Source organism: Stenella coeruleoalba (assembly GCF_951394435.1).
Source record: "Stenella coeruleoalba genome assembly, chromosome: 3".
NCBI lineage: Eukaryota > Metazoa > Chordata > Mammalia > Artiodactyla > Delphinidae > Stenella > Stenella coeruleoalba.
Window position 1 is genome coordinate 129,363,259 of NC_137148.1, and position 487,587 is coordinate 129,850,845.

The following is a 487,587-nucleotide window of genomic DNA, read 5'->3' on the forward strand; positions in this document are numbered from 1 at the left end:
GGCAGCTTCACTGGGCCGTAACTTGTTATTCACTTGACAAATATTTATTAAGCACCCACTATGTGTCAAGCAATGTGCTTAACATACTGGAAATATAGCCGTGAATAAATAAATATAAAAATCCCTGCCCTCATGAGGCATCTACTCTGTACAGGAACAGACAAAAACAAAACAAGTAATATAAATATTATGTTAGCTTGTAGTTAAGTGCTGCAGAGAAAAATCAAAGCAAGCAAGGGAGATGGGATGGAATTTTTAAAAGAATGGCCTGGGAAGGCCTCACTGAGAAAGAAGGTGAGCTTTAGGTAAAATCCTGCAGCAAGCGACGCAGCGATCCATGTTGATGTCTAGGGAAAGAACATACCAGGTGTCGAGATGAGCAACTGCAAAGGCCTTGAGGTGGGAACAAAAGGACTGTGGATAGGGACTTCCCTGGTGGTCCAGTGGTTAAGACTCCACACTCCCAACGCAGGGGGCCCAGGTTCGATCCCTGGTCAGGGAACTAGATCCTGCAGGCCGCTACTAAGAGCCCACATGCCACAACTAAAGATCCCAATGCCTCAACTAAAGATCGTGCATGCCACAACAAATATCCCGCATGCCACAACTAAGACCCAGCACAACTAAATAAGTAAATAAATAATTTTTTTTAAAAAAAAGACTGTGACTAGAGGGGAGAGTGGTGGGAGATGAGGTCAGAGGCCACAGGTCCAGGTGAGGTGGGGTCTTATCAGCCATTTTTAGGACTTGAGTAAGATAGGAGCCATTGGGGATTTAGCAGAAGAGTGGCAAGATATAAGATCCAACTCACATTTACAGATCACTCTAGATGCCACTTGGACAGCAGACTCAGTGGGCAAGGGTGGAAGCAGGGAGGCCAGTTAGGAGGTGAGAGATGATGGTGGCTTGTTTTTTGTTTGTTTGTTCTGTGTTTAACTGAAGTATAGTTGATTTACAATACCATGTTAATTTCAGGTGTACAGCACAGCGATTCAGTTTATATACATACTCTTTTTCAGATTCTTTTCCCTTCTAGGTTATTACAAAATATTGAGAATAGTTCCTTGTGCTATATAATAGGTCCTAGGTGGTTATGGTAGCTTGTTACTAATAATTTTTATGATGTTAGTATGGGCCTTTACTCTTTACCAATTCCTTCACATAGATCATTTTACTTAATCTTCCCAAAAATGCTCAGAGTTTTACTCTCCCCATTTAGATAAAGAAATCAAGGCTTTGCCTTGCTTACGTGGTTTGTTAAGTGGCTTGCTTAAATGTCCTCAGCGAGTTAGCAGCAGAGCTGTACCTTAAATCCAGGATGTTTTCATTCCACGTCCAGGGCTCCAGTTCCCTCCCACGCAATTGCCTGCCTCTCTGACGGTATCAGATGATATCCATCTGACCATCACAGCCACATGGCCTGACTGTAAATGACATTGATGTGTGTCTGGTAAACCAGATCCCAGACAACACAGAAAAAGGAATCCAACAAAAAGAAAAGCCATCGACATCCATTCTCACAGCAGCATAAGCCTCTTGAAGAATGCGTGATGGGAAGGGAGGGCAGGGGGCCCTAGGTTGTAAACTGAATATTTATTCAGCACTTCTATGTGCCCAGAACAGTATTAGATGTTGTGTGGGGAAAAGGAAGAAATAAACTTCTCTGCAGTCAAGGAGATTTTAATGCAGTGGAGAAAAAAGACACACTTGAGGGTAGGAAAGGCAATGCAACTAAGGGGAGACGGGGTGTCCCACACAGACTGAACATCCAGGGGTTCAGTAAGAGTGAAGGAGATTAAACATGTCTTCAGGGAAGGGAGAAGGGGAGCTTGGGAAAGGCGCCCTCCAGACACTTTCCAAAGGTGGTCCCCAAATTTCACAATCTTCTGTATTTTTAGAGTCTATAACCATCTCAGGAAAGCCTTCAAACATTGTTTGTAACATGTTGGCATTCCAAGCAGCCTTCATGGGTCTATTATTCCTTTCCCATGTTGGCATGCCAAGCAGCCTTCATGGGTCTATTATTCCTTTCCATACTAGTGTCTCTTTCAGGGCCCCAAACATACATGCTACCAGAACTGGGATTTTTCTACATTAAGGCCAAGAAACCAAGCCAAACAAAGCTCCTTAGAAGACAACCAATAAGGGTTTTAAAATATCCAAGGTCTGAAGGTCTCCAGTGCCTTCTAGTCCAGGTGTCGTAAAACTATGACCCACAGGCTGGTCTCCTGGTCTTGTAGTTTTATTAAAATACAACCATGCCCTTGGGCTTCCCTGGTGGCGCAGTGGTTGAGAGTCTGCCTGCCGATGCAGGGGACACCGGTTCGTGCCCCGGTCCGGGAAGATCCCACATGCCGCAGAGCGGCTAGGCCCATGAGCCATGGCCGCTGAGCCTGCGCGTCCGGAGCCTGTGCTCCGCAACGGGAGAGGCCACATCAGTGAGAGGCCCGCATACCACAAAAAGTAAAAAAAAGAAAAGAAATACAACCATGCCCTTTGGTTTACATGTTGTCTACGGCTGTTTGCCCGAGAACAGCAGAGTTGAGTAGTTGCAACAGAGACCGTGTGGCCCACAAAGCCTAAAATATTTACTTTCTGGCCCTTTAAGAGCACTTGCTGACCCCTGTTTTCTTCCAAAGCCCTCATTCTCAAGGTGGGAAAACTGAGGCCCAAAGAGGTCCAGGAAATTGACCAAGGTTATTCAATGAGTGTGAGTACCACCCAGGCAGGAAGAGAGCAAGTCACGTGAGGGCTGGCCATCCTTCTGTTACTTTGTTGTTCACTCAGGTATTTTTTATCATCATCATTTGTCAGGCACTGGGTGAGGATACTGCCATGCAGAAGACATATAAATCCCAGCCCTTACTGTTCCTACATTTGAGGGGGGAAGGGTATCTGGGACATTAAAAACAAAAAACGAAGAGAATAAGTACAAAGTGTACAGAGTGCTATGAAAGAAACTAACAGAAGGATGAGTCAGGGTGGGACCTGGGGAGGGAGGGAAATATTTTAGATGGGGAGTCAGGAAAGGCCTTTTCCAGGAGGTAACAGTTGAGCTAAGTCATGAAGGACGAGACCATAAACAGTAACTGGAAAAGCATTCATGCAGAGGGAACAGCAACTGCAAAGTCCCTGAGACAGCAACAACCTTGGCATGTGCATGGAACAGCAAGAGGGCACCTGTGGCCAGAGCACAGCGGAAGGAGAGAATGCATGAGGTGAGGTCAGAGGTGAGCCAGGGCCTGTAGGTCTACAGTGATGAGTGTGGATGATCAACTCTCCCTTGAACATGTTTTCCTTGTTACGTCATTCTCTTCTTCATCACCCCCTTACTGGACAGAATCTGGCTCAACAAGCGTTACCTCACATAAGTAACTTACATGTTTCTGAGCCTCCGGGAAATGAGGGTAGTTATACCTACTTCCTTGGGTTGTTTGGAGAATTAGATAAGACAAGGTAGATAAAAGGCTTAGCCTTTGCATGGTGCCTGGCATATGCTCAACAATTTGATAGATAATAATTAGTAGTAGTGGGATACATGGAGAACTTGCAACTGGGTCTTAATCCTTGTGAGCCAAGGACATCAAGTTATCAAATGTACTGGTAGAGTAACCAAAGTCCAGAAAAGCCAAGTGACCAACCCAAGGTCACACAGCAATTAAGGAGAAAAGTCGCACAAAACTCAGCCCTTCAGTGCCCACCAGCTGCTCATGACATTTACCAACATGGCAGCTTCAGTTCTACTCTGACCATCAACCTCTAGGCGAATGCCAGTGTACTTTGAAAACAGCAGTTGGGAGGGGATGAAAGGGATTTTTTGAGCATCCCTGCAGAATTCAATTCAAAAGTCCTGATGAAGTACCTGCCACACATCATGGATACAGAGTTGAATCATCTATGCTTTCTGTAGCCTTGAGGAATTCACAGACTTGTAGGGAAGACAGTTATGCAAACTATTACAATCTTGGGGGATATAAGGTTTACTAGAGGCACTGGCAGATAAGGTTAAATTATATACTCTGCCCAGGGAGGCAGGGAAGGCTCTAAAGAGGAAGTGACACCTGAGCTGACCCTTGAAAGGTACTGAGGGAACCAGAAGGTGTGTACTTTGGCTGAGCAGGGAGGGCGAGTGGCAAATGGTAAGGCTGTGGGATGGGCAGGGCTCATGGAGGACCCCAGACCCCGGAACCATGCAAGCTTGAATTTGGTGGGCAAAAGGGAGGCACTGAAGGGAAGAACCTCAGGGTGACATGAGGTAAGATCACTCTAGCTGGAGGAAGAAGGCTTTGAGGGGACAGGACAGGAAAGAGAACCACCGCTTCAGAGCCTCCATTGTCCATCCAAACCTAAGCTATGACAGTGACGAATGGGAGGAAACAAGGGGACAGGTTCTGGAGCCTGTGGGGAGGAGAATCAGCAGCACGTCATGACAGACAGGATGTTGGGACAGGGCAGAGTGAGAAGGGACACGGGCTGGGCCGGGCCCACCTTCCAGCAAGAGGGGGAACCCTGAGAAGGAGCAGGTGGGGTCAGGGAGGGAGGCCATGAGGTCAGTTCAGGGCAACAGGAGCCCTCAGGCACAGGGTTGCAACAATGTTGTTTTTCTTTTCACCCTGTGCAAATGTCTCTTAGAAACTCCCTGGCATGAATTGGAGGAAATCAGAGCCACTCCAGGTGGAGGGGAGGAAGGAACAGAGACTGTTCAGCTCATCAGTCCCAGAGAAGTGAGAACCTCTCAGCTCTACCAGTCTTCCACCCCGTACCTGGAGGGCTGGGCCCCTAGAACCAGGCAATGCAGTTTGAATCCCTGCTGTGCCACGCCAGCCAACAGCAGGCGGAGAGGAAGGGCCTAGAACGAAGGCCCAGGCAGTTGCAGCAAATCCACAGGAGATCCATGGCCTTGACTGCATTTCCCATTCTCCGCCACCCAACAGGGATGCTCCCATCCCTCCTTTCAAAATTATCAAAAATGTAAGATTCAAATCTAGACTACCAAAGAGGCTGGAGCCCAGATTCAGAGCCTTGGCTCCCTGGGCCACAGTACCGTGACAGTTCTGTTCCCAGGAGGCCAGACCAGCCTCTCCTTCCTCCCACTCCACCTGCCCACCTTGTTCTCACGGCAGCCCCGACCCCTCAGCCTCCAGCCAGGCGGAGAGCCGATGCTGTGTCACCGTTGCACCACGCTGCCTTCCTATTTTCCCTGGGCCTGATTATTTTAAACCTCCTCTGAGGCCTCACCAAGCTGTGCCCGGCGTTATCTCCTATGCACAGTCACCACCTTGTTAAAAGGCAATCAGAGGAGCTGACTTTAATAAATGTTAACACCCTCAGCGTGAAGTCTGGCAATTAAAACTCCTCCCCAGGACCTCTGAAACAGGCCTGTGGAAAATCCCCCGTTTTAATAAGCTCCTGTCATTAGAGGACACTGAGAGAAAGGAGGGATGAAAAGGAGGCATTAAAACTTTGAGATGGGAGGGAAGTCAAGGGCAAAGGCCCTTTGCCCACTTCTCACCCCTCTCTCTGAGAATCCCACAGAAGGCCCCTCTCGTGGGGCAGGACTTACAAGCAAACAAAGGCAGTCAGGGCTGGGAGACCAAAGGGGCCATCTAGTGAAGTGGTTTTCAGACTTGAGGGTGCATTGTACGGGGAGCTCGTTAAGACAGATTGCCAGGGTTCCCTCCTCAGAGTTTCTGATTCACTGGGTCAGGGATGGGGCCTGAGAATTTGCACGTCTAGCAAGTTCCCAGGTGATGCAGATGCTGCCATTCCGGGCACTACAGTCTGAGAACCACAGACCTAGGCGAACACCCTCACTTTACAGACAGGGAAAGCAGAGAGGGACAGGGACCTGCCCATGATCTCATGAGTTAGCGCAGCCCCATTCAAAAGGACCAAAGCAAGCCTATTGAGAGCGAGCCCCAAATGTATGTTTTTAGTTCCTTTTTTCCCCATAAGTACATCATGTTTATTAATACTCATCATCACCAACGTCATCATTAGCCTGAAATGAGATCTTTGCAAGTCAAGGGGAGAAAGAGTTGGCAGTTGGCACGCTGAGCGACGGGACAGCCTGCCTCATCAATACACACGAAACCAAACTGGAAAGGAACGCTCGCTCCTGAGTTCTTTGATTTCTGCAAATGACAAGATTTCCTTTGTCTCCATTTCCTTTAGATCAGAGACAGAGATTCTCAGGGCACTTAAACATCGTCTAGTCAAAGTTCTTCACTGAGGCCCAGAAAGGGCAGGAGGCTTTCCTAAGGTCACACAGCAGGATGAGTGGCAGAGTAGTTTCCTGGCTCTCAGTCCAGTACTTCTTCATCTCCATGGTCCTCCTGGGCCTCTCAAGCATCAGATGCTCTAGTCTCACTAACATTCCAAAACCCAGCCTCCCTGGAGCAAGGAAGTGAGGAGCCGTCTGCGGCATCCCGCTGGCTGAGGCTGCAGGGCTGCATTTTGCTTCTACCACCACAGCCAGCAACACTCCTGGCTGAACTAATACTTGGCCTCTCTCACCTCTTGGCTGTCCAAATGGCACTCAGGGGATTGTTATCATTCCTTTTGTCTGGAATTTAGAAGTAAAATCCTATCAGTTATAAAACCTAAGATTCTGGGAAACAGGAGGCAGTGCCCTGGAGTCGTTAAGAATACGGCCTTGTGCATTCATTTCCTAGGGCTGCCGTACTACAGGCTGGGTGGCTTAAACGACAGAAATTCATTGTCTAAGTGTTCTGGAAGCTAGAACTCTAGAAGCTAGAACCCTAGAAGCTAGAAATCAAGGTGTCAGCGGGATGCGTTCTTTCCAAAGGCTTGGAGGGAGAACCTGTCCCATGCCTCTCTCCTAGCTTCTGACGGTTTGCTGATAATCTTTGGCATTCCTCGGCTCATAGAAGTGTCATCCCCATCTCTGCATTTAATGTTTCATGGCGTTGTTCCTGTGTGCATGTCTGTGTCTAAATTTCCTCTTTTTAGAAAGACATCAGTCCTAATGGATTATAGGCCTCCCTATCTGGTATTATCTCATTTTAATTTAACTGATTAGATCTGCAGCAACCCTGGTCTCAAACAAGGTCACATTCTGAGGTACCGTGGGCTAGGACTTCAACACGTAAATTTGGGGGGCATACAATTCAGCCCACAGCTGCGTGGATCACCCACATCTGAGTCTGTCTGCCAGCTATGAAACCCACAGCCAGTCCTGACCCCTCTGAGCACCATTTTCCTCAGCTCCAAAAATTAGAGGATTGATTAAGGAACGCATAGACAGTCACCAAACGGCAGCTACTGTGCAACACTGGCACGTGTGGGGGAGGATAAAGACCACGCCTTGAGCCCCAACTCCACCTGCTAGCTTTGTGGTCCTGTGTTCCTGGGTGTTTTCATTTATTTTTAACATCAGAGTTCAGTTTTCCTCACTGAATAAATGGGGATAACAATGATATGAATCCCACAGAGGAGAGTACGAAAGGTTTCATGAGAAAAGCACTTTGAAAATTCTCAAGTGGGACCACCGACACTGGTGGTGGTTGCCTACCACGCTGTGCAAGCTTTGTGAACTACAGCGAGGGGTGCCGTGAGGAAGGCCAGACGATGGTGCAGATGATGACTGGGAAATGGGCAAGTGCGAATCAGCAGCCCTGGGGGCTTGCAGGCAGCAAGACAGCTGACCTCTCAGTGGGTTGGGAGGCCAAGAACTCTGGCAGAGACACGCATCGGAGAAGGTTAATTCACTCAGATCCTGGGGCCAAGGTACTGCTGTGGGTGAGGCCTAGATGGTCTCTGCATGACAGGTGCTTCACTTCCTCTGAGGCTGGGGATCCTGGGATCAGCCTAACTCACTCCACCTCCCTGCCTGCCCCTCCCCACCGCCAACCGGCTCCTCACCCATCTAAATAGCCTCCACGCATCTAACTGGTCTGTCAGCCAGTGAAGGGAAAAGATGGACTGGGGGCCTGATACAGGACTGGAAGGTGAAATGACCTGGGTTAGAATCCTGACATTGCCACTCACCGACTATGTGACCTTGGGAAAGATACCCCCCATCTCTGAGTCTCAGCTTCTCATCTGCTAAGTATGGTTAGTTGCAATACCTGCCTCATTCACAAAAAGTTAATGGACGTAATGGGTGGGAAGTGTTTACTGCAGTACCCACCCTCTACAAAGAACATTTTTTAAAGAAAGGAAAGGATAAGAGAAAGAAATGAAAAATAAAATTTCCCATGATAGAAAGAGCTCTGATCTAGGAGGTAAGAATCTACCACCAACTTCCTGTGTGATTTTGAACAAGTCACTCAACCTCTCTGGGTCTCAGTTTTCTTCCGTCATGTGAAAGGCTGTGCCTGAATGGTTTTCCAGGTCTGTCATCTGTATCTGTTATCTGAGACTTGGTCACTGCATAAGTGTTTCAGAGCCACAGAGAAGGGAGAGACCCAAGAAGGCAAGGGCAGCAGAAGACGGGCAGCTGTGCTCACACCCATGCTCCGAGAGGGACGGGCCCCATCCAGCACTCCCCTGCCCCTGGAGCTCATGGATGCAGCACCTTGCCCCCCGCCTTCCCTGCCTTCCTCACCTCAGTCCTGTCTGCTCCACCTAGAATGACCTTTTCCTGTTCCTTAACTCTCCCGAGCCAGTTCCCACCTCAGGGACTGTGCATGTACAGCTACTGTCTCTCCACATACCCACCGTGTGCCCATATATGTGCATGTGTGAACACACAGACACACACACACATCACTTTCTCTGCCTCTGGCAGGTCCACTCCCAGCAGGAAAATGCTGCCATCAGCTGCCTGCCTGCCCAGAAGACACTCAGCCCCTGCCCCAGTCCTGACATCCCCACACCATGGGAACAGTGTGGCTAAGAGCCGCTGGTGGGGGAAAGGAGACACATGGGGGAAGCAGAGAGGGACGCAGCAGCATCAGCTTCCTGGAGGGCAATTTGGGAATAAACCCTGTATCACCTCTGGTGAGGCAAACCTGACAGTGCCTGGGCTGGAGTGGACCTCATTCTTTGGGGAACCCACAGGACTTGTTATTCAGAACCCGGGCTTCAGAGAAAGGCAGGTGAGAGTTCAAGTTCAAACCCTGCTGCTAACTTAGGGTTTTGATCTGGAGCTCTGGGTCAGATCCAGCAAACATTTATTGAGAGCTTCACATATGCTGGGCAGTCTTTCAGACCCTAGCAGGGAAAATCAACAGACAAGGATGACTGCCTCCATGGAAATGACCCCCTAGCAAGAGGAGACAGACAATAAACATAGTACACATATGGTGTTTTTCTAAATGCTATGTTGATGGCGAAAAGAAGCAGAAGAGACTAAAGGGAAATTGGAAACAAAAGGAGCAGAGGGAGGATGGCCAAGGTAGGCCTCACGGAGTAGTGCGACTTGAAAGGAGACTTGAAGGAGGTAAAGAAGTTATCCAAGGAAGACATCTGCAGCAAAGGGAACAGCTGGACAGAAAGTTCTAAGAGGTTACATGAGTTGAAATCCTGGATTTACCACTTACCAGCTGTGGGGCCTTAGTGATACTGAGCAGCACGCTGCGGGGCTCCTGGGCACAAAAGCCTTTCCATGTCCCCTGTTTCTTGCTTGTAGGAAATGGGCTTCATTCAGCCTCCATGACCTTCCCTGAGTTACAAACGGCAGGTTCAAACAGCTGCTAATCAGGGAAGGGAGGAGATGTGGAGACAAGGGAGGAGCAATCCGGAAACAATAGTGCTGCCTTGGGGCTGGGTCCTGGTTCCCCCTCCAGGGATACACATAACAATATCTTTGAGCTGTTTTGCTGCTACTGAAACCCTCACCAGGTGGAAGAAGTTAACCGCATACTTCCCACAAGCCCGTAAACCCCAGACCCTTTGGAACCAGAAGGTTGGTGATGCTGACTCCCATGTACCTCACCACCAACCAATCAGAAGAATGTCCACGAGCTGATCACACCCTCTTTGAGCCATTACTATCAAACTCCTCACTACCCCCTCCAGGTCGGGAAACACAGTTTTGAGGGCATTAAGCCCCCTGTGGTCCCCTTTGCCTGTCAAAACAATAAAGCTATTCTTTTCTACTTCAACCAAAACTCTGTCTTGGAGAATTATTTCGGAGTCGGGGTACAGAGGCCAGATTCAGCTTCATTAGGAAGTTAATGAATCTTTCTGGGCCTCAGTTTCCTTATTTGCCAAAAGCACATCATGACAGTACCCGCCCCAAAGGGTTGTCAGAGCAGTTAAAAGTCACCAAAGGCCAGAATGGCAGAGTATGGATCTCAGCGGCCTCCCGTCCCCTTGAAAACAATGAAAATATGGGCAAAACAATGAAAATCAACCACTTTAGACGCTGGCAATTAACCAAGCCACAAAATGATCTGAAAATCATCTATCCAAGAAAGGCTACTGAACACCAGCAAAAGAGCAGAGCCTGTGATATTTTAACTTCGGGCTATTCCCTCCCCCGTCAGAGTCCTGGTAGCCAACAGCCAGCAGCTTTGTGGACAACAAAAGAGATCTGACTGCACTGGGGACTCCATTAAAAATGTAACACAGCGAAACAGGAGGCAGAAAAAGGAGTGTTTAGAAGCAAATTTATAGCTGTAAACGCCTATATTAAAAAAAAGAAGAAAGATCCCAAATCAATACCCTAAATTTCCACTTTAAGGAACTAGAAAGAGACAAGCAAACCAAGCCCAAAGCAAGCAGAAAGCAGAAAACAATAAACTTTAGAGCTGAAATAACTGAAATATAGATTAGGAAAACAATGGAGAAAAAACAATGGAACCAAAAGATGGTTCTTTGAAAAGATCAACACAATTGGCAAACTTTAGCTTGTCAGACTAAGAAAAAAGAGAGAAGACTCATATTACTTAAATCGGCAATAAAAGAAAGAATATCATTACTGACCTTACAGAAATAATAAGGATAATAAGGGACTACTATGGAAACTATATGTCAACAAAGTAGATAACTTGGGTGAAGTGGATAAATCTCTAGAAACTCACAAATTATTGAAACTGGCTTAAAAATTAGATAATCTGAATAGGCCTTAACAGAGAGACTGTGTTAGCAATTCTTAAACTTTCAACAACAGCAAAAAAGCCCAGACCCAGGGGACTTGACTGGTGAATTCTTAAAAACATTTAAAGAATTAGTATCAATTCTACACAATCTCTACACAAAAACAGTAGAGAACACTTTCTAACTCGTTCTATGAGGTCTCTGAAGTCAAACCAGGCAAAGACATCACGAGAAAAGAAAACCACAGACTAATATCCTTTGTGAATATAGATGTTAAGATCCTCAACAAAATACTAGCAAACTGAATCCAGCAACATATAAAAAGTACTATTCACCGTAACCAAGTGGGCTTTATCCCAGGAACACAAGGTTGGTTTAACATCTGAAAGTCAATCAATATAACTAACACACCATATAAACAGAATAAAGCCTTAACATCACTAACCATCAGGGAAATGAAAACCAAAACCGTAATGAGATATCACCTCTCACCTGTTAGGATGGCTATTATTAAGAAAAAAAAAGATAACAAACGTGGGTGAGAAAGTGGAGAAATCAGAGGTTTTGTGCACTGTTGGTGGAATGTAAAATGTTGCAGGCACTGAGGAAAAGTATGGATGTTCCTCAAAAAAATAAAAATAGAACTACCATATAATCTAGCAATCCCATTTCTGGATATATATCCAAAGGAAATGAAAACAGAATATCAAAAAGATGTCTGCTTTCCCATGTTTAATAGCCAAAATACAGAAACACCCTAAGTGTCCATCAACAGATAAATGGATAAGGGTGATATATATATCATATATATATATATCTCACACTCACACACACACACACACACACACACACACACACCATGAAATATTATTCAGCCATGAAAAAGAAGGAAATCCTGCCATTTGCAACATCATAGATGGAACTTGAGCACATTCTGCTAAGTGAAATAACTCAGAGAAAAACAAATACCATATGATCTCACGGGCATGCACAATCTAAAAAGCCAAACTCCTAGAAACACAGTACAATGGTGGTTACCAGGGACTAGAAGGCGGGGGAACTGGGAGGACATTGGTCAAAGGGTATAATTTTGCAGTTAGAAGATGAACAAGTTCTGGGGATCCAATGTACAGCATAGTGACTATAGTTACATACTTCAAAGATGATAAGAGACTAAATCTTAAATGTTCTTACCACAAAAACAAAATGATTACTATATGATGTGATAGAAGCATTAGCTAAAAGTGCAGTGATAATCACATTGCAACATTAAAATGTTTCACATCAACACCTTAAAAGCACACAATGTTAAATGTCAATTACATCTCAATAAAAGAACATTTTCCCAGTCTTCCCAATACATTCAGCTCCTCAAGTGCCTACAGAAGGCCTGAAAATCTCAAGTACAATGGAGGCTGTTTAAATCATCTGTCACCAACCAGCCCTGGAACCTTGGGGAAGTCACCTCTGAGCTCTAAAGCAACCTCCAACTCTAATATCCAAAGACTGGGTGTCACAGCAAAACATAAATCAGGTCATGTCATCCAGCTGGTCGGCCTGGCCTTTAGGGTCCTGAATTATTTTGGCTTCTGTTACTCTCAGCCTCATCCTGACCACTGTCCCCTGTGACCTTCTCCTGTTCCTTCAACACAAGACAGTTCCCCACCTCAGAGCCTTTGCATCCACAGTTCCCCCTGCCTGCACACACCTCCCCGTGCCCCTCCCACACTGGCTCCCCCTCATCATTCAGGTCTCAGCTCAAATGTCACCTCCTCGGAGCTGATCCCCTGTCACCCAAACCAAACACATACCATCATATTATTCTTATCAGTCTCTGAAATTCTTAGATGTTTTCTTGATTTCCACCAATCTTCTCTTCTAAAACACAGGTTCCATGAGAGCATGGATGTTCTTAGAACAGGGCCTGGCACTTACAGGTTTTCAATAATTACTTGTTGAATGAATGAATATTCTTTTTTTTTTTAAAGAAGATGTTGGGGGTAGGAGTTTATTAATTAATTTATTTATTTTTGCTGTGTTGGGTCTTCATTTCTGTGTGAGGTCTTTCTCCAGCTGTGGCAAGCGGGGACCACTCTTCATCACGGTGCGCGGGCCTCTCACTATCGCGGCCTCTCTTGTTGCAGAGCACAGGCTCAGTAGTTGTGGCTCACGGGCCTAGTTGTTCCGCAGCATGTGGGATCTTCCCAGACCAGGGCTCGAACCCGTGTCCCCTGCATTAGCAGGCAGATTCTCAACCACTGCGCCACCAGGGAAGCCCCTGAATTAATATTCTTAACTGAGTGGGAACCGTATCAGCAAAGGAAGGATTCATTTGTCTGATGGACACTTGGCAGGATGCTGAGTCCTGAGCCCACAGCGTGGCGAAGCCTTAATCAGGTACGAGGCAGGTAGGTTACCCTGGCATCCAGGTCCCAGGAATGAGCAGAAGAAAGGTTGCTACAAGGGCAAAGAGATTCTCAGGACCAATCCCAGACTCGGTTCTTCAACCCTGCAACACCCACATAAGCACACCAGCGCTCACACGCACTGCTCCAAACTCTGCCTCCGAGAAAAACATCTCAGCAGTGCCAGCTCCCCAAATCACAGCCTAAGATCCCAGAGAAGGGGAAAGATCATTCTTTGTAATTACTGCATAGGAGCTTCCATACGGCACCCTGCTGAGAGCCGGGAAACAAGCCTGACCGAACAGAAGGCTTATTAAATTATCTGCTGCAGCAACTCAATGAGCACTTCCAAATGGCTTGATTTCTTTTCCTTATTTTTTTTTTCTATCCATGGGTGTCTTAATATTTGCTTTCTTCCCTCTGCTGTTTAGGATTTCCCTTAGGTGTTCAGATCACTGCTTTCTTTCTGCCAGCGGCAGTCTTTTATCATCCACCTCCCTGAATCTTTCATGTAGTGTGAGGCATTCAGCAAGAATCAAGTTGCAGGCTGGTCCCATCTTCCGAAGTCAGGAGACCCACATTTGAGTCTTGGTTCTGCGTAATCCAGGGCAAGCTAGCAACTTCTCTAAGCTGAGGTTTCCTCATGGGTAAAATAGGGGTTGTCGGGGAAGGGAATAGTCCCCCTTTACCCCTTTTGAGTTCTTGTAGCTGGACTAAGGTTAAAAATATAGATTAACAGGAGGAAAAAAACCACACATTTTAATTGTGCACACAGAGGTCTCATAGAAACGGGACTTAAGAAGTGGCCAAGGACTTCCCTGGTGGCACAGTGGTTAAGAATCCACCTGCCGGTGCTTCCCCGGTGGCGCAGTGGTTGAGAGTCCGCCTGCTAATGCAGGGGACGCGGGTTCGTGCCCCGGTCCGGGAAGATCCCACATGCCGTGGAGCGGCTGGGCCCATGAGCCACGGCCGCTGAGCCTGTGCGTCCGGAGCCTGTGCTCCGCAACGGGAGAGGCCACAACAGTGAGAGGCCCACATACCGCAAAAAAAAAAAAAAGAAACCGCCTGCCAATGCAGGGAACACGGGTTCGAGCTCGGGTCCAAGCTCGGGTCCCGTAAGATCCCACACGCCACGGAGCAATTAAGCCCATGCGCCACAACTACTGAGCCTGCGCTCTTGAGCCCGTGAGCCACAGCTACTGAGCCCGCGTGCCACAACTACCGAAGCCTGCACGCCTAGAGCCCATGCTCCGCAACAAGAGAAGCCACCGCAATGAGAAGCCCGCGCACCACAACGAAGAGCAGCCCCCGCTCGCTGCAACTAGAGAAAGCCCGCACGCAGCAACGAAGACCCAACACAGCCATAAATAAATAAATAAATTTGGGGAAAAAAAAGTGGCCGAAACAGGCAGCTTTTATACTTTTTAGACAAACTGTGAATTTGTGAGGAATTGACCACACAAAGAAACTTAGGTTTTAGATGTTCAATTAGTGAAGAATCTAAACAGAGTTTGGACTTGGGGTAGCAAAGTAAAGAAGTAACAAGGTTTGTTTATACAAGCATTTTGGCCCCAGTTCCCTGTCTCTGGCGATGAGGGTGTCCTTCTACCTCCAGGTGAAGGGAGTGCACTTTTCACATGAAGATTTATTTTCTGCTTTCAGGGAGACAGAGAGGAGGATCAGAGTACCCCTCTTGTGTTGGCCGTTTCTCAAGTTTAATTCAAAATAATCAAATGCCATTGGAGCATATTTGGGGGTGGCCCCCTGAGCCCCAACAGGGTCATAACACAATTAAGCTGCCACTCAGGATGGGACAGAGCTTAGAGGGAATGACATATATCAGCCTGCTTAGCTGTCAGGGCCATGTCAGCTGGATCTCTGCCCTTTGTCTAAGACACAGTCACTTAACAAGTGCCAGGAAGACGTCTTCTGCCTCCAGATAGCTCTACAGACATGCTCCATGGAAGAGTTCTTCATTTTGATTAATGGGTATCTTTGAAAATGTAAACAGATTTGTGAAAGAATGCTAGCTACTAGTAATTCCCACTTTAGTGTAACTCTGATTACAGGGTTTTCCTTGAAAGGTCCACATAACCCCTGCCTGGATGAGGGAATGAATCTTCTGGTAGCACCCCTTAGAAGCTGTGTGACCTTAAAGAAAATTCAAATTCTCTAATACCCCGGTTCTTGTCTGTAAAATGAGGGTACTAGTATCTACTTCATTGAATCATCATTAGAGTTAAATGAGATAAAGTGTAAAGCACTTAACATGAGCACAGCACAGAAAAAAACTTAATGAAACTTAGCTACTGCTACCATTACTACTAGTAATACCACCATCATCATCATTATTATCATATTTATTATTACTACTATTACCACCACCACAGGAGTACAGCTGCCAATAGTCAGCACAGCACCTTCAGAACCTTGTTTGGAAAGATGTGCATCTTTCAAAGCCTCTTTTCTATCATTAATCTACTGCTGTTTAACAAACTACTCCAAAACTTAAGTGTTCCAAAACACCAACAGTCATTTATTTTGCTCGTTAATCTGTACTTTATTCAGGACCTAGGGAGACGGCTCACCTCTGCTTCATGTGACATCAGCTGGAGTAGCCTAAGTGGGGACTAAAGCATCTACTTTCAAGATAACTCATTCACATTGCTAGAGAATTGGTGCTGACCATTGGCTGAGAGCTCAGCAAAGGCTATGGGGCTCAGTTACTCTCCCTGAGTTAACTGGGCTTCCTTGCAGCATGCTGACTGGGTTGCAAGAGTGAGCATTTTAAGAGCATATGAGGGGCTTCCCTGGTGGCTCAGTGATTAAGAATCTGCCTGCCAATGCAGGGGACATGGGTTCGAGTCCTGGTCCAGGAAGATCCCACGTGCTGCGGAGCAACTAAGCCCGTGTGCCACAACTACTGAGCCTGCGGTCTAGAGCCCGCGAGCCACAACTACTGAGCCCACGCGCCTAGAGCCCATGCTCTGCAACAAGAGAAGCCACCGCAATGAGATGCCCGCGCCCCGTAGAAGAGCAGCCCCTACTCGCCGCAACAAGAGAAAGCCTGCGCACAGCAGTGAAGACCCAACGCAGCCAAAATATACATTAATTAATTTGAAATTAATTTTAATTTAATTAATTTTTTTAAAAGACTGCATGAGCATTTCTTTTTAAAAAAAGAGCATATGATAGGACGGCATTTTTATGACTCAGCCTTAGAAGTCACAGACCATCACTTGCTCTGTATTCTATTTGTCTAGCAGTCACAAAGACCCATTTACGTTCAAGGGGAGGGGACATACACTCTACCTCTTGATAGAGAATTTTAAGATTCTAGAAAAACAGGTAACAATCTACCACACCTCCCAGGTGCCACTTCTCAAGACAGCCTTCCCTGATTCTCCGACAGAAGGAGATAGAGTCCCTCCCTTTGTGTCCAAATTTCTTGTGGCAACCACATTACCCTGAACCTCTCAGCACTTTTTGTTTGTTTGTTTGTTTTTATTTTTGGCTGCGTTGGGTCTTCATTGCTGCACGTGGGCTTTCTCTAGTTGCGGAAGCTACCCTTCCTTGTAGTGTGTGCGTTTCTCATTGCGCTGGCTTCTCTTGTTGTGGAGCACGGGCTCTAGGCGCACGGGCTCAGTAGTTGGGGCATGTGGGCTCAGTAGTTGTGGCTCGTGGGCTCTAGAGTGCAGGCTCAGTAGTTGTGGCGCATGGGTTTAGTTGCTCCGTGGCATGTGGGATCTTCCCAGACCAGGGCTTGAACCCGTGTCCCCTGCATTAGCAGGCAGGTTCTTAACCACTGTGCCACCAAGGAAGCCCTGTGTTTTTTTTTTTAATATGCAAAATAAATAGCACAGATGATGACAGAAGGGAAAAATAGAGATGCTTCACAATTTGATCCTGCTGTCACTATTTGAGCAGACAGCTCTGAAACATAACCTCATTCATTTAGTACTTTTCAAACCCTCAATTTCTTCATCTGTGAAATCGGGAGTAATAATAACTACACCTCAATGAATTTTTTGAGAAGATTAAATTAAACAAGTCTAACTTCATGAAGCACTTAACACATATTAGTAATCCTGGCTTCTAAGTGTTAGCACAAAAATGTTAGCTATTATAATGATGCCACAAAGTTGGAGTTGGCAACAATTCATAATGAAAATAGATTTATCTTACCTTAAGAATACACTTGTATTATAATCAGGGAAAGTTAAAGGTAGAGAAAAAAGCGTGGAGTAGAAGAGGAAAGATATATTAATTATTTATGGCACAACTTTTTTAAGCCTTTGGCATAGCGGAGATGGGGGCTGTAAGGTAGCTCAAAAGTTGAGTCATTTGGGAGGGGTAGGGGGGAGGGTGGTTGTCACAGATGGTGGGGAAGGGCATAAGTGAGACTACAGTCTGCGGGCATGAAGGATCCTCTTAGGGCAGAGAAGGCCCTGCCAGGTTCAGCCAGGTCACACGGTGAGGCAGACGACATTCCAGGCCCCTTCCAGCTCTGAAAGTCTCTCCTCCTTCACTAGCAGAGGTTCTTTTGATTACCGACAACAGAATCTGACTTTGGCATCTTAAAACAGAAAGGAAACTTAGTGAAAAAGATACCGGAATATCAAGAAAGGCGGCGGGGGGGGAGGGGGGCGGCTTCCCTGGGGGGCTTGCCTGATGGCGCAGTGGTTGAGGGTCCGCCTGCCGATGCAGGAGACACGGGTTCGTGCCCCGGTCCAGGAGGATCCCACGTGCCGCGGAGCGGCTGGGCCCGTGAGTCATGGCCGCTGGGCCTGCGCGTCCGGAGCCTGTGCTCCGCAACGGGAGAGGCCGCAACAGTGAGAGGCCCGCGTACCGAAAAAAAAGGAAAAAAAAAAGAAAGGCGGGGGCTCGGGTGGCCCTTCTTACCAGAGTGCTGTCATTATGGGAACTCAGCTCCAAGGGCCACCAGGTCAGTCTCCCCATTTCCAGCTTCCACTCCGCCGTGTCTTGCCCACGACTCGTTAGCTTCCGCCGGGGGAGCGGGGTCCCGTGCTGTGGGAGTGGCTGCTGTTAGCTCCGCCCACGTGAAGGGGCAGCTGTGGTGAGTCAGGCACCTGAACCACACATGTACTGAATCCCAGCCTTGGGCCTGGCTCTGAATGTCTCCGTCTCCTCACTTGAGTACTGAGTGCCATGCTCAGCTAAGACCCACTCACGGAACTATAGGAAGCAGAGCCTTGGTGTGGGGCGAGCCTCAGCAGTTTTGGCCTTTGAATAAAAAGCGAATGAGGCGAAAAGCATCAGAAATGGGGGGCGAGGTCAAAGAAACTTACCACGACACAGAGGAGCTTTCTTCTCCTCCCTCTCCATTGTCACAAAAACTGCCCTGCACCGGGTGGGGAGCTGGGGGACCCGGAGGAGAATTTGATCACCAAGATATGTTTCTTATTCGTCTACCACGTGCCAGAGAGTGTTTTGGTGCTGAAGGTACAGAGATGAATAGACTTTGTTTCACAGCAGACAGTATGCTCAGTGGTTAAGACCCTAACTGGGAAAGATAGAGACCAAGGTTCAAATTCCAGTTCTACCCCTTTTGTACTCTGTAACCTTGGCTCTGCCTCCTCAAGCTGCAGTGAAATGTGGCCAATAATTGGGCCCACCTTACCAGTAATTTCAAGGCATAAATGAGAGCAGGTAAGTAGAGCCCCCGCGCACTGCCTTGCACCTAGTGAGCCCTGGGTCTTCTGTTACTCTTACTGTAACAAAAGAAAAGAGGACCTCCTTGTCACTTTTACCTATCAGTGCTAGAGGAGACCATAGAGACCACTATTCCAAGGTAAAGACCGATTTCCTGCCCAGTGTGTTCCAGAACCAGGAACATCAAAATCACCCGGGGAAACCTGTTAGCGATGCAGCCTTGAGCCTTACTCCCAGATCATGTGATTCAGAAGATCACGAAAAAGGTCTGGGATCTACATTTTAAGCTGCATCTAAGTGATTTTGACGCACAATTAATATGTGTACCAGTGTTCTATACTAGAAAATTCTCTTACTTAAAGGCAAGAAAAATGACAACCATAGAAAGGAAATAACTCAGGTTCAGATCTCACAATGAGAAAGGCTGGGCATATTTGCTGCATAACAAATTACCACAAACTTAGTGGCTTAAAACAACAAATGTATTCTCTCACAGATTCTGTAGGTAAAACGTCTAAGCACGCCATGGCTGAACTCTGTGCTCAAGATTCCATTAGATTGAGATTAAGGAGTCGTCTGGGCTGGGCTTGGCTGCCATCCTTTCTATAGCCTGGGGTCCTCTTTCAAGCTCACATGGCAGTAGGCAGAATTCAGTTCCTTGAAGTTATAGGACTGTGGTCCCCATTTCTTTGGGGCCGTTGTCCAGGGGTTACCCTCAGTTTCTAGAGGCAGTCTCCCGTCCTTGCCACGTGGCCCTCTCCATCCCTGAAGCCAGCAATGGATAATCTAATCTTCCTCAGGCTTTGAATCTCTTACTTCCTCCATATCTAATCTCTATACCCAGATTTAAAGGATTCATATGGTTAGATGAGGCCCATCTTTTTATTAACTCAAATTCAACTAATTAGTAACCTTAATTACATCTGCAAAATCCCTTTCGCCATGTAACAAAGCATAGTCATGAGAGTGATAGCTTATCACCTTCACAAGTTTCACCCATACTCACAGGAAGAAAGCTGTGACAGGGCGAGAGAGAGGCATGGACATATATACACTACCAAATGTAAAGTAGATAGCTAGTGGGAAGCAGCCGCATAGCACAGGGAGATCAGCTCGGTGCTTTGTGACCGCCTGGAGGGGTGGGATGGGGAGGGTGGGAGGGAGGGAGACGCAAGAGGGAAGAGATATCGGAACATATGTATATATATAAGCTGATTCATTTTGTTGTAAAGCAGAAACTAACACACCATTGTAAAGCAATTATACTCCAATAAAGATATTTTTTAAAAAATAAATAATAAATAAATAAATAAAAGAGTGAGGGTCACTTTAGAACTCTGCCTACCACACTGGGATTATAATCCAAGATTCTGACAAAACAGAACCTCATCAGTCATGCTGAAGTCACTATCCCCTCAGCTTACAGCAATAGTTTCCTAACTAACTCCTCTCCCTAAATCAACATTTGTCCCTCCAAACCAAATAGTACCAGAAAAATTTGTCAGTGTAAGAAGTAGTTTATAATAAACTTCTAATTCAAGCCATTCTAAGCACACAGGTTGTTGATTCCTTGAACAAACACTTTCCTGGGTGTACTTATGTGACAAATTAACAACCTAGCTCATTCACCATTCCCAGCCTACATCCAGTAAGCACCCCTAAGATGGATCTTAAACTCACCATCCAAGCCAACTACACACAAAATCATGTGCTCAAACAGAATCAGGTGGGAAGACAAAGGAACCTAACCTATTGTCCCATCTACGTAAAATCTTCTATGTAAAATCTCAGGCCTTCTGTGAACAGTATCCCATTTAAGAGTCAAAGCAACCTTATGAAATAAACATTCTTATTCCTATTTTATAAATAAAGAACTTGAGACTTTGGTTACATAACTTACTCAAGAAAAACATATGTTTCAAGAGGCAGCACCAGGATTCAAACCTAGATCACTCCAATTTCAAACCACATATTCTATCCACAGATCCAATATCAATAAATGTTGGTTCTCACTCTGTGACTTCAGCCATACAATGTCATTTAAAAACGAAACAAAACAAAACTTCAATCAGCAAAACAGGGCAGTGTCCTTCCTGCAGCCTTAAAAAAGAATAAAGTACTGCGTTTTGTTCTCACCCTAAGTAAAACTAAATCTCTCCAACAGTGTCAGGTGTATTACTAATTACACAATTACATTAGGCAGTCATGCTGGTAATAAAATTCTTGGAGTGCTTTCAGCAAATTCAAGTTTGCAGAAAATAATGGCTTGCTTTAAAATTATTTACTAAATTAAGCAATTCTTTACTCAACATTGTTTTTAATAATTCAAGAACAGGATGATTTATTCTGAACGTTTCCCAAAAACAAGTTTAAAAATAATTTTATTCTTATTAGTATGCACATGGTTGCTCCAGTAAGGTATATTTTAAAAAATATTTAATATTCCTGCTTTGCCAGGCAGTGGAGAGTTTTTAACCCTTTTGATTCTTTCAACTGAGATTACGTTGTGTCTCCCTCCTGCCCCGAGAACTGGCAGAGCTGGGAAGACAAGGCCACAATTTCATTTACTTCCCTCAGCGGGGACCACAGATGTTTGCAAATCCTTGGGAGGGAGGGGGAAAAAAAAAGATGCCGTGGCAGAAATTTTGACTCCTTTTCAAAGATAACTGCAACATCTCCCATCCCACAGGCTCTCAGCAATGTGACTTTGCCACCCCATCGTCAAGAAGTGGAATCTACTTGATCTCCATGAATCTTTGTGGGCCTGTGACCGCATGGACCAGTAGAATATGGTGAAAGTGAAGTGGGCTCAGCCCTTAGCTGGCCTGGCAGCTTCTGCTTCCTTCCTCTTGAAACACTCCCTCTTGAGATGCTCCCTCTCGGGACCCAGCCGCCATGCTGTGAGACACCCAAGCCACCTGCAGAGACCAGGCGCGGGCACTCTAGTTGACAACCAGCCCTACCCGCCAACATGTGAGGGAGCCATCTTGGATATCCAGCCCACTCCCGCTTTCAGATGCCTGCAGCCTCAGCTGCCATCTGAGCATGAGCAGCCCCAAGCAAGACCCACCAGCTGAGCCCATTCAACCCGAAGAAACGTGAAAGATGATAAATGGTTGTTTTAAGCCATTGGACTTCGGGGAGGTTTGTTATGTGGCAATAGATAACCACATACCCCCCTCTTCCAAGTAGTCATATGTATGAACCAAAGTGAGATTTGGCCATTAAGTGAGTGTCTGGGTCTCCATGAAGGCACAATTAGAAGTTTCTTTTTCTTCTTTGGGTCTCTGTTTTCCCATCTATGAAACACAGATGTAGGGCTAGATCAAGGTCATGGCCTAGAGGTCATCACTGGTAGTCACTGTTTAGAGACAATAATTCTAAAAACTTGATGCAAGCTGCACACTTACCTGTAATAAAGCCATACTAGATATAACCAAAAAACAAATTTCTCCTGTTTTTGGCTGACATGATACAACCTGGTGTGTCAACACTGTTCCCTTCTGCTGGCCAGAAGTTGGTTGGCAGTCACATATGGGCCTTGATAGCTAAAAATGAAATAAAGAGTTAAATGCTGCTTAATTCAGACAGTTTGTTCAGCATAAAAAAAATGTCAAAACGTGAGCTTCCGGGCTGAAAAGGAGTCCTCAAGGATGAAAGAAATGGTAATGACTAGGCAGTGCCACCTGTAATAATGCTAATAACTACCATGTACTGACCACTTACAATGGGCCAGGGCACACGCTATGCTACCTGTGTTATAAGTATTAGCTCATCTAATCCTTCACATAACACGTGAGGTGAGTCCCATGCCTTCTTTCAATCAAAAGATGCTATTTACTTTGAGCTTAAAATGCAAACAATCCTGAGATGGTTTGCATTTTAAAAGAAGAGCCTAATAAGGGCTTTCAAGACCTGAAGACGGAACATTATGATGGTGGAATGATTCTCATTGGATCCTGCTAAATCTCTGCTCAAATCATATTCAGTCATTTTAGAAATATTTACTGAGCACCTACTAAGTTCCAGGGATCAGAGGCTGCCACGTTGCACATCTCCAGGGAAAGTGATGGGTGCCCCTGCAGTCATGATCTGCAGGCCCTGGGCCCAAGATCTGAGGGATACTACAGGGACAAGGCATGAAAGAGGCATGCCTTACTCACACAGGTGACCACCCCAAATGGAGTAAGAGTATATTCAGTCATGGATGATCTCTGTTGTCCGACTGCTTCAATTTACCCAGTAGGGGAACAGAGGCCTATAGACAGAGCTGGAGTTGGACTTGAACTAGTCACTTTTTCTCCCTGAACTTCTATTCTTCATCTATAACAAAGTGGCTGTATAAAGAATGGAAGATCAGTTTTATATCATGAGCTTCCTCCACTCATTTGCTAATGGCTGTCTGGAAGTGCAATGCTAAGAAGGATTATGAGGCCAACTCTGAACTCAGTATAAAAGCCTGTCAAGATCATTGGTGATGTCTGCCATGGGCATAAGAAGGGTGAGAGGCAATCCCCCTGCTAGGTTGAGGCCATCCATGGACTAAATGAGACCTGAGGTTCTTCTGCTCTGACAGTTCATCATTTCTCTTCTTTTATATCCAAAATAACAGGAGTACTTTCAGTCAAATTTTCTCAAATTTTTCCAACAAAGTATCCCAAATGTCAGAGCTGAATTAACTAATACATACTTTCAGCAGACGAATAGAATGAAGATATAAACAAAAGCATAATGAAGGAGCCTTTACCAGGTCAGCCCCTGCAAAACCAGATGGATTATGTTTCCCATCTTTGGTTGCCTTGAGATTGCCTGCTATATTCTTCAATAAACCTTCCTTTATCTGAGTTAGACTGAGTTGATTGCTGTTGCTTGCAATCAGATTAACACTGCCCTTACCAAGAGCCTATCGTAGTCACCACTTATTGAGCCCTTACATGTACAGGCATTGTGCTAAGAGCTAGACTTCATTTCATTTAGTCTCCATTGTCATCCTATGAAGTAGGTATTAATACCTCCATTCCACACATGGTGAAATTGAGATTCAGAGAGGTTAAGTCACTTGCTCAAGCTCACAAGTGCCAGAGCCAGGATTTGGTGCAGTTTTGCCTAAATACAAGGCCTGTGTTCCCAACCTCCACATTTGCAAAAATAGCTTCCAAATTATATCCCTGTTAATTTTAATCTTTAAAGGAGGAGGGGGCGTTCCGAGACCAACCACTACTATAGAACATGCCATGTCTATTCTACGATCTCACATGCTTTTAGGGCACAGTGCCATAGACTCCTGAGGATGCCCTGGTGCCAGGTGGAAACACAGAATATCAAATAGATCAATCAAAACTTATTCATGAAGGGCTATACTGACATCCTTTCAGAGAGCAATTGGGTACTTTTCTGAAATTGCCAGCTCCCCCAGGCTGGTGACCTCACTCACCTACTCCATCTCAGGAGTCCACACGCAGCTACGGTAACCTGACTGCACTTGCTGCAGAAGCAACCTCTGGCTTCAAGTCCTCTACTCCTGTCCTCTTTCTCAGAAAACCTTTCATCTTCCAAAAAGGCGTCCAAAAGTATTTCATAGTTTATTTACTGGGGAGTGATTTAGAAGTAGAAATATTTAATTCCCTCGCCCATTTTTTTTTTTTTTTAAGGGAACGCTATTTATTTATTTATTTATTTGGCTGTGTTGGGGCTTCGTTTCTGTGCGAGGGCTTTCTCTAGTTGCGTCGAGCGGGGGCCACTCTTCATCGCGGTGTGCGGGCCTCTCACTATCGCGGCCTCTCTTGTTGCGGAGCACAGGCTCCAGACGCTCAGGCTCAGTAGTGGTGGCTCACAGGCCCAGTTGCTCCACGGCATGTGGGACCCTCCAGACCAGGGCTCGAACCCGTGTCCCTGCATTGGCAGGCAGATTCTCAACCACTGCGCCACCAGGGAAGCCCCCCTCTCCCATTTTTAGATCAAGAGTTTGATTTTAAGATATCAAGTTGGTGAGTTGAGCAATAATAACATGCCCAAGAGTGGAGAAATACTATCCTATTAATGAGTACCTTCAAATTAATCTGAGCATATTTCCAACATGGAAATACACCTCTTAACATCCTTATCTTTTTGGGCTCACGCACCTGGCTGTGGAAGAGATTTACACAGCAAATTCTAAGCTCTAAGAGAGTAATAGTTCTGCTTCAAACAAGCTTCAAGCTGTTCTTAAAAAAAAAGAAAGAAAAGACTTTGTTGTACTTGGCATTGAGATTTATTTTGTGCAAGGAGGTGGTATTTGCAGGGATGAAGGAAGAAGGCATATTTAAGGACCAGCATAAAAAGCTGGAAGGGTTGATCTCTCAGGGGGTTTCAGAACAGACCCCCTGGGAAGAAAGACTTTTCTATTTCTGCAAATTTCATTCATTTTTATTGTTTTGTTTGGTAGGGCTGAGTTTGGGTTTGACCAAAGAAGTCTGCTGGTTCCCTCCAGGTAGAAGTAGGGAAGCAAATAAGAACTACAGAACAATTACAGATGTTTATTAAAGATGCACCATATGTTGGGCACTGTGTTAAACTGTCTACTCTGTATTATTTCATTTAGCTCTAATCCTCTCAACAACCCAGGAGGAAAGTCCTATTATTACCACTATTTTACAACTGATGCAAATGAGAGGCGGATAGACTCAAAAACTTACCCAAAGCCACACAGGGAGTAAGTGGCAGAGCTGGGGCATTCTGAGCCCAGAGGCTGCCCTCCCGGTCACTGCATAATGTGCCATTATGGAAAGGTCCCCCAGACGCCAGAAGCTACAGTCCTGACCAAGGTCACCTTTGCCAGCCCTGGAAAGGAGCCCCTGGACTCCAGGGTGAGGACGCCAGCTCTGCAGTATTCTCTATTCCCCCAAGGACCCCACAAACTTGGGGTCCTTTATGGCTCAAAGAGATCTGAAATATAACCTAGTCCCTTTCCCCACTCCATTTTACCATGAGGTCACTGAGGTCCAGGAAGTCAAAAATAGCTTATCCAATATCAAAAGCAAGAACAGTGCCTCCAGGACAATTCTTTCCTCACTGCCACATCTCTACTGCCACCTCCACCACCCTCTTCCACCTGGGACTGCCAATCACAGCCCATCTTCATTGAATGGTACTTCTCCTACACCCACCTCTGTCATCAAAACATCCATCCGGCATCCCAACACCACAGGTTTCTGCTAGTTGAATCCCATTATGTTGAAAAATTGAAAGAATCCTGGAGTGTCCAAGTAGAAAAACCTCAAACACGTTATCTTGTCCATTTCCCTCATTTAAACATGGGAAACAGTGTCCTGGAGAAGAGAAGGTACTTCACAGTGTCCATGAACCTCAAGGAGCATGCAGGCTTGGAGTACAGGAAGAAAACAAATCAGAACCTCTTCTTATATTCATTTTTATGTTGAAATTGAGAAGGAAATCAAGCTTTGCTACTTCGTAATGTGCAGGCTGGCACTAGTTCCCTCTGTCTGAGGTCAGGAGGTCACTTATTATCAAAAGTATGTGACGGATCTAGAAAGAAGGATGGAGTTACACGGCCCAGAGGAGTCAAAAGTGGACCCCTTCTTGCTTACGTGGTTTTAGAGTATTTCAGTGTATTTAAATTTGCATGCTCCAGAATGTCACTAAGGTTGTTAATTTATAAAAGAAATAAGACTGCTAAATAGTGGAATATTTATACGACTTTCTAATAAGGTACGAAGTAATCATGAAAATCTTGAGTGCCCAAATAAGATTAGCTGATTATTTTATGGGAAAATAAGAGCTGTTGAAATTAAAGTTAAGCTACTCATTTTTTTACTTAAAAAATTAGAAATTTCCAAGTCTGCTTTAAAAAACAACTTTTTTTAAAAATAAATTTATTTATATATTTTTGGCTGCGTTGAGTCTTCATTGCTGTGAGCGGGCTTTCTCTAGTTGCAGCAAGTGGGGGCCACTCTTCACCGCAGTGCGCGGGCTTCGCTCTGTGGTGGGCTCTCTTGTGGTGGAGCACGAGCTCCAGGTGCGCAGGCTTCAGTAGTAACAACAATTTTTGCTATGGAGAGATCATTTTGGAAACAGATGCTGGACATGTTTCCCCACTGTATATTCTAAAATGGTGTCCTATATAAAAAGTCTACTTCCTAACCTGTTTGGAAGTCTTTCAAATGAAGAATTTCAGTGGTTTTAACCCAGCTTTAAAAATAAACCAACTGGGGCTTCCCTGGTGGCGCAGTGGTTGAGAGTCCGCCTGCCGATGCAGGGGACGCGGGTTCGTGCCCCAGTCCGGGAAGATCCCACATGCGGCAGAGCTGCTGGGCCCGTGAGCCATGGCCGCTGAGCCTGCGTGTCCGGAGCCTGTGCTCCACAACGGGAGAGGCCACAACAGTGAGAGGCCCGCGTACCGCAAAATAATAATAATAATAATAAAATAAAATAAAATAAACCAACTAACTGACATCTAAGGAGATAGACATTTACCGGCTGAATTTCAACCAAAACCTTTACATAAAGGGGTGGATAGAATTTTAAAATGAACATCATGATTTACAAACTGCATCCAATTATACCCTACTTCTATGTGGATCAACATATCTCTGAGCAGTATCTTTGTGATTTTGATAGTCAGTAAAAATTAAGTATCAAAATAAACTGAACTTGGACAAGAATTCATAAATATCGAAGTCTTAAAACAATTTTTTAAAAAAAGCCTAGTGAAGCATATTCAACCACATTGATCTCCCTAAAATATTAATAATACACAACTATTTTACATGCTGTATGAATAATAATATTTAACTGAGAGAAAAATGGATTTTTTTATTTTTAAATATTTTATTTCCACTTATACTTTTAAATTTTCTATTTGTTGTATGTCTTATAATGTACCGAATATCTAGTACAGTAGAGTTTGAATGTAATTTTAAAGTAAATGTAACAATATTTTACTGAGAAGGGAACTGATCCAGAAAGTTTGATGGCTTCTGGTCTTAAAGCTCACAGCTAGAAGTTTGGAAACCCAGGGCCCAGCAGCACTCCTGGCCTCCAGTCTTTCTTGCCAGAGTCAGAGCTGCTCAGATTCAGGCGCCAAGTTCTTGCCGCGGCAGCGGACAGATAAGAACAACTAAGACATGTGAGTTCCCTGAATCCAGAGAAAACCCCAAGGGTCACCCTCCAGCCCTATCTCAAGCCTAACAGGCTACAAGCTATTCGAAAAGCTTCACAGGGTTTGAAATTTTGTGCCAAGCTTGTATCTATTCATGTTAATCCTCTCCTTGAAAACCTTCAAAATTTCCCCTTGTCCAAAGTTTACAGATCAGGGACCTTTCCCTCATTTTCCACTAGGTCTCCCCTACAAAATATGGAATAAATCTTACAAGAGGAAATTGGTTCAAGACTTCGGGGTACCTCAACCCAATAGAAGTATAGGTAACCATTAAAATAATTAGGGAGATATATAATTATTGATATGATGTAGAATTATATCCATGATCTATCATAAAGCAAAAAAGCATATGTACAGGATATGTACAAGGCATATATGCCGAATAGCTCCCCTATACACACACGTACACACACACACACACAATTCATCTACAGTTATCTCTGAGTGATGGGTTTAGGGGTAATTTATTTTTCTTATTACTCATCTGTATATTTTTTCTATTACAAACTTGCATCATTTGTATAAAAAAAAAGTTGCTTTTTTTAATTGAATTGATCCAAATAGACATTTCCACTACACAGCCCCTAGTCAGGGTTTTACTTACAACAATGAGATTGACAGCAACCAACCCTTACCATAGGAGAGCAGTTTTGTTTCAAAAGCCCTTAAAAAATATTATACATAGTACTTCACTCTTTATGTTAAAAAAAAAGCCATTTTTAGTCCATATCTCCTTCAACCTTTACAACACAGTGATATTCTCAAAGCACCGTCTGAAATTCTCTCTACCCTCCTCAAAACACTTTCTAAGCCTATCCACTATTTCAGGAAAAAATTCCAAAATCATTTGTATGACATTTAGACCTTTTGTAATCGGGCCTCATCCAACCACCACAGCTTCATTTCCTGATGCTTCTCACCACCACACACCACAACACTCTGTTCCTGAATTCACCACGTACTTTCCTGCCTCTTATATGTTTTTCTCTCTAGAATGCCCTTTCTGTATGTTCTTATTTCTAAACTCCTGTCAGCTCTTTAAAACACAGATCAAATGTTTCTCTACTGAGAAATCATGACTTAGGCATTTTATACTCTCTATCCTCATAGCCCGTTCTTTCATTTTTCTTTTAAAACATGCTTTCCTGACTGGACAGCAAACCCCTCAAGTGTAAAGGCTCTGTTTATTTAATTCTGAATTCCCCAAAACAAGCACAATTCCTGGCACAGAGGAGGCACTCAATAACTAGCAGCTGCCTTAAGGAAAAGAAAGGCACCCCCTGCATAAGACATAGAGAAGAAAAATTGGATTAAGATAGTCTTCCTAAGAGACCTAGCCAGACTTTTTTTATTAATTCACTTTTTTATACAGCAGCTTCTTATTAGTTATCCATTTTATATATATTAGTGTATATATGTCAATCCCAACCTCCCAATTCATTACACCACCACTGCCCCCTTCTGCCACTTTCCCCCACTGGTGTCTATACATTTGTTCTCTACATCTGTGTCTCTATTTCTGCCCTGCAAACTGGTTCATCTGTACCATTTTTCTAGGTTCCACATATATGCATTAATATACGATATTTGTTTTTCTCTTTCTGACTTACTTCACTCTGTATGACAGTCCCTATCTAGATCCATCCACATCTCTACAAATGACCTAGTTTCGTTCCTTTTTATAGCTGAGTAATATTTGATTGTATATGTGTACCACATCTTATTTATCCATTCATCTGTCAATGGGCATTTAGGTTGCTTCCACGACCTGGCTATTGTAAATAATGCTGCAATGAACACTGTGGCACATGACTCTCTGAATTATGGTTTTCTCTGGGTATATGCCCAGTAATGGGATTGCTGGGTCATATGGTAATTCTATTTTTAGTTTTTTAAGGAAACTCAATACTGTTCTGCATAGTGGCTGTATCAATTTACATTCTCACCAACAGTGCAAGAGGGTTCCCTTTTCTCTACACCTTCTCCAGCATTTGTTGTTTGTAGATTTTCTGATGATGCCCATTCTAACTGGTGTGAGGTGATACCTCATTGTAGTTTTGATTTGCATTTCTCTAATAATTAGTGATGTTGAGCAGCTTTTCATGTGCTTCTTGGCCATGTGTATGTCTTCTTTGGAGAAATGTCTATTTAGGTCTTCTGCCCAGTTTTGGATTGGGTTCTTTGTTTCTTTAATATTGAGCTGCATGAGCTGTTTATATATTTTGGAGATTAATCCTTTGTCCGTTGATTCGTTTGCAACTATTTTCTCCCATTCTGAGGGTTGTCTTTTCATCTTGTTTATGGTTTCCTAGTTTCATTAGGTCCCATTTATTTATTTTTATTTCCATTATTCTAGAAGGTGGATCAAAAAAGATCTTGCTGTGATATATGTCAAAGAATGTTCTTCCTATGTTTTCCTCTAAGAGTTTTATAGTGTCCAGTCTTACATTTAAGTCTGTAATCCATTTTGAGTTTATTTTTGTGTATGGTGTTAGGGAGTGTTCTAATTTCATTCTTCTACATGTTTTCCCAGCACCACTTATTGAAGAGACTGTCTTTTCTCCATTGTATATCCTTGCCTCCTTTGTCATAGATTAGTTGACCATAAGTGCATGGGTTTATCTCTGGGCTTTCAATCCTGTTCCATTGATCTATATTTCTGTTTTTGTGCCAGTACCATATTGTCTTGATTACTGTAGCTTTGTAGTATAGTCTGGAGTCAGGGAGTCTAATTCCTCCAGCTCCGTTTTTTTCCCTCAAGACTGCTTTGGCTATATGGGGTCTTTTGTGTCTCCATACAAATTTTAAGATTTTTTGTTCTACTTCTGTAAAAAATGACATTGCTAATTTGATAAGGATTGCATTGAATCAGTAAACTGTTTTGGGTAGTATAGTCATTTTCACAGTATTGATTTTTCCCATCCAAGAACATGGTATATCTCGGCATCTATTTGTATCATCTTTAACTTCTTTCAGCAGGCTCTTATAGTTTTCTGCATACAGGTCTTTTGTCTCCCGAGGTAAGGTTATTCCTACCTATTTTATTCTTTTTTTGCAGTGGTAAATGGGAGTGTTTCCTTAATTTCTCTTTCAGATTTTTTATCATTTGTGTATAGGAATGCAAGAGATTTCTGTGCATTAATTTTGTATCCTGCAACTTTACCAAATTCATTGATTAGCTCTAGTAGTTTTCTGATGGCATCTTCAGGATTCTCTATGTGTAGTATCATGTCATCTGCAAACAGTGACAATTTTACTTCTTCTTTTCCAATTTGTATTCCTTTTATTTCTTTTTCTTCTCTGATTGCCATGGCTAGGACTTCCAAAACTATGTTGAATAATAATGGCAAGAGTGGACATCCTTGTCTTGTTCCTGATCATAGAGGAAATGCTTCCAGCTCTTCACCTTTGAGAATGATGTTTGCTGCAGGTTTGTCATTTATGGCCTTTATTATGTTGAGGTAGGTTCCCTCTATGCCCACTTTCTGGAGAGTTTTTATCATAAATGGGTGTTGAATTTTGTCAAAAGATTTTTCTGCATCTATTGAGATGACCATGTGGCTTTTATTTTTCAATTTGTTAATATGGTGTGTCACACCGATTGATTTGCATATATTGAAGAATCCTTGCATCCCTGGGATAAATCCCACTTGATCATGCTGTATGATCCTTTTAATGTGCTGTTGGATTCTGTTTGCTAGTATTTTGTTGAGGATTTTTGCATCTATATTCATCAGTGATATTGGTCTGTAATTTCCTTGTTTTGTAGTATCTTTGTCTGGTTTTGGTATCAGGGTGATGGTGGCCTCATAGAATGAGTTTGGGAGTGTTCCTTCCTCTGCAAACTTTTCGAAGAGTTTGAGAAGGATGGGTGTTAGCTCTTCTCTAAATGTTTGATAGAATTCACCAGTGAAGCCATCTGGTCCTGGACTTTTGTTTTTTGGAAGATTTTTAATCACAGTTTCAATTTCATTACTTGTGATTGGTCTGTTAATATTTTCTACTTCCTCCTGGTTCAGTCTTGGAAGGTAATACCTTTCTAAGAATTTGTCCACTTCTTCCAGGTTGTCCATTTTATTGGCATAGAGCTGCTTGTAGTAGTCTCTTAGGGTGCTTTGTATTTCTGCGGTGTCTGGTTGTAACTTCTTCTTTTTCATTTCTAAGTTTATAGATTTGAGTCCTGTCCCTATTTTTCTTGATGAGTCTGGCAAGTGTTTCTCAATTTTGTTTATCTTCTCAAAGAACCGGCTTTTAGTTTTATTGATCTTTGTTATTGTTTTTTTGTTTCTATTTCATTTCTTTCTGCTCTGATCTTTATGATTTCTTTCCTTCTGCTAACTTTGGGCTTTGTTTGTTCTTCTTTCTCTAGTTCCTTTAGGTGTAAGGTTAGATTTTTTATTTGAGATGTTTCTTATTTCTTGAGGTAGGCTACTATTGCTATAAACTTCCCTCTTAGAACTGCTTTTGCTGCATCCCATAGGTTTTGGACTGTCGTGTTTTCGTTGTAATTTGTCTCTATATATTTTTTGATTTCGTCTTTGATTTCTCCAGTGATCTCTTGGTTATTTAGTAACGTATTGTTTAGCCTACATATGTTTGTGTTTTTTATGTTTTTTTCCCTGTAATTGATTTCTAATCTCATAGCATTGTGATCAGAAAAGATACTTGATATGATTTCAATTTTCTTAGATTTATGGAGGCTTCATTTGTGACCCAAGATGTAATCTATCCTGGAGAATGTGCCGTGTGCACTTGAGAAGAAAGTGTAATCTGCTGTGTTTGGATGGAATGTCCTACAAATATCAATTAAATCTATCTGGTCTATTGTGTCATTTAAAGCTTGTGTTTCCTTATTAATTTTCCATTTGATGATCTGTCCATTGGTGTAAGTGAGGTGTCAAAGTCCCCCACTATTGTCGTGTAACTGTCGATTTCCTCTTTTATAGCTGTTAGCAGCTGCCTTATGGATTGAGGTGTTCCTGTGTTGGGTGCATATATATTTATAATTGTTATATCTTCTTCTTGGATTGATCCCTTGATCATTATGTAGTGTCCTTCCTTGTCTCTTGTAACATTCTTTATTTTAAAGTCTATTTTATCCGATAAGAGAATTGCTACTCCAGCTTTCTTTTGATTTCCATTTGCATGGAATATCTTTTTCCATCCCCTCACTTTCAGTCTGTATGTGTCCCTAGGTCTGAAATGGGTCTCTTGTAGACAGCATATAGATCGGTCTTGTTTTTGTATCCATTCAGTGAGCCTGTGTCTTTTGGTTGGAGCATTTAATCCATTCACATTTAAGGTAATTATCGATATGTATGTCCCTATTTCCATTTCCTTAATTGTTTTGGGTTTGTTTTTGTAGGTCCTTTTCTTCTCTTGTGTTTCCCACTTAGAGAAGTTCCTTTAGCATTTGTTGCAGAGCTGGTTTGGTGGTGCTGAATTCTCTTAGCTTTTGCTTGTCTGTTCAGCTTTTGATTTCTCCGTCAAATCTGAATGAGATCTTTGCCGGGTAGAGTAATCTTGGTTGTAGGTTCTTCCCTTTCATCACTTTCAATATCTCATGCCACTCCCTTCTGGCTTGTAGAGTTTCTGGTGAGAAATCAGCTGTTAACCTTATGGGAGTTCCTTGTATGTTGTCATTTTTCCCTTGTTGTTTTCCATAATTTTTCTTTGTCTTTAATTTTTGTCAATTTGATTACTATGTGTCTCAGCATGTTTCTCCTTGGGTTTATCCTGTCTAGGACTCTCTGTGTTTCCTGGACTTGGGTGGCTATTTCCTTTCCCATGTTAGGGAAGTTTTCAACTATAATTTCTTCAAATATTTTCTCGGGTCCTTTCTCTCTGTCTTCTCCTTCTTGGATCCCTATAGTGTGAATGTTGTTATGTTTAATATTATCCCAGAGGTCTCTTAGGCTATCTTCATTTCTTTTCATTCTTTTTTCTTTATTCTGTTCTGCAGCAGTGAATTCTACCATTCTGTCTTCCAGGTCACTTATCTGTTCTTCTGCCTCAGTTATTCTGGTATTGATTCCTTCTAATGTATGTTTCATTTCTGTTATTGTATTGTTCATCTCTGTTTGTTTGTTCTTTAATTCTTCTAGGTGTTTAATTCTTCTAGGTCTTTGCTAAACTTTTCTTGCATCTTCTCAATCTTTGCCTCCATTCTTTTTCTGAGGTCCTGGATCATCTTCACTATCATTATTCTGAATTCTTTTTCTGGAAGGTTGCCTATCTCCACTTCATTTAGTTGTTTTTCTGTGGTTTTATCTTGTTCCTTCATCTGGTACACAGCCCTCTGCCTTTTCAACTTGTCTATCTTTCTTTGACTGTGGTTTTTGTTCCACAGGCTGCAGGATTGTAATTCTTCTTGCTTCTGCTGTCTACCCTCTGGTGGATCAGTGTTTTTTTTTTTTTTTTAACCTCTTTATTAGAGTATAATTACTTTACAATGGTGTGTTCGTATCTGCTATATAACAAAGTGAATCAGCTATACGTATACATATGGGAGACTAGCCAGACTTGATACTACAAACAAAAACTAATGAGACAGACTCAAGAATGGGGAAAAAAAAAAATCTGACAGCTGCTATGTCTGAACCATCTCATGCAATCAGGGTACCTAAAGGTCTCAGCTTCTCAGATGGTCTCTGACCTCTGATGACAGTCAAGAATTCGATCCTTTTCAGGAAAGTTTGGTAAGCCAATACTTGGTAGGAGCTTTCCATGGTCCCGAACCTGTTAAACTCTCATCTACCCATTTCCCTGCACTCATCCAATAAGGAATTATTGCTTTTCTTCTGTAATAGAATTGTTCTAGGCTCTAGATTAGAAGCACTGTGGTCAACAAGATAAATAATAGTTCTGCCTTAATGGAACTTACATTCTAGTTGTAGACAAAGACATGAAGACACAGAAAGGAAAAATATATACCCAATTCTGATAAAGGCTATGCAGAGAATTAGAATAAGTTGACATGGTAGATGAAAAAGTGGCTACTTTAGATTGGATAGTCAGGAAGGGCCTCTCTGAGAAAGTAATATTTGAGATGGGGTCTGGAGATAAGAATCTGTCAGACAAACTAAGAGCAGTTCCATGCAGATAAAACACCCTGGGGAAGAATGAGGTTGGTATGTTCAAAGAACAGAAACAAAGCCTGTGTAGCTACAGCTTGATGAGGAAGGGAAACAAGATCAGGGAGAAAAGAAGAGGCATAATCAAAATAGGACTTTTTATGCTAGGGTAAGACATTTCAATTCTTTCCAAATGTACTGAGATAACCCTGCTAACAAGGACTTTCTAGGCAGGGCCTACAGATGGATGGAGGGCTTTAATCCTCCTCTGGCCTAACTCTGGACCTTAATCCTTGGGAATAGCCAAACTTGTGATCTCTCTAGTTATAGTCTGATCCCTAAGACCAGACTATCTGAAACTGGGTTTAGCAATGAAGCCAGAGAGAATATATGTAAGGAGTACACAGAGGTGAGAATAGGTAATTTATATGGTTATGAGAGACAAACATAAAACCCGGAAGAGTCCAGTGGAAAGTTGATCATTAGACCACTAGAATGTAAGCTTCACACAGTCAGGGACCTTTTCGGTCACATTTATTACTATATCTCCTGTATCCATCATGGTGCCTGACCGTATTAGGTACACAATATAAACCTACTGAATAAACAAAGTGGGAAAAAATGAACAAAAGATGTGTTTGCCATGCAAATGTACCCCACACATCTTCAACTATAGGGAACATAATTCATCAAGGGCCCCTGCTAATGAAATCCACCAAATTTCTCCACCACTGCTCCCAACCAACAACTGTGTGTGGCAGGAATACTATGGCCACCCACTCCTGGAGATAGCCTTGCTGAGCTCACCTCTGAGTACCCATCAGTCTATGATGCTTCCAGTAAGCCTCCCTTCCCTCTCTTCTGCATTAGGAATCAGATTTGTGCCCCAGTCTGACAGTTCTCCCAGACTCTCTTGCCTCTCTCCCCATTTTTTTCTCCCAGTTGTTTCCCCTAATGAAATCCTTGGACATTTAATTCCATCTTGGTTTCTGCTTCTTGGAAGACCCAGACTAATGTGAAAGATGTAGGGTACCACCAACCAAGCTAGATACTAACAGCATCTGTTGCTCCTGTGGGGTTATCTACTTATGTACTTCCTTCCAAGGCAGGAATTAAGCAACAATGAACCCAAAGGAGAGGACAGGCAAATAACTGCTTCTAAACAGAAAGGGAAATTAAGAGGGAGAAGTTGGAGGAAGATTCTGGAAAAATCTTCCTTCAATTTCCTTCTGTTTCTTACTGTACTGGAGCTACTTTATATCCCGTGTTTAAAACTCTACTAAATTCTATTTTAAATGTTTTAAAAATTAGTTCCTCTATCACTATAATTTCTATAACTCCAAGTGTTTGAACAAAAGCATTTTCTCTAGTTCGTTGAATTGCAATTGGTTGATAAAGGAATCAGTGACTGTGGATTATAAAATAATTGTGCTGTACTTTAACATATGCAAATCTCTTATGCATCTTTGAACAAAAGTTATTCTCCCCACAACCATGTAAATTAAATAGAGTAAGGGATATTATCCCATTCCATAAGTGAGGACACTGACATTTAAGAATACAAAGTAGTCCCTTAGTAATTTACAGAATACAGAGTACCCAGACCTCGGTCCTTTGGCTAGGAGCACATCATGCTACCTGTCATAGCTAGTCCATGGAATAAACACTTTTTTTCCCTCCCGGCTACCATTCTGCTTTCTTCTGATAAGAGTATCTCTCCTCCATTTTCAGATCATGTGTTAATTATAGGATTAATTCTATCACAGCTCTGGAGGTGAACATGTGATCCAAAATAGGCCAATCATAACACTGAATCCCCCATGGTTAGGCATATAATTCAAACACTGAGAGCCACCTGAAATCCTTACTGAATCCATTGGGTAAAAGGTATTTTCACATGGGTTGCTAAGCTGGTAGGCTGTAAACTATATCACCATCACATGGAAAGTCCCTGCCTGGGTGAAGCAATAACAGTAAAAATCAGGGCTGAGAGGTAGAGAAACATGAATTCCCAGTGATCTCATTTGAGCACCTGGATCAAGGTATGCCTGAAGCCTTGTACTCTAGACTTGACAGTTGTGAGAGCCAATAAATGCCCCTTAAAAATAGATAGCTTGAGTTGTGTTTCAGTCAATTAACAAAAGCTTAACAAATTGAATTAATATTATACATTCAAAAAGATATATTCACCCCAATGTTCACTGCAGCACAATTTACAATAGCCAGGTCATGGAAGCAACCTAAATGTCCATCAACAGAGGAATGGATAAAGAAGATGTGGTACATATATACAACGAAGTATTACTCAGCAATAAAAAAGAACAAAATAATGCCATTTGCAGCAATGTGGATGGACCTAGAGATTATCATACTGAGTGAAGTAAGTCAGACACAGAAAGACAAATATCATAAGATATCACTTATACGTGGAATCTTAAAAAAAAGTGGGGGGGTACAAATGAACTTATTTACAAAACAAAAGTAGATTCATGTAGAAAACAAACTTATGGTTACCATGGGATAAGGGTGGGGGAAGGATAAAATGGGAGATTGGGACTGACATATACACACTACTATATATAAACTAGATAACTAATAATAACCTGCTGTATAGTACAGGGAACTCAACTCAATATTCTGTAATGGTCTACATGGGAAAAGAATCTTAAAAAAAAAAAAGAGTGGATGTATGTATATGTATAACTAATTCACTTTGCTGTACACCTGAAACTAACACAACATTGTAAATCAACTATACTCCAATAAAACTGTTTTTAAAAAAATAAGTTACAAGGATATATTATGTAACACAAAGGATATAACCAACATTTTACAATAACTGTAAATGGAGTATAATCTTTAAAAAATGTGAATCACTATATTGTACACCTGTAACTTATACAATATTGTACATCAACTATACTTCAATAAATAATTAAAATTTAAATTTTAAAAAAAGTAGTAATAGGAGAAAAGTTACCTCGGAAAGGAAAAAATTGGTAACAGCAAACAATTTTCATGATTTAGATATAGAATGTCGGTGGCTTCATGCAAACTAATGCCCTCATAATTCATTTTTATTTCCTGTTTTCACCAATGAGCAGAGAATACGACTGAAATCAAGCATTTTTCCTGGAACTTCAGAAAGCCAGCTGGATAATTCTCTGGACATGTGAATGGCTGTAGCAGAAAGAAAAGACACAGTAACTTTAATTCTATGAGCTTTAGATTTGGGGGTGAGGGGTAGTTGGTCACTGAAGTAAAGAAATGAAAAGTGGGAATAAGTGTCTCTCTATAAGGTTCTCAGAGGAAAAAGAGGAAAGACTTTGGATCACTACTGGATAATGTGAAAATTTAAATTTACAGGTCTCATTTATGTGACTTGCTCTATTTTTCTCTGAGCACTTGTCATGTGACACACAATATGTTTGTTTGTTTATTTATTCCCTACCTCCCCCTATCAAGAGCATGGTCTCCATGTGGGCAGTGGCTATGCCTGTTTTTTTTGTTGCTCCATACCTAGTTCCTGGAACAATGTTGGTGCATAGGGGGTACTAACAGATAATGGTTAAATATTTGTTGAAAGCTGTTTGCATTTGTACTACTCTTGTTCTAAATTATGTATTGGAACAACATTAAAATATTCTAGCAATACCATTGATGGTCATGTTCAACTATTTAAACAGGGAGTTCTATATTCATACAAAAAGCAGAAATGTATATGTCACATCTCCATTTACCATACAAATTGGGACCATGGTTGATTGAATAGTGAATCATGGCAGCATCGCATTGTGCACCAAAGAAACTAAGAAGGAGCAAATAGGCTGTAGAATTGTGCTAACACATTAACCACCAGCCACACGTGGCTATTGAAATGTTGCAAGTCTGAACTGAGATGTGCTGTAAGTATAAAAAGCTACACAGGAGTTCAAAACCTGAGTTAAAAAGAAAAAAAAAAATCTCATTAAGAATTTTTACTTGGATTGTATATGGAAATTATAATATTTTTTATATATTTGGGTCAGATAAAACACATTTTTAATTAATTTCTCCTGCTCCTTTCCTTTTCCTTTCTTTAATGCGTCTACCAGAAAATTGAAAATTTGCATCTCACATTTCTGGCTTATGGTTCACATGCCAGAAAAGCTGTGGATTGAATTTGTGGCTCATCTCCTACTTCTGATGGCGAGATCACTATGGCGTGAAAGCTTTGCAAACTCGGGCCTGGAAAGTTGAATAGTGGACCCTTGAAGTCCCTTTCTCTTCTCTCTCTTGATCATTCCAGGAAGCATCAAGAGTCATTGTTATAATAAAAACTTTCTCTTAGCTACATTCTTTTTTTTCTTGAGCCAACTGTTTAAAGTCTTCACAAAGTAATACAATTTTTTATGCCAAGGATTTTCAGTAGTGGAATTCTTGACAAAGCAAAGGCCACAGAGGGTAGCCACAATATGCCCTGTGCACATGACATTTGTGACTCATTCATTTTCATGCCAGAGACAGTGTGATACCTCTCTCTTAAATAAATAAATAAATAAATGATAAATTCCACCTCAGATCAGCAGCCTTGAAAACACCGGCTTCTCTCAATCCTTACTCTCTTGCTACAAGGCAGTTCATAATGTTCTCTTCCTGGGATTCCTATTTCATTTTTTATGAGCTTCATATGTTTTCTCTTCTAGTCATATTAACAGAGAGCCTTTATACGTTGCTTAACTCCTTTTGGTGTCTGTTTGTTTCATGTCTCATGTCCTGGAGTGCGATTACATTAGGGTTCACATTGCCTTTCTCTCTAACCCAGTCATCGTCTCAGAGACAAGGCCTTCTAATTCTTTGCTTCAGTCCTGGTTCTCAGTAGGTAACAGTTGAAATGCATGAATGAATCCATCTAAACCCCCAGGAATACTATCATCATTATTCACCTGATTCTCAAAACCAAAAGAAACCCAGAAAAACTGCCCTGATTTCCCACAATTCAAGGTTTAGATGCTACCATGACCCTTCCCTGCTTTGTCATGCCAAGTCCACTAGCTAGATTTGATTATAAAAAGACAGGGAGGCAGGGAGATCAGATAGTGTGGCCCTCATACCAGGCACTTCACAATCACCCAGGGTCTTGTTAAAAACCCAGATCACCCTGTAGTTTGAGAACCAGGGTAATAAAGTGTAACCAAAGGTCTGGAAGGGAAAACATAGGGAGAATACTGTATGGGAGCAAAACCTGCCACCCCAAAATATATCTTTGGCATGTGGATTACTTCAAGCTGAAAACAATCAAGGCCCAAAAGACTCAGAAAGAATCTGTGACCTTCCCCCAACTGTCTAAAAGACTGTAGATAGAGGCCCTGTTCCAGGAAGGGAGCCATCACCACAGATAATTATAGCATGAACTAGGTGTGTAGACAGGGAGGAACCTAGCAAACTCTGTTAAAGTTCCTCTCTGTGTCCCACTGCCTCTGCGCGGCCCAGCAAACATTTGTATACCAAACGTTTGCTTTTCCATCTTTATGTAAACTGCCTTCCTCCCCTATGAAGTCCCAAACCACTACCCCCAACATCCTCTTCAGTCTTTCGCTGAAGATCGTATTTAAGGTAAGGTCTTCGGCCCTTTGCGAGACTTGTTCAGTTTTCCTGGGTCTCTCCCATATAGACATGTTATTAAACTTTTGTTTGATTTTCTTCTGTTAATCTGTCTCATGTCAGTTTGACTCTTAGACCAGCCAGAAGAACATAGCAGGGTAGAGAAAATTTCTTCCTCCCCAACAAGATTAAGGGAGAAGCAGAGAAAGGCAGGCATGAGCTTTCCCAGAGGGTGGTATAACGTGTGAACTGGACCCCTATTTCCATATCACTATGTAAATTTCCCACTTCCAGTGTTTTTCTTTAGAACACATTGCACATTGTACCACACTCACGTGCACATTGTCTCCTAATGTGTCTGTGCCAAAGATAACTGGAGCTTTGTGCCAACAGTTGTGGAGAATAAATAAGGGTGGACCACAGCTACAGCAAAGGGGCTATGGGTTCTTGTTGAAAGAAGAGGAAAGTAATAATGGGAAATAGTAAGAACCAGGAATCACAATCTTGGGCATAAAGACACTTGGGAACGGCAGCCAAGCTGAAACTCATAAATATAGATATGAATCCAAAGAGAGGAAATAAAATAGAAGAGAAACAAGCTTTAAGGAAGAAGATAGAGGCAGAGTAAAAAAAAAAGAAAAGAAAAAACGCTCAGCTTACTTGTAAGAAATTGATCTGTATTCTGGGGTCTGGAGTGGGAACAACAGCTGTGGCTGAGAATTTGGAGTCATGAACAGATTTAATTTTGGAGGCCCTCATGCTTCTGTGGACAGATTCCCTCTGAACCTTGCAAAGACAGTGATCACACCTCCTGCAGGCTTGTTCCTCTCAACACCTGGTGCAAGAAGCTTTAGCTTGGGGACCATATTAGGGTTCTCCAGAGAAAATAACTAATAGAAGACAGATAGATAGATGAGACTTATTGCAAGGAATTTCTTCACATGATTGTAGAGATTGAAAAGCCCCAAGATCTGCAGAGTGAGTGGGTATACTGCAGACCCAGGAAAGCCATTGGTGTCAATTCCAGTCCAAAGAGGAGCAGCCTCAGGAAGCAGGAAGAGCCAGTGTTTCAGTTCACGTCTAAAGGTGGGATAAGACTGATGTCCTGGCTCAAGGCAGTCAAGCAGTCAGGGGCAGCCTTTTGTTCCATTCAGACCCTCAACTGATAGGATGAAGCCCACCCACATCAGGGAGGCCAATCTGCTTTACTCAGTCTACCAATTCAAATGCTGATCTCACCCAGAAATACCCTCAAACACCCTCAAGGATACATCCAGAATGTCTAACCAAATATCTGGGCATCCGAAGGCCCAGTCAAATTGACACGTAAAATGAACCATCACCAGGGCTCTCATCCAACCGACTGCAAATGTACTCACACTACAGCTCCAGCTACCAACTGCAGCTCCAGCTACAACCACAGGATTTCACTTGAGAACACTGGCATCATCAACTCCTGCCCAGGAGGAGCTGGTGGGTTTTGTAGAAATTCATCACAAAAGTTAAACAAGGGGATCTGAACATCTCACTAATGTAAATCACACCTCAATAAAAAAAAAGAAGTGTAATGAGGGCAATGCTGTTGCCACACTGGCTACAGTGAGACCTCGTACTTCTACAACTGTTAGGAAAACTGCAGGCCCTGGGTGGATGCCCAGCTGGAGAGTCTAGAGCCCCAAGCTGAGGAGCAGTATGTCAGGGAGGTGGGATCCCCGAGACCACCCCCAGGTTTTGATCATTCACTAGAATGACTCAGAGGATTCAGCATATAGTTGTACTCACAGCTAGAATTTATTACAGTGAAATTTATTAGAAGAAACAAAGCAACATGAGTGAAGGGAAAAAGCATGTGGGATGAATTCCAGAGGAAACTAGGAGCAAGCTTCAGAGAGTGCCCTCCCAGGGGCGTCACAGAGGATGTGCTCAATTCCTCTGGATCCAATTGTGACAACAAGTATGAAGTGTTGGCTTCCAGGGAAGCTCTTTAGAGACTTAGCACCCAAGGGTTTTATTGGTGACTGCTCATGTTGGTGTCCTCTGCCATCACATACCAAAATTCTAGACTCCCAGAAGGAAAACAAGTGTAGGGGAGGAAGAAATTGTCCTCTCTCCTTCTAGGTTCTTCTGGCTGGTCTAAGAGTTCAATTAGATATGAAACAGATTAACAGGAGAAAATCAAACAAAAGTTTAATAATATGTGTACATGATGGAGACCCAGAAAAGCTGACTAACTCACCAACATGGCCATAGCCCTCACCTTAACTACCGTCTTCAGCTAAACACAAAGGAGGTTGTTGGGGGGTAGTGGTTTGGGACTTCAAAGGGAGAGGAAGGCAATTCACACCATGATGGAAAACAAATGTTTGGTAAATAAATATTTGCTGAGTCATGCAGAGACAATGGGACACAGCGTGGACTCTGATCTGTAGGCCCTGCTGAGTTTCCCCCAGCACATTTAGCCCACATTCTTTGCAGATGGGCCTCTTCCACAGAATACAGCTTCTATCTAAATTCTTTTAGGCTGTTAGAGGGAAGGTCAAAGTTTCTTCCTGAGTCTTTTGGGCCTTGTTTGTTTTCAGCTTGAAATAATCTGAATGCCAAAGAGATATTTTGGGGTGGCAAGTTTTGCTCCCCTACACAAGTGTGCAGCATAAACTACATCATTTGTACAAACAGTTTAGGCACAGTGAGAGAATCAGTTAGGGAATGATGGGAACCTCCCCAAATCCAAGTTCTCAGGCACCAGCCAAGGGTCAACCTTGTCAGCAGGCCTCTCTAAGGGAAGCATTCCCAAGCCTACTATTTAACCTTTATTTCTGCACAAGCAGCAAAGACTTCCCACACCCAACCACTGGGTGCATGTTGAAAATGAGGATGGAGAAAAGGCAGCCACTTCAGAAAGGATGTAGGGAAAATGAAACTCAGCCACAGAAGGCTGCAGTAAGCACCGGACTTTCTTCTGCCACAATATAAGGAGTTTGGAGACAGGCTGCCGCCAGCGCAGAAGTTTGTGGAGAGTCAGAGCGTGGCCAGTCATGTCAGTGGTCACATAAGGAAGGTAACAGACCTTACCAACTCTCAGAGAGTGTAGCCGCTTAGCCAGAACATATGGACAAGAGATCACAAGGTCCTCCCTGAGCAACTCGGTACATCCAGAGGTCCTACCCATGCTAGTGATCTGTTCCAGCAGAAATGCCGAGTCCTAAAGGTGTGTGTGGACAGCCCACAGTGGTTGAGCAGAACTGAGCCTCCCAGCACGAGTCAAGGAGACGGACAAAGGTTGCAGGGTTATAGCAAGGACAAGGAACACAGCTACCAAACACTTGCAATTGAATGAACTGATCTTCAGGATGTGACTATTGAATTATTCATTGCACACAAGTCCTAATGATGCTAGAGTAGAATTTGCTGCTACTAGAGCTTCTTTGGTTGCAGTAAAATATTCTCTTTTTTGTCATTCAGAAAATAAAATTTAAAACTCACCTGTAATTCCAGGAACATCTGCAGAAATAGCTTTGCTTTGTTTGGTCATGAGGCTAGAACTGCAAATAAGTATCATATGTTAGCAGAAAACTGCCCTTAAATCCAGATACAAGGACACTGTAGAGCATAGATCTTGGGCAGGAATGAGAGGGTAGGTAATCTCTGGTGCTATGCAACCCCTCTTGCTTTAGGGTTGAGGGTGTGTGTATTTAAAAGGTGATTGTTTTTATTTTTAAAAGCAATTGCCTGAAAATTCTTGCCATCATCTGAGAATAACCTCAGGGACAAAAAGAAAATCTAAATGCAAAAATGCCTTGGATGGAAAAAAAAAAAAAAAAAGCCTTGGATGGCACTGATAGCTCTTTATCTCGGACTGAAGAGCTTTGCTAGCTTATGCCCCAGTGGTCTTTGCATTTTAGCTAAAAGGATGTTCCCTTTAAAGGTGTAAATATCTTTTATAATCAGAAAAATCCTTCAGATACCAACCCAGGGGAAGATTGAAAAGCAAGATGGGCCCATCTGTTAGCTTGATAGCAAAAGCTTGGAGCCTGGGAGGGTATACATAATGTCTCTGAAGAGCATCTTACTCCCTGTCTCTGATTCTGTTATACTGATAATCATCTATTAGCAATTTGCTTTTGAAAAGACTAAAAACTTGAATGTCTGAAGTCAAGGGGAGATACCATCATTGTTAGGTTAGACGGGAACTAGGGAATTGCCAAGAAGAGATTTCTGCCTCAGTCTATGAATGATAAAGGAGTCTGTCCAGAGATGTCATCATCCAATACATAGTTCTGTGTCCTGTACTCACTCACAGGAAAGATGCTCTCAAAGCTTTTATCATTGCAGGTGTCTTGTGTCTTCCTCCATCTTCCTAATCACTAACAAGTGGTAGAAATAGTTTTATTTGGTATTTACCTTTGGGGGGAAATCTTGGTATGTTAAAATGCACTTGATGATTCTATCTACCATAAATCTGATTGTAAAAACACGAAACACGGAGGAAGGAAACTAGATTGTGTTCCTGCTGGAAAGCAGTGGGTGGGTGCAGAGACATTGATCAAGTTATCTTCATCCTTCAACTAGGCTGGGGGATGACAGTTTTTCCCATCACCCTCTTGGTTCCCAAACCATATTAGGCATCTTCCTGGCTGTCTGTAATTTCTCCCCCGCACCAGATTTCTGAGTTGCTTCAGAGACAAAATGAAGCGAGCCTAGCATACTCTCACATTCTAGAATGACTATGGCCAGAAATCTATTAGATTTCTTGTGGAAAAAGAACTTTCAGGGTCAGAGTTAGAATGCAATGTCGGATAGTGTAGTGGTTATCCAAGTGGGCCCCCCCCTCCGCAATACCCCATGGTCTTTGGATGTGCTCCAAAGGAGACTAAAGGAAAATCAGAATGGTAGAGCTGGCCATTACCCTTACTTTAATCAGAGTCACTCCATCCTTATCTGTATGTGTGTGCACGCGTGTATATGTGTATGTGTGTATGTATATGCACATATACATATGTATCCCTCAAATGATTGATTTGAAAAAAAGACTTTTGCAAAAAATAATTTTAAAGTTTATAAATCATTTATGGAGACGATGAAGTAGTGGACTGGGAATCAAAAGATTAATTGCCTCAGCAGCCTCAGGCAGGTAACTTCCCCCTGATCAGCTAAATAAAAGGGGTCGCCTTTCTGATGTCCAAGGTTCCCTCTAGCTCTGGAAGTTTATAATGCTTTGATGGAGGAGGGAGCAGTCAGAAGGAAGGACTCAAACTGTCATGAGTGTAGAGAACTCTCCCCAGAAATCAGAGTAGCCATGAACACCTTCAGAAAAAGTGAACTGCGTTTTCCTATAGTATAGCAAATGTAATACTTGGCAAAATGCCACTCCAAGCCATGTCTGAGTTGCCAATTTCTGAGACAGCTGCTGGGCTAGGGGAAACAGTAGTCCAAGCCTTGCATTAAATGTAATGGCTTTTCCTCCCTGGAGACTTACCTTCATTTCCATGCCCCTCCCGGCATTGTTGTGCCCAGCACCAGTACACCTGTGAGCAAGAAAATCCCACATCACCCTGGAACATTCAGACTATGCACGGAGATTAGAGATTGACTGGCAGCCAACCCTCTAGAAAGGGTCAGCCTATCAGCAAATCATGAATGGGGCCGCAGTATCTTCAGCCCATTTAGCCTCACTTCCTGGAACTTCTCCCTCTTGAACTCTTCAAGCACCAAGCATCAATCTGACCACTGCGTGATGCTATGCTAGAAGCCAAGTTTGCAGAGGTGAGTAAATCATGGTCCCCACTTTGAGGAGCCCCTGGCCTATAGGTACTCATGTACAGTGCTGAGAACTCTGATAGGTGAGGGCAGGGATGTCTTGGGCATCACCCTCTACCCAGTGTCTAGCAAAATACCTGATACTCAATAAATAGTAAGTAAATAGTAGGTACTCAATAAAGTTTTGTAGAATGAATAAATGAACCTAAAAGAATGTAGAAGGGAGAGTAATTAATTTTGACTGGTTGTAGGTGGAAGAGAAAGCACCTGGAACTATATTACTTATTCATTGAAAGACTCTGATAAGGTATGAAATGCCTGATGAGACTTGTTGCTATTCTCTCTAAGTAGATATTCATCTTTTCAGGATGCAGGCAGGAAACTTTAAGCCAAAGGAATAAATATCTAATGGTAAAAAATACAGATACAACTGAGTGGGGTTTCTGAATGTTGGTTTGTTTAGTTTTTAGGGTAGACAACGGAACACCAAAATGTTTAGCCCAGGTTCTAATATTTACCCCATGGATATACCCTTTTTTTGCATTGTCTCCAGCCCGGCCTTCCAGGAATATGCACCCACGGTAATAAATGATTTATAACTTAATAGCCCCACACTCTCATTTATTGAGAGGTGCTAAAACACCAGAAGCTCAAAAATATGATTAATCAATTTCAATTTACTCAAACCTTCCTCTCCAATTATAATTAAGAGTGTTGGGATTAGGATTGCCAGATAAAATAGTGGATATCCAGTTAAATAATAATTTCAAACAGTGAATACTCTTTTGTACAAGTATGTCCTAAATATTGCATACGACATACATAACCTCACAAAACAGCTAGGTATGTCAACCCTAGTCGGAGGGAGAATAATTAAAAATGTGGAGAGCTGTGTCCTTAATTAAAGTTACTGTCGGGCTTCCCTGGTGGCACAGTGGTTGAGAGTCTGCCTGCTAATGCAGGGGACACGGGTTCAAGCCCTGGTCTGGGAGGATCCCACATGCCAAGGAGCGACTAGGCCCGTGAGCCACAACTACTGAGCCTGCGCGTCTGGAGCCTGTGCACACAAGAGAGGTCGCGATAGTGAGCGGCCCGCGCACCGCGATGAAGAGTGGCTCCCACTTGCCGCAACTAGAGAAGGCCCTCGCACAGAAACGAAGACTCAACACAGCCAAAAATAAAAATAAATTAAAAAAAAAAAAAAGATTCCACATCTTCCCCCAACTTTGGCTTTCCTTTAAAAACAAAAACAAAAAACAAGTAACTAGGTCCAGACCACACTCAAGGGGAGGAGATTGCACAAGGGTAACCACTGGGGGCCATTTTTGAAAGCCAGCTACCAGACAATACTAGTATAAATCTAGATACAGAGGCTCTTCTTATAAACATATTAGATTCCAAGAGCCTGCTTCTTCAGCCCATTTGTCTTAAAGATGGAAGGAGTAAAAGAGATGTAAGCTTTCAGTCCTGACATATACTTATACCAATGAGAGCAGGTTATTCCAACATGGGCTTATCCATGAAGTCCTTGCTGAAATAAATTCTGTCAGGCATCCTTCACCAAAATAGGCTGGTTTCAACTCCAGTGAAGATCTGTAGAGGCAAGAAACCTCTTCTGTTCAGCAAATGCTGAAGAGAATTTTTTAGAAGCTGGAGCAACCTCACTTGATCCTTTGTCATTCATTTTCATGCCATGATGATTCCACAGGGGCTTGAATCCCTGGGACCATTAATGGCTTATGACCAAAATTTTATCAGCAACACTTTCCACCATGCTTAGCCTCTAAGCTTTCAAACTGCCAGCCTTCTGTGTGAGTCTTAAAATAGAAAATATCTTGCCATGCTGCTTATTTCCTGGCCATACAGTCAGAAGTTTGTCCATGTCAACTTCATTAGGCTTTTCTGTTCAGTTCTCTTCACTTAGGCACAATATTCCTTGTTTATATGATTCATTCTTTTTTTATCCTCCCGGCAGCCAGCTCTCTTCGCCTTTTTTTTTTTTTTTAGCGGCACCTCCATTCTCCTGGACAAAGACATGAAAATAATCTTTTCATCTGTGTTTCTTCATTCAATATATTCAGTGGGTCAACTTCTTCAGTTTCTTATTTTGAGTCATATCTTGGATTTGAACTTGGCTCTCCTTTTTCCAACATCATCTGGGTCTGGATTACTGCCACCTTGTGCCTGTGTGTGTACATGTGGAAGCACACGTGTGTGTTTATGTAGGCATGTGCACGTGTGTGTGTGCATACGTGTGTGAGTATGTGTGTACACAAACAGTTTTAAGAGGGCAGATCTTAGGTCACTGCTGTATCCCTGCACTTAAAACAGACCTCAAATCCAAGTAGGTGGTCAGTTGATATATTTTGAAGTGAAGAGATGGATTAGGGGAAGAGGATGGGTGGTTTAGCTGCTTTGCCCATTGGGGACGCCCTCTTAGGAAGAAATCAGTCTGTCTACCCTCTATTCACCTGACCATCCTTTCTTTATTCATGGTTGCCTGAAATCCCTTGTGAAAAGATTCAGGTTAAAAAAAGGAATTAATTGCAGTTTTAGCTAGAACTCTGTCCTAATAGAAACTGACTTGAACTAGATCAAATAAAAGTGTGAAACTTATTGTAAGGCTGTGGGTTGTTTTCATGGAAATCACAGAGATGTAGCTGGATTTTGGAAGGGGAATGAAGATGATGAGACTCTTTGGTCTCTGGACACTTTTTTCCTTTCTGAATGTCTGATTTTGTCTATTATTTTTTATTAACCCTGAAGAACAGTTTCCTCTCCTTCTTGGACCACAGGAATGCCAGATTATAGCCACAGTACAGCTCCTGAATTTGTATCTCCTCTATTCAAGAGACTAGCCTAGACTGAATTAGAATCTCTCAGTCTCATTTCCAAATTTTCAAAAAAAAAAGGGCCAAGCAACTGTGACTTGGGGGCAGGACCATGTTGTAGAAGCTCAGCTTATGGGGGCCCATGGCCTGAGGAGTACTTACGGGGACCTCGGGGAGTTTGCAGACACCATGAAGGGGTCCACAGTTACTATCAAGAGCCAGTCCATGGGAAGAGGCTTTATATATATATATATATATATATATATATATATATAACCGTTTGTTTGTTTGTTTGTTTATTTATTTTTGGCTGCATTGGGCCTTCGTTGCTGTACACAGGCTTTCTCTAGTTGTGCTGAGTGGGGGCTACTCTTTGTTGCGATGCGCGGACTTCTCATTGCCGTGGCTTCTCTTGTTGCGGAGCACAGGCTCTAGGCACGTGGGCTTCAGTAGTTGTGGTGCACGGGCTTAGTTGCCCTGTGGCAAGTGGGATCTTCCTGGATCAGGGATCGAACCCGTGTCCCCTTTATTGGCAGAAGGATTCTTAACCACTGTGCCACCAGGGAAGTCCCAAACAGGCTGTTTTTATTAGCCAAACTGGCTCATCCAGCTGGACTCTCTTTTGCCTTCAGCGTGCACATTTTGATGAAGGAAGCTGCCATGTAGGAGAGGCCCGTGTGGCAAGGAACTGAGGGTAGCTTCTTGTTAATGCCAGCAAGGGACTAAAGCCCTCAATCCAACAGCTGCAAGGAACTTAGTTCTGCCAGCAAACACGTTAATAACAATGAAAGTAGATCCTTCCATAATCAAGCCTGCAGATGAGACCACAGCCTTGGCCAACACTTTGATTGCAGCCTTGTAATTCCAGCTAAGCCATACCTGACTCCCAGAGTCAGGGAGGCCCCAACTGAATGGCCTCTCACCCATCAACTCTGCTTTTCCAAGAACTATCACTCTCTGTAAGATTTAGACAAAGTCCCACTCCTTCAGGGAGCTCGTCCTAATCTTACCCTTCTCTAATTGACTTGTCTATACTGCTATACTATACTTGTAAGTCTATACTGCTTACAAGTCACTTTGGCCCCTACCTTATACTGCCCTCTCTAGCTAATTGGGACAGCATTTTTCAGGTGGGCTGTGTATTGGCAGGAAGAGACTCCACACACTGACACCCACTGAAAATTTCTGGGTATTTGCTAAAACAAATCTGAAATGTTCAAAGCAAAGTGATCATGCAAAACAAAAACCAATGCAGCATGTCTCAGATGTGCCTCAAATCTCCTAGTGGGGGACCCTCAGCTAACTATGACTTACTCCACCAAAGCTAGGGTCTTCCCTGACCTGAAAAACTTAATTTTAACTGTATTCAAGTCTTTTTGTACTACAGCCCCACATCACCATTCAGGAAGAATTTACCCAAATAATCTGTGCATGTAATGATTCCATGTGAGAAAATGTTTCTAGATATCAGGCTCTCCTTGATCCTTGAAATAATCTCAGTATCAGTGAGACCCTATCTTCCCTCAGGAGGGACAAAAGTAGTTTCCATGCCAAGAAAGCAAGCTCTTTCAAGCACCCCAGGTAGCTATTGCCCTTTCCTTGGTTATTGGATAATTTATAAGCATAAGGTTTCACCCCCAGTGAGACTGTAAGGGTAGGGGAATGAGAACCAGTGCTCACTGATCACTCATCATATTCATCAGGACCATCATCATATTAAGCACCACAAATTTGCCTCACATGGGCCAAGAATGTGGCATAAACTCAATATTAAAAAAACATACAACCCAATCCAAAAATGGGCAGAAGACCTAAATAGACATTTCTCCAAAGAAGACATATACAGATGGCCAAGAGGCACATGAAAAGCTGCTCAACATCACTAATTATTAGAGAAATGCAAATCAAAACTACAATGAGGTATCACCTCACACCAGTTAGAATGGGCATCAGCAGAAAATCTACAAACAACAAATGCTGGAGAGGGTGTGGAGAAAGGGAACCCTCTTGCACTGTTGGTGGGAATGTAAACTGATACAGCCACTATGGAGAACAGTATGGAGGTTCCTTAAAAAACTAAAAATAGAATTACCATATGACCCAGCAATCTCATTACTGGGCATATACCCAGAGAAAACCATAATTCAAAAAGACACATGCACCCCAATGTTTACTGCAGCAGTATTTACAATAGCCAGGACATGGAAGCAACCTAAATGTCCATCGACAGACAAATGGATAAAGAAGATGTGGTACATATATACAGTGTAATATTACTCAGCCATAAAAAGGAACAAAATTGGGTCATTTGTAGAGACGTGGATGGATCTAGAGACTGTCATACAGAGTGAAGTAAGTCAGAAAGAGAAAATCAAATATTGTATATTAACACATATATGTGGAACCTAGAAAAATGGTACAGATGAACCGGTTTGCAGGGCAGAAATAGAGACACAGAGGTAGAGAACAAACGTATGGACACCAAGGGGGGAAAGAGGTGAGCGGGGTGGGGGGTGATGAATTGGGAGATTGGGATTGACATATATACACTAATATGTATAAAATGGATAACTAATAAGAACCTGCTGTATAAAAAATAAATAAAATAAAATAAACTATTTTCCACTTCAAAAGAAAAAAACAAGGTGGTGGCATATATTATTTATCCTATTTCCTGACAATGCTGTGAGGTAGATATATCACTTCTGCTTTTCCAGGTACAGACACAGGGTCTCAAGGTCAACATCTTACCCAGGTTTGCATATCTCACAAGTTGCATGACCAGACATAGAATCAGCCTTCAAAGCCTGTGATCTTTCCAGTACCCAGTGGGCCTCTCTGTAAATCCCCCGTATCCACTCTAATGTGTGAAAGACCATCTCAGTCAAGTAATCCTCCCATCTGTCTAACCGAATTCCTTCAAGCTGCAGCTTCAGGCCCTCCCTGCCTCTTCTGTTTTTGGAGGAACTGGTACCCAGACTTTAATTGCTCTTCCGCTAAGATTGTTAAATCACCCCTTGACCATCTTTTAGGCTGAACCATCCTGTCTTGCCAGGCCTGATTTGGGGGGCCATTAATCATTTCCATTCTCTTGACCCAAACACTTTTGATTCTCTGTAGCCCTCTGATGTACTGTCTCCATTTTGAAAGGTTCTTAAAATTGTCCAGGTTTCAGGGGTGGGGCATGACATTTGGGGGTAGGGAATCTTTCCATCTCTCCAAATAGAATGCCTTGTTCCTGAGGGAAGAGAGATTAGAAGAAAGCTCAGAGGGCTGGGGCCAGGGAAACAACATAGAGAATGAAAATAGATGAGTTCAAATGAAGATGAATCCGAAACACGGGATTAAATTTCCCTGAGGCCTTCAATCTTACCAGGAAATGTGCTGGATAAAATAGATTTGGATTTGATTTGTCAAATGCAAAATGATTTCTTCCTTTAAAAAAAAATTAGGCAGGGCTTCCCTGGTGGCGCAGTGGTTGAGAGTCCACCTGCTGATGTAGGGGACACGGGTTTGTGCCCCGGTCCAGGAAGATCCCACATACCGCGGAGTGGCTGGGTCCATGAGCCATGGCCGCTGGGCCTGCACGTCCGGAGCCGGTGCTCCGCAACGGGAGAGGCCACAACAGTGAGAGGCCCGTGTACCACAAAAAAAAAAAAAGAAAAAAAAGAAAAAAAAAATTAGGCAAGATGCAGTGAGTACCCTTCCAGAACACGCATGGTTGGAATTAAGCACCACAAAGCCAGCACTGCCCCTGAGTAGGAGTCAGGTCAAGGCTGGATGCCTGCCTGTGTCTCCCTGGAGCCAGCAGTTTCCAGCAGGGTGCCTCCCATGTTAATCAGCACAGGAGGCAGCAGGGGTGTGGAAATAAGAGTGCCACACTGGGGACTTCCCTGGTGGCGCAGAGGTTAAGAATCTGCCTGCCAATGCAGGGGACACGGGTTTGAGCCCTGGTCCCAGAAGATCCCACATGCCGCGGAGCAACTAAGTCCCTGTGCCGCAACTACTGAGCCTGCGCTCTAGAGCCCACAAGCCACAACTACTGAGCCTGTGTGCCACAACTACTGAAGCCCGTGTGCCTAGAACTCGTGCTCTGCAACGAGAAGCCACCTCAATGAGAAGCCCACACACCGCAACGAAGAGTAGCCCCCGCTCGCTACAACTATAGAAAGCCCACGTGCAGCAACAAAGACCCAAGACAGCCAAAAATAATTAATTAATTAATTAATTTTAAAAAAAGAATGCCACGCTGGGAATCAGGAGACCTGGGTTCTAGCCCCGGCTCTTCCAGTAACAAGTGGATCATGCTGGCAAGTCCCTTCACCTCCCTGTGCCTCAATTTCCCCAAATTTAAATCCAAGGGCTTCAGACTAGCTAATCCCAAGCGTCTTTTCCTGGTCTCACACTTCATAATTCTCCATTGAATATCAGCAGTTGCCAAAATGGGGTCCACCAAACACTGAATCTACAAGATGCTCAGTGAAAAGACAGCTACATGGTCCCCTAGGTTTGGGAAATGCTGTCTATGAATTCCCCTTTAGAGATTCAGAGTGGATATCAGCACATTAAAGATTCTGTGACTACTATATATGAAATAGATAACTTATCAGAACCTGCTGTTTAGCACAGGGAACTCACTCAATACTCTGTAATGGCTTATATGGGAAAAGAATCTAAAAAAAAAAAAAAGAGTGGATATATGTATAACTAATTCACTTTGCTGTACACCTGAAACTAACAACATTGTAAATCAACTATACTCCACTAAAAATTAAAAAAAGATTCTGTGAAAATCTAATGTAAAAGAAAAAACAAAATATGTTTAACTCAACCCAACAGTTCCCTAATCTTATATCACAGAACTTCTTTAGTTACTACCTATGAACCTATGGAATGTATTTTGGGAAACACTGACATGTAAAAATTCTATACCTCCTCCCTCCTTGCCTTCAGGGTTTGATCCTCATGTGTGCCTATCTTACCCAGTCACAGCAGGACTTGGACAGCCCCATGGGGAGGAGCTGGAGGCTCTGAGCACTTGTGTCCTGAAAGGAGCACATTGGTCAGCACGCAGTCAGCCCAGGATAGTCATGTGCTTGCAGACAGAACCAGGGCTAAAATGGCAGGAAAATGAATTCGCTGTGTATGAGTGCTTTAGGTGTCATATAGGTAAGATGCAGGTGCTTCCCTGTCTCTGAACATCACCTCACAGGATGGACCCTTCCTCAGGGTCTTGGGTGTTTCTGGACAAACAGAGCTCGGAGGCCATCAGAAGAATGACTTCTATTTTGGAAAAACCTAAATTCACTGAGGTGGTACATTAGTCTGCCAGGGTTGCCATAACAAAATATCACAGACTGGGTGGCTTAAACAACAGAAACTTACTTTCTCACAGTTCTGGAGGCTGGAAGTCGGAGATCAGGGTGCCCTCAGGGCTGGTTTCTGATGAGACCTCACTTCCAGGCTTGCAACCAGCTGCCTTCTCCCTGTGTCCTCACTTGGCCTCTTCTCTGGGCCCACAAATCCCTGGTGTCTCTTTCTCTTCTTATAATAAAGCCATTAATCCCCCACCCTAATGACCTCATTCAACCTTAATTACCTTCTTAAAGGCCCTATCTCCAAATACAGTCACTGATGTGAGAGGGGTGGGGAGTAGGGCTTCAACTTATGAATTTAAGGGTGGGACACAATTCAGTCGATAACAGGGGGATTCCTCTGGATTGTTACTCAGAGGGAGAGAGAAAGGTGAGTTTGGGAGTTTAAGAAACAGAGTCAGAAAAGGAAGCAACAGAAAATGTCCTCCAGGGCTGAGGGGATCAAGTGGTCTGTGGGTGCTCCCTGCCCCTTGCAGGGCTGGGAAGTACTAGGAAATCAAAGGGGATGTCTTGTGACACACCTCGGGAGGCTGTGCCCTGTGTGCCTCCCAGGGGCCAACTTGGCCTGGAAGATGCAGAGCCCTTCAAGATCCTGTAGACTTGAAGGAAGGTATCAGCTGTGAGTGTGTGGACACAAGGTCCGAGCCACCGCCCAGTACACAAGACCTCAGGGCATTTCCCCACACGCCAGGGACAAGGGAGGGCCCCAGGGATGAGTGAAATGGAACTACCCACCACCCAGAATCATGAAATCTTGCAGCAGGTTCAACTTGTTTCAGAGACATAAAATAGCTATTGCACACACCTGTGTTTGGCGCGGATTTCACACCTGACACTGAGTACCCTTCCAGATCACTCACTGTTGGAATTAAGCACCACAAAGCCAGCACCGCCCCTGAGTAGGAGTCAGGTCTCAAAGGGCAGGTCCAGACCTAGGTGAAAGATTCCCAGCAAGGCTGGACCAGTCAAGACTCGTTATACAGCATTTGTATTAATAAGCAGTAGAGTAGATGCTGACCCCTTTGGGACAACCAGGCCCAGTAACTCACCCTGGCTTAGCCACTCTCTTTGACTTGGTGGAAGGAATATTAGTTTCCTGCTATAAAAAAAAATTATCACAAACTTGATGGCTGAAAACAACAGGAAAATGGGCTTCCCTGGTGGCGCAGTGGTTGGGAGTCCGCCTGCCGATGCAGGGGACTCGGGTTCGTGCCCCGGTCCGGGAAGATCCCACGTGCCATGGAGTGGCTGGGCCCGTGGGCCATGGCCGCTGAGCCTGCGCATCCGAGCCTGTGTGCCGCAACGGGAGAGGCCACAACAGTGAGAGGCCCGCGTACCGCAAAAAACAAAACAAAACAAAACAAAACAGGAATTCTTTCGCAATTCTGGAGGCCAGAACTCCAAGAGCAAGGGTCACCTGATTTTGTTGACCTTCCCGCCAGAGGCTCCAGGGGAGAATCTGTTCTCTCTTCCAGCTCCTGGTGGCTGCAGGCGTTCCTTGGCTTGAGGCCACATCACTCCATCACGGCCTCCATCCTCACATCACCTTCTCTTCTTCTGCGTGTGTCTCAAAATTCCCTCTGCCTCTCTCTTATAAGGATATATGTGATTGCATTGAGGGCCCACTGGATAGTCCAGGATAAATGCCCCCTCTCAAGATCCTTAACTCAATCACAGTGTCTGCAAAATGAGGTCCATTTACAAGTTCCAGAGATTTGACACAGATATCTCTTGAAAGGTAATTTTCAGCCTACTACAGGAGGGTCAAGATCTTGAGAAGCTTAGCCAAGTGTGACCCATCCCGCAGCAGCCAGGCCCACCACCATAGCTCCCGGGACAAGGCCTGGCATACAGTGTGGTGGGCTCTTAAGATTTGCTGAATGAAGAGTTTATTGATAAAAGCCAATATGACGAGAAATAAAGCCATGGGCTAGGGTCACCCTTGAAAGAACTTATCTGTGGACTCTAGATTTTAATCGACTAGATAAACCTACTCACAAACACAAAAGTTGGGAGGGGGGCATGCACGGAAAAAGTCCCCACATAGAACTTCCAGCCTTTTAAATTGCAAAGTGAGGAGAGTAAAAGAAACCACCATTTACTTTCATAATCATTTCATAAAAGAAAGAACATTTTAACAACAAAAGGAAGGTCATTGCCTCGAATAAAAGACAGTCCTTGAAATTAAATAAACCTAGCCTCATTAAAAATTCACTCCCAGTTCTTTTTTTTTCTTTCTCAGTTTGCCACAGACAAATGAAAATTCCATCATAGACCCATTCCATTTGCAAATGGGCATCTGGAAGCAACTACAGAGAAAAAATGTTAGAAGGAAAAAAGTTAAACCCAAGCAGGATCCTGTGGGGCTCCTGCGCACAAAAGCCTTTCCGTGTCCCCTGTTTCTTGCTTGTAGGAAATGGGCTTCATTCAGCCTCCATGACCTTCCCTGAGTTCCAAAGGGCAAGTTCAAACAGTTGCTAATCAGGGAAGGGAGGAGATGTGGAGACAAGGGAGGAGCAATCCAGAAACAATAGTGCTGCCTTGGGGCAGGGTCCTGGTTCCCCCTCCAGGGATACACATAACAATATCTTTGAGCTGTTTTGCAGCTACTGAAACCCTCACCAGGTGGAAGAAGTTAACCGCATACTTCCCACAAGCCCGTAAACCCCAGACCCTTTGGAACCAGAAGGTTGGTGATGCTGACTCCCATGTACCTCACCACCAACCAATCAGAAGAATGTCCATGAGCTGATCACGCCCTCTTTGAGCCATTACTATCAAACTCCTCACTACCCCCTCCAGGTCGGGACACACAGTTTTGAGGGCATTAAGCCCCCTGTGGTCCCCTTTGCCTGGCAAAACAATAAAGCTATTCTTTTCTACTTCACCCAAAACTCTGCCTCCGAGGTTCAATTCAGTACCGATGTACAGAGGCCGAGTTTCAGCTACAAAGCTACTCAATTCTAAGAATGAAGGAATGAGCATTTGTTGTTCAGGGAGCCTTCCCTCCCCACAATGTCCCAAACTGGCCATCAGAACTCCAGCAGGCCATCAGCCTAACTGTGCCCTTTCCCTGCCATGAAGCAGACGTGTGCATCCTTCAAGAGCTTCTCCCTCACCAGGGGCCACCCCAGGGTTATGCCAACAGCATCTGCTTCCTAAGGACCTAATGTGTTCTCTTCCCCATCACTAGGCCCAGGTGAGGTGAGCTCCAGGTGCTATTGTGGGGGAAGACAGCCAGGGACGGTGCTATTGACCAGGGGGATTTCACTGCTGGGCTCCATGAAGCTTTCAGGACACCTCAAAGAAAGAAGCCACTGCATCCCAAGAGTCAAGCCTGTGAAGTCCCTGGAGCTAGGCAAAAAGTCCCCTCTGATACCTGAGAAGAACTTAGGACTCTTGTGTATTGCTGGCTGACCTGGAATTCACACAACTGTCTGGAGGACAAAAAAAAACAAAACACCAAATACCTAAAAACAAGCCAGATGAGGGGCTGAAGGGAGAAGGGCATAGTGGGTGCTGTCCAGCAAGTGTAAAGCTTTGGTTATGCTCCCATAGATTGCTTATCTCCACAGCAGTTTAAAAAAAAAAAGTTTCGGTTATGCAAGATGAGTAGCTTCTAGAGATCTGCTGTACAACCTGTACCTATAGTTTACTATACTGTATGTACACTTAAAAATTTGTTAAGAGGGTAGGTCTCATGTTATCTGTTCTAACCACAATTTTTTAAAATAAATAAATAAAATAATTTTTTTAAGATAGCTCTTTGACCCAGTAATCCTACTGCCAGGAATTATGAGAAAACATCAGAGATCCATCTGCATTTTAGGTATAAGAATGTTCATTCTAGTTACATGTAATAGGAAAGCACTGGGGAAACTGGAAATACCTACATATTGGAATATCTTGAAGCTAATAAAGGTTACCTTGTACAAAAGAATTCTTAATTACATTTAGAAAACAGTCACAGTAGAATAATAAATTGAGATATTCACTGGTGCTCACTGCCACTCTGAAGAAAAATCAGGAAGAAGAGGAACTATTGTAGCTTGTTCTCCCTACATATCTTCCTCGCCCACACAGGCCAAGGCTGTGCTGCTCACTGGCCTCAGGGGAGATTGGTGATGCAACGCAGACTCCCTTCCGGGTTTTCGTTCTAAATTCTAGAGTCACTGGGGCAATCTGCAGGGGAAAGGGAGAAGCTGTTGATAGGGAGAGAAAGAGGTGAGAGGAGAGAGGGCGAGAAAGGTGTGCGGGATCTCTGCCCCTCCTCCCTTTCCCTGTCTCCCATCCCCTGACTGCACCACAGGCAGATGGTGGCCCCAGAGGCGTGGCGGCAGCCTGCCCCAGGGGGCTCTCCCCCAGTTCCAGCCCCAGCCCTGCCTCGTCTTGACCAAGGTCCCCTTGGCAAACCAAGCACAGAAACTGCAGCAGGCCCACCATCAAGGAACATCTGGCAATGAGCCCACAGTCCAGCACATGCAAAGGACCTGGGACAAGACTCACGATTTCCAGGCCAGTTCTAGGGAGACCCAAGGTACGGACATGGGGAGCCCACCAGTGGGGCAGGGTGGATAGGCAGAAGGAGAAAAGATTTGCCTTAAAGAGCTAATCTGCCTCTTCTTACATGCCTAGATTTATGGAATAAAATCCATATTGACTATAGTTGCAAAGTGAAAAAAACAAGTCATAAAATGGTGTGACCTGCATCATCCCATGAGGAAGGTGATGCCATTTTCCCCATTTCACAGATCAGGAAACTGAGGCACAAGGAAATCAAGCAGCTCCCTGAAGCCCATGCAACTACCAAGTGTCAGAACCAGGTTTTGAACCCAGGTTGTCCAACTCGAAAGTGCCCCTCACCGTCCACAGCTCGCACAGCCCATGTCACACCCGTGAGTGCACCCTGCAGAAACATATGGACTAAAAGGGTCTTAGTCTAACCTTGGTAGTAATTTTTCTCTGTTCTTGTCCATATTTTCTGTAATAAACATGCCTTTCTTTCATAATTAGAGAAAATTAAGTTATATTTAAAACAGGGGATAAAAAGGGCCTCTGTGTTCCCTGAGATCCCAGGAAGTACCCAAAACTCAGAACAGTCCCAAGGGAGGGCAAGTCCTCCCGCAGCACGCCCCATCCCCAACCCCTGCAGGCTCAGGACCCTGCTCCTTGCCCAGCAGGACTGGGTCTAGCTGCCTCTTTGGGGCCCAGGGGAAAAAGCCACATAGACACAGAGGTCAGCTGAGTTGCCTTCTCCCCTCCCATTTAGAGAGTCCAAAAGGGACCCCAAAGGGCAGCTCCAGTGCACCCTGACTCTGCTTCCCCCTACTCGCCAGACCCCATGCCCTGAATCCACTCGCACACTAGGTGGGCGGGCTCCTGGGGCCTGTCAGGCTGCAGAAGGCTTGGCTGTGCAGGAGCTGCCCTCCCAGACTCAGGGCTGGGGGGCAGCCCAGCTCTGGCCTTGACGTCGGATCCCACCAATGAGACCAGGACTGGTAAGGGAGGCTCAGATTCCACTGAGTGGGGATGGCTTACTGAAAGCCCCAGTGAGAGGGAAGGGCAGAAATTCCTCTGATGGTCAGAAATAGGTGTGGGCAGAACCCAGCAATTTTCACCCATCCCTGAGAACCAGGTCAGCCTCAGGGCAGAGACATTTTAGGAGCCCTTTGGCCACCCATCCCATTCAGCCTCTGACAGCTCTATCCTCTTGTAGCATCCACAGTGGGCTCTTCTTGTTTGCCCTATCTTATCCCAGCTGGGACAGCTTTCTAACTTGTTCCAGGAGGTTCTCTCTTCTCCTCCTGATGTGTAGTCTGTCTTATTTTTATTATTATTTTTTTTTTGCGGTATGCGGGCCTCTCACTGTTGTGGCCTCTCCCGCTGCAGAGCATAGGCTCCGGATGCGCAGGCTCAGCAGCCATGGCCCACGGGCCCAGCCACTCCACGGCATGTGGGATCTTCCCGGACCGGGGCACGAACCCGTGTCCCCTGCATTGGCAGGCGGACTCTCAACCACTGCACCACCAGGGAAGCCCATGTAGTCTGTCTTGAGCACTCCACTTCAGGAGTTCCAAGAGCACAGAAAGACTTTTCCTGCCTCAGAGCCTTTGCACTTGCTGTACCTTCTGCCTGGAGCACTCACCTTAGGACAGGCTGGATCTTCAGGTCTCAGCTTGGAGTCATCGCCTCCAGAGCCCCCTGACCTCCCTAAGTTGGGATCCAGGTCCTCAGCACAGCATCCTCAGGCCAAAGGTCACCAACTCAAAAAGATGAAACTGGTCCAGTGCAGGTGGATGAATGGCTATGGCACTGGGCTTCTGGGCTGGACGAAGATGGGGAATAATGGGGATGGTAGCAGACCGGAGAGTGGATACCTTGTCCAAAAGGGGCAGCCAGCACACAGCCTCAGTCGGGGGTGCTGCCTTGCAGAAATGTAGGCTGTGCTGCTGAATTTCTAGTTTTCCAAGAAGATTCAGAAACCTGGATTTCCATGGGAACTCTTTAGATTGTTTCTGTCCATTTCATGCGCTGCCGCAGGCACCAGCAGGTTCTCCTCTGAGTCCCTGGGGTTGAGCTCCACCACTGCAGCCCGAGCTTTCGCCGGGGCTCAGGCCCCTTGCCAATCTCCTGGTTCCTCACCTCCTCTGGCCACTGTCCTCAGCTCCATGCCCCACCCCCAGGGTATACCTGGTGTCCTGCTCTGGCCTCGCTGACCCTACTGCCCAGAGGGCAAAGCTGGTGACCTCACCTCTAACCCAACTGAAGGAAAGGGCCCTACAGGGTTTTTCCAAGGCTGCCAACCCCATATGAGGGCCCAGCAGCGTCGGTGCCAAATTACCGGGGAACAGAGACAAATGCCATCCCCACATCTCAAGTTGGTGAGCTGTTTCCTACCACATCCTGCCCTCCCATCCACAATCTGCAAACCAGCATGTGTGCCTCTGTTTCACTAATTGCAGGCTGACGGATGGTGCTAGAACAGTATTCTGGCTCCTGCATACCAGCAAGCAGAAGCCTCAGGAAGGTACTGCCTGGACTCAAGTGGGCCAGGGCAGGGAGCTGACCCCTTCCCAACCCCATGAGCCCTGGGGTCTGTCTCCCTCATAATTTGGAGCAGATCCCAACACTTTTCCCAGCTCTGGAGCTCAGTTCCTAAACTCCCCAGGAAGGGATTTCCAGCTGGAATTAGTTTGTCCATTTCCCAACCTCTTCAGGCCATTCCTCCACTAATCCACAGAGAGACAGCCGAGATTCCAGCTGTGGAGGAGGCAGCGTGACTTTCTCTGGCTGGTCAGTGGAGTGAGGAGATACCCCATTCCCAACGCCAGCTTCCAGGCTGAAATCGATGTGCAAAAGCAGGGGTTCATTCATTAGTTCAAAAACTGCAGCAAACACGCTGGCAGGGACTGAGCCGTGCCTGGTACCACGTGGGCCGTATTAGCTCATTCAGTCCTCATGGCAGCTGGATGAAGTCAGCCGACACTACTATCTCCTTTTACAAACTAGGAAACTGAGGCACAAATCTTTTAAGTAACTTTCCCAAAGTCATATGGCTAAGAAGTGGCAGAATTGGTATTGAACCCCAGCCACTGGAGGCTCCAAAGCCTTAACGCTGCCCCGTACTTGTCAAGAATCTACTGGGGCACTTGTAAATGTATGCTTATTCACATGGAAACATGCTCACAACCTATTATTAGGTGAAAAAGAAAGTGGCAAAACAATACATAGAGATCAACCCTTTGGGAGAAATAAATATATATGAACATGCAGTTGCACAGGCTAGAACGTGAAAAGTCATGTCCCAATGACAAGGTGTTGGAAGATGGTGGGCCAGACAGACCTCAGCTGAGTCCTGGCTACTCCACTCTCTCCTCCAGTGGTGACTTCCAACAAGTCACTTACCCTCTCCAGACCTCAGTTTCCTCATCTGTAAATGAAAGGCTGCATCTAACATCATCCATATATGGATGAAACACAAAAGACCACCCAGTGCATTGTTCCATTTATATGAAATGTCCAGAAAAGGCAAAACTATGGAACCAGCAAATAGATTAGTGGTTGCCTGGGGCTGAGGGTTGGCAATGGGGATTAAGTGTAACGGGGCCTGAGGGATTTTATTGGGGCAATGAAAGTATTCTAAAACTGGACTATGCTGATGGCTGCACAACTCTGCAAATTTACTTAAAAGTCTCTTCATTAAAATGACTCATTAATTAAAATGGGTGGATTTTATGATTTTATATAAATCATACCTCAATAAAGTTCTTAAAAATTATATGAAGTGGCTAGTACACAGCAGACCCTCAGCATATAGAGGTGGTTATTGCCATTATGATTGTTAATAGAATTGTTGACAAGCTTATGAAGTGGTATTTCAAGTGAATTAAAATATTTGTTTCTGCTTATCTGTATTTTTTGTGTTTGTACAATAAATATGTATTTCTTGCGTAATAAAAAGAGAAAGAGAAAAACAGTTCCACTAAAATACCATTGAAAAGAAGGACTCTGTTATCGTGCGGGTGATTTTAATTTTCTTCCTTTGGCTTATTTTCTCTTTGGCAACAGTGAATATGCACTGCTTGGATAAAACAGAGACTGTTGTTTTCATATACAGCTAATTTTATATTCAACCTTAGGCTAGACACTGCGAAGCATACACACAGGAATATGAGAGACTGTTCCCTAGGGTCTTTCCATCTGGAGTGGAGGCAGGACAGATAAAAGGACTGATCTGGAAAGCTGAAGAACAAGGAGACAGTCTGTGCTAAGAAACAAAATGCACACCCCCTGCAGGGCTAGAGGACCCCGTGGAGGAGGAACACCTGTGGGCTGAGAGCTGAGCAGCCAGGGAAGAGGGCCTGAGAAGACAAAGAGGGAGAATGTCCATTCCCTCCATAAATATTAATTGAGCACCGACTGTATGCCAGACCATGCTAGGAGCTGGGGACACATGGTGACAGGACTGACAAAGTCGCTGCCCCACAATGCCATGCTCCCGGCCACCCCAGCCCGGCTCTGAACACAGCACCAGCCAAGCATCCTGTGCCTGAAGAGGGTAGGGGTGGGGAGTCCCCGCTGTCCAGGCCCTCACCCACAGCTGTGGGAGCACAAGAGTAAGAGGAGGCCCAGAATTATGAGATGGCTCGGACTCTCGTGCCAGCACTGCCACTAATTCCCAGGAACAGGTCTCTTCCGTCTCCACAGGTCAGTTTCCCCATCAGTACAAATGAGAGCGTAATGATTATGGGCACAGCTCTGAAGACAGAAACTTGCAGGTCCAAGCCTGGCTCTGTCACTGAACCAGCATCTTTACCTCCACCAGGTGGCTTAGCTTCTCGGAGCTCCAGTTTCCTCCTCTGAACAAATGGGTGACGTGATAGCACCTAACTCGAGAGGGTTTGGGGGGTAGCGAGTATTAAACAAGGTAATGCATAGAAAGGGCGCCAAACGTATACTGGGCAAATGTAAACCACAGCTGCAGCTTGGTTTCTTCCACCGGCTCGGGGAGATTCGGAATTCCTGGGGCAGCCCAGCCACGAAGATCAGACCTGAGGTAACAAACAGCACCAGCTCAGCAAATTGAAACCGGATAGCCTAGAATGTGGGAGGGAAAGAGGCTGCAAAACCATTTGAAGAAAACAATCGAGGATAGTCCTCCAATTAGCTTCTCCAGCCCCTTACCCACATACTCAGTCCAGCACTGCCACCTGCTGGAGGTTTGCAGGAAAAGACACCTTTCCCACTGGCTGGGTATCTTTAATCCCAGCTGGAAAAGACGGAGTGGGAACACTAGAAATGGGGTGGGGCAGCATGCAGCTAATTCCATTGGAAAGTTGTGGGTGGAAGAGATTTGAGCTCTGGAGCTATAAGACTCAAGTCCAAAGCCTGGATTTTCTATTTATCAGCTGTCAGACTTTGGGTAAACTATTTAACCTCCCCACGCCTAAATTTTCTCATCTGTGAAATGGGAATAACAAGGTCTCCTTCTAGGGGGATAATACATGCAAAGTACCTGACACGGTGAGAACTCAATAAAGGGTTTTTCCCTCTGGACCTCTCCTCTCACCACACTGCACCTCTAGGGTTTAGAAGGTGAGGTACAGTGCAGGGGTCAAGTTCTGGGGTGTACCATCATCCCTGAGTGCTTGTCAAAAATAAAGATGCTGTGCTAATTATTAGAGAAATGCAAATCAAAACTACAGTGAGGTACCACCTCACACCAGTCAGAATGGCCATCATTAAAAAGTCTACAAATAACAAATGCTGGAGAGGGTGTGAGAAAAAGGAACCCTGCCACACTGTTGGTGGGAATGTAAGTTGGTGCAGTCACTGTAGAAAACAGTGTGGAGGTTCCTCAGAAAACTAAAAATAGAACTACCATATGATCCAGTGATCCCACTCCTGAGCATATATCCAGACAAAGCTATAATTCAAAAAGATACGTGCACCCCTATGTTCATAACAGCACTATTCACAATAGTCAAGACATGGAAAAAACCTAAATGTCCATCAACAGATGAATGGATAAAGAAGATGTGGCACATATACACAATGGAGTACTTACACTCAGCCATAAAAAAGAATGAAATAATGCCATTTGCCGCAACATGGATGAAACTAGAGATGATCATACTAAGTGAAGTAAGTCAGAAGGAGAAAGACAAATACCACAAGACATCCTTAAATGTGGAATCTAAAATATGATACAAATGAACCTATCTGTGAAAGAGAAACAGAATCACGGACATAGAGAACAGACTGGTGCTTGCCAAGGGGGAGCGGCTTGGGGGAGGGATGGAGTGGGAGGTTGGAGTTAGCAGATGTAGGCTTTTATATGGAATGGATAAGCAGCAAGGTCCTACTGTATGGAACAGAGAACTATGTTCAATATCCTATGATAAACCGTAATGGAAAAGAATATTTAAAAAAAGAACATATATGTATGTATAACTGAATCACTTTGTTATACAACAGTAATTAACACAACATTGTAAATCAACTCTACTTTAATTTAAAAAAAAAAAAATACAGATGCTCAGGCACCACTGAAGTTGCTCCAGATCTGCTCTCCAGGGATGATGGTCTAGGAGTCTGCATTTTAGCTAAGTCCCATGTGATTCTTTTTTTTTCTTTTTTTTTTTTTTTTTTTGAGGTATGCGGGCCTCTCACTGTTGTGGCCTCTCCCGTTGCGGAGCACAGGCTCCGGACGCGCAGGCTCAGCGGCCATGGCTCACGGGCCCAGCCGCTCCGTGGCACATGGGATCTTCCCAGACCGGGGCACAAACCCGTGTCCCCTGCATCGGCAGGTGGACTCTCAACCACTACGCCACCAGGAAAGCCCCCATGTGATTCTTATACTCAAACTTTTAGAGTCACCAGCACAGTGCAAAGAGCACCAAGGTAGGAGTTCTAGTTCTACCAGAAGGGCATGTCCTTTGGCTTTGCTCAGTTTCTGTGTCCCTGCCCATGAAATGTGGCCAAGAGTCCTGGCCGGTGTGCCTCACAGTGGGGGGGCGGGGAGGATGCACTCTGGAAACTGTTGTGCCAGTGCTAACAGAAGAAGTAGGGGTGGTCAGAACAGCAGGGTATGGAGAGGTGATGGGGGAGAGGAGGAAAAGGCACGGCTCCCCAGCCCCTCCTTCCGGGAAGGGCCAGGATGCCCAGGGGCTAGGTGTGCAGGGCAGATGAGCCTGATTCTCAACCCTCACAGAGCTTGTCACCTGCAAGCGATGTAACCCATGCCACGGGGAGGAGACAGAATTCCAGCTTTGGGACCCACAGCAGCCACCAAAATAGGCTGGTCCTTTCTGAGAAGAGGGTGGGAAAAAGGGGAAGAACCCAGGTTATTTCTAGAGCAGCAGCCCCTCCACTCCCCCACGCCCTCCCAGGTCACCTTCCTCTCCCCTCTGGGGTGCTGATCTCCTGGCTGGACTCACAGCCTTCCGGCACCCTGGAGGCAGACAGGGTCTTCATTTTGCAAACAGTAAAATCAAGGCCCACAGAGGAGATGAGCGCCACTTGCCCAGCATCTCTTAGTAAATCCTTAGCCCAAGGCTCACGAAATCCTCCTAACAATTACAGAGTAGGCAGGGCAAGGATTAGTATTGATATTTCCATCACAAAGAGGAGAAATCCAGATCAGAGATGTAGATATGTAATTTATCCGAGAACCCACAGCAGAGCTGAGCCTCAGACCAGGCTCTCTTCTTACTACCAAGTCACCTGTTTGTATTCCCACAGCAGGTAAGACACTGGGCCAGGTGACCTCCAGGCCTCCTCCAGTTCTACCTTTTATGATCCCAGGGCTATACCCTGTTCTTTCAGGTTTATCTCCCTCTAGTTCTCTCAACAAACCAACAACTCAGGCCTCCTCTCTGTCCTCTGAGCAAACCTCAAAACTTTCCGCTTGTTTTTCTCTATTCCAAACCTCCCTCCACCCCATCCAATCTCATGCCCACTCTTGCATATTTTTGGAAATTCTCCGGTCCTTCAAAGCCCAGCTCAAGTCCCACCTGCTCCAGGAAGCCTCCTCTAATCCCCCTGGTGAGGAATTTTATCAATTTGGTGTGGACCAGGGCAATGGGATCCGAAACGCCACCCATTCAATTAATGAGCACATGAGCCAGGCCCTGTGCTCGGAAATGCAGGTACCTGTATTATACATATTGTGTCCATGTGCATCGTACACTTATATACACATTCCTTGACTAATCCCTGAAAGCTCTGACAATATGGCCATCTTACAGATGTGGGAACCAAGCCTCAAGTTGCTGACATGACGCACTTGAGGTTATTTGAGAAGCTGTCATCCCGCAGAGAAAGGCTCAGGGGGAAATATTAAAACCCGGTGTGAAGAGGGGACAGTGTTACAGGGAAGCAGGTTTCAGAGCAACATAAAAAGAATGTGGAACTAAAACCCCATGAGGACCTGTGGTCACAGGGCCCAGGGTCCAGAAAGGCCTTAGGGTGGTCATTTTCCTTGGGTGACAGCAGCTGGTTAACTAGCACAGGACTTGGACAAGCCTGGTCTCACTCAGTACAATCATCTTTTTAGAAAGACAATCTCCTCATTCTACGTAGAAGGAGTTAAAGGCTGGATAAACAGGTTCACCCTGGCCATAGTGGCCTGGGACTTGAAGCAAGCTGGATTCCAGAATCTGTGTGCTTTCTGATACAGGGGTCCCTCCTTATCCCCGTGGGGTCCATTCCAAGACCCCCCGTGGATGCCTGAAACCACGGATAGTACCGAACCCTGTATATACTGTTTTTTCCTATACATACATACCTATGATAAAGTTTAACTTATAAATTAGGCACAGTAAGAGATTAACAACAATAACTAATAATAAAATACAATTATTATCACAATATACTGTAATAAAAGTTATGTCAATGTGGCCTCACTCTTTCAAAATATCTTATTGGACAGATTTAGTGACTTTTCCATTTTAGCTAAGCACTTATCATGCACTGTGGTCATAACTTTCGCAATTTGAGGTGCACAGCAAAACTAGCATGAATTTCTTTTTCCTTCTTTACCATCGCACAGATAGAAGATTCATTCTTACCACAGGTCTTAGCAACCTCAGCATACAATTTCCTCTTTTCTTAATAAGTTGAGAACTTTCCCCTCTTCCCTTAAATGAAGCATTTTACAGCTTCACTTTGGCATATTCGAATTGCTAGCATCACTGCTCCAGCCATTAGTAAGTAAAATAAGGGTGACTTGAACACAAGCACCGTGATACCTCAACAAGTGATCTGATAACGAAGTTGGCTACTGAGTGACTAATGGACAGTATAGCTAGACAGAGGGATGTTTCATGTCCTGGGTGGGGCGAAGCGGGACAACACAAGATTTCACCACACTGCTCAGAACAGCGTGCAATTTAAAACCTATGAGTTATTTACTTCTGGAATTTTCCTTTTAATATTTTTGGAGCTCAGTTGACCATGGGTAACGGAAACTGCTGAAAGCGAAACTGAGGATAAGGCGGGACTGCTGTCCACGACTGATATATTATTTACAAAGTTACTCAGAAATATTTACGTAGAAGGCCCCTCTGCTGATGGGCTGGCTCATGGCCACAGTCCTGACCTGCTGCCATCCTGGCTACCCGGACACCCTCCTGATGCCCAGTCGACTCTGACGCTCCAACACACTTGATCCTGTGTAAACGCCTTGTGAACCTTCAGGTCTTCATGAAAATGAGCGAGTTTCTGGAGGGGCTCGCTCCTCAGTAGATTCATGGCCTGGTGCCAGAACAAGTCCCTGGACAAACAGAAAGCACCACAGGGAGAAAAAGACTGGAGAAAGGGTGCGCGTCCATTCACCCAGCAAGGTCTGAGGGTCCCTCTGCTGGTGTTGGGGGTACAGTGAAAACAAGACAAACCTGGCCCCCGGAGTCCCAGACACAGAAGCTTCCTCCTTCTCAAGTTAGCCATGGAAGAGGAGAGCACAGGAGGGCACCTCCTACCCGGGGACCCTGGTGGTCCCACCCTCCTGGAGCCCCTTCTTAGCAGCTACTGTGGGCTCTACCACTCTCCACAGCCAGAGAGGGGGAGGGGTCAAGGTACCTGTCAAGATACCCCAAGAGTTCTGCCCGCTCTTGGCCACAAACTCTACCTCTTGTTGCCCTTCCAGGCCCAGCTCTGAGGGGACCTTCCCTGGGTAACTTCCCAGAATCCCAGCTTCCCCACCCCACCCCCCAGCTGGAAGTGAGCTCTCCCTCCATCCTGTGTCCCTCCCCCTTCCCTGTGTGTCCATCTGATCCGCCCAAACAGAGCCCAGGCCAGGAGCAGGCTCTGATCCCCTCAGGGACCTCTCCAGGGTCTTGGAGGTGCTAAAACCATTTTCTAAAAGAGTGAGTGAGTGCCTGCGGTCAGGCAAGAACAGAAGGGGCCAGCTGTTCCACAGTCCTGACCCTGTGAAGGAACCTGATTGATGACAGGGAAACCAGGCAGAAGAATGCGAGTAGTTTGGGTTAACCTTGTCTACCTGAGAAGCCACCTGGCAGGCAGCACCACCAAATGCAAACGAAGGGCAGCCAGGTATGTGTCCACAGGAAGCATTAAAAAACTAGAAACTGTGGTCAGTGGTGACTGGGTTATCCAGTGAGTTCAGGCAGCATTTCTACAAAAAGGGTCCATGGAAGCTTAATTTGAGAGGTGATCTGTAAGAACAGAGGTCACGGTCAAATTTGTTTAGTGCATATAGCACATTTCTCCCCTTCTTACAGACCTGCAGTGCCCCCCCCCCCCCCCCCCCCGCAGCACACTAAGGCACTGAGCAGTCGTGCTGCAAAGACAGCAGTTTAATCTGGTGCTTCCCACACTGAATTGCCTCTGTCTTTGTAAAATTTTTTTTTAGTAAAACCTACTTAACATCCCAAGGAACTAGCATTGCATAGGACACACTCAGAAAACAGGAGCGTGCTGGTTATTCAGATGTCTGTCTCTCAAGGAGGCAATTTTTGATGGTCTGGAAATGTTTTCTGTCTCTGTTAAAAAAAAAAAAAAATCTGTATTTGACAGGCATTACAGCTTTAAAACAAAAGGACAAAATCCCAGTGGTGGACTGTTAGGTGGCGGCTAGCCAAGTGGGAAGGGGGAGGAATCTGTCATGAAATCCCCTTTGCCCTCTGTCCTTGACTATAGACATGACCTTTTAACAAGTGACTTTTCTGTGCCCCCAGTTCCTGTTTTGTAAACAGTCGTGAGGATCAAATGAGTTACTCAGTAACAAGTGCTAGAAGATTCACAGCATCCAAATAACCTTCTATATTATGAATAGCTCTTATTGTCCCAAACATACAAATTCAATGATTTCCTTTTCCACTCACGTGGTAAGTTTGATGGGCTTATAACTTAGCGTAACAGCCCTTTATGTGACATAATTTTGGAGCGATATGCACTAAAGAACAAAAGAGAGAGAAGAGGTACAGTGAACATTTAGAAAAGGAAGCATTCGTGTGTGCCACAAGATGGGCTGTTAGGAAGGCTTCCTGGAGGAGTGGAAAGGTGAGTGGGGCGTGGCCTGGGCTGAGAGGACAGTCCTGGGAAGGGAAGGACGCCAAGTGAACATGGGCCTGGAGGTGACAATGAGCACAGCGTGGGCCTCGTTAACTCAGCTGTGGACAGGCAGGGAGTCTGCTCCCAGGAAGACTGCTGCTGACGGGAGACCAGCCCACCATGGGAGCCGGTGGCTCTGCTGCATCTGCTGAGGAGTAGAGTCATGCCCAGGTCCTGGAGGTAAGGAGAAATGACAGCTGGTCTGATGAGCAGAATGTAGCCTTTGCTTCCTGTGAGCCCCACCCCTCCCCAGTAACCCCTCCAGGGCCCGGTTGGTTGGGAATTGCATCATGGCCAGAGGCAGAAACCCACTGAAGCTCGCTCAAGTGTAAAGGTGGTTGGAGAGAGATTCCAGGGCATCTCACGGAAGGCAAGCAAGGGCAGGGGGGCAGCTGGACCTTGGGAAAAAAACAGAAAAATACCGAGTGCCAGGGCCTCTGTCTTTGTCTCTTTGACTTTTTCTCTTTCATTGTCTCTGTCTCTCTAAGTTAATATCTCTCTCCCTCCCTCCCTCCCTCTCTCTCTCTCACACACACACACACACACGCACACGCACACACGCACACGCACACATCTCTATTCCAGTCTCTCCCTCTGTGTCTCTCTGTGTTTATCTCTCTGTCTCTCTCCATCTGTATGTGTGTCTCTGTCTCTGTCTGATGTTTATTGCAATCTCTTTCGCCCTCTAAGGGCCTCCCTCTCCCTCTCCCTCTCTCTCGCATCGCACCGTCTCCCATCTCCGGTCCGTCTCTCTCCGCAGGCCCTCTTTATCTACCTGCTCCTCAGCATGCATGGCACACAAATTGCCACCCCAGCCCCCAACACTGGACTCTGCTTGGCCTCTGAGCCCCAGGGCTCAATAGCATCTGTGACCCTCAGCAACAACTCTATTTCAAGAGAAAATCTGACTGGCCCAGCTCAGAGTTCAGATGACCACTCCCAGTCCAGTCAGTTTTGGCCAGGGAGAGTCCTGTGATGACACCACGATGGCTTCATCTAAGAAGGAGTCTGGGATGGGCATCGCCCTACAACGCAGCTTTTACAGCAGGACAGAACTGCACCGTAGGAAGGGCACTCACTAGGAGTCATGGGATTGTGTCTCCTATTAGCTCCCATGGAACAGCTGTGTGACCTGGGGCAAGACTCTGCCCTCTCTGGGTCTCAAATACCCCATCTATAAAATGAGGAGTTGGATAAGGTGTTCTGTTAAGAACACTTCTAGCCCCCAAATTCTATGATGTTCTATTTACAAAACAGGCATGGAGACCAGGAAAAAGAGAGAAGAACCTAAGAAGTGACAGAGCAGAATGCTGAGAAAAGAGAAAATCATGTCCTGTCAGAAAGGGTTGGCAGAACTGTGTCCAGGGCAGGTGCTGAGAGTGGGGGGCTGTCATTCCCGGGGCAACAGAGGTGGACCAATGTCTCCTGGAGCTCACAGATGCAGATTCCAGGCCTGTCCCAGATGGTTTAATTCAGCAAGTCACTCCAGGGGACTGTGGTACAAGTGGTCTCAGAACTTCCCTCTAGCATTATTGAGCGGGACTTTTCAAAGGGTTAGAGCTGCCTTAGGAGGAACTGGGCTTCCTAGGAAAGGTAGTGATCCCCCCACCTTTGGGAGTATGCAAGAAAGGCAGGGCTGCTCTGGATGACCTCAACCATCCCTTCTTGCCTCCAGTTTCTCCATTACTCTGAAGTTCAAACGAAATCAAGACTGCAGTGGGAGCTCAAGACTCAAGCGGGGAAAGGTTTCCCCTCTTCCTCAGCTGCTTCTCTGGCCCTCACTCATCTAAACTAGAGGCCATGGACCTTATGCCCAGACAAGGGAAAGGAAGACACCGGGCAAACTGATCCTCCTCTGCCTCTCCCATTACAGCTCCTGGGCTTTCAAAGGCTAGTTCTGGGTCAGTGGGAGTGCCTTTAAGAAACTCTTAGACTGGGACTCACTCATCTTCCAGAAATAAGCAGAATCTGGGTGGGAGGGGGGAGTTCAACCTAGACTCTGCAAGGAAGCCCCAGATCCTCAAGCCATGAGATTAGAAGAACGGCTCATCTCCCTCCTCTGAGGAGGGTCCCATAGCCTGTGGGCTAATTGGGTTCCAATTAGCACCTGGGGTCCTGTGTGGCTTAGGGAGGACTCATAGGTCTGGAAATTTAATACTTTCTTAGAGGGCTCAAGAATTCACAAAGCACCTTCACACCAACTATCCACTTAATCTTCTCAGGAATCTGGTGTAGTGGTTGGTTGTGTGTCAGATGGCAAAACTGAGGTTGAGAGAGGCTGGGTTGGAAGTGGAGGAGAGGCAGAGCTGGAGGAGAAGCAGGTCTCTGCCTCCCTCTTCCTTCCATGCCCCCAACTCCTCCAGGAAAGCCCTGGCTTGGAGAGGTGGAAGGACGCCCCACCCAGTCAGGGCTGGAGCTGGGACCAGGAGAGGGTGGGCTGTCATGGGAGCAGGTGGATGGAGCAGCGCGCTTATTAAGCAGATGGTCCTGTCTCAGGAGGATGAGAAGAAGTGACCAGCTGGGATGGAATCCTTGGAGAAGGGGGCTGCTAGGGAGCTAGGCAGACAGCAGGCTAGTGGATTTGGGTATCAGGAGACCTATGTGTGTAGCCTGGAGTGAGGCCCTACTTCTCCCCAGGCCTCAGTGTCCCTGCCTGTCCTTTGGTGGGGCTAGACTCCGTGGCCTCCAGTGTCCCTCCTACTCTGGTGCTGTCCCTCCCTGAATTTCTGCCCAGCCCCTAGCAGCAGAGGGCCAGTGTGACCCAGAGGCCACAGAAATTCCCTGGACTTTCAGGTCAGCTCTGGTTCTGCCCCAGGCACCCCTAATCCCCACAGTGACCAGAAGTTTCCCAGAAGACTCAACATTACCAGATGTCCACAGTGGATGACCACACTGCAAAAGTTGCAGTGATTGGTACTGTCCAGAAGATGGAGCCAAATATCCTGGAAACCTAAGTTTTACTTCCTGGTGAGTCTTTATTTCTAGAGCTACAGTTGCAGAAACTAAACCATAAACACAGTAAGAGAGGTACTCAAGGTACCCCACCTGCTCAGTGGCAGGGCTGGAAACAAAGCCCCTCTCTCCTGCCCCTGGGGCCAGCAAGGATCCTTCTACCCTCCCCTCCTCTCTGCTTATGCCACAGGATTCTGGTCCAGCCAAGTTCATTCCAAGATGCCCTGACATAATTGTAGCTCATTTGTGTTAGGTTGATGGGACTGGGGAGATCCTGAGGGAGAGACAGTGAACCTTTAAATGGATGGGGTCGGGCTTTCACGTTTCATGTGTGGATAGGCAATATGGTCAAACACAGTCATATGTGAAGCTATCCTCCCCACATCCCCCACCCCACAGCTGTGTTAACTTTGGGCAAGTCTCTTGAGCTCCTTAAACCTGTTTTCTCATCTGTAATTTAGAATGATACTACAGACCTACCGCGTTGTTTGGAGAATGACATTAAAAAATTGAGAACAGCTCTAAGCACTATGCCCGTGGCATAGTAGGGGGAAAAAAGACATCCTGGGGCAGTAAAGACCAGGGGAGGGTACACACAACAGAGAGATATAGATGTTAGTCCAAATTCTGACACTAGCTTCTCAAAGTCTCTGACCTTAAACTATGAATGGCTGCTATCAGATTCTTTCCAGAGAGTATGGTAAAGGTGTAAGGAAGGAGAACCTCCACTCCCACCCCTACCACCACCACCACCCCATCACTGAGAGGCTTCATGGGGAGGAAAGAGGAGGAAGAAGCAACCAGAGAAAAATGATGGGGCAGCATCAAACTGTTCCTACTTTAAAACTTTTCCAGGAGCTGCCCAAGGCAGAAGGCAGCTGCATCCATTAATCTGCTTCTACACAGGCTTCAAAGAGAAGTTTGTTCGGAAGGTAAATTGCCAGAGGAGAAGGAGAATGTTATTTGGGAATGCTGTTCCTTGGACACGGACTTAGACAAATGACCCTTAGATGCAGCTGGAGCCATTCCCCTGACCAGCCAAGGTGAGGCTGGAGAGGAATCAGGAGCAGAGTTCCTCAGTGTAGGCACAGCGCCAGCATCCTCTAAGCATGCCCTATGAAGCCCACAGCCCCTTTTCCCCAGCCTCTCAGCCCTACTCAGTAATCTCTATGAGGTCTTTGAATCCATGTTTACAGCCATGTGACATTGATTGGTCCATTCACCAAGTGCTGAAGTCACTTTCCAGTTGGCCAACAGCTTCCTTCCTGGGTCCTCTATGCCTGAGCAGAACCAGCCTCCCTCATCCCAGGATATCTGCCTGCCAGGAGCAGCTCAAACCGGGACAGCACAGTCACCCCAGAGAGTCTCCACATGAGCTGTGACCCTGGCAAATCTCATTTCCTAACTGTTCTGACACAGAGAGGGCACAGGAGCCTCACCACCTGCTCAGCCTTCTTCTGCTGCTCCTCACAGGGTGTACGCTTCAGCTTCCCCTCCTCTTTCTGCAGCTCCTTCTCTCTTTTTTTTTTTTTTTTTGTGGTACGCAGGCCTCTCACTGCTGTGGCCTCTCCCGTTGCGGAGCACAGGCTATGGACGCGCAGGCTCAGAGGCCATGGCTCATGGGCCCAGCCGCTCTGCGGCGTGTGGGATCTTCCCGGACTGGGGCACGAACCCGCGTCCCCTGCATCGGCAGGCGGACTCTCAACCACTGCGCCACCAGGAAAGCCCTGCTCCTTCTCCTTGTCATCATCTCTGCCAAACCCTGGAGAGGGGGGTGAAGAGAAAACATGCTCAGGTGAGAGGCTGGCTTGACGGTGTGACCTGAAATCATCAGGGTCTGTTCCTCCCTTGCCCACCTCTCCCCTTCCCCTCCTCCTTGCATGTGCGCAGGTTTTTCAGCTTTCTCAAAGCACTTTCATATTGAATATTCCATTTGAGCCCTACTGCCATTTTCAGAAGGGATTGTGGACCCATTTCACAGAGAAGTTAACTGAGATCCAGAGAAGGTAAGTGGCATCTCTAAAAACATGTAAGGAAATTGGTGCCATGGGTGAACTAGAATCTCGAATTTCTCCCTCCTGGTCCAGGGGTTCTTCCCCGACCACGTAGAACATGACAGTTGAGGGAAACAGCCCAGCTCCCCCCATCAGCGTTGACTGGTGGCCCTAGTCAAGTGCCTCCCCAGGAATGACCTGCAGCCTCTGCCTTTGGGGGACCCTTTGGGGTCAGCCTTTGGGTCTGTGTGGGCTGTGGGAAGGGATACTAGGCCCCTGGTGTACGTAATGACAAGTGAGTGTCCACGGATGATATGTGTGCATGTAGCACGCCCGAGCTCGGCCATTCACACTTTAACAACCTACACATGCACGTTCCCCAGTGGCCGTTTCTGCTCATGGCTGCCATGGCCTCTCACCCCAGAGTTGTTGGTCTGGGGCTCCAGATTTCTTGATAGCCATTGTTTTTCTCTAAATCCTAGTCAGACCTCGGCAGCTCTGGGGAGAGTTTCCTGTTGAGATGGCCCCTTCTCCCACCAGCTCCCCGGAAGGTCATGCCCAGGATACAGAGAAAAAAATCCCAGGTGAGCAGGACAAAATCCATCTTAAGTGAGATTTCTTGCTTTTGTGCACACCAAGCTGAGAACAAATAGACTGACAGCAGCTGGCATCTTCCTGGCATGTACCAGTTTACAGAGGGGGTTTATGGATGTTGTCTTCTATGATGGGCAGCCCTATGAGGTCAGCACTGCTAGCCCATTGGACAGATGAGGAAACAGAGGCCCAGGGAGGTGAGAGGAACTTCCCAAGAACCCACGGAGAGTCAGTGCTCCCACAGAGTTCTCTTTGCCTAAAACCTCAGGTTATCTCCCAACAAAGGAAGGAGGTGGGTCAGGCGGAAAGGTAGGGTGGGGTGTAGAATAAGGACCCTTTGACCCTCCTTGTTTTCCTATTCTCTGTCTCCCCGAGCCAGCCTCCAGCAGCCCAGAAGCCTGGAGGGCTCCCCTCCTCAGACAGAGCCCCACAGGGAGGGGGCCTCCAGACCTGGGAGCACAGGCTCCAGAGACAATGGCCACTAAGGTCCACCCCTCCGTTTTTCATGACTCATCCCCACCCTGCACCCACGAGAGCCACTCTGCTGGATGGCGACTGTGCCCCTTCTCAGACTTGGTCTCGAGATTGTCTCCTGAGAACGCTGACACCTCCCCTCCTGACACCCTCACCAGACAACCTGACAGAGTAGCAAAGACAAGGCCAGATCAGAGAGCACCGGGCTTTAAAGATGGGATTTCAGACTGCAGAGGACTGGAAAGGATGGTTGTGTAGATGTGAAAACTGAGGCCCAAGGGGGCAGGGACTTGCTGAGAATCTGTTGGGGGCTTAGAAGCAGAGCTGGGCTGGAACCCAGGTCGTGGAACTCCCCACGAGTGCACCTGGCCAGGCATGCGCCCCACCTCCACCATCCCCTGAGATCACAGCAACTGATTTTTGCAGCCCCTGAGCTGCCCAAGGTCACCTTTCCTCCTCCCCAGGGAGTCTGCCCTCTGATTTGGGGACACCTCCACCTGGGTTTGGAAGGAGACATCCACCCCAGTGAGAAGGGGAAATGAGTTTCTCAAAGCCCAGCCAGCTTAGAGACCTAGGGGCTCCCTTACAATGCACCTTTGACTCACAAACTCTTATGGGTGCATATTTCTCAAGTCCCCCTGCCCATAGAAGGCTAGAGGAATTGGAGTTTTTCTGCATGGCTCTAATGGACAGAATTAGGACCCGTGCGTGGAATTTACACAGAGGCAGATTCCAGCTCCACATAAGACAGAACTTTCTATGGTCAGAACTGTTCTAAAATGGAATAGTCTGTCTTCTGAGGTGGTGAGCTCCCCAACACTAGAGGCAACCAACCTGCTAGGGATATTATAGAATAGAGTTCCTCAGAGTGTAGCCCACCTGTATCAGCATGAATTATCTGGGGTTATTCTTAAAGGGGAAAATTCCTGGGACCCACTCAACACCCACTGAATCAGACTCTTCAGTGTGGGCCCAGGAATCTACCTTTTTAACAAGCTCCCAGGTAATTCTGAGGTAGGATTCTGACAACTGAATGTTTGAGAATTCCTGCTCTAGAAGAATACCAGATGGAATTTGCTCCCTTTCACCTCTGAAATTCTATGATTCTATCCTTCTATGAAATACATAACTCCCCTGGTTATTTGTGTTGTATAAGGGACATCCTAAAGACAAATTTATTTTTTTTTATTTATTTTTTTTTTGCGGTACGCGGGCCTCTCACTGTTGTGGCCTCTCCTGTTGCGGAGCACAGGCTCCGGACGTGCAGGCTCAGCGGCCATGGCTCACGGGCGCAGCTGCTCCGTGGCATGTGGGATCTTCCCAGACCGGGGCACGAACCCGTGTCCCCTGCATCGGCAGGCGGACTCTCAATCACTGTGCCACCAGGGAAGCCCAAGACAAATTATTTTTAAGTTACAAAGTCACAGCTCCATGATGGAAGACAGCAGGCAGAGGAGGTGCATGGGGGCAGGCTAACCACAAAGGCAGCTGTTAATTCCCTGCTCCTCTACCCAGTGCTGACCTGAAGTGACAGCCTAATATTGCAGATCTTTGGCTATCTAAGACTCAATGGTCCCACCCAATTTTATCTCAATGCCTTTCTATCCAAGGCCCAAATTTACTAGTCATAGCAGGAGCCAAGAGAACAGAGGAAATATCCACTTACCAATCTGGAGCTGGAGGGCAAACTGGTCTCTGGGCAGGGCCAACAGATACTTCCTGGAGCTTCTCAAAAGTCTTCACACTTTCTACGCTTCCTCTTTTCAGCCCTGAGGTGAACAAACTCATCCAAACATCCTAAGGCATCACAGTCAGATCATGACAGATGTTTCCAGCCAAAGCCTGGGGCTCAATCCCACCCCACCTCTTGCCCCCCTTGATCTCCCTTGTCAGTGGCAAGGCACACCCTCCATAAATTGTGGACATATTTTATGCCAGCCTTCACAATTCTCTCCCCTCTGACCCAGGAAATAGTCACTTATGTGTTTAAAGATATGTATAAAATGGTAGCAACTACAGTATTATCAAAATAATAGACCTAACAGAATAACCTTAGCTAACACATATACAATACTTATTTGTTTCATTTCCTAAATGCTATTCCTATATTAATTTATTTAATCAGCACAATGAACCACGAACCAGTACTGTGATTATCCCCAGTTTAGAACTTGTACATCCCCTCAGTAATAGAAAAATAATTTGAAACAATCTGAGTGTCTAACAATAGGGGATTTGTCAAATAAATTATGGAGTTTCCCTAAAACAGAATATTATGAAGCTATTATAAATAAGGTTAAAAATATTTAATAAGCTACAAATATGCTCGTTTGGTAATATAAAAAGCACAGGAAATAAAACTACATATAACTGAATTTGGGGTGAATGTGCATAGGAAAAAAAAAACATACCATGGTTAGGTCCTTGGCAGGGAAATCTTTCTGGAGTGGGCTGGCATTGAGCTAGGGTTTGTGCAGAAAGCTAGTAGGAGCTGGGGCAGGGGTTGTGCTCCTGAAGGAAGCTGCATGAGCTGTTGCCACTCACAATCCCAGGTAAGAGGCCAGAGGGGGAGCTGAACCTGAGAGGCTCAACACTGACTGACAATTTGGAGATCACCATTCACTTCTGATTCTGTTACCACCTGCATGGTGAACATGCCAAGTCCTATCCTTTCTCTGGGCCTCAGTTTCCCCATTTGTACAAAGGTGGTAATAACACCTTCCCTGACTCTCCCATGAACCAGGAAATGCAAAGCTCAAGTAAGGGCTTAAGTTCAGGGATTCCTAAGGTAAGCTGTGGACAAAGCTGGGCTCTCTCTCCTGACCACTTACTGAGGCCTTACTAAAGACCAGAGACCAGGCTAAAGCACATACAGGGCCAGCTTCACGGGTGTGTAACCAGTACAATCACACAAGGCCTACACTCACAAGGGCCTATGCTTGGGGGTTTAATGCTCTGGGGTTACCATCATGAAATGCTTAATAATTTTATATTTGAATTTAGCTCTTGTTAGCAAAGTTAGATAGACAGTGGAACGTGTGCTGGGGGCTTGGAGCCTCGGCTGACGCATGGCCCAGCTCGCTTTTTCTCGGGGTCGGGCCCCGGGCTCCTGTGAGGGTCTGCGCTAGCCTGCCAAGTATCCTTGTGCCTGAGAGAGCACAACATTCAATAGCAAATAAAAAACTCCATGGCAGGTGGACAGAGGAACCACAGAAGAAGGTGAAAAGCTCATTCTTGCTTTTTGAACAAGGAACCCTGCATTTTCATTTTGCACTGGAGCCCACAAATTAAGTTACCCTGGGCAAATCTAAACATAAGGAATGTGCTCATTTTTTCATTTCACAGGCAAGGAAGTTGTGGTTAGTTTATGATGCCTAAGGAAACATAGCTGGAAGTAGCTTAGACAGAATTTGAACCCAGGTCAATTTGAGCCCAGAGCCTGTAGTCTAACCACTGCACTGCAGGCAGTCAGGTGACTGCGCTGGTGGGGAGCCCCTCCAGAGCAGTAGCCCCTGATGCCCTCCAACCACAATCAAGGCTGTCACGATTCACACCAGGGGCAGCGTCTTCACCTGGACGGAGAAGGCAGAGCCCACCTGGGGGCTGTGAGAGGATTAGGAAAGCCTTCACACCTCAGAATAATCTTCATCAGCTGAGATAGTCTGGCCTGATCTCATCTGGCTGCATGAGATTCTTCTCTCTCCTGGGGAAGCTGAGTGGGCCCCAGAAAAAACCCACAGAGAGCACATTTTCTGGCTGTCTGGTTCCAGAGCTCACCCTGGCTCTTAAACATCTTGCTGTTCTGCCTCCGCAGGGGAAGTGGGCGGGGTAAGGATTGCAAGCCGAAGTGGATTTTAAATGGCCGCTGACAGCTGATGGGTCCGCCCACTCTAGGTAGCAGTGTTCTCTCACCCCAATTCCATTTGAGCGGCCCCCTTTTTAAGCCATGCCAACCCTGAAGATATAGGAGAACCAAAAACCACCCAAAGGTGGTCTCCTTAAACCCCAAGGAACTTCAAGATGCAGAAGAAAACCCCTCAGCTTGTTTGCGCTATTGTGTATTGTCTCTTCTCTCCCATTGGATCTTGGTATCTCTCTTTCACCTTGGCCGACAGCCATCCTGTCCTGATTCCCTTCCTACAGTGTATTAACAGCAGCAGTTGCTTTTCTGGGAGGGCGTAATGTGAACTTGAATGAGCCAGCACACAGATATTTTATCTTCCCATTGCCTGTCTTTTAGGTAATCAAAGGAGACAGGCTATAATATGCCTTCAACCATCAGGACTCTTTAGAGACCCTAAGTCTATTGGAGAGAAGGGGCTTATTTTTCACATTCAATTGGGATATAACAGGAAGTCCTAAGTAAGTCTCATCCCTTTGAAGGACGAAAAATCCTGTTACCCTCTCTGTCCCTCAACCTGCCCAGGCTTATCTTCTTCCCTGTAAGGCAAGATTGGCACTTCTTAAATTATGTCTTTACTGCCCCCTGATAAGTTCAGGTCAGAATTAGCTAATTGGCTCAGCATCCACTGGAGGCATGGAGAATCCAGACCCAATGGTCCAATCTCCTCTTTCCACAGCCGAGAACCAAGCAGCAGTCAGTGCAGTGGCTATGAAGGCAGGCCGGGGGTGGTGCTGAGTCTGCTCTCCCACTACACATCGTGTGACCTCAGGCTAATGTCTTAACCTCTGCAGGCCATCAGAACAGTTCCAGCTTTGTTAGGCTGTTGTGAAAATAAATGGGATGATGTACTTAAAACCTTCGGCACACTGGCCTGGCACATAGTAACCACTCAGTTAACAGTAGCTATTATCATTAGCAAGATTAATGCATTGAAAGTGTCTCCATATAAATCCTGTGAGTTAGAGACTAAACCAGCATTAGAACCCAGTTGTCCTGGGTAGGTCCTGTCAAAACCTTTATTTATAAATGGCTTTTATTTAATTTATAATGCTTCTTTCACCTGTTTGATGCAGAATTTGGCTTTAATGATGCTGGGAAAAGAATTCCATAAACATCTTTTCCATTGAGTTGGTGGATTTCAGTGAACAACAATGGATTAGAATCACCCAAGAAAATTTCTCAAACCCCTTCCACTTTGGAACCTGCTCCCCAAGTACCTGTTTATGAAGAGGAGCCAGACGGAGCTGCACTTGCCACCATTCCTGCTTCCGAACACCTGTGATAGGGACGGTCACCTGAAAGAGAGGCCCCTTAGGCCTTTGTTAAACCCAGGAAGTGGGCAACATTTCTTGACTCTTTGGCTCCCTTGGCCCAAAGCCCTCCTCCTTGCTTTTTTTTTTTTTTTAACTTAAATAGGTATTGAGATAATTATAGATTCACATGCAATTATAAGAAACAGAGATTCTGTGTTCCCTTTACCCGTTTCCCCCAATGGTAACATCTTACAAAACTAAAATAAAATTTCACAAGGATATTGACATTGATACAATCCACCTGTCATTCAGAGTCCTCAGTTTTCCTTGTACTCATTGTGTGTGTGTGTGTGTGTGTGTGTGTGTGCATTCAGTTCTATACACTTTATCACATGAGTAGGTCTTTGTGGCCACCAGCATAGCCAAGTTACTCCATCACCACAAGGATGATGTGCTGTTCTTTTAAAACCACACCTGGGCTTCCCTGGTGGCGCAGTGGTTGAGAGTCCGCCTGCCGATGCAGGGGACACGGGTTCGTGCCCCGGTCCGGGAAGATCCCACATGCGGCAGAGCGGCTGTGCCCGTGAGCCATGGCCGCTGAGCCTGCGCGTCCGGAGCCTGTTGCTTCGCGACGGGAGAGGCCACAACAGTGAGAGGCCCACGTACCGCCAAAAAAAAAAAAAAAAAAAAAAAAAAAAAACCACACCTACCAGACTTCCCTGGTGGTGCAGTGGTTAAGAATACGCCTGCCAATGCAGGGGACACAGGCTGGATCCCACATGCAGTGGAGCAACTAAGCCCATGTGCCACACTACTGAACCTGTGCCCTAGAGCCCTCGAGCCACAACTACTGAGCCCATGTGCCACAACTACTGTGTCCATGTGCCACAAGCCCCACGCCTAGAGTCTGTGCTCCGCAACAAGAGAAGCCACTGCAATGAGAAGCCTGCACACTGCAATGAAGAGTAGCCCCGGCTCGCCACAACGAGAGAAAGCCTGCGTGCAGCAAAGAAGACCCAATGCAGCCAAAAATAATTTTAAAATAATAATAATAAAAGCTTAAAAAAAACCCCACACCTACCTAGCTACCTCCTCTCCCATCCCCATTCCTAACCCCTGGCAACTATTCATCTGTTCTCCATTTCTGTAATTTTGTCATTTCCATGTTATATAAATGGAATTATATACCTTATGCAGTTTTGGGGGATTGGATTTTTTCACTCAGCATGATTCCTTTGAGATTCATCCAAGTTCTTACATGTATCAACAGTTTGTTCCTTTTAATTGCTGAGTAGTAACCCATGGTGTGGATGCATTCACCCACTGAAGGACATCTTCGTAGTTTCCAGTTTGGGGATGTTACAAATAAAGCTGCTGTGAACATTCATATACTCCTCTTTCCTCTTTGATCACTAATTGATGCAGATTCACCACGATCTTTGTTCCTCCTGCTGCAAACATGACTTGTCACTACACCATCCTTTCTATGCCAACTCCTAGTAGCTTTGGATAATCTGCCCAGATGCTCACCTACAGACACTTATCACTAGACAGGCGCCTTCAAGCCTTTCTCCTAAAAGAAATAAAATAGAACAAACGTGAGTTTGGGAGCCAGACAACGTGAGCTCACACTGCAGGGGCTCTGCCTTTTACAGTGGTGAAGTCTCATGCGAGTTACTTAACTCTGAATCTGTTTCATAATCATAATAAAACAGCTGATAGTTAAGGTTTCTTTATCAACAACCTGTGGTGGCAGTGTAATGTAATGGTTAAAAACAGGAGGTCTGGTACCAAGCTGCCTGGGTTTGAATCCTGACTCTACCACTTGTTGGGTATGTGACCTCAGGCAAGTTATTTGTGACCTTCCTGTGCCTCAGTTTTTCCATCTGTAGATAGGCATACTAATAGTTCCTATCTCGTGAGGATTAAATGAATACACACAAAATGTTCAGAACAGCACCTGACACATAGTATTTACTAAGCATTAGTTCCCACTGCTATGTGGCAGGCACTATTCTAAGCACTTTACACAGATTATTTTACTTAATCCTATCAATGACTTTATAATATACGAGTGCTATTATGAGATCAATTTTACAGATTACCAAACTACAATTTAAGAGATTAAGTCACTTGCTCATGATCACAGGTCTGGAAAATGAGGGAAGTCAGATTCAATTTTGAGTCTGTCTTTGCTTCTCACTTCTACACCATCTTGCAGGCCCATGAACTGGGGGAGGCAGCGCCCTGCCTGGCAGAGCAGTTATGAGAATTTACAAAGTTATGTGTCTTCCATGGTGCCTGGTAGTCAGTGGGCTCCACATGTGTTAGTGTGTCCTCTTGTAACTATTGGTAGCTGATGAACAACAGATCATTCTATAGTTCTATACACAGCAGAAATTGGCCTCTCAAGACACAAAGCACCAAAACAGAAGTAGCAATTTGAGGGTTCTGAGGATGCATCCGCAAACATTTGCAATGTGACCTGCCCAACAATCACAATCAGATTTGGGACGAGTCCATCCAGCTCAGCCACAATCCATTACAAGAGAGTAGCTGCCTCACTTCCTTTCTCGGAGGGCTTTGCAGCTACCATGCAGAGATTGCTCAGACAGTGGCACCCACGTGAGCTCCTACAGGACAGAGGCCACACATTCTGCAGTCTGTTCCCCCAGCCCTTAACCCAGTGTCTGGCATAACCTCTCAGTAAATGTGTGCAGAACCCCAGGGAGGCTCTGGTGCAATGGAGAGACTAGGCCGGGATTCAAAGACCCAGATTCAGGTCTACCCTGAGCTTGCTGTCAGCCATGTGACTTTGGGGGTCACTTTTTCCTATGAGGCCTCAATGTCCCCAGCTGTGAAATGAGGGTTTTTCACCTTACATGCTCGAACTCCCTTCCAGCTCCATATCCTCTACTAGCAGCAAAGCACTAAGCAAACTTTCCTCTTTTACTTTTCTTTTTCCCTCCCACTCCCCTCCTTTTTCTTCCTTCTTTCTTTCAGCCAGACAACAAATATTTCCTGCCATGTGCCAGACCCAGTGCCAAAAGCTGGGAACTCAATAGTGAGCAAGAAAAATACAGAAAAAAGGTACTTAATATTTGCTGATTTACTGAATGCACTAAATGCCTAAGAATATTCAATTCTTACTTTGAAACTTTTGCTTCGACATACATGCTAAACATGCAGTTCTCATTACTCTCAATGACATGCTTGGAAGAAGGAAAGGAAGATCAGGTTGTACTAAACACTTAAGAGAAGGCCTTCAGTTCTGACATAAACAGCTACAATTACTATGTAGACAATTCAGGCTTAAAACAGGTTTGGCTGAAATTGCCGAGTCAGTGCACCAGTTACCCAACTGAGACTGGCTGGTAGACACTGTGAAAAACTACTCCCATTCCAACTTTAAAAACATGTTTTAAAATATTAAGCATACTGGTGCATGCACAGTTGTGATGGGGAAAATGACTTCCTCTTTAGAACTAGCTTAAGAGCGTAGCAATGGCCCGTGTGCACAGAAGGAAAAAAATGTGGGGCTGACAAGAAGACACAGATGATGATTCAGTGCTATTTGTAGTCTCTGTATCTCTCCCTTACAAGAGTCAGCCAGTCAGAAACTTAGACGTCTAGAAAATTCAACATTCATGCGTGAGGGTGAAGTTGATCCGTCACTGCAGCCTTCCTTTACCTTCAGCCTAAAGGACATGTTAGTTCAGACAATATTCTGATTTATAAAACAATTTCCCTGAAGAGTTGATTGGGGAAGTGATAGACATGAAGGGACTTTGGGATTTGGCCAGATGATGTAGTGACAAGAAAGGATGTAATAACAAGGGTCACAAGTAAAACAGGGAGGAACGAGTGACTGGTTGGTACGTGAGGAACAGGTTGCGGTTGAAAAGTGACACTAATGGGCGAGTTTTCCAAATTCTCCTCATGTATTAGCCAGAGAACTCGATGACATATTAATTAAGAGGTTTGTTATTTTTAGAACTTCCGCATTTCTCAAATGCTTCATTCTAAATCATTTATGAAAATGAGCTTCACATTGCAAAGACATAATAAGCGATTTCAACCTTTGACATTTATGAAGAACTATCATGCTTACTGAGAGCCCACTGTGGGTACAATTTTATCTGGGTTTTTCCAACCTGAAGAGTATACTCGCCTTTAAATTCGGAAAACATCTAAAAGTGTAGAAAAATGTCTATTTCTCAACTGATGGCATCAATAGCAACTACTTATAAAACATCTCTCCCTGAAATAGGTCTTTATATAAAAACAAATTCAAAAGAGAGGGTCCTCATTCAAGCAGAGGAACCCACAAAATCTTGTTTCCTGATTGTAGGACTGGAAAATTTACATCTGCGCATCAGCCCTGATTTCAGATTTGTGGTAATGCCACTGATATGAATTACAAATTCACATTTCAGAGACCTGTCAATCTAGGCGTCTAACCTTAAAAAAAAAAAAAGAACCACCTATCAAAATTAAGTAAGGAAAAAATAGTTTGTCCTTAACATGTTTCCAAGGTACTGTATAAAGGAAAAAGAAACAAGAATTAGTTCATGGAAATTTCTATTTCTTTTAGATCAAATTAATAAAGTCTCTTTTAATCACAGCCTTTAAAGATCCCAACAGTAGGAAGAGAAACATTTAATCCAGTAAAACCTGAACATTTAACCTATCAAGGTGTTAAGTGAATTGGGAAGGGGAGGTAGCACATACTATGACACAGCAGTAAATCTTAGGTACCAAAAAATTTAAAGGAAGTAGCACCAGAAGAGTAGGTATCATCAGGAAACTACATCATGTACTCACCCCAAATGGAATAATGAAGCATGCACCATCCAAAAACCATCACCATAATCCAACAGGTTCCAATGAGTCCCCTGAATCTACCTATTCCACCTATCAATGAATGTTTATGCTCTTACTTCCCTTACTCTACTGAATCAAAGAACTTTCATTCTTTTTCATTATATTCTAGGTGAAAGGTAGGTAACTGTTACTCAGAATTCATTGGTCCTTTCATCATTTCATTGGTGGTCTCCTAAATCCACTAAAACACATGTGAGTGGGTGGGCAAACCTGATGAGAGGGATGAGAGAGAAAGAAGAGACAGTGACTCACAATGGCCTTTTGTAAGGTCTAATCTAAAACAGGTGAAACTGAGGGCTGCAATCTGGACAGGCATAAAAAGTCACTGTTCTATCCCCCACATCTATACCCCTCTTCTTAAAAGAAAAACCTTAGATGTGTTTCCAGATCAAAGAGTAAAAACTGCAAACTGCCCTTATATGAGAATCTGAACAGGTAGTAGGTAGTGTGGCCAGTTTCTAAACCTTACTCAAGAAATACCACCCTCAGGGATCCAGGTTCAGACACAGCAACTGGGCCTGAGGCACAAATTAGGGCTGGGGACACCAGCTTTACTTACCACAACACAACTGTTTTTCTGAAATTACAGAATTACTCACTTTGGGAAGGGTTAAATGTTTCTATAAAAAGAAATATTCAAAACCTTTTCTCATCATGTTAGAACAGAATATAAGCAGAGTAACATTTTAGTGATGTTGGTGTATCTTTTTAGTCCAAATCTACTTATTTTCCTCCTTGCTAACAAACTGCCCCCTACCCCACATAAGGTGATCACACAGAAATAGTCTTGATATCAACCTGTTTTGGTTTGCTTTGCTATTTCTGTGGTCTGAGAAGATATCAGGGCTCACATTTGCAAAAGTAAATAAAAGGATCAACTGACACGATTATTATATTTTATTTAAAGGTTTTAAAAGATAAGGGGCAGAGCTCACAAAAGTTACCTGAATCATTAAAACCCACAAAGTTGGAGAATTTTTTTTTAAAAGAGTGGATACCAAAATAGCTTTCAGGAAGAAGATAACCTGTAAGTCTTTTAGATTGTTGAACAAAGCAAAAGAAGGCTTAAGATATGAAAGATAAAAGTTATATTTATAAACATGCTAAAGAATACATTAAAAGAAACAAAAAAGAATGAGGAAAAATAAACTGTCTTAATCCTGTTATACATAAACATCATTTCTATGGGACTCTACAGTCCACTTCAACAATATTCAAACAACAAAATCCCCATCATTGAAAGAGCTTCAACACTCCTTTGGAGTTGGCTATTACAGAATTTATCCTGCATATCGGGTATGCATGAAAAACATCCTGGAGACTCAGAATATCTGCAAACATGAAACTGTTTCTCTAAATTGCATTTATTGGTCATGAATCCCGTAAAGGGGGGTCAACTACAACTTGAAGCTTGTCATCTTGCGGTGGGTAAGCAATTTGAAGCCAAAGGGCACCTTGCTATAGTTCATTCATGTGGCTCTAAGTATATTCTATAAGCTTCTCTTCAATGCCAAATATCTACTGAGAATTAAAGAGGAGATGAAACTTTCTAACCAATTCTAAGAATTCATGTAATAAAGGGTAATCATTACAGAGTTTATATATACTCGGTTTTCTTGAAGCCATAGATTTTATTACAGAGAGGAGAAAGAAAATGGCATTAACAGATCAAGCACATGAAGTCCAGAATACTGAATTCCTTTTCCTCTTGCTTAACAACCAATTACATCCATGGACTGCAAAATTACAGCCACTGCAAAATTTTTAGTGTTTTGCGTCTTGTCAAAGAAAGACCAATATTTTTGCCTGAGTGTCCCCTTAACCTTATGAGCTATTATTTTTTAACTTTGTATAAAACTTCTTTTCAAATAATTTATTAATTATAACAACTGGGAAGAGCAGTGTGAGGACCTGAATACTTCAACCAAGCACTGAAGGCAACAAACTTCCTTAAACATGCTCTTCTGCCTGGATTTTTATATATTAAAATAACCTTTCTCCCTCACTTCTCCAGGGGTACCCAGAAAAGAGTGGCATTTGTTGGCCATCACAAGTCTCAGCTAGAATCTTCTCTGTTCTTCAGTGTCCTGACAAAGGCCTCTGCACCTGTAGCTCATGCCTCTGGTAATTCAGACTTGTTCTCAATAAGAGAGATCTCCAGCACAGGTAGAAGCAGCTGAAAGGCATCCTGAATGTAGGAAGCACTGTTTGATGCCTATAAGGATAAGGATTGAAAAATAAGAAAAAGAAAATACTGCAGTCACTTAAAAGAGAAAATATATTATAAGACAACAAAAAAAAATTAATTTTTACAATCTAACTATATCTGTAGCCTGGCAAATAAGAATACATACTTAACCATTTCACTAAACTTATAGGGGAAAGAATGATCTAGCTCTTTTTTTTTGTTTGTTTGTTTGTTTGTTTTGATCTAGCTCTTAAAATGATATGACAGCACCAAAAAAGAATGTCACCATTTTTGTCCAACTTGCCCATTAGAATGATAGCCATTCTTTGGCGTCTTGCTCAAATACGGCATTCGAAGATTATTTATTCCTTGATTGAATGGGTAGATCCTATCACAGCATTTTAGTCAATTACTCAAAGAGGATTTCAGAAGGCTATGAATCCTACATCAATAGGATTTCTAGTCCATTGTGATTGTTCTTCTTCCATGGACTCACCGTAATCAGTGAACATGCGACAGGTGCTCACAAAGATAAAGAAGGAATACTGCTTTTAAAGATGATAAAGTACAGATATGTTTCTGTCTACTACAAGAGACATATGAAAAACTTGGAATCATTATGCTCAGAGTTTGCCAGACTTCATTTATATCTGACAAGTTCTGACTTTCCAGAAGCATAAGAGTTCATTACCTTAAAATAAAAATGTATAATTTCAAGGACAAGAGTGTTTCAAATCTGTAAGCAAGAACAACCAACTCAGAATAACAAAAGGGTAACCATATCAAGTGAGCTTACCTTGTTTTGATTTATCAATGGCAAGAACCCCTGTTTAAACTTCAGTGTGACGTTTGATACCAAGTTTTGCAGCCAAAAGAGACCTCACAGCACATCTAGTTAAATCTCTTAATTTGTATATAAAGATAACAAGATTGCCAAGAAGGTAAACCCCTGGTCCATGGTCATAGTGCAAATCAGGGGGACCTAGGACAGGACTGGGCTCCTGGTTTGCAAACTTCTTTCATCTCTACCACTCTGCCATCTACTAAATCATACACTTATTTTTTTAAAATTGCTTAAGTGATCAGAATAATTTCCCTGACTATTAAAGGAAAACTATGCAGTTAAGGAATGAAAGGCATTTCTTCATCGGTAATTTTAAAAGAATCTAAAACTAAAGAAGTAACACTCTGGTGGCAAAAATTTTTTTTCAATTCATATTTAAAACCTAACTGATTATCAAATATATTTTCTCCCCTCAGACTTAGATAAATATGTTTTAAACAAATCATCAAACATCTAAATTTTTGCACAATTAATTTACAAGATAGTTCGTTTTTTTTTTAATCTTTCACTTTTTCTGCCTTCTGTGGTTTTCTCTTTTTATCAATATAAATTTATTTATTTATTTTTGGCTGCATTGGGTCTTCATTGCTGCACATGGGCTTTCTCTAGTTGCGGCGAGCAGGGGCTACTCTTCATTGCGGTGTGCGGGCTTCTCATTGCGGTGGCTTTTCTTGTTGTGTAACATGGGTTCTAGGCATGCAGGCTTCAGTAGTTGCGGCACACAGGCTTAGTAGTTGTGGCTCGCGGGCTCTAGAGCACAGCTCAGTAATTGTGGTGCACAGGCTTATTAGTTGCTCTGCTTCCCGGACCAGGGCTCGAACCCACGTCCCCTGCATCGGACCAGGGCTCAGACCTGTGTCCCCTGCATTGGCAGGTGGATTCTTAACCACTGTGCCACCAAGGAAGTCCTAAGATAGAGTTCTTAAATCATGGAATCCAGAAAGCATCATACATGGCAGCAATATAATCCATCCATGGACTTAAACCACCTACCTTCTTAAATCTAATGAACTGACACGGATTATGTAAACACAGGTAGCTTTTTGACATAATAAAGCAAATTTCTGCGCAATAAAATGACAAAATGATTTGTCTTCTTTTGTTTTGTTTTGTAACTAATCTCCTCTGCATAAACCTTATTCCTTTAAGGAGCAGTGCTAGCCTATTTGTAATTTTCAGCGCATCATGTTTACTAGCTAGTCTCCAGAAGATGTTTCATTAATGAGAATTGTCCATTAATTACAAAGGGGTAGTACTAAGTAATGACAGCCTACCGCTTCTTCCACTGCACTTTACCTGGCACCTTCATCTTTATGGTTTATAATTAATGAACAGGAAATATAAAATATACACCATTTTGGTCATATCTGCATCAACATGCTAAACTAGTGAAAAAAACAAAAAATGAAAACTTAAAGAGTTATTAATCCATAATGCCCTAGAAGTTAGAGACTTAAAAAACAATTAGTACTACTAACCTCTAGAAATACTGCAGTGATTAACGGATTAAGGACGTCTGCCTTTTCCTTGACCTAGAACAAAGGATAATGTGTTAAGCGAGGATAGCACATTAAAAAACAATAGGTAAAATATGATGATTGGTTCAAGATGGCGGAGTAGAAGGACATGCTCTCACTCCCTCTTGCGAGAGCACCGGAATCACAACTAACTGCTGAACAATCATCGACAGGAAGACACTGGAAGTCACCAAAAAAGATACCCTACATCCAAAGATGAAGGAGAAGCCATAATGAGATGGTAGGAGGGGCGCATCACAATAAAATCAAATCCCATAACTGCTGGGTGGGTGACTCACAAACCAGAGAACATGTAACCACAGAAGTCCACCCACTGGAGTGAAGGTTCTGAGCCCCAGGTCAGGCTTCCCAACCTGGGAGTCCGGCAACGGGAAGAGGAATTCCTAGAGAATCACACATTGAAGGCTAGCGGGATTTGACTGCAGGACTTCGACAGAACTGGGGGAAACACAGACTCCACTCCTGGAAGGCAGACACAAAGTAGTGTGTGCATCAGGACCCAGGGGAAGGAGCAGTGACCCCAGGGGAGACTGAACCAGACCTACCTGCTAGTGTTGGAGGGTCTCCTGCAGAGACGGGGTTGGCTGTGTCTCACTGTGAGGACAAAGACACTGGCAGCAGAAGTTCTGGGAAGTACTCCTTGGCGTGAGCCCTCCCAGAACCCGCCATTAGCCCCACCAAAGAGCCCGGGTAGGATTCCAGTGTTGGGTCGCCTCAGGCCAAACAACCAACAGGGAGGGAACCCAGCCCCACCCATCAGCAGACAAGCGGATGAAAGTTTTACTGAGCTCTGCCCACCAGAGCAACAGCCAGCTCTACCCACCACCAGTCCCTCCCATGAGGAAACTTGAACAAGCCTCTTAGATAGCCTCATCCACCAGAGGGCAGACAGCAGAAGCAAGAAGAACTACCATCCTGCAGCCTGTGGAGCAAAAACCACATTCACAGAAAGATAGAAAAGATGAAAAGTCAGAGGGCTATGTACCAGATGAAGGAACAAGAAAAAACCCCAGAACAACTAAATGAAGTGGAGATAGGCAACCTTCCAGAAAAAAACATTCAGAATAATGATAGTGAAGATGATCCAGGACCTCAGAAAAAGAATGGAGGCAAAGATACATAAGATGCAAGAAATGTTTAACAAAGACCTAGAAGAATTAAAGAACAAACAAACAGAGGTGAACAATATAATAACAAATGAAAAATACACTAGAAGGAATCAATAGCAGAATAACTGAGGCAGAAGAACGAATAAGTGACCAGGAAGACAGAATGGTGGAATTCACTGCTGTGGAACAGAATAAAGAAAAAAGAATGAAAAGGAATGAAGACAGCCTAAGAGACCTCTGGGACAACATTAAAAGCAACAACACTCACATTATAGGGGTCCCAGAAGGAGAAGAGAGAGAGAAAGGACCCAAGAAAATATTTTAAGAGATTATAGTTGAAAACTTCCCTAACATGGGAAAGGAAATAGCCACCCAAGTCCAGGAAGTGCAGAGAGTCCCATACAGGATAAATCCAAGAAGAAACATGCTGAGACACATAGTAATCAAATGGGCAAAAAATAAAGACAAAAAAAAATTATTGAAAGCAGCAAGGGAAAAATGACAAATAACATACAAGGGAACTCCCATAAGGTTAACAGCTGATTTCTCAGCAGAAACTCTATAAGCCAGAAGGGAGTGGCATGAGATATTGAAAGTGATGAAAGGGAAGAACGTACAACCAAGATTACTCTACCCGGCAAAGATCTCATTTAGATTCGATGGAGAAATCAAAAGCTGAACAGACAAGCAAAAGCTAAGAGAATTCAGCACCATCAAACCAGCTCTGCAACAAATGCTAAAGGAACTTCTCTAAGTGGGAAACACAAGAGAAGAAAAGGACCTACAAAAACAAACCCAAAACAATTAAGAAAATGGTAATAGGAACATACATATCGATAATTACGTTAAATGTGTGAATGGCTTAAATGCTCCAACCAAAAGACACAGGCTCGCTGAATGGATACAAAAACAAAACCCATGTATATGCTGTCTACAAGAGACCCACTTCAGACCTAGGGACACATACAGACTGAAAGTGAGGGGATGGAAAAAGATATTCCATGCAAATGGAAATCAAAAGAAAGCTGGAGTAGCAATATTCATATCCGATAAAATAGACTTTAAAATAAAGAATGTTACAAGAGACAAGGAAGGACACTACATAATGATCAAGGGATCAATTCAAGAAGAAGATATAACAATTATAAATATATATGCACCCAACATAGGAGCACCTCAATACATAAGGCAACTTCTAACAGCTATAAAAGAGGAAATCAACAGTAACACAGTAATAGTGGGGGACTTTTAACACCTCACTTACACCAATGGACAGATCATCCAAACAGAAAATTAATAAGGAAACACAAGCTTTAAATGATACAAGAAACCAAATAGATTTAATTGATATTTATAGGACATTCATTCATAAAACAGCAGATTACACTTTCTTCTCAAGTGCGCAGAGAACATTCTCCAGGATAGATCACATCTTGGGTCAGAAATCAAGCCTCAGTAAATTTAAGAAAATTTAAATCATATCAGGCATCTTTTCTGACCACAATGCTATGAGATTAGAAATCAATTATAGGGAAAAAAACGTAAAAAACACAAACACATGGAGGCTGAACAATACATTAAAAATAACCAAGAGATCACTAGAGAAATCAAAGAGGAAATCAAAAAATACCTAGAGACAAGTGACAATGAAAACATGACAATCCAAAACCTATATAGCATGCAGCAGAAGTAGTTCTAAGAGGGAAGTTTACAGCAATACAAGCCTCAAGAAACAAGAAAAATCTCAAGTAAATAATCTAACCTTACACCTAAAGGAACTAGAGAAAGAAGAACAAACAAAACCCAAGGTTAACAGAAGGAAAGAAATCATAAAGATCAGAGTAGAAATAAATGAAATAGAAACAAAGAAAACAATAGCAAAGATCAATAAAACTAAAAGCTGGTTCTTTGAGAAGATAAACAAAATTGATAAACATTAGCCAGACTCATCAAGAAAGAGAGGGAGAGGACTCAAATCAGTAAACTTAGAAATGAAAAAGGAGAAGTTACAACAGACACTGCAGAAATACAAAGCACCCTAAGAGACTACTACAAGCAACTCTATGCCAATAAAATGGACAACCTGGAAGAAATGGACAAATTCTTAGAAAGGTATAACCTTCCAAGACTGAACCAGGAGGAAATAGAAAATATGAACAGACCAATCACAAGTAATGAAATTGAAAGTGTGATTAAAAATCTTCCAACAAACAAAAATCCAGGACCAGATGGCTTCACAGGTGAATTCTATCAAACATTTAGAGAAGAGCTACCACCCATCCTTCTCAACCTATTCCAAAAAATTGCAGAGGAAGGAACACTCCCAAACTCATTCTATGAGGCCACCATCACCCTGATACCAAAACCAGACAAAGATACTACAAAACAAGAAAATTACAGACCAATATCACTGATGAATATAGATGCAAAAATCCTCAACAAAATACTAGTGAACAGAAACCAACAACAAATTAAAAATATCATACACCATGATCAAGTGGGATTTATCCCAGGGATGCAAGGATTCTTCAATATATGCAAACAGATCAATGCAATACACTATATTAACAAACTGAAGAATAAAAACCATATGATCATCTCAATAGATGTAGAAAAAGCTTTTCACAAAATTCAACACTCATTTATGACAAAAGCTCTCCAGAAAGTGGGCATAGAGAGAAACTACCTCAACATAATAAAGGCCATATATGACAAACCAACAGCAAACATCATCCTCAATGGTGAAAAACTGAAAGCATTTCCTCTAAGATCAGGAACAAGACAAGAATGTCCACACTCACCACTATTATTCAACATAGTTTTGGAAGTCTTAGCCATGGCAATCAGAGAAGAAAAAGAAATAAAAGGAATATAAATTGGAAAAGAAGAAGTAAAACTGTCACTGTTTGCAGATGACGTGATACTATACATAGAGAATCCTAAAGATGCCACCAGAAAACTATTAGAGCTAATCAATCAATTTGGTAAAGTTGCAGGATACAAAATTAATGCACAGAAATCTCTTGCATTTCTATACACTAATGATGAAAAATCTGAAAGAAAATTAAGGAAACACTCCCATTTACCACTGCAACAGAAAGAATAAAATACCTAGGAATAAACCTACCTAGGGAGACAAAGACCTGTATGCAGAAAACTATAAGACACTGATGTAAGAAATTAAAGATGATACAAACAGATGGAGAGGTATACCATGTTCTTGGACTGGAAGAATCAATATTGTGAAAATGCCTATACTACCCAAAACAATTTACTGATTCAATGCAATCCTTATCAAATTAGCAATGGCATTTTTTACAGAAGTAGAACAAAAAATCTTAAAATTTGTATGGAGACACAAAAGACCCCGAATAGCCAAAGCACTCTTGAGGGAAAAAAATCAGAGCTGGGGGAATCAGACTCCCTGACTTCAGACTATACTACAAAGCTACAGTAATCAAGACTATATGGTACTGACACAAAAACAGAAAGATAGATCAATGGAACAGGATAGAAAGCCCAGAGATAAACCCATGCACATATGGACACCTTATTTTTGATAAAGGAGGCAAGAATATACAGTGAAGAAAAGACAGCCTCTTCAATAAGTGGTGCTGGGAAAACTGGACAGCTACATGTTAAAGAATGAAATTAGAACACTCCTTAAACACCATACATAAAAATAAACTCAAAATGGATTAGAGACCTAAATGTAAGACCAGACACTATAAAACTCTTAGAGGAAAACATCGGAAGAACACTCTTTGACATAAATCACAGAAAGATCTTTTTTGATCCACCTCCTAGAGTAATGGAAATAAAAACAAAAATAAACAAATGGGACCTAATGAAACTTAAAAGCTTTTGCAAAGAAAACTACAAACAAGACGAAAAGACAGCCCTCAGAATGGGAGAAAATATTTGCAAATGAATCAATGGACAAAGGATTAATCTCCCAAATATATAAACAGCTCATGTAGGTCAATATTAAAAAAAAAAAAACAACCCAATCCAAAAATGGGCAGAAGACCTAAATAGACATTTCTCCAAAGAAGACATACAGATAGCAAAGAAGCACATGAAAAAGCTGCTCAATATCACTGATTATTAGAGAAATGCAAATCAAAACTACAATGACGTATCACCTCACACCAGTCAGAATGGGCATCATCAGAAAATCTACAAACAACAAATGCTAGAGGGTGTGGAGAAAAGGGAACCCTCTTGCACTGTTCGTGGGAATGTAAATTGATACAGCCACTATGCAGAACAGGATGGAGGTTCGTTAAAAAACTAAAAATAGAATTACCATATGACCCAGCAATCCCGCTACTGGGCATATACCCAGGAAAACCATAATTCAAAAAGAGTCATGCACCCCAATGTTCATTGCAGCACTATTTACAATAGCCAGGTCATGGAAGCAACCTAAATGCCCATCGACAGACGAATGGATAAAGAAGATGTGGTATATATATATATATATATACAACGGAATAATACTCAGCCATAAAAAGGAACGAAATTGGGTCATTTGTAGAGACGTGGATGAATCTAGAGACTGTCATACAGAGTGAAGTAAGTCAGGAAGAGAAAAACAAATATCGTATATTAATGCATATATGTAGAACCTAGAAAAATGGTACAGATGAACCAGTTTGTAGGGCAGAAATTGAGACACAGATGTAGACAACAAATGTATGGACACCAAGGGGGGAAAGACGTGGGCGGTGGTGGTGGTGGTGTGATGAACTCGGAGATTGGGATTGACATGTATACACTAATATGTATAAAATGGATAACTAATAAGAACCTGCTGTATAAAAAAATACATTAAATAGAATTCAAAAATAAATAAAGTATGATTCCACTTTGAAACACACCCACACATACCCAAATATAAATAAAAGCATAGACAAAGTCTGGATCAGACTCAAGAAGGGCTTTAAATTTCCTTCTATCCAAATTGAGAGTGTATGCCTTTGTAGTTTTTTGTTTGTTTGTTTTTGTTTTTTGGTACACGGGCCTCTCACTGTTGTGGCCTCTCCCGTTGCGGAGCACAGGCTCCGGACGTGCAGGCTCAGCAGCCATGGCTCACGGGCCCAGCCACTCCGCGGCATGTGGGATCTTCCCGGACCGGGGCACGAACCCGTGTCCCCTGCATTGGCAGGCAGACTCCAACCACTGTGCCACCAGGGAAGCCCTGCCTTTGTAGTTTTTACTAACTTTAAAAAGTATATTCATTTTGGAAGGGAGATAGAAATGGTATATTTGACCACAAAAACTTTAGAAAAATTTTAAAACAAAATATACAGATATGGGGCTTCCCTGGTGGCGCATTGGTTGGGAGTTCACCTGCCGAGGCAGGGGACACGGGTTCGTGCCCTGGTCCGGGAGGATCCCACGTGCCGCGGAGCGGCTGGGCCCGTGAGCCATGGCCGACGAGCCTGCACGTCCAGAGGCTGTGCTCCGCAACGGGAGAGGCCACAACAGTGAGAGGCCCACATCCCAAAAAAAAATGCAGATATGAAACATGCGCTCAAAATACTCAACTCGTTTTTAAGATGGGCTGTTTGGAAAATGTGGAGACAAATAATGCAAATTTAATACTTGCATGTGTTAGCACCTTAGAGTTGACTTGCTGGGTTAAAGTATCTTTATGAAACACATGGAAAACTTTAGCCTCAGAAGATTAACTTCAGGAAACCCAGAAGCTCTTTTAAAGAAAATACTAAGAGGAAAAGAGAAACTATATCACAGAATTATCCCTTATAGGAAAAATGTAAACTCAAAGTGAGAAGAATTAATTTGGGCCATGCTCTTAACTAAAATAAATTTAAGGGCCCAGAATAACTTTGCTGCCACATTGACCCTTATAACCTTAACTACGAGCTGATTTTTTTTAATTGAGGTATAATTGACATACAACACTATACTAATTGCATATGTAGAAACTAATGATTTACTATCTGCATACATGGCAAAGTGATGATAATAAGACCAGTCAACATCCATCACTATACACAGTGAAGTAATTTTTTTTCTCGTGATGACAACTTTTAAGATCTACTGTCGTAGCAACTTTCAAATATGCAATACAGTATTATTAACTATAGGTATCATGACGTACATGACATCCCCAATGCTGTACACGCTGTACATTATTTATTTTATAACTGGAAGTTTGTACCTTTTGATCCCCTTCACCCATTTCACCCAGCCCCCACCTTTGCCTCTGGCAACCACCTATCTGTTCTCTGTATGTATGAGTTTGGTGTACTACAAAGTGATTTTTATCTGTCCATTTAAAATGCCCTTGATTTTATGCCAATTCATGATTACTGATGTCTGAATCATCTTCCATAGTTCACACACCTTCAGTAAATTTTTACAATTCCTTAAAACAAAACAAAAAAACTTTAGCTTTAATTACAACTCTCCTACTGGCTGGCAACTGCAAAATATGAGAGTTGCCATAGTCTAAGTAAGGCGCTGCCCCTTTAAACTAGAATCCAACTTTGGGATTTTTATCTTATCAAGGTCTACATTCTCAGTACAGGTCTCGAGAGCAAGCAGCACAAAATATACTGAAGACTGTATAAAAAAGAACAACGAGTTGCAAAATTCAGTTAGACATAGACAAACTGATCCTGAAATTCATATGGAAATGCATAGGGCCCCCAATAGACAAAAAAATCTTGAAAAAGAAGAAGAAAGTTGGAAGACTTACACTTCTTGATTTCAAAACTTACTACAAAGCTACAGAAATCAAGACAGTATGGCACTGGCATAGGATACCACAGATCAATGGAACTGAAATAAGAGCCCAGAAACAAATCCCTATGACTATGGTCAATTGATTTTAGACAAAAAGGGCCAAGACAATTCAACAAGGAGAAACTTTTCAACAAATGGTGCTGGGACAACTGGATATCCACATGAAAAAAAAAATGGTGGGCCCCTACCTCACACCATACACAAAAAGTAACTCAAAATATATAATAGACGTAAAAATAAGAGCTGCAACATAAGACTCTTAGAAAAAAACATGAGTAAATCCTCATGATCTTGGGTGAGGCAATGATTCTTTAGATACAATACCAAAAGAACAAGTGATAAAAGAGAATATTGACAAGTTGGACTCTATCACTATTCACTATCAAGAAAGTGAAAGGACCGCCCATGGACTGGGAAAAAATATGTGCATATCATATATCTGGTAAGGAACTTGTATCCAGAGAAAATAAAGAACTTCTATAACTCAGTAATAAATAGTAAATAATAAAAAGAAAAATAATTAAAATCAGAATAAATTATAAAATAAAAAACCCAATTTATAAAATAATAATTAAAAAAACCCAATTTAAAAATAGGCAAAGGACTGGAAAAGACACTTCTCTATAGAAGACATACAAATGGCTAACAAGCATGTGAAAAGATGCTCAACATCATCAGCCATCAGGGAAATGCAAATAAAACCCATAATAAGATAACACTTCATACCTACTAGGTCTGGTAAAAGTTTAATAAACAAAAACAAAAACACAAAACCAGACAATAGCAAGTGTCAACAAGGATGTGGAGAAACTGGAACTCTCATACATTGCTGGCAGGGGTGTAAAATGGTGCAACTACTTTGGAAAACAGTCTGACAGTTCCTTAATGGTCCATATTACCCATGTGACCCAGAAATTCCACTCCTAGCTATCCACCCAAGAGAAATAAAAACATACATGCATGCTCATAGTAACATTATTCATTACAACCAAGAAGAGTAAACAATCCAAATGTCTATCAACTGATGAATAGATAAATGTGGTATATATCCATATGATAGAATGTTATTAGGTAATAAAAGGAAATACTGATACAATGTGGATGAACGTCAAAAATATTATGCTAAGTGAAAGAAAACAGACACAAAATACCATAATATTGTATGATCCCATTTATATTAGATGCCCAGAATAGGCAAATCTATAGACAGAAAGTAGATTAGTGTTGCTTAAGGCTAGAAGAATGTGGAGGGGAAGGGAATGGTAAGTGACTGCCAATGGTATGAGAGGTTTTCCGGGAGATGATGAAAACGATCTAAAATTAGATTTTGGTGACTGTTGCATGGCTCTGTAAATATATTAAAAACCATTGAAACGTACACTTAAATGGGAAAAATTTTATGATATGTAAACTATATCTTAATAAAGCTGTTCTAAAAACAAAACAAAACAGACATTAGCCCAATAAAAATCATGAATTCTTACCCCAGCAGTTGTTAGGCAGGTGGTGAACTCTTTAGACAGAGAGGACAACTCTTTACACAACACAACTGTCATCCTAGGAAAGAAGGGAAAAAAGGAGAAACAGGTCCTAGGTCCCCATATATGTTCAACTACATATATGGGGACGCATGTTATAGGAAGAGAAGGTTCAGTCCTTAGAGAAATACTTTTCTACAAAATTCTCTAGAAAATACTATGCTTTCAAATTAAATCAAAGGAAATAACTAAGATACATTTTAAGGAGACAAAGTCATACTTAAAAGATCCTACATTCCATTTAGAAATATAGTTAAATTAAATATTTATTCATTCATTTGACAAATACTTACCGAAAGGCTTCTATGTACCAGGTACTTCTGAGCACTGGGGATATATTAGTAAACAAGCAAAGCACCAGTTTTCATGAATACTAACTTACTTGCTGATTGACAGGGATACTATAAATATAGAAAGAAATGGATGTTTGTATATGTTTATAGTTATATATGTATACATTTATACACACACAAAAGTATACATATATTTATATATATAATATGTACTAGATGGTGATATGAAAGCAAGTAAAGAATTCGAAAATGTAACAGGGAAATGCAAATCAAAGCCACATGAGGCAGCAACATGGATGGACCTACAGATCGTCATACTGAGTGAAGTAAGTCAGACACAGAATGACAAATATCATATAATATCGCTTATATGTGGAATCTTAAAAAAAGGAGTAAAAATGAACTTATTTACAAAACAGAAGTAGAGTCATGGATGTAGAAAACAAACTTATGGTTACCAGGGGATGTGGAGCGGGGGAGTGGTGGGGGTGGAGCGATAAACTGGGAGGTTGGGACTGGTGAATATACACTACTATATATAAAATAGATAACTAATAATAACCTGCTGTATAGCACAGGGAACTCTACTCAATACTCTGCAATAGCCTACATGGGAAAATAATCTCCAAAAAAAAGAATGGATGTATGTATATGTACAACTGATTTACTTTGCTGTACAGCTGAAACTAGCACAACATTGTAAATCAACTATACACCAATAAAAATTTAAAAAACAAACAAAAAAACACACGAGATATCATCTCACACCTGTCAGAATGGCTACCAACAAAAAGAACACAAATAACAAAGGTTGGTGAGGATATGGAAAAAAGGGAACCCTTGTACACTGTTGGTGGGAATGTAAATTGGTGCAGCCATTGTGAAAAGTAGTATGGAGGTTTCTCAAAAAACTAAAAATAGAACTACCATATGACCCAGGAATTCCACTCCTGGGTATATATCAAAAAAACAAAAACACTAATTCGAAAAGATACATGCGCTCCAATGTTCACAGCAGCATTATTCACAATCGCCAAGATATGGAAGTAACCTAAGTGTCCATCAACAGATGAATGGATAAAGAAGATGTGGTATATATACACAATGGAATACTACTCAGCCATAAAAGAGAACGAAATTTTGCCATCTGCAGCAACATGGACGGACTTGGAGGGCATTTATGCTAAGTGAAATAAGTCAGACAGAGAAAGACAAATACTGTATGAAATCACTTATATGAGGAATCTAAAAAATACAACAAACTAGTGAGTATACCAAAAAAGAAGCAGACTCACAGATATGGAGAACAAACTAGTGGTTACCAGTGGGGAGAGGGAGGGAGGGGCAATATAGGGGTGGGGAAGTGGGAGGTACAAACTACTGGGTGTAAGAGAAGCTCATGGGGAATATAGCCAATATTTTGTAATAACAACATGGGGAATATAACCAATATTTTGTAATAACTGTGAATGGAAGGTAACCTTCAAAAATTTTATAAGACATTTTTTTATTAAAAAATAAATTAAAAAATAAAACAAAATAAAAATCCTACCCTTGAGGAGGTTAAACTGATCAATGTAATAGTGAATTAGAGTTAGAGAAAAGAAAAAAAGAATGAGAAAATGGTAGAAGATAGTATTAGATAGGGTGGTGAAAAAGGACCCTCTAAGAAATAAAGGAAATTCAGTGAAGGAAAGAGCCATGACTGGAAGAGCATTCCATGCAGTGGAAATAGCTAGTTTTCCAAAGAATAGTCTGCTTTGGGATTGTGAATCCCTCATCCTAAGGATGTTTAAGACAAAACTAGGCCCCTCCTTATGGGATGTTGTAGAGGGGCAGTGAAACTGTAGGTGAAGAAATGGCCGAGAGAACATCAAGGGTCCCTTCCAATCCTAACACACTAGACACTCTCACTCATGTTTTTTCCTCCAATGAAAATTCTCATTGTTTAATTAGGAGATTTATTTAGAAAACAGTAGGGCTTTTTTTCCTCCTGTGACTACCTACATTCTATCATTTTTCAAATTTTTGTTCAAAACCAGCAATATACTGGAAAAATACGGTTTGAAACTTAGATAGACCTGGGTTTAAATCCCAGTCTGCACAACCTGGGCATAATTTACTTAACTTCTCTTATGTTTGTGTTTCCTCATTTTTAAAGCTGGACTGATTATTTATCTTGAGGGTTGTTTTTAAAGATTAGAAATGATACACATAAATCCCTTAGCATGGCACCTGGCATATAATTAGCACTCAATAACCAACAACTGTTATTAAGAACTGAGGTTATTAGAACTATTTTCTGTTTTCACTTATGCAAAATTCTACTTCAATTAAGGTCAGTGATCTGAAAAAAAAAAACTAGTTTTCCGAGTATGAGTTGGTTAATAAAAAAGGGCAGATTTATAAAATAGATTTATGGCTCAATGAAAATAAACAACACCCTTGGCTACTTACTAACTAAAACCCAAAATGAACAAACCTCTAAGATGTGAATGGTGCAATGTGAACAGCATCTTACTGAGAGGAAAGTTTCTAAAACTTTGAAAAGAAACTGAGAAAGTTCTTTCAGCAAACTGTATCATTTAGAGGGATACTCATTACACTTACTGGGAAAGGGCTCTGCTCCTTTCTATGGCTGTTACTTCCTGCTTCCTGCCATGCAGAACCAGAGCTGCTGTTTTGTGAAACAGTTCAATTGAGCAGGCAGTCAGTTCTGCTAGGCTCCTGATTGCAAATGCATGGATATCCTGGACGGAAAAACAAAACAAAGCGTAACAACACAGAGCATTGTTTTTTTTAATACAAGAGGAAATGACACCACCCTGCTTCTCCCATACTGAAGTATACAATATCTTGAAAGCAACAGAGACTAATAGATAATAGTTGCCCTTCAATAAACCTCCTCTTCTTCCATAGTAGCTATATAATTTTATAACTGGGCTCATAGCTATAAAAACAGAGGCTCCCCTGAAGTCAGGTGTGACCATGTGACTAAGTTTTAGCTAAAAGATTTGAATAAAAAGTGTCATGTGCAGCTTCTGGGAACCTTCTCATGACGCCACATACATGCACCCTTTGTCTCTTTTTCTTCACTCCTTGCATCCTATAGTCTAGAACTAAGATGTTGCGATCTTGGATCACAAGGTAGAAATTATGGATAGCAGTACAACAAAATAGGTGCTTACGTCCCTAACTGCGATACCACATTGAAAAAAAAAAAAGCCTTAGTTGTTTTCATTACCTCTATTGAATTGTTATTGATTTGCTCAATTTCTTCTGCTTCCAACTGTTTTTTTCCTTCTTCCTTCTCTTCTAATGGTTTGGCCAGAGATGTCCTGATCCATTCACAGGCTGTATTTCTTGCCTAAATAAGAAAAAGATTATAGTTGGCCCTCCATCTACACAGCTTCCACATCTTCAGATTCAACCAACCACAGTTTGAAAATATTCGGGAAAAAAAAAAAAAATCCAAAAAGTTCCAAAAAGCAAAACCTAAATTTGCCAAGTGCTGGCAACTTAAATAGCATTTACATTGTATGTACAACTATTTGCACAGCATTTACACTGTATTAGGTATTATAAGCAATCAAGAGGTGATTTAACATATACCAGAGGATGTATGTAGGTTATATGCAAATACCACACCATTTTATATCAGGGACTTGAGCATCCCTCAATTTTGGTGTCAACAGGGGGCCCTGGAACCAGGATACCTCTGAGGATATCAAGGGATGACTGTACAGTCCATCAGCAATTCGATTCAGCTCACCAAGATTACTGTGCACCCACCAGGAACATTTTAGCATCATGGAAGTCAGTGTTCTTGTTCTCACCCAAAGAAACATACCATCTAGCTTTTCAGTACTTAACTTACTAGATCTCCTTACAACACTTAACATTTGTGACCACACATTCCCTCTAATCCTTTGGCTTTTTTTAAACTGAGGTGTACCTTACACACAGTAAAGTGTGTAAATCTTCAGAGCATGACAGGTTACATGTGTATATGCCTGTGTAACTGTGACCCAGATCAGGATACAGAACTTTCCCATCACTCTAGGAAGTCCCCCATACCCCTTCTTAGTCCCAAATAGCAGCCTTGGCTCTCTACTTATCTCACCCTACTCCCTCCCCTCTCCATCGATCCTATTTCAGTGATTTTAACTATTCCCTACCTGCTGCTGACTCCTGAATCCTTATTTCCAGCACTAACTTCTGAAAACAACATATTCCAATTCCCTTCTGGACATACGCATCAGGATATCCTATAGGCATCTGTCTCACATATAACATGTGCAAAATTTAAATTCATCATCTTTCTCTCCCTATCCCTAAATTTTTCATCCTCTCTTATTCCCTTGAGCTTTAGAAGAACCACCATATACCAGTCATCCAAGCCAAAATACACGAGCCATCCTAGATTCTTCCTTTCCAATCACCAAGATAGCCTGATTTTACCGTACGTATTTCTCCACTTTGCTCTTCCTCTCTATTACCACCACTTAGGTTCAAATCTACTCTATGGCAAGAGCACTCTGATTGGTCTCCCTGCTTCTGATATGGCTCCTCTTAAATCCATCTTCCATAATGGTACCAGTGATCTATCTAAGCCCACAGCTGATCACTCTGCTTTTCTTCAATGGCTCTCCATCCACTAGATCATGCTCTTTGACATGATCTAAAAAATGCCCATGACCTACTCTACCTACTTCTCTAGTTTCATCTCTTACCACTTCCCACTTTATGATCTGGTAATAATGACCTGTAATATGCCTGTTCTTTGTTCATGGTATTCCCTTAGTCCAAAGTGTCATTTCCATTTTTTTTTTCCCCTAAATCAAGGCAACTCATTTTTTTTTTCAGTCCTCCACCCAAACACTGTCTGCTCCAAGTAACTTTCAAAGGCATCCCAGGAGATTGGGCACTTCAACAACCCTTTTCTGTACGTCCACAGTCCCCTAAGTACACCTTCAACTTAGTACTTACCAAAATACACTGGAATTAACTATGTGTTATCTCCTAAATAAACTACATTATTACAGAACAGTGGTAGTATCTTATTTGGATTAGTGCACCCAGATGTTCCCTATAGCGTTGAGAGATATCTACTGTTTTTACCTAGTTGGCATATATATCTCCTTTCTTTTGGTAGTAAGTTCTAGATTTTTCTCAGTTCATGTGGTTTGGATGGGGTTACTTTCATCCTCTGACTCCAAGGGTTGGCAAATGATTCAGGTTTAGCTACCAAGAAATTAATCCCCCTGTCTATACAGTAATTAGTTCATGGATGGAAAAGTGACCCAAGCTAGGTCAATGGGCATCAGCCTCAGGACATCTCATAAAATTACTGGGAAAGGGAAGTCCTCTTTCTGTTGGAGTTACTCAACTGGAAAAAGTCTCCTGAAGCTGCCAGTAATCATCTTACCATCATGTGGAAAAGCATCCCTAAGAATGAACAGAAGAAAGCAGAGTCAAGAGATGGAGAAGGGACAAGTTTCTGGGTGGAGAGCCATGCCTGAAGCCAGTGTTGCCCCTTAGTTTTCTAGTTCCATGAGCTAATAAATGTGCCTTTTTCTTAAGCCAGTCTGACTTGAGTTTCTGTCATTTGCAACTGAGAAGAGTCCTGGTTTCTAATGAAATGTTTACTGTCATTAAATTAAGTCATCCACTTGAGTAACTTTATATACACAGAATGTGTTCAGAGCTGTAACGAGGCAATAGGAATCCAGAGAAGACGCTGAGAGTCATTCCAACTGAAAACTGAGAGAATCACAGACTTTATTACAGACATAGTATTGGGGCTGAGCCTTTAAGGATCAATAAGTGGGGTTACACCCAAGGGTACAACATGAATGAGCTAGAGCACAACCTATGAACCCAGACAAAAAACAGACACTGATTTATGTGAGATGGAAAAAAAGAAGAAAAATAGGGAGATATAAGGCCACATAAAACAAAAAGAAATCTGATACTATAAATTTAACTTACTTGGAGATATTTTAGTAGGCATAATACATACTCAAAATAACCTGTCTAATAAATATATTAAGTTATTATAATCTATTGTGCCAACTCAATGTAATTTATATCCCTTTCAAAAAATACCAATGCTTGGGACTTCTCTGGTGGCGCAATGGTTAAGAATTTGCCTGCCAATGCAGGGGACACAGGTTCGATCCCTGGTCTGGGAAGATCACACATGACGCGGAGCAACTAAGCCCGTGCGCCCCAACTACTGAGCCTGCGCTCTACAGCCCACGAGCCACAACTACTGAGCCTGCGTGCCACAACTACTGAAGCCCACGCACCTAGAGCCTGTGCTCCATATGAGAGAAGCCACTGCAATGAGAAGCCCACACACTGCAATGAAGATGAGCTCCTGCTCGCCGCAACTAGAGAAAGCCTACACACAGTGACAAAGACCCAACGCAGCCAAAAATAAATAAATAAAATAAATTAAAAAATAACCAAACCAAGGGCTTCCCGGGTGGCGCAGTGGTTGAGAGTCTGCCTGCTGATTCAGGGGAGGCGGGTTCGTGCCCCGGTCCGGGAGGATCCCACATGCCGCGGAGCGGCTGGGCCCGTGAGCCATGGCCGCTGAGCCTGTGCGTCCGGAGCCTGTGCTCCGCAACAGGAAAGGCCACAACAGTGAGAGGCCCGCGTACCGCAAAACAAAACAAAACAAACAAAAAGCAATGATAATTTTATGAAAATACATTTGCATACAGTTAAGTGAATAAAGTGCTGAAGAATACATATATCAATAGTATGTTAACTTTTATATAAGAAGGAGATAAGAAAATATATCTGCTTGTCTTTAAAATATATCTGCTTATCTAAAAAAGAAACACAGGAAGGATATGCTGGAGAACAAGAAAGTTTAATATCTAAAAGGAGAGGAGAGAGTGAAGTGGGTGGGAATTGAGAGGAAGTGACACTTCTGAATATATTTTTTGTACAGTTTTGACTTTTGAAAACATATTAATACTCTATATATTCAAAGATGAAATTAAATTAACATGGGGAGACAATAAATATATCATAAATATTTTTATAGTTTGGTTTTATAGTAGTATGGGCAAAGCAAGGGCAACATTTCAGATCCATTACAGGACTAGGGAAATTAGGAAATGCAGTAATGTTGTTGGGAGACAGAGTTCTCACTATGAAAAAGAGATACAAATGTATAATGAGGAGAGGCAAGGAAGAACCTGTAAGAATGGACTGAAACTGGAGTTATCAGTGTGAACTCACGATCCCTAAAATATGTATGTGAGCATATACATGGACACACACACACACACACACACACACACACACACACACACACACACACACACACACAGGTGCACGTATGTGTACTTGAATACATTTCCTAGGCCAACAGGGCCTAGAAGCAAAGATACCCCAAGCGATGAGCACACCTAGCATCCAGGTTTTGTCCTGTAATATCAAAAAGGAACCATGGCTCCTTGAAGAAAAGGTTCATTCTGGAGAGAAATATGGAAGGTACAAGATCTCGTTATGCCAGAAAATAAGGAAATATTCAAATAGTGGGGGCATGTCACACAGGAGTCAGCTTGAAGGACAATTTGAACAGCAAAATAATTAAGGACAGTAATGAATTACAAACCAATGGGGGAAAAAATAGAAACCCATGAGACCATATCAATAACAAACAGATAATAAAGAGATAAGGGGAGAAGGGAGAGCTCTTAATTATAAGTAGAATGCCGAGAGCTCACTGGTAAATGTGGAGCATGTACTGGGATTGAAACAAATCATCATTCAGCAACCATCACAGTAAAGACTGGTGCAGCAAGAATCATGAATAGTTGCTAAATCTAGGATGCTAAATCATGAGGAGCAGGATATTTGTATGGTCTTAAAATGTCTCCCCACAGAAAGCTCATTAGCAGCAAAGGAACAAAATCATAACTATACAGTGAGAAATCAGACAACACATCACCAATAAGGGACAAATGGACATCGTGTGCCTCTAGATATGGTACCCTGTGCAGGATACAACATCACTTACAAGAATGCATAACCTGATTTTAATCATGAGAAAACACCAGACAACACTCAAATGAGGAATACTCTACCTTTATAATGGGGGAAGGGGCTTGTATTTCTCAAAAATGTCAAAATCATAAAAGACAAAGAAAAGCTAAGGAACTCTTCCAGATTAAAAGAGACTAAAACAAACAAAAAAACAAAACAAAGCAAATATAGATTAAAAGAGACAAAGCACGTGACAACTAAATACAATTCGCAATCATGTACTGGCTCCAACATTAGAGGAAAAAATTGGATATGAAGGACATTATCAGATCAATTGACAAAACTGGAATGTGGACAACAGATTAAATAAAGTATGGTATCAATGTTAAATTTATTGCAGTTGATAATTCGTGTGGTTATAGAAGGGAATATCCATATTCTTAGGAGATACATATTGAAATATTTAGGAGTACAGGGCTATAATGCTTACATTTTACTCTCAAAAAATAGTCCCAGGGACTTCCCTGGTGGTCCAGTGGTTAAGACACCACACTTCCAGTGCGGGAGGGCATGGGTTCTATCCGTGGTTGGGGAACTAAAGATCCCGCATGCCACACGGTATGGCCAAAAAAAAAAAAAAAAAAAAAAGTCCCAATAATAGTAATAACTTGTGTGTGTGTGTCTATGGGGGAGGTGGAGAGGAAGGGATAGGAAGAGGGAAAGAGAACATATTTGCAAGCACAAATGATGAAGCAAATGCAGTGAAATGTTAATAGGTGTATCTGCATAAAAGCTGTATGAATGTTGTTTGTACTTTTCTTGCAACTTTTTTCTAAGTTTGCTATTACTTCCAAAACAAAAAACACTATAACACAAGCTAGAAAGTGCCATAAAGTGCTACAGACAAGATGAGGGAGAGGAGCTGCTGAAGCAAGGTTCTGAAAACCTTTCTTGGAGAATGCAGTGTTTTTAGTGGGCATGGGAGAGCAGGGTAACTTCCCTGAAGCATCCTATTCCTTACCGTGGGGTACGCAAGAGGTGACTCTGATGACTATACAATGGCTATCAGCTCTCCCTGGCCAGGAAGCAATGTGTGCTGCTGCTAATCGATCCTAAGATATTTCTCGAGAAGAGGGTGAAGAGGCAGCAAGCAGCCCAAGACCCAAAGAATACTGTCCCAAGAGCTGGCACTGGTATATATGCTAGGCGGGTACTACCCTGGAAACAGTATCTCCCGACCCACTCTGAGCTTTGACTGAAGACAGCTCAGGCATCACTACCAAAGACCAAGGCTCAGGCCATGGACTCTCTCATTTCCACAAGCTAAGTGGTCATTATCTGAGTTACTGGGCTCTGGGAAATGGCAAACTCCAGCTACCTAAAGGCAGGGGCCACATCCCATCATCTCAGAATCACTCAGAGCCCTCAGAACAGTGAGCCCTCAATAGAGAACTAGCCCATTGGTATCATGATGGCTGATGAGTGCTGCCAACTTTAACTGACCAATGCTATGGCCTAACTTAAGCCTTCAGACAAGCAAAGCATTCCAAATGGAAACAGGTGAGGATGGCAGATGTGTTGGGGGGCTGGGGGTAAGGGGGTGCAGTGTGAGTTTAGCACACTAACCTGCGAGACCAAGAGGGAGACAGGAGGTATGGAACTCAGAATATACCCTCGGTTTTGGTGACATCCTTGCCAGGAATTTACAACCTTACATTCTTTATCCACTAAATATATATGTAAAAAATTGAAAATCAGCAAGAAGGAAAACTTACCCTAGTAAGCTTCTCTGGTTTGGAGGAGACATGCAGCTGGGAAAATACCTCTGTTATCTCTTTGGTAAAGTCTTCATCCCCTAGAAAAACAAGTCCCATATAAAACACTGCAGAAAGACTGGTGAGGATCATTGCAGGGAGACAGAAGAGGAATGACAGTAGCAGCTGTAGCAGTAAAAACAGCAGAAGCAAATTATATGAGCAAGGTGCTTTAGTGCTTACAGAATCCTTTTATGTATATTTTACTGATGAATTCTTCCAATAGGCTTCTAAAAAAAATGCGTCATTATCCCATTTTCGAGATGAAGAAACTAGGGCTTGAAGAGGTTAATTTATATCCCCAAATCTCATAACAAATAAGGAGTCAAACGTTGGGCTTCCCACCCCCAGTCCACAGCCTATGCTCTTTGGATTACATCCTAGAAGTATGAATGGAAAAGTGATGAAAGCAGAGTACTAAGTGGGTAAGAGGCATGTGCTTCCAAAGAAATGGAATTTAAGCTGGGACATAAAAAACAAGTACAAGTTAGCCAGGAGAATGGAAGAGCTTCAGGCAGAGAAAACAAGTACAAAGATCCAGAGGTGAAAGAAAGCGTGGCAAGAAGTTTAACATGGTTGGGAGTGTCCTAATGGAAGAAAGAGAAGAGGGGTAGAATGAAGCTAGGAAAATAAGCAGGATCCAGGTAATAAAGGGCATCATAAACCATGGTGAAGAATTCAAACTTTTATTAAGAGAATGAGGAGCTGCTGAATAGTCTTATACAGAGACAGGTAAGTCCAATTAAAATTTTAGAAAGATCACTTTAGCTCCTGGTGGGAATGAAATAAAAAGAGAAACATGAAGGGAGGCAGGAAGCCTGAGGCAATATTCCAGGATCCAGATAAGAATAAGGGTAGGTAATAAGAAAGGAAGAGGATTCCAGAATGTTGGAAGGATAGTAAGGAAGCTTTGGAATAAGCTTGATGAGCGATGATGTGGAACATGGAATACTTAATACCTGAGAAACATGCAAACAGGTGAGTCAAGATCAAAAACAATCAACACATCCAAACAAATGACAGGAAATGGCTCTTTTCCTCTCTATTCATCTAAATCCTATCCAATCTCCTCTTTGAAGCCCAGCCCAAGTTTTCTCTCCACCAAAGACTACAGAGAGAAATCCTGTACACAGAAATCTCTTAGCACTTACAATCTATGTGAGTATTTCTTAGACACCAGTTCATGGTTACCAAGGCAAATTACTACTGCTTCATACATGCTTTCTCCCCAGAATCCTTAGGAAAAAAAATCTGTCTTGGTTCTTCTCTCTCCATCTGCTCTTCTGTCCTCTCTTGGCATTCAAGGCAGAGAATTCAAAGGGTTTAGTGATCCCAGGTATAACATAGTTTGGGAAAAGCCGATCTCACTAAATGATACAACTGTGACCTATATAACTCATGTAAACAACTCCTAAATCATATTCTACTAAAAACCTGACTCTCAGGAAGGTATTTTGCTTTCCCAGTTAAGCTCTAAATTATGTGAGACAAGGGATGGATCTGAATCCAAGTGGGATGCAAGCACCTCAAAGGGTTCACAGAAAATTGAGTGCAGGAGGAAAAAAATGCAACTTTTACTTGTAGTCATTTATCTCATTCTTCAAGAAGTACTTTTTTAGGATGTACTTTAGAATGTAAATAATATATTACTATGGTAGTATATGTGTATAATTTATACACATTCAAATATACACATATTGGGTCTAAGTGCTCAAAAACCTTTTATTGCTAAGAATTGATCAAAAAATGTTTGCATTTGCAACATGTATAGATCTGGAGGGTATTATGCTTAGAGAAATAAGTCAGATAGAGAAAGACAAAAACTATGTTATCACTTATATGTGGAACCTAAAAAACAAAACAAATTAATATTTTAAAAAATAATAAGGTAAAATAAAATACAGGGGGAAAAAATGGAGATCCTTGTCGTGTACTCCCCAGAGACTTGAGCATAAAAAGCAGTTGCTGCATTAGAATAAAGCATGTAAGGATGGAAGGGAGACAGGGTTAGTGCTTTGGAGGGACTCAGCAGAGAGGCTGGCACCTCAAGCAGGAAGTCTCCTAAAAAAGTGAAGGCATTGAGTATATAAGATAGAGGGACAAGGGCTAAGGATGCTGATAGAAACTGAAGATGATCAACATCACCAGAACTAGGTTCTGCGGTTTTCTCTCCCCTCTGCTGCCACTTTTTAAAAAAAAACCTTCATTGAGATATAATTAAATACCAAGGTCAGTGTTGCATTCTCAACCAAAATCACTGCGGAGGGCCACTGGGAAGGGTGGCATGCAGCACTCCAGTGCTATCTTTGCAGAATCCTGATCTCAGGCAAACAGGGAATAAAAATATTATAGACACAAATCCATCTGTTTAGAAATTCCCTTAGAGTCCTCTGAATGGTATTTAAAGATCAGGATTTCTGATCATTATGTGAAGCCAGATGTCAACTAAATTAAACAAATCCTATTAGGCACTATGTACAAATAACCTTAATTAAGTTCATAAATAACCAGGGATTGTCACACCAGGGCTTAGTTAAGAACAATGGAGCAACTTAAGCAAATCAAAATTAATTTATAGGTTTCCTGCTAAGTGAGACTTTGAAAATGCAGATCTTTATTTATTTACTTATGCCATCCTAATAATGAAAATAATAGCCACCATTTGTTGAGTGTTTATTATGAGCCACACATTAAACATAATATTTCATTTAGTCCTTATAACAAACTGAGAGGAATTAGCTACCTCTACTCACAGTTGAGGAACCAGACACTCAGGGTTAAGTAATTTCACAAAGTTGCATGGCTTAATAAATGGCAGATCTTGATTTAGAACTCAGGTCTAACTCCAAAACCCATCCTTTTATCCACCATGCTTACTGCCTTCTCAATACCTCAAGACAGCTTGAAAAACTCATATTCAAAGACCATTTCATATCAGGACTCTTTTACATAGAGTAAGATACCATTTAGCAAGATATTACATAACCAGACAATTGGTTTCAGAAGATGTGGTATATATACACAGAAGGGACTACTACTCAGCCATAAAAAGAATGAAATATTGCCATTTGCACCAACATGGATGGACCTAGAGATTATCATACTAAGTGAAGTCAGAGAGGCAAACACAAATACTGTATGATAGCACTTTTATGTGGAATCTTAAAAAAAATAGTACAAATGAATCTATATACAAAACAGAAACAGACTCACAGACACAGAAAACAAACTTATGGTTACCAAAGGGGAAAGGGGAAGAGGGGATAAATTAGGAATATGGGATTAACAGATACAAACTAGTATACATAAAACAGATAAGCAACAAGGATTTACTGTATAGCACAGGGAATTATATTCAATATCTTGTAATAACGTATAATGGAAAACAATCTGAAAAATATATGTATATAATTGAATTACTTTGCTATACACCTGAAACTAACACAATACTGTGAATCAACTACACTTCAATTTTAAAAAAAAGAGTTAATGTAATTGGAGAGATTTATTTCAAGGACAATCACTGCATATAAACACACTACATCCCTCCCACTCAGATGCTGGATTTCCATGTTACCTTTCTTCTCTTCCTCCTCTTCCTCACAGAACTCTGCTAGGGAAAATGCTTCTTTGAGTTGTTCCAATTCACATTTTAGAGTCTCCAATTCTTCTCCACTTAGAGAATTAAGAATAGATTTCACCTGAATTGATATAAAATAGTAAGTGGGAGTATGAGAGAAAAAGAAAAACATTCTCAAATGAAGAGGCTATGGATCATATTAAAATTAAAAGTATGAGTTCACAAGCTCTTCCTCAAGAACCTTAATACAAGAGGCAGGTCATCAAAGAAAGGTACGGAGAATTGTGCTTCCAAAAATAATATAAGCCAGAAATGTCTGGAAATTATTAGTGCTTAACAACAGCTTAGAAATTAGGAGGAAATGGAATAGTCTTGAATCAATTAAATGCTAACAGGTAACTGTATCCAAACTGGCAGCTTAAGCCAAAGAAACTTATAAAAAGAAAAAAAAAAGAACAAGATGAAGGAAAAATAATAGATATGCTATTAAGACCTCTTTGTTAACCTGTCCTTTTTTTTTTTTTTTTTTTTTTTGCGGTACGCGGGCCTCTCACTACTGTGGCCTCTCCCGTTGCGGAGCACAGGCTCCGAACGTGCAAGCTCAGCGGCCATGGCTCACAGGCCCAGCCGCTCTGCGGCATGTGGGATCTTCCCGGACCGGGGCACGAACATGTGTCCCCTGCATCATCAGGCGGACTCCCATCTACTGCGCCACCAGGGAAGCCCAATCTGTCCATTTTTGTTTAAATTTAGAGAAACAACACTTGACTCATTCTATTTCTAGCAATTAGTTCAAAAATTAGTTTTTTTGTTTATTTTGGAACAGTATTTTCAGAGAATCTCAAGCCTCTACCTGACATACATTTCATCCTCCAACTGCACAAAAGGAAAAGAAACTATGCAGTGTGCTTCTGCTTAAAGACTACTCCAGTTGAAATTTTTGGTTTGGAATTACCTTTATTTCACTTTCTCGGGAGAGCATCTCCAGAGCTTCTAGATGTGAAAGTCCTTGAAATTCATCAAAGAGTAGCCCATAATGAGTTTTCTTGTCCGTTTCCATGGTAACCTCATTGGTGGTCCATAGCTCTTCTTTCTCCTTCGCCTCTCTTAAAACCTGAAAGAGATCAAGGTATTACACTGCAACAAGTAACAAGAGTTTAAGGGTGAGTTCTGAAAGTCAAGGGAAGCAAACTGAGATGGGTAACACTGCCCTTTCATTCTTGGAATTGTGATTCAAATCGGATAGGCTCAGGAGCTGCAGGGAAAACATAATCACATAATTTGCTCCTAGACAGGGTAAATAACACCCCAGGAACCAGGTGTTTCTCTGACAGTGGTTTAACCATTAATCTAATAACAACCCTGAAAGGGCTTGGCATCTTATATTGCACTGACAAGAGGCTCCTGTAGAAAGGAAAGAGGAGGAAAAAAAAAAGAATTGGGCATTTTTCTAAGCATTAGAGCTGTGCATCCCCTTACCAAAAACAAAACAAAACAAAACAAAACAAAAAACACTGAAAAGTCCTCAAAAGGAAATAATAAGAAGGTCCCAAATTACCAAAGGCAAAAATACAGATCAAAATACAGACAGGAATGCAAACAGTACCTGAGACAGTGTGGAAGTCCGGTTCATCAGACCCTTGGTTCTTTTAAATCCAGGATCCCCTTCTGCTATTACATCCATTGTCTTTTTCCCAATGAATTCTAAGGCATCCAAACCCCCACTGATAACACTCTTTCCCTAGGAAACACACGCAACCTCATTACAATAATACTGAAAAAAGACACCTGCATGTTTTCATTTCATAAAATAGTGGCTAACAATAGCAACCACTGGCAAGAACAAGGAGCAACTAAAACAATCATACGGTGCTTGTGGAAATGTAAAGCAGTATACCCACTTTGGAATATTATTTGTCAGTATCTACTATAGCTGAACATGTGAATATCCTATGACCCAGCAACTCCACGCATGGTTAAATATTCAAAAAAGTGTGTAGAGCTTCATCAAAAGTCATACAAGAACACCCATAGCAGTACTATTATAAAACCTAAAAGCTGGAAACTACCCCAATACTTACCAACCCTGGAATGAGTAAATGTTACATAGTCACTCGATGGAATACAACAAAGAAAATGGAATACACCACACAAACTATACCGTGGATAAATTATATAAACATAATGAGTGAAAGAAACTAGATACACTAGAGTACATTCTGTATGATTCTGTTCATATAGCAGGGAAAATTAATCTATGATGGCAGAAGACTGGATTGTGGTTATCTTAGATGGCAAGAGGGGGAGGCACAGAAGACTGGGAGACAGCACAGGGGAGACATCTCATATACCACCCTGCTGTTTCTTAGTCTGAATGTGCTCATGTCGTGAAAATTAAAACTGAACACTTATGATTTCACTCGTCTGTATACAGATTATACTTCAATAAAAAGTTAAAATTAAGGGCTTCCCTGGTGGTGCAGTGGTTGGGAGTCCGTCTGCCGATGCAGGGGACGCAGGTTCGTGCCCCGGTCCGGGAGGATCCCACATGCCGCAGAGTGGCTGGGCCCGTGAGCCATGGCCACTGGGCCTGCGCGTCCGGAGCTGTGCTCCGCAACGGGAGAGGCCACGGCAGTGAGAGGCCCGTGTACCGCAAAAAAAAAAAAAAAAAAAAAATACACAAAAAGCACACACAAAAGTTAAAATAAAAAAGTACTAGCTATCTATCCTCATGTAGGAAAGATATTGCTTCCTATTTAATCCTTTCAAAAATGTTTCTAATCATCTATAGTTTTATAAGTATTTATCATAAACATCTCATTTTTCCTTTGCCTAAAAGATATAATTATGACAAAAATATTTTTGTAAAGCAGAGATGTTTTTCTAGGGCCACCAAACTAAGAATTCTTAGTCCATAAAATATTAGGTACATTGCCTCTCTATTACTCTGCATTTCCTGCTCCCTCTTTTACTTCTTTTAAGTTTTCAAGTTAGCTCTCACTCTACCCTAAGATCAAAGTGAATGATCTTCAGCAATTTGAACTCCCATAAGAGGAATCAGTCCCCATGACTTTTCAAGGAAAAGAAAGAGAAAGAGACAAAAACCCATTATAATCATGGAAGGAAGCAGGCCACCTTGCAATTTTTACTCACTGTGCTCTGAACAGCAGTAGAGATGGTAGAGAATACCCCAAATGGCCCACTCATTGGAGAGGAGTTTTCATTCTCTTTGGCATTTGTCTCTCCTATAGTGGGGAAGGGATGTGTAAATATGAAGAGACAGTCCGTAAATAGTTTTGCTTTATTAGCATCTATATGAATTTTTAAAAATTAGACTTTATTTCCAACACACAAGGCCTTAGTACTTTTTGTTTTATTATTTTAAACCATGTGCCTATTTTAAAATAAAAGTTAAGGCAGTTTTTCATTTTCATTTCAAAAACAAGATCCAGTCTTTTGAACAACCTATGACATATATAACAGACTATATACTGTGTGATTCCATTCATATGATCTTCTGCACGGGTAAAACCACAGGGTCAGAAAACAGATCAGTGGTTGCCAAGAGCTAAGAATAGGTGGAGGGGAGTGACTACAAAGGGGCATGAGGGGATTTTTTTGGGGGGGGGGGAGGAATGAAAATATTCTCAAGTCTTGTCTATACAAATATAAGAAATATTCTATATCTGTATAATCACAATGGACTGTGATTACATAGCATAAACAGGACAGTATGTTTGTTAAAATATGTAAAACTATATACAGTTGGCCCTCTCTTCTATGGATGCTGAACCCGTGAATACTCATTTTACATAAAGAACTTGAGCATCTGAGGATTTTGGTATCCATGGGGGGGGCTCCGGGAACCAATCCCCCCATGGATATCAAAGGATCATTGTACCTAAAAAGAGTGAACTTTACGTAAATTATAACTCAATAAATGTGACTTTTTAAAAATCCAGTCTACTTTAAACTTTATCCTGGAAAATTATGCTTCTTCACAGGATTCAGACATGCATTACAAAGATTTGTTTAAAATCTGTTCTATTTTATTAACACTAAAATCTCTTACAGGAGATCAACAAATAATCTATTGTAGGGAGGACTTCTGCTTCCAACTATGATGGATTATCTGGTGTCAGACTTGCCCTTCTACCATAGCATCTAGAAAACTGGACAAATATAAGAAACAATTATCTCCAGACATTGGACTACAGACCGTACTGTACTATGGTTCAGGAGAGAAGAGAAACAAATGATGAGAACTCTATGATTGGCTTGCTTTCCAGACCACAGCACAGGGAGGGGAAACCCAAGCAGAGCATGGCAGTCTTATTAAGTAGAAGAGACAGAGACTGGAATCTAGGAAAGCTGAAGCACCTGGAATTTGCAGGTCAGAGTACAAGCATACCTCATACCTTGTGCATGAAGCACAAGCACTTTATTGTGCTCTGCAGATACTGTTTTTTTTTTTTTTTTTTTTTTTTTTTACAAACTGAAGGTTTGTGCAATCCTCCGCTGTCAGATAATGGTTAGTATTTTTCAGCAGTGAGGTATTTTTTAATTAAGGTATGTACGTTATTCTTTTTGACATAATGCTACTGTACATTTAATAGCCTACAATATAGTATAAATTTTTATATGCACTGGAAAACCCAAAAAAGAATTTGTGAGACTCGTTTTTTGCGATATTCACTTTACTGCAGTGGTCTGAAACTGAATCCACAATATCTCCAAGGTATGCCTGTACTGCAGAGGAGGGAGATACAGAGGTAAAGAGTTCCAACTATCTACACAGGAGTGCCCTTGAGTCTTTGGTTGAATACTAAGCTGTTCCTGCACTGGAAAACTCCACGATACTGGGCAAAGAACTGCCATGGAGCTGTAAACTAAACAATGCCCAAAGCTCATGCTAGGCTGAGAGACATCTGACTTCCAACCAATCAAGTAGAGAGACCTAGTTAAACACCTGGAAATTAGGTAGAGACCTCAGAAGGGTCAGAGACTTGGTAGTTGATCTAAACTAGCACTTAACAATAACGGCTACTCTAGAAATCACCCTCAAGAAGTTTAAAATCGAGACCAAAAGATCAATCTAAGCTACAAATATCTTAACTGCCTTCCAAACAAAACTCACACCCTTTAAAGGACTACAAAATCCACTCAGCAAGGTAACATTTCTAATGTGCAGCATCCAATCAATGAAATGAAAATGTTATCTCTAAGCAAGAAAAAAAAATGGTCAGTAGAAACAGATTCAAATGACAGAGATGACAGTCAGGGACACTAAAATATATACATGAGGAGGTGAGAAATGGAAGACAAAAAAAGAAACAAATGGAATTTTTAGAGTTGAAAAATATATCTAAAATTTAAAAGTCACTGAATGGACTTAACAGCATTAGACACAGCAGAAGAAAAGATCAGTAAACCTGAAGCCACAACAAAAACTATCCAAACCGAAGCACATAGAAAAAAGGCTTAAAAAAATGAACCATGGAACAGCACCAAAACTAACACATTAAAACATTTTTTCATGCCACAGTAGATTCAAATTCAGCTAACTCTTACTGGGCTCTTACTCAATTGTGCCAAGCACAAAGCGAGGCAATTTTTACAATCTACATTCATGGCTTTACTTATTTAATGTTTGTAACAGTCCTCTGCAATATAAAGTATCACCCAATTTCATAGATGAGGAAAGTAAAGAGACACCTGAGTGCTTAAAGCCAAAGATTCCAAATCCCATTTCTCATCAGCCCCATGATGCCCTGAATATCAGACAGTCAAAAACATCTACTGAAAAAAATGAGCTTAACTATCCATTTCAGTTTATAATTCTAGGCCTTAATGTCTCCATATACTGACCTGTTGCATACTGGACTTCAGATGAAATTTCACTGGGACTAGGGATTCCAAGGGAAGTCTCTGCCTTCTCAATGACATTTGAAATACCTTGTCCTAATGAGAAAAAATAACGTTCTTATATTTGAATTTATTTGCTACTAGTCACCAAAACTGAAGAAACAAGCTGAAAATTAAAACCACAGATTTTAAAATTCATTACAACCAGAAGACATGTTATTTTGACCCTATATAACTCATCTTTGGGAGTGTATCCTTACTAAAGGAAAAAAAAAATTGATTCATTATCACCAACGAATAGTTTTATATTAATTCCTAAATGTCAACCTTCTAATGAAATACGTTACCAATTCTAGTGGCAGTATAAATCAGCCCATCATTACTAATGTATCTTCAAACTATAAAGCCTTTGAGTAATCATGGAAGAAGAATGATTAACAAAGTCGTTTTGAACACACACCTGTAGCAAAATGCACACAAAAATGAATAAAATGACTGATGACCTTACCTACTGTGGCTACTGTAGCTGAGGCTGAGGAGAGCAAGGACTTGCCCCAACTTCCCCAATAGCCCCATCCGGTCTGGGGTACATCTTTGGAAACAGTCTCCTATTTTTCCCAGTAGCCAGAAAAACAAAGGCAAAGAAAAATGGAAAAATTAGAGGAAAATAAGAGTTCATATACAAGGTAGCTAATTATTGGCCAAAAGTATGGGTGAACAGATACATATTAGTTAGCTCAAAAAGTGTATTGCTTGGCTGACAGATGTATGTTACCTTCAATGTAAGCACCACATAGCAAAGGCAACCACTCATAAAAGCATTTATAGAACTGAGAAAATTGTTTTATGGTTATAAAAAGAAAGAAATAGGTGCAATCCCAATTTGGTATTGATTCCGTATTCCTTTTAACCCTAATACTTTTTAATCTCAATTTTTAATAGATACTTTACTTTGCCTGCAGCCTGTGATGTCTGAACAGGGAGAACGTCTGAAGTCTCAAGGTCACTGGAAGGTTTGGACTCTGGTCTTTTCCGAGTAGAAGCTACAGGTTCTGATTTACTCTCTGACTTGGCACTTTGGTCAACTGACTCAAAATTCTTGGTTGGCTCACAGTTCTCATTTTCAAGGATGGAAGTTGCTTCAGTTATCACTTCAGTCTCAATATCATCTTTATCCGACATGATTAGATCATTGCCTGGTAAAATAAAAGCCCCCCAACCCCCAAAAATTAATTATATAAGCTTGTTTTTGGTAAAAGTTACTTGAATAAACTTTTTGAGATTATCGAGTCCCATGCAGGTGTAAGAAATAGTACAGAGAGATCTAATATACCCTTCACCTAGTTTCCCCCAAGGGAACAATTTGTGTAACTATAGCATATCACAACCAGGATGCTGATAAGATACAATCCCCCAACATTACTCAGATTTCACCAGTTTTACATGCACTCATTTGTGTGCGTGTAATTAGTTCTATGAAATTTTATCACATGCACAAATTCATGTGATACAGAATAGGATTACCACAGTCAGGATACAGAATAATTCAATTACCAAAGTCAGGATACAGAATAATTCAGTTACAAGGATCCCTTGTGTTATCTATTTTTAGCCATGTCCCACCCTCCTCCTAACCCACAGCAACCACTGATATTCTCCATCTCTATACTTTTGTCATTTCAACATGTTATATAAATGCAATCACACAGTATGTAACCTATTGAGATTTACTTCTTTCACTCAGCATAAGTCCCTCGAGATTCATCCAAGTTGTTGTACCACTAGTTTCTCCCTTTTTATTGCTGAGTAGTGTTCTTTGGCATGGATGTATCTCAGTTGTTTCACCATTTACCTGTTGAAGGATGTCTGGGCTGTTTCCAGTTTAGGGCTATTACGAATAAAATGGCTATGAACATTTGTATACAGGTTTTTATGGGAATATAAGCTTTCATTTCCCTGGAATAAATGACCAGAGTGCAATCGATAGTATTTGCTTAATTTTATAAGAAGCTGCCATACTCTTTTCCAAAGTAGCCGTACCATTTTACATTCCCACCAGCAATGTATGAGTAATCAAGTTTCTCTTCATTCTCACCAGCATCTGGCAGTGTTATTTTTCATGTGAACCATTCTGATATAGGTGCACTATGACAGCTTAATATGGCTTTAAGCTTTAAGCTGCATTTCTCTAATGGCTAATGATATTGAACATCTTTTCATGTGTTTATTTGCCATCTGTATATCCTCTTCAGTGAAACAGCTATTTTTATCTTTTGCTCATTTTCTAATTGGATTTTTTTTTTTTACTGTTAAGTTTTGTTTAGTTTTGTTTTGTTTGCGGTACGCGGGCCTCTCACTGTTGTGGCCTCTCCCGTTGCGGAGCACAGTCTCCGGACGCGCAGGCTCAGCGGCCATGGCTCACGGGCCCAGCCGCTCCGCGGCACATGGGATCCTCCCGAACCGGGGCACGAACCCATGTCCCCTGCATCGGCAGGCGGACTCTCAACCACTGCGCCACCAGGGAAGCCCTACTGTTAAGTTTTGAGAGCTCTTTTTATATTCTAGATTCAAGTCCTTTGTCAGATATGTGGTTTGTAAACATTTTATCCCAGTTTGTAGCTTATCTTTTCATCCTCTTCATAGAGCTTTTCACAGAGCAAAAGTTTTTAATTTCAATTTATCAACTTCTCCTTTTTTGACATTTTAAAAAAATCTTATTACTCATTAATCATTCCTACCTCAATTTTTCAGAGAGATTATGAAATTTAAGCTACCAGAATAAGATTTACATCAGACCAGCTTTTGAACAGCAATGTTAACAAATTCAATTCCTTCCAGAAGTACAGCTCTTTGACAATTAAAGTCAAGATATTATTGGTGTTTTTACAAGGAGGAGATGCTGGTTTCCAGGATAACCAAGTATTACCAGGGGAGAAATAAACGTATCCCACACATACATAGACACACACATACACCCAGACCTCAGTATGTATAAGCACATGTTTTTACCAGTATATACTAACCACAAAATTAGACCCAATCCATCAATGCCATCAAAACATTTCTAACATACTAAAAAAGAGACATACTAACAACTAAGGCAGCCTGGAAGTAGCACTATAACTGAGGTACACACAAAATGTTAAAAGAACAGAGAGCAAGGAAAAGTATGCTAGGATCAGGAAATAACACTCATGAACTTTAAATACTTGAAAAAAGCATAAAATAGTGATCACAAACTGGGATTTTGAGTCCCAAATCCAGCCTACAGATTTTTTTGTTTGGCCTGCACAGTGCTTAAACTTTTTTCTATACTAATTGGTAACATTTAAAAATCAGAGTTTGTTTACAAATAGAAATTTCCAACTTCCCTTCTAAAACTGAAAGATCTGGCGACACTGGGCCCACATTCGACTTGTTAATAACTAGCTCATGCCAAATATTTGCTGGGGATCTTTTAGACAGGGTAGAGTAGTGCTCTCTAGTTCCCCATAATCTCCACCCAAATTCACTTGACTCCTTTATGTTACCTGATTAGCCCCCGTAGGCATCTGAACTTGTAATACTTGCCTTAAAGGGCACTTAGGATTCTGACAGATGAAGATGCCAATGAGAGAATTCAAGGGTGTGTAAACAACACAGGGGAAATCTCAAAGGTCTGAGGTATGACAGCGTGGAATACAGACAGATACCAGGAGTAGTTAATACGGCAAAGAGAATGATGGGGAGGCCTAAGGCTAGAAAGGTAGATTTATATAACATCCTGGATCCTAGACCATATGGTATATGATATACATACGTTTCCGAAACACATAGAAAAAAACAATCTAGATACAACTATCCATAAACATAAAACCCAACTGTGAAACACTCATTCATTTACTTGCAAACATTTTTTTTGACTACCTGTTGCATGCCAAGCTCTGGAGACTGAGAACTAATTTAAGACACTATTTCTGCCCTACTTACTCCAGAGGCCAAATAGGAAAGGCTACACAGTTCTTGCACAAAGTTCCATCGATGTTTCGTGTAGCTGAAACATTGATGGAATACTTTTTTGCTCTCCTTATGCTGTCTCCAAGTTACAACACACGGTAATATGCATGTAACATACACATTATATACTATATATAATATGTAGTTAGGCTGACACTCTTCCAACTCTGCACTTGAGTGACTGTGAGAAGTCAGTTCACCTCTCTGCGTCTCCGTTTCTTCATCTGTAAAACGAGGAGAGTACTACCTACTTGCCAGGATTCCTGGAAAGCCGAAACGACCCGGTGGATGTAAGGGGTTCGGAACGGAGCCTGGCACGTAACCCCTCACGGGTAAAAGCTGCTGTTAGTACCTGGTGGTTGTCTGGAGGGAGCATTACTATTTTCACTAATATAACGATTTGTCTCAAGATGTACAAAATCCGTTCTCCCTTCTTCCTAATTACAAGAACAGGTGCCAAACCGGCGTTCTGGTGTAAACCTGTGCTCCTAAGTTCTCCGACGCTGACAACGACGAGAATTCCTCACGCAAGCGGAGCGCTTCAATAACCAGAGCACTTCCGCAGCCTCAGCGTCCACCGCGTGGCGCCCGCCCCCCAGCCCCAGGCCGCTTCCTCCCCTTCCGCGGCGACCCCGAGACCCCGCACCCGGCCTGCCTCCTCCCAGAAAGCCCCGTACCCAGCGCGTCGCCATCCGCGCCGCCACCACAGCCGCAGAGAAGCCACTCCCTACTGCCCCGGAAGTCCTCCTTCAGGACAGAGAAGGCCTTGCCTACCTGAGAGAACTTCCGGGTCAAGCAGCCGGTCCAGCCGGAAGGAGCTTGGCGAGGGTCTGGTGAGTGAGGGCTAGTTCACGGTCGTTGTCTAGGGCTGGGGCGGGGTGGGGGTGGGGGTGGGTTACTAGCGGTGTCGAGGCGTGGGTTTGAGCGGTGGGTTGGGGTACAACGTGAAGGAGGGTGGGGTATCCGCTGCCCTTTTGCAAGCCTGGCCTGGGCTGCAGGAGTTCGGCCGTCGTATATTTACGGAGCTCCACATACCTGCCAGGCACTTCTTTGGGCGTTTGGGACATACTGGTTTACGAGCGACTGTGGCTTTGCTCACAAGTAGTTGACAGCCTAGCGGAGGAGACCGACTATAAACAGGTCAACAAACAAACACGATTATCTAAGACGGTAGTGAGTGCTTTAAAGAAAATTAAGCAGAATAAAGTGACGGAACGAAGCGAGGGAGTAAACCTTTTGAAGAGCTGGTGAAGAGTATTAGAAGCAGAAGGAATAGCAAGTGCAAACGCCTTCTTGTGGGAACAAACCGAGCCAGGCCAAGGAAGAGGAAAAAGGCTACTGTGCGTGGAGCAAAAAGAGGAAGATGAGACCAGAGACTTAAACTGGCCAACCCTTGTAGGGGCTGTGAGCCAGGAGAAGGATTTTGACTTTTATTTGGAAAGCAGTGGAAAAGCACTGAAGGTTTCTGTGCCCAAGAGTGACATGCTGTGATTTATGACTTTAGGTTACTCCTGACCCTTCATCAGAAAGATGCACCTCTTCACTTGCCCTTGGACAGTGGAATGCATGAAACCCAAAATGACGGCCAGAAAAGCATTAGAGACACCCTCCCTGTAGAGATGTGAAAAACTAAGTCCCAGAGAGGTGAAGGCACCTGGCCTTTTAAGAACCGACGTCTTCCAACTCCATTTAATGCTTTCAGAATGACCATTTTAATGTCTATACATAATTGTCACTTCCTAAAACTCTTCAGATGGTTTCCTTTGCTTTGATGGTGCTTCTCTAAATTTAGGGGCATCAGTATCACCTGGGAGCATGTTAAAAATGCCTATTCCCAAAAAAAACAAGAACACTTTAAGTATAAAATAGAACATGTTTTCCTCTGATTTTCTGTTGTAATGAAAATGCATAAAATTGGAGGTTTAAGAATAGAATCTTGGCAAGCCACTTAACTGTCTTATCCTTAAAATACTGCTGATGATAATTATAATAGAAAGTGTTCAAACTTTTTGGTCTTAGTATCCCTTGACACTTTTAAAACTTACTGAGAACGTCAGAGAGTTTTTGTTTGTGTGCTTATAACTATCAATATGCCATTTTTCCCCCTCACCCCTTCCCTCACCCAGAGTTCCCTCATACGCACCCTCACCCAGCACTCCCTGACACCCTCCCTGTCCCAGAGTTCCTCAGTATGCCATTTTATATATCAAAACAGCTTTTCAAAAATTGTTAATTTATTTAAAATGATACATTCATTACATGTTAACATAAATAGCATTTCTATGAAGAATATTTTCCAAAAAAAAATTATGGGAAAGAATGGCACTGTTTTACATTGTTACAAGGTTTTTTTTAGTATCTGGCTTAATAGAAGACAACTAGATTCTCATATCTCCTTCTGCATTCACTCTCTTGTGATAGCATTCATTATGTAGCCTCTGGAAAACTGCACCATATTGTGTGAGAATGAGAGAGAAAAGAGCAAATAATTTTCTAATATTAATACGAAACTCATTTTGAAAAAGTCTCTGGGACCCCCAGAGGCCCCTGCACCACACTTGGAGAATCGCTGAATTACAGTAAGGTTTTGAAAATCAAAAGATACATGATTTGTAAGTCATTAAAACTACATGCACGGCAAAGATGCAGATGCCCAAGAAATCTGCATCTTTATTTTTTTAATAAATTTATTTTATTTATTTATTTTTGGCTGTGTTGGGTCTTCGTTGCTGCGCGCGGGCTTTCTGTAGTTGCAGTGAGCGGGGCTACTCTTCGTTGCAGTGCACGGGCGGTGGCTTCTCTTGTGGAGCACGGGCTCTAGGCGCGCAGGCTTCAGTAGTTGTGGCTTGTAGGCTCTGGAGTGCAGGCTCAGTAGTTGCGGTGCACGGGCTTAGTTGCTCCGAGGCACGTGATATCCTCCCGGACCTGGGCTCAAACCGGTGTCCCCTGCATTGGCAAGCGGATTCTTAACCACTGCACCACCAGGGAAGTCCCACATCAGGCACTCTAACGTCAGAGTCCATGTTCCTGACCACATAGCCATGATGACACTGTAACTTTGATCTTGCAAAACTGGAAGAATTGTATTGTGTGTCTATCGTTTGAACTATATATACTGGACAGGTAGATCTGAGCATGAGAGTGAGGAGTTCTTTTTTAGTTATACTGAGTTTGAGATACTGGGAGGGTGCGGGGGCAGGGTGAGGTTCAGACTATAGAGAAAAAAATGGGCAAGGAGATCATAAGTCTAAGCTTGTCATATCTATGTCTTTGTTTAGCTTCATAAGCAAATGCTTATGGCAAAAAAGATCAAAGTCAAGGGCATAACAACTAACCATGGTTTGAAGCACAGCTTCAGCAAATACAGAGGGTGTTCCTCAGTGTACCAGAAAATAGGCTGACATTTGAGCCAAGTGCCCAAAGGCCAGTGATGAGGTGTGTGATGGCTCTAAGATGCTGTTGGGAGCATAAGGGCTATTCAGAAACTTTTTGGAAAATGACCCTCAAAATGATGATTTCTGTTTGCGTATTACTAACCTTTTAATGTTATCTATAGCAGTGGTCGAGTATAAGCACAACAGCTTTACATTTGTTCTCTGAAAGCATAGAGGAGTGCTAACAGCCTGCTCTTCATTTTTTTTTTATCCCCTTTGCCAATTCAAAATGCCACTCTGACCATTTGTGTGCCTCGTGTAAGGAGCTTCTCCATTTTTCAAGTGTAACAGTGCAGGCTGAGGAGAGTGGATAAGCTGTAAATACAGCCTTGAACGCAGTTAGCTATGGAGAATGAACCGTTAATATCCCAGTGTACTTGGAGCAAAAACCAATACCATCTGGGCATCAGTGTTTTTCCTTCCTTCGAATTATCCCAGAACTATTTCTGCAAACAGCTGTTTCCTCAGCCAACTTAATATTGAGCCACAAGAATGGAAGTTAGCCACATTACTTCCTTATTTACTTCTGTTGAAAATTGGAAGAGAATGGAAATATTTCTTCTCTCAGAATTTGGCAGGAACAGCAACAAGGCAATCTGTTAGGGATGATAGCTTAGGCGCTTTTCTTTCTTTTTCTTTTTTAATGATATAGCCAATATCCAGAATGATTCTGGAGGGTAAAATCATCTACATTTCTGATTATTCATGATCCTAGAAAAGCTAACATTTTAGTGTACCTGAAAGATGAAAAAGGAGTTAGATTAAACTTAAATATCACACTTTTCAGTTATCCTATTCATGCTGAAGAAAGGTAATAAAACATTCTACCAAGTAACTTCATCCACAAGCATAGCATAGCCCCTTTTAACTGTTTACAGGAAGGTGGCACTTTGATTTTCCTTTTTGAACTCTTTCTTCTTAGCCTCCAAATGTCAGCTGCTCCATTGAGAATAGCAGGCATAATATTATGCAAAGTCCCAAACTTTTAAGTGAGTTGCATTTCTAAAATTCATGAAGTCCTCCTTTCTCTTTTGTTTCCACAGCACAGTTACACTTCTCTTCAGTACTTCTCTTGTATATAGTTAGCTGTCTCTGCCCCTGCCTTCCAGGTTTTGCTGAACTCAGTCTTTTTTCTCCCACCTGACCGTTTCTCCATTTCCTTCATTGTTTGCACAGTCAGCCTTCATTTTTGTGGTTTTAATTTTGAATAAAATTAGATAAAGATGTTTATTTCTTTTAACATCTTTATTGGAGTATAATTGCTTTACAATAGTGTGTTAGTCTCTGCTGTATAACAAAATGAATCAACTATACATATATCCCCATATCTCCAAGATGTTTATTTCTCAAAAAAAAAAAAAGGGCTTCCCTGGTGGCGCAGTGGTTGAGAGTCTGCCTGCCGATGCAGGGGACACGGGTTCGTGCCCCGGTCCGGGAGGATCCCACATGCCACGGAGTGGCTGGGCCCGTGAGCCATGGCCGCTGGGCCTGCGCGTCCGGAGCCTGTGCTCCGCAATGGGAGATGCCACAGCAGTGAGAGGCCCGCGTACTGCAAAAAAAAAAAAAAAAAAGTCATATTGAAGCCAGGAAGTAGAATTCTATCAGGAGCCGGAGCAGCATGTGTGAGTCCCTCTTTCTCTTCCCCCCTGCAGCTCTTTCCACCACCAGCAGCCCCTATCTCCTGTCTCCTCTCTCTTTCCCTTCTCCACCCCTTTTGTCCTTTCTCTAACCTGATTGCCTCAGCTCCCTATAAGGCTTCTCTTCCTCGGATGGCCCTAACCCACAGTGTCTCAATCCAAATTCCAAGAACAAGATTCTTCTTAGCCAGTGGGTTGACTTCCTCCTGGGCCCAAGAAGGCAGGGCTCCAAAAAGGGAAACACGGGCTAGGTAGATCACAACAAAAGCTCTCTACCACAAGCTCAGGACACATTAAAAACAATGTAATATAATGGTTGGGCTCCAAGGTCAGTTTACAATTCCTGTTTGATCCATATCATTGTAAAATATTTATTTGCAATGAGAAAAAGAGGAGTGTGAAATTTAAAGACTGAAATTACCTAGTGGTGTTTCCCCTCCCCCCTCCGTGATTTTTAAATGGTTGCATGGTATTCCAAGTAAAAGTGTTTTATTTATCTTAAATAATAGCTTTGCTGTAAGGAGTAGATTTTAGCACCTGAAAGGACCATCAACAATAATAATATCTAGAGCTTATTCAGTGATTACTATTACCAGACTCTGTGTTTTTTATATACTGTCTCATTCAGACCTTGCAATAGTCCTGTGAAAATAGATGCTATTATTTTCCCTGTTTTAAAGATGGGGGGACTGAGGCACAGAGAGATTAAATCATTAACAAAAGTCATAAGGCTGGTTAGAGTCAGAGCTAGGATTGGAGCCCAGGAAACCTGGTTCCAGAATCTGTACTCTGAACTTCTCTGCTACCCTGCCTTTATCAGAGGCCAGCAAGTATGATGTTCCGGGGTCAACAATCCAGAATGTAGTCTGAGTAATAGTTCTCTCGTATTGGAAGTGTTCAGACAGTCTGGAGCAGGGCTGTTGTAGAGGAAATGAGGAAGTATATTAGTGATAGCTAGTCCATGGACCCTCTGCCTCAGAATCACCCAGGGAGCTAATTAAAAACCATGAATTCCAAAGTCCAAAGGCAGAGGTTCTTATTCATCAGGTCAGTAGGTCTGGGGTGGAACCCAGTAATCTATATTTTTAATAAGTTCTCTAGGTGATTGTGATATTCAGCCTGGCTTGGAAACTCTGGACTTGGTAATCTTTTATTGCCACCATTATCTCCTAGGACTAGATGGTAAATGAAGACTTTGAGGGTTAGTGGTTGGTTCAAGGAATGCATTTAGGCATTATGTCTTTAGGATCTTTCGAGATTACAACATTGGTTCTTTTTGTCTCAGAGAATATAACAAGTGCTAGTAAATGTATGTGGGCCTGAATAATATGATCCCTGTCGTATACCATTCTTCAGTTTACAAAGATCCATAACATACTTGGTTATATTCAAACTATTCTCTATCAGTAAGTATTTATTGAACATGTGCGAGTTACGAAACATAGCATCAAAAAAATACAGTCCCTGTGCTTAAAGGGCTCATAGGTGAGATGGTGTAGACTGCCTGCTAGTACAGAGCAGCATATACTAGAGCCAGGTGAATAGTGTAATGGTGAGGGCTACAGGGGTCAGGGAATAGCCATCCTGCATCCAGGTATACTCTGGATCCATATGGGAGGAAGAGCCAGGCCTTGAGAGGAGGCTCAGGGAAGCTGCATGAAGAAGGGATTCCATTCAGCAGTAACACTGCCAGGACACTATTGCCCTACAGCCCTGTCACGTGGAGGCTGTCACGTGGAAGCTGTTCCTTCCCCTGAAGCTCCTGATCTCAGAGCAGGGAGAGTGAGTCCATTTCTTCTATTTCCAGTGTCTTCTACCTTAGCTGCCTTGATCCTGGGGGGACATTAACACCCCCTTACATGAGGTACCCCACTTTTGAGCCTCAGTTCTTTGACTGCTTCACCTTGGACAATTATCTCTTTCACTCACTTCAACCTGCCACTCCAGTTCCCAAAGTCTACCTCCAGTTTTGCTGTTGGTCGAAACTGCTCCCCTCCAGGATCAGGAATCAGACCCATTACTCTCTGGCCACAACTTGTAGCTCTTTTTCCTGAACACTTTCTAACCAGTGACCCCTCTGCTTTTTCTCTGCCCCCATCCCTTTACCTAGATGGCTCTCTTGCATTCTCGATTCCCATTTATCCTCAGGTCCTATTGCACACCTTACTTTCTCAGGGAGGCTTTCTGCGACATGGTTAGCTCTCCATGTTGGGTGCTCCTGTAGCATCCTGTACTTTCCCTTGGGTAGCATTTAGTGTATTTTGTATGTACTTAGTGTCTATGTCCTCTACCTGACTGAGCTCCGTGAAGGCAGAGACGGTGTCTGTGGTAGAGTAGGTTGGCACAAAGTATGTGCTCAGTAGACACAGTTGAATAGATTAAAATGTATACCTCTGGTCTAAAATAGTAGGTTCTAAACTCTGTAGTAAGAAGCGGTGGGGAGCAAAGGAGTGGCAGAATAAGAAATGAGGTGGTATTAGAATAAAGTGGAATTCTGGGAGGTTTGTTTTGTTTTTTTTCAGTTTGAAAGCAGTCACTGTTTATTAACTGACCAGATTACAAAAATAATCGTGGTAGATACCTTAGTTCATCCTTCTAATAAGCCTGTTGATCTGGTCTTCCCTGTTGCCAGCATCTCCACCTTCTACAAAATGGGTGGTCTTTTTCTTCATTCCACCTCGTGGAGAAGACAATTTGAAGGGCCACAGGAAGTGTTTGCTTCTTTGAAACGTTTTCCAACAGTATAGATCTCATGAATCAGATCCTCCATGCAGATAATACCGTATTTGCCAAGAGATCGAGCAATCAACACGTTATCCATCAGGGCATTTCGCTTCTTGTTGCTTTTGCCATAACCACGCTTGTAGATCAGTTCATTTACTGACTTCAGGTTTGGGTACCCCCATGCAATCAATGTATGGTTCCACGATTCTCATCATGTTAATTGAAGCCTCCTCGTGCTTCACAAAGATGCCATTGAAAATCTGACGGAGGCGAAGAAGCTGCAACACCTTTCAAACCTTTGGGCTCACACCATTGATACCTCTGATCCTGATGACAAATGCCAATTTGGGTTCCGCGGGTACGTGGAAGTTGCCAGCTTTTCTTGCCATCCCAGCCGTTCGAATTTCAGTTCTGTACATCTGCCGGTATTCCCTGTGATAGTGCTTAGCTTTTTCATAGATCAACCTCCTCCGTGCCTTTCGAAGCATCTTTTGGGCAAATTTCTTCCTCAGGCACTTGATCTTAAGCTCTGTGAAATTCACTTTTTCTTAAGGGTTTCTGGCACAGCAGGAACCTTCTTTTTCTTCTCTTCTGCACTCTCCATGGTTCCAGCCAGGAAAGAGCTGTTTTGTTTTTGTTTTCTCCACAAAGAGAGCAGGCCTCTAGCTCAGAGCCTTCAACAGATGGCAGTATCTCTAGAAGTTAATAACATGACTTTGTTTGCATTGTGCTTATGTGTACAGTTACTTTTATCTACAGATGTGATACAGACTTTCCTTTTAACATAAATGTATGAAAGAAAAATGAGTTTTTTTAAGAAAAGCATAACTAATAATAATTTGGTTCATGGATATAGCAAAAAAAAAAATCATAACGGTAGAAGAAATGAATGAAATTTGGGAAATGCCAACTTGGATGAAGCCACAGGTACTCGTTATGGAAGTCCTGGGGAAAACTTGGAGCGCTTTTTCAGCACACTCATTTCCTGTCACTGTTGAGAACCACGAGTCTAGAATAAAGGACAAAAATCACATCTGCCAATTGTAGTGAAAAAGTTGGGAGCTTACATATATCAAGCCCTAGCACAGTGCCTGGCTTACTTCAGTCATTTAATAAATGATATTTCCATTGTTTCCACCCTCCACTCCCTCCTAATAGAGACCAGGATTCTCCTGCTAACTTATAGTATGCTCTTAAAGAGCAAGTCACAGTGAAGAGGTTAGACCAGATCACTTCTATAATCCCCTGCAGTGCCTAAGTGCTTTGTTTCCTTTAGTGTCATTTTAGTGGGGTTTTGGAAAGAAATGGAAACAAGCACCTGTGTTTATCTATTTATGTATAGCAAATTCTGAAGTTCTTTGTTTTACTCTAAATAGTCCATACTTAAATTTGAAAGAGAAAATTATTGTCATCATCCAACCATCCTTTCAAGGTCTAATGAAGATTAAGTGATATTTACAACTTAATGTAATTTAGACTTTGAGTAGTTTAATGGCAAAATACAATGATCAATTGATTTTTATGTTGTATGATCAAGCAGCTTTCACGTGAGTATACAGGGGAGTAAATGTCATTTCCAAAACTAATTATTTTGGGCCCTCATAAGAAATAAAGGTAGGTATTTCATCCCATATTTTATAGAAATAGAATTTGAAATATTTCTTTAAGAGTCAGTGATTTTAGGGGCTTCCCTGGTGGCACAGGGGTTAAGAATCCTCCTGCCAACGCAGGGGACACAGGTTCGAGCCCTGGTCTGGGAAGATCCCACATGCCGCAGAGCAACTAAGCCCGTGTACCACAACTACTGAGCCTGTGCTCTGGAGCCCATGAGACACAACTACTGAGCCCACGTGCCACAACTACTGAAGCCGTGCACGGCAACGGAGAGTAGCCCCCACTCACCGCAACTAGAGAAAGCCCGCGTGCAGCAACAAAGACCCAACGCAGCCAAAAATAAATAAATTAAATAACTAAGTTTTTTTTAAAAGAGTCTGATTTTAAAAGAGGAATCAAATTACCAGGAAGTTCATCATAATCACATAGATTCTTAGACTGGGATATCATTTTGCTTTTATTTATGATATTTTACTCTTCTTTTAAATGTGTCTGACAATCTTTCCCTGTAGTTTACATCTGTATTTCTACCAACTAGACATTTAAGGTGTCAGTTCCTCCCTTAGCTAATTTTATAGACTTTGAGCTAGAAATCTGGTATTCTTACAAACTTAAATATACTGAATTTTGTTTCTTGATATTGAAGAAATTATTAAAGGAAAATTCTTTTGTCTAACATTCTTGCCCAAGAGGGAGGTTCTATAGCCTCAGAAGTCAGTAACTATTTATGTACATGTAGTAGTGCAGTTTTCTTTCTGATGTTAAAACAAAAAAACTACTTCAGGTAGCCCTGTATTATTTATATCTTATATGTCTGTATACTTGAATTACTCAAATTTTGAGCTCCATGGTTATGATTATAATATACCAGTTGATTTAAATTATTGATATAACAGCATTTGGTAATGGTACAGGTGGAATAAAAGATCATTAAGCTAAATATTTTAACCTTCATTGGCTCCCTGTTGCTTGGAGTTTGTCAGAGTGAAATAGAATCACAGCATTTCAGAGCTAGAAGGGCCCTTAGAGATTGTCTTATCCAGTCCCTCATTTGACACATGAGAGAACAAGCCCAGCTACTTGCCAAGGACCTACAGCTAGTTAGTAGCAAAGCTAATACCAGAATCTAGGTCTGCCGTTTCCCAGTTCAGTGCTCTTTCAACCGATTCCGTTGGGATTTTTAGGTGGTGTTCTCTCTGTTTCACTCCCTAATGTTGATGCCAATTATTCTAATCAGTTTCACATCTGTTTATTTTTAGGACATAGAGTTTCACCCCGTTATGAGTCTTTCCTGGTTAAACTTTATATCTGGCTTTCTTTTAGGTTGGTCTCCACTCATCTCTTTTAATCTTGAAGACTTCAAAATATACCTGGATCTACCATTTTTTTTGAAAACTCCAATACCAAGCAATCAATGACCCACCGTGCTCTTGTTATAATATAGAAGCTTTTCAGTTCTCCAACTCTAAACAAGATTTTCTCCCATTTTCCCATGAAGCCACATTGTTGTTTATTCACTTTAGTTGTGAGTGTTACTGTGCCAGCTGCTTTTGCTTTGGAAGATGTAGGCTTCAACCAAATGACCCCTCTGGGAGCAAATCATAGTTCTTCCAATGCATCATTTCTCCCAAGTTTTGAACTCTCAGCAGATTCCCACTCAGGTGATGATGTCATCATAGCCAGAGAGGGAACTAGTGTTTCAATTGAGTGTCTTCTCACAGTCGACCACTATGAAGGTGTCTATTGGTACAACTCAAAAGGACAGCAGCTGGATAACAGAGGCAGAGGTAACTATGCCAGAGTATAATTAATCAAGGTTACTCATTTCCTATTACTTCTTTCTTCCTGGTTTTAAGGCATATTCAACAAGAAATCTCTAAGATGAGGTACTACAGTAAATAGTTAAAACTTTGGAAGGCCTGGAGTATTATACCTATCAGAAAAAGCAAAATAATGGTAATTACTTAACCAGAAGAAAATAAATAGAGAATAGTTATAAATTTAAAAGGTGTTCACATAATGATGGTGAGCTATTTTCTCTCCTCTTGGTGAGCTGGTTTCCTTCTTCATTCAAGGTAGACTCCATCAGGGTTGCTGCGTACAGCTGTGCAGGCTACGCGCTGCACAACTCCAGGGGCGCCATTCACCTAGACTGTAATGTGAGTAGTACAGAGTGCTGGCCCTGTGTGAATACAGCAAGAAGGATTTGGGTTAGACTTAGAGTCATAAATAAAAATGTTTTGCTCAGAAATGAGTTACTAAAAATGTTGGAGGAAATCCAGGATGTTTTTAAAAATAGTTATAAAGATCTGTGCATAAAACTTTAAGTCCCTCGGAATCAGAAGGGCACTGAGGAGGAACTCTATAAGCCCTTTCTATTCTATACCTTAATTTACTTGAAAACAGGAGAGTTTCCCTTGTATTTTTTTTTTGTCTGTCAGTCTTAAAAAATCACACAAACATCATAATAATGTGACCAAGGTCTACTTTTTGACAGGTTTTTATTTGATTATGCTGTTTATGAACCCGTAAACACATCTTAATCAGAATACTATTTCCTTTAATTAGTGTTCTGTTAGAAAGATTATTTTTTTTGAAGACTACTGTGTTAAAACACCTTAGGAAGAAATCTCCATGAAATATCAATGGGATAAAGATTAAATTCTGGGATCCTCACAAGCTACACTTTTCGGAAAAGGCCCCTTTATATTTTTTGCTAGAAAGGTAGTCTAATCTCTTGGAATATAAGGCTATTTGGCTATTCATATTAGAGTGGAAAACAGAAAAGGAGACAGATGGTGCTTCCTTCTAAAGTATACGCTAAACATTTTAACCTTCTGGAAACTGAGTAACTGGCCACCAAGGGATTGAAGAGTTTGAATGTTAGAAAGAACAGAGCTTCTTAAGAATATAGACCTATTAAATCAGAATCTCTACAGTGGTGCCCAGAAATCAGAATCTCTAGAGTGGTATTTTGAACATGATTTGGGGTTCCCTCTTTGGATCCACTGAACTAGACTCTTACCTCATTTGGCTCTAGGGTCCTAACAAACCCATTTAAGATGTGGGTTAATCAATATGATTATTACGGACTGACTGTATAGACAAAGCTTCGGTCAGGATAAGACCAGCCAAGTGGAATGATAGTTTTATTTTCCTATTTTGCCCTTACTTTGAAAACCACTAACATCTGTCATTGATGCTTTCAGCAGCAGCTCTGGACAATTATATTAAACTGTATGAATCTCAAGTGAGAAGAGTTTAAAGAGCATATTAGTCTAGTATAAGGTTCATAAATCTTGAGCTATTATCAGCAAGTGAGCTAGAGAGTTCAGATTGTGGTTATAGTGGTTGATGAATGGAGTCTATGCAGTTCATCATACCGTGGATTCACAGGGTATCCTTTTCATAGCTCCAAGTTTATAGAACAGAAGTTTATAAAATAATGACTCTATTCATAACTACATGTTTTCCTCTTTTTACTTTAGTAAAAATATAACTAGAATTTAGATAAATTTTGATGATGATAAGAATGGGCACAATCCACAGTACTTACTAATTGATGTGCCACCCAAATACTCCTGAACCACAGAATCTCAGGGATGAAAGAGATCTGGAAGATTAGACCTTGAAATGGTGCTTAACAAGCAGTCACCCAGCCTCCTCTGGGACACCACCTCTAGGCATTGGGACTCATACCTACACCGCACATCTATCCCATCTTTGAATGGCTTTCATAGTTAAAGCACAGAGTACACTGAGAACTTACCACAAAGGTGAGAATTGTGCAGGCAGAGCCAAGTTGGTTTTTCTTTTCCAAGTTATTAAAGGATGTTGAATCACGGTGGGTGGTCAGTGTGCTTTGTTTTTCATACTCATGTGCTTTTGTATACGCGTTCCCTGAATGAAGACACCTTCACGTATGGAAGAGAGGCAGCATGTTTTAGGTTTAAAACAAGCCTAGGCATCTTAAGGGCAACTTTTTTCTCTCTCCCAAGCTGGTCATTTAGCCTCGCTTGTGAAACATATCTTTTGGCTTGTGCTTCATTTACTCCTGCCAGAAAAACAAGATACTATCATCAACCAACCTTTTCTAACAAGACAAATTAACATGTGCAAGGCATGCCAGATTAGCCACTTAGTAATTGAAGAAATGCATTAAATTGGTAGGGTTTTTTAAAAATAGTTTTTGTCTCAAATAGATAAGTTCATTATTGAAAGTAAACAGTTTAAAAGGAAGTAAAAATTACTCATAACCCATTATAAATAACCATTGTTTTATATTTCTGAGGCACATCCTTCTATTTATGAGAAAGTCTAGGTAGAGACTGTGATATAGACACACACACACACGTAAATATTTCTTTTTAAGTTTAGTCATTTAGCATTATGTCGACACACCTGTCTCCCTGAAAGGCTTCTTACATCTGGCAGTGAAAAGGTAGTTATGATAATCATTAGTGTCAGGAAGATCTTGATTCCCTTTTTTAAGTCCCAGGCTGTTTAAATTCTGACTCTGAACATAAAAAGTCTGCCCTTTCTTACATCTTTTAAGGAAATAGCAGAGCCTAATAGAAGAGTTGATTTAAAGTACTCTCATGAAGAGGTGGAATATTGATAAGGCAGTTGGCATATTTAGCAATAGTATTCTTTATGCTGTAATTTTTTATTTCTGTTGGGTTATCAGGTGGAAAATGGTTGGTTTCTGATAACTTCCTGAATATCACGAACATAGCCTTTGCTGACCGTGGGCTCTATACATGTTTTATCACGTCTCCGATCCGTGCCTCCTACTCGGTCACCCTGCGTGTTATCTTCACCTCGGGAGACATGAGTGTCTACTACATGGTGGTTTGCCTGATTGCCTTTACAATCACTCTCATCTTGAATGTCACACGGCTGTGCATGATGAGCAGCCATCTTCGTAAAACTGAGAAAGCCATCAATGAATTCTTCCGAACTGAAGGGGCAGAGAAACTTCAGAAGGCCTTTGAGATCGCAAAACGCATCCCCATCATCACCTCAGCCAAGACTCTGGAGCTCGCCAAAGTCACACAGTTTAAAACCATGGAGTTTGCTCGTTATATTGAAGAACTGGCAAGAAGCGTCCCTCTGCCACCTCTTATTCTAAACTGTCGGGCCTTTGTAGAGGAGATGTTTGAGGCTGTGCGAGTGGATGACCCTGATGACATGGGAGAAAGAATTAAAGAGAGACCTGCCTTGAATGCTCAGGATGGCATCTTTGTCATTAACCCAGAGATGGGCCGGAGTAATTCACCAGGAGGAGATTCGGATGATGGTTCCCTGAGTGAACAAGGCCAGGAGATAGCAGTTCAGGTTTCTGTCCACCTTCAGTCAGAGACCAAAAGTATTGATACAGATTCTCAAGACAGCAATCATTTCAGCCCGCCTGATGATACAGGATCTGCTGAATTGAACTCTAACTACAAAGATGGGGCATATGAAAGCTGCCAGCTGTGAGCTACCCCAGTACCTACAAAAATGGCTCTCAGAAAAGGAACCTGTTTCATGCAGGAAATAACATTTTTACCAAAAGATAAGTAGGACTTTCCCCTTGCTCATATTAAGCACATCAGGACATGAATTGTTACCAAAATCTTTCTAAAAATTCAGTGTTTTCCCTATCTGATCTTTCTCAGTCATTTACCGTGAGCTTGATTAAATGACACATGTTGAGATTTAAAGGGGCCTGAGACATCAGCCTAATGGGGAAAGTACCACACCCAGAATTACATGGCTTCTCTTCTGGTCATGGTTCTTCCATTGTTAGGGCTGACACTTATCTTTAGGCCTCAGTTTTCCCACTAACAAGATGAGGGATTTGCACTGGATGATATCTAAAGACTTTTCTGGCCCTCTAACTTCTTACCTGCCACCTTTAAACCAAAAGAATCTTCAGCCCATTTCTGAATAAACGCTTCCCTAGACTTTGAGTCCCTTTTTATGGAAAGGACCAAGCTGAAACTTTGTGATTTGGATTCCCACACCAATGCTATGCATAGAGGTGTGGGTGTTTTTCAGATGTCTTGCTGGTGGAGCATACAGTTGTATATGCTAGGTTGAATGTCTCCAGTGTAGCCCATGTCTGTATCGTTATACAGATACCGGGGAGCTAACTGCTCATTAGTAAGCTACTTTCCATGAGTAAATTGGAACTTGTGGGGGTGTATCATGTCTTTTTAACTTACTGAGGCATCATTTAGCTCATTGAGCCGGCAGTGATTTCCCAACTGTTCTCCAAAAGTGAACAGTTCGTTCCTAAAGAATAACGTCTTCATTGTTTTTAGAATAAGAAACAATGTCAAATCATCTGTGTCTGGTAAATTAATGGATTTTGACATTTCTGTTCATAGAATTTCTCAGGCTTTCCCTGTTTAAAAGTACTGGACTCTATGAGATAGTTCTGTGTTTGGGATCCCATTCCAGGAGAAAACCCACAGCTGAATTCCTCTTCAGACCTCTGTCAACACTCTTGCCCTCCGTGGTCTTTAATATGGTGCTAAAGGTTGCATGCCTTTATCTTGTTCATCTTGTTTATATTTTATTGTTGAGGTTTTTATTTTTGTGTACTTCAGGTGTAGAATTTTGAGCTAGGGCTGCTTTTGCAGCCTTTCCGAGAAGCACTAACCTGAAATAAGATTAGATAATGGTGTGTGGTGTATGTTACTATATTAAATATATAGATACTAATACAGATGGATATATATATACACACATACAGATGATCTAGACATAAAGAGGGAGAAAAATTATGAGGGATGCCACCTGATTCAACTGTGTATAATAAACACTTAGGACAGTATTTCTTGCCTGGCTGAGATCTGATATAATGGAATTGTACATACTCTTCAGAATAATTTCTTCAGCTACAGTAAGCTTGGCGTCATATAATTTTAAGAACTTGGCAGTGGAGCTCCATGTGCTTCACGTTTCTTCATTTGGCTTCTGATTACTGAAGCATTACTTGAACAGAGGTTCCTGAGAGAAATGTTTGGGACAGGTTTTTATCAGGATTTTAATTTCAAATGGAGGAAGGCAGGAAATTCGAAGTGTGACCAGATAGAACTCCTTTCTCCTTTGTGAAGGCTTATCAGAAGTAATACATCTGCTCTCGATAGCATGAATGAATCGATGTGCAGTTTTATCAGATGGCATTACAGATAATGATAATGCTGCCTTTTCTGTCTCTCAGGCTGTTTCCATGGAAACCTCCAGAGCCAAACAAAAGCTACCCGTCATTTAGCCAAAGCTTGTCTTGGCTCATAGACCTGTATTTCTTTAAAGAACACTGTTTTCATACATTTGGCTATGAGAGCAAGGGCTCTTGAACATGCCCTAGATTATAGAACACTTTTTCCCTTCCCAGAATGTTTCTCTTGAAAATGTAAAAAATTTTTAAATCCTTTGTCTGAGGTCTATCCCCTGAATGTCCCTCAGATCTTTAGATAGCACCTTGCAACCTGTCCCAATATAGCAGGTTTGGGGTCATTTTTAGAATGTAGCTTGTCACATTAAAGAGAATGGATTTATCCCACATGTTCTCATAACAGACATGGGCATTTGGGACCTTAATGTAGACATATTTAATGATCAAAGTCCTGAGAAACAGGGCTTTGGAAAAATACAAGAAATATTGGGAAAAAAATAAGTTTGCACAATACTATATAACAAGTATAGGCTACTCCAGTGTATCCTAGATAAATCACTTTAGGAATGTAACGGTGACTTAATTTGGTGGCCAAAGTAACTGGATTACTTTGAATATTCCAGGTTAAGGTGCCACTGATAAGGAATTAAAGTAGGTCAAAATTTAAGTGGAGCTGGCATTACTTTCTAAATCTAGTTGCTCAGAGGAAGAAAACCACACTCACTAACATTTTCTGTAGCTAATCAAATACTCTTCATATATTATTAATACTCATGCTGTCTTTTTGTAAAATCCTTAAGCTTTTGAACTTAAACTCCAGTAACAGTCTTTTGACAATAGTGGTAGTGTAATTATCCTTCTGTCTTGCTAGATTTTATGGTTAGTGAAAATGCCTTTACTCAACAAACTGTATTTGAAATAGTTATGTCATCTCATTTACAAATTCTGTCTTGTATTGTGATTTAATGAACCTTACTGTCCTTATGAAATGAAATGGTGGCTTTGTGAAATAAATTTACCAAAAATAGACATGTGAACATTTTTAGAGATTCCTTACCAGCTGAAATCAGACAGACAGGCATCTTTTGAGCTGATACCGCGATTAGTTTATAGGCAGTTTGATAAGCCTGTCCTCAAAGTCGCATCTGTTCCGATAGTTTAGTTCTTGAGTCTGGCCCAGTGAGCGTTTATATTTCCTACCAACTACCTTGATATAAATATCTTGGGAGTCGCTGACCTGGAATGGTTGTGAGGAGGCTCCCGGCTTCTTCACCTCACTTACCACGTATTTTAAAGTCGAAATACCCAGCTTCCCTTTTGTGCTCCAGCAACAGTGAACCCCTTGGCACAGTCCTCTCCACGCCCTGCATGTAGTTTCAACCTAAATCAGAGTTTGTATTCTGTGTCACAGAGCAGCATGGGAGTGTGAATGCTTGTTTTCCAGGGCCCGGCCAGTCATGGGTGCTAGCCTTGCCTCCTCACACCAGCTATGGTAACACAAGTATACCAGATTTCCTGAATCGCTATTAAGAGAACACAGTCTTTTGTCCCCTACGCCAGCAATGTTAGAAGTGCTAAGCCTTGGGCTTCCCTGGTGGCGCAGTGGTTGAGAGTCCGCCTGCCAATGCAGGGGACACGGGTTCGTGCCCCGGTCCGGGAAGATCCCACATGCCGCGGAGCGGCTGGACCCGTGAACCATGGCTGCTGAGCCTGTGCGTCCGGAGCCTGTGCTCCGCAACGGGAGAGGCCACAACAGTGAGAGGCCCGCGTACCACACACACACACAAAAAAGTGCTAAGCCTTATGCATAAACTCCTAGATTCTCAACACATTTCATAAGAGTAAATGAGTTGTTTAATATGGTTCAGATGATGTTTAAATGGTTACCATGTTAATGAATACTTACATTATAATTTTGTCCTTTTTTTAAAGAAAGTTGTACTTGAATGTAATGTATTAAATGTTCAATGGAGTGTATTTCATTTGTCTGAAGTCTTCTATAGAGATACATTCTTTTTTTTTTTTTTTTTTTTGTGGTAGACAGTCAAAGTCTGTACCTTTTTATCAGGAAGGCGATAGCTTTCCAGAAGCCTCACCTGACTTCCACTATACAGCTTCCAGAACTAGGTTACCTGACTACCTGCAGTAACTGTAAGAAAGCTTGGGAAGATGAAATTGTATATTTTTCCACTGGACATATTGCAGCGAAGTGTTTTATTATTAAGAAAGTGAAGAATGGAAGTTGTAGGCAACTGGTAATGTGCAACAAGGTCAACTTCACTTGAATTACAGGAGCAAAATGTGGTTGTGTGGTGGATATAGTTGCAAACCATGTTCCTTGAAGATACTCACATGTATGGATGAAGAATGTTGTGTACCATATCAGTAAACAAAGGATGTTGCAGCCATCAAGCCATCAGCCATCAGCCACTACAGCCACCCTGACTGTGCACCCTGAGGGGATTCAGGATGGAGAAAAACAGGATACCGGCCTAGATAGTTAAGGTGTACATCAAAGGAATGGTTTCGATGAGCCCAGGCTCTTACATCTTCCCATACATAGAGAAGTATTAAGTTCATTAACTTGAGATGTCTGGTTTTTCTTTAGTTAACTAATCTTTTGCTGTTCTGACTACCTGTTTTTTGTTGCAAAAATTCATGTATATCCTGGCTACTCCCTTACCTCTTCAGAACAGTCCCTCAGAACTATCTGAAAGGCCGCTTCCCAGGCTTAAGTCCTCAGTATGTCTGCCGAATAAAACATAATTCTCAACTTTTAGGTTGTGCATTTTTTTCAGTCCACACATGCATGAACAAAGCAAGAATCAGAAGCATTAAATCTTAGGTTAAATCTTCAAGCCATCACTTATGTAGTCTCCCATGCACGTGGCTCAAACAGCAGACAGACAAGTTATGGGATTCTGCTGGGGCATAATTGGCTTATCTTAACCTATTTATTCATTATCAGATACGTACTGGCCACCTGCTATGAGCAAGCAATAACAAAGTTCCTAGGGGACAACAAGGTTGGCCTATTGGAGAAAGAGAAGAAATAAGCCTGTGTGGCTGTGAGGGGAGAATGTCAGAGAAGCAGGCAGGGGCCGGGAATAAGGTTAAAAGATTTCAAAGCTCTTTTTGGCTGTCCCCAGCAATGTGTTTCTTAGAAGAAATGCTAGCAGTGCCTAATTTGGAAGAGGAGATTTACCAATTTAGGGAGGGAAGTTTTATCATTCAGTAGTACTATTCGTTTTGTCCTGAAATCATCTGCAGCTAAAAAAAACAAAACACAACTCGATTGTCCTAATTTTCTTTAAGGAATCAAACTCCTTCAGAGCCCCTTAAATTCCAATCATGTCCTCGAGTTTTCATGTTTTCACTGGAACCTATTGATTAGGAAATATATATGTAAATATACATATGTTGCTCCATCTGCCTGGATGATCGAGGCTGCTGCCAGCGTGCTGCTTCTTCCTGACAGTTGGAAACACTCTGCTTTGCCTCCTGCTTAGCCGTGTGAGAAGGAGGACTCAAGTGTCCTAAGTGATGATAAATCAGCCTTCAAGGGGGCCTTCTTAGAATAGAAGAGCCACCCCGTGGGAAAGAGTTTGTCCCTAAGCAGAAGGGAAGTTTATCAGGAGGAACTCCCACTGAGGGGTAGTTTTGCCATGTGAATTTCATTGCTCTTTCAGAAACTACAGGCAGTTGGACCATGCCTGAGTCTACTCTGCTCAAGTCCCTTGACCCTTTGAACACCTAAGGCTATGCCTATTCAATTTTTCAACAGATGTTTGTCACACATAAACTAGGGACATTATCATGAGTAAAATCAGAGGTGGTCCCTGCTCTTTGGGAACTGACAGCCTATGGGAAGACAGATCCTATTCAAAAAGTCACACGCAGGGTAGATAATTAAAAACAGAAATGTGCTAGAAAATGATTCTCTGAGAGCTTGGAACAAAGGAATCCGATCTCATCAGAGGTCAGAGAAGAATCCCCTGAAGAAGTGTCACTAGCAGCTGCAGGCATTGCTTGAGGGCTTATTATGTTTCTGTCCTCAGCCAGAGGCAGAAACGTAATCGAATGCTGCTTAGAAGGAATTTATAGACCTGTTTAAAAAGTAAGATGTTCCTACAAATAAACCATCTGAAAGAGACAGTGTGGCATCAAGCGCTAAATGGATTAGCACTAGATAATAAAAGCTTAAGGAGTTAAAGACGAAAAGTGAGTGGTAGCAGAAGGTGGGCAATACCTTGTGGATGGGGTGAGATTTGAGCCAGGCCAGGAGGATGAATAAGCCTTGGACAGTGAAGGAAAGGTGTTAATCTGGTCATGGAACTCAGAAATCTTCAATGGTGCCCTGCTGTCTTAGCAGTAAAAAAAAAAAAAAAAAAAAAATCCAATTTCTTGACCCTCCATGACCTGCTCCCAGCCTATCTTCCCAAGTTTACCTTTTAAAGACCCCTGCACTCTCTTGGAAATACAGTAACATTCTACCTTTTATATTATAGTTACTCCTTCCTTACAAGTTTATGAGCAACTTGAGAGATGGCATCATGTACTAGTCACCTGTATTTGTAGCCCCTTATTCCTTAGGGTAACACATTTTGTATAGAAGAGACAGTAAATGTTTGTTTAATGGGATGGGAGGGGGGACTAAACTGTTGTGCTGTAGTATAGGACCACATTGGTTAATGTGGGACTTGGGGGTGAGGGCTCAGGAGGTGTGGCTGCCCCTTTTCCAACAGCACTCTCTTCCTTGGAGACATCACTGACTTTTAAATGTAAAACTTTTAAAAAGTTTTAAATACCATCTTCACACTGGTGACTCCAAATTGATATTTCCAGCTCTAAATGCTCTCTTCCAGACCTGTGGATCTAACACCTCCCTACTTGCCATCACCAATTGGCCAGGCACCTCTAAAAGGCATCTCAAAATTAATATATCTGAAACAGAATTTTTGATTCCCTAACCTGATAACAAAAGCATACATCAGTTTCTACCTCCACCATCTTCTCTCAGTAAATGGCACCACCATCTAGTCATTTGCTCAAGACAAAAATCAGTTTCATCCTGGACTCAATTTACCTTACTCTCAGTGTCCAATAGATCAGCAAGTTCTCTTGTTTTGCTTCAAAAACCATATATGTAATCCACCCACTACTCTCTTCCTCCATTGATGTCATCCTGTTTCAAGACACCATCATCTCTTGCTTGTACTATTTGATGTTCCCCACTATTGTCCCCAGGTGATCCATTCTCAGCAGTGCAACCAGAGTGAACTTTCAAAAGCATGTCATCTCCTGCTAATGTTCTATAGTGTCTCCTGTCACTAGAAGAAAATTCTAGAAGAAAATCCATACTCCCCACCATAGCCTATAAGACTCCCTATGAGCTGCTCCTTCCTGTGTCCATGCTCATCACCTACCACCCACCTCACTATACCTCCCAGCCACCCTGACCTCCTTGCTGTTCCTCAAACACACCAAGCTTGCTCCCACCTCAAAACCTTTGGTCTTGTTCTTCCCTCTGCCTAGAATATCTTCCCCCAGATGTTCCCTTCACTGGTTTCTTCTTGGCATTCAGATCTCAGCTAAGCTGTCACCATTTCAGAGAGGCCTCCCTGACCATACAACAGTAGGTGCCCCCAGGGTTGGAGTTAGAGTCAGGGCTAAATAACTGTAATAATAACTGTTAATTTTACCATAGTACTTGTCACTATTTGTCTTAGTCCACTGGGGCTACTGTAACAGAATACCATCGACTGGGTGGATTAAAAAATGGAAATTTCAAAAAAAAAAAAAACGGAAATTTCTCTCTCACAGTTCAAGAGGCTGGGAAGTCCAAGATCAAGGTGCCAGCAGATTTGGTGTATGGTGAGAACCAGCGTCCTGGCTTGCAGATGGCTGTCTTCTTGTTGTGTCCTCACGTGGTGGAAAAGGGTGAGAGAGCTCTCCAGGGTCTCTTTTATAAGGGCACTAATCTCATTCATGAGGGCCCACCCCCATGACCTAATCACCTCCCAAAGACCCCCACCCCCTAATACTGTAACACTGGGGATTAGATTTCAGCATATGAATTTGGGGGAACACAAATTCACTCTATCACTCTATTAGATATTGGTTATTTATTATTTATTTACTTGTTTATTATATTATTTCCCCCACCTACAATATCAGCTACATGAAAATAGGGACATTACTTTATTTCCTATTATATTATCAGCAACTAAACAGAGCTTGGCACCTCTAAATTGACAAATCACTAAATATTTGTTGCATCACTGATATAGATGGATGGGTGAATACTGGTTAATTGTGTAAACTTAAATAATTTAGAATCTTTGCCACAATTTACCTCCTTCCTTGATGTAGATGGAAGGTAATATACTACTTATGTTTTCTGGAACACAAAGGACGTGGTTAAGATAAATGAGAAGGCTGAAGGCTTTACCACTTATTATGAGAAAAATATTGGAGTGTATGGGCAAGGAGCCATTTGAAAGTGGTGATGACAGGCTAATGGAGAAGAAATTCATTTGTTTTATTACCCGTGAACCTCCTGGATACTGAGTAAGATGGAGGAAAATGAAATGTACCCGTGTGTAATATAAAAATTCATAAATACAGCTTTTGTTAATTCAAAGTAGAGTAATGCTTTGTTTTTCTGGCATCAATAGGTATTTTGCTAAGTGTTTTGTTTTTTCAGATAGTTAATGTTCCCATTGTAAGAAGATTTTTTTCAATTTGACTGTTTTAATGGAAATAGTTTTCAAATGAGTTTCAGTGCCACTTTCTCTGGCAGCACACTGAGCAGAGCCTTTTGTCAATAACTTGGAATATCATTACAAGCTTACATTACATACTTGGGTATAAAATAGTGATAAACTCTGAAATCACAGATGCGTAGACCTTTTATACTTCCTGCGATCTTTTATGTATATTGCATAGGTTTTTTTTTTTTTTTTCTCTTCTTTCATTTATTTAATCAACAAGTAAGACACACAGTACCTGCAGGCTGGCCACTAAGAACTCTGCCCAGAGTGATAAACAAGAGAAATGTGATTCCTGCCCTCTTGGAGCCCACAATCTGCTGGGAAAGATTACAGTGACCAAGGAAGTACAAGTGCGACAAGAATCTCAAAGGCCTACCCTGGGGCTTGGGAAGCACCTCCCCAAGGAAATGGCCTTTAAGCTGATTCCTACAAATTGCTCAGGGGAAGAATGTTCCAGGCAGATGGAAAAGCATGTTCAGAGGGTGTGAATGGTGAGACAAAGGTGCATTTGAGCAGAAAAAGTAAGACCAGCAAGTCTCCTGATGATGCTGTAGTGTCAGGGAACCAGATTGCAGACCCCTCCTCCCATAAGCCCAGGCTAGGAATCTGAGACTTCATTCTAAAAACAAATTAAATGCTTCTTTTAAAGAGGGGAGTAACACGATCAGCATTACCCTTCAAAATATGTGTTAGAAGAAAATAACCACTAAACCTATGCTTTCACACATATTTTTGGTTTAAATGAAGTTAAGATAAGTGATGCCACAGTTATCAACCTTCCACAAAGTATGGAATTGACAGGTGATGCTCAGGGCCATAGGGACAGTGCAAAAATCGAGAAGAGGATGTTCAAGTTTGGGAAAGTGTGGGTTTCAGAAAGGAGCCTCATTATTGGAGGCCTCTTACAATACGGTATATATAAGAGCCTGACTTAATTCGGTTCGACATTATCTGAAATACCCGCCATATACCCAAGAGCTAAAGGAAAAGTTTAAGTGGATGAACATGCACTGGGAGCAGATGCCTGAGTTCCAGGCCTGCCTTGGCCACTACCAGGATGGACCCTGGCCTTCAGCAAGTCTCTTCCCCCATGGACCTTAGCTTCCTCTCCTGCAGAATAAGATGATGCCTGTGCAAGCCACTCCGCCTGGAAGGCTGAGATGCACATAGCTTAGCAGGCAGGAAGCTCAAAGGGGGGCTCCATCACCTACTCACCAAGTGACCTTGGACAGATTACTTAACTTCTTTGAATATCGGTTTACCTATTTGTGAATGCCCTACCTCACAGATGATTGTGAGAGCTAAAACGCCTGGCACAGACAACGCAGTCAGGAAATATTAGGATCACTCTGTAACTTTACAGCTTAATATCTGCAGGCTCACATGTTAGCCCACTAAAGCAGGAAAAAGAATTTGGAAATGAATGTTTCCTTCAGGAAAAAAGTGGCCCCTTATGAATTAAGAACTCATTCCACATATTTCATTTTTCTGTATCCTTTTGAGACTTAGCAACATTTTGGGAAACATCTTCCACCATCCATCTGTCCAACATTTGTGCTCTGGAATATCTTTCCTGGAATATCTTTCCTCCAGACTCTGTTTTGAATGTGTCCAGTGACACTTTCTCTAGCCTATCTATTCTGAGCATGTTATTAACCTGAGCTTGCATGTATCAGTATAAATTCTGCTAAGAGCCAACATTTCCTTACTTTCTGGGCATCCATGCGGAAATAAGCTTGCATGGTTTCTTTGTGGCCTCTTTGTAGACCCCAAGGGTATTAATAGCAAGTCATACACCCTCCATTTTTCTTCTTATTTTTAAACAACTGGGTTTTAAATAAGTTTAATATATGCACATTGTTTAAAAATATGAACTGTATAGAAAGGTTTTAGGTTCAAAAATCTTTGCTTCCCGCCCCCTGATCCTTAGTTATACTCCCCATATATGAACAGTATTTTATACATTCTTCCAGAAATCTTTTCCCTCCCTTCCTCTCTTTCTATATGTATTCTACGTAATTATCTTTATCTTACGCAAATAAGACAATAACATCCCACCTTCCTTTCTCTATGTATTTTATATCATTGTACTTATTTTACACAAATGGGACTGTACTGTTCAGACCTTATGTCTTAGACATTTTTCCGTAGGAACACCTATAGATCTGCCTCATTCTTTTGAGTGGCTTTCTGGCATCCTATTAATGGAATGTACCCTTTAACCAACCCCTGTTGTTGGACATTTTAGATGTTTCCAATCTTTTTCTCTCACAAACAGTTTCCTAAAAAATATCTCTGGACATACTTCTTTGCACACTTGATAAACTTGATCTGTAAGATAAGTTCTTATGAGTTTTAAAACCCAGAAGAGCATCCTCCTGTGTGTTCGCCAAGCCATCAGCCTGTCTCTGCTAACGTCAGACCTCCAAAAAGAGCTCCTTCCAAGGCTGGTGGCTGCCTTATTGGACAACACAGGTACAATCAATACTTTGAAAGATGTTATCAATCTATACTGTGAAGACAGGTGATAATGTAGCAGAGTGCCTAACAAATATCCGAACATCTGACATACTGTAGTTACCTGTAAATTGTGGCTCTTAGTCATCTTGCCTTTATGCTTGTGAACAACCGGTGAGGAATTTATCTCCAAGGCCCGAAGCTAAACATAACTAGAGTCAATGGGTTGGTATAATATTAGCAAATTTAGGTGTCACTATTTTTATGAAACAGCCATTTACTGAAGATGAATGTCCAATGGAACAGGAAAGTCCTTCTTAGGTAGTGAAGGAAAACCTATGAGGCATTATGCTTCAGTTTTAGAAATTTTCTCTGGCTGGATCTCCAAGAAGCCTTGACATTTTCAACAATAAAACTCAATTCATAGCTGGTAGGTATTAATCTTAGCATTTTGGGAAAAAGAATTGCCAATTTAAACAAAGTAGTGTTGATTTTGATCTTGAGAACATGAGAACATGATCAGGCATTTGGGTTCCATTCATTCATTCCTTCATTCAACAAATGTTTATTGAGCACCTGCTAGGTACAAGGCAGGGTTCTAGGTTACAGGGGATGCAATGTAAACCAAACAGATATGAGCCCAGCAATTAAATAGCCATGTGACCTTGGACAATCCTCTTGCCCTTCTTGGACTTTATCTTCCACATCTTTAAAAGAAGCTGGCTGAACTACATTGTCTCCAAGGATCCTCCCAGATGTATCATTCTGTGCCTCTCCTTAATGCATTCTTAATGGTGATCTCAATGCAGTGCTGCACTGATTGCATAGCACATGGGGACACCACATAATCCTTCACAGGAGTACTGCCAAGTTTTGACCAATGGGTACTGTATTAGTTTCCTCAGGCTGCCATGACAAATTACCACAAATGTGGTGCTTAAGACAACAGGAATTTATTCGCTCACAGTTCTGGAAACTCAAGTCTGAAATCAAGGTCATCAGGGCCATGCTGTCTCTGAAGGATCTATGGAAGAATCCTTCCTTGCTTCTTCCCAGCTTCTGGTGTTGCCAGCAATCCTCAGTGTTCCTGGGCTTGTAGCTGCATCACTGCAATCTCTGCCTCAGTCATCACATGGCCTTCTCCCTGAGGGTTTGTGTCTCTGTTTTCTCTTCTTATAAGGACAACAGTCAGTGGAGTAGGGCTCAGCCTAATCTAGCATGAACTCAACTAGTTACACCTTCAAAGACTATTTCCAAATAAACTCACGTTCCTAAGGTTCCAAGTAGACATACACTTTGGTGGGGGGGACACTGTTCAACCCAGTACAGATACTATTTCCTTTTGCTTCTACCAAGGGTATGGACTGTTACAGCAGTGTCCACCAGCAGACACTGAGCTGGGGAGGTCACCCAGCCTAGTGCAGAGGGGTGCTCTATGAGGAAGAGGTAGGCAGTATATCTGAGCATCAAGGCTGGCACAAAGAACGGAAACGTGTTTAATGGAACCTGTGAGACTGTGCCTTGCAGACAGGTACAACAGGACGAGCAAAGCCAGCTTGTGCGCCCAGAACGTTCCAGGCAATAAACAGCAACATCGTGTTGGGCATGACAGTGTAAAGGGAACGATAACTGAAAGCTTTCCTCCCAGTTATACCTGGGAGACTTTATAACAGGGCTGTAGGCATGATTACTTCCAATTAATTGTTGGTTTCTTTGGTACCATTTTGAGTCATTTCTTCCCTTCTAGTTGAGCACCCAAAATGCAGGGATTTTAAAGGGTGGCCCACATGCAGGAAGGTCGACAGCTGGGCCTTGCAGAGTAGGGGTCAAGGGCTCTAGCTCTGGAGGCAATTCCAGGATGGAACCTCTGCTCTTCCCTCTTACTGGCTGTGTGTCTTTGGGAACATTAGTTCGTTTCTCAGAGCTCAGACTCCTTGGCTGTAAATTGGGGATAATAATAGAAACGTCTCATAGGATTGTGGTGAGGAGAAAATGTTACGTTGTGAGGAGAATAATTCATGTGCAACATTAAACAGTGCCAGGAGCATAAAAATGTGCTTAATGTATGTTGTTGCTATTAAAATATCTACTAATCTTTCCCTGAGCTGGAGGAGCTTTCCCAACAAAGATAGAAACATGTTGTTACTTCTCTCATATTAAAAAAAAAAAAGACCTTTCTAGACTGTATCTTCCTCCAACACCTTCCCTTTACAGCAAAATTTCATAAAGGAATTGTTGGTCCTGTGTCTCCAGTTCCTCTCCTCCCATTCCACAAACAGGCCTCTGCCCTTCTCCCAACCCCTCCACTGACACTGTTCTCAGTCAGTGTGGTCCCCCGTGACCTCAGTGCTCCTAAACCCGGAGGTCATTCTCAATCCTCACATTACTTGCCTGGTCAGCCGTTTGTGACAGTTGAGCAGCACCTTTCTCTTGAAACACTTTACCACTTGGGTTCTTGGGATACCACTGGCTCTTGGTTCTCTTCCTACTTCCTTCTGACACTAGAGTGCCCCTAGGGCTCCTCTGAACTTCTCTTTTCCATCTACGCTCCCTCCCTAAGTAATCTCAGCCAGCCTTTGTACCTTAAACACCATCACCGACAGCTCACACACTTAGATGTCCAGCCCCGACATCTCCCCTGAACCGAGTCAGCATCTCCATTTGAAACTCACATAGACATTTCCAAGTCAGCATGTTCAAAATCAGATTCCTGATCCCCCTCCACGGGGAAACCTCTTCCTCACTTCGTCTGCCCCACCTTAGCAAATGGAAATCGTGTCCTTCCGGCAAATGGAAACCACGTCCTTCCAGTTGCTCAGGGTAAAAACCTGAGAGTCATCCTGACTTTTCACTTTCTCTTACACCCTGTATCAAATCTATGAGAAAGTCTTGATAGTTCTACCTTCAGAATAGATCCAGAATCTGGATCTATTTCCTCCACTGCTGCTGCTCTGGTCTAAGCCCCTTTCATTCCTCGCCTGTATTACAGCAGTACCCTCCCAACTCAGCCGTATTACATCAGTAGCCTCCCAGCTTAGCTTCCTGCGTCTTCCCTTGACCCCCTGCAGCCTATTCTCGACCCAGAAGCCAGAGGGACCTCACTCTTGGCTGCACATTAGAATCACCTGGAAAAGTTTCAGAAATGTCAATGCCCAGCCCATATCACTCCAATCAAATTAGAACCTCTGGGGGCAGGACCAGAGGGCACAAGTGTGGTTTTGTTCTTTTATGTCAGATCATGTCACTCCTCTGCCCCAAAACTTCTAATGGCTTCTCATCTCAGAGTAAAAGAGTTCCTGAGATGGCCCAGGAGGACTCGCATCAGTGGTTCTCACACTGCGACAGCATCTGACTCAGCCAGAAGGCTTGTTCAAACACAGCCCGCTGGAACCCATGCCCAGAGTTTCTGACTCAGTAGGTCTGGGGCGGGGCCCTATGATTTGCATTTCTCGCAAGTTCCCAGGTGACGCTGATGCTGCTGGGCGGGGGAGGAGGGATGGGGAGGGGCCACACTTGGAGGCCCAGTACCTTGTGGGATCTGGTCCCACACCTCTCAGACAGCATCTCCTGCTGCTCTTCCCCCACTCAGTCTGTTCCAGCCAAACTGGCCACCTTGTTATTCCTAAAACGGCCAGGTGCTTTCTCACTTCAAGGCCTTTAATCCTTGATGTTGCATGTACCTGGATTCCCTCCCTCATCTCTCTCAGGTCCCTCTTAGATGTCACCATGTCAGTGAGGCTTTGTACCTTATTGAAAAGGGCTATCCTCCTCCCCCTCCCTAACCCTCCTCCCTGCTTTATTTTTCATATAGTTCTTCTGAACATCCAACATACATTTACACATATATGCACATATATTTTCTGTCTCCCACCCCCAACTCACACAAGAAAGCTTAAACCTTATGAGGGAGAGGACTTTGTTTTGTTCACTGATATGTCCAGGGTGTCTAGAACCGTGGCTGACACGCAGTAGGTCTCAATACATCTAAACGGAAAAAAAGGCAGAAAACCCGACCAGACAGGAGTGCCTTAGTTCTGTTGATAGCCACGAGGGGCCGCTGTGGCGCCGCAGAACGGACAGGAAGGCTCGCTGCTGCTCTGCCTCCCACAGCCAAGGGCTTAACACAGACCCTGGGAGGGAAATACCTGGGTGGCCAAGCAGGCCAGCTGGGACATGGAAACATGTTTGTTATTGCCTCCTAAAGCCTCATGCCCAACACCAAGACAAGCTGCTCCCGGAGATCCGCCGCAGCCCATATCCAGTAAGCTTTTGGAAGGCGGCATATCAGGGTGAAAGCATTTGAACAAGTCCCCAGTGGGGTTTGATGGATACCAGGTCCTGGGGAAAGGCTGAGGGGAAGGAGTGAACCTGGCCTGGTCCAGGTAGACACAGCCGAGAGGCAGAATTACACAGAGTGGGGTAGTCACTCCAAGTTTAAATCCAGAAGCCAAATTCTCAGAGGGGAGAGGTGAGCCTAGCTTGAATGTATCCCTCCCTGGATCTGGGATGTTCCAGGGCTCACTCTTTCCTCCTTCCTCATCAATATAGCCATCTATCTATCTAGATGTACATGCATGCATATACCTGAAGGCTCTAAGAGAATTCGTTTGCATTCTCCGTGACATAGCATATAAAAGCTCTGGGCTTAGGAGTTAAAAAAAAAATGCTTTAGTTTCACCTCCAGCTGTGTGACTCAAGTCTTACCTTATCTGTGTTCCCTACCTCGTGGATTTGTTGTGCTGAAATATTAGTTGAAATATTGTGAAAGCTCCCTGCGAACCATCTAAACATCAAAATGTTTGTGTTTTTTTTGCGTGTGGGTGGGGCTGCTTTCACACATGGCACTTGAATCCAGCAGGGATTTATCAGAAGACCCCACCCAGCGTAGAATCCAAGTGAACCACAGATTTATTTGTGTGTTGGTTTGCATACAATTTAAGGACAATATTAATAATAATAATAGCTAAAAATTATGTAGCATTTGCCTCAGGCCAGTAAACCCATTACACACTTCATCTCATTTAATCCTTACAACAAATCTAAGAGGTATGAACTATCCTAATCTTCCAGTATATAGATGAGGAAACTAAGGCTCAGAGAGGTTAAGTAACTTGCCCTAAATGACAGGCTTGTAAATGAGATTTGGGCTCAGGCAGTCTGCCCCCTCCCCCTCCTACACCAGAGCCTGTTCGGTGACCTGAAGGGACAGTGAAATCATCCTGGTGGACCAGCCTTGGACCTTAGACCTGGTGTGCATCCCAGCTTTGCTACTTCTCAGCTGTATAAACTTGGGCAAATGATTTATCTGCCCTAAGCTGCTGTTTCTTCCTCTGTAAAATGAAGATAATATTTCCCTTGAAGGGTCGTTGTGAGGATTAAATGGGATAACACGTAAAGCACCCAGCCAGTCCCTGTGAGAGTAGATGTCCATTAAACATTACTCCGCCCCTGACTCCTCATTAAAGATGAAAAAGCAAAGCACTGAGAAGCTAAATGTCTTAGCTGACATTTTCCGGTGTGTTTTCCCAGACTTTGTGGTCAGTCCCTGGGCCATCTCCAGGTAAGGTTTTCTCTTTGCTGCAGTTGGTAGTCAAGGATCTTGACTTTTCTCAGTTCCCTCTTAGCCAAGGTGGGACCCTGGCAGATAGGGCCCATCAGAAGCCTTTGCCCAGCCACCCTTCCCTCTTACTGGCCCTTCTTTTCTGCCCTCTCCCCATAGGTTGAAAAGAAGAATAGGACAAGGAGAAGTTAAAAGCTCCCTTGGTCATCAGGAGAATTAAGGTGAGGAGAAGGGATAACGCGGAGGGGAGAGATTCGTGGTTTGGGTCATGCCCGCACTCCAGTCAAGAGCCTCTTAGCTCTAAGCCACCCACTTAGACACAGCAAGATTCACTTAGTCACGCCATCTAGAATCGCATTTAGTATTAAAGCTGAAAGACCGCAGAGATTATTTCATTTTCAGCCAAGCTTCATGCTTGGTAGATGAGGCGTCACGGGGTGACTAACTTGCCTGGCGTCCCACATTAGCAGTCTCCCCAGCCACCCAGGGTCCGAGTTCCCTGGCCTCTTTGCCTTTTACCACTTTGACTCCCATGACCTCTCCATTCTCTGTGGATTCATTGCCCTGGGGCTTTGCGTGGTCAAGGCTGCAGTGATAGACTTTACCCCTCTAGTGCCATCTTCTCCCCCAACACTCTTGCTCTGCTGAGCACCACTTAGTCAAAACCTTTTTTGCTGCCTCCTGGCTGCCCAGGACCCCACACTAAGGTAAACTCCTTTGGCAAAATCCCATGTCCTAAAGCTTCCCCTATGCCCATTTCTCTATCACAGCTTACCTCTCTTACATCCCAGCCAACAGTCAAATTCAAAAGGAAATCTGATATGTAATAAGTTCCACCATGTTTACGACTGATAATGAACTCAAATGGTTCTAAGGTTGTTTATTTTTAAAACTGGGCTCCTAGAGGAATGAAATGTTTACCCAAAGAGGTAAGGCCTTTAGGGTAGAATTCTGGGAATTCTGATGCAGAAAATTCTCCCCAGCATGCCTCCAAGTGTCCAGTGGAGACAGCTCCAAGCACTGACCCCATGTGATACTAGCCTTGAATTAGAGGTATGTGTGGTTTCAAGCATTAGCCTGATGATGGTCTGGTCTCTTTTCTGAATCTAAGAAATTCTTGGTCTTCTTACCATAGCAAATCTAAAGTCATTTATCATCTCCATTTCCTTGCAGTCTTTTAACCTCTCTTTTTCACCCAGTGCCTGCAGTCAGAGAGTGAAGGGAAACGGGGTCTGTCAGGGGACGGTGCCATCTGGTCTTTGACTACTTCTTGTAGCAGCTCTAGAGGCCCCCCTTCCAAAAATCTCAAGCACCAAACCCCAAATGCCTTATTTCCACAGGACTTGACCTCTTTCCCAAAATGCTTCCTAAGATCAATGTAAGTGCTCATTGTAATAGTTAGAATGGTGGTGCTGCCAGCTGTAGTAGATTTCCTCTCCACGTCATCATGATTCATGGTGGTCCTGAGGGATGCGGAGAACACAGTGGCCAGGAGCTGGGATGACCACACATCCCTGTTTCTGCCTGCTATCCTGGCGTAATTATTAATAGGGCCAGAGTGTCCTGGGTTGAACAATAAACTCTATTAAGATCATGGGCTTGGGAGTGAGTTTGACCTGAATTCAAAGCCTACCCTTGCCTCTTAGTAGATGAGTGACCTTGGACAAGTTTTGTAAAGTCTATGAACCTCAGTTTCCAAATCTGCAGAAAGAGGATGTTATTAGCCACCACCCCCCACCACCACATCCCCCGTTCGTAAGGCCATTTGGCAGGACTGGCTTTGCACAGTGCCGAGCACATGCTAAGAGTGCAACCTGAGTTAGCTCTGATTCTAGAATTATAGAGCATCCATGTACATCCTCCTCATTTGCAGACTCACCGCAGAGAGGATGTAGACTCCAGTGAGGAATATTTTGCACTGGAAAAACTTGCAACCAGACAGACTAGCATTCAAATCCCAGCTGCACTATTTCTAGTTCTGTGACCCTGGGCAATTGAAACAAACTTTTTGAGCCTCACCTTACTCATCTGTGCAATGGGGATAAAAATCTCAGGGTTGTTGAAAGGAGAAAATGAGATAAAGGTATTGGAAAGCACCGTGCCCTGTGTACTAGTAAATGCTGCTGCTTATTATTACATTTGGGGGAAGTGAGGCACAGAGAGGTAGGAAGAACTGCCCACGTACACAACTAGGGTTGTGAGAGAGGGGGCATGTCTGGCTCCGTGCACTTTCCACTCTATCTTATGGTCTCTGAGGACTATATTCTCCCTCTTCCCCAGGTTACAATCATGCCCTAAGCCATCAGCATCATTTCCAATGCTGTATTAATCCTTCACAAGCTCTCCCCTCCCTTATCATGGAGGTTCGAAACAGGAAATGGAAGCCTCATGATGACATGCAGCTGGCCCTGGGATTTCTGAATTAGAGCCAAATTTCATGTTTGTGGAATAGATGTCAGTCTGCTGGCTGTGTGACATTGGGCAAATAACTATACCACGCTGAGCTGCAATTTCCTCCTGTGTAAAAAAAAATGACACCCCTTGCAGGGTAGGCGACAAACTAAAGTCATTCTGACTCCCAAACCTCTGCTTTTAACTTTGATCCTAGCTGAAGTTCAGTGGCTGTCCAGTCCCCTGGCCATTTGGGGAGCAGTTAAGATGATGGCAGGTAGTAAGAAAAAACCTACATTTCAGGTGTATGAGGATGGCTTCAAAAATTGAGATTTGGGCTATGGTATGAGATAGAATGCTACCTCGTGTGGGTAGATATTTTATTCAAAATCGTCCAAAAGCAGTTGGCCTGTTTTTTGATTTTTGTTTTTAACATCTTTATTGGAGTATAATTGCTTTACAATGCTGTGTTAGTTTCTGCTTTATAACAAAGTGAATCAGCTATACATATACATATATCCCCATATCTCCTCCCTCTTGTGTCTCCCTTCCACCCTCCCTATCCCACCCCTCTAGGTGGTCACAAAGCACCGAGCTGATCTCCCTGTGCTATGCGGCTGCTTCCCACTAGCTATCTATTTTACATTTGGTAGTGTATATGTGTCCATGCCACTCTCTCACTTCGTCACAGCTTACCCTTCTCCCACCCCGTGTCCTCAAGTCCATTCTCTACGTCTGCGTCTTTATTCCTGTCCTGCCCCTAGATTCTTAAGAACCATTTTTTTTTTTAGATTCCATATATATGTATTAGCATACGGTATTTGTTTTTCTTTTTCTGACTTACTTCACTCTGTATGACGGACTCTAGGTCCATCCACCTCACTACAAATAACTCAATTCTGTTTTTTACAGCTGAGTAATATTCCATTGTATATATGTGCCACATCTTCTTTACCCATTCATCTGTCGATGGACACTTAGGTTGCTTCCATAGTCCTGGCTATTGTAAATAGTGCTGCAATGAACATTGTGATACATGACTCTTTGAATTATGGTTTTCTCCAGGTATATGCCCAGTAGTGGGATTGCTGGGTCGTATGGTAGTTCTATTTTTAGTTTTTTAAGGAACCTCCATACTGTTCTCCATAGTGGCTATACCAATGTACATTCCCACCAACAGTGCAAGAGGGTTCCCTTTTCTCCACACCCTCTCCAGCATTTTTTGTTTGTGGATTTTTTGATGAAGGCCATTCTGACTGGTGTGAGGTGATACCTCACTGTAGTTTTGATTTGCATTTCTCTAATGATTAGTGATGTTGAGCATCCTTTCATGTGTTTGTTGGCAATCTGTATATCTTCTTTGGAGAAATGTCTGTTTAGGTCTTCTGCCCATTTTTGGATTGGGTTGTTTGTTTTTTTAATATTGAGCTGCATGAGCTGCTTGTATGTTTTGGAGAGTAATCCTTTGTCAGTTGCTTCATTTGCAAATACTTTCTCCCATTCTGAGGGTTGTCTTTTCGTCTTGTTTATGGTTTCCTTTGCTGTGCAAAAGCTTTTAAGTTTCATTAGGTCCCATTTGTTTATTTTTGTTTTTATTTCCATTTCTCTAGGAGGTGGGTCAAAAAGGATATTGCTGTGATTTATGTCATACAGCATTCTGCCTATGTTTTCCTCTAAGAGTATTATAGTTTCTGGCCTTACATTTAGGTTTTTAAACCATTTTGAGTTTATTTTTGTGTATGGTGTTAGGGAGTGTTCTAATTTCATTCTTTTATATGTAGCTGTCCAGTTTTCCCAGCACCACTTTTTGAAGAGGCTGTCTTTTCTCTATTGTATATTCTTGCCTCCTTTATCAAAACTAAGGTGACCATATGTGTATGGGTTTATCTCTGGGCTTTCTTTCCTGTTCCGTTGATCTATATTTCTGTTTTTGTGCCAGTACCATACTGTCTTGATTACTGTAGCTTTGTAGTATAGTCTGAAGTTGAGGAGCCTGATTCCTCCAGCTCTGTTTTTCTTTCTCAAGATTGCTTTGGCTATTCGGGGTCTTTTGTGTTTGCATACGAATTGTGAAATTTTTTGTTCTAGTTCTGTGAAAAGTGCCAGTGATAGTTTGATAGGGATTGCATTGCATCTGTAGATTGCTTTGGGTAGTATAGTCATTTTCACAGTGTTGATTCTTCCAATCCAAGAACATGGTATATCACTCCATCCGTTTGTATCATCTTTAATTTCTTTCATCATTGTCTTATAGTTTTCTGCAAACAGGTCATTTTGTCCCCTTAGGTAGGTTCATTCCTAGGTATTTTATTCTTTTTGTTGCAATGGTAAATGGGAGTGTTTCCTTGATTTCTCTTTCACATTTTTCATCTTTAGTGTATAGCAATGCAAGAGATTTCTGTGCATTAATTTTGTATCCTGCTACTTTACCAAATTCATTGATTAGATCTAGTAGTTTTCTGGTAGCATCTTTAGGATTCTCTATGTACAGTATCATGTCATCTGCAAACAGTGACAGCTTTACTTCTTCTTTTCTAATTTGGATTCCTTTTATTTCTTTTTCTTCTCTGATTGCTATGGTTAAAAATTCCAAAACTATGTTGAATAATAATGGTGAGAGTGGACAACCTTGTCTTGTTCCTGATTTGTCATATATGGCCTTTATTATGTTGAGGTAAGTTCCCTCTATGCCTTCTTTCTGGAGGGTTTTTTTTATCATAAATGGGTATTGAATTTTGTCGAATGTTATTCTACATCTATTGAGATGATCATATAGTTTTTCTACTTCAATTTGTTAATATGGTTTATCACATTGATTGATTTGTGTATATTGAAGAATCCTTGCATTCCTGGGATAAACACCACTTGATCATGATGTATGATCCTTTTAATGTGCTGTTGGATTCTGTTTGCTAGTATTTTGTTGAGGATTTTTGCATCTATGTTCATCAATGATATTGGCCTGTGGTTTTCTTTGTGACATCTTTGTCTGGTTTTGGTATCAGGGTGATGGTGGCCTCGTAGAAGGAGTTTGGGAGTGTTCCTCCCTCTGCTATATTTTGGGAGAGTTTGAGAAGGATAGGTGTTACCTCTTCTCTAAATGTTTTGTAGAATTAGGCTCTGAAGCCATGTGGTCCTGGGCTTTTGTTTGTTGGAAGATTTTTAATCACAGTCTCAATTTCAATGCTTGTGATTGATCTGTTTACATTTTCTGTGTCTTCCTGGTTCAGCCTTGGAAGATTGTGCTTTTCTAAGAATTTATCCATTTCTTCCAGGTTGTCCATTTTATTGACATAGAGTTGCTTGTAGTAATCTCTCATGATCTTTTGGATTTCTGCAGTGTCAGTTGTTACTTCTCCTTTTTCATTTCTAATTCTGTTGATTTGAGTCTTCTCCCTTTTTTTCTTGATGAGTCTGGCTAATGGTTTATCAATTTTGTTTATCTTCTCAAAGAACCACCTTTTAGTTTTATTGATCTTTGCTATTGTTTCCTTCATTTATTTTTCATTTATTTCTCATCTGATCTTTATGATTTCTTTCCTTCTGCTAACTTTGGGGGTTTTGTGTTCTTCTTTCTCTAATTGCTTTAGGTGTAAGGTTAGGTTGTTTATTTTTTAAGATGTTTCTTATTTCTTGAGGTAGGATTTTATTTCTATAAACTTCCCTCTTAGAACTGCTTTTGCTGCATCCCATAAGTTTTGGGTTGTTGTGTTTTCATTGTCATTTGCTTCTAGGTATTTTCTGATTTCCTCTTGATTTCTTCAGTGATCTCTTGGTTATTTAGTAGTGTATTGTTTAGCCTCCATGTGTTTGTATCTTTTACAGATTTTTCCTGTAATTGATATCTAGTCTTATAGCATTGTGGTTGGAAAAGATACTTGATACGATTTCAATTTTCTTAAATTTACTAAGGCTAGATTTGTGACCCAAGATATGATCTATCCTGGAGAATGTTTCATGAGCACTTGAAAAGAAAGTGTATTCTGTTGGTTTGGGGATGGAATGTCCTATAAATATCAATCAAGTCCATCTTGTTTAATGTATCATTTAAAGCTTGTGTTTCCTTATTTATTTTCATTTTGGATGATCTGTCCATTGGTGAAAGTGGGGTGTTAAAGTCCCCTACTGTGATTGTGTTACTGTCAACTTCCCCTTTTATGGCTCTTAGCATTTGCCTTATGTATTGATGTGCTCCTATGTTGGGTGCATAAATATTTACAATTGTTATATCTTCTTCTTGGATTGATCCCTTGATCATTATGTAGTGTCCTTCTTTGTCTCTTGTAATACTCTTTATTTTAAAGTCTATTTTGTCTGATATGAGAATTGCTACTCCAGCTTTCTTTTGATTTCTATTCGCATGGAATAAGTTGACCTGTTTTTGTTTTCCATACCTATGAGCCTCTAGCAGAGCCTGTATAGCCTGCTGGCTATTTTTGTAAATAGAGTTCTATTGGAGCACAGCCATGCCCATTTGTTTATGTACTACCTATGGCTGCTTTTTCTCTGCTGTGCCAGAGATGAGTGGTTGCAACAGAGACCACACAGACTGTAGAGGCAAAGTATTTACTATGTAAACCTTTACAAATAAAGTTTGTAATCCTGCTAGACAGTAAATACCGCTTAAGTTTTAATAATGATAATTACAGTAATACCTGCTGCTATCACGTGCTTGCTCTGTGCCAAGTACTGTTCTAAGGCTTTATATGTACTGTCTAATTTAATACTTGCAACAATCCCCTGGCACACACATACTTTTATTCCTGTTTTATGAGTGAGGAAACTGAGGCAGAAAGAGATTAAGTAACTTGCTCAAGGCAAATGACAATTGGAATTCTAACCTAGGTAAAGTATTAGACTTCCTTAGAAACTTTCACACCCATTTTCTTTCCTGATACACTTAGTCACTCATCATATGAGAGAGGATTTTAAGTGGTCCACAGCACATTAAAAAACATCCTCTCCTGCGAATTCCCTGGCGGTCCAGTGGTTAGGACCCTGCACTTTCACTGCCAAGGCCCCGGGTTTAATCCCTGGTCAGGGAACTAAGATCCTGCAAGCCACGGTGCGGCGCAACCAAAAAAAAAGAGTCCTCTCCTATTTAAAAGGTATTCCCTTTAAAATTCTCTTTAACATTGTGACTCTCCCTTTTAAAAGAAAGAATGAGTTGTCTCTTCACATATAGCGGTAACTTGCTAAAATTTGTATTGCTTTGTTTCATAGCATTTATTTTTATGGTTGCCTTTTATTTGTGGCAAATGATCCTTGCTTTCCCTTTGCACCAGTTTCCTTTCAAAATTAATTTATTTAGGAGTAAAAAATAGAGTCAATTCAATTATTAAAGAAACAATGTTAATAAATGTGCAGATGGTGTGTAGATATGACAAAAATCATGACAACAGCACAGAAATGAATGACAGCGCCCAGAGCGCTGGCCCCTGTCCCAGCCAGCAGTAGTTTGGTTTGTGGCTGTGGACACACCAGTGCCCCTTCTCCACCCCCTGAGCCTCAGGTTCCTTATCTTCTGAGAGAAGGAGTTGAATTAAATTATCTCTAATGTTCTATGGCATGCCAGTTTATTCTTCCTGGCCTGGAATTCACCATACCTTCACTTGAGCCAAGATTAAATTAGACTTGTTAGAGCTCCATCCTTTCAAGCGCTGTAAACACAGAGGACTCGATGGCACTCCTTACGTCTCTCCCTGTTAGAGTGAGCCCGTTAATCCCCATCTAGATTCTTGCAGAAAAGGGAGAGACAACAAATGCATATGGTACAGAATTCAATTTGTGCTTCTGGCCTAGAAATTAAACAGGTCCAGCTTCGTCCAGGGCATTTACCAGGAGAAAGAGAAAGCCCTCGACATTACCTCATTCATAGTTATTCCACCTGGGCCCTGCAGGCCTGGCCTGATGGGCTTTCTCACCCTCTGGAGGGCTCTGTGTCTCCTTACCCAGAGACAGCCATGGTCACAAAGCTCACAATGGCTGGAGGGGAAAGAGTAGGATTTCTATTAGAAAATACAAGATGCAGCACTTCAAATGGGCTCCAAGTCTATATGAAAAATATCCTGATCAGTAGTGGCGAGAGTGGAAAGACCCATTCTTCTTCCCTTTAAGGAGACTTAGGGGTGGAGGGGCACCCGGGATGGGCCAGGGACAATAACCTATTTACAGCACACTGCTATATTTAGTACTTTAACACACCCCTCCTCCCTCCCGCAACATCAGTTCTGAGAGGTAAGAGTGATCACCAGTGTCATCATCATCATCATCATTTATCATTCATTTTATTACATTATATTGTATAGATGAAGAAATTAAGACTCAGAAAGGTTGCAATCCCCTCTAACTTCAGTATAGTCCTAATCGGTATAAGTGTTATCACTCCCTATTTTATATTTAAGGAACTTGAGATTGAGGGTAAGTGACAGAGTCAGGTTTTGAACCCGGGTCGACTCTCTCCAAGTCTGTTCCCTGCGCTTCCTCTCATGCAGGCCTCGGGAAACTTTGAATTATGGCCTTCTAGCGCTTAGCAGGAGAGAGGGAGGGAGAGGGAGAAGCAGGCAGGCTGGATTCCAGTGGAGATGATAGTAAGAGAGGGCAAGGGGGTTTCCCCCTCCGGTCACGTCTTCATAAGGGCACTGACCCCACCCAACAACACTGTCATTTTTCATTCCTCATGTATGTCAAAAATTCCTACATGGTCAGTACAATGCACACTTCCCCCCAGCCACTCATGCAGATTTGAAACCATCTATCAATCCTTCCCAATGATAGCTGACGGAGGTATCTGTGGCCAAAAGCCACATGAGTCCCTCCTCCAACTGCCAGCAAGGAGCAGGTTAAGAGCCATGTTGTCTGTCTTGACTAAAGTTCTTTCCCACGGGCTATTTCTTAAGCCCCATCCATACACAGTCTGTGAAGCCCGAGTTATCTGAAGTGCCAGGACCTCTGTCTGCAGGGAGTCTCCATCCGTAGTGGGCACTGTCAGTGTTCCACCCAGAGTCCTCAGATCCCCTTCACCATTTCTGTGATCCCTCGGCCAGCTTCTGTGTGCTCTGTTTCTGATGAATCACACCGCTACTTTCTGCAGAGGCCTGCCTCAGGCTGTCGGATTTGCTCTGCCCTCACTTTCAGAGAGCCAGAAGTGCCTGAGAGCCAGTGACCAACTAGGGCAGGAGCCTAAAAACCCAGCTCTCTTGCCGCAAGTCAGGGCCAACTCTAAGGTGTCAATTACATTCCAGAGATCCCCCTGGGATCAGGCTCGGATTGAGCCTGAAATCACACCTTTGCCTGGCCTCTTCCTCATCATGTTTTACTGCCCACACTCCCTCACCTTGGAGCGCTCCCTTAATAAACCACATGCAAGCACACTATCACCTGCCCTGAGACACCATCTGCCCTAAGACACCATCTCTCATCCTTCATCTACCTTCTTTTCCTCCAGGCCCACAGACTATATTCCCTTGAATAAATATTCCCTCCCCATGATCATCTGCATCAGTCTTCCTTATGGAAATGTGTCTCATGAATGTAAACATGGTAAATGGGAATGTCACTGTTAAAGTTATCTACTCTATCAGCAGATTTCTACACAACAATAAACTCAACTTGGTGGTGTTCATGTCCATCTTATATATAAAGCCTTTTCAATAAGGAAATTTCACTACACATAATGGTGACCTCATCCCATTCCTTTTATAGAAAAGAAAAGTGAGAAATTTACCTTTTTTTTAAAAGTTGAATATTCTTTTTAAAAAAAATTTTATTGGAGTATAGTTGATTTACAATGTTGTGTTAGTTTTAGGTGTAAAAGTGAGAAATTTAGAGTTGAGTTTTTGTTTTTGATCCATCCACTTATTAACTTGTCCATTCATTTATTAACCATTGGTAAGTGGTATGACCTTTATTTTATTTTTAAAAGTAAAAGGTTTTTTTCTCCTGATTCTTAAGGTAATATACATATATCCTTTGTGAAAATTTTTATTAAATTTAGAAAAATATTATAATTCAAGCATGCTAACATCAATCGGTGCTTTTTGGTAAATTTCTACCCAATTGTTTTTTTCTATGCAGGTATTCTTAAATAATTGTGATAGACATTACTCACGCCCATCACCTGCTTCTCTTCTCCTTCTAAATACATGGGACAATTATACTTCCTTCCCCCCTTGATATTAGGCATGGTCATATGACTTGGTTTGGTCCATGAAATGTGAGCAGTGTATTTAAGAGCTTGTGTGCCGTTCTCCATGCCCTCTTCCGTCACTAAGGTGAACCCTGAAGCTTCAAGTTGAGATGGTGACTCCTCCATCATTCTGGGTACCTGCAAGATTACAGGCTCTCTGATAGCAGAGCCCCCTGCCAACCCAAAATGGGCATGTAGCATATGCAAGAAATAAACGGTTGTTTCAAGCCATTGGAACTCAGTGGATATATTAGTTTGCTAGTGCTGCTGTAACAAAGTACCACAAACTGGGTGGCTTAACACCAGAATTTACTGTCTCATAGTTCTGGAGGTTAGAGGTTCAAGTTCAAGTTGTTGATGTGGCCTGGTCCCTTCTGAGGCCTGTGAAGGAGAATCTGTTTCATGCCTCTCTGCTAGATTCTGGTGGTTTACTACTGATCTTGGGCATTCCTTGGCTTATAGAAGCATCTCCCTGATTACTGCCTTCATCTTCACCTGGCATCCTGCAAGTGTACATATCTGTGTCCAAATTTCTTCCTTTTAATAAGGACACCAGTCATATTTGATTAGGGCCCACCATAATGACCTCATCTTAACTAATTATATATGTAATGACTCTACTTTCTTATAAGGTTACATTCTGAGGACTAGGGAGTAGGACTTTAACATATGATTTTTAGGGAGACAAATTCAACCCATAACAGTGGATGTTTGTTACAACAGTGTATCTTAGCCTAAACTGACCAATGTAGAGCTCATCCTTCTTGTGCTTTTTTTTTTTTTTTGGCTACGTTGGGTCTTCGTTGCTGCATGCGGGCTTTCTCTAGTTGCGGTGGCTTCTCTTGTTGCAGAGCACGGGCTTAGTTGCTCCGTGGCATGTGGGATCTTCCTGGACCAGGGATTGAACCAGCGTCCCCTGCACTGGCAGGTGGATTCTTAACCTCTGTGCCACCAGGGAAGGCCCTCATGCTGCTTTTTAACTTCCTATTTTCAATTTATGAGGCTAAATAATTTTCCCAAGGTCACAAAACCAATAAGAGGGAAAACTGGAATTCTAATACAGGTTTTTCTGATTCAGTAGAGTGTACTTTCAACTAGTCTCCAGAGGTTGATCCCTGACAGTCCAAGTGCTTTGCCACTCAACACAGGACCTGTTATATCCCAGACATTGAGGGTCAGTACTGTTTGTCTTGGGCTTGGCCTGTTGAGTTTCCTACATGAATCAATTTATTTGTTTATGTTACCTGTTTTCTCCCTGTGGGCATTGCTTTTGCAATCTTGCACTATGCTATAGTTCCTCTAAAATAAATATTAAAAGTATAACACATGACCTTCCAGGTCACCAAAAACCCTAGAGTCATTAAGACAATCTGAACCACTCTCACCCTAAGCTCCCCTTGTCCCTGACTCTCTCCTCCCGTGAGCACAGACCCATGGACTAGGTCCCCATTACCCTTCTTGTACCTGTTTTCTGCCAAGCAAATTTCCCCTCAAAGGAATGAGCCAGGAATAAAAATATTTGATCGATTAAAGCAAACAGGTTGTCAGGTAATGGCAGCTCCTCCTGTGTACGTCCTTTATAAAAGAATCACCCCATTACAAGGGACTCAATCAAATGGCAACTTTTTCTCATTCCTGATGTTCGCATCTCCCAGTGAAGAGAAAAGAAGAAACCCCACTTTGTGAAGCTTATACTCAGGCAGGGAATCACAGAAGCTCTTCAATCTCTTATTGCTTTTTCCCTCTTGCCATTCCTATCGAGCATGATGTCTTTTTTATCTGACACTGAGAGGCTTTGTGTGTGTGCTACTCCTCATTAATTTGATCACAGAGGGCAGATCTAAGATGTGATTCAAGTAAATGAAAGGTTCTCCAGAAGCCATCCAGGTATAGGCATTCTTTTCTAAGCCCTTATCCGTGCCTTTGAATTCATTAGCTCCGAGAACATAGCACTTCCAAAGAGGCACGTAGACCACATGTACACACCTCGGAGAGCCTGACTCTGCAGACTGGCACCAAGTCACCTTCTCCTAACCCAAGTCGATGAGACACACATCGTGTTTACTCCAATTTTCTCATTAATTTTGCTGGCTGCCTGACAGCCTCTGCCTCCCCGGATTAGATTTCTGAAATTAGGCTGATCTTCATGCTGCGACAGGCCCAACTGCCTCCTTGCAGGCAAAAAAATCCCCATCCCCATTTTGGCAACTGAAGCTCTGCCAGGAAAGATCTGTCTGAAGTGGTAAATGCTGGGGAGGCTTGCCTTCGCGTGCAGGGCAAGTGATTTGCCTAACCAGAAAGAGAACCTTACCGAAACATCTCTCAGATGCCTGCCACTATGCTGCAGTGTACAGCATTGGTCCAAGATTTAAATGAGGTGTGTTAAAATGCAGCACTTCCCCGGAAGGATTGCTATAATAAGCCATTAATGCTTTAGTGCAAATGAGTTTGATCAAATTGACTTTAGCCACCTGGCAGGGTCAGGAGGGACACAGCGAGATAAATTCTAGTGAGATAAAAGGATTCAAAAAAGGCAGCAAAGGCAAGAGGAGTAGTAAGGTGCCCAGGAGCCCAGGAACATCAAATGGACATTGGGTCCATGAAATGTGAGCAGTGTATTTAAGAGCTTGTGTGCCGTTCTCCATGCCCCCTTCCGTCACTAAGGTGAACCCTGAAGCTTCAGGTTGAGATGGTGGCTCCTCCATCATTCTGGGTACCTGCAAGATCACAGGCTCTCTGATAGCAGAGAGCCAACGGTTTATTTCTTGCATATGCTACATGCTCATTTTGGGTTTTGCCAACCCAAAATGAGCATGTAGCATATGCAAGAAATAAACTGTTGTTGTTCCCCCACCAGGTGGGGGAATGAAATGGAGAGGCCAAGAGAACGTAGGGAGATGGTGCAGACAATCCTTAATCACCTAACGGTCTTGGTGGGGTGGAGGCGGGGGGGGGGGGGGGACTTGAGATGATGTCAAACAAGCTGTGACCTTGAACGAGCCCCTTAAAACTCTCTGACCCCATTGCAACTATCAGAAGCAGAAAATAGTGGTTTATCTACCCAAAGGCAGAGGGGCGAATTAAAAGATCCCTTTCTCCAGGAGGATTCTGTGAGTCAGAGTGAAGTCCAGTCAGTGAAGAAATCCTCTGGTTTAATCCTTCCAAGCCTTAGCATCATTGTTAGAGCGAGGTAGACTTGGTCTCGATTCTTTTTTGTGTTTTCTTTTTGGTTTTTTTTTGCGGTACGCGGGCCTCTCACCGCTGTGGCCTCCCCCGCCGCGGAGCACAGGCCCCGGGCACGCAGGCCCAGCGGCCACGGCCCACGGGCCCAGCCACCCCGCGACACGCGGGATCCTCCCGGACCGGGGCACGAACCCGCGCCCCCTGCATCGGCAGGCGGACTCCCAACCACTGCGCCACCAGGGAAGCCCTGGTCTCAATTCTGAGCTCTGCCGCTGCACAGTTCACTGGGCAACCGTGGGTGAGTCTAAATCTCTATGGGCTTCAAGTTTCTCATCTACAAATAAATCATAAAACCTACCTCACTGGGTTGTCAGGAGGTTTCAATAGGACCATGTATGTACAATCACTTAGTAACAATGATGGGCAGAAAATAAACCCTCAGTAATAACAGCTTAGCTTCCATGTGTCATCACCATCACCACCACCACCATCATGCCATACCCACCAGTGATTGTGTGCCTCCTGGTGGGTGGAGTTCAGCAACATCATGGTGAAGGGAGTGGGTTCTGGAGTCAGACCATCCTAGTCTCAAATCTGGGCTGTAATGGGGACCAGATATCTGATCTTGGGCAAGTTATTTATTCTCAGCTTCAGTTCCCTCATCTGTAAATGGGAATAATAAAATTCCCTACCCCACAGGTGAGGATTAAGTGAGACAATTCATGTAACTTGCTGAGGCTGGTGCCTGGCACACAGTCAGAGTTCAATAAATGGGAGATAGGGACCCCAAAACTCCCTTTCTCATCCTCTGCCTTTCTCTGCAGTTCTTTTTTGTTTTTTTGTTTTTTTGTGTGTGTGACAGATGTGGTTGGGTAGGGGTTATGAAATCCAGTTCTGTGGATGATCAGAGTAGATGCAAAAAACATTGCTTTCAACCAGAGAGACAAAGAAGACCCCCGTGAGCCAGCTCAAATCTGGTTTCATCCAGCTCCCATAGTATTCTGGCTTTTAGGCTGCAGTACAGAAAATTACTTCTCCTGAAGCTGTCCCCTTCAGAGTGCAACTGGGGAAGATAAAGAGTGTCGAAAGAGCTCTGAACAATGGCTAATCTTCTAATTAGCACTTCAGAGAGAATTGGTAACAGGAATCCACTCTCAGCCATAAACCCCAGGGAACGGCAGGATCTGATCAATGTTTTCCTGGAATCTGACTCAAAGCCACTGAGCTCCTGCCTTCTAAGTTTGTGTCTCCCTCCTGGAAACTTACCTTCTGTCCCTCTCTTTTTTTTTTTTTTTTTTTTCTTTTCAGTACGCAGGCCTCTCACTGTTGCGGCCTCTCCCGTTGCGGAGCACAGGCTCTGGACGCGCAGGCTCAGCGGCCATGGCTCACGGGCCCAGCCGCTCCGCAGCATGTGGGATCTTCCCGGACACGAACCCGTGTCCCCTGCATCGGCAGGCGGACTCTCAACCGCTGTGCCACCAGGGAAGCCCCTGTCCCTCTCTTTTATTATCTTCTCCTTTTTCTTTTTCCCATTTTCAATCTTCCTGTTCCCTTCTAACTCTCAGAACTAGGCAACCCCTTTCCGTCTCTTTCTCTCATAACTACCATAATATGGGGTGCATGTAATCAGGTGTTTGTTCCTTCATTCTTGAGACATTTACTGAATACTTACTAAGTGCTAAGGATATAGAAGAGAATAAGATGGTCTCTTTGTCCACAAGGAGATAGACTAACAAACAATGGACAGTGCTTGCAAACAACCTCAGCTGCTTCAGCAAGTGCTTTTTCAGAAGTATAAGTGGGGCGGGTGTATATACGAAGTGCCAAATTCTGGCTGAGTGGGGCACAGAAAGCTATTCTAGAGGAGCCGGTCCTGAGCCTGAGACATGAAGACTAAATCTAGGCTTTTTTTTTTCTTTAAGATTTTTTGATGTGGTCCATTTTTAAAGTCTTTATTGAATTTGTTACAACATTGCTTCTGTTTTATGTTTTGGCCCCGAGCCATGTGGAACCTTAGCTCCCCAACCCGGGATCGAACCCACACCCCCCTGGCAAAGTCTTAACCACTGGACCGCCAGGGAAGTCCCTAAGTCTAGGCTTTTAAACAGTATAATCATTCAATCAATTGCAGTTCTTGGTCTTCATTCAAACAGCTGTGACTTCGATGTGCATTTGTCTGTCACACAGGAACCATATTCCTAAACTAACCAATTGAGTTGTTTCAGACATTTGTATAACCCTCAGTTTTCCCCTCTATATATGTCAGTGACCCAGGAGGAAAAGGAGCTTCCTCTCCTTCTGGGCTCCTTAATCCCAGTGAGCGTAAAAGGTGAGGTGAGTGGGGAACTGACCAGGAAAGTCAGTAATAAGGCTCCTCATTCATAGTATCTGTAGAATGAGGGTCCTGTACTTTTAAATCTCTAAGGTTTATTCCTTGTGATTAAGGCAAGGTTTTCAAAATAACCCAATGCCTTCTCTCCCCCATCCCTCTCCAAGGCCAGAGATAGCAAGAAAGAGAAGCATGGACTTGAAAGGCAGACCTCTCCCTATCCAACCATTGATTCATCCTCACTCTCCCCAGATCAATGCTTGGAGCGATTTCTGAGTGACAGCTCACAGAGACAGCATTTTACATTTAATCCATTCGGGTTTTGAAGCCATTTAAGTTTGTCAAAACAATGCCACCCCCTGCTGTGTCTCTGGCATAATAATAGGGCTGAGCAGGCCAAATCTTGACTCAGCTTGCCTGTGACCATTTGAACGTTTGGGGATAAAAGGAGAGAGAGAGAGGGAGAGAGGGGGAGGGAGTTCTTTTTTCTTTTCTTTTCTTTCTTTTTTAAATTCTTAACAGATACAGGGAACTTTTGGGTCCAGTTTTCCCTCTGATTCACTGCCATGCACCAGTAAATATGGATCTAAGTAGAGCCCAGTTTATCTTGGAGTATTAAGAATTTAGCGAAGCAAAGAAAATTCACTCTCAGGGTTTAGAGGAAGTTGAAGAATATACGTTTACCTCTATCATGGTGGGGACCCTAAATGCCTTATTCACTGGTGTATTCCACAGATTTTCCTGGTACCTGAGGTGTGGTAGATGCTCAAAAAATATTTGTCGAAGGAATCAACGTTTTTACCAACACCAGCTCTACCACCCGCCCCCCCACCAATGCCATACGGGCTTTCTCCCCATTAGTCCATTCCTGGTGGTGGTGTCATTCATGCCACTGCCTTGTGTTTCTAGGGAGCTGCTCTGAATGATCCATCTTCATCTCATATCTGAGTAGTTTTCTATCTTGCAGTTGAAACCATTTGTTTGTCAACCCTATATTTGTAAGGAGGGATTCTTTGGGTCAAGCTTCCAATTAGTGACAGGAATGCAAAGATAAGAGACATATGGGAGAGGCCCTTGAAGAGATGACAGTTTGGTAGAGGAGACAGGGATATGGACATTTAAAATCAAGGGAGGGCTTCCCTGGTGGCGCAGTGGTTGAGAGTCCGCCTGCCAATGCAGGCGACACGGGTTCGTGCCCCGGTCCGGGAAGATCCCACATGCCGCGGAGCAGCTGGGCCCGTGAGCCATGGCCGCTGAGCCTGCGCGTCCGGAGCCTGTGCTCCGCAAAGGGAGAGGCCGCAACAGTGAGAGGCCCGCGTACTGCAAAAAAATTAAAATAAAATAAAACAAAATAAAATCAAGGGAGTGAACCTGGGCAGGGATGAGTAAAGATGGAAACAGGAAAAAGAGGACAAATCCTCAAGGCAACCTCATCAAAGGGTTTAGAGAAATGAGAGCTGTCTAGTTTGTGGGGTTTGGAAGTTAAGAGTGTGGACCTGTGAAAGAACTATAAAAGGAGTGGCTTTGGAGTTGGGTACATGTGTTGCCTAGAAACAAGCTAATTAGGACCAGGATCACTCCCCATTCGCACAACCAAAGGGGCTGCACCCAAACTCAGCTCCCCACAGAACTGATGGTTTCCTTCATCTGGTAAGGAGAACTCTAACTTTCTACGGACCCCAAGTTCAAGTGCAGGGTAGCTAGTATCCCAGACTATTCCTATAAGTGGTTGGCACCCCATGTGTGGACTAATGGCACAAAGTAGCCTGTGTGTTCCTCTACCAAGGCTGTTTTCTCACTTTTGCCCTATAAATGGGAGAAGAGCAGGGGGCAGTTTTTCCCTGCTGGAAATCACACCTTAGCTGTGGGCCCCTCAGTGGCTTCTCTCTGTGGGGTATGGAAGCACTAGCTATGTAAGTCTTCCATTTCCCCAGTAAAGCCTGTTTCTTAACCCACAGCCAGTTGAACCGAAACCCTGATGCACAATAGGCAGGGACCAGGAAGAGGTTCCCTTTCCATGATATGGGCTTGGGGAACATACAGAGGTAGGCAGGAAGGGCATCCCAGAGTGAGCAGGACACAAACCAGAAGAAATGGGGAATATGGTAAAGAAGAGGGGACAGCATGTGCTGGGAGTCTTGGGAAGTAGGCCAGTAGGGTGGCTGGAACCTCTTCATGCAGGGCCTTTGTGCAGACAGCTGCTGTCTCTGCCTGCCTTCATCCTTTTTTTTCTGGTAGCAGTACATCAATATTTCTTTGGGGAAACCTGCTTCCCCATAGCATGCAGACTGGCGGGCCTGTCAGTCCCGACACACACTGGGCAGGAGAGAGCTGACCTACACCATAAGAGTCTCTCAGGGATTTCAATCCATGAGCAGAATGACACAGAGACTGAAAACCATTGCACCAACTCACCAGATGGTGTCCCCAGGGAGTGAGTTCATGTTCATTTCTGCCCTGGATCTCAGAGCTGCCTTTGCCGGCCCTGTCCAAGGTCTCAGCCCTTTTTTGTTTTGTTTTTTATTCTGTCAGCCCCACAGTCTTCCATTAGGCCCCCTTTGGGCCTGAGTTAGCCGTTAGCCTGAGTCAGTCTGGGCTTGCAAACAAAGAGCCTTAACAAACAGCCTTGAACACCAGGCTGAGGCAAAAGAACTGCAGCCCAGGACCCGAGTAGTGTCAGAATCCGTGCCCTCCATCTGTACAGTGCTGGGCAGTTCCCTCACATGGTCCCCCTAAAGTGGCACAGTTGGAGCATTTTACCCACCCTAGAGACACTAAAAGTTGTGATTCAGAGATTCAGGTAGACCTCCCAGCCTACCACTGTGACTGCAGCCTCCTGTTGGGGGAGTTCAATTAGAGAGAGATGTGTTGGTGATCAGGCATGGCTCTTTATCTTCCCAACTCCAAGCTGCTGGTGAAACTTGATAAAGAAATTAAAGTTCTGTGTGAGTGTGTAAATGTATGCTGAAGTGTCCTTGGATAGTATTCCAAGAAGCTGTGCAATTTATTTGTCATTGCCATTTACAAACATTGATCTTACTGATAAAATTCAAACCTGCCACATCCTCTGGTGACCAGCGCTCCTCCCTGGAGCCATGGCATCTCTGCCTGGCATCAGGCTTGCCCTGACTCTGCTCTGTGCCTTTCTGGGTACAGTCCTGAGGGTGGGGAGATATTTGATGTGGTCCTGGGAGGAGGCCCTCCTGAGCAAAAGCCTTCAATCTTCAGGTTCACCTGTCTAGAGACAGTGACCTGTACTCGCCTATACCCTCCCCAGATTTTACTCCCCTGAGTAGAAAGAAGGGCACCCAGCATCCCAGGTGCCCATCCACAGACAATTGGATTAAGACGATGTGGCATATATATATATATATATATATATATATATATATATATATATAAAATAGAATGTTACTCAGCCATAGAAAAGGAAATACTGCCATTTACAGCCACATGGATGGACCTAGAGAATATTATGCTTAGTGAAATAAGTCAGACAGAGAAAGACAAATAATGTATGATATCACTTCCATGTGGAATCTAAAAAATAATACAAATGAATGTATATGCAAAACCGAAACAGACTCACCTATATAGAAAACAAACTTGTGGTTACCAAAGGGGAGAGAGAAGGAGGAAGGGACAAATTAAGGTTATGGGATTAACAGGTACAAACTACTATATATAAAATAGATAAGCAACAGAGATATACTATATAGCACAGGGAATTATACCCATCATCTTGTAATACATTTTAATGGAATATAATTTGAAAAATACTGAATCACTATGCTGTACACCTAAAACTAACACAATAGTGTAAATCAACTATACTTCAATTTAAAAAAAAAGAAAAAAGGAACCACATTTGGAGTTTCAGAAGCTCAGGAAGTGTTAATTCCAAAACTCTTGAGAACATTGAGCAGATGCTGGGGCTTGATTGCTGGGGCTCTTACTCCTTGGTATTGTGCGTAATCAGCAACAGGGGCCTTTTTCCTGAACACAGTGGTTTTTGCTGTCAAGTATAGTTGTCTTGGAGCCTGCTGTCATCTTATCAACCATGCATTCTGTGTGAAGCATACTGGGTAAGGAAATTAAATCCAGGTGAAGGAAGGCAACTCAGGGCTCTTTTATCATCCTAGAATCTCAGAGCCAGAAGCAATTTTAAAGGTCATCTATTTCAAACCTTCATCTAATCCCCTCAAATTAAAAAATTTACATACATGGGTACGTATATACTGAATGCTTCCAGGCACGGTACTAAGTATTTTATATGGATTCTCTCATTAATAGACTTTGCATCCATTCAACCCTCTGTAATAGCCACCAGTATTCTCTCCACTGTACAGACTGGGAACCTGAAGCCCTGAAGTTTCCATATTTCACTCCAGGTCATGCAGTGAGTAAGTAGCAGAACTTCTTCAGAGATGGTGGCCTGGCAGGTCTCAGCCAACTCTTACTTGTATGTGTGTTTTTTTAATTTTCCAATATATTGTCAGTAATATAAAATAGGGAGTTTGACATTAAAAGTATCCAGATTTCCAGCTTTGCCTGAGAAGTCAGAAGAGCTGGGCACACTGGGCTGTGTGGCACATTTCTACAAGGCAAGCGTGGGCTGCAGCTGAGAAACCATCGCCCCTTTGGACACGAATAAGATCACATTAGCAGCAGGCTTCGACTTTCCAGTGGCTCCTGACCACACTTGGAGTAAAATCCAAAGTCCTCATAATAGCCCGCGGGGCCCACGGGCCCAACCCCTGCCATCTGCTACGCCCTCATCCTGTCTACTCTCTGTGCTCCCACACCCCAGGGCTCTCTCCAGTGCTTGGACTTAAAAAGCTCTCTCCTCGGGGTCTTTGCCCTCGCTGTTGGCTCCATCCAGAAAGCTGTTCCTTCTACTCTTCTCATTTCTGACTTGTGCTCAGTCTTTAGCTTGAATGTTATTTCCCCAGGGAGGCTTTCTTGACCCCGTGGTAGGCAGAATAATGCCTACTCCCCCCACCCCACACAAGATGTCCACATCCCAATCCCTGGAACCCGTCAACACATTACCTGACACGGCAAAAGGGACTTTGCAGGTGTGATTAAGGAATTTTTTTGGCCACGCTGAGTGGCTTGCAGGGTCTTAGTTCCCCGACCAGGGATTGAACCTGGGCCCTCGGCAGTGAAAGCGCAGGGTCCTAACCAGTGGACCACCAGGGGATTCCCTGATTAAGGATCTTGAGATGGGGAGATTATCCTGGATTATTTTGGTGGGCCCACACAGAGGTTGGCCTGGTTCCAGGAAAGGGTCCTGAGCCAAGGAAGGTGGGTAACCTCTAGAAGCTGGTAAGGCAAGGAAACATTCTCCCCTAGCACCTCCAGAAGCAGCCCCCAGACACCTTGACCTTAGCTCTGTGCGACTGATTTAGAACTTCACATCCATAACCGTAAGAGAATACATTCGTGTTGTTTTCAGCCACTGTTTGCGTTGATTTGTTATATCAGCAACAGGAAACCCGTGCAACCACTTATTCTAAAATACTCCCTTCCCCCTCATTAGTCTCCAGCTTAGGCCTTTGTTAGTGTCCTTCCATGAATTTATCACAACCTGAAATTACTTTGATTGTTTGCTTAGTTTTGGTGCCTTTGGCTGCTAGCCCAAAGTCCCAAGAGGACAGTGTCTAGCACATTCTAGGAGCTTGACAGATATTTACTGAAAGACTAAATTGGTTATTGAATAATTGGCCTCATTATCCATCCCAGGTGCCTTCATCTGAGCACACTGAGGTTGTAAATGTCCCTATTTAATGGTGGAACTTAGGATCGAACTCAGCCAGGTACAAGTGTTTCTCTGAAGCATAAGAAATAATCAGAGTTTTAAGGAAATTAGGCAGCAAGCCCAATGACAAAACAGGCAATGAGCCCAATATGAATTCATTTTCTGTTTCCTACATCCTTGCTACTCTCAGCATCACCTGGGAACTTGCTAGAAATGCAGACTATCAGGCCTCGCCTGAGACCTACTGAAGTAGAATCTGCATTTTAACAAGATGCCCAGGAAATCCACATGCATACTAAAGATTCAGAAAAGCTGCACTACATAATTGGTTGGGGGGGGCACTTTTCTGAAGGACAGGCTACAGGTATGTTTGCCACAGGCAGGTACAATAAGCATTAGCTACCCCATCACAGCATGAGCAAGCCCATGAGCCAACAGCCCTTTGCTGCCACATTCCATCACCTGCCCCATGTGCTGAATTCTCTGACTCTGCTGATGAAACTCTCAGTCCCATCTCTCCACCCCCAGCCACCTGCCGAGTCTGTGAAGACAGGCAAACAGATCCTGAGTTTTTTACCCACAAGCCCAATGAGAACCAGGCCTAATCAGGGGAAGAAGCCCTTGCCACCAATGCTGGCGATGGTGGGGTCTGGCTTTGTTGAATCCTGCCCTGCATGATTGTTCCAGGGAGTGAAAGAAGCTAGAAACTACTGAGGGCCTCTGGGCAGCTCGGTCTGCAGTTGGAGACAGTAAAAATATCAGTAATTGCCAAGAGTTGGGTGGGGGAGAATAAATGGGTGGAGTGCAGGGGATTCTTAGGGCAGTGAAACTATCCTTTTGATACTGTAATAGTGGATACATGTCATTATATGTTTGTCAAAACCCATAGAATGTACAACACCAAGAGTGAACCCTGAGGTAAACTATGGACTATAGTTAGTAACCATGTATCAATATTGGCTCATCAAATGTACCACACCAATGCAAGATGCTAATAATAGGCGAAACTGTTGGGGGAGGGACAAAGATAATGGGGCATATGGGAACTCTCTATACTTGGCACTCCCATTTTTCTATAAGCCTAAAACTACTCAAAAAAGTAAAGTCTATTAAAAGTAGTAATAAAAGAGGGGGGAAATGCAGACCACTTCAGTTTCGATCTGGGTTAGGCACTTAAAAACTGGGAGATCTTAGGCAGGTTGTTTAATTCCCAGCCTCAGTTTACATGAGGCTGTTAATACCCACCTCACAGGGCTGTTGTGAAAGACGAATTAATGCACGAAGTGCCTAGCATAGTTCCTGGCATCACGTAGTAAGCACACAAAAAGTGTTAGGCTTGGAGATTGGGCAGTAGAGGTGTTGCTTGTTTTCTGTAAACACTCAAGAAGCCTTGGAAATTTCATATGCTGGGAAGCTGCTGCTCAGAATTCCCCTTCAGTAGTCTTCAAATGGCAGCTCCCTACAGAATGGATTGTCATACAGAGAAGTTAGAGGGAGGAAGATAAGTTAGGGCATTATTCCAAAAGGACGTGGCAGTGGAGGTGGAAGAGAGGTAGTGATAGTGGAGGTGTTGATCAACGGTGGACATGGAAAGGGGCTTTGGGAGGGGAACAGGGTGCCTTGTACGAAGACTGGAAGTGTGAGTGTGGAGGCAGCCCGCACTGGAATCTTCAACTGGTGAAAGAACTGGCTGGATTCCTGAGATTGTTTACCTCTTCCTCTCTGGCTGAAGGCAGTCCTCCTGTCTGACGGCTGTCAAAGAATCTTACATAATCTCCTTGCTCTAAAGCAGAAAGAGGATTTTTACACAGAAATTTACCTGCCAGTTGCACTGCTACCTTGACATTTTAAGTGGTACCTGCCCTTCTGTGTCGGACATTTCCCGCAAATGAGAAAGTGACAAGCTTCCCTAATGGGCATTCAGCGTTCAACCCAGTGAGAACCCTGCTAGGGACGGGGAAATGTGGTGCCTGCAGAGACAACGGGAGCACCAGCAGCAAACGTATTCTGAGCAATTATCTTGGTGCCCTCCCACCCAGTCTCCCATGCTCGGCCAAGCAAAGGCTTCAGGAGGAGGGCTGAGTGGATGGGCGCCTCCTCCCCGCCTCCTGCTGAGCCACCAGAGCAAAATACAGCAGGCAAATAGAACTGCCTTGCAATCGGCACGGCCAAGCTTCAGGGAACACAAATGCTGGCCTCTTAGATTTAAAAATAGATGAAAAAACATATTGGCATCAGACTCTCATAGGAGAGAGAACCGTAAAGGTCATGGCGACCCATCTCGCCGTCCTGTGATTGAATCCCCTCTGTGACTTTGTTGCCGTGGACTTCCCTGGCTATGACTCAAGCTTACATCCAATGATAGGGGGCCGACCCCTGAACCAAGGCTACCTGGCCCATTGGAGGATTTAGAGCCGATCCACTAATTTACCTGGAGAATTCAAAACCCAGATGAGAAATTTTGCTTGCCCTAAGTCACCCGGTGAGCTGGAGGCTGACCTTCCTGGGTCTTCTAGAATGCAGTCTTTTTTTCTCCCCCCCGACCAGGGATCGAACCCTTGCCCCCTACAGTGGAAGTGCCGCGCCTTAACCGCTGGACCGTCAGGGAAGTCCCCTAGAATGCAGTCTTGAGCACGTTCACTAGGCCTAACATAGTAGCTAAAAGGTGGGTTATGAGGTCAAAACTCAGCCTCTGCCCTGGGTCAAGTCATTTTTCTTTTCAAGTTCCAGTTTTCTTGACTAAAATATCAGGGCAATAATAGTACCTAACTTACTGGGTTGTTGTAAGGATTAAGTGATAAAATTGATACTGAGTACTTGGCCTGGCATCTAGCAAGTATACAGTACTAATAGCTGCTAAATATAATTAATACTGATTCTTCTTATGTTTACCTACAATTCCAGTTGAACGTTAGAAAGTCATATTTACCATCCTGACTCTTTACTGCTCATCATTTGGTTACATTTGGACCCCAGCATCTCAGAGAGTCAAGATGGCTGTGAACTTCCAAGAAGACATGCTGTCAGGAAACAGCCCAGGATAGACAGGGGCGTCCCCTCTTTACCAATCTTTGCAGCCCTGCACCCCACCCCGCAACCACTCATCTCTTTGAGATTGAGATCTGTGCACATTGCAATCTTTGAGATCTCCTCTGAGATTTCCATAAGAATACCAGTTATCAACACCTCGGATAGGGTACAAGTGATTCCGCATCTCTAGATATCAGGGAGGTGTCAGTTCTTTGACACAATGCCAGCGTGGCTAAGATATTTGGGAGCCAAAGGTTTCCCCCCTACCCCCGAGACCAAATTCTAAGGGAAATTGTACTGACAAGGGAATAAAACAAACAAACCAAGAATTAAACCTCCCAGATATATAGCTTTCATTCTCCTCTTTCCACAGAAAACCCACTGCTTATTAAAAGTTTGAGATGGAAAAACAAAGTTGGTAGCCATTTCAAAGAAAGTGATTGGAACGAGGTAGGCACATTTCGTGGGACAGGCTGATCTGCCGGCTCCATCTCTGTGGCACTGTTACAATTACAGCTATTCTTGTGGATGCAATTCATTATGGACCCATTATTCCCAAGAAGCAGAGAAGAGCAAAAATCAAAGATTTATCATCTGGCTGTGGTACATAGAAGACAGCAGGCTGCCTGCTGGGCACATGCCGGGTGGCAATCAAAAACCAGAGATCAGGGACAAATATACACTCCACTGAGCTCCTGCATCCACCCAGATGAAATGATACCATTTGCAACAAGGAAAGAAGGCTGTTGGCCTTCTGGGCAATTTCCAATCAGCTGGCCAACAGAGGAGAAGCTGCTGCTTGCAGAGAGAGGGGGATACTACCCTCACTCCCAGAGCTCAGAGGAAGGAGGACCATTACCAGTGCGGAGCTCCCACTCTGGGCCAGCGCTGTGCTAGACATCTTACATGTGTGGGAGAGGTACCGTTAAACCTTATTTAGCAGAGGACAAACCTGAGGCTGAGAGAGGTCCTTTAGGACTCTTTTGGTGACAGAAACCCAACTATGACCAGCTTAAATAAGAAAGGGAAGATATTGGCTCAAGTAACTAAAAGGTCTAGGGGTAAGTTGGTCTTCAAGTTCAGCTGGATAGAGGGGCTCAAAGATGACACTGTCCATCTCCTGCCTTGGCTTTTCCTTTCCCTCTGTGTTGCCGTCACCCCAGATAGGATTTTCCTCTTGGTTGCAAGATGGAGGCTACAAACTCCTGGCTTCATTCTTCTAGTCTGGCAATGTCAATAGAGAAAGAACTTCTCTTCCTTAACAGTTCTAGTAAAAGTTCCAGAAATGACACCCACTGGTCTGTCATGGGTCACGTGCTCGTCTCTAATGCAAACCCTGTGGTCACTGTAGGTCAAGTCTGTCCGACTTGAAGTTACTGTTCTTGACTATGTGCAAAAATCTTTAGGAACCTCCGTTCTTGCCAGGAGATGAAGTAAAGTTTTTTTGGAGAAGGTAGCATTTGAGGAATGCATCAGTCAGAAATTTGGGGCTGTAAATGACAGAGATCCCACTCATACTGGCTTAAACAGAAGTAGAGGATTTTTTTTTTTTTTCTGGCTTATGTAACCAAAAAAAAAAAACCAGGGAGAGATGGAACTGTAGGCACAGGCTGATCCAGGGACCCGTGTCGGCAAGACTCACTCTCCGTCTCTTGGTCCTTCTCTTTTCTGTGGGAGCTGTGTGAGCACTCGAGGCTGACCTTCTCCTGGCTTAGCCACCCTGCTGGAAAAAGAGCATTATTGTTTCAGGAATTTCAACAGAAATCCCAGATCTGAGTCTTATTAGACCATTGGAGCCATGTGCCCATCCTGGTGGCCAGAGATACACTGATTGACAGTCCTGCAGTCAGAGGAGCAGGTAGACTAACTTCAGCAGAAGCATCTAACTTAGAATGAAGGAGGATGTTTATCACTATAAAAGCAGGTCGCTAGCACCAACAGAAGGGGTAAGAGATTAGACTGATAAGACCCATTGATGGCTGCATTAGGTATCTATTGTGTTTAAGAAACCACCTGAAAAGTGTTACTTAAAACAACGACTATTTATTTAGTACAGGATTTTGTGGTTGGCAGTTTGGGCTCACTCATGCATCTGTGAACAGACACACGGTCTGCTTGGGGCTGACCGGTCTAGGGCCCTTGGTTGAGCCATCATTTCTGATTCACAAGGTCTCTCGGCTTCCAGCAGGCTAGCCCCGGCTCATTCACACAGAAGCAGAAGGTTTCCAAGAGAAACAAAATGAGTACAAGCACTTTTCAGGCCTTTGCTTGCATCCCATTTGGTAATATCCCATTGGCCAAAACTAATCACATGGATGAACCCAGAGTCAGAACGGGAGGGCACGCAGGGTTATAGGTGAGGGGACGTGGATTCAAGGAGGGGAAGAATTTGTGGCCTTTTTTGCAGTCTGGCCATTTCAAACAGCATCAGAATAGTCTCTGCCACATAACAGACACACCAAGCAAATAAACTCTTGTCTAATAAGTGACGTGATTAGGATGAGGAAAGAACAAGGAGGGCCTTCAGGCAGAGGAAATAGCATCAGCAAAGGCCCAGAGATAGTAAATAGGGGTTCATTTGCAGTGAGCATGTATGCTGTGGTTAAAACATGGAATAGAGGAAGGAGTGGCCCTTATGGGCCATATCAGGGTAAGCCGCCTTGGGTGCTGAGTTTAGAGTTTGGACTCTATTCTGTATGTTTGGGGCAGTTGTTGAAGGTGTTTGAGCAGTGACATGATTCATCTAGCAAGTCCAAAGCAGGGTTTTGAAGGGTAGCTGTAGGTGAGGGACTCCTCTGGCAGACAAAATCCTGGGGAAGGAGGAGGAACAGTGACATCCTTGAAGTCACAGAAGCAGAGCAGCTGCAGCGTCCACTGTTCTCCAGTGGGTACCACAACTGAGTTTCGAGCTCATTTCGCCTTGGCATATCCCAGATAGTGAGCTTCCTCCTGCCTCCCTCAGGCTGTGAGAACTTGGAGACGCTCTGTATCCTGAGTGCCAGACAAACACGGGTTGCTTCCCATATCACCTTGTATGCAGCCACCCCCAATACCTGGGATCAACTGCCTGTTGATCCTCCCACCCCAGATGTTTCTTGGTGGGTTTTTAGTGCACTAGAGCCTCCTTGGGAGTGAGATTTCAGCTCTAAGTTCCCAGCTACTGCTCCGTTCTGAAATCCAAACTTCCAATCACAGCTAACTTGTTCCTGTCTTTGCCAGCCCCTCCCACGTGATGCCGGCAAATACCAAAGACCTGAGACCCAAATAAGCATGGAGTTTCTGAGCAGAGCCTCCCCAAGCCCAGTCACAAGCGCAGCAGGCTTTGAATCTGGCTGTGATGGATTGTTACTGTCTCCTGATTTGCCTAAACATGCGTCTCGCCTCTCAGTGCTTTGCAGTGTGGACTTTTTGTTTGTTTGCGTGTTTTAGCAAACGAAATAAATGTTGGAAAACAAACCCACAGGCCATGTGGTTGTCTTTTGAGAAATAATAAGCCTCACGTTCCTATACCCAAATGATATCCCACAGCAATCCTCCCAGCAGCATTGCAGATTAACCGTGGCATGGGCTGCGTCCACAGACCCCAGCTCACTGAGGCTGGACGTGGCTCCTGCAGCTTTCAGGGGCAGGATTCGGAAACTGCAGGCGTCTGGGTTGCTGCCGTGGCTCATTCATACCCAGTTTCCACCTGATGGTGTCCTCTGGGAAGGAAGGCAAGAATCACAGCATACAGTGTAAGGCCTCGTTCTAACCACTGTGTATATTTTAACTCATTCAGTCTTCCCAAGCCCCCTTTGAAGAAACTGAGGCACAGAGAGGCTTGAGGATCTGCTAAAATTCACACAGCTTTGATGATAACGCTTTCTTCATAACTACATATTCAAATTTAAACAAAACTGAAGCTAAAAATAAATAAGTGAATTTTTTTACTTTTAATAAAATGAGTTTATGCAAATGGAAAATTTGAATATCTTTTACTAGAAAGAGCAGGAGAAAGCTCAAGCATGACCTTTGCATTAGCCCTTCAAGACCCCACCCACCGGCCTCCCCTCTCTACCACTGCAGAAGTGTAGATTCCCTACTTTGGGGACCCCCAGAGGTCACCCACACCTATTCCTATCACATCCCTTCTAAGGTAAATAACACTCATAACTGTTCATGTTTCTTTCTTTCTCAGAAGACGTGAGCTCATCAGCATTTAGTACAGCACCCGGCACATAGCAGATACTCAACACTTGGTTGAAGACCAAGACTTAGAAGGGTCCCTAGTCTAGCCAGAACTCATAATTGCAAGTGACTATGAGTAAGTCATTGCCTGGTCTGTGCCTCCATTTTTCCATAAGGAAAATTTTAGACAGCAGGTACTACTGATGAATTTCGAGTGGTGGTAAACTCAGAGACATTATATCTATGGAATCCTGAGCTCAGAAGCCAAAGACGGAGAAGAGCGTGTGTGCTAGGCTGCACGTGGGAACCAGACTGCCTGGCGCCCCCGCGCATCACTGGTTCTGCGTCTGGAAGTGAAGGCCCTCCCTCAGTGCTCATGCTGTGGGTCTGTGGCTGCCACCTGTGGCAGGGAGGTGTGATTGAGTTAGCAGTGGCGCTCCCCTGAATCACTGCATCATCCAAAGGCTGCCAGGTGACAGCTGGCATCTTTGGCTGCCACAGTGGACCAGGCAGTGTGTGCTGCTCCAGGCTCCCAGCTGTCTCTCTTAGGGAAGGACTGGTGAGGATTGCCTTCCTCCTGCTGGGTGTATTGGCTGGTAACACTGGGCAGGTGGGTCGGGGGTCATCAATGACACTGCCTTAAAGAAGGTCATATCCCCAACGTGGGAGCTGGGGGTTAGGGTGGGCGAGGCATTCACCTAGATTCCTGACATCCTCATCTGAGGTCTTCTGCTGCCCGGTGCCTTCTGGGTAACCTCCAAACAACTGATTTTAAGTCCTAGTTCCTTCCTCTGCTACGTGGGGCATGGTATCTGATTTCTCTGAGCCATGGGTTCCTCACTGGAAAAAGGAGAGGAGGGGTGAGAGAAATAAGAATAGGTACGTGGCAAGGTTGTTATAAGATTCCAAGATAAAATATGTCACCTCCATACTCTAGCTAAACACCTGGACTCCTGTCCCTTTGCAGTCACTGGCCCTGATAACCCATCTAAAAAGTGCCCTCAATCCTTCCCTGTCACTCAATCCTGTTCTGTTTTCTCTGTTGCACTTACCACAGTCTGTTTAATTAAGCTCTTATTTAATTATTTGCTTGTAAAATATGTACTTTTAAATATTTGTTTAGAATATTAAGTTAATTAATTGTTCAGTTGTGTGGTCCTTCCTGCCTGGAACACAAGTCCCATGAGGGCACAGGCTTCCCCAGTCTTGGTCACTGCTGTTTTCCCAGCACTTTAGGCAATGCCTGGCGTCTAGTGGGCATTTTAAAAATAAAATTTCAATAAATGAATGCTGAATGAATGAATTGTAACTCATTTCATAAGCTCTAAAATGCTCCTTAGAAGTTATGGATTATTATTACTCTTAAGGTCAGACCAAGAGCTGCAAATGAAACATATCCATGAGTTCGGGTGTTTAAGAAACAAGCTAGAAGAGTCTACCAAGAAGATTCCTGGGGTACAATGCCAAGCGCACCCCAACTAAAGTGCACAGAGATGGCCCTCGCCAGAGTTATCATCATTTTCATCGTGGTCACCATTTATTGAAAGCTCGCTCTCTACTTGGCACTGCATTAAGAGGAGGAAAAACTATGGTAAGAAAAAATATTGACTTGCTCTTTAGATCATCTATACGTTTGTACGCACTTACACACGTGTTTGAAGTTGAGTTCCTTGGGAGTAGTGCAGACTGAACAAAGCAGTGGTATACGGAGATGCCAGCAGCCAGGTAACACATGCATATTCTCAGTTAATCCTCAGTGTTGTAACTTCTCTGTATCAGTCAGCTATGGCCACAACCATGGTAGTTTGCGCATAACAAACTACCCCTCAAAACCCAACGGTTTATATTAAAGAGCATTTCATGCTCTAGTTTCTGAGTCTACAGGCCAGTTTGGGAGGGGCTCAGCTTCAAGCCATAGGTAGTCTCCAGGCTGTTGATGGTCTCTAGTCTGTTCCACCTGTGTCCTCATTTTCCTTAGACAAGACACTATAATGTTCGTGTTCTTTCCATGGTAGGTCATAGATGCAAGAACGAAGCCAAACCTTGGAAGCACATTTATGGCCTCTGCTCACACCAAGTCCTTATCGTTCCGTTGGCCCAAGCAAGTTATATGGCGAAGCCCAACATCCATAAGGTAAGAAAATATATTCCTGTGCACATGTGTGCCCTGCAAGGTCACATGGGAGACCGAGGGTGTGAAGAATCAAGAACAACAATCCCATCTACTACAGCCCAACTTTACCCCATGGTGAAGCCGAGGCTTCAAACAGTTAAGCTATTTGTCTAAAGTCACAAGTGTGTGTGGAATGCATCTGGGTTTTGGACCCAGCTATGTCTGACACCAAAGCTTGTGTGTTTAATATGCTGAACTCTGCTAAATGCAAGGTGAGCTAAGCCCCACAGGGAAGAGGGTCCTGGAGTTCAGCCTCAGAGGCTTCTCCTCCACCCAGCACAGTGTAAGAGCACCCAAGTTAACCAGAGATCACCTGTCTGGTCAAGGTCATGCCATGGGTCAGTGTCAAGGAGACCCTGGAACCCTTTTTTCCTGCTCTTTGCACCATTCTCCCTGGGTAGGATCATGTGCTCTTGGCTTTAAAATGTTACCTAGAGGGTAATATTTTAAAATATTACCTAGAGGGTAATATTTCTCTCTGAGAAATGTTACCAGAGGCTTTTGAAGCAGGCCCAGGAGACTCAGAGGTGACAAATAGTTCCCTTTTCACTTCCTGGAAATTTCTCCTAAATGTGCTTACTCTGCCAACGGTACCTGCAAAAGGAAGAGGCGAAGTTTACACCCAGCTGTTACCATGCAGCCCATCCAGACACCAGCACGCCCGGGCAACTCTGGCTGCTTTTGCAATGGAATCAAAGTGGGGGGAAAATAATCAGCAGGGGAGCAAACTCTTGTTTAAATGCAAATACCTTTGAGAGGAAGCAACTGAGGGAAAGGAGATTATGAAAACCCCAGTTAAGAACACAGAGTTGGGACGAAGGCTGATAAACCATGGCAGTCCCCCAGCGGGATTGTCCCTGCTCCATCTCCCGTCAAAGTGGGACACTCGTTTCCAGAAGCGATTTGCCAATGGTACACATCCCAGTCACCCCTAACAAGACTCTTAGAATGGAGCGGAGCGGACTTCCCGATGGGCAGAGAGCCTGTCAGAGCCGAGGGATGCTGATGGAGGGCTGAGCTGGTTTGCACTAGAATTTAAAGTGAAGGAAATGAAGGTTGAGAACTGGGGCCCAAGAGGGAGGTTTCAGAAGGCAATGTGGGTACATCTATCAGGCTCCCCAGAGAGGAGGATGCCTCAGGGGATGTGGATGGTGGGGAGGGCGTCTGGAAGCTCAATCAGAGGCAGCAATGCTTTAGAGCTTTCTAATAGGAATTATAGTAGATTTTCATTTGCTAATCTTGTTTTTATTAAAAATAAAACTATCCATTTTTAGCTTAAAATGTGCTGAAGCTCGAGGATTTAACCACACATGAGATTATATTTTATAATTATATTGCATCAAGGATTATTTTGTCCTGTAACCTTTTAAAAAGATACATTCCAACTAAAACTCATTTTGTAGCTGATCTCAGGGAAAGTGGGCAGAGACGGGAGGCATGGAGTGAGGGGAACAGCTGCGAACACTCGGAACCACCCCTGCCCCGATCTGAGCCACTGTTGGACTGTGGATGTTACGCAGGCACATAGGTAGAGGTTCTGTGCATCATCTCAAAACACAGTTATCTGTAAGCACTGCAGGAAAAGACATGGGAGAAAAGCAAGGATTGTGGCTCCAGGGCAGCTCACCATCCAGGCTGTGAGTTTCTACAAGGATTCCTGTGACTTGGCAAAAGGGCACCAAACTAAGTGTCAAAAGACCTGAGTTAGAGTCCCATCTTTAACATAATAAAGCCGTGCAACATTGGGCAAGTCATTTCACTTTTCTTAGCCTTGGCCTCAGTTTCCATACCTGTAAAACTGGGTGGTTGAGAGTGCTTGAGAGTGCTAAATAAGATGACCGGGGTTTTCCCCATCCTTCATTGAGCACTTAATGGTTACAAACTGAGGTTACCAACTGAAAAACTGTGGGCCACATCCTGGCAGCAGCCATGTCTTATTTGCATGTTTAAAAAAATAAATGTGAGCCAGTATTTTAAGATTAGGCAATCTCACATAAAAATCCAGATTTCTGGTTTCTCTTGAAAAAGAAAAAAATCAGATCTGGCAACACTGAGACCTACAGTGTTACAGTCAGCTGCAGTAAACTGACGCATTTGGCCTCAATCCCCACTGCTCCACGTGTCCCTAATCTCAGGACCAAGCGTCATTTGCCCATTTATCAGAGAAACTATGTGTTATCTTACTGTATGATAGAAATTTGGAAAGCACTGTGTATTTATTCCTCACAATGACTCTAAGCAGCAGGCATTCTCTTTGCTCCCATTTTATAGATAAGGAAACTGAGACTTCTTGCTTTTCTGCCTAAATAGAACTATCCATGCTTCATGTTGATTGGCACTTGCTCAAGGCCACACAGGTTGTAAGTGATAGAGACCAGATTTGATTCCAGACTGCCTGCCTGAAAGCCCATGCTTATAACTACTTTGCTACCCTGCTGGTCTAGAAAAGACACCCTTAAACATGGTAACTTTATTCAGATCACAACACTGAGGTTCAGGGAGATGGTAGCCCACCTGAGTTTCTTTTTCCACCTCTCACCTGTTGCTAGAGATAACTGACCTGCACAAGGATCAAAGCCATGAATGAAAAAGACAGAGAAAATGAGAGCTGAAGGGGCCCAAGGAGATGATTCAGTCGGAGGTCTGCATTTTAAGAAGGGGAAACAGACCCTTGGAAAGGTTAAGTGCCTTGCTTGTGGTCACATATTGCTTAGAAATATCAATGCTAGGACTAGATTAGGAAAATGAAGTGAGGAAATTATTTAGCTTGCCAGATGTATTTTAGGCTCCCAAACTCACTTAGGTTGCAAATGTGTGGATTTTCCAGTACAAATGTGTTGAGAGGCAGTGAGAATCACTGGGGAGTTGCCTCCATTTTCCCCTTTGTTCTTGATAGGAATCGTCCCCAGAATCTTACCAAAGCAATAATGTAGCCTTTTGGAGACATAGAGTGTCAGAAGAACAAATGTCATCATCTACAGCAATCATTTCATTTTACAGGTGAGAAAACCAAGACCCATAGGTGAGGGGACTTGTCCAAGACTGTTGGCACAGAGCTAGACAGGAACCATTCCCTGCCTCGCGTTCCGAGCTACATCGCTTGGTGCTGGTTCTGCCGTTAGATTCTCACCTGCTCGGCTTGAGTTTCATCTTGGGAAGCATTTTAATGATGTTGTTCAGAGGCTCTGCACCTCATTCCTCAGGGGCTCACGATGGTCTAAAAATGCTCACAGCTGGATTAATAAGAGGAGCAGCACCTCTGAGTTCCTTCACTTCGGCAGGAGGGAAGGAAACGCAGCTGTTTCCCTCTCCACATCCCAGATGCTCCCAGGGAGGTGAAGATGGTCCTCGCTTTCCTTTGCTTTCCCGCCTGACCAGAATTATGTGCTGGGCATCTAGATGCCTCCCCCTCAAGCAGCCTTCCCTTACTCCCCACTGGAGTCAGCCTTCCCTCCTCTGAGCCCTGTCGGCGGAGAAGCTATGGCACACTTGCAGACTAGATATTGCTGATCCCCTCAGCGATGTTAGAAGCTGCTTGAAGGCAAGGACCAGAGCTGATTCATTTCTGTCCCCGGCTCCCAGCAGCGGTGCACCTTGCCCAGTCATAAAACCAGTTGCTGCCATTTATTCCAGGATTGCAATAGACCAAGTTCTGGGCTAAGCACTTTATCCTAAAATGGCATATTTTATCTCAGTGAATCCTCGAAGCCACTCTGCAAGGAAGGTATCTCTATACACATTTTATGGATTAGGACACTGAAAGTCAACCAGTTTACAGACTTTATTACAGCATTAATAAATTCAAAACTCCCCATTATGTGTTGCTCTCCTTCCCTCACCCTTCACCGTCTACACTCCTCCAAAGTCCTCAAACTTACCCAGCTTCTTTCTGCCTCAGGGCTTCATCTGAACAGATTCCTTTGCCTCCATTATGCCCCCATTTTCCACCCAGTGCAGCCTCTCCTAACCCTTAAACTAGTTCATGCCCTCTTGGAATTTGCTCTCATAGCTTCCCTGACTTTTGGTTCATGGCTTTTGCCACATTTTGTAATTCAATATATTGTGGGATTATGCAGTTCCCTTCTGTCTCCTCCATCAGTATAAGCTCCTTGGGGACAGGCCCCATATCCGTTTTGCTTGTCATTTTGTCCCCAGTGCCTGGTTAAGTGCCCAGCATAAAATAGGCGCCCAGTAAACATTTTTTGAAGGAATGACCATCTGGCTTTAAAGCATATGCCCTAGTTACCATGCAAAGCAGAAAAAGTAGATGCTCACTAATGACTGTATCAATGAGAGAAGAGATGGAGGAGATGATCGGCCACAAGGTGCCAGCTAGGAAAGATCAAATACTCGGCTAGTAGAGAATATGAAGACCCAACAGGCGGCTGGTTCACTTTCAGCAAAGTAGGCTTCCTGTATGGCAATCATGAAAATGATTTGCTCTCCCGCTTTCTCTTTTCAGTAACTGCTGGGAGCCCACGACTAGAACAGCCGTCAACTGCAAATGAAGGAACAGCTCAGCTCATGTCAGAACGGAGTCTTGAAGGGCGTCTCTATTACTTCCTCCAAGCACTTCACACCCAGCCTCCTGGAAGGGCTGCTCCATCAGCCCAGCCCCTGAAATCACGTGGGTGATCTTTTTTTTTTTCTTTTTTTCCAAATCGCGTTTTCAAACTTTCACTTAAAGGAAGATGACGGGTGGGAGTGTATGACCTGAAGTGACAGGAAAATCAATAGCAGGCTTTCAGAGTCATTCTGGATAAAAGGCCCAGGGGTCACATGATAGAAAGGAAGGGGAAGGGAGGGACAGTGGGGAATCCGCTGCAGGCCTCCCAGGTCTTCTCAGAAGGTGTGCTCCCTTTGCCCTGGGGGTGGGAAGAAATCGGCACACACAGATGAAAGGGGTGGCTAGATAGAGCCCCAAGCCTAAAGCTTATGTATTGAGTCCTAGAACGTGGAGGCTGGGAGGCGCCTGTGAAATGGATCACATCCTAGCCCTTCGTTTTATTCAATGTATCTGCCAAAAGTCCAGTAAGTCAGACTTACTATCCACAGTAAGTCAACCCAGGGGCCAGACCAGGACCCTGGGTTCCTGATTCCCACACCAGGGTCTTACCGTTACATCAGGAGAGTCCAGTGTGTGAGGCACAATAATGGCCCCCCAAATACATCCATGTCCTAACCCCAGAACCTGTGAATATGCTACCTGACATGGCAAGACTTTGCAGATGTGATTAAGTTAGGATCTTGAGATGGGGAGATTATCCTGGGTTATCTGGATAGGTCCAGTGTAATCACAAGTGTCCTTACGAGAGGGAGGCAGGAGGGTCAGAGTAAGAGGAGATGTGATGACAGAAGCAGAGATGGACCCAGGCAGCCTCCAGAGGTTGGAAAAGGCAAAGCAAGGGATTGTCCCCCTACAGCCTCCAGAAGAACCATAGCTGCCAGCCTATTTTAGACTCCTGACGTCCAGAACTGTAAAGTAATAACTCTGTGTTGCATTAAGACACTAAGTTTGTGGTGATTTGTTATAGGCTACAATCAGAAAGTAATACATCCTGTGATACCACTCAACCCACATGCTAATCCTGCAAATCCCCCAGAGACAGGAAGAGTCAGGGAGTGCATCCATACTTGAGTGGCAGTATGTCATAGTGATTATGAGCACACTCTGCAGAAACAAGCCTAGAGACCATCCACAGGAGAATGGACAGATACATCGTACATACTCACACACTGCAGAAAAGCATACGACAGTTCAAAAGAACAAACTTCTGAAACACGCAACGACATGGATGAAGCAATGACATTGGAGAGAAAGAAGCCAAGACACAAAAAGATTATGTAATGAATGATTCCAGTTGCATAAAATTCAAGCACAGACTGGGGACTTCCCTGGCCGTCCAGTGGTTAGGATTCTGCTCTTCCACTGCAGGGGGCACGGGTTCGATCCCTGGTTGGGGTACTAAGATCCCACATGCTGCATGACACAGCCAGAAAAAAAAAAAAGAAAAAAAAATTCAAGCACAGACAAAGCAAATCTATGGTGATAAAAGTCAAAAATGGTGGTTATCCTGGAGGGAGAGTATCAAAGACAAGAGTGATAAAAAGAGCCAGCTGGGACTGGAAATGTTCCCTATCATGATCTGCTCACATATGGTATACATACCTAAAACTCCACTGAGCAGTGTGCTTAGGATTCGCTCACTTTCCTGTAAGTTATACTGCAGTTTAATCTCAGCTCCATCGTTGCCTGTGTGACTTTGGGCAGGTTACCAAGCTCATCTGTGACTGCATTTCTCATCTGTGTAATGGGAATATTAACAGCTCCTGCCTCATAGAGTTGCTGTGGGTTAGTATATATGAAGGGCTTACCACTGGGCCTGACACATGGTAAGTGCTTCCTAAACCCTGCTCATTGTTCCTTGGGTGTGAATGCAGGAGTGAGCTGGAGCCAGTGCCCACCTGCACATGGGGGCCGATCTTGTGCCTCACCTCCCAACTCCACAATCACACATTATGCTGGAAGCACAAAAAAAATCAGCCGTGGTGGGAGTATTTACACCCCCACTACTGGCCAAAACGACAAGTCAGTGCCTTTTGTGTTGCCTTGTTTGGAGAGCCCACATACTGCTGTGTACATGGCTGACACCAGACCTCTCTGGACAGTGTTTCACTTTAGGAAAGGGGAAGAGAAGATGGGGGACCTGTGGTGACGAAAGCAGGACCTGCCACCTCCTCTCCACTCCTCACTGGCCCAGGAGGCTGGAAGGGCTCAAAGAGCCAGCCCCTAGAGACTTGAGTGTGGGCCTCGTGATGGCATCAGAGTCCCCCACCAATGTCTCTTTTCTCTTCTCTCACCCCTGGGCTTTAGCCACTTAACCCAGCCTTTCAGACCCCATCTCCCCTTAATATGTGCCTTGTGAGAGGCCTGGCCCACCTTCCCACCCATCCCCTAGCACCAGGGACCCCTCCAGCCAACCCCTCCCCAGCCCTCAGAGAACTGCCCAGAGTCACACTCCCTGTTCCTTCTCTGCCTGGAACCAACTGCCTCAGCTCTTTCTCATCCTTAATGTCTTAGCTCAAAGGTCACCTCTTCAGAGAAGCCCTCCTTGGCCTCACTCTCTCACTCTCCATCACGCTACTCATCACTGACTGAAATTCTTGTATGTGTGACTGTCCGCCTATTTAGTGTCTGATTCCCAACTAGGATGTTAATTCCAGGATACACACTATTTTCATCATCCCTATTCTATATATCAAGAAACCGAGGACTGCAGAAGTTAAATAATTTACCCATATGGTCACAAAGCCAAGAAGTGACAGAGCTGGGATTTGAACCCATACAAGCTGACATGCTTAGCTGCTCTGTCATGATGGACTGCCAGAAAAGCAGGGCAGTATAGGCAACTGGTGAGTCCGGAGAGAAGTCAGGGGAGCAGGAGCCTAGGTTGGGTGTAGGGGGTGAATAAGGGGCACACCTACCAAGCTAAGGAGTTTGACAGTCTGGCTGGAAGTAAGTCTGACGTCCCAAGGCCAGTGAGTAACAAGGTGTAGAGAGCAATAAAAGGCCCATAGGAGGCGTCGAAGCAGTGCGTGCAGAATGTGCCTTTATTCACTTATTTATAGAGGATGAGAAATTAATCAAGGGCCCATGCTTTGAACTACCAGCGCCTTCTCTTCTCCTGCAGCAGGTCAGTTGGTATGATGAGCTGGCACCGGGGAAGGAAGCCAAATTCTCTGCTTTTCTCTGAGACTCACAGACTCCCTGTTACAGGGCCTTCCCCAAGCCAGGAAATCAGTCCTTTGGCCAGAGAAGCATTGGCTCCATGCAGGAAAGCGGGGATCAGGAGTGGGAATGGGGGAAGCCAGCTGGGGCGGTGAAAAGAGTACTGGACAGGAGGAATCCTCAAGCCCCATAGGACCATGTCGAGCACTTAGCACAGTGCCTGACACGTACTGAGCGCTCAGGAAATGCTTGGTGGCGGTGGTGGTCCCAGGTCTCTGTGACCTTAGGCGAGTCATAGTCTTTCTGTGTTCCCCTTCCCTCATATGCAGAAGACAGTTGAAAAGAATTGCCTGCTGGGCCCTCCTCTCAGAGAAGCTAGAGAGTGCTCAGCACAGTGAGTGGTAGCAGCCTCATAAATGCTTATGGAATGACTATAGTGCGTGTTAACCGTAGAAACCTTTAAAAATCTAAGTTGTTATTTCAACAGCCATCTGAAAATACGATAAGATGTCTGGGCAGGTGCTGAGGTCCCCTCACTGGGTTCACTCCGAGAGCAGCTGGGAGTGCCGGCTGAGGCTCCCCTCTGGGGACAGTGCTATTTAGAGAATTGGCTTTAGAGCCCAACAGTGAGAGTTCAACTCCCAGCCCAGCTACCTGTTAGCTGTGTGGTTTTAAGTTCCTTCCTCTCCCGGATCCTTGGTTCCCTCTCCTCAAAAACTGCAATAATAACAGTAACTGCCTTATATGATTGTTTGGAAAATTCCTTGATACAACGGACAAGTAACTGACATATTGGGCCATTAACACGAAATGGCTTTTTTTCCTTCTATTTCTGCCTCTAGTTGTACCCAGTCAGATCCATCATCTTACCCACTTGATGATGATCACTTCAGCAGATGCCAAACATTCTGGTCATTTAAAGCCCATTTCTTCCCTCCTCCTAGTGTGGGTTGGACCGATGGCTCAAGAAACAGGACCAGAAGTGGGCAGGGGCTTGGCCTGCTCATTCATGCCCCCTCCTCCCTGCACCTCCCTCCCTCTCTGAGTCTGGGTCTTTCCTTCCTCCTGTGACATCTAGTGTCCAAGGTGGGTAGCTGATGTGTCACCCATCTGACCTCCTGGGGGTGGGGGGAAGTGTCCCTGGCCTCCCAGAGGGTCAGCGACTTTCCACGAGGTGCTGGTGGTCTCTGCAGATGTGGTGGTCCTTGTTTTGGTGGTGCGTCTTCTTTTCTTAGGGTGGTATTTGACTTCACTTAACGGCAGCTCTGCAGACCCCCCAGAGAGCAGCAGCCTACTCTTCCTCAGCCCCGCCAGGAGTCCACGATGGCCCTTCTCCTCTCTTGCCAGCTTCAGGCCTTGCCATGTGAAGGAAGCCTCCAGGCTCCTTCACATGGAGCTGCAGGACCCAGGCCTTTGGGTCCTTAAGCATCTACTACACACCAGCTCCCTACTCACTGTAGGGGAGGGAAAATTTTTCCTCAACCCTTTTAAGGTCCCTGACTGGGTCTGAAAATTAAACTGACAGCCAAATTAACAGGAGAAAAGCATACATATATATTTAAGTAAGTTTTACATGCAAGCCTTCCAAAGGAAATGAAGACCTGAGGAAATGATTAAACCCGCATCTTTTTAAATTTTTTTATTTATTTATTTTTTACGGCACGCAAACCTCTCATTGTTGTGGCCTCCCCTGTTGCGGAGCACAGGCTCCAGACGCGCAGACCCAGCTGCCATGGCTCACGGGCCCAGCCGCTCCACGGCATGTGGGATCTTCCTGGACCAGGGCACAAACCCGTGTCCCCTGCATCGGCAGGTGGACTCTCAACCACTGCGCCACCAGGGAAGCCCTAAACCTGCATCTTTTCATGCTAGGTTTGATAAAGTGTGGACATCGTGGAGCAATATGGCAGGTCGAGGAGTATGAAGCCAGTGTAGGGAACTGGAGGAAACTTAGCAAGGCCAGTGCATTTGGATTCTTCTCCATGATCCTTTGTCTTCAGAGATGAGGATGCCCCTTTCCTCCGGGCGCAGGCAGGCAGAGGCCAGGTCAGTGGCAAACAGCTAAATTGCCACGAGCACTCAGCACCTTGTCTGTTGTAAACTGTAGCAGCACTTCCGCGAGGGGCTGCAGCCAGCAGGTGAGGGGCTCGGGGCGCCCTGAGAGGAGAAGGGCTCTCATATGAGTGCCTTGTGACCCATCTCAGGGGAGGGAGGATGGGGTCAGAGTGACCTTCCTGCTTCTGCTGTCTTCTCAAACTCCTTCGGCCTAAAATATTCAGCATGCCAAGGTGCTCTCTATGGGGGTAGGTGTCCTGAACCCCCCTCATCACTCAGTTGGGCCAGGCTGCTCCACCTGTCCTCCCTGCCTTCCTCAGCACCAGTCTCCACGTTCATGACCGCCCCCAGAATCCGGGGACCCAGGCTGAGTGCACCCACACTGGCTCACCACGTTCACGGTGGCGTAGACTCTGCCGCTCAGCAAATGTCCACCTGTGAAACTCTGTCCACCAGAGTGACCTGTCAGTCTCGCCTTCTTGCAGGACCGCCCCCATACTGCAGGAGGGATTCCCTGGGAGTCCTCCCACCCTCCACCCTTTGACTGGCCTCTGGGGTGTGTGGTACGAGAGAGGGGGAGCCGGGGGAGCTCTCAGGGGAGCACTGCTACCCACGAGGCTGAGGCCGCAATTCTGCCCCGCTCCTTGGTTTTCGATTACAAACCAGAAGGGGAATACGGGGCTGGCGGGGGGTGGCTGGACTAATCTGCTGCCTTCCAGTGGGCCCTAGGGGGTGGGAGTCTGGACACTGCTGCTGGCAGTCCTCATCAGAACAGGGAGAAAGCAGCACTTCTGGCTTCTCTACTCTGAACTCTAGGCGTCAGTTCAAGGGGGAAAGGACAAGTTCCCTCAACATCCTGTTATGCGGAGAAGTGTTTACCGCAGCAGATAGCAAGTGCTCACCTCAATCCCAGTGTTAGCTGCTCCACCCTCCTCTGACTGCCTTCTCCTGGGCCCCTTGTCCACATGCCCCAGTCTACGGAGCTTCCTCCCGCTCTTCAGACCTGCCTCTGGGTCCTCCCACATTCCATCCCCTCTCCCTCCTCCCCTAGCTCACTCCTTCTCATCAGTTAGGACTCAGCTGGAGGGGGGCACCCTCAGGGAAGCCCTTCCTGACCATCCCTGCATGAGGCACCCCTACTAGGTATTCCCATACCCGTCCTGTCCTGTTAGAATGCGTTTTTCCAGAGAAAGAGAGCTTATATGAGGAATCTAAAAAGAAATGGTACAAACGAACTTATTTACAAAACAGAAACAGACTACAGACTCACAGACTTGGAGAACAAATTTATGGTTGGGGGGCGGGGTGCAGGGGGAAGGATGGGGAGAAGGGATAGTTAGAGAGTGTGGGATTGACATGTACACACTGCTCTATCTAAAATGGATAACCAACAAGGACCTACCCTATAGCACAGGGAGCTCTGCTCAATATTATGTGACAACCTAAATGGGAAAAGAATCTGAAAAAGAATAGATACATGTATATGTGTAACTGAAATACTTTGTGGTACACCTGAAACTATCACAACATTGTTAATCAACTATACTCCAGTATAAGATAAAAAGTTTAAAAAAATGCATTTTTCTCACAGGCTTATTTTTCAGTTTCTGCTACTAGAATGAGGAACATGTCTACCGAGTTCTCCAAGGCCTTTACTGCTAGCACAGTGGCTGGTACAGAAAACTGCTCAATACCTGTTTGTTGAATGGAAAAAAAAAATAATTAGCTGTTCTTTTTTAAGGCAATTTACTGGTAAAGCGCCCATGTCCTGGGGGGTTGGGAGACCTAAGGCCTGAACAACTTGAAGCCCTCTGCTCTTCCCTTTGAAGAGGCAAGGAAACCCCTGAGCAGAGGACACAGGCTCCCCCTCGCCCTGCCTTTCTGCAACTCTCCCCCAGGGTGCTTGCTGTCAGCAGATTTGATGAGGCCTAGGGGAGCTATGTGGAAAGAGAAAGAAAAAGAAAGAGTCTCAAACCTAACTCTATGAAGCTAAAAGGTCACCAGGGCCCATTTCTCCCCTAAGGTTTCAGGCCTCCCTCCCTCCTGTCTGTGTTAATGAGGCAGTTACTAACTAACGTTCCATCTGAGAACAACCAAGTTGGTTAAGGGCTTGGGACCAAGTCTGCGGCCATTAACCAGCTAGGTGAGAAAGAACGCGTGGGCCAGCACTTGGATGGCTGTCGGACACCGCTGGGCCGTGCAGCAAAGTAGATCCTCCTTTTAAATCTCTTCCTTGGCCACCCTCTGGTCATGTGACCTTTGCTAAGTCAGGGAAGCTCTCAGAACCTGATCAGCAAACAGGGATTCATTCATTCCACAAATATCTGCTGAGCACCCGCTGTGTGCCAGGGCCAGACAGAGATTTCACTCTTTCCATTTTCCAGTGGTTTTAAGGAGACGAACTACTGACTCAAATGCTTCCAGGGCCTAGACAGATAATGGAAATGAAGAGGTAGGGGGAACACTGTGGTGTGCCTGCCTGGTCTAAAGGGACAGCAGATACTCAGCTCCAGCTGGTTGTTGCCAGGAACTTCCATTACTTTTAGAAAATCTGAAAACCTGTATTTTTATGTGAAAATCTTATAATTTTTCAATGTTGGCAACTAATTCAAAATTTTAAAAATTTCCATGCAGGTCAAACACATGGGCTAGATTTGGCTTGCTAGATGCTATAGCGCTGGTGACCCCTCGGGAAAGGCTATGAAGTAACTGATGTGATGCAGCCATCTCAGAGTCTCTTGCTTTAGCTTAGCTTTTATCAGTATACCTGTGATTTATAATACATACTCAGGGCTTCCCTGGTGGCGCAGTGGTTGAGAATCTGCCTGCCAATGCAGGGGACATGGGTTCAAGCCCTGGTCTGGGAAGATCCCACATGCCGCGGAGCATCTAGGCCCGTGAGCCACAACTACTGAGCCTGTGCGTCTGGAGTCTGGTCTGCAACAAGAGAGGCCGCAATAGTGAGAGGCCCGCACACCGTGATGAAGAGTGGCCCCCGCTTGTGGCAACTAGAGAAAGCCCTCGCACAGAAACGAAGACCCAAGACAGCCAAAAAAACAAATAAATATATAATACATACCCAGTTCCCAGAGAGCTCTTAGCCCAGACGGGGAAATGGGGTATACATATGTAAAGGTAGGAGCTATAGTCGAAAATGTTCATGTGAATCGCAAGATATCTTTAGAGAATGGAGAGATCATTTCCCTAGAAAAGAAGACAGGCTTCTTGGAAGAGGTGGCAAGGGCTGGGCTCAGGAAGACTTATGAAACCCAGTGGTCCCCAGCCACATGATCATACAGAGAATTTCATCAACTCCTTAATCTGAAATGTAATCAGAAATGTCACTTGATACTGTGTTTTTGACTGGGAAGACTCAGTGTCATAAAGATGACAATTCTCCCTAAAGTTAATGTATAAAAACTTGGTAGTCCCAATAAAAATATCTTCAGATTATTCCTGCAGCTAAACAAGTTGATTATAAAGTTCATTTGGAAGAACAACAAATAATAGTGAGAAAAATCCTGAAAAAGAAGAACAAGGAGCGGGAGCTTAACCCTACTAAATACTAAAACATGCTATGAAGCCTCTATAATTAAAATGAAACAGAACAGGAAAGTCAGATAAAGACCCATTCATATGCAAATTTAACATGCGATAAAGACAACAGCTCAAATCAGAGGAAAAATGATAGACTTTTAAATTATATTCAGATCATTGGAGAGCCATACAGAAAAAGATAAAATTGCATCTGTTCCTGTCACACATCAGGATAAATCCCAAATGGATCAGAAATGTAAAGGTAATAAAGCAAACCATACAAGCACTAAAGAAGAAAAAACATTGTTGAATTCTTCTGTAGTCTGGGAATGGGGAAATCATTCCTATGACTTAACAGGGAAAATATAGCTAAATTGATTACATTCCAAAAAATTTTGGGCACGGCAAAAGTTGTTACATGCAAAGTGAAAAGATAAACAAACTGGGAATAATATTTGCAACTTACATTGCAAAGAGTTCATGTATCTAATATATAAAAGAACTTCTAAAATTAGAGAAGAAAAAACCTATAAGCCTATAGAAAAATAGGCTAGAGAATTGTACCAACGGTTCACAGAGAAAGAAGTGCAAGTGGCTCTTATTTTGAAAGATGCTCAAATTTGCTCATAAGAGAAATGTAAATTAAAACTATACTGAGATATAATTTCTCACCTGATATTCAACTGGAAAAAATAAAAGTTTGACATTCTCTGTGGGTGCATCTCCGGAGAAATAGGATCTCAAGCTTTGCTGGTGGAAATGCATATTGTACAATCCCTATGGAGGAGAATTTGACAATATCTGGAAAACTTACACATTTACCTTTGAACCAGCAATCCCATTTCTAAAAATATAACTCAAATATACACTGGCAAAACATGAAAAGATATATACACAAGGCTATTCACTGAGAACTGCTTGTAGCAGTGAAAGATTGGAAACAACCCAAATATCCATCCAAGGAAAACTGATTACATAAATTACAGTACACTCATACAATGACAGGGCAACCAACCAACCTGGATTGGGACACGTGGAACTTTCAGTGCTAACACCAGGAGAGTCCTAGGCAAACCAGGACACGTTAGTCACTCTTACAATTGAGAACTATGCAACTGTAATGAAGGAATGAGCAGTATCTCTTTATACCAGTATGGAGTGATCATCAGGATACAGAGTTACATGAAAAAAAGCAAAATGGAGGAAAGTATCGATATGTAGAGTATACTGCTACTACTTATTTAAATAAGGGGTGAATACAACACACACACACACACACACACACACACACACACTGCTTATGTTAACAAAAGAAAGAATAGAAAATAAACCATGAATATTATTGTTAATTGTTATATATAAGGAAATGGAGTGAGTAAGGTGGAAGGTATAGGAATACCAGCTAGACTTCTATGAATAAATCTTATTTTGTAGATTCGATTTGGAATCTTGAAAATATTCTATATAATTATAAAATAAAATTATAAAAAGAAACTCCAAAAAATAAAAATATATGACCTCTGTTTCAGATGACAGAGTAACTGGGACTGGACCAGCCCTTCCACCATGGGAAAGCATATACAGTAACTACTGTTTTTAGATGTTTCACAGCAGGCAGTAGAGGACTGTAATCCATAAGAGAAATTGCCCTGGCTCTCTGCTTGGAGGTCCTGCTCCAGACCATGCAACACAGGGAGGTGGATTGCAAGCAGAGCAGAAGTTTTGCTTGAGATGAGGGGGCAGATATTAGAGTTCAAGGCTACTGAGGCAGTTGGAACCGCAAGACTGGGTACCAGATAGGAGGGACTTGTGTATAGAAAGAGTTGTGAAATCTGCATAGGGTGCCCTTAAGTCACCTTAAGTCTTTAGCCAAATGTAAAGAGTAGACACACAAGACTAGATTCTGGAAAGCCTGGCAGAGAACAGCTACAGAGGAACTGTGAGCTGAATGCAGATTCCAAAAGTCACAGCTCTGGGATACATATGAGATCTGATCATCCAGAGCAGAGGGACCTGCTGAACACTCTAAACATTCAGCCGTGATACTGGAAAAACCACGCCTTACAGTGTAGGGCTGTTATAGCTCCAGGGTAAAGACTACTCTAGACATACCTTAATGAAGCTTAAAAACAAGACTTCAAATGATCGAGCTGGCCCACTAGTAAATTAAGTGCCTGCCAGAAAAGAAATTCAAAACTCTTTAAAGAAGACACCACCAAATGCCAGACTCAACAACATATCATCCACAATACCTATCATACAATCAAAAATTATGAAACCTGTGAAGAAACAAGAAAAGAAAAGGAGACCATAACCAGGAAAAATAATTAATAGTAATCAAGAGAAACAGATCCATAGGTGACACAGATATTGTAATTAGTAGACAATATCTTTAAAATGTCTATTATAAATACATTTTAAAGATTTCAAGGAAAATATAAATATAATGGGTGAACCTATAGAGGAATATCAGTAGACAAATGGCAACTATAAAACTGGAAATTCTAGAACTGAAAAGTATAATATAGGAAATGAAAATTTCAGTGGGACAAAACAGAAGATTTAGCACTGCAGGAGAAAAGATCAATGCACTTGAATATATATGACAAGAGAATCAATTCAAAATGAAGCTCAGAGAGGAAAAGGTTTTAAAAAAAATGAACAGAGCCTCACTGACTGTTGGCATAATATCTAGCAGTCTACCACATGTGTAATTGGGATTCCAGAAGTAGAGGAGATTGAGAATGGAAAATAAAAAATATTTGAAGATATACTGATCAATTTATTTTCCCCAAATTTGTTGAAAAATTCCAGTTTCCTTCAAAGAACTCAATGAACCTCAAGCGGGATAAACACAGGGAATAGATAAGCTACGTTATAGACAAATTGCTTAAACCAAAGATACAAAGAACACCTTAAAAGTAGCTAAGGCCAAAAGACAAGTATATGGTGGAGAAAAATGGAAAACCACCCACTTTTTATTACAAATAATGTGAGGCAGGAAAAAATATAAAGACATATTCAAAGTGCTGAGATAAAGGGGGAAAAACCACCCTGACAAACTAGAATTTTATATCCAGGGAAATAACCTTCAAAAATAAAAGCAAAATAAAGACATTTTCAGAACAAAAGCTGGAAGGATTTGTCATCAGAAGATCTTCACTGCAAGATATAGTAAAATTCTTCAGGTGAAACATGAATCTAGCTGAAGAAATGGAGAGATGAAAATAGTAAATATGTAGGGAGATATAAAAGGTTTTTCCCTCCTTGTTTCTTAATTTTTGAAAATATAATGGGTGTTTTAAAGCAAAAGCAGTAATGTATTGTGGAGTTTATAACATGTGGAAGTAAAATGTATCATAGTAACAGAAAGGATGGGTAGGGAGTAAATGGAAATGTACTGTTGTAAATTTTTTATATTACATGTGAGTTAATACAATATTAACTCTAAGTAGACTATGATAGGTTAAGGATGCATACTGTTTCCATAAATCAACCATTAGATATAAAACAGGGAAGTCTAACTAAAAAGCCAACAGAGGAGATAAAATAGAATACAAAAAATAGAATACAAAAAAAGAATGCAGGAAAGAAGGCAAAAAGGAAGAAAGAACATATGAACAAATATAAAGCAAATAGCAAGATTGTAGACATAAAGCTCACCATATCAATAATTATATGACTTCACGTTAAATAGACAGAACACTCCAGTTCAAAGGCAGACATTTTCAGACTGTATAAAAAGGCAAGACCCAAGTACAGGCTGTCATCAAGAAATGCGCTTTAAATATAAAAGCACAGGTAAGATTGAAAGTAAATAAATGTGAAAGGATATGTCATGCATTATTAAGCATAAGAAGGCTGGGGTAGGCAAAGATTCCTTGGCTAGGACACAGAAAGTACTAACCATAAAAGATTGATAAATTTATCTTCCCCCAAATCAAAAACTTTGCTTATCAAAAGACATCAATTAAGAGAATGAAAATGTAAGCCACAACTAGGAAAAACTATTCACAATTACATAAGTCTGACAAAGGATTTTCATCCAGAATATATAAAGAACTCATATAACAATAACCAAGACAATTCCATTTTTTTAATGGCAAAACAATTGGACAGACACTTTCCAAAAGGAGATATACAAATGACAAATAAACAACTGAAAAAGTGCTTTATGTTATTAGTCGTTAGGGAAATGCAAATTAAAACCATAATGAGATACAAGTACAAATCCTTCAAAAAGGTAAAATTGAAAAGATGGACAACTTCAAATGTTGGCAAGGATGTGTATTGCTGACAACACTGTAAAATTGGTCAACCACTTGGGAAAATGGTCTGGCAGTTTCTTATAAGGGTAAATATATACCTCCCAGCAATTCCACTCTTGGGAATTTACATAAGACTGCTCAGAAAAAGACTATGTACAAGAATGTCCTGGATGCAGCTTTATTTATAATAACCAAAATGGGAAGCAGTTTAACTGTCCATCAATAGGAGCTTGGATAAACAAACGATGAGTATTCGTCAATGGAATACTATTCAGCAATACAACAGAACAAACTACTGATACACACAACATGAATGAATCTCAAAAACATTATGCTGAGTGAAAGGAGTCAAACACAAAAGAGTTCATACTATAAATCCATTTATATACAACTCCACAGGCAAACTGATCTATGGTGAAAGATATCAGAGGGGTGGCTACTTTGGGGTGTGGTATCAGGTGGGGTAAAGGCTGATAGTGACTAGGAAAAATGCACTGTGTTTTCTTTTATTCTCCCACTCACAGTACTTCTGAAACAAGATGTGCGGGGTTTTCCCCACATGGACCAATTCTCCAACACGAGCGGAATGTCCTACAATTCAATTCATTTCTGATGCTATCTACCTAGAGTTAGTATCAGATGGTCCCACAAGTTAAGGGCTCAGTCCCACAAGGCTGCCTCCATTTCAGATGCCAATTTCAAGTCCTATGTTGTCACCTGTACTTCTGACAGAATGGCTATAAATGGAGTTCCCATGATCCCTCCTTGGGTTTAATAATTTGTTAGAATGGCTCACAGAACTCAGGGAAACACTCACTTATGTTTACCAGTTTATTATAAAGGATGTAATACAAGATGAATAGCCAAATGAAGAGATACAAAGGGTGAGATTCAGAAGCACAGGAGCTTCTGTCCCTGTGGAGTTGGGGTGTGCCACCCCCCTGGCGCAGGATGCGTTCATCAACCTGGAAGCTTTCTCAATCCCATACTTTTGGAATTTTTATGGAGGCTTCATGACGTAGGTGTAATCAATTACTGACTGAATTTCCAGCCCCTCTCCCCTCTCTGGAGAATGGGTCCTGGGGCTGAAATTACCAAGCTTCTAATCATTACTAGTTCTTTTCTGGTGACCAGCCTCCATCCAGGATCCCACCAAGAGTCACCTCATTAGAACAAAGAATGCTCCTATTGTCCAGAAAATTCCAAGGGATTTAGAATCTTTGTGTCAGGAACTGGGGTCCAAGACCAAATATTAGAACAAAAGATGTTCCTAACATCCCTTTTCAGAAGAGATTTAGGAGTTCTTAATCAGAACTTGGAGGCAGAGACAAATATATGTATTTATTATTTCACAAGGAGCTTTCTGGCTGTGGACAATCTATATCCTGTTTGGGCTGTGAGTTACATGGGTATATGCATTTGTCAAAGGTCATCAAACTGTAAAATCATTTATAATGTAAAAACTTTAAGATCTGAGAATGTCACTGTGAAAATTATACCTCAAAAAACAGAAATAAGACAATTAAATGGACTTAATTATGTATGTATTTGTTGGCATAACCATACATACAGAAATATTCCAAGTGACTTCAAAACACAATAATTTGACTGTACATCCTAAAAAGTATGTACTCTAAGGACAAAAATATTTGCAAGAAAAGATCATAAGTCTTTTCAGTAATCACATCACATTGGTGATGGTACTGTGGTGTTATTATTTTCAGACTGTATTGTGTGATAAAGAAAATGAATAATTCAATGATACTCTAATGCTATCATTGTCATTGTCATTGAGAACCTGGATTCTCATCTTAGGAGAAAGGAGATACAGATAGAAGATTTTTAAAAGTTAAATAAAAAATTCCTAAAGTACTGAACTTAAATAGAAAGAATTGCTATTGAACACATGACATACTTTACCCTTAAAATAATTATCAAGCCCTGTCTGCTAAAAAGACCTAAAAATAATAACCAGTGTCAGTGGCTCCCTTAATAACTATATTACTGTCTTGAAATATCATTTCCCACCAATAGGAACTAGGGGTTCTTGGAGAAGTGGCTGATTCAGGTCAGGTGTAATAAAAAGAAAATGTACAAGATGAGCCTAGAACATCTTATTCTCGATAACAAGGAGACTATTGACAACTACAAGGACATGTCAAAAGAACTCCATAATCAACTTGAAGAAGATGTTCCCACTAGTCAAATATGGGATAATTTGACCATCAGTAAGGACAATAACTGCAAAGGATTGAAACATTCAGTATGTTTAAATTCATGAATTCATTATGATATTAAAACAAAATAAGACTAATTGAATGGCACAGAAAATGCAAGATAATCAACTTTTGCAAATTGAAAATTGGTGAAGAAATGGAAAGAATCAAGCATTTATTCTGCATCCTCTTTTCAAAATATATCACTGGAAACCTAATAATAAATGGGGAGACATTTCTCTCTCTAGAAATGTTCCACCTAATAAATGAAGAAGAATATTACTGCTTTGAAATCCCTAATGAACTAATGAATCTAGCAATGGGCAGCAACAGCTAACATCACAAGCAAGTCAATCAGACATTATGAACCTCCCAGTGGAAGAACACAGCACCACCTAGGAAACAGTTTTGCTGAAAAAAATTGAAACGGAATCAGATCAAGCCTCTAGATCTAACTACAGAGAATAGGAGAGCATGTTAAACAACACCATGAGGATGCAATCTTAAAGTTCACTTCTCTGTGAGCTACTCTACAAGACAATTTGGTTTCTTCCTCAAACAAATTGCAAGGCAGAGAGAGAGTGAGTAGCAATAGATTAAAGAGGCCTAAGTGACATTTCAACCAAACCAAATATGTAGAGTTTATTTGGATCCAAATCCAAATAAACAAAGAAAAAAAAAAAACATTATGAGGCAATTGGAAACAGGAACAGTGACTGAAAATTTAATAATATTAAGGAAATGTTATTAAATTTTAGACATGGTAAGATATTGTAATTTTATTTTACTTTTTATTGAAGTATAGTTGATTTACAATATTGTGTTAGTTTCAGGTGTACGGCATAGTGATTCAGTAGTTTTGCAAACTATATTCCATTATAATTTTATAAGATAATGGGTATAATTCCCTGTGCTATATGGTATATCTTTGTTGTTTATCTGTTTTATATACAGGACTTTATATCTGTTAATCCCATACCCTAAATTTGTCCCTCCCCTCTTCCCTCTCCCCTTTGGTAACCACAAGCTTGTTTTCTATATAGGTGAATCTGTTTCTGTTTTGTGTATACGTTCATTTGTATTATTTTTTAGATTCCACATTTAAGTGATATGGTATTTGTCTTTCTCTGTCTGACTTATTTCTATTAAGCATAATATTCTCTATGTTCATCCACGTTGCTGCAAATGGCAGTATTTCATTCTTTTTTATGGCTGAGTAATGTTCCATTTGTATGTGTATATAGATATATAGCTCCCATATCACATCTTCTTAATCCAGTCATGTATTGATGGGCACTTGTAGTTTTTCAGAGTTCTTATTTTTAGAAATACATACTGAAATTTTTACAGATGAAATAATTGTCGGGAGTTCGAGGGATTGGGGTAATGATCAAGGAAAAACATAGGACCATATGAAGCATTAATGTGCAACAGGCTTTACTGCATGATGCTTGGACAGGTGCATGAGAGGGGAAGTCCATCATAACATGAGACCATCCAGAGCTTAGGGCAGGGAGGGGGCAAGGGTACACTAAGGGCAGACGGGGATCAGAGAGAGGGTGTAGGTGTCTAGATGATGTCTGTTTGTCGCTCTTCGGTGTGGTGGGGAGTCTCTGGGTCAGGGAACTTGGAGGGCAGCTTGGGGTCTCATAACTACAAGGCCCCATCTTATCAATGGTCAGGAGGTGCTGGGTGAGGTTTCCAGGGTGTGCAAAGCAGTCTCTAAGTGCCTAAAAATCTGCTTGTTTGCGATGTTTTGAAAACAATTGGATGTGTAAAAATTTGGGTTTGGCTTTTTTTTTTTTTAACAGTTTTATTTTATTATTTTTTAACATCTTTATTGGAGTATAATTGCCTTACAATGGTGTGTTAGTTTCTGCTTTACAACAAAATGAATCAGTTATATATATACATATGTTCCGATATCTCTTCCCTCTTGCGTCTCCCTCCCTCCCACCCTCCCTATCCCACCCCTCCAGGGTTTGGCTTTTAAGTTAATGGGCCTGAACCGTCAGTGAAGAAATAAACCTAGGAATCAATACACAGAGGCCATCTTTGGCTCATTTATAACAATATATAAAAAGGTATGATTTCTGGGGCTTCCCTGGTGGCGCAGTGGTTGAGAGTCCGCCTGCCGATGCAGGGGACACAGGTTCGTGCCCTGGTCCGGGAAGATCTCACATGCCGCGGAGCGGCTGGGCCCGTGAGCCATGGCCGCTGAGCCTGAGCGTCCGGAGCCTGTGCTCCGCAAGGGGAGACGCCACAGCAGTGAGAGGCCCACGTACCGCAAAAACAAACAAACAAGAAAGGTATGATTTCTGACTTTTCCTTCAAAGTAATCTGGGAGAGGGGAAGTGGCTAAGAGTAATGAAAGAAGACTGGCTATGAGTTGCTAATTGTTGAGGCTGGGTGATGAGCGCATGAGGGTTCATTAATATTCACTCTACGTTTGTATAGGTTTGAAATTTTCTCGATAAAAGGTTAAATACTCCATGGTTTTTTGTGACCCAGGAAAGAAGGAACAGATGTCTCTCTCTCAACACAATCTAGTTCTGAAAATCCTTCCCAAGAGGCTTGGTTTTCTTCTGGGGCTTGAAAGAGTTGCTTTTCTGGAGACCTCTCCTAAATTTCAGTGATCTAAAAGAGCATTTTGAGCCCCTGGTCCCTCGGCAGGGATTCAGCTGGCCACCAGGAGAGAATGAAAAGGGTAGCAACAAGCAGAGGACCAAATACGATGTGGGATTTAGGTAGCCAGAGGGGTGAAGGAAAGGAAGGGGGCCCAGGAAGGTGAAAGACCACCCTCCCCCACACACACACCAAAACCAACTTTTCTTTCATTATTCTGTTCAAGCACAAACCCAGGCAAGGGCACCGTAGGAAACTATTCCTTCTAAGTAATCTGGGAGTGGAGAAGTAGGTCAGAGTAATGAAATGCGATTGGCCATGAGTTGCTACTTATTGAGGCTGGGTGTTGGGCACTCAGGGTTCACTGATACTCTGTCCTTTTGTATAGGTTCAATACCAACCATCCACTTGCTGTGTGACTTTAGGCAGATTCCATGCCCTCTCTGGGCCACCACCTCCTTATTAGTGTTCTAAGCTCATTTATAGAAGCTGCAGAAATAGCTACTCAGGGTGCAGGGCAAAGGGCTTGCTCGGGTCACACATTTTATCAGGAATGTTTTTCATTGAGAGATCAGTAAGCTTTGGGAAAGAGGAGAGAGCTTATGGGAGAGAAAAGGAATAGGGAGGGAAGCAGTGCAGGGGTTCACAAAAACAAACAGAGAAGTTGCCCAGTGTGTTCCCAGCTGGATAAGGAGGGAGAGATGGAGGCATGGGCATAATTTAGAGAAACACTTCAGTGCAACAATGTAATAGAAATCACCCCAGCCCCTCCTGGCTCCCGGAGCCTGACTCTTGAATCGTCAGTGAGTAATGATGTGGAGCCCTGCAGGCTGACACTCAGATTTCGATTTGAGCAATCAGTCCTGTGATTTGTTTTTGTCAAGACTAACAGTATCTCTGCAGATCCTCCACTTCAAAGACCTGAGGGTTTGGCAGCTGAGTGCCAGCGGCAGCTACTACACAGAGAGAAGGAAAACAGCTGAAAGGGGTTTTTGCCCCCAGGTGCCAAGGTGAACTTTGGCTCCACGGCCAAGGCTTTTTTTTTTGCGGTACGCGGGCCTTTCACTGTTGCGGCCTCTCCCCTTGCGGAGCACAGGCTCCGGACGCACAGCCTCAGTGGCCATGGCTCACGGGCCCAGCCGCTCCGCGGCATGTGGGATCTTCCCGGACCGGGACACGAACCCGTGTCCTCTGCATCAGCAGGCGGACTCTCAACCACTGCGCCACCAGGGAAGCCCTCAATGTGTAACCTTTAGCAAGTTTCAGCACCTCCTTATCTGTTAAACAAGGTTACTTACAGTTCCCAACTCTGAGTGAAGCTTAAAAGAGCTAACCTACATAAAGCACTTTCGTGATGTTAACTGTTATGAAAAGGTAGACAAGCCATAGTCTCTGCTGGCAAGGAATTCATAATCTAGTAGGAAAGATCAAGCTAGGGATAGAAATGGCAACATTGGAGGCATAAAGTGCTAATGTCTCGAGGGTGGGAAAGATAGTGTCAACGTGAATACAGAAGAGAGAAGCAATCATTCTTGTGGCCAAAGACAGGACACGTTCCCCGGGCAGTAGTGAAATATTTTAGCTGGACTAAGGGTGGATAAAGTTTGGGCATCAGAGGCCAGATGGCAAGAGCAAGAGAGCGAGACCAGGAGCCGGAGGAGGCCTGGTAGAGGGAGGTGTGTATGAAGATGTCAAGAACCCCATTTGGCTGAAGAGTAAGTTTCATGATGAGACGTGGGGGAGATAAAGATGGGAAGGGGCTGGAACTCTGGGTTGGGCTCTTTTGGGGCCAAGGAGCAGAGAGACACACTCAAGCTCACTTTGAAAACCAGAGATATTTTAAGGGAGAGATGCAGGAAAACCCCTGGAACTGGGGCATAGGGATTTTAAGAGAGTTGGTGTTGGGGGCTGGGTGGGATGAATTGGGAGATTGGGATTGACTTGTATACACAATTGACACTATGTATAAAATAGATAATTAATGAAAACCTACTCTATAGCACAGGGAACTCTACTCAGTGCTCTGTGGTGACCTAAATGGAAAGGAAATCCAAAAAAGAGGGGATATATGTATACGTATAGTTGATTCACTTTGCTGTACAGTAGAAACTAACACAACATTGTAAAGCAACTATACTCCAATAAAAAGTAATAATAAAAAGAGTGTTGGTGTTTTGCACAGGCTGGGTGGTAGGCTTGTTTATTCAACAAAGGATGACTCAGCATCGCTGGGTCCCCAGTCTAGGTCCCTGCCCTTGTGGGCAAATAACCATGGAAACAAGTCAGTGAGACAATTTCACATAGTGATAACTTTTGCAAAGAAAATAAAAAGCAGAGTCCTAGGACAACAACTGGCAGGGGCAAAGGGATAAGCATTTATTGGGGGTGGGGGCGGGGATTAGGAAGGAGATCTCTGAGCTGAAACCTACGTGGTGGAAAAGCTAGTTAGCAAAGATCTGGGAGAACTGTGAGTGCAGAGGTTCTGAAGTAAGAGTGAATGATCTTGGACTGGCAGCAGAGAAAGACAGAGGTAGGGCCCCATCGTGGAAATACCATTCTTCTTAGGCTATGGTAAGGGGGTTGGAATTTATTCTAAGAGTGAAGGGAAGAGATTCAAGGGTCGTAAGCGGAGGAGTGACATAATCTGTTGGGCATGATTACAAGCCAGCCCCGGCTGCTGTGTGGGGACACATTGTCACCGGAAGGCCTGGAAACAGAATGCTAAAGAGGAGGCTGCCCCAGTGTCCAGGTGTGGGATCGTGCGTTCTGGGTCCAGAGAAGCTCTGGGGACCTTGACGGGGAATTTTTGTGTCTTCCCAAGAGGGGATCTGATAAGTAATTTATGGAGCGTCCATGGTATCTTCTGCAGCCACAGCCATGGTGCAGATCTGAATACACTGCCAGGAAAAGACATCCCTGGACATGCTGTTTGAGAGAAAAAAGCATACTGCACAACTGCACAGATATTTTATGAGCCCAACTACATAAAATTAAACACTCATTTTTATACCAGTTTATCTACGTATAAAGAGACCTCTGGGAAGATACTCACGGAATTGTTACCAGATTTTTCTGAGAAGCAAAGTGTTTTGCTTTTGCTTTTTTATTACATTCTTTGAACTTTTCTGAGTTAAATTTTTTTCAGTGAGTATGCATCATTTGTACAAAAGCCTAGTAACTTTTGTAAAAAAAAAAAAGAAACAAAACAGGAGAAGGAAGGAGAGAGGGTGGAACAAGAGAAGGAAGGAAATTAAGAAAATAAAAGAAAGTACAATCTCTCTGTGCCCCTAACCCTGCCACACATAAACACACACACACACACACACACACACAAACACACACACACACGGAATGTGAAAGGCAGCCAGAACAACTCCAGATGTGACTGTCCAAGGACATCACCATAGCCTTGGAGAGTTCCTCTTGGAGAGCATGATTAATCCTGCTACAACAGGGCTAGGTGCCCAGAGCAAAGATCCTTCACTCCTTGAGAAGCCAGCTTTGAATTTCAGAGGCAGGAAGCAGAGATGGCACCTTTGAAGGCTCCCTCTGGACACACGCACGCACCACATAACACTTGGAAGCTGACAAGCTGCCTTTAACCAGGGAGTTGCCAGTTCATCCAGGTGTTACCGACCACAGTTCTTGGCTTTCCCCAATCAATAGAAATTGACTAGAGGCCAGACAAGAAATTCAGGCAAGGCTTTGTTGGGGCCCCTGCTGCAGCAGCAGCGGGGAGCAATAACAAACAACAGGTTCCCTTGCTTGCTCACTCCCTGAGTGTGGGGGGGGGCAAGCTTGTTTCTTATATGGGGTGAGGATAGGGGTGCGTCCAGGGGTAGGGCCAGAGGGATAGCTTAGGTGTTTTGCTCACCCCTTAGGTGGTGTTGTGTGCAGGGGGCATGCTTCCGTGCTTTTGCTCCTGACTCCTTGTTTTTGCTCCAGGCTCTTCAAAAGTGGCAGTTGGGTTTTTTGGTCTCTTTGTATCTTTTGGGGGCAGAATTTGCCCAACTGCAATGCACACAGTTATTTTTAGTCCCGTATAGTTTCTTTGTATTTTGTTGCTTGAGGAGAGGTGTGTCCATGTGCAAGCACTGCAGCAAAGGGTCTCAGGTCCCAGCAAAGGTCCCAGGTCCCAGGCCTGTCTCACAGGGGCGGGAGGGAAGTGTCTGAGTAGAAATAAACCAGAGCATGGGATGGGCAGGACCTGCTGTCTGGAGATGCAGGCTCAGCGGGATGAGCTTGCAAATCTCTCTTTATCCTCAGAATGAAAACTCAGAGCTTACCAGGTGATGGGATGGTCAGGACAGAAAGGAAAGGGGAGAAGGTAGAGCAGGTGTGCTGGTTCGTGGAGCTTAGTGAGCGACTCCTACGTGCTACTATTTGTCCCTTGGTATCTATGATTACAAGCTCCTGGCCCTCCAGATGCGTTTTATTTGACCCACAGTGTTTAAAAACTTTGAATTAGTTGCCAAGTTCTAAAAATTGAGATTTTTTTACATGAATGAATTTCTGTTTTTTTCCTGGAAAATTAGGAAAATCCATTCCCTGGGCTCTCCTTCCCACAGGGGAACAATCAGGTGGAGCCGAGTGGCAGCTTCCCCTTCAGGACTGTGCACTGCTCAGTGACCTCTCATCTCAATTACTTTCCTGGGCCATGTAGGCCTGTGCCTTTGCTACCCCTGATATTTATAACAGCTCCTTTACTCCTTTCACAAACCTGTGATGGGGGAACTATGTGCATTTTATGGAAGCGGAAACAGGCTCAGAGAGGTTACGTGACTTGGTCAAGATCACACAGCTTTCAGGAGCAGAGCAAGGATTCAAACCTGACCTCAGAGCCTCTACCCTCGGCAGTGATGCAAAGTCACAGAACGAGGAACCGAGGAGCCAGTGAGTCATCTCCCAAGTTGCTGGCCAGAGTCTCTTTAAGGTTCCTCTTTCCAGAAAGAACTGGTCCTCCAGCTTAGGACACGGTGAGCCCCGGGTGGTAGGCAGCAGGTCCCTTTTGAGTACAAAGCGTTGTGGGCACAGCAGCAGGGAGTCAGGAGGGTTTTCTACCTGTGAATTGGGGAAGGTGAGGGAGCCAAAGGGTTTTTAATCTGGGTTGAGACCTCCGTTGCCTGAAGTGTGGCCTGAGTGAGGGGGGGTGGGCATAACCTGAGTGGGAGGGGCACTGTGTCCCCATCCCCATTTCCATACTTGAACTAGAGCAGCTTGCCGTTTTCTCTTTTCTGTGTCAGGACTCTATTTAAAACCTCCTTTAGGCAAAGGGGGATTTTGCTGCTCAAAAATAATTTGAAAAAATTTGACATTTTGAGTTTGTGTCCAAAAGCCATAGATACATATTTCATGTGTGGCTAAGAAGCTATCACTGGGAACTGTCAAATGAGCCCCATGGGCCATGGCCAGCCTCTTATCTTCAGCTTTCAGGAGGGGCCTCCTGCTAGATTCACCTCCCTGCCATGGCTCCTGAAATGGAACCCGCCCTCCCAGGACTCCAAGCAGGGCCCAGAATTTGTTTGTGTGGATTTGCATAAAAAGCTTCACTGAATGAGATTCACTAAAAGCAGGTGAGATTCACAGAGTCCCCCAGGGCAGTGATTTTCTCTTTGAATTTCATTTTCTGTTGAGAAGCACACACTTCACTTCTCTGGCTTTCTCCCTCCACTGGACCTGCACTCCCTTCCTGTTCCCTTATTTCGATATACCACACACTCATAGACACAGATGCACATGCCTGGCATGCACACACGTATACAAACACGTGTGTACGCATGCACGCACACACATAAGTGCTCATGCACAGGCACCCAACAAGCTTTAAGTCACTGAACAAGTGACTGTGTTTTTTCTATCACAGACGATCCTGGAGTTTGACTCTGGCCTAATGTCAGGCTGGGGTGCAAAGAAGAAGCTTCCAGCCCATTATCTGAGAAGCACCTGTCATTGGTTTGGGTATGGCAGTGTGGCTTCCAAGGAGACATTAGTGAGACCCCACCCTGTGTCACTGAGTCAGCCCTCGGAGACTAAGGCTCAGGAATCTGTACTGGAACCTCAGGAGAGTCTGAAGGCTGGCCAGCTTGGGAACCCCTGAGGAAACCCTCTCTTTCTGTTCCTAGGTTGCATCTATATTCTTGGCAAAGATCTTCAGACACAATGTCACCCAGACCTTCTCATCTACCCTGTGCATGGTGAGCTACTCTAATAGTAAGGAGTCAGGCATCACCACGGGATGGGGTGGAAGCTCTCAGTGGACCCTCCCAACAGCCTGTAAGCCTAACGTGGAGATACCTGCCACTCAGAGACCCAGCCCTGCCAAGAAACCCAAATGGCTCTGTCCCTGGGCACTGAGGATGAAATGAATGGACTCCCCCCACCAACCTGCATGTCATTTCCTGGCTAGAGCAGGCACCTTGGGGGAGCTACGTGGGGCTCCCTGCCGGTTAAGGCTGCAAGCCCACTTCTGTCTTGTGGGCTAGGTCCCTCACACCCTCCTCTCCTTCTGTATCGTCCCACCCGCCGTGAGCCCAGTTTGTGCACTTCTTCCTATCTCGCCCACCTGCTCTGTCTCCCAGGTGTCTGCCCACCCCAACCCTACACAGCTCTTGGCCATGTCCACTCCCCTCCAAACTCTTCCCCCAGTAATAGTAACCAAAATGATAACCAACATTTACCAAACACCTATTATGTTCCAGGTAGTGCTATTCACTCCATTTCACTTTCACACACAAAAAACCATGGAGCACTATTGCTGCCATTTTATAGATGAGGAAACTGAGGATCAACAGGGTGAAGCAACCTACTCAAGGTCAAACAATTTGTGGTGAAAAGCCAGGCTTCATATTCAAGTCTGTCTTGTATATTTCATGCTCCTTATTGCTACCTGGCATTATATTACACACTTGATTGGGCTATTATCAATCTAGAATGTGGGCTTCATTGGGGCAGGGACTGTCTTACTCACCACCTTCTATATCAGTCTCTGCCACCTAACTGATATTCAGTAAATATTTGTTAAGTGAATAAGTGAATTGACGGCAAAGTCCGTGCTCTGTTTTTAAAACCGTTTATTAATTTTCGAAGCAGCAATGCACATGGTTTAAAAAAATCAAGAAATACAAAAAGTGAAATTTAAATCTTCTCCGTAGACACCCTGTTCCCTTCCTCCAAGCTCACATGGCTCTTGTGTATCCTTCCAGAGATATTAGACTATTCTATGCATGTGTGTGTTTGTACAATCGTGTGTGTGATATACCTGTGTGGTATCATACTATAGAAACCACTCTGCCACTTGATTTTTTTCGCATGTCTTGCAAATGTTCAAATCAGCATATATCTATACACACACAAACCCCTATGCTATTAACTGTCATGCTAAGCTTCATACCCATCATGTGGGTTCCCCAAAAGTCCCTGGAAACTTTTGAAGTCTGGAGTAGTAAGTGTGATCTGCTATCATGAATGACCTAGAATTTTGGAGCAGGGGAGGGACCTCTGAGATGGTCTAGTTTAACCCCCTCATGTTACAAATGGGGAAACAGGCCCAGGGGATGGTGGTGGTGGGAACAGACATTCCCAGAGTCACGCAGGAGTTCATTGCAGATCTGAGGCAAGAAGAAGGCCTCGGGAATCCTTGGCCAGGCTCCTGCTACCCTAGTCTCCTCTCTGCTTGGCAAGCTCAGAAGAAATCATAGCCAGTTCCCAGCAGAGAGAGTGCCTGATTGGGCTTTGTCAATGGTAGTGCCCTCCCAGGAAGGCTGGGGTGAGAGTGATTATGTAGGTCGCTTGGTAATCAGGAAAGAGAGCTCGAGCCCTTTAAATGCCGGCTGTTTCATTTGGTCCCAGAAGACTGGATTAGCATAGATTGTCTGCACTGAGCTAGAAGATAAAAGGCCCGCACCAAAAGGGAACACCAGCCTGCAAGGCTGAGCCAAGGCACCACACTCTCAGCACAGCCCCACTCTGGCATCTGGGACTTCCTGAGTCCATGGGCAGCTTCCAGGAGCCTGTGCCTTTCCTCCAGTTGGCAAAAGTGTGTGTGTGTCGGGGTGGGTGGGTGGAGAAATAAATCAAGAAGCACAGCTGGGGGAGCAAAAATTCAAAGAAAGCAGTCTCTGTTGGGATGAATGCCCTTATCTTCATGTGCATTTCCCAACACCTTCCATCCCCATCCTTCACTTTACCCTACACGCACGCACACACACACACACACACACACTCTCTCTCTCTCTCTCTCTCTCTCTCTCTCTCTCTCTCTCTCTCTGTAAGCGACATGAGGGCAGGGACATAGCACACCTTCTTTGCTGTGATTCCCAGTGCCTACTTCAGTACCTGACATGTTAGGTGCTCAATTAATGTTTGTTAAGGCAGTCAACACATGCACACATATATATCATTCCTGCACACACAAACACACACCGTGCACTCCCTCCCTCTGGATGATTGTTTAAACTGTTTTTACTCCCTCACCTGTCCTTTTCCTGCCTGTGGCTGCAGGTCCAGCCTTCTCCAGGAAACCTTCCCCTCTACTCCAGCTATAAGGGCCTCTACTTTCCCTGAAGTTCATGTAGGTCCAATGAATAAAGCATAGCATCTTCCCGCCCCCATACCAGTCATAGTCTGATGGGTATGCATGATTTACAGGACCGATGGGAACAGAGGGTTTAAAAGCCAGACCATCACAGAAAAATCTGTGTTGAAAATATAATTGATACCGTACAGGCAGTAATTAATTCTGTGTTGCCTTTTGTATAGCGGTAGGGTGGGGTAGTGGAGGGAGCCTTGTGTATATCATCACGGAGACTTGGGTTCAAATCCTGCCTCTGCCACTGGCTAGCTTCCTGATCTTGGGACTAGTTGCTTAGCCTAGTGTCCAGTCCTCATCTATAAAATAAGGGTAATAAGACCCTCCTCACAGGGTTGTGAATATGAAAAGAATAAGCACTAATAAGTAACCCTGCAAGAACAGTGATTTTTGTCTGTTTTGTTCATGGATGTATCCCAGCACTTAGAGCAGTGCCTGTCATGTAGTCGGCACTTGATAAACAGTTGTTGAATGAATTAACATGCAGTAGTAATAAAGGTAGCTACAATTCATTAACCACTTAGCGTGTCAGGCTGCACGCTAAGCAGATAATGTATATTATCTCATTTAATCCTCACCATAGTCCTGGAGGTAGCCCCATTGTTTTTAGATGAAAAACTGAGGCTAAGCCCCAACTTCATAGCAAGTTGTCAGTGAGGATTTATTCCCTTCTCTCCCACAACACACTGTTGTTTCTCTTTCCTCATGTTAGCTTTCTCCCCTCATTCAACCCTCAGCTCTTCAGCAACTGCACCCTCACTCAGTTTTTTCCCTTGAGGATCCTGGCCTTGGGCCCTCTGCTCAGGCTGCAGGGTACAGACTATGCTTATTATCCAGACATAGGCATGGATTCCCATTTACCCCTGTTCCATTTTCCTCACTGGCTACAAAGCAGCTGCCTGTGCTCCGGACCTCATTCTGCACTCTCCTTCTCTGTTCATCACTCTAGCTATTTGCTGACCTCCAGGACTTGGGCATTTTCTGCCTAGACTGAACCTCTGCCTGGAGCACCCTTCCTGTCTTCTTCCCTCACAAATGACCAGATCCCTCAGGTTAAGGGTGGCATTCTTTGGGTACCCTTGTCTGACCCCTCCTGTACCATGACAGGCATGCTTTTTCTGTTCCTGCACATCCCCCCACCCCTTCCCTTTGTATTGTCATTGCCTGTTTGCCTGCCTCCCCCTACTCACCCTTATTGACTCTAAGTTCCTATTTGAGACCAAGAGCCTTTCCATCTGGCCTGTGGCTGTATCCCCAACACCTCACATAGTATCTGGCACAGAGTAGGGCTCACTGACACTTTGTGAGGGAATGGTCTGCTCTATTAGCTGACTTCACACTCTGCCAGGACCCACAGTTCTGCTTTTTTCTTTCCAGTCCCGTCTGCAACCCTGCCAGCCATCCCTTCCTACTGCTGAGCCAAACTTTTGGATTTGGCCCTTCCTCGCCAGGCCAGGCCAGTTTCCACCAACCCCGGGAAAATTCTTCTTTACTAGTTTAGAGTTTTTCCAGGCTGTTGGGAAAAAACAGAAGTGTCTTCCTGGAAGGACTATAAAGATCATGTAGTCCAGCCTGTTGACTGTACAGAATGGAAGTGGACTGAGCAAGGGGCAGAGGGACTGCCCAAGGTCACACAGTCTGTTCAGGGCAGGGACAGGAACAAAACCCAGGTTTCCCAGCTCATCATGAAAAATCCTTTCTCTACATTTAGCCTACGGCCCATATGAAGCCAAACCATGGACTTGTCTAGATGGGATTTTACAATCATAAGAATCAAGAGTACACTCTGAATTGGGGATCTCGTATGTCATCAACATTATGTCTCCTGCTCTGTTCCTTGTTGGGGAGCAGGATAAAAAGCATGGGTGGGACTTCGGCATTCTTGCTCTGGCCTCAGCCCTGCCACTGATCGGCTAGCCGTTTTCCCACTGCTCTTCTTAGTGAACAGTGAACCTGACTATAGCACTAGAGGAAAATAAGGCTGGAAAGAAAGGATGCAGCCTAATCAGGGAGAGTTGGGAGCGTCCAGGTGAGCAAAACTTTGTTGGGAAAGCGGTGGGGAGCCTCTGAGGGTCTTGATGACCTGATGGGCCGCAGCTGACCCCTAGGGAACTCTTGGCTAATAAATTTGGGTAGAGAAGCAATCTTTTCACATGAGGCTGTAACCGAACCCACCTGCTGGGAGGCTAATGTCTCAGTATCTCTGCCTCTCAGGTAACAGCCATCTCCCCTAAGGACTCTCATTTCACAAGCTCCGATTTCCTGAGGGAGAGATTTGAGCAAAGCAGAATGGTTCCCCAGGTAAGTCATTAGCGTAGTGCCTGGAATCTCCATCGAGAGCATCGATGAATAAATCTGTCCAGAGCGGCCGGTCCTTGGTAAAACTGGTCATGAGGCTCTAGGGAACTCACCCAGTTTGTGCTGTGGATCCTGGGCTTCCAGGAGGGGCAGTGAGTAGCACCAGAGAAAGGCCCCAGCAGGACCATTTCTTTACGGAGCCCTGACTGCAGGGAAAAAATCATGGTTCCTGTAGGAGAGCTCAGTCTAAGCTAGAATGTTGCAGCACCATTGATGCTTCTGCTACCAACCTAGGTTTTTAAGAGCTGACACAGGGGAAAAAATCTTGGCATGCAGAAGGCAGTCCTGCCACTCATGGGTTGCACGTCCCTGGGAAAGACTTCATTGCTCTGGGCTTCCGTTTCCCTAACTGTTGAAGGAGGCATTTGGCCCAGTTCAAAACAAAGGGGCTCCGGCTCCCCTTTCCAACTCAGATCTGTTGTTAGTGATTGCCAGATGTATTGTGTTAATGACTCTGAGGTTTCATCCAGAAAGAGTACAGATTTCTTTTTTTTTTTTTAATTTTTAAAATTTATTTATTTTTGGCTGCGTTGTGCCTTTGTTGCTGCGTGCGGGCATTCTCTAGTTGCTGCGAGCGGGGGCTCCTCTTCCTTGCGATGCGCAGACTTCTCATTGCGGTGGCTTCTCTTGTTGCGGAGCACAGGCTTTAGGCACGTGGGCTCAGTCGTTGTGGCGCACGGGCTTAGTTGCTCCGTGGCATGTGGGATCTTCCCGGACCAGGGCTCGAACCCGTATATCCTGCATTGGCAGGCAGATTCTTAACCACTGTGCCACCAGGGAAGCCCAAGAGTACAGCTTTCTGTCAGCTTCTCCAGAAGAGGGAGTTGCCTCATATATTAGTTTCCTATGGCTGCCGTAACAAATTACCTAAACTCTGTGGCTTAAAACAACACACATTTATTCCCTTATAGTTGCCGGGGTCAGAAATCTGAAATCATTTTCGGTGGGCTAATGTCAAGGAATTGGCAGGGCAGGTTCCTTCTGGAGTCTCTGAGGAGAGAACCTCTTTCCTTGCTTTTTTTTTTGTGGCCGCGTTGTACCGCATGCAGTATCTTAGTTCCCCGGCCAGGGATCGAACCCACGCCCCCTGCAGTGGAAGCACAGAGTCTTCACCCCTGGACCACCAGGGAAGTCCCTTTCCTTGCCTTTTTCAGCTTTTAGTGTCCCACTCCTATTTCTTGGCTTGTGGCCCCTCCATCCATCTTCAGATCACATCATGCCAATGTGTGCTTCCATCATCACACCATCTTCTCTGCCTCTGCCTCTTATAAGGACCCTTGTGATCATACTGAAGGCCCACTACCCAGATAATCCAGGATAATCTCTTCATCTCAAGATCCTTAGCTTAATCACATCTGCAAAGTTCCTTTTGTTGTGTGAGGTTAACACAGTCATAGGCTCTGGGGATTAGGCCATGGAGATCTTTGAGGAGCCCATTAGTTAACCTGCCACACCCGACACATGGCACTCATTTGCAGTCCCTACAATCAGCCTAGAATTAGAACTGGGATGGAATAATGGAATTATTCCAAGTTAGCAGGTGAGGCCTGGCGTATGGGAGCTGTACCAGAGACAGAGATTGCACATGGCATTTTCCGTTGCAGGAACCACGCCAGCCTCATTGACATTCCACATCCCACTGCCTTCTCCTGACACTGTATCATTTACAATGCTCCTGAAGCTAGTACAGTGACTCATTATTATCAGTTAATGAAGCATCTAAGGCCTAAACCCACAGTCAGCGGCTGGGATAGAGTGAGGACAGAGCTGGACTGAAGGGAGTTCTGTAGCTGGGATGTAAACCGGAAGAGACAGAGGCCATGCTGTCCTCGTGTCTTCATTTCACAGACGTTTACTGAGCACTTAGGGTGTGCCAGCAACGATGGGTACAATAAGAGTAAGGGCCACAGGGGTGGTCCTGACCCCCAAGAATTCACAGGCAAGTGAGAGAGACAGACAGGTACATGGATACACCAAGACACTCATGAAAAATGCTCAGAAGGAGGTGGGTGTTGGGGAGCCCTGAGGACAATCTCTGCTTCAGAGGAGGAGGGGAGGCCTTCCAGAGGAGGGGGCAGTTGACCCGGGTCTTGAAGGACGACTAGACATTCTGAGTTTGGAAGAGGGAAGGAAAGGTGACTTGGGCAGAAGAAACAAATGCTAAGGGGAGTAGTGAAAAGGCGTGGTTTTTCACTGTGCCTTGAATGACATGCAGAGATACTCTGGCAGGAGGAGAAGAGAAGCTGGAAAGTTTGCCTTTAGACTGCAGTGAGGCAAGGCGGTGACATTTGGCTGGTAAAGGGAACTGGGCAGACCCTGTGGGGGAGTCTGGCTTTGGGAATAAAGAGCCAGACCTCACCACTGTCTGAGTACATTCAGGGGGCTGGGCCGGTGGCTGCAAGGAAAGGCCAAATGCTGACGTGGTGAAGACAGACTGGGGTTCTGCCACTTACCAGCTCTGTGACTCTGGTGAGTTTCTTAACCCCTCTGGGCCTCAGTTTGCTCATCTATAAAATGGGAAAGCTCGTCACCACCTATGAGGATGGTTGTGTGGCAAGGGCCTTGTCTGTCTTGTTTTCTGCCGTATACCTAGCATCTGGCTCATGTTTGTAAACTGAATGAATAATGTCTGGAAATAAACGCTAGGCAGGAGGCCTGATGAATAATAAATGTTTAGCGAATGAGCTGATTATTTTTAGGGGAGAAAATTCAGTGATGATCTGGGCCAGCCCCCATGTCTCACTGTGTGCTCTCTAACGTTCCTGATAAATGCTCACTCCCTATGGTCCTGGCGGCCTGGAACCACAGAAAAGATCCCTGAATCTGGATTGGGGGAACAGGTGGGCTTTAGTTCCAGTCTTGACTGTCACTCATGAACTGTGATTGTGGGGACACCCATGTCCTGGTTTATGCCCTGTGGCTTCCTCCAGGCCACACCCTAACTCAGCTCTGCCTCATCCCAGGCAAGGTTACTGAGGGCTGAGGAAGGACACCAGGCCATTTGCTTCTTGATGAGCTCCATGCCCTTTCCCTCCCTTCTCCACCAGCAGCCGGGTCCATCGACACCCACAGATAGTGAGCTAATTTAGCCAGAGGAAGAGAGAGCTAGGTGCCCTTGCCTCAGTTCCACAGAAACACCTGCCTGACCGAGTGGGAGGTTACCTATATCACCATGATGTGCTTTTCATTAAAGCCGGGCTCCCTCACAGGTAGTCTTTGAAATGTCAATTTTAATTAAAACCCTAATCCTAATAAACACACCGCAGATTAAACCCAGCCAGAGCAGCTTCCTCCTGGGTGAACTTCTCATGCTTCAGCAGACAAGTTTGTCTCCAGTAAGACGGCTTGTTTGGGAACGTCCAGTCCATCAGGCAGCTTCACTCAGAGAAGGGTCTTGGCCACGATCCACAACATCACTGACTCCAGGCTTCCAAAAACACAGCCCAGAGTGGAGACAGATGGATGCCCGTCCCACATCAGCGGCTGGTATGGAGTTGATGCTCAGTCAAATAGAATCAGAGCACCGTCAGCATTTGAAGGGGCTCTGGAGATCATCTGGCCCTCCTCATTTCACAGATGGGGAAACTGAATCCTAGAGAGAGAAGTGGACAGAGTCCTGTTTGTGGCAGGAACCCTACCTCCTAGCTCTGTACCCTCCCCACTCATCACCTGGGGTTTGCCGATTGGTAGCTGTGCCAAATCTTGACCAAATCCATTTCCTTCTGAGCTTCAGGTTCCTTATCTATAAAATTGAAGGGACTGGACTAGCAGGGGTCTCAACCTTGGCTGCACATTAGAATCACCTAGGGAGGTTTTAAAAAGCCCAGTTTCTAGCTCACCTGAGACCAATTCATCAGAGCCTCTGGCATGGGACTTGGACATGAGTGGTTTATAAAACTCTTCAGGTGATTCCAATGTGTCCAGGATTGAGAACCAGTAGACTAGATAATCACTGTCTCTCTTTTGCTCTAAGAGTTTATAAGTTTAGAGTTCCTCAGCCTGCAATCCTCTGTGCATCACACATTCCCATGCTCCCTCCCCACACCTACCCCACAATCGATTTGAGCAATTCCTTCTCATACCTCAAGTCCCAGCTTAAATATGCCTTCATTAGACTGAGTGAGGGCGGTATCACCTGAGTTCTCCCTCTCTCATAGTCTGAACCGTACTTCACAGTGATTCTATTTTATGCCTATCTTCCCCGTAAGCTGAGCCGCAGCAGAGACTAAGTGTAGTGTACAGACTCTAAGATTGTCCCTAATTATCCTCATCTCCTAAATTCACACCACCCCCTTGAGTCTGGGCAGAACCTTTGACTTGCTTCTAACCCATACAATATGGCAAAGGTGATAGGATATCAATTCTATCACATAAAGTTACATAAAACTGTCATGTCTGTCATGCTTGGAAACTCCCTCTCTTGCTGGCTTTGATGAGCCAAGTGGCTATGTTGGGGAGGGCCACATGGCAGGGCACTGAGGGTGACTTCCAGCCAACAACTAGCTAGGAACTATGGCTCTTAGTCTTAGCCTGCAAGGACCTCAGCCCAGCTAACAACTACATGAGCTTGGAAATGGATTCTTTCCCAGTCACGCCTTCAGATGAGATCCCAGCCCTGACTGACATCTTGATTGCAACCTCATAGATGACCCAGCTAAGCTATGCCTGGATTCCTGACCCCCAGAAACTCTGAGATCACAATGTGTTTTATTTTAAGCTGCTAAATTTGTGTTCTATTTTAAGCTGCTGAATTGTTACATGGCAATAGAAAATGTACACACTGAGCCTATCTTGTCCAACTGCTATACCTTTGCATCTAGCACAGTGCTTGGTACATTGTAGGTACTTACAAATGTTCGGCTAATTAATTAAGTAATTAATCAGAATAATGCCATTAAGTCCTTTGAATGCAACACTTGCCCAACCGTTTTTCCTTTCTTCCTCCTAGTGACAAGCTAATAGCTCAAAATTCAATGTCAGCGCATCAAACAAGGACTGTACTCTCAAACCTTTCACTCTTAGGCAGGAAAGTGGGAAGCACACACTGTTATTATGATGATAACCGTGACCAGCCTTAATGAAATCACCATGTGGTTAAATAACTGTTTGCTGAGTGTAAATTGTTATTGTTATTGTTGGACCATTTCATTTACCTGATAAATGCAGAGCAGCTCTCCAGGCAAGGGAGCAATCATGGCTTTATCGATCCATAATCATTCCAAAGACGCACAGGATGCCATTGGCCACTATGGGTTGGCCTTTGGACAACACTGGCCCTCAAGTTGCAGCCACGCGGGGGCTCTCCCCACACAGCCCCGGCTTTTAGGCCCGCTCAGGTCAGTCACTCCAAGCGAACTGCCGGAAGGCCCAGTTCTGCCTGGGCATTTACGGCCGGTTTTTGTGGTCTGCACAGCAACAGAAACTTCCAAGAGTGAAAAAGCAAAAGAGCACAGCCATTTCCCCTGCCAATCTCCTGCTGCTGTGCCCGGTCTCCGCAGGGCTTTGACCGGACTCTGCAGGCTCAGGTACGGCTCTGTGGGGTTATCAGACTTCCCAAGGTCACCTGGGGAATCACCGATAGAGAGTGAGACAGCATCACCAGGTGAGGCCTCCCTGGCCTCTGCTTGATTTGAGTGGCTTATCAGGAACACTGCTGGCTGGCACTCTGATAGAATTCCAGTAAAGCGAATTGTAAGTAGGTCTTGAGAATTAGCTCAGGTGCTCCATGGAGATGGCTGAAAGCACGCTGCAGGTCCCCAGGGAAAGGGTAGGGGGACTTTCTTAGAGAAGATTTTGGCTGATGCTGGGGAGACAGTGAGTGGTCGGAGGTCCCGGGCAGCGAGGACTGTCTGGGCCTCTTTCCTCACCCTCGCTCTGCTGCGTAGTCTCTCTTCCTGAGTGTCGATTTCCTCACCTGCTTCTGATTATGTCTCAGGCTGGTCATTGCTCCCACCAGCCACCCACCCAAAGCTCACCGCCCAAAGGCCCTGGATCCAAGTGACTTGCTTCTTCCTCCCAACGACCGGGCTTGCTGAAGGAGCCCTCCCGCGGGGACAGGGCCCACTCACAGCCACGATAATAGCATTAACAGGAGTTCTCATCTTATGACCACTTAGCATGCGTGATGTGATCGGCCCTTATGCATGTGATCTCACTTCATACAACAGTTAGTGAGAACGGCTCGTTCCTGTTTTACAGATGAGGAACCTGGGCTTTAATAAGAGGTTTCAAACTTTGCTCCATGTCACACAACACACAAAGGACATTATGTGTCTCTGTATGGCTGACATCTAACTTAAAACTCCCCAATTCTCCTGTGTCCTCACCTCACCTAAATAAGGCTGGTTCCCCAAGATCAGGGTGTAGGTTCTAGAAAAGCAAAAGAATGAAGACTGGGAAGGCAATTGCCTGCTTTTATATTTCATCTGCATTTGCTGTGGTGACGCTGACAGGTACAGAAAGCAAAGAGGAAAAAGCAAGTCCTTTTGCCCTTCTCCAGGCCAGCTCTCTCCTTCTCATGCCCCCCCTGTTGGCAGCTTCTAAGAGGAACTGAGCTGGTGGTGAGCAAAGTGGCTTGCAAGGTCCCAGGCTTAACATCACAAAGCAGAGATTAGAATTTTGATTGAAAGCACGGAGACAATAGCTTAATAGCACAGATGGGATTACCAAAAGGTCAAGGTAGTGGTTACCTTAAGGAAGGAAGAAGGGAGTGTGCCTGGGGGGCGCCATTCAGGGATGCAGGAGAGCCTCTTTCTAGGGTGCAGGCAATAGTTTATTTCTTAATGGGGCTGGCGGTTACATGGGTGTTCTGTTTATAACCAACCACCATGCTTTTTATACCTATGTTCTTGTACTTTGCTGTGGGTATGTTATTTTTCACCACTAAAAGTGCTATAGAATTTTTTTTATGGATAGTTCAAGGAGGAGAAGAGTGTTGATGTAGGCTGACAGGTCAGAGCACACCTCACTGAGGAGGGGATTTTTTTTTTTTTTTTTTTTTTTTTTTTTTTTTTTGCTGTACGCGGGCCTCTCACTGTTGTGGCCTCTCCCGTTGCGGAGCACAGGCTCCGGACGCGCAGGTTCAGCGGCCATGACTCACGGGCCCAGCTGCTCCACGGCATGTGGGATTCTCCCGGACCGGGGCATGAACCCGTGTCCCCTGCATCGGCAGGCAGACTCTCAACCGCTGTGCCACCAGGGAAGCCCTGAGGAGGGGATATTTGAGCCCAGCTTGAAAAATCAGAGGGACAGGTCATGCCCAGAGCCGTGAACAGCTTTCTAGGCAGAGGGCAATGGGGCACCCTATATCTTATGAGTGCAAGCCTGGTGGCCGTGAGCAGGGTGGCCTGGAGGAATGGGAGAGCTCAGAGGAAGGGAGGTAGCGAGAAGCAGGCTGATGTGGAAATTGTGGGCAGCAAGCAGAGGCGAGCCTGGTTTTAGGGGTGACCCAGGGGCTCAGGTGCAGATGAGGTAAAGCACCCAGAGACAGAGTAGCCCCCTACCTATTGGAGAACCAAGGAGATGCACCTTGCCACTCGGAACATACACTTCCTCAGTCCCAGCCTCCTGGGATAAGTGCTGAGAGGTGATCCTGGAAGAAAGAAGCCAGCAGATGGACTGGCTCCAGAGAGAGTCCCTGAGGTTTCTGAACCAATTCCAGTCTGCATCCTTGGAGCTGGCAGAGGCTTCCAGAAAGAACAGCAAGATCTGGTCTCACACTGTCTGGTTTCCCGCTTTCCTTCCTAATTTCCTTCCTCCAGCCTTTCCTTTCTTACTGATCCCTTACTCTTCCATCCTCCCTCTCTCCCTCCCTCTCACACATTAACTAAACACACAATCAGATATACCACCCATATATATAAATATACACACCCACCTGTCTACCTCCTACACACATTATTCACATCCACTTCCCCCCCGCCCCCGCTCTGACACACACAAACTGAAAGACACATAACATATGCAGGTTCATTCATACACATCTCAGATACACTCTTATGCCTGCAGAGCACTTGATTTATTTTTTTAACATCTTTATTGGAGTATAATTGCTTTACATCGTTGTGTTAATTTCAGCTGTATAACAAAGTGAACGAGCTTTACATATACATATATCCCCATATCCCCTCCCTCTTGCGTTTCCCTCCCACCCTCCCTATCCCACCCCTCTGGGTGGACACAAAGCACCGAGCTGATCTCCCTGTGCTATGCAGCTGCTTCCCACTAGCTATCTATTTTATGTTTGGTAGTGTAGATATGTCCATGCCACTCTCTCACTTCGTCACAGCTTACCCTTCCCCCTCCCTGTGTCCTTAAGTCCATTCTCTACGTCTGCGTCTTTATTCCTGTCCTGCCCCTAGGTTCTTCATAAACTTTTTTTTTTTAGATTCCATATATGTATGTTACCATACGGTATTTGTTTTTCTCTTTCTGACTTACTTCATCTGTATGACAGAGTCTAGGTCCATCCACCTCATTACAGATAACGCAATTTTGTTTCTTTTTATGGCTGAGTAATATTCCATTGTATATATGTGCCACATCTTCTTTATCCTTTCATCTGTCAATGGACACTTAGATTGCTTCCGTGTCCTGGCTATTGTAAATAGTGCTGCAATGAACATTGTGGTACATGACTCTTTTTTTTTAAACTGTTTTAAACTAGTTAGGGGTTCCATTTTCACTCCTCAATAGATTTTATGTATTTTTCATATGCTTTCTCATATGAACTCATTAGTTCATCTAGGTCTGAGTGTCATCTTGATCCGCCAACCATCCTCATAACAAGATTTGTTGACACAAATTTTGTGGATTTTCTGCTAGAACTTCATTAATTTCAGTTACTTCTCCTGATAGAGGAGAATAGAGTTCACTATCAGCTTTCACACTTTCCAAAGCACCAAATTCCTCTTGTTTGTTCAATTTTGTCCCAACTTCAGGCAGACTACAGTAAACAACATCTCCCAAAGCTTCCTGTGCAAAATTGCTGATTCCCACTGTTCCAACACCATTTTCTGTTGTTAACCATTCATGTGTGTCTGTGAATTTATGACCCGACAGCAGAGCCGGTCCAGTGTGCTGTGCCCTGATGGTGTGCGCTCGCAGTCCCCAGGGCCGCGGCGGGCAGGGCGCGTTGGGCGCAGAGATGGCATGCAGGCTGCAGACTGCGGCCTGCACGCTCCGCGCCACTCTGCAGGGGTGCAGAGGGTCTCCGTGCAGCGTCTCCATTGTGGTACATGACTCTTTTTGAATTATGGTTTTCTCAGGGTATATGCCCAGGAGTGGGATTGCTGGGTCGTATGGTAGCTCTATTTTTAGTTTTTTAAGGAACCTCCATACTGTTCTCCATAGTGGCTGTATCAGTTTACATTCCCACCAACAGTGCAAGAGGGTTCCCTTTTCTCCACGCCCTCTCCAGCATTTATTGTTTGTAGATTTTTTGATGATGGCCATTCTGACCGGTGTAAGGTGATACCTCATTGTAGTTTTGATTTGCATTTCTCTAATGATTAGTGATGTTGAGCATCTTTTCATGTGTTTGTTGGCAATCTGTATATCTTCTTTGGAGAAATGTCTAATTAGGTCTTCTGCCCATTTTTGGATTGGGTTGTTTGTTTTTTTCATATTGAGCTGCATGAGCTGCTTGTAAATTCTGGAGATTAATCCTTTGTCAGTTTCTTCATTTGCAAATATTTTCTCCCATTCTGAGGGTGTCTTTTCATCTTGTTTATGGTTTCCTTTGCTATGCAAAAGCTTTTAAGTTTCATTAGGTCCCATTTGTATATTTTTGTTTTTATTTCCATTTCTCTAGGTGGGTCACAAAGGATATTGCTGTGATTTATGTCATAGAGTGTTCTGCCTATGTTTTCCTCTAAGAGTTTTATAGTTTCTGGCCTTACGTTTAGGTCTTTAATCCATTTTGAATTTATTTTTATATATGGTGTTAAGGAGTGTTTTAATTTTCATTCTTTTACAGGTAGCTGTCCAGTTTTCCCAGCACCACTTATTGAAGAGACTGCCTTTTCTCCAAGAACACGGTATATCTCTCCATCTCTTTGTATCACCTTTAATTTCTTTCATCAGTGTCTTACAGTTTTCTGCATACAGGTCTTTTGTCTCCTTAGGTAGGTTTATTCCTAGGTATTTTATTCTTTTTGTTGCAATGGTAAATGGGAGTGTTTCCTTGATTTCTCTTTCACATTTTTCATCAGTAGTGTATAGGAATGCAAGAGATTTCTGTGCATTAATTTTGTATCCTGCTACTTTACCAAATTCATTGATCATCTCTAGTAGTTTTCTGGTAGCATCTTTAGGATTATCTGTGTATAGTATCATGTTATCTGCAAACAGCGACAGCTTTACTTCTTCTTTTCTGATTTGGATTCCTTTTATTTCTTTTTCATCTCTGATTGCTGTGGCTAAAACTTGCAAAACTATGTTGAATAATAGTGGTGAGAGTGGGCAACCTTGTCTTGTTCCTGATCTTAGTGGAAATGGTTTCAGTTTTTCACCATTGAGAGTGACGTTGGCTGTGGGTTTGTCATATATGGCCTCTGTTATGTTGAGGTAAGTTCCCTCTATGCCTACTTTCTGGAGAGTTTTTATTATAAGTGGGTGTTGAATTTTGTCAAAAGCTTTTTCTGCATCTATTGAGATGATCATATGGTTTTTCTCCTTCAATTTGTTAATATGGCGTATCACACTGATTGATTTGCATATATTGAAGAATCCTTGCATTCCTGGGATAAACCCCACTTGATCATGGCGTATGATCCTTTTAATGTTCCTGCAGAGCACTTTAAAGTTCAGCTTTCAAGTCACAGCAGCCCCATTTTACTTGTGAAGAACTTGAGGCTCAGAGAGGTTAAAGAATGTCTTCAAGGTCAGGGAGCTGGGAAATAAGAGTTTGGACTCGCACTCAAGTCTGCCTGATTCTGACTGTGCTTCGGCTGCACTCTGCTATCCCTGTACATGCAAACACACACACACACACACACACACACACACACACACACACACACACACACAGGCACACTGCAAACACATCCAGATACTCTCTGATTACATTCTTCTCCACATGCCCAAACACAGAAAGAAAGTTCACTGACATGTTGCCAGTGGGTCTAAGGAAGGATCTGTCTTTTTGAAAAACTTCTGGCTTGCTTGTAGCCAAGGCTCATAAACTGTACATAGCAGTTTCTCAGAGATATCCAGACAACTTGGTTCAATAGATTTGCTCTGACATGTAGAAAGCAAAAGGTAGAGATGAACATTTGGGTTGTGTGTTTGATTTTTGCAGCCCTTCCTGTCTTGTCTCAGATTGTCCTTCATTCTCACAATAACCCTGTAGGTAGTCATGGAGGAAACTATTATACGCTTTTAACAGGTGGGGAAACTGGGAGTCAGGGTGTTCGAGGGTAACCCAGATGCCTCCAGCTCCATAATTGTCTGGGGTCCCACTTCTCTTCGAGGCCCAATAACCATAGTCCAAGCTCCCTTCTACCTTGCCTTCAGGAAGTCCACTGCACATCTTCCCAAGTGATGTTATGGGTACCCAGGAGGAATGGTTAAATGTTCTAGCCATCTCTCCTGGCTGTCCCATATCACGTCCTAACTTGAGCAGTTCTTTGCTCTGCTAGACATCTCTGACTGCCTCATGACCTTTGCTCTGGATTTCTGATTTTCTCCTTTCTAAGGTAAGGACACCAACCCTCCCTTAATTCTCAAAGCACATCTCTTTGGGTGCTTTTTTGGCTCTAAGTAACAGAACACCCAACTCAAATAGGCTTAAACAATAAAGAACACTTTATTCTGCTTTATAACCAGAAGTTCCAAAGTAGGGTAGTTCCAGGGCAAGTTAATTAAGAACCCAGGTTCTTCCCACTTTTCCCATCTGCCATCCTCATGCATTTCGGTTTTGTTCCAAAGTGAACTATGCTTTCTCTGGGTCACACGTTGGCTGACACTATTCCAGGCATCATTGGTAGAAACAACACTCAACAAAGAAGAGGTCTTTTCTTCCTGTATGTCTGTTTGTGTCATTGGACAGAACTTTGTCACATGAGGAAACTTTTCAGTGTGACTAACACGTTCATGATTTGGATTATAATGATGGTTTCACACGTGTGTACATGTGCCCAAACTTATCAGATTAACTATGAGCAATTTTTTTTTTTTTTTTTGCGGTACGCGGGCCTCTCACTGTTGTGGCCTCTCCCGTTGCGGAGCACAGGTTCTGGACGCACAGGCTCAGCGGCCATGGCTCACAGGCCCAGCCGCTCCGCGGCATGTGGGATCTTCCCGGACTGGGGCACGAACCCGTGTCCCCTGCATCGGCAGGCAGACTCTCAACCACTGTGCCACCAGGGAAGCCCACTATGAACAATTTATCATATGACAATTATGGCTCAGTATAGCTCTTTCAAAGCTATCTACTTAAGTAATGAATCAATATTGCAAAGAACTGAATGCCTGTGTCCCCCACACACAATTTATATGCTGGAATCCTAATCCCAATGTGATGGTATTTAGAGGTGAGATCTTTGAGAGGTATTTAGGTCATTATGAGGGTGGAGCCCTCATGAATGGGATTAGTGCCTTTGTGAGAAGAGGCCAGACAGGTAGCTAGCTCCTTCTGCCATGTAGGGATACAACAAGAAATGGGCAGATGCACCCCAGAAGAGGTTCTCATCAGAACTCAAAGATACTGGCACCCTGATCTCACACTCTGAGCCTCCAGAACTGTGAGAATAAATTTTGTTGTTTATAAGCTACCCATTCTATTCTATTTTGTTATAGCAGCCTGAATTTAGACTTACGTTCTCCTGGTAAAAAGTTAAGACGTAATATATAAAGCTAAAATATCCTTTTCCACCATCCCCCAGTCCTTCTAGGTATCAGATCAGTATGTATCTTTCAGATCTTTTTCTATATATTTATAAACATAATGGTAGCCATCGAATGTATATAGTATCACCTACTTCCTTGTTGTTTCTGTTTTTACACAAAAGTCACACTGTATGATGATGTTGCACCTTGTTTTTTTTGAACACAGTACTTCTTGGGGGTCTTTCTCAATCAGTATTTAGAAATTCATCTCATTCTTGTTAACTTGCAAGATACAGATCTATCACAGTTTATTCAGACATACCTCTCTGATGAACTTTAGTTTGTTCCCAACTTTTCACTATTTGAAACAATCCTACAACAAGCATCCTTGGACCCTCCTTTTTGTGCAGAGTTCCATGACTTGGATCACAGGGCATCAGGGTTTGTACAATCTGAATTACCCTCCAAAGTGGCTGCACCCACAAGCAGTGGCTACAGCACATATTTCCCCATATCCTTACCAACATCTGACATTATCAAAAATTTTTTTGCCATTGGATGGATTAAAAGGATATGTCCTTTTTTAAAATTTGCATTTTAGGGGGAATTTTCTCAGAAAAATAGATTCCTGAGTCCCATTCTCAAGCATCCTGATCTGAGGCTCAAGAATCTGTGTGATTTACAACCTTCCCAGGTGATGCACAGAGAGGTTTTGGAACTAGTGCCTGAGGACCAGCGATGTCACTTCCAGATCTGTTGTTCTATGATCCTCGAACTCCTGCCTTCTCCTAAGCCCATGACTTGTTTAGGCCCAGTGTCTACACCATTTCTGCCACTTATGACTCTGTTTTCTCCATGAGGGAAGATTTTTTTTAAGACAGAGGAAGTCCTGGCAACTATGGCCATTTACTAAGTTGGCCCTTGGAGCCATATTTCAGATGTCACTGAGGAAATTCTACCTGTCAGAAAGAAGGGACTAACATGTGCTAAGAATCTAATGGTTTCTAGATAAACATACTGGGTTTACTAGACACTTAACTTCCACGTGGTCATTTAAACCTCACAACAACCTTGGGAAGTATTATTGTACCCATTTTACACACGAGGGGACTAAAGTTCAGAGAGACGTAGTAATTTTCCCAAGGTCAGACAGCTACCTAGGGGCCCCTGTTCCAGCTCTGTTAGGCTCCAAAGTCTGTGCTCTTTTCATTGTATCGCTTCCCTGCAAACTAGGGTGTTCTGGTTCCTACCTTCTGGAAGTCTCTAGAAAAGGTGCAAATATTTCATGGAACAAGTATTATTTTATCTTACTTTGCATGGAGTAGCTTATTTGATTCAGTCCTGGAGAATTTGTTCCTGAAAATATGCACTGGAGGATAGATGGACTGGGGGTATGAAAGAGAATGATTACGTTTTACCTCTGATCATCCCTGCTGCTTCCCTCTTCTGGGATTAATGTGGAAGAAGAAAGATAGAAAAATGGCTTGTATCACAGAATTACAATCAAGTATTCAAATTCTTGAGCTTTTTTTCTAACTGAGAATTATAAAAGAACAGCATATACCAAATAACCAGGTATCCACCATCTAAAAATGACAATTCAAAAAATATTTGTCAAATTTCTTAAAAATAAAATAAGCAACATATTGCTCATCTAAAGATGATTTCATTTTCTCTCCACCTCATCTCCCAGCAACCTCAGTCAGAAATTGGATTACCTCTGCCAAATCTGTTTTACATTTTCGGCTGTAAGTATGTGTTAAACAACATGTATCATGAACAAATAAAAAAATTAAAAATTGAGTATATAAATGGTCTTTCACTGTAACTTTTATTCTGCTCCCTGCTTTTCTTCTCTTTATGCTATACCACTGAGAGCTCTTTAAAAGTTAAGACTCGTGGGCTTCCCTGGTGGCGCAGTGGTTGAGAGTCCGCCTGCCGATGCAGGGGACACGGGTTCGTGCCCCGGTCCGGGAAGATCCCACATGCCGTGGAGCGGCTGGGCCCGTGAGCCATGGCCGCTGAGCCCGCGCGTCCGGAGTCTGTGCTTCACAACGGGAGAGGCCACAACAGTGAGAGGCCCGCGTACCGCAAAAAAAAAAAAAAAAAAAAAGTTAAGAACCGTGTCTTATTTAATCATTGCATTCCTGATGGCCTAGTACCTTCTGGAGGCTCAGTAAATCAGAAAGGAAAGAAGGAAGGAAGAAAGGAAGGGAGGGAGGAAGGAAAGGTGGGAGGGTGGGAGGGTGGGAGGGCGGGAGGGAGGATGGATCAGTCTTTTGAGTCAGAACCTCCTGGCTCCCAATTAGACGTGAGGGTAATTAAAGAGGCGTTCTAAGTCCTCCATACCGTGATTTCCCTGCCCCCGAGAACTGTTCACGTCCCATTAGAGCAGGTAGCTCCTCCATCCTTTAACCTGCTCACCATCCTGTCCTCCCAGGAAGTCCCGGGCATGGCTTCGAGAAGTTTGGGGGCCACACAGCCGCCTCATGTTCTCAGCTCCAGTGTGGTCCAACTCTCGCTGGTGGTAAATCAACCAGCCAAGGCTGAAGCCTGCATTACTCTCTATCTCTCGAAACCCCTCAGGGATTTGGGGAATTAGCTGCCCGTTCAAACACTTGTCTTCCCTCCTTTCCTTCTCCTACTCTGTCTTTGTCTCTGTCAACAATGGAGGGCTTTTCTGGATGACTGTCTCTGCCTCTCTGAGTATCTTTCTCTGTCTCTGATTCAAAATTATGCCTCTGCTTCCCTTCCTCAGCCCCTGCCTCTACCTTCCCACCCTTCCCCTTTCTATCCCCTGAGTCTAGCTGCAGCCACAGACCCAGGAGCCCAGCTGGGCCGTAGATCTCTCCGTTACTGCTGTTCTTTCCCTCTCACTTTTAAGAATGCTTTTTATGGTGGCCTCTAGCACAAACAGCTGTTGGAACTTGTTTGAGAAAACCTCGGGGAGCAGATGCTCTGGCAGTCCATCAGATTCTTCTTTCCTCTGCAATCTGAGATGGACTGGGGAAGAAATGCATTCATTGATTAACCCATTAAACAAATATTTATTGAGCTCCTATTATATGCCAGTCACCGAGGTGGACACTGAGAATATAACAATAAGTAAAACAGCCCATATAGAGTTTACAGTCTAACGGGAGAGACAGATACAAATCTAAGAGCCACTTAAACATATAAATAATTTATAATAAATGGTGATCCATACTTTGAAAAATTGTCCACAGTGTTCTAATAATAGTTCATGGCTGTCGAATGTTTATTATATAACTGCCACTATTGTAAACATTTCACATGCATTTATCTTAACAAAAACATAGTCCTAGTTTACATATGATGACACTGAGAACAGTGGGGTTAAACAACTTGCTCACGGGCACACAGCTTGTGGATGGAAGGATCAAGATTTAAACATATCGTGGGGATTGGGAATCAAGCGGAGGAAAGTCTTCCCCAAGGCTCCGTTCCCTTCCATGTAGGAATAGAATTTTCTTTCCCAAGATCACATAGAGAGTAGGAGGCAGAAAAAGGACTGGAATCCAGCCTCCTAAATCCCAAACTAATCAGTTCTAAGGTCAAATCGGCTGAAATGTGAAGGTTGACTCTGTTACTAAACTACTAAGCCTCATGGGACTTCCCAGAAAAATAAAGAGGGGTATGGGGTTGGGTGGTGGTAGGGAATTGACACTTTCCGCTAAGTTGGGCTGGTAGGGGCTTGAGCCTCTAACCCTGGGATGCACGTGGGGATGGTAAGCTCCTTGAAGGAAGGACTGTGTTATCTTCTCTATTGCATCTCCAGAGCTTAACACAGTGCCTTAATCATTATTTATTGAAAAAATAAGTTGAATCAAATGTGAAAAAGATAGAACAGATGGAAGCTCCATGTTTCTTCCAAGCTAGGGGTTTATAATTCCAATAACTTCATTTCTTTCCACTCTCACTAATACTAGCCAGCAGTGCAGAGATATCCTGCCAGGTATCTGGGTCAGTTTCTACCCTTTCTTTTCAATCTGCATATCCAAAATATATCCTCCTGTTTCATAAAACTCCCTTTTTATTTATTTTTTACTTTTTTGCTGATTCAGTTAAGAGCTGAGTTTGATCTAGAAACCTTACCTCTTAAGTCTCTTTTGATAACACAGCCCCCAGAGCATCCGTCTCTCTGAAGCCTCTTTATGAGTTTTGGAGCTGAGTAAAATGCCGACTATTTTCAGGATAATTACACTGGAGCAGACACATTGTTCCTGGAATCTGTTTCCCAGTCTGAGTAAACAGATCTTGGTCCTTTTTATGCTCTTGTAATATGCATTTCCTTCTCCTTCGTTTTTCTCTCTATCTGGAGTGCTGCCTGTGGGTTAATCTCTGGACCAGCGATGAGGGAAGGATTTGTTTGGGAAAACATCTTCCACGGGACATTTGGCTACGAGGGGGCCTTTGGCTGGGGGGCTGCTCTTGGCTGACGCTCGCACGTTCAGTGGCTTTCTCTGTCCCACAAAGAGGACAGGGAAGCCAAGAACTGCTCAGCAACCTTATGAAAGAGCGAAGAACTAAATGTACCCAGCAACTCAAGAGTCTTTAGGCTGAATCAATTAAAGCAATGCCCGCTGTCGCATCTTTCTTGTAGGTGATGTGTTGCATAAGGAGAAACATGTGGGAACCACAGTAATTGAAGTGGCAGAGTCAGAACTGGAATCCACATCCCAACTCTGCCACTTAAATTAGCTGTGTGACCTGGGACATGTGACTTAAGCTCTGGTGGCATCAGTTTTCTCATCTGTGTAATGGAAATAATAATAGTATTTATCTCAAATACTTATTATAAGAATAAATTCAGGGCTTCCCTGGTGGCGCAGTGGTTGAGAGTCCGCCTGCCGATGCAGGGGACGTGGGTTCATGCCCCGGTCTGGGAAGATCCCACATGCCGCGGAGCGGCTGGGCCCGTGAGCCATGGCGGCTGAGCCTGCGCGTCCAGAGCCTGTGCTCCGCAGTGGGAGAGGCCACAACAGTGAGAGGCCCGCGAACCCAAAAAAAAAAAAAAAAAAAAAAAGGAATAAATTCAGATAATACCTTTAGTGCCTACAGATGATGATGATGATCTGTGACATGCAAAGTATTTTCACATTTGTGCTTGCATTTGATCACATTTTCCTTGCTTTCCTACTAGAGGACCTGCATCAGAACCATGTTCTTTTGACCTTCAGTCTCTATGCTTTTTTATTCTGGGCCATACCAAAGGAGTTTGACTTGTTCTCTGTGACTCCCAGGACAAGAAGACAGAAGCTACAGGAAGACAGCTTGGATTCAAAATAGGGATATTTATTTTTAATGGTCAGAAGTATCAAAAAATGACTGCCTCAAAAAAGGAGTGTGTTTCCTGTCCCTGGTGGCACCCAGGCAGAGGCTGTCCAGCCACCTGAAGAGGATGTTGTAAAGAGAAGGGAAAGGTTAGACTTGGTGGCCTTCCAATTCTGAGAGTCTGAGTTTCTCATCAGAACAGGAAGTGTCTGTTTCTGCAGCTCTCCACCCCCATACTCCTCATTATTTTTCCGGGAAATCCAGTGAAGCTTGAGAGTTTTATCTGCAGATCCAGCCCTCACACTCTAGCCTATTTGACTTAAGAACCAGATTTCTTTGAGATTCAAGAGGCTGGGTTTTAATACTCTTTCTACCTCCTATCCTCTACATGATCTTGGGAAAGAAAGTTCTGTAGTTTGTACCTGCCCAACATCAGCTCCCATTCTCTGCTAACAGTTCCTCCATCTCCTTTGGGGACCACTCCTCTCTTACTCTCAGTCCATGTGGCTCTATTGACATTGTCTCATCTCCATGGTCAGCACGTGACCTAGGTCTAACCACAGAATGTTCTGGCTCCCTGGCTACAATAATTGGTTCAGGAATGGGCATCTGATTCAAGTTGGAGCAATCCGAATCCATCCCAAGACTTTTGCTACGGCTGCTGAGAAAGAGAGGCTCTTTTTCTGGAGGTTGCTAAGCTGGTAACATGCAAGTCTCGATTTTCTGGGGTCTACACAGGGGCAGAGCCTGCCTGAAAATGAAGTCAACACAAAGCAAAGCAAAGCTAAGAGGTAGTGAGAACAAATCCTGATGACATCATTCAAATGCCTGAATCCAACAGTACCTGAAGTTAGACCTACTTCTAGAGTTTTTCAGTTATGTTAGCCAATAAATTTAGGTCGTGTTTGGTTTTTACATTTTTGGTTACTGAATTTGTTTGTTTATTTCTTGGGTACATTTGACTTGGATTCCTACCACATGTAACCAAGAGTTCCAACGAACACCTATCACAATGCGCTAGAGTGAGGACTTCCTGTAGAACATGAGTCTGGAGCTGCTGTCTTCTCTGTATCAAGGTATACCTAGTAAAATCCTTGGTAAAGACTGCTAATTATTTAATGTGTCACTCTGTGCAGAGAGCCATCAGGATCTGAATCAGAGCCATCAATACCTTAACCAGAGTGAAATTTGGGACCACTTCAATCACTGTCATAGTTATCTCTCATACTCCATATGCAGAACTCTGGTCTTTACCAGCATTTCCAGGAATTGCCCCCAACCCCGCTTTTTAGTGAATTCAATCACCATTCGTCCACCAAATATTAAAAGCACCTATTATGTGCCAAGCGTTATAACAAATTATGTTTGGAATACAATGATGTGTAAGATACTAAGAAGCTTACAGTAAAACCAGGAGGCGGCATTTACAGGGAACTTTCATAAAACCAACCCCATGTATCTGTCGTTTTACTAATTTTTTTTAATCCCAATTTCATATAGATTTGCTATTATGAATAGAATATTTTTTCTTTTACATTTTCTAATTGGTTATTACTAGTCCTTAACTTTTTTTAATTTATGTATTTATTTATTTTTGGCTGCGTTGGGTCTTTGTTGCTGCGGGCAGGCTTTCTCTAGTTGTGGCGAGCAGGGGCTACTCTTTGTGGTGCGCAGGCTTCTCATTGCGGTGGCTTCCCTTGTTGCAGAGCACAGGCTCTAGGTGCACAGGCTTCAGTAGTTGTGGCACACGGGCTCAGTAGTTGTGGCACACGCACTGTAGAGCGCAGGCTCAGTAGTTGTGGCTCACAGGCTTAGTTCCTCCACAGCATGTGGGATCTTCCTGGACCAGGACTTGAACCCATGTCCCCTGCATTGGCAGGCGGATTCTTAACCACTGCGCCACCAGGGAAGCCCCGTTTTACTAATTTTTTAAACTCATAGTAATACTTTATTAATTTCCTATTGCTGCAGTAACGAGCTACCACAAACTTAGTGGTTTAAAACACACAACACAGTCCTGGATATCAGAAATCTGAAATGGCTGTCACTGGGCTAGAATCGAGGTGTCAGCAGAGCTGTGTTCCTTCTGGAGGCTCTAGAAGGGAATCTGTTTCCTTGCCTTTTCCAGCTTCTAAAGACTGCCTGCATGGCCCCTCCCACCATCTTCAAAGCCAGCAGCACAGCATCTTCAAATCTCTCTCTCGCCCTCTCTGATTCTAACATTCCTGCCTTCCTCCTGGAAGGACCCTTGAAATCATATGGAGCCCACCTAGATAATGCAGGATAGTGCCCCCATGTCCGGGTCCTTAACTTTATCACACCTGCAAAAATCCCTTTTGTCATGTAAGGTAACATATTCACAGCCTCTAGGGATTAGGATATGGACACCTTTGGGGGACCATCATTCTGCCCACCACAAATACAAATAAGTAGGTATTATTATTACTGTTCCCATTTTACAGAGAGAAAAATTAAGGTTTAGAGAGGTTAAAGTAAACCTCCTGATAACTAGTAGGAGCCAGAGCCTTGATTCGTCCACAGCGGGTCTGATTCGGAGTCCACATACTTATTCACTGTCATTCTCCCTGCCAACCCAAATGATTGTGGATTTTAAAGTCACACAGACCTGGGCAAGTCACGTAACTATCCTGTGCCTTACTTTTGTCATCTGCGACAAGGAGCTAATAGTTTTATGTTTAGGAACAGTTGAGGTTATGCCTGTGGCACTCTTCGTTGCACTGTGGCACACAGTAGGTGCGCAATATGTGGCCATCATTCCTACAACAGTTTTTCAAAGGTGTCAGGGGCCTGAAGAGACAGATTCAGTGCCCTTGAATGGGGAGAGCGGCCCTGTCCCAGGAGGAAATGCTCAGCTTTGGCTCAGAGGTATTATGTCTCCAAGGACACCTGCGGAGCTCAGGTTGGGGGAATACTTTCTGCTGGCTTCTAGAACACTGGTGAGAAGAGAGCTAGCCAGGTTTAGACATCTGGGGAGCTAGGCTAGGGCCAGACACAGGTGGGGTGCGGGCGTCTCATTGCCCATTGGTGGCCAGATGAGCAGATAAAAGAACCTCCTGCTCTCCCACTCCCCCGACTACTCTCTCAGCTCCTTAAGAAATGGCACGTCAACCCATCTGCTCAAACAAATGACTGGCTAGGCCCCTCTTTGAGAGAATGTACTTGGGGGGTGACCACACACCCCAGTCCCCCAGAACTTGACTGCTGGGGCGCCCTCTGCCCTCGTCCCCGGCTGAGCTGCTTTGCTGCAAGGGGCGTCTGACAACAGAAGGACGGCAGAATTCATCACTCTCCTAACTTGTCCATTTGTCTTCGGCTCAGAGGGTCCTGACGGGGGAGTTTCCAGGGGCCGCACTGAAGCGCACATGATCTCTTGACAGAGACACATGGCGGTGATTACACGCGGCGTTAGGCACAGTCATTGCAGCTCGGCGTCTCCACGTTGTCCCCTGAGCACAGTCTCAGACTGCCTCCACAGCCTCCCTGGCGTCCAGCTCCTTTTCTAAACCACGTGTGGGGATGGAGAAGGGGGAGAGGCGGGGGTCAGGGGGTACAAGAGGCCGGAGACAGGGCTTTCCTGCCCAGAAGTCGAGATGAGGGGTCCCTCTGTCGGCACAGTTGAGTGGGGCAGCCTGGAATGAACTTCCTCGCCAGCTTCCTGTCCAGGACACAAACGCATTCCTTCCATTCTCGAGCATGAGACTCGAACCCAGATTGCCCTGGGAAAGGGAGCATGGTGACACGGTATGAAGGACTAACAGAGCACTTCCTGACATGAAAAAGAAGATGGAATCTCAGAGGTTTTCACGGCCATAAACTCCAATTCCTGTGCTAAGGTTTGAGTCCTTGTCTAACTCTGTCAGGTATTTATCTGGCATTTTCTTGCACACCTTTCTTGACAGGGGCTCACTTCTTAGGGCAGCTGATTCCATTCTTGGGCAGCTTTGACTCTTAGAAAAGTGCTTCAAATTGAACAGGAACCTGTCTCCCAGAGGCTGCTCTTGATTTGGCCTTTCAGTCTACTTTCCCAATCACAGTGTTTCTCCAAGAGATGCCTCTTTTCTGAGAATCTTATGGGGAGCTCATTAAAATGCAGATTCCTGGACCCAGCCCTGACCTGGTGAATCAGAATCTCTGAGGCAGGAACCTAAGGCTCTGCATTGATAAGAATGCCTGCTCTGTAAGATGAGCATTGCGGGCCCCTGAAATGAATTCAGGGCGGTACCCACACACAAAGAATGTCCAAAGGGAAAGCCAGGAACCCAGAGGACAAACTTTTTCAACTTGTCGAACTCTGCCAATGGTGGGGTTGACTGGGGAGGAAGCCACATCAAATAGGGATGGGCTAAACCAGGAAATCCCAAATAACAGCTAATACTAAGTACCCACCCGCACTAAAGGCTTTGACGTAATCCCTCTGTGTGTAGGCACTACAGCTCCCTCCATTTACCAAGCAAGAAAACACGTTTAGAGCGGTGACTTGCCAAAGGAAATATATCTGGGAAGTGGCAGCGTTGAGGTTTGTCTGACTCTGCACCCCTGCCCAGCATCTGCCAACTTGATGGGAATGCCAGATCTAAACCTCCCAGGTCCAGGCCCCTTCCTTGATCTCAGTGAGCAGACAAAGTGTTGTCATTTAAGTGTGGAACCTGTTTTCACCCACACCTCCAGGGTGAAATCTCTCCAGGTGCTTTTGAGGGGTACGGGCCAGTCCCAAGGAAGGCAGGGGTACCTGGGGCTTCCAGGTGATGATTCTGGCCCTGGGGAACAGCACAGACCCTCAGGGAACAGTTCTGCTTCCACAGGCTGCTCACCTTACCCTGTCACTCCCGCAGTCAGGCCCACCCCAAACATTTGCAGGGCCTGAGCAAGGGTATAAATGGAGGCCCACATAGCACATGCCTGAATAGTTAGACGATAGAAATTAAGGTAACAAACTGTAAAAAAACAAAAAAAACAAACAAACATGTTCTAACTTCCTGTCTTGACAAATATTCTTTCATTGTGACCTGGAAGGGCAAATTCAAATTTAACCTTTGAAGGAGCTCCTCCCTGGCACTTGGCAATGTGCGGAGAGCTGGCCCCCAGCCCTGGCTCCTGACACGGCCCCCTTTCTCTTCCACACTTGACTCTGCCCCACCCTCCGAAAGCCTCACACACACGTGTGAGGACCACAGGCTGCACATCCCAGCTCTGTCCACGTGCCCTGCAGGCAGTAGCACCCTGGCCCCCCTGGGGCTGGGTAGAGTCATGGTCGGCAGCCTGCTTGGGTCACGACCCCTATCCGGCTGTCTCTGCCCCCTGAATCCATTTGCAGCAAGAGCCGATCATGAGGGCTGAGATGGGAGAGGTACCCTGCGTTAGTATGCCAGTCGGCATCCTGGGGGCTGCAGTCCCCTCTCTCAGCCTGGCACCGGGCCCGGCAGAGGGGGCTGGAAGGCAGGCCCTCCCACGGCAGATGAAGCACGGGACAAGGAAGTGAAATCTTGAGCTATCACTCCAGCCTGCAAACGAGAGAGAGGGAGAGGGAGAGGGAAAAAGCGAATCTTATACTTCAGGCAGGGAAGGAGGTCACTAGATCATGAGATCATATCTGCTTCACGCCTCCCCTGAAATTTGCTTATTCAATCTTCTTATCTTTGGATTTTAAAAAGAGTGTGATGCATCTCACTTGGGGATGATATCAGCTCCAATCCTATAGGTCAGTGATGAGCAAAGCACCCTCTTGACCAGCAGCAGCTTCACCTGTCGTTAGACATGCCAGTTCTTGGGCCCCAGTCTGACCTACTGAATCAGAGGCTCTGGAGGGGGACCCAGCACTCTGTGCTTAACAAGCCCTGCTGATGATTCTGACGCTCACGGAAGGCTAAGAACCACTGATGCAGGCCAAGCAGAGCCATTGATTGTTTCAGAGCAGAGTAGTGATCCGTGAGAGCTGTGTTCATCAAGCTGTATTCATTCAGCAAATATTTACTGAGGGCCCAACAGTGTTAGGCACTGGAGATTCAAGATACCGTCTGTGCCCTCAAGTTGCTCACAGACAAACTCAGGAGCAGGCTAGTAAACAGATCGGTACGCTAGGATGTAATAAATGCTCACACCAGACAGGTGGAGAGTGGTGTCCCGTGGAGGAGTGTCGGATAAGACTTCTGAGAGGCAGCTCTGCGGAAACTTGGAGAAGCAGGCATTGTCAGACACGGAACAGAGAGCAGTGAAATGTTGCTGGTGACAAAGGCTTTCTCCTTGACCAAACTTTCATCAGGCCCCTCTTAGTTCTCTTCTCAACTAGGCCGTGACCTTGGCCCCCATCCTGTCTTTGGTCCACCCAGCCCAGTCTTAGCAAAGACTCCTGCCAAGTCACCCTTGAGATCTGATCAAATTCCTCATCCATCACCCTTGATGTCTAAGCCCTTGGCCTGACTTTAGTGAGAGTCCCGTTAGGCCAGTTTAGCAAGAATCCCCCTACCCTTGCCACCTCCTCTTAATAATTTTCCATCCATTGACCCCTTTGCTCTGCTCATTGTTTATAAATTCCCAGCTGCCTGTTGTATCGTGAGTTGAGCCCTGCCTCTCTCCCCTGTTGCAATACCCCTACTGCAGTAGTGCTGAATACAGTCTTCCTTATCAATTTAACAAGTGTCAGAATAAATTTTTCTTTAACACTGGACAGGGCAGCAGTTGTGCTGAGACTTAGAGGAAGGAAAGAATATGGCCCAGCCTGTTTAGGCCCTTAGGCCAACAAGGAGGTAAGCCTGGGGAACAGGGGCTTGGGAGGCTCTCCGAAAGTTTGGAGTTTGGAGTTTGTCCTGAATGCAGTGGGAAGCAGGAGGGAGTTTTAAGCAGAAGCATAGCATAATTAGGCTTTCATTCTAGAAAGATCTCTCTGGCAGGCTGCTTCGTGGTGAGTGGATTGAGGACCCCAAACCTGGAGCCCTGAGAGACCAGTGAGGAGACTACTGTCCCTGAATCAGAAACTCAAGCATCTGGATGTCTAATACCGTTCCCTGGTCAGTCAGCTGCAGCCAGGGCTGAGAATCACTGAAGTAGGAGGTGAAAGTGAAGAGACCAGAAGAGGGCAGGAGCAACGGAGAGAAAGGAATGTGTGTGTATTCGGGAGGTTGGGAGGATGCCCCCCAGGAGTCAATGGGAGTTATTGGAGAGTCGCTGCATTTTCAGAAGGCAAATCCTGAGACTGAACAGGGGTGGTTACTGTCTGAAAGCTTCATCCTCTTTTTTTTAGGAGCAAGAAAGATGCTGGATTTTGAGGAAGCTAAACCTCCCATAAATGAACCATTTGACTTAAGGAGTTTAAGACTCATTCATTCACTCTTTCATTCATTCATTCAAGAAATGCTTACTGAGTACCTACTGTGTCCTGGGTGCTGTGCAAGGTGCTGGGGATACAATAGTGAGCAGAGATGGTCCCAATCTAGTGGGTGAGGACGACTTTATACAAGTAATGACTCTAGTAAATGTAAAATTACAACTGTGCTAAGTGCTATGGAGGGAAAATACTTAAAGGATATGTAATAGGGGATGTGACCCAGCTGGGGGGGATCTGGAAAGCTTCCTTTAGACCGCATCCCCTGTCCTGAGGTACAAAAGATGAGTAAGAATTGGCTAGGCTAACAGGGAGGGGGTGCTACAGGCAGAAGGAGAGCATCAAAGGCCCTACGGCAGGTGGCCTTTAGCATCACCTGTTGGGCTCTTCACAGGTATGTGGGCCCAGATTCTCCAGTCTGTGGGAGAAGCCTCCCCAGGCTGTAACCCCTGACACCCCTTTCGGAAAGCCCACTGTGGAACTGGTGCTAGCAGAAAACCCCATGTTTCCCACAAGGAGCAGATGGCCAAAGGCCTGTGTGAGTGCCCTGGTGGCCTCCCGCAAGCTGGAAGGAGAGGCCCAGGTGTGTGAGCCCAGACAACGTTGCAGCGAGGTCATCGCTGTCTCCCACGCGGGAAGTGCTTCCTGACAGCTGCTCTGTAGCGATTCTCCTTCAATTTCCATTTTATAGTTCCTTGTTCCCTCCTCAGTGGGAGACTGTGTCTCCAAAGAAGTCAGGCTGACATTGCAGGCTGCAATTATCATGCCCTTCCCCTGGCTGAGATTGCCTGGTCACCTCCCACCTTTGGTAGTAAGTTTCCCTGCATTTATTCTATTGCACAGATATTTATCAAGTACCTGCTGGGTGCTACAGCGGATGGGAATGGATCCAAGCAAAATTTGAGATAGCCTTTCCATCACCCAACTCGCAGGTGACCCCACACAGCCCATCAACAAATGTTTGTAGAGATTGGGATTGAAGGGTTAAGGTTAATGAGTATTATTTAAAGCCCCAAAGGTACCCACAAGAGAACTAAATATTGCAACATGTCTATCGAAGATTTGTAGGCAGAAGGCAGAAGGGGTAAGTGAGCTAAATCCTCATTAATCACATTAAGAAGTCAATAGATACTGTCTAGAGTTGATAAATCAAGGAGCACAGGTAATAAAGCTTTGACAGGAACAACCAGAGGACGACGATTAGGAGCCCTCAGGTGTCCGGAGCCCAACATCCCAAGATGAAATTCCATTTCTGTTGCTTACCAACTGGGTGACCTTGGACAGATCACTTAACTTCTCTACACCTTAGTTTTCCCATCTGTAAAATGGGCATAATGATGGTACCTACCTCATGGGGTTATGATGAGCACTTAGGGAAACAATGCACATAAAAGGATTAGCACAGGGCTTGACACACACACGGCACACACTCAATAAATGTTAGCCAAGGCTAAAAGCAGGAACAGTTTAATAAAGGTTGGTCTCTGGGGAATAGGACATGGGTGGGGGTGGTGTTGGGGGAGAAGGCAGCTGCTGTTCATTATAAGTTCTCTGAACTGTTTAATTTTATGACCATATGCACACACCTCATTGCTGAAAATAAAAATTTTAAACATTCATACAAACTGGGTGATTACTATAGAAAACTGGACGTTGACTGAATTTTCTGGCTTGAGTATCTCTGTTCCCACAACATTCAAACTCCTCCCCCTTCCCTGTCCCATTTTCACCCTCAGTTGCCATCATCCCCACCCCTTCTTGTTCCCTTAGTTTCTGTTTTTCTTGATTGTCCCTACTCTTAACTGCTCTCTGTAGCACTTGGTGTCTGTATTCGTTTGTTGGGGCTGACATAACAAAGTACCACAGAGTGGGTAGTTTAAACACAGAAAGTTATCTTCTTCTGGAGGCTAGAAGTCCAAGATCAAGGTGTTGGTAAGTTTGGTTTCTGCTGAGGCCTCTCTCCTTGGCTTGCAGATGACCACCTTCTCGCTGTGTCCTCACATGGCTATTCCTCTGTGCACCCATCCCCGGTGTCTCTCTTTATGTCCACTTTTTCTCTTCTTGGAAGGACACCAGTCACACTGGATTTGGACCTACCCTAAGGGCCTCATTTTAACTTAATTACCTCTTGAAAGGCCCTGTCTCCAAATATAGATTCTGAAGTACTGGGGGGTCAGGGCTTCAACATATGAATTTGGGGAGCATGCAATTCAGCCTATAACAATATCCTTGAGCCATTTGGTGCCCTGGGGCCCAGGAGCCTGTTGCAATGATATTATGAGGCCCAGGGCCAAATATTAGGCATATATCTGGGATAGACAGTACCACCTGTGCTAGCAGGCTGTGGCATCTGCCACAAGGTGAGTGATCCCAGGGGTTCCTGGAAATGTGTACATCCCTCTCCAAGACCTTGATGCGTACTCAGATGTGTGACTGCTCACCACATAAGGGTCCTGGGACTCAGGGCGCCAGGACTCCTCCTGTACTCTGCCACCATCTCGTTGTGTGACTGTGGACAAGTCACTTCCCTTTTCTGAGCCTTAATTCCCTCCTCAATAAAATGAAGAAGTCATTTGTCCTAAGAGACTTGCATTCTAATTCCTGCTCCTCCTTCCTCAATCTTTGTAGTCTAGAAAGCTTGAGTGCTTGTTTTCTGGTCTCTGAGACAGCGAAGTATATCCAGCTCAACTATCTGGAGGCTTCTCCACCCCTCATGAGACACTTGCCCTCCCCATCCTCCACTGCTTCGAGATCTGGGGGTCTTGCCCAGCCTGCATCTGTCTATCCTTCCTCTGGTTTTCCTTTGGGGCAGACTTAGTCCTGGGATTTTTAGTGAAGCTATTTGAAAAAAGAAGTCAGCTTCCCCTGGCATTCCTAGCTGTCAAGATAATGTAAACCTGGAGCTACCAGCAGGCACCCTGTCACCTGGAGAGAGTAAGCTGCCTGAGGGCAAAGAGCATATAAAGATGAAGCAGACTTGAGAAAGTTTCTGGGGCTTGATGACATCCTTTAAACACCTGGATCTTGCTGTGCCTGAAGGCAAAGTACCCTTGACTTTTCAGCTAAATAAGGCATAAATTTCTTTCCTTTTTCTTTTTAAAAAAATTTATTTATTTTTATTGAAGTATAGTTGATTACAACGTTGTGTCAGTTTCAGGTGTGTAGCAAAGTGATTCAGTTTTACGTATATATATATTCTTCAGATTCTTTTCCATTATAGGTTATTACAAGATACTGAGTATAATTCCCTGTGCTATGCAGTAGGTCCTTACCATTTATCTATTTTATATATAGTAGTGTGTATATGTTAATCCTAAACTTTTAATTTATCCCTCCCTCCCCTCTCCTTTCCCCTTTTGAAACCATAAGTTTGTTTTCTAAGTCTGTGAGTCTATTTCCGTTCTGTAAATACATTCATTTATATTATATTTTTAGATTCCACATATAAGAGATATGATATTTGTCTTTCTCTAATTTACTTCACTTAGTATGGTAATCTCTAGGCCCATCCATGTTGCTGCAAATGACATTATTTCGTTCTCTTTTACAGATGAGTAATATTCCAATAAATATATATATATATATATACCACATCTTCTTTATCCATTCACCTGTTAAAGGACATTTAGGTTGCTTCCATGTCTTGGCTATTGTAAATAGTGCTGCTATGAACATTGGGGTGCATGTATCTCTTCAAACAGGAGATTTTGTCTTTTCCAGATATATGCTCTTTCCTTCTTTTTCTCTTTATTTGTTTATCACCCACATCTTTTTAAAAAATATCTTTATTGGAGTATAATTGCTTTACAATGTTGTATTAGTTTCTGCTGTACCCACATCTTTTTTGAACTGGTTTTCTGCTACTTTCTGAGGAGGAATCTTGTCCTTGAACATTGTTTATCTTCAAGAAATTCTTTCCGATGTTCCTTCTTTTTCTTAGCAAACTCCTACACAGCCTTCAAGATCCACCCAAACATCACCTCCCGGTGACCTCTCCCATGGGCCCCTGAGAAAAATGAGAGGTTCCCTCCTCTGGGCTCTCATGGCAGCCTGTGCATTGCTCCAATAAAACACTTAACAATTTATATCAACTTTTTACATAGTTGTCTGTTCAGATCCCTGTATTTAAATGTTTGTTCATCTTTGAACCCTCAGTGCCTGGATCAAGGGATGGCACACAGTTTGCGTTTGATGAATGAGGGAATGAATAGTATATAACCTGAATCCTTCTGCTGTGACATCAGCCCTCATTTTCATTGCTCAGAAGAAACAGAAACCAATTTGTCACTCTGCTCTGCATGGATTAGTCACAGTTTAATCAACTACAGAGTGGTGTGATATATTTACTAAGCTAAGTAAATGCTAAAAAAAAAATTCCATTTTGATGCTGAATTGTCAGTGCTTTTATATGCTTACCCTCCCTTGCTACTCACCCCTGTTTTACTTACTTTGGGGGCCACATGGTGTAATAGACTGGGAGGTTGGAGAGCTGGGTTCTAGTCCCCAGTTTTCTCTAGGAACGTGCGGAGCTCATCTTCATCATGATGGGGCTGGACCAAATCAGGAGTTGAAACTTCTAAGACCCACAAGGACTGTAGTGTCAACTTGGCCTCAGTGACCACTCAGCCCCGGTTTGTTATGACCATGTAGGAAGACAGGTCCAGTGCTGCCAGAGCTTGCAGTTTTTAAGAGAAGTTGGGAGTGTAGGTTTTTATATAGAATGAGTACTTTAAAAAAAATATTATGTACACCTAGGCTGTGACGATTCAGGTGCTCTCATACACTGCTGATGGGAGTGCAAAAAGATTGGACCCCTATGGTGGGGAATTTAGCAATATCCTTCAAAAGTACAGATGCATTTACCCTTTGACCCAGCAAATCCTACTTCTAGGGATTTCCTCTGAAGATTCACCTCCACGCTACAGAACAAGGTAGGCACAAGGTTATTCATTATGACATTAATAGCCCAAAATTGAAAACAACTTCCAATCTCCTTTTGAGATTTGGGGGACTGTTGAACGTTGGTTTATTCACACACTGTGGAGTATTTTGCAACTGGAAAAAAAGAATGGGACAATCTCTCTGTATTTTTATGGCAAGATCTCCAGGATCATCTACATGATAAAAGCAAAGTGCAGCACAGTGTATAGAAAGTGCTCTTGAAACTCACATCCCCCAGCTGAGGACAGAGAGCCTTTGCAAAGCCGACTGCATTGGTTCTCTCCTAGCTCTCCCTGCAGCTGGGGGTATGGGCTGTGTGTGTGTGTGTGTGTGTGTGTGTGTGTGTGTGTGTATGCCCATGCATTTAGGCCTCCCAGGGTAAGTGGCAGGGACCTGTTTACTGCAGACCTGCTACAGGGACAGGCACTGCCCAGAGAGACATTGGCAAGACAAATATCCCATTAGAATGGCCTAAGACTGTTGGACTGGATTCCAACACTGTTAAGTTCTGATATCAGTTCTGCCCCCAACAGCCATTGAGGACCTTTCTCCTTCCTCCCACCAAATACAATTGTTATTTGTATGTTCCTTTTTTTTTTTTTTTTTTTGCAATATGCGGGCCTCTCACTGTTGTGGCCTCTCCCGTTGCGGAGCACAGGCTCCGGACGCGCAGGCTCAGCAGCCATGGCTCACGGGCCCAGCCGCTCCGCGGCATGTGGGATCTTCCCAAACCGGGCACGAACCCGTGTCCCCTGCATCAGCAGGCGGACTCCCAACCACTGCGCCACCAGGGAAGCCCAGTATGTTCCTTTTTTACAATGCCTTTTCTACCGCTGGACCGTGAGCCCCAGGAGACCATGATTAATTTGTTTGCCCACCACTGAAACTCTAGCACTTGTCATAGTGCGTGGCATGTAGTGGATTCTCAATAAATAACAAATGAATGACTAAATGACAAAAATGGGTGATGGACATAAAGAACTTAACATGGTACCCAGACATGGTTCAAGTACAGGTGGTAGTAGATTACTTAATGTTAAGATGGTGGTGATTACAAGTTGTATGACTTTAGGCAGATTGATAAAATCCCAAGCCTTGGCTTTCTCCTCTCTATTATGGATACACTAATACCTATTCCCAAGTGTTGTTATGGGTATTAGTGAGATAACATAGGCAAATCACTCAGTGTATGGTTTGGCACATAAAAGATAATAAGCAGTGGTTCTTACTAGAGAGAAACAGCGTAAACCAAATAAACTGAAGAATCAGGCAAATCCCTAGATTGATGTTGAAATGCAAAGGGCATTGCACAAACAGGCTCTCTCTGCACTTTCCACCATCCTCTTACGTAGAAGAGCCATCCATTCTTCAAAGAGTACTGGTTAAACAGATACCACGTGCTGGGCACCATGCCAGCTGCTAAGAGTAGCAGCAAAAAATGACTAATTAATGGGTCTGCGTTTCTTCTTGGGGTGATGAAAACATTCTAAAACTGATTGTGATGGTGGCTACGCACAGCTCTGCGACTGTACTAAAATCCATTGAACTGGACACTTGAAATGGGTGAATGAAATGAATGGCATGTGAATTATATCTCAATAAAGCTCCTGTTAAAAAGCAAAGAAATGAACAGTAGACTTGAGTCTACCCCTTCGTACTTAGGCAGGTCACTTCACCTCTCTGCTTCAGTGTTCTCTTCTGGAAAATAGGAATAATAATCAAACCTACCTCAGAGGGTTTTGGTGAGAATTAAAAGAGAGGATGTTTGTCAAATGCTAACTTAGAGTTTGGTATGTAACAAGAGCTCCATCAAAGTTAGCTAACAGCATCCCCATCATCTTTATCAACATGTAAATGCTAAAATAGAAATTACACAAGTAGTGTGGGGAAAATTAACCTAGTAGTATGGGCTCTTAGCTCCACTGGGTGGCAGGAGGAAGGAGTCAGTAAGGAGGTGAGGGAAGAGCAGGTGACAGTCAAGCCAGCTGAGAATGCATCCGGAGAGAAGGATGTGAAGGGCAGCCTAGAAGAAGGAACAGCATGAGCAAGGGCATGGGGGTGAGAGACCACGGGGTTAAGGTAAGGAACTACTAGCAGTTTTGCACAGAGTTCAAGGCCAGCAACTTGAACTGTATTGTGAAGGCAATGGGGAGATCGCCAGCAGGAAGCAACATGGCAAGTCTGTGTACCAGAATAGTCACTATGGTGGGGAGGATGGACCTTAAGAGATGCAGGACTGAAGCGGTGGAGGAGTTAGGAGACTACTGTAACAATTCAAGTGGCAGATGATAAAGGCTTTAACTTGGACTCTGAGACTAGGGTATCAAGGCCAAGGCTCCTTTGATCATAAGGGACAGAAGCTCGCTCATAACTTCAAGGAAAAGTTATACAACAGGAAACCCCACAGAAGCCCTAGGGCAGGGATCCGGATCTGGGCAGGCATCCCAGAAACAAAGACTTGAACTAGGAAACCAGGAGCCGGGGCAGTTACTTTTCATAATTAACTCTCTTAGCATCTCTATTCCTTGCACCTCTGCTCCATTGTCTTTTTCTTAACTAATGCATTTCTTGTGTTATTGAGGGCTTCTGCTTCCCCATAACTTCTCCTTGTGTGTGCCCAAAAAGTAATCTCCACCCTGATGCCCCCTGAACTTCCACATTCAGGGACCACGACCAACTGCCTTCTTCCCTCTGTGCCACTTGATTCCAATTTCTGAGACAGAATCTGAGTGGCTCTGCTCATCCTTTTGATCCGGGTCAGGTAAATCATAGGCCAAGGGCCAGCCCATAGATGAGGGTCCACAAGGTAGAGAATTTGGCCATTTGAGGTAGAGAGTTTTGATCAGGGATTCTTCTTGCAGGCACCTGAAATATGTCTCATACAGTAGGCCTAGAGGGAAAGGGATACATGTAAAATGTATTAGGCAATAAAATCAGCATTATTAGGTAATTGTTTGAATGTGGGAGGTGAGCTAGAGTGGAGGCAGGGATGACATCACGGGTTGGCTTGGGTAACTGGGTGATCTCTCAGCTCCACTTTCCTCTGTGATGGTGCTGTCCTCAGGTTCTCTGGAAGCTTCTCCACTTGATTCAGTCAGCGTCTCAGCAGAAAATGCATAGTTCTCCCACACTGGAAAATGTGAGGCACGTTTACTAAGAGGACAATAGGAAGGGTATAGGGTAACAACAAAGAACAGTGCAGTACCCTGGGGCTAGAATCAGTGGTGTGCTGTCCAGCCCTGGCCTGAAGGGGGAGGGCAGGGCAGTTCTCAGAATCCAGAGAGGGGGGCCTGCCTGACAGCAGCTGTGGTCTTTAGTGGTGGACGCAGCCAGCCTGTGACATCATCCCAGTAAGGAAGCTGGGAAAAGAAACACCCTGACCTGACTCTGCTCCCTCTTTTTGGTATCCTGCCCTGGCTCCCCAAGGGCTAACCCCAACAGGAAGACAGAAGGCAGGGAAGCCCAATGATGTATGCTATATAGCATCCCTGGGCTGGCGAGGAACAAGGGTAAGACATCCAGTCCACTCCTCATGGTGGGTCTGGAAGGGACCACTACATCCTGATAAAAGCCACAGAGTTCAAATGCGATTGTTCTATTATATTTTGCCTTGGGTAGATCAGGTATCCATCCCTGGACCAATCACTGTAGCAGGAGCAGAGAGCGTACTGTGATTGGCTCAGCCAGAAGCTGAGGGTGGAGTCAGCTCTGATCCAACCTCCCAGCTGAGATGCAGGAAGGTAAATCCCCAAAGAATAATCAGGGTGTTGTTAACTGACCAGATTAAAAGAACAGATGTTGGGACTTCCCTGGTGGCGCAGTGGTTAAGAATCCACCTGCCAATGCAGGGGACACGGGTTCGAGCCCTGGTACGGGAAGATCCCACATGCCGTGGAGCAACTAAGCCCCTGCGCCACAACTACAGAGCCTGCAAACCACAACTACGGAGCCCCGTGCCACAACTCGCGTATAAAGCCCATGCTCCGCACCAAGAGAAGCCACCGCAATGAGAAGCCCACGCATTGCAACAAAAAGTAGCCTCTGCTCGCTGCAACTAGAGAAAGCCTGCACGCAGCAAGGAAGACCCAATGCAGCCAAAAATAAATTTAAAAAAGAGCAACAGATGTTCACTACTGCCCATAACGGGACTCATCGAGGACTTCTGACCGAGGGTGGGAGGTGCGGGCAGGGAGTGGAGGGCGGTGGTGTTCCTGTTAGACTGGTTAGGGAGAAGAGACCAGGGTGCACTGGTGAATGAGTGAGCCCGGTAGTAAGGGATGAAGCTGCGCCCTCTCCACGCCTCAGCTTCCTAGCAGGGATGAAATTTAACGTTCTGTGGCTCCAGCGCTCACCAGCAAGTTGTTAACAAACAAGTTCAGCCTCTCATCAAGAGTGTAGATGTCTCCAGTAAAGACCACCAAGTCTTGCTTTCCGAATTCATTCCTTGCAGTTAGACTAGGACGAGACCTTTCCGGACCCACTGAAGTTTGCTGGAAGGTGCCACCTAGTGGAGCATCCAATGACATGCCCCTTAGACCAAAGGAAACCGTGAAAAGGGTTTTCGAGCTGAAACCCACGGAGCAGTAGTTCGCTCAAGTTTGGAATCACCTAGGAATGGCTGAGTCCTACCTCCAGAGGTTCTGACTTAACTGGTCTGGGGTGCCGGGTGGGCATCCAGAGTTTTAAAAAGTCCCCAGGTGATTACATGTGCAGCCAACGTTAAGACCACTGGATTATAGAGTACCCAACCCTTTATATTACAGAAGTGCTCCCAGACAATGACACTTCTCCATGAGCCACAGACTTCTAGGAAGTCCCTTTCCACTGCACCCTACCACCTCTCTGTTTGTATTTTGTACAACTTTCTTCTTTTATGCAAAAATGAAAAGTAATTAAACAGGAAGCCCTGATATTTATTTTAGCGGCAGTGCCAGGAGGAGGGTGGCTCCCTCTACCTCTGATATGTGCATCTGACCCTTCTGACTAATACTCTGAGATGTACCCATCCAACGACGTAGTATATTGGCTCTTTGAGACATACGGCCTTCTCTGTTTGCTCTTTCAAATCGTTGCATTCTACCTGAGGTACCTTCCGCCTCGACTGTCTTGATTCAATAGCATTCCTTTATAGTTGGCAGGATAGGTTTAATTGGCATCTCACTGTGGAAATGACAAAGTAGACTCCAAGCGAGAGACGGGCAATTTTCTGTCTAGAGGTCATTTCAAATAGGCATCCTGCAAACCCTTTCTTTCTCTTCAAACCAGGAGCTGAAATGCCACTAAATGCACACACTGGACTGAACCACCATGTCTGGTTCCCCTTTTCGCAACCTGCCTTGCAAGATTGAATCCCAGAATTTTAGAATTAAAAAAGACCTCAACAAGCGTCTGGTTCAAAGGCTTTATTTAACGCAACCATATTCTATATTTATCTAGACAGCTCCAATTCCTGTTACCACATACATTCCTGGATCCATTAATGATAAAAGTGATGCTCAGAGAATTGGAGTGACAGGTCCGAAGCTGCACAGGAAGGGAAGGGCAAACTCTGGACCAATCCAGGCTTATCAGAGCCATGTGGGGAAATTGCAGCTCCAGGACTTGGGTTCTCTTGCTCTATATTTAGAAGTTTGAACCTTGTTAAATGATCAGCCTGGTAGAGCAATGTGGGTCACTGACACCAGTGTTAATGAGTTTCCTGAGTGCAGGTTTTAAAGAGGTGAGTGATTCGTTTCCCAAATGTTTGTTGAGAACCTATATTGGGCCAGGTACTGTATTAGGCATTGAGGATATGCTGGGGAGGAAAACAAATGAACAAAAACAAGATGATCTCTGCCAGTGGAGCTCACAGTGCAGCGGAGGACACAGTCCAGCGGAGGACACATATCAAACGGTCACCCTGTAACTGGAAACACTGTGACTGTTTAGGAAAGGCACTGCTAAGGGGAGCTTATCTGTTCAGGGAACTCAGGCAGGCTTCTCTAAGTGTGTATGACAAGCTTGACAATCTCCAAGAAGAGCAGAAGCAAAGCTTCAGGCTCGCACACACACAGAAGTCCAACACTCATAGTTGCTTGGCTTTTCCTTAGAATCAAGTTGACCTCTCTTTCACCAGCTTGGAAATTATCTCATTACAGAGTCACGATTATCCTCGTTTAACGTATGAGGAAACTGAGGCTCAGAGTAGCTAAGGGACTTGGCCAAGGTTAAACAGTGTTAGAGGTAGACTGATTATCAGGCCAACACCTCCTGACTTGCTGATCCATTCCGCTTTCACACCCCCTCAGCTCAGGCCTAGGCCAGACCAGCCAGAGGGTAGAGTCCTTGACAAACGGGGCCAACCACACTGAGAAAGCCAAGGTAAGGACATCTAGTAGGAAAGGTTTTCCTATCCTCATCAGGAAGGCTGATGGCCTGCACCTGTCTTGTTGCCGCTCTTCCAATTGACCCTTCTTGCTGAAGGATGTCCTGGGGAGACTGAAAGTTCTGCCTGTTACTCATGACAAGTAGAAAACTGAAGAGTGAGCAAGACAGTAAGCAGATCATAAAAATAAAGGAAAAGAAAAGAAAGAAAAGGAAGTAAAGATGGGAAGATGGGGGAAGAGAGGAGATACTTACCATTCATCAAAAGTGTGCATTAAACACTTCCTATGTGCCAGGCATGTATGTTCCAGGACGTGGGGACAGAGCAAGAATGATCAGTTGAGATCTCAGCCCCTCAGAGACCTTCTATTTGGAGGAGCTCAATAATAAACAAGTCAACAAGCAAATACATAAAACTATGACCGAGAGGGATATGCATTATGAAGAGAACACAGCAAGATGGAAAGTACAGAAGAGAGCACTTTGGGTGGGTGGTCAGGGAGAGTCTCTGAGGAGAGGATGTTTAAGCTGAGATCTGAAAGCTGAGAGAGAGCAACAGTGGAGGAAGATCTGGGGAAACAGCGTTCCTGGCAGAGAGGCCTTGGGTCTGGAATGAGCATAACGCATTCAAGGACCAGGAAGAAGGTGGGTGTGGCTGGCTTGGAGGGAGTGACAAGGAGCGTGACGGATGAGATCGGAGAGGCTCGGGCCAGAGGTGGAGGTTTTTGCCATGCAGCTGAAATCCTGTTCATCCCTCCTCGGTGCTCTTATGGGTGCTGGACTTTTACTTCACCCACAGTTACCAGTTACATTAGGCCAGCATCTGCGGTAAGCCCTTTATGTGAATTATCTCATTCAATGCCCACAATAGGCCTAGGACGGCTCATTCTGAAAGCAACATTTCTTTTTATTTTATTTTATTATTAAAATTTTTTTTAAATTTTATTTATTATTTTTTTAAACTTTTATTGAAGTGCAGTTGATTTACAATGTTGTGTTAATTTCTGCTGTACAGCAAAGTGACTCAGTTATACACATATATTCTTTTCCATATTCTTTTCCATTGTGGTTTATCACAGGATATTGAGTATAGTTCCCTGTGCTATACAATAGGACCTAGTTGTTTATCCATCCTATATATACTAGCTTACATCTGCTAATCCTAAACTCCCAATCCATCCCTCCCCCACCCCCTACCCCCGGCAACCACAAGATACAAGTCTGTTGTCTTTGTCTGTGAGTCTGTTTCTGTCTTGTAGATGTGTTCATTTGTGTCATATTTTAGATTCCACCTATAAGTGCTATATGGTATTTGTGTCTTTCTTACTTCACTTAGTATGATACTCTCTAGGTCCATCCATGTTGCTGCAAATGGCATTATTTCATTCTATTTTCATGGCTGAGTAATATTCCATTGTGTATATGTGCCACATCTTCTTTATCCATTCCTCTGTCTATGGACATTGAGGTTGTTTCCATGTCGTGGCTATTGTGAATAGTGCTGTTATGAACATAGGGATGCATGTATCCTTTCGAATTACACTTTTGTCTGGGTAATGAAAGCAACATTTCTTGTTCAATTTCAGTTGATGACTAGATCAGTTTTCCCAGGAAAACAGCCTGAGCTCACGTGCTGCTCACATGTCTCCACTGGTATTGCCTTGGTGCATGGGATACAGCACTGAGAGGATCCCTCACACCCACCCCTGGGCCCCACGACCACATGCCCAGTGCACCCCTGAGACTAAAGCTGGGTTCACGGGCTAGAGTTTCTGTTGAGGACTGAACCGGCTGGTGTGCAGCTTTGATCAACAAGTCACTCAGGTAAGACATAAGAAACAGCTCAAATCCAATTTTGTGCAGGATCCTCCTGGGAGCTGGAAGGGGTGGGGAGGAGAGAGACACGGAAGATTTTCCCATACATGACCTCAGCTGCTATACTTCGCTCAACTGGTAATTATTTAGCACCTACTGTGTTCCGGGCCTAGAAGGAGCCACAGCTCAGCTTCATGTGGTAGAGCAGAAGTAGGAGCTGAAATACATGTGCGCTGGCGCCGCTAGCTCTGCTTTGGCCCAGGGGGAGATGGGCACCCTTTTTTCAAATTCCTCAACCTAGAAGGAGCACCAGTTTTCTGATTCACTAAAAAAGAGAAGTGTGTGCTAGCAGAGGCAGGGCATAATGCAGAAGACAAAAAATTACAAAGTTCCTCCTTGCTTGGAGCTCACGTTCCAGAGAGGGAAACCAAAAGTGATACCTGTTCTGAAGAAAAATCAAGCAAAAGGAGATGATGGAGGCGATCTCTGGTATTTTATCGATAGATCAGCTGGTGAGGGAAGCTCTCTCTAAAGAACATTTGATTTGGTTCCTGAGAGATGGCAGGGAGAGAAGCACGCAGAGGTTTAGAGGAAGAGATGCAATGGCACGGCAAATTTGCAAAGGCCCTGAGACCATTACCGACCTGGTGCATTTGAGGAATATAGCAGTAAAATCAGTGTAACTAGAAGGGAAGGAGAGAGGGCACAATCTAGAAGTCAGGCCAGATCACTGAGAGCCTCATGGGTTGTGGTAAGGATACTCATCGACTATTCTAACTTGAAGGGAAGTCACAGGCCAGTTCCCAGGAGCAGAGCAAGCCTCGTGTTTGTAAACGGATCACTCTAGCTAGCGTTTCTAGCACTGTGTGTGGTACTGTGGACGTGCATAAAAGTGTCGCCACATTGTGTTTCCCTCTGTAAACTTCCACTTTTGTCAAAGAGACCGGATGGAAATTCAATTACAGAAACACTACAGCAACTGCAGGATAAAAACCACAGGCTATTCAGTGCAGTATTATTCACCATAGCCAGAAAGGTGAAAATAATCCAAATGTGCACCCATGGATGAATGGATAAGCAAAATACGTGTATATATACAATGGAATATTATTCAATCTTAAAGAAGAGTGAAATTCTGACACATGCTACAACATGGATGAATCTTGAAAACATTATGCTAAGCGAAATAAACCAGACACAAAAGGTCAAATATTGTATGATTCCACTTATATGGAGTACCTACAATAGTCAAATTCATAAAGACAGAAAACAGAATGGTGGGTGGTTACCAGGGGTTGAGCGGAATGGAGGGGGGTGTGGGAATTGGGGAGTTAGTGTTAAACGGGTACAGAGTTGCAGGTTGGGAAGATGAAAAAGTTCTAGAAATGGGGAGAGGTGATGGCTGCACAACAATGTGAATGTACTTAATGCCACTGAATGGTTAAAATGGTATTTTTACCGCAATAAAAGAATTTTAAAAGGCATAGGGCTAGGATCTAGGGATGGAAGAGTGGGTATTCTAGGCAGCGGTAATAGCAAGTGCAAAGGCCAAGAGGCAGGAATGTGCGTGGTGTGCTCTGAGGAACAGGATGAAGGCCAGTGGCCAGAGAGTAAAGGGTGAGGTCTGTTCATAAATAGCCTTGTAGGACCTTGTAGTTCCTTCTAGGAATCCAGTGGAAGATGCGAAGCCATTGGAGGGATTTGAGCAGAGGGATGATCTCACCTGATCTTTGTTAAACCAGGAGCATTCTGGCTGCAGCTTTCTTTAATCTGAATCTCACTTGCAAACAAGGATAAGAAAAGCACTTACCTCACAGAGTAACTGTGAGCATTAAAAGAGGTAACGCTTGCCAAGGGTTTAACATGGTGCCTGGCATAGAGTAAGTATTTCAGTAAAAGGTAAGCACTACTGTGACAAATCCAAAGACAGCAGCCCCCTGAGGAGGAGTTTTGGAGGACTTCATGGAGGAGGTGGCAGTTCAACTAGACATAGAAGGATGGACCAGGTTTCCACCGACAGAGATGGAGAAGAGCAGGCTTTCTGGGTGGAAGGAGCTGTGTGGTCCACAGCACATGAAGGAAAACAGCCAGCAACTGGCAGGGCAGAAAGCAGGAGAGAATGTTTGATCAGCTCTAGCCTAGGTGATGGGAGTTGGGTTTTAAAAAAATTAATTAATTAATGTCTGTGTTGGGTCTTCCTTGCACGCAGGCTTTCTCTAGTTGCAGGGAGTGGGGGCTACTCTTCACTATGGTGCCCGGGCTCCTCATCGCGGTGGCTTCTTTTGATGCGGAGCATGGGCTCTAGGTGCGGGGGGCTTCAGTAGTTGTGGCACACGGTCTCAATAGCTGTGGCTCACAGGCTCTAGGGCTCAGGCTCAGCAGTTGTGCCTCATGGGGTTAGTTGCTCTGCGGCATGTGGGATCTTCCCGGACCAGGGGTTGAACCTGTGTCCCCTGCATTGGCAGGCGGATTCTTAACCACTGCGCCACCAGGGAAGTCCAGAGATGGGAGTTTCGAAGGTTTCGTGGCAGATGTCAAGATCCGAGCTATGATTGCAGAAAACTGCATCTCCATTGCCCACCCTGGAGCTGGAAGAACTGGGAAGCAGGACTCGTCAGGATGCTGTTCCAAGGCTGGGGGGCTAGCAGCTAGCCAGGCATGGGGGTCAGTGGCTGGGCTGAAGACCCAAGAGAATCAAGAGAACGCATGTGGGGATGGCAAAAAGGCAGGCAACCAAGAGGGCGCGTCGTCCCTCAGCATCAGAGAGGAAGCAATTAAGTGAAGACCATTGTAGGAGCCACAGGCATCGCCATCGGAGGCGGGCCCCTTAGCGGTCCGTCCGCAGAGCCCAGACGGCCTGACTGCCTCAGAACCCTCACCACGGTTATAGACACATTCGCTTGTCTAATGCGATTATATGTTTAATGTTTCTGCTCCCAGATGTCAGGGTTCGAGTCTGTTTTCATTTCATCCCGGTGCCTGGCACAGTTTGCCGAGTAGCTGAAGAGGAGATAGGAACCGACAAAAGATTTCGAGAAAGGGCTCCGTGAGCTGAGTGCCCAGAGGCACACGTAGGACTGGAGGGCATTCCAACTCCAGGGAGGCTGTATTCGCGTGAGAAAAAGTCCTGCAGAGAAGTTCCGGGTACCTCCCCGCCGGTTAGCAGGGACAACAGACAGGTGGCGGGGTGGGGGGGTACAGCATCTCCCAGTTTACAGAGGGCATTCACACCTACTGCCAGGAACTCGGAGGGAAGAAAACCAGGGCCCGCCCCACAGAACCTCGCGCGTGCAGCGCAGCCGCGGCTCCTTTTCCCGCCTGGGAACGCCGAGGCCCGGGGGCGGGGGGCAAAGGAGGTCCGCAGGTCCTCGGGACCGACGCTCTGGGGGTGGGAAGTCACAGCCCTACTCCCTGGTGCGGAGTGTCCGGCCGGGTTCCAGCACGACTTGCATATCCCTGGGGAGCCCGAAAACTCTCGGCTGGAGTCCGGAGCCGAAGTGGCCGGGCGGGACTTTGGGGGTCCCTGGGAGCGCGTCCCAGCCCACACCAGTTAGCGCCCAACTTGCCAACTCCCCGACTTTCGCAAAGCTCCCGCGGGCGGGGGAGCAGCGGAGGAGCGGGCCGCACCATCGCGGCCCGAGAGGGGGGAGCGGTCTGCACTGGGCCCTCGCCGCGTCCGGGCGGAGCAGAAAGAGCAGCGAGAAGGCCGCGGCTCGCGGCGTATGGCTCTCGGCAGCCGACCCCGAGGAGGGGGGGTGGGACGCGCGGCTCGGCAGGACTAGGGGGCGGCGGTGTTGGCGGCGCCCACCCCCCCGCGGTGGCGGCGCGGTGGCGGAGTCCGGCTCCCCGGCCTGCAAACGGCGGAAGTGCCGCGGAGTTGGAGCGGGGCCGGCGCCGCGGTCGCTTCTCTTCGCTGAGGTACTGCCGCCGCCGGGCGGACGGGCGGACGCGCGGAGCTGGGGGCGGCGCGGCGGGGCCGGCGGGGCGCGGCGGGGCTGACCGGCCCCGATGAGGCGGAAGGAGAAGCGGCTTCTGCAGGCGGTGGCGCTGGTGCTGGCGGCCCTGGTCCTTCTGCCCAACGTGGGGCTCTGGGCGCTGTACCGCGAGCGGCAGCCCGACGGCACACCCGGGGGATCCGGAGCAGCGGTGGCCCTGGCGGCCGGACAGGTGAGTCCCCCAGCTGCCATGCAGTTGGAAACACGCTCTTCCTGAATTCACATCTGGCCTTCGGTTCCTTCCTTCGTCGGCCCCTGTCTGCTTCGTCAGAGTCAGGTCCAGAGACTCCTCGGTTCTTCCCATTGTTTTAGGTGGGAAAATTGAGGCTCAGGGAAGGATAGGACTTGTCCTACGCTATTCAGAAACCGAAGCAACTGATGCCCAGTGTGATGGTCTGTTTCTTACCATAGGTTACCATCCTCTTTTCTGTCCCTGTGTGGTGTCCCCTCACCTCTTCCAGCATCCCTCTCTTTTGGAGGATCCTACAGCCCTGTATCCCAGGATGACTTCTTCTGGAGATGTTGGTCCTTCTATGTGGTGTCCAGGTCTTTTCCGCTTTTCCCCCCACCTGCTGATCGCGATGTTTCCTACTCAGGTCAGCTCCTTTTCTTGTTTACCCATCTGCCCAGAGAGACACCTGGGCCTTCTTCCTCTCCACCCTCCTTCTTTCCCAGCCGTCTTTCTTTCCTAGATCCTGTGGCCTCGGCGGATGCAAGGATCACGCTCTCCTTGGAGCTTCAGGCCCTGGGAGATGGTGGTGGAGCTCTGGTCTTTGAGGGGCCTGCTGCCTTTGACTTTCTGGGAATCCAGAAGTGGGGGCTGTGGTGGGAGCACCCTCAAATTCCCCAGAGGCTATTTGTACCCAGTGCTCTGAGGATGGAACATCAGATGCTTCCCCTGTCCCTTCTCAGAGTACCCATGACCCCTTCTGAACTTGTCCAGGCTGATTAGGTGTTGTGTTTCTTGCAGCCAAGACTGAAATCTTAATTATTTTTGCCTCCTCTGAACTCACCTATGTACATTTGTGTGTGTGTGTGTGTGTGTGTGTGTGTGTGTGTGTGTGTGTGTTTGAGAGAGAGAGAGAGAGAGGAGTACATGTAGACTGCTAGCAAAAGCTCTGTCACATCACTCCTACTGTCCTAGCTCCTAGGTGCCAGTGAGGCTATATATGCATGAACTGTTTCACACAGTGGGACATTTCAGGTTCTCTTGTGGGATTTGCTTGGTCCCGTGGAAAGTGGGTAAGTTGTGCATCAGGGCTGAACTTGACTGATGGTCGGCCGGATAAGGGAAGAGGCTGACTTTGGATGGTTTTCCTTTCTCTTCCCAGGATCAGGCTGCTGTCTTGAGTACAGAGGGCTCTTTGCGACAGGGCTGACCAGTTTGAAGGCAGCCTGTCATTCTGGTAATTGTTGCCAACCATCCTGGAGGACCTGGTTAATCCTTTTGGTAGATCCACTGTGTGGAACGTAAGGCCCCAACTCCTTTCCTAAACCCCTGGTTCAAACCCTGACAGCTGACTTCGACACCTCTCTCTTAAATTCTGTATCTATATGGGGTTTCCCTTCATGAAATCTGTTCCCACCCTGTACTAGCATCAGGGTCAGGAGTTCAGGGTTCTGTCCTCAGCTTTACTATTAACTTGCTGTGTGTGTCCTTGATCACCTCCCATCTCCCTCTCTGAGCCTCCCTTTCTCCATCTGTAAAATGTGTTTACTGGTCCAGCTCCAGCTTTCTGTGATACCGTCAGTGAACCAATGTGGAGGACAATGGCCACTTCTTTTTCCTTTCCTAAGGCAGGAGCCCCTTGTAGCATCCCTAGCTGTGAGGACTCCTTACTGGACACAGCCCCAGATCAAGGGGGCATTGTCCTGCCCAAGTGCAGACTCTCCTTTGGAATAGCTGTAGCCAGTTCTGAAATAGCTCCTGACATTCTGCCTCTGCCTGGAGAAAGCCCTCGTATTTCATTTGCTGTGGATGCCAGAGAAATCCTGATTTTCATTTTCTATAGACCCAGATGTGTAGAGAGAAGGTCAAGGTTAACTGCCAGTTTAGCCTGAGCTTTCAAAGTAAATTAGTCACTTGCACAAGAGGGGATTGATGGAGTAAGGCAACCTTTTGGGCAGAGAGAGAGGGGAGCAACAGCTGGGCGCTGCTCAGAGCCCTTAACTGAAATGGACAGAGGGGCTCATCTGGGAAGGTCTAGTTCTTGTTCATTTCTTTTTCTCTGGAATATCATGAAGGGGAAGAGGAGAAAGAAGTGGTAAAAGGGTTTGGTGGTGGTGGTAGGGGGTGCCAACTGATGATCCTTGCTTTAAAGAAAATATCTCAGCCTCCTGGGAGCAGTAGAATGGAGCTATTTCCCCAACGATCAGCTCTTCTAGGTGCCGTAGGATTCAGCATTCATCTGCTGCCTTTCAGGAACACCCTGCCAAATTTCCACACAGCCCCTTTTTGTTTCACTCTCCTGCAGATGCATAGCACTAGGCTTCGCCTCGAGTCCTTTTGAATGTCAGCTGGCCTCAAGGGAGGAGGCTGACTTCTCAGAGTGCTGGTGTTCCATCCCTCATCCCAGAGCGCTGGAATGTGCACGTACCACATCAGGCTGCTGTCTGGGGAATCTGGCATCTCAAGCGCACAGAGCTTCTTTCGACAGGGCTGACCAGTTCTGAGCTCAGCTTGTCACTCCTGTAATTGTTGAGGATATCCCAGAGCACCTCATTGATCTTTCGAGTAGAAATAACTGCAGAGGCTCTGGAGGGAAATCGGACAACAGGATTTTATCCAAATGAAAACTATATTCCTTGTGGATTTGAGAGAAGTTTCCTTGCTGGTAACATACTCACTGTTTTAGTCCTTTAACTCCTTGATATCTCCACTGGATTAAAGAATACAGGATTTTAAATTCAGAGGGTTTGTCATCTGCTAGAACGTAAGTCTATGTAACTTATGCTAGCTTATGCTTAGTGTACTACTGGAGCTGGGTAGGGCAGCTGATTTGTAAAGGACACACAAAGCTTCAAGGATTTGAGCATTCATCTGGTCGGACAGCTGGCTTCTTGGAAAGTAGCAAAACTAAGCAAGAGAAGCCAGTCTTGAAGCCACCTTCATTTTAATTTGGGGGGTGCCTCTCATTTCTAGTCCCAATCTGCTTAACAGCTTGGTTTAATTCTCTGATCTGTTTCATATTCCAGGCTTGGGAACTGGCTATTAAAAACCCGTGTTAAAGAAATGTGACGCAGTGCCTCCCCATTTCTGAGCCATAATCTCTTGTGAAAATGACTTCATTGGATAATAGCAAGCATGCAATAGAAATTGGTGGGATAATAGAATGCCAACGACTTTAATTTTCAAATATCAAGAGTTTTTCTCATTGTTTCAGAGCTGAACTTTATTCTTAGAACATCCAGAAACCAATACTTCCCTCCCCCCGCCCCATTTTTTTATTCTTCCTGGTGGCAGAGCCTGACCCATCAGAAAGTTGAGTACCACAGAAATGTAGCCATGGAATGATTTGTTTAATTTTCTACAGAGGGGTTGGGATACTTTAGATTGCTAATCACTTCTCTGTCTGCTTGCCCAACTGAAATCTGATGCCGCTGGGGAAGTGTTGTTGATTTACCTGAGCAAATCTGACTTCCTGCATTCTTTTTTCATCCTAGGCTTGCAGTTTCCTAGGGAGCCCAACTGATAAAGGTCTGGGAACAGAGGCCTGGGTTTTAGTTTATTACTCTCTTGCCCTGAACGCACTGTGTGACCTCAGGAAAGTGGTTTCACCCCTCTGGGCCTTAGATTCGCCACCTGTGAAGTGAGAGCTTAGATTCAGAAGGAGCAAGGTAAATGTGTGTCAGAAGAGTGCTTCCCCTCCCCCGGCCAGGGCAGACATTGCTAATCAGTCACTTTCCCTTGAAGCCCAAACTTGGCCTCCGACTGTTTCTCAACACTGCTACTCAAGTGGAGTTAATGGCATGTTGAATCTTATTTCAGTGTAGGGGATAGATACTTTGTTAGGACTTTCCCAACTCCAGCATCCTGGGGTTCTGTGAGTTTGGAAGCTTGTGTTGGAAAGGCCTGGATAGCAGAAGTGTGTTTAAACAGGCCGCCATATCTACCTTGTGATGAGACCACTACTTAGGGATATGTTTATACGCTAATGCCTCCTCTCAGGCTGTGTTCAGCGTTTAATCTGTTGGCTCCAGTGACATGATAACAAAGAATGGAATCAGGAATGTAAAAGCAAAGGCCCATTTAAAGGATAACCATCTTGCTTGCTAATTGTACCTTGTCCGCAGTCAGCTCTTACACAGAGATGGCATCAGGATCTCGTCAGTAAAAGACACTGTGAGGCAAACTTGGCAGCCAGAAATGTGTCCCGTGGCAGCTGAATGCTCACAAGGTGTTTGCAGTGGGCTCTGTATTGTGCATATATCTGACTGTATGTCATGTATGTGTCAGAGCCAGCAAGGGAAGAGCTGATGCCCCCGATGCCCCCAGGAAGACTTAAATAATTTGATTCCTGCTTCTCAGAGAACCATTGTCCTCATGCCCAAGAAAGGAGGTAGCCTATACCTGCCTGAGTTCCTGTGGCTAAGGAGTGCATCGTGGCCTCTCCTCCCAGAAATGTCTTAGAGTAGAAACCGCATCCTTTTCTAGCACATAGCTTAAGCCTTGGCACTTGGAAGACAGTCAGAGCATGTTTGCTATAGGATCTATGCGTGTCAGAGCAGGAACGGTGCTCCAGAAGTTATCTAGCCCAAGCCCCTCATGTAGTAGATACGGAAACTGAGGCCCAGGAGAGGGGAAATCAGTTCTCAGAGGGAGGGAGGCAGACCAGAGCCCAGTTCTTCTCCAGGTTCTTGCTCTGTTTCACCATGCATGTTTTTTCCCTTCGCATCCTAATATTTGATCCTTCTCTATGATTATATCCCTCATGAGCCAAGATTATCACTCCCAGTTTTGGAGGCCAGTACGTATTGAGACCGATTATCTGCTGGAACTTACCGGGCTTTTTTGCAGATCTATTTTTGTAAATTTTCTTTCCGAATTTTGACAGTTTTAAAGCAAGTGAAATGTATTAAATTTTAAGGTGGCAGTGGGAAACAGCAGGGCAATAGAGGAATTAAAAGGATGCATAGCATGTGGCACCATTACTGCTCCCCGTGGCAGACAGAGCCAATCTGAGTCTAAGAGCCACCTCAGATTCTCTCAGTTGCAGTTAACAGAAGGAATTAAGCCACGTAGGCTGAACTGAGTAAGGGAATATATTAACTCCTGTAACTGCAGTAGACTTCAGGTGTGGTATGATCTAGAGGTTCACATCGTAGACTGAGCCCCCAGGGTAGCAAGAAATGGTTGTAGCTCTTTCTCACCTCGTATCCACACCCAGATCCTACAGGAGAGAGTCTGCTTCTTCCGGTAGCTTCTTTATAAGAGAGTGGAAACTTGTGTCCTATAAACTGTAGCAAGACTCCTTGGGTGTTATTGGCCCAATGTGGATCTAACCATTCACACTTGTCAGCAGGATGAGCTGTGCTGATTGACCTAACCCACCCTGCAGCTAGGGGTGAGGTCAGGCCACCCAAATCATAGGAAGAGCAGTTTCCAGGAGAAAAATCTGGATGCTCTCATGGGGAGGAGGGGAAATGAAATCTAGGGATGAAGCCAACAAATGTCCACTCCAGAATCCTGCTGACACAGTGTCCCGGGCAGGCACTGCGAGGCATCAGACCCGGGCCTTGAGATAAAACCTCTCTGCCATCTTGGACTCAGTTTTAGTTACTGAACCTGCAGTCTGGAGGTCCGTATTCTCATCCCAGCTCTGCCACCCCCTGGCTAAGATGATTCACTCTGTGGGCCTCAGTGACCTCCTGGGGAAAGCCCAGGCGCAAATGCTTCCTGCACAGGGTAAGTGGAGGGTTAAGATAAGGAGCAGTTAAAAGCTGCTTTTATTTGATCTTATGAGTTCTGCTGCCGCCTTCCTTTCCCCTCACAGGTGTTCTGAGAGCTGTCCCTCTCCCCCACTCCCACACCCCCCATTCAAAGGCAGTTCATTGAAAATTTGTCTCAAGCTGAAAAAGAACTTCTGTCTCTTCAGCTTCGACTTTTTTTCTGCCTGGCCCTTCTTAGCTGGAGGAGGCGGAGTGTTCATACTTTGGAAGCTAGAGGAAGCTAAACAATTCCACTTGCTGTGGTGGGTGGGTGTGTATTTATGAGTGTGTAGCTTTCTCTCCATGTGTCTCTCTCCTCTCTCTTATCTTTGGATGGTTCCTGTTTGCTGCCCTCTGCTGAGTATAGATAGGAGAGGGAAGGGGAAAAGCAGGCCCATTTCTTCCTTCTCTTTGGTTTTGGGAGAATTCTGAGCTTCAGATGCTGAATGGTCTTCAGATTTCCTAGGTGATAAAAGCCATAGTATGAAATGACACTAACAAGAAAGATGATGATGTAGATGATAAGATGGTAATGTCAATAATAATTAATAGCAGCTACCATTTATTTAGCACTTATTCTGCTAGGCATTGGACTCATAAGCCCTTTACCTGTATGTCTTGTTAAATACTCACAATTATAGACAGGTGGGAGCCAGTGAGGGAGTGGAAGCTCACAGAGGTACAGGTATTTGCCCAAGCATGGCCCAAGGATGCACAGCGTGTGGTTGTGGAGCTGGTGTTTGAGCCTGTGAGTCTCTGACCCAGCGCTGAGGCAGGAGAAAGACCCTGCTTTCCACACCGCCCCTCCACCCCTCCTGTGAGGCTGCCATGGGGGCCCAGATGTCTGCACAGAGGGGAGTGACCATTGCTCTAAGACTGAACTTCCTCGGTGAGCCCACAAGGTCATTTGGTGACCTTGAAGAGGAGCCTTCACCCCACCCCTGCCGAAGCCGCGTTGGCATAAGGCCTCCCCAATCTCACTAGATTGAGACACTGTGGAGCAACGTGTAGGGCTTTGGCTTTGGAGCTACACTGCCTGGTTCAGGTCTCTGGCCTTGGGCAAGTCACTTGACCTCTGTGCCTGGAATTCTTGGCCTGTAAAGGCGTAATGTTAACTCTGTGGGGGTGGGCATTCTGAGGGTTGGATGAGTCACTGTGGGTGAGACCCTGAGCACCAGGACTGGTACAGAAAGCGCTCAGTGAGTGTGGCGGTGCCTGGCTTAGAGTAGGGATCCATTCTTCTTGGCCTCCCTGTGGCGGAGGGAGGGAGGGATGCTTATATTGTCTCTGTCTGGAAGGTGGAGGATAGGTGGTTGGCCTCATGGCACAGGCTGCTCTTTGTACCCCACTCCCTGACTCTTTGGAATCTGAATCAATCATTGGGGGTGCCCACCTACTTCCTCCCCAAGGAGAGAACACAAATCCTCTGCATCCTTCTAGGCAATATTCTTTGCCGCTTCCAGGAAGTATTCTTTGGTCACTCTATCCCCCAGGGGTCTCTCACCCTGCTTTAGTTCCCCTGAGCCCCTGGCTTTCTCTGCCCATTTAGACCAGAGGCCTTTCCAGGAAGGCATGGTCCTGTCTTTCTTTCTGCTTCTCCCTCCCTGCCCCTTTCTGTGTGTTCTGTGAGCCTCTGGACCTCCACACATGCTGCTCCCTTGCCTCTGACACCCTTCTTCCCTGCCATCTTGCCGCTAAACGTGACTCACCCCTGCTGGGGCAGCCTGGGGTAGCGGTCTCTCCTCAGGGGTCCAGAGCCCCTTATGAAAACATGCAGTGTAGTCATCGTTTTTGATCTGTCCAGCCTGTCTGCTCCTGAAGGAACCTCCGTCCCAGTTACCCTCTCTTGGTTACCCAAAGTATTTGCTGAGGGACTGAAGGAGCAGGTGAGTGAGTGAATGATGTGTGGGTGCTCGGTGACTGCTGGCCGAGTGCAGGAAGCCTGGCCTCAGGGAATGGTTCTTCTGGAACTGCGGGGCGCTTCGGCGTCCCTGAGGAGCCTGGTAACGGTGGAGGCTCCAGGACCCGTGCCCAAGGAGCCTGCTTGGGTCAGTCTGGGGTGGGCCAAGGAGCCATGTATTCAACAGATCCTACTGAGAATCCAGCAGGGAAATCTCTCCTCTCCGCCCATGTCCCCAGCTTGTCAGCACCCCCAGGAGGCAAACCTCGCCTTCCTCGCCAGGTGCTTACTCCTTTCCCCCCAGGAGCACTTGGAACATCTATTCCTGGGGAGTGTGTTTAGCTGCAGCTTCCCCAAGTGGCCAGCCAGCTCTCCCCGGGGGACTCTGGTGCCTGTTAATAGTGGCACCGTGTCAAATGCAAACAGCTCGGAGTCTGGGATTGGCATCTGGGATGGGCCGTGCCTTTTGCAGATCCCTCCGCAGTGGGCCACAGGCACCCTCTGCAGCCCTAAAGCTTTGCTTTCCGCTGGTGCCTGTGATCTGTTGCCTTTCTCAGATGGGTCCTCTGCCTTCCTGCTGTGGGGGCAGAGGTGAGATGCCCACAGAGGGGGCAGGTATTGAACTCAGGGCCTTCCCAGGAAGGGTCACATTATGGAGACCCTAGGGGCCTCTCCCTTGAGTTGGAGAGAGTGTGTGATTGGGAACTGGATCCCTGATCCCCAGGCCCAGCTCTGCCTTCTCCTAAAATGAGCACCATCAGCATTCCTTCGTCGTGTCGTGGTGATGATTAAATTACATTAAAGGTAAGAAAATGAGCAGAGAGGTTCCGTAACGTATCCGGGGCCACACAGCTGGGAAGTGATGGAAATAGGGTTCCAGCCCAGGTGTCTCCCTCAAGCAGCGCAGAGCTCACAGCCCGAGGCTTCCTCCTGCTGCCTTGCCATCCTCTGACCTTGGGTGAGTCCACCCTCTTCCCCGGACAGACGTGGGAGGTTATCACTGAGAGCCCCACGAGCCTGGTTCTTGGATCCATTGTGTTGGCTCTGGAATGCTCTTCTGCGAGCCGAATGCCTCAATGCAGTATTGCAGCAGGTCCCACGGGCCGCCTGGGAGCCTCACTCCTGGGCAGCTTCCCAGTTAACTGGGGTTGTATGTTTGGGCTGGTCTTGCCCTGTTACAAATGTCAGCCTCCTGGAAGAGGGAGAGGCCAGGGCTGCTGAGCAGAGGGGGCTGGCGGGGCTTTGGAGGAAGGTGGTTTCCTAAAGGGAAACAGGTTGGAAACATCTTGGCGGGGGAGTGTGTGAAAATTACTTCCTGCTGCTAAAGCACATTGTATGTGCTCAACTGAAAACTGTTATTTTTGCATGCCTCCTCCTGAGTATTGATCCGTCAGCTGCTGACAGTTAAAATGCATACCTGTGTGCATGCATCTGTGAAATAACCAGTTTCTAAATTCAGCACCTAACTTTACTGAAAAATTAGTGACTGTTTTTGGGGCACCAGGGGCTATAGTTTGAATTCCTGGTTATTTTATTGGTAATAAACCTTAATGGCTGTCTCCTTCAGATAACTTCTTTTATTACTTTATTTGACGTTTGTATTACTTAAAAAAAAAACAACAACCTTATATGGTATTTTATTGGAGGTTGCAAACTGGTGGCCTGTGGGCCACATGTAGCCCAGAGACATGTTTTGTGTGGTTCATCCAATGCTGGCCCATAAATGGTTGGATGTCTTTATTTTTAAATGTTAGTAAGTTGTTGTCAGTACCTAAACATTGGAATAGCTCACATTTTTAAAAATTATCTTTTCTGGCTTTTGGGGGAAAATGGAAAGGTCTAGCAGCTGGGCCCGGGTTACAGCATCACAAAAAGTGGCTGGATCTGTGTAGCAGCTGCCCCATCTAGACAGGCTCCGGCTCTTGTGTCGGCCGTGGCCCCTGCCACACTTTGTGATCTCAAACCTGGGTTCCTCACCCTTTCCTGTAACTGTGCTGGCCTCTGGGGACATTTGAGTTTGGGAGCCCTGCTTTATAACCTGTGTCCAGTTTGTCACTTGACAGATGAGCCAACCGAGGTTCAAAGCGCATAAGTGACAGGACAAGTTACAGAGCCAGTAAGCTGAGGCTGGTCCTTCTGACTGTAAGCCTAATGCACTTTCCAGGGGGGAACAGGTGGTTACTTGGAAATGTAAAATATAAGCCTTAGGCTCTTGAACAGACTCACTTAAGTTTATATCTGGATGATTCCTGCTCTCTGTGAGACTAGGAACCATTTGCCTTGCCTCTCTGTGTCTCTAGGGGTTCTGAATCTGAGGTCCGCCCTGTCTAATATAGTTTGTTCCAGCTGTGTCAGGGGTGTGTAGGTTCATTAGCAACGACGTAAGCACAGAGTCCACTTCGTTTTCTGCCTGTGCACCTTGGCATGTCGGGGACCCCCAGTATGTACACTCCTGTTACAGGGGGAGTGTTAGGAGTCTGTGAAATGAGAGGGAAGATGGCTTTCCCAGCAGAAACGGCACATGCCTTTTGTGGGGGGCTGGGGGGCCCTCAAAGGCATCCGGAGGGCATTTCTGGAAAAGAGCCTGTGTGAAGGCAGTTCAGCTGAATGTAGCCACCCAGGTCTCTGAGGACAGGGCCCTTTGCCAGGGCAGGAGTGGCTGCAGCTCCATCCCCCTCCCTACTGGAACCTTCCCTTAGAGGTTCCAGGTGGCTGTTGGTACGGCAGTGGGGTGTGGGAGGACAGGGCACAGTTGGCGTGGTGGCCAGTGCTGGGCTGAGACTTCCGTCACTCTTTCCGCCCTGGCACCGCAGAGGTACCAATAACCTGCATTAATCATTGCACTCTTGCTGCCTTCCGTGCCTGGGGCCCATCTCATTTCTCCACTGTTATAAGCGCTCTTACTGTGGTCATTTTGCAGGTGGGAAAACGGGGGCTCAGGGAGCATTAAGTAACCTCTCGGGCCTGCAGAGCAAACAAGTGAGTGGTGAGACTCAGACTCAGATTTCTGACTCTCAAACTTTGCTTAACTGCCTCTTAACTACCACGTTTTATTGATGCCCGTGGCAAGTCATTTGACCTCTCTTGGCCTCCATTTCCTCATCTGTAAAGTGGGGATAATACCTTCCTGGCATGTGAGCAGAGTCCAAGTTAAAGGGCCTCGTCAGCTTTGAGACCTGAAACTCTTCCTGCGCCCCTCACTTTGGGCAGTTGCCAGATCTTGCCATCTGGTGTGTTCACTTTCCCACTGGGGAGGGCGGTAGGGTCTCCCCACAGGGTCATCCCTGTGTGTCTGGGGTGTGCCTCTCCGGGCCTCCCTCCCCAGCCTGGATCCTGGCTGGGCCGCTGCTCTTCCCCTCCCCTGGCAGCGGGAGAGGCAGCCAAGAGCCCTGCCAGGGAACAATGGGGCACATTAAGAAGGCTGCCAGGTGCCAAGCCAGAGGTAGTAAAGGGACATTTGATTAGTTTTAACTAATTGTCAGGGTTTTGCTCTCTCTGTTTTTCCTCTGTAGCAGTTAAGGTGGCAAAAAGCCCTGGTGTGGATTTCCTCCCTCCGTGGTTTGTGTGGGCTCTCTTTGGCTTTGGGTGTGAGTTCGCCTCTTTCACCCCTTCTGATTCTCAGCCCTCTCCTTTCTCTGTGTATGTCTCTCTCTCCCTCCACCCCCACTCCCTTCCTAGGTGTCTCCCCTCTGCTGTGTGTGTCTCTCTGAGCAAATATGATGAGATATGAGACTGAAGAAGCCATCCGCCTACCACTGTAGAATCCACAATTCCGAGGGACTCTTTCTTCTTGCCCTGTCTCCCCCAACTGCATCCCTGCCAAATGGTCAGCCATTGTTGGCTTGAACACCTCCAGTGATGGGGAACTCATTTCCTTTAGCTGAGCAGAGTCCTAGGTAATATGCTGTGGCTCAGTGTGGCCTAAAGGATTTCTTGAGAGTCCACTACTCATCTTTGCAGGCTCCTCTCAAGTCTTTCCCTTCCCAGAAAGTCTTCTTTGACCTTCCTGTTAGAACTAATCTCTGTCTCTCGGAAATGCTTATAGAATTTAATCTGTACAGCTTCAGTGGCACGAATGTTGTAGTGCTATGTTTTGCCATTTCTCTAGGCAGAGGGAAGTTATATTGAAGGAGCTTTCCTAGCAGGACAGCTGAGAGGGCTTCCAGCTGGAGAGAAGGGGTCCCAGAGAGCTGCCATTTGGGCCTAGGCTTCCTCCTATCTCTAGAAGTTCCACCCCCAAACGTGGCCAGTGTATTTTATGTATTCTTGTAGCCCAGAGAATATTTTAGGCTTTGCAGGCCGTATGATCTCTGCTGCAGCTCCCCAGCCCTGTCATTGTAGTGTGAAAGCAGCAGAGACAATACATAAATGAATGGGCATGCCCTGTGCCAGTAACACTTTATCTGCAGAATCGCGCGGCAGACTGGTTGGCAGGCCCTGGTTTGCTGACCCCATGTTCTGGTGTTTTCCTGGTGGAGGAAATGCCTTCACTTGCTGTGTGACCTTGGGCGGGTCTTTCTCCAAGGACCACATCTCCCATGGATGAATGGACTGCTGTGGGTTGAATCGTGTCCCCCCGAAAAGATACGTTGAAGTTCTAACGCCAGGCCCTAAGAATGTGACCATACTTGGTCACTGCCGATGTATTTGGTTAAGATGAGGACATGCTAGAGTAGCATGGTCTTGTGTGACTTCATCATGTGTGACTGACTGGTGTCTTTATAAGAGGAGGGGCACAGTGAAGGAAGACGGCCACGTGAAGACTGAGGCAGAGATGGAAGCTGTGCTGTGTAAACCAGGAGGCCTGGGGCGACCAGCAGCTGGAAGAGGCAAAGGCGCATCCTCCCCCAGAGGCTTTGGAGGGAGGCTGGCCTTGCCAACACCTCACTTCTGAACTTGTAGCCTCCAGAACTGTGAGGCAGTAACTTTCTTTTTTTAAGCCACGTAGTTTGTGGTCATTTTTTCTGGCAGCCCTAGGAAATGAATGCATGGACCATTTTCTCATCAGATTGTCTTATGTGTGTGCATGAGTATGTTGGTATGTTGTGTTTGTGTGGCGATGGACAAAACACTGTTGGCAAAGGCAGGGATAATTGTCTTAATCTCTTCCAGCTACTTCAATTCCTTTTGAATTCATGGGAAAAATCCTCACTTCCTGTGGAGGATTAGCTTATTACCCTGCACATATGTATTCTTTAGCTAAAGCCATTCTCCTTGTTAAGAGATCAACCTCTTTCAAATTTTTTTTTTAACACTTAGCTATTAGCCTTGAATACCAATGAGTAAACACATGTTACATTCTGCCTTTTACTTAACTGCATTGTCTCTTTGTTTTTGAGTTCCCACTACAGTGGTTTCAACAATTTGTTTTTGTTCTGGGTCCCACCTCAGTTGATTTGGGGCGGGGGTCATTACTATGTGATAGGCACAGAAAACAGCCCCTGCCTTCAGAGAGCTCCTAGTCTACAGGGTACACAGTCAAGTTCACAGCGATGAGGCGCATAGGCAGAGCAGCCTAAGTACTGAGGGAGGGGTCAGCCAGGCGATGCCAGGAGGAAGAGGTCAGGAAGGACTTCTGAAAGGCAGTGACTTATAAGGTGGCCCTGAGGAAGGTTAGGAATTTAGCAAAGCACCCATACTGGGATTGGGGTCTCTCAGGTGGCAGAGTCATTGCACCTTTGGATGCCCTTTAGAGAGTCACTGCAGGGAGTGATGGCTGTGTCATGGGGGCTCTGATTGGGAGCCTGGTCCTCAGGACACAGGGAAGCCGGGGATAGAGTTTGTACAGATGATGGCCTGATCCGAGGTGTGCCTCAGAAAGGTGGAAGTGGCAACGCAGGAGGCACCGGAGGCCGGGGCAGCAGGTTGGAGGCTATGGGAGTGGAGGGAGAATGAATCCATTCGTCCGCACGCTGCACCCTGCTGTGGACCAGATGCCGTGCCAGGTAGTGAGGCCACCAAGCTGCGTGACTGTCAGCCCCTGAGCTTCAGACGCTCATCACGGTAACTCCTCTGCAGGCCGCTTTGGCCAGACACGGTCTTAAGCACCTTACATACATTATTGTTCTTAATCTTCATAGCAATCCAATGGCAAGCACGCTATAAATATCCCCATTTTATAGAGGAGGGCACTCGGCACCAAGGAGATGAAATATTGCACCCCAAGTCACACAGCTGGTCACTGATGGAGCTGTGGCTGGCCTGCAGGGTCTGAGCTTTCACCACCACACTTGGCTCCACGCACCAGCCGAGTCACTCGGGATCCAGTGGGATCTCCCTCTGGTGGCCGCAGGTACGGGGTTATATGTGAGCACACAGGAGAGCCAGTTAGCTCAGATGGATGGAGCGGGGGCGGTGGGAGCAGGGAAGTCTTCCAGAAGCTGGAGCTCCTGACCTAAGTCTTTGAAGGCAGGGGCAGGGCTGGGGAGGGGTGGGGAGCATAGGGATTCCCAGCAGAGGGGAAGCACAGTCAAAAACCCAGAGTGGGGAAAACCATGCGGCATGTGCAGCGTCTCCCAGGTTCATGTTGCTGGTCCCTAAGGAGTAGAGCCAGGAGTGGGCCTGGAAGAGGCTGGGGTGTTGGTGAGGCCAGGTCCATGGGCTGGACTCCACATGGCGGTTCCCAGAGACGTAAAGGGTGTCGGGCAGAGAAATCATGTGATCAGACTTGCTCTCTGACGAGTCTGGAGGTCTAGAGTTGAAAAAGACCTAAGAAGTCATTTTGTCAACTGCTGTCAGATGTCTGCACGTGAGGCCAGGTGGGACAGAGGAGCTCCCAGGACAGCACTTGCGGGGCCTGAGCGCTCCAAGCGCGGGATGAGATCCAGAAGGCTCAACATGTGGTTCAGCCGGCTTTGGGGCCTATAGTTCTATTTCATTCAACATGTCATTGATCCAGCAGATTTTGACTGAATCCTGAATGTGCCCAGGAGGGCTCTCTGCTACGCACTTGACATTCCAGGAGGAAAGGACATGGTCTCTGTTCTTGTGCCCTTAAGGACCTGCTGGACCTCTAGGCACACAGTGCCAGGGCAGGGTTGTGAGCAGTTGGTGGAGTGGGCACGGGGCCCTGAAGGCATGATAGAGGATGCACAGTAGCCTTTGAACTGATCTCTGTGCTGCCCCCTCTCTCCTCGCTCCCTCCCCACCTCAACCGCAGGCTTATAAGGCCACAGGTTTGCCTGGGTTTGAATCCCAGTTCTGTTCTTTACTAGCTGTGACACTTTGGGAAAGTTATTGAGTCTGTCTCCTATGTTAAAATTTTAATTTAAATCAGGATTAAATTAGTTCACATACACAAAGCACTTGCAATAGTGCCTGGCATATAAAAAGTGGTACATAGATGCTATTATTATGTCAGATCCAGAATCCCTTAGCCTAACCCCTCTGTATGAGGCGTATTTTAGGATTCACAGTTATGTTCGTCAGGGTTCTATCAGGAGAGAGAAACCACCCAGTAACCTGGACATGGAACTTTGGGTATAAAGAACTATTAACTGTGACAGGAGATTGGAGTAATGAAGGATTGGCTATTACGAAGTGAAGAGAGCTCTAAATATGTTCTAAAGAATGTGGGAATAGCAGATACAGGAACAGCCACTAGCCCTCGGGCAGAGATAGAACAGCAAGAAGCACAACCCCCTAAGGAAGATATCCCTCCTGGGCTGAGATAGAGCTCTTAAGGAAGAGGGCGGAGATCTTGACTTTGTTGGGGAGGGAACAGCTGTGCTTACTGAATGGCAGAGAAGTAGCCCTGGTGCCACTCCAGTGAAATGTGCTGGAGAAAGCCGTTTGTGGTGGGGTAAGCCGTTCTTGGTGAGGTGTCTCATGGAACACATTTAGCTACCAAACCGCCCCAGGGAGTAGGTGTTAGGGGGAAGCTGCCAGCAGCTGGATGCTGCTGGTCACTGAAGCTGGACGACGGAGAAGGTGTGCTTGCTACAGGAGCCTGGACCGGGGAAGTCATCCATGCTGCCTGCCTGGCAAATACACCAAAACCAGGATGAAAAACAGAGAAACAGAAAACCCTTCCTTCTGCAGTGTCTCTCTAGCATCTGCTGATCACTGTTAATATCATGTTATCTGGCAAGGGAAAAATGTTTAAAGGGCCCAGATCCATCTTCACACAGCTGTCAAAGAAGGTGAATTTGAAGTTGAGAGGCAATAAGTTGTCGGGTGGCATAAGAATCTTTCTGAATTAGGAAAGTTAATACAGCGCACACACTGCATTATGTAATAGCCCCAGCAGGGTCTATGGTTGCCCCCTATAATCATAACACATTTTTTTCCCTGTGGCAAACCTGTGAGAATATTCACACTAAGTGAATAAATAAAGACTATAAGTAGCCTCATGTCTGTTCAGGTCAGGTTTTGTCATTAAACGAGTTCCAAAAAAAGCTTTTGGATTCTGACATCAAGGCTAAGGGATTGTTGACCCATATTATTTTCACTACCTTTCTCCAAGCAGCAGCCAGAGTGGTCTTCTGGAAATATGAATCGTGCCACTGGCTCTCCTGAGGACCCATCAGTAGCTTCCTGTTGTTCTGAGACACAGACTAAACTCCACTCCAGGTCCCTCCCCACATTACCTTCCCCCTCCGCCCTCCATTCTACTGACCTGCAACAAGCCGTGCATTCTCCTGCACAGAGTCTTTCTCATCGCATGGGCGCTCTGCCAGTTACCCTACCACACACACAAGCTGTTTGCACGTGCAAACAGCTTGGTTAATGCTGCCCCACCCTTTAGATCTCAGCTCAGGTGTCCCAACCTCAGGGGAGCTTTCTGATCCAACACCCCCAGCACCACATGCACACCCGCCAACCCTCACGCCAGTCGAGGCATTTTTTTTTTTTTTTTTTTTTTTTTGCGGTACGCGGGCCTCTCATTGTTGTGGCCTCTCCCATTGCGGAGCACAGGCTCCGGACGCGCAGGCTCAGTGGCCAGGGCCTAGCCGCTCCGCGGCATGTGGGATCTTCCCGGACCCGGGCATGAACCCGCGTCCCCTGCATCGGTAGGCGGACTCTCAACCACTGCGCCAACAGGGAAGCCCGAGGCTTTTTACTTTAAAGCACGTATCTTAGTTTGTGATTACACAGACTTACTGTTAGTGTGATTATTTGATTAGTATGTCTCCCTACTATTCTATAAGCGCCATGAGGACAGTGGCTGTGTCTGTTTTCCCCCTCATTATTTTATACCCTGTGCTTTACCCAGTGCCTGGCATATGACATGTTTGATCAGTGAGAAAATGAATGAACAATCTTGGATTGGATCCTGAACCAGAAAAAAAATTAGCATGAAGGACATTACATCAGATCAATTGGCAAAATTTGGATATTGACTGTAGATTAGATAAGAGTGTTGTTTCAGTGTTAAATTTCCTGATTTTTATGTCCTTAGTCACAGGAAATACACGCCAAAGAATTTAGGACTCGAGGATTATTATGTCTTCAACTTTCTCTCAAATGTTTCTGAAAAAAATTATAGATACAGATGGCAGAGAGGGGGAAAGAAAGATAACAGGAAGGTGGAAAATGGTAACAGCAAACATGGTTGAAAGATTCATTGTGCTTTTCTTGCATCTTCTCTGTAAGTTTGAAATTATTTCACAACAAAACTTTTTTTAAAATTTGGTGAATACAATGGACAGATCATCCAAAATGAAAGTAAATAAGGAAACACAACCTTTAAATGTTACATTAAACAAGATGGAAATAATTGATATTTATAGGACATTCCATGCAAAAACAGCAGATTACACTTTCTTCTCAAGTGCTCATGGAACATACTCCAGGATAGACCATACCTTGGGTCACAAATCAAGACTTGGTAAATTTAAGAAAATTGAAATCACATCAAGTATCTTCTCCGACCACAACGCTGAGACTAGATATCAATTACAGGAAAAAATCTCTAAAAAATACAAACACATGGAGGCTAAACAATACACTACTAAATAAACAAGAGATCACTGAAGAAATCAAAGAGGAAGTCAAAAAATACCTAGAAGCAAATGACAATGAAAACATGACAACCCAAAACCTATGGGATGCATCAAAAGCAGTTCTAGGGGCTTCCCTGGTGGCGCAGTGGTTGAGAATCCTCCTGCCGATGCAGGGGACACAGGTTCGTGTCCCGGTCTGGGACGATCCCACATGCCGCGGAGCGGCTGGGCCTGTGAGCCATGGCCGCTGAGCCAGTGTGTCTGGAGCCTGTGCTCCACAATGGGAGAGGCCACAACAGTGAGAGGCCCGCGTACCGCAAAAAAAAAAGCAGTTCTAAGAGGGAACTTCATAGCAATACAATCCTACCTCAAGAAACAAGAAACATCTCAAATAAATAACCTAACCTTACACCTAAAGCAATTAGAGAGAGAAGAACAAAAAAACTTCAAAGTTAGCCGAAGGAAAGAAATCATAAAGATCAGATCAGAAATAGATGAAAAAGAAATGAAGAAAATGATAGCAAAGATCAATAAAACTAAAAGCTGGTTCTTTGAGAAGATAAACAAAATTGATAAACCACTAGTCAGACTCATCAAGAAAAAAAGGGAGGGGCTTCTCTGGTGGCACAGTGGTTGAGAGTCTGCCTGCCGATGCAGAGGACACGGGTTCATGCCCCGGTCCGGGAAGATCCCACATACCGCGGAGCGGCTGGACCCGTGAGCCATGGCCGCTGAGCCTGTGCGTCCGGAGCCTGTGCTCCGCAATGGGAGAGGCCACAACAGTGAGAGGCCCGCATACCACAAAAAAAAAAAGAAAAAAGGGAGAAGACTCAAATCAACAGAATTAGAAATGGAAAAGGAAAAGTAACAACTGACACTGCAGAAGTACAAAGGATCGTGAGAGATTACTACAAGCAACTATATGCCAATAAAATGGACAACCTGGAAGAAATGGACAAATTCTTAGAAAAGCACAACTTCCAAGACTGAACCAAGAAGAAATAGAAAATATAAACAGACGAATCACAAGCACTGAAATTGAAACAGTGAATAAAAAACTTCCAACAAACAAAAGTCCAGGACCAGATGGCTTCACAGGCGAAGTCTGTCAAACGTTTAGAGAAGAGCTAACACCTATCCTCCTCAAACTCTTCTAAAATATAGCAGACAGAGGAACACTCCCAGACTCATTCTACGAGGCCACCATCACCCTGATACCAAAACCAGACAAAGATGCCACAAAAAAAGAAAACAATAGGCCAATATCACTGGTGAACATAGATGTAAAAATCCTCAACAAAATACTAACAAACAGAATTCAACAGCACATTAAAAGGATCATCCATCATGATCAAGTGGGGTTTATCCCAGGAATACAAGGATTCTTCAATATACGCAAATCAGTCAATGTGGTACACCATATTAACAAATTGAAGGAGAAAAACCATATGATCATCTCAATAGATGCAGAAAAAGCTTTTGACAAAATTCAACACCATTTATGATAAAAACCCTCCAGAAAGTAGGCATAGAGGGAACTTAACTCAACGTAATAAAGGCCATATTTGACAAACCCATAGCCAACATTGTCCTCAGTGGTGAAAAACTGAAACCATTTCCACTAAGATCAGGAACGAGACAAGGTTGTCCACTCTCACCACTATTATTCAACATAGTTTTGGAAGTTTTAGCCACAGCAATCAGAGAAGAAAAAGAAATAAAGGAATCCAAATTGGAAAAGAAGAAGTAAAACTGTCACTGTTTGCAGATGACATGATACTATACATAGAGAATCCTAAACATGCCACCAGAAAACTACTAGAGCTAATCAATGAATTTGGTAAAGTAGCAGGATAAAAAATGCACAGAAATCTCTTACATTCCTATACACTAAAGATGAAAAATCTGAATGAGAAATTAGAGAAACACTCCCGTTTACCTTTGCAACAAAAAGAATAAAATACCTAGGAATAAACCTACCTAAGGAGACAAAAGACCTGTATGCAGAAAACTATAAGACACTGATGAAAGAAATTAAAGACGATATAAACAGATGGAGAGATATACCATGTTCTTGGATTGGAAGAATCAACATTGTGAAAATGACTATACTACCCAAAGCAATCTACAGATTCAGTGCAATCCCTATCAAACTACCAATGGCATTTTTCACAGAACTAGAACAAAACATTTCACAACTTGTGTAGAAACACAAACGACCCTGAATAGCCAAAGCAATCTTGAGAAAGAAAAACGGAGCTGGAGGAATCAGGCTCCCAGACTTCAGACTATACTACAAAGCTACAGTAATCAAGACAGTATGATACTGGCACCAAAACAGACATATAGATCAATAGAACAGGATAGAAAGCCCAGAGATAAACCCGTACACATATGGTCACCTTATTTTTGATAAAGGAGGCAAAAATATACAGTGGAGAAAAGACAGCCTCTTCAATAAGTGGTGGTGAGAAAACCGGACAGTTACATGTAAAAGAATGAAATTAGAACACTCCCTAACACCATACATAAAAATAAACTCAAAATGGATTAAAGACCTAAATGTAAGGCCAGACACTGTAAAACTCTTAGAGGAAAACATAGGCAGAACACTCTATGACATAAATCACAGCAAGATCCTTTTTGACCCACCTTCTAGAGTAAGGGAAATAAAAACAAAAATAAAGAGATGGGACCTAATAAAACGTAAAAGTGTTTGCACAGCAAAGGAAACCATAAACAAGATGAAAAAACAACCCTCAGAATGGGAGAAAATATTTGCAAATGAAGCAACTGACAAAGGATTAATCTCCAAAATTTACAAGCAGCTCATGCAGCTCAATATCAAAAAAAACAAACAGCCTAATCCAGAAATGGGTAGAAGACCTAAATAGACATGTCTCCAGAGAAGATATACAGATTGCCAACAAACACATGAAAGGATGCTGAACATCACTAATCATTAGAGAAATGCAAATCAAAACTACAGTGAGGTATCACCTCAAACCATTCAGAATGGGCAGAAGATCTACAAACAAAACAATGCTTCAGTGCTTTGTGACCGCCTGGAGGGGTGGGATAGGGAGGGTGGGAGGGAGGGAGACGCAAGCGGGAAGAGATATGGGAACATATGTGTATATATAACTGATTCATTTTGTTATGAAGCAGAAACTAACACACCATTGTAAAGCAATTATACTACAATAAAGATGTTAAAAAAAAATGCTGGAGAAGGTGTGGAGAAAAGAGAACCCTCTTGCACTGTTGGTGGGAATTTACATCGGTACAGCCACTATAGAGAACAGTATGCAGGTTCTTTAAAAAACTAAAAATAGAACTACCATACAACCCAGCAATCCCACTCCTGGGCATATACCCTGAAAAAACCATAATTCAAAAAGAGTCATGTATCACAATGTTCATTGCAGCTCTATTTACAATAGCCAGGACAATGGAAGCAACCTAAGTGTCCATCGACAGATGAATGGATAAAGAAGATGTGGCACATATATACAATGGAATATTACTCAGCCATTAAAAGAAACAAAATTATTTGTAATGAGGTGGATGGACCTAGAGTCTGTCATACAGAGTGAAGTAAGTCAGAAAGAGAAATATCGTATGCTAACATATATATATGGAATCTAAAAAAAAAAAAAAAAAAGGTTCTGAAGAACCTAGGGGCAGGACAGGAATAAAGATGCAGGCGTAGAGAATGGACCTGAGGACACGAGAAGGGGAAGGGGAAGTTGGGACAAAGTGAGAGAATGGCATGGACATATATACACTACCAAATGTAAAATAGATAGCTAGTGGGAAGCAGCTGCATAGCACAGGGAGATCAGCTCAGTGCTTTGTGACCACCTAGAGGGGTGGCATAGGGAGGGTGGGAGGGAGACGCAAGAGGGAGGGGATATGGGGATATATGTATATGTATAGCTGATTCACTTTGTTATACAGCAGAAACTAACACCATTGTAAAGCAATTATACTCCAATGAAGATATTTTTAAAAAATTTGGTGAATAGAAATGAAAGTATAAAAGGGGAAAGGGATGCTAGGAGGAGGACACGTACCCCACCACCACCACCGTCCCCCAGGTGGGAAGGCAAGAGGGCAGGAAGAGGGGCTTGATCCCTTTGGGGGAACTTTGAGGAGGGCTTTGTAGCTGGAATGTGCCCTGGGGCTGGGGAAGGACCAGACGGGGATGGAGCTGGAGCCCTCATCTGGTCAGCCTGAGGGAGTGAAGTGCTCAGCTGGTCAGCCAGCCTTAGGTTGAGTCATCCACACCTACCCCCTCTACTTCCTTGTGGTGATTACTGAGGAAAAACCTGCCTACCTGGGTCTCCTATCTGATTTCTCTTTGAGTTTAATAACAGTGAAGCTCTCATCCAAGTATGAGGATTACTCCTTCTACCCTAAAACTGTGACTTTCCTGTTGTCTGCTTGCTGTTAAACTCACCATGTGGTTCCTGTTTTGGTTTTATATTACCATATAACACATTATCCCAAAGTGTGGTGGCTTAACACAATATTGATTACCAAACGACTTCTGTGGGTCAGGAATTTGGGCTTAGCTGGGTGGCTCTGGCTCATGGTCAGTCTCTCACGAGATTGCAATCAAGGTGATGGCTGCAGTCCCCTGAAATCTTGGCTGGGCCTGAGGAGTCTGCTGCTAAGGTGGTTCCCTCACCTGGCTGTTGGTGGGAGGCCTCAGTTCCTCAACTCCTGGACCTCTCCATAGGGAAGCTTGGGTGTCCTTATCGCATAGCAGCGAGCTTCCCCCAGAGCAGGTGATCTGAGAGAGAGAGCAAGCAGGAAGCCACAAACTTCTATGACCTAGTCTCTGAAGTCGCACGTTGTCACTGACACTTTATTCTCTTAGTTAGAAGCGAGTCACTAAGTTCGGCCTACATGCAAAGAGAGAAGAATTAGACCCCACCTTTTGAAGGAAACCATCATACAGTTCTTGAAGGCCCTACTGTGTGCTTGGCACTGTAGGTGGTTGAAGGGAACCAAGGCATGGATCAACGTCTGTCCTCTAGAAGTTTACATCTGTTTAGGGAAGTAAGATGTGCTCTGAAACTGGTCATAAGAACCAAACTCCACGGCAAACCAAATCAGAATGGATAGCAAAGGAGAGCTCTTTGGAGCAGGTGACATCTGGGCTGGGCCTTCACGGGTAGTAACTCCCTAGGTTTTTGACCATGATTTTTGGCACCATTGTATGTGATAATGAATACTGATGGTAGCATTTGGTGCTTTCCCCGTGACAGGCACTGTGCCAAGCAGGACAGCCTTATAGCACATCTCCATTTGTGAACAGCATTCCATAGAATTGTGAAACGAAGCAGTCCTGATGCCAGGCGCTTCATTTATGTTACTTCGTTTATTGCTTTGAACTGCCTTATGGTGTCACTGTTATAACCCCCATTTTACAGATGACAAGGATACGGTTTAGAGAAATTAAGTAACTTATGCAAGATCACACAGCTGGTAAGCGACAGGGGGTTAAGACCACAGGTCCTGTAGGTTTATTTTTAATTTATTTTATTTACTTAATTTTGGCTGCGTTGGGTCTGCGTTGCTGCGTGCAGGCTTTCTCTAGTTTTGGCGAGCTGGGGCTACTCTTCGTTGCAGTGTGCAGGCTTCTCATTGCGGTGGCTTCTCTTGTTGCGGAGCACGGGCTCTAGGCGCATGGGCTTCAGTAGTTGTGGCACGTGGGCTCAATTGTTGTAGCTTGCAGGCTCTAGAGCACAGGCTCAGTAGTTGTGGCACACGAGCTTAGTTGATCTGCGGCATGTGGGATCTTCCCGGACCAGGGCTCGAACCAGTGTCCCCTGCATTGGCAGGCGGATTCTTAACCACTGCGCCACCAGGGAAGCCTGGCCCTGTAGGTTTAAATTCCAGCTCCCCTACTTTAAACTTTCAGAGCCTCAAGCAAGTGACTTTAACCTTTCTGTGTCTCAGCTACCTGACCTGCAAAATGCATATACAACTATTTAATGTTCTCCATGCAGGGCCTGGCATGGGGTAAGCATTAGCTACCACTGCTGTCATTATCAGCTTGGAGTCAAACACACAGCTATGCTGTCCTCAGGTTCTTCCCATTAGTTTGTTATAAAGGGTTGAGATGAGAGACGCAAGTGCTGACTACAGCCACCCACTCTTCATGTGCAGAGATCATGAATTTGAATGGAAAAACAACTTGTCCAGGCTGAACATGCCACCAGGGCTTAAGTGACTGATTCTGCCATTTCCAGTTTCTGCTTTATTTCCGTGAGAGAGTGAATGCTTCGAGAGGGATACATGCCTGTTCCCTCCTCTATGTAGGAGGAGGGCCAGGTAGTGGCCAAGCTGGGTTTTAGGAAGCTGAACTTGAGTTGGCGACTTTCTTTGGAAGTGCTTTCCCTGTTGGGAAGCAGTGAGCACTGTATTGGATATAGGTCAGCATATAAGTCTGTGCTGTGTGTCCTTGAGCCAATTATTAAACCTTTCTGGGCTCCAAGGGCCTCTTTTACTGGAAGGGCTTGGCAGCCCCTCCTCTCCAGGGTTCTCCATCAGCAAGAAGATGGAGAGGGTGTTTTGAAACCCTTAAAACTCAGGTGCTAGGCTTTGGCACTCTTCATTCTCTTCCAGCCGTTTTGAGGACTTGCGGCTGCTTTAAGCTCTTGGAATCCAGAAAGGCTGTTTGATGGGAGTTACTCCCCACCCCCGCCCCCCAGCCACGCACACCCTCTTTGCTGAAACATTCTAGAGAAAAATCAGTTTCAGTCTTAATTCTGAGGATCAAAACAGGCTCCAAACAAAATCAAGAACCAGGTGGTTCTCTTTTTGAAAGTTCAAACCCGATACCCAACCTAGGGGACTTATCTTTTAGAATTAATCTTTTTTCTTCTTTAACGAATTGGCATTTGTCTTCTGTGCCTGTTCGTTATGGAATTTATCCAAATGCTCCATTCACTGTGACTCAGAAGCAGTGCGCACTCACACCGCCCCCCACCCCCGGCCCCCCGCCCCTGTGAGAAGGGCAGAACCTACTTTGATAAAAAAGTCTTCCTCCTTTCATTTTCTCACTTTAGACTAAAACGCTTCCTTTTTTGTAACCTTAAAAAAAGGGACTAATTTTCTCTTTTTAAAATTCGGATGTGCATGCACCAATTTTTAGAAAGATTATTGCACATCTCAATATATTCATTACCTGCCGAGGCTCTGAGTGAGTCTCCTCTGAATCATCTGGTGGCACGAAGTGATGGGAGGGGCGTCAGGCAGTTACCTGTACTGGAGGCTCCTTCTCAGTGTCTCTCCTCCATTTTCTCCCTGTTAAACTGTACCAACCATGAGACGAAAAGGGGAGAGGCTGAGGAAAGAGGAGGAGGAGGGGGAGGAGGAGAAATGTCAGCGAGGGGCTGTCAGGGTTCTGCTCTCCCGCTGTCTGACCCCAGAGCAACTACTTAAACTCAGAGCCCCGTCCCACCTCTAAAATGGGGATAATGACAGCATTCGCTGTGACTCAGGACCGTGGCCATGATTACCTGGGAAAATACATGTGGGAAAAATGCATGGTAAATGCCATTATACTGTAGTTGGTAGAGTTAGTGTTGTGTAGACGTATAACTCGTGATTAAAAAAATTTTTTTTTAAGGGTTGCTTTTATTTTTGGAAACAGAGTTTGAGTTGGAAGGGAACCTTAGGAATCATTTAGTACCACGTCTCACCCCAGGGAGGAGTCCTCTCTCTAGCAGCCTTCAAAGGTAGTCGTCTAGTCTTGGCTTGAATAGCTCCAGGGATGTGGAGGTCACCACCTCTCCCTTTTCTTCTTTCTCTTCATCATCCCAGCCCTTTGGTTGTTCTAGATACAGGATATACCAGTGATTTTTCTTTTCCCTAAAATAGACAGCAAAAGAATAATGTCACGGTTAAAAATGAATGAGCGTGCCGTGGCGTGCATTATGCAGATCTGCTGTCTATACACATGGCTGCTGGAGGTATAGTATTTGCATTGCTTGTTCGGGGTGGGGGGTGGGGATCTGGAATTCTTTTCACCAGAAGCTACTGAGTTATCAGGACTAAGGTTGTGGCCTTGCAGCAGAGGGAGGACCGGGTAGGGCCCTCTCTGCTCTGTGCTCTGAATCCCTTTTCTCTTTTTCAGCTGGTGGTTTTTCTGGCTCTAGGTAGATACAGATTTATCTGAGAAGTCCAGTCTGTGGCAGTAATCGTTACCTTCTCTCCTTCCCCTCTTCACTTTCCCCTCTGAAATGGGAAAGCGGGGAGCACTTGGTGTAAAGCCCCTTGGCTTCAGGCCTCCTTCTGCCACGGGGGTTCTCATACTTTTCAGTTCAGGATGTAATGGTGAGGAGGCAAGGGCCAGAGCTGGGAGGATCTCAGATATCATCCCAGCCAGTACTTCACAAACTGTGCAAGTCCAATTGGGCGCTTCGGATTCTGTAAACATTGTTTCAAATTGTGTTAATTCTTTTTAAAGCTGTAATAATAAGGAAAAAAATTAAAACCACTCATCTGTGGGTTTTTTTTTGGCTGCGTTGGGTCTTGGTTGCTGTGCGTGGGCTTTCTCTAGTTGTGGCGAGCGGGGGCTGCTCTTTGTTGTGGTGCGTGGTCTTCTCATTGTGGTGGCTTCTCTTGTTGTGGAGCGCGGGCTCTAGGCACGCGGGCTTCAGTAGTTGTGGCACGTGGGCTCAGTAGTTGTGGCTCGCAGGCTCTAGATCGCAGGATCAGTAGTTGTGGCGCATGGGCTTAGTTGCTCCGCGGCATGTGGGATCTTCCCGGACCGGGGCTCGAACCCGTGTCCCCTACATTGGCAGGCGGATTCTTAACCACTGTGCCACCAGGGAAGTCTCTCATCTGTGTTTTATACTACATTTTTACATGTCGAAGATTACCAGCTTATTTTTCCACATCTGTTTGATTGAAGAGAATCCTGACGTTATAGGGCAGGTTGCATTAAAAAAAAATGCATCTACTGTCCATTACATCAGAAAAGTTTTTTCAACATTGGGCAACTAAAGCAAAATAGAGAAACGGTACTTTGAGGCAGGTGTAAGCTGCAAGCTGTTGTCTCTAACTCCTGAGGTCAGATTATTTATATTGATCAAAACAACCTCATTTGTCCTCATTGGTTAACTTCACAGTAAGGAAATGTTATTAATTTGAATATTTTAAATTTATGATAATAAAATGTAACTTCCTAGGCTTAGTAATGAAAGACGTTACTCATTGAAAATCTACCATCCTTTCAAAGAACATAGAACTGGCATCCCTCAGTGTAGTTTGGGATGTCCATCATCACTTGCTTATTAAATTATGTCCCAGGTAGGTTGGATAACAACATGATATTTGTATTAGAAGGCCTGCCTATTGGCAGCTACATTCATATTTTCATGTTCATGTCCAGACAACTGCTTTTTACTTCTGAGTAGACCCTGGCAGATTTTCCCCTTCTAAATTTTGTTGACATCTGAAAGAGAAAAATTCCCCTCTCCTGTCCTCATGCATGAGAAATTCTTTCCTCTGCCCAGCACCAGGTGGTCATGCTTTAATTATAAGGGCAAAACCTTTTACCTCTTATCTAGTTTCTTTCCCATGTACTCAGAGGCCTGTTGGGCAGTTTGCCCATAAAAGTCACTCCAGCAGCCATGGAGCACCTAGGATGATAAATAGATCACCCCTAGGCCTCCTGGAGGCTGAGCAACCCCAATTTCCTACCTCTTCCTCCTTTCACTGGGTCGCTTTTCCACCCTTTTGGTCTGTCTGGCAGACCTCCCTGCCCCCACTCCTCTCCTTCCCAGCCTTTGTGAACTACAGTGGCCCAGCCTCAAGTCCCGTTCTCCATCCCAGTGATGCTGATGGAGCCCAAGACTTGTATGTTCTGTGACCCCTGTGGAAAATGAGGTTATCACCCCACCCTTCCTGCTCACAGGGTGTGTGTCGGGGGCAGGGGGGCAGTGGTGGTAGGGGGCACTGAAGGCTAAGGGGATTGGAGGTTCTGCTGCCTTTTCTCCGTGGAGCTGGTATCTGTGCTCTTTAACCCTTCGGCACCCCAGTCCTGTCTGCTGGCATATCTGTTCCCTCTCTTTCATATCCCAAGAAAACAGGTAGAAGAGAAAGGAGATGGAGAGAGTTCCAGCTTGCCTTCCAAATGAAATGAAATCAGTGAAAGTTCCCCCACATACAGAGTCAGCGCATTCCCCCGCCCCGTCATCAAAACAAACCTGGTTAGGGGACCTCTCCCTCAGATATCACCCCCTCCTCAAGCGGAACACAGGCTCAGCAGTCACAAAAGCCTGGATTTGAATCTTGGCTCTGTCATTTTTTATAGTTGTGTGGAACCGCAAGGAAGATGCTTGACCTTTTTGAGCCTCAGTTTTCCCGCCTGTAAAATGGAGATAATAGTTACCAACGTCACAGACTCATGCTAAAGATTCATTGTGAGACTATATAAACAGGGCTGTGCCTGGCACTTTGTAAGGGCTCAAAAATTGCTCTTAATGTTTTGGCGATAGTTGACGTTTGGAGCCTGTTTTCCTTTCTACAAATAAACTGTACAGTGTTAATTTACCTGTCTTGCCCTGGATAGAAATGTTGGGGTGAGGGTAGAAGAAAGGGAAGCATTCCATGGGATTTGTCCCGTTTACTCCTCCTGCCAACTCCCTTTCCCGGGCCCCTCCCATTTGATCAGGAGCAGGACTGTCCCAGTCCCGAGAGCAGAGAAGGGCCAGGGCTGCACATTTAGTCTTGGAGCAGGCGTTTTGCAGCCAGCGATGCCATTTCTTAACGTGCTCTCGGCATCTTCTCCCTCCCCACCTTGTAGGTCCCTCTCTCATTTCAAAAGCCCTCCCAGGACTTCAAGATAAAACACTTCCACCCTGGGCAAATCGTTTTCATTGAATTCTCCAGTTTGCTGTCTCCAGTGCTGAAGAGAGACATTTTAATTAATTACAGTCCCCGTGGGCTCAAGGATCAATAGAAGTAAAGAGCCATGGGATGAATTTCTAACCTCTGCTCTGTTTCCAGCTCCCTCTGTGACCTTGCACTAGTCGCTCAAAGCCCTCCAGGCCTCAGTTTACTCCTCTGTAAAATGGGAGTACCTGTTTTTTCCCGGAGTGCCGGGAGCCTCCAGAAAGGTAGGGTGATCAAAAGTATTATAAACTGTAGAGTGCTGGGCACAAGTAAATCATTATTGGGATTGTATTTATTCAAATCAGGGATGTTTCTCTTCTGAGCCATTTCTGGAACCTTCTTCCTTTTGCTTCTTTGATGAGACCAGCTGGTAGGTTCCATCTCTCTTTCCAAGCCTGAGAGAAGCAAGCAGCCCAGACAGAATTAGGCAGGTGGATGTGTAGAGAGGGTCCTGCTCTCCCAGCCCTAAGTTTCTCCAAAAGGAAGAGTGATCATACTAGTGGGACCTGGGATAAGAAGCCAAAGCCTGGGATTTTTCCGAAGAGTCCTGGTCCCCAACTGTTCTGACATTCACTTCTCTGGCCACCTCTGGCACTGGGCCTTTATAACCATGAACAGAAGCCTTATTTATTCCAGCCTCTTCTTCTTTCTTCCTGCAGTGTATTCTACACACAGCAGCCAGGGTGATCTTTCTGATGATGTACAAGTCTGGTCATGTTCCTACCCTGCTCAGAGCCCTCCCACGGCTTCCCACAGCCTTTAGGACAAAATCTCGAGTTCTTGGTGTGGTGGCCCAGGCTCCGTATGACCTGGCCCTGTCAGCTTCTCCAGTCACCATCTCCTGCTCCCCCTCCAACTCCCTTGGGTCCAGCGTAGCCCACCCACTGTCCCCAGACACACATTCTCCACCTGGTCCACAGGCCTCGGACACGCTGCCCAGTGGGAATTCCCCTGGCCTGGTCCCCCACATGCTTCGGGTCTCCGCTGAGACGTCTCCTCCCCCAGCAAGCCTTCCCTGACCACCCTGCCTTCCCTCAGTCTGGGTGGCTTCCCCTGGCACCCTGTGCTTGGGGAAGTCATGGCCCCATCCGTATCCCAGGACAGTTCCTTTCCTTGGCAGTTTCCTCTCACCTTGCCTACCCCCTACCAGTGCGTGAGTTCCTTGAGAGCCGTGCCTGTATACTTGTGGACTGTCATAACCTGGGGCCCCTAGCATGCCTCCTGCCACAGAGTGCGTACCAAATAACGGAGTGAAGAGTGGACTTAGAATGTGACCACTAGATGAGAAACCTGGGGGTACACCATCACCTGGGCACTTCTCAGATGCCAGCTTCCTGACCCCACCCCAGCACGGATGCAGGTTCCTGTGGGTGTGCCAAGAATCTGCGTGTTTAACAAAAAGCACACATGCAGGTGATTCTGATGCAGGTTTGAGGTGCTCTCAGCGATCTGGTCCAAGCCTTGCATTTTACAAGACAGGAAAGTGAGGTCCTGAGATAGATAGTAAGTGACTTCTGCAAGATCTCAGTTCCACCGCATCCCTCCCTCTCTTTCTCTCTCTCTCTCTCTTTCACACACACATTTTTGTGAGATAAAGTAAGGGTCCAACACTTTTTTCACTCCCAAAATGTTGATCTTCAAGAAAGCCATGGGAAGCACAGGAGAGAGAATTTTGTCTTTTGTCCCTGTTCTAACCTTAGATCTGAACTAGGAAACCTTGGCATGTTTTTATTTCCTTTCCATAAAAAGTACCTACCTCAGAATATGGGCTACTTATTTTTAAAATTCGAAACAGTTACTTTCAGTCCGAGATGTATGTAATTTTTTAAAACGTAGGAAATCCCTGATGTTTCATTTTTCTGTTTCAGAGATGATTTGTAGAGAGTATGAATTATCCTGCCTGGTGCCACGAGGTCTATTTTTATCCATATGGAGATGCTGCGAGTAAACTGAGAGGACATATTTACTGTTGCTTATAGTACCCAGTGAGGCTGCCTCTCTTTAAAGCTCGCTAGAGAGAAGCCATTGTAGCAACATGTGTTTGTAATTCATTCCATCAGCTCATTAGGACAAAATGGGGAGGAAGGCTTCACCAGCTCCACATGGAACAGATAAAGTGGAGCGTGTTCAAGAGGAAAGCCCTGGGGACGCCAGGGAGTGAGGAAGGACTAAAGAAACTGGATGTTCAGGTTTTCATAGAAGAACCAGAGGCTGTAAATGCCTGAAGTGCTGGGATGGCAGGGAGAGGGCATGAAAGGCAAGGGAGAACCTGGACCTGAGGGTGGGAAAGGCCTTCCACTGGAGGACAGGGAAGAACTTTCCAGCAGTGGAATCCTGCCAGTGAGTGTCCTCAAAGGTAATGAGTTTTCTCATCAAGTGAAATGTTCCAGGCTGGGGCCGTCTTACGGGCCTGTCACAGGATATCTTGGGTGAGGGCTGGTCCGGACTAGATGAAGTGCAAGTCCCCTTCTTGCTGACTGGAGAGCAGACCCAGAGGCACCCAGGCTACCCAGGGAGCTCAGTGAGGGAAGGGTTCTCTGATGGAGGCTGTGGGCAAGTGAGACGGTTGTTCATTCCTCAGCTCCAGCTGATGGCTTGGGAATGCGGCGCCTGTTCTTCGGGTTTTTCAAGAGAAGACAGACTTCTGGATTTTTTTTAGGTGGACTTTGCGTTTTAAATATTGCACGAGCCAAATAAAGCCATCTGTGCCTGCTGGGTCTCGGCTGTGGTCTGCCAGTTTGACCCCTCAGTTCCAGGATTCTCAGGGTTATGTGTGCTTCAGTCTTTGGGGGGTGGATGGGTGTGAACTGAGTCGGGGGTGGGGTGGGGTAAGGATTATCTGTGCTTCCAGCAGATGGGGAAACAGGACACCTGGAGGTTCAGGGGCTTCCAGAGAGACCCAGTGCAGGGTAATAACAGTTGAGGGCTAGAAGTGGGCGAAGCAGGGTGAATGGGCATGGTCACGAGTGCAGTTTCCTGACTTGCCTATTCTACTGACATTTCACTTTTAAGCTTTTCTCTTAAAATACTGTTCGATGAAGAGAGCACTAGGAAGGCAAATACTTCCTGGGGGTAGAGCTGGAGCAGGGAATCCAGCCTCCCAGGGCCACTTTCATTCCCGGTCCTGCACCCTCCAGAGGCACCACCTGCTTCACAGAGACTATGAATGGCGCCCCCTGGGGTTGTGCTGTGCTCAGTCTGCACGTTTGTGCCTGGAGCCACGTGAAATCTCGACGTCTCAGGATCTGTGTCTCTAGGCCTCCATCCATGCCTGAAATCTCCATTATAACTCTGCTTTTGGGTGAAGGCGTCAGGGCACTCAGAAGTCTCTTCTGAAACACACGCAGGAAAAGAAGAAAGCCCACAGGAATGCAACCTGACATCTGTCTCAGGCTCGGAGTACTGGACTGCCAGGGACTTGGGCACTGAATAAATTAGCTTTGCCACGAAGCCAGCCTCAAAGAGCCAGTCATATCCAAACCACATTTATGGCGCTCCCCACTGCAATTCGAGGCCTGTCTGCCTCGCTTCCTGCCTCTATTTTATGCTGAGACGGCACTTTCAGGAGCAGCTTTCAGACCAACTTGAGGCTTTGCTCCCTTCCCCGTGAATGGCTCACTTGCTTTATTTTGTTGTTGTTGTCGTTAAGTTTTTTTTTTAAAGTATCAGTACTTTTTTTTCATACAGCTTTGTTGAGGTATATTTGAAGTATAGTAAACTGCACACTTTAAAAGTGTGTAACTTGATCAGTTTTAACATATGTATAAACCTGTGAAAAGATCATCCCAGTCATAATAAGCATTCCTATCATCCCCCAAAAGGTTCTTTGTGCCTCTTTGTAACCTATCTCTCCCTCTTGTCTCCACACAATCACTGACCTGCTTTCTGTTTCTCTAGATGAGCTTGCATTTTCTAGAAATTTATGTAGAAGGACTACACAGTTTGTGTTCCTTTTTGCCTGTTTTTTTTTTTTTTTTTTTTTTTTTTTACTAAGCATGATGATACCGAGATTCATCCCATTCACCTGTTGAGAGACATTTGAGGTGTTTCTAGCTTTTGGCTGTTACAAATCTAACTCTTCTGAACATTTGTGCGCTAGTCTGTGTGGATATATATTTTTGTTTTCTTGAGAAAATACCTACAAAACAATAGAATGGCTGGGTGGTATGGTAGGTGTGTGTTTAATTTGTTAAAAAAACTACCAAATTGTTTTCCAAAGTACTTGTCCCATTTTGCATTCCCACCATCACTGTATGATAGAGTTCTTGTTGCTCAGCATCCTTGATGGCACTTGGAATTGGAATGGTCAGTCTTCAAGTTTAGCTGTCCTTTCGGGTGTGAAGAAATGAAATTTACATTTCTCACGTGTAATTTACATGCTCTCATGAAGAGCATCTCTTCATGTGTTCATTGGCCATTTTGTATCTTTTGTGAAATGTCTATTAAAATCTTCTGTCGATTTTTATTGGGTTGTCCTATTGAGTTTTAAGAGTTTTTTTTAATATATATTCTGTAATACAAGTCTCTTGTCTGATATATGTTTTGTGAATATATTCTCCCAGCCCATGACTGTGCCTTTTTGTTTTCCTAGAAAGGTGTCAGTATCATCTAGTAAAATCTGGAGCATATGGGGTTTCCAGGGATAAGAAAGACATTGAATATTTAACAAATGTGACAAACCTTAAGAATTCTGTAGAATCTTAATGTGGTACCAACATGAATGAAAGCATATTTAATATCACATTAATTCTTGATTTGGAAATTATTTTGCATAATTTGAAGAAAAACACCATACTAGGTACTAGAGGAGATAGAAAGAAAGGTAGAAACATCATCAAACATGGATACTCTTCTCAGGAGACTCACATCCAAGGCAGAGGTGGTATGACACATGTGTTCTGATAATAATTATTGTTATAAGCTATGGCTTTACTGGCATGATCTCATTCAATCTTCAGAATAGTCCTCTGATACAGATTTTCCCCACTTTGCAGATGAAGAAACTGAGGCTTAGAAAAGTTAAGTAACTTCCTTAGTTCATACAGATAGGATATGGCAGACCTGGATTCAATGCCAAGTCTGTCTGACTCCAAAGTCCATGTACCTAACCTTTAGGCTAAGTTACCTCTCAAATAGAGCATAAGAGAGGGTGTGTTAAGAATCATAAGAGTGTTGTAAACAGGGTGTTATAGAGTAAGAAGTGAAAAAATTTATTTTTGGCTCTGTACCAGGAAGCACCATGGAAGAGTTAACATTTGATTTGGGCCTTGAAGAATGTACCCAGCCTCAGTAACAAAGGTGGCAGAAGGGGAATGCTTGAAGGGAACAGTGTAAGCCAGGACTCAGAGGTGAGAATGGTCATGAGATCTATTGACTAAAGCCTAGTATTCTTCAAGGAGAATGGTGAGAGAAAGGGTGATGAAAATCAGTTCTTAAAAGGCCTTGAAAATCAGGCTAAGGTGTATGAATTTGATTCTGGAAGGCAGTTGTGATCCATTGAATCATTTGAGCAGGAGGGTGGTGGGTAGTGATTTCATGGTGGCTGTGTATCATGATGGGATGAAGTCTAGATGGACAAGGATGTAGAAGAGGTACAGAAAGCAGTTGAGGACCTTGTGGTCCCTACTGTAGGTATTGAGGGCCCCAACTAGGGCATTAGCCATAGAAATGGACAGGAAGGGATAATTACATAATTCAAAACTGGAAGCTATCTCCCATCCATACATGAATTTTTTAATAATTAATTAATTATTTATTTATTCTTGGCTGCATTGGGTCTTCGTTGCTGCACGCGGGCTTCCTCTAGTTGCGGAGAGCGGGGGCTACTCTTCGTTGCGGTGCTTGGGCTTCTCATTGCGGTGGCTTCTCTTGTCGCGGAGCACAGGCTCTAGACGCATTTGCTTCAGTAGTTGTGGCATGCAGGCTCAGTAGTTGTGGCTCACAGGCTCTAGAGTGCAGGCTTAGTAGGTGTGGCGCATGGGCTTAGTTGCTCTGTAGCATGTGGGATCTTCCCGGACCAGGGCTTGAACCCATGTCCCCTGCATTGGCAGGCATATTCTTAACCACTGCACCGCCAGGGAAGCCCCGTGATTTTTATTCTATCAACTTTTCTGTAATCTGGGATTCATTTGTCCCAGTCCCTTGGTGCCTCCTCCTTCTTTGTCCATCTGTATCTTGCATACTTCATTGCTCCCAGACAGTGGCCAGGGAAAAGAGAGAAACTCCATTTGTCCTGTCAGTAATTTGTTGGCTAATTCTGATAAATGAAGTGGTGCCTGGGTGCCTGGAGAAGGCTGAAACTTCTGGCCAAAATATATTATTCATACATTTCTGTATTCATTCAGTTAACCATATTCATTCATTTACCATTCTGATGGGTTTTGTCCAACACCACCAAGCAATTCTCCAATTCTTAGTGGCACTGAGTGTCCTACAAATTTAACTCAATTCTGACACTTTCCTACCTAGAGTTAGTGTCAGATGCCACAGGTTAAGGGCTCAGTCCCACAAGACTACCCCACTTCAGATGCCAGTCACAAGTCCAGGTTGTCACCTGTGCCTCTGACTATCTAGCTATAAATCAGAGATTCCCACGACCCCTTCCTCGGGTTCAGTTAATTTGCTAGAGCAGCTCACAGAACTCAGAGAAACATTTACTTATGTTTACCAGTTGATTATGAAGGATATTATAAAGGGTACAGATGAACACCCAGATGAAGGGTGAGGTCCAGAAGGGTCCTGAGAGGAACCAGGGTGTGCCACCCTCCTCTCATGTTTACCAACCCCCCAGAAGCTCATCAGATCTCCTTATTCAAGAGTTTTTATAGACATTAATCTGCAGCAGCCCCTTTCCCCTTCCCAGAGGTCCGTGGGTGGTCTTTCTAGTGACCAGTCCCATCCCAGGGCTACCTGGGGGGTCCCACCCTAAGCAACCTCATTAACATAAGCTCAGGTATACTCAAAAGGGCTTCTTATGAATGACAGAGGACACTCCTATGAGTGGAAATTCCAAGGGTTTTAGGAACTTTGTGCCAGGAACCTGAGACAAAGACCAAATATGTTTCTTATTATACCACAACCATCCATTCATCCAAACATTTACTCATTCGGCAAACTCTCAGTCATTTGATATTTATCAAAGTGTCTAATATGAGCCAGACACTATGATAGGTGCTGAAGATACAGTGGATAACATAGCACAGCCTCTGTCCACAAGAAGTTCACATTTTAGTGGAGAATTATTACTGCCATCTTCTTCTGGGCTTTCTTATTGTCTCACCTTTTCATGTTTTTTTTCCCCCCTGCCCTTTCTTGCCTTCTTTTGGATTTTTTTTCTCATTTTACTTTTTTCTTCTCTTCAACTAAGAGAGTTCAGTATTCTGTTTCTACACTTTGAGTAGTAAACCAAGAAATTTTAACCTGTATTTTGAGTCTAAAATTAATCAATATATTTACTCTTCTTCCAGCCGATACAAGGATCTTAGTGAACCCCTCAGCTTTGATCACCCCCTCTTCTGACTTACAAGCTATTGTTGTCATGTATCTTAGTTATTATTTTTAATTCCATAAGACTGTACTCTTACGGTTTCACACAAACCTTCCAAATGGAATCACTTTGCTTCTACCTGAAGCATATTCTTTTAAATTTCTTTGAGTGAGGGTCTCTAGGTTTTGCTTGAGAACTTCTTTATTTTGCGCCTGTCCTTGCTGGGTATACAATTCTAGTTTGACAGTTGTCTACCATTATATATTCAATACATTATTCTACTGACTTCTGGATTCTGTTACAGCTGTTGAGAAGTCAGGGGTCATATTGAAACAGGAGGGAAGGGGGCAGGGCACAACCTTTAACAGAATGATATAGCCATAGTACACGGTGAAAACTAGTGAGAACCAGCTGGGTCCAAGATGGCAGAAGATTCACGGCTATCTTGGACCCAATTGTTTCTCACTAGTTTTCATCGTGTACTATGGCTATATCATTCTGTTAAAGGTTGTGCCCTGCCCCCTTCCCTCCTGTTTCAATATAATGATTATTCCTTTACATTAAATCTCTCTTTTCTGTGGCTACTTTTAAGATTTTGTCTCTTTTTGATGTTCTGCAGTTTCACTATGATGTAGATTTTTAGAAACAGCTTTATTGAGGTATAATTGGCATAGAGTAAATTGCACATGTTTAAAGTGTGTAATTTGGTAAGTTTTGACCTGTGTATATACTCATGAAACCATCACCACATCAAGATAATGAACATATCCATCATCCCCCAAAGTTTCCTGTGTCCCTTTATGCTTGTAACCCTTCCATCCTGTCCTTTCCATTCTCCTATGTTCCCCAGGCAACCACTGATCTACTTTCTATCACTATAGGCTAATTTGTATTTTATAGAATTTTACACAAATGGAGTCACACAGTGTATACTTTTTTTTTAAGCTGACTTCTTTCACTCAGCATAGTTATTTTGAGATTCATCCTTGTTGTAGCATATATAATAGTTTGTTCCTTCTTATTGGTTGGTGATATTCCTTTGTATGGATATGCCACTGTTTATTTATCCATTTACTTGGTGGATATTTGGGTTATTTCCACTTTGGGGCTAGTATAAAGTTTTTGTGAACGTTGATGTTCAAGTCTTTCTATAGGCATATGCTTTTATTTCTCTTAGGTAAATCTGTAGGAGTGGAATGGCTGGATTATATGTTAGGTGTATACTGTTGGCCCCCCATATCCACGAGTTCCACATCTGTGGATTCAACCAACTGGATTGAAAACAATTTTTTTTTTAAATTCCAGCAAGTTCCAAAGAGCAAAATTTGAATTTGACATGGGCCAGCAAATATTTACATAGCATTTATGTTGTATTAGGTATTATAAGTAATCTAGAGATGATTTAAAGTATATGGGAGGGCTCAGGACCTTCAAGATGGCAGAGGAGTAAGACATGGAGATCACCTTGCTTCCCACAAATACATCAAAAAATACATCTACATGTGGAACAGTCCTGCAGAACACCTACTGAATGCCGGCAGAAGACCTCAGACTTCCCAGAAGGCAAGAAACCCCCCACATACCTGGGTAGGGCAAAAGAAAAAAGAAAAAACGAGAAAAAAGAATAGGGATGGGACCTGCACCTCTGGGATCGAGCTGTGAAGGAGGAAAGGTTTCCATACACTAGGAAGCCCCTTCACTGGAGGAGACGGTGGGGGTGCGGGGTGGGGGCGGGGGAGAAGGTGGAAGCTTCGGAGCCACGGAGGAGAGCACAGCAACAGGGGTGCGGAGGGCAAAGCGGAGAGATTCCTGCACATAGGATCGGTGCCAACCAGCACTCACCAGCCCGAGAGGCTTGTCTGCTCGCCCACTGGGGCGGGCGGGGGCTGGGAGCTGAGGCTCGGGCTTCGAAGTTTGGATCCCAGGGAGAGGACTGGGGTTGGCTGCCTGAACACAGCCTGAAGGGGCTAGTGCACCACAGCTAGCCGGGAGGGAGTCCGGGAAAAAGTCTGGACCTGCCTAAGAGGCAAGAGACCATTGTTTCAGGGTGCGCGAGGAGAGGGGATTCAGAGCACCGCCTAAACGAGCTCCAGAGATGGGCGTGAGCCATGGCTATCAGCACGGACACCAGAGACGGGCATGAGATGCTAAGGCTGCTGCTGCAGCCACCTGTGTGCGAGCACAGGTCACTATCCACACCTCCCCTCCCAGGAGCCTGGGCAGCCCGCCACTGCCAGGGTCTCGTGATCCAGGGACAACTTTCCCGGAAGAACACATGGTGCGCCTCAGGCTGTTGCAACGTCACACCAGCCTCTGCTGTCACAGGCTCGCCCCGCATTCCGTACCCCTCCCTCACCCCCGACCTGAGTGAACCAGAGCCCCCGAATCAGCTGCTACTTTAACCCCGTCCTGAGCGAAGAACAGACGCCCTCAGGTGACCTACACGCAGAGGTGGGGCCAGATCCAAAGGTGAACCCCGGGAGCTGTGCAAACAAGGAAGAGAAAGGGAAATTTCTCCCAACAGCCTCAGGAGCAGAGGATTAAATCTCCACAATCAACTTGATGTACCCTGCATCTGTGGAATACCTGTATAGACAACGAATCATCCCAAAATTGAGGTGGTGGACTTTGGGAGCAACTGTAGACTTGGGGTTTGCTGTATGCAACAGACTAGTTACTGATTTTTATATTTATCTTAGTTTAGCTTTTAGCGCTTGTTATCATTGGTGGATATGTTTATTAGTTGCTCTCTTCTTTTTTTTTTTATTACTCTTTTAAAAATTATTTAAAAAATTCTTTTATTTTAATAACTTTATTTTATTTTTTGTTCCCTTTCTTTCTTTTTTTTCTCCCTTTTCTTCTGAGCCGTGCATCTGACAGGGTCTTGGTGCTCTGGCCGGGTGTCAGGCCTGAGCCTCTGAGGTGGGAGAACTGAGTTCAGGACATTGGACTACCAGAGACCTCCTCGCCCCATGTAATATTAATTGGCGAGAGATCTCCCAGGGATCTCTGTCTCAATGTTAAAACCCAGCTCCACTCAAAGACCAGCAAGCTCCAGTGCTGGACACCCTATGTCAGACAACTAGCAAGACAGGAACACAACCCCACCCATTAGCAGAGAGGCTGCCTAAAATCATAATAAGGTCACAGACACCCCAAAACACACCAGTCCTGCCCACCAGAAAGACAACATCCAGCCTCATCCACCAGAACACAGGCACCAGTCCCCTCCACCAGGAAGCCCACACAACCCACTGAACCAGCCTTACCCACTGGGAGAAGACACCAAAAACAACGGGAATGATGAACCTGCAGCCTGCGAAAAGGAGACCCCAAACACAGTAAGTTAAGCAAACTGAGAAGACAGAGAAACACACAGCAGATGAAGGAGCAAGGTAAAAATCCACCAGACCAAACAAATGAAGAGGAAATAGGCAGTCTACCTGAAAAAGAATTCAGAGTAATGATAGTAAAGATGATCCAAAATCTTGGAAATAAAATGGAGAAAATACAAGAAATGTTTAACGAGGACCTAGAAGAACTAAAGAGCAAACAATTGTGAACAACATAATAAATGAAATTAAAAATTCTCCAGAAGGACTCAATAGCAGAATAACTGAGGCAGAAGAATGGATAATTGACCTGGAAGATAAATAGTGGAAATAACTACTGCAGAGCAGAATAAAGAAAAAAGAATGAAAAGAATTGAGGGAAGTCTCAGAGACCTCTGGGACAACATTAAATGCACCAGCATTCGAATTATAGGGGTCCCAGAAGAAGAAGAGAAAAAGAAAGGGACTGAGAAAATATTTGAAGAGATTATAGTTGAAAACTTCCCTAATATGGGAAAGGAAATAGTTGATCAAGTCCAAGAAGCGCAGAGAGTCCCACACAGGATAAATCCAATGAGAAACACTCCAAGACACATAATAATCGAACTATCAAAAGTAAAATACAGGGCTTCCCTGGTGGCACAGTGGTTGAGAGTCTGCCTGCCAATGCAGGGGACACAGGTTCGTGCCCCAGTCCGGGAAGATCCCACATGCTGTGGAGCGGCTAGGCCTGTGAGCCATGGCCACTGAGCCTGCACATCCGGAGCCTGTGCTCCGCAACAGAAGAGGCCACAACAGTGAGAGGCCCACGTACCTCAAAAAAAAAAAAAAAAAAACAAAGAAAAAATATTAAAAGCAGCAAGGGAAAAACAACAAATAACATACAAGGGAATCCCCAAAGGGTTAACAGCTGATCTTTCGGCAGAAACTCTGCAAGCCAGAAGGGAGTGGCAGGACATATTTAAAGTGATGAAAGGGAAAAACCTACAACCAAGATTACTCCACCCAGCAAGGATCTCATTTAGATTCAACTGGAGAAATTAAAACCTTTACAGACAAGCAAAAGCTAAGAGAATTCACCGCCCACCCCCCAAACCAGCTTTACAACAAATGCTAAAGGAACTTCTCTAGGCAGGAAACACAGGAGAAGGAAAAGACCTACAGTAACAAACCCAAAACAATTAAGAAAATGGTAATAGGAAAATACATATCGATAACTACCTTAAATGTAAATGGATTAAATGCTCCAACCAAAAGACATAGACTGGCTGAATGGATACAAAAACAAGACCTGTATATATGCTGTCCACAAGAGACCCACTTCAGACCTAGGGACACATACAGACTGAAAGTGAGGGGATGGAAAAAGATATTCCATGCAAATGGAAATCAAAAGAGAGCTGGAGTAGCAATTCTCATATCAGACAAAATAGATTTTAAAATAAAGACTATTACAAGAGACAAAGAAGGACACTACATAATGATCAAGGGATCGATCCAAGAAGAAGATATAACAATTGTAAATACTTACACACCCAACATAGGAGCACCTCAATACATAAGGCAAATACTAACAGCCATAAAAGGGGAAATCGATAGTAACACATTCATAGTAGGGAACTTTAACACCCCACTTTCACCAATGGACAGATCATCCAAAATGAAAATAAATAAGGAAACAGAAGCTTTCAATGACACAACAGACCAGATAGGTTTAGTTAATATTTATAGAACATTCCATCCAAAAACAACAGAATACACATTCTTCTCAAGTGTTCATGTAACATTCTCCAGGATAGATCATATCTTGGCTCACAAATCAAGCCTTGGTAAACTTAATAAAATTGAAATTGTATCAAGTATCTTTTCCGACCACAATGCTATGATACTAGATATCAATAACAGGAAAAATCTGTAAAAAAAAAAAAAAAACAGACACATGGAGGCTAAACAATACAGTACTTAATAACCAAGAGATTACTGAAGAAATCAAAGAGAGAAACAAAAAATACCTAGAAACAAATGACAGTGAAAACATGACAACCCAAAAGCTATGGGATGCAGCAAAAGCAGTTCTAAGAGGGAAGTTTATAGCAATACAATCCTACCTCAAGAAACAAGAAACATCTCAAATAACAACCTGACCTTACACCTAAAGCAGTTAGAGAAAGAAGAACAAAAACCCCCCAATGTTAGCAGAAGGAAAGAAATCATAAAGATCAGATCAGAAATAAATGAAAAATAAATGAAGGAAACAATAGCAAAGATCAATAAAACTAAAAGCTTGTTCTTTGAGAAGATAAACGAAATTGATAAAGCATTAGCCAGACTCATCAAGAAAAAAAGGGAGAAGACTCAAATCAACAGAATTAGAAATGAAAAAGGAGAAGTAACAACTGGCACTGCAGAAATACAAAGGAGGCTGAGAGATTACTACAAGCAAGTATATGGCAATAAAATGGACAGCCTGGAAGAAATGGACAAATTCTTAGAAAAGCACAACCTTCCAAGATTGGACCAGGAAGAAATAGAAAATATAAGGAGACTAATCACAGCACTGAAATTGAGACTCTGATGAAACATCTTCCAACAAACAAAAGCCCAGGAGCAGATGGCTTCACAGGCGAATTCTATCAAACATTTAGAGAAGAGCTAACACCTGTCCTTCTCAAACTCCTCCAAAATATAGCAGAGGGAGAAACACTCCCAAACTCATTCTCTGAGGCCACCATCACCCTGATACCAAAACCAGACAAAGATGTTACAAAAAAAGAAAACTATAGGCCAATATCACTGATGAATACAGACGCAAAAATCCTTAACAAAATACTAGCAAACAGAATCTAGCAGCACATTAACAGGGTCATACACCATGATCAAGTGGGGTTTACCCCAGGAATGCAAGGATTCTTCAATATACGCAAATCAATCAGTGTGATACACTATATTAACAAATTGAAGGATAAAAACCATATGATCATCTCAATAGATGCAGAAAAAGGTTTTGACAAAATTCAACACCCATTTATGATAAAAAACTCTCCAGAAGGTAGACATAGAACTTACCTCAACATAATAAAGGCCATGTATGACAAAACTACAGCCAACATCGTTCTCAATGGTGAAAAACTGGAACCATTTCCACTAAGATTAGGAACAAGGCAAGGTTGCCCACTCTTATTCAACATAGTTTTGGAAGCTTTAGCCACAGCAGTCAGAGAAGAAAAAGAAGTAAAAGGAATACAAATTGGAAAAGAAGAAGTAAAACTTTCACTGTTTGCAGATGACATGATACTATACATAGAGAATCCTAAAGACGCTACCAGAAAACTACTAGAGCTAATCAATGAATTTGGTAAAGAAGCGGGATACAAAATTAATGCACAGAAATCTCTTGCACGCATTCCTATACACTAATGATGAAAAATCTGAAAGAGAAATTAAGGAAACACTCCCATTTACCATGACAACAAAAAGAATAAAATACCTAGGAATAAACCTACCTAAGGAGACAAAAGTCCTGTTTGCAGAAAACTATAAGACACTGATGAAAGAAATTAAAGATGATAACAACAGTTGGAGAGATATACAATGTTCTTGGATTGGAAGAATCAACATTGTGAAGATGACTGTACTACCCAAAGCAATCTACAGATTCAGTGCAATCCCTATCAAACTACCTATGGCATTTTCCACAGAACTAGAACAAAAAATTTCACAATTTGAATGGAAACACAAAAGACCCCGAATAGGCAAAGCAATCCTGAGAAAGAAAAATGGAGCTGGAGGAATCAGGCGCCTGGACTTCAGACTATACTACAAAGCTCCAGTAATCAAGGCAGTATGGTACTGGCCCCAAAACAGAAATATAGATTAATGGAACTGGATAGAAAGCCCAGAGATAAACCCATGCACATATGGTCACCTTATCTTTGATAAAGGAGGCAAGAATATACAATGGAGAAAAGACGCCCTCTTCAGTAAGTGGTGCTGGGAAAACTGGACAACATGTAAAAGAATGGAATTAGAACACTCCCCAACAGCAATACTGGACAACTATGTGTAAAAGAATGAAATTAGAACCCTCCCTAACACTAAAACTGGACAGCTATGTGTAAAAGAGTGAAATTAGAACACTCCCTAACACTATACCCAAAATAAGCTCAAAATGGATTAAAGACCTAAATGTAAGGCCAGACACTATAAAGCTCTTATAGGAAAACATAGGCAGAACACTCTGTGACATAAATCACAGCAATATCCTTTTTGACCCACCTCTTAGAGAAATGGAAATAAAAACTAAAATAAACAAATGGGACCTAATGAAACTTAAAAGCTTTTGCACAGCAAAGGAAACCATAAACAAGACAAAAAGACAACCCTCAGAATGGGAAAAAATATTTGTAAACGAAGCAGCTGACAAAGGATTAATTTGCAAAATATGCAAGCAGCTCAATAACAAAAAAAACAAACAACCCAATCCAAAAATGAGCAGAAGACCTAAATAGACATGTCTCCAGCGAAGATATACAGATTGCCAACAAACACATGAAAGGATGCTTAACATCACTAATCATTAGAAAAATGCAAAGCAAAACTACAATGAGGTATCACCTCACACCAGTCAGAATGGCCATCATCAAAAAATCTAGAAACAATAAATTCTGGCGAGTGTGTGGAGAAAAGGGAACCCTCTTGCACTGTTGATGGGAATGTAAGTTGATACAGCCCCTTTGGAGGACAGTATGGAGGTTCCCCCAAAAACTAAAAATAGAACTACCATGTGACCCAGCAATCCCACTACTAGGCATATACCCTGAGACAACCATAATTTAAAAAGTCACATACCACAATGTTCATTGCAGCTCTGTTTACAGTAGCCATTACAATGGAAGCAACCTAGGTGTCCATTGACAGATGAATGGATAAAGAAGATGTGGCACATATATACAATGGAATATTACTTAGCCATATAAAGAAACGAAATTATTTGTAGTGAGGTGGATGGACCTATAGTCTGTCATACAGAGTGAAGTAAGTCAGAAAGAGAAAAACAAATACCCTATGCTAACATATATATGGAATCTAAGAAAAAAAACTGGTTCTGATGAACCTAGGGTCAGGACAGGAATAAAGACACAGACGTGGGGTATGGACTTGAGGACATGGGGAGGGGGAAGGGTAAGTTGAGACGAAGTGAGAGAGTGGCATGGACATATATACACTACCAAATGTAAAATAGATAGCTAGTGGGAAGCAGCCACATAGCACAGGGAGATCAGCTCAGTGCTTTGTGACCACCTAGAGGGGTGGGATAGGGAGGGTGTGAGGGAGATGCAAGAGGGAGGCGATATGGGGATATGTGTATACATATAGCTGATTCACTTTTTTATACAGCAGCAACTAACACGATAATCTAAAGCAATTGCAATCCAGTAAAGGTGTTTAAGAAAACATTTAAAAAAAAAAGTAAATGGGAGGATACTATATCATTTTACATAAGGAACTTGAGCATCCATGGATTTTGGTATCCTCACGGAATCCTGAAACCAATTCCCAACAGATACTGAGGATCTGCTCTATTTAACTTTTTTAAAGTTATGGTGGTACCATTTTAAGTTCCCAGCAGCAGTGTTTGAGAATTTTACCAACTCCACATCACTAACAACACTTAGTGTTATCAGTCTTTTGAATTTTAGCCATTCTAATAGGTGTGTAGTAGTATCTCATTGTGGTTTTAATTTGTATTTCTCTGATGACCAGTGATGCTGAGCATCTTTTCATGTGCTTCTCTGCCCTGTGTGTATCTTCTTTGTAATGGGTTTGTTTAAATCTTTTGCCCATTCTTTAAAAATTGGGTTGTTTGGTTTCCCGTTATTGAATTTTGAGAGTTCTTTATATTCTGGATACAAGTCCTTTATCAGATACATGGTTTGCAGTATTTACTCTAGTCTGTGGCTTGTGTTTTTATTCTGTTAACAGTGGCAGAAATTTTAAATTTTGATATAGTTTGATTTATCAGTTTGTTCCTTTATATATCATGTCTTTGGTGTCATATCTAGAAATATTTGCCTAACCCAAAATCACAAAGTTTTTTTCTTATGTTTTCTTCTAGAAGCTTTATAATTTTAGGTCTTAAATTTAGAGCTGTGATCCATTTTGAGTTATTGTTTGTAGCATGAAGTATGGACCAAAGTCCTTCTCATCCTCTTCCTTCTCATCCCCATCCCCCCTCCCTGCCCCTCCTCTTATATATTGGTATCCAGTTGTTCTAGTATTATTAGTTGAGTGTACTGTCATTTCTCCACTTAATTGCCTTTGCACCTCTGTCAGAAATCGGTTGTTCATATACCTGTGGGTCTATATCTGTACCCTCTATTGTGTTTCATTGATTTGTTTTTCTTTATGCCAGTACCACACTGTCTGGATTACTGTCACTTTATAGTATGTCTTGAAATCGGGTGTTAGTTATCCAACTTTATCCTTTTTCAAAGTTGTTTTGGCTATTCCAGGTGCTTCGCATTTCCAGATGAGTCTTAGAGTCAGTTTACCAGTTACTGTAAAAGAGCCTGCTGGGATGTTTATTAGGATTACATTGAATCCATTGGTCAGTTTTAGAAAAATGGACATCTCATCAATAGTTATTCTTCTGTATATTGCATAGCTTTTTTGATAGAGTTTTTTATTTACCTTAGCAATATTTGTTGTTTGTGGTCTTACATCTTTTTCAGATTTATCCAGCAGATTTGATAATTTTGGATTTTGTCATGAACGTTATTGCAAAAATTTCAGTTTCTTTTTCATTGCTAATATTTTAAAATACAATTATTTTGTTTGTTTTTTGGGTTTTTAAGTTATTTTTATTATTTTTGGCTGCATTGGGTTTTCGTTGCCGCATGCAGCGTTTCTCTAGTTGCGGAGAGTGGGGGCTGCTCTTCATTGCGGTGCTCAGGCTTCTCATTGCAGTGCCTTCTTTTGTTGCGTAGCGTGGGCTCTAGACGCGCAGGCTTCAGTAGCTGTGGCACGTGGGCTCAGTAGTTGTGGCTCACAGGCTCTAGAGTGCAGGCTCAGTAGTTGTGGCTCACGGGCTTAGTTGCTCTGCAGCATGTGGGATCTTCCTGGAACAGGGATTGAACCCATGTCCCCTGCACTGACAGGTGGATTCTTAACCACTGTACCACCAGGGAAGTCCCCAATTTGTTTTTTAATATATTGTCTCCTGCAAACTTGCTAAACTCACTTATTAGTTCTAATAGCCTTTTGTGTACATTACATCAGTTTTTCTACATAGGCAATCATGTCTTTTGCAAATCTTTTCAATCCAGGTGACTTTGTATCTTTTTCTTGCCTTATTGCACTGGCTAGAAGCGCCAGTACAGTGTTGAATAAAAGCTGTGAGAGTGGATATCCTTGTCTTGTTTCTGATCTTTGGGTGAAAGTATTTAGTCTTAATGGTGACGTTATATGTGATGCTAACTGTAGCTTTTTTGTAAATGGCCTTTATCAGATTGAGAAAGTTCCTTTCTAGTTTCTTGAAAGATTTTTTGTTTTAATTAGGAGTAGATGTTAGATTTTGTCAACAGCTTTTTCTGTATTTATTGAGATGATTATTTGGTATTTCTTTTTTAATCTGTTAATATGTGGATTATATTGACAGATTTTGAATGCTAAACCAACCTTGCTTTCCTGGGATAAACTCTACTGGTCATGATTTATTATTCTTTTAATATATTGTTTGATTTGATTTGCTAAAATTATATTTAGAATTTTAATAACTGTTTTGAAGAGGGAATTTTTGTGTAGTTTTCTTTTAATGTTTTTGTCTGGCTTTGGTATTAGTGTATTTTTTTAAATCCTGCTTGGGATTAGTCTTTCAGAATCTTGGATTATTGTCTTTTATCAGTAGGAAATTTCTCAGCCATCATCTCTTCAATATTTCCATTGTCCCATTTTCGCTTTCCTTTCCTACTGTAACTTTAGACATTTTAAAGAACTTTCCACCATATCTTCCATGTCTCTTAGCTGTGTGTTTTTTTTCACTGCTTTTCTAGTACCTCATTTCTTTATACATTTTGTATGTTCATTTGTTTTACCATGGACTCATATTTCTTGGAACCTTTTCTGTGGGAATTCTCTGAAGGTATGTTCCTCCAGGAAGGATTGGCATTTGGTTGTGCCACATACATGGTGGGATCATTTTACACTAAATTCTCAGTTTGAAGTTTTCATACCTCCCAGATACTCTGATTATGGACCACAAACTTGTACGAGGGTTGGCTTGTGGCAACAAATTCTCAAGAGAGATTCTTTCCCACCCCATTTACTCATTGCCGAAATTTGAGCCAGTCCTCTGGGTGATGTAGGGAGTCCTAGCTCTATGTGATTGCTGGTGTAGAGTGGATCCCTATACAGCTCCCCACCTGGTGTGGACTCTGGCTTTGTCCTCTGTGTCCTGTGTTGTAAGAGCATGTGCAAATCAACACTGGTGTTAACCTGTTTTAGTAAATGCCCTCAGACAAAAGCCAGTTTCACTTCTCCTTGCTTCTGGCTTCCTATTTTCGTTTGGTTTTTGGTTTCTGATTATTTCTTACTTTCTAGCAAACTTACCAATACATTTAAAAATATATGATTTTGTTTCCTTTATTACATTTTTATTCTGCTTTTTTGGTTGTTTTCAGGTAGTGGTTAATCAGAGTATCCAGTCTACCATACTTCTGGAAATGAAAGTTGGGCCTCAAACATTTTATGTTGTGGTTGTTAGAAACTGTTTCTTCTGTGGGATTAATTGCATTTATGTCAGTTTTTGTTTTCCTTTCCTTTGGTAAACACCAGAAAACCAAGGGAGGGAGGGGTTTATTTTTCCCATATGGTAGTCTGTACACTGTGTTATTAAGAACATCTAATGAAGCCCTGGGCTTTGCATCTTTCCCGTTTACTAAATCACCTAAACCAACAGAGTTGAGGTTTTGTTTTAGTTTGATTAAAATACCTGTACTCCACCACATCTAGAGTCAGCCCCTTATTATATACTCCCATACTGTTCTTCCTGAGGGCCTATTGCTAACCAGCTTTGTGAACCTTGGGGTTGCCGTCTCCTTATTTGTAGATGAGGGGGATGGGTTGGATCTGTAATTCCCAGTCACTGGTCCACAGACTTGTTCCAGTTGTTGAAATGTCCACCAGTCCAAGGTAAAATTAAAGAAAAAATGGGGAGAGAACAGTGAGTTTTATCAAAGAACTTATTGTGTTACTTATCCCAAGTGGATATCATTCCAACTTGGTATAATATGTCCTTTATTTTCTGAAATGGTAGCAGACGATAGGTTGTTTGTCTCCTTGGTTTGTTTGAATGTATTTATTGAACAGAACACAAAGCTGACAACACTAGGTCTCTTCCCAGCATTTTGGTGTTGGGGGGGAATCTTTTCAAGTCCATTGAAATCAGAAGTCAAGGAATCACTAGGTTAGATAACTTTGAAATTGAACAGCCTTAGCTTTTCCATTGTATAGAGGGGGAGAGATGACTTTCCTTTTCCTATTAGCTGTAAAGTTTGGTTGTTTTTTTTTAGCGGTACGCAGGCCTCTCACTGTTGTGGCCTCTCCTGTTGCGGAGCACAGGCTCCGGACGCGCAGGCTCAGCGGCCATGGCTCACGGGCCCAGCCGCCCTGCGGCATGTGGGATCTTCCTGGACCGGGGCATGAACCCGTGTCCCCTGCATCGGCAGGCAGACTCTCAACCACTGTGCCACCAGGGAAGCCCTAAAGTTTAGGTTTTGATTAATTTAATTTTGGGTTTTATTTTTCACCATGGGCATATTAGAATGAGAGTGAAGCCCGCTCTCTTGGGAGGAATGAGGCCATGATGGGGCAGTACCTTGGTCTGTCGTCTCAAAGTCATGCCCGTGTTTTCTAGGTCATGGTTTTGGTAGCAGCCTTATTGATAGCATATCTCTTCCGTATACACGTTTTAGCTCTCTCGGATACAGATACAGATACAGATACTTGCAGGCTTGCCTGTGCATTCCGGAATCCTAGAAACCCAGGTTTTCGTGCCCATCACCTTTTCTGCACAGGATTCTGCATACTTTGGGTTGTGGATTAGCTTCACTCCAGAGAGCCGGTTAATTCACATTCCCTTGCAGTATGTCAGCTCAAAGAAATGCTGCAGGCATGGGTGGCTCTCTGCCCTCATGGGAGGGAGAGCCAGACGGCTCAGCAAACAGCACAGTGACCTGTGAGAATCTTTAAGGCAGTGGGAAGAAACTGAAGGAAAAATATTTTAAGCAGATTTTTATAAAATGTGACAGTATTAGAAAGCCAGATCACTGGTGGGTTCAAGGTCTAGCTCCATCTTTCATTGCTGTATGGCTTCAGACAAGCTGCTTCATTTCTCTGGGCCTCTTATTTTTATCCTTAATAAAAATAGAAGGCTGTTATCTGTCCTTCTTCCTATATTTGATTGTTTGAAGGTTATTTGGCCATTGTATGTAATTTGGTTATTATAAATGAGCTACTGTGGGCTATAACAGTGGTCAAATGCCAATAAGATTTATTGATTTATTCAGTGCACAAGGCATAGTTCTATGGGATGGGAGTGCACTGGTGCAAAAACCACTCCCTGCCTTCAGGAAGCTTGCATTCTAGTGGAAGAAACAGACGATAAACAAGCGAAAAACATTAATAACACAATGATGATGGGTGCTGTGAGGAAATAAACAGATTGGTGTAGGAGAGTCAGGGAGAGGGTTCAAGGAAGTTTCTATGAAGAAGTGATGGTCAAGCTGTGACCTGAAGTCTGGAAAGAAGCCAGGAGAAGAGTTTTAGGTGGAATAAACAGCAAGGACGGGGCCCTGAGGCCACAGAGAGCTGGCTTGCTTGAACACTAGAAAGGAGTGCACCATGGCTAGAGGGCGGGACTTGTACTGGATACATGGTTAATTTTATACAGTGTGAAGCAGCTTCAACTTCCTTTCACATTTTTTTTTCCTATTTTTCAAGCTTATTTGTCTTGGGGAACAAAAATTAATTTGTAGATATGTTCTGGATATTAAAAATCATTCCTAAAAATATCTTTAGAATGCAGAAGGGAGAATACTGTGCGGTAGAGTGTGGGCTGTGGAGTCAGTTGCCCCTCAGGTTCTCATGGGCTCTGCCACTTAGGAGCTGTCTGACCTTGGACAAGTTACTCAGCCTTCCTGAGCCTCAGTTTCCTCATCTATAAAATGAAGATAGTAAACCCTGAGCTCCATCCCTCAGAAGAATGTTATGTATATAAGATATTTTAGAGGAAATGATAAATATGAAAATGTGTGGAGTGTTTAAAGAGCATTATTAATGGGAGAGAGGATGTCTTGTCTCCCGGTTGGCTCTTTGCAAATCCCAGGCTTGTTGGGCTGTCGAAAATAGACAACTCAGAAGCCATGTGCCTTGGCTGGGGTGAATCAGTGCTAGCGTGCAGGTAGGTGGGAAGTCCATTCCAGGGCTGTGTCCTTCGCGTGCTGCAGCAGCAGTGTTACAAGGAAGTAAATGAATAATAAATGAAGGGCTCTGAAGTCAGGCTGCTCCTGTAAGATTTCTGTGCCGAGGAGACTCAGCAGAAAGGACACGGCCTCACTGTGCCATCTCTGCAAGGAGAGGCCGGCTCTCTGCTGGCGGCCCTGGCGGAGCCAAGGCTCTGGTCTCTGAACACAGTGTGTGGCCCCAAGGCGTGGAGGCCTGGCTGTTGCCCTGGGTTGTCCAGTGGGTTATGTGGCAGCGCTGAGATGGGGCTGTGGCTCTTCAGAGCGCCACCCCAGTGCTCGTGGCACCATGGCCCTCTGTTTTTGGCATTCTGAGATGCTTACTCATTCACCAGCGCGTGGTGTTGCACACCTAACCATGCTTCTGATGCTGTGCTACCACCGAGGATACCGGGTAGGCAGGGCCCTCCCTCGTGCCACGTTCAGCCTCGTTGAGAGCCAGGTTGTTAAGTACTGTAATGGCAAGAAGGTGACAGAAGTGCTTTTCTGGGTCATGTGGAGGGTGCAGTGTGAGCACACAGGTATCCAACTCGGATTTGTTTATGCTTTGGGGGGCCCTGGGAAAGCTGCTTGGGAGAAGTACCATTTAAGCGAATATCAAAGGATGAGGTTAGCCAGGTTGGAGTATGGGATGAGGAGAGGATTCCAGACAGAGCATCCTGCTTGTCTGACTGGGGCTTGACCTTGCAGGGTTGAACAGTGAGGTTTGGGACCAGAAAGGGTGGGTGGGGGTCTTGGAAGGAAGATGTGCTCCGTGGTGAGGAGTTTAGATTGTATCCCAATGTCAGTGAGAAGCCCTTGTAGGATTTACATGATCAGGCTTTAATTCTGCATGGATCGCTGCAGCTGCTATGTGGAGACTGGCCAGGAGGGGACCAGGGTGCCAGTGCCGTGAAGCCCAGGCAGGGGACGATGGAGAGGAGTAGACACCTTCAAGAGACAGACATTTAAGGGTTGGAATCAACAGGACCTGGGACTGTGCCTCGCTCCTTAGGGAGTTTACTTTTCTACTGAATATCTTATGTAGACATCATGAGCCATGGTACCAGCATCAGGTTTACCATGAAGCTTCACGGCCCCTCCCCTCCACGGCCCTGGGAGGGGCCTAGCAACATGTTCCATGGTCATATGTTCTCTTAAAATTTGCAAAAGCGAGATGGTTTAACCACACCCAATTAAGACCGCTGCCTCTCTCAAATCTGACCCCCCCTCCTGGCCTGTGGTATTGGGGTGACCACAGGCATTTTTAGGATCCTGCAGTGAGAAAATTGAGTTGGGACTACATCTAGCAACATATAAAAAAGTATGTCATGTGCCTGTCTTCATTTCGTATTCTTTCTCTTAAAGAGCCTCTCCTCACCCCTATCCTCACCCCGCAAAACACAAACATCAGGTCCCACAAAACTGGATCTGTCCATGATGGTGGCTGTGATTGTTCCTACCTGTGCCCTTAGTGGCTGGCAGTGGTGGCAAGAGCCAGAAACTCTGCTCCAGGTAAAGGGAAGGCTTACAAGGCTGTAAGCGCCGTGTGCAGATATCAAAAGTGCTAGCTTGGAGAATGCCACATGGACTTCTTTTTCTTCCCGTAGTTGCGTCTTGGGCACAAAAATGATGGCGTTTACTTTGTGCCAGGTTTTGTTCTAAGCACTTCACATCGTGACTCATATCATCCTCAGAAACAAGTTTATGAACTAGGTAGCATTACCTTCATTTTACACGTGAGGCTAGTCCTGGTTAGTAAGTGGGATCCGAACCCTTGGAATCGGCCATTAGAATCAGGCCACACGGGCTGCGACCAGTGCAGTTGTCCAGGGCCCTGTGCTTAGAAGGGCCCTGCACTTGGTTCACTGCTCTGCTCTTGCCACCTTGAAATTCTTAATTTTTGAACAAGGGGCCCTGTGTTTTCATTTCGCCTTGTCATGAGACCTGGGCAGGGTCCGTGCTGTCCACCTCTCACTACATTATTCAGAATATGGAACAAGCTGCCTCTTAAGGTAGTGTGTTCCCCGTCCTTGGAGGTATTCAAGCAGAGGCTGGATTACCCTTTGGCAGGAATGCTTTAGAGGGGACCTAACTGCCAGATGGGAGGAAGGGGTGGGGGTGGGAGGTTGAGGTAGACAAGCTTTAGCATCTAAGATCCTCTGAGCTGAGATTCTACGACTCTGTAACTTTCCTTTCTACAGCTTTATGAAAGTCAGAAACTAGAGGAAACAGGCCCTGAGGGAAATGGTTTAATGCAAAGAATTTTGTGAAAATGTGGGACGGTTCCCAAAGGAATGAAATTTGTGGAAGGACACAGAGCCTGGAGACATGTCCTTAGACAGCTGGCGGTGGCACTGGGCCACAGTCCCCTCACAGCCCAGCACAGGCCTGCTTCTCTCCCCATGCTCATCAGAAATGTCCCTGACCAGCCGCGCATAAACCAAATAAGCGTGAAATGGGGGGACCTCTTGGTCTTAATGATGGGTCTGCAGGTTCCACCCCCGGGTCACGGGCCACAGCGGCAGCTGTACACACTGCTTAGGGCAGAACAGATGGGCTGTTTCTGACACCGCAATGACACCTGTCCTCAGGCTGTGCTCTTTGAGGAACTACCTCCTGGAGACAGGAACACTGATTTGAGCTCCAGCTCTGGGGGGACCTGGGGGGGTGACTTCCTCAGGAGGTCTTAGACTGTGTTTTCTGGAGCCCTGGTGTGTGTGTGTGTGTGTGTGTGTGTGTGTGTGTGTGTGTGTGTGTGCGCGTGTGTTGGGGACTGAGGGTGGCAGTGAGAATGGGAGGAACAAATAGCCCTCCAGATGCTCTCTTGTGGCCGAGCCTCTGCCTCTCAATTCCGAGACCCTGAGCAAGTTATCTCATCTCTCTGAGCCCCAGTCTCTGCCTCCGTAAAGGGGACAGGAGAGGAGGCATGTTAACGCTTGACTTGATCCATTTTATTTCTGTGTTTTCATTAACAACACCATTTGTACAGTGCCTTGGGGTTTTCAAGAAGCTTTTCACATATGTGATCTCACCAAATTTTCCTAACTGCCAGAAGGTCGTATCACCCTCATTTTATTGATCAAGGCACGGAGGCTAGAAAGTCAGGCCTAGAAGTTCACAGTTGCATGAAAATAGGGATCCGTTGTGTTTTCTAAATGTTTGCCCTTTTGTTTGTTGTGCTGATGACAGGGTCCCACAGTTTGACATTTACGTAGTCCCAGGCCTCTCCGAGTGCACAGTGATGTGTGTTGAGGTTTGGGAGCCCTCAGTGTGCTCCGTCTTAGGTCTGCTGTGGCTGGAACGGGACTGGCAGGGCCCTCTGGATCCCGAGCTCTAAAGCTAGACCCCGCGTGTTCACAGCTCCAGTCTGTCACTCACCAGTTTGCTGCATGACCTGGGACAAATAGCTTAATCTCTTGGAACCTGAATTATCACGTGTGTAAAATAAGGACAGCCATAGACCAACCACATGAAGCTCTTGTGAGAATTCAATAAAATAATCCACGTAGGATGCTTAGCCCATTGCATTACCCAATACATCTTAGCTGTCGTCATTACAATTATTGAAACCATTAGCTCATTACTATTATTGTAATCATTACCACTTTCACACTAAATGTCTCCATCTTCAAATGAGCCACTTTCCATATTTTGGCCATTATACATAAAGCTTTTTTTTTTTTTTTTTTTTGGTGGTACGCGGGCTTCTCACTGCTGTGGCCTCTCCTGTTGCGGAGCACAGGCTATGGACGCGCAGGCTCAGTGGCCATGGCTTACGGGCCCAGCCGCTCCGCGGCATGTGGGATCTTCCCGGACCAGGGCATGAACCCGTGTCCCCTGCATCGGCAGGCGGACCCTCAACCACTGTGCCACCAGGGAAGCCCCATAAAGCATTTTTAATAAACTTGTTTTTATGTTTGAAGTGGTAGGCTCTTCTAGTTTTCTTTTTAGCATCTGTTAGAAGTATTTTTAAAAGCTCTGTCTGAATTCATGGGGAGCCCCTATAAGTCCACTTGAAAGCAGATCTTATCATTAAAAAACCACAAAACACCTACGTGAGAATGGAGGAGTTGGACCGTAATTTATGGCGTCCACTTCTCACTGCCATTTGGCATTTTGCAAACTGCCACTGCCATTAGCCATCACTTTTGGTATTTATGATCTTGTGGTTGGAGCACTTTGATTCTCATAACAGAAACAGGGTCACATTTAGAAAATGTACCGTATGCCGAGCTGAAAAATTAGATCCCTGAGGGTGGCTGACGGATGGGGCCACACAGGGGAGTGTGGCCTGCCAGCCAGGCCGAGATGTGCTCTTTCCATACACCCCAATTGGATGCTGTCTTTGTGTCCCAGGCCTCAGCCTGCCAGGCCTGGGCTTTCTGCTTGGCAGGGACCTGGGGCTGGGGCAAAAGATGCGTTGCTAAGTACCAAACCATTTTCCACGTGGTTGCCCTTAACTGCCTTGAGGTTGGCAGAGATAGAGCTAGGATTTGGCCGGAATTCCTCCATGGCCCTAAACTGGTTCTTCACATCCAGGTAGTGCAGAGCGTTTGGAATACTGCAAGTGAGAAAGCATGAGTTAAGTGTGACAGCAACGTACCGCAGTAGCAATAGGCGAGACACTGTCTCCTCCTTTGGGCCTCAGCTTTTCTTGTGCTCAATGGGAAGATGTGATCTGAAGGAGCTCTGAGGACCGTTCTTCCAGCCCATTGAGTTTCCTGATTCCCATGGGGTGCTTGCCTACCAAATTTTACAGGACTTTTGGGCAATAGAAGTTGAGGGCTGTCAGAGGAGGGAGGAAGTCTCATCTAAGTGGCAAATTAAAAAAAAAAAAAAAATCAAGATATTCACTGTGTATGAAAAGGAATACCAGGTCCATGATTCTTTAATACATCAGCATGCTTCTGAGAGTCTATCCACCTGGAGGGTCTCCAAGACCTTGGATGGGTCTCTCCTCCTAGACCCATTTCTCCCTCTGTAAAATCCCTCTAGGATATACGACGTTATATTAAATATCCGTGTCTACTTAGGCTCCTCTTGGCTGTGATAGTTTCTCAGACTTTCCTTGTTTCTGATGACCTTCACAGTTTCTAGGAGTCCTGACTGGGGATTTTCGTAAAATCTACTGGAATTTGTCTGATGTTTAGACAAGAGTTACGGGTTTTTGAAAGGAAGACCACAGAGACCTGAAGTGCTATCTTCATCACGTACATCAAGGGTACATTCTATCCACATGATTTATCACTGCTGATGTTGACCGTGACCGCCTGGCTGAGGTGTGGTTTGTCAGATTTCTCCACGGTAAAGTTACTCCTTTCTTCTCCTTTCCATACTGTACTCTCAGGAGGGACTCACTGTGCGCAACCCTTCCCCTCCTCTTTTGGGGTCATTCATGTGTTTCGTGACACTATTGACTACCCACTATGTGCCTGGTGCAGCACTGGGGACCAGAAATAGGAAGGGACGGAAGATGGGGCCTCTGCCCTCAGGAAATTCGGGGTCTAGGAGGCAAAACAGAAAGTAGGCTTGCAGTCACAAGCCCTTGTGGTAAGCGAGAAGGTTCTGCAGGAACACAAACGACGTCCCCTCACACCAGGCTTTCCTATTTTATGTTTCTGTGCTTTAAGTGAGTTTTCCTAATTGCCCTACATTTCCTTCAACTGTAAAATTTTAAATGTTAGAAAAGAAAAAAGAGGCCAGCTTATTTCCTTTCCATACTTACGCTGTGACTCCTGGATGTTATTTTTTTAAGCATCCACGTCGCACTTTCCCTGTTGAAAGCATTTTTTAGTCATTAATTAGTAACCCACATTAATATGCAGATTGAATTAATCTATTTCAGGCAGAAGTTTGTCTTGAGGAAGCAAAATAGCTTAAGTGTTATTCCTCCCCACCTGCACCTTCTCTTTCTCCCCAGCCTCCCACCCTCTACCCCGATCGTTATTAGGATCATTGCCGTGATTATTTAATGCTGATGGGGTACCGCAAGTGGCTGCTGTGCTTCCAGGAACTCGGGGGAGGGTGCGTCCCTGTGCTCTGGACTCAGAGCTGCGCAGAGGCTGCCGTGGGGGGTTCATTAGCTCTCAGAAGCTGAAATTGGCCTCATAAATAGTCATCCTCAGGAAACGGTTTCGGCTCTCCTGTTTTTGTTTCAATTGCACTAAGCTGAATTCCTGTTTGGCTCTGTTACTGTCTAAGGAGACTTTTACCTTCAGAAAAAAAAGTGTATCCTCCCTAATGTACCTTACCATTTATTGAGCTCTTACTGTGTACCAGGAGCTCAGCACACCTTACTGTGTACCAGGAGCTCAGCACACCTTACTATGTACCAGGAGCTCAGGACACCTTATATTCGATTCACAACAGCCTCCTGGGCGTGGCTCTGTTGGTTTGCCTCCTTGTAGAGATGAGGCAGCTGAGGCCCAGTGAGGTGAAGGCTCAAGGCTGATAAATGTCAGAGCTGGGACTTGAACCCTAGACTGTATGGCTCCAAAGCCCTCCCTCTTCGTGCCTGTCTTTGGCCTCCCTTTCAAGGCCTTCCCAGCCTCTCTGCCCACTTTCCCCCATATCACCATGTCCTCCTCTTCTCATAGTGTCAGGTGGGGAAGGCTTTCCAAGGCTATTTCATTTCTGTCTCATTAGAACTCTGCAGGGTAGGGGCTGGCTTCATCCCCACTATAGAGGTGAGTCTGGCTCAGGACCCCTCTCCTTGCCCAGCTCAGAGTCACCTTCCTGAGCAGGAAACGTCTCTGTCATCACCAGCCACCTGTGGAACACCATTTATTGGCTCCTGCTGGGGTTGTAGAGGTAAACGTTCCTTCCCTGCCCTCAACGAGCTCATATTCTACTGGGCGAACAGAACACCTAGAGTTCCAGATGTCTCATTTAATTGGGCACTTCTGTTTCCGGCCTTGGAGAAATAGATGTCTACTTTAATAAGCAGTTACTGCATGCCAGACCTTTTGCTCAGAGATAGATACCCCTGACTCTTGTTCATTCCTCATACCCTCCCCAGGAGGTGAGTTTGTTGGAATCCCCATATAATAGGCGAGGAAATGGAAGCTCAGAGAAGACTGAATTATTTAAAGGACAGACACTTAGGACGTGGAAAAGCTTTTGTTCAAACCCAGATCTAGCTGAATCCAGAGCTCCTTATTGAGTTACCTTGACTCCTTCCTTTTTAGTATTGCCTGTGTGTGTGTGTGTATGCACATCCATATGCAAGCTCACACTTAGGTGTGTGAGGTACAGGACTAGGTCAGTGAGGGACACGATTCTAAACAAGACGTGTCCCTATTGTTTTGGGCCTACAGGCTGACGGGATGACAGACCCCAAAAAAACCCTCAAGTGCAACTGAGTATGATAGATGCTACAGGGCAAGTCCTGGTTCTGGGTGACCTTGGGCAAGTCTCTCAACTTAGCCCCAGTTTCCTCACCTATAGCATGGTGAGGAACATCTCCCAGGGTTAAGATAAGTTTTAGAAGAGAGGAAGTACATAGCGCACTTGGTATGTGGCAGGTCCAATGAATGGTAGCCCTTCCTGCCGAAGTGTTAGTGAGACCCTAATCACTGGGTCGACTACTCAGTAAGGGTCACCTGGACACAATTTTGGGGACCTCTCAGTCTGTTGGTCTTGTATCTACAATGAGATGTTAGGATGCTTAAGGACATGGACCATTTCTGATAGTTTTTTTAAGGACATAGACCATTTCTGGGTTGAATGTGAGCCTCCCTAGCACACAGAATAAATGCTCATGGATTAATTGAAAGCAATCCTATTTTGTGGCTGGGGAACAGAGTCTGAGAAGTTGTGAAAGGGGTAGCTGTCAGTATTTTATTTAGGAATCTCAAGTGTTGACAAGAGTCCAGCTCCATGGATGAGGAAAGGGAAATTCAAGGCCAGATACACCGAGGTCTACTAAACCATTGAGAAGATGCTGTTTCACTGTGTGCAGCAGAGTTAGACTTGGGGTTGAGTCCCTTTGGCTACCTCCTAGCTACGTGACCGGAGCCAGATACAGCAGAGCCTCAGGTGTCCTCACCCATGATTTGGGGGAAGAATACCGGCCTTGCAAGGTTGTGAAGATCAAATAAGATAATGATCAGAATACATTTAGCACAGCTTTCCTGGGCAGAGCAGAGCTTAAATGTTCAGTATACGGCTGGAGATGTTACTTTGAGGAGGGCTCCTTGCCAAGAATCTGAGCCCCACAGAGTTCTGCCTGAGGGATGGTCTATTTCAGACACGTGTCATTCTCACTTTTGACTGCGGCTCTTTCTGGACATGCCCATGAAAAGAATGTGTGTTTGCCAGTTAGATGAGGCTCCTGTGGAGAAGCCCCACCCCAGCCCATTCCTGAGGAGTCTGAGCTTGGAGTTTGGCAATTCCTTGGAATGCTGGGCCAGAGCTGGGGAGCAGAGCTGCAGGCTTAGCCAGCGCAGAGTTCTTGGATTGTGGAGAGAGACATTTGAGGGGAGAGGGAGGATGTTGTAGAATGCTGCAAAATACAGAGAAGCTCAAACACAAAAAGATAATCCCCAGTGATTATGATCACTCAGAGATAACCACATTTATAGTTTAGTATCTATCCATTCACATTGTTATTTTTGTTGTTATGTGTCTTAGTTCAGGCTGCTGTAACAAAGTACTAAAGACTGGGTGGCTTATAAACAACAGAAATTTTTTCTCACAGTTCTGGAGGTTGGAAGTCTGAGATCAGGGTTCCAGCATCGTCTGGTTCTGGTGAGGATCCACATTGCAAACTGCCGACATCTCGTTGTATCCTCACATAGAAAGAGAACCAATGTGATGGTATTTGGAGGTGGGGCCTTTGGGAGGTAATTAGGTCACGAGGTTAGAACCCTCTCGAATTAGTGCCACTCTTGAAATGCCTTTAGACAGCAGTACTCTTTTCGCAAAGGAAGTTTGAGAAAACATAATCATTTTTGTCTAGTGCTCACTCTGAGGCAGACCCTATTTAAGGAATTAATTGTATTAACTATTTTAATCCTCACGATGACCCCATAAGGTAGGACTGTTATTGGCCCTGTTTTACAGATGAGAAAACCGAGACACAGAGCAGTTAAGCAATTTGCTCAAGGTCACGCAGCTCCTATATGACAGAACCAGGAGTCGAGCCCAGGTTGTCTGATTCTGGGTTGTGCACTATTAACCATAAGGAATATTGCCTCCTTTGGTTAAATCCCAAAGCGAGGAAAAGTTGTTTATATGGGAAAGCACGGCCGACTCCAGGAACACTCGGGTCCTCATGGCACAGGGCCTAAGTTAAAGGGTACCTGGGAGAAAACAGGAGGAGTCAAGTCATTTGTTCAACAAATACAGTATCTCCCATCTGTCCCCTCCGTGAACTGCCAAGTGCTCAGGAGGGAGTGAGGGTGGAAAGCGAGAGTCATCCCTGCTCTCTTCGAATTAGTGGCATTTAAGTTTCTGAAATGCTTGAGTTCTGAGCTCTAAAGGGTACTTAGGGAGCTTCTAGCCCATAGCCCTCGTTTTACAGACAAGGATCAGCGACCCAAGGACGGAAGGCGTTTGCCCAGCAAGCTAGTGGCAGTGCCGGGAACCAGAAGCCACATCTCCAGCCCAGTGCAGGACCGTGATAGCAAGCTCTTAGTTTCCATTGCCACATTCTACACCAGCTAGGGGTGAGAAGGCTCATTTTCTCCTAGATGGGGACTTTGACCATCCTGGGCACTGAATGACTGCCTGGTGATGGATAGATGACAATAGTTAGATATCATGCATATGGCCTGCTTTACGTATTGCATGATCACAGCCACATTTGTATCGTGAATTATTCCAACCTGCTTCGTCAAGAGATGGATTTCAACCCCTCAGAGGCTTTCTTGGGGACTATAAGAGCAGGTTTGTTCTGTGATCCCAGAGAGCAGCTCTGGGACTGGTGAGACTGGGGGAGTCTAGCACTTGCCCATTTAATAAATAAGTTTAGAATGCCTTTTCTATGCGAGGGAGAGTGCTCAGGAAAGAGTGACAGTCCAGCAGACAGCAAGGGTGGCAGATGTGGAAACATGTCCAGTAAAATGGAACAGGTACTGTGAGAGAAGCAGGTACAGCAGCCAGAGAGGGCACAGAACAGGGACAGTCCCTTCCACCTGAGAACAAGACTTTAAGGAGGTGGCAGCTCTGGGCTGCGTCTGGAAAGATGAGTGTGGATTTGCCAGGCAGATGGTTGAGCATTCCTGGCTGAGGGAACAGAGCACAGTGGTGTGAAAAGTCCACAGTTTTTGTGTCCCAAAAGTAGTTAGGTGTGGAGCATGCGGTCAACTTCTGGGGAACCCAGGTGTAAGATAAAGATGGGATGCTGATCCCCAGGGGCCTTGTGGGTTCTGCCCAGGAGCTAGAACTCGACCCGGAAGATGTGGGGACTTGGGAATGTCACGAGGAAGAATGAGCAGCTCATCTTTGCAATCTAGAAAGCTCACTGGACTGTAAGCCCAGAGAGCAGACTAGAAGGGGGACTGGAGGCCAGGAGACCCTTTAGAAGACTTGTGTGGTGGTGCAGGGGCACGAGATGAGGACCAGAACATAGTGTGACAGTGGGGATGGACACGCAAAGACAGAGAAGAGGCCAGATGTGGGAACAGTCAAAGAGGTGGAGTCAGCACGACTTGGTTGTTAGGGGGACATGGGGAGGAGGGGCAAGGTGATGCTGAGGAGAGCAGTGACAGCTGACATGCATGGATTACTTAGCTGTGTGCCAGGCGCAGTGCTTAGCACCCAACACAGGATATCTCATCTCAGCCTCACCGCAGGCATTGTCCCTGTAAATACGCTGTCCTCACGTTAACAGCTGGGAAACTGGCTCAGAAAGGTGAGAACTTGCCCACAGTGACAGAGAACAAGTCGCGTAGCTGAGGTTTGCACCCAGGCAGTCTGCTTCCAGCTCCTGCTTTAGTTATTCTGGACCACAGTTGTTGGGGTCTCTGGCTTCCGTCACTGGGTGAACGTGGGCACTATCCTCTGCTGCCGGCCACATAGAGGAGGCAGAAGCGGGTAGGGTGCCCTGGTCTTATCGTCCCAAATTAGAGCTCCAGAGACGCTGTCGGGAGGTATGCAGAAGCACTGGGAGTGGCTGAGCATGGCTTTGAAAATAGCTTGCAGCGGCTTTGCGGCGGCACAGCTTTACTTTCTTTTCTGATGCTGTGGGAAAGGCTCTAGACTGGGAGTCAGACTAGTTTAGCCTCTGCTGCTTTTCAGCCACAGGACGCTAAGTAATAAGTCATTTCAAGTCCCTGGGCCCGCCCTTTACCTCCCTGCATAATGAGGTTGTTGGTCTGGTCTTCCTGTGCATGAAAATCACCTGGAGGGCTTGTTCAAACACATATTTCTGGGAACCACTCCTAGAGTTGTGATTCAGTCGGGCGGGGCTGGTAGGGCCTGGGAATTTGCATTTCTCATCACTTTCTAGGGGATGCTGCTGCTGCTGGAGTGGGGACTGCACTTTAAGCGCAACTGTCCTAGGTGCTCCCTCTGTCCCTTGAGCTTGTGGCTCCATCCCCGTGGACAGGGACACACCAGGCAAATGGACACTCTCATATTAATACCATAGAACATTCAGTCCACAGCACAGAGCGTCAAACCAGTGAAAGGGGTGGCACTTTGAAATGACAACAGGGTACAATTCACCCTGCCCTTCCATCTTCTTCTACTCTTGTTTAACCTTTCCCCATCACCGGTCACCCCAAGTCCAGATCCTTCGAATAACTTGTTTCACTGTGTGGTTTTGGGGATGGATGTGTCAGTGGAGGAACCCCATATACCAGCTATTGTCAGGGCTAAGACACCTGCCCTGAACAGCTGATGGATTAAAAACACCCAGGATGAGCGTAAACTCCTAGATCCTAGGGGCTCACCACCTTGAGAGATCAAACTCCTAATAGGGTAGGTAGCCAATAGGCTAAACTTCCACCTTGGTTTCAGTGGCCTGTGGCCTGAGCTTTGCCACTGGGGCAAGGCAAGGAAAATCTTCTCTCTCTTGCTCTCCACCAGAGCACTCATCGTGGCCCCCTTGGCCTTCAAGGGCATATAAGGGAATGTTTTTTTCTCTGATCAAACTCCAGGCATGAGCAGCATCACGCCTCTCTGTGACCCTGTGCCAGAGATATGATGAAGAAATTCCAGGGAGACAAATGGAGATTACATGGAAATCAATAACGCACAGCTGGTGTTCTCTGCAGGCAACTGTTCAACTTTACTTCCTTTTCATTTTTCTCCCCATTCCCTGGGATCAGCTCCTTTAAGAGCTTGACACCAGCTAGACTTGTGTGATTAAGTGGTAAACTTAAGCTGGCTGCTGGAACCTTCTGTGTGTTTCTGCAGAAATGGGAAATTGATTGTTTAGGGCAACCAATGGGTCATGAGTCCTCTGGACCACTAAGAGCGTGGGGACTGTCTAAAGGTATTTCTTGGAGTGGGCTTTTTTATGATTTCCCCTTAACACTTATAATTTGGGCTGCTTTCAGCTGCACATAATGATATGGAGATTCATTATCTCACATAACAAGAAGCCTAGCAGAAGGACAACTGTGAGATTAATTAATTCAGTGGCTCAACAACATTATCTGAGTTTGTATTCCTGCCATCTTTCTGCTTTGCCATACTCGGCATGTTCTCCTGAGGTTAAAGTTCCTCATTGTCTCAAGATGGCTGCTGTAGCTCCAGCTATCACCTGTAGAAACAAAAACCTGCAGGATGGATAACTGGACAAAAAAATCAGAGCTTTGTTAGGAAGGAGGAAGGTGTTGGAGTGAGAAATGACCACCAGGCTTGCTCAATCTAGGAGTCAATCCTTGTTCAGAAACATTTATCCTTTCTCCTCTGCCTAAGAGTAATTAAGTACAGATATCTTGTCCCGGCATGATGAGTCTTCCACAGTATGCCCTCAACTTATAATTCTTGGTTTTATTTCGTACTGTTCTCTGTGTAGAGCCATTGGGCAGCCAAACAGGACCATTTCCTGTTGCCAGAATCTGCCACATTTCTACCTCCTTGCCTTTGCTTAATCTGTGTCATGTGTCTGGAATACTCCTTGTCTCTCATGTCAAGGGAAAGGTATAGAAATGGAGGCTTGGGAGTTCCTTGGTGGTCTAGTGGTTAGGATTCAGTGTTTCTACTGCCGTGATCCTGGTTCAGTCCCTGGTTGGGGAACTGAGATCCCACAAGCCGTGCAGCATGGCCAAAAAAAAGAAGAAAAGAAATGGAGACTTTCTCTTCTCCTTCCCATCCCTATCTTTTAAAAAGTCTTTTTAATGCAAAGTAAAATACAAGATACGGAAAACCACACAAAACAACTTCAAACTTAATGAATTATTATGGTGACTCTCCTTTCAGTGACCACCTGCCAGAAAATAGAACATTGCCAGTCCCTCCAGAAACCCTTCTTGTGCCCAATTCAATCATCATTCCCTTTCGCTCCCTAATAGTAACCTTACTTTTACATCAGTCACTTCCCTTCATTAAAAAATAGATTCATCACACCACTGTGCATCCCTAGCAGTTTAGTATTACCCATTTTTAAACGTGATGTTTTTATAGTCTCTTTTAATCTACAGGCTTCCACTCCAGTCCTTTCTTTTACTTATAATTTATCTATTAAGAACCCCGGCTGGTCAAGTTTCCAACAGTCTAGATTTTGCTGATTGCACATTCGTGGCTCAAGTTATCATGCTTATCAGTTTTCTTTATTTTCTGCAAATCAGCAGCTGGATCCAGAGCCTCAGTCAGACTGATGTTGATCCCTCTGGCAAGAATACAGGCGATATTATGCTTCTTTGTCAGGAAGCACATAAAGTCTCTTGGTATTCTGATTCTGTCATTTTTTCTTCATTTATTCATTGGAAGTCTCTTCAAGTTGGATCCCGAGTCCTGTGGCATGCCGCACTAATCTTTGATAGCTTCCTTTCTCTCTGCTATATAATGATGTTTCAGATTCATCTGGTACATTTCCCCGCTTGGACCTAGAATCAGTCATTTCTCAAAGAAGCCCTTTGATTTCTTTTAGTGGGGAATGATATTTTAAGACCATTATATGGAGACTAGAGATGCTCTTTGCCACTGGACTTGCTCCTGACCTTTTCATTGGACAGGGGTGGAAGATTATAAATAAGTTTATATTTTATTTACATTTAATGATAAAATACCCAATGACATTGGAAATATATGTTTAATTTAAATTCAAGATTCTAGAGGTTTTTTTTTTTCTTCTTCTTTTTCTCTATTACATCTGTTATCTCCTTTCTTTTTTTTTTTTCTTTTTTTTTTTTTTTTCCGGTACGTGCCTCTCCCGTTGCGGCCTCTCCCGTTGCGGAGCACAGGCTCCGGACGCACAGGCTCAGCAGCCATGGCTCACGGGCCCAGCCGCTCTGCGGCATGTGGGATCTTCCCGGACCAGGGCACGAACCCATGTCCCCTGCATCGGCAGGCAGACTCTCAACCACTACGCCACCAGGGAAGCCCTGTTATCTCCTTTCTTTACATCAAAAACCCAGGCTTTCAATAATATAAGAGATAGTAGAATAAGACTCTTTTCTCATCTCACATTATATACACAGCAATATCAGAATAATAATATTACTAAAATATGATTACTCTTGGGCTTCCCTGGTGGCGCAGTGGTTGAGAGTCCGCCTGCCGATGCAGGGGACACGGGTTCGTGCCCCGGTCCGGGAAGATCCCACGTGCCGCGGAGCAGCTGGGCCCGTGAGCCATGGCCGCTGAGCCTGCGCGCCCGTAGCCTGTGCTCCGCAATGGGAGTGGCCACAGCATTGAGAGGCCCGAGTAGCGAAAAAAAAAAGATATATATATATATGATTACTCAAAACACTAAAAAATCTTTTTTGCATATACACTCCCCATTCTCACCTCACTTTTTTTGTGTGTGTGGTACATGGGCCTCTCACTGTTGTGGCCTCCCCTGTTGCGGAGCACAGGCTACGGGCGCGCAGGCTCAGCGGCCATGGCTCACGGGCCCAGCTGCTCCGCGGCATGTGGGATCTTCCCGGACCGGGGCACGAACCCGTGTCCCCTGCATCGGCAGGCGGACTCTCAACCACTGCGCCACCAGGGAAGCCCCTCACCCCATTTTTTAAATAGTTGTCCTTTATCTGTATTACACTACCCTTTCCCTCTTCACTCTCACTTTATCTTAGTTCTGCAGGTAGCTATGTATTTAATGTTCACCATCAGCCCGTATGTTGATACCTCTCTAGTCAGATTGGTTGTCTGAAGCATGTTTTCTATTAGATTCCTTAGAAAGGGCTCATGGGAACAAGAACAATATTTCTTGAGCTCTTAAATGTTGATAACATTTGTGCCACAAATGTTTTGCTAGTTTTTATACCTAGTTTTGCTAGGTATAAAATTCTTGGTTCACATTTTCTTTCCTCGAGTGCCTTGAATATGTTAATTCCAGTTTCTTCTGACACAAAGTGTTACTGTCAGAAAGTCTGGTGATAATCTAATTTCCTTTGCCTTATGAGTACCTTGCCCCTTTTTTTTAGGTACCCAAAAGTATACTGCCTCCCCACCCCTTCTTCCTTCTGTTCTCTCAGTAAATTTACTGGATTATGCCTTAGTATCGGTTGTCCTGGATTGAAATTCTTAGTTATGCAATTTGCTTTTTCAATGTGTACTTTCAAATCTTTTTTCTTAAATTTTAGGAAATTTTTCTTGAATTACAGTTTTAGTATTTTTTCTGTTATCGTGTGGTTTTCTTCTTCAGAGACTCCTCTTATATATATGCTAGATCTTTTTTGCTTATCTTCATTATTTTTCACTTTCTCCTTATTCTTTTTAAAAAATTTCTTCTTGACTTAAAATTTTTATTCTTTTTACCTATTGAAGGCATTAACTGTTATGGGGTTTTTTGTTTGTTCTTTGTTTCTTCTAGTTTAGTGTTCATTTCTGAAATGATTTCTTCTTTTATTGCTAATTCTTTTCTGGTTTGTTACCTCATTTCTGAGTCTTTCTAATTCTAATTTATGTTATTCTTTCATATCTTGGAGCATTTTGTTAATGTCTTTTAAGCTTGTTTTGAAATACTAGGTTACAGTTTTGATCTGTTTTATGAGCATGTCTTTCAAGCATGCTTTCATTGCTCATAGGAATACTATCCTGCTTCCTGTTCTTTTTCAGATAATAATTTAGCATAAGATTTGACATCAGTACTTTGCCGTTGTTCATTTGTTGGTGAAATTTATTTTCTTGAACTTTCATAAAAAGGTGGGGTTTAGGAAAGCTTTTCTAACTTCATAGAGCTTCCTGTTCTCCCTCCCTCTCTCCCTGTCTCTCTCTCTTTCTGTCTCTTTTTTTGGTGTGTGATGTTTAAAAAATATGGTGGCTTGACTTCCCTGGCAGTCCAGTGGTTAAGACTCTGCACTTCCACTGCAGGGGCATGGATTTGATCCCTGGTCAGGGAACTAAGATCCCGCATGATGCATGGTGTGGCCAAAAATAAATAAATAAATAAACAAGCAAATAAATAAAATGTGGATAGTTAATACCACCCACATCTCATAGGTTTATCGTAAGGCCTAAATAAAATATAAATAAATAAATAGATAAGCAAAAATATGGTGACTTGCTTTCTTAGATTTCCTGGCTCTGTTTCCTTCTCCCACTTTTATCTGAAACTCGTCTTTCCTCTATCTCCATCGTTCCTGTCCTGTTCAATTTGGACTTCACTCAGCAGTTTCTCCTCAGTGCAGATGTTGATCTGCCCTGGCAGATCAGCTTCAAGAGTTCATAGGGGCTGGGCTGCTCCAGCCCTATCAGACCTGCTTACTGTGGTCCTCCTATACTCGTCTGTTATGAGACTGGACAAGAACCCTCCAAGTTTTAGCTGCTGTTCTCACACTGGTGTATTGTGCTTTCCCAGTGAATGCCCATTGGCTGTATGCTATCCACTCTAGGACTAGCAGCCACTGCTCCCATTGCTTCTTTTTATCCCCCTGTACAGACACCAATAACATGTAAGACTAGTGCTTATTGGTGTCTTGTTCTCACTCACCTATTTGTATTTTAGGGTTCATGGGGATGCCTTGTGAGCTAATCTGTTGTAATTGTTGTTCCATGGGTTTTGTTATCTATTTGCTTTGTGCAATTATGTGGGGATTCAGAGATAGTGGAAGAACCGTGCCACCTCTACTGCCATCTTTCTTCATCACGTTGATTCCTCCAGTGCCTCTGAGAGACATAGTAGATGCTCATAAATGTTGAGGTTATGCAGAGAATTGTTCCTGTTGGCAGAAGAAATATTTACCTGGAGGTATTTGTTTTATGCAGCCCTTTTGTTAGTAAAATTTCTGTGGAGTGTTTTTTTCTGTCTTCAGACAACTTTTATTAACTAAACGGGATAACATCCAGTCAGGAATTATTTACTGGCATCAATGCCTCTTTGAACAATGTCCATAACCCTAGGAAGACAAATACATTTTTATGTCAGATGGTGATTCTCATTGGTTGATAATGACTTTCTGAAGCCTTATGTTTAAGAAGGAGTCTAAGACCACATCACAGCTCTCCAGGTTTATAAGTTAGGGTGCTTTCGGCTGCAAGTAACAGGTCAACTCAAAATAACTGAAACAGTAAGAGGGTTTAATATATTGCAATAACAAGGAGTCCAGGGTTCAGGCTGCTTCAGAGCTAGTTAGTTTAACAGCTCAAAGATGTCATCAGAGACCTGTTTCTTTCCATCTTTCTTTTCTTTCAGCCTCAGTATGTCTGCTTTTTTTTCCCTCAGAGACACAAGATTCCTACAGGAGCTCCTGCCAGGAGCAGAGAAGAGAGTGTTTTCTGCCTGTCACCTTTTAATCAGTGAGGAAATCCTTCCCCAACCCCTGCCTCTATCCCCAATAGACTCCCTCAATTGGCTCTACCCTTGAACCAATCCTTAGTAAGGAAAATGGGACCACCAAGATTGGCCCAGACTCACCAAGATAGAGTCCTCAATTATGTGAAGGAAATATGGTAACTATAACAAATTAGGGCTCTGTCAGCATGGCATAAGGGGAAAAAGGCTCTTAGATAAGCAGCTGCAGTGCTTGCTACCATGAGATGTTCATGATTGATTAACTAGTCTACCACGGGCATAGGACAGAGATGCTGGTGTCCTGGCCTGTATTTGTTACACCTGGCATGACCCTTTACAATCTACAAAAATGCTTTCTCATCTCTTTTCTCTACTGTTGGTCTAAACCACCCTTGATCTAAGCAGATCAAGGATTATCAATCATCCTTATTTGATAGTAGTGACACTGATGCCCAGAGAGGCAAATTGCCCCACACAGCCAGGAAGTGACAGAGCAGGGCTTCCAGACTACAGATCCAATGTGCCTTCTACCCTCTCATACTTTCCTACTCTTGTTACTGGCTGAAAACCAGGTTCCTTTTCCTCAGGCAGGAAAGAGCCACTAAAAAGGGAACCTGGGAGGTTACCAAGGCTAGGCCTTGTCAGTGTTACAGTCTAGTCAAGACCTCGCCCTACAGGAAGCCTTTGTTTCTTCTTCTTTTTTAAAATAACAGCTGTGTTAGGGTATAATTTAATAAATTGACCATACCATGAAGGTTGCCATTTTAAAGTGTATGTTTTAGCGGGCTTTAGTATAGTCACAGAGTTGTGCCTCCACCACCACTAAAGCCTTCATTTCTTAGTAACCTTTGCCTCCGGAGTGGGTCGGTTGACAGAGGAAGAGCCTTATGATGGCTCCCTGAGGTCTCTGAGCTACTTGTTTTTCATGGGTAACAAATGCAGATTCCTGAAGGGGTTCTGAAGGCTCCTTGCATGAATGATGCCTGGCTGTGTAGGAGTGGGGCAGGTTGGGGAGAGTGTGGAACACACCCCCTCTAGTGGGGCCTCTGCTGGTTGCTTAGCTGCTGTCAAGAGCGGCTATGCTATGCTGGGTTGCCAGGTCTTCCGGTTACGCAAGAGAAGCTGGACATTTGGATCTTTCAGAGAACTTTCTGGATTTCTGGTGGTTGTCAACATATGGTTTTGTCTTTAAAAAGCACTGTGTGTGGTCCCTTGTATTATAGATTGGAGGTGACCTTAGACCTCTAGTTTGAGACCTCTTTTCTTTGACTGTGTCTCATTTAATCTATTTTCATTTTTTAACTCATCTCTTTCATCTACTTATTATTTCATATCACCAAGTGAGTGAGGTTTTCCTTGTGGGTCACAAGAGCCAGCCAAGTACCAGGTAAGCCCTTAGAAGTTCCATTAGCTGAACGTAATTGTGTTCTTAAATGTTAGGAGTAAACAGTCCCATGAGAGAGGGAGGGTTTGTGATGATCTGGTTCTCGTATTTGTCTTCAAACACTGTCACACTGTTTGGATGAGGTGGCTTGGTTTCTACCCTTGTTTAATAGTCAGCCACTGATGTTTTTGGTGTTAACACTTCTATGTGGGCTTCAACAGCTGTCTCCCAAACCCAGCTGCTCACACCATCCCCACCCATCTTATCTTGCACCTTAGCAGAGGAAAGAAATGATCGTATTTGACTGGGCAATGCTTTGCTATTTCACCTCTTTGTGGTTTTTACACTAACCCTGTGAAGTTGTCACTCCCATTTTATATGTGTAGAAACTGAGGCCCAGAGAGGTTCAGCAAATGCCCAAAGCCTCTCATCTGGCCACTTACAGAGTCAGTTTTGAATCCTGTCTGCTGACTTCAAAACCAATGTTCTGTTGACTTCTTTATGCTTTCTTGCCCTTATGATTGTACTTTTATCTGAGTGAAGCTGCCTGACGCTAAATCTTTAAGTTGAATTTTAGAGGTTAGCCAACCTCACTTCATCTCTGCCTTCCTAATATTTTCTATTTTTTAAAGCATGTTTGTATTAGGACTCTGAGTTGCAAGTGACAGAAACTCTTCTCAAAGTGGCTTAAGCGAAAAAGGGAATTTATTGGATTATGTAACTGAAAAGACTAGGGATGCACTGCCTTCAGGCGTGGCTGAATCCTGGGGCTTCAGTGTCTTCAGTAATCTATGCCTGATGCTGGTTGCTTCTCCTCAGACTGGCTCACGCCCCTCATGGTGGCAGGAGGCCTTTGGCAGCTCCAGCAGCAGGAGAAAGGCCCTTTCCCGATCCTTGTACTCATAGTCCCTGAGCCAACCTCCTGTGTCCACTCTGGTTTATGACTTATCTCTAAACCTTTGTTCGTAGTCAGGAGAAAATCATACTCTGGTATATGAGTCAAGTCGTCACTCGTGGAACTGAGGGGGAGGCCAGCTCCCTAAACCTCATGCACTGACAGTGGGGGAGGGCTGGTTCCCCGAGGTCAGCGTGTAGCTTCTACAAAAGCAAAGGAATGAAGATTGGGAGGGCAGTTGCCTGCTTTTGTATTTAAAACAGCAGATATTTTAATGTTCATAAAGTGTGCTTAGGACCAGAAAACACTGGATAAGAATCGGACTTTCCAAGAAAAAAGGGCCAAATACAGAATTTTAATAGCCCTTCAAAAACAGGTAATATGTTATAAGCAATTCACATATACTCTTAAAAAAATAAAGGACCATTGGGACATTTGCCAAACCCATACCTTTCATAATAGAAAAAGAAAGGGCGAGCTTTATTTTCCCACGCGTAACTAATATGTGTACAATACAGATTTCCTAGGGTCTTAACACAGCTTCCTAGCAGAGCAGTGCTTCATTTCTCTGGCATCATTAGGGAGTGAGGTTTTGCGGATGAGTGGATTTTACAGATATGTTTTGTGCTTTTAAGATTTAAATCTCTAAAAGGTGTATTTCGTAAAACACTTCTTTGTACCCACAGAAGATGCTGATACATGAACATAAATAAACGTTTTCTAAGCCATTTTGCTCCACACTTCCAGAAGTTAGGGTATATGTCAGTACGTATGAGAATCCACAGAATAAACGTGACCCTTCTTTGCTGGACATGATTTAGTAGTGGTGGAGATCGGGGGGATGACAATACTTATATGAAAATAACTGTGAGTACAATGGAATAGAAGGCTAAATTCTTAGGAGTTTTTCAGAAGAAACCTGAGTTGATTCAGTTGCTAGCTGGAGTCCATCTTCCCTCCCTACCTATCCATTTCTCCCATGCATGTCCATGTGCCTTTAGGGAGAAGTAGACCTCTAATGCATTGAGAGGCTACTTAGGCTCTTTGCCTCTTCACCAGTACCTCTAAGCTGCTTTTTGCTTCTTCAGTGTGTATTGTCTTGAGCTGTTCTTCCTCACTGCTTGGTCTCAGGAATAATTGAGCATTGCCAGGATAGACCAGACAGTCAAGCTTTTAAAAATGAATAACATTGAAATTCACACATATACCTAAATTCATAGACTTGGCAAGACCAGAGTTCTGTTATTTTTCTATAAAATAAATCCAAGTGCTATGGGACTTGTTCAGTGTGGACCCATACTGGGAAGAGATTGGTGAAGGCTTTGGGACTCTGACCACCACTGCCCTGGCTGTTCATGACTATTCAAAACTCATAGTTTTTATCATGAAGCTGAATAATTGTTGCTCCCCAGTGAGGCCTGCCTCTGTCATATTTGATGACAATCCAAAAGTACAATTGTTATTTCTCTTGGATGGTAGTTTTTTAGACTTTATTTAGTTCAGAAACCTTTTTTGTTTTACTTTTTATTTTGAAATAAGTTTAGATTTACCCCAAAAAAGTTGCAAAAATAATCCTTTGTACCCTTCACCCAGCTTTCCCGAATGTTAACATCTTTCACAACCATAGTACACTTATCTAGACCATGAAACAGTATAAACCAATCTATAGACCTTATTTGAACCTTGCCCACTAATGTCCTTTTTTCTGTTTCCAGATCCCACATTACATTTAGCTGTCACATCTCCTTAGTCTCCTCCAATCTGTGGCGTTTCCTCAGTCTTTTTGTTTTTCGTGACCTTGACACTTTTGAAAAGAATAGCCAATTATTTTGTAGAATGTCCCCCAGTTTGGGTTTGTCTGATGTTTTCTCATGATTAGTTTGATGCATTTGAGCAAAAGTACCACAGAAGTGACATGTGCTTTTCTTGGGGCATCGTATCAGAGGTACAGGATGTCTTATTACCAGTGATGTTAAGATCATGTAGGCCAGGTTCCTCTAGGGTAAATTACTATTTTCCCCTTTGCAATTAATGAGTCTCTTGTAGGGAAATACTTTGAGACTATGTGAATGTCCAGTTTGGGATATTTTTCTTCAAGGGATGTTTTATGTGAAAGTCTAGCATAGAAAACAGGTAGAAGTGACCTGTTTTTAATGAAATGGACATGGGATGGGGGCAGCAGCCCAGGAGCCTCTTCCGCTCTGCCTCCCAAACACTACCCCTGAGCCCACTCTGTTGAACCCCTAAGCATCTCTGGCTGCTCTTTGAAAATCATGGCTCTGGTTTTGGCTTTTACAATATGTACACATTGTATAAGCCCCTGCACTCAAAATATTCTGCAAGATGGTATTCTTTCAAATTGAAATTAGCCAAGTTATATTGAACTTAACATGAAGTATCAGCAAACATATATGTAGCACCTCTGTGTACCAGTCACTGTTCTAAATCTAGGGAATAGAAAAATCATAAAACACAGTCCCTACCCATTAATCGTGCATCTTTTCTTTCAGAACAGAGAGGACTTTATAATCTAGACCCAAGAAAGAACTGTGAAAGGAGGAAACAAACACACAAAAAATAGGCTTTTTGGTGAGGGAAAGATACTTGAGGATTTGGGGTTTGTGTTTTGAGTGAGTGCAGAGGCCACTGTGACCTAACTAGCCATCAGACCTTGGTCATAAGCAGTACTTTCCCTCTGAGAAGCATATATACTTTAGTTGGGGAAAAAAAAAAAAAAAAAAAGAGAGAAAGAGAGACAGTTCTAACCACTCCTGCCCAAAAAAGAGCCACTGTTTGGTCTTTTGATTCTTTTTCGCATATTTGAAAGACTCCAAATTCTCGTCCTTCATGGATGAGGTGTTTTAGCTGTCCATAATTACATTATTATTCCAGACACTGTCGGAACGCTTCTTGCTGAGGAGGGAGGATTAAGCCGAGGAGGCTGGAGTGAGCGTGTAGCCTGTCAGCTGCCCCTCGCCTGGCAAAGGAGATTATGCCTCGGAAACGGAGGTTTCTGGCTGAGCCTTTGTTACTTAATTAGTCTCCTGTCTCTTCTCCCTTCGTGACAGTGGCAGGATCCAGGACGCACCGCCTTTTAGACGAATGCAAATGCCTCTAACGAAGTTTTCTAATCGTTCCTTTTCAACAAATCTGAAAATTGTCCAAACCACTCTAGTCACTGGGAATTCAAGGGTGGAAAATAAGTTTTAAAGGCATATGTTTCTCAAGGGAGGAAAGTAGCAAATACCATCTCTTTAAATTCTGTTTAACATGAAGCCTTTATTGACTGCTGTTGATGGTTCTGCACGGTTCAGTGCTCGTCTGAGTGAATATTTAGCTTCTTCACCAAGTCAGTGCGGCCTTGTGGATCTGTAAATTTAGATGCTGATCACCACCAGAAGTCAATGTAAAAAAAAGATTACAGTTTAATTAAGTGGTAATAGATCTTATGCAGTATCAGGTTAAAGGGAATGTATAAATACTGCTTTATGAACCAGCGTCTGCAGAAAATAGACACCGGTTGCTCTCTCCCCTCTCTGTCTCATAGGATGAGTTACGGGATGGCCCTATTAACTGCACTGGAATGTGAGGGGGGGTGGAGGGGGTGACCCATTATTAAGCAGCCGCATCCAGCCAATCGGCCTTAACGAATTTGACTTCAGAGGTCAGTAAAGATTCCCGACACTGTGAATTTTATTTTATGAGGCACCATTGAAACACACCAACTCATGCCTTGTCTTTGGTTTTTGATGGGAAAAAGGAAGAGATGAAGTTTTGAAGGGTCCTAATAGATTTGCCCTAAAGAGCAAGCATTAGTTCAACCTGTGCATGTCACAAGTTGGGGACCTGGGAAACGAAGGCCCAGAAGGAGAAGGACCTGGCTCTTGGCGCTGTCCGGCAGCGTCACATGCTGCTGGTGCAGTCAGGGACCTCAGGGAGTTTACTCAGAACCTAAAATCCCTGACCTCTGGGCTCTTCAGGAGTTGAGGCCCTTGGGCACCGGAGTTCGCCCATTCCTCAGCTCTGTGTTCAGTGCCTAGGGAAAAAGTGTTCTGTTGCCCTTCTCCCAACAGGCCAAGTAGGGCCCTGGCAAGAGTTTTATTCTTTCAGCGTGAGGCATGTGGCTCCCTCCACCTTGGTAGACCAGAAACCCCTGGACTCAGAGTCATGCCCTCTGTGAACAGCACCTGAGGCAAATCACAAGCCTAGGTTAGGGGCCCTGCGTGGACTCTGCGGTTCCCTCAGCTTAGCAGTGTTCACATTTTGTTGTTGCTTATTTAATTGTTTGTCTCTCCTGCACAACTGAAAGCTCAGGATGAGAGATTACCCCCTACCTGGCTCGCTGTGGTGCCCCCAGAGCCCGACATGGCACCTGGCACGTGGTGGACCACTCGTGATTATTGTTCAAGAATGAATGAGGTCACCCCAGATCTGTGAGCCTGCATCTGCAAAATGGGGATAACTTGACCCCCTTCTACCCTCTACGGGGACAAGTAAGATAGCATACCTGGAAGAGCCAAGACATGCTACAGAAATGTGAAGAGATAGTTCACGTGAGTTACTGGTGGTAGTGTGACAGCACAGGCTGTAGCTGGATTGCATTTAGCTCCTAGAGATGAAAGACACCTCACATGTGTTCTTCTCCTCCCACCGTATAGATTAGGGAGGGCCCCAGACAGGTTGATTTACCTGCCAGCATCGTGCAGGGATTCCGAAGCTAAGCCAAGACCTGGTCCCAGGTTCCCTGATTCCTTCCCCTCAGCTCAGTGCTCCAGCTGCTGGAGAAGCTGGGGAGTATTTAATTGGCTAGTCTGTGATGTGCAGCATGTCAGAGCTCATTACTGTGGTGGGGCTTGTGGGTGTCCCTCTCCAGAGCCAGCCCCTGTTGTAGTTCAGCGGCCCCAGTTAACTTCAAAACTCGAGGCAGCCCAGCTGTGCAGGTGTCCCAGATCCCCCAGGGCCCTGAAGATGCGCCGTCCTCCACCTCAGCCTGACTTGCTGCCCTTTCCCTGAGCTCCTTGTTGATGCCGAACAGAAACATTTCCCAGTTAAGAGGCACCAGATCATTCTGCTTGGCACTGAGCTGGGCTCCCAGCCAGAAGTCTTAGCAGGCTGGGGTGGTTACCTCCCCGAAGGCTGCATGCTCAGCGCCCCAGGCTGTCAGTGCAATGGGTAAGAGACAGGTGCAGTGGGATCCCCCAGAATCAGGGGTGAAGGCCTTCTCTGGACTAGGCTCTGTTTTTATTCCTTTATTTTAGTGTTAACACTGGGAAAGGCAAAAGGAGGTTGGGGAATTGGCCCAGATTCAAGAAAATGAAAAAGACATGGGAAGTAAATATGATGCAAAACCGTGATTCTGTCTTGGTTTGAGAAAAAGATACCTATACAAGCGGTTTGGAGACAGACAATGGCAAGTGTTGGTGAGGATGTAGAGAAATGAGAACTTTTATTCAATGCCGGTGAGACTAAAATGGTACAGCTGCTTTGGAAAGTAGTCTGCAGTTCCTCCAAAAGTTAAACATAGAGTTACCATATGACCCGGCAATTCCTCTCCCAGATATATACCTAAAAGACATGAAACATATGTTCACACAAAAACTTGTACATGAATGTTCATAGCAGCATTATTCATAGTAGACAAAAGGTGGAAACAACTCACATGCCTGTCAAATTATGAATGGATGTACAAAATTTGGTGCGTCCTTACTATGGAATATTATTCGGCTGTAAAAAGGAATGAACTACTGAGCCATGCTACACCCTTATGCTAACTGAAAGAAGTCAGACACAAAAGGCCACTTATTATATGAGTCCATGTATATAAAATGTCCAGAATAGGCAAGTCCATAGAGATGGGACATAGATTAGTGGTCTAAGGGCCGATAGAGAGGGAGAGATAGAGAGGGACCGATAACGGTACAGAGTTTCTTTTTGGGGTGATGAAAATGATCTAGAATTAGATAGTGGTAAAGATGGCACAACTTTGTGAGAATATTAAAACCCACTGAACTGTACACTTTAAAAGTGTGAATTTTCTGTTATATGAATTATGTATCTGTAAAAAATAAATTAAAAGAAATTGGGGGACAATGGGGAAATTGAATATAGAATGTATGTGAGACCATAGTTTATATCAGTGTGGCGGTGGAACTGTGGTTATGTGAGAATATTCTTTTGCTTGAGAGATTGCATGCTGAAGTAATTAGTGGTCAAGTGTCATGACATCTGCAGTTTACTTTCACATGATTCAGCAAAAAATGCATAAATGGTTGGTGAGCAAATGTGGTAAAATATTAATAATTGGTAAACATAAGTGAAGGGTGTACTGGTGTTCTTTTTACTAATTCTTACAACTTTTCTGTTGACATTGTTCAAATGAATAGGTTGACAATATTTTTAAAAGGAAGGGAGGTGGAAATGTTAGGATTCTAAGGGACAGAGGTAAGTCAGAAGGCCTTTGGGCTGTCCCCCTTGACCCTTTAGTCTCTGTCTAGGATGAGGCTAAACAAACACTTGTCTCAGCCTTCCTCGGGGGAAATGAATTCCATTTCTGAGCAGTACAGACCCCCACTCGGCTGTTCGTAGGGACACTTAGCCAAATGCTACGGGCCCACGTGTTGACTGTGAAAAGAAGAGGCTTTCTTCTGCCCTCCTGTGGGCCGGAGAGACGGCCAAGGGGGCCTCTGCTCACAGCTCCCTCCCTGACCTCATTCCGAAGTGAAGCAGAGTTTCTTCTCTCTCTCCGTGGGAGATGCTAAATCACCAGCAAGCATTATTTCTCGAGAGAAGGAGTTCTCAGTGAGTTTTCTAAACCTGACATGTTCTTCCCTCGTTGGCAATACTTAAATTTAGGGAACGATATACGAAATCTTGTCAAGTCTTTTGTTTCTTGTCCCAGTCCCCCAAGTATGAAAACAATCAGCAGGGTCTCAGGCAGTCTTTAGACTCATCCCTTCCAGAACAAATGGTAAAACCAGTCATCAAGAACGTCAGACCTGGCAGGGACCTTGGAGCTGCCTCGTTTTCCTGATGCCTCCAAGGCCTTCCCCAAGCAAAACCCACCACCCTCACACCTCGTGCCCATCCAGCAAATATAGTCAAGAGCGCTTGCAAAAAAGAGCCTTTAAACCAACAACTGCTTTTACAGTGTGCAAGCTGATTTTTCAACGTGCAGATTTGCTATGAATTTATAGAGTGTTTTGATTCTAAATTCACAATGTGCATCTTTAATGGCTCCAAGTTGGGATAATTTCATGCTGTTTATATCCTAGCAGCAATGGTTTATGTATATTTCCCAAGTTATCACCCTCCTAGGAGAAGAGTGAACAACCTCCTTTTACAAAAGACGGTCTCATATGTCCTGGTTTGGTGCATCTCTCTTCAAAGACCATTTTGCATTGAGATGTGAGGAAAGCATGACAGCTGTTTGAGGCACCCACCCCACTTTGCACGCAGGTGGGTTTGTGGGTTTCCTGGACCCTCGTACTCAGCTCCCAGATGGCCCTGCATTTGAGAATCACCAATAAGGCACTTTGAAGTCCCCTGGAGTTTACCTCTTGAGAAATTTTTCAACCTTATTTCTGGAAAAAAAAAAAAAATGTTGCCCACCTCCCTCCATTCCCATCAGGGAAGAACTTTGTTATTGTGCAACAGGAACCTTAAAAAAATGATCTGGGAATTTTCCTTTTGGGAGTCCAGCCTGAGGAGGTAATCAGAAATGTGAGATGTAGAGGATGTTTATTGAAACTGAAAATAGTTTTTTGTTGTAGTAAAATACATATAACATGAGAAAATTTTAATAGTAGAAAATTGGAAGCAATTAAACGTCCAGCAGCAAGGGATATGATTCATCCATGTATTAGAATATAATGCACCCTTTGAAAACACTTTCAAAGAACTTTTAATAACAGGAAATTTCTCTTGACACAATGATAGGTGAAGAAAGCAGGTTCCAGACCTCCAATTAGGTCTTCAGATTTCAGACACATGCATTGAAACAAGATAAAAAGGGTAACCACAAAATTATTAAAGGTGGTTCTTATTGGCTGGTGGGATTATGAAGGATTTTTTTAATTCATTTTTTTAAATTTTGAGATAATTGTAGATTTCACAGGCAGCTGTAAAAATATTTCAAAGAGATCTGGTATACCCTTTACTGAGTTTCCTATAGGGGGTTTAAATTTTTGTGTGTGTGTACTTTTCTCTTTTTCAAATAATCTACAGTCAAAAAACAAACACAAAAAATCTACAAGCAGGGAACATAAATTTAAGGACTATCATTTTAAAAAACAACAACAACAACGTATTCATCCGTCTGAAGAACCTTGCTCCAAGTTGTAATCAATGTCCCCTTTGCTTGTATCCCCACAGCCCTTTGCCTGGCCTTTCGGTCCACTGTAGATGTCGACACCCACTAACATTGTAGTTAATTGGATCTTCGCCTGTGTATGGGCTTCCATACAGTGAGTTTACGTTGGAGAAACAAGGCATGCCTTCCAGAAGCATCAGGTTTACTCACACTCTTTGGAGAAGAGAGGACAGAAACACAATAATCTTATATTAAAATAAAGTTAAAATAAGACATCCATATTATAGAGTGGAAAGTAAGGTTTGAGACGCAAGATGAATATTTAAGACAAAGTCAAGTCGCTGTTTGGGAAGCACAGCTAGTAGCTGTTGAGGAAATGCTTCTTGAATTGAACTGTGCCGTCTGCTTCTTCAGCTGGCTTCTTGGGGGTATGTCAGGGAACACACAGCACTGTAAGAAATCACTGGGGAAGAGAAAGATTGGAGCCACTATCCTTAACTATAAAAAAAACTCTTTAGATTTTCTCTCTGCCCTAGGGCCACGTCTTGCTGGAGCGCACACTACCAGGGAGTCAGGGGCCTGGGCTTGGATTTTTGACCCCCGCATTGACCTCGGTGGGAGCCTGGCAGGGCATCACGTCTCTGGGCCTCCTTCTCCTCGCCAGCAGAATGAGCTGTTCAGACCATTGCTCAGGGCCCTCTAACTCTAAGATGCTAAGGTCAGCCAGCCTGTAGCATGTGACTTTCCCAGGCTTCCCATACTCCTTCCACCTAATTGAAAGTGCACAATGAACCTGCAAGGACTTTAGCATCCTCAGAAGTTAGTCTTCATTGATTTGAGTATTTCTCTACCTCTTTGGTGAACCTTCCTGTCAACACTTCTCTTTTGTCATTAAAAAAAAAAAAGGCTCATGAGAAGGAAGGTTGTAGACACGAACTAAGAGAATATCCCTCTTTTTTTCCCCCTTTTCGTTCCCCTAAAGGTTATCTTGGGGATGTCAAAAGCAATTTTTATAGGCAGGTTGGTCTTTTACAAGAGATGTGTTTACAAAGCATGAAATTAACATTTTTGCACAGAGCCAAATAATTGCTTATAACATGGTGACTTTTGTAGTAAGTTTGCAGCTTGAGCAGTTATTAGTAAGGTCAAATGGTACACGCAATAATGCAATTAGCAGACCTCATCACCAAAGCGAAGTTAACCAAGCACCTTGTGAGGGAACAGGTTTCTCCTGAGGAGTTTGCCCATGAGGTCATTTCAGATGTTGGGAACAGTACAGTCCATTCACACTGCTGTCCACCGAACACTATAGTGTTACAGGGCCACCCCACTCCTGGAGCTTCAGACTCCTACGAGCCTGCATACAAGCCTACACTCCCAGAGGGGCTGAAAAGGCTGACCAAGCAAGGTCCAAGTACTTTACTGCTTATGAGAGGGTTGGCTTCACTTTAGACTAAACATCACATTGGAATTAGGGAGTACCAGATGACAGCATCTCTGGAGAAGAGATGATAGAGCAGACAAGTTCAGGCCAATAGCTTGCATATTCCAGTAGCAATTCCATTCAGGAAAATCTGCTCAAGGAAGCACGTTGATGTGTGATTTTGGACGTGCATTCTTACTGGTAATGTTAGGTGATATAACAGATCAACCCTGAAACATCAGTGTCGTAACCGCACAGAGATTTATTTCTCACTCACAAGTTATACTCCGGCCTTGGTCTCAAGAGCATCCAGAAGAGAGAGGGAAGTTCGGGGGAGATGGAATTATTGAGAGGCTCTCAGGGAACTTGGCTAAACTTCATTTGGGAAAATATAAAGAATCTGAGGTGCTCTCATCTTTTTGTGGCTCAGATCCAGGCATGTGGAGAGAAGAAAACTCTCTCTTCCTCTGTGTCCACCCCACTGGCAGAGTTTGTACTCTAAAACAAAGGGAGCAAATAACTGTTGGAGATGTCCTCTACTGCCTGGATGGGGATCAACTTGCACAAAGCAAAGAGTACAAGCCTTGGGGACCTACACACCTGGGTTTACCACTTGCTACATCTTTGGCTTTGGGCAAGTTACTAAACCCTTGTAAAATCCTGGCTACTGTCTGCAACTTGCAGATCATACTTGCACCCACCTGCTAGGGTTGTTTTGAGGATAAAATGAGGTAATGCATTGAGAGGGAATTATTCCAGAGACTAGCACATAGTATGCAGCCATCATCCATCCACTCATCTGTTTATCCCACTAACATTTATTGAGCACCTCTGTATGTCTGCTGCTGTGCTAGGTGTTAGCAAGCCAGGTGTACAGTGAGCTCCTGCCCTCATGGAGCTTATAGCCCAGGCACAGATTTGCATGAATTAAATAATCACCCTAAATGAAGGTTTCCTTACTAACTTACTGCTCTGAAGGATAGGACCGTGCGGTGTTTGCCAGAAACCTAGGCTGAGAAGTCAGGGAAGACTTCCTAGACAAAATGGCATCTGAGCTGAAATGTGAAGTTTGTTCGGTGGAGCAGGAACAGGGTGTGACAGGTGTCCTTGAGGAAATAGCACATGCAAAGGTCTCATGGTAGGAAAAATGGGGAGGTACCTTCGAGGAACTTAGGAAAGTGACTGGATCTCTGAGACCCAGGGAAGCATGTGGAGGAGAGACTGGAGAGGTGGGCAGAGGCCAGGCTGTGTAGAACCTCATACGGCTGTTAAGGAGTTTGGTTTCATCTTAAGAGGCGTGGGAAGCCACTGAAGGTTTTTAAGCAGGGGCTTAAAAACTATTAAACTCAATAAATGTTAGCTATTATTGTTCCTTTCTGGGAACTTTTATCCTATGTCCCAACAATGTTAGCTCTCTTACAGGATTCTGTGAATACATAATTTTAAAAAGCCAACAAGCCTATCGATCTGTTTGGCGGTCTGAGAGCAGGATCTGTAATATGCCAGAGCCACTTGGTCCATTAGGATGTGCTTCCTCCTCTAGGTGGGATTGAAAGGGCACTAAAAGCAGCCAGCATCCAGGACAGAAATGTGACACTGTGAGAACTGGAGCAAGGCCAAGCTGGATGTGGCCAGGACCAGCAGACTCTACAGGCTGAACCGGGTAGGCTTCCACAGCCCGCGCCAGGCCGCCTCCAGCCCCGTGACAGTGGTGGATACAGGCTGGTGGGAGGACACCGGTAGCAGGGAGAGAGGCTGGCAAGGTGAAAGCAAACACGACGTCTGCCTTAGAGAGTCTGGGAGGGAGCTCAGGGCTGGACTGGCAGAGGGCAGGGGGAACTGGGCTCTGGGTCAGAAGACCCAAGGGAGACAACCCAGATGAAGATGGGCCCTTGTCTGAAGGAAGAAGAAGTCTGGGCTCTGAAACTAGTGTACGAAGTCCAAGTACCTGACCAACATGAGGATGCTGAGTCCCCAGATCTGGAGCCCAGCAATCCTCCTCTTTCTCCTTCCAGGGGCAGATTGATCCCCAAATCCAGGTGTCCTGGCTGAGACTCCTGGTGGGGATCAAGTGATCCCAACTCTCAGAACATATTTGACACTTTATCTGGGGGGTCTTGTCGTTTATCTGGTTCAAAACTGGAGCCCCCAGAAGCTCTGCTGCCTAGTAAAACTTGTGTTTCATGTCTTTTGGCCTTTATCCACTCATCTATTTCCTGTGGTGACTCCTGAAGTTGGAACAGGACAGTTTGTATTCCTCATGCCAGACTTTTACCTAGCTCCGGTCTAGTTGTGGGACTGGATAACCAGTTATAGAGTTACCTGAACTCAGCATCATTCTGCTGAAGAACAAGGGAAGGGCCAGACTGGAGGATGACTCAGCAGGCTTTTTACAGATAAGAAGTGGATGGACAGAGCAACTTCTGCACTGGTTTCGTGGGTGACCCAGCTCAGAAGATGGTGAGGACTGCTTCCACGCATGTGGCCCTTCATAGTCACAAAATGCTTTCGTGTCCGTGGTCTCCTTTGAGCCTCCTTATGCTGATGGAGTAGCGTGGGCGGCTGTTACCCTCCCTGCTTTACAGGTGAAGAAACTGAGGCCTCGTTATTAAGGATCCCATGTGAAATCACAGCTCCTGCATCAAGAAGTGACCAGTTGGGATTAAGCTTCTGGGAGGAGCTTGTTGTTGCTCACTCTGTGTCTTAAAAAAGAAGAGAGAGAGAGAGGAGAGAGAGAAAGTGGACTTGATTGGAGAAACAGTAGCCTGGACAAATGTTTAAATCCTGTAAATGAGGGCGGGGCTGTACGTAACGTAGATAGTACTTCGTGTGGGGTTAACGATGGAGTCATGGGTTTCTTTGGATAATTTTGCTACATTCAGGCTTTCCAAGTCCAAGGGCATGTATGGGTGTGTCTGTCTGTCTGTCTTGTGTCTATGTCTGTCTGGCGAGGAAGCTCAAGTTAATCCATCTATAAACTTTGCATTCTTTGAGCCCTGATATATTTCAGACACTGACCCCATAAGTGCCACATGTCCAGTCATCTGTGACTCCTTTAGGAAACTAAAACCCACACCAAGAGAGGGAAGGAAGAGTTGAAAGCCAGAGATGCAGGTAGGGTCCACGGCACATTCAGGTCAGCCGACAGAGCGTGTTCTTAGAAAACCAGCCCTCTGTGGGGTGAAGACAGAGAGACTGCCCCACCCACTCTGCCTCCTTCTCGTGTAATTTTTAAAAGCATGAGAAATGAAATGGGGACCTTCCCATCTGAGACAGCTATTTTCTCAGGTCTCACGCCTTTTTTTTCTTTTTCTTTTTTTTTTTGAATTTTTGAATTTTATTTCATTCATTTTTTTATACAGCAGGTTCTTATTAGTCATCCATTTTTTACACATCAGTGTATACATGTCAATCCTACTCTCCCAATTCATCCCACCACCACCACCCCTGCCACTTTCCCCCCTTGGTGTCCAAACGTTTCTTCTCTACATCTGTGTCTCTGTTTCTGCCCTCCAAACCGGTTCATCTGTACTATTTTTCTAGGTTCCACATATATGTCACGCCTTCCTTTTGAATAGCCCGAATATACGTCTTATAATTATGCCCTGCCTGGCAGCGTGTTTCTGCCTTCTGAGTGATAGCTGAAATTTCTTGGCAAGTGAATGCCGTCCACAGCCAGCCTCTCTTTTCCCACCCTGGTTCCCAGTGGCCCCTCTGTGGCCGTCTTCCCATCCACACTGGCCTCCAGGGCTGCCTGCCCCACAGTACTTCAGTCATTTCATCAAGAAGGGTCTCCCAACCTCCTTGTTTATCCCAGGGGCACAGGGAGAGCTGAGCCCCACTCCAGAGGGAGCCATACCAATCTGATTAATGAAGGTAAATAGGGGCGTGATCGGCAGTGGCTTAAGCTCCAGATGGGTAACTAGGCAACAGCAAGGGTCTGCACCTCCACTGGCAAGTCAAGTGGGATCAGTTTCTTCACAGGTCCATGGACTTCTCTCATGCTCAGAGTCCACTTCAGGAGCCTTGAGAAGGAGCTAGGCTGTTGGATAACAGGGAGAGGGGAATTGCTGGTAGTCTGCCAGAGTTGCCGTGGGTGTTTTATCCCCTTCAGGAACATGATGTGGGCAGCGTATTGGGCAGACGTGATGTCAGAGGCCTCAGGGTCAAAGGCAACTCCCAGCTTTAGGAACTTGAAGAAGTCCCTCCTGAGCTTTGGGTTAGCCAGCTCCGTGTCCCTATCCCAGCTGCCACTTCCTAATTAGTTTCCTCATGTGTAAAATGGGATGACGATAATAGTGTCACCTTCCAGGCTTGTTGTGAAAATAAGACTTGTAAATTGCCTAGCATAGCCTGGCACATAGGAAGCCCAATAAACATTGGCCCTCTGGGTCTTCTCTAGGAGAGAAAGAGGCTCTGAGTGCTCTGTCTTCCAATACACTCTTTACTATCGGGAAGGAAATGGGCTCAGCTTGGAGATGAGTCCAGGATGGGAGGCAGATAGGAAAGGGGGCCACAGATGGTCATTGCCAGGGGAAACACTGAGGCACAGGAAGCAGATAGGAAGGTTGGGAAATGTGGGCGCCTGCCTGAGGGCCAGGAGACCAGTGGAGAGGTCCGCAGTGTACCCAGATAGGCAGTGAGGCTCTTGACAGAACTCTTGAGGCTGAGGATATGGAGATGTTGCCCCTTTTAGGACTTCGATTCAAGCCTGAGCTCCAGTCCGGTAGCCCCAACGGCTTGCTGAACATGCACTTTTTTAGACTTGAACACTGGCCAGTTGAAAACGTGATTCTGGTTATTTCTCCATCATGTGAAACAAAGACCGTGGGGAAATAGTCACAAGAAAAAGACATGAAATTTTCCTGTTCAGTGAATGAGGGCAGAAGATGCATAATGTATGGTTTCTGAAGCTGCAGGTGGTTTAGGGAGAGAGTTTGCAATTTGGGGAAACATTTAATACTTTTGCAAGTTACAAAGGAACAGAGAAATGCCAGGAGCTTAATGTCCAGGATAGCCCTGGATGAATACTCTCAGACAAGCCAACCTCAGCGGCTCAGTTTCCTTATTAAAAATTCTGGAAGGGAGAGGGCAGACAGCAGAAGCAAGAAGAACTACAATCCTGCAGCCTGTGGAACAAAAACCACATTCACAGAAAGATAGAAAAGATGAAAAGGCAGAGGGCTATGTACCAGATGACGGAACAAGATAAAACGCCAGAAAAACAACTAAACAAAGTGGAGATAGGGAACCTTCCAGAAAAAGAAGTCAGAATAATGATAGTGAAGATGATCCAGGACCTCGGAAAAAGAATGGAGGCAAAGATTGAGAAGATGCAAGAAATGTTTAACAAAGATCTAGAAGAACTAAAGAACAAACAGAGATGAACAACACAATAACTGAAATGAAAACTACACTAGAAGGAATCAATAGCAGAATAACTGAGGCAGAAGAACGGATAAGTGACCCGGAAGACAGAATGGTGGAATTCACTGCTGCGGAACAGAGTAAAGAAAAAAGAATGAAAAGAAATGAAGACAGCCTAAGAGACCTCTGGGACAACATTAAATGCAACAACATTCGCATTATAGGGGTCCCAGAAGGAGAAGAGAGAAAGTACCTGAAAAAATATTTGAAGAGATTACAGTCGAAAACTTCCCTAACATGGGAAAGGAAATAGCCACCTAAGTCCAGGAACCACAGAGAGTCCCATACAGGATAAACCCAAGGAGAAATGCGCCGAGACACATAGTAATCAAATTGGCAAAAATTAAAGACAAAGAAGAATTATTGAAAGCAGCAAGGGAAAAATGACAAATAACATACAAGGGAACTCCCATAAGGTTAACAGCTGATTTCTCAGCAGAAACTCTATAAGCCAGAAGGGAGTGGCATGATATACTTAAAGTGATGAAAGGGAAGACCCTACAACCAAGATTACTCTACCCATCAAGGATCTCATTCAGATTCGATGGAGAAATCAAAAGCTTTACAGACAAGCAAAAGCTAAGAGAATTCAGCACCACCAAACCAGCTTTACAACAAATGCTAAAGGAACTTCTCTAAGTGGGAAACACAAGAGAAGAAAAGGACCTACAAAAACAAACCCAAAACAATTAAGAAAATGGTCATAGGAACGTACATATTGATAATTAGCTTAAATGTGAATGGATTAAATGCTCCAACCAAAAGACACAGGCTTGCTGAATGGATACAAACAAGACCCATATATATGATGTCTACAAGAGATCCACTTCAGGCCTACGGACATATTCAGACCTAAAGTGAGAGGATGGAAAAAGATATTCCATGCAAATGGAAACCAAAAGAAAGATGGAGTAGCAATACTCATATCAGATAAAAGAGACTTTAAAATAAAGAATGTTACAAGAGACAAGGAAGGACACTACATAATGATCAAGGGATCAATCCAAGGAGAAGATATAACAATTATAAATATATACGCACCCAACATAGGAGCACCTCAATACATAAGGCAACTGCTAACAGCTATAAAAGAGGAAATCGACAGTAACAAAATAATAGTGGGGGACCTTAACACCTCACTTGCACCAGTGGACAGATCATCCAAACAGATAATTGACAAGGATACACAAGCTATAAATGACACAATAGACCAGATAGATTTAATTGATATTTATAGGACATTCCATCCCAAAACAGCAGATTACACTTTCTTCTCAAGTGCGCACAGAACATTCTCCAGGATAGATCACATCTTGGGTCACAAATCAAGCCTCAGTAAATTTAAGAAAATTGAAGTCATACCAAGCATCTTTTCTGACCACAATGCTATGAGATTTGAAATCAGTTACAGGGAAAAAAACATAAAAAACACAAACACAAGGAGGCTGAACAACACGTTATGAAATAACCAAGAGATCACTGAAGAAATCAAAGAGGAAATCAAAAAATACCTAGAGACAAATAACAATGAAAACATGACGATCCAAAACCTATGGGATGCAGCAAAAGCAGTTCTAAGAGGGAAGTTTATAGCTATACAGGCCTACCTGAAGAAACAAGAAAAATCTCAAATACACAATCTAACCTTACACCTAAAGGAACTAGAGAAAGAAGAATAAACAAAACCCGAAGTTAGGGCTTCCCTGGTGGCGCAGTGGTTGGGAGTCTGCCTGCCGATGCAGTGGACATGGGTTCGTGCCCTGGTCTGGGAAGATCCCACGTGCCGCGGAGCGGCTAGTCCCGTAAGCCATGGCCGCTGGGCCTGCGCGTCTGGAGCAATGGGAGAGGCCACAACAGTGAGAGGCCCGCGTACCATAAAAAAACAAAAACAAAACCCAAAGTTAGCAGAAGGAAAGAAATCATAAAGATTGGAGCAGAAATAAATGAAATAGAAACAAAGAAAACAATAGCAAAGATCAATAAAACTAAAAGCTGGTTCTTTGAGAAGATAAACAAAATTGATAAACCATTAGCCAGACTCATCAAGCAAAAGAGGGAGAGGACTCATATCAGTAAAATTAGAAATGAAAAAGAAGAAGTTACGACAGACACCGCAGAAATACAAAGCATCCTAAGAGACTACTACAAGCAACTCTATGCCAATAAAATGGGCAACCTGGAAGAAATGGACAAATTCTTAGAAAGGTATAACCTTCCAAGACTGAACCAAGAAGAAATAGAAAATATGAACAGACAAATCTCAACTAATGAAATTGGAACTCTGATTAAAAATCTTCCAACAAACAAAAATCCAGGACCAGATGGCTTCACAGGTGAATTCTATCAAACATTTAGAGAAGAGCTAAAATCCATCCTTCTCAAACTCTTCCAAAAAATTGCAGAGGAAGGAACACTCCCAAACTCACTCTATGAGGCCACCCTCACTCTGATGCCAAAACCAGACAAAGACACTACAAAACAAGAAAATTACAGACCAATATCACTGATGAATATAGATGCAAAAATCCTCAACAAAATACTAGCAAACAGAATCCAACAACACATTAAAAGGATCATACAGCGTGATCAAGTGGGATTTATCCCAGGGATGCAAGGATTCTTCAATATATGCAAATCAATCAGTGTGATACACCATATTAACAAGTTAAAGAATAAAAACCATATGATCACCTCAATAGATGCAGAAAAAAGCTTTTGACAAAATTCAACACCCATTTATGATAAAAAAAAACTCCAGAAAATGGGCATAGAGGGAACCTACCTCAACATAATAAAGACCATATATGACAAACCCACAGCAAACATCATTCTCAATGGTGAAAAACTGAAAGCATTTCCTCTAAGATCAGGAGCAAGACAAGGATGTCCACTCTCGCCACTGTTATTCAACAGTTTTGGAAGTCCTAGCCATGGCAATCAGAGAAGATAAAGAAATAAAAGGAATACAAATTGGAAAGAAGAAGTAAAACTGTCACTGTTTGCAGATGACATGATACTATACATAGAGAATCCTAAAGATGCCACCAGAAAACTACTAGAGCTAATCAATGAATTTGGTAAAGTAGCAGGATACAAAACTAATGCACAGAAATCTCTTGCATTCCTATACACTAATGATGAAAAATCTGAAAGAGAAATTAAGGAAATACTCCCATTTGCCATTGCAACAAAAAGAATAAAATACCTAGGAATAAACCTACCTAGGGAGACAAAAGACCTGTATGCAGAAAACTATAAGACACTGTTGAAAGAAATTAAAGATGATACCAACAGATGGAGAGATATACCATGTTCCTGGATTGGAAGAATCAATGTTGTGAAAATGACTGTACTACCCAAAGCAATCTACAGATTCAATGCAATCTCTATCAAATTATCAATGGCATTTTTTACATAACTAGAACAGAAAATCTTAAAATTTGTATGGAGACACAAAAGACCCCATATAGCCAAAGCAGTCTAGAGGGAAATAAACGGAGCTGGAGAAATCAGACTCTCTGACTTCAGATTATACTAGAAAGCTACAGTAATCAAGACAGTATGGTACTGGCAGAAAAACAGAAATATAGATCAGTAGAACAGGATAGAAAACCCAGAGGTAAACCCACACACCTATGGTCAACTAATCTATGACAAAGGAGGCAAGGATATACAATGGAGAAAAGACAGTCTCTTCAATAAGTGGTGCTGGGAAAACTGGACAGCTACATGTAAAAGAATGAAATTAGAACACTCCCTAACACCATACACAAAAATAAACTTAAAATGGATTAGAGACCTAAATGTAAGACTGGACACTATAAAACTCTTAGAGGAAAACATAGGCAGAACACTCTTTGACATAAATCACAGCAAGATCTTTTCTGATCCACCTCCTAGAGTAATGGAAATGAAAACAAAAATAAACAAATGGGACCTAATAAAACTTCAGAGCTTCTGCAAATCAAGGGAAACTACAGGCAAGCTGAAAAGACAACCCTCAGAATGGGAAAAAATATTTGGAAATGAATCAATGGGCAAAGGATTAATCTCCAAAATATATAAACAGCTCATGCAGCTCAATATTAAACAAACAACCCAATCAACAAATGGGCAGAAGACCTCAATAGACATGTCTCCAAAGAGGACATGCAGATGGCCAAGAAGCACATGAAAAGCTGCTCAACATCACTAATTATTAGAGAAATGCAAATCAAAACTACAATGTGGTATCACCTCACACCAGTTAGAATGGGCATCATCAGAATATCTACAAACAACAAATGCTGGAGAGGGTGTGGAGAAAAGGGAACCCTCTTGCACTGTTGGTGGGAATGTAAATTGATACAGCTACTATGGAGAACAGTATGGAGGTTCCTTAAAAAACTAAAAAGAGAATTACCCTATGACCCAGCAATCCCACTACTGGGCATAGACCCAGAGAAAACCATAATTGAAGAAGACACACACACACACACACACACACACACACACACACACACACACACACACACACACACACACACACACACACGAAGACACATGCACCACAATGTTCATTGCTGTGCTATTTACAATAGCCAGGCCATGGAAGCAACCTAAATGCCCATCAACAGATGAACAGATAAAGAAGATGTGGTCCATATATACAATGGAATATTACTCAGCCATAAAAAGGAATGAAATTGGCTCATGTTTAGAGACGTGGATGAATCTATAGACTGTCATACAGAGTGAAGTAAGTCAGAAAGAGAAAAACAAATATCGTATATTAACGCATATATGTGGAACCTAGAAAAACGGTACAGATGAACCGGTTTGCAGGGCAGAAATAGAGACACCGATGTAGAGAACAAACGTATGGACACCAAGGGGGGAAAGCGGCGGTGGGGTGGGGATGGTGGTTGGATGAATTGGGTGATTGGGATTGACATGTATACACTGATGTGTAAAAAATGGATGACTAATAAGAACCTGCTGTATAAAAAAATATATAAAATTCAAAAAAAATTCTGGAAGGAATACTCAGTAAATGATTAATAGTGCTATTCTCTAGGGAGTGGGTCTAGGGGTTGGAAGTGGGAAGAGATTTTTATTTTTCATTGTATACCCTTTTGAGTTTTTGAATCTTTCACCATGTGCCTTTATTATTTTTATAATTATGGGGTTTGTCTTTTAAAAATGCAACGAATTATAGGGTTTGTCTTTTAAAAATGCAGCGAAGGGTTGGCTTAGATCACTGGTTTTCAAACTTGTATTTTAGCAGTAGAACACTTGTCATATAATCTTACTTGGAAGCCTAATGAATGTAGGATGAAGAAGAAATCTAATCCCTTCTTGCCCAGGGTCCCCCGCCCCCAGCTCCTGTTTGCTGCATCTCTAAGGGATCCATTGAATGCAGTTTGGGAATAACAGATCTAAATGATTTCTCTCAGGCCTCTCCCACCTCCCCAATCCTATGCTTCCGTTCTGTTTAGCAAAGAAGCTGGGGCGTCCTAGCCCTGAGGTACAAGCTGCTGCTTCACTGCATAGCTGCTGATGCCCCCTACCCCTCTGGGGAGTCAGCACCTGGGAAGGCTGAGCTGTGCACCAGCTGAGTGTCACTCAGACTCTGGGGAACAGCAAACAGGTCACCCTTAGATGGGTTGAAATGATAGAGAAATGTTAACAGGTGGATTTTGCAGCTCTTCTAGGTAAATCTGAACCTGGGGCTTTGATAGGCCAGATGCTAAGGGGACGGTGAAATGGTATGAGGTGGGAGAAGACTCATTCACCTTGTAAAAGTGTGGTTAGGAATGTAGACCCACTGCTTGTTTACACTATGATTTTGGCGAACTACTTGGCTTCTCTGAGTCTCTTGTTGAATCTGTAGAAAGGGGGAATACTTGTGCCTACTTTCTAGGACTGTCAAAAGGATTAAATGAGATCATAGGTCTAAGTGCCTGCCATAGTGCCGTGCACATGGTAGGTGTTCAATAAATGTCGGTAATTCTAATCATCATCATCACCAAGTTCCTAGACAAGTCAGAAAATGGCCTTGCTATCTCTTCCCTTATATTCTTAGTTAAATCTTTAACCTCTCAGGACCTCAGTTTCCTTACTTATAAATTAGAGGTGCTCAGGAATTGCAAGTTGGTGGCCCGCTGGACCAAATCTAGCGCGCAAACACATTTGTTTATCCAGATAGTATGTTAAAAATCAAGAAATAGTCTCCAGAAATTTGAATTTTCCAGACTCTTTTACAAACTGAGCATCTGTTTTCACTGACCATCACTTGGCAACTTTTCACCAGCCTCCATCCTCTGTATTATCTTACACCTGGCCACCCCTCTTCACCTGCAGGCAGTTGAGTTGGCAAAGCCTACACTAGAAGGTTTCAGGAATTCTGTGGCTCTGCCACTTTTTCATCCCATGACCCTGAGTATATCCCTTCATCTCTCTGGACCACCACATTACCATCTATAAAATGAGTGAGTTGAGCTTCCAGCCTTGGCTTTCTTTGAATGTTCTATTCAGTCCATAAACCTTTACCGAATTCCTGCTATTTCCAGGAATTTTACCAGGCATTTGGGAGGATGTAGAAAAGAATAAGAATGGGTGTGGCCCAGAGATCTTTTACAGCCAGGCCTCCCCAAGTGTAGACTGCAGAATGGCGCCAGTACACAGTGGAATAAACACAGAAATTGAAGACAAGCATTTAGAAACTTTTATGGCAGTTGGACTTTGCCACGACAGCCAAGTGCGTGCTCAGTGGACGTGCTTGGTTGAATAGATATGGATCAGTTCACGTGTTGTCAAACTCGTGGTGAGTTACAGGCGCCAGCTGCGTGCTCGTTCAAGCTACTATTGCTGCTCTACAAACCGCCCCAACCCTTAGTAGATTAAAACAACAACTGTTATTTATTTGCTCACAGATCTACAGTTTGAGCAGGGGTGGACAGCTCAGGTCACCTCTGCTCCACACAGTGCCTGCAGGGTGGCTGCACCGGGGCCCATGGATCCACCTCCAGCATGGCTCACTCATAGAGCTGGCAGGCTGCTGCCTTGGTCACCTTTCCACGAGGATGCTTCTTCTGAGCAGCATGGCTGGGTTCCACTGGCCAGTGTCCTAAGGGAGCTGGGTGGAAGTGCATGGCCTTGTTATGATCTAGTCTCAGAAGTCACATTGCTTGAAGGATTCACAAAGTTCTACCCGACTTCAGAGGGAGGGGATCTAGATCCCATCTCGTAACGCGCTTGTGGAAAGGTTGTAGAAGAACATGTGGGACATAAGGTTTTGTTGCAGCCACTTTTGGAAAATATAATCAGCCACTCTATATGGGGATGTATTTGTTTTCTGTTGCTGTGTAACAATGAACACAAACTTGTTTTATTAAAGCTTACTGTAGTAAAGCAATGCACATTCGTTGGCTCAAAGTTTTATAGGTCATGACTCCAAGTTTACTCAACCGGGTTCTCTACTCAGGGTCTAACAAGGCTGAAATCAGGGTGTCGCCAGTCTGGGCTCTCGTCTGGAGGCTCTGGGGAAGAATCACTGCCAGGCTCATTCGGCTTGTTGGCAGATTCACTTCCTTGTGGTTGTAGGTTGGGGTCCCCATTTCCTTGCTGGCTGTCAGCCAGAGATTGCTCTCTGCTCCTAGAAACCACACACATGGCCCCTGGATCTTCAAAGCCAGCAATGTCACATCAAATTCTTCTCACTCTTTGAGTCACTTTGACTTCTTGTACTGCCAGATGGAGAAAACTCTTCTTTTTTGTGTGGCTAGATTATGTCGAGCTGGATAATCTCCTTTTGCCACATAACATAATCAGTAGAGTAATGTCTCATCACGTTCCCAGGTTCTACCCACGCTCAAAGGGGAGGGGAGTGTAAGTGGATGAGGGTGATTGGAAGGCATTCTTAGAATCCTGCCTGCCACAGATGGTTTGGTTCGCGATGAATTAGAAATTAAAACGAAGCGGTTCTTCATCACAGATAGTTTGAAAGCACTGGTTTAGGACCCAGTAGAGAGGAATGACGTGTATGCAAATGGCTGTAATTTGAGACCTTAAGGGCTAACTTCCAAAGGGAGAAGGGTAGAGTGGGCCCAGTGAGAGGTCAGTGGGAGGGAAGATTATTGTGTAAGTGGAAGGGGGTAGAATTAGGGTTTCTTGAGGATGTGGTATTTGAACTAAGCGTTGTAAGACAGGTATAATTGGGATCTTTTAAAAATAAGGCAGGGTGGCAAGATCGCAAGTTATATTTCTGTTTGGTGCCTTGGATGCAAACACAGAACTGAACTGAATTTTCTGAATCCTCTCTAAAGTCATTTTATCGCTCTATGACCACAAACAATACTACATGACAAACGACCCTGAAGCTCAGGGGCTTCAGACAGCAATCACGTGTTATTGCGTACAGGTCTACAGGTCAGTTGGGCAGTTTCTGTGGTCCCGGCTGGGCTGTCTCATGCATCTCGGACCAGCCGTGGTGGGCTGGGTGGCTCTGCTGACCTTGCTGGGCTCTCATCTCTTCAGGGGTTGGCTGGCTGTCAGCTAGTCCGGTATAACCTCGGTTGTTCTTCACATGGTTCCTCTTCCACCTGCCCCTCCCCTCCTTCTAGCATATACTAGCCTGGGCTTGTTCCCTTTGAGGAGACAGATGAACAAACACGAGGGTGGAAGAGTGCAGGTCTTAGAGGCTTGGGCTCAAAACTGGCACGCTGTCACTTCTGCCTCCTTCTTTTGTCCACAGCAAGTCACCAAGCCTGCCCAGATTCAGAAGCTGGGGAAACAGACTCCATCTCTCGGTGGGAGGAGCCAGAGGATCCCACTGCAAAGGGTATGGACACAGGGAGGGCTGGAGGATTGGGGCCACTCTTTTCAATCTGTCTATCAAGGCATCCTGAGAAATCTTACTAAATTCTCTAGACGAAAAGAACAAGAACCCCCTCCCGACTTCAACTCCATTGTTTCTCAAGCTAAGCAAAGGTTTTTGGAGAAATTAATGTGTGAGAAACCATCTGGAAAATGTACAGTGGGCCATTAACCAGAGTTATAAGAAGCCAGGCGTCTAAAACAGTCTGCAGTCTTCTGTGTGAGTAGAAGGCAAAAGAGGAAACATTCTGGGCAACCTGATCACCTTTGCTTCTGTGGTTCTTTCACCAGCCCACATTATACTCATCCTTCAATGCCCAGCCCCAGTGCTCTCTGCAGAACTGTTCCCAGAACAATTATTTTGGGAGAATAATTCTTTTCCCAGGTTCCAGTAGCAATTTTTAGAATGAAATGGTGTCAAATTTGGCCTTTGATGTAGACAAAAAACATTTCTTTTATGTTACTTCCTGAAGCACCTAACCCAAGGCCAACAAATAGTAGTTGCACAATAAATGATCATTAGATGAATAGATGAATGAATGGTTAGATGAGTAAACGGATGGCAGATGCTTCCGCACTTGACTGAAGCTTTCTTTTAGAAGAATCTGATATTATCATAAACTTTATTTCCTTCCCTCCAAATCAGTATGTCAACTTGAAATCTTTTGTAGTTGTTCCATGTCTATGTGCTTTAAAGAAAAACCCAGAAAACTGATTGCACAGGGGAGGAACCCTGTTGTGTTCTCCCTCATAAACCCTGTCATTAGTAGCATAGCATTGCAAACTAAGGTCCATGGGTTCCCAAGGATATTAATCATTCTCTAGCTGAAGGGGGTGGTGGTGGGAACTTCTCATCAGATAAATTTGTGAAATACTGGATTAAACATTGAGGCAGCTTTCCTTTTTGTGAGACTTCACAGAGCCTTGAATATGTTAATATACATCTAATGTATCTCCAAGAGAGCATTAGAATATGTAAGGTTTGAAAATTGGAAGGATTACTTTTTGTGGGTGAGGCAGGGCAGGGGTGCAGGGAGGAGGGAGGTGTAACTTTTTTTATTGTGGTAATACATAACATAATATTTATCATTTTAACCGTTCAGAAGGGTACAATTCAGGGGCATTAAGTAGATTCACAGTACTGTGTAACCATTACAACTACACCCAAAACTTTGTCATCATCCCCAACAATGACTCCATTTACACAATAACTCCCCCTTCCCACCCCCCACCATTACCTCTTTTCTGCTTTCTGTCTCTGTGAGTTTGCCTATTCTAGGTCTCTCTGTTGACTAAAAAAAAAAAAAAAAAACCACAACGTGAGAGTTGTGAGTTAAGTTTTATCTGGGGTAAAATAAGGACTATATAGCCTGGGAGATAGCATTTCAGGTTGCTCCGAGAAACTGCTCCAAAGAGGTTGGTGGGGTGGGGGGAGTCAGTATATATGTGATTTGGGTGAAGGGGGGTACATGCAATCAAGCACACACGTTTGCAGAAGGTAGCGCTGGTCACGAGGAGCAGATGTCTCCATTAATTATTTTAGTGCTATTCTAGATACAAGGAGATGCAAGAATTAGGCTCGTAAAGTCTTCTCCTGAAAATATCTACCTGAAGACCTATTCTGCCATTTTTTCCCAGAGCACCAAGTGCCTCACTCCTGATCTCCACCCTGAACCGCTTTCAGGGTGTGTTGGAGGTCAGTGGCTGCAGTGGCTGGGGACTTCATCTTTGTAGAGGCAGACGGCAAGTGCCAATTTTTAGTTGGCACCTCATATAAGTGGAATCATATGTGTCCTTCTATGTCTGGCTCATTTCACTCAGCATCATATTTTTGATGTCCCTCCTTGTTGTAGCATATTTCAAAATGTTACTCTTTTTCTGGCTGAATAATAACTATTCCATTGTATGGATGTGCCGCATTTTGTTTAATCCTTTTATCTGTTGAGGGACACGAGTTATTTCTACCTTTTGATTGTTATGAACAATGCTGTTGTGAATGTTGGCATAACAAATATCTGTTTGAGTCCCTACTTTCAGTTCTTTCGGATACATACCTAGGAGTGGAATTGCTAGGTCATATGATACTTCTACGTTTAAACTTTTGAGAAACCACAAAACTCTTCCACAGGGGCTGCACCATTTTACATTTCCACTAGCAATGCATGAGGGTTCCAGTTTCTTTGCCAACACTTGTTATTTTCCATTTTTTAAATTATGGCTGTCCTGGTAGGTGTAAAGTGATATCTCCTTGTGGTTTTGACTTGCATTTCCCTAATAACTAATGATGTTGAGCTGTAAGAGTCCTTTATGCATTCTGAATATAAGTCCTTTATCAAATGCCTGTTTTGCAAATATATTCTCCCAGCCCATGGCTGGCCCTTTGAAGAACAAAGGCTTTTAATGGCAATGGATTCCAACCTACCCATATTTTACACTTTTTGTGTCCTATTTGAGAAACCTTTGCCTAAACTTAGGTCACTAAAATTTGCTCACATATTTTCTTCTACAAATATTATAGTTTGGCTCTTACGTTTAGGTCTGTTACCCATTTTGAGTTAATTTTTGTGTATGCCGTGAGGTGTAAGGGTTGAGGTTTATTTTTTGGCACATGATACCTAATTTTTTGACACCATTTGTTGATAAGAGCATCCTTTCCCCGTTGCATTTCCTTAGCACCTTTGCTCATAATCAGCTGATTATATACCTGGACTCTCCACCCCATTCCCATTGATCACATGTCTTCCCTTGCTCTAGTTGCACACTCTCTTGGTCACCGTAGCCCTTGAGCAGGCCTTGCAATTAGGACGTATTAAGTTCTCCAACTTGGTTCCTCTTTTTCTAAATTGTTTTGGCATATTCTTCTAGATCCCTTGCATGTTAGTTTTACAAAGATTGCATTGAGTCTCTAGATCAATTTTGAGAAGATTGACATCTTAACAATATCAGGTCTTCTGATCCATAAACATGATATATGTCTCTGTTTATTTAGATCCTTGATTTCTCTCAGCAGTGTTTTGTAGTTTTCAGTGACTAGGTCTTGCAGTGTCGTTAAATTTATCCCTTCAGTATTTAGAATTTTTGATGCCATTGTAAATGATATTTTTATTTCCATTTCCAACACTTCGTTGCTGATATTTAGAAATACAATTGATTTTCATGTGACCACTTTGTATCCTGTGACATTGCTGAACTCACTAGTTCTACTAGTGCTTTTGTAGATTCCTTAGGATTTTTTAATGTAGATAATCATGTCATAGACAGACATTGTTTGACATCCATTCTGCAGTCAAAAAATGGGACCTAGAAAGACAGGGGACCTGTCTGCTGCTCACTGTTCATAAATGCAGAGACAGGAGTTTGAAACCTGGATCTTCTGGATCCTCCTTCAGGGTCCTCTCCACCACACCCAAGTTGCTTCTCAGGATTTCAGGCCTCAAGAAAAGAAGCCTGTATCAGCTAAGATTAGATTTGAATGGCTTAAACACAAAAGAAGTTTATTTTTCTCTCACTTAAAAGTCTGGAGGTTTGCATCCCAGGGCTGGTATGACAGTTCTGCTTCATAAAATCCTCAGGAACATAGGCTTCTTCCCACAAGTAGCTTCACCATCCCTAGGCCATGGACCTCCATCTCGTGATCCAATATGGTGGCATTTGCATTCTAGACAGCAAGATAGAAGGAGTAAAGAAGGAAACGGTGCACACCAGTGATGTCTTCAGGTAGGTTCCGTGGACTGCCACACAACACCTGCACCCACATCTCTTTGGATAGAACCCAGTTGGGCCACACCTAGCTGCAAGGATGTCTGGGAAATATCATCTTTATTCTGAAAAGTCATATTACCAGCTGAAATTTCTGTTACTGTGGAAGAAAAAGAGAACAGCTGCTGGGGGATAAACAGCAATGTCTGCCACAACCTAAAGGGTAGGAATCCAGAAAGGAAACAACTTGAAAATTGTTGACGAAAAATTAATCAGTCGATCTAAGAAAGAATTGGAAAATTTTTTTCGAGCCAAATTTGAGGATTATAACCGGGAAGAGCATCTCAGAAAGCTCTGAGAACTGTTCTGCCAGTTAGAAATCAAGGCACAGTTATATAACTTTTCTGAGACAGAGGGCTGTGTATCAAATGGTGTATTATTGACAGTTTACATAATCTAGATCTAAGCGTCATCCTGGTGGGTTGTGTGACCCCCCCCCCCAGTACAAAATCAGGAAGGAATGTTATCTTTTAAGGAGTTGTCTTGTTGATAGTAGAAGAATGTTGCTCTTTATGGTTGAGCAGGTATTCCTGCAGATGGGGGAGGTTTGGTCGATGCACAATGAAGATACACAATGCACAATGCAGATACACAATACACAGTGTGGGGAGAGGGGAGGCCAAAGGGCAGAGAAGACTTTTTATGTTTAAATTTGTCTCGTCTTGCTATAAAATATGAATTGTATTTCACAAAATGAAAGGAGGAAAAAGGTGGCAGAGTTCAAAGTTGGTTGCATCTTTTACAGATCATTTTAGGATCAGGTGAGCCAGCTCTCTTTAGTTTTTATAGCCCGTTAAGTTGACCTGAAACCATTTAGTCAGAGGATAAAGTTAATCCTCAGAACCCCTTATGGTATTATATCCTTGTGACTATATTAGACATGTCTAATCATGGATGACCTTCTTTCATCTAGAAAAGATAAAAGATGTCTCCTCATTCATTTGGTCAACAAAAATTGCTATCTCCTACCCTCATGGACCTCACAGTTTAAGGAGAGATAGGCAGTGATGAAATAAGCACCTGAATGAATGTGAAATCACAAAGGAGCCATAAGGATGCTACAGGGGCACACTCAGGGGCTGTGATCTAGTCAGGGAGGTCAGGGAAGGTTTGCCTGAGGGTTTGGATTCATTTCTGCAGGAGAGGCTACTTTCATAGCAGAGTGGTGTATTCTGAGGAAACCATCCTTTGTGCCATTGTGGTTACAGCTTACGAATCCTGCCTGGGGCACTGTACGAGTAAGAGATCGTTATTTAAGAACAAGGATGCCAGAGTGAGAGTAGGATGGGGGTAGGGGAGGTGGGAGGTGGGGGAACTGCTCAGGAACTTTGAGGGAGTCCTTTGTGGCTTACACCCCAGGAGAAATGGAGAAGAGGAAAGGATTTCAGAGGTTCCATGATGGCAGGTCGAGGAGGCCAGGATCATAGTCCAGTCAGAGACTTTCCTTGGGGGCCAGGAAGGAGCCCAAAGAATTTTGGGAGCCCAGAAGGAATTTTCTAATAACTGGAGTCACCTGTATGGAGGAAGAGAGCTTCCCATTCTCTAAGCACCCAAGCCAGGCTCAGGGACCATCCATGTGCCGTAACAAAGAAAGGGTTACTGGGTCCAGTGGACCATCAGAGGAGGTAGCATCTAACCTCCCACTCAGCGTCTAGATTCTGTGACTCTGAGACCTGGAACAGCGGAAGGTCCTAACAGTTGTGGATGAGGGGAGGCCAGTACCAGAGGAGAGGCCAGCCATCTGTCACTTTCTGCTTCTCCACTTCCTCCTGCTTGGGGAACCTTTGCGAGCAGCAAGAGAGCCTGAAGCAATCAACCAGCAGACTGCAACCTACCAGGTGTACTTGGGAATTCACTCTTCCAGCTTAAGGCAGGCGTGGTAGATGGGTCCCGTCCTCTGGCCAACACTGGTTAACTGGTCAGGGCCACTTGGAGCACAGTGTTGAGAAGGATTCTTGGAGTCTGGGACCCATAAGGAAAAGTATTACAATAGGTTGGTGATGCCTGCCTTTATTCTAGTGTGATTGTGAGGAAGAAATGGGATGATATATGTAAAAAATGCTTTGTAAATTGCAAAGTACTATCGAAATAATAACTAATCATGGTACTATGATTTTAAGTGCTTCCTAAATACCAAACACTGCTAAGAGCTTTACTTCTCACAATAACCTTTATGTTAGATACTGTTAATATCCTGCCTTTTACAATCGAGGAACCACGGCTTGGAAGAACAGTGTAATTCGCCTAAGGTCACACAGCTAGTGAGTGTAGAACCGTGACACAAGCCTGGGTGTTTCTGACTCCAAAGCAAGTGCTTTTATAGACTTTGTTTTGCTGTCTTAAGAATGTAGGGGATTATAACTGTAATTATTACTATTAATAGAGCAACTATTCTGTTACTTGGGGGCTCAGCCCTAATTCCCCAGCTAAGGGGATGTGTTTGCAGCCGTTTTTTGGTCCCTGGAAAGGTTTGAACTTGCCTTCTGCTCAGCTTACCAATTCTGTCTGCCTTTCTCCTGACCCGTCCGCATCCGCTCTGCAGAGCAGTGTAATGACCCTCTGTTAATGCTCCGTTCGCCGAGCGTCTGAGAAGAGCACTTTTTAGCAGGCTGCCTGCGGTTGTTCAAGACTCCTCGTGAACAAGGCACAGAAGGATGATTCACTTCTGCAAGTCGTGCTTTCCTGAGAGCCGACTGTGCTCCCCAAATCTTTCCAGGCACGGAGATGTGGGGAGCAGCGGGCCGACGTGTGGTAGGAACTCCTAGCTGTGATGATTACACGCATGGTGTGGTTGGCAGTTTGTAGAACACTTTCATATCGATTTTCTCTCCAGGCCTCAGTTTTGTCATCTACAAAGTGGATGTAATGACAATAATGATATAGTAAAGTCTCATCTTTCTAAAGGGTTAGGTTATAATAAACTTACCACTTAAGGTGAAAATAACGTAAAATCAGAGTCAGCCCTTGACAATCACCCATGGAATATAAAGACAAACCACCTCTCAAAAGCCCAACTGAGGCAGTTTTTCCTCCAGCATTAAAACTGATGACTGTTTGTCTGGTTGAAGTCATCACGATGCCTTCTGAGGTAATGAAAATACTTATCTTCCAAGAGTAGGCTTCCTCGGCACCAAAGTGCTCACAGTACCAGAGGCCAGAGGGAACTAGGCCCCTGGGGACATCATCCGGGATACAGGCTCGCTGAGTGTGGGGATAGGAGGATCACCAGCCTCCCTAGTTAGGATTTCTTTCTCTTTCTTTTGGACCGTGCGTCACTGAATTCCTGAAGCTTTAACTATATATGTGATACAGTTCTATTAGGTCTGATTTCCTGACTTGCTGTCTATGAACAGGATTAAAACTTGAAAATAACGTGTAATGAAGCGAACACCAGGCTGGGTGAGGGGAGATCTGGGCTCAGGCCCCAGGTCAACCCCACCTGCATCCATGGCATCTTGGGCCTATGGACCTTCAAGATGAACTTATCACCCAAGTGTCCAAGTCCTGAGGCTGCATTTCTTGACTGCAGACTTGCAGGACCCTCGTGACTCTATTTAAAATAAAAAATGTTTATGTCCATCCCAGCCTCTACCTTCCTGCCTAAACTGGCGTCATCTCTGCCTATACCACTGTGATGATAGCCTCCTCCCTGTGTTCCACCCTTCCTCTTGGCCTCCTAATCCTTTCGCCAGTAGCTATAAGAGAGCTTTCCAAGTGCAATCTGATCTTGCCACTTCCTTCTGTAAAATACTTCATTTCCAGATGCTTCTGGGGAAAGACAAAATTCTCATCCCTGCCCACCTCTCATCCCCACCAGGCTTTCCCTCCTTCTCTGTGCAACACACACCCTGCTCTTCTTTTAGTCCCTCCGGTTTCATATTTGCCCAGCCAAATATGGGCCTTTGCACATCCTCACTTCACCCTCTGTCTGAAATGCTCTGTTCTCCTCTCTCTGCTGAGTTTATTCTAATCATACTCCATCCGTTTCCTCAGGGAAGGCTTTCCTGACTTTTCTGTCTGGATAAGACCCTGCTGATCTGATCTGAAAGAAAGGGACTCTCTTTGCACCATGTTATCCTTCTTTTCTGCACAGGCCACTGTGACTATTTAAATTTATTTGTGGTTCTGGATTAAAGTCTATATTCCCTTCTGCCACACACACTACTATAAGCTCTATGAGAGCAGGGCCTTTATCTGTCTTGCTCACCAGTGTATTCTTTATACCTAGCACAGGGCCTGGCATGTGCTTGTATTCATTAAACGTGGACGTGGATGGACCAATGGATGGGTGAAACACCCAAATGAACATTGTCAAATGATCAGTGTTGTTGTTGTTTTGTTTGTTTTTCCAGTGGTAAACCCTTTGGAAACTTCCTCTGAAGAAAATGGTACAAGTTGCAATTATTCTTTTAGAATGAAAGAGAAAAGTTACTGAAGGCTCCATTTGCCCTTTGGATAGTAGGTATTACAAACATCTTGGCTCTTTTTCTCTCTCTGTTGAAAAAGTCTTTTAATGAGCTTTCACACTGTATGTAGCAAATGACCTTTTCTAGAGCCATCTGTACAAAACAAAAGGGTGAATTGGACTAGTGGGTTGCTTCTGCCCTTGGAAGCACAGCGTCAGCCTTTTTAAACAAGGGTTCCTATTTGTGAATGACCTTACCCTCTTAGGGAAGGGGGCCCCGCCCAGATTTTAGATGCCAACATCCTGGTGTTGAGACCACAGAGTTATTGGAGCGAGGAAAATTGACACGGCTGATTACTGGGTGGAACGGCAGGACTTGCCTGATGTGGGCCCGGCCGACTTCGTCAGTCTTGTGGTTGCTGGGTTATAGTGTCTCTGTCCATTCATAAACAGTGCCCTTTAGGGGCAATTGTTTTCTCATACTGCTTGGTCCTGGTTGTATTGGAAGGTAGGTTTTCTCAGAACAGCGGCCTGCCAGGTGAGGGCTGGGCTTAGGTCAGCTCATTTCAGTCTGACTTCTGGAATGGTGGAGAGTGAGCCTCAGCCTACAATGAGGGTACGTTGCTTCTGAATGAAAACAAAATCGTGTTTCTCTCTGCATCTATCCCAGGAAGAGGGGGACTCTGAGATTAATTACAGGTGGATAGGTAGTAACATTTTGTTCTTGGACCTCTACTCCAGCCTGTTCCTTGCTCAAAGACCTTTTGTGGCTCCCACCTGCCAAACAGCTCAAATGTAAGGCCCTCAGATTCTGGTCCAGACTTCCTGGCCTCCTTGTTCCTGACTCTCTGTTGCATCCCACTCACCCCAGCCAAATCGGTCTCCTTGCCACTACGGAAACAGGTCCCTTACTTTCTAACCTCCATCTCTTTGCACATGCTTCCCCTCCAGCTGGGCTCCATCCCCCCGTGGCTACCAGTCAAAATCCTACCCATCCTTTCAGGCAGCTGTCAAAGACCTTGCTTCTGCAGGAATTTTTCCCTGATGGTCTTAAGTAGAATTTAACCTTTGGCTCTTGTAAATACCTTTAGAATTCATCTGTAGAACTTTCAAGGCACACACAGTGTTGTGTGTTTTTTCCTTTCTTATATCCATGCTGTTTGTTGAGGCTAAGAATTATCTTATTTTTCTTTATTTCCTCCACAGCTCTTTGGACATAGTAGGTCCTTAATTCCTCAGCGGAATCATCCTCTTTTATGAGGTGAATGAAGAAATAAAACAATTCAGCTTATGTCCTCAAAGCTCATGAAGAAAGTACATTTATCAGTTGTCCAAACTCCCTTGCTTAAATTAAAGTAACTTTATGCTTTTGGCTAAATTAAGTCCTCCCTGGCCCTCTTTGAAGGATAACCTTGAAGACAACCTTGAAGAGAATGCTTTGCTGTGTTGTCTGTGTGTGTGAGTGTGTGTGTATAAAGGTTATTAGAATAATCTACTTAGCAGATAAACAAATGTTTGGAATTACATGCAGTCATTTAAGCCTCAAAGCAAAATCATTCCAGCGCCTTTGTAGGGTTATTTGACAGGAGGGTTGGGGGCAGGGAAGCTATCCTAAAATTTGCAGCAGAATCTAATCCGTTATAGTCCTCGGACCCTGGATGAAGCAGATGCCCTGCTCAGTCATCCTTTCCGCATTGCCGTTTTTGAACATACAGCCCTATTTTCCATTGTTTTGAAGACACTAGACAGCTCAGCCAGAGACACAAGTGTCCTCTCTGAGCGGTAGTTGCCGAGTCGGCAGCGCTAGGATTAGAGTATGTGCTTTAACAGACCTTTCTCCTTGGGCAGAATACAGTTGGCTCACTTCACCACCTTTCTTCCTTCCCTCCAAAGGATGCCAGGCACGCTAAATAGTGATTAAACAAAAGATTAAAATTCCATTTGTTTGTGTGTGTGTGTGTGTCTGAACACTAATTGATTCTTTCAGTGGAATGTTAAGTAAAAGCATGCAGATACCAGAAGCAGTTATTTAGAGCAGCCAGTCAGAATCCACTTCCAATTTACTGTTTAATGTGATTTCCACCATCATTCTGCCAGCCTTCTCCCTACACTCTCCCTCACCTCCCTTGCCCTGTGCTCCTTTCCAGCCTCTCTGCTTCCTGTAGCAAAAGGACATCTGGGAACAGAGGGGAAGGAAAGTAGCAGAAGATGGTTGCTGAAGGAAAATAATCACGGCTTTTATAGACAAATCTGTGAGTCTGCAGAATTAAAGAAACTTAAAATTACCTCTGGATTGAAACCCAGACATGCTTTTTTGCATAACATGAAGTGATTGCCATTGCATAAGAATTGCTGTCTTTTGAGAAGCATTGTTCATGTTTTTCTTGTTGTGAAAGGTCTGTGGCATTTGTTTCTGTTGTACAATGCCGCTATTAACTAAGGACTTTCTTCTTTCCTCAAGAACAGCAAATTTCCACGTGGGCACATAACCTGCTGTTAATGAGGAAACTCTCTAAATCCTGTTACCAGCAATAGCCAGTTGAATTGGCTCAGGTGTTCAATAGGTCCTTCTGCAGGGCTCCCAGTTTTATTATTAGAGTCCCATCTCTCTCCTTTTCCCCCAAACATGACCATCACATACACCAGATCATAATCCTTCTCCAAAAATAACGTATTAATAGTTGCACTCCTTTACCGAAGGGGCCTAACTTTGTGCCAGACACTGAGCTTGATGCGTTGTATAGAGGAGTTCAGTTCATCCCCTCAGGTGCAGGTTAACCTGCGGGTTATTCTGATAGTTTTCCCTATTTATCAGTCAAGGAAACTGGGGTCCACCTGCCCAGGAAGTAAAACCTAAGTTTTTCCGTCTCTGGAATCAGAATGCTCTGAATCATCCAACTACACTTCCTGCCCCATTAATGAGCCATCATTCGTTCAGTCATTCACCTGATATTTACTGAGGGCCTAAGGTATTGACCTAGGAACACACAGTGACAGCTCAAAACAGATGTGCCCCTGCCTTCAAGGAGCTCACAGTCTAACCCAGGGAGAGAACAGTCAGATCTGGTTTGGTCTTTGGGGCTGACAAACTGTGGGATTTGGGGCAAGTCTCTTCTACTCTGTTAGCTGCAGATTTCGTATCTGCAAGCGAGACAGCTGGATTTTGACAAGTGGTGTTCCACCTTTATTGAGAATCACATGGGGAATGTGTTTAAAGACATCTTCCTGGCCTCCTACGCCCAGATATGTTGATTTCATAGGTTCAGGGTGGGGTCCAGGCATTTGTATCTATAATGAGAGCTCAGGTCTCCCAAGAACCATCCTTTGAGAGAGACTGATCTGGCTATAAAGCCATTAGCATCTACAAGGGATCTGTGTTGTCACGCCTGTATCCCCAGTGCCTGGCACAGAGTAGATCTCGATAAATGTTTGGCAATAGTTGGAATGATGTATCTGTGGGGTTTCCATGGGTGGATGTCAGAGACTCCTGATCAAAATTTTCATAAAGGTTTCTGGATAGGATTCTAAGGGCCCTTTGGGCTCTGAATGCTCAGTGGTTTTAGTATCAAAACCAACTCCTTTTCTGACCAAAAGCTCAGACCTATTATTGGAAATCTTTTTAACTTGTATAGTAAAATTTGAGTCCTGTATCAAGGTGATTTGATGAGATGTCAATTTACAGTAGATTCTTAAAATCCTAAAGGAGTTGGTACCCATACTGATGTGTAAACTCTGAAAGTGCTCCCGATAACACAGTTTGTGATTTTTCTTGGTTGATCTGAAAGTACCTTTTGGGCAGGTAGTGCTGTCTCTATTTTCCAGGTAGGAAAATCGAGGTGCCTGTGACTCTTGTAGCTTGTCCAAGACCACACTACAAGGGCTCTCTCCACTAAAACCCAGCGTGGGAGTCAAAGAACATAGCTCTTATTCTCTGGCCTGCTTATGTGGCCTTGGTTGGGTAGCTTGGCCTCTTTGGACATCAGTTTCCCCACCTGTAAGATGGGAGACAGGTGGACTAATTGTTTCTGAGCAGCTGCATAGCTTGGTTATTTGAGGACCCCCCTAGTGACATGTTTAGACATGCAGAAGTCCCTATGGCAGCAAGCTCCGAAGTCCTCTTAGTTTAGGGAGGAAATAAGAACTACTGAGACCACCTAAAACAGGCCACCTCTGCAGATCATTCCAGAGGGACATGCGTCATTAAGGCAAAGGCAATGAGGTGGTAGAAGCTGATAAGTGTGAAACTCCCAGAACTTTGGAATCTTAATTCTCTACCCTGTTGGTTCAGCAATTCACTGTTCATTCAAGGGAGTTTACCTCTATGCGGTCACAACTGTGGGATTCAACCCCGTGCCCTGTTCCCAGCAGTGTGAGAAGACTTTCACAAACATATGGAGGAAACAGTGTCCTTTCTGGACTCTTAGACTCTTGAGATGTCCTTGTAAAGGTCACCTCACCCTTGCTACTCAAAGTGTTTTTCACGGATCAGCAGCATCAGCCATCCCCTGGGAGCTTTTCAGAAATGCAGAGTCTGAGGCCCAGCCCCAGACCTCCTATGTCAGAATCCATGTTTAACAAGATCCCCACGTGATGGTACTGCACAGGAAAGTTCGAGAAGCGCTAGCCCTAACCCCGCACTTGAGTCCCCTCCTTCACATCCTGATGAACAGGCGAGCATCCTATTCCTGGCCTCCTCTATCTTCTTCCAAGTGCCCCTGTTTCACCCTAATACCAGTCCAACTTTTAGAATTTCTTCTCTATCTTAAACTAATCCCTCAGTCATTCAGTAATTTCTGCCCTTGGCACTCACGCTAGCCTCAGGGCCTCAGAGAACAAGACAGATGCTCCTGTGTCCCCCACGGCTTCCCATCTCCCAGTCCTCCTACAACACAGTTTCTAATCTTCCTCATACATACCTGTATGTGGCAGCCTGTTGCAAACTCCCTGGGGCCAGGAAAGTAAGACAAGTGAGAGATGAGAGCCAGGTGAAATGCACTAAGGAATGGCGGGGGACTGTGGCAAAGTGGAGAGCCATGTGCTGGCCCAGCTCGGTCAGAGCACAGACGTGTCTTTTGAGTTTTCAGGAGAAGCCAATGAATCTTGATAAAACAATAAGAAATCCCTCCATTTTTGTCATGCTGGCAGTTAAAAAAAAAAAAAAGATCCCCAGAAGCCAGCAGATTGTGTTTGCCAGTGATCACATCTAAGGTTTTTGTGACCATTGATGATGAATATCTGCCCAGCTTGGATACAATAGCCCAGGTGTAGCCTGACCGGCACAGAGGAGGCAGGATTATGGCCTCCTTCGTTCTGGACCAGTAGTTCTCAAATGGGAGTGTGCATCACAATCTCTTGGAGGACTTATTAAAACCCAGATTGCCAGGCCCCACCCCCAGAGTTGCTGCTGCTACTTCCTGGGCAGGGCTCGGGAATCTGCATTTCTAACAAGTTCCCAACCGGTGTGGATGCTCCTGGTTCACGTTTTGAGAACCACTTTAGATTGGTTCCTTCCATTAAGGCAGCCGCGCTTTGCAGAACCTCTTTAGGTCCACCAGTGAGCTAACATCGTCAGTGGAAGTTCCCAGTCTTTGGGTAGCAGAAGAGGGAGAAGGAATTGGGAGGGAGGGCTGGAGGAAAGATTGCTCACCAGCTCTTGACCGACCAATCCTGACATCTAGAGGTAGAATACTTACTTCGGGTAGGTCCCTGACCCATTCCAAGATTCAGTTTCCCTGTCTGTGAAATAGGGCAGTGTCCTCAGCTCAGTTTCCAAGTATATGTGTTCACTTGTTTGGAGACTTGATCGTCAGTTTGTTTTTAGCAGAGGTCCTTTTAAAAATGAAATCCCACATAGAACTCCGGTATAAAAAACAGACAGATGCATTGCGGGTCTGATTGAAGGAGGGGAGTCAAGCTCTTACTCTCAGCCTCCACCTTCCCAAGGCAGCACTGAAGGGTCTCCTGTAGAAATGTAGCTCACCACAGTTGAAACCTGCTGAAGGAACTTCCAGCTCAGCTCCTGTGATTTCTAAGCCCCCGAGAACTGTTTGCAGGCACGTGGTCTTTGTTTTTGCAGTTTTCTTTCCCTCTCTGACCACAACATCTGGCAGGCCCACTTTCAGAGTTTTCTTCTTGCAACTCAGAGGGGTCTGTAGGAGAGGGAATGCCAAGGATTGTCATTATCATTAGAGCCGTTGTGGAAAATCTGCTAACGCGAGAATCAGCCGGAGCCTTAATAAACAGGCGTGGGGATGATTTTATTCCAGTGGCTTCTTGTTAGTGCTAATGTTCCAGCACACCACGCATTCAGGGCCTAGTTAATTATATAGGAAATAGGACTAGTGGATTCTGCATGCCACAGTGACGAGAACAGGTCTCTGGGGTTTTTAATGGGCAAGGTGAGGTGGAAAGCTGTTCTCATGTAGGTGAACACAGGTATTTAAACAGCCGTGTGGAGCAGTGTTACCTTGGGAAGACTCTTACTGAGCCCTGGGGCCAAGTGCTTAGACTCGACTCTTGGCGTGGGAAAGCATCTGACACCTTCTGATGACCCCAGACACTGGAATGCGGCCTCCTTTAATTAGGGGAACTGCTTCCTAATTGGCCCTCCAGCATGGGCTCACCTTCCGGAACACAAAATAAATGCCTTCCTCTCCCAGCCCCTGGCTACTATATATTCCTGTTTTCTTTCAGCCATCTAAGTGCTTGTTCAGACCTTCCACACACATTTGACAACTGTTCCCCCTCTTTGGGACTGGGCCTTCTTTGGGACTGCAGAGATGACCAAGACCCGACTTCTCTTCCTGTGCTCTGTGCTCCTCGGGCCCAGCCCAGCCCTGCCGTGCTCCACCTGCACCTGGAAGTCTATGCCCAGGCCACGTGCTCTGCCTGCCTCTCATTTCGCTTATCTGAAGCCCAATCCAAAGGCACCCATGTCCGTAAAACCTTCCCCAGTTCTCCCAGGCAGAAGTGAAGTCCTCTAGCACTCTCTCCAGACCTCTCACCCAAAATTCACTGCTTCTGCCCTGTCTAGTATGGAGCCACCTATGGCTCTTGAGCACTTGGAATGAGGCTGAACTGAGATGAACACAAGTGTGAAATACACACACTGGATTTTGAAGACTTAGTCCAAAAAAAAGAAAGAACGTAGAGTACCTCAACACTTTTTCCCACTGTGTGTTGAAATGATAATACTTTAGATGGAGTATATGGAGCTAAATGAAATGTATTATCAAAACTCACTTCACCTTTCTTTTTTTTAATTTGGTTGTGCTGGGTCTTGGTTGCGGCACGTGGGATCTTTAGTTTCTTCATGCGGGATCTAGTTCCCTGACCAGGAATCAAACCCGGGCCCCCTGCATTGGGAGCACGGAGTCTTAACCACTGGACCACCAGGGAAGTCCCTCACTTCACCTGTTTTTAAAAAAATTTTTAGGGCTTCCCTGGTGGCGCAGTGGTTGAGAGTCCGCCTGCCAATGCAGGGGACACGGGTTTGTGCCCCGGTCTGGGAAGATCCCACATGCCGTGGAGCGGCTAGGCCTGTGAGCCATGGCCGCTGAGCCTGCGCGTCCGGAGCCTGTGCTCCGCAACGGGAGAGGCCACAACAGTGAGAGGCCCGCGTACCGCCAAAAAAAAAAAAAATGTTTTTTAAATGTGAATACTAGAAAATGTAAAGTTACATATGCAGCTCACCTAGGTGGCTCATGTTATATTTCTGTTGGACAGCATCACACCTACCTCTTTCTCTCTTCCATGAAAGGAATGTCTGTCCATCTGTTTTCTCTGCCACGGGTTTGTAAGTTCCAGGAGGATGGACACTGTGTGTCATCTTTCTGAACTTTGCACACCTGGCTGGCACGGAGCAGGACTAACAAAGCTATACTGAGGATATTAATAAATGAACCAATGATGACAGACATTCAATCAATACTGAAAGCTCCCTTAGGCAGTGTAATTTCTGGGTCTCTGTTATTAAACTTATTTCCCCTTTTCTTCTATCTCACAATTTTTGTCTTTTTTTAAGGGCTCACACAATCAGCAAAAGAAGACCTTTTTCTTGGGAGATGGGCAGAAGCTGAAGGACTGGCACGACAAAGAAGCCATCAAGAGGGATGCTCAGCGTGTAGGTACGAGAGCAGAGCATCCTTGGACGGTCCCCTGGAGAGTGTTTGCACACGCGCATGTGTATGTGTGTGCGTGAATGTGTGTGTTTAACGGGGGTATCTGGACCTCCTGTTGACTTCCTGTCCGTTTGCCGTCATCCTTCCCCTGGTTCCTGGGATCCCCCGCTTCACCTGTTAGCTGACCCCTTTCTCCACTCACACCACCAGATCCACTGCCTTCGCGACTTTGCCCTGCTACCTCTATGGTGATAGAAAATGTCTCCCTCCTCGAAGATATTTTACCACTAAAATGAGGAGCAGTAATCATAAGAGCCAACACTTATTGAACGCGTATGGTGAACAAGGCCCAAGGTCCACACTTTTGTTGGTGAAACTCCTCACCAACCTTTGTAGCGCATTTGATGAGAAGGGACCTGGAGCTCAGAGAGGTGGGGTAATTTGCCTATAGTCACACAGTGAGAAAGAGCAGGCTTGGGACTTGAACTCAGGTCTAGAGGGCTGAGTTGATCCCTACCCAGCACCATAGCCACAAGGTTGAATGAATCAGCTGAAGTTTTCTTTGCCTAATTAGCCTTTGGAACTGTTCCTGTTACACTGCAGAGTTGGGAAGGGGTGGGGTGACTCACCACATAATTTCTGTGGCGAGTCATCTCGAGAGAGCCTGGGCTAGGAGCCAGGAGAGCAGCTCAGATACCACCTACCAGCCATGTGACCATCACATAAATTCCATCTCCTGGAGCCTCGGTTTCCCCCTCTGTCAGTGGGGCTCATGCTTCACACTTTGATAACCTCAGGGTGTTGTTGTGAAGGTGACAAGCAAAGTACAATTTACAATACTGGAAAGCACCGTAGAAATATAAGGGATTGTATTTTATTCATTTTCATCTCAGGGGTACCCACCAGTATTGATTTTTTTTTTTTTTTAAGTTATACAGTGACAAAACCAGATGACAGTAAGGCTCTGAATAGAGCTGATGTAACAACTGATGGTCAGGGAAAGCGAAGACAGGACATGCATTTTTCTATATGCCAGTGATTTAAAATGAAGGGGATTTAAAATGTTTCAAAATTTTTTTAAAATTTTAAACATGATTTAAAATGTTTCCTTAAGAAAGGAAACATTTGAAAAGAGCTAATTTTTCAGGCAGTTATACCGGAATTATTGGAACATTGGGCTAACTAGCCAGAAAAGAGTAAGCAGTGGCGACATTATTGAGAGTAATAATAACCAGCATGTGTTGAGCACTCACTGTGTGCCAGGCATCTTGCCCTGCATTCCCTCCTTAATCATCACATCGAACCTTCTCATCCCAGGGAATACAAAAGGCAAAACTCAAGACGTAGAAAGGCTGAAGGCGCTCCTGAGATGACACAGCTGGGAGCAGCAGGGCGGGCTTCAAACTCCACTCTGCCCAGCTCCAGGGCCTGAACTCTGAGTCACTCTCCTGCACTGCCTTCCCGAAGCTTCCCTCCCCGCCCGAACAGATGCTTCTGCTCTTCTTTTTCTGCCTGTTGCATTTGTGTCCCTTGCAGGATCTGTGCTGGGCACTGGCCAGCAGTGTCTTATCACAGAGCAATGCAAGTTACAGGTGGTGGAGTCCTCTCTCTCGTTGGGCTGGATTGGAGTAGACACCACCCCTGGGCTCCCCTCTTTGCTTGCACCTTCTCATCAAGCTGATGTCAACATTTACTTTGCAAAGTAAATGGGGTGTTGCTCAGTCCGTGGGCTCCAGGAGATGAGGTGATGTTGAATCAGCTGACTTTTATTACCCTTTCTTCCAGACCCTTGCCAATGGCAGATGCTTGGGCTATTATTGCAGGGGTTGGGGGACATCCCCACGTACCATCTGCACCCTGGGAACCCAGAGAGTAATTTCCTAGAGCATCAGGGACTCTTTCCCCAGATGGATTGTAAAGAGAGAGGAAAACTGGTACTGGATCCACCCAAATCCATTGCTCAAAACAACACTTTTCAGGCAATCCAGGCCTAGGCTAGGCAAATCTTAATTTGTTTGCTGGCTTAAAAAAAATCAAAACATCTTTTATCATTTGTGGCAATTTTGATTTATAGATAAAGCTTGCCTTGCCTGGAGAGTAATCATAGTATTTCCTCACATGGTTAATAGGGTTCATAGTTTACAGAAAGCTTTCATGTATGCAACCTCTCATTTGACTTTCTCAGCGTGGTGTGGGTACCAGACAGGAACAAGCTACAGTTCAGAGAGGTAGTACTGGCCCAAGGTTGATCAGCTTATAGGGCAAGTGACCTGGCCTCCCGTCCAGGTGATCAGACTTCAGGGTCAGGGATGTTTGGGGCTCCTGGCAGAGTGGGGGAAGCATGGGCTTTGGAGCCCAGAGACCTGGTTTTATAGCCTTTCTGCGTCCTGGTTTATCTGTCTATAGAATGAGGGCTCGTATGCCTACCCTGACAACTTTGCTGGGGACATTACATGAGAACAGGTCTGAAGTGCATGATACGCCCATGGCTGAGTCTCATTCCCCTCACCTCTTTAGCCCTGCAAAATCTGGAGGAACGCTGTATATCAAGTGTAAAGTTCTATCTTGGTGATTTAACCATATTTTTCATCTTCCCTTCCCCACTCCATTTAATTGGCAACACTGACTTTGCTCTTTGCTCCTAGGAAACGGAGAACAAGGGAGGCCCTTCCCCATGACCGATGCTGAAAGAGTGGATCAGGCATACCGAGAAAATGGATTTAACATTTACGTCAGTGATAAAATCTCCCTGAATCGCTCTCTCCCTGATATTCGGCACCCAAAGTGAGTGTAACATCTCTCATCTTCTGGGATCTAAGGATCTTGCCCTGGGCTCTTGTTGAGAATTAATTAAAGAAAAAGGTACATAAAGCACTGCTGGAGGAGATTTCCTCCTGTTACCCAGGGCCTTCGTGCACAGGTTCGTGTGATCAGATTCTCCTAGAATTTAGAACTGGTGTGGCCGAGGGAGAATATTGTCTCTCCAAAAGAGCTGGTCTCCTTCCTCTTTTCAACCAGCGGAAACCATGACCTCTGTATTTCCGTTTTTGACTCTAGCCCACAGGGAAGTCCAGACCTCAATTTGCAAGACAGTTGCAGCAGCCATTTCAACCCTCCCTTTCTCCACCTTCTTTGTGTGACATTTTTATTTTTTTAATCTTTATTTTAGCTATCCTGTGCACCTGTACATCTATATGTTGGTTATAAGCTATCTTAACTCACTTTGAGAGAGGACATATCCTAATGATTATAAAGATAACAGTGGCAGCTAACATTCTTTGAACAGGTAGCGTGTGTCAGGCACTTCATTTGCATTGTCTCAGGTCCTTGTGATGTAGGTCCTGTGATGATGCCCATTTTTACAGATGAGGAAACTGAGGCTTAGAGGGGTATTATAACTCATGTAGGGCCACACTAAGAAGCTGAGCCAGTTCTTGAGCTGCAGTTCAACCAAAAACTATACTCTGGATCTTAAGCCATCCTGCCTCCCCTTTTTAATAGGAGTACCGTAGTAGTCATGGTGATTTTCTAGCAGAGGGCTATCTCTTAAAGTTGCTGTGCATTAGAATCACCTGGAGGGCTGTTAGTTCGAACACAGGACCTTGAGCCTCACGCCAATAATCCCTGATTCAGTAGATCTGGGTCGGGGCCCAAGAACTTCATTACAGGTAAGCCCCCGCATGATGTTTGTGGGGTCACACTTTGGGAACCACTGCAAGCAGAAGATTTCAAAATTGTTTCTTCACGAAGGCAGTACTGAGTAGAAGTGGAGCATAAACTGTTTCGCTCAGGGACTAAGAAATTCGAAGCCGGGAAAAGATAATAACAGCTAACACTTATTAGGTACTTACTGTATGCCAAGCATTATTCTAAGCCAGCTGTTCTCAGAGTGTGGTTCCCAGGCCAGCAACAGCAGCATCACCTAAGAGCTTGTTAGACATGCAAACTGCTGGATCTCAGCCCAGGTCTACTGAATCAAAAGCTCTGCATAGGGGCCCGGCCGTCCGTGTTTTAACAAGCCCTCCCGGGGATTCCGATGCAAAGCTGAAGTTTTATGTATACATTCTTTTTTAATATTCTTTTCCATTATGGTTTATCACAGGATATTGAATAGAGTTCCCTGTGCTCTACAGTAGGACCTTGTTCTTTATCCATTCTAAATGTAATAGTTTGCATCTACCAGCCCCAGAACCAAGGGTACTTTAAGTACATTAATTCAGCCAAACCTTCCAAAAACCCTATGAGATAGGTACCTTTATTATCACCATTTTACAGATAAGGAATTGAGGCCAAAAAAAAAAAAGTTAAATAGTTACCGTGAGATGATACAGCTGGTAAGAGGTGGCGCTAGAATTTACATGCAGGGAGTCTGACCTAGAATCCCTAAGTCATAAGGTCTTTCCACCTATAAGGACTCAGTTGGTAGAATGTAATAATAAAGAATCTCGATAGCATGTGTGGCTACTTACAAAACGCTTTCTGCCCGCTTACATCTTTCAGTTCCTGTAATAGTACTTTGAGGTTGACGTTTTTATTATCATCTCCACTTTGTAGATGAGGAAAGCACACAGCTAGGAATCCCCAGCCGGAAGGTGTGCTGCTTGCCCAGGACGGGGCCCAGTTCGCAAGGATTTCGCAGCGAGGGGAGGGAGCGAGGGCCTTGCAGGGCTTGCTCGGGCGTTTGCTCTTCGTTTCATGGTCTTCACTGTCAAGCCCGGGATTTTTTTCACCTAAGTCTGAGAATGTAGTTCAGATATTACTGATGTTGTTGGATTCAGAACCGTGACCCGACTCTGAGGGTCAGAAACTCAATTTATATGTTTAGCCCCTCGCAGAGTTCAGAATTCTGCACTAATTTCATCTTTCTAAGTCTGGGAAAGAAGTTTCATCTGGGAGCATTATTCTCTTACCTCAGCTACTGCTCTGTGGTTCTGTAGGTTCTCAACTCTGGCTATACCTGGGGTGGTTTTAAAAAAATACAAAAGCTGGGGCCCTACCCCAGCCACTGGAGTCTGAATCTCTGGAGGGATAGCCTGGGTCTGAGGATCTTCTGAAATCTCAGAACGTGATTCTCGCATATAGCCAGGGTTGAGAACTGCTGGTGTGAAATAAGGAATATTTTTACAGTGAGAGAGAGATGCTTTCATCCATTCATTCATCTGTTCATCCAGTAAATGTATATTCATGGTCTTCTGTGTACCAAGCCCTGTGCTGAATACCAGGAACACAATGATAAATGAGCCATTATTGCTGCTTTGGGCAAGAGCAGGGGGTGGATGGCAGGAGCAGGTCATTACCCCACAGGTGAGAGCCAGTGAGGGAGTAGGCACAGGGTGCTTTGGAACCCCAGGGGACACCCCCACCCGACACCAGCCTCTGCGGGAGAGGACTAAGCAAGACGGTGCTTTGCCTTAGCAACTAAAGGGGCGAGTCTCCCAGCTGTTAGAGGGAGAGCAAGGGGCGGGGAACAAACCCTTTTGTCTCCCAGTGCAGTGCTCTCTCCCGACAGTCCAGAAGAAGAAAGGTCTTCATAATCAAGGAAGGCGTCCTTGGACCCACAGATAGGTCTGTGAATAGAATTCAGGAGGGTCTGTAAACTTGGATGAGAACAACATTGCATTTTTCTTTTCATGAACCTCTCACTGAAATCTGGTGTTCCCTTCAGTTATGACTGTAGACAACGAAGCACCTATGATATCTTCACCAAAAGAAATCATTTACTTTCCCATCACTTTACAGATATCTTGAAATGTCACAGATACTCATCACTGCTTTGGAATGAAGGTAGTTTTTAGAACTTCCACTAGATCTTGTCATTTAATGTGTTAATGAAGAAGCACATTTATGACTCTATTTCAAATTCTTTTATTATTTTGATAACAGTATTTCAGTCTAACTGGTTTCCTTTACAAGCTCATCTATTTTATTTTATTCATTGTACACACTGTTCTGAGAAGTGACGATAGGCTTCACCAACCTGGCAGAGAGGTTCAGGGTTTGGGTTTAAGGGGAGGAGGCCCAGTTCTGGGTGGATGTGAATTGAGCCTAAGGGTCTCCTGTATTACCAGCCCACCCACCCAACCAGTGTCCAAGTTATGGCAAAAGATGTCGCTAAATCCAACGCTCCTGACACCCACCCTTTTTTAGAATCCCGTTGTGGAAGCTGACTTTTTTTTTTAACGGTAAAGATGGATTTTATAAAATCATTAAGCTGCTTTACTTTACAATTTGACGGAAGGGGCTACAGTGGAATTTTGCAGAGCTAAGAAAATTGTTTACATTGCTCTGATAAGAAGCAATTTAATATGAACATCTATAAACATCCATTTCACATTTGCCGTAGTTTGTTGTTAATTTTTTCATATGAAAGTTTTGTTTTTTTGCTTTAAGTCTTGAATATGTATTCATTAAGACTCATTTAAGCACTAGAGCACTGCTAAAATTCCCTGATTTAAAATATCCGTTTCTGATTACATAACAAGACCTCAAATATTTGGCACCTATACAACTGGCACCTTTCAACAAATGGAATTCTAGGCAGAAGTTAAGGAGAGCTATTGAGAAAAGCCAAAGGCACTGAGTTCAGAGAAATTTCCTGGTTGGGCAGGTCTCTGTAAAAGCAAAGTGTTCTGGGATTGATTGAAAAGAAAAGCATGCAACTAAGCACACTCCATCCTGTAGGGTCACAGGGCAAATGAGCATTGAAGCTGAGCTGAAGAGGAGAAGGAGAGCAGTGATGAGCAGGCAAGAGGAAGGGCAGCAGGAGGAAGAAAAAATATCAACAGGAGAGGAGAGAAAGGAGGGTTAAGGCATGATTGGTATAAGATAGACCAGTGTGAAGAACAGGAAAGGAAACATCAAGAAGGGAAAGAAGAAAGCAGAAGGACAATGGTGTGAAAAAGAGGAAATAAAAATATGAAAGATCCAAACCAAGGAAAAATGGAATCTTATGCAGAATATCCTATTATAATACCTGAAAGTTAAGAATCAACTCTATTTAATCTGTATTAGTCCACATTGGCAAATAGCAGCACTTATTATCTTTTTTAAAAAATTATTTATTTATTTATTTATGGCTGTGTTGGGTCTTCGTTTCTGTGCGAGGGCTTTCTCTAGTTTGTGGCAAGCGGTGGCCACTCTTCATCGCGGTGCGCGGGCCTCTCTCTATTGCGGCCTCTCCCATTGCGGAACACAGGCTCCAGACGCGCAGGCTCAGTAGTTGTGGCTCACGGGCCTAGTTGCTCCGCGGCATGTGGGATCTTCCCAGACCGGGGCTCGAACCCATGTCCCCTGCATTGGCAGGCAGATTCTCAACCACTGCGCCACCAGGGAAGCCCCCAGCACTTATTTTGATAAGATAAAAACTCAAATTGCTTACTCAATTGCAAGAAACTGTCTCACATGGATTATCCCATTGGGAAGCTGACTTTTCCTAAATGAGTTGACAGATGTCTTGAAGAGCTTTTCTTTTTTTCCAGGGAAAGTGGGGTGGCAGAATCTTTCCTGCAGTTTGACAGCAGAAATGTGTGAAGAAGTTAGAGCAGTCAAGCCACTCAGTCCCTCCTGTTGCTTTTAGCTTAAACAGCTTCTCTGGCAGGAGCTGAGGTTTATATTTGCCTTCTACTCCTTCAAACTGAATTTTGGCAGCAGCCTGTCAAGGACAGGACCAAGGGGCTGTTTGTTTGTGCCAGCTGCATTTGCTTCCTCCAGAAGCTGCACCAGGGAGCGTGCAGCCACGGAGAGTGGAGACTAGGTGGTCTGGCCCCACTTGCTGGGTTTGCATGTGGGAGGTGGCCAGCTGGCTCTGAGCAGGCCTGCCCTTGGCCCCTCCTGCCAAGGGAACAGGAACAAGGATGGCTGGTGGGCTGGCCCACTTTTCTTCTCCCCAGGAGCCCTGCTGGGCTGCGTGGCAGCCACACATGGAGGCCCCCTCCAGGGCACAGAGCTGGTAGAAGCGGAGTCCCAACTGCTGGAAGTTGCCTGGGTCTAAAAGTTCCTGGGCACACCCCTCCGTTGGATGATCAGCTTCTTCCGTGCAAAGATTATCCATGGTGGGGGTGAAAGCAGCCTACAATCCTGACCTGCTTTCTCCAGTCCATGAATATAGCTTCCAGTAATGAATGAACCTGAATGGCATCTATGTCACAAGAAAAGGCCCGAGTCTACCAGATTCTTGGTTCCATGTTCCTTCTTGATTTTTCCTTTTTGTTAAATTAACATGGTTACTTTATGGTATGTGCTCAATTTCCTCAAAAGAATTTATAAGCTCATATTATTATAATAGGCCTGGATTCTGTTGAGTGCCTTTACATCCCCACAGGCTACAAAAGCAGCAAGGAATCTTCATTCTCAAAGAATGAAGATCACTGGAAATAGTAACTATGTAGGTAAATACATATAATTTTTTCTTACTGTTTAAATCTTTCAAAAAGATATCTGACTGTGTAACCCAAAATAATAACATATCCTTGTGTTTAAAGCATAGATAAAAGTAAAATATATCCCACCATAAAGGTTAGAGGGGAGAAATGTAACATAGTAAGGTTCTCCTACTTACGAAGTGGTATAATGTCATTTGAAATTAGACTTTAAAAGTTAAAAGTATATAAAAGTATGGGCTTCCCTGGTGGCGCAGTGGTTGAGAGTCCATCTGCCGATACAGGGGATGCGGGTTCATGCCTCAGTCCGGGAGGATCCCACATGCTGCGGAGCGGCTGAGCCCGTGAACCATGGCCGCTGAGCCTGCGCGTCCGGAGCCTATGCTCCGCAACAGGAGAGGCCACAACAGTGAGAGGCCCACGTACTGCAAAAAAAAATAAAAATAATAAAAATAAAAATAAATAAAAGTATATACTATAAACCCTAAAAGGAGCACTCAAATGACAAAACAAAGAGTTGTAGCTAATAAGCCAACAAAAGAGATAAAATGGAATCATGAAAAATATTCGGTTAATCCAAAAGAAGGCAGAAAAGGAGGGAAAAAAGAACAAAGATCAGAAAGGAGAAGTTGAAAGCAAGTACCAAGATGATGGACTTTAACCTAACCATATCAATAATCACATTAAATAATCACAGTAATTACTTTAGTGGAAAAGCAGCTTGTCCGATTAGTTAAGAAAGCAAGATCCAACTACATACTGCCTGCAGGAAACACACTTTAAAGATAAAGATACAAATAAATTAGAAGTGAAAGGATAGAAAAGATCTTCTGTGCTAACATTAGTCAAAAGAAAACTGGAGTGACTATATATTAATATCAGTCAAATAGATTTCAGGACAAAGACAATTACCAGGGATAAAGAAGGTCATTTCATGATAAAGGGATCATTCATCAAGAGGACATAGCAATCTTAAATGGTTAAGCAACTAATAAGAGAGTTTTAAAATACATGAAGCAAAAGCTCATAGAACTGCAAGGAGAAATAGACATAGTCACAATTATGAAATTTCAACACCTCTCTCTCTCAATAATTGATACAACAAGTAGACAGAAAATCAGCAAGGATATAGTAGAGTTGAACAGCACTGTCAACCAGTGTGACCCAGTTGACATTTGTGGAACACTTCACTCAGTAACAGCAGAATATACAATCTTTTCAAGTGCGTACATAACATTTACCAAGATAAACTATATTCTGGGCCAGAAAACAAGTCTCCATAAATTTAAAAGGATTCAGGTGACACAAATTATGTTCTCTGACCACAGTGGAATTAAATTTAGAAACCAATAATAGAATAGTGTCTTAAAATTTCCAGATGTTTGGGAACTATGTAACTCAGGAATAACAGATGGGTCAAAGAAGAAATCAAAAGGAAAATTAGAAAGTATTTTGAACAGAATGATAATGGAAATAGAATATGTCAGAATTTGTGGGCTGTCACTAAAGCAGCATGTAAGGGGAAATTTTGTAGCATTAAATGCCTATATTGGAAAAGAAGAATGGTCTCAAATTAATGACATCAGCGTCTACTTTAAAAACTAGAAAGAGTAAGTTAATCCAAAATAAACAGGAGAAAGGAAATTTTTAAAAAGATCAAAGCAGAGATCAGTGAAATAGAGAATAGAAAACCAATAGAGAAAAATCAATGAACCCAAAAGCTGGTTCTTTGAGGTGGTCAATTAAATTGATGTCTTAGCAGCCTGATAAAGAAAAAAAAGAGAGAAGACACAAATTATCAATATCAAGAATGAGAGAGGTGACATAACCACAGATTCTATTACTGTTAAGAATAATAAAATAATATTCTGAACAACTTTATTCCTATAAATTCAACAACTTAGATGAAATGACAAATTCCTTAAAAGATACAAACTCCCAAAACTTACTCAAGAAGAAATGATTCATTTAAATAGCCCTATATCTAGTAAAGAAATTGAAATTATATTAAGAACCTTCCCACAAAGAAAACTCTGGGCCCAAATAGATTCCTTGGTGAATTCTACAAAAATTTAGGAAATAATACAAATTCTACACAACTCTTCCAAAAAGTTAAAGAGGATGGAGTATATTCCAACTCATTGTGAAGAAGCCAGCATTACCCCGATACCAAAACCAGACAAAGACAACACAAAAAAGAAGATTACAGGCCAATATCTCTGATGAACAGAGATGCAAAAATCCTCAACAAAATATTAGCAAACCAAATTCAGCAATATGTCAAAAAGATCATACAACCGTGATCAAGTGGAATTTATTCCAGGGATTCGAGGATGGTTCAACATCCACAAATCAGTCAACGTGATACACACCACATTAATAAAATGAAGGATAAAAACCATATGTTCATCTCAGTAGATACAGAAAAAGCATTTGGTAACATTCAACACACATTTATGATAAAAGCTCTCAATACAGTGGGTGTAGAAGAGACGTATCTCAACATAATAAAGGTCATATATGACAAACACACAACTAATATCATACTCAGTAATGAAAAGTTAAAAGCTATCTCTAAAATCGGGAACTAGACAAGGATACCCCTTCTCACCACTCTTATTCAACATAGTATTGAAATCCTAGATAGAGCAATTAGGCAAGAAAAAGAAATTAAAGTCATCCAAAATGGAAAGGAAGAAGTAAAATGGTCACTATTTGTAAATGACATGATTTTATATACAGAAAACCCTAAAGACTCCACCAAAAACCTATTAGAAATAATAGAATCCAGTTGGAAATGGATTTGTTATCGTGGTTTGCTAAGCATTGCAGTATCCACAACATCCGGATAAAAGGGTAGGGAATCAGGAAGAGGGAGAGCACTGAAGGGGAATCGCTCCCTGGACCCAGAAGAGCTAGAAGCTGAGAACCTATTGAGGGACCACCACCTTCCTCCCATGATAGTGTGGCCTTGGTGTTGCTGGGGGTTGAGAACCAGGAAAGCCTGATGTTTATAAATATCTGCAGAAACAGACAGGGAATCTTCTGGAATGGTGATGAAAGCTCAAGCAGGAAAGGCCTGGGATGTAAAAGAATTGAGTTTTTCTGGCCCAGAAGGCATCACCAGTTGTGCATTCATGGGACCCCAGGGGACCAAAGGAAGCTGTTGGCAGAGCTGCTGTCTGTGTTCTTGGGCTCCTGCTGCATGGACACCTCATGAATGTATTCAGAGCTAATTAAATCAGGAATTTAAGGCAACCGTGTATGTGTGTTAAGGGCTCCTTTCTCATTCCTCCATCCCCGATCTGTTGCCCACCAAAATGCAGCCTCCTCCTACTCATTTATACTAAAATGATCAAATGTCAGTCCCTGCCTTGAAGAGATCTCAAGCCTGTTAGTCAGTTGAAAGTTTCTCTGCAAGTCATTCACTCATTAATTAAGCAAATATTTATTGGGTGCCTACCATGTGTGTTTATTACTTCCTAGCCTACTAGTGTAGGCTAGTCCCTGGGAAAACAGCAATGAACAAAATGGGCAAAATTTCCTTCCCTCCTAGAGCTTACATTCTACTGGGCTGGGGAGGTCATAAACAAACAAATTAATATATTTATTTTCCAGTGATGTAGGGAAAGAAAGAAGCAAAGTAAGAAGTAGAAAAAGTGATGGGAGAGGCTTCCCTGGCAGTCCAGTGATTAAGACTCCGTACTTCCACTGTAGGGGGGCGCAGGTTCGATCCCTGGTTGGGGAACTAAGATCCCACATGCCGTGGGGCACGGCCAAAAAAAAAAAAATTGATGGGAATAAGGTGTATTTTATTTCAGTGGTCAGGGAATGCTTCGCTGATAAGATGACATGTGAACAGAGAAATGAAGAAGTGAGGGGCCTAACAAGGCAGTTAACTGGGGGAAGAGCCCTGCAGGCAGAGGAAACAAGTACAAAGGCCCTGAGACCATCATGCTTGGCTGTGGTACCCAGTGAGCCAGGAGGAGAGATGAGAAGCAAGGCTGGAGGAGTGTCAGGGTCATGGTGGGACTTTGGCTTTTACCAAAGTGAGTAAGATGGGAATCCCTGGAGGGTTTTGAGCAGAGAACGCCATGATCCCGATTTTCACTTTCGAAGGATCCCTTTGGTTGCTATGTTAGAATAGACTGAGGTGGCCAAGGGTAGAGACAGGGAGAAGAGTTAGGGGTATATTACAGACTCAGACCACGGTGGGAGTAGAGATTACCAGTGGCCGCATTCTAGATAAACTTTGAAGATGGAGACTACAGAATTTACTTACAGACAGTATAGATATGAGAAAAAGAAAGGAGTCAAGGATAACGCCAAGGTTTTTGGCCAGAGCGACTGGGGAGATGGGGTTGCCATTACAGAAACAAAGACTTTGGGAAGAGCAGGCTTGGGGGAAATCAAGATTTGTATTTCAGTCAAGGTTAAGATGTTCTAAAAACATCCAAAGGATGATGTCAAGTAGGCAGTTGAATAAATGATGCCATTTGTGTTGTGAAAAATGGAAATGGTGGTGGGATCCTTTTTTGATTATATTATACATTATATTGTGGTTTTAATTAACTCACTTTCCTTGAATAGCAAAAAATGTCTGAGGCATAACAGACAGTAAATCTAAAACTGACCCAGGATCAGCTGTGGTCTGTGGTGTGGTGTGCAGGATGATAGTTTGTGTGCCACATTCAGGTCAAAGTGAGGGCGGTGCACACCTTCTGCCATCTACAATGGGAGTGAATGGCTGGAGTCTGTGCCCACCCATCTCCCACCCCCCACCCCCACAGTGCCAGGAGGTATGTCAGACCCTCTGTACAACAGTGACAGGCTTGGAAGATACATTTAGTATGTATTAGCAGTTCTTACCCTTTTTATCTTGATTTGAATGGTGGAGTAAGCTCACTTGACACTTCTGTAGTGGAGTGCTTGAGTGTAAGATTAGCGCCCCAGAGATCCTCAGGGTGAGAGAGATCCAGACTCCCTAGTTTGGCAGGTTGTTAGCAAGGCAGTTGTGTAGGGAGGGGCAGGGGGCAGAAGGAGGCTGTAGCCTGAATGATTTGTGAGCTGGGAAAGGAAAAAGTCCAGGTTTCTTTGTAGCATCACTGATTCTACAGGAAACTTCAATCGGCTCTCCTCCGAAATTAAATTTCTCTCTTCTGAGCAACAGTGTTTCTTCTAAGACAGCAGTTATTGATCCATCAGACCTAATATTGGGATTTAAAGGTGCTCATAAGCCTTAAAATGAAATGGCAGCCAATAAACTTTCTCAAATTGACTCCTTTTCTTGTAATTTTTAAAACAGATTTCAGTGAATTCAGCCTTTTGGTGAAAGTACGGAGATAAATGGCTTATACATAAAAATGGCTGCCTGTCAACTGAAAATCAAATGGGCATGTATCCCATATGATTTACGCTGGGTGAAAAGCACTCGACATCCACATGAGCTGTTGTGTAGCACTACACAGCCTCAGCTCACTTGTTCCCACTTTGAGGTTTGGTGTGACGACGTTTTTCTTTCCTTTATGTCTCAACATCATCTTCTCATTTACAAAAACTCTGTCACAACTCTTTTGTGATTCTGGCCTCTCTGAAATCGTTTGTGTCTAACGGGGATTACTAGCTCCATTTTACAGATGCATACACTAAACCTCAGGGAAGCTGAGTTCTTTGCTCCAGTTCACACAGCCTGTAGAAGACAAAGGAGACTCACACCTGGACCCCAGCCTGTGTTCCTTCTGCTGCATCACACAAGACCGAGACCCATTCCTCACAGGGAAGGAAGCAGACATTTTTACATTTGGATCCTTTGTGCATGAAGGTTCGTGGGCCAGACGTAGCGAGCAGGGTTGGCTAGATAAATGGACACAGCCCAGGCACTGCTTGAGTTGCCTTTCACTCCCGCTGCTGAAGGTAACATATGCTTGTCCAGGAGCAGATAAATCGCCCTCAGTAAAATTGGTTACAGAGATGAGTTTGATTTCTAAGTGGTATTGCCCTCGAAAGGATTTAAGGAAAAAGAGAATAATGACTGGAAGATAAAGACAATTATCAATTCTCTCCCTTCATTAAGATGGTATCACGGGCAGAATGATGATAAGAAAAGCGAAGCAGCTCAGCTTAGGAGCAATGTGACATAGACTAGAACATAACTCCCTCCCGATTGTAAGCCTCCTTCTCCACACCTTTCTGGGGGACAAAATCAATAGTGCCCCCACCCAGCCAGCCACCTGCAACCCTGAATCTGCCCAGGTAGTGAATGGTATCAGTTTAGCATTCTGTAGACTTTGCCTTTGTTTATGCAACATATGGAGACATAGCAAGAGGTTTGGGGTTTTTTGGTTTGGGGTTTTTTTCCCCCACAAAAATGTGGTCATACTATATGTATTTTATTCTACAGGTAGGTTTTTCTTGCTTATATTATGGTCACTTTTCTAAGACATTTCTAATAGCTGTATAATATTACACAGGAATCTCATAAATTCAACCATTGCTCTGTTGACAGGCATACAGGTTGTTTCCATTCTGGAAACACTGGCAAAAACATCCTTGAACATGTTTCTTTACATTTTAGTTTCTTCTTTTCTCCTCTTGTCATGAATCATGAAGAATCTTGATATTAAAGCCCATTTCCTCCTAACCTTGTTGGCCTGGCATCTGGCATCTAACGGGAGGTGTGGTCCTTATGGTGGTTATTTCATGCTGATAATTCCGGACCTCTTGACCTCACCTACCGTATTGATTAACCAGAGTTCCTCCTTCCTGCTGTCAGCCTGTGTTTAAAGTTTGAGCACATGGAACACTTTGCATGTTACGTCTGCAGAAGGACCAGTTTTATCATGTGGGACAGCCATGTGAAGAAACTGTTGGATTTTGCTGTGTGCTTTAAAAATTTTTGCTGTTGTTGTTGTGGTTTTTACACCTGTCTCAAAACTGGATATGATCTGAGCAAAGGGCTTTCCAAAATGTGAGTTCAAAGGGAGAGGCAAAGACTGCACAAACCAAGATCCTTTAAATACTGCTTGTACCTGACGTCTCTGGTACAGGTTAGGGGGCACAAAACGGGATGAACTGGTGGTGCAGAGGTGCATAATTCATACTAATACACTTTGTTATTCTCTTAACTGCCTGTTGAGAGGAGGGAAGAGCAGGTGGGTGCAGCAAAGCCTCCCCTAAATGGAAAAGGACCTTCAAAAAGATGTCAGCCTCAACACATGTTGTCACACTAATTTTCCGGCTCCTCTGGTTCCAGCCAGACTGTGTTAAAGAGAAACCCACGCCTGTCTCATCCCCCACAGAGCGGGAGAGAAGGGCTGGGGAGCTGAGCCTCAGCTGTAGAGAAAAGGCTTGCTGTCGGGTATGTCAGGAGAGGGCCCAAACCTGCATCTGGAGGGATGATGAGGGTGAAGGGCAGGAGTTTTTCACACTCTGCCCACTAAGATCCAGTTTCTTCCTTTTGTTCCAGAGCCTGGAGCTATTTATAACTTCCACTAAGCTTCTTGGGGGCTCCAGAGCCCATAAGACATAGTCTTCCTGAGAATGTTGTATTATAAGGAATTGTCCTTTATACAAAATACAGAGGGGAGAATTTCAGAATTTTGAACTTAAACCATTTGCTGGAAAATGACCTACACCGTGGCCTCGGGGAGGTGGAAACTCACATGTCTGAGCCAGGTGCTATACCAGGTCCATTCACATATGGTATGTCATTTATTCCTTGGGACAGCCTTAATAGGAAAGAGTTATATCCCCGTTTTACCCACATGGAACCTGAGGCTTAGGGAGGCTGTGACCTTCCCCAAGTGACACACTTCTAAGTGACAAAGGTGAGATTTGAATCCGGATCTGAGGGTCTCTTCAGCTCATGTCCCTTCCCTTACCACAGTTTCCACCTTGGAAAGTACCCTTACTGAAGCCCCTTGCCCTTTCCTGGGATGCCCATCCCTGATTCCAAGAGGATTGAAATCAGGAACATTCTCTTTGCTGTGAGTTCTCCTCCACATTTACCTGTCTGCAAGGCTGGAGCTAGCTACTTCTCCCTCCTTGTGGCTGTTTTAATTGTCCATTCTCACCTAGTTCTCCTGTCATCCTCCTGGTGTTACCATCCCCACTTCACAGATGAGGAAACTGAGTCTCAGCAAAGGATGGAAAGCTGCCCCAGGTCTCACAGCTGCAGAGTAGCACAGTCGGGATTTGAACCCAGGCCCAGAGCACTCTTGCTCCCTTAGGTACATACAATATTGGGTGTGTTCATGGACTTGCACTTCTTTTTTAAAAAAATATCTATTTACTTATTTATTTATTTTGGCTGCTCTGGGTCTTAGTTGCGGCATGTGGGCTCCTTAGTTGCAGCATGCAGGCTCCTTAGTTGAGGCATGCAGACTCTTAGTTGCAGCATGCGGGCTATTTAGTTGTGGCATGCAGACCCTTAGTTGCAGCATGTGAACTCTTAGTTGCAGTATGCATGCGGGATTTAGCTCCCCCAACCAGGGATCGAACCTGGGCCCCCTGCATTGGAGCAGGGAGTCTTATCCACTAGACCACAAGGGAAGTCCCTGGACTTGCATTTCAATTTGGTCTGTGGATAGTGTCCCATGTTAGGGAATTAATTTTTTTTTTTTATGTTCCCTTCAAAATGACTGGATTGTTCTTTTTCAAGGTTGACTTGGAGAGAAAATTTTTGAAATGCTTCCCTTTGATTTTGACTTCTTTTCTTTCTTATTCTAGTGCTCCAGCATTAAGCCCTGAGGGTACATGTTAAGGGCCAGTATATTCGATTCATCTTTATGCCCAGGGGCTCAGAATCCTTTAGGGAATATTCAACTGGGGGCTGCTCAATCCCCAGTGAGTCCTCCTACTGCCTCCCACCCGCCACCTCAGCCCTCAGCCCAGGCCACTTTCTCCTAGTCAGTGAATGATCAAAGTTCTCTTCCTGCAGCATGAGAGAGGCTGCCCCCTTCAGGTCAGAGGGAGTACCTGGGAAGTTTCTGCCTCAGTCCTTCAAAAGCCATCCTTAGTTCCAAAACAGATTCATGTGACTAATGGGGCTTAGAGATGATCCAGTTATATCAGCAAAATCCTTAATAGTTGCAAGTGACAGAAACCTAACTCAAACTGACTGAAGAAAAGACAATGTATTGACTCACATAACTGAAAAGGCCAGGAGTAGACGATGGCTTCTGCCAGAGCTGGATCCAGGTCCCTAAGTGATGCCAGCAGGAACCTCTCTCTCCAACTCTTGGCTCTGTTTTCTGTTCTGCTAACTTCATTTTAAGATAGGAAACAGTCTGTATGGTGGCCCCAGGCGGATCAGACTTCTATCCTCCCACGTTCATTTTCAGCAGAAAAGAGCTTCCCTCTCTCCCAGCTGTCTCAGCCAAGATTTACTCTGATTTCCAGGTGCCCATCCCTGAACCAACCACGGGGGCTGTGGAGCTGCGATGCTCTGGCTGAGCCAGGCTCTCTTGCCCACCCTCAAGGCAAGGCAAGGACCTCTGCCAAACCCTGTGAAATTGAGGGCTGGGAGATTCCCCAAGGAGAATCAGGATGCTCTTACCAAAAGAAGGAGAAGGAATACAGAGCAGGCACGCCAGACTTGCCCTTTGTCCAGCTCCCTTATCGACATAAGGGGAACCCGGGGTCTGGCAAGAAGATGGGACTTGGAATGTTGCATGGCAGAGCAGAAACCAGAAGCCAGGATTTCAGACTCCTACCTAGTTCCCTCAGTTTTTGTTTTTTTATCTATTCATTCTTCTTTTTGCTTGTATAATTAATAGTACATTACCTCTATAAAAATATTTATGTATACAGGACAGGTGAGTTTCATCCAGGCTCCAGCTCTTACCAGCTGTTTGACCTAAGGCAAGTTATTTGACCTCTCTGCCTTGTTTGCTCCTCATTGTAATGGGAGTAATATAGTCCCTACCTCATAAGAGCATTGTGACAATTAAATGACTTAATGCATAGAAAGTGCTTAGAAAGTGCTTATTATGCCCAACATAGTAGAAATCCTTAACAGATATAGTCTGTTATAATCATTGTCATCTTCCAGCTTATTTTTTAACTGCTATCAGTACTCTGTAGTTCGAATTTTTCATCATTTATTTAATCTTTCCCCATTGATGAACATTCACTCTGTTTCTACTCTTTTCACCACTTCAAACTGTGTCAGGAAGCACCCCTGACTGTGCCTCTTGGTCCTCACGCCGTGAACATCTAACTCAACTTTGTCCTGTTGAGGTTGGGACCTCATCAGACTGTGAACCAGATAACAAGGGAAGTGCTTGGGCAAGCGGTGGGATGTTTTGCACTCAGCTCATAGTCGTAAGGTTTGAAATACCACAGTTGCCTCTTCCTTTATGGTGTCTCCTGGGGCCAGAAATACTGAGCCAGGGGGGCACCAAGGTTGATGTCATGTGATGGAAATGTCATGGTGTCCCTGCTTTGACCTTCTGTGAGGGCATCGCTCTGCCCGTTCCTGCCCCCACAAGGCCCCTTCTAAGTGTCTCTGGAGCCCACTCTGTATCTGGGGACCCATGGAGACTGGGAGGCCGTCAAGTCAGTGTGCCATGTGCCGTGTTGTAGAAACAAATATTTGTTCATAGAAGAGCTTGGAGGAAGACATACCCTAAATGTTTCACGGAGGTCAGCCTCCGGTGTCAAGATGTTCAAGTCATTAGCGGTTGTCTTTTAGCCTTTCTGTGTTTTCCAGCCTTTCATAGTGAGCAATTAACCACTTTTGTCATCAAGAAAAATATTATAAGCATTATTTTAAGTAAATACTCTCTAGATTTGAGGCTTGGATCCAAGTCACTTTCCACTAGGGGCTCCATTTCCTCATGTGGAGAATGGGGTTAGCACTCCCAGGTTTGTCTCCCTCCCAGGGGTTGGTGCAGCTTAGAAAAAAGGGAGAGTGCGCTATAAACCATCAGGCACGATGAATTGGGGAAGGAGGAGGTTATTATCGTCTGGTCGTAGCCAAACCCAGCCTCTTTGCATTGGGAGCAGTGCCCCAGTCGCCCTGTCCCGGAGACCACACTCTGAAGGCATCGGGCAAAGGGATGCTTCGTGGTTATCACACATACAAGGACTGAGCATACTCTGCTGTCCAGTGTTGAGATCTTAAGACACAACATGCAGACAGGTCTTAAAGGTGACAGCTAAGATGGGGGTGTCACTGGGGTGGGTGGCAGCCTTCCCTCTTCCTCCCTGCCACCCCCAGGGCTCCTCTGCTGCGATCTGAGGCCTAATAGGAGGAGGAGAAATGGGGCTTTTCACACGGCCTCCCAACAGGGAGGTGGCCTGTGGGCGAGTCTGTGGAGCCAAGTTTCCTGCTGGATACTGGAGAGATTCATTTCAGCATGGCACGCATTTTTTTATTTGAACCAGTAGCCTAAGCTGGGACCAAACTAATGACTAGTGCCTGTGGCAAAAGTCGAAGTGCCATTTTGTGTTTTTTTAGTAAATAAATGAGTGGATGGTTAGAGGAGGGAGAAAAAGAGTAGACCCTCCTCGCCTTCCCAGAAGCACATGATCAAGGCTGAGCCTTTTATTTAAGTTCTGAATAATTTTTAAATCCAGGATTGGGTTAATCTAGAAGTGAATTTAGTCTGTTGTCGCATCGTCTGCTTCCCTTAGTACATGATGGTGTTTGTTTATCTAGTGGCAGGCTGTGGGCCCCAGCTCTGGGGTTCAAGAGAGCCAGGGCTCTCTGCGCCGTAATAGCGCTGTTGTATTTCACCCCATGGACTCCAGGCAATTTATTACAGCTAACCCCCTCTCCAACCCTGCCGCAACGAGTGAGCCTCCTGCAAAATTGGATGGAAGGCAGGAACTCTTGTAGAAAATGAGATATTACCTGTCTTTCTTGGCCACAGAGGACGCAGCCAAATTAAGGGAAAGGGATTTTTGAGAAGAGGTGCTTTTGTTCATTTGTGAAGGTCGACATAATGAAGTTGGAAAGGCTCCCCCAGAAGACTGGCTGAAATGATCAAAGGGGTTAGAGAGGTGGGGGAAGGGGCGGAGGAGGGCCCGGAGGTGGGGCCTGGATAAAAGCAGCCCAGCCAGATGCAGGAGCAAGAGGGGACGTGAAAGAAGGGGAAAGAGAGAGACTGACCTGTCTGCCCATCAATACTGGACTGCCAGAATTAGGGGCACCCTGTCCGTGCAGCTGTAACTGGGCTCACAGCCAGACACCATGGGTTCATTCCTGCCCTGTCCCACGCCCCAGTTTCCCTTGGTGCCGCTAGCAGAGGTAGAATTTAAAGCTAAGGAGACCGTGGACCCTGACCGTTTTTTTCCTCCCAGCATTTCTTTCTGAAAATTGTCAAAGAAAACTTGAATGAATTGCACACAGAACACTCGTCGAGATTCCCACCATCGAGATTCTGCAATTAACATTCCTCTAATGATTTTATCACATATATTATATATTTTTAAATATTTAATTTTATATATTATTTTTGGCTGTATTGGGTGTTCGTTGCTGCGCACGGTCTTTCTCTAGTTGCCGCGAGCAGGGGCTACTCTTAGTTGCGTTGTGCAGGCTTCTCATTGTGGTGGCTTCTCTTGTTGCAGAGCACAGGCTCTAGGCACGCGGGCTCCAGTAGTTGTGGCACGTGGGCTTAGCAGTTGTGGCACACGGGCTTAGTTGCTCTGCACATGTGGGATCTTCTCAGACCAGGGTTTGAACCTGTGTCCCTTGCATTGGCAGGCAGATTCTTAACCACTGCGTCACCAGGGAAGTCCCAAGGTAGGCAGTTTTGTTATTCCCTCTTGGCCTGCCTGGTCCTCAGCTCCCCTTTTCTGGGCCCTGGGAAAATCCCTAATATCTCTGTTGAAGTATACCCCAAAGATGGAAAGAAATGAAGAACAAAAGGAATCTTAAATTTTCTGTAATCATATTGTTAGAAATAATATTAGTATTGCTTTTCTGAAACTGTTATATATTATAGGAAAAAAACAAGCAACTGTTAATGTTAAGAACCTAGATTTTTAGCAAAAGAGTTAGAATATGTAAAACCAGACAAAAACCTAACAAGAAGAGAAAACTACAGGCCAATATCCCTTATGAATATAGCTGCAAAAATCCTCAGCAAAATACTAGCAAACCAAATTCGGCAACATATAAGGAGGATTATACACCATGACCAAATAGGATTTATCCCAGGAATGCAAGGTTGGTTCAATATATGAAAATCAATCAATGTAATACATTATGTTAATAGGATAAAGAACAAAACCCATATGATTATATCAGTAGATGCAGAAAAAGCATTTGACAAGATCCAACACTTCTTCATGATAAAAACATTCAACAAACTGAGAATAGAAGGGAGTTCCCTCAACCTGATGAAGAGCATTGATGAAAAACGCACATTAGCATTATATTTAATGGTGAAAGATTGATAGCTTTCCCTTCTAAGGTCAGGAGCAAAACAAGGATGTCTGCTCTTGCCACTTTTATTCAACATTATACTGGAGTTTCTAGACAGTTAGACAAGAAGAAGAAATAAACGGCATCTAGATTCAAAAGAAAGAAGTAAAACTATCTCTATTTGCAGATGACACTGTCTTGTGTATAGAAAATCCTAACGAATCCACACCAAAAAAATGTTATTAGAACTAATAAGTTCAGCAAGGTTGCAAGACACAGGCTCAATATAAAAAATCTATTATATCTCTGTACACCAGCAAGGAACAATATGAAAATGAAATACATATTTACTAGTCATTTCTCCAAGGAAGATATACAAATAGCCTATAAGCACATGAAAATAAGCTCAACATCATTCATCATTAGGAATATGCAAACCAAACTGTAATAAGATACCACTTCACACCCACTAGAATGGCTATAATCAAAAAGATGGACAATAACAAGAGTTGGTGAGCATGTGGAGATATTGGAACCCTCATACATAGTTGGTGGGAATGTTAAATGGTGCTGTCACTTTGGAAACAGTTGGCAGTTCCTTAAAAAGTTAAACATGGGGGCTTCCCTGGTGGTGCAGTGGTTGAGAGTCCGCCTGCCGATGCAGGGGACACGGGTTTGTGCCCCGGTCCAGGAAGATCCCACATGCCGCGGAGCGGCTAGGCCCATGAGCCATGGCCGCTGAGCCTGCGCATCCGGAGCCTTTGCTCCGCAACAGGAGAGGCCACAACAGTGAGAGGCCTGCGTACCGTAAAAAAAAAAAAAAAAAAGTTAAACATGGAGTTACTTTATGGCCTGCAATTCTACTCCTTGATATATACCCAAGAGAATTGAAAACATATGTCTACCCCAAAACTTGTACATGAATTTTCACAGCAGCATTATTCATAATAGCCAAAAGGTAGAAACAACCCAAATGTCCATCAGTTGATGAATGAATAAATAAAATGTGTTGTATTTGTACAGTGGAATATTATTCAGCCATGAAAAGGGATGAGGTACTGATGCATGCTACAACATGAATGAACCTTGAAAATATTATGCTTAAGTGAAAGAACCCAGACACAAAGGCCACATGTTATATGATTCCATTTGTATAAAATGTCTAGGATAGGAAAATTCATGGGAACAGAAAACAAATTAGTGATTTCCAGGGACTGGGGGCAGTGGATAATGGGTAGGGACTGGGGGCAATGGATAATGGGTAGTGACTGCTAATAGATATAAAGTTTCTTTTGGGGGGTGATGAAAATGTTCTGGAATTAGATAGTGGTGATGGTTGTACAACTTTGTGGATATATTAAAAATGACTGAGTTACACACTTTACAAGGGTGAATTTTATGATATGTGAATTATATCAATAAAAAAGAGATACAATATAAAATTAAGGTTTAGGAAAACTCTGTAATTTTATGTTTATGAAATTGTATATATATGAAATTTTAGCATAAACTCATATCTATTAAAATATATTTGTATTGCTGACCACTGTAATGGCATAGAAGCCATAACCAACATAATAGTAATGAATGCACTTAGTGCCCATATTGCAGCATCTAAATGGTTATATTGATAATATTAAAGAGCCCGGGTTCCTTGGCAGAATGGTTGATTCCAGGTTAGAGCAGGAAACATACAAGTTGAGCCTAGAGAGTCTTTTGATACCTTTTGTCAGAAAACAAAGAAGCTGTCAGTACTCTGACCATGTGCAAAGGACTAGGAGCCAACTTGAGAAGACCGCCTTGGGCTAAAAATAGGCTTATTTGGGGCTTCCCTGGTGGCGCAGTGGTTGAGAGTCCGCCTGCCGATGCAGGGGACACGGGTTCGTGCCCTGGTCCGGGAAGATCCCACATGCTGCGGAGCGGCTGGGCCCGTGAGCCATGGCCGCTGAGCCTGCGCGTCTGGAGCCTGTGCCCCGCAGTCGGAGAGGCCACGGCAGTGAGAGGCCCGTGTACCACCAAAAAAAAAAGGCTTATTTGGAAACCAAGAAGAATAATACTAGCGTTGAATTGAAACATATTAATTATGTTAAAATTTATGAGTTCATAATGAAAACAAATAATTGGCCATCTTTGGAGGATGCTAGGGAAGCAGGTCCTTCTGAAAATCAGTAAATTAAGAATCAAGAACCTAGCCTATCTTTCCTATACTTCAGTGTAGCCAAATAGTTGACATGGTAAAGTTTTTCTCCATGGAAGTATTCCAGCTAGTAAAGAAAGAATGATAGAATTAGAAATCACCATTTTGCAAACCCCTGATGAAATAAAGGGTATAGATGCAAATCATCTTTGGCCACCAACATCACAAAAGGAAAGACAACTGGAAATTATGTGTTTCCCAAGGAATGCTCACACCAGCACCTATGAAGAGGTTGCCAGAATACCTCATTGAATTAGGTCAGGCCTCTAGAGCTAACTACCAGTTTACAGGAGGCAAAGTGGGGCAAACAGAGGAACATGTTGAGAGACACCACATCAACGCAGGAAGCAAAATGCAGACTGTGGGAAATACTATAGAACAAACAACCCAGTTTCTTAAACAAATGGTAAGGGGAAAAGAGACCTAGGAGATGCATCAGCTAAAAGCAGTAATGTGGGCCTTGTCTTGATGCAGATTTAAACAAACCAGACACAAAAACATCAGGGAAGTTTGAACACCAGCTAAATATTTGCTGATACTAAGTAACTATGTTAATTCTCTGGGGTATTACCATGATATTAAAGGCCCACAGGAACAGGGCCTTCTGCCCCCAAGCTTACCATGGGGCTGGTGGAAAGCAAAGGAGAAAATGTGCCCTCTGCCCACATAGCCCAGGGAGGGAGAGAAGAGGGGCCAAGCCAGTGAAGCCCAGTTTATTCTTCCAGGTTTAAGGACACATGGTTTCTCCTCCATAGCGAGGAATGTGCAAGGGGTGGGGAGGGAGACAAGAGTGTTACCGAAGGGCTATCTTCTGCATGGAATCATGAGGATGGACAACCATGTTCCTATCACAATTGAGGCATAAACAAGTTAGTGCATGTAAAGCACCAAACCCCGGTGCTGCTCTGTCACTTTTGGGGGTTGTTGTTCTGTAACTGCTCGTGTACAAAGCTGGGTGGGGGGGTCATGTGTGTGTGTGTATATCCCTGTGCACTCTGTGTGCAGGGATTAGAGGCAGGACTTTGGGATGCCAAGTAGAAGAAAGTTGTGAAGTGACCGTGATGTCCCCAGCTTTCACTCATTTCCTGAAGCCTGGAGAGAAAGTAGGAATTGCAGTTAACTGAACCACGTGCATGAGTTCTCCTGGTAGCATGAGAGCTGAACCTGTCCTCTCCCTGTCCCCCCCGTGTCTCCCTCCAGCTGCAACAGCAAACGCTACCTGGAGACGCTCCCCAACACCAGCATCATCATCCCCTTCCACAACGAGGGCTGGTCCTCCCTCCTCCGCACCGTTCACAGCGTGCTGAACCGCTCGCCCCCGGAGCTGATTGCCGAGATTGTCCTGGTGGATGACTTCAGTGACCGAGGTAGGGCCCATTTCACCCAGCTTCCCACCCTCCATACTCCGTTCAGTGACTTGCTAAAGGGGTGGTAGGTTTTCCCATCTTCAGCAGCGCCAGCATGTGGGCCACCATGTACTGATACTTGAGGCCATGAACCTGGCACTGAACACAAGTTATCTTACTTAGTCCTCACAACGACCCATGAAATAGGTTCTGTTTTTATCCCATTTGTATCAACGTAGAAGTGCATTAAACTGCAAATAATAGAGAACTTTAAATAATAGCTCAAACAAGTAAGGGGTTTATTCATTTATTCATTCATTTGATAATGAGATCCAGGATTGGTACAGCTGCTCGAGTCTGTCATTGGAGAACCAGACTTCTTCTCTTTTCCCACTTCCTCATCCTCATGGTTACAAAATGGCTGCTGTACCTCTGGGAATTCTACCTTCCAGGCAGGAAGAAGGAGGAAGGCAAAGAGAACAAAGCCTCTTCCTTGGAAGACTTTGCCTTCTTATTCAGGAAAGTCTCCCCAGAGACTTTTGGCCAGAACTCTGACATTTGGGCGTCCATATCTGCAAGGGTGGCTGGGAACGTGAGTGTTCTGATTTTTGGCCTCTTTAGTAGAAATAGGAAAAGAAGTGGATTAGAGAAGGTATCAGGACAGCCCACCTACAGTATCTGCCACACCACTTTACAGATGCAGAAACTGAGGCTCAGAGAGGTTAAGTGACTTGGTCTTGGTCACACAGCTCTTAGATGGTGATGTGGTGACCAAGTCACATCTGTCTGACCCCACGCACATGATCTTAACCACTAGACCACACTGCAGAGCCTCTTCGCTATGGGCCTTACCCATGGGTTTAAGAGACACAGAGGTGGAGCCACAAATGAAATCCAAGAAGAATTTGCCCTCCAGCCAATGGTCTCGAGCTTATTCTTTGTATCAGAGCTTTCACCACTTGCAGGAAAATCCAGAGAAGCCGTTTCCTCTCTCACTTTCTTGTAGAGGCACTAATAAGTAGTGAAGAGAGGAAATCTAAGTACACTCCAGAATAATCGAAGCTGAGCTGCTTGCTGCCCCGTTTTAGCACTACACCCCACTTACGCGGCGGGGGGTGTGTGTACACACACATACATGCACACACATTTTGAACTCAGTTCCTACCGTCTCTAATTCTCCCCGTAACTCTTTTTTTTTTTAATTATTTTATTTATTTATTTTTAGCTGCATTGGGTCTTCGTTGCTGCGCGCAGGCTTTCTCTAGTTGCAGTGAGCGGGGGCTACTCTTCGTTGCAGTGTGCGGGCTTCTCATTGCAGTGGCTTCTCTTGTTATGGAGCACGGGCTCTGGGTGCCCAGGCTTCAGTAACTGTGGCTCGCAGGCTGTAGAGCGCAGGCTCAGTAGTTGTGGCGCACGGGCTTAGTTGCTCCGCGGCATGTGGGACCTTCCTGGAACAGGGCTCGAACCCGTGTCCCCTGCATTGGCAGGCGGATTCTTAACCACTGCACCACCAGGGAAGCCCTCTCCCCTAACTCTTGACATACACTCATTGTCATGGGACCCTTTACTTTTCCTTCTTTGCTCTTATCACATCAGTATTAAAATATAAATAAGTGTAACATGTGAGCATGGTGTGTGTAAACATTGGCCTGTCGTATGTTTCCTCTACCAGATTCCACATTCTGAGAGCTGGGACCACCCCATCAGTCTTGTTCACTACATATCCTCAACTCCTTAGGCATATAGTAGGTGCTTAATACATGTTTGACAACTAAATGATCAGAGCTCGTTTCCTCTGTTCCCTTAGTACTTCCGCCATGGTTACAATAGCATCCATTATATGAGATTTATTTGTGTCCCTGGAGTGAGGTCTGTGAAGTCACCTGTGGATGTGTCTCCTTGTGTCTGTAGCACCATTCTTTAGCAATAGTTACCTCTTTGATCCTGGCCCTGTCACTTATTAGCTCTGTGACCTTGACCCAGTCACTTAATCTCTCTGTGCTTCAGTTCCCTCATCTGTAAAAGGGAATCTACCTCTTAATATGACTATTAAGTGGGTTAATACATGTCAAATAGTTAGGACAGTACAATGCACAAAGTGAACATTAGAAATAAACATTTAAGCTTGGTATTATCATTATTACTATTAACATTATTTACGGCTAGTTTGTTGGAGGGGGTGTCAGGGATCAATGTACAGACATGGAGGTATGGTCCCCCTCTTTCCGTGGGTGAAAGGGCCTTGCAAATTGTAAAGCACTAAAAAAATGTGCTATTGTCCCACCTTCCGCCTAAACTGTCTCCCCATCCATTCACCATTCCGGGGACCATTTCTTTGTGCCAGGCCCATACATTATCTCATTTATTCTTGACGACAGCCTCTGAGGGAGGCCCTGGGGTCTCTGCGTCTCCGACGAGGAGTTGGGGTCAGGTGACTGGCCCAGACTCACACAGCCAGTGAGCAGAACACCCAGACCCGTGGACTCAGAGCCCCAGACCCGTGCTCTACGGTTGTCTTTCCTGCCTTTTGTCCTTTACCCCTCCTCCTCTCCCAACCTCATCCTTCCCCCAGTTTGGGTCCGCCACCCCCAGGCCACGGGCTCTCAGCCAGGTGGTGAAAATGAATATAAATGAGCACATTGCTCAAGTCCTTAACTGACGTCTGTTTACTGTGCTGCGCAGACACAGCCCCTGCTGCTCGGGGTGAGCGCCCGAGCCTTCCCTCAGGTTCTTGAGAGCCACAGCCGTGCGGATTGCCCTCTTCACTTTGCTCCCCTTCTTCGTGTACCAGCCGCCGCAGGGCCTTCTGTTCTGGAGCACGCCAGGCTCCATCCGGCCTTGGGGTCTTCTCGTGTTCTTCCCTCGGCCAGGACATCCTGGAAGCGCCGGGCTCCTCTTCATCTTCACTTCGGTCCCCCGCCCCTGCCGCTGTGCTCCCTTCTCCACGTAGGGTCACAGGGCTGTTTGCTGACCTGTTCATTATCAGGCTTCCTCATTAGGCCATTTGTGGTTAATAAATGTTTGTGAATTAGTGAATGAATGAATGAGGGGGGGCAGAGAAGAAGGGAACATATATGGCAGCTACAGCTGTATCCACACACGGGGAAAACCATCACTCGCAACAGGGTCGTCTTCAGTCCGCGAGATAGATGTGGCTGTGGAAGACACAGAGGTTCCTTTGGTGACCGGCGCTGGCCCACGTCTTTGGGTTTCAGGTTCAGGTCCCTGTTGCCTGTTTTCTGAAGCATGGGGCAGACCCATAACACTTGGCAGGATCCATCTCTGAGCATCACAAGGCATTAGTCCTCCAGAGGGAGAGTGAACCCGGCATCATCCAGATTAGAAACAGCAGCTCTACTTGTTGGGTTAGAAAAGAGTTTCAAGGTCATCCAAGGCTACTGGCTTTGAACATGTGCCTCTGAGCAGTAGGGGGCCCAGGAATGCATCAGGGAGCACTGTGAGGGCTGTGAAGAACCTCACAGGTGCAGGTGGGGTTCACATACCTCTCCTGGCATGGTCTATATTTGGTTTCTGGAAAATTGTTCCCTAAGAGGAACTCCACTGCTTAAAAATGTGTGAAAATTGCAGATGTAATAGCCTACTCATTGTACAGATGGGAAACCTGAGTCCTGGAGCAGTGGACAAGCTTAACTAAGAGTGCATGGCCAGCTGGTTGCAGAGAAGAGACAAGAATCCCCTCTCTGCGCTCCCAGTACAGCCTGTCCCCTCGTCTTAGCTGTTAATGTGAAACATCTGCAGAAGCACATTACTGTTTTCTGCCCCCCAGGATGCTTCTCAATACATCATTTTCCATTGTACTAAAGAGCAAACTTCTTGCTAAAGCGAGCTCATTATCAAACACAACCAATCCTGGACCATAATGGTTTACGCTCCAATATCCCAATTTCCTCAGTGTTGTACTCAGTGATGAAAATAACGTGATTCCCCCTCCCCCCATAAAAAAAGACTGTAACAGTCTTGAGAAAGAAAAGGTAAATTATATAAGAATGACATTCACCAAGTAACATCTGTTTCTCCAGAGAGCAAAAACATTAACCCAATGCAGTACCGTCCCCAAACCCTAATAAGATAGAGAAGAGAATGAATACTGTCCCATTTCACAGACAGGAATGAGAACTGAGGCCCCTGACTGTTGCCCTTTTTTCTCAGTGAATCGGGCATGGAATGCAGAGGAGAACTCTTACCTCTTGCCCCTCAGTCCTGCCTGCACATTAGCTGTCAGATTTTGCAACCTGCGTTCTTCAGAGAAGCAATCATTCTTCTTGTTTCAAGAAGAAATTCTCAAGGCAGCTTTGGAAGAAAAACTTAGCAGTGATTGTTTTAAAAATGAGATTTGAGAGAAACAACTTCAGAATTCTAGAGAGGCCTGTCTCAAGTACGGCAAATATGGGCCACCGTGAAAGACGGATTCCTCTGGGCCACGTGAGCAGAGGCAGTTCTCAGAGTTGAAATTCATAGATGCTAACTACAGGCTTGATTGGCGCTGCCTGGAAGAAGGCATTTTGCTCTGAAATGAGCCTCTTCTAGGATCCTCAGGGCAACTAATTTTAATTTGGCTGAGGGTCGAGACCTCGGGTAGGAGACAAAATTGGAGCAGATGAATTCTTGAAATTAGATCCAGAGCTTTGTGCAGGCAACACTGGGGACTAGAGTGAAGGCAAACGTTGGCCCCGGAATAATCCTGGCCCTGCTTGCAAATAGAGCACTGCGGAGTTTTCCAGGGGCCTCCAAAAGCTCTTCAAATGTGGGGGCTTGGCTTGAGGATGAGGAGGACATGGAGGTGTTTTTGCACTAGTGGGAGAAAGGTGAGTGTGTAGGATGGCAGACCTGCCTCCAGATTACACTGCCCAGATAGGAGATCTTTATTAGGAAAATCAAGAGGGGTCTTTGTTCATTCGTTTCTTTCTATTCTCCTTCCCCTCCCCATTTCCAAACAATATTGGTTTTCCAAAAATAATAGGATATGTAGACCTGGATGGGATTATTGTCTTTGGATGAACTGTGGGCCACCTGGAATGATGAGGTGCAGAAACGAAAGGCTATGATGTGATCTCACTGACATCATTTCCCCCAACGCAGCTCCCCATCAGCAAACAAACAAAAACATACACATGGAAGGGTTCCCTGAAAGGAGGTTCTTAAGCAAGCAAGCGTTTGTGGAGCTATCAACAGATTGTTGGCAGTGATTGGTGCTGGAGGGAGTATGGACATTGCAGGGCCCATTAGTACACATGGTAGAGGCTCTCACCATTGAGACCAAGGTCCCAGCTCTTCCTTCTATGATGGGCTTATTAACTCTGACCTGCACTGTCACACCATGCCAGTCCTGGAGACACGTCAAGAAGATCCGTTTGCCCTGGCCTGATTTGCATTGCAACGTACCACTCTTGACACAAGCCCATCAGCATCTATTCCTCGTTTCTTGTCATCTCTCTCGAAGCCTTAGTTTGCTTCCAGGACCACCACAACTGTTGGGATGGCCATTCCCCACTTTCACCATATTGTTTGGGTTCTCTTCACCTTGAGTTTTGTGCTGCTGATTTTGTTTTTCTCTACATTTGTCCTGATTTCATTCATATTTATGAAATGACTCTGTGCCCGTCGCTGCAGCAGGTGCTGGGGCTACAACGGGAATAAAATAGACTTCTCTTCTAAGGCTCACATCCAGCAGGGCAGACATACAAGGTAAGGGGCATTCATAAGACCATGGAGTATGTGCCCCTTGGTGGAGGTCCAGGTGCTGTCAAGCACGGAGAAGATCAGGGAAGACTTCCCAGAAAAAATTGCAGCTGAACTCGATCCTAAGGATAAGCAGATACTTCTTGGGGTAGGGAAGGGAGAAGAATGTTCCAGGCAGAGGGACCGTCATGAGCACAGGCTAGGAGTCAAGACGGAAATGTGGAAAGCGCAGAAAGAGCCATCCATAACCTCATCACCTGGAGGCAATTACTGTTAACATTTAGGGTTCTCCCCTTTCCCAGTGTGTTTTTTTTTTTAATAGGGCTTATTTTTTAGAGCAGTTTCAGGTTCACAGCAAAATTAAGCTGAAAGCACAGAGAGTTCCCATCCACCCCTCCACCCCCTGCACATATCCCCCCACACCCACTCCCTCATCAGTGTCCTGCACCTGCATCAGAGGGGTACATTTGTTACAATGGATGAACCTACAGCAACCCATCATTATCGCCCAAAATCCATAGTTTATATTAAGGTGCACTCTTGGTGTTATATATTCTGTGGGTTTGGACAAATGTATAATGATATGTGTCTACCATTATAGCATCATATGGAGTAGTTTACTGGCCTAAGAATCCTCTGTGCTCTACCTATGCATCTCTCCCTCCCTCCTAACCCCTGGCACCCACTAACCTTTTTACTGTCTCAGTAGTTTTGCCTTTTCTAGAATGTCTAATAAAATTGGAATCAGACAGCATGCAGCCTTTTCAGATCAGCTTCTTTCGCTTAGTAATATGCATTTAATGTTCCACCATGTCTTTTTATAACTTGTAGCTCATTTCTTTTTAGTGCTGAATACTATTCCATTGTCTGAATGCACCACCATTTATTTATCCATTCACCTACTGAAGGGCATCCTGGTAGCTTCCAAGTTTGGGCAATTATGAATAAAGCTGCTCTAAACATCAACGTACAGGTTTTCGTGTGGACGTAAGTCTTCAGCTCACTTAGGTAAATACCAAGGAAGGTGGCAGTTGCTGGATCATATGATAAGAGTATGTTTACTTGTGCAAGAAACTGCTAAACTGTCTTCCAAAGTGACTATGCCATTGTGCATTCCCACCAGCAATGAATGAGAGTTCCTGTTGCGCCACATCCTTGTCAGCATTTGGTGTTGTCAGCGTTTTGGATCTTTGCCCTTGAAATAGGTGTGTAGTGGTTTCTCATTGTTGTTTGGATTTGCACTTCCCTGTGACATTTGCTGTTGAGCATCTAATCTGCCATCTGAACATGTTCTTTGGTTCCCAGTGTCTGTTCATTTCCATTTTCTCTTTCATACCCTCCCAATCCCCCTCTAGTTGCAGGCCAACTGAAGTAACTCATGTCAACAGTCTGGTGTGTATCCTTCTAGACCACTCTGCCTCATAACACTAACGTGTAGTAACAAGAGCTAATACTTCCTGAGCATTCGTGCTCAGTGCATTTACCCATTCGTCACCTCAGCACTGTCGTGGCTTCTGTCATTCCCAGTATGAAAACCACTGGACTCAATGATCTCAAACCTCCTTTTTCTACTTAATAAAGGTAATATTTTATCCCCATTTTACAGATGAGAAAACTGAGATACAGAGGGGTTAAGTAAATGGCCAGTCTACTTAGAACAACGAGGCAGAACTTTGATTCAAAACCATGCATTCTGATTCTACAACTTTTGCCCCTAATCTTTACATGTTTTTTTCTCCCCTTTTAATGGGATCATACTGTATATATTGCTCTTCTTTTTTTGCCCTGTTAATGTATCACAGACATCCCTCAGGTCAGTAGGTGTAGTGCTAACTCATCTGTTATTTACTAGCTGGACAATAATCCATAATGCGAATCTACATTTAGACCCTTTACGTTACGCTTTGTGTAGTGGACATCCAGTTATATTTAACTTTGTATCCAGGTCTCTTCCACTAAGTTTTCTACAGTCACTACCCCCTTGTCATTATAAAATGACTATCACATCTCTCCTCCTCTGAGTCAATTGTGAGATAGAGACAGGATTCACATGACTCCAGAATATTAGGTGTATTGTTGGAGGGGCTGATCCAGAGAGCACAACACGGATCTGTCCCTACCACTTTGCTCCTGGACTGACTGACGCAGGAACAGGCTGAGCAGCGAGGAGCTGTGGGCCTCCCTGGCAGGGCAGAGCCTGTACCGGTGAGTTCACCACAGCAGGGAAAGCATAAATTAGCAGGCCGTGTGGGCAGCATGAGCATTCATACTTTGGCCTGCCCTGTGTCCCCTCTCCTGGCCACCCCAGAAATGAAATATTGTTCCTTCTTTGGAACTGTGAAGGCAGGGGAAACAGTTCCATCTTACAGATGACAAAACTGAGGCTCTGAGAGATCGATGGGGGGTGTCCTAAAGTGCTTACCTGCCCTTAGAGGAGTCTCCTCCTGGTGAGTCACCCCATTTGATGGGAGGGATCCATCTTCCCCATGACGGGTTCCGTAACCTTAAGAATCACACTTCCTATGTATCAGCCCAGTCTCTAGGGTGTCTTACCACTAAGAAAATCCACAGGTTTCTTGATTCTCTTCTCCTTTCATATAACATCCTGAATGCTTCTCCCTTCAGACTCCAAAGGAGAGAACTGCTAAGAAGATTAAAGCTGTTACAGAATATCAGTTAGTTTATAATGGGGGAAATCTATAAACCTTTTGGTGGCTATCTGGCAAGAACACAGCATGCAAGAGTCGATATGCTTATGGTATATTTTGTGCATCTTAAAAAAAAAAAAACCCAGGATTTTGTGAATCAAGCACTATATAAATGATTTACTGGGATAGCAAAAAAAAAATCAAATAAATCGCTCAGATTGCATCTGAAGCATCAAAAGCTCTGAAGCTTGGGAAGGAATCGTTTCTGTAGTGGAAAATAGCTGCATTATATTCTCAGAAAGGTGATGCTTCTATACAGTAGGCGAGCCTTCTGTATTTTAAAAACTTGGTGCAGCAAAACTCTGCTAAATTGCTGATACTCTCCTGATTTTCTTGTGAGGATGAAAGTCGAACCTTTTCCACTGTTTTAGTGTTCCCTTAAAAACTAAATGGGGGGAAGCAAAACCCAATGAAGCAGGTGACTGGAGGTCCTTGGAATAAGGTCCCCAGGGAGAGGGCCACAGAGCTGCCCCCCTTCTGTCATAGTCTTTCTTCAGAAAGCTCCTGGGCCTTTCTGCCAGCTTAGGTCTGATGTGAATTGCTATTTACTCAGGGCCTAGAGGGAAATGAGATTTGAGGCTGAAATAAAAGAAGGAGGTCCCTTAGTATCTCACTTGATCGAGTGCAAACCATCCAAGTCCTGTTCCCATCCTTCTTTTAGCTCAGTAAGTGGGGAGCTGAAGGAGCTGGTTTTGTCTGCCTCATAGAGGGGAAGAAGCAGTAATAGCAATAATAATAATGCTGTGTAACACCTAGATAGCACTACCATGTGCCAGACACCGTTGTAAGCAATTTAAACATATTATACTTAGTTTTATTGGGAGCCTCTTAGCCAACATTTGCCTAATGGGAAAATTCACATTTAGTAGAAAATTCAAACCCAAGTACAAGGAATTCACCTCCTCTCCATATCCCACCCCCTAAATAAAACAACTTTTAGGTAAAAACAACAACAAAACTACTAGGTAAAGATAGGAAATACTCAGTCATGACATCTGATATACATCCATACGTTTAAGGAAGTATGTTCTGCTGTTTTCATTCACAATCAGTGTAACTGGACAGGGCTGGTACCCAGCTCAAGTTCAGCTGCTTGCCGCTCAAAAGGCCAATACTCAGGAGACAAGTGTTGGCAGGAAATGAAAAGTCTCTTTATTCAGGGGCCAGCAACCTGGGAAGATGGTGGACTAATGTCCTAAGACCATCTCCAACTTGCCGGTTAGGAGATAAAGATTTTGAAGGCAGTGTGAAGGAGGGGACTGCAGGGTGCATGATCAGCTCATACACAATTCTTGGATGGGTTGGCATCAAGATGAAGCTTCAAGCGTCACCCCTGTTCTGCTTTCACCCGGTCTGAGGTCTCTGTGCTTGTGGTCAGCAGTTTTCTGGTGGAGGTCTGCTTCCTGTAAAAACAACTTAGGAATGTGTGTCAGGCCTTTATCTGTATCTTTCAGGGACCTGGGAGTTCAGTGACTCTGGGGCTGATTTATAGTCTCAATTGTTACCAGTTTCCCAGACCAACAAGTATTGTTAGTTTCTATATCTTCACATTTCGTAATCATTAACTCCTGAGCCAGCCTTTTGAGACTCAGGCGGGGGGCCTGGGAGACTAAAGCTTTTCTACAAAGAAGAGGCAGGTGAAGGACATGGGGGTGTGTCAGGGGGTCTGTCCTGGGAAGGCCCCATAGGGTCCTGCTTGGTTACATAAATATTAGCCAGCTCCTCTAAATAATATTGGTTCTAGCAGGTTAACGAAGCACATTGGCCAAAAAGTAGGCATCAGCTCTAACCTACTAACCAACACCAGACCCATGGGCAGCTGTGAAATGACTCATTGGCAAAAGATATCAATACTTCAGGAATTCTTCCCAATTTCCTTGCAAAACTTCCAGTCCCGGAAAGGTTCAGTCACGTCTTTATCAGGCAGCCACAGCTCCAGAGCCAATTTTGGTTTGATTTGAATCCAGAGGCACCTTCAGATCTGTAAACACCGGAGGCTTAAAATGTTACCAGTTTTCATAGCCAAAAACAGGCAATGCTTGACAGTTCTGAAGATCAGGAAGGCCAGATCCAGACATTTATACATCTCTTATTCATTGAAAAAGTTAAAAGGAGAAGCCCTGTTAATCAATATAGTGTTCGTGGGCATTGAAGTTTTCATTTCTCTTTTCTCTCTTTTTATTCTCCTGCTTTCCTATCTGAAATAGAAAAATCTCATGAAAATGTAATTCTTGCATCATTGTACAGAACAAAGAAACAGGCATGTGAAGATCATAGTAACACTCTTTCCTCTTGTACTATTTAGGGACGTTGGGTCCCGTAATGTATTAACAGATGCAGACTGCCTTTTTCAACCTTTGGGATCCTCGTATACACTCAGGTCCTTCTCCTGAAAGACCAAACTACTCATTCCTCCCAGAATGATAAAAATATATATATGTATTTGTTAGCTTCATGAATGCAGACCTCTTCAGAGATGCCCACATTGTTTATGAGCAACCGGGAATCTCAAAATAACCAATAACTCCCACCGTCTACTGTGCCAATTAATGAATGGGATTTATTGGGCATTGCTAATAATATGTAGTGAGGGTGAAAACAGGTGGAATTATAAGGCTGTTTTCTGCCCAGTCTTCTCAGAAACTTTTAATTTTTCTTTTCTGTGTGCTGTCAGAATATATGGTCTGGAATATTCTCAATAATAACTGCACTCCAGTCTCCGTTAACGGAAAGCTCTAACTAACAATTACCTTCCCAGAAACCTCCACAGCAGCCAGCAGATCTGTTTTAACCAGGCAGGAGGAAAGACCAGCCCCGACCTTTCCCAGAAAACATGTTTCTGCTTCCTTATGACAGAAGAAGCAATCAGTACTTTTAACTCCTGAGTGAATGAAGATGACCTGTAAATAGACCTTCCACCCGAGCAGAGTTGACTCTCAGCATTCTTTGTCGTAGATGCAGAACCCTATCGCCCCCATCTCCCACCCTTTCCAGCTGAAGGAAGACAGGGGTGGCATAGTCAGTTTGGTGGACTGCTCCTCACCTACCACTCATTCCTTGTGATCTTGAAGGGACAGCCACTCAGTAATACCACCCAGCCATGAAGCAGGCTCCAGCCCACCTGGCCAGTGCTGTCCCAACCCCATGGCCACGGTGATTCATCCAGGGCGCCAGCCTGTGATGCCAGCTGAGCCTGACCTAACTCCAGGCCAGTTCCGCCCCTGTCCTTTCCCCTCCCATGAGCCAATACACCGTCCTCTTGGGTAAATTCATTGCGGGTGGGTTTCCGTCACTCCCAACCCACAAGCCATAACTACCATCCTCCCTTTCACGGGTCAGGTGAAGATTAAGTGATGCACTAGAGATATAGCGCAGGGCCCAGCCCACGGTCGGCATTCAGTAACGGTCGGCATTCAGTAACGGTGCTCACCGGTGACACTGTTGTGGTGATGGGGGTTATCATGACTGTCCACAGGGCGGTGAGCGCTCAGCTACCCCATCTACCTCAAGAGTCTCGTTACAGGGATTAGATTAAACTAGAAATGTGAAGGAGCCTAAAGAGCTGAAAAGTGCCATAAAGACATAGAGGAGGATGCTGATTTCCACAGAAGGCAAGAACCCTGAGGAGACCCCTCCAGTCAGGTGGCCAAGGAGAAAGTGACCTCAAAGGCAGGCAGTCCACGCCGGGAGTGTGTCCCACACGGTCTCCGGTTCCAGCTCAGTTCACGTAGGGCTTCTTAACTCTTATCCCTATCAGCACCAACTGAGGAGCTTGTTAAATTGCAGCTTACCAGGGCCCACTCACAGAGATTCCGATTCGGTGGTTCTGGGGTGGGCCCCAAGAATCTGCATTCTCAACAGGCATCTCAGATTACTTTGATAGAGTTGAAATGCTGCTCAGACTTGGAAAACACTGGATTATAGGAATAGAAGACCGTATATCACAAATAACTGCTTTGTGATACAGTTGGATGGTGATATCTCTGGATGTAGACCCTGGATTACCTTAAGTGCAAAACTGCATGGCCCTTATCGGAGGAGCTAAGTTAAGATGCCGTCAGCCTCAGTCAGACCCCTGTTTTTCAGGATGCCTTGTCATAAATAATTGCCTCACTGTAACAGGCCTGTGTGGATTTATGGTCCCACATTTAATTTCAACTGCTCTTCATTAATCCTGGTGACCTCACTTAAATTATTAAACAGTCATACTCCAGTTTCGAGGGCACTAATTACATCCTTGAGAGGCTGTTATTATCTGGATGATCACATGCACTCAGCCAACACTAGACTGTTTTCTCCCCACTCATCAGAATTTTATACTTTTTTAGGATTTTGTTAGTTGCTGAGTGTGTGTGTTTCATATGACAGGATCTCACTGCTGAGGAGTTACGAAATATTAGAGCAGGGGTTCTCAAATTCTGGTGCACATAAGGATCACCTGGAAAGTATGTTTAACATGCAGATTCCCGGGCTCCACCCCAGCCTGAGTCCAGGTTCTGTTGTCTGGGTGGAGACTGGGAATCTGCATTATAACCAGCTCTCTGGGGATTCTGATCCAGGCAGTCCTGGGAGCACTATAAGGAAACTGAAGCCCAGAGAGGGGAAAACTCTCATTCACAGCCCCGCAGGAGAGCCACAACCTACATCTCTGGCCTGTTGTAAGGACCAGATGAGATAATAGCTGGGAAGGCACTTTGGACAGTACTCAGCCCTCTGTCAGTACAAGGAGGCACTATTGTTTTCAAGCTGGAACGCTTGGCACTTTCTCTCTAAATTACCATAATCACCTGTTTGAGGCCCCAACCAAGCCCATAACTCTCAATTCACCAGACGTGGAATAAATTCCTCCTGAAATGTCCAATAAAATGTTTTTTGATGTGAGAATGTGCTTGGGTCCCTTCCTGGTCCTCAGTCAGAAGCACCCTGCCTTCTCCACTGCTGTCCTGTCTATTCTGGGGTAGACCAACATCTCCAATTTGGGGGTACCTGGCTTAAAAGCCCTGCTTTCCAGCACATGGGTTTTGATCTTTCCTGGTCCATTTAAAACTTACCAGTGAACATTTTTGCCCCCAAAAGCGCTTTCTCCATATGAGCTCACTTCTAACCACTTTCATGGCCTTAGAAATAGAAAGACTCAAGTCGAGACAGCCGGATTTGGGTTCTTTCAGCTCAGGGTACTCACCTGCTTATGTGTGCTGGAGTGACCCGTAAGGCCGGGTCAGTAATTCCGAGAGCTACCTCTGTGCACCTGTTCCACGTCTGTCCTGCTGTGTCATGATTAACTGGACAGCTCTTAGGAAAGCGTTTCCTCATATTGAATTATACTTCTCCTCGCCACACCCATCACCGGAGTCTCCCTCTGCCCTGATCTTCCCATGACTCCCTCCAGGTTTCTGAAGACCCTGTTTGTATCCCTACCCACAACTGCCTCCCACTGCAAAATAAATTCCTAAAAAAACGTGGTAGAGTGAGTTCAAGAACAGGCACTCCGGTTCTATTCACATTTCAACCTTTATTTTTAAATATTTCTTCCACACTCCCGCGGATCCTATCTCTCAGCAAGCTCTCCACATGTAAAACCTTGAGTTCAGGCTTTGCAAGTTACCCACACACACAGTCTATTTTTAAATCTGGAAGAAATCAAGGCTTTCCACTGATGGAAGAGAGGTTAGTGTTCCCAGGCAGCACGACTTCAGAGTTCAAGGAGTCTCTGCCCTGCTTTCTGGCATCTTCACCCAGCCTCTACATTTTAGAGCGGAGGAAGGGAGGCCCACTGGGTACTTCAGTCAGGTGACTGGTTCATGGCCAATCAGGGAGCGCCTGTGGCTGGTGGGGTGCAGTCCCCACAGCTGTCCGGCGCCTCCAGAGGTCAGGCACACAATCACAGCCCTCGGTCCAGACTGTTCCCGGTCAGCAAGACCATCCATTTTGCTCAAAGGGCAAGGCTGCAGCAGCAGGTATAGACCCCTGGTTTGTCCTTTTGTTTTCCTTCACTGACTTAATATGTGAGCCAAAGCTCATCCTTGAATACATTTCAGGCCCAACTAGTGCAGTCAAATATCCACCCCATTTTAACATTTTAGCTAATTGCTAACACAGCATATACACTGCACTCTTTCAACAAGACTGGACAACAGTTTTAGTCATCTAACAAAGGCATTTTCCCTTTTGACAATTTCTTTGGATGCTCGCCAGGGTCTATAGCTGACTTAATTACCCAAGCCCACCTTGGCAGTACCAGGAACCAAATTTTATGGCCACCAACTCCCCTGTAGATACAGCGTAAAATTATGCATGTGCAAATTATTTTTGAAAAAACTAGATGTAAAACTTTAAGTTGTTTGGGCTTTGAATCCTTGGGTTCTAAGCGCCCTAGGTTTAGAGTCAGACAGTAGGGTGACATTGAACTAGTACTCAACCTCCCTGTGCATCAATGAGTAAAACTGGGCTACTTCCTTAAACAGTTGTGCAGATTAATTGAGATATTGCTCGTGGAGGGCTTAGAACAGTGGCTGGCTCAGGGTAACCGTGGGTTGACCATACCATAAGCATTAACCTGGATGCCATAATATTCCTTGATTATGAAACTCTGTTGTGTTCATCTGTTCCTTCTTTTTCCTTCATCCCCCTTTGTATCTGCAGCTTATGGACCCCAAAACTTAAACTTCATTATTAGTAATAATAATGTATGAGAACAATAGTAGATGCCAGTCTTTATTAACACTTAATATGAGCCAGGAAGTGCTAATTCATGATCTCACTGAGTCCTAGGAGATTGGCATTATTGTCCTGATATTACAGATGATAAGACTGAGAGTTAGAAAGATTCAGTTCACACAGCAAGCAAGTGGCAGAGTCAGGGTCCAAACTCAAGTTTATTTGGATCCAGAATTCTATGCTATTATGTATTATTTCATCTATGGCGGTAGGAATAGCATGGAAGGATTTTATGCTTTATATTTTCCTATTTTATTTCTTATAGATTCATTCATTCTTGACTCCTTGACTTTGAAAATCAGGGGGCAGGTTGACCTGGGATGGAATATCCACCTATCAGGAAAATGAATGAAAAACTAGACATTTTTCTGCCTGAATTCCCACATTTGATTTGCTGAGGAATTTTCCTCCTCTAAAGCAAAGTGTGATTTTCTTTCCCTTCAACCTTCATGCCACTGGAAAATTTTAAATTATTCAACACATTGAAGGTTTATTATCTACTGCAAGGCTGTAATGTAATTGCAAGGTATCATTTAAAGAGCTGTCTGTCTGTATGAACCACCTTGTTCTGAATACCTCCTGCTCCTGCATAGAGCGAGAAGATGTGTGTCTATCTATCAGAGGTGGTTTATAACTGCCTTAGATCAACCGTATTATTCTTTCTCCACGGCCCAAGCCCCCAAATAAATGTCTGGTGATGCACGGAGCATTGAAATCATTTGTGTATCATCACTGGTTTATTTCTCTTCTGTCATTTGCATCTTCATGGACAGTCATGTGTTTGAGGAATTTCATTTTCGTTACAGACTTTGATCACATTACCCGTGTGTAATACCAATTTGGATATTAACAACCCCAATTAGAGAATGCTCTTTCAAATATTTTATCACCCCCAAGTCGTGCTATTCATACCATGTTTGTCACGAAGATATAAATGCCAACTCTTGTCTTATTCTTGATTTTGACACCTGTTTCCATATAGAGAGGTAGCCTTTCCCAGTGTTAATCATCAGTGACAAGAGAAAATATCTTGGTGTGGGCGTGGGTGGGGAAGATACATCATTTTTTCCTCCATAAATGTCTCATCAATTCGGTGGCATTATGGAGTAAAAAGTTCATCAGGTATTGATATGGAACAAATAGACCAGCTTTGGTTCCAGCCCTGCCAGTAAATAGCTTTGTGACCTTGAGCAAATTGCATTTCTCTTTGGGCTTCAGTGTCTGCATCTATAAAGTATGGATGACTTCTCACATCCTGTCAAGCTTTAAATCCTAGAACTTTAGGATGACTTTCCTCACTTCTTCCTTAGACTTTAAAGTTAGAATTTGATGCCTTATAGTTGTCTTAATGAGTATCAGTTATTAGATACAGCATTTCCCTTAAGAACAGCTGAGGTCTGGAAAAGTATTTGCCCTTGCACAAAATGACCCAATGGCTCTGCTTTCTGAAACCCAGGTTTGGTATTTATATGTTTTTCTAAATCTTCTTCCTTGTTGCGTGACTCTTAGGTGATTTTTACTTCTTGTCACTTCCAGTGTGTCTGTCCCTAGGAGTCTTTCCCCCTTCTAATTTGCTATTTCAAATCAGCTTTGGAATCAGAAATCCAGTTATTAAAGTTATTAGAATTTTATCTAAAATGGGGGGTAAATAGGTCCTATGTGGGTGACTCAAAGCTCTCGCCTAAGCCATGATCGTGGGCGCCATGTTTAGTGGCCTCACAGAGGGCCACTTAAATTCATATTTAATTCTAAATGGGAATAATCAGGGAGGGCTTCCTAGAGGAGGTATCATTGCCTAATGAAGGGGGTTCCTGGTCTAAGGGAACAGCATAAGCAAAAGCACAGGGGCAAGATGGTCTGTCAGCAATAGATTGATAGTAGTGATTATGGGGAGACTGCCCTTTGAGTGAACAACTGTGCTTCTCTGCTGAGCTGGGAGCTCAATATTTCCCATTCCCTACTGGGACATAATCTGACAAAGGGGTCCATTCCCTACTGGGACATAATCTGACAAAGGGGTCCACACAGGAAATACAATCCGGGAGATTGTAATTTAAATTCTGAAATATCAGAATTTCCAGACATTTAAGAACCAGCATGTCAGTGTTTCTGGGTCAGTGGGAACAGAATGTTTGAAACCAGAGCTGGTGCAAATTATGCAGGATCTCAGGTCACCATGATCATCAATTATAAAAGAACCATAAGTCACAGTCCCTCCTGAATCCCTAGAGCTGTGCTAATACAGTAGCCACTAGACTACTATTTAAATTTAAATTAATTAAAATTCAATAAAAGTAAAAATTCAGTTTTTCAGCCGCACAAGACACATTTCAGGTGTTCAACAGCCTCACATGACTAGTGGCTGCCACGTAGGACAGCACAGACACAACATCACAGAAAATTCTATCGGATAGTGCCCCTCTAGACGGCCGTGTGTGAAAGAACAGTTAACATTCACCCCCACAGAGCAGGAGGTGGAGGAGGGGAGGGTGGAAGGTGGAGCTTCGTACAAAATGTCAGGATTTGCCCCGTTCTTCAGCATGGCCAGGGCTTGTGCAGGATCCTGGGTCCACAGTCCACAGCTCAAAAGTCCACTGTAACCCATGCAGGGGAAGCTGGTGGGAGTGTAAGCTGACAGTGTGAATCAAAACTCCTTAAAAACATCCTTTGGGCTTCCCTGGTGGCACAGTGGTTAAGAATCCGCCTGCCAATGCAGGGGACACGGGCTCAAGCCCTGGTCCGGGAGGATCCCACATGCTGCGGAGCAACTAAGCCCGTGCACCACAGCTACTGAGCCTGCGCTCTAGAGCCACGAACCACAACTACTGAGCTCGCGTGCCACAACTACTGAAGTCTGTGTGCCTAGAGCCTGTGCTCTGCAACAAGAGAAGCCCGCGCAGAGTAGCCCCTGTTCGCCGCAACTAGAGAAGGCCCGCATGCAGCAACGAAGACCCAACGCAGCCAAGAATAAGTAAATAAATTTATTTAAAAAAGAAATCCTTTGATCTAGCGGTTCCATCTCTAGAAGTTTTTCTGAGGAAACAATCAAAGATGTGCAAGTAGATGTATGGACCTGTATGTTCACTGTAGTGTTATTCATATAGCAAAACCATATGGGACTAGCCAGTAGTGTGCTGGGAAAAGATAACCAGCTGGGGTGGAGGTGGGGAGCCCTAATTTTTGTAGCATTTGCTGATTTCTGTGGTGTGAAAACTCCTCCTGTAGCTGATTTCAAGCTACCAAAATAACATAGAGTTGAGAATATTTACACTTGCGTCTCATGAGCCTGTACAGCCCACTTCAGCGCCCCACTGGCAAATAGCCTAAATGTCTGAAAAGAGGCAGCTGATTAAATAAATCATGGTAGAAAATGCTTTGAAGCCACTGAAATCAATGGTTCTCAAATTGGAGTGATCATCAGAATCACCAGGAGGGCTTGTTGAAACCTCGTTGGCTGGGCCCCCTGTTTAGGGTTTCTGTTCAGTAGGTCAACATCTGGCTGAGAATTTGTACTTCTAGCAAGTTCCCAAGGAAGACTGATCCCGATGGCCCTGAGTCCACACTTGGAGAACTACTGTTGCAGAAGAAAATTTGATGACATGGTTGTTACCAAAAAGATCCATTTTGTAAATAAAAATTTTGTGAGTGTATATGTATGTATAGTAATAATTATAATAATAATAATAGCTACATTTATCGAGTTCTTAGAATGTGATGAGCACTGTGCTAAGCATTTAACATGCATGATCTTGTTTAATCCTATTATCTTATTTAACTGTTCTACGAAGAAAGCTACATTAATGTTATCCCCATTTTATGTACAAGGAAACAGGCTTAGAGAGTTAAGGAGTCTTCTCTGGGGTCACACATCTGGTGGGAGGTGGGACTGGAGTTTGAACCTGAAGCTGACCTTCAGGTCTGCCCTTGGACCACTCCAGTACGCTGCCTTGTGTACACTCGCTCGTGGTTCACCTGTGGCTACACGACACTGAAACATGACCCAATTCCTGTGGTTATTTCTAGACAACGGCATCACAGGAGATTTCTTCTGTGTTTTCCTCTGCACTTTCATGTCTTCCAGATTGTCTACAGTGCAGTATTTTTGTAGTCAGGAAAAATATCCCACTTAGTAAACAAATAAGAAAGGCCATTGTACCCATGGTTTACTGTGTATACACCTTGCCCTTGGCATCCTTTGGGCTGGGCATTTCAATTTCTCTTTAGCCCAAGGTCCTTCTTGGCGCTGCTCAGCCACCAGCATCTGTTTACCATTTTAGAGTTTACAAAGTTTCCACTTGGGGTAGCTTGCCTGATCCTCACAGCAAGCCTATGGGTTAAGACATCTGACTGCTTCCATTTTAAAGATGAGACAGCTGAACCTTAATAAAGTGAAGTGACTTGTCCAAGGTTACACGTCTAAATAGAATAGTTTTCCCTTCAGTTATGACTCGTTTATTTTCTGGTTCCCACTGCAAGTTCACGGTGCAATTTAGTAGTTCCCATTTACTGAACACTTACTTTATGTTAGGCATTTCACTTACAGGACTGCACTAGCTTCCCAACAACCCTGGAAGGAAGATATTATTAGCACATTTTTAGGGATGTAATGGAGACTCAGAGAGGCTAAGTGCCGTGCACAAGGATACACAGGCAGTTTTATGGCTCCAAAGCCCATTGATTCATTTGGAGAACATTTGTAAAACACCTGCCATCTAACTTGCTCAGCAGATGCCTGAATTTCTGAGACCAGCCGTTCCTGGCCTGACTCTGTACCCAGCACGCGCACCTGGCAGGGCTCACGGTGGGAAGGCTTGCTCTGCCAGCCCTGGGCTCAGACCACTCTTAAGCACCCTGAACTCAACGCAGCAGCTCTGGTAGGAACAACTCTGCGTGCTGACAGCCCCTCCCCAGGTGGACACAAAGTTCCCTCTATAGGGGTGTTCACCTAAGGAGACTGGCCTTCGATTGAGTGCTTTCTATGTGCCACGCTCAGTGTTAAGTGGTTTGCACTCACTTCTCCATAATTTTTCACAGCAGGCCTATGAGGTGGGGATAGTGTGATCCCCATTTCGCAAGTGCAAACCCTGAGGCTGGGAGAGGGGGGAGTGACTTGCCCAAGATCACACAGCTGGTAAGTGTAGAGCTGGGAGCTTCTCTGGGCTGGGCGGGCCCCTGGTCCTTACCACTGGTTTCCGCCATGATGCTGCCTGCCCCCAGAGGCCTTGTCTGTCATTCAGGCAGCAGAATGGAATTGGCCTTGGACCTGTCACTGACACATGTCATTTTTTTTCAGTTATGCCAATTACACGTCTGTTTGTGCAGACACCTGTTTAGTGGCACGTAATGCTATGAAGCCTTGTCCGTGGCTGGTGTCCATTGGGTAAAGCCCGAGTTGAATGGCAGAGACACCAGCAGGTGTGTGAATGATGGATTGGCCACCAAGTACGGTGATGGGGAGCTCTGAGCCCTGCCAAGTGCCTGAACACGTCACGTCAGCCACCACAGCTGCACTCTCATTATTTTCTGGATATGTCAAGGGACCAAACTTCCATAGCAGCTTAAGAAATTGTGTTCACAATTTTGGGTTGAAGAAGGCTTTGATCACCCCAAGGTTTTAGGACATAGTTATAGCGGGGAAGAAATTTCACAGGGCCCCCCAGTGCAGGCAGGCAAAAAAGTAAACTTTTTTAAAAGAACGGAATTTTCTTTTGTCATAAGCTCGGCGTCATACGAAGAGTGATGCTTGGATCCAGGGACCCTCACCGGCGCTGACCCGCCCCCTCCTGTCTGGTAACTGCCCAGTCAGTCCCCAAACCCAGGCTTGGGTTTAGCTCTGGGGAGCGGGTGAGGGCTGTGAGGACTCACTCAGCACATGTTCTTCCCAAGGTATCATTTCTGTGCCAGGACCCTGGCTTTGCCAAGAATTCTTGTTTTCCGATGTTGGTTATGGCCTCCGTCTCCAGGGGTGGTGTGGGCCATGGTGGTTTTAGTTTTGCTTTGTTTGGGGAAGGGGAGGTGGTGATGGTGAAGAGAGCGAAGCAGCAGTTGAGAGTAAAAAGGGGTAGCAGTGACCTTTTTTAGATATTATATAATCCTACCACACATGATTTAACCATTAACCAAATCCCGGGCCAAGGTTCTCATGGGAGAAGCACCTTCCACCCCACCCAGAGGAGTGGAACCAAGTTGCCGAAAGGCCTTTTCTCACTTCCCACCCTCCACCTGCTCCCTGGAGGGAACCTGGCTGCGGGGGATCGCGGTGGCCCTAGGCTGCAGTGAGCAGTGTCCCTCGGGTGCGCTGGCTGGAAGGGAGAGCTGGAGATCACTGAGCCAGGCCATCTGTGCCTCTCCATGGCTCCACGGTCTCCGCTGGGTCCCTGCTGCAAGCCAGGTCTCCAGTGGGACTTTAGGGATATCCTGATAAACCACATGACACGGTCCCTGCCCTGAGGAGCTGGGGTCTAGAGGCAGATGAAGTCTGTGCTGCCAGCAGAGAATGGGCAGTAGGTAGTGGGAGTTCAGAGTGTAAGAGTACCTTCTTCCCGCTCACCTTGTCCTCCTAGCAAACTGTTCACCCTTCAGGACCAAGCTCTGTGAGCCGATCTCTTCCCCCATCTCCCATCCTCAGACAAGACAGGGAGGGTCCTTACCTCCTGAATCACTCAGCTGTCACACAGCACCTACCCCAGTGTTTATATGTCTCCCTTACTCCCTGAGGACGTGGACCACGTCTTAATTACCTCTGCGTCCCTGGTACCCTGTGCAATGCCAGGCACCTAGCGACATGGTGCAATGTCTGTGGAATGAACAGATAACGAGAGCGCCCTTGAGTATTTGAATCAAAACCCACCAGTGCTCTCTGTCTCCTCTCATTCTCTTCTCTTGTATTGGGACACCATGGGTTGGGATGTGTGATAAGGTGTGTTGCACACAAGTCATTTTGTTATTGACAACTCTTAAAGCACCGATGTTTGTGAGTGACGTACTTTTATTTTACAAAGTAAAGCAAATATATGGTTATTCTTTGCCTTACTTAGCCACTGTCCTCTAGAAAACAGAACCTAAGCTATGGATAAGGTGTTGCAAGCCCAAGGCAGTGAGAGTAAGGATAAAGGGAGGAAATGGGGCAAGAAAGGAGAGGCCATTACAGCAGAGGTTTCCACTGCACAGTGACCTCCAGCATCAGCGGGTGTGCTCTCCCTAGGGGGACCTCTCCCATGGGTTGCAAACAAGGAGCAACATCTTGGTGTAGTCTGTGGATGAAAGGGAAGGGGGCGTTATTTTTCTACTTGGCTGTCTCTCATCTCCTGTTTCCTATGGGACCAAATTCAAACTAACTTCCAGCCCCTTGGCAACTGTTCAGAAAGCCAGATTCCACTCCCTGCTTTGATTTACTAGGTTCGTCTAAGTCGCCATGTGACCTGATGTGGATGGGGCGGGGGATTGGGAGAGAGTGTGAAAGAGAGAAGGGGAGGGGGGGGGAGACAGCTAGGGACCTCTGAGAAAGCACACAGCTTTGCATCCAGTATATCCCTATAATAATGGCACTCACACATCTGTCATCCCCATGCTTTCCTGAGTGGGAGAACAAATGGTGGCATCACAGCCCTTGAGAGCTCCGGCCGTGGGTATCGTGCCTGACCCTGGGTGTATCCATGTGGTCCTGTCACTTCATGAACGTCGTCAGTCATGAGTGTTATCATTTCAACTTCAAGTCCATCTGATAACTTGGGCGTTGTTTTGGCTTGTCTCACTCTCGTCTCCCCAACCAGAGTGTCGAGTTGTTGTGGTGCTGTCAGTGGATCGTGCTGAATTAGGACGTGTGCGTGATAGACGTAGGGCACTCCTTTGAGATGTACTGAGCACATGCTCTCTGTCTGGCACCCTGTATGGCTGGGCTGGGACAGAGGCGGGCTGGGGGCTGCAGGTCAGGGTCACATGTCTGCCCTCACAGGGCAAGATCCGACATGGCCAGGAGAGCGAGGCCCAGAGCCCAACCTACCTGTCCAACCTCACACCCCCCAGGACCCCCCTCTCTCCTCATCATCACTTCCTTTCTGCTTCCTCCAATTCCTCCTCACCTTCCAAGTCCAGGGTGATCAGGTCCTGCCGCCTCCAAGAAGGCTTCTCTGATGCTCTAGCCCAGGCTGGATTCCCCTCCCCGGGGTCCTGAAGCTTGCATACCGAGCCTTCAGGATGGACCCTCAGTGTCTGGTCCCTCCTGTTCCAGGCCTGGCACCTGCCCCTCCAGCTGGAGAGTGAGCCTCTGAAGGACAAGGGCACAATGGGGGTGGGTCTGCCAGAAACCTTGTTGGCTATATGAGCACCTGCTTAAAAATGATGTGTTCGAGGCTGCAGCTGCTGTTGAATGTCCAAGAGTTGAGTTGGGGGTATCCTGACTTTTCTTTTTAAGCGAGAATCTCTGATCCATTCACTCCTCTCCCAGCATGAATAAGTTGGTTTGCTCCCATTTTGCAGATGAGGTCACTGAAATGCAGAGGGTAAGCGACAAACAGGTCACGTTGACTCCAGACACCATCCCCCATTTCCACTCTCATTGTAATCCAGCAATGTTGGCTACATGGGAGTAGCCACACTTTAGAGATGAGGAAATTGAGGCCCAGAAAGGATAAATGTGTGGTCTGAGGTCACACAGCAAGTTCAAGGCCAGACTCACTCAGGCCCAGAACTGGGTCCACACTAAGGTCCACCCTGCCTCTCAGCCCCTTCCCCTTCCTCCCGTCACAGACCCAGGGCCGCCTTTAGGCGTTCAGCTGCAGGACTGAGGGAGACCTTGTCTCCCGAAAGCCTCTGTTCTGATGTGTAGAACAGGAATGGACTCTGAATTCATTTCATCTTTTAGCGGAAGCATAAAGGTGTCTCCAGCTAAGAAGATTACGTCTGCATTTATAAGACTTGCTGAGTGTGCCAACCCCTTCGCTCACACGTGCTGGAGACCCCGCAGCTGTGCACATCTCTGGGATGATGCCAGTGTTCGGTGTGGAGATGCCCCCAGATTGCCCAGATTGTCCCTTGAGATTTGTGCCTTCCCATCTGCACGTGAGAGGAAATACATGGGGAACCCTTGAAACGTGAAGTACCTGATGCTGCTTTTAGGGAGAGCAGGGAGATCAGACAGGCAGGAATGGTGTGAGCGTTCACGGATGAGGGGGAGAAAGGGTCTGGGAGGGGAATCCAGGGCATGGGGCCGAGGGAGGGAGCCCAGCCCGTGGGGAAACAAGTCCTCAGGCCCGACTGTCACTGACTCACTAGTCACCCAGCGAGCCCTGCCCCTCTCTGGGTCATAGTTTCACCCCCTGTAAAGTGAGGAGAATGGCCTGTATCTATGATTTTCCAAATTTTTTTCTTTCTTCAATAATGAAACTCTTTTTAAATCACATAAGTTTCAGGTGTACAGCGTTCTAGTTCCGCGTCTATATGCGCTACAGAGTAATCTCCACCGCAGGTCTAGTTACCACAGAAAACTTTTTTCAAAAGAAATTTTACCCAAGAGCCTGATGTGAACATGTTTTTAATTAGAAAGTTTTTAATTGAAAATTTTAAAATGTTTTAATTATATTAATTAAAATCATTTAAAGTATGGCTTCTCCCCCATGAAGGTGGGAGGAGAACCTGGGTTCAACTCTAGGGCCCACAAGAGAAAACCTTTGACCTCTGTGGTTCCCCAGCCATGGGGTCTATAGGGAGGAAGGGCCGGCAGGGGTGGTCCCAGATCAAGAGGCGCTTCAGAGGCTGAACTCACAAGGGCCTCGGGTTCCAAGGCACCCCTTGTTGTGCCTGAGACCAGTGTTTCTGAAGCTGGGGTTCAGTGGATCCAAGAGTTAGGCAGGTTTTATTTAATTTCCTTTTGATTTTTAATCTTTTAAACTATTATCTCAGCAACTGTAGAGTCACCTTGCCGGGAAAATTCACACTTGGAAGTCAGAAACCTTGGTTAGTATTTCTCAGATAAATCCTTGGGTATGTTTATGGAAGAGGTCTCCGTAACATTTTTCTTTTAAGAGGTATTGTTCATCACTTAAATTTGAGAAACCTTGGCTCAGTTCATGCCAGAAAAACTGCCAAGTGAGCACATGTTGACCAGGAAGAGGGCTTGGTGTAAGAGAGTGGCCCAAGGAGGACAGGATGCAAAGGTGATTGCAATATAAGGGTAAGCACAGGAGAGCAAAGGCTGCAAATCGGTGTGTACATCTGGGCCTGTTCCTATGCAATATAAAAACCAAGCAAAACATATGTAACCATATGTTTTTTCCCCCAGTGCTTGGAAGTGTATAGATCCAAGCGGTAATAGTGGCCTGGGTGGTGGAATTACCTGTGGTTTTTATTCTCTCTCTTTTCTGATCCGTTAAACTCCTTTGGTCTTTAGAGAACCCCATTTGGTAAATTACTGCTCCTTTGCTCTAGGTCATAAACTTCTAGCTTTGAAGAGTTTATGTTCCTTTCAATGTGCTGGATACAGCCCCATAGACCTTCAAAATAATTTTTTAAACCTGATTGAATTGAGAATATTTAGAAGTTAGGAGAATTCCACTAAAAGTCTGGTACTCCGGTTCTCCTGATATCATCTCTGGGCCCACATTCCCATGTGACCCCAGCTGGGTTTGTGGGTTTCCATCTGGTCCATGTCACACACATCCCTCAGCTGCCTGGCCCTAGAAGCACGTGGGCCCCCTCTTGTCTCCATCCTGGGGCCCTTTAAGCATTCCATAGGGTCTGCTCCCACTGTGAGCTGAGGTGGGGACTTCCGTGGGGCCCAGGGTGCCCCAGAATTTAGGATTTAGGGGCAGTGACTGGGTTGGAAGAGAAGGTTTTGAGACCCTTTTGTACAGTGCTTTACATAAGGTAAACGGGGGAATAAAACAGTGTTTGGGGGAGCTTCCTCTGATTATATCCTCAGTAAGTACTGAATATTAGACCAAAAGCATCAGTGAGGTGTTGGTACCTCTACCTAGCAGTTCATCTTTCTGAAAAGGCCAAATGGAAAACAGTCTTTACCATTTTTCTCCTGAGATGAAACTCACAGAACCCTGGGAAGGAGTTGGGTTTAGGACGATCAGGTGCACTCTGGCCTTGATAAAATAGAAAAGATGGAATTTGAAGTGTTGTGTGTGTGGAGGGGGTGTCTTTAGAAGATGTAAATTGGGGAAGTGGGGTTTCCTTGGGGTCTCCAAAGTAGAAGCTCTTTTTCCTGGCTTTTGGTGTAACCACAGTAATAATAACTATGGCTAACAGTGTTACTACTCAGTCTGTCCCAGACCCAGGGCTTGCTGAGCACTTGTATATGTGATCTCGTTTCATCCTAACACCGTAAGAGAGGAGGTTATATATTATCCCCACTTCTCAGATGAGGAAACGGAGGCTTAGAGAAATTTAAGTGACTTGGCACTGGTCTGTAGAAAAGCAAGACATTCAACCGAAGTCTGCCTGGTTTGGAGCCTGGCTCTTAACCACTGTGGTATATGTACTCCTACTCCCATCTGTGTGTCCCCTTTCATTTTCACGACTGCCAGTAATGATGATGTTCCCATTCTCTGCATCTTTAAGCACCCTCTTATGTAAACAGTCCTGCCTGGCCAGCAGGAAAAGGGTTACCATCCCCGTGTAACAAAAAAGTGAGGAAAGCGACCTTTGTGGGGTCCCACAGCTAGTCCTAATTCTAATTCCTCAGAGCATTCCCAGGACACTGTCCCCTTTGATGGTGGCCATGCCCTCCCCAACAGTCCCGGTCCTTCAGAACTTGTTTCCACAAGCCTCTGCCTCATTGGATGTGCAGTCATCAGAGTTGAGTTCCCCCGGCTTTGTTTTCTGCCTGTGTGTATGAGCCTTGCCACCAAAGCCTTATTAATCATTCGGAGTTGAAGGTTACCAAGAAGAATATGCCAGAGCGTGACAGGCCATTAGTATTTGTGTTGTAAGGAAACCAGTAATCATCTTAATTGGTGCACACTTCGGAGCAGAGCCGGGCTCTGTTCTGAAGGCTTGTCTCCTCCTTCATATACCATTAACGCATCAAAAGCCACGGAAACACGCCTCCCTAACTACTGCTGTCCCCAGAGGCAGCTTTCACCCCTGAAGTTCTGGGCCGGCCAGGTTAGACAACCTTCTTCAGTCAGACCAGCTGAGCGGCAGTGTCTGACCCTAGGAAAGATTTATGAAGTCGGTGGGGCAGCCCCGCCTCTGGGGAATTCAGGCCCAGCCCCGTGGTTTGATGGGTGACCAGATTTACCTCCTAAGACGCAGGTCTCCCCGGAGGCCAGGAGCAGCCCGCGGAGGGAGAGCTTAGTCCCCCTCCCCTGTTCTGTTCTTCCCAGCGGTTATTCAGTGACCGACACCCCCCCCTCCACCCAAGTCCTAACAAGGTTCTGGGTTGTTTTGTTTTTCTTTTCTTTTCCTTTCTTTTTTTGAATATTTACTTCCCTTTAAAAAAATATGCAAGTCCTCTCCTTCCTCACCTGTCTCACCAGAGACTCTCGGAGGAGCAGGGCCTGGCCCGCTCTTTGACATCATGTCTTTTATGTATCACCCTCAAAAAAGATGTTGTCCAGCCCCATTTTATCTAATCTGTATTATGAAAACAGAAGCTATTTTTCTAAATTATTTTATTATATCCAATATGCCATTTAAAATATACCCTCTCTCCTCTCTCCTCCCTCCACCCCACCCTCCTTCCCGAGAGTCTCACCGTTCTAAACAGGAACTGCTGGGGGGACAAAAATTGGGAATTCCACTTTGGAGGGAAATTTGGAAGTACCCCAAAAGTTTTAATGTGCACATCCTATAGTGCAGGAATTCCATTTTTCGGTGTCTGTCCTAGAGAAATAGTCACCACGTCTGTACCACGAGGCACATACAAGGATGCTCACTGTAGCACTGTTTGTAATAGCACCAAATTAGAAACAACCTAAGTGCCCATCAGTAGAGGAAGGATCATAAACTGTGATGTATCACTAATATGGAATATGAGGCAGCTATTAAAAACAAGGCACGGGATCCAAATGACATAAACAGAACTCTAACATGTACTATAAAGTATAAAAAAAAAGCAAGCTGTAGAACCGTTTATTTATAAATGCACACACAAACAAAAGCAATACTTTATGTTTTCAATGTGTATGCGTATGTTTGAGTAAACATATTAGAGAAAGGCATGGAAGGACATACTCCAAACCGCTAACAGCCATTACCTGTGAGGCAGGGAAGTGAAGTAGGATCAAGGGTCATAGCAAAAGAAACTAAAGAAACTTTACCCTCAAGTATCTGTAGTTTTGGGGTTTTTTTAGCAAGGAGAATATGTGTATTATTTCTCATTTAATTAAAAAATAATACTGTCTTAAAGGAAAGAAAGTGGTTGACCCAGCAATTTATTTCCTGCAAGGTTCAAGAGATTTTAGCATGTTCCCTTTCCAGGGTTCGGGGGAGGGGCGGGGTGGGAGGAAGGTTTATGTCTTAAGCCTTTATAAGCTAAATTTTTGTTTCTTAGCAAAGCCTCTATTTGATACTCATACATACTTAAGAAATATCCCTTTCAATTGAAAGAAATCATGCATTACTTCTTCACTGTTTATTAACAAGATTTTTCACTGGAGAAGACAGTGGACTCTGTATATACTGGATATACTTGACTGTCTAAGGCTCTGTTTCCTTTGCATGGTTTCTTTCTACCTAGAATGTCTTTCCCCACCTCACCACCCTAATGATTCCTTTGAAACTCTGCTTGGGAGACCTCCACTCCCCCTGGTCCCCTCCCCAACATTAATCCAGTCCACGGTGCTGCTGCTAATCTTTGCACATGTTTCCACTATTAAAGGAAGGCACGGTGGTTAGGAGCACATGCTCTGGAGTCACACGGACCTGGATTCAAGTCCCTCCTCTGCCACTTACTAGCAGTATATAAGATCCTCAACTCTCCAAGCCTCAGTTTTCTCATCTGTAAAATGGAGATGACAGTCCCCACCTTGTAGGATTGCTGTGGGTGTTAAATGAGATAATACTTGTAGGATGTCTGGTACCATATCTTGTACAGAATCACTCTCACTGTGTGTCAGCTGTTGATGTTATTCTTGTAGCAAAAATATCTTCCTTGATAGACCTGGGGCCTGAGCTTGGTTGTCTTGGCTTCTGATCTGCTCACGCCCTCCCTGGCAGATAATGGAGGCTCAGTTAAATGTTACTTTGTGCTGAACTGTGCAATAAGGAATATGGAGGAATGGTGTTCCGGACCACAGGGGTTTTCTACTAAGAGGACACGGAAGCCCCAACAGACGTAAAATATTAAAAGAGGCCACCAAGACAGTGGGTTAATTGGTGATGTTTAATTTATTTTCACATATCTGATTTGCAAAATGAGCACGTATTGTACACTTTTTTAAATGTGCTCCCGTGCCTAGAGGAAGGCAATGGTAACCCACAGGAACGGGGCCACCAGTGGGGGAGAGGCAGGCCTGTGACAGACCCAGATAGAAAAGGCACTGAGGAGCCAGGGGCTGTTGCTGTCATGCCGCAGACCATACCACCTGGCTCCTGGGGGATGCCAGATGTCCATGGCTTTGCAACCCAGACGGCCATCTGGGTCTCTGCATGGGAACAAGATGCCTCACCAGGGCTGAGAGCCTCTCACCACAGCAGTCCTAGGCCAGTGCTTTCTCTTTGGTCTTAAGCTTATGATATCCCAGATATGGGCAGCTCCTTCTGTTCTGCCCAGCAGTGAGCATTAGAGGGGTGTGTGTGTGTGTGTGTGTGTGTGTGTGTGTGTGTGTGTGTGTGTGTGTGTGTGTGTGTGTGTGTGTGTATTTGAGCACAGGTTAACAAATCACATACGTGCATCGAGCAGCTCATACACAACCAGAGGACTGGAAAAATCTGTCCTGTCCAGTGCTGCTCTGGATTCAGAATAGACAAAACCCCCAGCCCATGTTGCCTCATACATACCCACCCTGTAGAGTTCCCTTGAAGGCAGCATTCCATGTGTTTTCTAGCCCTTGACACACTAAAAAAAATACAACAGTGATGTTTAGAGAATTCATATGAAAAATTTAATGAATGAAATCATATTGTGTCTAATATTAGGTTCAAGCAACTTTGCCAGTGGTTGATTTTGAGAGTCTGGGTTTAAATGAAATAAGATTGACTATGAGCTCGTCATTGTTGAAACTGGGTAATGGATACAAAGAGAGAGTTCATTAGATTTTTGTGGATATTTTTGTATATGTTTGAAATTTGCCAGAAATAAAGTGGTTGATTTTTTTTTCCCTGAGGTTCAGATTCTCCTTTGAGAACATGTTTTAGTTTAATTTATACTTTTTAAAAGGATTGTTGTTGGTGAGAAATAAATTCTTAATGAGACCTTTACTGATTTGAGGGTAAAATCAAGATTATCTTCTGTAATAGGGACATACAAGTCAATGAATTGATTAAAAATATCTAGTTCAATTTAAACAACAACAACATTGAAAGTACAAGTTACTCCACTGGGGCAGGGAGACAATACAGGGGCAGATAAGATAGGCTAGAGCTTATGGAAAGAAAACCACATTCTCTCCATGCTGATTACTAAATGCATCTCAGAAGGAGCCACCGGGTTAAAGGATTGGGTCCTCAGAGCTGGATCTTCACCAGTCTTAGAGGCTGTTGTATGGACAGGCAGGTTGTATTAACAGGTATGTCATCTTGGAACCATAGAATCACACAGTCCCAGGGCTGGAGGGGGCCTTCAAGGCCATGCCATCTTTCTCCAACGTTTGAGTCTTTTCTACGGTTTGCATTATAAGTTCAGCCTCTGAATTCTTCCAGTTATGGACAGCTCACTGTCTTATGAGCTATCTCATTCCTTTACTGGACAGCTCTTATTATTAGAAATCTCTTTCCTTACTTTGAGCTGAACTCGCTCTCTGCAAACTTTTTCTTCTGGATCGAGTCCTTTCTTCTGAAGGCAGACAGCATAGTGTCAGAGACAGGACATGAGCTACAGAGGCAGAGAGCCTGGTCTTCTAGTCTACCAGTTGTTGACTTTGGGCAAAGTACTCCATCTCTCCCAATCTTAGTCTCCGTGTCAGGCAAAATGGCGCTGTTCCCCTCACCTGGGTTAATTGGTAGATCAAGAGATAGTAGGAAAAAGGTCATGATAGATCTACATGTACTGATATAGAGAGACGACTATGACATATTGTTAAATGGGGGGAAAAAGCAGGTTTTAGAAGAAATAGATAAATAAGCACAAAAACACTGGAAAATTGGGTGAGCAGTACACCAAACTATTAAGAATGGCCGTCTCTAGTGGATGAGACCAGAGTGGTTTTTCACTCAGATGTTACCTTCCTCCATGATGGTTAAAAAAACTTTTTTTTACAACAAATGCATCATATTTAGGATCACAAAAAATTAGTAAAGACTTCTCCATTTTAGAAGGAAAAAGATAAAACATTCAGAACACTTTACATCCAAAAATGAAGTCTACCTGTATCAGTTGCAGTGTTTCTTTCCCTGCGGTCAGTCTGAATGGTTGAGGCATGCCCTAAGATTCTGTGCAAGTGTCCACCTACAGGAAATGGCCTTAAACACTAACCATTGTTAATGACTGCTTTAGGTTCTGCCCCCACCTGCCTCAGGGCCTTTGATTTTGCTGCTCCCTCTATAGCACCTTGTAATCAGTTTGTGTTATACTGAAGGATGGTCACATCTGAAACACAGCCATCTCACAAACAGACTTGGATATGATGAGCAAAGATATACCCTTTCATTAAGTGGGGAGTGATATTTGAGTGGGAATTTCATGAGTGGTTAGTTCACCGATAAACATCAGCTGTGAAGTTGACTTTTGCTTCCTGATGCTACCTCCTGTGCTTAGAGACTCACAAGTGAATACCTAGATGGCAGTGCCCCCTGAACATGCTTGATGTCTTCCCTTGGATGACATGTTGAGCCATATCATGGTGACATGGATTTTAAAAAATAAAAGCAGCAAATGACAAGGAAAATATATCAAGCCAGGATCACTCACCAGACATCTGTTAGCACCTGCCACATGGCAGGTGCTGTGAGGGATGGGAAAATAAATCACACTCAGTCCTGCCCTCAAGAAGCTTGCTGCTAGGCAGAGAGACACAAGTCCTGAACCCGAACGTGCATGGAAAGCAGAGCACATGCTACACTCAGTGGCATCAGGAGAGCATCGTTCGCACGATTGCTGATTCAGGAGCACTTTGAGCTGATCCGGGAGGGAAGCATAGGATTCCATGGGACAGAGAAGCAGAGAAGGATGCTCTGAGCTGTGAGATTTGCAAGAGTAAAGGAACAAAGGCAAGAAAATTAGTCAGGTGGTGTCTGCAGAGAGAGGATTGGGTGCAGGCTTGAGATGGGAGATGGATCTGGAAAGGTGAGCTCTGGATATTGCTGGGAGGCCTGAAATGTCACCACATGACATCAGTAGACCTGTGTTGTAGCAACAGTGTGGATGGGAGGAGAGGTAAGGGATTAGAGGCCAAGATGACCTCTGTGCCCAGCTTAGTTCCTGATGTGGAAGTTTCTGTGAATAGCTGAAGGTACCACGGTTCCTCCTCCGGTGCTAACCAGTTAGAAAGCAGAGAGGGAAGAGGCCCGGATGAGGTCTCAGGACTCCAAAAAGCAGAGGTTTCCAGAGGTTGGGTTGGGATTTGGGGGGATAGGGAGCAGTAGTTAGAGAGGGTGGTAAGGAAAGCTTTCTCTTCCCGAGCACTGAGCAGGAAAATCTTCCCCAGGGGAATACTTTTGCCCTTTAACAAATATGAAACTGACAGGCTGACACTGTTGTTAAAGTGGAGAATTTTTTTTTTCTTTTTTAATAACACCTTAAACGATAGGCATGGAAGCCGGCATCCTAAATTAAACACATGTTGCTCTCCAGCACCTGACAACCTGACATAATTTAAGAGCAGCTACCAAGAACACAAAACTGGAATTGCCCATGAATCTGCTCCCCTGGATGGGCTCCAACTGGGCAAAAAAGTGGGGATGGCCAAGTCCAAGGGACCCAGCCTTGTCTTCTCATTTGTAGCTGATTGGTAGGGAGTGGCTTTCAGAAAACAGGGCACGTTGTAATTAGCTTGATGGTGGTAGTTTCTGGTATGTTTTTATTTGTCATCTGATTATTAAACAGATTTATGGCCCTACCCACCCCCTGAAAAGGGACCAATGCATTTAGTTGAAATTAAAAGTGGAGATAAGGCTGCCTGTTTAGATAATAGCATCTCTTTTTTAATAGATTACTCATCTTCTGTGAAAGAGGGGAGAGGAGTTAATTTGTGTGATGAAGTGCTTTCTATTTCTGGGAGCTGGCTGGTGGATGTGATTGCTTGAGGAAGGAGTGTAATTCATTCTTGAAATCACCAAAAGCATGTTCAGGCCAAATACCTGTGCCCTGAGGAGTGGGGTAATGTGATACCAAGGAACAGAGGGGCTTGTGGTTTCAAAGCAACTGTTTGGGGAAGATGTACAGTTTGTCTCTATGTTGGAGGTCAAATTCCCATTCATTCTCAGAAAAGTGCCAGAGAAATACAGGCAGATCTCGGAGGTACTACAGGTTCAGAAGTGAGACACATGGGGGTTTCCCTGGTGGCGCAGTGGTTGAGAATCTGCCTGCCAATGCAGCGGACGCGGGTTCGAGCCCTGGTCTGGGAGAATCCCACGTGCCGCGGAGCAACCGGGCCTGTGAGCCACAATTACTGAGCCTGCGCGTCCGGAGCCTGTGCTCCTCAATAAGAGAGGCCGCGATAGTGAGAGGCCCGCGCACCGCGATGAAGAGTGGCCCCCACTTGCCACAACTAGAGAAAGCCCTCGCACAGAAACGAAGACCCAACACAGCCATAAACAAATTAATTAATGTTAAAAAAAAAGTGAGACACATGAATTTTTTTGGTTTCCCAGTGCATGTAAAAGTTATGTTTACACTACACCGCAATCTAATAGGTGTACAATAGCAGTGTGTCTAAAGAAAACAATGTACATACCTTAATTTCAAAAGTACGGTATTGCTAAAAAATGCTAACCGTCATCTGAGCCTTCAGTGAGTCATAGTAGTAACATCACTGTTCATAGATCACAGTAAAAAATATGAAAAATGAAAAAGTTTGAAATACTGCAAGAATTACCAAAATGTGACAGAGAGACACGAAGTGAGCTGTTGGAAAAACGGCGCCGACAGACTTGCTTGACGTAGAGTTGCCACAAACCTTCAATTTTGTAAAAAACGCAGTATCTGCGAAGCTCAGTAAAGTGAAATGCAATAAAACGAGGTTTGCCTGTACACCTAACAAGTTAATCTAAGCCATCAGACCAAGAGGCCACTGATTGTAAGGGATGGTGAAAAGAGACACATTAGGGCTTGAATTCAGAGAAACCACCACTAGTTGTGTGATCATGGGCGGTGACAGACCCTTCTTGAGTCTCAGTTTCTACATCTGTAAAATAGGGTTACCCCTCATAGGGTGGCAGTGAAAGATGTGTGTGGGAGGAGCCAGCCAAGTACCTGGGACAGCTCCTGGTGCCTAGTACAGTTTGTACTAGTCTGCTGCCTCCTTGGCTTCTGGCTTCTGCTCAGGGACTCACTCTGTTTCCACTCTGGATGGAGAGCACCCGGAAGAGTCCATGTGCACAAAACTGGAGGGCTTTAGACTTTACTGAACACTTGATGGAAGTGGCAGAGGAGGGGTTTACATCACGTATGCGTTTTGCTCTGACTTTTCCCGCCACACAACGCCCAGCCTACTGGTTCCCCTCTCCTCCTCCCAAAGGTTCCCCCCAGAAATCCATTTTGTTACTGGAACGTGCCCACGTGCATTTCACCCAACTTCTCCTCCCCTCTTGCCCACTACCACTCGGAACAGCTTACACACACGCCTCCCCAAAGTGAATTCTCTCCCCTCCCCAGGTAGGCCACGGTGCTGACTTTTCTAGGAACCCATGGATGTCAAGGGAAGATTTGCTTGGGGGGGTTGGCACGCCACCAGGAGTTATCCAGTGTTTTAGGAAATTACATCAACAGCAGTGCTGCTCATGGTACCTGAGTTGCCAAACCACTTACCTGTGCTGGTCTGTAAGGTGAACCAATATGTGTTCAGTATATGACACCTGTAAGTACAAGTATTTGGCTACTTCTTTATCTTCTTGTAGCAGTTCCAAGCATTTACGTATTGAAAAACATGTTACTTTATTATTTCTTCTTTATATCACAGTTGGGGCATTATATAGAATTTTCCCCAATTGCGTGTTAAGCACCTTGTATTATTTATGAATTTTATTTTAAGATATTAAAGGGGACCATACAGAACAACTGTCACATAAAGGGACATTGAGTAGGATAAGGTGGAAACCCCTGAATCAGAAGGTGAGTCAGCCAGATGTTGGCGCTCTGTTGGCTTTTGGTAAAGGGTTTAGGCCCAGTTCCCTTAAATCTGCTGTATCCTTGATCTTTTCCAGCTGCTTGAGACAATAGGCCCATAGATGCAAAAGCCCCCATACACATAACTTCCTGGCAGCTCTTAGGGTGAAAGGAAAGACACCTAAAATATGCTCTCTGAAGTTTCTGGTAGAAGGAAAGTGACCATTTGGGAGTAATGACTTTCTCTACCCATGTGGTGTTCCAGAGATCTCAAATCAACACACAGGAATTCTAGTAATGACCTATCAAGGTAAGCAGTGCAATTACAATCTTGCTTATAGAACTGGACCCTGGCTACATTTTTGTACATTCTCAGAAGCCCAATAACAATAACAATTAACAACAATGGAGTGTTGTGCAAAGAGCACTAGCCTTGGGTCAGGGGCCATGACCAAGGACCTCAGGGTCAAGTGGGGCATCTTTTTCTAATGGTGTAGGTTCCAGACTGTGCCCTAGGTCAGGGTTTTTCACAGTGTAGTAGACTCATTGCAATGTCATGAAATCAGTTTCTGGGGTCATGACCAGCTTTTTAACAAAAGTGAAATACAAGAGGATAGAATAGAAAAAACATATACGGGTGCATCACACCTTGTATTTCAGTTATGTATATGTGTACCAGCTCATGATGTAAAAGGTACTTCTGTTTATGGGTCATAGTCAAAAGATTTGAAGGCACTGTTCCCTGACATAGGGAATCAGAATCTCCGAGGCTGCCCAGGTAAGTGTGTGAAAACCAGTTCCCCTAGGGATTCTTCGGGCTGTGGTTTGAGAAGCCTTGCTGTGAGCCTCTCAGGAGGTGCATTCGTTTGTCAGATCTTTTCTCACTTGAAGGTGAGAGGAGGGTGCTGGTGGGAGGTGAAGGGGAGTCCAGGCCAGGTGGGGACCACTGTGAGTCTGAGGAGGAGGATGAGAGAGCACCCATCCCCTTCGCAGTTTTGCTATAGGGTCAGGAAATTGTTCTGGATTCCTTGGAGAGCTTTAGCGTTTCTGTTATTCTAGCAGGAAACATGGGATTCTGTTTCTAATCACTTAGAGATCCTAAAACAGTCATCCCTTAGTATCCATGGGAAGATTGGTTCGAGCACCATCACCACCACCCCCTGCCCTTACAGATACCAAAATCCCTGGATGCTCAAGTCCCTTATATAAAAGGGCGTAGTACTTGCATATAACCTACGCTCATCCGAACACTTTAAGTCGTCTCTGGATTACTTATAATACCTAATACGATGTAATGCTATTGTAACTAGTTGCCACAACACAGCAAATTCAAGTTTTGCTTTTTGGAGCATTCTGGATTTTTTTTCTGAAGATTTTCAATCCGTGGTTGGTTGTATCCCTCAGGTGCAGAACCCTCAGGTGCAGGGGGCAGCTGTATGATCACAACTGCCTAGGTTTATTTCTCTGAGGTCACCGTCTGCATTATGTTGGACCAGTGTCCCTCAAATGTTTACACGCTTCAGAATCACTTGGAGAGCTCATTAAATTCCAGATCGACAGCCCCACTCCTCTGATTCGGTCGGTCTGGAGTGAGGCCTAAGAATTGGCATTTCTCATAAGTTCCCAGATGATTCTGTTGCAACTGGTCTGGGGATCACACTTTGAAAACCACCCTGTTAGATCAACAGAAAGGAATGTGCCCGGCAGAGTTCCTGACACACAGCAGGAGTGCAGTAAATGTTTTCTTGATTAAACTGAACTGAATTCTCCCTGGCAGAAAGACCTTCACTAAGGGATGGTTGGTTCGCTACTTTCAGCAGTGCAAGAAATGGGTCCTTGATAGTGAATTGTATGCTTTTTAAATGGGTAAATTGTGTGGTATGTGAATTATATCTCAATAAAGCTATTATCAAGAAGCGGGGGAGGAGGGGAAGAGGGAAGGGAAAAAAGAAAGAAATGGTTGTTTTTTCAGAAACACACATCAAAAGTGTCTGTTAATGCCTTAGAATGTGTTACAAGAGGACCCGTGTCAAAGGAGAATGTAAACGGCCTTCTAGCTGAATTCAGAGGCCCCTTTCCTCTTGGGACTCTGGGCCAGAAAAAGGATGCCTCTCCTGAAGGGCTCGTCTGCTTTCCTTTCCCAAACAATAAATGATGCCTAAATGCCTGTACGTTTCCCCTGCCAAAAACCCATCCTGGTGCAAACATAGCTTTCCTTCCTGACCTCTCTTTTAAATTTTCCTGCTATTTATATTTACCTGTCTGCAAGTTTTCCAAGCAAGTGAAAGCCCTGGACACCCCAAGGGGTAGGAGATAGAGTTGAGGTTGTGGGATTGGAAACTGGTACCCACCTGGCAGAATGGAGAGACCAGGGACTTCGAGGGGTGGTGTAGTTTCATGGTTAATAATGCCCGCTTTGGCATCAGAAACACCTGGTCTGATTCCTGGCTGTTACCTCCTAGCCGTCTGAACATAGATTGGCATAGAACTTTGCTAGGCCTCAGTTTCCCCTTGTCTAAGATAGTTCACACTGCCTGCCTTAGAGAGTTGTTGTAAGAATGAAACGAGACAATGTGTGTAGGTAACAGTGCTTAACACTGGGCCTAGGCACACGGTAAGCTCCCAGCAGAAGCCATGACACTGACGGTGACGATAAAGATAAGAGGGGCTACCTTATGTTAACAACTGTCCTTTGGCTAGAAGCACGTGAGTATCAAAATAGGACAAAGAGTTTTGCCTGCTGTTGTGAACCCTGCCCACCTCCAAATGGATTGGCAGTGCCTTAGAATACAGTGGCTAAGACTTACAAGTGAATAAATCAATCCTGGAAACAGATGAGCTATGACACTTTAATAGCCAGAAGCCCAGCGGAGCTGAGACGTGACAAGACCCAGAACACCTAGAAGTCCCAGAAGCCAGCCCAGGCGTGCGGAAGGCAGCCTTTCCCGCTGCGACCTCTGCACCATTGACAACACCCCCGAGGCCAGAGAACCAACAGGGATTGGTCTGGTTTGTGACTTGTTCCTTACTTCCCCCCTCCCCTTCTTCCCCCTCTCTCTCCTTCCCCTCTCCTTCCCCCTCCTCCTCTTCCCTTGGGGTCCCATCCACGGGGCCCTCTCCCATATGTTTGGTGTCCTGCCAGCTCTGGCGACACACAGAGCTCCTTTATTTTTGGTGCCCCTCAGCAGGAGTCTGTGCAAGGCTCAGACTCTGGACTCTACTTGGGAATTAATTTGATTACACACAGCAGCAGAGCAGAGATTCTTGAACAGACTGAACTGGATTTGAGTCCTGTCTTCACCACTTACCTGGCTGGCTGTGTAACCTTGGACCAGAAACGTCTTCTGAACTTGACTTCCCTCATCTTGCAGTGAGGATGATGAGCCGTGACCTGCTTCCTTCACAGGGAAATCACATCAAATCAAATCAAATCAAACGATGGAGGAGGAAGGCGTGTGGATTCAGCGGGGATTTGCAGACGCCTCTGGCCCCCCACTAGGCACGAAGGCTACACTGGCAAGCAGAGCAGTTACAGAGCTCTCCCTCCTACAGCCTAGAGTGGAGGGAAGCAAACTGAGTCAGTTCATGGGTATGGAACCGTGATCCAAGCTGAGCGGCATGAAGGGCAAGGTCCAGGGCTTCTGTGGCCATCTGCCCTAGGGACCTGCTGTGGTCTGGGAGGTCAGGAAAGGCTTTAGTGAGGAGTCGGAGGTGTGAACCAAGATCTGAAGGCTGAGCAGGAGTTAACTGGGGGGATATGTGAAGAGGCTTAGACCTCAGCAGTCCAGATAGAAGGGCTGGCTTGGATACAAACGCTGAGGCAGAAGGGGTGGGTCGTCATGGGGCCTTTGGACGCCTGAAAGAAGATGACATGGAGTGGGCAGGAAGGAAGGGAAGGGCAAGATGAGGCTGAAGAGGGGGCAGGACCGACTATACACAGCTTGTCATCCTTGGGGAGGATTTTGGACCTTCTTCCAAGAGCCACGGAAACCGTGGAAAGCTTTTAAGCAAGAGATTGGAAGGGTGCCACGGTGCAGTCCTCTTCTCTTCCAAGAGGCCCCCTGGACTGCTGCGTGCAGACTGAAGAGAGACAGAGTGGATGCGGGGACAGCAGTCATGGCTCTTTTGGTTGGCCACAGACCACAGTGGTCCAGACAAGAGACAGCAGTGACCAGAACCGGGGCCATGTTCTTGCTGTGTCACTGTTTCAATGCCAGTGTATGAGAACCTCTCTTCTGTCTCAGTGTCCTCAGGCTGCTGCAATGAGGCACCACAAACCAATGGATTAAAACAACAGAAGTTTAATCCCTCACAGTCCTGGAGCCTAGAAGTCTGAGATCAGGGTGTCGGCAGGGCCATGCTCTCTCTGCAGGTTCTAGGAAAGGATCCCTCGTCGCCTCTCCCTAGCAATGCTTGGTGTTTCTTGGCGTGTAGAGCATCACTCCAGTCTCTGCCTCTGTGGTCAGTGGCTTCTCCTTGTGCGTCCAAATTTCTTCTTCTTATAAAGAATACCAGCCATTGGATTAGGGCCCACCCTAAATCTGTATGACCTCATCTCAACTTGATTACAGCTGTAAAGATGCTATTTCCAAGTAAGACCACATTCCTAGGTACTAGGACTTCAGCATACCTTTTGGGGAGGACACAGTTCAACTCTCAGCAACTCCTCTGAGTGCAACTCCTGGTGCACAGCCCACCAGGGAGAACCATCCTCCGAGCCCTAAGTGCCCTTCAGAGCAGACAGGAGGGAAAGGCTCCATTAAACACAGGAACCAGGGAGGCTGCAGTTCCCGGGGAAGTATGTGCATTTTCAGGTGGGATATACAAGGAGGACCAAGGAAGCACAGGCCTTGGGTTCTGGTCCTCACTCATACCTCAGTAGCTGAGAGACTTAGGGCAAGGCCTTCCCTTTCCTGAGCCTCTGTTTCCTCTCCAGTAACACCAGAACTGATGATACCTGCCCAGAATTGGTGATTGTGGGGAGTCCAATGAGATAATCAGCAAGAATTTCCTGAGAAGATACTGGGTGCCCAACATTGGGATAACTCACTGGGCGTGTTCCTAGGAGAGGGACAGCTAGTCCAGAGGAAGCTGTCATATCCTTCCATGTTAACCCCCCAGGCTTCTCCCCTCTAATGGCACGATGGTTACAGGCACAAAGTCCATCAGCGCCAATACCATCCAGTGGGCAGGGGCGGGGATGAAACGGGAGAGACCAGCAGTGACAGTTCCCAAAGCTGAGTGATGGATCCTTGGGGCTTCGTTATTCTATTCTACTTTTTAAAAAATATGTGTGAAATGATTCTTAATTTTTTTTTAAAGAAGTTTAACAAAGAAGCCTACAGACTCTGGAGCCAGATTGCCTGAGTTTAAATCCAAGACCTGCCACTTACTGTGTAGACCTGGGCAAAGTTATTAATCCTCTCAGTGCCCCAGTTTCCTCATTAGTAAAAAAGGGATACCAACCTGCCTCGTGGAGTGTTTGTGAAGATGCGATGCATAAATGCATGTTGGGCGCTTGGATTCATGCCTGGGAGGGAGCGTACTAAACACATGGTGACCGTTATTTACAGAAATAACGGTTCCAAACATCATCGTGTTGCTGATCCCAAGTCATCACCTTCAAGGGATCACACCCTCAGCCTTGCAGATCCTCTAACCCATGACTGCCACTCGGACACTGTCTTGGTTTGGGTTTCCTGAAGCAGATCCTGAGACAGGATTTGGGTGCAAGGAGTTAGTCTGAGAGGAGATTTCAGGAAACAGAAGCAAGAGAGTGGGGAAGTGAGAAGAGGAAGGGGAGACACCCAGGAAGGGTGCCTATGCCGGGCACCACGGCAGGCAGCCACGGTGACCCCACTGGGAGCCAGCACAGAGCACGTGCTCGGGGTTATCCCGCCTGAGGGGCGAGGGAGCCGGGGCGGTTGTGCACACGCACGATGGCCCTCAGTCGAGGTCTACCACGTGGATGCCGAGCCCCAGGCAGCGGCAGGTGCTGGCGGGTGGGAGGCAGGCAGGCAGAGAACAAAATGCTGAAGGGGTGTGGGCAGGGCACCCAGAATCCACCTGTGAGCACTCTGGTACGTGCTCTTTGAACACCTGCGTAGAGCCTTACCCTGATGGGAGCTCCCCTTCAGGATCAGCCTCACCGCCCCCATTGGATGGCTCTGAATCCTCTTGAGATTAGGGATAATCAGAGCGAGAGCAAGTCTGTATTGCTGCGCCGTCAGAGCAACCCCTGCAATGGGAATGATGCGTCTGCGGCATTAGGACAGTTGCCTTCCTGCTGCTTCAGGGCAGACATCTCTGAGCCCTGGCATTTTCACGCTGAGCCAGGTTATAGCCTCAGAGTCTTTCTTAACATTGCTTTAGCTATCCATGACACACCTGTGAGCACAGGCACTTCCATGAAGCCTGTTTGCCATCCCTGCCCTAGGGCTTATGAAGGTGGGGGGAAGTCCCGGCGTGGAAAACGCCAAGCCACAGACTCACTGTATGATTCTGGGCAAGACATTTAACTTCTGGTCCTAGCCGTCCCTCTCTGGGTAGAATGGAGGGTCTGACGGAAGTGAGGCAGAGATGGGGTTTGGTGCTCTCTTACAGTCAGGCAGGGATGGGTTTTAGACCTTGGCTCCATCATTTATGAACTGTGCTCCTTGGGCAGGTGACACCACCTGCTCTGAGCCTCATGGTGTCTTTTTGTATAAAAGGGGGCCATAGTACCCCATTTGTAGTGGTGGTGTAGGCAACAGAGATTATGTGTATACAGTAGAGAGCTCCGTGTGTGAGCAGGGCCTCAGGAATTGTTCCCTGTCATTGTCATGATCAGAGCCGTCATCATCTTCCTCTAAAGCCCCTTCCAGCTCTAAAACTCTATGACTTTACGGACTGTCCTCATCCGAGAAGACAGCGTGGTAAAATAAGGCAACAGTCTTGGTTTTGTGTAAATGTTCTTTCTAATAAGGACAGGAGGAGCATAATTGCCCCTAAATAATTGCGCCGACTTTGCCACAGGCTGTCAAAAGGCCTTAATTGGTCCATCTGTAATGACTGCGGCCATCTGCGTTTGGGGTGATTTAGCGACGGGGCTCTGCCCGAGCAGGGCCCTCAATGATTAGAGCCGGACAGGGGCGTATATCTCCCTCTGTTGGGAGTAGTGGTGTGGTATAGGAGATTATCTCATCCTCGTGTTAATGACCTACCAGTTGAACCCAGCCAAGAAGAAGCGCTGGTCACAAGACAATGACTGCGGATTTTTTTTTTCTTTTCTTTAAAGATAGTGTTCCTGCCCGAACAGCAGCCTATCTGGAGCGTGATCATGCCTCTTGCTATCTTGTCTCACTGCCCAAGAAAGTCTATTTTGGAAAGATTTAGTCCTTCAATTAGGGCAAATTAATTTCTGCTCTCTACAGAGCCACTGTTCCAAAGAGAAGTGGGAAAGGGCCAGAGAAGCCGTATTAATCTTTGCAAGCAAGCAAGAGGCGACCTGGAGTATTTTTCAGCCTTCCAGCCTCAGGTTGTATATGGAGTTAATCTTTCCTCTGTATATCTTTTAATTGCTCCGACTTGCAAGGTGCCAGCCAACACAACACAAAACACACCTCATCTCCACTCTTTAAGTTTCTGGAGACTTTAAATCAAGTGTCTGGAGCAGTGCTTCCCCAAGTGCACCAGCACAAAAGTGATTAAGCGGTACCTAAGATGATCTCAGGTGGCCCAGAGACTTTGCATTAAGTAACATTGACTCATGGGGAGAGAATGCTTCCTCTTTTCAGCTCTCTTTCATTTCCTCTGATTACCTCAGATGGAAAGTCTCGGCTGGTTGCCCATATCTCCCTTCTTGACAAAGAGGGAGGCAGGAAGATCTGGCTAAAATCTAGTAACGTCGCTTTATTCTTATTTGTTTGGGTTTTTTCATTTATTAGCTCTTTATCACAAATGGTACCGATTTTCCATTTATAGTTTTTAACGCTTCCTTTTAAAATAAATTTTTAATTGAAAAAAAGTGAGCTGGGACTTGACTGGTGGTCCAGTGGGTAAGACTCCACACTCCAATGCAGGGGGCCCGGTTCAATCCCAGGTTGGGGAACTAGATCCTACATGCATGCTGCAACTAAGAGTCCACATGCCACAACTAAAGATCCCTCATGCCACAACTAAGACCCAGTGCAGCCAAAATAAATAAATAAATATATTTTTTAAGTGAGTTGATTTAAAAAAGAAAATCTTAAGTAAATTGTAGTGAGGTAGGCAGAAGTGGCAAAAATCGTGCCAGTGGTATATGATTATGAGAGATAGGGAAAACACAGCTAGAGAGGGGAAAGCCTCATGTTTCTACAGAGAACCCAGCAACATACTGGCTGTATGACCTTGGGCAAGTTTCTTAGCTTCTTTGAGCATCAGTTTTCTCATCTGTCAAATGGGGCAAACTGTAATGCAGAGTATGATTTTATGAATCAAGGGAGATAAAATATGTGAAGCTCCTTTGCAAGTCATCATCTGCCTTACCAGTGAAAATGGCTCATTTCCATACGGGTTAGAAAAATAAAAGGTTCAGTGGGTTCTGGATCCAGCAGTCAAGGGGCCCTGGCTCTACTGTTAATTGTTGTACCTTCCCTTCTCTGGACTTGAGCTTTCTGTCTATAAAATGAAGAGACTGAACTACTCCAGTGCTTTCCAGGCCTAGCTGTACATCAGAATTACCTGTGGGTCAAGTAAAACCAAAGATGCTGATGCTTCCTTCAATTTACCAAATCACAGTCGCCTGAGAGGATGCCCAAGCAGCTGTATCTGCAGCCAGCTCACCAGGTGATTCAGCCACAGCCCCTGAATTAGGAGGGCCCTTCCAGCTCTAACTCCTGATGGAGTGAATTCAGAGCAGAACTGTCTGACTCCTTTAACCCAGCAGGCTCATTCATATTATTGCAAAAGCTCATTCTTTTTCATTGCTGAATAGTATTTCCACTGTATGGATACACTGCATTTTATTTATCCATTCATCTGTTGATGTGTATTTGGATGATTTGATTTTCAATTTGGGGATATTATGAAAATTGCTGCTATGAACGTGAGTGTACATGTTTTCATGTGGACGTATATTTTCATTTCTCTTGGATATACACCTAGGAGTAGAATTGCTGGATTGTATGGTAACTGTGTTCAACTATTTATGGAACTGCCAGACTGTTTTCCAAAGTGGCTGCACCATTTTACATTCCCACCAACAGTGTATGAGAATTCTTATTTCTCCACATCCTTGTCAACACTTACTATCTTACTTTTTCATTATAGACCTCCTAGTGAATGTGAAGTAGTATCTCGTTATGATTTTGATTTATATTTCCCTGGTGACTAATGATGTTGAGCATCTTTTCATGGGTTTATTGGCCATTCGTGTATCTTCTTTCAAGAAGTGCCTATTCATGTCCTTTACCCATTTTTTTAAATTGAGGTAAAACTCACAAAACATAAAGTTAACCATGTTAAAATATACGATACGATGTTAAAGTGTACGATTCATTGGTATTTAGTACCTTCATAACGTTGTGCAACCATCACCTCTATCTAGTTTCAAAATATTTTTACCACCCCAAAAGGAAACCCCGTACTTATTAAGTACTCACTCCCTATTCCCCTCCACCCCAGTTCATGGTAATCGCTGATCTGCTTTCTGTCTCTGGATTTACCTGCTCTGGAATTTCATACACATGGAATGATATAATATGTGACCTTTTGTGTCTGGCCTCCTTTACTTAATATGATGACTTCTAGGTTCATCCACATTGTGGCATGTATCAGTACTTCATTTCTTTTTTGGCTGAGTAATATCCCGTTGTATGGATATATTCCATCTTTGTTTATCTATTTATGAGGTGATGGAAATTTGGGTTATTCTCACCATTTGGCTATTGTGAATACTGTTCCTATGAACGTTCATGTATAAGTAATCAAAACAGTTTTTAGGGACTTCCCTGGTGGCACAGTGGTTAAAGAATCTGCCTACCAGTGCAGGGACACGGGTTCGATCCCCAGTCCGGGAAGATCCCACATGCCTCTGAGCAACTAAGCCCATGTGCCACAACTACTGAAGCCTGTGCGCCTAGAGCCTGTGCTCTGCAACAAGAGAAGCCACCACAGTGAGAAGCCCGCACACCACATGAAGAGCGGCCCCCACTCGCTGCAACTAGAGAAAGCCCGCGTGCAGCAACAAAGACCCAATGCAGCCATAAATAAATTAATTAAGTAAAAAAAAGAACCCAAATATTTCAGAGAGAAGCAAAAACAGAAAAGCATTTTTTAGCTGTCCTGGATTCCTTGATCCTTTGCATTTCCATAAAGTTGAGGATCAGCTTGTCAATTGTCAATTTCTGCAAAGAAGCCATCTGTGATTTTTTGATCACATTGAATCTGTATATCAATGTAGGAGGTATTGCCATTTAACAACATTAAGTCATGTGATCCATGAACATGGACTATCTTACCGTTTATTTTGGTTGTTCATTTCTTTCAACAGTGTTTTGTAGTTTTCAGTATACATTTTGTACTCACTTTGTTAAATTGTAAATGGTATTTTTACCATTTTAATTGCATTTTCAAATAGCTTTCTTATTTGCTAGTCTACAGAAATACAGTTGATTTTTAAATGCTGATCTGTATCCTGAAATCTTGCAAAGTTTTCCTGTTCTAGTTTCTTTGTAGATTTCTTAAGATTTTCTGTGTAAACAATCATGTCATCTACAATTAAAAATGCTGCTACAGGGGGTGGCCCAGTGGTTGAGAGTCCGCCTGCCGATGCAGGGGACGCGGGTTTGTGCCCCGGTCCGGGAAGATCCCACGTGCCGCGGAGCGGCTGGGCCCGTGAGCCATGGCCGCTGAGCCTGCGCGTCCGGAGCCTGTGCTCCGCAGCGGGGAAGGCCACAACAGTGAGAGGCCCGTGTACCGCAAAAAAAAAAAAAATACGGCTACCTTTTTCTTTCCAATCTTTATGCCTTTTATTTCCTTGTCTTACCAGTTGCACTGGCTAGGAATTCTAGAACAGTACTAAAGTGGAGAGAAAGTGGACAGCCTTTCTCCTGCTCTTAGGAGAAAAACATTCAATATTTCACCATTAAGTAGGATATAAACTATAGGGTTTTTTTTGTAGCCATACTAGAGTTTTCATAAAGGGCCATAACCCTGATTAAAATCAAGAGACACTAACGTTAAGGCTGGCACTTTTAGTAGAAAGAGACTGTCTTTGAGATTTATTTATAACAGCTTTTCCAGGCATGGGCCAGAAGCCAGCCTACATTAGAATAAGCAAAAAGAGGAATTGGTTGTTATGTGTAATAAGAACGTCTGCGAGTCCCTCTGCTTCAGGCACAGGGGGATCTGGAGAATCAAAATGTTATCAGGATAATGTCTGTCTCCATCTTTTCACTCTCTTTTTACATGTTGACTTCAGTCTCAGCAGATCTTCCCACCACCTCTCATCACCTTATTTTGCTAAAGATGTCACAAGCAACTCCAGACTTAGGGCCAACCAACCTAGCAACTCTAGTAAGAAAAAAGGGCCTCATTTTTCAATAGTTCTGAAAAAGAATTCTCAGGATTCATTGTTTGGACCAATTCAGGCCACATGTCCATCCCTGAACCAATCACTGTGGCCAAGGAAATGGAATGCCCTGATTGGTCAGGCCCAAGCCACATGCTCCTCCCGCTTGGAGATGCAGTCAAGCCCACAAGTCTGAAGGACTGAGAAGGGGAGGGGCAGTTTCCCAAAGAAAATCAGAGTACTGTTGCTAGACTTATGTCTGGCTGGGAATGGGTCCCAGCCAGACATAAACCACAGCTGCTAACGCCCTCGTACAGAAGGTCTCTCTGTGTTCCAGGTCTGGCACTAACACTGGACCTCTTTAAACTTCAGTTTCCCCCTTTGCAACACACAGGCGGTTATTCCTGCCCTTCTTGACCCTACCTGAAAGGTCCAATGAGACAGTGCACTGGAAAGCTCTATCTAAACTGTAAAGGGCAGTGCACATGTAAGGAAGGGGTCACAAGGATGATTACTCACCCATCTATCCATCTGTCCTCTTCTCTCTCCCTCACAGAGCACCTGAAGAAGCCACTTGAAGACTACATGGCCCTTTTCCCCAGCGTGAGGATTCTCCGAACCAAGAAACGGGAAGGGCTGATAAGGACCCGGATGCTGGGGGCCTCAGCAGCAACTGGGGATGTCATCACATTCTTGGACTCACATTGTGAAGCCAATGTCAACTGGCTCCCCCCCTTGCTTGGTAAGGGAGGCTTGCAAGGTGAGGTAGGCGGCCTGGAGTGAGCCACTGGCCCCCAGTCCTGCTTTCTGCAGGGAGTCCTCTATGCTACAAGGCTTCCCTTGCCTGCTTGAGATGCACCCAGCACAATGCCAGGTGCCATGAGGGTGTCAGGCCCTCAGGAGTGCTCAGAGCAACCTTAAAAGTTCTGTCCCTTCACTTTACAGAGGAGGAAGCTGAGACTTGGAGAGGGGAAGTGACTTGCCCAAAGTCATAAAGCACATTAGTGTCTAGTGACATGATTGCTTCTCGCAGGTTACTTCAGGTGTTATTGGAAAGCAAGCCAAGGCTGCCTACTGCTAAGAGCCAAATTGTAGGGAACACCATCATACCAACTTAGAACAATTATCATTCACTGCACTGCTGCTGTGAGCAGGGGACGCTGTAAGCTTTATCTTCAGCCCTCACAAAACCATGCCAGGTCGAAAGTCTCCCCTTTTTATAATAGAAGAGACTGAAGTTCAGAGATTTTGAGTGACTCACTTGATCCCTTGGGCAATAAGTGTCAAAGTCACCATCTCTCTGGTTCCAAAGTATATCTTCTTTCAGGATTCCACACTGCCTCCCTAAATTCATTTCCTCTTTGGAGAGTTTCTGACAGCTCTCAGGTAAGGGCTCCAGACAGAGGGCGGCGTGATCTAGGAGTCATCCACATAGGCTTGTGGACAGAAGGGAGACACGAGGCCTGGCTGCTGGGCACTGAGGTGCCTCAGGGCGGGTTGAAGAACCAGGTCTGAATCCCTAGGCTCTGAGCTTTGAGGAAGGCATTGAGCTGCCGCTGACAGGTAGACGCTGAAGAGGAAATGTCCTACTGGGGCTGGGAGTCAGGTGAGGGACAGAGATGCAGGCAGATTGGGGAAGATCTGTCAATCCAGAGAGAAAAGTGAACGCCTCAAAAATGGATGGGTATGCTCTCCGTAACAGAAAGCATAGGGAGCAAAGAGGACTCGAGTTTAGGGCAAACTTGAGTGTGTATCAGAATCACCTAGAAGACTTGTTAACACACAGAGTGCTGAGCCCTGCTCCACAGTGGTTGGTTCAGGAGGTCTGGGGCGGGGCCTTAGAAGCTGCATTCCTAACAGCCTCCAGGTGGTGCCAGTGCTGCTGGTTCAGGGACTATACTTCGGGGAGCACTGGTTAGGCCCCCATTCAGAAGTGAGGACAGAAAGCAAAACCCACACGGTTTAATGGGGTAACCCAGCAAGTTTGTTTCCTAACACAGATCAGCATGAAACTCTAATTAATATCAGATGATATGCTTCTGACCCCAAGGGTCCAGGATCCCACTGGGTTAGGAAAAGGATATAACCCAGATCTTCTGGTAAACTGTTTACCTAATTAAACCAAGAGATCTGCATCTGCCTCTCATGACTGAAAGAGTACAAAAAAGAGAAAAGGCTTCACTGTAAATCACCTAATCGGGACTTCCCTGGTGGTCCAGTGGTTAAGAATCCGCCTTCAATGCAGGGGACGAGGGTTTGATCCCTGGTTCAGGAACTAGGATCCCTCCTGCCATGGGGCAACTAAGCCCACATGTCACAACTAGAGAGCCCACGTGCCACAACTACTGAACCCATGTGCTGCAACTAGAGAAGCCCACATGCCATGACAAAAGATCCTGCACGCTGCGAGGAAAGATCCTGCGTGCCGCAACTAAGACCCAATGCAGCCAAATAAATAAAATATTTGTTCTTAATTTAAAAAAATAATAAATCATCTAATTTATAGTCCTGAAGGAACATCACGTTTTGGGGGGTCATTCAGTGACACATAAAGAGACTGAAGTGGTAGAACACGAAGCTGAGCTTGCGGTTAACAAGCCTTAAGCCTTGTGTTAACAGCCTTAACTCTGTTTCTATGGAAATATATGAGGGTAATTTTCATAGTCTGCAACCATACATGGAAGAAACATTCTTCCTCTTCTTTTTCCCTTTTTCCAATAGAAATGTGAACCACTGGTGTAGATGTAAAAGTCTATCCCTGCTAATATGAACAGCTGACCGAGCCCATCACAGCTTTTGTCTCTGAAACCATGAACATGCACAGTTCACTCTGCCTGCTTTGGAGAGTAGGCATTTCTGAGCCTGAAGGGGATTCAGCTCCCCTGAAAGGAAAGCCACTGTTGTTCATCATTTTCTTCATCTCTATCACCACCATCATCACTGTCATCATCATTATCATCATCATCATCGTCGTCATCATCATGCCTCTGCTAGTCCCTTATCTTTTTTTGATCACAGCCCACATTTGAATGTGACTGGTAAAGTGGACAGGGCAGGCCTTATTATCCACATATTGCAAATGAGAAAACTGAAGGGCAGAGAGAATGAGGGGGATACTCACCCTTCCAGCTCCTGCTTCTGAGCTGCTTTCAGCGATCCTGGGCACAAAGAATGTCAGCAGAGGGCTCGTCACGTGCACAAGGCTAGGCTAAGCATCTTGGCCCCATCGTCCCACTTGGCCTTCACAGAGATCCCAGGAAATAGGTGCTGTCTTCCTCCATTTTGTTGGCCAGGAAACAGAGGTTCAGAGACATCAGATAACCTTTTCCAAGGTTATACTGTTCATAGATGACAAAACCAGCGTTTGCACCTGGACATTGTGTCTTCAAGTGAGTACAGCACCGTGGAATGCTACCTCTGATGCCACCGCCTTGACCTTACACCTCCCCCAATCAGCCAGCATCCAGCAGAGCACTGTGTCCTCAGCACACACCCTCTCTGGAAGGGAAATCCCTCATGTGACCATGAATTATCAGGAAGAGTGGCCCTTTTCTAGATCTTTCCCTGGGAAGATTCTTCTTCCTTAATCCCTAGGGAACATGTCCACAAGGCAGATCCAGGCTCCACCCCAAGCCCTAGGGGGGTTTTTTAACACACCCTCGGTGCTTCTGGCACTGGTGGCCCCAGATCTACACTCGGGGACACAGCATCAAAAGCACCATTTCTCAGTTTTTTGACCATGTGCCACAGAAATACATTAGACATGTCAATCCAGTACACAAATGTACACACTGATGCAGTATGACTGAAATATTTCCCAAAACTACACTTTCCCGCATCACCTAGAATGCACCCTGATTCTTTTTTGCTTCACTACAAACACACACACACAGTTTCATGACCCACCTATGGATCGTGTCTTGCAGTTTAGCAAATGGCAAAACTTTTCTTTGCTTTCTCTCCTGGAAGAAAAATCTGCTATAGCTTGATGAAGCCTGGGCGCTAGGCAGCTGCCAGCCTACCCTGGCCCTACCAGGCTCCCCATTCCAAGACTTGGACTTGACTCCTGGCCCAAGCACAGCCCACTTGCCCCTCACGGCAGATCATCTGCCCCAATCAGTGGCACCTCCTGGCTGTAGTCAGGACTTCTTGGCAGGAAGCGCACTGAAGGGCAGAGAGTGAATTTTGTACAATCAGCTTCTCCCTGGCTTGAAAGGGACATAGAGCCATCTAGGTTAAGACCCCCATTTGCTATCTTGAGTCACCTTGCCTGCAGCATTCCTGCAGGGCAGAGGTCCACCAGGCCCTGCTTGCACACCTCCAGTCCTGAGGAGCTCATGGGATAGTCCGATCCCTCTTCAGTAGTTCTGACTGTTGGAAAACATGAGCTGAACTCTCTTGCAAGGACCATTTGTTCTCTGATGGCAGCTACGAGGTGTTGGGGGGCTTCAGGGACAGGCAGTCTGCCATGAGGGGCAAGTGCTGGAGTGCTGGCTGCTGAGCCACAGGTCAAGTTCAGGACTCGGAATGGGGAGGGCCAGAACAGGGACCCTCCCAGAAGGAAGTTAATCTCTTTCCATAGCAATGCTGAGCATGACAGACACCTGTGCTCAACACCTTCAAGCATTACTGTATCCAGTACTCCTGCAACCAGACCCTCTTCTCCCCGTTTCACAGAGGAGAATGCTGAGGCTGAGATGTCATTCATGTAGCTGGCCCAGGGCCCTCTCGTGGACGGCAGGATGGGCTGGGAGCCCTGGTCCATCTTGCTTAAAGCTTGTGCACTTTCTTCCTCACGGATTCTCAAACTTGAGTGTTCAATCACCCAGGAAACATGTTAGAAATGTGAATAAGTTGCAGAGCAGGGTCATGCATGTAGCTGCTCTCCCATCCGGCCTCCTTAATGGGCATCTCTTGGCTCCTTCAGACCGCATTGCTCGGAACCGCAAGACCATTGTGTGCCCAATGATCGATGTGATTGACCACGACGACTTCCGGTATGAGACGCAGGCGGGGGATGCCATGCGGGGCGCCTTTGACTGGGAGATGTACTACAAGCGAATCCCGATCCCTCCAGAACTGCAGAAAGCTGACCCCAGCGACCCATTTGAGTAAGTACAAGTGACCCAGGCCGGTCCCAGTGGCTGACCCCAGGGAGCCCTCCCCAACACACACCCCAAAAGTCCAGTGCAGGGGAGCCAGGGCAGACGTCCCCAGCAGAAGCACAGTCCCTCCCAGCTCGTCACAGAGCCTTGGCTCACGGACCACCAAGCTGATCACCTCTTCCTTGCCCACCCCGAGGACTGCCAGCGCGGGGTGGCAAGCCCAGCACCCACTTGTAATCATCATCATCGTCATTGTCACCACCATTTACTGCATACTTTCTAAGTGCCAGGCGCAGTTCCGAGCACACTACACGGTGATCTTATTTAACCTCCAACAGGATATGTAGTAAAAATTATGGTCCATGTTTTCCAAATGGGGACACCAGGGCTCCAAGAGGTTAAGCAGCCTGTCCAGGTCACACAGCTGTGAAGCGGCAAAGGCTCAGTGCCTTGCAGGCCTGTTTGCAGGCCTGTCTGCCTCTGGAGCCGACTTTCCCATCCATCAGTTACACCCTCTTGGAAGTATCAGGGAAATAGCTTGTCCCACGGTGGAAGTGTGGGGTGCGGGTGTGTGGACCGGACCTGTAGCATCCTGGAATGGAAGAGCTAGCGGGAGCCTACAGGTAACGGACTCCAACCCCTTGCAGATAAGGAGACTCGGGCTCCAGGACAGGGAGGGGCTTCCCTGGGGACACAGTGGGCTAGTGGCTAAGCCAGAAACAGAGCCCAGCGCCCCTCTGGTACCCCAAGCTCCAGAAGGGTCTTTCCTCCCACAGTGGGCTCGCCATCCCTGCAGCTGTCACGTGAGCCACTCCAGCTCTCCTGCCAGAGGTGTGGAAAGACCTCTGGGTACAAAGCCAAAGTCCAGCCTCTCCAGCTGTATTGGTTTCCTGATTAGTTTCCTAATTGTCGCTGCAGTAATAAATTACCACAAGCTTACTGGCTTATTAAAACAACACAGGGGGGCTTCCCTGGTGGCGCAGTGGTTGAGAGTCTGCCTGCCGATGCAGGGGACACGGGTTCGTGCCGCGGAGCGGCTGGGCCGCTGAGCCTGCGCGTCCGGAGCCTGTGCTCCGCAACGGGATAGGCCACAACAGTGAGAGGCTCGTGTACCGCAAAAAACAAAACAAAACAAAACAACACAGGGACTTCCCTGGTGGTCCAGGGGTTGGAGCTGCACGCTTCCACTACAGGGGGCGTGGGCTCAATCCCTGGGCGGGGAACTAAGATGCCACGTGGCGCAGCCAATAAATAAAACGACACAGCTTTATTCTCTTAAAGTTCTGGAGGTCAGAAGTCTGAAAGGGTCTGACTGATTTAGTGTTGGCAGTGCTGCGTTTCCTCCCGGTGCCCCAGGAAGGGATCCATTTCCTTGCCTTATCCAGCTTCTAGAGGCTGCTCACATTCTTTGCCTCATGGCTCCCTCCATCTTCAAAGCCAGCAGCATAACATCTTCCAGTCTTCCCCTCCTCCCTCTCCTTGTCTCCCCCTGCACCTCCCTCCCCCTTCCCTCTCCCAGTCTCTTGCTTCCATCATCATGTCTCCTTCTCTGACTCTGACCCCCCTGCCTCTTTCTTCACTTATAAGGACCCTTGTGATTACACTGGACCTATCCAGGTAACCCAGGATAATCTCCTCATCTCAAGATCCTTCACTTAGTCACCCTTGCAAAGGACCTTTGCTGTGCAAGGCAGCAGAGTCACAGGTCCCGGGAATTAGGACACTGGCTTCTTTGGGAGGCCATTATTCTGTCTACCACCCCTGCCTAACCACGGCTTAGCCCCAGTGAAGTCCAGCTGCTCTGCCTCACCCTCCCCGTCTGAGAAAGAGGGGCTGTTGGCGACTCAGCCATCTTCATGGGCGCAGTTCACCCAGGGTTTCTGGGGGGCCCCTAATGCTGTGAGCCCCAGGGAAGGCTCAGAGGTAGGAAGAGGTGGGCTTGCTTGAGGAAATGGAAGGCGACCGGGGCAAGGGAGTAGCATGAGCTGAGAGTGGAGGGTGTGAGTGGATCCCCCGTGCTTCCTCAGCAGGCCAGACGTTTGTGCTGTGGTCCTGACCCCCTGTATCCTAAACGTGGTCAAACACTACTATCAGAGCCCTTCTTAGGCCACAGATATGGTCTAGCCAACACCACATCGTGCAGCCAGGTCCTACCCCAGTATGGCCCAGAGTCAGCCCCCAGTTGTCCTGAATTCTCGGGAGAAGAATGCTAATAACAGGAGTAACTGTTCCGGCTGACATGGCCGTGCTCGATTCTCACAACATGCCCTTGAGCGTTGGTGGGACTCTCTCCACTTGACTGCTGGGGATCCTGTGGTTCACTTGCCCAAGGGTGACACGTAGTAGAGGCTGAGGTTAGGCAGGCTGCTCCAGAAAATGGAATTTTTAGGGTAACCAGAACCCCCTTTTATGGTTTGAATCTTTGCCATAAGCCAACTCATAGGCCCTAGATTTGAAAGGTGTGTCATGGTGGGTCCTGGCCCATTCAGTCTCCTCGTTGCAGGATGAGGGAGGGGTGGGTGCAGGTCGTGCAGCCGGTTAGAAGCAGAGGCCCAGCTAGTCTTGTCTGCAGTCTCAGTCTCCTCATCTGGATATTAAAGGGGTTGGCCCAGCCCTAGAGCAGGGACTCTCAACCGTGGCTGCATGTTGCCATCACCTGGGGAGTTTATTTAAAACAAAGAAGAAGAAGAAGTATAACGGATTCACTTTGCTGTACACCTGAAACTAACACAACATTGTAAATCAACTGTACCCCAATAAAAATTTTTTAAAAAGAAGAAGAACCACCCAGGCTGCCCCTGAGTCCAGTTACACCGGAGTCTCAGAGTGGGGAATTCAGGCGTCAGTTCCCAGATGATGCTGACATATGGCCAAGTTTGAGAGCCACTGGCCCAGTTGCTTCCCGAGGGACTCTCCATCCTTTGTACCCTCCAGTTCCTTCCAGAAGTCTCTCTTCTGTGTGGCACTCAGACAAAACCCCAGGAACAGGCCACTGAGAAATCCTGATCACTGTCTGCACACCTCCCCGTGGTGCTCAGCAAGTGGGCACGCTGCAGGCACAGGGCCGTGTCGTGATATTTGAAAGACACAGGCTTTGGTGGCAGCCCATCCACTTACTAACTACATGCCCTGGAGCAGAGCATATAGCATTTCTGAATTTCAAATTTCTCCATGTGAAAAGAGGGCTAGTAATAGGGCTTTGTGAGAGCTGGTGATGGTGAGGTGAGTGGCACACACTAGATGCTCAGAATTGTTGTTATGATTACTGTTGAACACAGCAGAAAACAGACCAGCCTAGAGGAGAGGCTTCCCTCTGGAGGTGAAGCCTGAAGCATCCAAAATGCCTTACACCTAATAGCCTACCTATCCTACCACGTCCCCGGCCGCTGGCTTCCACCCAGGCTGATGCTTTTGTGCAGAGTCTTAGGTTTGATTTACCTTGGAGCACCGAGCCAGAAGCACTCTCTGGCCCTCCAAGCATCACGGCTCCAGCCAGAAAAACCGGAAACCCTACAACCTTCGTAAGACAGAAGAAAGTTGATACTACTAACACCTTACTTTCCTATAGTACTGGTTACTTTCAAAACTGTACTAGCAGTGTGAGCCAGCAGGTGTAGCTCTACGTCCCTGTGTAGATGGGGAAACCAGCTCAAAGAGGTTAAATCAGCACTGTCCTATAGAAGTATCGTGCGACTCACGTATGTACTTCTGAACGTCCTCATAGCCACGTTAAAAAAAGGTAAAGGGAAGCAGATACAATTCATTTTAGTAGTGTATTTCATTTAACCCAGTATATCTAGAATATTCTCATTTTAACATGTGACCAACGCTTTCAAATTATGAATGAGATCTTTTCTGTTCTTCTCTTCACGTTAAGTCTGGGAAATCCAGTGTGTATCTCACACTGCCAGCACCTCTCAGTTCAGACCAGCCACAATGCAAGTGTCAGTAAGCTGCATGTGGCCAGTGGCTCCCATACTCAGCAGCACAGGGTTCCAGGGCTAAAATCTTCACCCCAGACCCCACCACAGGTTTGGGGAGAGCTGAGGTTGCAGTGAGGATTTCCCCGTTTCTGATCCGGGCTCATGAGGTCAGTGTGAGGAGTAAATTCATTTTGGTAGTAATTTAGCTCAGTACAGCGCCTGGCAGACTCAAGGCCTCGGTCAGTGATCAAGGGAGTCCTTTCTAAAGGGGTCCCCTCCTGTGCTATCAGGACCCATCTACTGCAGGAAGCCTCGCAAGGCATGTGGGTTAACTCACCTCTTTCCAAGTCAGTCCACTTCCCCTGAGCGTGCAGTTCCCCAAGCCAGGAGGGGCCGTGGAGGTTGCTGCTAGAATGGTTTTCCTTGGAGGGTTTGGAGTTTTCCAGGGGAGTCAGACAAGGCCACAGCCACTCAGAGAGCTTTTCGCACAAAAAACACTGGTGGCCCCTCCCAGGTGCTGGCCCCACGGGAGGCGCCGTGGGGAACTTGGGCAAGCCACACCCACCGCTTGATCATCTCTGCCCCCGAGCTCGTGCTTTCTCCTGGGTGCCTTCCCCTCCCCCAAGCTCCCACTTTGTTCCTAGCCACCTCGAATGCCACCCTCTGAGCATCCTTCCTTGACTCTTGCCCCAGCTTCCCTCCTCACCCCGAAAACCTGGAGGCAGACGCTCCCTCCTTTCCCGTAGCGTTGCCTGCGCCTCCCAGAGGCCCTTGTTACACCCCACCTGTCTTCTGGGTCCTCCTCTCCTGAGGTGGCTGCCCTGCCATGCTGGCATCCCCTAAAGATTCTGTCTGACCCTGATTTATCTCCAAATTCTTCCAGCATCTGCTTCTCAGCTGGTACTCGATGAAGAAACGAATGAGAGAATGAATGAGCGGAGTTAATCTTATCCCAGTTTAACTGAAAGAACAGTGACTGTGGCTTCTTCCATAAACTCTCAGCAGAAAAAAAAATATCTATGCTGGGATTACAGAGTGAGAATCATCAAACAATCTTACCCAAAAACACAGACTCCTAAGCTCCATTCCCCCAGAGACTGTTTTGTAGGTCTGGGGTTGGGCCCAGGAAGCTGTATGTGTTTTCATCTCTCTAAGACATTCTACAGCCTAGACAGGCTTGGAAAGACCTGATTCAGATCATTTAATCAATGGGAAGACTAGAGATTAGATATAGATGTGCATATATATATGGTACAGCTACAAGGCCCACAGGGAAAAAGCACTATGATTTCATTTCACAAGTATTCTTAGGTGTTAACCACGTAAAGGATTTTTGGGTCCATTGGTTAAAATGTAGCATTTATGAAGAAGTATAGGCAAGAAGGAAGAAAGCCAGGGGCCTCACTCAGAAGGGCTTTGGATTCCCTGCTGGACAAGTGGGCTGTGTTCACAGAGTAGCGGGGAGCATCACCCCTGGTAGAACAGCAGTGCCCTAGAGCAGGATACCCAAGGAGCACACGGCCAAGACGTCCGCGTCTTCACACCAGGTTCTTCTTCCCGCAGGTCTCCTGTGATGGCCGGCGGACTGTTCGCCGTGGATCGGAAGTGGTTCTGGGAGCTGGGCGGGTACGACCCAGGCTTGGAGATATGGGGAGGGGAGCAGTATGAAATCTCGTTCAAGGTGAGCTCTTGGGAAGCCCCTTTGTCCTTGGCAGGGTGCCCGTGGCGCCTGTCCTGGCAGGCTGCCTGCTTAGCGTCTGTCTGAGCCTGGTGAACAAATCAGGAGCCGCCAGCCACTGCTTGCTGTGTGTGTGTCGGTAGGGGGTGCGGAGCGGAGGCGGCAGCATGGAGATCCTCAGGTTGCCAAAGGCTGGCCTCAGCCACAGCTCTGGCTGGTGTTTGCCTTGCATTGTCCCTTCTCAGATGACAGTGTTGGAATAAAACAGGCCTCACTTCCCCAGAGATGGTGTGTCTCCCATTGAGACGACCAGCCAACCAGCAGAGGGGAAGAGAGAGCACAACGGCCGAACAAGACACGTGGGCCGGCAGGAAGCTCTGCTCTGAGAATGGTCCCCTGGCCTCACAGAAACCAACTTGTCTTTAGTGGTTCCTGGCCACCCCTCTCGAGTCTTCCCTTTGGATCTGTCTCTGCTGGAGTTTGATGTACAGAGACCAGGGGCTAAGAGCTTGAGTTGTGGGGTCAGAGAAGCCTGGGTTCCAATCCCAACTCCATCACTCAGTTGCTGTGTGACTTTGGGCAAGTTAGATTACCTCTCTGAGCTTTCTTCCCTCATCTAAGAGAATAATCATACTACCTACTTTACAGAGCTTTTGTGAAGATTAAATGAGATAATAGCTAGAAAGTGGTTAGCACCCAACCTGGGGACACAACCAATTAATATCTGGTAGAAATTATTAAAGAGTCAGTGAAAATATATTTACTGTAACCTATTAGACCGGCCCATGTGCTGTAGAAGCTTCTGACAATGGTGATAAAGGAGGTGATGGTTACTAGTTAACTATGCAAACTTCTGAGGCCCCATTCCTCCCCTTTTTGTGGGATTTTTGTATTGATCTCAAGTGAAGAACAGAGGCTTAGTCCCTCTGAGGGGAAGGTTAGCTTGTCCTGTGGCCCTGTGGTCGGCCAGGGCCTGCTTCTAACACCCCTAGAACCCCTGGTAAGGCATATCCCCAATCCATGAGGGATGGCCAGCAGCATAGCTGGGCTGAGCCCTGTGAACACTCCTGCCAAGGAACCCGGATGCCTGCCAAGTCGGGCATCAACTTCTTATGCAAAGGACCATTGTCACACACGGCAATTAAGGTTTCGGCGCTGGGGTTAGATTGCCTAGGTCAGGTCGTAGCTCTGCTACTTCGTGCCAGCTGTGTGACCTTGGACAAAGAATCCTTAGCCTCCCTGAGCCTCAGTTTCTGCTTCCATAAAATGGGTTTAATGATACTTTAATTCTCACAGGGTTGTTGAGAGCATTAAATAAGTCCATTCTTGTTAGGATGACTTAATAAATATCCTAAAAATTATTTTCATTATTGTCATTGTCCTTGTGTATGCCACTGGGTGAGCAGTTCAGAACTGGGGGACATAAATTCTTGATTAGCAAGAAAACAACCTGTAATTCTACTGAAACATTATTTTGGTTTGAAAGGCAGTCTATGTCCATTTTACCTTCAGACTTCTGAAGTTGTCTCCCATAAGGGGGCCAGCCCCCTAAATAAAACTAATATTAAAATCCAGGGGTGATATTAAAAATATTTAACAACAATGATGACACAAGCACCAATCAGTCAGAGCGGATGCCAGCTGTCAACAACTGTGCATCCACCCTGGTGTGCGGCAACTCAAGTGCAGCCATGATCAGAGCTGGCAGTACCCTGTGTGGAGCCCTTCACAAGTGTTGGCTTATTTAATCCTCAGAGCAACCCTAGGAGGGTGGTATCATTATTATAAACATTTCACAGGGGGGCAGGTGGAACTTAGACCCAGGTCCCACACAGTTGACACTAACAGAACCAGGACCTGAACCCAGGTCTGCCCAACTGCAAAGCCCATGCTCTCACCCGCCATGTTGTATAGGCCTGTGCAGGGACGTGAGAGCACTTGAGAGGAAAACTAGCCTAAGAGGTTGGCTGTAATCTCTTACTCTTTCTTCTCAGTTTTTGCCTCCTCCTGGGGTTAACTTACTAGGATATCCTGCAGCCTCTCAATGAAGTGAACTAGTAACAGTCTAAGTCGGAAATAGGTTTGCTCTCCCAGCCAACTCTGATCCATCAGCAGGAGCTGCCCCAGTTCTGTGTTAATATGTATTGCAAGGCTGTGTTTGAGCTTATCAGAAAAGGAGTGGTGATTGATTAGTGATGTCTGCCCTGGGTGCAGGTTTGGCGAGCGATGGCACATATGTCATTTATTTAGTATCCCTAGCCCATGCAATCTAATTTTCCAAATGTCACATCCTTACAGTGGAATCACATACAAGGAATCAAAAGAGTTTTAACTTCACAGTTCCTCAATCTGTCAATTAAACAAACTTAATTTATGACGTTTTCTACTAAGTTTTTTCCCAGAAATGGGCACATCAGTGTTCTGAGTTCTCACCAGAATGTAAACTCCAGTAGGGTAACCATCTTTGTCTGTTGTATCCCAAGAACCAACAGGGTTGCCTGACGGGGAGAAGGCACTTAATAAATAAGTGAATACTCTGAATACTCAGAGCAGGTGTAATACTGGCCAGAACCAGCCTCCTTGGTCAAGAAGTTCCCCTCCGTGGGAGGGGAGTGATTGGAGAAAAATGAGCACAAAGGAGTTTCTAAAGCCAAAATAATTTCAGTCTGTGCGTTTCAAAGACCCATTTGATGATGCTCATCAGGCAATTATGGCAGAACAATTGGCATTTTCCCACCACAGTTTATTTACAAAAGACACGGCTATTGGAAGTCTCTCATCCGGGAGGGGGAGGGAGGCTGGCTCCTGTTGCCATTTGATCCAATTATCTCCTTCACTCTGGAGAGGAGATGAGACAGTGTAATGAGGAGTCCCCCAGGTCTGAAAGGGAGACATTTCTCCCTGGGCTTTCTCTCTCCGGGCTTTGAGAGCGCGAGTTCCTGGAGCCGGCGGCAGCCCCTCTGCCAGTGCACTGTCTCCCGGGCCCCCGCGGAAGGCCTGCCCACAGCGCTGAGGGCACAGGAGAGCCCGTTCGTCTGCCGGCAACACCTCCCTGGAATGCCGGGTGTTCTGTTTCAGCCAGAGCAGGGCATTTACGAAGGGCCAAGTTCCCTCTGATTAATCTCTACTGAGATCCCTTTTCTTCTTGGTGACAGAGAAGAGAGACTGGTCTGAAAGGCATGAGTGTATTTTCAGAAATTAAGATAAATTGATACGTTAAAAAAAAAAGACAAATTGATACGTGCCATCAGGGCTGATGGATTAATAATTCGGCTCCAATCTCAGACCAGGCCATCTATCCTGATGGGAAAACCCCAGAAGAGATGTTCCGAAGGCTCTGAAATTTCTAGGAGAGTCATCGACTCTTTTTTTTCCCCCCTCTCTCTCGCAGCCAATAGAGCTTCTGTTTCCAAAAGGCACGGTCACATATGAGAGTTCTCCTGCTTGGCAGTTAGACTCTTCTCAGTTCTAGTGGGCGGATAAATCTTTAACCCTGTAGCCTGGCCTATACCCACCTCCGTGAGCTGCTTACCGCCCCTTACCTTCTCTCCACTCTCCTCCGCATTGCGTTAGTCTGGACTCTTGGTAACAGGTCACCGAAATCCCGGTCAATCTGACCCCAGTCTGACTTAAGCAAAAAAATCAGAATTGATTGGCCCACCCAACTGAAATTCCAGGGTAGATCTCCAGACCCGGCTGGATCCCGGGACTAACCCATCTCATCTAGGCTCCATCTCGCTTAGTCCCTCAGCTCTGCTTTCATCTGGGTTGGCTTTCCTCTCAGGCAAGTTTTCACTTGTGGAAATACCCAGCAGCCCAGTGGGAAAAGAGTTTCTATTTCCCATGATTCCTGTAGTAAGTCCCCAAGTCGAGTCTCATTGCCCCTTCCTGAACAATGTTCTGATCTGTCAACTGCAGCCTGAGTCTGATTGGTCACATGCCCATCCTGGAGCTGGGAAAGTGGGATGAGCTGGCTCCCTAAAGGAAAGCCCAGGCATTGTGTGCAGAAGGGGGAATGGAGGCGGGGCGGGGCAAACCACCGATGTCCACCTGACCCAGCCATACAGAACGGCTTACAAGCCCCAGGCTCATATGCCTGGCTGTCTTTGAAGGCATGCACTGTTCACTTTTCCTGAAATGCCCTTCCTTGGTCTGGCCAACCCACAGTCATCCTTCTGGGTTCAGCTCATCTATATGGTGTCCTCTCAGCCTTACCTGAGCTCCCTTTGATGCTTAGGGACCACCCGAATGTCACTCCCAGCATGGCACCCAGTACCTCCTGTTGACAGGACCCAAGGGTTGGCCTGTCTCCCCCACTGCACTCTGAGCTTCCTCGAGGCAGGGAGTGGGTTTTGTCCATCTCTATACCCCAGTTTCTGGCCCAGAATAGGTGTTTCAGATAACTGTTAGTGGCATCAGTTCCTATCTTATATAACTTCCTTCATCCTGCCCTTCCCAGGCTTACATCTGCATCTTTGGGTGATGGCGATGTGGCAGGAGAGGTACTCAGTGAGAAGGCAGGGCACTGGCTTCTCATCTCTGCTCTCTGTCCACCTGGAGACCCTGGACCAATTGCTTGATCTCTCTGGCCCTCACATCCCAGATGGTGCTGATAGAGTTTTCCTTCCTACCCAAGAGAGGCTCGAATAAGATGCTGTGGAGAAAGCCCTTGGTCTTACGTGGATGCGAGGGTGGTTGGATTAGAGGTGGTGGCAGCAGGACCAGCAGAAAAGGGACCTGCACAGTGTCCCCAGGAGGCTGAGGTTAGGATGTCTTCAACTTTGAGGTCCAGGAGAGGAGAAGTGTCCACGGGACAACGTGGCTGAGCTGGCGTGAGAAAGATGTGGGCCTTGACGCAATGTAAGTGGATATATCTTCTGTTAGCAATTTGGCAGAATCCGTTACATTTCAAAGCAAGCACATTCTTTTACCCAAAATTTCACGCCCAGGAGTTTAGCCAAGAGAGATAGAGCAAAGATTGAGGTAGGAGCTATCTGTTGAAGCATTACTTACGAAAGGGGAAGACTGAAAATGACCTAAGTGTACATCCTTAGGATATAAGTAAGTTAGAGCACATCCCAACAGTGAAATATTATGTAAAAGAAGTTAGATGCCTCCAAAATTAAGTTTTAAAAAAAGATGTGAAAATTTTGTTTTTATGTATGTATATATAGTCGCGTGTTTAATCTTAAAAAATATGACAAATGCAAACAAACAAACAAAAAACTGAGAAGAATCTCCTTCTAGTTTACTGAGCACCCACATGCAGTAACGTGGGGCCCCGTGCCCCCCCACTTTATAGATGAGGAAACTGAGTCTTGGGTTAAATCCTTCCACAATGTCACGTGGTTGGAACAAGGATTTCAGCCCTGCTGTCTGACTTCAGACTGATCCTTTGCCTTGATGTACTCTGACCCACGGTGCCGCGGAAGCTTCCCATCCCTTGGGGCATCGGGGGTGGGAGGGCTACAGTGTGGCTGTCCCTTTCTGCTTCATTGTTTCTGTAACGTTGAATGCGTTCATCATCAGTACATATCACTTCTGTAATCAGGAGAAAAATTAATATTTTTTTTAACCGAGAAGAAGGGAAGACTGTTGTTTCTTCAGCCTCCCGGCCCACCCCTCCTCCGCCCCATAGACATCCCAGTGCTTCGTTTGGGCCATTTGCAAGTTCAGGGATGAGATTCTCCCCCAGGTGAGGTCTACAGAGAAGGGAGTCATGGTGAGGAGACCCCCAGGGAAGGATGGAGACCCCAAGCGCACCTCTGCAGGGTCTGTTCCAGGAGACAGGGGCAGCAGCCTGCTGCCCTTGGAGAGGAAGATGGAGACGTTCAGAAGGTCCCTTGGGGCAGGCTCGCTTGAGCAAGGGAGTGACAGAAAGCCACACGAGGGAACGAGGGAGAGCCTTGTTCCGAGAGGGAAACCCACCACATCTGAGCAGAGGCAGGAGGCCTCAGTGGTGGGTGGGTCTGCATAGTCCAACACTGATACAGTTACCAAAGGCCAACCCAGCCCCAGACTGCTGTGGGCAGATTTAAAAAAAGGAAGCTCTCAGATTTTCCTTCCTTGGAACTCACGTGTCATCAGGGGGGTTGAGTGAAATAGGGTGTATGAAAAGAAAGTTGTAGGCACACCAGAAACGGGTGAGGAGTGATGTTGTGACCTGATGCCCCAGGTTCTTAGGGGACAGGGCCAGGGTCCCTCAGCTGGAAGGTGGCAGAGCCAGGGCTAAATCCCAGATGTCCTGACTCTAAGCCCAGTGCTCATTTCATTCCACCTGGTGGGAGGGGGCAGCCTAGAGAGAGGCCACTGCTACAGGGAGGCCCCAGAAGTCAGGACCAGCCCTGAGGGGGTTAAGTTGCCACCCAGGAGGGCCTTCGGGGCCCCCACACAAGTGCCAGCGTGCCATCGCCTCTCCCCATCCCTTCCACCACCCGCTGCCAGCCCCCTCTGATTCAGACCAGCTGCAGTGTCGCTGCCGGGAACCCGGCGCTAGCTCCTTCCTTCGCTGGGTTATCCGAGGATGCTGGGAACTTGCTCTGCCGCATGTAGCATTTTCCTCCCAGCCACATGTACCCAGACTTTCTAAGAGCTGTCTGCCAAGAACAGGGAAGGCATTCTGCTCCTGACTTTGAGCAGCCATTTGAAATTCCATGGGTGTCTCTGTCTGTGGGCACCTGCCCCTCCCACCATTCCTCCAGGAAGATGGCTCGGAAGCCCGAGGGTCACCTGTGGTACATGGCTCCCTAACCAGCCACGTGCCCATCTCTTCATGCCTCGGTCTTTAAGTGCTAAAAATGGAGATAACAACTTCTTCACAGGTTTGTTATAAAAACTAAATGGTAGGGACTTCCCCGGCAGTCCAGTGGTTAAGACTCCGTGTTCTCAATGCAGGGGCACAGGTTCGATCCCTGGTCAGGGATCCCACATGCCACAAGGTGAGGCCAAAAATAAAAATTAAAAATTAAATGGTATAAAACGTTTGTTTAGCCTGAAGACAGACAAAAAGAAGGCAGTCAGTGAGTGGTAGCTGTTTGGATCAGAACCTTCGTGTTAAAAAAGGAGGCAGGGGGCTTCCCTGGTGGCGCAGTAGTTGAGAGTCCGCCTGCCGATGCAGGGGACACGGGTTCGTGCCCTGGTCCGGGAAGATGCCACATGCCGCGGAGCGGCTAGGCCCGTGAGCCATGGCCGCTGAGCCTGCACTGCATGTCCAGAGCCTGTGCTCCGCAACGGGAGAGGCCACAACAGTGAGAGGCCTGCGTACCGCAAAAAAAAGAAAAAAGAAAAGAAAAAGAGGAAAAAAGGAGGCAGAACGGCACGGGATAGTACATTGGCTTTGGAATCAAACCATCTGGGTTCAGGTGAAAGCTCCATCAGCTAGTGGCTGTGTGACCTTGGGAAAGTGACTTAACCTCTCTGGACTTCTTCATCTGTAAAGTGGCAATAGAATGATCCTTATTGCATAGTGTCGGTGTGAGCATACTATTAATCAAAATGTGTTAAAAGCTTAGCTCAGCGCCTGGCATATTGTAAATTATCAATTATGATAGCTGTCAACGTCGGCATTGTGGTCGATGTGTATGGGCTGCAGTTGCAGGAAGACAGGCGTGGAAAGAGCTTTGAGGCCGGCAAGACAGAGGCCAAAGACCTTGGCTCCAGGCCCAGCTCTGGAATGAGCTCTGAGTGAGACCTGGGACAGTTCACCTGCCCTTTCTGCTGAACCTTTACTTCCTCATTGAAACCCCAAACTCACAGGGCTGTCTAGAGACACAGTGTGAACTGGCAGGCACCACTGTCCTGAGAGGGGCTGTCACTAATCCAGGAGGCACTAGTTCTCAAAGTGTGGTCCCCAGCCCAGCAGCACCAGCATCACCTGGGAACTTGTTAGAAATGTAAATTCTCATGTCCCACGGAGACCTGCTGAGTCAGACATCCTGGGGGTGGGACCCAGCAGTCTGTGTTTTAGCAAGCTCTCCAGGTGACTCTGATGCTCACTCGAGACTGAAAATCGTGGCTGTAACCAGTAGGTAAGGTCTGGTACAGAGTGGATGCTCAGGCTGGGGTGTGGAAAGATAGAGTAATGGGTAGGTTGGTTGGCAGGGTTGGCCCACAGGTACCAACACCTTCACCCCACTTTCAAGGCTCTATGTCACTGGTCCACCCTTGGCTGCCAGTTTCTGTTCCATCTCTTCTTTTTTTTTTTAATTAATTAATTTATTTTTTTGGCTGTGTTGGGTCTTCGTTTCTGTGTGAGGGCTTTCTCCAGTTGCGGCGAGCGGGGGCCACTCCTCATTGCAGCGTGCGGGCCTCTCACTGTCACGGCCTCTCCCGTTGCAGAGCACAGGCTCCAGATGCACAGGCTCAGTAGTTGTGGCTCACGGGCCTAGTTGCTCCGCGACATGTGAGATCTTCCCAGACCAGGGCTCGAACCCGTGTCCCCTGCATTGGCAGGCAGATTCTTAACCACTGTGCCACCAGGGAAGCCCCCATCTCTTCCAACAGGGTTTTAGAGCAAGGCTGACCAGTGACCAGGCTATGTGTGAATGAATGAACGAACGAATGAATGTTTGTACTGGGCTGCATTGTTCATGGAAAGAAAAGCACATGTGCCCAAGAGAGCAGAAATGTGGGTGCACTGCAGCTGGCTCTCAGCAGCATGCACGTGTGGTGTCCAGGGGGTGTGGAGGGGATCAGAGGTGACCGGAGCAGGGGGCAGAGGCCTTGACTGCAAGCCCAGGGTGACCCCTTTGTCCTGCAGATAATACAAGTGCCAAGAGGGGTCTTTGTGGGAGACCATGATAGGGTCAGGACCAGGCTTTAGAAAGATCGAAGGTGCAGTCTCAGATCTGCCTAGTTCTGGGGGCCCCCACCCTGGAATCCACTCTGGGCTCTGCCACTTATGAGCCGAGGAGCCCTGGGGAAGGCACTGGACCTCGCTAGGCCTCGCTTTCCTCATGTGTAAGAGGCATGCCAGTACCTCCCCCACTGGGTGGTTGGGAGATTGTGCTATTTCAAATATGAACCAAAACCTAACAGATCCTGCAACTTAAGTGAATTAATTTATTAAAGAAAAAAAAAAGCCCTAATGTAAGGCAACCACCCCCCATTTTTTGACCAAGTTGACTATAAACACCTCAGGAGGGCTTCCCTGGTGGCGCAGTGGTTGATAGTCCGCCTGCCGATGCAGGGGACACGGGTTCGTGCCCCGGTCCGGGAAGATCCCACATGCCATGAAACGGCTGGGCCCATGAGCCATGGCCGCTGAGCCTGCGTGTCCAGAGCCTGTGCTCTGCAACAGGAGAGGCCACAACAGTGAGAGGCCCGTGTACCGCACACACACAAAAAAATAAAATAAAATATTGTTTTTCTTTATTTAATTAATTAATTTATTTATTTTTGGCTGCATTGCGTCTTCGTTGCTGCACATGAGCTTTCTCTAGTTGCGGCGATCAGGGACTACTCTTCGTTGGTGGTGCACAGGCTGCTCATTGCGGTGGCTTCTCTTGTTGCCGAGCACGGCCTCTAGGTGTGCGGGCTTCAGTAGTTACAGCACGTGGGCTCAGTAGTTGTGGCTCACAGACTCCAGAGCGCAGGTCAGTAGCTGTGGTACACGGGCTTAGTTGCTCCGCGGCATGTAGGATCCTCCCAGACCAGAGCTCGAACCCGTGTCCCCTGCATTGGCAGGCGGCTTCTTAACTACTGTGCCACCAGGGAAGCCCCAGGAGATTGTTGAAACAGTCAGATATTCAATGTATTAATTTAGATACACATATGCTTAAAACTATATTATATAAAATCATATATTAATCTAGAAGTAAATTTAAATGGATTTTTAAAAGAAAAATAAAATTGGGTTTTTTCCTGCTCTTTTACCAACTGTACCCTGTAACCAGTATAAGCATCTAAAATGAACATGAGTGAGATTCTTTCATACTGGTGAGACTTCCTGAAACAGTATCTTGTTGTTCGAAACAAGCTAATACGTTCAAAATCATATGAACTTACAGAAAACATGGATCCAAAGCCATTCCTTCTTTTCTGAAGGGAAACTGCGTGGCATATTTGTGGCGCCCACCACCAGTAGCGCCAGCCACCATGTGCCCAGGTAGCACCATTAGGATTGCTCAGAGTCCTCTATGCTTCAGAATTACCTCATTCCACCCTCATCACAACCCTAGGAGGGAGGCACAGTAATACATCCCATACTGCAGGTGAGGAAACTGAGGCTTTCAGATTCATGAAACTTGCTTAAGAGCCAGAACCAAGCTCATCACGGCTACCCTGTATTCTCCCTAAGCTCAGAGATAATGCAGGATAATTGGTGACGATTATTCTTTTAATTGCATATTAATGGTGCAGCTCCCAAGCGCAACTGAACAGGGTTTGGACTTCATTGGGGTCCTCAGCTGCTGCCAGCAGCAAAAGCCATGGCTGACTGGTGTCTTCTCCCCTCCCTGGGCAGGTAGGGTGCCCATCCATTACTGACTGGTTTCCAGGCAGCCGTTTCCTTGAGAGAGAGGTTTCGCCCCACCCCTGCTCACTCGCGGTCCCCTCAGCAGGACGGCCCCTTTGCCATGCACTCACCGGGGCCCACTGTGTCTTTCTGAAGCTCATCACCACTCGTTTCTTTCCTCCTCAGTTTAGGAGGTAAGAGCGACTAATTGTCTTTTATAGACACTGTAATGAAGCCTGTCATCACACAAAAGAAGTTTGCTAATAAAGTAAATCAAAGCAGCAGTGAAAATGAATGGGGAGCAAGCTTTTACAATTAGATTTGTACTTGTCTAGTGGCATGGTGCTTCCAGGGAGAAGACTGTTCCACAGGAGAAAACAGCACCAAGGAACGAGATGGCAGGGTGTGTCTGGAAACTCCTTATGGTGGAACAAGGCTCCCAGAGCAGACAGCTGCACCCCCCGTGGGGATGGAGACTAGGAAGGGCATGGAGGGGAGGGAGGGAAGAAAGCTGACAGCAGAGAGGGGCTGCAAGATGTCATCTCAGTGGCCTGTCTTTGTCTCCATCCATATATGACGGGGTCCCGGCCAAACACGGTTGCAGCTGCTGCCAGCTCTGCAGCTCCCCTTCTCTCTGCCACCAGCTGGGCTCTTCTGCCAGTGTATTACTTGGGGGAGAGGCGAAGACCCTCAGGCAACAAAGCCCCGTGACTGTACCCCACCCGCCTGGCACTGTCATTCTCCTGGTCAGTTGCAGGTTCTGCCACGAAGTCTGTTTGAAAAACTCCATCATGTCTCTGAGCTTCACTTTATCCATTTGGGAAATCAGGCCATAGGATAAAAAAATACCATGGTGTTGAGCAGAAGGGCAAATACTGTATCTTTTCAAGGTGGTGGTGTTTCTCGTTCTTTCGCAAATAGAAATGACTAACATTAATCAGGTTTGCTACGGCCAGGCATCAGGCTGAGCGCTCTTCACAGCTCGTCTCAGTCCATCTCAGCAGCCTTGCAAGGTAGCAGTGACCGTCATCCCCAGGTCACACGGCTGCACTGGTGGCGTTGGGATAGGAAAACAGTGCTGTGGTTTCTGTGGGTCTTGGGTGGCTGCTGCCTCAGCTGTGAAGGGAGGGAGGTGGGCCTGAAGGTACACAGGTAGGTGACATGGGCCATGAGCTGAACCAGGAGTCCAGGACCAGATCTGCCCAGCTCCCCAGCCCACGGCAAGTCATGCTGTAATTGCATGCCTCCAGCTTTTATCATGTCCCGGGATGGAGAGTCCCCTGCAGTCTGGGGATCCTGCCAGATAAGCAGCGAACACCACGGGGGTGGTGCCTGCTGTATATGATGTGTTCTGGGGGGCCAGAGGGCGTTCTGAAGGGTTGAGTGTACCCTGAGCTGGGCCCCTCTCAGACGGCTCAGGTGCTCCCAGAGGACTCAGGGCTTGGCCGCAGCTTTTGCTGAACAGGTGTGCGTCTCTCTAAAGGCAGATCGGCCGTCAGAGAGTCATGTCCAGGGCAGGGAAGCCGTGGAGTAAACTCATCGTCCAAAGCCAGCACTCCTCCTGGGCTGCAGACATCCCAGGAATCTGAGGGCATTTTGGATGCCTCAAACCTCTGAGTAGATCAAGGTCACCCTGGTCTCTCAGGAACCTTCCGGCTGATGGCCAGCATGGTCAGGGCCAAAGAAACCCGAGGTCACAGCACAGGGAAGGATTTGGAAATTGATGAACCGTCTGCATAAAGGAAGGTTCCCTGCCAAGCAGAGCCAGAGACACAGCCTCATTAGCTAATGTGAGTTTAATATGGAGTCGAGAGAGCTGGACACCGGCCTAGTCAGCTGCCCGGGAGACATTCACAAATAGAGCAGAGTAAGGTGTCCTCCACCTGCTCAGTGTTGCTCTGCCTTCCAACAGGCAAGGGCAGCCCAGCGGCGATCTGGGCAATATCCACCAGACAAAAACGTTGCTTCCACATCAGTCACTTTGTATAAAGGGAGAGTTATTGTTACAGGATGCTGGCGCCTGATCTCCTGCTTTGAAAATAAACTTCTTGGCTTGGCCTTGACATTAATCTACCATCAGGAGCCCATTATCTCAAGACCAATGTTCTGTTCTATTGACTGGCTCGATGGTTTTTTTCTCCCCCAAGATCAGAATATAATCGCATTTCTCCAGGCAGCATTTCCACTAATTGCAGCCCCACGCATGCCTATCCCCTGTGGGAAGCCCAGGACAGAGTACATCTGGGGTGAGGAGGAGACAGTTGCTGGCGGGAAGTGATGGGGGACTGAGGCCCCTCAAGTGTGCAAGGAGCCCTTCTAGAGCCCCTGAATTAATCAAGATACGGAGCCGAGTCCCCAGAATCCTGTCAAGCAGTTCAAGGTGGAAAAGGCTCTTTTGCACGGAATCGGGGTTGTAGATATTCCCACTCCTGCTCTTCACTCCACAAATGAGGGAATACAGTAATGAAATTAATAATAATGTCCCAAATCCAGCCGTGTCCCACCATCGCCGCAGTCCCACAGACCCTAAGCCATGACTGCTCTGTATCTACAAAAGCCCCCTAGACCTTCCCTCCCCCAGTCCTGTACCCTACTGGCCATCCTGCACTCCACAGAGTCATCTTTGGAAAAGAGAGGTGGATTGTGTTGTCTCCCTCACTGAAGACTTGCAGTGAAGACTCCTAGTTCTGCTGCAAGAGACCCTTATGATTGTCCCACTCACCTCTATGACCTCCCCTCCCCTCACTCCTGTCTTTGCAACCTCTGCTCCAGGCCTCTGGCTCCCTACCCCAGGGCCTTTGCACTCGCTCTTCTCTCCACCTGCTCTCTCACCCTTCAGATCTTTATTTTATTTTACCTTCTCATCATTTAAGTCTCGCCTCAAATACTCCCTTCTAGGTGAGGCTTTCCCTGACAGGTGGGGGTAGCACAGCATCCCATCCATCCATCCAGTGAGTCCATCCAGTTACCTTGCTTTGGCTTCCATAGATCACACATCACCATCTGAAAGTCCCTGTATTAGTTATCTACTGCCACAGGAAAACATAATCTTAAAGCCGTAATAGACAGTTATTATCTCAAAGTTTGTGCAGGTCAGGGATTTGTGCGTGGCTTAGCAAGATAGTTCTGCCTGAGTCTTTCATGAGGTTATAGTCAGGGTATCAGCCAGGGCTGTGGTCATCTGAAGGCTTGACTGGGGCTGGAGGAGCCTTTTTTAAAAATATATATATATATTTATTTATTTATTTGGCTCACCGGGTCTTAGTTGCAGCACATGGGATCTTTAGTTGCGGCATGCAAACTCTTAGTTGCAGCATGCATGCGGGATCTAGTTCCCCGACCAGGGATGGAACCCGGGCCCCCTGCATTGGGAGCACAGAGTCTTAGCCACTGGACCAGCAGGGAAGTCCCTGGAGGAGCCACTTCTAAGATGGCTCATTCACGTGGTGGGAAGGTTAGCACTATTAGCAGGAGGCTTCAGCTCCTCACCACCTGTACCTCTCCATGGGGCTGCTTGAGTGTCCTCAAAACATGGCAGCTGGCTGCCCCAAAGCAAGTGATCCCAGGGAGCAAGGTGGGAGCCACAGTGTCCTCCGTCATTTCTGTAGTATCCTGTTGGTGACACAGGTCAGTCCTCATGTGCTTCATTTGGGAGGGTGCAAACACCAGGAGGCAGGGATCATTGGGGGCTCCTCAGAGTCTGGCCACCACACTCCGCCTCCATGAGAGCAGGGGCCTTGGCCAACTTATTCACTGCTGTATGTGCCCAGCAGCATGTGTGGCCTGTAGCAGGCACTCCGTAACTATCAGTCAAATGTATGAACCCATCATTTGCAGTATCTCACACTGCTGTGACTGGATGCCAGGTCCTGTGCTAATAAGCACCTTACCTACAATACCGCATCCCCTGAGCCTGCCTCATTTCATCCTTTACAAGTGAGGAAACTGAGACTCAGAGAAGTTAGGTGCCTCGATCCAAGTCACAAAGCTGTATCGTGGCTGAGTCAGGATTTGAACCCAGGACTGCCAGAGGGGGTCTGTTTAGGCTGGGCCCCTCAGTGGGTTGATTGTACTTGTTAAGAATTCCCACACTGTTGTCAGACCAGGGCTCCAACTCAGGAGATCTCTGTGATACCGGTTGTGGAGGGAGACACAAGAAGCACAGGCAGCCTTGCCCATGAGCCACCCTGCAGGAGAGTCAGGGCAGGGAGGCAGGGGACTGCTCAGGGTGACCCAGCAAGATCTAGAAGGAAACAACAGCGTTTAATGCCAGAGTCGGCAAAGGCACAGCCTGGGTGCCACCTTGTCCCCTGTCATACCTGCGGACAGCATCACGAAGTGATCATCACAGTCTTTCCCACAGAGCCCCCGCTACCCCCTCACAGTTCTCACACTTGTCCAGAGCTCAGACTCTAGAGTCAGCCCAAGCTGGCTCTGAATTCTGGCCCCACCATGTACCAACCCTGTGACCTTAGAGAAGTTTCTTAGCTTCTCTGAGCCTCGGTTTCTTCATCTGTAAAATGGAGCTCCGTTACTACCTACTTTATGGGTTTTCTGACGAGGCTTCTGTGCAGCTGTGCGTGCGAAGCCCATATCGTAGCATCTGGCCATGAGTAAGCACTCGATGCCGTGAGCTGTTTTTACTGCTGTTGTCACTGCTGTGTTTTCCTACATCCCTAGTTCTGTGAATGGGGGCTTTAGTACACAGTCCACGCTGATGCTTCTGATGAATGCACGAAGGAACGCTCGCCTTTGAGGAGGCCATGAATGGGAGGCAGAAATATCATCTTCTCTCACTTCTCACCCTGCAGGTGTGGATGTGTGGAGGCCGCATGGAGGACATTCCCTGCTCCAGGGTGGGCCATATCTACAGGAAGTACGTGCCCTACAAGGTCCCCGCCGGAGTCAGCCTGGCCCGGGTAAGGTGGTGGCTTCCCTAGGGGGTGAGATGTTGGCCTACGACCATTGGCGGAGCAGAGACACCCCATGCCCTAGGCCTAATGGTCCCTAGGAGTGAGGATGTGCCCCTCCCCCCACCCTCCAGGTGAAATCCAGTTTCAAAGAACTTACTTATGCGAATTCCCTGGCGGTCCAGTGGTTGGGACTCCGCACTTTCAAGGCTGAGGGTATGGGTTCAAGCCCTGGCTGGGGAACTAAGATCCCACAAGCCTCGCAGTGTGGCAAACATAAATAAACATAGAAGAACTTACTTAAAGCCCTGCTTAATCACTTATTAGCTCTGTGACCTTGGAAGGGTTGCTCTAAGGCTCTGTTTACTCCTTTGCTTCAAGGAAGCTCATTTTTTTCCAACTCTTAGCATGGCCGGGAGAATTAAGGAGATAATGCAGTTTCCCAAAGTGTGACCAATAAGGTGATTTTAGGTGGTCAACATTTTTATTTCCAGTGTTGAAATTAATGTGGATTAGTGTAGCAAATTTATGATTTCACTGACATTATTACTTAGGATAAAGCTAAAGTAGGTACAAAGTTAGACTAGGGATGATTTAAAGAAACATGTTGGGTACAATTTAATACAGGTGGAGTGGTGTGTTTGGGAAAGACTGAGATGGCACTTAAAAGCCCCTGGCACAGCGATGGTTAATAAATGTTAGCGTCTTTCTCTTCTCACCGCCTCTCCACTTTCATGCCAAAAATTCTGTGTCAAACTGTTTTAGTGCCTTAAAATGGTTTATATCAGTCATTGGTCGAATTAAAGTGGCACTATCTACAAACGGAAATGTAAGCCAGAAGTTTTTGTTTTGTGTTATTAATATTTCACTAAACCTTAATAACAAAATTTTAAAATCTTAAGGATCTTGAAAAAAATCAGGGTGACCCCAAAAGAACAACGAAGAGGTGGGAGGGTCCCCAGAGGGTAAAGAGAGCCGCAGGGAGGTTTGGTGGGTTCTGGAAAGGTCACCACACAGATTTGCCTGTTGGAGACCCCCCACTTCAACCCGTGAAGACCCCTCCCGACAGCGCCCACCCCCCCACACACACCCCCCGCGAGCCTGTTTGGCTTCAGTCCACACAGCCTCCTTCTGCCCAGTCCACTGCCTCCCCTTCCCCCATCACCTGACAATCAACGACGTGCAGAATTGTAGCCTCTGGGTCTCGGAAGGGCCCTTGTCCTGCGACTTACAAGAAAGACCAAGAGGCTCAGAGAGGCAGCTGTCTCCCCGGGCTCCATCCAAGGGTGGGATGCTGGGCTCTGGAGGCGGGCCGGGGCTGCTATGGGGACCGGCGTTGCTATGGGGACCGGCGTTGAGGAAAAAGAGAGCCAGCAACGCCCTCTAGTGGTCGAAGATTCCAACGACAGCCGTACCAGCCATCCGCGCTTGGGACAGCCCTCTCACGTGGGGTGCGAGGTCTAGTTCAGCAGGAGAGGCAGGAATCACGTTTCATCTGAAATACCGTTGGCAACCCCAGAGGAAGGAGCCACGCGGGAAAACCGCAGAGTCGCTCAGTAAGCCCAAGACAGCGACTCTTCCAACTACTAGGGACTGTGGAACCATTAGGACAGTCCTCTGACCCCTGAGCAGGACCACTCCCAAAAGCATCCTTTCCCTATCCAGAGCTGTCACGTATTGATATGAGACTCGCCCGGTAAAGACATACCACCACCACCTGTTCATAGATCCACAGATGAACTGTAGTAACACATTAAAAACTTCCTAAGCCAGGCATTGTGCAAAGCATCTTACATACTTATCTCACTTAGTTCTCACTTGTTTTTAATCCCCATTTTAGAGATGAGGACAGTGAAATATAGAGACACAAAGAAACTAGAGCCATAATTCAAACCCACTTAGGTCTGACCAGTGCCTGGCACAGAGTGGTCGTCCTTTAAATAGCGACTGCTGTTGTCATTAGCAGTATTAGTGTCAGCATCAGTATTAGCAAGACTGGAAAGGTGATTTCAATGCCTTATCTGAATTCTGTGTTTTCACATTTTAACTCCTTCTTTCACCTGATTTTTCACCTGATTCAGACTGAATCAGTCTCCTGTTGACTTTAAACCAGTTCAGTCTGAGCAGCGCCCATGTAGGTTGGTAGGACCAAAGGTGCCTGAATCAAGCTCTCCTAACTTTTTGTTACAATCTCTAACTACCCTGTCTTAGTTGCAGATCATATTTTACATGTTTGTTCAGTGTTTTAACAACCAGATCCTTCTAGAGTGTTGTCTCCTAGAACATCATACCGATAGATTTGAGGAGAGGTATCCTAAAAGCCCCAAGAGAGCCAGATAAAGAGGGAAACCAAAGTCTTACTAAAGGTGTACAGATTCCAGAAGGACAAAAAGCCAGGGAGCAGTGGAGCAGCAATTCAGGAAGGATGAACTGGCCACCAGCTTGCCTGCCTCAAGAAGAAGTAGCCAGTCTTAATTTATTTACTAAATTTGCTAAGATCCTTCTCGTCTGTGCTTCTGGGCAAGGGGTCTTTGGGAAGGCAGTAACAGAAACCCACTCAAACTTGGCAAAACAAAAGTTGATTTTTGTTTGGAGACTTATTCCAAGATTCTGGACAATTCTCTGTGATCCAAACTCAAGAAAAGCAGGGGGGCCTCAGACAGGACTGGGACCCAGAACTAGGAAGGTGTTAGGAGTAGGGATAAGAGGAGCACACCGCCTGCTAAAATCCCAGAGTCCTTTTCATGACTCTAGCAAGGGGAGAGGTAATAGAAATAAACGTAAAGTCCCTTACTCTGGCCCAGTAACTGTACAAAAGTTCAAGATCTGGGAGAAATGACTTACTAAGCCATGTCTGTAAAATGCAATATTCATTAAAATAGTAATTTAAGTATCATTTAAAATTAGAATATTATTTGATTTGATCCTTTAAAAAGAATCCTGGTGAATTTCAACACCTTTCCTTGGTCAGGTTGGCCATCCTTGCCTGTGGTTAGAGAAGAAACCACGGTGGTCTCTCATCATCCCTGTGGCTTGAGCAACTCAGACAGTGAGCCAGAGGACCTGGGTGGCAAGGCAGGAAAAGGAGACTCTTCAGATGTGCCGGCCCCCCTTAGGCCTTCAGCTTCCTCTGGGCACAGTTTTAAATTAAACCCAGCCTCTGCTCTGCAGGGGCCTGAGGGGGATAACAATGTTCCTGAACTGATTTCTGACCCACTGTTGACCTCTTCAGCACTCAGAAAAAACGAGACAGTGGCAAGGAAATTTTGTGGTTTCCCAGTCCCAAACTCAGAGCCAGCAAAAGTGAGGAGTTGGTGGATTTGGGCTTCGATACCAGGGCCTTCCTCCTGTGAGCTTCCTTCCTCCTTACTCAGGAGTTGGCAAACTATTTTTGTGTGACCCGTAAGCTAAGAATGGTTTTTACATTTTTAAATAGCTGAGGGGGGAAAAAATCAAAAGAATAATAATATTTTGTGACATATGAAAAAATCAAATTTCAGTGTCCATAAATTTTGACAGCCACACCCATTCACTTACGTAGTGTCTAGGGCTGCTTTATAGCTATATCAGAGTTGAGACCACATGGTCTGCAAAGCCTAAAATATTTACTGTCTCACCCTGTACAGAAAACATTTGCCAGCCTCAGCCTTACCTTCTGCTTCTAGGGCAGTCATTTACACTAAGGTGTGAGCGATTGATAACAGCCTAAAGTGCTAACTTGCTTTTACCCTTCAGAAGGAAATCTGGATTGCAGTAGGGGGAAAATGATATGATAAAGCCTAGAGAATTAAAGCAGGGGAGGTATCCTGGCAACAGCCTGGGGTTGGAGGAAGATGTTGGGAGCAGGGAATTTCCCCTGAACCGTGATGCTTTGCTCTTCCAAGAAAAGTAAGAGGCTCTCCGCAGATGGGATCTACACGGCAGGTGGAGTGAGGGATTTTCATCACAGTTACACAGAAGAATTCACTTTTCCTCTCCTCCAAGTCTACTCACAAACAGGATGTTTCCTCACCTGCTGCTGCCTCTACTTGCCAGTAATATGGTTGTCATTTTTTATTGATTATCTTTGTGTTTTGTAATCAAAGTAGCAACCTTAACACCTCAAAGGATTGTTAAAAATTCCAGCTGCTGAGGGAATTTTACCTTCTGGTTGCAAATTATAATTCGTTTTTACAAGGCAACTTGGGCAGCACTCTTAGTTAAATGTGACAAAACCCAACTCAAATTGGGTTAAGCAGAAAGGGAATTTACTGACTCATGTCAATGGAAAGCTCTGAGGTAGTTCTGGCTTCAGACATGGCTGGATTCAGGAACCAAAAGAAGCAATGTGTTCCTGGTTCTAACCCTCAGCTCTGCCTCATTCTGGGTTGACTTCAACCTTGGACAGGCTTTCCAAATGGCCCAGCAGCTCTCGGCATCTTACCCACCAGATCTTACCCAGCAATTCTTCCCCATAGTTACCAAAAAAAAAAAAAAAAAAAAAAATCCAGGACTGATGCCTCTCGATTCTGATTGGCTTGGCCCAGGTCACATGCCCACTGCTGGCCAATCCCTATGTCTGGGCTATCTATATTCCCATTGGCCAGGCTGGGTCACATGCCTTTCCTTCAGCCACAGGAGGTAATAGTGAGGCAGAGGTGGGTCCCCAAAGGAAAATCAGTGGGAGGCGATCTGTAGAAAAAGAGGGGATGCAAGATGGGCAAGAAAACCAGCAGCAGTGTATTATTCAACCGTGAGTTGCAGAGTCCTTAAAACATGCATAAATAATAAATATAGAAGACTTAAAAACACGGTCCTTGATGCAGCATAAAATAAGAAAGGTTGACCTTCACCTCCAGGACCCTTTGTACCCACTTTTCTCCTCGGCCCTTCGGAGAGCCTGACCCTTGCACCTGCCTCTCCCCTCCAGAACCTGAAGCGAGTGGCGGAGGTGTGGATGGACGAGTACGCGGAGCACATCTACCAGCGCCGGCCCGAGTACCGCCACCTCTCCGCTGGAGATGTAACTGCACAGAAAAAGCTCCGCAGCTCCCTTAACTGCAAGAGTTTCAAGTGGTTTATGACCAAGATCGCCTGGGACCTGCCCAAATTCTACCCACCTGTGGAGCCCCCGGCCGCAGCGTGGGGTGAGGTGAGTCTGAAGGGCCAGGCAAGCCACATAATTAGGGCCCGGCGCAAAATGCACGTGCAGACCCCAGGTCCACAGGTCAGAGAAAAAAGTGCCAGTAACACAGCATTGTAAATCAACTATATTTCAGTAAAAATTTTTTTTTAAAAAACAAAAACTTATCGTCATCTAAAAAGTGCCAGTAGAGGTATAAAATATAAAACTTTTTACTTTCTTTCGGTGGTCTCTTAGCCTTGCGGTGGTGTTTTTGTTTGTTTGCTTTTGAATGTTATAAGTAGAGAAAAATTAAAACTTTAAATGATTAGTGTGAATTTTACCATTCATCTTTATATTCTGCAGTGCCAGTGTTAAAGGCAATGAGAGCATTTAACTCGTGCACAGTTGGTGAAATTTCACAGTCTGTATTTCAAACCTTGTCCACGCGTTTGTATTTTTTACCAGAGCAGTGGAAACACTGCACAAAACTAACTCAGCTGTTTTTATTTCACTTCTTGATAATGTACACGTCCTATCGACTGTCTCTACCTCGGGCTTACTGATGAATGAGAAAGAACTGAAGGGAAAGGAACTGTGGGTTGCCCCCTCCTTCCCCTTGCTTCTGTGCTGTTATCTGCTGCTGAAGTAGTTGGCTCATCCAGAGAAGCATCACAGAAAGGACACGATAGGGCTCCCCAGTCCCTCCTGTGTCTTTGACCAGCATTCCTCTTTGTGCAGCTGAAGCCAGTTCTGATTGGAAAGGAGGGCGTGGCCTCTGGGACATGCCAGCGGCCCCACTGAGTTACAGCCACGACACACTCACCCTGTTCTCCCTTTGAGTCCTGCTGAACTCCGCTGCATGTGGGACCCCAGGATTCTGTGCTTGCAGGGACTCACAGTCGCTGTCTGTGAACTTGGCAGAAAGGACCGGCAGATGCTCATAGAGCATGTGTCACCTCTGCTCACGTGCGTGCTCTATTGCCCCATCAGATTTCACTTGCAGGTTTCAAAGATAAAATTACTAGAAAGTTGAAGACAGTGACAGCAGAGCTTTAAACCAAACACAGGACTTCCCTGGTGGTGCAGTGGTTGAGAATCCGCCTGCCAATGCAGGGGACACGGGTTTGAGCCCTGGTCCGGGAAGATCCCACATGCCACGGAGCAGCTAAGCCCATGCACCACAACTACTGAGCCTGTGCTCTAGAGCCCGCGAGCCACAACTCCTGAGCCCGCGTGCCGCAACTACTGGAGCCCGTGCTCCACAACAAAGAGAAGCCCCTGCAATGAGAAGCCTGCGCAACGCAACTAGAGAAAGCCCGCGAGCAGCAACAAAGACCCAGCACAGCCATAAATAAATGTATTAAAAAACAAACACAGACTCTGAGTGAGGGACCCTGTGCCGTTGCCCTTGTCACACACCCATGGAGCTGGTCCTGCTGGAGGAGGCAGACAGTCCGTCACCACATCCTGGGCGTGGCTCCTGGCTCCGGTTGAGAGCACCCACTCGCTTAGAGATGGATATATGGGGGCTTGTGGAGGGGAAGCATAAGCATTGGCGCGCCTGTTTTAAGTGACAGAAGTCCATTTTAAAGTGAAAAGGGGGGATTTATTGATTCTCACAGGAACCTTGGATAGCTGTGGCTTCAGCTGTGAACACCTGGATCCAGGGAGCTCAAATGATGTCAGTCTCTTTTTCTCCTGCTTAACTGCGCTTCCTTTTGTGTTGGCCTCACGCCGCGAGTAGCAAGATTGGCTCCCAGAAGCTTCAGGCTGAGAAATCCCAAGCTTGGCGCAACCCAGCAGAAAGTAAAGACCTCTTTCCCAGTGGAGCCAGCAAAGGTCCAGGATTGAAATCTTATCCTTGGATCCTGCACCAATCACTGTGGCCATTGGAAGAAGGGGGAAGCAAGGGTAGGATGGGTGCTCTGGCCACGGGATGGGCCAGGAGCCGTGGCCCTGTGGAAAATCAGGGCATTTTTACCAGAGGTGGAGAGACACGCGTTGGGCCGGCAGAAACATCACATGTTACTTGTTCAGATTCACACAGCAACTTAGAGGGGCCGTTCCCAACTAAGCCATCTGCCTAGCCCCGCCCAACACCAGCACGAGTTTTCTAGACAAGGTGTCATCTTGATTTCCCTCATGAAGCTCTTCATTTCTTTGCCACTCTATTGGCTTTCTCCCCCGTGTTTGTTCAGGTCCTGCGAGAAGCAGACACCAAGATGGGACTAGACGTGCAAGAGACTTACTGGGGCAACACTTGAGGAAAGAATTGAGCAGAGAGGCGGGGAGAGCCGTCAGACCGTGATGCTGTGGAAGAAGGGCCCCAGCCTGCAGTGAGGCTCTACTGAAGTCTGGCCGTGTTAACAGGCAGTCTTCTGGCCAAGTCACCTGCCCGAGGAGCGCGCATCTCCCGGGGGCGGGCCTGCCTCCCTCAAACGCTGGCTGGGGGCAGCGCCGGGGACCGTGGCCTCCTCTCGGACACGGTGGTGGATGCAGAACACGGCAGCTGGGTGGTCAGACCCCTGCAGCCGGACATTGGAGTTGACCTTTTCTGAGCCCCGACACCCCCTCCCCCTCAGTCGAACGAGGAGCCACGTCTGTGAAGTAGGAGCTGCACGATGTGATGCCGGCCCTGGCACGGTGGCTTGCCTGCTGTCCGTGCTGGCTGGCCACGCGATTGCCGGGGCCTCCACACCCCCACGGTGCTCTTCCCCGCACGCCCCCACCCATCTTAGTGAGACCACTGTTGTTCTTTGGATCTTCCCATTCACCCGCCCTAAAAGGCAGAGTTTCCAAGGTCCCATAACAAAGACCCTACACCTTTTCTAGAGTGGTTTTCAAGGCATAGTCTCTAGATCACCTGGAATGAGGGAAAAATGTGATCCCTGGACCTGTTGGGTCAAATTCTCTGGGAGAGGAGCCGGGGAATCCTCCTTTCAACAGCCCCTCCCCTCCAGGCACCCGCCACCGCCCCAGGACTCTGCGTGCTCTAAGACAAAGCAGGGTTTAGCGGAGCGGCTCTCTGTGTTCCTTTATCGAGAGGCTCAGGGCCCACCCACCAACCCAGGGCAAGCCTTATTAGGATAATCCAGCACTCAGCCCATGCGATGCCTCTGCCTCGTTTCCCTCCCCCCACCCCAGCAGGGGCCCAGGCAGGTATCTCGAGGTGGCTAACTGGTCCACTCTTTGCTTCTTTCTTGTCCAGATCCGCAATGTGGGCACAGGGCTGTGTGCAGACACGAAACATGGGGCCCTGGGCTCCCCACTGAGGCTGGAGAGCTGTGTCCGGGGCCGAGGGGAGGCCGCCTGGAACAACATGCAGGTAAGGGCCGCTCCTCAGGACCAGTAGTCGGGCTCTCTGTGCCATCGCGGCCTGCAGTGCTCACATGGTCAGGACTAGGAGGGAGAGGCCACGGGTCAACGATGAGTCTCGGGACTTCCCTGGTGGCGCAGTGGTTAAGAATCCACCTGCCAATGCAGGGGACACGGGTTCGAGCCCTGCTCCAGGAAGATCCCACATGCTGCGGAGCGACTAAGCCCGTGCACCACAGCTACCGAGCCTGTGCTCTAGAGCCCGCGCACCACAACTACTGAGCCCGCGTGCCACAGCTACTGAAGCCCGTGCACCCTAGAGCCCATGCTCCGCAACAAGAGAAGCCACCACAGTGAGAAGCCCACACACCGCAACGAAGAGTAGCCCCCGCTCGCCGCAACTAAAGAAAGCCCACACGCAGCAAAGAAGACCCAACGCAGCCAAAAATTTTTAAAAAAGACTCTATGCTTCCAATTCAGGGGGCGTGGGTTCGATCCTGGTTGGGGAGCTAAGATCTCACATAGCACGGCCAAAAAGATGAATCACAGGTCAGCCCAGGGTACGCATTATAAGAGCCTCCTGAGCACCTTGGAAAGAGGAACCCTGCACATCAGTTTGGACTGTTGGTTACAAATGACAGACACCCAGCCCAAGTGGCCATCAACAGAAAGAGGGAGTTACCGGCTGGTGTCACTGAAAAGTCTAGATGATGTCATCAGGATCTCTCCAGGGTCTCAGCTCTGCTTCCCTCTCCGTTGGCTCCATTCTTAACCTGGCTGTCTTCCCATGTGGTGGCAGATGTGACCACCAGCAGCATAGGCTGCCAGCCCCTCAGTGAAAAGGCATGTCCTTCCCAAGAGTTCTGGAGAAGTCCTGGAGCTCTCACATGTTGGGTTTCCTGAGCCAGTGATGATGGGGGTGTGATATAGTGCTCTTACTGACCTGAGCCAGGAATAATGCCTGTTCTCACCAGCCCGAGTGGAAAACACCCTGGTTCTATCAAAGAAATTGACATTGTAGTTGAAAATATTCCCACAAAGAAAATTACAGGCTCAGATAGATTTACTGGTGAATTCTCTCAAATGCTTAAAGAAGATAAGTTACTGATTCTACAGAAACTCTTCCGGAAAAGGAGGGAATACGTCCCACCTCATTTTATGAGGCCAGCATTACCTTAATAGCAAAACCAGACTAAAACATTATAAGAAAACCACAGAGAAATATCCCTCATGAACATAATGCAAAAGTTCTAAACAAAAGTTTAGAAAATTATATCCAACAATATATGAAAAGGGTAATACATCATGGCTAAGTGTAATTTATCCCAGGAATGAATGGTTGGTTTAACATTAGAAAATTAATCAATATGATTCACCATTAACAAAATGAAAAAGAAAACCATATGATCACCTCAGCACACCTAGAAAAACCATTTGACAAAATCTAACATCCATTTCTAGTAAAAACTCTCAGCAAACCAGGACTAGAAAGGCACTTCCTCAACTTGATAAAGGGCATCTGTAAAAATTCTACAGCTAACATCATATTTCATGGTAAAAATCTGAATGCTTTCCCACTAAGATCAGGAACAAGACAGGGATTCCAACCTTATCATTTCTATTTGACAGTGTTCTGGAGGTTCTAACCTGTGGCAAGAAAAAAATAATTTCATCCAAGTGGGAAGTAAAGAACAAAAACTGTCTTTATTTGCAGAGTATGTGATCATCTATGTAGAAAATTCAATAAAATCTACAGAGAAGCTACCAGAACTAATAGCTGAGTTTAGCAAAGTTGCATGATACAAAAGTCAGTTGTTTCTCTATATACTAATAATGAAGAATCAGAAGTTAAAATTAAAAACAAGCATTTACAATGACAAAAAATATGAAATACTCAGGTGTGAAACTGACAAAAGATGTGAAAAACCTGTGTACCGAAAACTACAAAATATTGCTGATAGAAACTAAAGAAGTTCTAAATAAATGAAGATACATACCGTGTTCATAGGTTGGTAGACTCAATAATTGATATCAATTCTATCCAAAGAAATATATAAATTCAACAGAATCCTAACATTGTAGTAGGCTTTTTTGTAAAAATTGAAAAACTGATTCTAAAATTCATATGGAAAATGGACAGGACCTAGAATAGCCAAAACAAAATTTCAAAAGAAGTACAAAGTTAAAGACTGACACTGATTTCAAGATGTATCGTAAAATGTCAGTAATTAAAGGTGTCATGTTGACATAAAGAAAGATAAATGGGGCTTCCCTGGTGGCGCAGTGGTTGAGAGTCTGCCTGCCGACGCAGGGGACATGGGTTCGTGCCCCGGTCCGGGAAGATCCCACATGCTGCGGAGCGGCTGGGCCCGTGAGCCATGGCCGCTGAGCCTGCGCGTCCGGAGCCTGTGCTCCGCAACGGGAGAGGCTGCCACAGTGAGAGGCCCGCGTACCACAAAAAAAAAAAAGTATCAAACTGTACACTTAAATGTGGGCAATTTATCGCATGCCAAATATTGTTCAGTAAAGCTGCTGAAAAGAAAGTTTATCGACCAAATACCATATGTGAACCTGGTTTGGATCCTGATTCAAACAGACTGACTGTGAAAAGAGAGGTATAAGGCAGTCTGAGAACACTTGAACTCAAGATATTTGATGACATGGAAGATTCTGTGATAACTTTTCATTGTTATCATGGCATTTACTGAAGTCATGACACTTGGTGTGGTAGGATGTCCAGGATTTGCTTCAGAATAACGTTGTGGGCGAGATATGGTGAGGGAAAGCTGTAACAAGATTTGCCGTGAGTTGGTAATCCTCAAAGCTGGGTCACTGGGACAGGTGTGGTCAATAAACTTTTTTCTGGACTCCTGTGTTTAAAATTCCCCATGGTTACAAAAAAAGAGAGTCCCCTAGCTTTGCTGTCCACCTCACGATGTGCCTGTGTGTACAGGTGTTCACCTTCACCTGGAGAGAGGACATCCGGCCTGGAGACCCCCAGCACACCAAGAAGTTCTGCTTCGATGCCATCTCCCACACCAGCCCCGTCACCCTCTACGACTGCCACAGCATGAAGGGCAACCAGCTGTGGAAGTACCGCAAAGTAAGACAGGGTGTGGGGGGAACAGGGAAGCCTGCTCGATTTAAAAAAAAAAAAAATGTAATGCCTCATTCCTGCTCCCCAGAGCCCCTCCCTCACGTGTTTGTTCCACAGACCTACCATGTCCGACTCTCCAGTCATCAAGAGAAAGCAGAAATTCAGCTGTTTATTTGAAGTCTCTGGAATCTTAAATGTTGGCAGCTGAGCCCATTTCTTAAAAAAAACCACCTTGAAAGCCAATGAAATTTGACTGGAGATGGGCAGTGATTAGGGCTCCGGTCCAGAAGTGGCAGGCATCACTTCTGCCCGCATCCCAGTGGGCACAGCTTAGGCATGTGACAAGGCCAGCTGCAAGGGAGGCGGGCAGTGCCCACTGTGTGCTCGAGAGGAGAGCCAGACAGGTCTGCGAGCCTCCCTGCCTCCTTGCTGTTACTGCTGCTGCAGTTTGTTCACCTCCCCGGCGTGGCCCGGCTGATAACCTGCCTGTTTTGCAGGACCAGACCCTGTATCACCCCGTCAGCGGCAGTTGCATGGACTGCAGTGAACGTGACCACAGGATCTTCATGAACACCTGCAACCCCTCCTCCCCCACTCAGCAGTGGCTGTTTGAACACACCAACTCAACAGTCTTGGAAAAATTCAATAGCAACTGAGCCTTCACGTTCCCGTGGCAGGCCTGGCAGGGTCCTCTCCGGCATTCACTGCAGCCTCCCTCTCCCAAGAGAGGCAGGGCTTCTGCGGACTCCGTCACGTAAAAGCTGCTGGCCAGTCGGGCCAGGGCAGAGGGGGCGCTTGAAGCTGGGCCAGGTGTCTGCCTGGCCCTGCAGGCCCAGAGTGGTGGAGCCGGGATAGAGAGCAGACCCCACAAGAGGCCCCGCTCAAGAGCAGAGCCTGCTGCACCCCTGGTGGCATCACGGAAATCCAGGAGAGCCTTTTCAACTTTGTCACCACGTTCCCTTGAGCATTATGCAGGAGGACTGCCAGGGCAGCCCTAGACCACCCTAAAATGAGTCCTCTGAGGCTGCCTAGCCTTCAGGTGGCTCATACATGACAGTCCTGCAGAGAGAGAGGCAAACTCTGTCTGTAGGGGCGGCAGCTTTTAGCACCAGTGCCACCCATCTGCAGCAGAAGGGAAAAAGTCTTTCTCGGGGCCACTGGTTTCAGCCTTTGAATTTTTGCCTGCCCAGCGTCTGTTCTCTGTCACAGCCCCAGGAGATGCAGTCAGTCGAAAGCCGTGCCTCGGGCCCTCCGAGTGTACAGTACTGACCACTGGCCAGCTGCCAGGCCTGGGGGCAGCAGCGCGACCCGCAGATAATCCTTTGCAGCCGTGGACAGACGGGATGTCTCCCCTTGCTCTCAGGGTACTCGAAATGCCCATTTTAGCGCTCTCCGGGCACAAGGACAGCCCAGCCACCAGCTTTTCAGGACTGTGTTTCAGATGGCCTTGGGCCTGTGGCACGGGCCCAGTAGAAAACCTCCAAACTAGAAATTCTGGCTGAATTTCCCTCATCAGTGCTTCCATATCTCTCCCCCCACCCCCACCCCGCCTCTCTCTCTCTCTCTCTCTCTCTCTCTCTCTCTCTCTCTCTCTCTCTCTCTCTCTCTCTCTCGGCCAATTGCCTGCCTCAGGAGAGGAACAGAGGTGTGAGGTCCGGAGGCCTCCAGGGTGGACCGTGGGCAGATGCCTAGCCTCTGACTCATTGTGGTTCTGGTTCTCATATGGAATTCTAGAATTTTTAAGGAACTCTGTACTGTGATCACAAACTAAAATGACACGTAGGATTCTGGTATTCTAGCATCCAATATGGATTTCTAGGATGCCGTGATTAGCCAGCCAAGTGTAAAACATTCGAGGCAGCCCCCAGCCTAGAGACAATCTGTGAAGTCCAACGTTGGTGGTGCTGGGGGAGGGGGCAGGAGACCTGTGTCCGTCAGCTCATACCGGAGGCCTTGGTGTGACACGGTCCTCAGCCCAGACCTAAAGCCCTGCCAACCTGCCACCATGGTCACACCTGCAGTGGAGAACAGATCCCAGTGTCCCATGAACAGACGTGTACCTAGCTCCATGCCGGTCCTTTGTGTTTACCTTTTGCTTTGTTGATTATGTGTCAGCCTCCCAGAGGGCTCCCAAACTAATAGGAAGTGTTTCTGTAACCAGCCTGCCACCCACTGATTCAGACATGGAAATCGCAGTCTACAGCCCACGGCTTCTGCCAGCTAGCCCAGGAAGTCCTTGAATCAGTATTCCAATTAGAGTCGAGCCTCTCGACTGTGTTATTTACCAATGAAATAACTGAGACATAAATCTGGGAGCAGAGCCACGAATCTGCCTTTGAGATGCTGGCTGATCTCAAGGCTGTCAATTATCTGGGGAGCGAAGTAAACATTCCCGGCCACCACCACCCCGATTAAGCGTGCAACGGGCGAAGTGTCACTTCCACTTCTGCCTCAGCACAAGCCCTGCTCTGGCCACCTGCCCGCAGGAGAGGCAGCCCCGTGCTTACAAAGCCTGCTTGTCGATCCCTGGTGTCTTTTCCAAGGGAGTGCTATATCTTTAGAAGTGGCCCTCTGTAGGAAGGAGTCGAAGATGAGACCCCTTTCAGAATCTAGGATAACAAGAGTGTCGCAATATGGGAGAACTGAGTTAGGATTCATCATCAGAGAGTAATTCAGCATCATTAAAATACAAACTGTGCCTTTTAAAAAGAAAAAATGCAAATGTACAGCCAATCCCTAAACTTGAATCATTTCCTAGTGCCTTGCTAGACATAAAGGGGCGGGGTTGGGGGGAGGGGAAACATTTTTGGTGGTGTGTGCAGTTCCTGTTGGATGAGTGTGTGTTTCTTAATGTCTAATTTCAAGCAGGAGGCGTTGGGCCTAGAGCAGGATCTGAGACAGCAATGCCTCCCAAGGGCCAGAGGCCAGAAGTTATTCCATTTTATGCAAATAACACCCCAAATTTAAAGGGTAACTGCATGGCTCACTTAATCTGTGGCCAAGAAGGGCCTCAGCAGCCCCTGGGAGAGGGCCCTGTTTGGAAGCCACGCCTGCAGCCCCCAATCCCACGCCCAGGTGGAGGGCGGAGCAATGGCTAGGTTTCCGAATGGTCCCACTCCAAGTGGGTGACAGGACGCATGTGGGGAGCAGGAGCAGCAGCAA

The 487,587-nt window shown here is 44.8% G+C and overlaps 3 protein-coding genes, 1 long non-coding RNA gene and 2 pseudogenes across 7 annotated transcripts in view; 2 read left to right on the top strand and 4 right to left on the bottom strand.

The window, feature by feature from the left end:
* LOC307183187 overlaps positions 1-18,414 on the bottom strand; it is a 222,933-nt gene extending 204,519 nt beyond the window's left edge. Inside the window, exon 1 of the long non-coding RNA XR_013827402.1 lies at positions 18,315-18,414. This is a non-coding gene — a long non-coding RNA (uncharacterized lncRNA). The remainder of the gene's footprint in view (positions 1-18,314) is intronic.
* A 67,072-nt stretch (positions 18,415-85,486) lies between these two features.
* Positions 85,487-125,258, bottom strand: FAM114A2 (family with sequence similarity 114 member A2). The gene is made up of 14 exons (XM_079918991.1): positions 125,217-125,258; positions 121,495-121,739; positions 121,052-121,151; positions 120,547-120,639; positions 117,832-117,923; positions 116,285-116,419; positions 115,634-115,792; positions 114,676-114,799; positions 111,060-111,139; positions 104,522-104,644; positions 103,888-104,027; positions 100,931-101,003; positions 91,501-91,554; positions 85,487-89,205 (listed from the first exon to the last, which is right to left on the bottom strand). Exons 2-14 carry the CDS (start codon positions 121,723-121,725, stop codon positions 89,104-89,106), a joined length of 1,506 nt encoding a protein of 501 aa, XP_079775117.1. The 5' UTR covers positions 121,726-121,739; positions 125,217-125,258; the 3' UTR covers positions 85,487-89,103.
* Positions 125,259-125,323: 65 nt separating this feature from the next.
* Positions 125,324-143,893, top strand: MFAP3 (microfibril associated protein 3). Its single transcript, XM_079915352.1, has 3 exons — positions 125,324-125,372; positions 135,272-135,735; positions 138,636-143,893. Exons 2-3 carry the CDS (start codon positions 135,441-135,443, stop codon positions 139,427-139,429), a joined length of 1,089 nt encoding a protein of 362 aa, XP_079771478.1. The 5' UTR covers positions 125,324-125,372; positions 135,272-135,440; the 3' UTR covers positions 139,430-143,893.
* On the bottom strand, positions 132,193-132,941 carry LOC307184403 (large ribosomal subunit protein uL30-like; annotated as a pseudogene). Its single transcript has one exon. The product of its transcript is annotated as a large ribosomal subunit protein uL30-like (transcript).
* Positions 143,894-229,183: 85,290 nt separating the features above from the next.
* On the bottom strand, positions 229,184-229,731 carry LOC307184077 (glycine cleavage system H protein, mitochondrial-like; annotated as a pseudogene). Its single transcript has one exon. The product of its transcript is annotated as a glycine cleavage system H protein, mitochondrial-like (transcript).
* Positions 229,732-262,741: 33,010 nt separating this feature from the next.
* On the top strand, positions 262,742-487,256 carry GALNT10 (polypeptide N-acetylgalactosaminyltransferase 10). 2 transcript variants are annotated; one of them, XM_079916229.1, is made up of 13 exons: positions 262,742-263,251; positions 358,110-358,196; positions 374,419-374,521; positions 377,161-377,299; positions 399,666-399,832; positions 447,397-447,582; positions 451,768-451,951; positions 457,432-457,549; positions 472,811-472,918; positions 477,819-478,040; positions 481,222-481,338; positions 484,282-484,431; positions 484,923-487,256. In XM_079916229.1, exons 1-13 carry the CDS (start codon positions 263,093-263,095, stop codon positions 485,079-485,081), a joined length of 1,899 nt encoding a protein of 632 aa, XP_079772355.1. In that variant the 5' UTR covers positions 262,742-263,092; the 3' UTR covers positions 485,082-487,256. The 2 variants fall into 2 exon arrangements, with proteins under 2 accessions (XP_079772355.1, XP_079772356.1); XM_079916230.1 differs by lacking the exon at positions 358,110-358,196.
* The last annotated feature ends 331 nt before the right edge of the window (positions 487,257-487,587 follow it).

Excerpts from the sequence above, each read along its gene's own strand:
- FAM114A2 (XM_079918991.1), bottom strand. The coding sequence starts at position 121,725 with ATGTCGGATAAAGATGATATTGAGACTGAAGTGATAACTGAAGCAACT. Across the intron at positions 120,640-121,051 it reads AGCTACAGTAGCCACAGTAG|GACAAGGTATTTCAAATGTC; the intron begins GTAAGGTCATCA and ends TTTTCTCATTAG. Across the intron at positions 117,924-120,546 it reads TGAAGTCCAGTATGCAACAG|GAGAGACAAATGCCAAAGAG; the intron begins GTCAGTATATGG and ends TCCCCACTATAG.
- MFAP3 (XM_079915352.1), top strand. The coding sequence starts at position 135,441 with ATGAAGCCACATTGTTGTTTATTCACTTTAGTTGTGAGTGTTACTGTG. Across the intron at positions 135,736-138,635 it reads GCTGGATAACAGAGGCAGAG|GTGGAAAATGGTTGGTTTCT; the intron begins GTAACTATGCCA and ends TTGGGTTATCAG.
- GALNT10 (XM_079916229.1), top strand. The coding sequence starts at position 263,093 with ATGAGGCGGAAGGAGAAGCGGCTTCTGCAGGCGGTGGCGCTGGTGCTG. Across the intron at positions 457,550-472,810 it reads AGTATGAAATCTCGTTCAAG|GTGTGGATGTGTGGAGGCCG; the intron begins GTGAGCTCTTGG and ends CTCACCCTGCAG. Across the intron at positions 472,919-477,818 it reads CCGGAGTCAGCCTGGCCCGG|AACCTGAAGCGAGTGGCGGA; the intron begins GTAAGGTGGTGG and ends TCTCCCCTCCAG.